Raw genomic sequence first — 576,716 nt, 5'->3', positions numbered from 1 at the left:
TGAACACGCAGTATGCTTTGTATTCCAATCCCGTTCGGGTAGTCGGCACCTGTGCATCTGCCTTTATGATTTGTCTATGCTGAATTTAGTTTTTTCACGAAAGACATTGTTGCCATTTGTCCGGCTTAGACCGCAGATGTACCTACTGGTTTTTCGTACGTTCGTTGTCGGAATCTTTATGTTCTTGATGAACGTTACAATGTTGTAATTGTAATTTTCAGGATTTCAAATATTATCATGACCTTTAATCACTAATGAATGAATTTACTAATAAAGATTTCATGTACAATCAGAACCTTTTTTTTAGTTTCAAGGGAGCAACTGACGTATAGATATAGATTGATATGTAAATTAAGGCCTGTAATGTTCAGTTAACTCAAAAACTCAAGACGATAACCAGCAAGGTCACATCTTCGTTGATTGGATCTTTGCAATGATCCGGATTTTCATAGAAATATGATCTTCAGTGATGAATCCATGAGTCCATTTTCATCTCGGAGGCTACGTTAATAAGTAGAATTTCCGCTTTGGGGTCTCGTTTAATCTAAGAATTATTATTGTTGAAAAAATCGCAATATTCCAAGAGAAACTTCCTGGTCATATTAATCCTCAAAGAGGTGATCACAATTGGCCATATCTTATGATTCAACACCTTTAGACTGTTCTCTTTAGGGCCACGTGAAAGATAAGGCCTATGCCAATGCTCCACAATCGATTGAAGACCTTAAAGATGGAATTCGTGAAGTTATCGAGGACATACAGCCGCAAATGGGCGAATTGGTCAAATTTCATGAGAAGCATATGATTTTGCAACTGTACCTATGACGGCCATTTGGCTTATTCCTTTCTTTTTACAGTGAGATAAACACCCATTGATTTCTGTTAAAATATACTCTTTTTTTCATCAGAATACACAATCAACAAATAGTTTTGGAAATATCGGATTCCATCAGGTTCCCTTTTAAGAAATGCTTTCATTTTCTCTCCTGCTCCCTCCATGCAAGAGAAGTTTCAAGAGTCCAGTAAAAGTCACCTCTCCTGGAGATTGATTTGCCTGGAAACATTCTACAAACAAATGGCAGATACGCATTGGACATGTGTAAGGTTCCTCCATTCTTCTGGAACCATGTTCATGGTTATAGCAGCTTTAGATCTAGGTGTGAAATGCGGTGTATAGCCAATGATTTATGCACATCCAAAGCACTTCCGCTTTCGAATGGGGAGGTCGGGATCATCACGAACAGACGTTCTCTTCCATGTTCAATAACCTTGGGCACCTAGGTTTTGGTTCATCTATTATTGCACCACTCTCCTAGGACTTTTTCACCCATTTCCGAATGAGAGCAAGGCTTGGCGAGTAGAACTTCGAATATTGGAGGAATGTCTTCACGCTTAACTAGCAGAATTACAATTTTTATAAAATTCGCGTACACACAACATGCGATCCACTCTCAAGAAATGCTCACTAGAGAATAACTTTCCAAGAGCCAAGCTACCTATTGACAAATTGCATTCAGGCAGTAAGCTTAACAAATTGAAACTTTCTTTTAAGACTTCTTCAATTTCCTCATATTTGTAGGACATCGACCATGCAAGAGTGGAATAATGCATAGTAGGTTTGAAAGACTGTTTAACGATTCATTATTTGTTTTACGCGTGCTATACAAAAAACAGCGAAGACCATAAAATTCAAACTAAACTCACCGATAGTTGATTGGCCGATCAAAGTTACGCGCAACCGACTTACAATCAACAATAATCAAACCGACGTCATAAAATTTTATATATCAGTTTACTGTTCAGAAAATAAGGAATCAACTCCAATATTTACCTACAGTTTCGCTCGACAACCGACCAGATCACCCCCGAGGCGAGTGGTACAGTACGATCCAATATCTCCGCGTCGATTGGGCCCCGATCCACAAATCAAGCCGATTAGAGGGGGCTTAATAAATCGAGGGGGCCTCAGGCCCCCCCGTTCCATCCTCTCCTAACGAGTGCTCCCCTAAGACGAACGGCCCAAGTCGAGTGAAAGATTTTAATGGACCTGGTTTTTTTAATGCCGGTGGCGTTCCTGGCTAAACGCCGCCGCCACCGCCGCTCGGAGGAGATCGCTCCAGCTGAATGCTTACTTTCGTCGAGATGTACTTATTACATTACGGATACGTTCCTTTTCAATCTTCTTTTAGCCAGCGCGCGACAATGGTAATTGATGTCAAACATTTCACTGTAATTGGGGGTGTGGATATAGTTGGATGTTGGAGGATTGGCGGATGTGAGATAGAAGACGGTTCGAGGAAGAAGTGAAGTATCATTTGGCGCATCAGTGCTTGGCTAGAATCGGTGGAAGATTAAAAAAAATGAGGAAAGAACTGATGTAAAGTCAGTAGCTTTTCAGCGCTCGTTAATTCATTCGCGATTTTGCACTTGGAGACAACAAAACTCTAGACCCAGGCTCTGCAAGGGTGCCATTTGGCGAGTGAATCAACAAAATAAAAAAAAACAGAAAGGAGTAATGAATGTTAGTTTCCATTATATTGGTTTGGAGTAAGCGACCCATTCTAAAATAGAATCTGAAACTAAATTGATAGCTTGGAAACAACCATGTAGTTATAAATTGGGCAAGTAGTCACCAAGTGGTCAATGGTTTCTTCTACATCACACTCACTTAGTCAGCTTTCAATAGAATGACATTTGAAGAACATACTATTGCAACGATCATGACCAGTCCTAAGCCGATTTGAAATACACCAAATTTTCCTAGGAAGATTACAATCCAGGGCTTCCTCTGAAGGATCAATGATTAGACTTTTGTTGAAGATCATTCAAGAACTCCATTCCAAAAGCCAAATTTCTTTGTGACTCACATTAGATTCAAGGAAGGTATTAAATTAATCCATAAAGGTTTGCGTGACCTTAATCTGGCAGTTCTAATATCTGATAGGTGTTATACAACTAGAAATAAGTACTTGACTGAGACCTGTCTACGAATATGAACTGGTAACCAATGTGAAGGTGTAGATACAATAGTTCCACTGATAATTTTCATAGAAATATTGAGCTGTGCATCAATTTTATGAACATGAGCACTATTAAACCAAAAATAACCACAATACCACAATATTCAGCAGCAGAAAAAACCAAGGCCAAGGCTGCCGTACGAAGAGTGCTGGCATCAGCACCCCATGAAAAACCAGCTGATTTTTGAAGGATCATATTCCTCAACTTCAATTCAAAACGTACATTTTCCAAGTGGACCTTGAAATTCAAACGAGAATCAAGTTTAACTCCATATATACCCAAAATCTCAACACGATCGGATAACTAATGAAGTAAATAAAGAAGAAAACTTCCAGTAGCAGTCTAGTGCTGCCATCTCAACCCATCTCAGCGTCACCCTAGGATCGATAGCTCTCAGAAAGTGCGAGCAGCCGAATCCGACCGACTGCGGGATACGTCAGGGGTGACGGTCGCCATAGCGATAACTCACCGACAGTCATTCCTCACTAGGGTACATTCCGGCACACAGCCGCCTTCGGCAATTAGCGGAAATAGAAATAGTCGCCTCGGTTGAGCCGCAGCCGAGATCCGTGGATGCTGCTGGCAGATCCTGGAGCCCGATTACACCTTGAACAATTGCGGTCTTGGTGCGATGGGTCGCCATAGCAATGTGTCACATCTGCATGTGTGATCAAGAGATTTTGAGATGGAGAGAATGGTGGGATGGAGGTTTTTTTTTAAGTCATATTGCTATGTGTCGTTTGGGGGAATTTATTTTTTCGTTGAGAGATCCCATTCCTAAAGGAAAAAGAGACTTTCTTAAATGTCAGTTGGTTATTACGACTAACAGTTCGAAGAGCAATCAGGAAGTTTTAACTTTTGGCCTCTCATGTCCCATGGGCTTGTCAGCAGATGAAATTAATGAAATCTGCAAGTGTCCAGTAGTGGCAAACCTAAGAAGAACAGATCACAATAAGCCAGTTCTCAATACTTACGAAATGATAGCCAAGTCTACCGTAGTCATTGTCAGAACAAAAGATCAATCTAACAGCAGTTTCTCAGAAATGTATGTAAATTTGGGTTTTTTGCTGATACTCATACTGGCACCTTAAAAGGAAATGCAGAAAATTGACTCGACAGATGAGAAAATACTGATGAAAAATTATAATATATTGAACTTGACATCACCTTTATTCTACTACATTTTGTCAAACGCCTGTAACCTTTGAAAAATTACCTATCCTGGCGTTTATACACAGATAATATTAAGAGACGACCTTGGCCACTTCAAGAACGGTGATTTAGACGTCAAAGACCAGCATGACGGTGGAAGAGAAAAGGTTTTCGAAGATGCAGATTTGGAGGTTTTACTTGATCAAGACTCGTGTCGAATGCAACAAGAATTGGCAAGATCATTGGAAGTGACGCAAAAAGCCATTTCAAAATGCCTGAAAGTCATAGGAATGATTCAGAAACAAGGAAATTGGGTCCGTACGAGTTGCAGCTGAGAAATGTTGAACGACGTTTGTTTGCTTGTGAACAGCTACTCGCAAGGCAAATACGGAAGGTATTTCTGAATAGCATTGTGACTGGAGATGAAAAATGGGTTAATTACGATGATCCCAAGCGCAGAAAAACATAGGGATATCCCGGCCATGCTTCTACGTCGACGGCCAAACCGAATATTCACGGTTCCAAGGTCATGCTCAGTATTTGGTGAGATCAGCTTGGCGTAGTGTATTATGAGATGTTAAAACCGACTGAAACAATCACAGGGGATCGTAATCGAACGCAATTAATGCGTTTGAGGTGAGCATTGAAAGACAAACAGCCGCAATACAAGGAGAGACATGATAAAGTGATTTTACAGCAAGACAATGCTCGACCCCATGTTGCAAAAGTGGTCAAGACATACTTGGAAACGTTGAAATGGAAGTCCTACCCCCACCCGCCCTATTCACACTACCTGGTTGACCAGCACTTCCGGTTTTATGAAGAAGTGAAAAATTGATTCATGGATCGCGGGATTCGAACGTTGCATGAAAGATGAGAAAAAGTAGTGACCAGCGATTGTCAATACTTTAAATCATGAATGTTTAACCAGTTTTTTACAATAAAACCTCGAATTTCGGTAGAAAAACGGCGAAAGCAAAGTTGTACGCTTTTGTATTTCAAGTCTGAACCCAAATTGAAGGTGATCTAAAATTATAGTTCCACTTTCATCCTTCACCTGGAGTACTTGATCAGGAAAGTCGGTTCTTCGCTATTCTTGCTAAACCAGGTCCGTCTGCACAAAAATGATTACTCGCAAATAACGAACCAAAACCCACTGCGCCCTCCCCTTTATGCCCCCTAGATCGCCTCCAAGGCTGAACATCGCCAACTGAAGGCGCTCGCCTAATATATTCATCATTATCCGGTCTGGACGAAAGATGGAATGTTGTATGCATAAGGATCTCGGCAACCATCAATCATCACGCATTACACGGAATTACGCATATATGTCCGTGGAAGACATCCTGAATAATTCCGCCATTGTACGTGATTCGAGCTTGCACCACTAATACACGTATCCATCATCGCTACATAATACCTGAAGCGTATAACAAGATATGGAAAACTCATCGCGATACAAATTAAAATAAATAGGAAGCAGTAAATCTTGCCGTACGAGGCTCTAATAAGTCAGGACGAACGGTATATGCGATCTTACAGTTTTTGCTCGGGTTTTATTTTCGCTGAGAGAAAGATGGGCACTCAAATATTGGTTAGTTGGTTTTAGAAATGATTACCGTTGTTTCATAATCGATCAGTTGAGTCGAAACAAAGGTAATCTACCTACAATTGTTTTTGGTGTTCGTGCACTGTTCATGGTTAACTCAAGATATTGGATTGCTAGAGTGAAGAAGACATTGTTACCATTTAATACCTTGAAGAAAATAGGAATGTGCTTTACAAGCGAAAAAATAAGCCATAACTTCAACATCAGATGAATGTTTTCTATTGAATTATGATTTTCTCGAAAGATATTTAGACATATGATTAGGCTAATCAGAGAGAGTGCAGACAGAATGTGTCTACCATTTCAATTTTACTGCAGAATCATCATCTAAAGTTATTTTATGTGATGAGGGTTCTATATAGCAAAAAATCAGTAGCAAATTCCATCTCAGCAATATTAAAACCAATAGGTTTGCTTATTTTCCTTCAGTTAAAATGATAAGCAGATAGTAATTTTCATCAAAATGGTCATCAGGAAATACATTCGAAAAAACGAAGATAGTACTTCGGATCCCTTGCAAGCTGGAAGCTTATTGCTGCTTTTTTAGGCTTGATCAAGTGTAGAGGCTAATTCCAGAGGTATTTCAGAACTACGACCAGATTGATCTGTCATTCTATACCCTAGTCAACATCTCCCAAGGAGGTCGTCTAACATATTTGCTAATTTAGTAATGATCTACGAACCTTGCCAATCACTTTGTGAGAACTAAGCAATACCTTGAGCAGGAGTGTGCTTCTTAGGCTGGGTAGTCTTACAAAAGATAGCAATAGTTGTCCTACTTCAACAGAATGATGATTAACCATGCAGTCCTTACAGTAATTTAGATAATTAATTTTTTAGGTTGTTTCTGAAACACTTGCTGACAGTCAACCACACGAATGTTTGATTTATAGATCATTGAATATTCCGAGTGATCATGACAGTTTGAAACGAATGATGATGTTGACCTTTCAATAAAGAGCAGTTCAGAATAAAGAGAAATTAAGAATAAACATTAGCCCAAAATTTGTAAATTCACACTCCACTCATAAGTCCAGGGCCATTTATTTTTTCTCAAAAATTCTACTTTATTCTTTAACATAGCCACCTGCAAGAGCTTTACATGAATTGCAACCCTCTAACTTCTCGAAATCGCTGTAGAAAGATTCCTATTTGCTTTGGAAATAAGTTTCAACATCAGCAATCACTTTTTCATGAGAGCCAAATTTCTTTCCTTGGAGGTTCCTGAGGTCTGCAGAAAGTCAGTAAATTATTCATTACAAATGATTTGTTCTTGTTCAGTGGATCATAAGACCCCAGAAGTGCCTTTTATATTCTGCTCTACATTTTAAGGATCCACAGATACAAAACGGTATTAACATAGATTCCCCATACCATTCAAAGAATTCCTTTCTGTTTGAATACAATACAAGAATAGCATTCGCCACATCGAAACAATTTCCTGATCTGCTACAATTGAAATCAACTAGCAATTCAATTTCTCTAGTGTTGAGCCCCCCTTTCCGTTGACATGGCAATATTTCTCCGAGAAGCATACGGCAAGAATCGAAACAGAAACTGCAATGATGTAATATGGTTGTCGTTGTCAGCGGTGATGATATATTCGGTACTCGAACTATAAATTACGCTTCAGTTTGTGTTACTTTCCGCAAAGGCCTCATTACCGCACTGGTTCAGATGGATATTAGGACACCGCGATTGCTGTGAGGTCTACAAAGGATTCAGATCGTTTCGCCAGGTTGCACGAAGGAAGGAAATGTCGGTTTCTTGTACGGCGGTTGGTGCTCCATTTATCATTTTTGAGCGAGAACTCTTCTAACAAAACTATCTCGTTTCGTAAGCAATGTCTGTATTCTTCGAATTTTGAGCCAGCAATGGCCTTAAATTATGTGGCGAAAAATCCTTAATTGAATTTGATTTTAAATATCATTCTATAAAAATGATAATGCACTAACGAAACGGCGTAAAAATTTTCAGAGTAGACTTTGATCTGTAAAGAGCTTGAACCATAGAAACTTCACAGAGAATATTGACATAGTGACAGGTGGAACAAATTAAATGACGTAAAAATAAACTATAAAAAGTTCAAATTGTTCTGTACACAAAATTATCGATTGGCCACCAATACGTCACGATTCGACACCCCTCGACTAATTGCCAACTTCCCCGGGAAGTACATCGCCAAATTGGCGTATAAACATACCGCGCAACGGGAATAAAGCCTGTCGTCGACGATTTGTTACTTCCACCGCGACGCCCGTCTAATTTGTCACAATCGCGTCACTACGAGAGGCGCCATTCGGCAGCCCCATGCGGTGGGGACGTCCAGGGAGTCCCGGAGACGATCGATCAAAAAAAATACTCGCTTATTTCGGTCCCCGAGGACCTGATGAATGTGGCATTCGCCTTCTTGAGTGCGCCACTGCAGCAGCTTTTGATGTATTATTTCCGAGAGGGGGTTGTTTTTTCGGGATTATAAATCTTCGAGAAGAGGCGCTTGCATCGAATCAGAACGGGGGAGGGGGGCATTATTATTATGAGCAGTTCAGTCTCTTTTCGAAATTAGTAGATAATTGCTTCGCTTTATCAGTCAAGCAACGAAATAGTCGTGATTTTGCAAGAAAAGTTTTCTGGCCTCTTTATTTTTTGAAAATCGCAATTGGCCATCGAGATTTTGTGATCTAACACCTTCAGACTTTTTTTTTGGAGTCACGTGAAAAATAAGATCTTAACCAAAGCTCCACTATCGATTGAAGATTTTGGAAATCGTGAAGTTATATCGATGACGTACAGCCTCAAATGTGCAAATTGGTCATGGAAAATTTGAAAAAAAGAATATAAATAATATTATTATTAATGCTACAATCGTAGCTGTAGCTGTCTTTTGGCTAATATGTCTCAAAAATGAAATAAACATGCATTGATTTCTCTCAGAATAACCCCGTTTGTTTTTTCAATATCAAAATGAAACCTCTTATTGGAAAACCCTTTATAACCTAATTCAATTTTTCAATAGCAATATTTATCACCTGCAGCTCAGAAGTCAAAAAACAAAAAAGAACACATTAATCAAGCAACAAATTCATTTCAACTTGCTCTTCGTACTCGTGGTTTATAATTTCTCCTCATGAATAAACATTAAATTAACTCATAACTATTATAATCTAAGTATATAAAGGTAGTTCGAAATAACGGAATGATGGAATTGCATATTCGTTTAACTCCCTGAAATTTATTTAATCAACTACTGTTACTAAACTGTTATTCTCGTATTGAATTATTCTGTTATTTTGTTATTCCGCTATTCTGCTATTCAATTATTTTGTTATTCTAGACACGACACATTGGAAGTTCACAAAATTGAGATTGATTTATCAGTTAACAATCAAGTTAACGATGTATTTGATTGGAACAAAAAAATATAGAAAAAATAGTAAAATAATCTCATTTCTTGTAGAAAAACAATTTTTCTTCAAAAAAACACTCCTTTTCTCTACTGACGGCACTAAACTTAGGCTCAAATATAAACTTGTTCTTTTTCTTCTTCTCTGAATAACTGAATAACCAGAGATCAAGAAACACGTGTTCGTTGCACTGAAAATATCAAAAGATCGACTACATCTAGTTTAATTAGGAGAGTGGTGTACTCAAAAATCTGATACCTATAAATATGAGTTATGAATTGTTTAATGCCATGTGTTCCTCCCGTTCCTTTGATACAGTCCGACAAACCTCCATAATTCTGATTTATCCCTATGGAACTCCTTCACTCGACGTTGTAATTGGGGCATCATCGTTTGAATAAGTGCGCGGATACAAACAGTTTTTCAATTTGAATTATTTCTTCCGCTATATTTCGGTTTTTTTCATATTCGTATTCGATTTTGTCTTGTTGTGCTTCTGGGATATTTTCACTGGAAAGAAGAGCACCATAAGATTGCAAAGATGCTGTGCCAAAAATATACCAGGAATTTATCAAAAACTACAAGGTGGATTTTTGAACGTATTTTCCTTCAAACGTCGCATAAATTCAATTATTTCTTCACAATTCCAGAATTTATTCGAAATTATTGGGCGTCAGATATTAGAGTGAGATTCATTTGAATTAATCTAATTTCAACATATTTTTATAATATTGTGTTTTATAGGTTTTGAAAAATGATTTGTCCGATTTGATTATTTGAAATTCATAGATAGAAACTCTGAGCTAGTGAGTTGTACAATATTCTGCAATTCATTGATGGAGCTCTTCAATCAGGTATCAGGTTCAACACAATGAAATGTAGGTATCCCAATAATTTCGGGGTAGTTTTTTTGTCGAACGGATCCAGATTTTCACAATGCAATCACGTTGATTCGATGTGAATTGTATGATTGAAAGTTTATTAGAATCATAAAGTAATAAACATAGAGGAAGTAGAAGCAATTTTACATGTCCCCAACATGGTTAGATTACGTTGTCGGATTGTGATATATTTTTAAATCTACAATTTTACTATATCGTTGTAAATGTATATTCTATTGAATGAAATATATTTATTTGAGTGATTCCCGATTAAATATGCAAATTTGAATATTTGGAATCCGATATTTTTTCTAATCGAATTTATAATGAGCAGAATTTTTATTATTTTCTGTATCTACCTGCTGAAATCCAAGGTTTGGCAACTTTTGCTCTCCTAGTGTCATAGGTTGTTTCACGTCGTTTGGCTCGCTTGAAGTTTGTTTCCGAATTTCTGATATATTTAGGTATTTATTTCAATATATTTTGAGTTAATATGAAACGTTGATTCACTATAGGACATAAGAAGTGCGTTCTTTGCGGAGAAACTCGCGAATTGGGGGAAATATCGTATGAGTGATATGTTTTCATTTCCGCGCGCTTCATGTCAAATTTGATAGTCTATGTTGGGGACAAAATTTGCTTACTAAAAATAACATATGCTCCCTCTATCTATGTTTCTTACTCTGAGATTAGATCACAAAAACAAATAAATATGACTCAAAACACCCCTTACTCCTAAGATTGCCATCCTTTTCCTCGAAAAAGAAGAACTGCAGCGTCTCAGATAAACCCACCCTTAAGCAAAAATCAGAATCCCCCTCTGCTCAAAACCCCCGATCCTCAGGACCGTAAAGAAGTCAGGGACGTAGGGGGGTTGGGGGTGTAAAAAGACCGAACGCCACCCAAACATCCCCATCGGAAAAATCGCGAATTCTAGGGCGACTACTTCACCCCCGAAATCAATATCAGTCGGAGGGTTGCCGCCTTTTCGGGGTGCAACCACCCGCAACTCGAAATAAAATATATCGCCGCCTGCGCCCTCCAATTACGCGTCTTCGGCGCCCCCGAGGGGCAGAGCGAGGGGGTTGTCAGACGCCACCCCCTCGGAAAATCGGGAGAAGGAAAAATGGGGTTGTCGGAAGGTTTGTATCGTTGGAGACGGAAGAATGGGGATTTTTTCTGCATTGTACGGGGGTGGCGAGGGGGGTGGAATCGTATCACGTTACGGCTTTGAAGTAGAAGCGACGGCCGAGGCTCGTATTGTTAGCTTGAATGACGAACGCAGTGGAGGGTGGTAAGCTGAGAATTTCGCTCGGAAATCTGTCATTTACATATAAATTTGATGTTTGTATAGGGTGTTTTTTATTAAAATGGTGGAAATGAAGGGGGGATGTTCTTGGTTTCATTTCGAGTAGAAAATATTTAAGTTACTTTCTTTGCAAGAGGAGATATAATTTTTTGAATCTCTCTTGATTCTTAACATTAGTTATCATAAAAATGAATTTAAGTGCCATTAGGAAGGATGTCTCTTTGATCTTTGCAATTTCTATCGAAAATATATCCTACACACCTACATACATCAATATATGATTATTATATGGTGTACAATCAGTAGTACAATTGCTGAATATCTGAACCTAGAAAATCCAGAAAATTATACTGGACAAGGATTAAGACAATCCTCTACTGTGGCTGAAGACTACATCGAAGAATCGGCATGCAGAAAGTTTCTTGTAAACTTTTTCAATCAATGAAGAACAGTGAAAACAACTCCAGCATCAGAATACAATGCAGAAAAAGAAAATCAAAAACTGAATACTACTATTAATAGCACCTTCGACTTTATCAACTACAGATATCGAAAATGAAGTAGTTGTTAAATAATTAGCTATTCACTTCAACACCAATTATATCAAATAATTATTGTCGAATATTTTTCGGAAAAATTTCCATACCTAACCTTTAGAAAATTGAAAAGAAATGAAAGTTCCTTCATGGGAATATTGTAGCATTTAATTGATTGATTCGACTATTAAGATCACGAAAATACTTGCAGTTGGGCGATTAGTACATTATTTCAAAAATTATGGGTTAAAATCTGAAATTTCGAAAACAAACTTGATTATATTCCCGAAACTGCAACTTCTTTCTCCTGGACGTTAGTCACGCCTTTGAAACCTCACTATGTTTCAGATCTGAACTAAATGTTTGAAAAACGTTCGTATTTGAGGGGTCTGTGACGAATAATTTAGAAGATATAATGATTTTTGGAGGGAAATTCAATTTTTTCCCAAATGTTCAAATTTCCTCAAAACCGTGAGCTCTACGAAGAATTGATAAGCGATGCCAGAATTGACGATCTCTGATTAGCCGAATTTCGATCTCACCTGAAAAATTTCTGTAAAATTTTCCATACGTAACCCTTAGAAAATTGAAAAAAAATAAAAGTTCCTTCATGGGAGCATTGTATCTTTTTATTGATTGATCCGACTATGTAGAACACGGAAATGCTTGCAGTTGGACGATAAGTACATTATTTCAGAAATTATAAGAAAAAATCTGAAATTTTCGAAAAAAACTTGATAATATTCCCGATACTGCAACTTCTCCTGGACGTAAGCTACGCATCTGAAACCTCACTATGTTTCAGATCAGAACTTGATGTTCGAAAAACGATTATATGTGAGGGGTATGACACGGAAAATTCAGGAGATACTTATAACGGTTTTAGGAGGAAAACTATTGCAAATAATTCAATTAATGAAAATTGATACATACATTTTTTTGATCGTTAATCTTCAAAAATTAATGTTTCTCAACAGTATTTGGATTGCACTGTTGAAATATTTATTTAATAAAGACCTATCCAGAAAACATTAATCAGTAACTTGATAGGTATCTAGGCAATTCACATAGATACAAACTCATTGGATTTTCTCCCAACATATATTTTTTATAAGAGTCGGCTTTTTGCAACATCAGTCAACACATTCTAAAACCTTGAGAAGGATTTTTATTGCCAAGGTATTAAAACCATCCTTGAGAAGATTAGAAGTACAATCTCTGCAAGACAATTGTTACTTATAAGGAGAGGTCAATTGTCAGGTTACACTCTCTAATTTCTCTAATGCTTTCTCCACCTCTTGAAATATACCAGCAATATACTAGGCTAACATGATTTTTGTGGAAGAAGATGGTCAAAATCTCATCTCAACCACTTTTGGAAATTTGCACGCCAATACCTACTCGACATCTCCATACCAAGACCTACGTGTCGTACTGAATTTAACCTCCATTTTCGTCGGGAATCACAGCAGAAAAACACGTTCCATTCCAAGAATAGCCAATAAAGTGAGTACCATTCGTTTTTTCAGCCTCCAAAGTGACAACCGCAGTTTCCTCACGCCTATGGTCGTGATTCAGCGAAAACCTACCGAATATGGCCGCGTACAGTTTCTCGGAAAGACCAAATTTCCAAGATTCGACTCGACGTCTCGCTTATAAATCGCCCCATTCGCACATAGACAACAACGACCAGTAACCAATGTCGGAAATCGCGTTTCTACCATAACAGACCAACCGCAAAGAAACGTCCCTTTTGCGGAACGCAGCCCCGACAACAAAGCGACGCGGCCATAGAAAATAAAACGGCGACAAAAAACGAGCGGTTCCGAAGTATTCGGAATCGATATCCGACGACATCAAAGCGTCGCCATAGAAACAAGACGTACAAGTGTAAAAGTACCGAACATAGAGTATTCGCATTAAACATAGAGGAATCGGCATTAAACGTCAGAAATGACCTGCCGTAAAACGAAACTGGCTCTGGTTTATCATTCAGGGAAAAAGAAGCTGCGCGTAGGGTACCGAAGGCACTAATCAGGTGACTAAAACGTCTGCAGCGGTCGTCGAGTAGGTCCCAATAAGGTCGCCACTATTAATAACAATAAACTCGATGTGGTGATAATGGGAGTTCTCCGAGAAGTGGACACTGCCGTTTGTGCAGGGACGAAGCGTGACTTTTGAGGTGGTCGAGAGAGGAGAGGCGGCCAGGCCGAGGACAATGCCGACAAGTGTGGTCGTACCTTTATAATGAACGCCCATATGTGTAAATTAGACCCGTAAATGGCGTTGGAAGAATCCCAGTCTTTGGAGTTCAATTTCAGTGGTTTTCGTGTTTGTTTTTTGTGTGTTGTGCGTGGAAGTTGCAAGTGATGCGTCAAACTGAAGACAGCTTTTCTGAATATGAGATACTGCTGGTACAATATGATGCTTGTCATCAATACAATGGTTTCCTATCATATTTCAGGATTGATTAACTATAGAAACCATTTGAATTGAAGATTAATACACTTTTTCAACGTTTAAAACAATTTGTTCACCCCGAATCAAGTAGCTCCAACACATGCATTTTGAAGGCATCTGCTTCTTCTGGTGTTGAAAAATGCTCGCCACTCAATTTTTTCTTTGAGTGAATGAACAAGAAGTCATTGGGTGTTAAGTCAGGACTGAGTATACGGCGGATTAACCATCAATTCGAAGTTTTGTCCACTCAGAATTCTACTTCTTTGAGCTAATATTTGAGAGCTCTCTTTGTCATGATGAAGAATGATTCTTCCGTTCGATTTTTTTTTTGAATTTCCATGAATATTTCAAATTCATATCTGGTATATGCGGAAAAGCTCTCAACTGGATTGAGAGTTATCTATAAACTCGAATTCCTTCAAAGCTGAAAAAGAGGTGTCCCAAGGTTCTATTTCAGGACCAGTACTTTTTATTCTTTATATGAAAAATATCACAAAAAAAATTGATTTCGATTTATTTCTTCTTGCTGGTGATGCTACAGCAATTCCATCAGTTCCTAATTTAAATTTTCTTCATTCTTATTCTCCGATCATCTCGATCTCATCCAAAATTGTCGAATACGGCCCGTCGAGCTCGCCCGAGCTGACCGATTTGCGAAAAAATTCCAAACCGCCCATTATCATTTGTTGGTAGCTGCTCTTCCACCTTCAAAGATGGCCGCGCGGGCGCAAAAAGCCATCTTTCACGCTGCCGCCTTGGCCCGTCCTGTTTGGCATCATCGGGAAAATCACGACCGATCGAAATTAGCTTCGCTTTTTTCCGATGCAACGCCAACTGCATACTGATGCGATTCCGAATTCGAAAGGTTCCAGAGAAGCGTTGTTATGGAAAAAAACGATTTGAGGTCGGCGTTGCCAGATTGACGTTTCCGATTGGTTACTCTTCTTCTTTCGGGCCATGTCCATTTATGTTTTGTACATTTATAATAATTATATACATATAAGGTAAGTAGGGAAAGGCTTTGTATTTTTCGTAATGATGGACAGGGAAAAGATCGCTTCAAAATGTTCTGCTTGGATTTTAGTTTCAGATCATTGAGTATTAACATAGATAGAGGGAGTATACGCAATTTTTGCATGTCCCCAACATGGTTAGATTACGTTGTCGGATTGTGATATATTTTCAAATCCACAATTTTTATCATTAGGAATGTATATTATATTGAGTGAAATATCGTATCACTGATATGTTTTCATTTCCGCGCACTTTATGTCAAATTTGATAGTTCATGTTGGGGACAAAATTTGCTCACTGAAAATGACGTATGCTCTATCTATGTTTATCACTCTGAGTCCCCAACCAATATCGTTTGACGTCAGTTTGACAGAAATTATGTTCGCTGCCGGTGGGATAGTCTACAAAAGTTTTTCTGCATTTGAAAGGTCAGACCTATAATTTTAATACGACTTTTCATACAGATAAACTTCATCAACAAAAGATGTATAAATCTCGAAAGGTCTATTATTGTGAAAATACAGAATTTATGCCGTAATATTTTACTTTGAAATTTTTGATTATTCCCAACTTGTGTCGTTCAACTGTGACCAATTTTTATCATCTCTCTTGAATTTCTTTACAGTTGAAAAAGGGGTGCCCCAGGGTTCTATTTCAGAACCAGTACTTTTTATTCTCTATAATAACAATATCACAAAAAATATCGATTTCGATCTATTTCGTTATGCTGATGATGCTACAGCAATTTCATCAGTTCCTAATCTAAATTTCCTTCATTTAGATTCAGGATAGGACTTCTTGAAGATGAAGGTGTATCAGAATTTTTGTTCATTTTCAGAATTTATGTATTATTCATCTTTTTTGAGGAAAACGTTTTCTACAATTCATTGTACACTACACATTTGAAAATAATGAAGTTTTTATTATTATTGAAGTGATACCTCTCAAATATAATAAAAAATTGAATAGATTAGTTAAATGAATAAATAATATAATTGACCTGACTTTTCCACTAAAAGTCTCCACTCAGCTCTTCAATAGCTACGACATACGGTATATCCCAGATTCTACTGTCTCGCAGCCCCAATCAATCACAACTTCCGACCATCCACTCCTCCCAAACCTCAATTAATCACCAACAAAATTCCATCAATAACACCATACGACCATTTGACACCGTCGTCTCCATCTCCGAAACCAAAAATACCCGTCTTCACGGTTCCCGCAACATCCGCTCCCCCGGCCATCAATCACTCCAGACCCGATCGCCGTAGGCCGAAAATTCCCGACACCCGAGAAGTTATGAATGAATTTTCTACGCTTCCGCGTAATTGACCATTGAGACGGGTAATTCGCATTATTCTTGCATATAAATGCCCCAATGAATTTTTATGCGGTCGTCAAGGCGGCCGTTTGAGGTTAGTTTGTTTAGTCTGGCCATTGTTCGTCGGCACACTATTGCGGGTAAGTGTGGAAAATTAACTTATTCGGTTACATTTATTTCTGTTTTACGGTGAGGAATTTGAATGGGTAAGGTCGCGCCGCCTTGATTTTATTACAAGAGGCGCTTATTGAACTTGTGGCGGAACGGCGCGTGGCGTCTGATGTTGCTGGGCTGTTTGCGTTTAAAAATTGAGTCTGCGAATGTTTACGTTTGATGTTTGGTTCAAGGGCTTGTTGCTGATTATAGGCACCCGTAAAATCGATATGGTCGTAAATGTATACGTATTGTATTTGATTGTTTATTGTTGTCTCCGTTTTAATGCATTTGATTTGGCTATTTTGAGTGGATTGGATTTCGTAAGTTATTGACTGAACGGTTTTACGGCCGAACGACAATTTGATTTGAGTATAACGATTCACTCTATAAGACATAAGCCTAACCAGAAAAAAACGCATTTTTTTTCTTAAAAATTTAAATTTATTCGACAATATAGTCACCTTCAAAAGTGATACATATAACGGGTGCTTTTTTTCGAGATATATAACTTTGAGTTGTCATTACTGTTCAAGATGGCGACCGATTTGACAGCTGTCAAGTGATTTATTCTCAGTTTGGTTTGGTAATTCATCATGAATAGACGCTTGCAATTTTATTTCGAATATAATGGTTCTGTGCGGAATACGTATCGCGCACTACGTCCATTTTATTTTGTTTAGCGATGAAGCGCACTTCTGGTTGAATGGCTACGTCAACAAACAAAACTGCCGCATTTGGATTGGAGCTTATTCTCAAGTGTATGTCGAAACACCGTTACATCCAGAAAAACTGACTGTTTGGTGCGCTTTATAGGCTGGTGGAATCATTGATCTGTACTTCTTCAAAAACGATGATGGCCAGAACGTTACAGTCAATGATGATTGGTATAGAGCAATGATTACTAACTTTTTCATTCCTGAATTGAACAACCATGAAGTCCAGAAGCTGTGGTTCCAACAAGACGGCGCAACATGTCACACAGCTCGTGCCACAATCGATTTATTGAAAGACACGTTTGGTGACCGCCTTATTTCACGTTTTGGACCTGTGAATTGGCCTCCTAGATCTTGTGATTTAACACCGCTAGACTACCTTCTGTGGGGCTATGTAAAGTCATTGGTCTATGCGGATAAGCCACCAACCCTTGACCATTTGAAAGACAACATTCGCCGTGTTATTGCCGATATACGGCCACAAATGTTGGAAAAAGTCATCGAAAATTGGCCGTCCAGATTGGACTACATCCGAGCCAGGTGGCGGTCATATGCCAGAAATCATATTTGAAATGTAATGCCACAAACTTATCTTGCGGATAAATAAAATTTATGTCAATCGAATAATTCATCGTTGTCTTATTGCAATTTAAAGTTTTATAGCTCTTAAAAACATCCTTGACTTGGGCTTGACTTGAATTCAAGTCAAGCTCAAGCCAAGTAGTTTGAAAATCAAGCCAAGCCGTTAATCCCTAGCCATAATGTTTGCTGTTCGAATCTCGATTTCCGGTTTCAGATTCAATAGAAAGAGAAAGAAAGCAAAAAAAAAGGATGCTCTGGATAACACTTTCTCCTTACGTGATGGGTTCTGCTAGTTCACTCATACCGCATGCTGCATTAATGAACTCCAAATAAAGCTCAAATAAAACGAACTTTTGCCATTTCATTCAATGTGTTTTCCCCAAATAAAATCGAACCTACTAATTTGGACACACCCTGTCTAACTCACATCTCCGTTTCCTCACAAACCTCAGACATATCCTGAAAAATCACCGGCGCGTCCAACAAGACAACCTAACCTTATTCCCGACATTTGTCATTACGAAAATTCCTGGCAAGTAATTTATCACCGCCTCTCACATCCAAAGCCCACTCGACCTCTTTTTTTCCTCTCGCACGCGTTATTTCCCGCTCTTTGAACCTGCGAAACCAGAGGCGTGCGCGACGTACCGACGACGTTAATCAAACGGGAAGCGTCGCGTTCCGACAGACAGACAGACGGACCAGAAGAGTGCACCTGGTGGGTTTCGCTTCGAATGATAAATCTGCGAGACGCCGGTAACCCGATGTCGTACCGATGCATCGCGGCGCATTTGAACTCTGTCTTAGTTTGCTGAAAACATATCGGTTTATCTAGTAGGCTGCTAATTGTCCGGAACGTCTTGCGGATGGCGTGACGTCGCGGTTGACGACGGTGCGCCAAAATAGCTCGGGTTCAAGTTACAGGGTGATTCCAAATCAGCAGTAACAGTTTTCAATTTAACAGGCACCCTTGTCCGATTTTCTGAGGTCTTTCGCACTAATCAGTTGTGAATTATTTAGGAGAATCTAGTATTTTGGGCATTCTCAAAATCGGTGCCAGGCAGCTAATAGTCAACAACTCTGAAATTGTCTACATTTCGTATGATATTCGAAGATTTCCAAAATGAATTATTAGCACAAATTTTTTTCTACGGAAGACATGTATCAAATTTTTAATATGAAATGATTCATTTTGAATTCTTTCATATCCTATCTAAAAATAATAGCAGCCTCCTTCAACCGTTATCGACTTTTATACGTCTGAGCCCTTTTAGTCCCTATTGGCAAAAACACTAGTTCAACAACAATGTTCAAAGGCCTTTATTGAAGCTAAGTTTGTACTTCCAACGCATTGACCATAGACCGATAGGTGTCAGTGAGGAAAAGACCAATATAAGGCAGCAGTCCGGCAATGGGAGTTGAATAACAGGATAACCTATTGGACAAACACTCCTGGAATTACTCTGGCCAAGAAATTCGTGATGATTTCACCTACCTATGCCAGAAAGCTCTTGAAGCTGTCACGAGCCGAGCTTCGGGTGATGGTGGGACTGCTGACGGGACAGTGTCGGTAGAAACATCATTTGTACCCTACTGGAAAGCCAGCAGATGAGATTTGCAAGCTCTGCGGATCAAAATCAGAAACAGGTGAACACATGGTATACTAGTGTCCAGAGCTGGCTGGCCTAAGAACCATTCATATAAGGTAATGGCAAAGGCCTATAAGGAGGTTGCCAGTCCATGAATGAGTAGGGTAGAGAACAAAACATCGACCCCAGTTCGAATAATGCAAAAAAAAACTTGGTTTCAGACTACAGGAAGGATGCATAAGAACTTTCCATCTGAGCTCTCAGAGCTTCTGAAGCTCAATCAAAGATGTGTGTGGCCTGAGGATATCCTAATGAAACATGATGTATCTCCTATTCACCAATGGTCAGCATTCGTTTAGAAGTTAACAGTAGAGTCCAAAATTGAGCATTTAACCATAGGGAAGCAACTCATAGTAGAGTATTCCCCACCAATTTCACAAAACACACAGCAACACCTTCCTCGTCTTCAATCCTGGCTTGGTCAAGGTCTGGGTCTGTAAAATATGACGAATTTCGTCCTTTGAAACTTCTATACTCGATGAACCTTAGTCGACAATTAAAACGATCAAGCGCAATACTACAAAAAAAGTGTAAGTAGTATACATTCATACCTTTACAACACCCTATCCTATGATCCGATGTGGCCAATAACGAAGGAGATATACTTAGTTGAAAAAACGAAATTAGTCTTTCCCCAATCTATTACTACAACTGAGAAATATAAGGAGGTTCAGGAAACGATTTTCAACAACAACTCGATCAAAAAATTGCATAAGAAAACTATATCTTACCTGAAGTACCCTTTTAGGAAGACCAGTCTTTTGTGATAGTTGTTTAAGATCCTTCGCGTCGGGATTATGATTTATCGCGAAGTAGGACTTCATCGTCCTCAACTGATGGTGCTTGAAGGACGTCCTCATCCTCTTCGTCCTTTGACTCGACCCGTGCATGCCTGGAGTGCCTGGAGACCTTCCAAAAGACATGTCCAGGTAGTCGGAGTTCAGATCTGGAAGAAATATAACGTTTTAGCAGATACAGAATGTTATTGATTTACAGGACAAAAGATAATGCTGCCAGTGGGTTTATTTTCCATGAATTCGATCCTATTACTACTTTAAATCTTTAACAATCAAAATATTTTGTTTTGCTGATTCAGGTGGAATAAAAGAAACCTAACCAGTTGATCTAGATAGTCTGCAGATTAATCTTGCCGGTGTATCTACCTATGTTACTACAGATAGGGATTCAAGACTTGGCTTGAGATTGACTTGATTTCAATTCAATTGCGGGTTTTTGTAACTGTAACAGCAGCTCTGGAAAATTGTCTTCAACAGGAGCTGAAGATGGTGGCGTTGAGAAAAAATCCTCGGCTATTTTTACCAAGTTCGGAGAGATATTTCTGAAACTACCAAAATATACCAATAATTTTCATAGAAATGTGTGAAAACTACTAGTAAAGCCACACTGGCGAATGCTTCAGTCTCTCGGTGCTTGAGGAATCCCCTTATTTAGTCTATGCGTGTACGAGATTGCAGAAATATATGCCTTGCGACGCGTGCATATCAAGCTCAAGTAATATCAAGTAGCTTGATATCGAGTCAATCAATAAATATCTTGAATCAAGTCCAGTCAAGCTCAAGTATGTAATTTTTCTCGAGCTTGATTTTCAATTGAAGTAGTTAAAATATCCAGCTACTTGGCGTGATGAATCACTAACTACAGAAATAGCTATTTCAAAGATCTGCCTAGCATCTGGTTCAATGTTTCTTGAATTCTATATAACTATGATCATGAAACTGAATCGATACTCAGAAACCCAATTTGAATCTCAATATAACTCTTGTAAAGCGTCTGGAAATGCATTGCCTGGAATAAGCTGTTAAGCAAACATAATATTAAGACTTCTCCATTTCCATATACGGCTCTTGACGAGAAGACGAAGATGTGCTGACTAATAAAATACTCCAGCTCAGTACTTCCTCCTTTAATAAAGCAGTAAATAGGAACGAGCGAGGCGCTAAACTCGTAAAAGAAATTGAAAAAGATCTACCCAGATTAAATTGATTAGGCGGTAATGGCATTTGTTCTTAAACAGCAGTAAAAAAGATAATAAACCCCGTACCGTAAGGTACCAGAACCCGCGAACCTGAGGCTATTAATTTTGCGTCAGCTCTGCTTGCCTCGTAAATACAATATTTTATATTCCACTTTGGTTTTACGGCGATCTCGAGAGTATTTTCCGAATGAAAAAACTCCGCATTACGCCACGTTGTAAAGTAGGAGATAATTGTTATCTTTGACCAGAAAACGATGGTTGTTTGCGGAATCATCAGGTGATCCATCCAGGCAATAGCCAGAGGGATGACATGGAAGGCAGGTTTTCCTGACTCTTCATGGTTTTTAGTCTGGATACATGTGAAAGTGTGGAACATTTAAAACCTACCAAAAACTTAGAAGTACTAAAAAATAAAACTGTTGAACCAAATAGGAGATTGTCGTTGCACTCAACTAAATTACAACCATCAGTGGAGACAATAGTTTTGTTGATACTTTAAGCAAAATCATATATGGTATTTTCCGCTGTAACCAAATCAAGAAGTTGACTATAGAGAAAAAGCAGAATAATGTAAGAACTAAGAAATGATGCTTCAATTGCTTATATTCGGCCCATTCCATCTCTCATTGTAAGTCTAAAAGATTATTAACTTTTCTTTGTTCAACAAGGTGGTATCAATATTCTACTGAATATCAAACATGGCTTGAAGATTAGCATTTATAAATGTTATAATTCATTCATTTCAGTAGCGCCATCAAGTCAGCTACAATGTTGTAGACATTATTTTACTGCAAACCAAACAAATTTTAATATTATGTGGCGGCTTCTCATAAAGCTCCACATAACAACAATAAACACAGCACTCGGTGGCCTAGAGGTTAAGAGTGTAGACTCTCTCACAGAGATGCAACAAGGTGCCGGGTTCGAGTACCGGCGGCTCCCGAATAAATTCCCCAAGCGTCTGTGACACGGCACACACAAATATACCAAAAAGCTCCCATATATCTGCAATATCCAACGAAACTCTAGACGCCCATTCCCATGACGTGTAATACGTGCTCCTTGGTCTGCCGCGGTATAGCGGACCTGGATAGGCGGCATTCACCGTCCGCACGATGCCGTGAGGTGCAGCTCTCATTAGGCGGCAATCACCCGGCTGCACCGATGACATCTTAACACGCATAAGTTTCGTTCCTCCGTCACTGGGGAGGGAGTCTTGTGGCGGCTTCTCATAAAGCTCCACATAGCAACAATTAACACAGCAGTCGGTGGCCTAGAGGTTAAGAGTGTAGACTCTTTCACCGAGATGCAACAAGGTGCCGGGTTCGAGTCCCGGCGGCTCCCGAATAAATTCCCCAAGCGTCTGTGACACGGCACACACAAATATACCAAAGTCACACTGATGAGTCCGGTGTGTGTGTCAGGGACGAAACGCATAAGTAGACATATGTGAAATCCTACAATTACTTTCCAAATGTCTCAAATTGATGAAAACCATGTGTATTCTCTAGATCTGGTCCTCGGTGATTACTAGGGTTTTGCAGACCTGAAGAGAATGTTTCTATAGAAGAGGTATTGAAAAGTTAGAGGAGCGTTTGAATACTCCTGAAGGCGACTATGTTGACGAATAAAATGGAGTTTTTGAAAAGAAATATGTTTTTCTGGTTAGGTCTGGGAAGTATTGAGCGAAGTGCTAAATGCTCTTCTACGCAAAGTCAGTCTTCATCAAGCAGTATCATAAACCATTGGATGAACTAACCAGATCAACAATCAATTTGGAAAATGTCAATAATTGTCTTTATTCTATAAATCTTTTGAACAAACCTTTCTAAGTACTCTTATTATTTTTAATTTTTTTCTTGTTTTTTTATTTTATTGTTTTCGATTTCATCGTATTTTTCTCTTAGCGTCGTTTAACTGTATTTGTACGTGAAAAAAAACTTCACATTAACGGAGTCGACATTTCTAGACTTTCGTAGACAAAATCCTCATAAGGTTGATACGATTGTTCAGTCGATCGATCATTTCAACGAATTAAATTAATTTCGGATCTCGCCATTCCAGACCGGACGATTTCAAGGCACTCTTGACGCGATAAGAGGCAAATAAACAAATTATCCGGGTCGAGTGGACCAGTCGAAAGGTTTTCGAGAACCCGAAATGCCCCTTTGTTGTTTTACGCATCGTCAACAGATAAAGGCAGGTCGTAAACAGGGACAACAAAGGGTTTATGCGATCTGCGGGAAATGGTTCCCACAGAACGTGCCGTGTGTGGAAATACCTGGCGCTGAGGAGAGACCCTCCAGATTACGAGTGCTCGGGCGGCGTGTGTCCCCGCTGCAAGCGCGCGTTGGTTCCTGTGGGAATCAGAACGTTAGGATGGGGGCTTTCCAGGTTTTGTCGAGTTAGAGTCAGAACTAGCTACATAAAATAATAAAAAAATTGAGTGACACCGGCATGTTCATAACGTAACGGTCATCCATCCAGGTACTGGACCCGCACTACGCTGCTTGTGTTTTCGAAATTGGGGAAAAGCTTTATAATTCGATTTCTGGATTGAATTTTATACTAACATTTCTCAAAACATGTAATCCACATCTTTTGAAATATTATCGACACGACATGCAAAAACTGAAGGCGTTTCGTTTCTCGCAAATGAAAGTTACAAAAAATATAAAACTAGTAATAGAATAAATTGAGAAAAAGAAGAGACGGTCATCCACAGAAGCGTGTTGTTACATTCTTATAAATGTAATCTTTTTCATATTTATTGCTTTCATGTTCTCCGAAAGTAAAGGTAGAATTTTAATTTGTATATTAGTATTGCTCACAATAAGCATACAATATTTAACTCATCAAATAATATATGTGAAGTCAATATACAAAAATATAATTTCATATAAGAAAATATAAAAATAGATAAATTAATACGAATTGGAGGATATTTATGTACAATCAAGAAAATAAATAATAGCCACGCATATATGTAGTAGTATTATGTATATGACAAATTGACAATTCGAAAAAAGTGAATCAAACGTAGACGTTTTTGTGTGAGTTTTCAAAATAACAACATCTACCGTCTTAGTAACAGAAACCTTAGGTAATCGAGAAAGCTGGATCATGCAAAAAATTACGTTCAGAAGCAGATCTCACGGATTCTTAATGTTCCAGTACAGAAAACAATTCCTTCTCAACATCGTAGAAGACCGCGCCACATTAACATTTAATGCCGCAAAATGGCAAATTCGTTCTCCACATCACCACCAATTAACGTCATTTAAAGACAACAGTTGTCGGGTTCCGTTAATTTATTAACAAGATAGCGATTACTTCAAATGAACAATAAAAGTCGCTCTTGTCATGTTTTCAGAGAACGTATCGGAATCATCCGTCCAATTTTTTTTTGTTAGCGCAACCTCAGACACGAACGTCTTACGTATACACAGCAAACAGGAAATTTCATACCGCTATCACACGAAATAATAATATATTAAATTTTAATTACTTTATTAAGTATGCGGACCGTGTTGGATCCTCGGCATCTCGAAAACATGGAATACGTCGAGAAAAAAACTCGTTATATTTTCTCATACGTGTCCTTGCGCCATAAAAGCAGAGCGTACTGCCTCTATTTTAATTTATTCCCAGTGTACTGTCAAAGTGTGTTTTATTTATATCGTTGCAGATCGGAGTCATGTCAGAAATGTTGATTAAAAATGGAAATTCGACTTGTAATAAGTCTCGTTCGGATCATGAACTACTTACTACAGATGCGTCGACTTTTTCGTCGGTAACTGTAGTTGTGAGAAAGTAATTAGTAACTTGAAATTGATGTAACTATCAAGATTAAACGTACCACTGGGTTACCTCAGAGTAATGAACATAGATAGAGGGAGCATATTATGTCATTTTCAGTCAGCAAATTTTGTCCCAAACATGAACTATCAAATTTGACATGTAGCGCACGGAAATGAAAACATATCAGTGATACGATATTTCACTCAATTCGCGAGTTTCTCCACAAAGAACGCACTTCTTATGTCCCATAGTGAATCAATGTTTCATAATAACTCAGAATATATTGAAATAAATACCTAAATATATTAGAAATTCAGAAAACAAATTTCAAGCGCGCCAAACGACGTGAAACAACCGATGACACTAGGGGAGCAAAAGTTGCCAAACCTTGGATTTCAGCAGGTAGATACAGAAAATAATAAATATTCTGCTTATTATAAATTCGACAATTAGGAAAAATATTCGATTCCTAATATCCAATTTTGGATATTTAATTGAAAATCACTCAAATAAATATATTTCATTCAATACATTCATAACGATATAGTAAAATTGTGGATTTGAAAAAATATATGGCGTGTTAACATGAAAACATTACACACACAGGTCTTTTAGCTACTTATGCGTTGTTAACAAGCAGAAATCCTAGAAGTCTGTATGATTGTCTCGAAAGGGTCACAAAGGCATTACACCGAACCGTCGAGTTAAGCTACTTTACTTGTAATCACATATGCAAAAAAAACTCTTTGCTGACCTGGAAAAGCTATAATCCCATAAAGTATCTAGCTAGAGGCAACAATGAGATTATGATATGTGTGAAAACATAGAATCGAAGGCAATGAGAAAGCCGATTAACTTCCAAAAAGGGCAGCGAAGTTAACACCCGCTGGATAAGAATCCTTCTGTGGGATTGGAAAAAATGTTTCAGGCGACAATTTAGAGATAGGAACTCGCTTCGGTCGAATACGCCCTTATATCTGTAAGTGAATGAATTCATTACACTGCTGACGGTATCAGTACCTTTTGTACCGCATGGGTATGTCGACAGATGAAATTTACAGTTTTAGAAGTGATCAGTCTAAAAACTACAGTCAGAGCAATCCTACAGAACCAGAGTAGTGTTCTGTAAAGGCTTTATTGCCGTATAATCCCTCATGTGTTATTTACGGCTCCGCCGTGTTTTCAAATTGAATAACATTGAATAAAAATCAGAGTCGGCTCTATTTTTTCAATCAACAGACCTTCAGTTCGTAATGATTCTATGATATACCCAATTCCATGGCGCGATCTACGTTTTTTACCATTAAATCACCGATAACCAGTGTTTCAAATATAATAACGGACCAAGAACTCTTCCCTGCGTAACACCACTCCGTCAATCCATCCAAAACTCGAATAACTCTCAATAAACCTAAACGCGTCAGCGCCCGATGACACCATCAATTCCCGAGCACGAAATCCTCTCTCTAAACCCTACCAAATCCACCTGTCAACCAAACAGGGATCAGCTCGCGCCCCGTCAAAAGAAAAACAAACACGCAACTCCCAGAGCGCAAACGGGACAATAATAAATCGTCTCGGTATCAAATTGCCCGGCGAAAAAACGGGCAATCGCAAGAGCGGCGGGGCGGGAGGGGAAGCGGGAACAATGCGGGACGCCCCCCTTAATCCCCTCGCGAGGGGGATTAGCGAAAGCGGATCAAGGAAGCGGCGACCGGCCGGTCGCTGTGCGGCACAATTAATTTGCCGTCAATCGGATCCGGGCCTGTTCAAACAGGCCTAAGCCGTGTTTATGTCGCCGGGATATGGAGTGGGGGAAGGTCCCTGAAGATGGTTATTGGCTGGTGGCGTTTCGATTTATGTTCTATAGGACAGGCCGGAGAGTTGATGCTCTTAATCAACCGAGGAAAAAAATTGTGATATTCTTTTTGCAGTAAAAGTTGTAAAACATAATAATTAAGAAAACGGGAGTTTTTCAGAGCTCGTTCATTCCTGCGGCAACTACGCCCTTGGAGATCGCATATACTTGGATGTAAAATCATTGCAATTAAAAGTTCAGCTATCTGCATAGCTATCATTTAAGAATGTATCATCTCTTGACGTTAGACAAGTAAAAACTATAACAATATTAAAAATGGAACAAAACATGCATCAACAACTTATTGAAATTGTTAAATTACACTAAAAAAATGCTGCAAATTTTGCATCATAACTAAACCACTTTTGGAGCGTCGTGAAGCACTTTCTGGGCCGGCAATTGTGAAACTGGTGGAAAAACCAAAGGTGTTGGGACTAACTAGTGATGTAAAGAATCGAAACCGTGTGCGTCGATCAAGAACAACTGAGATAATTGCAGCTGTAACCTGTAGTGTTGACTAAAACCAAGATTTGTCGATTCCTAGTTGATCTTGGGAACAAGGCCATAACTAATGATTCTTTAAGACCGTAATTGGAAGGTGTTGATGTGGACAACGTTTATTTACATGACGGCGGTACGTGCCACGCAAGCAACGAAAAGATCACAATTTTGCGAGAAGGTGGTGTTATTTGACGAAAAGATGATCAGAATTGGCTACCGAGATTTTGTTATTTAACACCTTTAGACTTTTTTCTTTCGGACCACGTGATAAAAATGGTCTATGACAATGCTGTACAATCGATTCAAGACCTTAAATATGGCATATTCATGAAGTTATCGTGGACATACAGCCGCACATGTGCGAAGTGGCCATGGAAAATTTCATGAAAGGTGCTGCAACCGTAGCCGTGACGGCCATTTGGCTGATAAAGTTTTTCATAGTCAATGGCATATCTTCCTTTTTACAATGAAATAATTACCAATTGATTTCTCTCAAAACAAACTCGTTTTTTTCAATATCAAAATGAAACGTCTTTTTAGAAAACCTTATACATTGGTTTCTTCCCATATTTTTTCTGTTTTTTCTGTGGTTCTGTTGACGATATCCACAGGAAATTTTACACGTAGCTTGAAATTGTTATTCTTTTTAATCAAATCTCCACAAAATATCAACCCAATCGGATTTGTAATTACGGAAATATTTGGTATATTTTTTCAATATTCCACTAGAATTTTCTATGGTTCTGATGAAGTGATCAGCTCAGAATTTTGTACGGAGCTCGATATTATTGTTTCATATCAAAACCCATATTAATATAGTATTTTTCTGATAATCTTCATGAGTTTTTCATGGTTCTGGCCACGCGATCACCATGATGAACTTTTGTACAAATCTTAAAATTGATTGATAGAGCAATCAGCAGACGAGCTCTTGAAAATCAAATAACGCGATATTAAAAACACTCGCAAGATTAAATGATTTGAATTTTTATCATATGACACTATGTCATCGCTTACCGTAGTATCAGATGATGTAGTGGACCAAGAACTTTTCCCTGCATTACACCACTCAGTTGATCCTTCCGAAAGTTGAATAACTCTTAATAAAGAGTGACATTGAGCCGAAAGTGATCAGAAGACGAGCGCTCAAAACCAACAAGTACCTTCGTATTCAAAACTCTCAGCATGATTACATAATTTTTATCATACGGTCCCAGGAATAATCAATTATAATGACTGAAACTGCATTTTAACGATACACTAAAAATCAACAAGTTCTGACTCAATGATATAATACTCAACGCTATGAATCTGTCCCCTAAACATTTTCAGGCTAACCAACAAGGATACCAATCAACTCAATTTGTCTTTTCCTCAGGTGGACAATTAAAAAACTAAGATTCCCCCAACATTACAACATAGTCATTTACGATCGCCTTTTACGAGACATAATCCAGCGATAATTTAGATGCGTTTTGTTTACTCTCAACTTTATTATTTTCGAGGGTCGTAAAAATCGAAGATTTCTGGGAAAAACGGTATGGCAACACTTCCGAAAAATGCCCTCGCATGACTGATATATGGCGGGTCCATCTGGCTTTACGGCCGAAGATGCGTGGTTTTATGAAGTGCAAAAAATCTCCCGAAGACGGACTGACACTTAACAAGTTCATTTTATGGGGGTGCCATGTTGTGATCGGCGACCGGTAAGGTCTTAAGGTATAGATTATGGGCAATCGGATGTTGAAGTGCATTGTTTTTTTTTAAAGATCGATCTTTGTCGGGGTGTTGATTGTTAGGAGGTTTACAATGTATTGTGTCTTGCGAATAGGGTTTGATGTTGATGTTCATTATTTATGATAATCAACCTTTTGGAATCGTTTGAGGAAGATTTTGATGTGATGCTGAAGACAGTACGGATCTTGGATTTTTACAAGAGGAGGCAAAATCTGAGAAAAGCACCCTTATTATCATTATAATTTCAGCATTTCCAGCCAAAGATAAGCTCATTTAATACAATGAGGTCAGGACAGGAAAGAAGAAAACACAGTTGTTGCAGCAAGACCTAAAACAAAACATCATCCAGAGATGCCAATCGTATCTGGCACCCAGATTTTATTTTCGATTCCCTTCAGAATTGAAGACCATAAATACCTTCAAGCTCTTCAAATATAAACTTAGGAAGTGGTTGGCTGGAACAACAACATTATCCCTGATCCAGTTAAGAAATACTTTGAAATAAGTGTGAAATACATTGAGAAATACATGTGAATTGTTGTGAAATACAATGTGCTGGTAAATCAAGGAATTATGCTTTGTACTAAGCAAATGCACGATTATTTATGACTAAAGATTCATCAAGCCAAGTAGCTTGACATTTCAACCAACTAGTTGACTTGAAAATCAAGCTCGTGAAAAATAACATACTTGAGCTTGACTTAACTTGATTTCAGATATTTATTGCTAGACTTGATATCAAGCTACTTGATATTACTTGAGCTTGATGGACGAATCGCACGACATATATTTCTGCTATCTCGTACGCGCTTAGACTGAATAAGGAGAATCCTCGAGCGCCCACAGAATGAAACGTTCACCAGTGTGACTTTATTTGTAGTTTCCTTACATTTCTATGAAATCTATTGGTAGATTTTGGTAGTTTCAGAAATATCTTTTCAAACTTGGCCAAAATGGCCAAGGATTTTTTATCAACGCCAGCATCTTCAGCTCCTGTTGAAAGACAATTTTTCAGAGCTGCTCTTACAGTTACTAAAACCCGCAATAGGTTCGGCTACAAATCTATAAGATGCCTCATGTGTCTCAGATCCTGAATGGAAAATTATGATATCAAACAATGCCTGGAGGTTTCTCAATATTAAGAAACTTCATTTGTTTTCGTATTTTTCATTTTGGTATGATTTATAGTAATTTAATTTATGTTTCTATTCAAAAATGTTGATAGTTTTGGTTCTTTTATACAATAAGATTAATAACTTAAAGTGTCTCTGCATGTTCCTTTTCATTCCATCATTTTTGTTATCGATGTGACACTACACAATAAAACTGATATAATCAAATAGCTTGATAAGATTCAAGTACTTGATAAATAAATACTTGACTCGATTTGAGATTGAAAAACTACTACTTGACTTGAAATCAAGTCAAACTCAAGCCAAGTAGCTTGAAAATCAAGCCAAGCCGTGAATTCCTACAAACAACCCTTACCTAAGCTCGCCGTCATACCCTCCAGGTCCTTCGGCTTCCTCTTCCTCGGCCTCCCCTTCTGCCTCGGCGTCGTTGGCGCCCCGTTGAAGAAGGGCACCTTCGGCGGGCCGCCGTCAACCCCCGGCTGCGGGGGCAGAGGGGCGTGGTGGTGGAAGTCTGGCGAGGGGAAGGGTGCAGGATAGAGGTGGTGGGGCGGCATCCCACCCCCAGGATACATGGCTCCCGGGGAGGGTAGGGGCAGTTCGGTGACGGGCATCTCGAAGTGGAGGCGGCAGAGCACCGCCCCTTCGCGCATGCCGAAATGGTCACCCTTGGTTAGGGGTTGGTTGCAGACGGCGCAGGAGAAGCAGTGCACGTGGAACACCAGGTCTCTGGCACGCATCACCAGCTCGGAGGAGAGGATGGTGGTATGGCATTTGGAGCAGCGCTTCATGCCGAACAGCCTGTAAATGAAAGAAAAATGAGGGGTCATTCAACTTAAATTTTTCGTTTCAAAATGATATCTCCAATGTTCAAAAGTTTAGAAATCGTAAATTCTACTTTTTCTTGTATGTAGGTTAGTGATTCTTTGCTCGACCGGGAGATGACGTTGTGGGTTGCACATTTCTCGGAAAATCGAAACCGCCTAGTATATAAACCCAAGCGTTCTACGATAAAGTCACCACGCATTTGACAGGTATCACTTAGTACCAAATTGATGCTTTCAGTGTACTGTATCTATTTTAGCACCAATTTGTATTCATCAGGTTGACAATGGTTGTTGAGCAACCATTTTCAAAAGTGTATATTTCAGTTTTGTTTCAATCAAATTATTTTCAATATTCTTCCTGCAGCTAAATCTTTCCGAATCCGATAAAAATGCAATTGAGGTTCTTCTAACAATAGGATCGACTTCTATCATTTTTGATCATTAAAATGTTGCAATCTTTAGCGTTTCTTGGAAAAAATCAAAACCTTGAACGCTTTATTCATCAATAGTTCAATTTGTGTTTAAACCTAACACTGAAGTCTTTAACGTTTCTCTTACACTCAATGACTTCAATCTTTAAGGGACCCCTATAAGTATAAATTGTTTTTTATTAAAAATAATAAACCTGAATATATCCAAAGTGAACTAGAACCATAATATTTCTCAAAAAAGCCAGCGTTACTATTTATACGACGTCGAAATACCTACCATATCGCTATAAGCCAGGCAATACAGGAAACTCACGCGTTCTTCACATATTAAAACCATAATAATCGACTTCAATCTCGAGAAATCCCTGATTCCGATTGACAGGCTGCCCACAATGTGCAGTTAAGTCGAGGAATTATGCGTTCTACTATGCAAATTCGCGTTTATTTATGACAGTGTACCGGTGGAATGTGTCAATGAGTATTTGCACTAAATTAGACACCGAACGACTTCATACTGGCACTCGATGGAGCAAGTTACGATCGGCGTTTACCTACTTCGTATACACGAAACGATTAATAACTTTCGTTTTGTGCTGTTTTCCAGGGCTTTTGTTTCGAAATCAGGACTGGATTCCACCCAAGAAGCGTCGAGATAAGCGGTATTTCTAGATTTATACAAGACGTCAAGTTTGAAATCTTTCTTGGTTGAGTGGAGAAAAGTTCCAGAATAGCATTGATTTACGTTCAGAAGATTTTATGCAATCGTTCAGAAACTATTGAATACCTAAAGAATCCTGATCCAGTTGAGAAATACGTGAGAAATACCTTGAAATAAGTGTGAAATACATGATACAGTTAAGAAATACATAATAAATACCTTGAAATAAGTGTGAAATGCATTGAGAAATACATGTGAAATGTTGAGAAATACAATGTGCTGTTGAATCGAGAAAATTATGCGTTCTACTCTGCGAATTCGCGTTTATTTATGACACTTAGGGATTCATCAAGCCAAGAAGCTTGGCATTTTAACCAACTACTCGACTTGAAAAACAAGCTTGTGAAAAATTACATACTTGACCTTGGCTTGATTTGATTTTAGATATTTATTGCTTGACTTGATATCAAGCTACTCTATATTACGCGTCGCACGGCATATATTTTTGCAATCTTGTGCGCGCTTAGACTGAATAAGGGGATTCCTCGAACGCCGAGAGACTGAAGCATTCACCAGTGTGACTTTATTAGTTTTCTCATATTTCTATGGAATCTATTGGTAGATTTTGTTAGTTTCAGAAATATCTTTCCAAACTTGGCCAAAATGACCAAGGATTTTCTATCAACGCCAGCATCTTGAGCTCCTGTTGAAAGACAATTTTCCAGAGCTGCTCTTACAGTTACGAAAATTTGCAATAGGTTAGGCGACAAATTTATAAGATGCCTCATGTATCTTAGATCCTTGATGGAAAACATGAAATTAAACAAGGTCTGAAGTTTTCTCAATATAGAAAACCTACTCATTATTATGTTTTATTCTGTTATGATTTATGGAAGTTCAATATATATTCCTATTTCAAAAAAGTTGATATTTTCGGTTCTTTTATACAATAAGTTTAATAATTAAGAGTGATTTTTGCGAGGTTCCTTCTCATTTCACCATTTTTTAATTGGTGAGACACTACACAATAAAACTGCTAAAAATCAAATAGCTCAAATATGATTCAAGTACTTGATAAATAAATACTTGACTTAACTCGAGATTGAAAAACTACTACTTTATTTGAAATCAAGTCATGCTCAAGCCAAGTAGTTTGAAAATCAAGCCAAGCCGTGAATACCTTCTTATGATTGGCGTATACCCATTTTGTATGTTGGTATGTAATTTTCGTTTTGTGCTATTTTCCAGGGCTTTTGTTTCGAAATTATGAATTCCACCCAAGAAGCATCGAGATAAGCAGTATTTCTAGATTAAATTACAAGGCAACGAAAATATCTAAAAAATTGGACCCATAGTAGTGTTTGCAGACACAATCTTGTCTTCCATTAGTTGGTAAGTTATCGTAAACTGAATCATTGAATTTTTGTTATTTTCAGTTTCGTCTGCTTTCAATTCTCCAATTAATATATCAAAAACCTTCTTAGTATCAACAACAAAAAAAAAAGAACGATCAAACTAATTCCTTCCATGCTCGCCCGTATCGTAAAACTGGCAGACCCATAAAATCGCCCATTCGATATAGTCGTTAAACATATCGAAATCAACCCGGGCTGTTCCATTTCAATTTCGAAATTTATGCCGTTCGGACATACAGATAGCATCAGGCCGACCCTGCGCTCCAAATGAAGGCCCTGGGCCGGCCCGAGAAATCTATTTCTATGCTAACTATCCCGGGTTTTTGTACTCATTTCCATATTAATTCGAAATTATATCGAGCACAGCGATCGGGGTAATCGGAAACGTTTAGCAGTAAATTATTCGGATACAATTTTACCGCTCGCTTCGATAATTTACAATGGAATCGCATTTGAATATATCCACCACCAGTGAGAGTGCTATCTGCGGCTTTGTTGCCACAAAGAAGCGACCTGTTGTTGATTCTGAATCGAGTAAAATAAGAGAATTGTTTTATGGAACAAACCATCAGGACAATGAGACAATTTGACAGTATTTCCTCTTATAACAGGCTAATTGAAAAGTCCCAGGTCCACCATAGTAAAACACATTTTTTTTGGCAAAATTCGATTTTATTAGTCAACGAAGTTGCCTTCGAGGGTGATACAGCGATTATAGTGATCTTCCAACTTTTCGATACCATTTTTGTAGTACGATTTGTCTTCCGCTTCAAACTAGGCTTCAGTTTCGGCGATTACTTCTTCATTGGCGCTAAATTTCTTTCCAGCGAGCATTCTTTAGGTCTGAGAACAGGAAAAAGTCGCTGGGGGCCAGATCTGGCGGATACGGTGGATATAGAAGCAATTCGAAGCCCAATTCATGCAAATTTGCTATTGTTTTTATTCATTTGTGACACGACGCATTGTCTTGATGAAACAGCATCTTTTTTTCTTCAAATGGGGTCGTTTTTTAACGATTTAATCCTTTAAACGATCCAATAACGCTATATAATAATCGCTGTTGATGGTCTGACCCTTTTGGAGTTAATCAATGAATATTATACCTTGCGCATCCCAGAATACCTTGCCAACTGACTGTTGTGTTTTTCCTCGCTTTGTATTCGCTTCATTGTGTGCAGTCCACTCAGCTGACTGTCGATTGGACTCTAGAGTGAAATGATGGAGCCATGTTCCATCCATTGTTACATATCGACGCGAAAATTCAGGTTTATTGCACTTGAACAGCTTCAAACACTGCTCAGAATCATTAACACATTGTTGCTTTTGATCGATTGTGAGCTCGCGCGGCGCACATTTTGCTCACAGCTTTCTCATGTACAAATATTCGTGAATGATATGATGTACACGTTCAGATTATATCTTCACAATCTCTATCAACTTCACTTTACGGTCATTCAAAATTATCTAGTGAATCTTTTTAATTTTTTCGTCGGTGACAGGCTCTTTTGGGCGTCCACTACGTTCGCCGTCTTCGGTGCTCATTTCACCACTTTAAACTTAGCATACCAATCAATGATGGTTGATTTTCCTGGTGCAGACCCTGGATACTCTTCATCAAGCCAAGATTTTGCTCTAACTGTATTATTTCCCTTCAAAAAGCAATATTTCATCAGGACACGATAATCCTTTTTCCATCTTTTTTCAAATAACAAAAGTAACTTCACTCACAACGCAATATCTCACAAACTTAATGGTCGGACTGCTGTCAAATTTTGACACGTATCCTTTAAAGGTTGGTACTTACTAAAAATCATATGGACATAATACTAGCACCGCCACCTGTGCATCACACCGGGGACTTTTCAATTGGCCTAATATTTGCAAAATGATTGCACGGCAAGATCACGGTATTCGAGCAAACTGATTTGGAGTATATTTTGCTTATTTCTTCCTCTTAAGATATTCTTCACCTCTTCCTTTCATTCAGTTCAATGGAAATTGTAGCCTTGGAAACACCCTAACGCCATGATATTTTTCTCAATGACTTCCAAATCATATTCCTGATGATAGTTATTTTGCTCAGTATTCGTTCAACAGTCTAGATCTAGGCCCTAAAAGACCAGAGTGGTCTTCACATTTTTTCCATAATATGTTTATATTTGCTCATAGAAGTAAGTAATCTGTTATGTTTCTTTTCAGCGTCAATTCTATTGAAAGATTCTGCATATGACTTTTCATAAGTATATACTCTCGTTAAATCGTCCAAATATCGACAACGCGCAACGCCTTCCGATACATTGAACAGCATATTGACGTCCACAAACCCTACGCATTCAAAAACAACTTTCAACTGAATTAAATAGTTTTATTTGTGATGACACGAATAGTATACTCGACTCAATATACCCATATCGTCCAAAAATCACGGGAAACATCGAAAAACCAAAACCAGTTCGTCTTTCTCACCCTCCGGAAGGGTGGAACTACCCAACAAAGCGTAAAATAGAATACGTGTCCGACATTTCGCAGAGTGGCCGCAAAAAAAAACACAATGGAGCGGCGAAAGAGAAACACACACAAACGAAAATAATACGCAACATTACGTATACAGCGGTGTGTAAATGCCGAGCGAGTGTAACAATGGCTAAAAAACAACCTATAGGGGTATTATTTTGTGCGCTATCCACGGGTGATCCCGGACCCCCGCAGGTTCCTAAACAGCCGCAGAAACCCCTCGAGAAGCGAGGCCCAGGGTGGTTGTAACGACGGTTAGATGTGATACAGATGTAAAGCTCCAACTGCTCTCTCTTGTATCCGTTTTCTTGAGATGCGTGGTCAATGGTTTACCGCAGACCTCGTTGTGGGCGTGCTGGTGGTATCGGATTACGCTGAGGATTGACAATTTTCGGAAGTGGTAGGTGTGGTGGACATAACGGACCGGTGAAATTTGATATGTTGGGGATATTGAGGAGAAAGAAGCGCCAGCAGCGGTTTTAGCACCTTTCCCCAACGGTTTACGATCAATGGATGGATTGTCAATTGATAGGGTAGTCATATGTGAAAAAGGCGGAAAATTGTGTTAAATAACGGATGATGAAAAAAAAAACTATGTGACACAAACCAAAAATCCACTCAAATCTAGAATGAAATGACATGAAAAAAATTTGGTGATTTTTCTATGGGACATTTTCTGCTAAGGAGCATTCAGTCAGGAAACAACACCGACAAAATGCTGTTCAAAAAGATAGTTTACATCGAAAAAATATAGACAATATAAATATTCAAACCGATACTTCTACCTCTAATAATAAAAATATTATCAAGAATAAATTATCACGATTTTCATCTTGGGTGACCCTCTTCTACAGTTATTGACAAATAATGAAGAGGATCACTCAACATAAAAGTGTTAAATATCGCAAAAAGGAAACAGGTATGTATCCTTGCAGAACACGTGAGAAATAGAATGGACTCTGAGTCAGTCAGAATAGAAGTGTGAGAATAACATGAGAAAGAAGTGTCAATTAATCAATTATATAAAATTAGCCCAATCCATGCTTCGTAACAATTGCACCAATCTCATTTTTGAATAAGTAATGTTCCTAGTTACACCAAAACAATAAAAACCGCATAAAATTGTGATACGTTGAGGATGGATAGGCTTCTCAACAATAATTCTTGAATTTTCGAACCCCAAATACGACAATTCTGCTCATTAACGTAGCCTCCAAAGAGAAAATGGGCGTCACTTGGATGATTTTTCTATGAAGATGGTGATCAGCTTGAATTCTTGTGTTGACCGACCCTTAGAAGCCTTAAGACCGAAGTCTTTATGTTAAATAGGGTGTAATGTCTTTTGTGGAATAGCTATTTCCAAGATCGAAGAGAAATCAACAAATCTGAGTTTTCGTCCACACTACAGGCTACAGCAACAGCATGTTCTCAGTTGTTCTTGGGCGTCGCATACGGTTTAAATTCTTCACAACACTAACTTGACTCAATGCCAATAGCTCAAATTTTTTCACCGGTTTGACTATTGCCGCCCGAGAAAGTACTTCACAACGACCCAAAGTGCTTTTGTTTTGAAAACTGTGACTGCAGAATTAACTACGAAACTAACAGTTGCCTATTCCAAATAAAACCTCTCATTGAAAAACTCTTTATGATACCCTCAGAGTAATAAACATAGATAGAGGAGCATATGTCATTTTCAGTAGGCAAATTTTGTCCCCAACATGAACTATCAAATTTGACATGAAGCGCGCGGAAATTGAACATATCAGTGATACGATATTTCACTCAATTCGCTAGTTTCTCCACACAGAATGCACTTGATATGTCCCATAGTGAATCAACGTTTCATGTTGAAATATTGAAATAAATACCTAAATATATCAGATATTCAGAAAACAAACTTCAAGCGCGCCAAACGACGTGAAACAACCGATGACACTAGGAGAGCAAAACTTGCCAAACCTTGGATTTCAGCAGGTAGATACAGAAAACAATAAATATTCTGCTTATTATAAATTTGACAATTAGGAAAAATATCGGATTCCGAATATTCAAATTTGCATATTTAATCGGGAATCACTCAAATAAATATATTTCAATCAATATAATATACATTCATGATGATATACTAAAATTGTGGATTTGAAAATATATCACAATCCGACAACGTAATCAAACCATGTTGGAGACATGTAAAAATTGCGTATACTTCCTCTATCTATGTTCATTACTCTATAATGAGCTCCTTTCCTAACAACATTGTGGGGTTGCTGTCAAAGGAAATCGTAAAAGTGATCAAAATTAGTGGGGGTATTTGGGAATATTTGTTGAAAAAACATTTATTGAAGAATTAAAGATTTCTCAGGTAATATACAGATTCTAGTCAGTATCCGATCAGGTAATTATTTGAAAATATATATAAACAGGTTTTTTTTCCAATGAATTCTTCTTTGCTTTCGAAATTCAAACCAAACCCCAAGACTTGGTATACAATATCAGGATTTTAAATGATTTCAAACATGCTGTGACAAGGGCTAAAAAACACGCCATTGTGTAAAATATGCACCGTTCTTCGGATAGAGACTGTTGACGTCTGCATCCAACAATCTCCAACCGCAAAAACAAATGGTTCAACTCTCGGTTCAACTCAACCGTACATAAGGATCGGATCAACGTAGCATACACAGACACACAATAGCGACCATATTTGACATTTATTGGAGTTGAGCATCCTCACATGAAATGATCCCATTGACGGGGTCAGGATGTTATACTAACCCCCTTGTTAATTCAACCACCACTTTTCGAGGCCGCTGATCACGAATAAAGGTGAGCATACCGGAGATGACAACTAAATATGTGGGTATTATTGAAAGGAAAATTGTTATGTTTGTGTGCCTGTTCAGTGTTTGTTTTCAAAATATGTGTAGCAGTCTGCCCGGCGAAACAAAACAAGGACGTAGTGTATAGGGTGGGGGTTTTCTGTGTATCATTTCGGCGTTTTCTTTTACGGAGAGCGGAATAATAACGTAATCGAATAATAAATACGATTATGTTGAATGGCCCTCGATATGATCGATTGTTTAGGTAACGGTTTTGTGGAAGGGTTGTTTGGGAGAATGGTGGTGAATTTTGATGGGGTGTTTTGTGGTGTTGCTTCTAGGTAATGTGTATTAAATTTGTTGGTGGCTAACTAGATTTTTTTCTGCCATAATTTCATTTCAATACCAAAAAGTCTAGTTTATGTTGCGTTCACGCTTTTTTTTATATAAAATCAACATTGGCATTTTCAGCCTTTGACAAGACTTTTTGTATGATATTTCCATGTGAAAATTCATAAGAATTAAATGTTTGTTCGGAAAATTATACAATGCATATATTTATCCTTCAATAAAAATTAATTTTTTTCCATCTCAAAAAAATTAATTAATAAGGATAAAAAATAGTGATAACCTCAAATGAATCGATTGTATTTAGCGTGAAATGAAGCGTAGATACTGATTAATTACTTACTCATCGCTGAAACCGTATATACCAAGTTTTAGGTGAGGCTTAAAAATGTAATTGTATATCCAGATGCGAAGGATATTAAATTGAAATGGTAATTTTTCAGAAACGCTCTGAAACTCGAGAACCAATCAAGATTTCTATGATCTGATTTCTGATATCTAATTATTTCGAAAAAAGGAATCACCGAAGATTTTTTTCTCTGAGTCTTATAGTTTTTTAGATGCTCTCAGTGAGCATCGAATTTGTCATACTCTGTACAATGTCTCACATTGCACAATGACAAAATAACAATAAGTAAACGCCAACGTGTCTCTTACCGAAAGCTGGCCAAAACAAAGTCAATAGTGTTCGTCACTATAATAGTGTGCTCGATATAAGAGAATGACAAAAAATTGGAAAATTCCACGGGCGACTTCTTCAATTATAGCGTGAATTCTGATTTAAACGAATTTCAACGAATTTCTCGGCTCAAAATTCGAAAATTGGCTACATTGTGACGGAATGATCTACATGTCATTTAACAAACGTGTGACAACGATGTTTTCATCATCAGAAACTAAAAGGTACTGTACTTTTCAGTTTCTCAACTCATCTTTATGAAAAGCAGCCAAATATGAAACAGTTCCGCTAGAGAAAGGAGCCAGTAAAACCCGAATTCAAGATGTTATCAATGCACCTGGTTCATAAATTTGCCAACAATCTTAAAAATAGTCTATTACACACTGAGTGCCGATGTACATTATCGATAAAAGTAATAAATCAACGTAAGCTCTCCATTAATAAGAAAAAACCGCCAAAAAACAATAAAAATTATCACAGAAAATGCACTGAATTGAATAACAAAGATTTTCCTGACTTAAATTGGCTGGAAATAATTACCTTTTTTATCTTCTACCATTCGATATAAATACATAGATAACTTTTTATTATTTTCATTCTGGTCATGTCCGTAGGTGATCACGTTTATTGCCACGGTTATCAAATCGGAGTGAGTTTATAAATTCGGTCTAGTTAATATCAGATCTGATCAAAGAAGGCCCTGTCAGCGCTGAAACATTTTTCTTACGATGAGAGTCCACTCAACGTCGTTTGGGCAACGTACAACATAAAACTTGAGCTAAATTTACTTTAACGTATCATAAACTCTGGCTCGTAAATTTTATAGCCAACTGAAGTATGTTTAATTGTGGTCTAGTAAAAGTCCACGTGACATGGGAACAAGCGATCTGGACAAGTTGTCGTATTCTTGATGAATGGCCGTCTCATCTCTGCGTCTTTCATAACATCGGAAATTTCACAGGGTGATTTATTATTTCCATGCCAGGCTCGTTTCCTCTGTTTATAACTCAGGAGGATTTTCAGGACGAGGAAGAGGAAAAGGTTTATTGGCCAATCATACAATTGTAAACTACAAAATTCGAAGTATGTGATTAAGAAGGATCCAAGGATCTCTTCATTTTTGATGAAGTTTTTTGTCAATGGAGTTTGCAGATGGTTCGCCCGTTTTTCGCAGAGAGGCTGTAAAAAATACCAAAGTGTAAGAAGGACGGCATTTTCATCGTTAATCGAATGATTCATCTTTGAATGTACTCATTTTCTTAATAAAAACAATTAAACCTATTTTTGAGAAAGCCTTCATTTTTTTATTTTGCCAAATACTTGAGTACTGCAAATTAGAAACTTGAATTACCAACCTTCAAACGATACGTGTCAGAATTTGAAAGAATTTCGTGTGCTGATAAAATATTGCTTTTTGAAGGGAAAAAACATTTGAAGCGAGATATTGGCTTGGTGAAGAGCTTCCTGGGTCTGCATCAGGAAAATCAACCATAATTGATTAGTATGCTAAGTTTAAACATGGTGAAACCGAAACTGAAGACGGCGAACGCAGTGGATGCCCAAAAACGACGAAAAAATCAAAAAAGTTCACAAAATAATTTCGAATAATCGTAGAGTGAAGTTGATCTAGATAGCAGACAGTGTGAAGATATAATCTGAACGTGTACCTACATCATATCATTCACGAATATTTGTACACGAGAAAGCTATGTGCAAAATGGGTACCGCGCGAGCTCACAATTGATCAAAAGCAACAACGTGTTAATGATTCTGAGCAGTGTTTGAAGCTGTTTAATTGCAATAAACCTGATTTTTTGCGTCGATATGGATGAAACATGGCTCCATCATTTCACTCCGGAGTTTAATCGACAGTCAGCTGAGTGGACTGCACACGATGAACCGAATCCAAAGCGAGGAAAAACACAACAGTCAGCTGGCAAGATTATGGCATGAGTATTTTGGGTTGCGCAAGGTATAATATTCATTGATTACCTCCAAAAGGGTCAGACCATCAACAGCGATTATTATATAGCGTTATTGGATCGTTCAAAGGATGAAATCGTTAAAAACAGCCAAATTTGAAGGAAAAAAGTGCTGTTTCAATCAATCAATGAATACAATTGCAAAATTGAATTGGGCTTCGAATTGCTTCTGCATCCACCGTATTCGCCAGATCTGGCCCCCAGCGACTTTTTCCTGTTCTCGGACCTCAAAAGAATGCTCGCTGGAAAGAAATTTAGCGCAAATGAAGAAGTAATCGCTAAAACTGAGGCCTATTTTGAGGCGGAAGAGAAATCGTACTACAAAAACGGTATCGAAAAGTTGGAAGATACCTATAATCGCTGTATCGCCCTCGAAGGCAACTAGATTGAATAATATTATTTATCTCATGCAGTTTGAAATCTGGATAATGTGTATCGAAAGGATCAATATTTGGGCGCGACAATCTTAAGATTTCGGTCATTGAAAAAAAATTGTTGATTTGCCGAGTTGGCGGGATCCGGTAAGATCCTAACCGAAATTGCTGCGACGTTAAGAACTTTTTCGGCGTCTTGACGAATTCCGTATAATCGAGACTGAATGGCCCACTCAATTATCATCGCTACCATACCCAAATTACCTTCGTGGGACGCCAAACATATGGCACCGTCGAGTTTCTTGGAAGCTGCAGGAAAAAGTATGTTCCAACTCCTTTTACTGAGTCGTTAATCCTTATTTCACGGGAATTTTCGGAAGATAGCAGTATGTGATGCGACATATGGTTTGAATCGAGCGAAATCAAGAACACAATTTTTTTTTTTTGATGGTCGTCACGCTAGATTTTGCTTTAAAACCAAGACAGTCTAAAATATAGAAACTCGATAGAGATTTTCCTGCAGACTTGAGATTATCTTCTCGTACAGATGTTCCAAAAACGCATGAATCTAGCAAATCATATATTCATACATAAAATTCGAAGATTTAAATTCTGCACTTATTTTAGTATGGAAGACCCAAAAATTTTACAGTCATTGTGTTTTTTATAATTTTTGAACTGAATCATCGCTGGTGGAAAACCTATGATAATAAATAATTTGATGGTAAGACCCAGTATCACGAATAATTAGATTATTGTAACACAAAGACGATAAATCAGAAAAAATATACAAAAAAAAATCACTACCTTCTCTTGTTATCCTGGAAGACATACATTACAATACGTACGTAATAACCAATGAGCGATTCCCATTGCCAAAACAATAATTTATTACCCTACCTGACCTTCATACCTGGCAGTGTAAAGGAGCTCCATAATGAGAAATCAAAAAGGAAGAAAAAAAAATTAAAAATGTTTCGAGGCAATTGCCACATCTTTCTACTGCTTAGCATTCAGCCTGGCGAGAATGGAGAGAAATTTTATCGATACATCATAACGAAGGTTACAAATCCTGTAATTCATATCCACATATAGCTTCTTTCACGAAATAGAAAATCTATTAATCAAAACTATTAAACCAAACCAAACAAAAGATTTATATCTGAGAGTCTCGTGGAGAAAAATCACCCGTTGAAAGGATGATCGATGTGCCGATTTGTGGTCTTTTTCTAAACCGATTGCCCAGCATCAGTGGCGTAGCATAATACTGAAGAAAAAATTGGGATTACTAACTTGTTCATCATAACAACTTATTGATTTCCCATTCATTATCTGTATTTATTTTGTGTTCGTTTTTTCAAAGGAAATTTCAATCTGATTCACTCGCGAACATTTTCTTCAAATATTCAGATGGATCATCGAAACAGCTCATCGGAGTTTTCACTCACTTTAGACTTGAAATTAATGAAACTGATTTTTTTGTGCATTCTCGTCTCAGAGACACACCTATACAATTCAATAATTTACTCATAAATTATCTACAATCTGATATATATTTCAGCGTTTTTTATGTCTCTTTTTAGTTTTCCTGCATTCAGATTTATATGCACCTTGTATCCTTGGATTGTAATAGCAAATATACAAGCACCATATACAAGATAATCCAAGAATTGTTGATCCAGCTGTCATCATTGTCACGTATAATAACATCTTGAATATGCAGAAATTGGAAAGTGTCTAACATGGATAAAACTCCGGGAGAAGTCATCTAGCTTCTAAAATTAAACTCGAGGGGTCTTCCGTCATTCTTCAATAGACCAAATGGTTATTCTTTTAAAGGACGATTTTCAAATCAATTTTGACATAAGCAATTAATACACAATGAATATAGAATATTGTGCTTAATTTGCATTGTTTTTGACAAATTTTTGCGTTCAAAGTGACAATTCAATTATATTACTGTCTATGTTAAACATAGAGTAATAAACATAGATAGAGGGAGTATACGCAATTTTAACATGTCCCCAACATGGTTAGATTACGTTGACGGATTGTGATATATTTTCAAATTCACAATTTTACTATATCATTATGAATGCATATTACATTGAATAAAATATATTTATTTGAGTGATTCCCGATTGAATATGCAAATTTGAATATTTGGAATCCGATAATTTTTCTAATTGTCGAATTTATAATAAGCAGAATATTTATTATTTTCCTTATCTACCTGCTGAAATCCAAGGTTTTGCAATTTTTGCTCTCCTAGTGTCATCGGTTGTTTCACGTCGTTTGGCACGCTTGAAGTTTGTTTCTCTAATTCTGTGGTTATTCCGTTCATTCTTCCACATCTTGTAGAACAAAATCGTGCGAGAATATATCAGAAACGCACAGTTTTCATGGTTATATTTTATTATTCTATGTTGGAACTCCGAACTTTCCGCCACGGCTTTATCTGTCAATTCATCAATTTGACTTAAAGAAATCAGTTCTGCCAACCAACATTTTTCAATGCAAAAATCACTAAATTATATTTATGGAAATATTTCATTAATTTCAATGAAAATGCAATGAATTAGAGAAAATAATGTATAATACTCGTTCAGAAGGCTCATTCTACCACTCGTTCATTCCAAAACTCGCCACTTCGTGGCTCGTTTTTGAATTTTGAACTCGTGGAAGAATATCAATGCCTTCTGCACTTGTATTATAAATAACTATTTCTGAATGTCTGATATATTTAGGAATTCATTTCAATATATTTTGAGTTAATATGAAGCGTTGATTCTTTATGAGACATAAGAAGTGCGTTCTTTTTGGAGAAACTCGCGAATTGAGTGAAATATCGTATCACTGATATGTTTTCATTTCTTCGCGCTTCATGTCAAATTTGATAGTGACTTTAACATTCGTGCAGTTATTTTACAACCAAATAGCAAATCTCTATTTGATCGAATGGCTAACTTTCGAATCAATATTTCAGATAGCTTGAATTCCTCTCAGTATCTACAAATGAGCATCGATTTTGTTAAAACGATTTCTAAACGTTATTGAAACCTGTGTCTTTCCATGATCAGATGGCATAACCTACTGAACACAAATGATCTAGGAAATATAAAAAAAATATACACTGTTGCCACTAAGACCATACTGAATCATTCCTTTTCGAAAAATACCGTTATAACAGCAGAACCGCTGAGCAGATTTGGCCCATCAACAAAATTTAGAACAACATTCACACTTCAAACACACCTTGAAAATTTCAAGTCCTTAGCTTTATTTTTTCAAAAGTTATCGTCCTTACCGTCAGACGGACGGACAGAATTGATTTTGACCATGAACTCATCAGCAGTGTAATCATTTTCGGCTAAAGATTAAAAAAAATAGGCATATCGCGAAAATCAGCCCCCTAAACCAAAAAAAAAACTTTTACGTTATCCCACCCGTCGACCCCGCCACTGTCCGGCATATGTTACATATTATGACCATCGTGCTCTTCGCCGCGGGTGATCGGCATTATTCCCTCCACAAATCAAACTTCGGCCCGAGTGTGTACAACTTGTATAATAGTGTGTGTTTTTCTTTGTGATGAGGCCGATCTCTCCTAGGGAGACCAAACGGGGCGAAAAATTTCACACACCAGGGGGGGCCGGAGGATCAATGGATTAGGGAGGTCGAAGGCGCCCGTTGCATAGGATCCGGATCGACTTCCGGACGAGGGGGGTCCCGATATTCCAATCTAGAGGGCGTGCTACGGTGAGATTCGCGTTTTGGTGTGACAGGTAACGTTCCCCAGGGTTCGGTGTTTGGGCCGCCCCGATTGGAGGGAACGGTTGAAATGTGCGAATTCGAATCGTAGCGCTTTAGAGATGCAAATTTCTTATGGAAATTGATTTTCTTATAAATCCTTCTGTCTTTCGTCTCATCTCGCTTAGGAAGAGGTCTTCTACAGAGCACCTTGCCCTCATTTTCTAATAATCCTTTCCAGGAAGAAGCCTCATACATTGATTTGCCTCACCTCTCGTATGACGTTCCTTCTAAATAAGGTACAAAAAACTCTGCAAATTTTTGGTTATCTCTATTTTTTCTATTCATTTTGCTCGATTGGAATGTATGTGTTTCTATTTTACCACTTTGACAAGTAGTTTCCTTTTAAAAAAACTATTTTATTTTTCATTCGGGTACGTGATTGTTCACTTAAGGGGTATAATTATTTATTTATTATATTTATATTATATATTATGCTCATTCTGAAACTTGCTAGGTCTACGAATAAATTTATTGTGACCCATTTAAAACTGCTACCAATTCTTGAACCATAAATGAAATATTCTGCAATTCAAAACCCCATATTTGAAAAATTAATACAGTTAGATTCTGCAACGGATTGGATAATTTTATGAATGAAATTCATAATCATTGAATTTAAATCTGTATTAACTGTAGTAATCCGAAGTCTTTCCACGGAGTTCACAAATAAATATACATAGAGGTTTCTATTCTTGGTATGATATACCGCGAACCATGATGTCAAGTTATTTCAGGAGTTTTCACTTTGATTTCCTGTGCACCAATTAGCAGGATGATAACTCACACAGGAAGGAATATCTTAGGCATGAATGGAAGGAATGCACCGAAGAGTTTCTATGTAACTCTACTCTATTACCTGAATTTTTTTATAGACAAAATAGGTAGAATGTTACTGTCATCGCAACAAACTGCTGAATATCTTTCAATGTATCATATTTTGGTAATTCCATAGAGTAATAAACATAGATAGAGCAATTTTTACACATCCCCAACATCGTGAGATTACGTTGTCGGATTGTGATATATTTTCAAATCCACAATTTTACTATATCGTTATGAATGTATATTATATTGAATGAAATATATTTATTTGAATGATTCCCAATCAATATGCAAATTTGAAAATTTGGAATCCGTCATTTTTCCTAATTGTCCAATTTATAATAGGCAGAATATTTATTATTTTCTCCATCTACCTGCTGAAATCCAAGGTTTGGTAAATTTTGCTCTCCAAGTGTCATCGGTTGTTTCACTTCCTTTGGCGCGCTTGAAGTTTGTTTTCTGAATTTCTGATATATTTAGGTATTTATTTCAATATATTTTGAGTTAATATGAAACGTTGATTCACTATGGGGCATAAGAAGAGCGTTCTTTGTGGAGAAACTCGCGAATTGAGTGAAATATCGTATCACTGATATGTTTTCATTTCCTTGCGCTTCATATCAAATTCGGAAGTTCAAGTTGGAGAGAAAATTTGCTTACTGAAAATGACATATGCCTCCTCTATCTATATTTGTCACTCTAAGGGTAATTCTATATGTGGTCTGACAGTTATACTGTGGACTCCGGATTTGTTGTTTTTTATTAGTTCTGTCTATGTTATTTTCGATAAAAATTTGCAAATTATTGACAATTCTTGAAAATAATATAGTGAGCATGTCCCGATGCTCACTGAGACCATCTTAAGAACTATAAAACTTAGAGAAAGAATCTTCAAGTAAAGTATATCCAAAGTTACTAGAACTTGGTCAGATGTCCCTTTGAAGTGGATACCGCGATCCGCTAAATAGCGGGATTCATTTGAAAGAATAAATTCACTGCCCCCAAAGGAATTTCTGGAAACTTGAACAACCCTGATCGAAATATTCTAGCTTCCTCCAAGTGACTTTGGATATACTATACCTATGCCGCATTCGAACAATGGAACGAAAACACATTCGAATGGATAAAGTGGATTTTGTGCACAGATTCATCACTATAATAGACTTGGGTCTATCACCAAGATCCTGAATTGAAACAAGAGACCAACAAGTGGTGCGAGTCTGGTTCTATCGCTCTGAAACGAGTGCAGAAATCGGCCAAAAAGGTAACAGATTTTTGGAAGGAATTTTGTTTGTGGATCACTTGATTGGAGCAGCTGAAGGAAAAATGCGTGAAAAAAGATCCGGTTTGCAGAGGAAAAAAAAATTGTCATCAGGACAATGTACCGTGTCACAAGAGCATTTTGACAATGGCTAAAATCCATGAATTAAAGTTCGAATTGTTAGAACATCCACTGTATTCGCCAGATTTGTCCCCTGTGGACTTCCATCCGTTTCCAAACCTGAAAATATAGAATACATGCGTGGAAAGCATTTTTCATCAAAAGATGAGGTTCTAATAGCTGTAAAGAACTATATTTTGCAAGCCTTCCAGATTCTCACCTCAGGGATGGAAGGCATAACTTGGAATCTTGTTGGGATCAGTATATTGATGTTAAGGGAGACAATACTGAACAATAAAGTGTATTTCAAGATTCAAGCCAAAAAATTGTGTTTTTCTTATCGAACCACAAAACTCATTGAACAACCTTGTAGGAAGCACCGCAGAAGAGCCGGAAGGAAGCAAGCTGATGCAATTAAATGCAGCAGTCTCCCAAACATACGATCTGATTAAATATTCGGATAGAACAATGGCACGTCCATCTTCCACATGCCTGCCTCCCGATGGTTTATGTTTCCTAAATTGCCGGTCAGTTTACGTCATAGAAGCGCCTTATCTGTTACATCGCCCGCGAGCGGTAAGGTCGAGAGCGAAATTACAGGGTCTAGGACCGTGGGGTTAGGGCCTAATAACTTAATAGAATAGTGTGTTAAGTCACCCCACACGATCTTGATATCGAGCCGTTCGAAATGGCCACTTTTACCGCCTTATCGACGATTACTGGATGAATTGTTAATTTTATCGATTATTTAGGCTGGCGACTCCGGGGTGGCCCTTGCGGAAGCCCGGTTCGACTCGGTATGGAGGAACGATGAATATTTTACACTGTTTCCTCGTCGATGTGACATGAAAACTCAATAACTCCGAAATTATTTTGTGAAAAAAAAACCTGAGAAAAGTATTTATGTAGGTAAAGGGTGTTTTTCTTAACTGCAATTTTATTAAAAACCAGTCTAAAATTATTACCTTATGGATAAGCAATAAAGGGTGTTATTTTAGATCTATAGAACTTTAAATTGCATTAAAACAGCGATGGATTATTCGATTGAGATGAATTTTATTCATCCGTAAGATAATCTTGTGGCATTACATTTTAAATAAGATTTCTGGAATATGACCGCCACGGCTGGCTCGGATGTAGTCCAATCTGGACGTCCAATTTTCGATGACTTTTTCCAACATTTGTGGCCGTATATCGGCATTAACACGGCGAATGTTGTCTTCCAAATGGTCAAGGGTTTGTGGCTTATCCGCATAGACTAATGACTTTACTTAGCCCCACAGAAAGTAGTCTAGCGGTGTTAAATCACAAGATCTTGGAGGCCAATTCACAGGTCCAAAACGTGAAATTAGGCGGTCACTAAACTTGTCTTTCAATAAATCGATTGTGGCACGAGCTGTGTGACATGTTGCGCCGTCTTGTTGGAACCACAGCTCCTGGACATCATGGTTGTTCAATTCAGGAATGAAAAAGTTAGTAATCATGGCTCTATACCGATCACCATTGACTGTAACGTTCTGGCCATCATCATTTTTGAAGAAGTACTGACCAATGATTCCACCAGCCCATAAAGCGCACCAAACAGTCAGTTTTTCTGGATGTAACGGTGTTTCGACATACACTTGAGGATTATCTTCACTCCAAATGCGGCAGTTTTGTTTGTTGACGTAGCCATTCAAGCAGAAGTGCGCTTCATCGCTAAACAAAATGAAATGGACCTAGTGCGCGATACGTATTCCGCACAGAACCATTATTTTCGAAATAAAATTGCACTATTTGCAAGCGTTGTTCAGGCGTGAGTCTATTCATGATGAATTGCCAAACCAAACTGAGAATAAATCACTTAACAGCTGTTCAATCGGTCGCCATTTTGAACAGTAATGCCAACTTAAAGTTATATACCTTGAAAAAAAAAACACCCTATACCAAAAAGGATCAAGACTCTTCAAAACCAGGTTGCATGAAGAAAATCGAGCCACTTGCACTTAATGCACTATACTTACAATTAATGTTCTTCATTTTGCTATTATTGATCTAGCATTACCCTGTGTATATTCAAGGTATTTCTGTTTGTATTCGGTTCAACTACTTCATTGTATATTTATATATTTGCTATTGTAATATAAATGTAGTGTAACGTATGTTTCAACTATTTAAGGTATTTTTTAGTACCCAAAACATACAGTCCACTTAATTGTTTCGTAAACAAACCAGCGTTAACAACTCTCACATATTGCGATCAAATATCGACCATCGGCACCTGTAAAGTTCTGCAATAAGCTCTTGTCAACATATCAACAATCTATCACAGAAACATCCATTAGCATCGCCAAATAATCAGCATCATAAAAAGATCGTGTGCGTTCAACACACTTCAATTCACACAACGTAAACACTCGAATTTCGAAGGATTAGCCTATCGATAAGCACTATTTGCTCTAAATTATATACCATCTAATGGCGGATGCTCGATTACATGATACCGAAGCAATAATAATATAAATCATGGGGAATAGATAAAATTAGAGATAATTTCCTATTACAGGATATTAACATCTAGGTACAACAGTCGTTTATCAAGTCGCGGGAAAGTCAATTACAATAAATCAACCGTTTTTGCGATAATCGATAAGTTTGCGATTGCTCTCGAGTTGGTTCTCGTATCCTTCAATAATCTATTCGGGGATTACACCGGCTTTGGTTCGTTTCTGCTACGAAACACGAATTTCAGGTTTTTGAGCACTCGTTCCCCGAACAGATCGCTCTATCGTTTAGACAAAGAGCTTATATTTTGCGTGACCCTGAAGAAATGAATCTAAAGGTGCTGAATCAAATGATCTTGGTGGCCAATTGTGATTACCTCTTCGAAAAATAACACGACTAGAAAAAATTGCAATTGTTTCGTTGCTTATGTGGCCATTGTGCTATCTTGTTGAAAATAAACGTTGTCCACATCAATATTTTCCAATTCGCCCATAAAAATCACTAATCATAGCTTGGTAGCGCAAACCATTCACCGTAACTGTTGCACCAGCCTCCTTTTCGAATAAGTAAGCTCCAATCACACCACCAAACCAAAAACCTCGCCAAAAACCGCACCAAACAGTGACACGTTGAGGATGGAGAGGCTTTTCAACAATGATTCTTGGATTTTCCAAAATCCAAATGTGATAATTCTGCTCATTAACGTAGCCTCCGAGGTGAAAATGGGCCTCATCACTGAAGATGAATTTTCGATGAAGATTCGTATAATTTTGAGGCATTTCAAAGACCCAATCAGCGGAGATACAACTCTGATAGTGATCAACCGGCTTAAGTTTATGTGTAAACTGAACTTCAAAAGCCTTAAAACCTAAGTTTTCCTGCAAAATAGGGTGTGGTGTCGTTTGTGTATTGACTCAGTTTTTCTCAGTATTATTGCTATTCTCAGTTGTCCTTAAGCGAAGCACATGGTTTTGATTCTTCGTATCACTATCTTGTCCCAACAGCACAAATTTTTTCACCAGTTCTTTCATTGTCAGCCGAGAAAGGTGCTTCTCTACGGCCTAAAAGTATTTCAGTTTTGTGAACTTTGACTGCAAAATTTTCACCTTTTTGTAGTGAACTCTAACAATTTCAATGCGTTGTTGAGCCGTGGATCGACCTTTTTTTAGTAACGGCGTGAGATTTCATAAAATGACAGCTGCTTCTACAGCCGTCTTTTTCAAATGAAACCTCTTATAGGAAAAACATTTGTAGAATTGTAGATTCAAATTGGTAAGATGAAAGCTGGTTATAGTTACATAACCTTAACTCCCGTGAGGAGTTGTAGGCTGTCTATAAGTTTTGCAACGATTTTGCACACTTCGATTCAAGTTACGCTACTTGAACATTCAAAGACGCGGTGGTTTGTCAATTCGTCGTGTGTGATTGGTCGCCGATGAAGCGCCAACAGCTGCGCGTATCTAGAGAAAGAAACAGAGAGAATTTTCTGAAAGATTTTGAATAATCATCGAGACTTCAGGAAAGATACGTACCTTGTTTTAGATTTCAGCCATTACTAGTTTAATTTGAGATTTAGAATTAAATTTCTCGGCGAGAAATGTGTCGGGATTTCTCGGTAAGTGTTGCATTGCAAGTAATATTCTCACCAGGACGAATCACCCTAGAAATCAGTCTTACAGTCTCATGGGCAATTGTAACATTAACTTTTCTTATATTACACATTTATCTTTACTTTTCTTGTACTGATTCGCCTTATGCGAAGTTACCTAATAAATCCAAGAGTACCCACGACATCGAACCATCTTCGAGCGTCGACGAATGTCCGACAGTTCGCGGAAAGGCTTTTTCTCCCGTTCACATCGGCTCCAACGTCTAGCCAATCTGAATTTCTATAAGTTTCCGGGCAAAAACGCACTGCCGTCCGTCTCGGCAGGCCATAAGAATGCGGCAGTTTACCCTGAAGTCGTATCGTTCATCGCCACTTAACCAAAGACCAACATATAACAATTACTCAAGTTAATGGGTCTGCCAGTTTTTATAATCGGCCGCTAAATAACGGCGGCGCTTGTGTCTACAACCGCTCTTCACGCGAAAATGGCCTCCGTTTTCGTGTCAGCGGCCAGCTCTTCGCGGCGCACTACACGCTAGGTTAGGAAAAAGTGGAAGAGTGGGTCGATTGTTTCTAAGGACTGCATGGGATGTTTCTGTAAGGAAGATCCGAGGATCAGCGTTGAGGATTTCTACTTCAGAAGATAATAAAGCAGCTTTTTCGAGAATACATTTCATTTTGAGCTGAAATCTACAATAAGATATGGATCTTTTCATTTAACCATTTGGCACCACCGACTGAAGATGCTATACCAAGTCAGTCGAACAGTCCTGGACAAGGCGCACAGATGGCACTTCCAGTGAAACATAGAGTTATATTTGAATCAAGATATTGATAGTATGTATATGACTATTCATCTGTTGTTTGAAACTAAAACAATAAATACTGTTTCTTGGTGAAACAAGGGAAAACAATGGCTCTATAAGCGATATTCAGACTCTACTCCATCAAGGTTCAAAAGGTAGTACGCTGACTTTGAATGTGATCATTGATTGGTATGCTTAAAAGTGGTGAAATGAGCACCGAAAATGGCGAACGCAGTGGATGCCCAAAATAGGCTGTCACCGACGAAAAAATCAAAATAGTTGATCGAGATAGCAGATATTGTGAAGATATCATCTGAATGTTTCCAACATATCATTCAAGAATATTTGTATATGAGAAAGCTGTGTGCAAAATGGGTGCCGTGCGAGCTCACAATCGATCAAAAGTAACAACGTGTTGATGATTCTGAGATGTGTTTGGAGCTGTTTAAGAGCAATAAACCTGAATTTATGCGTCGAAATGTGACAATGGATGAAACATAGATCCATCATCTCACTCCGGAGTCCAATCGACAGTCAGCTGAGTAGACTGCACACGATGAACGGAATCCAGAGCGAAGAAAAACATAACAGTCAGCTGGCAAGATTATGGCATCAGTGTTTTGAGATGCGCAAGGTATAATATTCATTGATTACCTCCAAAAGGGCCAGACTATCAACAGCGATTATTATATAATGTTATTGGATCGTTTAAAGGATGAAATAGTTAAAAAACGACCCCATTTGAAGAAAAAGAAGGTGCTGTATCATCAAGACAATGCGCCGTGTCACAAATCAATGAAAACAATGGCAAAATTGCATGAATTGTGCTTCGAATTGCTTCTGCATCCACCGTATTCGCCAGATCTGGCACCCAACAACTATTTCCTGTTTTCGGACCTCAAAAGAATGCTCGCTGGAAAAAAAATAAGAACCAATGAAGAAGTAATAGCCGAAACTGAGGCCTATTTTGAAGCGAAAGACAAATCGTAGTACAAAAATGGTATCGATAAGTTGGAAGATCGCTATAATCGCTGTATCGCCCTCGAAGGCAACTATGTTGAATAATAAAATCGAATTTTGCCATAAAATGTGTTTCACTATGGTCGACCGGGGACTTTTCAATTGGCCTGTTAGTCGTCCACTTTAACGAACTCAAGATAGAAGATCCTTGGGTTATTCCAGATGTTATGGAGACGTTTGAGTTGGCAGCAAGTAGAAGAACTACATCAACTAGCTTACGCATGCATTTCCGAAAGTCCCGAACACTCGACAATGACAGATGGATGTAGCAATCCAATTGACGTCATTCAGTATGATATTCCGAAGGTTTTCCACAAACAATCGCTAACCCTTCTAGGAAACCGAACAGACTCACCCCCCAAAAAAGCGCTTCCTAGACTACCGATGACATATCAGCTCGGCGCGCTGGTCGTCGATGACAAATACCGAAACTGCCGACTATAACAATTCGACCGCGTTTTTTTTCTTCGCTCCGTCGATTGTTCCCAGATCCTCGGCCAATAAGGAAATTCAAATTGTCCCTCGGGGACCGCATTCCTCAACATCCTTGTCAACCAACATGGTGGATGTAAAACTTTGATAAAACCTGTTTGAATTTGATTGGCTCAATCGGATCGGCGACTGGTTTTTGTCCAACGGCCGGACACGCCGTCTTTTGTTCTTTCAACGAGGCATTATTTATGTCCGAGTATCGACAATGGTTTCGGGTTTATATAATTCGGATTCTCCGTTCTGTTTTTTTTTTCTTCTTTCGTTCCTCCGCGCCCGTTTCTGCCACGGGTTTTCTGTGAATTATATGCCGCGCAGAAATTTATCGGTCCTGTATAATGCGAAGATGGCCCGGATGGTCGGGTTTGCTCGTTTTTTGTCCCATTTTATTGGATTGCCGAACGGATGGGTTGTCGAACGCGAGGCCGTATCGGTCGGGTTCTTCTTCTTCTTTTCGATGTGGCCGGCGCGGTTGGGATGTTGGCCAGCCTGTTGGATATGTGGGATTTTTCGAGCGTTTTTGGGAAGAGGAAAATAAAGAGTTGAATGCAGTGATGTAATGGTGTCTTTTCCTCAAAAACTCATTGAATCTATTATTGATTCCTTTATCAAACATTTATATTCTTTTGAGAAAGAGCAATACAAAAAATAGTTGACTCCAAAAAATAAAGCATGCGTAGATAAATTTCAGTAGTAGTAGAGAAAATGTGAACGGGGTATCATACATTTCAACGTATCATACAAGAACACAGATAAAAACCTCAGCAAAAACTCTGTCTCGCCGTGTGAGTGTAGCGATTGGTGATTGGTGATTTTTATATTGAAATCCTTCTTCTTCATCCAAAATTTGAATTGACGACCCTTTTATTATAATTAAATCATAAAACAGAAAAGAAAGAACTAGGAAGGAGTAGCAAATGTTATAATTTTCATTATATTGATATGAAGTTATATAGCGACCCATTCAAAAAAGATCTGAAACTGAATGGATAGCTTAGAAACCACCATGAAATAAATTTTACAACTATTCACCAAGTGGTCAATGGTTTCTTCTACGCCTAACCCCATATAGTGGGCTTTCAATAGAAGAGCTTTCTATTTCAACGACTATGACAGTCCTAAGTCGATATAAAGTACACCAAATTTTCCTAAGAAGATTGAAACATGAAACTTTTTCTGAAGGATCAACGATTAGACTTTTGTTGAAGACATTACAATAACTCCATTTCGAACGCCCAATTTCCTTGTCATTCTCATAATATTAAAGAAACGCATTAATCCATAAAAGGACGTGACTTCAATCTGGCAGTTCTAGAATCTAGGAGGTAGGATATAATTGGAAATAGGTTCACAAAAATTATGAGAATAACTTATAAACAACAAAATAAAAACCATTACGAATGACAAAATACTAACCACGATGATAAAAGCCTTATCATCACATAATTTAGTCGAAATCTCATAAATTTAGTCGACACCTCATGATTTTAGTCAAAATCTCATAATTTTAGTCAAAATCTCATAATTTTAGTCAAGATCTCATAATTTTAGTCAAAATCTCATAATTTAGTCGAAATCTCATAATTCAGTCGAAATCTCATGATTTAGTCGGAATCTCATAATTTCAGTAGAAATCTCATAATTTCAGTCAAGATCTCATAATTTTAGTCGAAATCTCATAATTTTGGTCAAATTCACATAATTTCAGTCAAAATCTCATAATTCAGTCGAAATCTCTTAATTTTAGTCGAAATCTCATAATTTAGTCGAAAAATAGTTGTCTCTGAAGTCCTTAATGTGATAGGAAAAGTATTCAACAAAAACATTACTCGACAGATTATTCATAAAAAAAAAATTATAAAACAAGGGAAAAAACAGCGAACCAGCTTTCCGGAAAAAAAAATGATATCTCGTTACCACAACGGCACCCCAGTCGACGAAAAAGCCGATGCGTCTTCGCCCTATCGTCTCCGTCCCACAATTCCGTCTTCGAGTCGCTAATAATCCACAATTCGTCTTTCGTCCAAACTAATAGGATTGACACCCGCTGCTTTTTCGAAAGGCGGCTCTGACACATCTGCCCGCTGTGGAAGCCGGAGCCGCCTTTGATGATGAAAGCGGGAAGAACACGCGGTCGAGTGACAATCAGGTCGGTTAATTAGGAGAGGCCGATTGGGTGGAAGTGAAACAAACGTATTTTGAGAGTACGGTCTGGTTTGTTTCCGTAAGGAAGTTTTTTGGTGTACGGTTTCATAATTTGCGCTCGCTGATTGCATTTCAGGCCGTTTTGAACATTTTTTTCGTGTATGTCGGTATGTGTGTCCGCAAATAACACTTCACTCAATAAGTCTTTGGCCTAACCAGTAAAAACCATTTTTCTCTCAAATTCGATCAACATAGTCACCCTGAAGAGTATTACTGTATTCCAATGCTTCTCTAACTTTCCAATAACATTTCTGTGAAAAGATTCATCTTTGATCCGTGAAAGGCTTCAACCTCAGCAATCAATTCTTCATTAGAGCCAAATTTCTTTCCTACGAGCATTTTTTTGAGGTCTGTAGAAAGTTAATCTGATGAGATCTGCAGGCTCTGTGGAAAAGAGGTAGACCCAGCCAAACACATAGTGTGCAAATCACGCAAATTGACGCAATTGATCTTTCTTGAATATCAAACCAACATTTTTTTTCTCAAAAACAAGCTGGTACTTTATGGGGTGTTGATGGCAGCTCTCATCGTACGGCAGCTTTGGCCTTTGTTTAATTGCTGCTGAATACTGTTGTTCTGCTTGGTTCGATAGTGCTCGTGTTCATAAAACTGATGCACAGCTTAACGTTTCTATGAGAATTATCAGTGAAAATATTAGATTTACACCTTTACATTGGTTACCAGTGCCATCACATATAGTTTCGCCTCATATTCCTATACAGGTTGCAGTTAAGAATACTTGGGATAGATCATTTCAACCCGAACTCATTTCCAATTGTATCTTACCTCTCAGATACTGAAATTGCCAGATAAAAGTCTCGCAAACCTTCATGGATCAATAATATCCTTCAATATAACGAAAGTGACAAGGAAATTTGGCGTTCGGAATGGAGTTGTTATAATATTTTCAACAAAAGTCTAATCGTTGATCCCTCAGAGAAAAATCTAGGTTTCAATCTTCGTTGAAAAATTTGGTGTATTTCAAATCGACTTATGATTGGTCATGGTTTTTGCAATAGTATGCTCTTCAAATGGCATTCTATTGAAAGCCCACAATGTGAGTGTGGTGTAGCAGAAGCCATTGACCACTTGGTGAATACTTGCACAATTTATAAATTTCATGGGGGGGTTTCCAAGCTGCCCATTCAGTTTCAGATTCTTTTTTAGAATGGGCCGCTAACTTCAAATCAATATAATGGAAACTAACATTCATTACTCCTTTCTGGTCTTTCCTTTTTTGTTTTCAGATTTAATTATAAAGTTGTGAACTGTTGGTGAAGAGAAAGGCTGGAGAAGATTTTGTTTGGATGAAGGAGAAGCCCTTCAATAAAATATGTCAAGCTTATTCTGTAAGCAAATACACAAACCAATCACCACACCTATACAAGGAGATAGAGTTTTTGCTGAGGTTTCTATCTGTGCTCTTGTATCACACGCTGAAATTTATGATGCCCCGTTTACATTTCCTCTTCTAATACTGAGATTACATCTACACCTGATTAGTTGTTTGAAGATGAGAATTTTATTATATAGCTCTATCACGAAAGAGAATATATATCGTTCTCAAAAGCATAATCTACGAGGACGTCAATAAATAAGACAACATTTCCCTTACTGCCAAATAGCCCATTGTCATTTTCCGCCGAGCAAAGCAAAGCAATCATTCATCGGTGCAGTTACGCCAGTACCCAAAGCTAACACACATACATTACGGGCCCCGACAGATACTATCTCGGAGAGGAGATCACCGTGTTCGATCCCTCTCCGCCTGGCCCGAAAACCATATACAGCCTCGGCCACAGACGCGGGGAATATAAACTACCTGGAAAGCACACCCATCTGTCCACTCTCCCGACCATTTAGCGAGATCGCGAAACGTAAAACAAAACAATGCAGAGGCATTGTCGGGTTCATTCAGATGTCCACCGTGTCCGGCCGGTCGATTCCCAATACGGGCTGGCCACTCGCGCAGATCGACGAGTCCGAATGGGAAAGACAATGCTCCATTGTATTCTATGAGCTCGGATCTGCATAATCATCTATATTCGCGCGGCGTTGCGTTGTTGCACCACCGCTGCTGGATCTGCGAGGTCTCCTTCTGTGCTTGCTGCGGCCTGCGGTTGAAGATTTTGTCCGTTTTGTGCTCGTTCCATTTTCAGGTTGAAGCGTTGTTTAAATTGATATACACCTCAGAGTAATAAACATAGATAGAAGGAGCATATGTCATTTTCAGTGAGCAAATTTTGTCCCCAACATGAACTATCAAATTTGACGTGAAGCGCGCGGAAATGAAAACATATCAGTGATACGATATTTCACTCAATTCGCGAGTTTCTCCACAAAGAACGCACTTCTTATGTCAATAAATCAACGTTCCATATTAACTTGAAATATATCGTGAGCGGTGAGCAGTGCCAGAATTGACTATCCCTGATTAGCCGAATTTCGATCTCGCCTGAAATATTTTTTGTCGAAAAATTTTCGTAAAATTTTCCATACCTTACAAAATTGAAAAAAATTAAAAGTTCCTTCATAGGACTATTGTACTATTTCATTTATTGATTCAACGTTGTAGATCACGAAAATTCGTGTAGTTAGGCGATTAGTAAATTATTTCAGAAATTATAGGAAAAAATCTGAAATTTTCGAAAAAAAAATGGATGAAATTCCCGAGACTGCAACTTCTCCTGGACGTAAGCTAAGGCCCTGAAACCTCACTATGTTTCAGATCAGAACATGATGTTCAAAAAAAGGTTTTTATTTGAGGGGTCTATGACGAATAATTAAGAAGATATAACGATTTTTGGACGGAAATTCAATTTTTTCCCAAATTTCGAGTTCCTCAAAACTGTGAGGTCTACGCAAAATCGGTGAGCGTTGCCTGAATTGACGATCCCTGATCAGCCGAATTTCGATCTCACGTTACTTATGAGTTACATGAATAGGCGAAAAAAGTATCTGCTCATTTTTAGTTTCTTCTAATTATTGATATATTTCCCGATAAGATAAGATAAGAGTTGAAATTTGTTCAAAAATTATTACGATGTGGTCGTTTCACAGCATTTGAATGCAACCTGCATATTTTCGTAATATAGAAAAAAGGTATTGGAAACATTCATGAAAAATTCCTATGATAACCGAATATTTGTGAAATGAAAGGGAAAATAATCGAAAATTACAAATATTTTCATGGAAATCATAAGTCAACAGCGTGTTTTGGACAAGCCAGCTATTGTGATACACCTACAGGAATTATCTAAATATGTATATGTACTTGAAGATTAGAAGTCTTGTTTTGGAAAACTTCGTGATTCCGAGAGAAAAATGACTGAAGAGATCAATTGATGAATTGATATGAAGACAAAATTTAACGAATAGGAGGCAAATCATCTGACATTATTTCGTGCAGACGGGTTCAAACTTTTGACGTTGATAACAGGTGATAAAAAGGGAATGTTTGAAATGATATACTGAGAAGAAGACTTGAGGTCAGAAGGACATCTAGTGTTGAAAAATAAAGGCATGAAAAACTCCAAAAATTGATAAAGACATGAAAATCTCGGATTCATCTCTGTCTAACTCCAGTCAATTTGTACTACTCCAAAACTTTCCTTTGAAAAACACATATTGACTGGATTATCTTCCTCTGAAATAACCAACTAAAAAATCGACGAAAACAGCGAATTCACTTTTTGGACACCTCAACGGTCTGAGTCAGACATTTCAACCTAACTCTCACATCTGACCGAATTCCAGACGAAAATAGAAAACCAGTGTTTTTTCCAGAAAGATTGGAAGTTAACAAGTTGGCCCCGCGCGACAGGAGCGTGGTCACATGCTCAATAAGCGTGTCGACTTGAAAGAAAAGCAAATGATCCGTCAAGTTCTGGCACAGCCGGGAAGCTGCCAAATCGAAATCTTCTTCGATTTTACGGCAGATTTGATTTGATTCACGCCACATTGTGGAATTAGAAACAGCGACGAGGTTAGGTTTACTTAGTGGCAGGTCCAATTTGTTTGATCGGTATGGAGGTTCTTCTGTCATTTCTTATAGCTAGTATATAGAATCTTTATTCGGAGTTGTTTACTCCATGAGGATAAACTTGGCACAAGAGTAACAGAGACTTGGAAAATATGTTTCGTCGATATTTGACAATGCATGAAACATGGCTCCATCATTTCACTCCGGAGTCCAATCGACAGTCAGCTGAGTGGACTGCACACGATGAACCGAATCCCAAGCGAAGAAAAACACATTAGTCAGCTGGTAAGGTTATGGCATCAGTATTCTGGGATGCCCAAGGAATAACATTCATAAGCGTTATTGGGTCGTTTAAAGGATGAAATCGCCCAAAAACATCCCCATTTTAAGAAAAAAGGTGATATTTCATCAAGACAATGTGCCGTGTCACAAATCAATGGAAACAATGGTGAAATTGCATGAATTAGACTTCGAATTGCTTCTGCATCCACCGCATTCGCCAGATCTGGCCTCAGCGACTTTTTCCTGTTCTCAGACCTCAAAAGAATGCTGGCTGGAAAGATATTTAACGTCAATGAAGAAGTAATCGCCGAAAATGAGCTATTTTGAAGCGAAATAAAAATCGTACTACAAAAATGCTATCGAAAAGTTGGAAGATCGCTATAATCGAAGGCAACTATGTTGAATAATTAAATCGAATTTTGAAATGTGTTTCACTAAGGTAGACCGGGGCCTGTTAGGACTTTTATCCTAAGTATAATGTCAGCACTTGGAGCTGCGATCCAGGACTTTACAATTCCAACATTTAGCTGTTTGGCAAAAGGCTTAGAGTTATGTGTCTGATGTGGGACACATGACAACCGGTATCCTAATTTGAAGAAGCTCTAAAATTCTGGGAGGTCACACAGAGGCTGAAGAGAGTAGGGATAAAAAGTATTGAACGAACAATTGTTTTATCGGAGACACAAAGTGCAGAAAATGGGCAACAATTGAAAATTGGGCATACACTTTTGTTGTACATACTAGAATTCCAGTCAATCGCAAAAGGCTGTATGACAACTATCGACGTTCTCACATGCAAGACTTTCAAGAACGATATATCTACATTAATTTGACAGAAAGAATGCTATTGAATAAGCCAACAAACTTCTTGAAATTCTAAAAATTTATATTTCTTATCATGTGATAAGAAACGCACTGGATTAGAAAAACTTACATTACAATGACGTCAATCTGAATTCAACTCCTGTGTTAAATGCATTTGTGTTTAAAGATTTGCTGCAATAAAAATTGACAGCAATTATGATCCTGAACAGAATAATGTCTCTTAGAAAAACTTCATTGAAAACAACATTCAATCAAACAAATTGCTATAATAAGAATCAATCAAAGTAATATCAATAATGAAATACTATTAAATGAAAATACTGTCATCAAAATGATCTTCATAAATCAAAAAAACAACATCGAATGCTTTCTTATGAGGCACTACATTGCTTACACTTCAAGTCAAGTATTTTTTTCTGAGAGATATCTATGCTGATTGAATGTCGTAAATAAACATCACTTAATGATTTAGAATTATTTGAAAAATCTATCAAATAGCTTATTGTGGACCATGGCCTCAACTTGAGCTCCTGCTAAGTGCAAGATATCAATCGATTTCACTGAACTGCAGGAAATTGTAACCAATAAAACAACCTAACTCGAATCTCTTGGAGATAATTCTTATTCAGACTCATCTTCCCCAGATAAACTCTCACTCTCTGTAAACAATCCTATCCGTCTGTAACAACCAATAATTAACTGAAACGTCTCCGTATCAACAACCACTAAGCACATCCTCATCCGTCTGCTGGGAAACAGACGGCGCAGCATCCTCGAAAAAACAACACCTCCGTACACAGCCCAATCGATTCCAATCAATTCCGATCGCTCTAATTGAAAGTCAAACCCGCAGTTAGCATCCTGTTTGCGCTTTAGCGACCGTCCTGTGATGAACGACGGTCATCTCGCTAATTGCCGGATAGTAACCCGTCTTTATTCGTTGAAAACTTAAATCATTATTGCGCTGCCGCACGCACAAGATAATTTCCGAGGGTATTTATGGGCCCGGTATCGAAAAGGACGGTGGAACGTATTTAATGGACGGACGCGGCGGCGCTGGCGAGATATACGCTGAATGTATATGAATATATATATAATGTATATGAGTTTGATGCGGACGAGGGACGTTGATTACATGCTCGTTGTAATTAATGAGATGGAAGTTGAAGATTTTTCTTGTTGTTCCGTGCGTTTTCGTGACGTTATGTGATGCTGATGGGAAATTTGCATTTAGTTCTTTATGTTAAGAGACGCGTTGATCTTGCATGTCATAGTTGCAGGTTACTTAGGAAACACGGCAGGGTTCACTGAGTAGACGAACACATTATTGACACTTATGACACAAATATATACAGTTGATCCAATCTCCAAGATTTCATGGTCAATTGAACTTGATTTTCTTGGTATAATGGGAAAACATCAGTGACTGAAGTGGAATGTTTATTATTATTATTATAGCTTACTGGATATTAATAATGATTGAAATTCTAATTGATTCAACATTTCATATTAATGCTGATAAACATGAGTAAAGAAGATGAAAATTGAATCCGAAACAAGCAGAAGAATTCTTATTACTTAATAATACTCACAATTAGATTAAGTATATCGGTAACATAGCAAAGGGCTGACAGGACAGACTTTAGAAATTGCACAGTTTTGTCTGCATTTTCAATGTACCAAAATACAGGTGGCATCTGGGATTTGCCATTTGATGCCATTGATAAAATAAATATACTATAGAAGCAGGCTTTTGTGTTAGGTTAGGAAGTATTTGAAATTCAAATTTGTTTTCAATTTTATTACATATTCCTTGCCTGATCAAGTGAATCATTCATAACTCTATTAGGTGACCAAAATGAGACAATTCATTGATGTCTCATTCAAAATAATATTGGGCTCATTAAAAATGTTATACTCTGTATTTTATTTCTTTATTAGGTAGCTAAGTTAATTATCTTGGAAAAATTCTATACCAAACAAGACAATAATATATAGAGTGTGCCATTTGAAAGAAGCCCAACATATACGTTTGGATAAGTCGTCAACTCAATGATTATCAAGTATTCAAAATGTCAGTACTATCCACCGTTCTTCCAGTTTTAACTTTTAAGTTTGAAGCATATGAAAGTTCGAACAAACTTCAATGCAAGGTCCATTTATTCCAAGCATCAATCTGAAAATTCAATGAAAAACAGGATATTTCACAAAAAACAGATCTTTAAATAAGAAAATATTTTTATCCAATTAGAATTGATATAGGAGTAATTTCTGGAATAGAAAAAACTCCGTTTCCATTAAAAAAATTAAAATTCGACAATTTCCCTCCATTACACCCATTCTGAAGAACGGACTTCTGAGAAGAAATAACAATCATTCCGGGATAAATGTTTGAGGCTCCAATTACTTAAATCGATAATAAAAACGTTACTGGCCAAACAAGACCAATAAAAATTCCTCCCAAATTCAGCGAGAAGAACAAACAAGAGCTTCGGAGACAATCGTCGGACGTTGAGAGAGTCATAATACGAAACCCAATACGTCGTATGGTTTTATGACCGTAAGGTCCCGATCACACGTGAAAATCGGCTGACAACGTTCCTGCGGAATCTTTAGAAATTTGGTTGATATACCGACAATTTTGCATGGTTGCAGTATGCACATTAAGGGGGATTACTACCACGTGGTTTTTCGCGTATCAGTCAAACTTTGGTTCCCATTCATTTCCCCTCTGGTGCTCCTGCGGTGACCAGACTTTATGCGGTGTTGTACATTCACTTCATCTTCTTTTTTTTATCGAAGCAAGTAGTTTTTTTACAGTGCTGCCAACTTTCCCGAAATGATAAATTTACCTCTTTTGAAATGATTTTTGGTTGGTTTTTTCTAACAAATATTTCAAAAATATGTCAGTGCTTTGTACAAAGTATATAACATCAAATTTTTGCGAAAAACGAAAATTTTTTTTTTCATTCCCAAATAAACAAAATTTATTTTCTTCTATGTAGATAATTTTTTGAGGAAGTTATGTGATAACCCCATAAAAACGGTGATTTGTAGGAAGAGATATCTCTAATTTCGTTTTCAACTGGGCAACCACGTGGTGGTGTTCCCTCTGTTGATCCCTTTTCTGGAAGAAATTCTGTGGTCCATTTGATTATCAGATCAGAAAATATTGATTATACTTTGCCATGGTTTAACCATTTTATCGATGAACTTTAAATAAACACAGAATCGATTTTGATAGCAAATTCTCCATGAGTAAGAACCCAATCATTCAAGATCACCCTTGACTTAAAATTCTAATATTACAGACACTTGGGTAAAATGATGGGACAAGTCATTTTAAAAATCAACGTGATATAAAAACATCACTATAATTCGACGATACATGAAATATTCAAGTGACACCCTATATAAAGTAAACAGATTCATCCAAATCCTCGGTAGTTACACGACAAAAAATATTCTCACCGTTGTCGAAACGTCCAAAAGTCATCTCAGATCGATCATCTCGATCTCGAATGACGCATCGCGCAACTTTCCACTACGACACTGCTTTTTTCCGCCCCACAAATACGGCACCGGCCTCCTATCCACCCACGCCCGCCGCCTAACAAGCGCCATGTAGGACGCACGCTATTATAACTCGAGAGAGAAGACGGATCGTCGATGATAGCCGGGACGCAGCGCGGAACTACACTCGGGACAAATTGTGGGTGAGGCAGCGAGCGCCTATGGCCTGTACGCGCTTCCAAACAGCCCATCGGCCCGCGGTCTATCTCCGTGTCGTCATCGCGTAATGCGGTGTGCATGCAAATCGAGTCTAACGCGCCGTTAGCGGGTCATCATGGACGGGACGATACGATCGGGCAGATCTGGAGATTGGGGTTTTCGGGATAATTGGTGCTGGAGGTTGTGTTTGGAGGTTAGGTGTGGCTGGTTTGGTTTCTCGTTGGGAATTGAAGTTAAAGGGGATTTATAAGGATTTTTAGGTCAAACATCAACGGTCTTGAATAGGGAGGATTCAATTTATAATTAGGTGAAGTAAAAAGGAATCCATTATTTTTCCTATAGTTTAGTTACCTGTATCTGGCGTTGTACAAGTCCAATTGGGTTCCACTATATGTAGGGATTCACGGTTTGGCTTGATTTTCAAACTACTTGCCTAAAAAAAATTCATCTGGGCATATTGTTCGTAGTTTATGGGCTTTGATCTTGCTGAAAATTTAGCGTCGAGGAAGGATGTCTAGGTATGCTTCATTGACTACTAGGGATTCACTACTCGGCTTCAGCTTGACTTGATTACAATTGACTTGATTTGTGAAAATCGACTGTCTCAATTTGTTGCCAATTGGGGCGAGGGTTACTTTGAGGGAGGCATAATGATATTACCTTCAAAATGGCAACAAGTTATCGAACAAAACGCATATTTGACCCAAATCGAATCATTTTATGGTAATTAAAGCCTTGTTTTTCATGCAAAAATAATGGATTTCTTTGCACATACATATTATATTGATGACAGATGATTTGAATCTGTTGTTACTAAAATTTCAGTTTGTTTTGCTACGGTTAGAAGATTTTCAATACGTAATTTTGGAGGAAGCTTGAAATTGTTATTGTGTTTATATACAAGCAAAATTTCAAATTCTTCTCATCTATTGACAAGAATATACTGAGTATTTTTTTCCGATTTTCTTCTCGAATTGTCTCTACTTCTGGTGACTCGATTGACATTAAATTTCGCATCTATCCTGAAAAGTTCAAGTTTCTAGGTCTCTGCTTTCGATAGTTATCGGTTGGCCGAACAGAAAATCGAATTCGATGGCAGATTCTTCATCAAACCTTATGGCTTGAGACCATTCTCTGCTCAAAAGTCAGACAACATGACGAAAATATGCAGTGCTCTCTTCGGCGAACGAATGCTTCATAAAAACACGCCTGTACAGTTTACAATGTAAATCTACTGTTCTTCAAGCCCTATGGCGACCTCTACCGGCACCTCCCCGAACCAAACCGATCAACAAACGACCACGACGAAATCCAACACGTACCCCACCTCCGGTAGCGTGTGAAATATTCAAATTCGACCCGAGCACATCTAGAATTTTTTCACGTGACATACTCCGGCTTTGGACCGCCATGTCCTAGAGATATCGGGTCGCCATCAAAATTTAGAAAGACGAGAGAAGACACACACATGCGGCGCTTCTAACTCGAAACGGCTACCCGCTGAGTCACAGAGCTGGATGACGGGACGAGTCCACAGAATTTATGGGGGGATTGTTTTTATTGCGGTGGCCCTGACGGTGGGACATGTGAACGGTAGTTCCAACGCGCCGCTTGACTTTCTAATTTCGTCAGTTGCACATCGCAGTCGATCAAGCTGAGGAATTTATCGATTTTCTGAGTTTTCCCGCTGTTTTAGGGCATTGGAACGCTGGTGGTCAGCTGCTGATGATAATTATTGGAAATTAGGGAATTCAAGGTGCCTTGATCTTCAACTCTCATTAAAAATGACACAGGTCTCGTGAGAAGAGTTCCAATAATTTTCGGGTGAATTCATGTTCCATGTTTGAACACTAATAAATAATGCTAAAGAAGTAATCTATTGATATTAATGTACGGAGTGTTAAAGTATCATACCGAATTATTCGCCTTTTTGCTTCATATCAAGAAATATCTATAACGTATGTAATGTAATGCTCCAAAACTTATTTGAAAAGCAATCAAATCAATTTCAGAACTGGCCTACTCCCATTATTGTTAAATGAAGTATGAATTTGAAGTGATGTATCAATAAGACTGCAAGTTTTCAATTACACCACGTTTGGGTTGATCAACAATTAACTATTCAAACCATATCTCCTGATGTGCATAAGAGAATCTCAAAAGCCTCAAATCGGACAGTAAGGTCTAGCTGAGAAACTTGGTAATGTATGGAAAGCTCTTCGCTGACGTGGAACATCAGGTTAGAAGAAATGAAGCGCCTTTGCAGAGCATAGTGGTATTATTGGCAACGATCTCGCCAATGAATTTGCAAACAGAACTTCAAGGGTAACACCTGCTAGGCCTAAACCCTTATGTGGGCATGTAAGTGTGACTACAGAGCAGCAGATCAGCAATGGAAACTCACAAACAAGAGATCCCTATGAGGGGATACACCCAATTTCGCCAGCCACATTCAGCAGCCACGATGATCCTGCTAGCAGATTAAATTTGCAGACTTCACAAACCGTACATAGAACAGCTGAACAACTACTGACTAGTCATAAATGCACACTTATGGACAAACAAGTCAGTTTTAACTCCTCATGAAGAGGTAGCCAAGGACCCATAGACCATTTCAGATTTTACAATATGGAAGACAATACCCTTGAGTAGAAGAGTATAGATTGAACTGTTAAACAGGTAGCAGTTCAGGAAGACAGCAAGACAGAGAATGTCTTATGGTATCGTACTTCCATAAAACAGATGTTCTCAATGAATAGAACAATCCTTGGCTCCAAACACCGTTGTTAACAAAGAACTTCCATTAATAAACTCGTTGGTATTATCCTTGACATTTTCATCTCTTTAAGTATGGGTTTACCTTTCATCTGTTATAATTATCCTAGTCTGTTAACACTTGATTTTTCATATTTTCTTGAGTATCCTCTTTAAATTCTTTTTGAGTTATAGAGCCTTCCAAACTTTATTCTCACAGCTTTCTCCAGGTCTAACGACATGATCTATTTTAAAGATCTGGTATGTGAAGTAAGTATTACTTTTCAAACAAGTAATGAAAATTGGTTCCTACTTTTTACGTCTCAAATTACTATTTAGCAGGAGAACTGTCGCTATGAATCTCCAATGTTCCCTAACCCAAAAGCAACAAGATAGACCTACGAAAGCGGAGCCGGGGGCGAGGGTTGCCAACTCGACTGCGTCCAATAAATCTCCAGAAAACATCGAAACCGCCATCCTCGCAAAACACCATCAAGATACAGCGTTTCCGAGAACCTCGACATGAGGAGACCAGAGCAAGTCGTGGAAAAAGGGAGCTCGCACTATTTCAACTTGACAAATCAAGAAGGATTAACGCTATCGTACCGCTAAAATAATTTATTCTTCGAAACGAAAACGAACATTTGTCGCGTACACGTGATTTACGACGGCCAATGCGAGCAGCCAGAGAGGAACACATCTTCTATTCTCGTCATTGAGTCTAAGAGCACGTTCACATGACAAGCGGTCTACGCGCGGTTGAATGAGCGGTTGATAATTGGATACCGTTCACATGGAACGCGGTTGCCAAGCGGTGACCGCTCGTTTCAGTAACGGCCCGTATTCAGTTTGAATTCTACATTTCGGTTTGAATCTGGATTCAGTATCAGATTTAGGTGAAAATTAAACTTTTTTAAGTTTTGATAGGTAATTATAGATCGAATAGTTTCTATTATTCATCAATTGAAACTGATCCTACTTAAATCATCTTCGAATTTGCCGATGACATCGTCCTAATAAGTAGCAACATGCAGGAATTGAGCGAGATGTTAAAACAACTTATTGGTGCTCTGAAAAAAGTCGGTTTGAAAATTAATGTTTCGAAGACTAAACTTATCAATAACATCACAGAACACATAAACATTGACGGCACACAACTTGAAAATGTAGAAGAATATATATATTTAAGACACTCAATAAGAATCGGCAAAGAAAATCAAACAGCAGAGATAAAAAGAAGAATCAGGCTAACTTGGATGGCTTTTGGAAAGATGAAATATATATTCAGGAATAACGACATCCCAATAAACCTTAAAAGGAAAGTTTTCGATGCCTGCATATTACCGGTAGCGACATATGGCCTGGAAACTATGGCAATAACTAAAAAGACCGCAAACCAGCTGAGGGTGATGCAGAGAGCGATGGAAAGGACTATGCTCAATGTCTGTCTTAGAGACAGAAAAAGGAATGAAGAAATCCGACGAAGAACTAGAGTCATAGATATTATAGCGCGTATTGCAGAATTGAAGTGGCAGTGGGCAGGACACGTGGCTCGACAGGACAAATCGAGATGGACATATAAAGTAACACACTGGCGACCAAGAACAACGAAACGCAGTGTAGGTAGACCACAGAGAAGATGGCTTGATGATATAAAGCAATACGTGGGAAATAGATGGTTTCAGATAACTCAGGACAGGAAAGCATGGAGGAACATGAAAGAGGCCTACATCCATGAGTGGTAGGTGAATGTTATTTTGATACTATTTCTCTTCATTTGTATTTGTTCTACGTGTATCTCATGATTTCTAAATAAAGAGCTATTATCATTTTTATGTGGTCACATAATACATTTTTTTTCTTCATTAGCATCTCCTTCACAGGATATGATGACGAGTTCTTCCCAAGCCCGTCTCCTTGAGTTTTTATTCGAATAAACACTACTTGTTATGTCGCATATTACAGTAAAATTCTCAATTTCATCTATGAATAATTTAGGAGCGTCCGGTTCCATTTTGAAATATTTCTGACCGAACGGATCGAAGGAAAATACATAAATACGTCTCTGGCATCTATCAGCGCGTGCCCGCGCGGTCATCTGAACGGTTACATTAGAAACCTATGATCTCAAACCGCGCGCCAACGCGCGGTTACTACGGGCAAGCTCTAGAACCGCGCTCTACGCGCGGTCCATAAAACCGCGCGGAGGCATGTGTACGCTTCGAAGAAAATTCATGTACTTGTAAACGCGCGGTTTCAAACCGCGCGGAAACCGCTCGTCATGTGAACGGGCTCTAAAGCACGTTTTATTTTTCTTCTAGTGTCTATCAAATGGTGTCTGTTGGAAGAGCTTTTGTTACACCAATAATCGACATTCAGATGAATTTAAGTTCCTCTCAATTCTTGCACTTTCTTATAAAACTGTATTGAAGATATTCTTCCCTTTCTGTTCTTCAACTTAATTTTTATTCATTATTGATGATCTTTTGTATGTATCTTTGATGACCATTTTCTCAATATTCTTTGATTTCTTCGTTTCTCAAACATTTGTGTCTTGAGTTTTCAATCGATCTTTTATCAATATTGATTGTTCATGTAGCTGTTCAAAACATTTCAAATGGGACAGAGACTAGTACTGAGCCTTGAGGGACATCAATTTTGATTTTTTATGGTTAACTTTTATTCACTTACAGTAATCATGCATTCTCTTTTGGGGAGGTAAAACGAGGATACTCAATAATGAGTAGGTCTCAAAATGAGTCATGTCTGTTGTTTTCGTGTTGCTACAATGAATATCTGCATAATCCTCAATCCATGAAGAGCAAACAAAGGCACTGCGAATATATAAGCGTACTTTTCAGAGTTGTTGTCTTGAAATAATGGTTATGTCCCTAATCCGTCAAGATGACAAATTTGACTAGCAGTTAATTTCCAAGTTTATTTTATAACAAGAGCATTGGACGGAATACCAACGTTGAAAATTAATGGACGAGGCGACATCATCAGTCAAGGTAGACAAATGTCGACATCGAAAAAAAATTCGAGTTGAATCGAGATTACTGGAGCAAGAGTGAAATTCTTTCTTCGTAACATGAACACAAAGTGATGTTTATATGTTCATGGTATCTGTGGTCTAATAAGTTCGATGCGGAATATACACTATGTGCGTAAAGTATGTAACAACTTGATTTTTAGCTAAATAGACCATTTTAAGAAATAATCCTGGAACAATCAATTTTTCATTTCAATTTACCGTATTTTAAAACAATAATCTAATATACAGGGTGAATTACTTTCGGGTAATGACGTTGCCGTCATGTTTTTTAATGCAACACCCCCATTTTGTCTCAATTTTACGATTACTCTAGCTGAGCTGATTCCAAAAATGTATCACATGTTGATTCCAATTAGTACAGGGTGGACAAAAATACAATAGTTTTCTGTGAGCTCATAAAGTAACGCCTAACATTCCTTATTAGTTAAATTAACTATATTATAAAAATTACTTATTGTCTAGCGGCAATTGGGTTGAATGTAACACCCTGTAGTTTGTTTCATTTTTATATTAATAAAAACGAGCTGTTTCTAAACATGTTTGGTTGTTGTGGTCTAGCAGACAGAATATGAAAGAAATTGTTTCTTATCTTTATACATTTTCATTAATCTAAAAATGTAACAAACTCCAGGGTGTTATATTGAAACCAATTGCCGCTAGACAATAAGTATATTTGATAATATTGTTAATTTAACTGATAAAGAATGTTACGCGTTACTTTATGAGCACACACAAAACTATTGTATTTTTGTCCACCCTGTACCAATTGGGATCAACATGTGATACATTTTAGGAATCAGCTCAGCTAGAGTAATCGGAAAATTGTGACAAAATGGGGTGTTCCATTAAAAAAAAAAGACGGTGACGTCATTACTTGAAAGTAATTCACCCTGTATCTAAGATTATTTTTTTAAAATACGGTAAAATCGACGTATTTCAGGATTATTTATTGAAATGGTCTGTTTAGCTGAAAATGAATTTGTTCCATACTTTACGGACACAGTGTATTAATAATTACATATCAGGTTTGTTAATTTTTTTTTTTTATTTTGATAATTGTGGAATTAAAAACTAAAATAAAAGAATTCATACCTACTCCTATCTAATACATCTCGAATATTCTTTCATACTATCTTATATTGATAAGCTAGCAGATTTACATTGGTGGTAGATCATCTAGCTCACTATGATTCAAGGGAATGGTATCTGAATGTCGTGGGGGGATATTTTTCTATATTCTTTCGCTTCATAGTAAATGAAAATTGCTCGAGGGGTTGAAATCTTTCACTCCAACATTCCAAAGGTTTACTATTGGGTATATTTCAAGACGAGAAGGTGAAAACAGATAGCCGTTAGAATTTTATGGCATGAATGAAACCATCAACTACGTTCACTTCTTCTTCCCATGAAATGGTCGATCTCCAATAATGATTAGCTTAGCGACTATTAAACCACAAACGACCGGCTCCTTTACTTTTTTTTACTAGCCTTTAAACGATGCGTGTTGTTCAAATAAGTCATTCTGAAACGAATTCCTAATTTTATGGAAGAAAAAATTTGAAGAGGCGGTGAAGATGAAGAAATTTCGGTATTAATCACCTTTTAATGGTCTATCGACCAAATGCTAGAAGAGGAGGTGATTACGCTCTGTGATTATCGATTCTGTCCTAGAAAACTCACCTTGACAATCTAGTTTTCACAGAAATGCTATACAGCTCAATATGAGTTTGAAAACGATTTTGTACATCTGGAAATCAGTGACAAGGAAATACCATCAAAGAATATGGAGTCTTTACCAATAATTGATATTAAATTGCATTTTAAAGAGATCCTCATGGATTATATACTTTCAAGAGCGATAACTACTATAAAACATGCTAAGTAAATTAGTCAACAAGTGGGAGTCATTCAAGAAAGAGGCAGTGGACTGTATTTTGGGGGTTTTAATAGTGATAATGGATAATGGAGAACATATTTTTCACTTTGCATTGAAGATATCCTTTTGGCAGCCTCACCCAATCTTCTTTTTCATGCACCAACGCACTAATTACAATTAACAGTTTATACTCGAGCTAAGTGAGTACATGGATTTCCAGATATTGGTTATCTGGATCGATTAATGATGAAATCGATATGTGATTCTCTCTGGATTTTAGAATCGATACTAATTTTGATCCCTTTCTCTTGAGAAAATGATAAAAAGGATCTTCATTGCTTGTAGGAGGGATAATAAAAATACTTAATCATCGGTTATGACGCGAGTACTTATCATATCGAGTTACTTGATTTTCAGCAGTTTTATTGTGCCACATCAATAAAAAGTGATGAAGTGACAAGAAACCTTGCGAAAAACATCCAAGATTTAAGACACATGAGTCATCTAATAGATTTGTCGCCTAACCTATTGCTGGTTTTTTTAACTGTAAGAGCAGCTCTGGAAAATTGTCTTTGAACAGGATCTTTTGGCCAAGTTTGGAAAGATATTTCTGAAACTACCAAAATCTACCAATAGATTTCATAGAAATGTGGGAAAACTATCAATAAAGTCACACTGGCGAATGCTTAAGTCTCTCGGCGCTCGAGGAATCCCCTTATTTAGTCTAAGCGCGCACGAGATTGCAGAAATATATGCCGTGCGACGCGTGCATATCAAGCTCAAGTAATATCAAGTACTTTGATATGAAGTCAATCAATGAATATCTGAAATCAAGTCAAGTCAAGCTCAAGTATGTAATTTTTCATGATCTTGATTTTCAAATCAAGTAGTTGGTTAAAATATCAAGCTACTCGGCTTGATGAATCCCTAGACGCAATAAACGTATTTTCCTATAGAAAAATCACGAAGACGGAGGAATATATATTAGAAAATTCCCGATTTCCAATATCAAATTCCAATTATTTTCACACCATCAACAACATATTAAACGTCAACATCAATTCTGTGACTGGAAGAGAAATTTCCTGATGAGATTTTGATTGGTGGTCGGATTCAAGCGTGTTTTCGAGATAACTACATTTTTTTTTAATACGCTTCTATCAAACGGAGTAAGCTGTAATCACGCATGCCATTCCACCAATAAATAAGGGAATTACAGTTATAGAAGTTTCCTTGATTGCCTTCACTTCTCCAGGTACGAAAACCACTAAATGGATAATCATTATTGTTGACAAGAATTTATTCAAATTTCGTTGTAAATCCAACGCTAAAGTGTGGCTGATCACGTGAACTGGTTCAGTCATCGTCGATCGTCAAGGAATTGAGGCCATCGGGTCTAGGTAGTTATTCATATTTCTTCGATATTCGATTTATATGCATATGATTTATTCGTTTTTTTTATTTTGCTAGATATTTTCTGAAAGGTTGGTTCATTGTTGTGCAAACAACTCTGGTAGATTTTATTCATGTGATATTTATGAAAAATGACTACATGGCATACCATTTATTGAATTCTTGATATCAGTCGTATAAGATTCAAATTTTGAATTATCAAGAAAAAAAAACAAACAAATATAACAAACACAAATATACAAAAAATTCTTGAAATCTTGTTTCTTGGAATATGAACTTTCCTCACTACTAAATCTAGGGTTTGCTCACAATCATATTATATTCTCTGAAAGACTACAAAATTAGGTTTATGAAGAATTGCATATAAGATTACTTAATTTCACCATTCCAATGAATTTGCAAATGTGTTCCACTGAGTGCTTTTCAGGGTTATTCAAAAAAACTAATTATCATACGGTAGGAAAATTTTGTTTTGAAATAGCTCGGAGATGTGCGAATTTAATTGTTCAGTGGGAACAAGATGTGGTAAAGGAAAATCGAGTAGAATTATTTACCGAATCTTTCACACAAAGTAGCAGCCTATAAATTATTTTTTTTAGTTTGTACTTTGGAATATATGGGATTCAGAAAAGGTTCTTGGGGAAGCCCATATCAGCTTGATTTTGAATGAAGATAAATGTCTATTAATTGGTTTGAGTAGCTCATTCCCTTGAACTCACCAATAAATTCACTGAAAGACTTTAGAGAGTTCGATTATTTTTCAATGTACGCCCTTTCTTGGTATCATCCTTACAACATTGAATATGAAGATGAACGCCTCACAAGTAAGTCTAATGTAATCATTTGAGCTATTTTCGTTTCTAAATCCACAAAATACAGACAGAATGAAGTAACGAAAGCTCAAAATAAGCAATTCAAATACTCGTATAACCATATTATCGAACATTACGAAACCAAGTATAGATTCTTGATGAACACCTGCTCTCTCTAGTTAGGACAATCTTTCCAGGCTAATTCCACAGAAGTTGAAATGACAACCATGTGAAAACGCCCTTGTTCCCATTCTATCTGAATTGAAAGCCAAAATCGTCTCTTTTTATAATCGAAAAAAGTGTAATTGCTAGCGCCAGGCAGAGGGAGTCATCCGTCTGGTCCAAATTACGTCCTCCGATATGTAATAAGGCCACTCGTTAATTTTAACAAGACCCTAATAGCCATTGCACACTTCCGCGTCGTACTATCATTACCACCTCGACCGAGGATGGCCGCGAAAAAAAAATAGATCTGTCATTAAGAATCGGCACAAAAACGCGCTGTCAAAGTGACGACTCAATTTACGAACGCAACAATCGGAACGTACCCGTAAATTGTACTCTGGTGGGTGAAAAAAAAAAAGATCAGTTACCGGACGTGCATACGGCGTGAACTAATGAAGTCCGCTGTTGACGGAAATCGAAAAACAGAAAGTAATGATCATGTGGTGTCAGATCGCTAATCAAATACGGTTTGGAGGTAATAATTTGAGGAGTTCATTATGTTCGGGGGCGTGTTCGTTGAGTTTTACAAACAAGGCAATCATCGTCGGTTACGATATAAACGTGATTAGTCTTTATTATTTCGACTGGTTGGAAGAGAGCCGTACCGAAGTTAATTCTTGTCCTGTGTAGACACGCTGTATCGTGAGTTTAATGATATTCGAGTTTTTAATGAGGATCAAACTAGCCGACCCAATTTTGTATTATGAGCTGTTTATACCATTTTACAGGCAATAAATAAATCTCTATCACTATATCTATAGAGCCGTTCAACTTTTAGTTAGTAAACTAGTGCACAAAAAACTCACTAAGTTTGAGCTGGAGAAGAAGAGGTCCAATCTGAAAATTTAATTTTACTCGTATCCGGTTACCATCTGAAGATCAATTCTATTGGGTAACCCTAGCTAGAACATTATATATCTTGACCGAGAAATATATTCCTTGGTTTCATTGGACCGTCCGACCATTCTTTTGTTCTTAACCTTACCTCTTCATACAAACCCAAGGAGGAGGTAAAGGTAAGGTTTACGAACGACATCTTTTGGAGCCTACGCTATTACTTCGTGAGTATCCAGAACTGACTTTCCCATGTGTGTGGTTCTTAGGCCAGTCAACCCCGGATATTCGCACACTATGTGTTCGGTTGTTTCTACCTCCTTTCCACAGAGTCTGCAGATCTCATATGCTTACTTTTTCATGCGGTACAAAAGGTATTTGCACCGACAGTGTCTTGTCAGCAGTCTCACCATTACTCGAAGCTCAGCTCGTGGTAGCTTCAGGAGCTTCCTGATATAGTACCACACATTTTTTTTTTGCCTGAGCAGGACCCGGAGTGCTTCTCCAGAAGGTTTTTTTTATTGTCTCACTCCCATTGTTAGAGCACAGCCTTATATTGATCTTTTCTAAGCTCACAGAAGGGCTCAGGACCAACAGGTGTTAACCTTGATGATCTTTTTGCAAGTTCATTGGCTTTTTTGTTTCCTTCAATACCACAATGCTCCGGTACCCATAGTAGAGTTACTTTATTCTCTCTGGTCAGTTGCTTTATTCCCATGTCAGTAGAAACCCCTGGCTATATGATTCCAAGAATCTCAGCGTGGCCTAGCTATCCGTAGTGATGTGAATATACTTCCTTTTTAGGTTTTTTTTGAGATACTCTTGGGCGCAAGTATAGACAGCTACTGTCTAGGTTTGCAAGATAGAGGGTGCACTTCTAGGGATCTAGAGATGTTGCTGAGTTAATTATTAATGATTAACAGTGCTGTTCCTGAAGAACATCGGCTCGTGGTAGCTGGTAGCTCTTAGAGCTTTAAGGTGGTGGTTATAAAAAATTTCACGAATCTTCGTGGATTCCAAACCGTTGAAAATAGTGTCTTTTGTAAGTATACTGAAGATCCAGCAAGTAATAACTCTGATATCACTTTCGCCAATTCACTAGCTTTTTATGGTCTTCCATAACTCAGGGTTTTGCCTTCCATAGAAGGGTTAGAGTTCAATGATATTATGGTTTTGATAATGGCGATGGTAACTATGTTGACTTACTGCTTTTTTTGGTTGCTTTTACGTTCTAGAATTTTGCAGAACAAAACTTCTTATTTGATGGAAGAAAATATCCTAACAAGGACAAATAAATTTATGGCAAATGAGACTCAATCGCTTTAGAATATCTTCAGAGATATCGTAAGGAGGTGGAAATCGATTAGAGAAGACTTGAAAACCCCAGTGAACCCAAGGGTTTGGTAATGTCAAAGATCAGTAACTCTCAGTCTATGAAAACAAACTTCGATATTATGAACTGACATTAAAAAAGACAAAATTTTCCAATGTTTACATTTTAATTTCATCATTACTACAATTATTATTGCCGTTTTTATTAATCAGTTCATACTGTATCACACCTATTGAATACATATCTCTGGTGAAGCATTCACATTCACAAAACGACCATGTAACTCCTTCCCAAGCTGATTTTTTCCAAGTTCGTCCCTGTCCTTCGCGCAGGTCCATGAAAGCCCCTTCGCACGCTTATTATTAAAAACGTATCAGGGAATTACTCGAGGGGTCAGACGGGGGGACCCTGGACCCGATTTAATTGAACGCATACGCACAGGGTGGACAAAAAATGATACTGGGCGTGCACGTCAAAACGATCCACGAGGTAGGTGTTTACGACGCTTTACACGGTTTACCCATTTCATTATTATGCCATTAGTCTTCGGGTGATCGAGGAGCCTGTGGCGGTTGCCGGGCAACGAAGATGACGGTCTCCGAGACGGAGGTAGGAAGTTGAGCAAATAGAGAGTTTTTCGAGGATATCTAGATCTGTTTGGTTGGGTAATTGGTTCTTGGAATAGGCAGACGATCAGATATTGGTGGTGGGGGTAATTTGATGACGAGAAAGGCACGATTTTCCACACTTATCTGTCTTAGAATCCCTCAAACTACCTGGGGATCTGGAGAAGGATCAATGAAATATAGCAACCAATTTTTTTTTAATGATAGCATCAAAATCGTTCCTCTATGAACTGAAGAGCATCTACAATACGACGAATAGTAAGTCGATCAATTGAACATTATCCTCTTTTTTCTTAAATTTCTTCCACTCACAAATGAACACCGATTTTGATTGAACAATTTCTAAACTTGCATCTTTCCATGATCAAACGAATGATCTAGTAAACACAAATGACACAAGAAATGTCAAAATAATATACAGTGTTGCCATTTTACTTAACCTAACTATTTCAAATTGTATCATTCTTAATGGAAAATCCTTACAATGAAAATTATATTTCGCCTCGAATTGATCGTTTTCAATTAAATATTTTTCGATACAGTAACTAATAGGTTTTCATCAAGCCAAGTAGCTTGACATTTTAACCAACTACTTGACTTGAAAATCAAGCTCGTGAAAAATTACATACTTGAGCTTGACTTGACTTGATTTTAGACATTTATTGCTTGAATTGATATCAAGCAACTTGATATTACTTGGGCGGCATATATTTCTGCAATCTCGTGCACGCTTAGACTTAGGTATTCCTCGAACGCCGAGAGACTGAAGCATTCGCCAGTGTGACTTTATTAGTAGTTTTCTCACATTTCTATGAAATCTGTTGGTAGATTTTGGTAGTTTCAGAAATATCCTTCTAAACTTGGCCAAAAGAGCCAAGGATTTTTTATCAACGCCAGCATCTTCAGCTTCTGTTGAAAGACAATTTTTCAGAGCTGCTCTTATAGTTAAAATAACCCTTAGTAGGTTAGGCGACAAATCTATAGGATGCCTCATGTATCTTGGATGGAAAATTATGAAATCAAACAAAGCCTGGAGGTTTCTCAATATAAAGAAACTTTATTTTTTCATTATTTCACATTTTGTTATGATTTAAAGTGATTTAATTCATGTTTCTATTTCAGAAAAGTTAATATTTTTGGTTCTTTTATACAATAAGTTTGATGAATGAAAGTGTTTTCTGCCAGGTTCCTTCACATTTCATCATTTTTTTATTGATGTGACACTACACAATAAAACTGCAAAAAATCAAGTAGCTTGATATGATTCAAGTATGTACTTGATAAATTAATATTTGACTTGACTAGAGATTGACTTGAAATCAAGTAAAGCCGTGTAAACCCTAGTAAAGATGAGGAGACATGATTTTATACAGTTATTTTGATTGTGTTCTGTGGATTCAACTCCAACATCATTAGTATATTAACTTAGGTATCTATGCTTACATTATAACGATCTTGGAAAAGTTGGGAAAAATTCTTCTAGTCTAATAAACTACTAGAGATCGCGTAATTTAAAATTTTAATCACTGAATAACTAATCGTAGGTACTTGTTGCAGTCCTCATATATCCAGATCCAGCTTTGTCTTATATTTTACAACATCCTACAACACATCCTCTCAATTTTCACAGAATTTCCAGCTGTGTTCCAGACTTCTCTATGACTTACGTTTCCTCCCCATTTCAATCGATGAGAAAAACTCCGATGAACAACCAATATTCAAATCGATGGTGGCGACGCATTTTCCAACAAATTACGCATATCTCATGAGAAGATGGCGTACTCAGATAAACATGTGAAAAATACATATAATATGGTAATTTGCGAATGCAAACTTGCCCAGAAATTAATTAGCCGACTAATAAAGATTAGAGCCTACACTTTAGAAACTAAATGTATCAATGTACGCCGATGACAAAGTTTCTGCTCGCTCTTCTCACATCACCGAGATTTCTCTGGATGTTCAACTGAAATGGTAACAGGCCAATTGAAAAGTCCCCAGTTTACCATAGTAAAACACATTTTTTGGCATTCGAGGGCGACACTGCGATTATAGCGATCTTCCAACTTTTCGATACCATTTTTGTAGTACGATTTGTCTTTCGCTCCAGAATAGGCCTCAGTTTCGGCGATTACTTCTTCATTGGCGCTAAGTTTCTTTCCAGCGAGCATTCTTTTTAGATCTGAGAACAGGAAAAAGTAGCTGGGGTCCAGATCTGGCGAATACGGTGGATGCAAAAGCAATTCGAAGCCCAATTCATGCAATTTTGGCATTGTTTTCATTGATTCGTGACACGGCGCATTGTCTTGATGAAACAGCACTTTTTTTCTTCAAATGGGGCCGTTTTTTAACGATTGCATCCTTTAAACGATCCAATAACGCTAAATAATAATCGCTGTTGATGGTCTGGGCTTTTTGGTATCTCCAAAAAGGCCAGACGATGCCTTTTTTTTGATCGCTGTCAAAGTGACAAAACTCAAAGATTCAGTTCATATTTATCTCATGTAAAAGCAATAAAGCTGGAATGTTTTCAACTAGAATCGTATATTCGAGTTGAACAAATCAAAGAAACCATGTCAGTCCTACTTATTCTTTTGTTACTATAAATTTAATAGTTATAATATGTTGCGTTACTTATCCACGGAAAATACGAACCCTTTCAATTTGGTTGAGGAAGTTTTTATCGCTCTAAAAAACGATGAACGCACTCAAATGGACAAGGCCAAATCAGAGGGACATTTGAGAATCGGAATTATTTTATTAATTATGAATTTCAAAACTCAGAGTGCAAAACTTTAGAACCACCGAGATTGAATTCTCGAAGCACTGTGCATAAACGTCGGCAACGTCTTATATCAATGCACTGGCCGTCTTAATGAATTCCGTGCAATTTCATACTAGCTATAATGGCCGTGTTCCTGCTAACTCTTGCTGTAGTACAAAGAACACGATAAATAATTATTTCCTTCACAAAATATATGTAAATGAAAAGGGCGATAATATCTTCGCCGTGGAAGAATCCACTCAGTGGTTATGTGCTCCGTTGGCGAATCCATTAAACACAGCGGTTCGACTGTGAAACGATCGGCTTGTTACGTGACGAATCATATTTCGTCCTTTATTGGGTCGCTGGTTATCTGGAAGGATCTAGTACAAATTGTAATATTTCGAATAATTTATGAGTGTTATTCATAAACTATGTCAATTCTATTTTTTGTGGAAATTTGAAACCGACAATATGCGAACTGTTGTAATTGAGGTAGCAATTTATTACCTATAAGGAAAAATTAAGTGGAATAATGTGTGAGAACAAATTTTTTTGGACTGCACAACTTATTCTCGAACAACAAGCAATTTTAATATTTCTTTATAATTTGCTAGTTCTAGTTCTACTGTAAACTTTTCGAATTGCTCATTATCTGTCTCATCATATTTCTTTACACGAAACTGTCAGGAAGAAGTAGCGTAAAGGTTCTATTTCGAAAAGAATTATTTTGAGACTGAAATGCAACCCTGAAGAATACCATTGCTTGCTCAGGGGTGGATCTTGAGCTTAGAGGATCGGCAATTGATAGAAGCCATTCACCAGAATCGTGGTTAGTGCGTATTGTGGTCTAAATGAATAATATTGGGTTTATAATCGAAGAAGATGAACCAATTTTTTGTGCCTTTTTTTTTTTGTAAAAAAAAAAGCTTTGAAAAGCCAGGAAATGACTGTGAAAAGCCCCTATCACTCAAGGCCCCCTCAGGGGCGACTGAAGACGCGATTCCCTCGAAAACTTCGTCGCTGAGGCATTGTAGGAACTCAACAAAAACATTGAAATATTGGAAATTCTCTGAGTACAATATACACCAAAACTCAAACGTTTATTATCCCAACTCGCTTAAAATTCATACAAATAAGGAAAAGAAAATTAAGTTTAACAGTCTACATTTCCAAAGGGATTTGAGATAGAGGAAATTTTCATTCGGAAGAACTTCTTATCTAGAACTATCACTTCATGAAGTTATAAATTTAAATTTTGAATCACCCTCTACAGAGAGAATGATATTTTTGTTGAAATATTGCAATATAGCAGACACAAAAAACCTACAGAATCGCAACACAACCGAAGTGAAGCTATAATTTGGATCAAGCAGCAACAACCCGGTAGAACTATGTACTTAAGAGGGAATACCACCACGTGGTTGCTCAGTTCAAAACAATAAAATGAATGGAAAAAAATTAATATTTTTCTCTATTTCAGTATAGTAATAAGTTCATTACAGTACAAAAAACAGTGCTGTAATGAACTCATTACAACATTGTTTTCAGTTTTCTTTTTGTGGTTATCTACACTGACATCAAATCGAATTTCAACACACGTCAATTATCAATATAATATAATTTGGATATAGTGAAATGATTTGCAACATTATTCGCAATTTCTCTTAATTCTGGTGGTGTTGAATCTATTTCGTCAGACATAATTAATGAATTAAATGCGTAATTATTTCAAGATTTCAAACGTACAACTCAAATTCAAATTCTGTAATCTGTCAATTTGTGTAACAGTCACACCAACTGCCATGATACAATACAAAAGTCACTAGAATGTATAATCTGAATTGTTCATTGAATTTCGCCAATATTTCATAAAACTTGACTGAAATAGAGAAAATATCGTCTAATATTCGTTGCAAAAGACAATTCCAACACCCATGCGTTTGATTTTTGCATTCCAAACATTATTACAAAAAAAGGAAGTACTATGATTTCGTACAGTGCTGCCATCTACATATTTGCTTCGAAAAAAAGAAAAAAGATGAAGTGAATGTACAACTTCGTACACCGTACAAAGTTTGGTCATCGAAGGAGCACCAGACGGGAAATTTAAGTTTGACTGATACGCGAAAAACCACGTGGTGGTAATCCCTCTCAAAGCAAGCAAAGCTAGGAGAGGACATCGATCAAAGTCGAGACCGGATCGAGGGGTTCCGTTTCCGCCGCGGTGGCAGTTCCGGTTGCGGCCGCCGAGGGCGCTGCAATCGTCGCCGTTCTGCGGTTCCGGTTATTTAACCGCGTTCGGTGTCGCGTATCTTTTCACGGTTATTAATGAAACGATACGGACGCGGTCCGCTATATGAAACCCGAGAGGCCGAAAGCCCGTCGAGATAATTAACGATTTCACGGCAGTCCGTCGACGTCCCCGATGGGTTTTAGGCGGTCGAGGAATGGAGGGAATGGTGGCGAAGGCAGGAACGGAAGGGAAAATTTGGTTTGGAGGGTTCAGGGGGGAATTTTCGTGTTGGGGATTGAAAAATGCTGGAATTTCACGTAATAGTTCATTAGTTAGAATATGTTAGTATACAAGCGTGCTTATACTGCATATCTCTGCTTCTTTCATTGTCATTATTTTAATATTATTGTACAATTTGTAATGATGAATGTTGAAGATGTTCTACGGAATAATAGAAATTATTCTGATCAGGTTTTTGCTACTTTCATTGAATCAGATTTCAATAATAAGTTGAAAATAGGTGCCTTCCTGGATTTATCAGAAGCTTATGACACAGGTGGAAAGAAGGTTTGACTCATAAACTCCATAATCTTTTGGATTGTGGGATGATGATTCGTTTGATTGAATTGAAAAAATACTTCGTATTTTTGTTGATCACGAAAGTGGTAGTTCCAAAATGTTGAATATTGGACTTCCGCAGGAATTGGTTCTGTGTCCCATATTTTTCAATTTGTGATTATGTGAAATCCGTGGTATAATATATATATATATATAATATATTATATATAAGTATAAGTATGTATTTTCAATAACTCTAAAATCAAAATGGCGAAACACGAGACCAATATCATCAGCATATCTAGATGAAGTTTTCAGATAAGTTGATATTGGTCTCGTGTTTTGCCATTTCTACTTTAGAGTTATTCAAAGTACATACTTTATGGCGTTTATACTCTTATCCAAACAAAACAGAAGTTTCCTGGTTTCATTTAAATGTTCAGAAGAAATATAAAAATTGTAGCTTTCAATAATTCCGTCTTGAATCATAATTATACTCCTAGATATTAAAGCTTGTTTCTATGAATTTCAAGATCCTTTTGCAGAATTTCTTCAAAATTCTCCATAAATTTACTGGTTCTTCATGGGGTGCTGCTGCACCACTCTTCGTACGGCAGCTTTTGCGTTGGTTTTTTTCTGCTGCTGACTACTCTTGTCTTGTTTGGTTTGATAGTGATCATGTTCATAACACTGATGCACAGCTTAACGTTTCTGTGAGAATTATCAGTGAAAACATTAGATCTACACCTTAACATCAGTTACCAATGCTATCACATATACTTCAGCCTCATATTCGTAGATAGGTTGCTACGAATATGAACTGTCAAGAAATCTTGGGATAAATTTCATTTCATTAAATATGCAAATTTGGAATCCGATATTTTCCTAATTGTCGAATTGATGAAGAGCATAATATTCATTATTTTCTGTATCTATCTGCAGAAATCCAAGGTTTGGCAACTTTTGCTCTCCTAGTGTCATCGGTTGTTTCACGTCGTTTGGCGCGCTTGAAGTTCGTTGTCTGAATTTCTGATATATTTAGGTATTCATCTAAATCTATTTTGAGTTAATATGAAACATTGATTCACTAGACATAAGAAGTTCTTTCTTTGTGGAGAAATTCGCGAATTGAGTGAAATATCGTATCACTGATATGTTTTCATTTCCACGCGCTTCATGTCAAATTTGATAGTTCATGTTGGGGACAAAATTTGCTTACTGAAAATAACAAATGCTACCTCTATCTATGTTTATTACTCTGAACTTTCCACTCACAATCACAGATTTTCCCAAAATACAAAAACTTCTCTAATCCTTCCCTAGATCGCTATCCTATAAATGATTGACGGGGTTATCGCAACCAGAATCTACCCTTCTCCCTTCGCTACCACCACATGCCAATGACTTCCTGTCCCATTATTCTTTATTTTTCTTGTCCAGATCCCCGCTTTTTCCGGCTCACCGTTCTCGAGCGCTCGGGACGCGTTGTTTTGACGTTTTTGACAGTTGCGATGCGTCAGAGTCCAGGCTTCTGGATTATAATTATGAATAAAAATTTGAAGAGGCAACCGGTGGTCTTCGACGTCTCGATGGGGTACGAAAGCCTTTTGGATTCGGGGTTATAGTGGCCCTTAGGACACCTGCCGGCAGTTGATGGCATAACATTGACGAATGTCACGTGAATGGCAGGTATCTATACTTATAAATGTTGGTGTATTGATGACGCAACAAAAAAAATTACAATTGAAGAAGTCCAGGTCATTTATATGGTTGAAAATCCTTTTTTTGATCCACAATGTCTGTATTTTTCGTATTTTGAGCCGGGAATCGGCTCGAACGATAAGATTCCAATCACTGAAGACTAATCTGCCCTTAAATTTAATTCTGTTTGTTGGACTGACCGCATATAAGATAACTTTCAAACGCAATAACCTGAAATCTTTCAATTTGCAGGGTGAGTTTCAATTATAAATGCCTCGGTTAAGTCAATTATTGGGCGAAATCCGACTAGAGGTTCCGCAAATAAAGGGTGTTTTTTTATCGAAGTATATAACTTTAAGTTGGCATTACTGTTCAAGATGAAGACCGATTTAACAGCTGTCAAGTGATTTATTCTCAGTTTGGTTTGGCATTTCATCATGAATAGACTCACACCTGAACAACGCTTGCAAATAGTGCAATTTTATTTCGAAAATAATGGTTCTGTGCGGAATACGTATCGCGCACTACGTCCATTTTATTTTGTTTAGCGATGAAGCGCACTTCTGGTTGAATGGCTACGTCAACGAACAAAACTGCCGCAACTGACTGTTTGTTGCAATTTATGGGCTGGTGGAATCATTGGTCCATACTTCTTCAAAAACGATGATGGCCAAAACGTTACAGTCAATGGTGATCGGTATAGAGCCATGATTATTAACTTTTTCATTCCTGAATTGAACAACCATGATGGCCAGGAGCTGTGGTTCCAACAAGACGGCGCAACATGTCACACAGCTCGTGCCACAATCGATTTATTGAAAGACACGTTTGGTGACCGCCTAATTTCACGTTTTGAACCTGTGAATTGGCCTCCAAGATCTTGTGATTTGACACCGCTAGACTACTTTCTGTAGGGCTATGTAAAGTCATTGGTCCATGCGGATAAGCCACAAACCCTTGACCATTTGGAAGACAACATTTGCTGTGTTATTGCCGATATACGGCCACAAATGTTGGAAAAAGTCATCGAAAATTGGACGTCCAGATTGGACTACATCCGAGCCAGCCGTGGCGGTCATATGCCAGAAATCATATATTAAATGTAATGCCACAAGATTATCTTGCGGATAAATAAAATTCATGTCAATCGAATAATCCATCGTTGTTTTAATTCAATTTAAAGTTCTATAGCTCTAAAAAAAACACCCTTTATAAATGGCCGAAATTTTGTGACTCTTTCAATTTCCAAACTGCAGATTCGATCGAGATGAAAATTTACAATTGGTTGTAAAATTTCAAAGGGGGTTGAAATTCCTCTTTCTATAACTTTAATTAGAAATAATGAACCAATATTCAATCTTAAATCCTAGAGATGCACCGGGTATACTCTCAGAGAAAGTACCGAGGTCGCCGCGATAGAAAGACCAGAAAATAAATTCCTAACCTAACTCTTTCATTTGTCAACCGCGAGCGGGTCCATAAACAATAACCCGAGTTGTCATAATACTGTAAACACTAAAAATTACATCGCGAGGGCCGTCGTAAATATGTCAACGTTTCAGTTCCGAAAACCACATGAAACTTGATCTGGACAACGGCTGCGGACAACGGACAAGGAAAAAAAAATGATAGGAGCCAGCGAGCGCGGCCGTACGTAGTAAAAATTAAAATTCTCATATATAAAAGGCGAAGTTTATATTTTTATATATTTATTGAGTCATAATAACTTGTCAAGATCATAAACTATATTGGATAATCTGGAAGCTGACGGGTCCAGTGACCTTGCCGGACGCCGTGTGTTGTCCGCCAGTGACGGAGATTCCCCAAGAGTATACAGGGTTTTTATAAATTATTGTAATATCCCAGTTTCATTTGATTTTATCGTAGACTTTTGAATTGTTATAGAAGTGACACCCAAGATAATTGTATTAGTTTGACATTTAAAATGTGAAGAAAAAACAATGTGTGGTTGTGATTGTCATGAGCATAGTAAGTCTTATTCGGTATCAATTCTGTGGTTAGAGTATTTAGCGTCAAAATGATAATAATTCCAAGCTACAATGTTACATTCATAGTGTATTACATACACTTAACATGCAAGCTTAGGAGCCAAATTCTCGTAATTTGCAGAAGGTTTTAATTTTATGCTTCAATATGCAGAAATGTGCGGCTGCTACTCATTGAATGCTCTCAAATACCATGGTGAGGCCGCTATTAATAGAAGAACGTACCGAGAGTGGTTTCGACACTTCAAGAACGGTGCTTTTGACCTCAAAGACCAGCATGGCGGTGGAAGGGAGAAGGTTTTCGAAGATGCAGAATTGGAGGCATTACTCGATCGAGATTCATGTCAAATGCAACAAGAATTGGCAGGATCATTGGTAGTGATGCAACAAGCCAATTCAAAACGTCTGAAAGTCATGGGAATGATTCAGGAATAAGGAAATTGGGTGCCGTACGAGTTGAAGCCGAGAGATGTTGAACGGCGTTTGTTTGCGTATCAACAGAAGGGATTTCTGCATCGTATTGTGACTGGAAACGAAAAATGGGTTCATTACGATAATTCCAAGCGCAAAAAATCATGTGGATATCGCGGCCATGCTTCCACGTCAACGGCCAAACCGAATATTCCCGGTTTCAAGACCATGTTCAGTATTTGATGAGACCAGCTCGGTGTAGTGTATTATGAATTGTTAAAACCGTCTGACACAATCACAGGCGATCGTTATCGAACGCAATTAATGCGTTAATGAGGCGAGCATTGAAAAACAAACGGCCACAATACAACGAAAGACATGATGAAGTGATTTTCCAGCATGACAATGCTCGATCCCATGTTGCGAAAATGGTTAAGACATACTTGGAAACGTTGAAATGGGAAATACTACCACACCCGCCGTATCCTTCAGACGTTGTTCCCTCGGACAATCACTTGTTTCGATAATTGGCACAATGCCTGGCTGACCAGCACTTCCGGTCTAATGAAGAAGTAAAAAATTGGATCGATTCGTGGATCGCTTCAAAAAAATACCAGTTTTTTCAACGCGGGATTCATACGCTGCCCGAAAGATGAGAGAAAGTATTGGCCAGCGATGGACAATACTTTGAATTATAAATGTTAAACCAACTTTTTACAATAAAGCCTCGAATTTCGGGAAAAAAACGGCGAAAGCAAGGTTGTACGACTATATTTTTTTTTCGAATGCCGAATGTGGTAAGTTTTAAACTAGAATCGAAGAAAACACATTGATACAATACAATATTAAATAGATTCATATTCAACAATTCCAAAACTTTCAAGCTCTTTGAATAATTTATATGTATATGAAACATAACCAAGGTGTTTCTTTGCATTTTAAAGTCTTGTTTTTTAAATTCAACATGACTTTCAGTTTGTATTGGGATACGTTCCAATTTTTCTAGTAGAAAAACTGTACGCCATAAGGGAATGGCTAGGTACAGTAGAAAGAATATAATATGTAATGTGTAGATGAATTGAAAAGAAGAAGAGATTCTTCTTCGGAAATATCGCAGATCATTTCTGGATTTCCCACTAGTTCCTCAAATTTGACATTTCTGTAAAACACCATTGACGTCAAATATGGATTGCTCTGTTTGTTTTCTTTACAATTACAATTAGTAGGGCATGAAGATAGTCTCTCGGAGATCGAAACATACAGCCATTTAATAAAACATTTGGTTCTCCTTTTACTTAGTATCACTCCAATATTTTCTATAAATTTAAATTACATCAAATCAGTTCACTTTCATGGGCCAACACCGTGGCGCCGCCACTGGCAGCCAGAATAACCACCGACCATCATCCGACATGTCTCCGTCTCCCGGTCATAAAAGTACCTGTTATCTCCGACAGATCTTATCACTTTACCAGATATACGCAGGGAGCACTGCGGCGCAAGATGCCCACCGATATTTATTAACGTAACACTTATAATGTTTGCACTGCTGGGCATGGTGAGGCGAATTTTTCGGCCCGTTTCCCACGCTGGCCACCTCTGTCCGATGTTGGCGGATGTTCGGAATACGACGACGGCCTTCTTAACGGCCCGATTTGACGACTGTCGATGGCGTTTCAATCCTGGATGATCTCCCTTTTTATGGGACAGGTTTATGGCGATCGAATGGACGTTTGAGAGACTGACGTAGGTGATATCGTTACGGGAACGGGTATTTCTCAATGAAAAACGTCGATAACTGTATCTGTGGGTTTTAGCAGACGAGATTCCGTTGACTTTATGTGGAGTTTACGTTTCGGACTCACTCGAAAATTGTTGAGGACTTTGTACTTACCTAAATGAGGCAATGAATGAAATAAGTTTGCGCCAGGCGATCTTTTCTGCACTTAACGTAGTTTGGTGTTAAGACGAACTCATCCTTACCTGAAAAAAAAAATTACATTGAATATTGTGTAATCATCAATTTGAAAAAATACGTTTATGATCATCTTTTTCTCGAAAACATCGAGATTTAAGGTTTAAGTGGCGCTTCATTTGTTGAATTTTGAACAATTGAGAAGAAATTCTGTGTAAGCAAATGATGGTTTTATATATACTCTACTCCATCGACAACCACGGTTAGAGTATGCTGACTTCAACTGCGGTCAAAGAACCACCAATGATGCTGGACACTCTGGTAGCCAAAAGTTTGTTGCAACAAAAATCTCAAAAATCAGCTAGCAAGGCTATAGAATCCTTGTTTTGGGACGAGTATGTTATATTGTATTGGCTATCTTGACAAAGGTACAACCATCAACAGTGATTATTACATAACGTTATTAGAGCGTTTGAATGCAAGAATTAGGAAAAATATCCTCAAATGCGGAAGAAAACATTCTCATTCACCAAGACAACGGTCCTTATTACAAATCGATGAAAATCATGCTCGAAATTAATAAATTGCGCTTCCAACTGCTTCACCACACAGCTTTTTCTCCAGGTTGAGCCCCCAATGATTGCTGGCTTTTTGCATTCCACAAAGAATGTCCTAGGAAAAGAAAAAAAGACGAATCTCTCTACAGAGAAGGTAAGAAAAAGTTCAGTCTGAATAAGACCAACCCCAATACCACCATAGATCCTCATTATTTGTGGGTTACATCAGTTTTTAATATGCACGAGGCATTTTGAATATGTTAGTTAGAAATCACTTCTTCTTATGATGAACTGACAGCAGTTGCAGTTATCTGCAACTGCATTCAGTTCGAACCTCAGAGTAATAAACACAGATAGCGGAAACATATGTCATTTTCAGTAAACAAATGTTGTCCCCAACATAATCTATCAAATTTGACATGAAGCGCGGTACTGAAAACATATCAGTGATACGATATTTCACTCAATTCGCGATTTTCTCCACAAATAACGCACTTCTTATGTCCCATAGTGAATCAACGTTTCATATTAACTCCAAATATATTGAATTGAATACTTAAATATATCAGAAATTCAGAAAACAAACTTCAAGCGCGCCAAACGACGTAAAACAACCAATGACACTAGGAGAGCAGTTGCTGAACCTTGGATTTCAGCAGATCGATACAAAAATAATAAATATTCCGCTTATAAATTTGACAATCAGGAAAAATATCGGATTACAAATATTCAAATTTACATATTTAATCGGGAATCACTCAAATAAATATATTTCATTCAATATAATATACATTCATAACTTTATAGTAAAATTGTAGATTTGAAAATATATCACAATCGGACAACGTAATCTAACCATGTTGGGGACCAGTAAAAATCACGTATACTCCCTCTATGTATGTTTATTACTCTATGGTTCAAACATTCACATAAAGATCGTTTGAACATACTGAATGAAATAAATTCGATCAAATAAAGAAACCTGGTTGTTAGTTTGCAGGAAGACATTCGATTAGTTGGGAACTGCTTCCTACCAACTTCAACTGCTACCAGTTTTCTACATTTACATAGAGGTCGTTATGAGCATGAAGCATAAACTATATAGGACCTTATATGGAGCCTTGGGGTACTCCTGTCTTGATTCCAAATAATATTGGTTTGGTATAAATTTCACTTTTCCGAATATGTTAACTCCTCAAGTTCTACATTTTATCATTTTAGATCGCCATTCCAGTTTTTTTCCAGCCTCGGAATCCAAAGAACCCCAGGAATTTCCCCAGCCGTCAAGATGCCCATCTCCGATCGAGAAAATCATAACATCGCAGCCTCCGTCTGGATATTCAATTACACAATAATTAAGATAAGTTCCTAAATTTACGTCCGCGGTCCGTTCGAGATGCCTTTCTCAGATTGTGTGAGCCCGAGACGCGGGCAGTTCGAGCCCCACGGGGGGGCACAAGAAATACGAAACTTTTATAACGCTGAACGTCCTGGCATAGGTAGCCATAAACGTAACTTTTCCTTTACTGGCGACAAAAGGGAATATTTTATTCCATGTTACGTCCGATGCCGTACTTTGTCGCATAACACACTTGTAAACACAATTTTTTTTTTGTCGTGGTACTATCTTCACATCTCGGTGGATTTTAAGGCTTTTGTGAGACGGGACAGCGCCACGGGATGTCACAATTCAGAGGTTAGAGACTACGCTTTCCGAGAATTCGCGGGAAGTCCTGGAATGTCGTATGCAAATGAGGCGAGACGTCGTTTGTGACGGTTGACGTCGTGAGAGGCTACTTGATAAGGTTGAGATCGAAATACTCGGACAAGATCAACCATAGCCTGCTGAATTGTATTGTTGTCTGAGTTTGCATGATTTACATAGGCGTACAACTCTGCTACCGTCGTTTTTTTCCGAAATTCGAGGCTTTATTGTGAAAAATTGGTTATACATTTATAATTCAAAGTATTGTTCATCGCTGGCCACTACTTCCTCCCATCTTTCGGGCAGCGTACGAATCCCGCATTGAAAGAACTGGTCAACTTTTGAAGCGAATCGATCCAATTTTTTACTTCTTCATGTGACCGGAAGTGCTAATCAGCCAGGCCGTGTGAAATTGATCGAGAAAAGTGATAATCCGAAGGAGAAACGCCTGAAGAATAGGTCTTGACGACTTTCGCAAAATTTTTTGTCGAAAAATTTTCGTAAAATTTTCCCTCAGAAAATTGAAACAAAAATAAAAGTTCCTTCATGGGGATATTGTTTCATTTCATTGATTGATTCGACTATGTGCATCACTAGAATTCTTGCAGCTGGACGATCAGTACAGAAACAGCTACAGCTATCTCTTGCAAAACGGCGGAAGCAGAGTTGTACACCTAGTAAAAGTATACTAATAATTGAATGGACTAGTTTTCATTTCTTTGTTTAGGATCAATTCTAAAAATTTAAGTAAAATGAAACAAAAATGTGGAAGAATCATTGAAATATCTCTAGAAATGAAAAAGTTATGGGACTTTGAAGTTGCGCTTGGAAGAATAATTTCATAGTCTAGTGTGTGACGTCACGCCACTTACACGAGGCGACTGGTATTCGCAGAGTGCTTACGAATTCATTGGTGTACATTCACTTGTTCCGTTCGTTACACGATGGCTGAAATAAAAAAGAATCCTACAAATATTGTATTGTGCCCATGTGTGCAAGCACGACAATTAAAAACCCCAATGAATTGTTTTTTCATGTACCAAATGACATGAATCAAAGGAAGAAGTGGTGCAAATTAATGAGGCGTGACTTAATTGGACCTAAAACAACTTCATATGTGTGTGAAGATCATTTTGATGTAAGTACATTCCTGTACTAGCTGTCTATTTCTGATAATAAAAATACTAAGGTGTAAGTTGGTTTGAAATAAGTTATTGAGTAAAAATAATGTTGTCCTTTCACGAAGCCTTCTTCCATTATGGTGACATAAAAACAAAACTCGAGTTAAAACTACACTGTACAATTACAAACGGCGCGAGAGCCTTGGCGCGGCTAAGTATTTAAACGTAATTTATGGTGTAGCGATCACAGGCAAGTGGCGTGACGTCACAGACGAGTCGAAGACCAAAGACGTTCCGCGCTAAAATACGTAAATTTAAATAATCTATTTCTCAGTCATTTATTGATGGATTTTCAGAATTTGTTCACTGATTTATCAGTTTTGCTCTATATTTTAATTATATCGTGTCAAATGTAGTATTATCGACATCACTAAACTTGTCCAATACGATTCAGCAAGTGTTTTTCAAGGGAAACGGCGGTTACAACAAAAATATCGAAAGGTTTCACTTTTCAATAGACGACTGTGCATGCGTATCCATTTCGACGCACACTATATAATCTCATACAATACGAAAAATGGCGAATATTCGAACACCGCGTCGCGCAACAACAAAAATAACAACAGCCGTTGCCGAGATAACGACTCGACTGTTTTCACAACCCATTCAACTGTCGCTGTCGCGCTATTTTTGCATGTTCTCGACCTCAAGCGCCCAGTAATTACGGCCGAGCACTCGGAAAAGCAAACTCCGAAGGCGTTCCAGCCGGAGGCAGCAGGAAACGCGCTAGAAAAATCCGTAATACGTATACGTTTATCATACACACGTACGTCCGTTTCGAGAAGTGCGAAGGTATATACATATATATCTATGTATATAGGGTGGGTCACGGTCCCTTGTACTCTCTGGACTTTTAGGGAGAATGGAAGGTACGCTTTTATTGAAAATTTGGTTTTTTGGGTAGGAATCACTACTGTTTAGATGTTGTCGCTTCTATCAAAAAGTACTGAAAACTTCGTTTTTTCAAATTGAAACACCTTCTACCTATATAAATAATGGTTTAACGTCTTAATATATCAAATTAATTCAACGGCATTCGGACAATTTTTCAATTCTGAAAAAAGTACCTCCTCGAGCGGGACTCGAACACACAACCTCCAAATTACTAGTCCGATGCTCCAGTCTTTGAGCTATCGAGGAAGTTGAATTGCGGAGAATCTTCAACTTCCGCGATAGCTCAAAGGCTGGAGCATCGGACTAGTAATTCGGAGGTTGCGGGTTCGAGTCCCGCTCGGTGAGGTACTTTTTTCAAAATTGAAAAATTGTCTGAATGCCGTGAAATTAATTCAATATGTTAATATGCAGACGTTAAACCATTATTATTTATCATTCAAGTATGTCTTGTTGAAGTCTGTGATTTTGAACGACCCTGCTGTAATTGGGGATTCATCAGGCCAAGTAGCTTGAAATTTTAACCAACTACTCCACTTGAAAATCTAGCTTGTGAAAAATTACATACTTGAGCTTGACTTAGCTTGATTTTAAAAATTTATTGCTTGACTTGATATCAAGCTACTTGATATTACTTGGGCTTGATATGCACGCGTTGCACGGCATATATTTCTGCAATCTCGTGCGCGCTTAGACTAAATAAGGGGATTCCTCGAGCGCCCAGAGACTGAACCATTCGCCAGTATGACTTTATTAGTAGTTTTCTGACATTTCTATGAAATCTATTGATAGATTTGGGTAGTTTCAAAAATATTTTTCCAAACTTGTCCATAATGGCCAAGGATTTTTTATCGACGCTTGAAAGACAATTTTTCAGAGCAGCTCTTACAGTTACAAAAACCCGCAATAGGTTAGGCGACAAATCTATAAGATGCCTCATGTGTCTTAGATCCTGGATAAAAAATTTTGAAATCAAACAAAGCCTGCAGGTCCCTCAATATCAAGAAACTTTTTTTTTAATTTTATTTTTCATTTTGTTATGATTAATAGTGATTTAATTTAAGTTTCTATTTCAAACGTATTTCATTATTGTGACACTGTACAATAAAACTGCTAAAAATCAAGTAGCTTGATATGATTCAAGAACTTGATAAATACTTGACTCGACATGAGATTGACGAACTACTACTCGACTTGAGCTTGAATTCGAATTTAATCAAGATCAAGCCAAGAATACCTGAAATATAAGGGGCGTAATTCATTAAACGTCAATGGCAATACATACCTTAAACTTCAGTTTTCTAGGAATTGACGAATGTTTGAATGAAGCTATGTTTTGCACAGAAAAAGGAGTAAATCAATCAATTATTCGATAACCGCTAGAGATAAGGACAAGAAAGTTAATACATAAATAACTAAGAGGCTACGGCAAACCTAAAAAATTTGACATATCGAAGTAAGTACTTTTTGGTATAAACGGCAACACCGGAGCGTTGAAAATATTTTGGGTCAATAGAGCTGTGATTCCTACCCAATAAACCAAATTTTCAATAAAATCATACCTTCCATTATCCGTAAAAGTCCAGCGTACCATAGACCGTGGTCTACCCTGTATATAATATATGTATATCTATATATTATACCTTGAAAAAAACTTTTTCTCGCGTTGTTTTGCGCAGATCGGGAATTGAAAACTAACGCGGCAATTATTCCAATTTAGATCGTAAGTCAGAGGCAATTAGTAACACACGAGGAAGAGAACAGGTTGATTAGATATTGAAATGTGATAAGGATTTGTGCAAGTGCGTGGAAAGATTTGTCATGACTCGATTGCCACTTTGTATTTGTCAGGAGAACCGTGTCGGGCGATTTGAATCGGTTTGCGCCACTTGTACAGTCTCTGTACGTTTTGTACGAGTTGGTTTGGGAGATGCTGGTGTAACCGGTAGATTTGCATTTTCGTTTTTACTTCGAAAATAGATTGAAGTCTTGACGCTTATGACCGGTTGGATGACACCGCTCAGCTGGACAGATTAGAAGAATTTTTAGTTTCAGGCACACTATTCATAAGGCGCCAACACTTCATTCAAAGATATCGAATTTGCTTTCAATTCACAAGAAAAAAATAACTATCAATCTATATTACCCAAGACTACATGAAATGCTTTTGTTGATTTAAACTATGATATTATCTACATCTTGTTAGTTACAAAATGACGAATGCGCCAACATCGTTTTATCGTATTGAAAAAATACTGAATATCTTTATAATAAAGAGTTTTCCAATGAGAATTTTGGCTTTGTTATAAAAAAAAATAAATATATCGTAAAAGATAACTTTTCGAATACCATCTTTAAGGTCTTGAATCGATTGTAGACCTTCACTTTTACGTGAATTTTTGAATCACTTATTTAGCTCTTGTAAGCGTTAATTAACAACTTCTAATTATATACAGGGTGTTCCTAAATTGAAGGTACGAAGGAAAATGAGAGATTACTCGAAAAATTCTCAGAAAAAACAGTCCTATAAACATGGGCCCGCAAACGCTTTTTTTTTCGAGATACAGGGTATTTCTTGTTCTCCTACTCTTCCGTGATAATTATAACAGTTTATCGAATCTTTATAATTTTCGCTAGAGTTGGGTAAATAAGTACCAAAACTTAATTAATTCAATTCATCACAGCTTACTAGCTCTTCACAATAATTTGGATTTTTCTGAGGTTTCCTAGAAAATTGTTTGAATTTTTTTCTCGAAATCGATAGCAGATACGACAAAAGTATGACAAACTAAAATGTGTAGTAGGTACTAGACCAAAGTCTCTTCACTTTTTTTCTGGTGTAAGGAAGCAGACAACCTTCCAGAAAAAATATCACGTTGTAGATTTGTATTTGAAATTAGCACATTATAGGATGAAAACTTCAAATATGAATACCTATGTCAAAGTCAGGTGAGATATCTTATAAAGAGGTACTATGAGGAAAAACTTGAAATGAAAATCGAACTTTAACACTATGTGTCTCGAAAACAAAGCGTTTATAAGACGAGGACGAGGAATTTATGATTTTCGTTCCGTTCAAATTTAGGAACAACCTGTATAATTTTTGTTTCCGTATTTATGAAAAACTTCAACCTCTCTTTAGTAGTCCCAACGCATTTTGATTCAAGCACCCTCTAATAGTCTAATACAAGCTACGCCACTGGTTATAATAGTGGAACGTAACAACTGAAAATGGTCGAATAGGTAGCACGTCACCTTCACGTCATATTTTCCGCGTTTCCTTCAATGGAATCTCATGAATAAACAATCAGATCCGACGTGCTTTCACGATTAGCTACAGATTATCAACTACCAATAACATTTGCATAATGTGTGTAACTATGCCACAGATTTCCACTACGGTTGCATATTGACGATAATCGATTATTTCTGCTTGAGAGGGGAAAAACTTCGAAAAAATATGTATATAGAGAAAATTTCGGTTAAATATTTTGATGCCGAAAATGTGTCATTCATTTTTTCCAGCTGAAAGAGGTTCTGAGATTCCCTCAATAGGGAATATGAATTTAGGACACCCGATACCACAAACCTTATCACGAAATGTGATTGAATTATTTTGGACATTGACTTGAACGAGCACTCAAAAATTCATTTTTAAAATCTGTAAGCCAAGAAATATTTGTTACATTTTTAGATTATTAAAAATGTATAAAAATAAGATATAATTTCTTTCATATTCTGTCCGCTAGACCACAAGTACCAAATATGTTTGGAAACAGCTCATTCTCATTAATCTAAAAATGTAACAGACTACAGGGTGTTACATTCAAACCAATTGCCGCTCGATAAGTATTTTTGATAATATTGTTAATTTAACGAATAAAGAATTTTACGCGTTACTTTATGATCACACACAAAACTACTGTATTTTTGTCCACCCTGTACCAATTGGAATCAATATGTGATACATTTTTGGAATCAGCTCAGCTAGAGTAATCGGAAAATTGGAACAAAATGGGGGTGTTCCTTTTAAAAAAAATGACGGTCACGTCATTACTCGAAAGTAATTCACCCTGTATATTAGATTATCATTTTAGAATACGGTAAATTACAATAAAAATTGACGTGTTTCAGGATGATTTCTTAAAATGATCTGTTTAGCTAAAAATCAACTTGTTTCATACTTCACGGACACAGTGTATATTTTTCACTCTGAGGGTCAATACAAAATGTATAAAAATAATTTTTGACATTGACAACCACTCAAAAATGCATTTTTAAAATCTGTAAGCAAAGAAATATAAAACAAGTTCACTACCTGGATGGGTGATCGCAATGTACGAAAAAAAATTTTCTCCTTCAAAAATTTGGCATTTCCAGGATTCAATTCAAACGAAATTATCCGACTGGTAGAAGTCTAGATCGAGAGTCAGCCAGAGGCAGTTGACATAAGGCCAACACATAGAGTAATAAACATAGATAGAGGAAGTAGACGCAATATTTACATGTCCCCAACATTATTAGATTACTTTGTCGGATTGTGATATATTTTCAAATCCACAATTTTATTTATGAATGTATATTATATTGAATGAAAGATATTGGTTTCAGTGATTCCTGATTAAATATGCATATTTGAATATTTGGATCCGATATGTTTCCCAATTGTCGAATTTATAATAAGCAGAATATTTATTATTTTCTGTATCTACCTGATGAAATCCAAGGTTTGGCAACTTTTGCTCTCCTAGTGTCATCGGTTGTTTCACGTCGTTTGGCGCGCTTGAACTTTGATTTCTGAATTTCTGATATATTTAGGTATTTATTTCAATATATTTTGAGTTAATATGAAACGTTGACTCACTATGGTACATAAGAAATGCGTTCTTTGTGGAGAAATTCGCGAATTGAGTGAAATATCGTATGAATGATATGTATTCATTTCCGCGCACCTCATGTCAAATTTGATCGTTTATTTTGGGGACTAAATTTCTTTACTGAAAATGACGTATGCTGAGAGTCAACACAAAATGTAAATGAATAATTTTCGACATTGACTTGAACGAGCACTCAAAAATGCATTTGCATGTCGGACAAGTTCAACATCTGGATGGGTGACCGCAATGTAATTGAAAAAAATTGTCCCCCTCAAAACTTTGGCATTTCCAGGATTCAACCCAAACGAAAATACCCGACTGGTAGCAGTCTAGATCGAGCGTCAACCGCAGCCAGTTGACATTAGGTCAACAAACGACAAACTTTCGCAAGTGCAACACGATTGCACAAGAAATTGAAAAAATGCAGTCCCATTCTCGTCACATCGTGCCAGTCATATTTCGCGGACCGCTCTCTCAATGGGAGAACCGGTCCAAAAGAGTCAAAACACCGGGCTCCGGACGCTCGACTTCCCAGAGCACACACACACACATATATGCACAGATGACGTCGATTTTTTCCCACCAACAGGTTTTTTCCGTCAGCGGCTGAATCTGTCCGGATTCAATCAAATCGGAGATCTGTATGAATACCTGTTGCCCGGCACCTGCTCTAGATGTTGCCATCTATTAACATAGCGGAAGAATCAACAGTTGATTTATTTTGGAGAGGTCGGTTTTGTAAGGCGGATTTTTCGATTTTTTTTTTTTTTTAATAACCGAGATATGGGTCAGCGGAGATGATGTTGATGTTGGTGCTCGAGCAGTTCGGAGGTATTCGAACGGTTTTATGCTTTAATCTGCTTTTGATCGTTCGTTCTTTCATGGTAAGGGATTAAGATTTACGTGATTTTAAATCGAGGATTGAAATGTTGAATCGTTTCATTGTGATTTGGCCTTTCTTGGTCAATTTGGCGTACCCCAGGGTTCATTGTTTGTCCCATTCTAATCCTAGATACAATACAACTGATTTCTCAACCAGAAAACCCTGATTTAGTTCTATTTTAGAGTCATAATTCCCACAAGAGTCAAAATAAGAAGACTAATTCGATGTATAATATGGATAGATTAGTATTTGAATGATTGATCACTCTTTCAGAATATACAGGCTGAATTTAAAATTGAAATACACTGAAACGTCTCAATATTTTTCGAAAAACTCCTGATAGATTGTATGTATTTCTTCATAAGTCATGTAAAAGTTCAAAAATATTGAATTTCATCATTAACATAATTGAGATATGGTTGGAAAGCGTACAAATTTTAGAAGAGTTAAAAAACCAAAACTATAAATTTTTTATGAAAAATATCAGTAAATTTATTTCAAACGGCCATACAAGAGTTTTCGTCAAAAACTTAAAGAATCGATCAACCGATTTTCGCACAGAATCAAAATGAATCTGAACTATAGAACCTAGTTAAAAAGAAAGTGTGCACCCTTATGAACAAGCTGAACAAATTTCTGTTTGGCGTTCATATCGGAGTAAAAAAAAACTCTTTGGAAGCAGTGAAGTTTCTAACCGAATTCCAATTTGATGAGATGTTTGAATTGGCCACCGTTCATTTTTATACAGTGATAGTGTATTTATTCAACACTTTCTCTTACATTTTTGTAGCATTATGAAAAACACTTGCTTTAGTCGATAAGTTATTTTTGTTGATCTTTTGATTACACTGTGTGTTATAAAAATGTTGGTAAAAACACAAAAAAAAGAATGTAATTACTGCCTTGCAGCCATTGATAACACTTTCAACATCTTAATAGCTAATTCATTCACTTCACTCCTATTGCCATATTGCTTAAGAGGTTGCAATTTCGGGAATATTCACTGGACTTTTTCATGTGAGCTGCCCTATACACCTATCCACATATTGGACACTTTAATGACAGTTTCAGGACAGATTTTGGCCGTAAATGCTCAGACTAAACTACCTAAAACCTGTCAATAAACGAGACTCATTCCTCAACTTTTTTTATACTTCCCGTACATTGTCGATATCCCCTTCAATTTCTTTTGCCAATTGCACCACACTCTCGTGCAGCGGATGTTAAGAACACGTGAACGTTGTGTGTCGCAATTTAGAAGAACCGTTCTTGGAATTACGAAATTGGCATAAAACGACTGTCCGTTCTCAGATCATTTGTAGCGATTGAGATTTGCGATACACGCATGAAAAGGAAATGATCCTGCAATTTATTGCCAAGGTTTCAAAACACGAAAAAAATTGTCGGAGCTGAGACCTTCTCTGGGCTTCATAAGAATTCAATTTCGGAACAAAAAATCTGGAAAATTGGGCATGAATGAAAGTTCTCAAATATTGAGCTGTACCAACTGACAAAGACAATTCAACACTCAGAAGGCACTGTTGTTCTCCTAACCTCTCATCAGCCAAAAATCGAGTTGTCGCAAATCCGTCTCTAATGGCCATAAGTCTTAGACGTCGATCTTGAACTTCATTTTTGCCGCTTCGACGTCCGGTGCCTTCTCTTCTTCGATTTTGGGCATTATCAAACCACGCTGACAACATCTCATAACAGTAGTTGGATTTCTGTTCGTACGGTTAGCGATTTCTCGAAATGACAACCCCGCCTTCCATAGACCAATAATATTACCTCTTTGAAATTCACTTAGTCGGCGATAAATTCCGCATTTTAACAACTAAACATCGACTTTGGATCTCCTCGAACAGCTTTGTTGTAATATTGAAAAACTTGCAAAAAACGACTACAATATTTGAGTAACAAAAATTGCTACATGAAAAAATCTTCACGATGTTTTTCTCCCAATTCAATCATTCACTCCTACACTGTCTATGTTTTACCAAAAAAAAAATTAAATTTTAACAGCTCCTTCTGGGTGTTGCAGTTTATTTGCCAGTTGGTATATTTGAATGTTGTTAGTTATAGAAAGGCTTGATCCATTTCATTCGAAAGATTCCAATAATTCATTATTGCAAACCTACAGAAGCAGTCGTTTCAAATTGATAAAAATTATTGAATCTTGTCAGAGAGAATTGGTTGAAACCTTGAAACGCCGAATCGTTCAACGGTCAAACATGCAATTCAAGATATCTCAATCCTCATGTATTTCTAAAGTACACGCAAATGCGACACAAACGCAAAAAATCCTAGCCATGCAAACATCCTATCAACTATGTAAAACAAGCGCAATAACAATATTGAAACGATTGCGAAATTCGATTATTTTAATATGCACAGACCGGGGACGTACTAAGCAATAATCTTCTCTCCATTAAATTTCTTCTTCAACGTTTTAATCGTACATGTAATATGCATTACCTGTACTTCGTTTGCTTCTTTACATAATGAGCTTAAGAGGACAAGCCGACAGGCTAACTTATAAAACCGTCTATTTCGTCGTTTTTCTTTTGGGATTTTTTTTTCTAGACAGCCCACTTGGGAGTACATTTACTGATCGCGAAATTTGATGTACGAGGGTTGTCTGATTGATGCACATAGACTGCCATGAATTGTTGGTTTGGTTGCAGATCCATCAAACATTTCATGTTCAGTTTCCTTCAATTTTATAAAGGATGATCTAGAATGCTGTCTCTGAGTATTATGCTTGGGTAAACATTGCATCTCGACCTTGAGGTCTATTGTGTCCCCTATCAGAGTTGTCCTCTTCACTACACCATCCAAAGCTCGCCTCCAAAGTCTCTTCAGTCTCTGGGTTGTCTCGAGGAGGTAAAATCATCATTCAAGTTTCTCGTCCAAAGCAATTTTGTAGATGTCCAGTCTTCTATATTCTTCATCCAAGATTGTTGTCTCCTTCCTAGTCCTTGATTCTCCTTTATTTTTCCCTTTATGATCAACTGGAGTAATTGATACTGATTATCTCTCAACACATGTCCGAAGTAAGCATTTTTTCACCTTTAAATAGATGCATTAACATTGTCTAGCATTCTCTCATTCAATACTTCTCCTATCCAAGAAATCTGGAGCCTCCTGGACTTCATTATTCTCGGAAAAATCACAAGATATCCCCCTCAACTTAAAATATTAACCTGTCTCTCATTTCATCTCATACTTACTTATGTAAATAATCGGCTGTTTTATGTCGACCATCAAGTATGCTAAGTAGCCTGAATGAATTTGCTGAAATTATCAATGAAGCTTTCCTTATCTGCTTATGCCATTTAGATCTTGGATGTTCTGATGAATGCACAAATATAGATCCAGTTTTTCTCGTAAACGAGACCATCGAGATGAAAGTAGACCTCACTTAAAATGATTTCGTGCGTTAAATCACATAGTACCACCTAAAACTGCTTGCAATTCAAAACCTGCTCTCTCCACGAGTCTTCTGCTCTCCTCACCTCTAAGACACTTCTTGGATCTTCACCATTTCCTAGAAATCCTTCTCCCACCAACCTCGTCTCCTAGGTGGCGGCAAAAAACATCGAACCTCAGCATCCAACGCGTCGCCAAACGTTAATAAATTTTTTTTTCGCCAACCGATTCATTACCGAAGACGACCTCACTTCCTGCGTCTTCAGATTGCAGATCACGTTCGTCTGGAAGCGTGTCAGCCATTAGTATCTTCATTTGCCGCTACCAAATCTGAGAGACAACGACGCCGCTCATCTTCGTCCTTTTTCGGAAGCGTTTTATCAATCACAGCACCGAAATGGCGCGCTTAGATGAGGTGGTCGTGACGCGTTAAGAAGGCCCGAAATGGTGTGTGGAAACATAACGTCTGACACCTAGATCGGTTTTGGAAGAGTTAATTTTGTAGAATGGTCAGTAAAGTAGGAGATGAAGAAGGATATGGACAAGCGCGAGTTGTATGAAGCGGTAGAATTGAAACTATTGACCCTGTAAAATGAATGGAAGTTGATATGGAAACGTTCAACTCATTGCCTCCATAAATTAGTTAGTTATTATTTAATTTTTCCTTCATTTTGTAATATAATGTTGAGAATACGAACCATAATTAGCTTATTAGCTTCATGTGTATTCCAATAAGTGTTTCGACAATTCAAAGTCAGATATAGGAAATACCTACATTTGTAAGACGCGTTCTCAATTGAATTTAGCTTCATGCTGAAAATGATATACAATTCTTCACTTGACTACAATATTCGAAACCAACACTGTAAACTCATAATGTTGACAGTGTTCTTTGACACACTATTCCATAAATCATTGCCATCCTGAGGAATCGAAAATTGAGTTGTTCCCCAAGGAACTGTTCCATCCAACATTTTTTTCACCTCTAATAAAAAGACTACAAACATCCTCTTCACAAACTTCCTTTACAATTTTAACTTCTACAATTGTCTACTCAACTACAATGAACTACTCTCAATCAACAAAATCTCATAACAAACCTAATCTACAGGCTTCTAAAAATGGTCTTACAGTGGCAGGGATAGTGTTGATTGAAATATTGTTGCGACTTTTCTGGTTCAACTTACGAACCTCCACGTTTCAACATTTTGGCGTAACCATTTTGTTACACCCAATTCAATATAATTCTTTGTTTTGGCAGATTGAAGCCACCTCCAATGTCATTTACAATCGAACAAATCGTCACATAGATCTATAGAAAATAGAAGTGGTCCCAACTTCGAAGCTTGTGGAACACCAGATGAGGTCAGGTAACTATCAAATCAAAAAACAGTAATATGAGACGCCATGAAGTCTTTTGCATCTTCAGACCGGTTTTACTGAATTTATGCAACAAGAGTGGTTTCGACTGATTTGGGAGTGAATTTTGATTCGAAACTTTCGTTTGTGCCACAAATTAATGTCACTAGGTATGCCGCAAATGGGTACGAGATCATAGCGAGAACTTCTCACGATGTTTCTGTTATCAAAAACACTTCATTATGTATATCTATCTCATTGAATCTCAGTGCATTGAAAGTGTCGAGTCTGCCAGCGACGTCTTATACCTTTGGCATATAGGCAGGTAATTCTTAATCGACTATTGGTTTTCCTCTGGATCTGCCTTGAGCAGGCATGGCAAAAATAGTTCAAAGTGTCGACGAGGATGTCATTTCATGTGTTTACACTTGAACTAATGAGTAGTGTCATCAAAGATTCCTGCAATCTCAAACAACTTATTTTGCCATTTCAAGACCGGCCTTTCACACATTTGATTTGCTAATACCTAGACAAAATACGATAAAGTTTTCATCTCTTTATAACCCTGCAAGCCCTCACTTAGATATTGTTAGTTGTTTCATTTTAATCAGATATCATTACTTCAGCTTACTTTCAGACATTTTTTTCATCTGTTGAAAATATAATATAGATATTGTTCTTCACATGCTCCTTGTTCTGTAATTGAGTATCAATCTTTAGAACATTGTATATCAAAAATAAATGAATGTATAGTTATAGACCGTTCCACAGATTCATGAAAATACAAAAGAGAGTGAACCTAATCGAATAGAATAAAAAATCAAGAGGGCCTTAAAGATACCCATGGGGAACACCACTACCGTTCGAGCCGAAGTAAACCGAAAAACAGAGTAATGTTAAAAATCGCCTCTCCATCGGGAAACCGTAGAAACTACTCGAGAGCCTTGTGGGGGAGATTCTTGTCCTCACACACTACACACTAAGATGACAAGGATCGCAGCGCAGCTCTCAAAATGGCAACGGATGGACGATGGAAATCGCTTCTGCGAACCAATTCGACCGTCGAAGGAGTCCTTTGTCTCTCTGTCCCCGGGAGAGACGAGAATCAAGGGGGCCACACATGTCGCCATCGGGTACCGATCGGTAGAGTTCATTGGTTCACGTCGTTCACGTACCATCATGGGACATTATTCGATGGTATCGACGGGTGTGGGACAGTCGTGACGAAGGCGAAGGCAAGGAGGGCGGGGAAAAGGGTTAAGATGGTCGTGGATTGTGATCCAGTTGAGGGATTGGAGTTAATTGCCTGTTGGGATGTTGTCTAAGTGAGACTAGAGTATGTTGATCATAATTGCAGATGGTCTATTCGCATTGCCTTGCTGCGAATGTTTATACTGATTGATTGTTGATGAAGCAAACCGACGTGAAGCTCTGAGTAATATTTCTGTTGAAGCGCCACCTGTTAGATACACCTTCAGATTAGTTCTCACAAGTTCCTAGACCAACCGATGTAGATCAGATCAACTCCTCCATTAGGAAAGTTATTTATGGAAAATAAATCATTGAGCTTCTTCCAAAGGTTGTAACATTACTGTCATTTCAAACTAGCATTGTCTAAAATACCAAGGGCGTAATACAATGTTTTTCCACTGCTGACTTAGTGAGTATAGTCTGTTACGACATTGTTTTGATTGAAGTGAGTACTTCTTACTGAGATAGCTTGTTTTCTTTAAAAAGATTGTCTGAAGCACAACTTTCTGCAATGGTATCCTCTCTCTTCCTCCTTTATGGAAAAACGTTGACTCCAGTATAAGCTAAAAAAAATAGCTAAAGATCTTTCAAGGGTTGTAGCACCTTTGAAAGCCTTTTTTATTTTTCGGGATTCTATCAGCTCTTATGATATTGCTGTCAATTCAAACTAAAATACCAGGGGCGTGACCCAATGTTTTTCCAGTTTTGACGTAGTGAGTATGATCTGTTACGACCTTGTTTTGATTGAAGTAGGTACTTCTTACTGAGATAGCTTGTTTTTCTTAGAAAGACTGACTGAGGCGCACAACTTTCTGCAATGGTATCTGGTTTCCACTCTTGTCCACCTTAGTGCAAGAACATTGACTACAGTAATGGCTTGCAAAGTAGCTCAAGTTCTTCCGAGGGTTGTAGCACCTTTATTTTTCGGGGTTCTATCAGCTCTTTTAATATTGCTGTCCTTTCAAACTTGCATTGTCTGCTACAATGTTTTGCTACTACTGAAATAGTGAGTAAGGAGAAGAGCAGACTTCTTATCTTATCTTACCTACCAGATATTAGAACTGCCAGATTAAAATCACGTTACCCTTTATGGATTAATACCTTCCTTTAATCTAATGAAAGTGACAAGGAAATTTAGCGTTCGGAATGGAGTTCTTGTAATGTCTTCAACAAAAGTCTAATCGTTTATCCTTCAGATAAAGTTCTAGGTTTCACTCTTCCTAGAAAAAATTAGTGTATTTTAAATCTACTAAGGACTGGTTATGGTCATTGCAATAGTATGCTCTTCGAATGGCATTTTATTTAAAGCCCACTATGTGAGTGTGGTGTAGAAGAAACCATTGACCACTTGGTGAATACTTGTCCAATTTATATATTTCATGGTGGTTCTTTTTTAGAAAGGGTTTTGCTCACTTCAAATCAATATAATGGAAACTGATATTTATCACTCTTTTCTGCTTCTTTTCTCTTCTGTTTTTAGGTTTAATTATAAAGTCGTCAACCGTTGGCGTAGAGAAAGGATAGAGATGATTTTGTTTGGATCAAGAGGAAGCCCTTCAAAATAAAGATGTCAGCTTATTATGTAAACAAATACACAAACCAGTCACTGCACCTATACGGGGAGACAGAGTTTTTGCTGAGATTTTCATCTGTGCTCTTGTATCATACGTTGAAATGTATGATGCCCCGTTTACATTTACTCTGCTACTACTGAGATTACATCTACACATGCTTTGTTGATTAAGTTGATAATTTTTCGTATTGCTCTATCTCAAAAGAATATAGATATCTATTTGAAAAAATCATGAATGAAACCCACAATTATTAAGTTTAAATTTTCATTTGCAGTGATAACCCAAACTGAACAGAAGTCCTCATTAACGTAGGGGCTCTCTCTGGTAATTCATGTAGTAAAATTGCATTATACAAATTGAATTCCTAAACTCTTATATTTCATTCATCAAGTTAATCCCCATTAAATGAACTAAATTTCTATACACATTCAAATTAATACCTGCGTGTTCACAAATAGCTTCTATTCAGCTCACACTCATAGAGCAGATAGGTGTGTCCCAAAAAAACCGGGTACATGAAGACAGCTTATCATCCCAGCTATCACGAGTTCGATAGAGATATCACGATACGGATTTTTGCGGTGCGCCAATTGAAACCTAGCGCACAGAAGATAAATTGAATGGGATTATTACGTTAGTTGAATAAGTATGATGAAATGTGAAACCGGTGTCAAGTGCAGGTTTGCGTGTTGCAAACGCTGAGAGTGCTAACTGGTACAATTGCGTGTTGGTCGCTATTTAAATGAATGCACCTGTTTTACATGGAAAAAACTGCTTGTATGTGTGTGTACACTGCAAAAAGTCTGGGCCGTATCTTACAGTGAAGGTTCGAATTCTGAACGATTCATGCATGTGTGTGTGGACCTTTCACTTTATTATACTGATGAATGGTTGGAGGAGAAAAACACGGCGGACTTTCGTGAGGATTTATTATTTCCTCCAGGTCGATGAATAGGTACTCATAACATGAATATCATCCGCAAAGTTTGATGCAACAGTTAGTAGTTACTAATTCTGAAAAGGGTTGAGAATATCTGTGAAGGCAGAAAGCGTCATATCACTTTTTCTCGTTAGAATCAAGCTCAGAGTAATAAACGTAGATAGAAGGAGCAAACGTCCTTTTCAATAAGCAAATTTTGTCTTCAACATGAACTATCAAATTGGACATAAGGTGCGCGGAAATGAAAACATATCAGTTATACGATTTTCCACTTAATTCGAGAGTTTCTACACAAAGAACGCACTTCTTATGTCCCATAGTGAATCAAGGTTTCATATTAACTAGAAATATATTGAGATGAATACCTAAATAGATCAGAAATTCAGAAAACAAACTTCAAGCGCACCAAACGACGTGAAACAACTGATGACACTAGGAGAGAAAAATTTGTCAAACCTTGCATTTCAGCAGGTAGATACAGAACATAATAAATATTCTGCTCATTATAAATTCGACAATCAGGAAAAATATTGAATTCCAAATAATCAAATTTGCATATTTAATCGGGAATCACTTAAATAAATATATTTCATTCAATATAATATATATTCATAACGATATAGTAAAATTGTGGATTTGAAAATATATCACAATCCGACAACGCAATCTAACCATCTTGGGGACATGAAGAAATTGTGTATACTTCCTGTATCTATGTATATTACTCTATGGTGTCAGACTCAAACAATTTCGTGTCAAAATTTTGGAACGAGTGATCTGAACAGTAATTACCTATAGAGTTAGAACTACAAAAAATAGTATAGAAAAAAAACAATGAAATAAATTCAAATAAATGGTAGGTGAGTGGCGCCATCCTGCTGAAACCACTATTGGTCGAGGACGGTAAATATACCGTCCTCCAATATATAATATTGCTCGAAATATCGAGCAATATTAGAAAATTAGTTCATTGAGGCACTATAACGTCTTCTATTTACCGTTACTGCATAATCTGGCTCCTCTTCGAAGAGAACTAGCTTAAGAACTCCTTCAGATCATTCTCTTTCTTTCTTCTACGTCAGCCTTACCTTATCCACTTCTGGATGTAGGCCTCTTTCATATTCCTGTATGCTGTCCTGTCCTGAACTATCTGAATCCATCTATTTCCCGCATTCAGATCATTACATCAAGAAATAATACGTTTTTCATCAGTAGCGAATTTTGTGTGCCACAACTGCGGCATTTTCCTGTTAAGGAAGCCATCAAGTTTGAAATACTCCTTACTCTTCACCTAAAATGATTTCTTTCTCAAAATTGACAAGTTCGAAGATTCAATAGATGACGTTCTATTTTGAGACACTCAATAATTAATCAGTCCAATATGTCATATTAATTGATATGTTATCTTTTACACTTCATCTAGAAGAGCCGAATTTTGTCCCAATCTGATGACCTCCACAAATTAAAATGGAAGTATACAATTGTATAAGTTGAGGCTGCTACTAGAATGTACGGACACACAGACATACTTAAACCAGAGTTGTTCAGGATGACCTGCAATGCATTTTGAGTGGAAATTTTGTAATCGCAGACCACAAATTGTTCTCACCTCAAAAGATCTTCCTCTATCTTCGCCATACTCGGAAGCAATAACGTATTATACACATCTATAAGTGTCTTTAGAACCATTGCATATCCTCTCGTTGCACGTGCTCCTAGACTGACTTATGCAATTGTACCATAATATTCCATTGATTGATTCAAATCAAACAATAAATCATCATCTCCACTTACGATCTAGTAAACCAGGCCTCAAACCGGTCAAAGATGAAGACCGTTCTTGAAACGACAAGCACCTGAACACTCTTGACGCAGCCCCCAAACAAACCGTAACGGAACATCCTCTGGTGAAAACGCAACAATCCAAACTTTCGGATTAAGACCGACAAAAGCCGCGTGTGAAGATTTTTACGAGGATCGAGGTCAGGTGCCAGCACTGGAATGAATTTAAACATGAGGACCTGACAAGCTCGGTGCATAACCGCCTTAATATCTTAATCCGGAGTGATCGGAGAGCACTCAGTTGGACGTCACACACACGAAGTATTTAAAGTGATAGCTGTAAAGCTGACACATTAGCACGTATTAAAATGACAGTGCGGTCATACAGCGCGCCGTCTGTGATAATGACAGGCGGGCGACGTTCACCGGGATGGGAAAATATCGTCCGAACGGCTCGGGGATAATTTCACAATAAAACCATCGCGATGAAGTTGGGTCTCGGCGACGTGGGACGCCAGGAGATCTACCCAGGCGTGACGTAGACGGACTAGTATGGATGTAAAGTACTGAGATTGGGTTTTGGAATTGCCGGTTCGAAGATTTCGGACGAATGATGCCAGTTGGTTCCGGAAAGGTTTATATATTGATAACGAAAGAAAGAAAACTAAATAGCGATGAAAAAGGATATCATAATTATTATACAGCTAGACTAAATCAAACAATCTAGCCACATCAAACAATTCAGGTATATGTAGGCTTTTATACTGCCCAACCTAGCATTTTTTTAAAAACACACATGTTCAAATGATAACATTCCGCATGCTTTTCAGATTTAAGGTCAACGATCATGAATAGGGATTAACGGCTTGGCTTGATTTTCAAGCTACTTGGCTTGAGCTTGAATTGATTTGAAGTCAAGATCAAGTTTTATTTTTTCAATCTCAAGTCAAGTTAAATATTTATATATCAAGTTCTTGAATTATATCAATGATTTTTAGCATTTTTATTGTTTAATGTCATACCATTAGAAAAAATGATGAAATTAGAGAGAACTTCGCAAAAAACACTTTTATTCATCAAACTTATTGTATGAAAAAACCGAAAAAATCAACTTTTTTTGAATTGAAACATGAATTAAATCACTATAAATCATAACAAAATAGAAAATAATAAAAATAATGTTTCTCAATATTTGTTTGATTTCATAATTTTCCATCCAGGATCTAGGACACATGAGGCATATTGTAGATTTGTCGCCTAATCTATTGCAGGTTTTTGTAACTGTAGGAGCAGCTCTGGGAAATTGTCTTTAAACAGGAGCTGAAGATGCGGGCGTTGATGAAAAATCTTTGGCCATTTTGGTCAAGTTTGGAAAAATATTTCTGAAACTACCAGAATATATCAATAGATTTCATAGAAATGTGTAAAAAGTAAAAACTACTAATAAAGTCACACTGGCGGCGAATGCTGCAATCAGCGCTCGGGAAAATCCCTATTTAGTCTAAGCGCACACGAGATTGCAGAGTTATAAGATGTGCGACGTGTGCATATCAAGCGGTCAAGTAGTTGGTTAAAATATCAAGCTACTTGGCAACATCTTTTGGAAAAATGTTTCAAAAACAGCCAGAACCTACTAGAATTCCTGGTCAGTAATTAGGAATTTTATTTTTTCTTGAAGAAAGAAAAGAAAAAAAAGAAGATGTCCTTTCGTTGTTAATAATAAACGAAAAATTCATGGAATTCGGTAAAAAATAATCTCAACGATCTTTACAGCATTATGATAGTGAAAGTGAGTTCAATTTTTTTACTGTTGTGTGAAATGGAACCCAAGACGCAGATCGAATTTCGTACGTGGAACAACAAAGTCAAAAGGATTTCTCCGAAATTTTCACACACCGTTGGGTTTCGTAATCCCGATTTTCATATGGGAATAAATAACCACCAAATTTTAATTTTATCTTTCATATGCAGGCTCATGAATTTACATGATCAAATCGTTAATTTATGATAATTTATAGGCTATAGTTTCGAAATTATGAATATAAACGACCACAATTATACGCGAGAGATACCGAGCTACTACCGCAATGATTACATTCGCGCTCATTGTGTTCTTCCTCTGTCCATGGGGGACTGTGTGTTTTTGACGATTTTTTTTTTTTTTTCGTAACACTCAGGTTGATTTCGCGCTTTTCGTCATAGCTTCGAACTGGGCGAGATGGAACGTTTTTATATATGAATCAAATATTTTGAGATTATTAATACAATATACTGTTGGATTTATGGGTTTTTAAATACAGAGTATTCACTAATACACAGATGATGATTTTAATCGTTTAATATAAAACTCTCTAGTAAGTCTCTCTCCAAGCAAGCTCAACGCAGAAGGACTGAATCTCTAAGGTTATGTCCCTGTCGTTTGGTCTCGATCATTGAAGGTCTATATTCTTGTTCTCTCTCTCGATGGTCTCGTCACTCGCTTAACGCTCGCTAGCAGCGCCACGGTGACGAGATGAGGTAATACTACTACAAGTGTAGGGTTGGTTGTCTCTCTCGTAATTTGTTCGGATGAAGTAATATTCTAACATATACCTATGCCAATAATAATAATAACTAATAAATCTAATAAATCAAGCCTCAACAGCAAGAACATGACGAGAGCCATCAATGGTTTATGGTTTCAACAAGAACTATCCCAATTATCATCTCAATCACAGGTTCAGTACCTAAAAATCTAAATGAAAATATCAAAGAACTGAGACTTAATGTGTAATTACGGATTCATCAAACCAAGTAGCTTGACATTTTAACCAACTACTTGACTTGAAAATTAAGATCGTGAAAAATTACACATCTGAGCTTGACTTGAAATGATTTTAGATATTTATTGCTTAACTTGGTATCAAGCTACTTGCTATTACTTGAGCTGGATTTGCTGTCATCGCACGGCATATATTTTTGCAATCTCGTGCACGCTTAGACAAAATAAGGGGATTCCTCGAGCGCCGAGAGACTGAAGCATTCGCCAGTGTGACTTTATTAGTAGTTTTCTCACATTTCTATGAAATCTATTGGTAGATTTCGGTAGTTTCAGAAATATATTTCCAAACTTAGCCGAAATGGCCAAGGATTTTTTATCAAGGCCAGCATCTTCAGCTCCTGTTGAAAGACAACTTTCCGGAGCTGCTCTTACAGTTAACAAAAACCAGCAATAGGTAAGGCGACAAATCTATAAGATGTCTCATGTGTTTTAGATCCTGTATGGAAAATTATGAAATCAAACTAAGCCTGGAGGTTTCTCAATATTAAGAAACTTTATTTTTTTTATTATATTTTATTTTGTTATGATTTATAGTTATTTAATTTATGTTTCTATTTCAAATATTTGATATTTTCGGTTCTTTCAAACAATATGTTTAATGAATAAAAGTGTTTCTGCAAGATTTCTTCTCATTTCATCATTTTTGTCATTGATGTGGGACTACACAACAAAACTGCTAAAAAGTAAGTAGCTTGATATGATTCAAGTACTTGATAAAAAAATACTTGACTTGAGATTGAAAAACTACTACTTGACACGAAATTAATCAAGTCAAGTAGCTTGAAAACCAAGCTTAGCATTAAATCCCTATGTGTAATATGAAATACAATGCAAAAAGCTATTCAGGCTGTTTTAGGTAAGCAGGGACTGTGGGAAAATTCCTAGGAGAAAACGGACTGGTCTAAGGATGCATGGAATGGGATCAGGCCTCAATAGCTTTTACAGGTATTGAAGTAAATCAATAATAAAGAGCAAAAAGAACACGGGACCCAATACAGAACCTTGGGGCACTCATATTATCTTACTGAAAATATTTTCAACGTTTACACAATCACGAATACTACCGAATTTGAAACTTTACAACAATTCGAGGGATTTATCAATCCAAATATTAAAATTTTTCTTCCATAAATTCAAAAACGTCGAATGCACAGAAAATATGCCACAGAAACGAATATCCTGGTAGGCCAACGACTTCTGGGTCCACTACTGAAGAATAAAATAAATTTCAAAAATAGTTCGATAATAAAATTAAAACGAATTATGTATCAAACCGCGTATCAAGATACAATTTTTGGCATAAGAAAAATTATCCCAAAGCTTCTCTATTCAAATAATGAAGAAAATTAAACATCATCTTCTTCCTCTTGTTACCATTCGACGTGGAACACATCCCACAACATCCTTCCTACTATAACCGGAGTATAGTCCTTTTCACCAAAAAAAAAAATCACCCAATAAATCCACGTAAGATATGAATAAGCGATGTTGCGATGTTGCACTCATCCGATACCTCTAATTACACCGCAATTTACGTTGAATGAAGCCCAGCACGCTGTAATTTCGTTGCCAGAGCAACGGGCCTAAAGCTATCTTGACACGTCAACCTGCAGTGATGAAAGGAAACACAAAAAAGTGATTTATTGAGGAGGCGATAGAAATCTTGGAGACCGAGACGTGGCGGAGTGGACAAACATGGTTTTTTTCGCAGCATCCTGGATACAGGCGAATGTGCAGCATGTGTAGGTATCGGTGAAGAAACGAAAAAATTCGAAAACGATAACTGTGCACTGAAGTGTAATTATTGTGAAAAAGGGTATTGCTGCAATGGATTCAATTGATTTGTACCGTTAATCAAATTAATAGTAAACGTGTGGCTGTGTAGCAATTGAATTGATTTGAATAGATAAACGTATTGTCAATTAAGTGATTTTTTTTTGGACATGTATGACAAGTGTTCGAAAATTTCTCAATTGAACTTCCTGCCTTCCTGAGAAAGATTTTGAGTTGTATAATCATTCAACTTTTCTGCAATGGTTTTCCTCAAGCTATGTAAAGGTTGTTTTTTTTTAGAGCTATAGAACTTCAAATTGCAATAAAACAACGATGGATCATTCGATTGACATGAATTTTTTTTATCTGCGAGATAATCTTGTGGCATTACATTTTTAATATGGTTTCTGGCATATGACCACCACGGCTGGCTCGGATGTAGTCCAATCTGGACGTCCAATTTTCGATGAGTTTTTCCAATATTTGTGGCCGTATATCGGCAATAACACGGTGAATGTTGTCTCCCAAATGGTCAAGGGTTTGTGGCTTATCCGCATAGACTAATGACTTTACATAGCCCCAAAGAAAGTAGTCTAGTGGTGTTAAATCACAAGATCTTGGAGGCCAATTCACAGGTCTGAAACGTGAAATTAGGCGGTCACCAAACGTGTCTTTCAATAAATCGATTGTGGCACGAGCTGTGTGACATGTTGCGCCGTCTTGTTGGAACCACAGCTCCTGGACATCATGGTTGTTCAATTCAGCAATGAAAAAGTAAAGTAATCATGTCTCTATACCGATCACCATTGACTGTAAAGTTCTGGCCATCATCGTTTTTGAAGAAGTACGGACAATGATTCCATCAGCCCATAAAGCAATAGCTTACGGCGTCTCTGATGGGGATGCGAGTTATCAATAAGAGTAAACGTGGTGCGAAAACGTCCCATGTTTAATCGAATTAACTGCTCTGATGGACGATTTTGTCGACAATAAAATGGACGTAGTGCGCGATACGTATTCCGCACAGAACCATTATTTTCGAAATAAAATTGCACTATTTGTAAGCGTTGTTCAGGCGTGAGTCTATTCATGATGAATTGCCAAACCTAACTGAGAATAAATCACTTGACAGCTGTTCAATCGGTCGCCATCTTGAACAGTAATGCCATCTTAAAGTTATATACCTCGAAAAAAAACACCCGTTACATGATGCCCAGATTTACCTCTCAATTTTCAGGAGTTGCTAAATAACAATCTATTAATCTATTCATTTTTATGTATCGCCCCATGAGCTCAGTCATAACATGAGGAAAGTAATAAGCCTTCATAATGAGATTGCAGCGTCTCTTCCTGAGAATTTATATACTTTTGAGAATATATTTGAGGCAAATAAAACCAATTTCAAGATTGAATATTTGATACAATAATATCCTCATGAAAATTGATGAAGGCACATCATTAAGTAGTCTCAATTAGATACATTACCAACACTATAAACAGTATACCTTATAGTAACCACGGTTGTCTGGGTGGTCTCAACCAAATAGTTTAAACAAGCATTAACTGTTAATCTGTAAAACCAAAGACCACGACGTTGGTAATTCGAAGAGTCTTAATCCTATATATGAAGTGGTCGCCAACCTTCCTCTTACTTGGTAATAACCATAATAAAAGGTGTTCTATTTGGACTGACACTGATTATGTTATGGCAGGCGACAGAGTATGTTCTTAATCTTAATATCGGCAATAAGGATTCACGGCTTGGCTTGATTTTCAGCTACTTGGCTTGATCTTGACTTGATTTGATTGACTTTTTTAAATCACTTTAAATCATAACAAAATGAAAAATAATAAAAAAATGAAGTTTCTTAATATTGTAAAACCTCCAGGCTTTGTTTAAATTCATTTTCCATTCAGGATCTAAGGTACATGAGGCATCTTATAGATTTGTCGCCTAACCTATTGCGAGTTTTTGTAACTATTAGAGCAGCTTTAGGAAATTGTCTTTCAACAGGAGCTGAAGATGCTGGCGTTGATGAAAATTCTTCTGAAACTACCAAAATCTACCAATAGATTTCATAGAAATGTGAGAAAACTACTAATAAAGTCACACTGGCGAATGCTTCAGTCTCTCGGTGCTCGAGAAATCCCCTTCTTTAGTCTAAACCTGCACGAGATTGCAGAAATATATGCCGTTCGACGCGTGTATATCAAGCTCAAGTAATATCAAGTAGCTTGATATCAAGTCAAGCATTAAATATCTGAAATCAAGTCCAGTTAAGTTCAAGTATGTAATTTTTCACGAGCTTGATTTTCAAGTCAAGTAGTTGGTTAAAATGTCAAGCTACTTGGCTTGATCAATCTCTAATCGGCAATATGAGCATTCAATATTTTCGTTTCAACCTATGACAGAACAAAACACCTGCAATTTTTTCTCAATTTAAAGATATCGTTGATGAATATAAGGAATGAATAGGTCCCGTTTTAGACCCATGAGGGACTCCTGAACAAACTACCGGATTCCTTCAGAATTCAACCTGTAACCGTCTTGTGATCAACTGTAACCCCGTAAGACGAAACACCAAGATGTTATTAACCCAAAGGCAAGAAGCCAATCTCTCAACCGGCCATCAACCTTTCTACGGCGGTGTAATCTAATACCCTGAAATCTGCCTTACTGTGTCAAGAATCAATCAGCGGTCGAATGACCTTTTATACTCCCGACAATAGAACAATAATAAAACGTTATTAATAAGGAAAAAGCTCAAGATGCGAAGATTTCAGTAGGATGAAACGATGAAAGTGCCGATTGCCATATGCCACGTATCGTGAAGAGCGAGAACTGTTAACTTGCGCCATTGCCTCGGTTGATTGCTCCGTAAAAACATAATGGACCGAGGTGCATCCTTCGTTATAATCCACGGTGCCTTTATGTGAGAATTCGGAATAATGGAGATTGATGCAATATAATGTGAGAATTTGTCGTGCTGTTTTGAGATTCATCCTTGGGTCTCATGAACTCGGCCGTTTTTTATAATGATCGGCGAATTTTTGTTGGGGAATAAAGCGCTAAATAGAGTACCTATTGTTGGGGAATTAGTCTATCTTAATCAATAAAAAGTTGGTTATTTCGGAAGACACTAATATATTCTGAAATAATTAAACCATCGTACACATCGTCAAATATCTTGGCCCCCGTAGGTTTCTCAAGAAATAAATGGAAATGAGATGTATATTTTCCTCTATTTCAACTGCAATATGTTTGATAGAAAATCTTTGGTTGTTACTCTTGGCTTCATGTAGGATGAGACAAAATAGGAAAAATGAGAAAAAAATCTTAACTTTTTTTGCGAGGTATATAACTTTAAGTTGGCATTACTGCTAGAGATGGCGACCGATTCAACAGCTGTCAAGAGATTTATTCTCAGTTTGATTTGGCAATTCATCATGAATAGACTCACACCTGAACAACGCTTGCAAATAGTGCAATTTCAATTTCAATAGTGTGGAATACGTATCGCGCACTACGTCCATCAGCGATGAAGCGCACTTCTGGTTGAATGGCTATACGTCAACAAACAAAATTGCCGCATTTGGAGTGAAGCTAATCCTCAAGTGTATGTCGAAACACCGTTACATCCAGAAAAACTGACTGTTTGGTGCGCTTTATGGGCTGGTGGAATCATTGGTCCGTATTTCTTCAAAAACGATGATGGCCAGAACGTGACAGTCAATGGTGATCGGTATAGAGCCATGATTACTAACTTTTTCATTCCTGAATTGATCAACCATGATGTCCAGGAGCTGTGGTTCCAACAAGACGACGCAACATGTCACACAGCTCGTGCCACAATCGATTTATTGAAAGACACGTTTGGTGACCGCCCAATTTCACGTTTTGGATCTGTGAATTGGCCTCCAAGATCTTGTGATTTAACACCGCTAGACTACTTTCTGTGGGGCTATGTAAAGTCATTGGTCTATGAGGATAAGCCACAAACCCTTGACCATTTGGAAGACAACATTCGCCGTGTTATTGCCGATATACGGCCACAAATGTTGGAAAAAGTCATCGAATTTTGGACAACATCCGAGCCAGCCGTGGCAGTCACGTTTATCTTGCGGATAAATAAAATTCATTTCAATTGAATAATCCATCGTTGTTTTATTGCAATTTAAGGTTCTATAGCTCTAAAAAAAAACACCCTTTAGTTATTCCAAGTTAGTTGTTCCAAGAAACATTTTTTGCTGGTTTATTGTTTTCAATTAAGTGATAAGATAGTGAAGATTCCACACACAAAAAATTGTCATGTTACATTCAATAAGCTAAGAGTTGATAAAGAGGCCCAAGATTTGTGTATTTTGAAAACCAATTCACGATTCTTCACATAAATAATACTGTCCAGCCAGTGCTGACCACATGATCTTGTATTTTCGAAGAAATCAATTGTGACATCAAAACGATAATCGAATTGCTGTCAGTACAACGTCCACTAGGTTCAGCTACCTTTGCAAACATTCTAAATGACTCCAAGATGTAACGATTCATCTACAACCGACTACACGAAAAAACGCGAATATATCTCATCGCTGGATCTTGCCAATTCCCATGACTAGATCACAGCCCCCTTTTCCACGTCGACGTACCCACTAATATCGCGTGATAGTCGAGGCTTGTCGTTAGCCAAACGCAATAAATAACCTTTGTAAATACGCAACAGCTCTTACACATGTTTTTGTTGGTGCCTTTATAACGCTGAACTGTTGCACCTGCGTACGAGAATATTAATATGATCTATGCTACCGACGGGTCGCATTTTTGTTTCATTCGCCTTATTCATAATGCTGCCTTACAATGAGGCTTTATTAATTGCCCTCAGTCAAGAACAAAATGAGAAATGGAAGCGGTGGCTGTTTTGCCTCAAAGATTATGCACGGCTTGCTAAGATCGGCGGAACAGGGTCGTATGAGACAATATTTGATCTTTCTCACTTTACTAATAATCGTAATCCATTTTGTGGTTACAAAAGAAAACGTAAATAGAAACCACTGTGGCGATAAAAAGCAATTAGACATAATGTCTGTGTCTAGCCGAAATTGTCGTGACAATACTTAATATGAATGTACCTGCATTAGTGTAACAATGGTCTTTCGTGGTACTTGTGCATACAACGTTCTCATTCATAGGGTTCTCAGAAAGATACAAAAGAGAATATCTTTCACCTACCCTAATTAGTGTGCAGGCACCATGGTACCATTGCGCAGGCATACAACTTAGAGAATAAGAAAAGGAAGAAGAAATTCATGGTGTATAATATGATTTTATGTTTGGAACCTAGGTATAAAACTGAGAAAAGGAGAGTTCAGTGGAGTAAGTCATGAGGTGATGACCAGTTGAATTAGTAGAGTGTTCAAGGATGTTTCCAAGTGCTGTACTACAATAAAGTTCTAGTCTTTCATCAGTATTTCAATATCCACAGGAGAACGTGATACCCTAAACTAAACTACTTCCATTTAGGATATCAATCAAATTTTTATTTCAATATAATGATTAGATCCACATAACTCCACAAGAAAAATCCAAAAGCGACCAATCATAAGGTCTTGGTAACCAGTTCACATCGCCAAAACGAGTGATCATGAGTCCTGTAAATTTTTCTTGCAAGAAAGCCAAAACTGGTCGTGTTATGTGGCTTGTTGCACCATTTTGCTAGAACCACTTCCCCTTCAATTCCATATCATTAATTCCAGGTCGAAAACATTTGTTTTCATTCTACTATAGCGATGAGAATTAACAGTTTGATTGACACCTTTATTTCACTCCACCAGACCAAATTGCACACCATACAGTGATTTTTTGAGGATGTTATGATTTCTCAGCAACTACACGAGGAATTTCACTGCCCCATATGCATAAATTTAGCTTGTTTACATAGCCACCGAGTGAAAAATGTGCTTCGTCGTTGAAAAAAATTGGAGCAAATTGTTGTTCAAGCACCCAATCAGCCTACGTTCTACGCATTCAGCTGGCTTAAGTTATTGAGTTAACTGAACCTCATAAGGAAGGAGATGCAAATCCAGATGTAAATAGGCCAGAGCTTGCCGCAAGAGAATCCTAAATGTTATGGGCGCTGAGAACTGGATAAATTTGGATCTTCTTCAACACTTTTACTAACAACAACAATATTTCCGGTCGAGCATGCATAGATTGATTAATATATCTCTTGATGTTCATCTTCCTCCTGATTGCTGCATACCTTACTCTCTCCTATCTCAATCTTCCACAACTCCTTCCTGAAAAGTCCATATCTGTAGCCCACAGTTTTTTGTGTTAACTTTACTCAAAGCCTATACTTCCACACCATAGAACGTAATGCTTTGAACCATTGATTTGTAGATCTGTTTCTTTCTTGGTATTTGTTTTAGACCTTTTTAAGTTATTATGATGTTTAGTTTTGGCAACGTCGCGTATTCTGGGAATATTGAGACGTATGTTTTGTTAGATAATTAATGAGATGTATGATTATCGGAAAGAAAAGTTAAAGTTTGGTAGTATAAAGTTTTCGGTGTTTAATATAACGGTTTCGATTTCATTCACGGACATTTTAAATATATTAAGATTACAGTTCATTAGAAGGACAGTTTGCATTGTAAAAGTCCCATTTTGTTCCATTTCAATCCTTTACCCTGTTCCCTTACATCCTTATACAGTGCGGTGCTGTGTGGAAGTAGAGAGCAGTTTTTATTGGTAAGACTATTATAACATCATTTTTATTGGTTAAAATAGGGAAAATGCAACAGTATTTTCTCCCTAGGTATGGAAATGAGTGCTCCAATTGTTTTTACAACCATTCATATTCTTTCTTGGATCTTGTCTTAACTATTTCTCCTTTTATTGGAGATGACTACTAGGTTTTATGCTTTGTCAATGTTTTCTATCGATTCGAGAATATAGACATTATTTACTACAAATAACAAAGATCCATAGTTCCTTTTCAATCGAAACAAGTAGACACGTATGAATAAATAAGAAGACTAAGAACTAACTGTGATTCTTTATTTTGAAATCATCAAACTAAAACCTTTTTATCTACTCATTGTAAAGCTTAAGACAGTAAATAAACTTCAGCGAAATCCGTAAACAACTTACCTGCACATTTTCTTGGTCCGGATCTGATCCCTGCGGGACTCCGCGTCCGACCGTGTAAATCAAAATCGAACTAAGCCAAATCCGTATAAATCGACTCAAGCGTCCCGGTGTTAATAGAAGCGGCTCTACTTGTCGCCGAGCCAATTGCCAACAGCGGACCAAAGACTCTGTTCAGCAAAAGGATTAGGACGATGACTTCTGAATAACGTCGAAATGTAATTATTAAGTATGAGAAAATGGCACACTCAATGAGTATAATCGCTCGGTGGCATGAATGAGAGAAGAAAAAAACAACGACGTTTCTATACGGGTAGCGCTAGAAGATTCCTACGTAATCACTGTAATTTTTGTCTGCCGTATGGAACGAGGAATGTCTAGTGTATTCTGCGGAATCCAATCGTGATTTGTATCTAACGCTGTTTCCAGATGCAGCCTCCGGTTCATGTGTCTTCGGCTTGAGAAGAAGATATTTACACTGCCGACAAGGCATCCGCATCTATCAGTTTCCATCATCACGGCCTTATCATAATTGGTATGAAATGATGACGTTAACGTGAGAAAGATGCGAGAATTGTGTACGTCTTCCCATTGGTTCTGTAACGCTTCTCTAACTTGAGGATGTTGGTCCAGTGGCCCTGATGTCAAAGGTCGAGAGTTCGAGTCCCGGGCCAGGATATAAATTTTTTGGTTACAAAGGACAAGGTTACAAATTGATATTGTTGTGCCTGAAGTGAGGAAGTAAAAACCTACAGAACACAACTCGCACAAAGTCTAATCTTCTGAAAGGCTAGGAACTATCCTAGCCTTTCAGAAGATTAGACTTTGTGCGAGTTGTGTTCTGTAGGTTTTTACTTCCTCAGATTAGACTACTACAACACTATAACAATAAGGACATCCCTCATTTCTCGAGGAGAAGTGCGAACTGCAGACACATGTTTCGAGTTTTCAGCCCTCATCAGTACAAGCTGAAAGCTTGACTTGATTTCAATCAAGTCATCTTAGATCCAAGATCGAGGACTCATGAGGCATCTTATAGATTTGTCGCCTAACCTATTGCACGTTTTTGTAACTGTCAGAGCAGTTCTGGAAAATTGTCTTTCATCAGGAGCTGAAGATGATAGCGTTGATAAAAAAATATTTGGCCATTTTGTTTGAAAAGATATTTCTGAAACTACCAAAATCTACCAGTAAATTTCGAAGAAATGTAAGAAAACTACTAATAAAGCCACACTGGTAAATACTTCAGTCTATCAGCGCTCGGGGAATCCTCTTATTTAGTTTAAGCGCGCACGAGATTGCAGAGTTATAAGCTGTGCGACGCGTGCATATCCAGCTCAAAAATATCAAGTAGCTTGATATCAAGTCAAGCAAAAAATATCTAAAATCAAATCAAGTAAAGCTAAAGTGGTTAATTTTTCACGAGCTTGATTTTTAAGTCAAGTAGTTGGCTAAAATGTCAAACTACTTGGCTTGATGAATTCCTATCCTAAATAGTGGAATCTCAAGTGATTCATTCACAACTGATCTTGTCTTTTATCTCCTATTCACATCAATACTTGGCTGATCCCTGTTGAACATATAGAGCAGTAATTGATAAGTAAATACTTTTTTATGTTAAAAAGGTTCGACTTCTTTTTTCAGCATTATTTTGTTTAGTATGTAGATTTTTCTAAGCATCACTACATGGACCCCTCCATACAACTAACAGTATATTTTAATGAATAAAACGACTGATATTTGGAAATGAATGATGAAAAGAAAAAGAAGTACAATTTCCAATAGTGAATAATATCATACGATATTAATCATTTATCTGATTAATGTATCAGCAAAATGCCATCAACATAACCATTGTCAGACAGAAGATTTCCACGCTATTACATAGGAATCATAATCGAAAGTAACCCAAGGAGAATGCATGCCATCGAGGGAGAATAGCGATATACCGGTTTCACCCTTATTAGGGATCATCACCAGTACCGCATAACTTTACCCAAGATGACAAGAAAAAACGAAATAGCAGGCACCTATATGAATTATATTTGTTAGCTTTTCGTCGTATGCACAAACACAGAAAAATAATTATTTCGCCATCACATGTGTAATTTCGCGTTTAGACCGCCTGTGTAATTTGGTGGGTCTCTTCCATCGTACAGCTGCAAAAAGACTAGACGATTTTCGAACGTTCGCTCGGCGTGTTCAAATTGTAATAATTACCAAGATGCCATTCGTGGTCGCCACGAGACAACGGGCTATTATTGAAATTACAGAAACAACTTTCCTGTGTAGGATTTACAATTTCGTGTCGAATTCAGGGACTTAATTTCGTGATAATGACCGTGCTAAGGTTTAAGGGAATTTGTCAGGATCGTTAAGGGGATAAGGGAAAGACGAATTGATATCGAAAGAGAAACATTTTGTCACTTTCAACTCGTAAATACTCACATACAAGCAGAGCTTTTGAGCGCTCACTCAAAAAAAAAAAAATTGAAAATTTTCATGAAAGATGTTTTAGAGAATTTATGTAGATTTAGAATCCACAAGAGAAAATTTTTGAATATGTATCATGAGAAATGTTTCAATTGGCTTTGGTAATGAGAAAATTGCGACGATGCCACATCTATAAAAAATGCTGAAAAATCAGGCAGTAATAGCATTTGAAGTATTTTTCGTATTTTTCAATGTACTATAATCTATAGTTTTAGGGCATATTTTGGATAGCTAAATGCAAAATTTTCAAACCCCAATATTCTGCTATTCTCAATTCATAATTTTAAACATGAAATTTTGCTGGTATAGTTATTATTTTCGTAAACGAAAACCTAATCATCTTAAACAATAAATCAAAAATACCATGGCGCAGTTCATCTCCAAAACAACACGTCTTTATCAAATTCGTACAAGGTAAATATTGAGCATCAACTGTAATTTCTACAACGCGAACACCTGCTCTGATTCACTATTCAAATTGGGCTAAAATTAACTTAGATCAACTCAGATAAACGGTATTCCTTATCGGATCATCTTCGTGTGGTTTTACGAGCAATGTATAGAACTATAAAACTATGCCTCGATCAGAAAATTAATTAGCGTTGTACTATAATTTTTCTGTAAAATTCCGAATATTAATGGACTCATTTCGGACTTCCGCATATATTTCAGTTGACCCTAACAACATTTTACTATTCACCCAGCTTATTCTCCAGATCTGGCCCTCGGATGTTACTCACTTCTTGGGGACCTTAAAAGAATGCTCCAGTGAAGGAAATTTGGCTGTGATGAAGAAGTGATTGCCAATTTCGAAAGCAAAAACGAATCTTCCTACAGAAAAAATATCGAAAGGTTGGATGAGCACATTTATCACTCTTGAAGGTGATAAGGTTGGCGAATGAAATAGAATTTTCAAGGAAAAATTAGTTTTACTGGTAAGGCTCGAAACTTTATTGAGTGAAGTGTAGCAAAGATACGTCCCAGCACTTTTGAGGCTCCTATAAACCAAAGCGCCAAATGCGAATAATCTTACCGCATCTAAGCTTCGATAATTTATTTTGGATTGATAGTTTGATAATCGGTACCGATTATCAACTTTTCAATCGATAATCGATACTACCGTTTATCAAACTATCAATCGATAATCGGAACTACCGTTTCTCAAACTATCAATCGATAATACATTAGCATGACCCAGACTCAGATGCGGTAAGAGTATTCGCATTTGCCGCAACTAATTAATTATCGATTGATAATCGGTACTACCGATTATCATTGTTATCAATCGATAATATCGGTACTAACGTTTAGCGAACTATCAATTGATAATAAATTAGTTAGATTGATAGATAGATTGATAATTTGATAATCGGTACTACTGATTATCATATTATCAATCGATACTATCGGTACTTAAAGTTTAACGAAGTATCAATTTATAATAAATTAGTTAGATTGATAAATTGATCGTTAATTTGATAATCGGTACTACTGATTATCATATTATCAATCGATACTCTCGGTACTTACGTTTATCAAACTATCAATCGATAATAAATTAGTTAGATTGATAATTTGCTAATCGGTACTACTGATTATCATATTATCAATCGATACTATCAGTAGTAACGTCTATCAAATAATCAATCGATAATAAATTAGTAGGAGACAGGCTCAGATGCAATACAACTATTCGCATTTGCCGTGTTGGTTTGTAGGAGCCTTTAAAATGTTTAAAAGGATATTGTTTAGGAAGTGATTAAAATCAAAATCAAATAATAACTTATTTTTAATCATAAACTCCTGAAGTTTGGTCTATTCCTCACAACTTATCCTACATATGAGATGTGGTATATTATGATAACATTCTTGTCAGTTAATGAATCCAGATGAAAAGTTCTGATGATACGATTATTTAACATATAAATACAAAACAAATCACAGTCTAGTCGAATCTGTTGTTGCAGAAATATTGGATAATTTCGAACTGGTTGGAATCGTTATTTTCCGCACCCGGCCACATTTCAACTCCGGAGGGTACAAAGACCTTCTTTCTCCAGCGCCCAGGTGTGCCAACTCACTTTCGACTCGCTAGAAAGTGGCGAAGGTCGAGACTCGGGCGCAAAAAGTCAAAACGCGACTATCGCGCATTTATCACAGAAATCGTTAATCATATTTTCTCCGGGTCGTAAGAAACGCTAATTAGATATAATCGCTTCCAACGCTTACGAACGAGAAAAGTTCGTCCCGTTCTGGAATACTGATCCGTCTAGCTTTGATTGAATCTGGTGAAAAACTTGACTTTGTTCATATTTGCCTGACATATTCATAGGAGATAAGGCTCGCCTCGCACGTATCACGATCGAATAACAAAATAACTGTGAGGTAAGAAGCAAATTAGCAGGAAACCAACCACAAAAATTGTGGGCCCGTAACCTACTGGAAAGTTGGATCGAGTGAGATAGGCATAAGAAGGCCCGCCAGATTCGATCGAAACTTATTAATTCGCATCTGAACAGAGTCACGGAGCCACGCAAAAAGTGCCCTGCGTCTTACGCACAACTGGAATAAGCGCAGCTTGGGTGTTTCATTAAGATTGCAGCAGCGGAAATCGATTCGTTGGCTTTCGTAATCGACATTCTATTTCTGCTTTTTCGTATCGGGTATTTGTCTTGCAAGCGCAGCTGTGAGACTTGATTGGATGGAATTTTTTCGTTCGGGGTTTTTCGTTGTGCTGTCGTATCCTTGACTGATCCTCGTTATCAAAAATACGGAACGGACTGTGTCGATTTAATGACTTCCAGTACGTGCCTCGGTTTTTTCGAATAATCGGGAAGCTTTTGCCGATGTGATGCCAATTTCAGATGGCGGAACTGAAGAAATTTGGCGATATCAAAAAAAGTTCAGACTGGGCTTATAATATAAAATCTACTTCTGAACGGCTTACGTGTTCTTGTCGTATAGAATTATCAACAGGCAGTAGGTGGATAGAAGAGTTTATATTTGGACTTTTTTTCGAAAGAGTAATAATGGACAATTCACAGGCAGAGTACAGTATTGGTTTCATACCACTTGAATCACTACCAGTGATTCAGGATTTACTTGAGGTGTTCAGACCTCAAAGACGTTTCTTGATGTGGCATAGTATTGAATCAAAACTGAACGATATAAGACCGTTTCATTAGAATTTGACGCAACAACTTATTTGGAATCCTCATTTTGATAGTTTTCAATTCATGTTTACGCGTTTCAATGATCAAGCTGAAATCATCTGAATTGCAGAATAATACAAGTACAAAGGTACAGACATTCTAAAACGATCCTTGGCAAGTTTTTGAACAAGCTAGTATCAGAATAGGTCTTCTGCATGAGTATTAGATATTCTTTTTTCGATTACAGCAAGATTTAAACTGATGTTTTTCCTTTATATTCGTCAGATACTTTCGCATTAAAATATATATATGTTGGCAATACTAACACCAAACCACAAATCTCCGCCCGCTAGTTGACACAGCATAAACGTTAGAGTCAATGTATCAAATAAAAATGTAATTGTGAAATCTATAGAGTAATAAACATAGATAGAGGGAGTATAAGCAATTTTTACATGTCCCCAACATGGTTAGATTACGTTGTCGGATTTTGATATATTCAAATCCACAATTTTACTATATCCTTATGAATGTATATTATATTGAATGAACATATATTCATTTGAGTGATTCCCGATTAGATATGCTATTTGAATATTTGAAATCCGATAGTTTTCCTAATTGTCGAATTTATAATAAGCAGAATATTTATTATTTTCTGTATCTACCTGCTGAAATCCAAGGTTGGGCAACTTACGCTCTCCTAGTGTCATCGGTTGTTTCACGTCGTTTCGCGCTTGAAGTTTGTTTTCTGAATTTCTGATATATTTAGGTATTCATCTCAATTAATTTTGAGTTGATATGAAACTTTGATTCACTGTGGAGCATAAGAAGTGCGTTCTTTGTGGAGAAACTCGCGAATTTATTGAAATATCGTATCACTGATATGTTTTCATTTCCGCGCGCTTCATGTCAAATTTGATAGTTCATGTTGGGGACAAATTTTGCTGACTGAAAATGAGATGTACTCCCTCTATCTATGTTGATTACTCTGAGTAGAAATGAGTTGAAGAATTTAATATTCTTCCACAATTTAACCTCCCAAGACGTTGAAGAATGAATCGATTACACCACAAGATTCGTGAAAGTAGTCACTTAAACTCGTGAAAATGATTGAACGGCTCTTTGCAAAAAGTGATTTCCTTACGAAATAACTGAAATGCTTCATTGACGCAAAATGACCTCACAACAAGTCCTCGCTACTCTAGTGACCTGATAAAACAAATTTATAACCTACGATTTCGTCAATAGGAGCACCTCGCCATACGAATCTCACCGTTTGACGATAAAAAAGCGATCTAGTCCGTCCCAAAACGGGTCGAAATGTGGATCAAGCCTTTGGGGCGCGGCCAACAAAAAAAAACAAAAATAAAACCGACGAAATACGTTTCCCAATCGCATCGGAAATCGTCTGTGCAACCGACGACAACGACCCGATACCTCTCCAAGAACCGGTTCTACGAAATCTCGAGATATTTGTGACAGCCATTCGATAATATTTGAACTTGATCCGATTCCGCAGAACGTTTTGACGTTTTCGGACGTTCTGTTTACAGAGTCGGAACACAGAAGAATTTGCGAGGTGCGTTCGGATCCTGGCGGTTGATTTTGACAGTTTTGAAGTAATCGATTACAGTTTTTTATTTTGTGAGAAAAAGCTTTTCAGATCCGTTGAGATTCGGGTACTCGGGTAAAAAATCAGTATTCGAAGTAAATAGTAAATGGCTATTTGGTTCTCCTGTCAGTGTTCGGAATCCAAACAAATAAATTGTCATTCAAATTAGTACGGTGTCGTTGAAAGAATTGGCTTATTTTCATAAATAATAGTATTTGAGGAACGATTTCAGTATTAATTGATAGACAGAAGGAACGAGCTTAATACCAGTAAGTTTGAATCCTGTATCATTCCCCAGATTTTGTAAAAAAACGTGTTTATTAGTTGAACTTCAAGTTCGAACTTACTGGCATTAATCTCGTGCCTTCCGACTATCAATTATTATTAGTAAAATCGTTCCTTAAATAATCTTATTTATCAAAATAAGCCAATTTCTTCAACGACAACGTACTAATTTGAATGACATTTTGTTTGTTTGGATTCCGAACACTGACAGGAGAACTAAAATGGCGGTGTGTGACGTCATCACTAATGGAGCGTATTACAGGTAGAATAACAAATTAAATCATTATGCAAAATTTGAGACGTTACTGCTCAGTTCAAAATAAAAAGAGAAATATTTCATCTTACGAATTTCATCAAGAAATAACGAAAGTTGAAACTATTAGTATTGTCCATCGCTGGCCACTACTTTCTTCCATCTATCGGGCAGTGTACGAATCTCGTGTTAAAAAACTGGTAATCTTTTGAAGTGATCCACGAATCGATCCAATTTTTTACTTCTTCATAAGACCGGCAGTGCTAATCAGTCAGGCCGTGTGCCATTGATCAAAACAAGTGTGGTCCGAGGGAGCAACATTTGGAGAATAAAACGGGTGGGGTAGGACTTTCCATTTCAACGTTTTCAAGTATGTCTTGACCACTTTCGCAACGTAGGGTCGAGCTTTGTCATTATGTAAAATCACTTTATCATATCTTTCGTTGTATTGCGGCCGTTTGTCTTTCAATGCTCGGCTCAAACGCATTATTTTCCGTTTGATAACGATCGCCTGTGATTGTTTCTGTAGCTGGTCCCATCAAATACTGAGCATGACCTTGGAGCCGTCAAGGGACAAAAACCAATTATAATGCAGTAATTGCAACATTGTTAAAGAAGACGAAATAAATAGTTTATAACTGATAAAACGAGACAAGGGGACAAGGAATTGTCCAGAAAAGGCCTTGTGCTCTTAGCATGTTCTAGACAATGAAACATGATTGCATGTTTTCTGCAGGCAATCTAACATTCACGGAGACCTTACAGAATTGTCAATACGAATGAAAAATGTTTATATTGTTCCTAATTTGTGATAATTTCCTCAATCTTTCCACCACTGGTCATTCCAACAAGATAATGCGTCAATTCAAGCAGCAACAACCGATCAACTCCATCAGATATCACATCGGACAATCTCAATCTTCCTCCACACCAACAAGAACCTCATAACATTATCACTTAACAAGGCAACCCGACTGGCTAATAATGAAAACAGATGTACTCGAATGGAACATACATCTTGATAGTGCGGATTATTACCCAATACGGGTTGTAAATCTCCAACAAAGACTTATTTCGTGCAGATTATTAATTCCTACGTTGCCGAAGACTCAGCTCGTATCTCTATTTGTTTACACTCTAATGAATTGCAGTCAGCATAAAGTGAAGTATCGTTGTTTCTTGTAGGCTACTTAACAGTTATCACGGAAGAGCCGTATTGATATCTATGCCTGTGACCACCGAATAGGGTATATCGGGCCCGAGATCACTTTAATAGTTTAACTCGCTGAGTAATATGATCAGGTCACGACACTGGAACCATAGAGCTCGGAGGTAGGCGATTTATCAAACGGCCGGGAGAACGGTTCTATGGATCTTGATGGGCAGCATGTATTCGCCTCGGGTTTTTTTTTTAAGGATAAATAACTAAGGAACTACGTGACCACTACTTTCATTCGATCTTGTAATTTTTGTATTGGTATACGATTTTGCTTCCGCCGTTTTGCAATAGATGACTGCAGCGGAATGTGGTAGTCGAAATAAGTAGATCGTAGATGTCATTGAATCTTTAGACCAGAAAGAAGTCTCACACAATGTTTCAGAGAGATCGGTAAAGTATCCGATTAGCACAGTTTCATTAGATACATTCCAGACAGTTTTCTGTTATCCCCTTCACAAAGGACCCCGCACGTTTCTTATGGGAAATGTTCATAACCAGGCATCGCGAGCTGTAATGGGGGAAAATGGGAAAATCATTATCATATATCCTAAGGGATAACAATTGTGATCACTATTGACGTCATTCACATATGATATGTGATTTGTTTCCCCCAAATCTCGATAATCTGACTATGGGGTGGCAAGACATTTTCCTCAGAATGTCTCGAAATTGATTAAAGCATCTCACAGACAAACGAATCCGTGGAAATGTCTGCAGTTTTGATACAATATAGTACTATCTGGGTAGAATATAGAAGTCCAGTGTTGGAAGCTAACTATGAATGGAACTTCCGATATTAAACCACGAATTCTTGAAAAAAAAATTTTTTTTATGAACTTTTTGAACTTCACACATACGAATGAATACTATCTAATAATATGAATGTTACTCTCATTAGTATACTGTTTTCGATTGATCTACTCATTCATTTTGCCAACGATCATATTATCAGATAGTATTCATTCGTATGTGTGAATTTCAAAAAGTTCATTAAAAAAAATAGTATTTTCAAGAATTCGTGGGTTAATATCGGAAGTTCCATTCATAGTTAGCTTCCAACACTTGGACATTTATATTCTACCCGGATAGTTCTATATTGTATCAAGACTGTAGACATTTTCACGGATTCGTTTGTCTGTGAGATGCTATCATCTATTTCGAGACATTCTGGGGAAAATGTCTTGCCACCCCATTGTCAGATTATCGAGATTTGTGAGAAACAAATCACATATGATATGTAAATGAGATCAATAGTGATCACAATTGTTATCCCTGAGGATATATGATTATGATTTTCCCATTTTCCCCCATTACAGCTCGCGGTGCCTGGTTATGAACATTTTGGCTAACATATTTGATATTATTGGACATCAGACATATGAGGATTCAGTTATTATGGTCTCTCTTAAAAAAATCTCACAATATGTCGTTTCTCGGTCATGTGAATTATTCTGGCGTTATCTTGTGGCATGAAAAGATGTATGGAAGATCTTGGATTTTGTATCGCATTTCATAGCCAATGTGGAGCAGTGTATAAAAAATTATCGATGGTGGTGCCTAATATAACTAAGGAAGATCATTTCTCAGTCTGGTTCTGGCCGCCGAACATCCAAATTCCATCCCAACCAGAAATGAGAGCTCGCCTATTGATGAGCAAAATCCGAAATTGCAAAAAATCCATTTTCAAAGCTCCATATCTCGAAAACTGTCCATTTTTGAGCTTTGTGGCTATGGACACTTCCGATCAGTTTATCAAGAACTACAACATATCAAAAATTCAGCCAAATTCACGGAATTCATGTCCCATTTAAAACGTGCGGGGTCTTTTGCTATCGCAAATCCATCGAAAAATCATATATACACACTAGAATCGTGAATATACAGCCCTGCGCTAATGGCCACGTTCGACCCATTTACCTCCGGCGGAGCAGCGGCCTATCTCGGGGCGTATTGGTACGGTAGATCGCCGTATCGACAACGACAGATAGCCGATACACGCCATCTGTGTGAGGCGCGCACTGACAGGACCACAACCGCGACCACAGACTGTCGAAATGACGCTGATGGATCGTCGCATTGTCGTTGTCTTGTCTCTCTGGTCTGTGTTTATGATTGAGAAGGCGATAATCTGACTCGATCCTGTTATACTTCGACGTGTTTGGTCTGCGGGCATGGGGGTTGATTGATTTGCTGGCTGAAAATTTTCCTGGTCGAACATTTTCGCTTCGATGCTCACGAAACTGTTGTTCGTCGGTTTTTGGACGTTTGTTGCAAGCATGGGTATCTTATACGGCTATACTTGAAGAATGCATCAGTCCTTTCTCAGAGTGAACGTTATGTCTAAACAGAACAAATCAATTGTGTTGTTGAAAAAAGCTTGTTGTGCACAGCGGCTTTGTATAACTTGAAAAAATGAGTTTTCATAAACCTTGCATATGCATATATTATATATGGACCTTGCAGGCAGAAACTCCAGATGTCTAATGTCTATATGACTGAACAAGAGTTTCGTGAAAGGAAACACAAAGGGGAGCACCGAACACAGAATGCCAGTGGCAAGCTTTTTGTTGACCTGGGAGTAGTATAATATCACAAAGTATCTTACTAGAGACAACCAAAAGACTTTGCTATCAGTAACAAAGTAGAATAGTCATCAAGGATAACACCAATTAGACCTGAATCCTTTTGTGGGCTTTGAAAAGTAATCGAAAAGCAGCAGTTCAGCAATAGGAGCTCACGAATGAAAGATAATTCACACAAATGACAAGAATTGTTGGCATACTTTGCAAATTAGAAAATAAAATAGCTCAAACAATGATCAAATAATACGTAGATCCACTCTTGGTCTATCGTACAGTGCAGAAAATTGTCTTCAACATTAAAAAGAGAGAAAGGACAAGCTCCAGTCACATTATCAACATTTAATGCAATGATTTTCACAAAAATTTTTTTTTCCTTAACAAATATTCCTTCTCATATCGTCTTCATGGTCACGTAGGAGCACACTTTTTAGTTTTATTTTTTTCGACTAATACTTCTTCATGTTTTGTGTGTCGTTGGTGCTCCAAATTCACTCTTCAAGCCTGAGCCAATATAGCAAACAAGTATTGCTTAAAAACATTACACCAAATCTGAAAAATTGCATGAAACCTTCAAGGACTGCATTTCCCTGGAAGCATTTTTAGGCCCACTTTCAAGTGAACTATCAATGATCTTATTTTGGGACTCCTTGAAAAATCATGATTTTCGATCGCTGAACTCTGGCAATAATTCAAGTCAAACCTAGTCCGAACCTTAGCGACAATCGGAGGGAGTCTGTGAGAAAGCGGATGGCGGAGGAAACACACTCAAGAAGAAAAATATTTATATATAGGAGGGCAAATACACTGTTCAAACACGGGTGCATTATTTCATGGATCTTAAGAAGTTAATACGCCGAGGTATGCAAGGAGTAATCTGCGTGAAGAAGCAGTTTCGCGAGATATTCAAACAGCCTTCGAGATGACTTTCTGCACGCCACAGCATCGAACTGGGTAGAAAGTTGAAGATGAACGAAAACTTTCGGTTCGACTCTTTGGGAAAGTTAGATATTCTAATCCAAGAGCTGAGTCCAGAAAATATTCGAATATCTCTGAATTACATTTAGGAGTTCCGCAAGGAGACATTCTTGGGCTATTTATTTATTTAGTTTAGTATTTCATACTAGACACAATGAATTGGAACACAACGTATTACTTTTATATATCAATTGGATGAAGATCTCAAGCGGAGGTCTGATTGAAAGTAGCTTTTATATTAAACTCAATAGAATCAAATGTAACAAGCATAAAATTTTATTTTTTGAATACTAACCCCAACCATGCGGAAAATTCAATTAAAATCCGAAAGCAATACAAACGGATTCACTTATAGCAACAGTCTGAAGAAGATATAAGTATCTACAATAAATCAACATGATTAAATGAAACCATTAATGGATCTCTTTCAAAACCAGATATAACCACGACCCAGAAAAATCGACATAGCAATCTCGTTCGTGTCTCATGTCGCAATCTCGATGATATTCAATAAAAAAAGCAGAAACTCTCAAAAAATCCTTGGTTCTACGATGGCAGATTCGTCGTTAAAATTCCACAGGGGCATTTTCGAGCAAAATCGTGAAAGAACTCTGGTTTACATTCTCGATCAGTCCTGCTCTGCAATTTTCGATAAATAGTTGTAGTCCGGCATCCGCGTAGTATGCCGGCTACCGTAAGTGCGCCTCAGCTGATTAATCGCTCAAGAAGGCATATTAATATCTGTAGAGGGCTTTTCAGATTGCCGCAAGGCAACAACCACCATTCCTAACATTCAGGAGATGGCTGTGAAACAAGCGAAGAATTGTTCTCAAGGAGAAACAACAAGGCTGTTAGACGGAAGCATCGTCTAAATTCTGGCTGAATAATTAAGAAAAGGGAAAGTTATACGGAACGAAATCCAACCAACCCCATAGGACAATATTTTTATAAATTTAACAATGGCTCTTGATGAATTTGGTATACAAAGAGTTTAAATTCGTTTCTTATCCGAGGAAAATAATTAATACAGAGGTAACAGGAATGCCAAGGGTCGCAGAACTGATTCATGAGGTATTCCAGTTCTTGGATGTTTCATTTTCATAGAGTGAGATACTATTTACATGAAAGAATCTAGTATAGTGAAAGGTTTTCCAAGTACAGTCCGTTATCTAGACCGCTGTAACTTAAAGCTGTCATATTGTGACATTTGACAGGTACAAACTAAGGTATTACTAAAAATTGGACGATACACGTTTCAACAATGCATTGAAATTGTTAAATTCGCTTCAAAAATGGTGATTTTGCAGTTACAGTTCGCAAATCTAAAGCACTAAAGCATTGTAGCTCAAGAACAACTGAGAATATTGCTGCTGCAGCTAGTAGTGTTGACGAGAACCCAGGTTTGTCGATTCCTCGTCAATCTTGGGTAATACGCTTTCCACAAATGATATTACACATTGCATAAAGACTTGGGTCTTAAGGATTTCAAAGTTCAGTTCACATGAAATAATGGCATATCCTTTCTTTCACTATGAAATTAACATCCATTGATTTCTGTCAACCTTATTTTAAATTCTTATATAAGAAAATACTTTTGGTGTTGAAGCGTTAAGTAGACTAAGCGGTTTATTTTGACCAAAATCAACACTCTAAGATCTCTTGAGGAAACTTGTCTCATTCAAGACAGGGTAACAGTTGTGGATTCTACTATTGTCTTGATCAATAGAGGTTTGGATGGTTAATGATTAATGATTAGGAATCGAATGGGTTCTCGAAGTGATCCCTGGGGTACTCCGATTATGGAATCTAGTTATATCATCCAGTATTGATGGAAGTATTCAACACCTGTATATTCCCAGTTCTCAAACTGAGTGGAAACAATGACACTCACAATCCAGCCAGCAAATCGGATAAGATCAACTCAGAGAGCTATAGAGAGGGCTAGGTTGGGAATCTCCTCAAGAGTTCATATTCGAAATGAGGAGATCAGAAGGAGAACAGGAGTGGAAGACTTAATGGGTAGGATCGCCAAACTGAAGTGGACCTGGATGATACATGTGGCTTGGCAGGATAACATCTGAAGGACCAGAAGAATTTTACAATGGAGACCAAGAGAACAAGAGGTGTTGGAAGACCTCCAAAGAGCTGGTTAGATGATATCAAAGCAAGGGTCGGACGGGGTTGCCACCAGTTGGCTCAAGATCGTATCAATTGGAAATTTCGAAGGGAGGCCTATGTCTAGGAGTGGATGCAAAGAGGCTGTTGAAGAAGAAGAAGAGAGAAGAAGATTAATGGAAGGATAATTTGGGTTGACTCCATTATCCATTTGGTTGGTTGTACATTATCAAGAATATCACTTTAACATTCATTATAAAAACATATTTGATGTGTTAGCTCGCAAGCTTCAGCCAAACACATAGACGCTTGATTTAGGCCGTTGAAATAAAAACCTAGATTTTAATATGAAAGAAAGAACTCACCTATAGTAATCCTTTTTACAGTAGATATTCCCATCCCTAGAAAAACACGTAATCTCACCGTCCAAAGCGTTCCTACACTGACAACACTGCAAACACGACGAGTGCCACCTTCTGTCCACCGCCTGCAGGTAGAACCTGTCAGCGATCCTAAGTCTACACCCCGCGCACACCGCGCCGCCGTTGTTGTCTTCCGGATACCCGGGTGTGGTGGGAGTGGGCGGCGTGCCCGGCTGCTGGAGCGGCTCCAGCTTGGGGATGTGGTGCTCGAAGGAGGAATGGGGTCGGCATAGTTCGGCCGGCGTCACCGACTGGGGAGGGTGCTGGAGGTTGGAACAGCTTGGCGGCGGCCTGCAGACGTCGGATCCGCAGGACTGGTGGTTGTTGTTGGAGGGCGTGCTGCAAGAACTGCCGCTGGAGATGCTCGGATCGTCACCCATTGACGAGTCGCACGAGGGTAGGTTCGGCGATAGGTCTCGGGAGGGGTCGTACGCCGGGCCAATGTACTGCTCGTGCTGCTGCTGGAAAAGAAGGTAGGAATTAGTCGAATGGCTAAAGGTTTGTTTTGAAGATAGCAAAAGTTGAATTGAAGCCATGCTAAAGGTACGTAAGGATTCAAATAGTTACGAGAAGTGTGAACAGAGTTTTCGAGAACTTTCAAGTACTCGAGCACTCGAGAACCGAGAACACGAGTACCGAATGGTGTTACTTCCGTCCTCTCTCGGATATCGAATACCGAATTGTTCTCGAGTGGAACCGAAGGATTTTGGGAACTGCTCTCGGTAGTCACAGGTTTTTTTCAGAAAATTTGAATTGCCGTATTTTATTCTTTCGACGCCGATACGGTTTAAATGGACGTAATTTCAGATATATCAAGTTTGAATTTTGAGATCAAGAGTTAACGAATTTTTCTTGATTTTACGTTTACGAAGTTGCAACTTCCGAACAATAGTTGAGGAATTCGGAGGGTTGGTGCTCCTTGGAGGTTGCATGAAGTCATTTTGCTCGGAATCGTTAGGCTTCTGAGTTATCCGAGATTCTTATACATTTCATGGTCGTATTTTGTTTTTTTTTTGTTTATCAGCTATGAAAATTTTTTAACCGGCTTTTTCTCAACTGAACACACAATAGACCTTCTACAAGAAAATTGCAACGTTGCCACGTCTATCAAAAATAAAGAATAGATTAAAGTTCGGAAATTTCTTGGAATGCATTTGGTTCTTTTGTCATATGGTTCTCGAGAGCTCTTCGCGGATACCCTGACATTGTTCTCGAGAATTTTATTATAAGATTTTGAATTTAATAGGGTTCTTGAAAATTTTGATATAGTTCTTGAAATGCTGTTATGGTTTTCGTTAATCTTCATCTGGTTCTCGAAAATCACTAAAGAGTTCTCGAGAACTGTGATATTATTTTCGAAAACTTTTCTGGTTCTCGAGAACATCAGAAAATGAGAAGTATGTAAATGATTTCGAGAACAAAAACACAATTCTCCTCGCCAGATATTTAGGTTCAATCGGAATTTTGTTTTATAGTTCTTCAGACCTCTCATGTGATATTCGAGAACTCTGATATTGTTCTCGAAAACTTTGTATCCTTTTCGAGAAGTTTTATAAGGTTCTCGAGAATAGGAAATAATTCTTGAAACTAAGATATGATTATGAAACCTCTGACATGATTCTCGAAGTACTGAATTCTCATACTCATCTAGAGAAGTCTGACATTATTCGAGAAGGTTCTTGAAACTCTGATATCACAATATCTATTAACAATTGTTGATAATAATCCACAACAAATTAAGTGTTTTTATATTATTATGAATTATACACTGATATGATCACGAAATTCTGATATGGTTCTCGAATAATTCAATATAGTTCTCGAGAACTCTGATATGGTCCTCGAGAACTCTGCTATTGTTCTTGAAAACCCTGTACTCTTTTCGAGAACTTCTGTGTGGATCTCGAGAACTCGGAAATGGTTCTCGAAACCCTGATAACAGTTCTCTAATACATTGTATGGATCTGCATTTTTTTTCTGATATCATTCACGAATTTATAAGCTCAAATATCGGCAGTTTACTGTGAAACACCCCGCACATTAGAAATAATGAACCGAAATCGTTCATATCTCATCCGAGTACTCGGGTCTAGATTAAAACGTCCCCATTTGTGATTTACGTACCGCCGAAGGGAAGCCGTCCAGAGCGGTCGGCGGAAGACGGATTGACCGCCCACGTGAGCCGATCCCGTTCCTGAAATATCTCGCCAAGTCCATATTTCACCCGGGGTTCCGCGGACTCGATAATTTCGTTGGTCCGGGAGGCGCTTCGCACATATCTCGTCGCATGCAGATTTATGTGCCAGAACCTGCCGGATGATTTACGTCTCCGGGACCGCGGAAAACGACCGCGGCCTGGTCCATAACTCTCCTCCGCGTCGCGCTATCCGGTAGCGGGCGAAGAAGGGCAGCGGCGACTCGTCGTCGGGACAATCCAACATATTTTTGAAATCCACTCAGATGTTAATATGAATATACCAATCGTACCCAATAGATTCAAATCAAAAATTAATAATTGTAAACATAACAATAAGTATAAAATAATATTGAAGAATTTTCTATATAGTAAATGTTATTATTCCCTGGGGGAGTTTTTCCTTGAAGAAAATTTTGGGGGATTATAGGGGAGAATCGTTTAGTTTGTTAGTTATAGAGTATTTGTTGTTAATTTCATTCGTGATCCGATCTACACCTATTGGTATTTGTAAGAAGAGATCAAATAAAGTATATCTATCTATCTATCTATAATCTATTCGCATAATTGTTTCTCAAAGAAATATGTGAAAAAAAAAAGATGAAACTGACTTGAAGTCAGCAGCTTTCAACTCAGTCGGATCTGTTTTCAAATATTAGGCCTACAACTTTGCTTCCACCGTTTTGCAATAGATAGCTGTAGCGGTAAATGATAGTCGAAATAATTAGATCGTAGATGTCATACAATAAGCTTAGATATTTGTAAACGTAACGGCATCGAAATATTAGTCGATTTGTGTCTGCATCTTAAAGTTATTCTCTATCAAACAACTTAAGAGCCAAATTCTCGTCATTTGCTGGAGGTTTTGATTTTCTACTTTAATATGAAGAAATCTGCGACTGAGGCTAATCGAATGCTCTCAAATAGCTATGGTGAGGCCACTTATAGTGAAAGAACCGAGAATGGTTTCAACGTTTCAAGAAGGGTCATTTTGACGTCAAAGACAAGCATGGCAGTGGAAGAGAGAAGGTTTTCGAAGATGCAGAATTGGAGGCTTTACTGATCAAAGCTCATGTCAAATGCAACAAGAATTGGCAGGATCATTGGGAGTGACGCAACGAGCCATTTCAAAACGCTTGAAAGTCATGGGAATGAATCAGAAACAAGGAAATTGGGTGCCGTACAGGTTGAAGCCGTTGCAGCTGCTTGCAAGACGGTTCGGAAAGAAGTTCTGAATCGCATTGTGAATGGAGACGAAAAATGGCTTCATTACGATAATTTCAAGCGCAGAAAATGATGGGGATATCCCAACCATTTTTCCACGTCGTCAGCCAAACCGAATATTCACGGTTCCAAGGTCATTCTCAGTATTTAGTGGGACCAACTCGGTGTAATGTATTATAAGTTGTAAAATCGACTGAAACAATCACAGGCAATCGCCATCGAACGTAATTAATGCGTTTGAACCGAGCATTGAGAGAAAAACGGCCGCAATACAACGAGAGACATGATAAAGTGATTTTACAGCATGACAATTCTCAACCCCATGTTGCGAAAGTGGTCACGATATTCTTGAAAACGTTGAAATGCAAAGTACTACCCTACCTGCCGTATTCTCCAGACGTTGCTCCCTAGGACTATCACTTGTTTCGATCAATGGCACACGGCCTGGCTAACCAGCACTTCCAGTCTTATGAAGAAGTAAGAAATCAAACCGATTCGTGGTTAGCTTCAGGAGATGACCAATTTTTTTTCAACGCGGAATTCGTACGCCTTCCGAAAGATGGGAGAAAGTAGTGACCAGCGATAGACAATACTTTGAATCATGAAGGATTAACCAGTTTTTTAAAATAAAGCCTCGAATTTCGGAAAAAAAAAACGGCGGAAGCAAAATTGTTCGCCTATGTAACTAGGTAGAAAAATTGAACGCAGCTTGAAGTAATTATTTCCTTTGAACAACCAACATCTCAAATCCATCGGCTTTGGGGTCGCGAAAATATTGGGCAAATTATTTTAGATATTCTTCTTCAAGTTTGAATGATACTCGTTCAGCGATCGACATGAAATTGGACACAATTGAAATCAAAATGGAAACAAAATTTCGAACGGCCATATTCATGGAACCCTTAACTAGATTTTTTTCATTAACGAACTGAGGCATTCGAGATCCGAACCTACCCTAAGAATTTCAAGTTTATTGGTAATTTCGTTCGGTAGTTAACTTGTTTACGATCAGATGACCGAACATACATTCAGAGTTGATTCGTCATCAATGAGCCAAACCTTATTATTCAAGACCATTCCCGGCTCAAAATTCGAAAATACAGACATTCTAACGAAATCATACAGTGATCTGTTAGTTAAGATCTTTCAATTGCCATAAAAAACGAGCCCGTAGTATAAACATTCTCCCATCTTTCTCCAAATATGATTAAAACAGATATCGTCCCCTAATCATTCAAACCACTTGACATCTCGAGAGCGTAGATATCACAACAACGCTCTGAAACCATCAATAACTCATCGTTGGGTCAAGTCTCCGCCGATATCGATGAGCGCTGTCGAAAATACATAACATATTTCATTATTTTCGAAGTCCTGTATTACAATTCAGATAAAAAGAACAGGACATTCTAGTCACCCGTCCTGATAAGCATTTTGATGTAGCGGTTTATCGGCCTACAGCATTTCCATCATCACAACAAAAATACGGTACGAATCTAGACCGTGTATGGTGTGTGAGTAAATAAACCACATATAGATAAACGTCTCCATTTTTTTTCGAGTGGCGTTTTGTTGATGTTTTCGATTCGAATGGGATGTATTGGGATCATTCCAGTCATGTAAATATGTTGTCAGGATATTTATGAAGAATTTCTAACGATTTATTTCATGCTTCTGTGGGTTCAAACTGTTGGAAATACACAGGAGAGATTGAGAAATAGTATATTGTGCAACAAGTGGGGAAAGTCCAACTTTTCTCGCGAGTGTGGAAGTTTGTGGCACGAGCCTGAAAGGCGAGTGCCGCAAACACACGAGCGAGAAAAGGACTTTCTCCACATGTTGTACACTCTACTTTTTCTATAACTGCACAAATTTCACTAATTCAAGTAATGGACTTGATTCAAATCAAAATGGCCTTCGTTGACAGTATGTGCTAATTTATTGCGTTTCCATAGAAACGACTCAAAAGACCAATTTCATTGGTCTACCAAGCGAGGTGTGGGCAAAGTGCCGTGAGAAATAATATTTCCCACAGTATGAGCAATACATAGTTTTGAAATCGAGTGAGCTATGAAGAATACGCTTCTTTTCATAGCAGTTGTAGGAAAAAGGGTTATTTTTCAGTGCATACATTACACCAAGTAATTTCAGTCATTCAATTTTGTTTTCATTCCTTCAATATGATGGCTTTTTTCGAACTGCATTTGCGTAACTGATAATAACAATTTCACATAATCCTACTTTTGAAGATCACATATAAAGGGAGAGCCTTTGACTTGTACATATATTTTAACAGCATATTCCAGAATGCGAAAATCAAGATGAATCAAGTAGTATAGTTGACAATAACATAAAGAATGTTATTGAGAAGTACCCCTAAAATAAAATAATTAATACCAGAAGTTTAAGTGATAATTAGAGTCTTTGTTGAAGAAAAAAGTTCAGTTCAGGTACAGTACACACTAAAGAACCAATTTAATTTGAAGTGAGTCCAACTTCTCACCCTGTATATATCTATAACTATTCTTTTTCATGAAACTTCGAAACTTTGTATTTTAAGAGAAGGTCACAAAGAGTTAATGTATAGGAAAAAAAAATTCAAAGTGAAACAATTTGATGAAAACCATTACTGATTTATTGAGGAACAGAAATTCACCAGTTTAACGGATAACAATAATCAAAATTTAAAAGAAACAATTAAAATATTCAACAATCCTAACACAGCGAAATTCACAAAATCATTCCAACTCCAATTTGAGTTCAGATTTCTAACAAAATTGTATAAAAGCCTACTCACCAACATAACTAATTCATCCACTTTAATCCGAATCAAGGCACACTCGATTTCTGACTGAATCCAAGAAAAGTATTGAGACAGCTCCCGGAAGCTCAGAAAGCTACTACTGCCGATTTTCGACAAACTCTATCCCTTACTCGTTCGTGCAATTAAAACCGCAGCAATTATTTAAAATTCGACCGTTGTATCGATAAATGCCGATACCATAAATTCACGAATGTTTTTGAACCAAAAATCTACCGTTGTCATTTATACTTGCTCCAACTCTGCCACAGTATGATTTCGTCTCGGACACCTCCAATCTTATCGGTCCGTAATTAACAGATCCGCCACTCAGATAAATTTCTTCTTATGCCAAATAAGGCAAGAATAACTTAGAACTTAATGGATTTTCCGATGGAGTCGATACATTTCGGAAATCGGCCTAAAAACGGATATTTGGGATGAAAACAAAACCATATACCAGCGGGCGATCAAGTTGGTCGTGTTTCTCTTACGCAAATTGGCCTAAATATTTTAGAGGTTATTAATTGACAAGTGACTTATATACTGTCATTACTGTTTTAGTCATTACATACAGATTTCTATTGTGACAAAGCTCCAGAATATTTTGAAGGAGCCAATATTCAGAAATCATGCTGAAAGCGATAAGACAGCTGAAAAGAGTTTAAAGGAGTTTCCTTAGAATTGTAAAATATTAAATTAAATTTCAAGGAAAAAAATTTCGGTAACAACAATGTGCCAAAAGGTGAAATAGAATTTCAATGAGAATGATCAACTTACATCAGATGAAAAACTATGATAGTTAACCATCTTCTCATTACAAAGAATAATAATAAAAAGAGAAAATAATCAAATAAGCTGTTGAAAATTACTCTACCAGCAATTTTGCTCCAACCCACTTCCTCAAACATCCTGTATATCTTCAAATTGTTCACAAAAGTCCTTTCCAACCAGAAAAGGATCTCATATCTAGAAGGAGGACCACCATCGTAAGAAATCATTATTTTGTTTTCGAATTCTTCAGTCATATCTCAAGTCAACGAACAATAATTGTATCAATATTTCACTGAAATCAGCTACTTCACTTTACTCTCCTTAATCGCTGCTCAGCATGAAATATCCTCCAATATTATCGTTAAATTTCGACCACGACTCAATTCATTCGATTAATTAACGCAATTTCCAACATTCTACATCTAAATGGAGTGCTCGAATGATAATCGGTACGTTCACCATTATGGATGTCCGAAAAATTTGGTAGGTATCAACTTGAAAATGTTTTAATCGAGAGAAGGACGACCCAAACATGTGGAATTACAATTGCTATTGGATGCCAGAGGTACCGGACATGTTTGAGGGAATAGAAGAGGGAACCTGAATGAACCCTGGGGAACACCTTCAAAAATTTTATAGTGATAGAAGTAAGGATTGAACTATTCAAAAAGATTGTCTAGTTGTGGTAAATGCAGGATAACAACTACTGGGGTTTCAGTTCATCAAAATAGTTTCCACGTAATGAAAAAAATGCAAACTGGGAGTACCTATATTTATACAGGGTGGTAACTCGTAGCAAACGATATGTGGATCTCTTGGGACCACCTGTGAATCTTTATCTGTCTCGATCGACAATTCTTCGTTTGTCTTCTCGCCATTTCTCTGAAAAACTAACACAGCATCCATCGAAGTCGACATAAAAACGAGAAAGGAAGTGACGTTGTAAATAAGTTACACCTTCCTGCGTCCTGGTAGAGGCGAACAAGAAGTTCTCCGTAGGTGCCAGCATTCTCGCATGCTGGAGACCTAATGCAATATACTAAAACTTGACGGTGGCAGTCTGCACGGAGAGAACGAAAAAAATTGGAATTTAATGTGAGACAGCTCACAGTTTCAGTAGCCTTGTAGCTGTGAGGGATCTTTCGAATTTGCAAGTGGTGGACGGAAGGGGTATGCAAATATAGGAATTACTCCGGAAATATCGACTCTTTATGTATTTTCTTTTATACATATATAGGGTGTTCCACAAAATCTTTGGCAAACTTTGGCAGATGATAGCTACATTCGTTATGACTTTTTTTTCTAAGAACATTGGTCCGATTCGTGCTTGATGTGCACTCGTCGCTGAAGCATTAGCCAGTGTGACTTTATTAGTAGTTTTCTCACATTTCTATTAAATCTATTGGTAGATTTTGGTAGTTTCAGAAAAATCTTTCCAAACTTGGCAAAATGTCCAAGGATATTTTATCAACGTCAGCATCTTCAGCTTCTGTTGAAAGACAATTTTCCAGAGCTGCTCTTACAGTTAGAAAAACCCGCAATAGGTTAGGCGACAAATCTTTAAGATGTCTCATGTGTCTTAAATCCTGGATGAAAAATTATGAAATCAAACAAAGCCTGGAGGTTTCTCGATATTAAGAAACTCTATTTTTTTATTATTTTTTATTTTGTTATGATTTATAGTGATTCAATTTATGTTTCTATTTCAAAAAAGTTGATATTTTCGGTTTTATTATACAATAACTTTAATAAATAAAAGTGTTTTTGCAAGGTTCCTTCTCATTTCATCTTTTTTATTCATGTGACACTACACAATAAAACTGCTAAAAATCAAGTAGCTTGATATGATTCAAGTACTTGATGAATAAATACTTGACTTGAGATTGAAAAACTACTACTTGACTTGAAATCAAGTCAAGCTCATACCAAGTATCTTGAAAAACAAGCCAAGCCGTGAATCCCTATGTGTAATATAAAATAGATTGCAAAAATCTATTTAGGCTGTTTTAGGTACAGTAGGGACTTTGAGAAAATTTCTAGGAGACAACGGACTGGTCCAAGGATCCATGGAAGAAGACAAGGCTATAATAGCTTTTTCAGGTATTAAAGTAAATCATTAATAAAGAGCATACAGAACACGGGACCCAATACAGAACCTTGGGGCACCCATATTATCTTGCTGAAAATTCCGCCAAGCCGTGAATCCCTAAGATAGAGGCCATCTGTTCGGTGAGCGAACACTCAAAAACCAACGACAAACATTCCAAAGTACCTCTCTCTTCCACTCTGAAAAGAGTGCGCCTGAACGTAGTGGCAACCTCTCATCCTGTGTGCGTGTTTCGCGGGTCCTGCAAGCTAATAGTTATGGCCTGAAGATCGCAATAGATCCAGCGAGTCCGATTGCATATTCATAGACCTACAACGGTCGCACACGGATCGTAATTAGAATTATTTGCACTTGGACAATAATTGCTTATCTACTTCCAACTGGTACCTCTGATGCTCACGAATGCCAAGTAGGCATCAAAGGGTGCCGTGGAACCGCCACCTAGGACGTTTCTTGAGCTGTTCATTAGGTTCATCGGGGTTTTCATCGTGGACTATTCTGGTGAGTGACGAGTTGACGTTTCTTCTGAGCTCCTTTTATGGGATATGGATTGAAGATGACTATATGAAAATACCAGACATTTGATGTTAATGTATTACCTGGAAAGTCTGGAAGAAAAATGTTTCTGTGTGTCCTCCAGGTCTAGACTACAATGGACTCCAAACTGTGAATCAATTCCTGATGTAACATTGGCTAGATATTAGGCCAATTGCAAAGTCCCTGGTGCGATGTTAGTATTAAATCCATATGATTTTCAGTAAGTACCAACCTTCAAACGATACGTGTCAAAATTTGACAGCAGTCCGACCATTAGTTTGTGAGATATTGCGTTAATGGAAAAAAGAATTTCGTGTGCTGATGAAATATTGCTTTTTTAAGGGAAAAAATACAGTTGAAGCAGAATATTGGCTTGATGAAGAGTTTCCGGGGTCTGCACCAGGAAAATCAACCATCATTGATTGGTATGCTAAGTTTAAACGTTGTGAAATGAGCACCGAAGACGGCGAACTCAGTGGACGCCCTAAAGAGGCTGTCACTGACGAAAAAAGCAAAAAAGTTCACAAAATAATATTGAATGACCGTGAAGTGAAGTTGATCGAGATAGCAGACATTGTGAAGATATCATCTGAATGTGTACATTATATCATTCACGAGTATTTGTACATGAGAAAGCTGTGTGCGAAATGGGTGCCGCGCGAGCTCACAATCGATCAAAAGCAACAACGTGTTAATGATTCTGAGCAGTGTTTGAAGCTGTTTAAGTGCAATAAAGCTAAATTTTTGCGTCGATATGTGACACTTGAAATAATGAAACATGGCTCCATCATCCAATCCTACGTCGAATCAACAGTCAGCTGAGTGGACTGCATACGATGAACCGAATCCAAAGCTGGAAAAACACAACAGTCAGCTGGCAAGTTTATGCGCAAGGTATAATATTCAGTGGTTACCTCCAAAAGGGCCAGACCATCAACAGCGATTATTATATAGCGTTATTGGATCGTTTGAAGAATGAAATCGTTAAAAAACGGCCTCATTAGTAGTACAAAAAGGTGCTGTTTCATCAAGACAATGCGCCGTGTCACGAATCAATGAAAACCATGGCAAAATTGCATGAATTGGGCTTCGAATTGATTGTGCATCCACCGTATTCGCCATATCTGGCCCTTTAGCGACTTTTTCCTGTTCTCAGACCTTAAAAGAGAGTTCGCTGGAAAGGAATTCAGTGCCAATGAAGAAGTTAATCGCCGAAACTGAGGCCTTTTTCGAAGCGAAAGACAAATCCTACTACAAAAATGGTATCGAAAAGTTGGAAGATCGCTGTTGTCACTGTATCGCCCTCGAAGGCAACTATGTTGAAATATAAAATCGAATTTTGCCAAAAAAATGTGTTTTACTATGGTGGACGGGGGACTTTTCAATTGGCCTATTATTTTTATATGGATTAATATGTTATGTAAGGGTGCTACTGACAAAATAACGAATGAGTTAAAAGCTACTGACAGCACGTCAGTGTTTTACTCTACGGCGGTTTGGCACTTAATTTCAATATAAATCAGGTTATCGAAGGCGTTAAAGACGCAATGAAATGACCGAAAGTGTCGATTTCTCGAACCGAATTACTTTTTCGACGAAAACACCAGTTCGGTAAGAAACTAGATACCAAATGGCCACTTTCTTCTTGTCAACACGATCAAACTGCCGGATTCCTATACCGCCCATGTCTACGAGGATGACTTCATCGTTTTGACAGCCTAATTAGTGAGCGACTCGAACTGAGTGGACGATGACAGGCCGGGTCGAATTTTCACACCAGTTATCGACGGTTTCTAATCTGGCCCACATATAATATACGAACGTCATTTCCCACATCGAAACCTCTCCATTTCCATACGCGTTGTTGGTATTTCGATAAATTCGGCACAATAAATTGACGCGGTGACGGCTTGAAGATAACGTCCATTTAAAATTCGGCAAGTCGCCGTTGAATATTCATAACGACTGACGCCAGGAAACTGAAAAAAAAAATTTTTTCGATGACGTCGAAAAAGATCGTTGTTTTGTCTCATTACCACAAAAATTTCACTCACTTAAAGTTACAGAAAATTTTGCCATACATTTATTCTTAAAATACAGGGTGGCCCATATATGGCACACCTAGCCGAATATTTCCGGAAAACGCCAAGACAGATTAATTAATTTTTTTTCTCCTCTGGCGCACCTGCGATGACCAAACTTTGTACGATGTAACAGGCCAATTGAAAAGTCCCCAATCTACCATTTTAAAACACATTTTTTTTGGAAAAGTTCGATTTTATTATTCAACATTGTTGCCTTCGAGAGCGATACAGAGATTATAGCGATTTTCCAACTTTTCGATACCATTTTTGTAATACTATCGCAGGATATAAATTAAATTACATGTTTCGAACGCAGCAATACAAATCATCACGAAACATCGTACATTTTGCATTCCGTAGTTTGAAAAACGCGATTATCCGCATATCCCACATAAATCACTAACGAATCTATAAATGCCGGCGTGATTTAATCGGGTTATAAACTACGAATAATTATTTCTATAATAATCCATTATTTGTGCCGGTTATTATTGATGTCGATGTTTGCGTAAGCGCTAAACACCCATCAGTTGAAATTGTCGGTATTAACATTTTGATTCGATGGGAGGAGAAGAACGATGCTTCGATGGTCGAGGCGAGTGTCTGTGGACGGGTAATAGATTCTATGGTTAGATCCGGTATTTCAATCAACTCGGTTTTATGAAGAAATATTCTCAGCATATTAATTAATCATCTTGCTAACAAGATGCTTTTAGAATATCGATTGCAATGAGATTGAATTCATGAAGATATTTTTACTTTGATAGGTATTTTTCTGACTTGTGTAAAGAGTTGAAACTTGCCAGCAATCAACTGCGGTAATAGTAGATCGTTTTATTGGCAGTAGATGGAGTCTTTTTGTCTGAATGATTTCAGTCGAGCATCAAAACATTTCATTTCGTAAATGGCTAGTAAACTATATAATTGAGACAATATTTGATAAAAAGTAGCAATTCGGAAACATAACGATTTTCCATGCTCCTAATTCATGTCACATTACTGACATTTGCCAAAAGCGCGGTAATTTTTCGATTCATCGTATGTGATTGGAGGCCGATGAAAAGGGCTACAGGTACGCGTAGTATGTAGCTAGAAAGAGGGATGATTTCAGTCGAGCTTCAAAAAAAGCAGTTCTCCAACATGAGATTTATTTCGAAAATGGCTATTAAACTATATTATTGAGACAATATTTGATAAAAGGTGTAATTCGGAAACATAAAGATTTTGGATGCTTCTAATTTATGTCACTCTACTGGAATTCGCAAAAACCGGGCAATTTGTCGATTCATCGTATGTGATTGGTGGCCGATGAAAATAATATTTTGGAAAATTCAGTCTAGACTTTCAACAGAGAGACATACGTTGCTTTAGATTTCGGCCATTACTAGTTGAATTTATGATTCAATGATCTAATTCAAGGCTATTCAATACGAGACGTTGAAGATTCGACCGATTGCACTTCAGAATCGAGAAAATACTTTTTGCCAGCTGTAGAAGCAATTTGTGATCAAGAAACCCTCTCGAAAAATGGTAATTGTTGAGAAACCGAAACTTTGCTACTTATAGGGAATTGTAAATCTTTCAGTGTTTGGCTTTGTGACAATTTTTGATGGATCTTCAAAACTGTAATACTTCAGATTGTCACTGTAAAACGATTTTGCATGCTACTAATTTATGACACACTACTGTAATATTGAAAAGCGCGGTAATTTTTCGATTCATCGTATGTGATTGGAGGCCGATGAAAAGGGCTAAAGGTACGCGTAGTATGTAGCTAGAAAGAGGGACGATTTCAGTCGAGCATCAAAAAAAGCAGTTCTCCAACATAAGATTTATTTCGAAAATGGCTATTAAACTATATAAATGACACAATATTTGATAAAAGTTGCAATTCGGAAACATAAAGATTTTGGATGCTTCTAATTTATGTCACTCTACTGGAATTCGCAAAAACCGGGCAATTTGTCGATTCATCGTATGTGATTGGTGGCCGATGAAAATAATCTTTTGGAAAATTCAGTCTAGACTTTCAACAGAGAGACATACCTTGCTTTAGATTTCGGCCATTACTAGTTGAATTTATAATTCAATGATCTAATTCAAGGCTATTCAATACGAGACGTTGAAGATTCGACCGATTGCACTTCAGAATCGAGAAAATACTTTTTGCCAGCTGTAGAAGCAATTTGTGATCAAGACCCTCTCAAAAAATGGTAATTTTTGAGAAACCGAAACTTTGTTACCTGTAGGGAATTGTAAATCTTTCAGTGTTTGGCTTTGTGACAATATTTTATAGATCTTTAAAAATTTAATACTTCAGATTGTCACTGTAAAACGATTTTGCATGCTACTTATTTATGACACACTACTGTTATTTTAAAAAGCGCGGTAATTTGTCGATTCATCGTATGTGATTGGTGGCCGATGAAGAGGGCTACAGGTACACGTAGTACATAGATAGAAAGGGGGACTAAGAGAATTTTCTGGAAAATTCAATCTATACTTTCAAGAGAGAGAGAGAGTGACGTACTTCATTACTAGCTGCATTTGTGATTTATGATTTAATTCTCGGCCAAACACGCTACTCGATAATAGACGTTGCAGATTTGATCGATTGCAATTCAGAATTGAGAAAATAATTTTTGGCCAGCTTTAGAAGCAATTTTTGACCGAGAATCCCTTTCAATAGAATTTCAATTTTTGAGGAACCGAAACTTTGTTTTATCCAATATGGCAACTATTACCTATAAACAATTTTAAAACTTTAAGTGTCTGGCTTCGTAACATTTCCGACAGTTAGTAAACCGAGAAACAATAAATCATCTCCGGCGTCAAAGAAACCAAACTGGATCATCTCCGAAATTCCTCCGGATCCCAGAGTCAATCACCCGGACCGCTTCGTGGCCTATCAAATCGACCGGGTAATGGATTCTTTATCGATCGATCAGTCGACCGTCGATTTACCCGGTTCCCATACGCTCTCGCGCGTGCCCTTCCGCCACACACATGCACAAACTTGCGGCCGGTATCGGTCGAGAAGAATCGGGGGTCACGACCTGCCCCATGGGGAATACCCCCCGACGCCTCTCCCACCCCCCGGTCCTCCTGACAGCTATCACTCTCACGACCGGCCGGTGCGAGCCACGAACATGTCTCCTCCGTCGGTATCTGCCGGTGGAGCACCACGTTTCATCACGTTATGAATCGTTGGCAGAGCAGCGGGTCAGGGATATGGGAGCAGAAGGTGGATCGGCACGGTGGGAACTCGCGGTTTATAAAGAGGAGAACTTACTTGGTATCAGGTTCTCTCGAGCACTGATAGATTTGCAAATAATCCAAATAATTTTTCGATAGGAATAACGTTACAAAATTAAATATTTACTTCAACATTAGATACAGAAAATCCAAATCCCGCACCAAAATATCAATCCCACGGATCCGCAAAAATGCGGGATTGTTAACAATATATATACTCTTAGTACTTCTTCTAGTACTGAACCTATTAAACATGCTTATAAAGGGTGGTTTTTTTTTAGAGCTATAGAACTTTAAATTGCAATAAAACAACGATGGATTATTCGATTGACATGAATTTTATTTATCCGCAAGATAATCTTGTGGCATTACATTTAAATTATGATTTCTGACATATGACCGCCACGGCTGGCTCGGATGTAGTCCAATCTGGACGTCCAATTTTCGATAACTTTTTCCAACATTTGTGGCCGTATATCGACAATAACACGGCGAATGTTGTCTTTCAAATGGTCGAGGGTATGTGGCTTATCCGCATAGACCAATGACTTTACATAGCCCCACAGAAAGTAGTCAAGCGGTGTTAAATCACAAGAACTTGAAGACTAATTCACAGATCCAAAACGTGAAATTAGGCGGTCACCAAACGTGTCTTTCAATAAATCGATTGTGGCACGAGCTGTGTGACATGTTGCGCCGTCTTGTTGGAACCACAGCTTCTGAACATCATGGTTGTTCAATTCAGGAATGAAAAAGTTAGTAATCATGGCTCTATACTGATCACCATTGACTGTAACGTTCTGGCCATCATCGTTTTTGAAGAAGTACGGACCAATGATTTCACCAGCCCATAAAGCGCACCAAACAGTCAGTTTTTCTGGATGTAACGGTGTTTCGACATACACTTGAGGATTAGCTTCACTCCAAATGCGGCAGTTTTATTTGTTGACGTAGTCTTTCAACCAGAAGTGCGCTTCATCGCTAAACAAAATAAAATAGACGTAGTGCGCGATACGTATTCCGCACAGAACCATTATTTTCGAAATAAAATTGCACTATTTGCAAGCGTTGTGCAGGCGTGAGTCCATTCATGATGAATTGCCAAACCAAACTGAGAATGAATCACTTGACAGCTGTTAAATCGGTCGCCATCTTGAACAGTCATGCCAACTTGAAGTTATATACCTCGAAAAAAAACACCCGTTAAAAAGGTATTATGCTATTGAAAACATACGATAGTATAAAAGTGTTAGTTAGTTCATGGCATCAGCTGTCAAGTTTTGCCGCAGGTAAACTCGAAAATTCTGCCGACAAGTGCTGTCTCGCAGTTTTTCCAACTAGAAACCATGTGTTATTCAATATTAGGAGTTTGTGATTGGTGGAAATGGAGTCGAGGATCGGAGTTGTAAACAGCTTCCAAGTATGTACCCGTTCCCCTATTCCGCCTGCATTCATTTCATGTTTTAATAACTGGTCAAGTGTTGTTCGAACTTGTGCTCGTACAGCCATAGAAGAATTCTAGTACCCACGCAGTACAAATAATATGATTCTATTCCTCTTCTGAATTTAAGGGCGATGGTTCACGTCATGTTAGATGAAGATACTTTATCCTCAACAGCATAAGTGAAATGGTCTTCGGTTTGGGATTGTGTTTTGTCTTCTAAAGACGTCTCTATTTGCAGCCTGTCAGTCAAACTCTTTATTTCATTTCGTAATGTTGATTTGCTATGAAGTACAAATGTATCTTCTTGGTCATTTGTAGACATTGACTGTTATTCCAGAAAGTCCAGATATTTGCCTGGATTTTCTAAATACGGTATCATACTTGTCATTAATGAACGGAGCTCTTTTATCCTAGAAAATAAAGCTTTAAACACTTCTTTACTCCATGTCGAGTTATAATGACTTTGCAATTTGCTGATCCTGAATCGTAGTGTAGTTTCAGCAGTAACTAGTGTTGCATCTTCGTCCGTAACTTATGAGTAGTTTATTGCTTTCTGCGACGTTTCAAAAGACATTTTCGCTTTTATTGTCTATTTTGCAATTTTAATATTGAATCTCGCAGATCCCGCAATTTTGATCCCGCAGAATTCCAGAGGGATCCCGCAGTTGCGGGATTGGATTCCCTAATACCTATTATCATCTCAACCATAGGTTCAGTTCCTAAAAATCTAATTGAAAATATCAATCCCGCAGTTGCGGGATTGGGATCCCTCTACTCTCTCCCCATCGGAGGTCCATACTTGTTTCTCATCTCCGTGATCCGGAGGGTCTTCGCTTCGCTAGGCCCGACTTGTCGTTCGTGTTTGTTTAAGGCTAAAGTCATAATTACCCGACCTGCAATCTGCCATCGAGCTATTTTATTACGTTTCGCCGAGTTGGCAGTGTTTACTTTGCAATATATATACCGTTGAAAAATATTGTTATCCCTCTATATATTTATATTTATTGTTATGGTCGGTCCGAACATGGGGAAACGTGGGGCCTGCGAGTACTGCAGGCGCAATTTGCTCCAGTCTGGTCGGTACGTTTCGTGCCTCCAGTGTCACTCCAACATCTTGGGAGTGACATACGAGGGCTGGGTTCCATTAATCGTTTTGAAATATGTAGCCTTCGGACGGAGCGGAGAATAGGGAACCTTCTAATGAGGGAGTTTAAGCGGAAAAGCGCTGCAAACTTTACACTTATCTATTGTGACAGATAAAAAGCAACACCAAGAAGGCATTTGAATTGTTGGACCAAATTTTAATTCAATTTAATTTATTTATTTACTTCTTTATTGATGTAATGAATGTTACATTAAAATGTTGCAAGTTACATACATGAAGGATAGATCTATTAGGGATTCACGGCTTGACATGATTTCGAGTCAATCTCAAGTATTTATTTATCAAGTACTTAAATCATGTCAAGCTACTTGATTTTTAGAAGTTTTATTGTGTAGTGTCACATCAATAAAAAAAATAGAGAAAATGAGAAGGGAACATTGCAAAATCACTTCTATTTATTGAACATATTGTATAAAAGAATCGAAAATATCAACTTTTTCGAAATAGAAACATAAATTAAATCACTATAAATCATAAAAAAATTAAAAATAATACGAAAATAAGGCTCTGTTTGATTTCACACGAGGCATCTTAAAGTGTTGTCGCCTTAACTATTGCGGCTTTTTGTAACTGTAAGAGCAGCTCTGGAAAATTGTCTCTCAACAGGAGCTGAAGATACTGGCGTTGATAAAGAATCCTTGGCCATTTTGTCCAAGTTTGGAAAGATATTTCTGAAACTACCAAAATCTACCAATAGATTTCAAATAAATGTGAGAAAACTACTATAAAGTCACACTGGCGAATGCTTCAGTCTCTCGGCGGTCGAGGAATCCCCTTATTTAGTCTAAGCGCGCATGAGATTGCAGAATTATATACCATGCGACGGTATATCTACCTCAAGTAATATCAAGTAGCTTGATATCAAGTCAAGTAATAAATATCTAAAATCAAGTCAAGTCAAGCTCAAGTATGAAATTTTTCACGAGCTTGATTTTCAAGTCAAGTAGTTGATGAATATGTCAAGCTAGTTGGCTTGATGATTCTCTACGAGCAATATATGCTCTCACCAAAATTCTTCAACTGTTCAAGTTTCTGTTCGCTATCAGTTCTCTCGAATATCTTCAAAAAATGAAAATTGTCTAGACGTATCCTCACACGTCAATTATATTCCCAAAACAACTTCTCAATATGCATAATCATATTTGAAAACAATTCAAGAGTCGGCAGACCGAAAAGTTAAGCGGTCAAACTCAGCATTTTTTCAAATCTGTATCGGATTGAAATAATGAATCCCATTCATATTTACGAATCCATTGAGTAGTTCTTGTTTATTCATGACAATCAGTGGATATCTTGAGAGAGATGCAGAAATTTGTGGACTGACGGTTTTCTTTTGATGTTTATTTGTCATTTGCAGTTTTCAACAAATTTGCATCGACTCTAAAAGTCTTTGACTTAGTGCTGAGTATCTCGGCCATTTCGCTGATGAATTTCTAAGTTTCTGGAATTATTACAATTTCCGAAAAACATCGAACCATTTATGTTTTTCTTGGGTTTTCAAGATAAATAAATCTACTATTCGGAACAGGGACAAATCCAGCAAATCAAAGAATGATAACATTTTTTTATTACTAACGATTTATTTACACTGAGAAAGTTTAAAACAGATATATCAGCTAAAACTTTATTGTTGGCATTACGATCTCATAGAAAATGGTCTAAATATGGCGTCGATATGAACGTTTATGGTTGTTTTGATCACAAAATAATGTAGTGCAATAAAAGTTTCATTACACTAGCGAAATAAAAAACCAGTTTCATCTGAGTGGAAGTAAAATGAAAATTATCTAGTTGACTGATCAGAAATACACAGACCATCAGAAATAGACTGCTACACTGCATCGATTCTATCGGCTCAAGAAGCCGACCAATAAAACCGTTGAATTAAACTTAATGAACACATAACTGAAAAACAATGAGACATAAAAACGTTGAAATTCTAGATGTCGGCCGATGTGTATTGAAATCTTCTCGAATCATGTGGAAATAATGAACAGAAGAATTCAGTGCCCTAGGACGATTCTATGTTCAATTTAGTGAATTCACGGTTCGGCCACAGAACAAATACGGCCATTACCTACCCGGCTCAGTCAACAACGCATAGAATATCAATAAACGCAAACGAGCCATGGAAAGTATAAAATATAAAACCGCTCTGCCGTCGTCCGGCTTCATTGTATGAATTATGAAAGAGCCTTGTAAAACGTACGCGGAGAGAAAGAGAGGAGGATGATAGAATCTGCGCCGGGCTGCAAAACAAAAACCGATTACCATATAAGGTCATGCTAGATTGTGGCACTAGATCGAGCCACATATTTCATAAGTTTTTTCCCTCGGATCGATTTCAATTGGTACGTGGGAAAGCTAATTCTTTACAAATTTAAAATTCTGTTCTGGCCGTTTCTTTGGCCTTTTTGCCGGCTGCAAAAAGCCGCAGGTTCTGACGCACAGGAGTCATCTTTGGGTCGCGGTATTTATCGACGAGGCCGCGTTTGCCATTTTGATTCTCTAGGAGTCGTAAATCGTGGCGTCTTGTTGGCTTCTTGGAGTGGACGGATTAGCATTGAGTTCTGGTTCTTGAACGCGCTTTCAGAGCGGATAGGGGGTTATGTAACGCAGGATGACGGGTCATGGTGGGTTTATGCACCATTCCTAAGAACTAAGACTAAACCTAAGAACTGAAGATTGAACGCTAACAAATCAATGAGGGCGTTTATGCACGTTTCCTAAGAACTATTAACTAACACTAGCAGGCCAACTGTTAACTAAGAATTAAAGGCTCAGGTAAAATATAAAGTGTGTTTTTTTTAGAGCTATAGAACTTTAAATTGCAATAAAACAACGATGGATTATTCGATTGACATAAATTTTATTTATCCGCAAGATAATCTTGTGGCATTACATTTTAAATATGATTTCTGGCATATGACCGCCACGGCTGGCTCGGATGTAGTACAATCTGAACGTCCAATTTTCGATGACTTTTTCCAACATTTGTGGTCGTATATCGGCAATAACACGGCGAATGTTGTCTTCCAAATGGTCAAGGGTTTGTGGCTTATCCGCATAGACCAATGACTTTACATAGCCCCACAGAAAATAGTCTAGCGGTGTTGAATCACAAGATCTTGGAGGACAATTCTCAGGTCCAAAACGTGAAATTAGGCGGTCACCAAACGTGTCTTTCAATAAATCCATTGTGGCACGAGCTGTGTGACATGTTGCGCCGTCTTGTTGGAACCACAGCTCCTGGACATCATGGTTGTTCAATTCAGGAATGAAAAAGTTGGTAATCATGGCTCTATACTGTAACGTTCTGGCCATCATCATTTTTGAAGAAGTACGGACCAATGATTCCACCAGCACATAAAGCGCACCAAACAGTCAGTTTTCTGGATGTAACGGTGTTTCGACATACACTTGAGGATTAGCTTCACTCCAAATGCGGCAGTTTTGTTTGTTGACGTAGCCATTCAACCAGAAGTGCGCTTCATCGCTAAACAAAATAAAATGGACGTAGTGCGCGATACGTATTCCGCACAAAACCATTATTTTCGAAATGAAATTACACTATTTGCAAGCGTTGTTGAGGCGTGAGTCTATTCACGATGAATTGCCAAACCAAACTGAGAATAAATCACTTGACAGCTGTTGAATCAGTCGCCATCTTGAACAGTAATGCCAACTTAAAGTTATTTACCTCGAAAAAAAACACCCTATAGAAGTGCGCGTGCACCGCATAGAATTTCAATATTAATTAATATTTTTAATTTCCGTTATTCGTGTTTATCGATGAAAAGTATTAGGTGTATCTGAAAAAATTGAATTTAATTTTATTTGAAAGTATTGTTAGGCAATGATTTCACTGGCCCCAAAGGAATTTCTGAAAGCTTGGACAACCCTTGAATGATCGAAATATTCTGGCTTCCTCCAAGTGACTTTGGATATACTATACATCTGCAGCTCCTGTTGAAAGGCAATTTTCCAGAGCTGCTCTTACAGCTACAAAAACCCGCATTAGGTTAGGCGACAACTCTATAAGATGCCTTATGTGTCTTAGATCCTAGATGGAAAATTATGAAATCAAACAAAGCCTGGAGGTTTCTCAATATTAAGAAACTTTATTTTTTTATTATTTTTAAATTTGTCATATCTTCCTCCTAGTGAGAAAATGTCAGTACCACGTTGACCCCTTCCTTGTAACTTCTAAATTCCAGACATCTAATCAGCCTTTATCAAAAATCAGGACAAAAGGTCATCAACACAGACAAGTTGTCACCCAAAACAGCTGAATCCGTAAAGAGTCAACTCGATTTATATCCAGTTAGAGACAAATACAGTAAAAACACTTGAGAACACGTTGAATAAATCTATTCCACATTAATTATCGAATCGAGAAAATGTATCAGGTCTGAATTCTAAGGCTGGATAGGCTGTGAATGGAATAGCGGTTGTAATCTGGCTTTCGATTTCTCAGTTGTCTTTAAACATTAATTAATCAGTGGTTGTTACTCGGTACATTTAAAAAGTCGAAATTAATGTTGTGAATCAGCTGCTTTATAATTCCGATTCCAATCCAATCATAATTATAGTTATTATCGTCTATTTAATACATTGAAAATTATGTGTCTTGTGTAACTTTGGGTCTGGTTGCTTGATATCGTTATGTTCTCGAAATCATAGTTTTAAGAGGAAGTTCGTACTTTGTGGCCGGGTAATTCTATACTATGCGTATGTAGTGATCACCCTCCTTGAAATAATATCCTTGAGATTCGTGGAAACTAACGTAGGTACATATGAAATATAGACAATCGTAAAGATGATGCCAATTCATTGGTTGAAATGTTTTACGTTGAAATAATTAGCGTCAGGAGCTTATGAGCACTTGTCTATCTAATCAGATCAGTTCTAACCATAGAGTAATAAACATAACTAGAGGAAGTATACGCAATTTTACATGTCCCAAATATGGTTAGAATACGTTGTCGGATTGTGATATATTTTCAAATCCACAATTTTACTATATCATTATGATATATTTTATTGAATTAAATATATTTATTTGAGTGATTCCCGATTGAATATGCAAATTTGAATATTTGGAATCCGAGATTTTTCCTAATTGTCGAATTTATAATGAGTAGAATATTCATTATATTCTGTGTCTACCTGCTGAAATCCAAGGTTTGGCAACTTTTGCTCTCTTAGTGTCATCGGTTGTTTCACGTCGTTTGGCGCGCTTGAAGTTTGTGTTCTGAATTTCTGATAAATTTAGGTATTTACTTAAATATATATTGAGTTTATATAAAACGTTGATTCACTATGGGACATATGAAGTGCGTTCTTTGTGGAGAAACTCGCGAATTGAGTGAAATATCGTATCACTGATATGTTTTCATTTCCGCGCGCTTCATGTCAAATTTGATAGTTCATGTTGGGGATAAAATTTGCTTACTGAAAATGACATAAATGTCCCCTCTATCTATGTTTATTACTCTGAGGTTCTGACGATGTTATTTCCGTATCAACAGATACTTTTTATTTTGTAGTTGAGCTATCCTCAAGATATTTTGCATAAGCTCACGTACAAGCTTTTGAGCACTCGTTTATCTAGTCGGATCAGTTTTTAAGGTGTTTTTTCCGTATCAACAAATATTTTTAATCTTCTAGTTGAACTATCATCAGGATATATTTTGCATAAGCCTTCCTACAATTGTTTCATAAGTATAAATCAGATCGAATCGGCATATCTCGAGTTATTCGAAAAACAAAATTTTATATAACTCCGGAACCAATAGGCAGATTTGACGTATAACCGAAAGTAGCTTGAATACAGTCAAAATTGGCAATCCACATGCCAAAAATTTCAAATTGCAAATTTTCAAATAGTAGTTGTAAAAACCAAAAATTATTGGGTGAATCAAAATTTATACATTTTAACTCTAAACACCCGTTTTCTCCAAAACCAACCATTTTTGTATGAGGCATATTGGGTAGAATCGTGCTATTTTGAGGTCTTGAATCAACTTCAGAGATTAGAGTTTAGTTCACTAAACCAATTACCGAACTCAACCGAGGCATTCGAGAAACTAACCCACCCTAATATTTCTAGGACCTTCTGTTTGGAAGTTATCCTGCAAATGACCAGACATACTTGCATATGAGTAAGGATTCTCCATCAAAAAGTCGAATCTTATCGTTTGAGACCATCCCGACTCAAAATTAAAAAAACACGGACATTATGACAAAAAAATAGAGAGAACGAACACCCAAAAAAAGGTATTCTTGTGTGAAATCCTAACAGTTTTCACGCTCTGCGGTAGCCAAGCCATCCCTAAAATTCCCCGCATTATCTAGTCTAATTGGAGAAAAAACGTAACAATGATAGCCTAGCACATTCTCCTTCAACGGGCAGGCAGCAAGGAGCAAAGCCACTGCGCCTAGCCAGATGATTATCGCTGCTGTAGTGGCAATGGAAGTAAATTTAACGTGGTAGGCCGCTTGTTGGTAATACATTCCACGAAATCCTTTGTACTTCTCACCAAGCAAGCAGATAAATATCGATAATTCCCCCCATTATATGGCCCTAATGCGCTGCAACAATGGAAATATGGATGGTTTACATAAAGGCTGACAAGGAAGTGAATAATAACTCGACGATATGACTCGTACGGAAGATATACTGCCGATAGGAAGCCGGCAGCAAGGCGTTTTCTCAGAGAAAATTGCGAAATTCGAGATTTATCGACGACGTGGCAACGTCGGACGCCAATTTGATTATGTGGGAGGGGTTTTTCTGTTTAGGAAAAGGGGAATAGTAAATCACTTCCTTCTTTCGAGCTAACGGGCATCAATTTCTGGATTATGATGTTTCTTGAATTAGTAATTTTCATAACTCGCGTAGAAAATTATATATCTTAATGAAAAAAAAAATAAATATAGAAAATTGAAGGTAACTATCAACCATTCCATCATTGAATCATAATTTTGCTCCCAAATCTTGCAGTCAAACTTGATTCTTCTTTGAATTTCATGTCAAGGAATAATAATATTCAAAAATTAGCTGGTTCTTCATCAGGTGCTTGAGCCAGTACTCTTAGTACGGAGTTTTGGCCTTGGTTTTCTCTGCTGCTGAATACTGTTGTTCTGTTTGGTTTAATAGTGTGCTTATGTTCATAAAATTGATGCACAGCTCAACGTTTCTATGAGAATAATCAGTGGAACCATTAGATCCACACGTTTACATATTATACTACTGCCTCATATTCGTAGACAGGTTGTAGTCAATAAATCTTTGAATAAATTTAATTTCTACCCGAACTTATTTCCAATTGTGTCTTACCTCACAGATATCTTCTAGAACTGTCAGATCAAAGTTACGTAAACCTTTATAGATTAATATTTTCCTCCAATCTACTGAAAATGACAAGGAAATTTGGTGTTCGGAATGGAATTTTAGTAATGTCTGACTTCTTATTGGAAAACACTTCAGTGCCCAAACACAGAAATCAGCCAAGAAAATAGAAGAAACTAGCTGTCATAATAGACACTCAAACGTCTCCATAAATATTAAGTTCAACTTTATTTCAAATTATCTCTGTTCTCTAGCAAGTTATTCAATAAAAATCCTTTCTCACTAGTATCGTAAAATCTGGTATAAAACTTTCAGCAATCTCATACGACCTTAACCTTCTTCACTGTTTAAAATCCAAACTAAGAATTTCTCCTTTTGGTCTTCTACTTTCAGCAATACTCAAAATAAAACTCCGGCTTCTTTGAACTCTATCCTCGAGATGAGTGATTTTTATTGCTCCTAACCTCAAACCGATGATGGACGGCATCGTTAGTCATTTGTCCGCGAGTGTCGCGACGGTGGTGCCTTTCTGACAGATGTGGCTGCCCTATAAATTAACGAAGTTAAAGTCGCATTTTTCAAAACTGGGGGCCATGTAATATTTCACAGAATAAATCTGGCTACTGTCAAACACTCCGGCTTGGGTTATTTATGTACTCTTTCCTCCCCAGTCATCTCTTGCCGTGAAGAAAACGTAAACAAGGAGCAAGGAGCCATTTCGTGTTTATGTTCAGCACTCTTCTCAATGTTGGATATCCGTGAATTTCTCCCATCATCCTATTGGTGTGAATTTGCAAACAAGATCACAAAGTGTATGTCAGAAACGTCAAATAAATCACAATTGACACTTATAACAGATAATCACTAATGCCAACATAACAGAAGAATTCATGGACATTATTATTCATTCAATCGATTCACTATTTATTCGTAGTATTGGAGACAAATTTGGTTCTAATACTCTTGTTTAGTATGAACAAATTTAACTTTTGAGTTTCTCCACAAAATGACCAAAAACGTGTTGATTAACTGAATGTGTCGTCCATAATATGTACTACTTATATTTCTCTGTGTTGACAAATGGGCACTGATTTTGATAAAACAATTCAACAATTTCTGAACGTTGTTGAAGTCTGTGTATTTCCATGACCAAATAGCACAAAAAGCATAACCTACTGACCATAAATGACATAAGGAATGTCAAAAAATAATACACAGTGTTGCCATTGCAACCAATTTTGCAATCTTATACATAAAATTTAGATGCATGGAATGAGAAAGAGTCTTCTCCTCTTGTTCAACATGAGTTCTGTCTACCGAATGGTCCCAGTCCTGATAAACACGAAACGAAATGATATCAGAATATTCTCCCTGACCTTGAACTTCATATCGGTAGCGCCTCTTCTTATCGCTCAAATTCTGTGGTTCGACTGACATGATTGATAGCTCCGATATGCGAAGGTCACTTGGAGGACCTCTCTGCATAGAAAAAGATATATTTGTGTGATATGTCCGATTGAATTTACGGTGAAAAATGTGATGTTAAAAATTTCTGGAGATAAGGAAGAAGAGTCAGCACCGCCATGATAGATATATGTTTATGTATCATTTCGAAAACACGAATGTGTGTTATTACCTATTATGTATAAACTATTCGAATTACGAGGTTTCACGTATTTGTAAATATAGATTGTTAGAAATGATTATTAAGGGTTAAAAATAAGAGCTTGCTGATTAAAAGAAAAATTACGAAAAGATTTACTATTCCAAGTAAAAATAAAAATATACTGATGTGAAGAAGATTTCTTCTCGATCATTTCTGAAGATATTGGGAATAAAATGTACTAAAAAATCATTTGATGTATTTCAACCTTGTTCAAACCTGTTTCACAATCCCTGAGTTTCTGAGTAGTTCCTTTCGAAAATTCAATTGGGGAAAGTCCAAATTTTCTCCCGAGTGAAAAAAGGACTTTTCCTACAATTGCTATGGAAAGTAGCGTATTTTTCACAGCTTACTCAATTTCAAAACTATGTTTTGCTCATACTGTGAGAAATATTATTCCACACTGCACTTTGCCCATACCTCGCTTGGTAGACCAATGAAATTGGGCTTTTAGAAGCCTTTTCTACGAAAACGCAAGAAATGAACAGATACTGTCAACGAAGGCCATTTTGAATTGAATTAGGTACATTACTTGAATTTTTTTGAATTTGTGCAGTTATAGGAAATAGTATATTGTGTAACAAGTGGGAAAAGTCCAACTTTTCTCGCGAGTGTGGAAGTTTATGGCACGAGCCTGAAAGGCGAGTGCCGCAAACACACGAGCTAGGAAAGGACATGTTGCACACTATACTTTTTCTACAACTGCACAAATTTCAATAATTCAGGTAATGTACATAATTCAATTCAAAATGGCCTTCGTTGACAGTATGTGCTAATTTATTGCGTATCCATAGAAACGACTCAAAAGCCCAATTTCATTGGTCTACCAAGCGAGGTGTGGGCAAAGTGCCGTGAGAAATAATATTTCCCACAGTATGAGCAATACATTATTTCGAAATCGAGTAAGCTATGGTGAACACGCTACTTTTCCTACAACTGCTATGGAAAGTAGCGTATTCTTCAAAGCTTGCTCAATTTCAAATCTATGTATTTCTCATACTGTGAGAGATATTATTTCATACGGCACTTTGTCCACATCTCGCTTGGTGACCAATGAAATTGGGCTTTTGAGAAGACACTGTCAACGAAGGCCATTTTGAATTGAATTAGGTGACATTACTTGAATTGTTTAAATTTGTCCAGTGTTAGGAAACGTATAGCGTGCAACATGTGGAGAAAGCCTTTTTCTCACTCGTGTGTTTGCGACACTCGGCTTTCAAGCTCGTGCCACAAACTTCCACACTCGTGAGAAAAGTTGAACATTCTCCACTTGTCGCACAATATACTATTCTCCACATGTTGCACACTAGTTTTTTCCTAGAACTGCACAAATTTAAATGATTCCAGGAATGCACCAAATTCAATTCAAAATGGCCTTCAGTGACAGTATCTGTTCATATCATGCGTTTCCGTAGAAAAGACTTCTCAAAAACCCAATTTCATTGGTCTACCAAGCGAGGTGTGGGCAAAGTGCCATGTGAAACAATATTTCTCACAGTATGAGAAATACATTGTTTTGAAATTGAGTAAGCTATGAAGAATACGCTACTTTCCATAGCAGTTGTAGGAAAAATATATTTAGGTTCAGCTTGATTTGCTCTAAAGATGGCCATATAAATGGCCGAAAGCTTGGCGACATCAAATAAAGAACTTAACTAAAGTCCCAAGTGACTTTTCATTCTATCTATAATTCCTTTGAGAAGTTAAGGATTTTATAACGATTTGCAGACAGACTGTCGAAACAGACAGACAGACACAAAACCAATGTTTTCCAGTATGGTGACATGCATTTTACGAGTCGAAATTTCGAACTCAGACACCAAAATTTGCCTTCATCCCAAAAGTGATACCAATGCTCCCACCACCTTCGTTAGACTCGGAAGCAAATTCTTCTAGCAACCAACGATCATAACTTCTGATCAGCTTGCCAACAAACCGAACTGTTCGGACCGTCGACCTCATTCAGACGCTGCCCCATCTCTAGAGCAAGAACAACCGTTTTTCTGATTTATTTCGTTTTCCACCGCTTCGAAGACTCCATGTCTACGCCACTAGCATGCCCAACACGTAACGTTAATTTAGCAGTGTGTAGCAGTCGGTAATGCTCTCGCGGCCGCTTGTAATTGAAACGGTCCAAAAAATCCTCTAGACCTATTATTGTTGTTAGATCGCGAATGAAGATACGGCCGGACTCACCTTTGCAGGTTATTTTTCCGACGGGTCTCATAAAAATTCATCCGGGCATATTGTTCGTTGGTTTATGGGCTTTGGTTCTGGCTGAAAAGGATGAGGCGTAGAGGAAGGATGTCTTGGTATGCTTCATTGACTACGGAAAGGAGTTCAATAAAGTGCAGCTCTTAAAACTATTAGAATGTCTGAGGGAAAAGGTTTAGACATCAACTTACTCGAAATCATCAGAAATCTCAATTGGAATTATATTAATCTCAATTGAGAACGAATGAACAAAAGCCTGGAAGTAATGAACACCATCAAGAAAAGAAAACTGGAATACCTAGGACATATTATGAGAAATGATAATAAATATGGCCTCTTAAAATCCGTTCTCCAAGGGAAAGTCTATGGTAAGAGAGGACCAGGAAGAAGACGTATATCATGGTTTAAAAATTTAAGGACATGGTTCTCGAAAACTACTACCGAGTTATTCAGAGCGGCCGTGAATAAAGTTATCATATCCAGGATGATCGCCAATATTCGGAACGAATAGGCACCCGAAGAAGAAGAATTGAGACTAGAAATCAAACATATTGTTCGTGGTTTATGGGCTTTGGTTCTGGCTGAAAAGGCGTAGAGGAAGGATGTCTAGGTATGCTTCATCGACTACCAAATGCGTTCAATGAAGTGCAGTACTCAAAACTGTTAGAATGTCTGAGAAAAAAGGTTTAGACATAAACTAAATCGAAATCCTCAGAAATCTCAATTGAGACCAGAAAGCAAACATATTGTTCGTGGTTTATGGGCTTTGGTTCTGGATGAAAAGGATGAGGCGTAGAGTAAGGATGTCTAGGTATGCTTCATTGACTACGAAAGGCGTTCAATGAAGTGTAACACTCAAAACTATTTAGAATCTCTAAGAAAAATGTTTAGACACTAACTGAATGCCAATCATCACAAATCTATATTGGAACCAGAAAGACAATATCAGGATATAATCGGAGAAAGTTAAAATCAGAAAAGAGTCAGGCTGGATTGTATTCTATCACCACTCCTGTTACAAATATAGTATGAGAATATCAGCACTGAAGGATATCAAAGAGGGTATCAACATTTTCGAGATGATACTGAACAAATTAACATCTGCTGACGATTTCGTGGGGAATCCTTCCAAAAGATTATTTATTCTGTAATGTAGAGAGGACAAGAATGCAGTTTATCAATTCATTTGAAAAAGACAAAGGTCATGATAATCTCGAAAACCAATAATTTAAAAACCAGCATGATTCTAGACTAGAGGGCCGGTACATAGAACAAGTGAACATCATCAAGTATTTTGAAGCTGGACAACTGACAGTCTAGACCCAGACATTGAAATAAGATCAGCATTTGAGCGAATGGAGAGACTTTTAAGTAGTTCATCCTTGGATATGAAATTACGTCGTAAAATTGTTGAATGCTCTGTATGTTTGCTCTCTTCTTTTATATGGAATGGAATCCTAGACACTAAAGCTGGTAACTCTGAGGCGAAGAATACTCAAGATTTCTTGGACAGATAAAGTGGCGAATGAGAGGGGTTCTAAACATTGTTGGTGCAGAAAGATAGCTATCAACATCTCTGGAAATGCAGAGAACGTCCTACATCGTACACCAGTTATCAGTAACAATTGCTCTAATTGATTATAAAGGGCAAAATAGAGGAAAAACGAGGAGGTAAAATACAACACTCCTGGATGAAGAATATGAGAGATTAAACAGGGATACATGTCTAAAAGTTGGTAACACGATCCAAAAGAGGGTGGTATTTGCATTGGCAGTCGCCAATCTTCACTAAAGAAGAAACTGAAAAAAGAAGAAGCCGGCTTTTTCGAAATTGTAGAAAGAATAAATTGTCATTGAAGTTGAGTAATGAGGTGCTATTGAGCTCCAAAAATAACACATTTTCTAAAATTTCTAAAGTTGCTATCGTCAACCCTATGCTATTCTGCCGATACACATAAGAATTGCTTTTGGTTGTTTTCGATTCAATTTTCATCGTCTTTACTCTCAGTTTTGAACAATTAAATCAAATCGACTCATCTATTTGCCCAACCGCTTTTCGGCGGTTGCATCCAGCGACTTTTTTGTCGGCCCGACTTTTTAGAAGGTCATGTGCATTACTCAATCTACGAGTTTGTTTGGCATTTCGATCAATAAATGAATCGCATTCGACCTAATCGTAACTCATGGAAAACTGCATTGGTCACAAAAAATGGCCATCGCGACACATATCGCGCGTATCGGAAAAATTCCAACGCATTCTAGATCGCGCTATCTTTGGCAGCAAGGTTTCCCCGTCGACTTTTTTCAGCTAGGCGCAAAAACGTACGTGCTGAAATCCTTGTTTACAACCTTCCCGTACCTCGAACTGGAGCAGATGTAGATGGACGCGCGCGAATCGCGTAAAGCACGCGTTTAATCGACTCGCGTCGAAGGCCGGCCGTCGCAATCGACACATGCCGTAGCAACGCTCGCTTTTTGCCCGGAATCTTCTTCGTGGGGAAAAAAGAGCGACGTGGAGAGGCCTCCTATGGTGTTTTTGCGCGCTCCAGGTTTGGTAGATAATCGTCGCGGCCGTCGATACGTCCGGATTCGAGATTTATCGCGCGGAATGCGGCGAATGGTGATTGATTGGACGGGATAAACATCTGAAGCGGTATGGCCGAATATTTGTCTTCCATTCCGTTTTCCTTTTAGCGAGCGAGGAAGAGCGGATGAACGGTTCGCGGAGTTCTATGGTTGGGTATGAATGTGGGAAAAGTGTCGGTTTCGCCGATTCGCTGGAATCGGATGGAGAAATCGCTAGTGTTACTCTCGATAATTTGTGGTATGGTCAAGATGTGTTGTGTATTCTTTCAAGGGTATCTATCCTATAAGATGACCTATTGAGTATCAAGAACGACAAACATATATTTTACCGATAGAAGACAATTATTTGGAGGAGGAGCGTAGCACCGACCTCAATTATTGTCTGAGATCGTTACACCTTCACATTCGTGATGTTTAAAGCGTTTTTGCACGATGCTATTTTCTCATTGATTGGAATTGATTAAGTTCCAGCAAATAATAATAAACATAGATAGAGGGAGTATACGCAATTTTTACATGTCCCCAACATGGTTAGATTACGTTGTCTGGTTGTGATATATTTCAAAATCTACAATTTTACTATATCCTCATAAATGTATATTATATTGAATGAAATATATTTATTTGAGTGATTCCCGATTGAATATGCGAATTTGAATATTTGAAATCCGATATTTTTCCTAATTGTCGAATTTATAATAAGCAGAATATTTGTTATTTTCTGTATCTACCTGCTAAAATCCTATTGCTCTCCTAGTGTCATCCGTTCGTTCACGTCGTTTGGCGCGTTTGAAGTTTGTTTTCTGAGTTTCTGATATATTTAGGTATTCATCTCAATATATATTGGGTTGATATGAATCGTTGATTCACTAAGGGAAATAAGAAGTGCGTTCTTTGTGGAGAAAATCGCGAATTGAGTGAAATATCGTATCACTGATATGTTTTCATTTAGGCGCGCTTCATGTCAAATTTGATAGTTCATGTTGGGGACAAAATTTGCTTACTGAAAATAACATATGCTTCCTCTATCTATGTTTATTACTCTGAGAGTTCCACCTAATTATCAAATGTGACGTTTATATAAAGGTAGTATTTCAGCTACATTAGTTAAAAAAAAACAATTTCACTAATAAAGAAGGAATTACCATAAACAATTGTAAAAGGTTTTTCAATTAGAAGTTTCATTTTCCTATTACAAAGAAAATGAGTATATTTCAAGAGAAATCAATGAATGTTGATTTCATTGTTGAAAGAGAAAGGTTGCTATTAACGGTGTAAAAGGATATTAAACAAATGGAGTGCAGCACCATATCCTTTCCATGAAATTTTCCATGACGAATTCACAGAATATCAGCTGTATGTCCTCGATATATTCCTGAATTCCATCTTCGAGGTCTTGAATTGATTGTGGATCATTGGCATAGAGCTCATCATTCATTTGTCCCAAAAAAAAAAGTTTGAAGATGTTGAATCTCAGTAATCTCAGTGGCCAATTATGATCACATGCCAAATTGCTATTGTGCTATTGTGCTTCACAACGACCCAAAAAGACTTCAACTTTGCGAACTATGACTGCAAAATTTCACCATATTTTTAGTGAATTTTAACTTTTTCAATGCGTTGTTAAATCAATTACAATTTTAAAAAAAATTTCTGTCCGAAGGCAAGGAAATCGAGGTGAAAAAAATTGTACTCAGTATGATACTAGCATCATAATATGTTTAGTGATATCTTGATGTTCTGCTTTCAAAATGCATGTACCGCATCACCGATTTTCGTATCTCATTTTATAGTTGTCAAGAAACGCACTGGAGATCGTACTACGAACGGACAAATTTTTTAAAAGAGCAATCATGTAGACAAAAACTCATTCAGAAATTGCCATCTTTTGCGTAGCCACTAATGACATAAAAACGCTTTTTATAGAGCGTGGACACGCGGGTAAAATCCATGTTGATGAAACGATTACTGAGTCGATGACCAACCTTGCCAATGGTACACCTTGAATATTCCCTTCTTTCTCCACTTAAGGCCGACCATAATAAATTACACGCATTATATTGGAGACCATAAAAATAATTGGAACACACTTCGACGTTCTATCGGTAAATTTGGAATAAATCATGATTTTATATTCATTCATTTGCTGAATGTATGGAAATGAGAGTGTACATTGTGTGTTCTGTACTGGAGCAAGAGTAATGGGACTGACTGTATTTTAAAATATACAAACTCTATGAATATTGATATGTACATTTATTATTCGGTAGGTGAGTGTGTTATATTGTTGACGTCAATTTCGTGACATTTACCATGTTGGATTAGAAACGTCAGCTGTTTTTGAGATTTTGGAATCAATCTTTATCGAATATGGACAAAAGAATGTTCAGGCCAATAGTGTTCGAATTTACAAGAGATTGAATAAATTGTGGCGGCTTCTCATAAAGCTCCACATAGCAACAATAAACACAGCACTCGGTGGCCTAGAGGTTAAGGGTGTAGAATCACTCACCGAGATGCGACAAGGTGCCGGGTTCGAGTCCCGGCGGCTCCCGATAATAATAAATTCCTCAAGCGTCTGTGACACGGCACACACAATGAGTCCGGTGTCCGGCACACACAATGAGTCCGGTGATGAGTCCGGTGTGAGCGCAAGAGACGAAAAGCATAAGTAGGCATATGTGAAATCCTAGATACAAAATAAGCCCAAATAACATTAAGAATGATTTCATTCATTCCTTGATTTTAGTAATGTAGTGCTCGAATTTGATGTAGAGGTAAGTATGCATAAAGCCAAGTAGCTTGATATTTTAACCAACTACTCGACTTGAAAACGAAGCTCGTGAAAAATTACATACTAGAGCTTGACATGACTTGATTTTAAATATTTATTGCTTGAATTAAAATCAAACTACTTGATATTATTCGAGCTCGATATGCACGCGTCCCACAGCATATATTTCTGCAATCTCGTGCGCGCTTGGACTAAATGAGGGTATTCCTCGAACGCCGAAAGACTGAAGCATTCGCCAGTGTGACTTTATTAGTAGTTTTCTGACATTTCTATGAAATCTATTGGTAGATTGTGGTAGTTTCAGAAATATCTTTACAAACTTGACCAAAAAGGCCAAGGATTTCTTATCAACGCCGGCATCTTCAGCTTCTGTTGAAAGGCAATTTTCCAGAGCTGCTCTTACAGTTACAAAAACCCGCAATAGGTTAAGCGACAAATTTATAAGATGCCTCATGTGTCCTAGATCCTGGATAGAAAATTATTAAATCAAACAAAGCCTGGAGGTTTTTCAATATTAAAAAACCCAATTTTTTTATTATTTTTCATTTTGTTATGACTTATAGCGATTTAATTTTTGTTTTCATTTCAAATAAGTGGATATTTTCGGTTCTTTCATACAATAAGTTTAATAAATAAAAGTGTTGTAAGGTTCTTCTTCATTTCATAATTTTTCTATTGATGTGACACTACAAAATAAAACTGCTAAAAATCGAGTAGCTTGATATGATTCAAGTATTCGATAAATGAATACTTGACTTGAGATTGAAAAACTACTACTTGACCGAGCAGCTTGAAAATCAAGCCAAGCCGTGAATCCTTATGTAGGGGAGTCCCACAGGGATGTGTTCTGTCACCCTTGAGTTCAAAAGATTATCAATACAATTATTCTAGAGCATATTTCCTGTGGAATCATACGCACGAATTTCCCATCCGAGCATTATGAATAAATCAAATAATTTTGTAACACTATACCTACTGTTTCAGCAGCACAACATGTAAACTAATTAGTTAAAACTGTATACTTCTACCGCGTAACATTGTGCGGAGTGAATATCGCACATGTTGAGCAGTTTGCTCTTTCCTGGTTTTTCCGCTTTCCCACGATTTTTCATGCGATCTGACGTGTTCGTTGAAGTTGGATTGATTTATGGCAGAGTAAAGGTACACCTTGATCGAGCAACAATGGAGTGTAAGTGTTATCTGACTGCCGCGATCTGTGAATTTTGTTCTGTAAGAAGCTCTTCCTGTGATCTGACCTAGTGTGGACGGATATTTGCATCTTTGAATAATTATAGGCGTAGGAAACAAAGTGTTCTATATCTCGAAAACGAATGAGAATCGTATAAGAACATATGAGTTTTTTTTAAATTATTTTCACGTTTAATACGCTACTGGATTTTGGCCTGTTCCTCCCGACTCACCCTGTATAATTGACAGAATAATTGAAGGCCTCTCTCAAGTACTCAAAGAGATTCTGAGATTCCCTCACTAGAAAAAAGAATTTGGCTACTTGATACGTCCTTGGTGCAATGGAAAACACATTATTCCAAAAATTCGTGAATTCGCAACTGTACTGAAAATGGAATGATAATATTATGTTATAGTAAATGGATTTTAATTGTCAATAAAGTTCAATTGATATTATTTCATTTTCCAGGTGAATTTTAGTCATACCAATTTTCTGTTCAGCAAGCAAAATGTACTTTTCTGGAAAAAAAATATATTTATTCTATTCTGTCCTTCTTCATAATAAAATCATGAACTGCACTATATTTTTCAGCACATTTTCTTGACATAAAAATTGAAATACTTCAAATGGAGATAAAATAATCTTTGAGTAATATTTTCAAGTATGTAAACGAATCTAATCACGAATGAATTTTATTAGTTAATTTTTGTTTGTTTGAAGTCAACGCTTCGATTATAGCTGTGTCCAAGTCGTTCTTCTTCGAGACAGAGACGCACGCGCGGGTCACGTCCCCGAATCCGCCCGGCTCGCTTGACTCCGGGCCTAAAACAGGCCCCTGGGGGCGACCCTTATCAGATCAGCAGTGTTTGCTTCGTGATTGAAAATTATAAATCAGGACGCTCTCGCATGTGTACTGATGAGGAGTAAGTACCCGGTATATTGTTTCTTGGGATTGACGATCGTGGTGGCCCCAGGGGCGGAACGATAAGGTGGGGCATGAGGCGTTCATGGGAAACATTTTGCGTTTCAACGTGTTATTTGTCAATGATAATAATTAAAGTAGTTTACTCGCCATCAATGTAGAAAATGGTATTGCGTGACATGTTTGCTGTTGTAGAATCAGAAGAAAAACGTTTAAAATGCGAAATGTCACAATTATTTTCTTACAGTTTTCCGATATCGCAGGGTTATATCTGTTTGGGAACGGCTAGCCCAACTATTTGTTAATAGCTGCGTTTAGCATATATATTAACATTTTTTTATGCTCACTTTTGGTGTTTCACATTCTAGAACGCTCCATTATGTTTTTCGCACGAACAGAATAATGAGCTACATTCCGCCAAGAATAATACTTTTCATCATAGACATATATTGACAGGTGGACCAAAAGTAAAAAAAAATAGGGTATATTGAAAACCTTGAAACAAAGACTATTTGACTGTATATTGAATAACTATTTTAGACTTTTGAACATACAGAGTGAATTTTTGAGTTAATTCAACCTCAGATATTAATTATATCAGTTTGATCGAACAATATGTTATAAAATATATGAAAAAAATTGAACTCGTAAAATAAAAGAATAAAAATAGGCAAGCTATTACGAGAGTTCGACAACTTCATTTTCTATGAAGAATGGCTACTGGAAATTCATTAAAACCAAATTGAATTAAATGTAATGAATCAAAGTAATTATCACAATAAAATTATATTAAATTAAATTCAAAATGAACATCATGGACAAAAGAAAACGGTCGAAGATTGAATGAAAAGGGACATTTTCGTAGATGAAATTCGACTGCTTATATATCCAAGTGACGTCACGGGAGCCATGTTAGGTAAAATTGCATTTTGAAGGTCTCTTTTAATTCTACTCATTTGATTGCAATTTTTTTTTTTGCGAAATATTCGTGCAACTAAAAATATTCACCAAGTATTCACAAAATAATAGTTGATTCATATGAAAAGACACATTTATTACCATCCTATAATATTATTGAATAGACATGTCGCTAATGGCTGTACAGATCGAAAATCCAGCAACCAGTCCAGCCCTGCCTCTCCGTCTGCTTTTCTCATGAATTTCACATTTGTCCAATCAGGTAGAACATCACGAGTTTCCATTTTCAAATGTGTCATCTGCAGAAAACACCGGTGACCAATCGATGCGCAGATATATTGTTTCCAATTTATTTTAATTGGTTTTTAATCATTTTATGGATTTCTCAATTGCACGTCCGGTAAATAATACATGAGAACGGGCCGCAACATCTGCCAACGTGATTCGAGTTTCCTCTCCAGCGTCCGCAAGGGGGGAAAAACTGAGTTTTTTAGACGTATATGATGAAGGAATTTTGATACGCGACCAGAATCTCTAAAACGGAATTCTCGCAAGAGGTGGATCTGGTCAGGTTCTTGCAGTCTTTATAGGTCGTTGACGGGTCGAAATTTTGAGCCTTTAGGTCCGAGTAGGTGACGAATGCAGTTGGAAGTAGGGGTGCCCCAGGGATCCGCTCTAGGCACTTCATTATATATGAAAACGAATTCTACCTAATATGTGAATATTTCCTCAGAAAACAAAGCTACAATCTGATACAAATATGCTAAGACTGAATAGGGTTAAATCAGCTACTCGGAAAACGATTTGGGACGTTTTAAGCACATCCAGTTTTTCTACCATTACATTTGAACCATTTTCTAGTACGCACTACTATTGAATTCGTCAATAATTCACTAGTTGTAATAGTTTTGGTGAATCAATACACATATTGTTTCACATTATGATAAAATATCTATAAATATTCTAATTAGTGATGAAATATTTGCTTTGTTTCAATATACACGCGTATAGGCGTATTATACCATGAATAACTTTAGGAAATAGCATAATGAATAGGTACCATTAGATTTTCTATTATTTTCAGGTAACTTTTGAAAACATCCATTCGTTTTCTAGAAAACCAAATGAATAAATAATAGAATGATACGATTCAAAACGTTTTATTGTTTAACACAAATATGAATTTTCACCCTGAAATATTTATACTATTTACTTGTGAAGACTTCCTTGTCCGATGGTTAGATTCGGAGATTTCAAAATTTCAGACAAAAATTTGTGATATAATACTCATGAAATTTTGTATTCAAAGAGACTTATTGCACTAAACTATTTAACATATTTTCCTTGACTTTCCACTTGGTGCTTTTCAATTTGGTTGGCCTGAAAGTATTGATTTTTGCTTTGAATTTTCCATCTATGAATGAGTCGAGACCATTCACGGCTCAAAATTCGAAAATTGCAGATATATGGGCAAAATTATAGTTCACTAGAAATAATCCTGCAAATATTCCCGCTTATCATATTCAATGTAGGCGAAACACAGGCAGCACCAAACATTATATGGGCTATTATTCAATATATCATCATCGCCTAGTAATTGCTGGTTGGAAGGTGGCCTCAGGTATTAATAATATTAATTGGAAGCAGTTGAATCAGTGAATAAATTTATGTTATCAATGCTTAAGTACCTTCTTCATTATACTAATAATCCACCAGTATGTTCCCACTAGAGAAAAATTACCGCATATCGATGTCTCGTATCGGAACATGCGTTTCCTGTCAATAAACAGCTGTATAGGAACCAGCCAAGGTGAAACTGAACATTTAATACGTGAATTTTGGTCGTTGGATGGTAGAAAAGTGTATCAAGTCTCATGGTTGTAGCAGAAAGAAATTTTTTTTAAATGTTAATTGAAGGGTTTAAATTACGCGATTGCTTATGGTATCTGTTACCAATGGAACTGTCTTGTCTACCTATTCATAGGCAAAAGTCAGTAATAAACGGTTTTCCAAAAAGAGGTTAAATTTTGAGTAGCCTGCTTACTGGGCAGCTGCCACTTTTGAAGCTGTCAACTATTGAGAGTTGTTAAGTAAAAACTACGCCATCACTAAAAATGAAAAAATTCACATTACAAAAACGCATTGAAATCGTTAAAATTCGCTACCGAAATGTTGAAAATTTTATAATCAATTCTGGATCGTTGTAAAGCACATTTTCGGCCGGCGTTATTCAAACTGGTAGAAAAATTTGAGCTGGTGGGACAAGTTAGAAATGTGAAGAATAGAAAAGTATGGCCCTCAAAAACACCTGAGAGTATTGCTGATGTAACCCATACTTAGCTTTGAGAAAAACCCAAGTTTTTTTTTACAAATTTGTAATGGAAAATGCCATGCAAGGGATATGGAGCTGCAACCTTTTTTCTATCGTTAATTGATTTCTCTTCAGATATACTCGTTTTTTCATTTAATATCAAAATTTAACCTCTCATTGGAAAACATGATAAAAACCAAGACTGAATTGAGCAGATATATGTGGAAGATCTTTTATTTCTGGGATATATGCATTTCCTGATGAAAGACACAGTCGTGGTTATGTATGAGCATTATTTAGTTCATTCGATATGACTTCCTATCTTCCTAATCTTAATCGAGTAATAATAATTAATGCAACATTGAGAATTGTAGTCATTTGACGCCAAAGTAAATCGATTTGAATATATCTAAATCTATCCTTTATTCAAATCGTTGAGAATTAAACTCAACATTGTGGAGGATTACCGTAAATTACTTCAGTCTGCAGATTTCCTCAACTTCTTATCTATATTAAAATAATCAAAGCGTAGAAATATGAAATATGCATCCATTTGCATGAAACGCTCCTTTCGATTAATATTTATCCATATCAATTTTTGAGATGCATGACTCAATTAAACAATTCATTAATTCTGAAAAAAAATGCATTAATTAATTACTTTGATATGTAAATATCTTGCGCAACGTAAATGCTTCGCATCGCAGTTCTTGTTCTGGAGCCAGTTAGCGTTAGAGATCTTCGACTGACCTTGATATCTAGTCCGGAAATCGATATGAAAAAAATTGATGTTTTCATGTTTATTATGATTGATAGAAATCTACCAACCGACGGCACATTTCCTACTGGAATAACTGTGTGCAATGATCATATTTACAAGCTTTCAACAAACGTTTCGACAAGGATTCCATCGTCTTCAGGAACAAAACTGCTCGCAAAACTGTTACTGTAATTTTTTGAAAAAGTGAAAATGTTAGTGAGAGAATTTTTGAGTTCAAACTCTTGAAATGATAACAAGCATATTATAATGGCAAAAATGTTGAAATTTGGAGCGAAACATTCAATTCAATTTTTCCATACCTTACCCTTAGAAAATTGAAAAAAAAAATTAAATTCCCTTGATGGGTACATTGTATCATTTTATTGATTGATTCGACTATGTAGATCACGAGAATGCTTGCAGTTGGACGATTAGTACATTATTCCAGAAATTATAAGTAAAAATATTAAATTTTCGAGAAAAAAATTGGTAATATTCCCGAGGCTGCAACTTCTCCTGGACGTGAGCTACGCCCTTGAAACTTCAGTAGATATGTTTTGGATCGGAACTTGATGTTTGAAAAACGTTTTGATTTGAGGGGTCTGTGACGAATAATTCAGGAGATATAACGATTTTTATATGGAAATTCAATTTTTTCCCAAATTTCGAGTTCAAACCTCAAAACCGTGAGCTCTACGAAGAATCTGTGAGCGGTGCCATAATTGACGATCTCTGATTAGCCGAATTTCGATTTCACCTGAAAAAATTTCTGTCCAAAAATTTTCGTAAAATTGACGATCTCTGATTAACCGAATTTCGATCTCGCCTGAAAAATTTTTTGTCAGAAAATTTTCGTAAAATTTTCCATACCTAACCCTTAGAAAATTGAAGAAAAATAAAAGTTCCTTCATGGGAACGTTGTATCATTTAATTGATTGATTCGACTATATAGATCACGACAATGCTTGCAGATGGGCGATCCGTACATTATTTCAGAAATTATAGGTTAAAATCTGAAATTTTCTAGAAAATTATTGGTAATATTCCCGATACTGCACCTTGTCCTGGACGTGAGCTACGCCCTTGAAACCTCAGTATGTTTTGGATCGGAACTTGATGTTTCAAAAACGTTTATATTTGAGGGGTCTGTGACGAATAATTCAGGAGATATAACGATTTTTGGAGGGAAATTCAATTTTTTCCCAAATTTCGAGTTCGAAATTCCTCAAAAATTTTACTAGCTTTACTTGGATGGCAGAATAATAATAATGATAATAATAGCTTTATTGTCCAACAGTTGAACCCATTTACAGGACAATGTGAATATAAATTACAAAAAATGACAAAAGATCGCATTGAAACAAAAATAAAAAACAAAAATTTCATGACATGATCTAAGACACATTCCCTGAATATAAATTACAAAAAATAACGAAAGATCGCATTGAAACAAAAAATAAAAAACATAAATTTCACATGATCTAAGATGCATACCCTGAAAAATAATGAATTGCCGAATGATTGAATCTGGCACAGAATTAGAGAAAAGGATTTTCGTCATCCAAGCGGCGATTGCGTCCAAAACCGTCTCGAAAATTCGTGCGTATTCCCCAGAGAAACTCCGGATACGGTCTTCGCTATCTCACTCCTCGCATCTCTCCGGTACGCGAAGAACCACCTACGACGAATTTCACGAAAGTATCAAGGGGTTACGATTGCGATCTAATAACGAGCCGATCGAAAGAGCACCGAGACCAATTTGGGTTCCGCAGGTCGATTATTATCGTCGCAATTGCAATAGACGTAATTCCATTTTCGACCGATTCGTGTACGACGCGCGACTTCATCGTGAGGCCGCCGTGAGATTTCGAAACGTCAATTTGCCGCTAGTAAGGTCGAGAGTCGGTGTCCTGTGAGGTTTTTAAAGGTGGTTTTGATGTGGTATAGCTCCCGATTTTTCGCGGGAAAATTTCGAGAGAAAAACTACTTCTCCTGAGCTAAAAATCAGGGTGTAGTGAGTCTGCGTGCCCGAGAGGTGGCGTTGCTGGCTTCGCTTCACTCTCTTGAGGTATCGGTGGGTTTATAAAAAATCCAGAATTTGTGCAGAATCAGCTCTCCACAATATAGTGAGAGGGTATCTTAGGGAGATCGTAGGAGGTCTGTCCAACTGATGAGTTCTCCAGCGATCTCGGGACGAAACACCGTCATCCCTAGATAGAGGGCGCACCTACGACATTTGACAGGAAAATGCCTCGCCAAAAGGAAATTAAATCGAAGAAATATATATTTTTCTGGAATCTTTCAGGTATGCAGAACAAATTCGGAATTCGGAACAAATTCAGACCACAAAATATACGCTATCCAGTAATCAGTATTTTGATTCATCGCTGTTTAGTGAATTTTTGAGAATGTTTTTCGGTCCCAAAATTTACTTTTTCGGCAACCGTCCGGGAAGTGCTCACTTCCCGGACGCTTTTTCTCTGAGAAAGTAGCATTTCCCGGCCTAGTCCGGAAAGTACGTACTTCCCGGACTAGGCCGGAAAAGAATCATAGAATCCATAACAACCGAGATAACGGCTGACAGTTCATATGAAATTAGTTGTCAAAAATTTGCATGTTTTTTTATCACAATCGCAATAAAATATGGAAAGCAGCAGCGATAGTGTTATTTTACATGGTTGCCGAAAAAATATTGTACGCAACACGCCCGAAAATGGTTTTTTTGGACTCACAGACTTCCAGGACGAGCGCAAGCGAGTCCTGGAAGTCTATTGTCCAAAAAAATCCTATTTTCCGGACTTGTTACGTAAATTACTATTTTCGGCAACCGTCCGGGAAGTGCTCACTTCCTGGACGCTTTTTCTCTGTGAAAGTAGCATTTCCCGGCCTAGTCCGGAAAGTACATACTTCCCGGACTAGGCCGGAAAAGAATCACGTCGTTTGTGTCATTGTGAACATGAAAATCTTGGTAGGTATATTTTTAATAAATGCAGTTGATCATTACCATAGCAACCGAGATAACGGCTGATAGTTCATATGAAATTACTTGTCAAAAATTTGGCATGTTTTTTTTGCCCAATCGCAATAAAATATGGAAAGCAGCAGCGATAGTGTTATTCTACACGGTTGCCGAAAAAATATTGTACGCAACACGCCCGAAAATGGTTTTTTTGGACTCGCTTATGCTCGTCCTGGAATTTTGTCTATTCGTCCAGAAAAACCCTATTTTCCGGACTTGTTACGTAAATTACTATTTTCGGCCTACGCCGACAAAACTCATCTCTAAGTATTAGTCTCTTCAGATGTATATATAAACTTTCAATTTCACACTTCAAATCAATTCACATCAAGGACATACATTTATTGAATATATTATTAAATATACAGGGTGATTCACCGCGATGGCCTATTAGACGTCTAAGGAAAACTAATCATAATTTCGTGTTGAAAATTTGCATATTGGGGTTTGAGACAATGATCCTTCTCCACAAAATATTTTCAGGCTTCTACAACTTCCGGTTATACCGGAAACAGACTACTAATTCTCATCTCAAATGGCACACTCCAGTATATTATTGCATCATTAGATAGCTCATTTGATGACAATTTCAGCAATATGCCATAACTTGGGTGAAAACTCAACTTACTCAACGGTTCATGAGATAATGAAATTCTATTAAAAAAAAAGGTTGCGATGAGGACATTTTTTTTAATATTTCTGCAGAAAAAGCTTTTTGAAATGTTATCAAATTTTGTTGCAATAGTTGTAATAAACTGTGACAAAATCTCGTTGGAAAATTTCGTGGTTCCATATTTCAACAGCTCTCCGCAAAATAATCTAGGTATCTGTGGAGAAATTTCCCAGGCATGAGTAACAATTGATGCAACTCTCTTATATTAAGATCGTTCGCTTCGTTTTGGAAAGTGAAACATCAGAAACAAAGCCTATGAACAATCTTGTTAACAAGTACCTAAGCAGTGTTCAAAGAAACTTGTTCAACTCTCCTCCAAAGTAATAAAAAAAAATTCGAAAAAAAAAATCACGAAATCTATTTTCAACACACTCTCGTGAACACGCAACAGATCGTAATTTTAAAAATATCGAACTCAATTCAGCAAAAATAAACGAAACTACACAAAGAGAAAATGTGAGTTGCGATTTCTATTCCTTCTGAGAAATCATAATGCCTTATTCATTTTCGATTTTTGTTATTTTTGAAATAGGATTTAGAATAATAGTTTCGAACATGAATATTGAATTGAAGAGTTCTCGTTTTTTCATTTCAGAGCTTTTTGAAGATTTTAGAATAAAGTTGAAACTATTTTGCCTTTATTCTAGATTTCATCTTCTTCTTCTTTTGGTGCACTCCATTATTGGAGGTTTGCGATCCCTCCATCTAAGTCTTCATTAGTGTTCTGAATTGAAAAAATAAAGAAACGCACTTTGAAAAACAATTGGTTTCAGAATTTTACACAATGTGCTCCGGTCTCCCATCCATATAGTGACCTCATCCAACGTTGGCTTTTCGAAACACAAAAACATGAAATTTTATGAAATTTTTTTGCCACCCGCTTGCAAGCTCACATTACCAAAAAAACAATACATCCAAGTTCACTTTCCCCGATCCGTCAGCGCGATAACCATCGAAAATCGCGCGCATTATTCAAACCTCGCACCACAGAACACGACGACGTTTAAGGAGCGCAGCTGTGGTCCGGTCGCATCAATAATTTCCTTGCCAGCGGTTCACCTGCGGACCACAGATATCGGGCGAAAAAAAGAAGAAGAGACGGCGAGAGAATTCGGCCGATCCATTGATCTCGGACGTATGGAGGGGCACCCCGCCGCGTTACACATGTACGCCATGTGCCCCAAGTGGTCATAATGTATTGACAAATTTATGGGGGTCCCCGGCTGGACACGCGAAATATTCGGGTAGATGAGGGACTGTTTCGGTAATTTCAGCCGACCCGATTTAGGGGATTTAACGTACGTGGGAACCGTACGTTGGCAACACTGGATTAAGTTGGTGTTTTTTATAATTCAGTAATTGGCAACCCTGATAACTAAAAGTCAAAAGTGACGTTACCATAGTGAAGTATGAAGTTTGTTAGCATAAACGTACAACTTTGCTTCCGCCGTTTTTTCCCGAAATTCGAGGCTTTATTGTAGAAAACTGGTTATACGTTTATGATTCAAAGTATTGTCCATCGCTGGCCACTACTTTCTCCCATCTTTCGGGCAGCGTACGAATCCCGCGTTGAAAAAACAGGTCATCTTTTGAAGCGATCCACGATTCGATCCAATTTTTTACTTCTTCCGGGAGTACTAGTTAGCCAGGCCGAGTGCCATTGTTCGAAAGAAGTGAAAGTCCGAGGGAACAACGTCTGGAGAATACGGTGAGTAGGGTAGGACCATTTCAACGTTTCCGAGCATATCTTGATCGCTTTCGCAACATGGGGACGAGCATTATCATGCTGTAAAATCACTTTATAATATTTCTCGTTGTATTGCGTCCGTTTTTCTTTCAATGCTTGGCTCAAACGCATTAATTGCGTTCGATAACTTTCGCCTGTGTTTGTTTCAGTCGGTTTTAACAACTCATAATACACTACGCTGAGCTGGTCTTACCAAATACTCAGCATAACCTTGGAACCGTGCATTCGGTTTAGCCGTCGACGTGGAAGCATTGCCAGGATATCCCCATGCTTATCTGCACTTAAAATTATCGTAATGAACCCATTTTTCGTCTCCAGTCACAATGCGATGCAAAAGTCCCTTCCGTCTTTGCGTTGCAAGCAGCTATTCACGAGCAAACAAACGCCATTCAACATCTCTCGGCTTCAACTCGTTCGGCACCCAATTTCCTTGTTTCTGAATCATTTCCATCACTTTCAGGCGTTTTGAAATGGCTTGTTGCGTCAGTCCCAATGATCATGTCAACTCTTGTTGCGTTTAACACGAGTCTTGATAAAGTAATGCCTCCAATTGTTCATCTTCGAAAACCTTCTCTCTTTCACCGCCATGCGGGTCTTCAAAGTCAAAATCACCGTTCTTGAAGCGTTGAAACCACACTCGGTACGTTCTTTCACTAATAGCGGCCTCACCATAGGTATTTGAGAGCATTCGATGAGCCGAGTTATGATATGGAACAAGCATTGTGCCTATTCGGACTCTGGAAGAAGAAACTGGAATCAAGTACAAGCCTGTATTTTAGCGTTGCACATTGATGTTGTGCTGCAATGAAAGCGGATAAACAACAAGCGGAAATGAAATGGGCCTGGGTGGGACATGTGGCTCGACAGGAAGACGATCGATGGACTAAGAAAGTTGTACATTGGAGACCACGAGAACATAAGCGAAGTGTAGGAAGACCACCAAAACGCTGGTTAGATGATATTAAATCAAAGGTCGGACGCTGTTGGCACCAGTTGGCTCAAGATACAGAAAATTGGAAAATTCAAGGGGAGGCCTATGTCCAGGAGTGGATGCAGACAGGCTGTTGAAGAAGAAGAAGAAACGAAGAGTTGCCACCATCCAAAGATAAAATATCTATTGCAGACAGAATCTAGATTCCAAACGAAATCAAAACGTTTTCCTCGCACAACATCAGACCACAGAATCGCACCGAACGCCACAGAACCCGATCGGCGGCAAGGTGCAGATCTATTATGAGTCCTTGACGTTGGCAGCACCGCCGGCCGGACTGACACACCGGTGACAGTTCCCTATTTAGTGCGTTCGGATTATCGCCGCAGCGATTACTCTGGAATTATGCCTCTCCGGCTTTGATTGACAGCCCCAGGACAGGGTAATTGCGAAAATGGCCTTACGTCTGTATATCGGCGTCCGCTCACTCCCGAAGCGACGATCTGAAAGTTACGTGTTCATTCTCTCTCTGGTCCGTTCACAGAGTTTATAACTCGGAACGGCCGGATTTTTCTGTGGTCGGACGTGGTCGTTAAGTCTATGACTGGACGGTGGACGTTGCGGTGTTTATTTGTGTGGTTGTCGAGGTCTGAATGGTCCCTAATGAGAGTCTTTCTGACTATGAAGGAGATATTAGTATAGAAATCGATTGCTGTTCGAATTGGCTGACATGTTCTTCTTCTTCTTCTGGTGGCTTTCTGTTTCGAATGTTGGCGTTTAGTCGTTTCTTTGTGGCAGCGTGGAGAAATGTTTTCCAAAGGGGTTTCTGAGATACCCTTGCCAAGACGTCACTCTGCTGTCAGTTCAACTATGCTTGCTTTAACTTGGTAGAGTAGTATTGGCTAGAGTCTTGATTCCGCGTTAGTTTACCTAGTTAGGTTCTTGCCTTTAGACTGGGAAGAAATTAGTGCTCATTCCCCCTAGAAACTTTTCGAAAAAGTCTTCTTTGTAGTTTTGAAGAACATTTAGGATAACCACTATTGTATAAAGGGTGTTAATTATTCCAGCAATTATCTTTCTAGGCAATTGAGTTTCTATACTACACAATAGTAAAGGGTGTTTTTTTAGAGCTATAGAACTTTAAATTGCAATAAAACAACGATGGATTATTCGATTGACATGGATTTTATTTATCCGCAAGATAATCTTGTGCCATTACATTTTGAATATGATTTCTGGCATATGACCGCCATGGCTGGCTCGGATGTAGTCCAATCTGGACGTGCAATTTTCGATTACTTTTTCCAACATTTGTGGCCGTATATCGGCAATAACACGGCGGATGTTGTCTTCCAAATGGTCAAGGGTTTGTGGCTTATCCGCATAGACCAATGACTTTACATAGCCCCACAGAAAGTAGTCTAGCGGTATTAAATCACAAGATCTTGGAGGCCAATTCACAGATCCAAAACGTGAAATTAGGCGGTCACCAAACGTGTCTTTCAATAAATCGATTGTGGCACGAGCTGTGTGACATGTTGCGCCGTCTTGTTGAAACCACAGCTCCTGGATATCATGGTTGTTTAATTCAGGAATGAAAAAGTTAGTAATCATGGCTCTATACCGATCACCATTGACTGCAACGTTCTGGCCATCATCGTTTTTGAAGAAGTACGGACCAATGATTCCACCAGCCCATAAAGCGCACCAAACTGTCAGTTTTTTGGATGTAACGGTGTTTCGACATACACTTGAGAATTAGCTTCACTCCAAATGCGGCAGTTTTGTTTGTTGACGTAGCCATTCAACCAGAAGTGCGCTTCATCGCTAAACAAAATAAAATGGACGTAGTGCGCGATACGTATTCCGCACAGAACCATTATTTTCGAAATAAAATTGCACTATTTGCAAGCGTTGTTCAAGCGTGAGTCTATTCATGATGAATTGCCAAACCAAACTGAGAATAAATCACTTGACAGCTGTTAAATCGGTAGCCATCTTGAACAGTAATGCCAACTTAAAGTTATATACCTCGAAAAGAACACCCGTTACAGACTTAGCCTAGTCTGAATTTCATTTATTGTTCTTTGTTCACCAAATCATGAATATCTTCTATATGAAATTGGATACCGCTTATATCCCAGTTGTCCTTGATGAAAACAAATTCAAGAGGCGTGTACATAAACCAAGTGAACCCTTTTTCGTAATTATCTCACCACAGGACTCGAAAAAGTACCCGAGAGAACGAAATGCCTCCTGTATTGCGAAATATTCCAAAGATGCAAAAGTTTCCCGAAGAAACACATTACATCTCATATTTATATAATTTTTAATCTTCTAATTTGTTAGGGAATCTAGATTTACTTTCTGAAACAAGCTCAATTAGATGTTTCGAGTTATTTCACTCGAACGCTCGCAATTTGCAACGTGGTTCGCACAGCTTTCATCGTTTCGCGACAAAAACAGATATCTTCAGGGAAAAAATCTGCGGGTACTTCAAGTGGAATATTTTCATTCTTCTGCTAATTCCTTGATAATGAGATCTGTTCACGTTACATATGACTGCTAATTTTGCCCTTTTTCTACGAATTAGAAACAAATCGTACCGGAGTACACTTAGCATAACAAACACAACTGAACACGGTTTTTATGAATGTTAATTCTGAAAAAGATTTTTACTGTATTAACCGCTTATTCATGGTTAGTAGACACGCTTATATTACACGCATGCCTTTTTATTTAGCATCTTCGTGATAGCATTCTTCACAGGTTTTTTCACATGAGATGCACATGGTGATCTTCATGGCTGAGAAGAACCGATGCCTACACTGTTAGAAAGAAATTCTGAGAAAAAACTAGGTTTTGTAACTTATAGGAGGATAATGTAAAATATATACAGGGTGGCTCATATAGGTACAACAGTCCAATCGGATCACATTCCTTCGGAAAAATAAAAAGGCAGGTAAATTTTTGATTCATTCTTTTCGATACCGTTGGTGGAAAAGAAATTCTTGACACCCCCTGAAATTTTTAGAGTTGACATTTTGGAATGTATATAATCCAAAAACATTGCAAATTAGACAAAATTATTTAAGAATGACAAAGAATCAGAAAAGACGTTCAGGCTAGGCAGTCTTATCTATTGAAGTAGATATAAAGGGTGTTTTTTTTAGAGCTCTAGAACTTTAAATTGCAATAAAACAACGATGGATTATTCAATCGACATGAATTTTATTTATCCGCAAGATAATCTTGTGGCATTACATTTTAAATATGATTTCTGGCGTATGACCGCCACGGCTGGCTCGGATGTAGTCCAATCTGGACGTCCAATTTTCGATGACTTTTTCCAACATTTGTGGCCGTATATCAGCAATAACACGGCGAATGTTGTCTTCCCAATGGTCAAGGGTCTGTGGCTTATCCGCATAGACCAATGACTTTACATAGCCCCACAGAAAGTAGTCTAGCGGTGTTAAATCACAAGATCTTCGAGGCCAATTCACAGGTCCAAAACGTGAAATTAGGCGGTCGCCAAACGTGTCTTTCAATAAATCGATTGTGGCACGAGCTGTGTGACATGTTGCGTCGTCTTGTTGGAACCACAGCTCCTGAACATCATGGTTGTTCAATTCAGGAATGAAAAAGTTAGTAATCATGGCTCTATACCGATCACCATTGACTGTAACGTTCTGGCCATCATCGTTTTTGAAGAAGTACGGACCAATGATTCCACCAGCTCATAAAGCGCACCAAACAGTCAGTTTTTCAGGATGTAACGGTGTTTCGACATACACTTGAGGATTAGCTTCACTCCAAATGCGGCAGTTTTGTTTGTTGACGTAGCCATTCAACCAGAAGTGTGCTTCATCGCTAAACAAAATAAAATGGACGTAGTGCGCGATAGGTATTCCGTACAGAACCAGTATTTTCGAAATAAAATTGCACTATTTGCAAGCGTTGTTCAGGCGTGAGTCTATTCATGATGAATTGCCAAACCAAACTGAGAATAAAGAAGAAATTTTCTTTGCCCATATCAAATTTAGGACTTGTTCCGCCACTGCCCACAACAAATCTTTCGAATCTGTTCGACATATCCGCTCGTCTTGTAGCTTTCAATTTCAAAGAAAACTTGTCGAAGAAAACGTTAATCCGTATTAGAACCACACCATTCACTTCATTCACCTGTTTCAAATAAAACACCCACTTGAAGATTTTGAAGAAGTTGACAATGAACAATGTTTACTCATCGGATTCTGAGGTACTTAAAGTCTCTTCTCAACAGCTTATAACCGAAATCTCAACACCTAAGCTCAGATTCCATGAGGTATTAAGAGAAATATGTTTATTGGACAAAGAGAGCACACATAGAATACGCTAAAGTACGGTCTCCACAACAAGATTTGTACGATCGTTTACAATCCTCTCGATTTTCGAGAAACTGAGGATGATTTCTATATAAACCATTGAAAGCTCTACTGAATTGATGAACTTATTTATGAGATCAACGGAAGTCATTTTCAACGAGTACAAAATCCGAGATCCTGCAAACATGAACGTGTGTACTCAGCCTTAAAACCACCCTCGAAACTTCAGGTAGTCGTAGATTATGAAGCGTCAACAACGGCAATTGTGAAGGGACAAATATATTTTTAAATAATTCTAATCTATAAATAACATCTACTAAGTACCGTAGGATGTAGGTGGTCTTCACGGGAATGAAGACATCCTGGAATGGTTTATAATTCGAGATTTCACAAATGATTTCGTTAGGGACATTAGTTTCCCTCGTTGACAAGGGTTTGTGCCTGATTTTTTTGAAGAGTTATGATTCTTGGAGAGTTTACATAGGAAAGACCTGATAGCGAAGAAAGATTTGGGAAAATTTATTTGCGATTTTCAATTTGAGGACGTGTGCCACTTGATAACATCAACTTCATAATATGACGTTAGATTTCGTTAATTCATTTTTGGAATATCTACTACAATTTCAAATATTGATGGTTATAACGGGTTTTTTTTTCGAGGTATATAACTTTAAGTTGGCATTACTGTTCAAGATGGCGAACGATTTAACATCTGTCAAGTGATTTATTCTCAGTTTGGTTTGGCAATTCATCATGAATAGACTCACGCCTGAATAACGCTTGCAAATAGTGCAATTTTATTTCGAAAATACTGGTTCTGTACGGAATACGTATCGCGCACTACGTCCATTTTATTTTGTTTAGCGATGAAGCACACTTCTGGTTGAATGGCTACGTCAACAAACAAAACTGCCGCATTTGGAGTGAAGCTAATCCTCAAGTGTATGTCGAAACACCGTTACATCCAGAAAAACTGACTGTTTGGTGCCTTTATGAGCTGGTGGAATCATTGGTCCGTACTTCTTCAAAAACGATGATGGCCAGAACGTTACAGTCAATGGTGATCGGTATAGAGCCATGATTACTAACTTTTTCATTCCTGAATTGAACAACCATGATGTCCAGGAGCTGTGGTTCCAACAAGACGGCGCAACATGCCACACAGCTCGTGCTACAATCGATTTATTGAAAGACACATTTGGTGACCGCCTAATTTCACGTTTTGGACCTGTGAATTGGCCTCCAAGATCTTGTGATTTAACACCGCTAGACGACTTTCTGTGGGGCTATGTAAAGTCATTGGTCTATGCGGATAAGCCACAAACCCTTGACCATTTGGCAGACAACATTCGCCGTGTTATTGCCGATATACGGCCACAAATGTTGGAAAAGGTAATCGAACATTGCACGTCCAGATTGGACTACATCCGAGCCAGCCGTGACGGTCATATGCCAGAAATCATATTTAAAATGTAATGCCACAAGATTATCTTGCGTGTGAATAAAATTCATGTCAATCGAATAATCCATTGTTGTTTTATTGCAATTTAAAGTTCTATAGCTCTAAAAAAAAACACCCTTTATATAGTATAGTTTCTTCAAAAGGACGTTCTCCAATAATTTTATTTTCTTCCCCTTAAATATTTTTAAGTCAACTTAATTAATTCTTTGCTTAATATGTTAGAAGTCTTAAGACCATTTCAGGTATCTTATTTTGCTTCCGAGTCTACCGAATGTAAAGGAAGTTTTGTGGTCGCTTCTGAAATTGAAAAAAAATCACTTTCAAATTTGATTAGATTAATTGGTTAAGATTCCTGAATGAATTCTTCTTAAATTTCTCTCATTATTCACAAATGACGCACTAATTTTGATAAAACAATTTTACAATGTCTAAACGTTGTTGAAGTGAGTATCTTCTCATGATTAAAAGGCATAACCTACTGAACACAAGTGACATAAGAAATGTCAAAAAATAAAAGACATTGTTGCCATTATAACTATTTCTAATGTCATCATTCCTATTGGAAAATGTCTCACTTCAAACTGAAATAAAAATTTCAAACTCATCCACCTTAAATCCTTCCAGTACAATTCTGTTAGTCAAGATATTAAAAGATCTGTAGTCACCGCAAATCCCCTCAAGTATTCCCCCCTTTGAAAAAAAATTCCCCAGACAGACGCATGTAGGTACCTTTCTCAAGGAGGCATATAATACCGTTGTCTTCAGCAGATAATTATTCGTATTATACACATTGTGACTTTTAACCCAAAGAGCCATTCAGCCAACATCTCCATAAGTATTAAATCATTTCGCAGCCAGTAGGCTTGGTGTATTATTAGCTGGGTGCTTCAGACATGATTACGGCAAATATCAAATGGTAGTCTATGGAATAATGAAAACATTCCTGACTAATAGCATTAATATTACCACTATCCAGTGCTAAATTATATCAATCTTGCATACAAGGTGTAATTTTTCGAAACGGTATATAGTGGAGAGAGTGATATATTGCTCCTTTGTACAGTTTCATTTTTCATTTCACCGGTTTAATGGGATGAAAGTACCAGGGGCGGATGCTGCAGGGAGAGCAACGGGAACAGATTAAGTTCTTATTGCAGGTTTCCTTATAATGAAAACATTATATGAGCATTTCGCCATGTGTCCAAACTCACCACAAAAATTATCTTATTGTCACTTGGCCTTCTTCGCCAGGAATATTCGTAAAATCAGTCCGTTCTCCAAAAGATTCACTGCGTACGCAGCTCAATTTTAGGACAACACACTCAGTATAAAAACTCCCGAATTATTAGGTGTACAACTTTGCTTCTGTCCTTTTGCAATAGATCGCTGAAGCGATTAGTGGTAGTCGAAATAAATAGATGGTAGGTGTCATACAATAAGCTTAGGTATTTGTTAACATAACGACATCGAAATATTAGTCGATTTGTGTTTGCTTTGCATCATAAAGTTATTCTCGATAAAACATGTTAGCTTACGAGCCAAATTTTGCGGGAGGTTTTGATTTTCTGCTTGAATATGATGAAGGAATCTGCGGTTGAAACTCATAGAATGCTCTCAAATACCTATGGTAAGGCTGCTATTAGTAAAAGAACGTGCCAAGTGTGGTTTCAATGCTTCAAGAACGGTGACGTCGAAGACCAGCATGGCAGTGGAAGAGAGAAGGTTTTCGAAGATGCAGAATTGGTGGCATTACTTGATCAAGACTTCCGTCAAACGCAATAAGAATTGCCAGGATCATTGGGAGTGGCGCAACGAGCCATTTTAAAACGCCTGAAAGTCATGAGAATGATTCAGAAATAAGGAAATTGGGTGCCGTACGAGTTGAAGCCGAGAGATGTTGAACGCGTTTGTTTGCTTGTGAACAGCTGCTTGCAAGGCAAAGACGGGAGGGATTTCTGCTTCGCATGGTGATTGGGAGGAAAAATGGGTTCATTACGATAATCCCAAGAGCAGAAAATCATAGGGATATCCCGGCAATGCTTCCACGTCGACGGCCAAACCGAATATTCACAGTTCCAAGGTCATGCTCAGTATTTGGTGAGACCAGCTAGGTGTAGTGTATTATAAGTTGTTAAAACCGACTTAAACAAACACAGACGATCGTTATCGAACGCGAAATATTTCGAAAAAAAACGGCGGAAGAAATGTCGTACGCCTATGTGGTGAAGGGAAACTTGTCCATCCAAAATCCACAACATTCTCTCAGATTCTTTCTTACAGAACCATTTTTCTACCCTTGAAACTCGACCTTCGCCCTACGCCCATTCACAGAAGAAGAACCGCCTCCGGTCGCAGTTCTATGGTCGGACACCGCCAATAGGCGCCTCGAACGCGCATTGTTTTGAAAATCGGCGAAACAGTCGGGCATAAATCGAAATAATGAATTGCAATTGATAAGCGTGTCACATAAATGTTATCTTAACTTTGTTGCGTTAAATTTCATTGCGAAATTTTACAGTGTACAAATTGCATTGAGTAGGCCATGAAACGAGCCGACGGCGCTCAGGTTGCGGTCGCGCCATGTTTCCGGCAGAGGGCTCTCTAATCGCTGCGGAAATCGGGTCACGGATTCGAAATGTGCTTTGAAAGTGCACTGACGCGAAGACGGGAGTTTTTCTAGCTTGTTTATCTGTCCATTTGTGATTATCTACCCTAAAAATTCGAGTGAAGTCATAATGCATAAAAAAAGCGATCACCTATCCAGACACTGACCTAGCTCAACGCTGGTTTTGTAATTTAATAGGCTGATGAAACATAAAATGTATGTCATTCATCCAAATTCATTTTATTGACTCTCTTCAAAAATAATTCATTTCTTCCAACAAATATTCATTGAAAAATTCCCTTCTGAGTCTTCTCTTTCCTGAAAATAAGTGCCTCGGAATAAAAATTTGAAGCTTTTTCGAATGCATAAATTAAAAACTCGTTTCTATCCATTTTTTTAAACAACAACAATTATAACATCAACTAAATTTCAATATTTCGATCCGGACATCACTCTATTTTCTGAAATTTTCACACACATCTTTTAAAGTTTGCTACTAACGAGAAATAAGTATGCCACTGGCATTGATATAATATGTCAAGGCCTGCTATAACATATTATGTTAGCCAAGCCAGGAACTAAGATGCATAGAAAACCTGGTGTGTCTACTTAAACCTGTAAACTTTCAGACAAAACGGGAGATTTTTCAGATTTATACCCTCTTGATTTCGAGAGATCGCGTCTGTTTCAGATGGCGCATACATCGTTTATATATGACATTTCTCTCGATTCTCAGCTCTCGTGACTTTTGAGTATAGGACAATAATATTTTATATTGTATGCCCATAACAATCTTCTATACTCTGTCATTATATTCCATTCATTTCATAAAATATTCGATATGAACTGAATTGTAATTTATTCTAAAAGTTTGTAAAGTCTAAAATCAGTATTTCATTTTTATACGGCGTCAGGCGGATGGCGGGAATTCGAAAATTCCTGAAGAGCGCCACCTAACAGAACTCTGGTGAAGCAGAACACCAAAGCAACAGATGGATATCTCAAAAAGTCAGAAACAAAATCGAATCAGTACACACACCAGGGATTCTATGCATCTTACCAGGAACTTATTGAGTAACATATTAGTATGACATTTTCAGAATATTTTTTCATTATGCACTAAGGACGCACAGTCCACGTGCTAGCCTCCCAAAAAATCTGACAATTATATTATAGAATTTCCAAAAAAAAATCACTTTCTGCAGTTCGACTCAAAAGTCACTCTAAACATAAAGATAAACCATCATAACCTAACCATAGTACAAAATCTAAGTTCGAATCTAGGATGCCCCAAGTTTTTAATATGTTTCAAGCTAATATTTTCAATGATTCGAGATATTTTACTAGACAGGAAGAAAAACTTAATCAAACTGTGGAGTTTGCAATGTTTTCACTTTTATAGATTCCTAAGCAATCATCAATTCAAGTTTGAAATTCTCAAAAATCAGTACAAATGTAAATAATTCTCCGAACCACAGGTACCACAATCACAACCAAAAATTCACTCCTATCATATACATATTCCCGAATAATCCACCGACTTGTGTGCAAAAACCCACTTAATCTACCAAAGACAATTTATCTGAAATATCCCGCTTATGAAACGAAGAACACGCAGATTAGAATAATCTCCAGCATGTTTGTATTTGTACAGAATGCGGCTCCTTGATTAAATTATTCCTATATTTGCTGTCCATCATTGTCTGTTTCTGAACACACTCTACCGGCGAAGCGATAAGAAAGGAACCTGAAATATGTATATCGGTCCTCGTTGTGAATTTGTTTTGGTGCTAGATAAACATAGTCTTGAGGCGAACTATCATGGCTAGCCGGATAAAGTCAATGTTTGAGGAATTCTGTAGTGGATTCGCAAACTAGGCAGATATATGTTCTTCCGATCCGTAAATGTTTATGGAACGAAGTTGTATACCTATCCATTTGGTGATGAGAGCCGGGGGAACAAGAGGATTATCTACAGGGGGTCAGTTAAAAACTGATGATCAGAAAGGGTCATTTGACATGGGATTAGAGATGCGAAAAGAGGTAGATGTTGATAAGCATCTGGTAAATGAAATGAGAACTCTTCTTATTGTTATTACAAAAGGAAGAAACCAGACAGTTTTAAATTCAAGAATTTGTCTCTACCCAGTTATCGAAACAATTTGAACAATGTTCGAAGAGTGATTACTTCACCCTTTGAGTATACCTACGATTGTTGATAAATCTCGTTGTCTAAGAAATAGAGATGTACCTATACCATTCTAATAATCGTCTTTATTGGGCGAAAGTTTAGCTTACGCTACTCTTACACTTTAACCCTTCTACCAAAGAAGAAAATTTTCTAATCTGATCCCCTGCTTATTTCGAGAGCAAAGGCGGATCTTCCTACAGATAAAGTATGACAAACTTAGAGGAGCACTGGTGTACCATGTATCACTCTTGAAGGCGACTATATTGACAAATAAATTAGGATTTTTAATGAAAATTTGTTTTTGCTGGTTATGCCTGAGATATTTTGGGTGTTAGCTTATTTTTGTGAATTGAAATCTAAACTAGAAACTCTGCTAATATGGGTGGCACTATAAAGTTTCTAGACCTTCCTCCCTGAAAATCAGCTTCACGCCAGTACATTTTTTTGAACTACCTTTGTGCATCCAAAGGACTTCCAGTTGTACAAAGGTGATATACGTTTGAACATTATGTGCCAGACACATCGCATGAACAAAAATCACAAATTCCTATAGTGTACTGCACAAAAATCGCTCTTCTACATTGAACTAAATATGTATAATCATGAAAATGACAGATTCCTCAGATCATTTAAAAAAAAAGTCTTATGAAATAGGGGCCCACAAACGGTTTGTTTTCGAGATAAAGGATTTTAAAGTTGTTGCTGTTTAATCTATATAGGGTCTTCCAGCCGAACTAACGGGTGTTTTTTTTCGAGGTATATAACTTTAAGTTCGCATTACTGTTCAAGATGGCGACCGATTTAACAGCTGTCAAGGGATTTATTCTCAGTTTGGTTTGACAATTCATCATGAATAGACTCACGCCTGAACAACGCTCGCAAATAGTGCAATTTTATTTCGAAAATAATGGTTCTGTGCGGAATACGTATCGCGCACTACGTCCATTTTATCTCTTATTGATAACTCGCATCCACAGAGACGCCGTACAGAGGTGCGTACAGAAGAAGCTATTGCTGCTGTAGAGCGTAGCATTGAGGAAGACCCGAATGAGTCTATCCGCCATCGAGCACAGGAATTGGACCTGTGTCCATCCACTTTATGGAAGATTTTGCGGAAGGATCTTGGTTTGCGTGCTTACAAAATCCTCGTACAAGAATTGAAGCCAAACGATCATCAAGTAAGGCGTAGATTCGTCGAATGGGCCCAAAATGAGATTGTCGTTGTTCCCGATTTCATAAGCGAATTTTGTTTAGCGATGGAGCGCACTTCTGGTTGAATGGCTACGTCAACAAACAAAACTGCCGCATTTGGAGTGAAGCTAATCCTCAAGTGTATGTCGAAACACCGTTACATCCCGAAAAACTGACTGTTTGGTGCGCTTTATGGGCTGGTGGAATCATTGGTCCGTACTTCTTCAAAAACGATGATGGCCAGAACGTTACAGTCAATGGTGATCGGTATAGAGCCATGATTACTAACTTTTTCATTCCTGAATTGAACAACCATGATGTCCAGGAGCTGTGGTTCCAACAAGACGGCGCAACATGTCACACAGCTCGTGCCACAATCGGTTTATTGTAACGTTTGGTGACCGCCTAAAAACGTTTTGGGCCTGTGAATTGGCGTCCAAGATCTTGTGATTTAACACCGCTAGACTACTTTCTGTGGGGCTATGTAAAGTAATTGGTCTATGGGGATAAGCCACAAACCCTTGACTATTTGTAAGACAACATTCGCCGTGTTAATGCCGATATACGGCCACGAATGTTGGAAAAAGTCATCGAAAATTGGACGTCCAGATTGGACTATATCCGAGCCAGCCGTGGCGGTTATATGCCAGAAATCATATTTGAAATGTAATGCCACAAGATTATCTTGCGGATAAATAAAATTCATGTCAATCGAATAATCCATCGTTCTTTTATTGCAATTCAAAGTTCTACAGCTCCAAAAAAAACACCTTTTATATATTTGGTTCTGCGTTTCTGTGCGCAGAATATGATTTAAGGCCTCGTGTCGCGGCAAGAGGCTCAGCTCTTACCCCAGCCCATCGAAGGGCGCGTTTGGATTTTGCGAGAGAGCATATCCATTAAGAAGAGGCTGATTGGGAAAGTGTTCTCTTCACAGATGAGTCTAGATTCTGCCTATACCATTGTGATCGACGTTCCCTTGTATACAGACGTCCACATGAAAGATATGCTCAGTGCAATTTCCTGAATACTACTGGTTTCGGGGGAGGATCGATTATGGTATGGGGTGGAATATCTTTGACTGCTCGCACAGACCTAGTGGTCGTTGACAATGGAGCTATGAATGCTGATAGGTATATAAGGGACATTCTTGAAGAGCATGTAGTGCCATTTGCCCCATACATTGGTGAAAATTTCATTTTTATGGAAGATAATGCCAGACCCCATCGTGCGCGCATCGTTTAGGAGTATCTTGAAGAGGTTGAAGTCTCTCGAATGGAATGGCCAGCAAGAAGTCCAGATCTCAATCTGATTGAGCAGGTTTGGGACAACCTCAATAGAAGGCTGAGAAGTTCAGAAAATCATCCAGCTACTCTTGATGACTTAGAAATCCAACTCAGAGAAATCTATATAGTATGCCGATAAATTTACGCCTTTCTGTATTACGGTGCAGAACCGCGTATAGGAACCGTACCATTAAGCTACCGGGAACCAGAACTGATTACGCACGATATTTTACCAGATAAAATTAAACAGCGGTCCTCCAAGTGAAATCACACACCGCGCTTATATCCTTCCGAAATTCGTTGATTGTTTGGAAAAATATCTCCGTACACGGTTTATCTAACGTGTTACAACTACGGATGCTTGTCGCTATCAATTTGACCAGTTGTTTCCTGAACGGCAGCGATAACGGGTTGTTTGTGGGTGCTCAGCTCTTTTGTATTTACTTCTCGCCAATTCTGGCCTTATTCTGCGGTTTTACCTCAAGGTTTCGAGCAGCGTGGCGAAACATATAAGCAAAGGTATACCTACGCGATGTCTGGATGTTTTTGTTCATTTCGGAAATGACTGTTGCATTTATTTTGACGGAGATTTCTTTTCGATCTATGCCTATAAAGTATGTAAAATCTGTAAAAATTCATTCGAAGTGTCTATCAATTTTTGAGCCAAGCAGATTTGGACGTGATCAGTAGTTGGATGGTGGGCCGATTTTTTTCATTATGTTGTTTTTCAATGAATGAAAGTTGAATAATTCAAAGTAATTTTTAGATTATTTTCTCATCATCTGTATGATGAAATAGTATTTTAGATATCAAGAACTTCAAGTTTTACCGATTGAAGACAATTATTGTCTAATATAGGTACGTTAGTGATATTGTTCCCAGATTTGGGTAAATTAATTTCTACTTCAAAACGATAAGTCGAAAACGGCATTTAAAAAAAGTAATATTTTCCTTATATCAGTTTCAGTCAATACTTATTCCACTGATACATCAGACATCTTTAGAACAACTGTAAAACCAAAATGTTTTTATTTAACGTGTCATACACCAAGTTGCAGAAACGTTCATTAAAATTTGAGGCATTCATTAAAATTTTAATCATCCATTAGGAGAAGCCTATTGATGAGGACCTGCGACGTTGAATGGAGGATTAACATTTTTAATGCAGCATTAAATTTGAACGTTCCTGCAACTAGGTGTAAGTCATTTTATTATAATCGGTTCATTTTCGGTTCTTAGTTTATGTGGAATCTAAGGTATAGTTATAGAGACTTCAGCTGGTATAATTTGCGTCGGCAAAATATTTTGCCGGAGTCTTTGACATAGCAACCGGTAAACAAGTCCTACCGTCTCACCAACAGGTACCGTAGATAATCCATAAAGCTGGAAACTGCAAGGAATTGTTTGTTTCCCTAAAATTATCGACCAAACAAAATTGTTTCAAACTCAGAAAGTATCCAAAAATAATTTTCGCTATTCGATTATAGCAATGAATTCATTACAGTACTAAAAACAATGCTGTAATGAGTTCATTAAAGCATTGTTTTCAGTTATATTTTTCGTTTTGTGGTTGTCTACAATGACTTCCGATCCTATCAAATTTCGATTCAATTCAATTGTCAATATAATATAATTTGGATATAGTGAAATGATTTGCAACTTTATTCGTTATTTCTCTTAATTCTGGTGGTATTAAATCGATTTCGTCAGACATATTGGACAAATTTAAGGCGTAATTATAAATTATTTCTAAAACTCGAAACGTAAGATTCACATTCAAATTCCGTAATCTGTCAATTTTCGTAACAGTCACACCAACTGCCAAGATACAATACAAAAGTCACTAGGATGTAAAATCTGAATTTTGCATTGAATTTCGACAATATTTCACAAAACTTGACTGAAATAGAAAAAATATCGTCTAATACACTCATGCGTTTGAATACTTCACATTCGTGTTGGAATAGGAGCCCATTCTGCAACCTGTTTTAAAATATACTAATCTGCTGTTATTTAGGATTATCCGTGTTGATAACATACAACATATAGGAATGATACAATTCAAAATGGTTATAACAACAATGCTGTATATGAATTTATGACATTCCTGTTCAGTAGGTTAAGACATTCATTCATGGAAAGATACACGCTTCAACAACATTTTGAAATTGTTGAATCGTTTTATCGAAATCAGTGCTCATTCGTGAAAACTGAGAGAAAATTTAAAAAAAATCATGGGCGAAATTAATCAGTTAATAGACTTCGTAGTATTATAGACAAATTCGAAAGTGGTATTTTAGTATGATATGAAGAAAATGCACGTTCAAATTTGTCCACAATACGACGAATGGTGAATCGATTAAATAAATTCTTAAATTTCTTTCAGTATTAAAAAAAGATCACTGATTTTCATAAGACAATGTCCAAACTTTGTTGAAGTATGTAACTAACGGCATAACCTACTGAACACAAATGACATTTGTAATGTCAAAGAATAATACACAGTGTTGCAGCATTATAACCATTTCAAATAGTATCATTCCTTCTATAAAAACATATACATATTAATATGGAATACTTAAAATGATTAGCCGAAGATTCTAAACATCTGTATATCTAGTATTTCAATTTCCAGCTGTCCCTCAAGCATTTTACATCCTCTCGAAAAAAAAAACACATATCTATATCTTTTTTAATTTCCACAAACGAGCCGCTCCATTAAGTACCACAAAACAGATTGTCCTGTCATTTTACATGCTGCAATACCAATTAAAAAAAATGATATACCCACCCCGATGATAGTTTTCGCTAATAGCGTACATTATTAATGCTAAAAATGTTCGCACCTGCCGCCTTTGACCTAATAAAGAGAAGCCGTTCAAGTCGTTTGTGTTGCGACATAATTGTTGTTGAATTCTGAATTCTCTTCGAATCTTCATAATAATTTTTTAGAGGGCCGGTCGTTACATGCAAATCGCGTCTGGGGCACGGAGCGAAAAAGAAATCTGTATATTTTAGCACCGGGGTAATGATGGCAAGGTGTTTTTTTGATGTAGTTTAATTTCGAGGTGGAGTACAAGTGTAAAATTGCAAATGGGTCTGGTACGAGGTAAATTGATGTTGACTTACGTATACTGAATGCTTGATAACGACTTTTGTGGCCGGAGTTTGCTTTCATCGTGGTGTGCTTAGCATTAATCGAGCATTAATATTTATTGTTTTCGCTTGTTATTATCTGTTACGCGAAGGACTTTGCAGTTTTTTTTAATGATTTTCAGTTTATAGTATCGTGTTCCTTCTTTCTTGGTCTTCCTCTAAATTTCTTCTTCACTCTAATATTTCTCTTATTTTAATAATATACTTTATTAGTTGATTTTTTTCTGCATTTCTTCCAATAGTGTATCATTGAACATTGAACCCTCGTTTTCGGGACCGATAACTTTATCATTTCGTCATAATGTCTGTAATTTCGAATTTTGAGCCCAAAAGAATAAGGTTGAACCCAGGGTTGAACGAACCCCTCAAATTTAAGTATATCCTTGCGTCCGGCAATCCACATATAAGATAACTTTCGAATAGAGGTTCCGTACATATGTCCGTTCGAAACACTCAGGGTCTTGCTCAAGCAAAGAAATTTGTGGTGCTGTCACCGACCTATACCAGGAAGCTCCTGAAGCTACCACGAGCTGAGCTTTGGGTAATGGTGGGACTGCTGACAGGACACTGTCGGTGCAAATACCTATTGCACTACATGGTTTTGTCACTACAATTTTTTCAATTAAATACCATCAAGGAAACATGCTGCCATCAGAGGGAGGAATAGCGATATACTGGGTTCACACATCTCAGAGCTTATCAGTATCGCATAACTCCACCAACGATGACAACGAAGGGAAAACTGATGAGCACTAAGAAGAGCGAAACTAGTCTCTCTTTGATGGTAATATCACGTTTCCTTGTGGTTATTTCTTGATCTTGTCTTTTGCCAATCCGATATTTTACTTATTCACCTTCGGTCTTTTTCCTTCAGAGCGTCATTTCTTCAATATAATTTTTAAGTGAATATATCATTTTTCTCTGAGTGATACCTAGATTTTCAATTAGGGCTTGGCTAAGGCTTCGTGAGGAACTTCAGTAAAAAACAATGAACCATTCTGCTCATCAGAAACTTCGATGATTTCACCATCGACCCTTATTCATCCAGAGGTTTTTAGGTAATTCCTCACAGAACACACAACCATTATTGTTCAGAATAAAGCTAAGTCCCCACCGTCCGACGGTATATCAACGGCAGACCGACCTAGATGCTCTGAATCTCGCCTAGCAACAAAGACTTCATATTACAAGAGGAAAAAAAAATAAACTCCGCTATCAGCTCAAAGTGTGAGAAGAGGAGACAGGGTGTCGGTCCGTTCGGGTTCGAAATCTTGACCTCTGGGAAAAATATCGGAGTCAGACTGATCGTAGCGGTGACCCGAGCGCGTTAAAATAAACAGGGCCCTGATAACAGTTGCGTTCGTCGCGCACTTGTTCCAGAACGCGTATTGCAGCAAAAGTCCAGAGATGCCACAAGTTACTTATTTTGTATCGTACCGTTTCGCAAAATTTTGTGTAATTACCAATGTCAATATTGATTGCATTATGCCTTATGGGAGTATAAGCTGTTGGCTCTGCCGAAAAGTAAGGACATACTTATGTATAAAGAATATTAATATTATGACAAGCAGTCGTAAGAAGGTGAAAACAAACCATTTCCATTTGGAATGGGAAGAATAGTTATTTATAATACAAGTGCAGAAGGCATTGATATTCTTCCACGAGTTCAAAATTCAAAAACGAGCCACGAAGTGGCGAGTTTTGGAATGAACAAGTGGTAGAATGAGCCTTCTGTAATAGTATTATACATTATTTTCTCTAATTCATTGCATTTTCATTGAAATTAATTAAATATTTCCATAAATATAATTTAGTGATTTTTGCATCGAAAAATGTTGGTTGGCAGAACTGATTTCTTTAAGGCAGATTGATGAATTGACAGATAAAGCCGTTGCGGAAAGTTCGGAGTGCCAACATATAATAATAAAATATAACCATGAAAACAGTGCGTTTCTGATATATTCTCGCACGATTTTGTTCTACAAGATGTGGAAGAATGAAAGGAATAACCACAGAATTAGAGAAGAAAAATTCTTCTTCATAGAAGTTTAAGGAAAAAACGAATGTTTACTGTGCAACATTTCTGTCTCTGTTGCCAAAAAGGGAACTATTAGGAGGCGTCATGAAACTGTTCACCCGAATTCTCCCGGAAGAAAAATAGAATTGGACAGTTGAAAGACCAATTAAAGGGATTACAACTCTCTTTCAGTTTTTTTTTTATTCTTAACTTCACCATCGAACATTTGGACCATAAGAAGCTCGCAGTTTATGTTTCAGAGAGATCAAAGAGGGGTACATCTTGTCCTAAGAGTTTCGTGACCCTTTTCACAATAAATTTTCTTCTCCTTTTTGTGCTTCTTCAGGAAGTTTTCTTCAATTTCTTCACTGTTTACCATTGAAGTTTGACAGATTTTTCCTAGCAACGATAGTGGATCTCATAGAATATAATTCACTATGTTAAAATCAAAATTAATTAAATTTCCAAATTTGTGAATGTAGCAATTAACTGATTTGACATAAAAGTATATATTGTAAAACAAGTTGCAGAATGGACTCCTATTCCAACACGAATGAGAAATTCGAAAATGAGCGCGAAAAAGCGAGTTTTCGAACGCATGAGTGTTGGAATTGCTTTCTGCAATGAGTATTAGACGATATCTTCGAGATTTAATGAAAAATCAAGATTATACATCCTAGTGACTTTCGTATTCTATCTTGGCAGTTGGTGTGACTGTTACGAAAATTGGCAGATTACGGAATTTGAATTCGAATAGTACGTTTCGAATGTTGAAATAATATATAATTACGCATTAAATTCGTGAATTATGTCTCACAAAATCCATTTAACACCACCAGAATTAAGACAAATTGCGAATAATGTTGTAAATCATTTAATATATCCAAATTATATTATATTGACAATTGCCTCGTGTTGAAATTTGATAGGATCGGAAGTCAGTATAGACAACCACAAAACGAAAAATATAACTGAAATCAATGCTGAAATGAGTTCATTACAGCACTGTTTTTAGTAGATACTGTAATGAACTCATTACGATACTGAAATAGAAAAAAAATTGTATGTACTATGGATATTAAAAAAATGTTGATAACCTCGTGCGATTTACAAATCCACCATAGATTCGCAAACTTCAGAACATCTGGCAGAAATTCTTTCAGCGACTAGATACTCATTATTGCTAGTTTTTATTCTTCTATTTATGATCAGAGTGTAAGTTGCATTTCAAAAAATCAAAACGGTCTTAAAGTTACGATATAGCTCTCCAAAAATCGTGCACAGTGAATGAATTTTTATCAACCCTATACTCAGGCAATCCCACAACTATTTTAACATATCCTATCGTACAAACCTTTAGTGATATGGATATGTTATCTTCTTGAAACACAGAGATAAATCTACTTGTTTATTTCATTAGGCCAAGCTACTGTCTGCCCTTTCTCGAATGCTAGAAGTTTATTGTACTATACCACTGATAATATGAATATGTTTGGTCAGGTATGTTTTTGTTTGCAAAAAGACTTCTCGTGTTCAACCACTTCAACCCTTCTAAAGCTAAGACAGGCCACATCCCTCTTTGAATAAGGTTTTAAGGTTTACGTCATGAAAGGAACCATAACACATTTTCATGCTCAAGTGAAAAACCGAAAAAATGTGTGATCTAAATTCCAGGTCATCGTGAAAATTTCAAACACATCTATGGTAATATTTCCTAACCTGATAGGTAGGTAGGTACACAGATTTGTATCGAAGTGAAAAGAATGGTAGAATTCAATGAATCTCATGAATTACAAAAGAGAGAATTATAAGTACTCAAAAAAATACAGCCAGATTTCATGCAAGATAAGTTGAATGAATTGACATAGAATTTTATGGAATAAAATTCCTTACAACAAACATTTTTCAATTCTACAAAAGTATTATTCGTTGTATTTGTTTCATGTTGCTTGGTCAGAATAAAAAATTGATTTACATTTTTATATCATATTTCTTGTATTTGAAAGTAGAAGGCCGTCTGTTATGAGAGTTCTCATGTTTACTATGTGAAATTTAACTGAAATACTTTTTAATAATGCATAACAAGAAGTTGGTAAGGTTTATTTAACGCAAGAGTGAGAACGTTCAACTATTGTCTTCAAAAATTGACATACAGACTGAACACAAGGTTGTTTAATTATTTATCATGTTTGAGAAGAGTTTGTTTAATTATATAGAATTGACGAAGCTGAAATTCACCAAGAATCAAAAGACAACGATAATTTTTTATGAATCGAATTAAAACATTGATCTGTATTTTGATCTCGATTCTGATAAATCTACACGAACAAAACTGAAAAAAATAATATGGAAATAGTTATAATATTCATTGTAGAAGACAACCAAGTTATATCTTGTAAAATTTCAAGAAATTTGATGTAGTAGAGTTTAATTTGAAGTGTATTCAAATGATTTCTATGGCATGTAAGGGGTAAACTAATATTCAAAATAATACATAACCTCAGCCCGCAGAAATTTTGAATTCTGTGAGAAACATTCGACTTAGTTCACCAAACGATCAGTTTACCATATTTTCATTTCAGGATATTTTCTGTGTTAGTTTGGGTAGAATCGATAATTTCATTGGAACATGTGATTTTCTGGTAGAAATACTAGAAATCATAAGATAGGAAATAGCCGGAAGCTGATAAGTGAACTGAACGGAAGTGTCTCGTTTTTCGAATTTATTGCGTGAAAACTTAGTGCCCGAATCTGAACAAACAGAATCACTTTCAATTTTCCTTCATATATTTTTTCACCAACTGTTCAATGAATTACATTAAAAACTATTGTTAAAACATTTCATATCACTTCATAATAAAAATTGTTGCTAGGTATTTCAGTTCGAAAATAAAACCAAGATACCTGTGTTGGCGTTAGCAGAAAAGTTCATATACACAGGTATATATATGTCAGTCAAAATTTTTCAATTTCCTTAGATGAGCTCATCGCGCAAAAGAAGAACTCAATGGTGACATTCTCTGATCCTCAACATGTCAAAACTTCCAGGGCAGGTATAAATGTCAAAATGTCATTCTCAATTAGATTCCACAGAAAATTGTCAAAAATCCCAAGTTGGAGTTAAATCTACAGACAATTTGATCAGTAGGGGAAATATGACTTGAATGACTGAATTTCTCAAGTAACAATCTCATCCCATCTTAAAATCTTTCAAACAAGAAGACAAAAACCCACGAAATCTATCAATATCTCAAATAAACTTCAAACAACGTCCAAAAAAAGCTCAGTTTCTAGGTCCAAACGCCGTCATCGTCCGTCGGTAGATCTCTCTATGGGCCCGCTGCCTGTCTGTCAGCTCTTCGATGATCGGACACAGAATCGACCTTCGTATTAGGCCGAATTACGACGTACCAAACTGACAATTAAACGTCATTAACGGTTCAAGACGAGCGCGCACAGCCGCGGGCGCCATCAGTTTCTTATCGCAGGCAGAATCTTGAGGTGGCTCCTAGATCCGGTGGTTTCTTTGCGCTTCCTAGGGAGTTTGGTTTTGGGGTTTGGTGTATGGAATTTTGGAGAAGCTACTATGGTTTTTAATTTTTTACGCCAAAAGTTTAGAACTCGATTAGTTAGAGCAATTCTTAAGGCGTCAGAAATAGGTGATATCTACTCAAGGACATTGAAATAAGAGGACAATAGAAGAGGAATACCGTCTCGGACATTTGGATCCCTTTTCAACCTTAAATGACCCCGATTGATTTTTTCTCCTTTCTCAGTATGTTTTTAATTGGCAATTCCGTATACATTTTTTATTTTGACATAGTAGTAAGTCAACTTATCCAGGTGATTCCGATATCCGCCTGATTCTGAATCAATGCTGGATTGGTAACTACAGTTTTTTATAAATTTTTTGGTGGTCCTATATTTTTTGATAATTTTTCAGTTTGTTTGCATACTTATTTTCAAGGAATTGTTGTCTTAAAGCTGATAAAGTCTACAAAATATTGAATGATTGTGATATTCTTCAATATGCTTTATAAATAAATATTCTTCGATTTTGATTCACAATTTACGATAAAATGTGAAATTTATCAATTGAATGAAAAAAATTGACTATTTGACGTCCGGAGCTTTACTTGCAAGCTATAACTTAACATTTGATCTGAAAATATATTGTCGGAATTGATTATCCCAAACTTGAAAACAGCATCCATGGAGCATGGTGAATATTAGAACTCAAATATCGACTTTGCAAATTCAATTTTCAAGAACTATACCTAAGTGCAACATAAAACCCTTAGATATAGGTACAATAATTATTGGTTGAGTTGCCGATTGATCATTAGATTTTCTCCAATGAATTGAGATGGGTATTGTCTTTCCTTAATGAATGAAATAATCAACTTTCATATTCATTTTATTTTTCTTCATATCGGCATTTTTTTATACAACTCAAGTTGGTGTCGGATAATTATTCTATCCAAATAACAAGATTCCTCAATTTTCTCCTATTGATTGATTATAGTATCCAGAACATAGAATGCAACATTAAATAGGTATAGGTATAGAATTTCCGATTGAATATTTCGAACTCTCTTAAAGCTTTATACATACAGTTCACAAATGTCATTTTTGTTTTATTAACAAACTATTTTTCTGTGCCTACGAATATCGCACACAAACACAGAAATACAGAATGAATGCTTAGGTATCTTTTCTTCTCCTTCCTATCTGCCACTTCATACTTCTATAGGTATCAGAAGCTAATCGTCAAAATATCTTCGCTGAACAAATAAAATAGATATTATTATCTCATCAGGTGTAATAGATAGACGGTAAAATTTTAGGATATCTTATTGTTTTAGTACGATCGGATCGAAATTTAAAAAATAATCCAAATACCTAGCTAGATCAGGCAGATTGACCTATGCTGATCTCCCCTCAGAAAAAGTTCTAGCACACAGCCAATGACATGATCATTTTCTACCCAAAATTGTATTTATTGTAAACATTCAGGCACATCAATAAACATATAGGACTAGGAAATGCCAAAAGTTCCGTTGCCATATCTTCTATGCAAAACCACAGATCCACAACAACCCCGCGACCTTCCAACGCGATTTTCTATGCTCGGCGCATCCCTTTAACCAACCACCAAATTCTCCACACTCACCCAATGCATCACGCGCAAGCGGGGAGCACTCTCCTCAAAAACTCCCATCTGCGGCTGATCCGAAGGAGCTGAAGTCTTCGTGGTCGCCTCCTATGATCCGACGGTCCGGTGAAAATCCCAAATATCACAACAGAAACCAAAAAAAAAATCAAAAAAACCACTGGCGAACGCAACGAACAAAAAACGGGCCACCCGACGGGTAAATCTCACCTGGACGCACTCATTTTCGCACTCTCCGGAAGGGGTTAGTTCGAAGGCGAGTTTTGCGAGCCGCCGACGGACAGTTCGAGGATGCCTCAACCGGGCCGGAAAATTACATAAGCGCGGATTTCGGGCTGGCCAAAAAATCGACAACGGAATCGCGCATGTTGACGCAAAGGAGCACAGAGAGACCGCGCACTCGTTCGGACGTTGAGCGGCTAATGCCACGAGCGCAACGCGCATGTGGGACGCTGTCTGGCGCGGCCACGCCCCCGCCGAGGAGTGGGGCAGAGTGACACCTAGGAAGCGGGACTGGAAGGGTCGGCTATCCTATCCAAATCTAGATAAGGGGCCACGTTACAAATGTATACGCGAGCGATCGCTGCTTCTGGTACCTAAATAAATATTGTTACTAGGATAATGGGTACGCGGTTAGGCCCGGCCCACACCTCTGCTACGATTGATTGCAATCTCGCGCCTCGTACGGTGTCTCGACTGGAGTTTGTTGGTGTCGATTGTTTGATGGATGGGATTTTGTGCGGCGACTTTCTTGTTTTTCCACTTGGGGAATCGCATGGTTCTTACTTACTGCTGAGAGATGTGTCTTACTACGTGAAATTGTAATGTTTTCGTTTTGATTTTCCTCTGGTGACAATACAATAGGAGAGGTTATTTATTTTGTAAAATTGATCTATATACATCGTTTTTGAGAGTATTCTTTGAGAAACTACATACATCATAGGAGAAGCTTCTATAGTTTCGTCACTTGTAATTATCGAATTTTGAGCCGGTAGGGGTCTCAAATAATAAGGTTCGACTCACTAATGAGGATCTATTTCCCCAATTTTATTTTATCTGTCTAGTCGACCGTGAACACTATAACTCACGAATGGATAGACCTAAACCGTTCGAAATGTTGTTTTCCTGTCAAATTTTTCAACTGCAGATTCGATCGAGATAATATTCCGCATTTATCTCGAAAATAATAATTTCAAACTCCATGAAAAATTTCCTCTTGGTCGCGTAACTAGAATCATTGAAAATTAGGTTCTTGAATTTTTTCAGAATAATGGTTTCAAGCTTCGTGCGAAATTTTGTATCGATAGCTTCATCGGGACCAAAGAAAATTCAAGCAGAATATCGGACAAACTGGCGGACGAATGAACAAGTGCTCAAAATCTCCACATAATTGCTTTCCTCATTTTTCATACTAGAGAATAACCTATTTTGAATTTAGTGACAAATTTTTCGTAAGTCAAGCTTAGGCAGGGCCGACGCTAGGACCGGTACGAGTATATTGGACATTTTGCCGAGGCACCAAATTGTAGGGGCACAAGACATACTTTCTGTCACAAAAATGTTTTCTTAATGAAAATACTACTTTTTATAGTAAAATAAAAAACTTCCAAGCGAAGATATCATTAAAATCGAATAGAAAAATCAAGGCGGCGAAATTTTATTTTGCCGCGGGGCGCCAAAATGCCTAGTGGTGGCTTATGTAGTTCAAATTTTGTGTTGACTTTCAAGAATAACTTTCGCCGACTAAGGCCAAATCCTGATTCTCTATGTGTGAACTCACTATAGGAAGGGTTGGAAGTCATTATCTAGTTTTTGATCCTGGATGATAATTGTAGTAAATAAATGAACAATTAACAATTACATTCTCCTTCTTCCGAAATTGGCTTCAACCTCAGCAAACCACTTCTTCGTTAGAGCTAATGTTTTTTCTTGGAGCATTCTTTTGAGGTCTGCAAAAAGCTAGTAATCACTTGGGGCCAGATCTGGAAAGAAATCTGGATGGTCAAGCAGTTAGAAGCGCAATTCAGTCAATGTATGTGGCAATGGTTGTCATCGATGTGTGACAAAGAGCATTTAATTTTTTTTGCATTTAAGAATGGTTTATCTTGATGTAGGCACTTAGATCTTATAATGTTGAACTTTTGTTATGATAGTCAATGAACAATATACCATGCACGTCCCAAAATACAGATGCCTTAACCTTGTCAGCAGATTTTTGAGAATTTGGTGGTTGCTTTTGACGGCTTTCACTCAGTGCATTTCACTCAGCTAAAGTTCTCTTTGACTCAGGAGGGTAGTGATGAATCCATGCTCCATTCACTACCACATACCTAAGCAAAAAATCCTTTTCAGTCCACTTAAAAAGGTCCAAACAGCGTTTGGAATCGATGATGCGTTGTTGCTTTAGCAAAGCTTTTTCATGGACAAATGTTTTCGCAAAGAAGTGAATACTCTGCCTTCTGAGACCTCCAACTCCACCTTCATCTCAAGCAACTCCAATTTCTCCCAAAACCATATCATGGACTATTTTGATATTTTCTGAAACAACTGCCGAATTCGGTGATTCTTCGATCACGTTTAAAGTAAGCATACCACTTTTTAAATTTTTTATCGATGGAGCAGAGTCTGAATAACACTCATCACGTCAGCGTCTTTCCAAGGAGAAAAATTAGCATTACTCAACCGTCAATATCTGGATTCAGGCTCAACTCTTTTCCCAGAAATTTGGACAACCATCTGTTGAAACTTGGAATTCACGAGAAATAAAAAGTTATATGGCACTGGCGGTGCCATCTGTGCTCTTACCTCGAGACTCATTAAGTGACGTGCTACAATTTAAATCTTGTTTCCAAACATAAGTTTGGCTTTAAGCAACGTTCATTTTTCACGCTGGGTTCCGTTCAAAATCGAACCTTTATCAACCCATCTAATGCTTCGTTTCAGACCCCTCTTTCTCGTATAAACACTACACCTTGTGGAAATGAATATTAAGAGGATGAATGGTGATTCCGAGGTGCGTTTCGATAGCCGGCTCCCTCCCTATTATCCAAATTATGAATAACAGGCCACTTGATTAGCCGATTTGAATACAACACAGTTCGGGACGGATCTAGTTTAATGGAAACCGTAATTATTTCCAGATGAGGTAACTAACCCGAAATTTCGTTCGTTGTTGGCACCATTGTAATGTGGCCACTTTGGCCAGATCTCGGAGCCAGATTAAAATGATTATCGTCTATCAAAGTTCCATCAAACCAAAACGTCCTCCGCGGTGCGTCCGAGACTATGTAGTAGTTAATGAAGTTATTATCTTTGATCCGCTAATATCGGTGGTAACCTGCAATTAGATAATTACCAATTATATTTTTGTTTGGCGAAGCGAGTAGATTTTCGGAGAGCGGGGATAAGTTTGGGTGGTCTGGTAAAGTAAGTAAAGCCTGGTAAAGCATTTTTTTGTTGAAAATTTCGATTTGAAAGTATTGATCATTGGTTTATTACAGTTATTTCCATTTATTGTGAGTTTAGTTGGATTCGGTTATATTTTATTCACCATTTCGTATTCTTCTTTATAACAATTGCTGATAATAAACTGAAAAAAAATTTCAATGCACTTATTGAAGAATGGCAATCTTCAACTTGATACAATGTACTTTTTTTCATCAATATAGAAATTTCAATCCTCAACGTATACTTACCATTGAAATTCTGATACACTGTTCATCAATATCACGGTTCTGAAATTGTTGTTGAGTGTTATTTGTTTCGATGAAACATTCATTAGATAGCTCTCGTCCCTATTGGCAAAAAATTAAGACACTCAATTTTCACAAGCCTCTGTTGAAGCGAATTTTTCAATAGTAAAATTGTTCGCCGTGGACAGGAACAGATGTTAATCACTTGGTGCCAGGTCCGGATTAGAAGGTGGATGCATAAGAACCTCCCAACCAAGCTTCTGGCGAGTCACAATTGATTTGCGAGACCTGGCGAAGTCCTGATGGAACAGAATTCCTCTCCTATTGGCCTATGCTAACCACTTCTGGGCGATTACAGTTCCGAGTTAACAATTGTGACGTAGGGGAGCAGCTCACAGTGGATAATTCTCTGACAATTCCACCCAGCACACAGCAAACCTTCCTGGTCGTCAATCCTAGCTTGGCCACTGTTTCCGCCTGCTCACCTAGTTTCAACCACGACCGTTTTCGCTTGACGTTGTCGTATGTGATCCATTTTACATCACCAGTCGCCAACCGCTCAGAAATTGGTTAATTTTGTTGCGATTTAGCAGCAATTCGTAGATGGAAATTCGGTCCATGAGGTGGTTTCTACCGTTAGCTCGTGTGGTACCCATACATCGAGCTTCATCATGAAACCAGCCTTATTCAAATGGTTCAAAACGGTTTTTTATGCCATTTTTAGCACTTGGACAATCGAAAAAGTGCTGACATGACGGTTTTATTCGACAATATCCATAATTTTATCGACATTTTCGACAATTGGCCTTCCTGGAAGGCCACCACTAGGGATTCATCAAGCCAAGTAGTTTGACATTTTAACCAACTACTTGACTTGAAAATCAAGCTCGTGAAGCTTGACTTGACTTGGTTTTAAATATTTATTGCTTGACTTGATATCAAGCTACTTGATATAACTTGAGCTTGATATACACGAGTCGCACGGCATATATTTCTACAATCTCGTGCGCATAGACTAAAAAGGTGGATTCCTCGAGCGCCGAGAGACTGAAGCATTCGCCAGTATGACTTTATTATTAGTTTTCTCACATTTCTATGAAATCTATTGGTAGTTTCGAAAATATCTTTCTAAACTTGGCCAAAATTACCAAGGGTTTTTGATCAACGCCAGCATATTCAGCTCTTGTTGAAAGACAATTTTCCAGAGCTGCTCTTACAGTAACAAGAACCCGCAATATGTTAGGCGATAAATCTATAAGATGCCTCATGTGTCTTAGATCCCCGATGGAAAATTATGAAATCAAACATTTGTAATCAAGTCAAGCTCAAGCCAAGCAGCTTGAAAATCAAGTCAAGCTGTGAATTCCCAGCAACACGTAGAATGCTTCCTTAATCCTTATAATTGTAAATGCAGATAAAGTATACCAAAAGTCACTTCAACTAGTCCATAAAAACGCTTGGCCAGATGTCCCTTTGAAGAGGATACCTCGATCCGCTAAATACCGGGGTTTATTTGAAGGTATTGTTAGATTTGTTAGGCAATAAATTCACTGGCACCAAAAGAATTCCTGGAAACTTGGACAATCCTTGTATAATTGAAATATTCTGGCTTCCTCCAAGTGACTTTGGATAAACTGTAACCGTCTTCGAATCTAGAGATGCTCTGACTTTCATGGGTATGAAACACGCCATACTGATACCATAACCTTCCCCAAACATCTTTCCGCTGAATATGAGTCCTCACCTAGCTTTATGGGCATTACATTGTACAACCGTTTGCCTAGTAGGTTGAAATCAATGAATGGAAGGTATTTCATGCGAGAAGTAAAGTTGCCATTAATTAAAGCATGCTACTTTAGTGTTGATGAGTTCCTTGAGGACTCCATTCATTGAATCTGTTTTTTGTTTTTTTTTCTATGAAATTGTATACTATTTTATATGACTTGTCCTACAAATTTGTTAAATGTCAAAAAGGATCAATAAAATTTATTATTTTGATCTCTTTTCGATAAGTTGAGAACTCTCCTCTTAAAGCACATCCACCCCAACTCTGCTACCATTCCGCTGAGCCTTCAATAGCGGCAGATCGATGAAAAATACACCACTCCGCATCCATCCAGCGAGCGCTTAATCACCATTGCAAACATATCGTCAGCATTAACAAAATCTAGATAAACCATGGCTTCCATTCCATTAAGACACCGCTTATATCGGCTGGTATACTCGCTAATTAAAAAGAACTATGCGGAGGAAGAATGCAAATCAATTTCGCGATATTGATGTTATATTTCATCGTAATGAAAAAGGTAGGTAAAGCTTGCTATATCCAGATGCGCGCGTTAGATCTCGTGATGGGTACCACGACGGAGTTCATTTGTTTGTCTACCGATATGGAATGAGAGACGGAGGCACGATGGTGCCTCATTTGAATTGGTATCACAGAGTAATAAACATAGATAGAGGAAGCATATGTCATTTTCAGTAAGCGAATTTTGTCCCCAACATGAACTATCAAATTTGACATGAAGCGCGTGGAAATGAAAACAAGTCAGTGATACGATATTTCACTCAATTCGCGAGTTTCTCCACAAAGAACGCATTTCTTATGTCCCATAGTGAATCAACGTTTCATATTAACTCAAAATATATTGAAGTAAATACCTAAATATAACAAAAATTCAGAAAACAAACTTCAAGCGCGCCAAACGACGTGAAACAACCTACGACACTAGGAGAGCAAAGAAAGAGATCATTATAAATTCAATTAAGAATAATATCGGATTTCAAATATTCAAACTTGCATATTTAATCGGGAATCACTCAAGTAAATATATATCAATCAATATAATATATATTTATAACGATATAGTAAAATTGTGGATTTGAAAATATATCAAAATCCGACAACGTAATCTAACCATGTTGGGGTCAGTACCATTATATCCAGAGATAGATCTGGTGGCGAAGAACGCGTACTCCTTAGTCAAAGGTCCAGAGTACAAGCTCCAGCCCAGGAAAACATTTTTCTATATATAGAAAAGACCGAGGGGCGAACAGCTTTGCGAAGTCATTGTATATTTTTCATGGGAAATCACGGGAAGTCATGTGAAGTCATAGGAAGTCACGGGAAGTCATGGAAAGTCCTGGAAATTTGTGTATGATTTATGTAACTTTTCCCTTCTTTTTTATATCACCTGGATGCAAGATACGGACTTGAAACCTTATCATGATTTAGATGAGAATTTGATCTTCAAAAAACGTTTTTATTTGAGGGGTCTGTCACCAACATTTAAGGAGATATAACGATTTTTGTATAGATATTCAATTTTTACTGTTTTTTTCCAAACTTCGAGTTCATTATTTTTTTTCTGTGAAATCTACGAAAATTTGGTGAGCGATGTGTGAACTGGTGATCCCACTCATGCAAATTCCGTTCTCAAAAAATTGAGAAAAATAACAGTTCCTTCAAAGGAAGTTCATACCATTCTTTCAATTGATATGGTGACTTAGATCAAAAAAATACTTGCAGTTGGACGATTAGTTCATTATTTCAGAAATAATAGGTTATGAACTGAAATTATGAAAAAAAATTTAGGTAATTTTCTTGAGGCTGCCACATCTCTTGGGCGCAAATACAGACTTGAAACTCCATCATGTTTTAGATCAGAGCTCGGTCGATAAAGAACGTTTTTATTTGAGGGGTTTGTGACAAATATTTCTGGAGATAAAACGATTTTTACGGTTTTTTCCCAAACTTTGAACTCAGTTTTTTTGTAAAACTGGAAATTCAAATATGAGAGACAATATGACCACTGCTGGGTCAATTACGATTATTGTATGTAATGTGTTTCTACAGAAATCCTTGTTTCAATGACTTTTTGCTTCCTGCTCTTTTATTAAAACATCCTCCACAACGAAAATCCAAGAAATCAAAGTAATAGTCAATCTATTATTAAGTGACAGTCTCCACCAATCCGTCATTCTTGGCCTTCACCTGACTCATAAATTAACCACTTAGGAAACATAAGCGATCAAATTTGAAAAAACCCACGGTAATAAGACAGCTTTATCCAACACACGTTGATGAAGGTGCACGGCTAGCCGCGAGCAACAAAACTCAATCCGAACTGACAAATTACACAAGACATATCTCGAACAAACATCAAACAACGAAGAATATCACGCGCTTTGTCACAATTATTGTAATTGTTTCGAAATGGTACCGACGCCCGGGGCGCCCACATCCAGTGGCGTAGGAGAGGGGCCTCGCTGGACACCGCGTTGCGGGGGGCGCATCACCAAAGGGGCCCATCACCAAAGGGGCCCAACGAAAGAGCAAAAAATGTTACTCTGTTTGAGATTTTTTCTGGTAATATTAAAATAAAGAAAATATACAAAAAGTTAACAGTAGATAATAGAATTAAAGTAAGACTGGAAAAAAAGTGAAATATCCACTAATTATATTGCATTCGATAACGATCGCCTGTGATTGTTTCAGTCGGCTATAATAACTTACAATACACTAATTCGAGTTGGTCCCACCAAATACTGAGCATGACCTTGGAACCATGAATAATCGGTTTTGCCGTCGACGTGAAAGTATGGCCGGGATATCCCCATGATGTTCTGCTCTTGGAATTATTGTAGTGAACCCATATTGGATCTCCAGTCCCAATGCGATGCAGAAATCCCTTCCGTCTTTGCCTTGTAAGCAGCTGTTCACAAGCAAACAAACGCTGATCAACATATTTCGGCTTCAACTCGTACGGCACACAATTTCCTTATTTCTGAATCATTCCCATGACTTTCAGGCGTTTTGAAATAGCTATTTGAGTCACTACTAATGATCCTGCCCATTCTCGTTGCGTTTGACACGAGTCAAGTAATGCTTCCAATTCTACATCTTCGAAAATCTTCTCTCTTTTACCCCCAAGCTGGTCGGCGACGTCAAAATCAGTTCTTGATGCGTTGAAACCACTCTCGGCGCTTCTTCCACTGATAGCGGCCTCACCATAGGTATTTGAGAGCATTCGATGAGCCTCAGCCGCATATTTATTCACATTGAAGCAGAAAATTAAAACCTTCCGCAAATGACGAGAATTTGGCTCGTAAGCTGACATGTTTAATCGAGAATAACTTCATGATGCCGACACAAATCGACTAATATTCCGATGGCGTTATGTTTACAATTACCTTCTTCTTGTATGACATCTACGATATATTTATCTCGACCACCATTCACCGCTACAGCCTTATATCGCAAAACGGTGGAAGCAAAGTTTTACACCTAATATATCAAAAGCCATAAGTAAATCAGAAATATGCCAGTCTGAATGTCATTCTTTGCTTACCTATTTTCACAAGTTATTTACGCTTCAATTCATCAAGCTTGTAGGCATTCTCTTCAACTTGACCAGATGACGAGATTGACGGTTATGGGTGACTCCTTCAGAATGATAAAATGATAATCTTTTTCAATTGTCTATTGGAATGTTGTATTCCGAGAAGGGGGAAAAATTATAGGATTTTTTTCTTTTCTATTTTCCATTCCAGAGAAGAATCGAAGTATTCCAAATCATGGTGAGAGAGTGTTTGAAGTAACTGTTTTCTAACTTATGTTGTTCTATCGTTTAACCGAACATATCGCTTTATCTCTTTCGTTACAAAGTCTGTAATTTTGAATTTTGAACAGGAAATAGTCTCCAACGACCGGCTAAAACGATAACTCTCGATCGGAATGGCTTTTTCCTGTAAAATTTAGTTCGAAATGAAAAGGCTATCTATCATAGATCGATGGTGGAGGTTCCCGACTATGATCCTACGGGAGGTCCTAAACGTTTGCACTACGCCACTGCCTAGATCTCATGTCTTCATTTATATTTGAATACGCCCGATGGTGGAATGGATTGATTGAAGCTTTGGGCCGGCTCCAGCATCTGGGTAGGTGTTGAGGCAGATTGCATGTTTCAGTCGAGGTGTTAGTAATCAGGAGAGTGCCCGAGGGATAGCGATTTCCGCCGATTGCAGTCATTAGTGATCAATGCAGGAGTTATCGAGTGCCTGTATTACTCGAGTAGGTACTGGCCAAGAAGCACGAACTAATCTGAATTGGCGCTAGCAGCGTGAATGTGGTAGATTTGGCAAAAAATCTAGTGGGTGGAATGTAAGTGGCAATTTTTCTATGAACGAACGTATTTACCCACTTCACTGCAAGTATTTTAGCTTGGAAAATGACACTCTCCTGCACTTGTGCCTTCAAGTAAAACGTTTGCTACCTTCGTACACATACCTTACCTGGAATGTTGAGGAGCTTTCTAGTATTAGGTGTACAACTTTGCTACCGGCGTTTTGCGATAAATGACTGTGGCAGTAAGTGGTAGATGTCATACAATAAGTTTAAGTATTTGTAATCATTAGTCGATTTGTGTCGGCATCATTAAGTTATTCTCGATTAAACATGTCAGCTTACAAGCCAAATTCTCATCTTTTGCAGGAGGTTTCAATTTTCTACTTCAATATGAAGAAATCTGCGGCTGCGGCTCATCGAATGCTCTCAAATACCTATGATGATGCCGCTATTAGTGAAAGAACGTGCCGAGAGTGATTTCAACGCTTCAAGAACGGTGATTTTATCGTCGAAGACCAGCATGGCGGTGGAAGAGAGAAGGTTTTGGAAGATGCAGAATTGGAGGCATTACTTGATCAAAACACATGTCGAATGCAACAAGAATTGGCAGAACCATTGGGAGTGACGCAATAAGCCGTTTCAAAACGCCTGAAAGTCATGGGAATGATTCAGAAACAAGGAAATTGGGTGCCGTACGAATTGAAGCCGAGAGATGTTGAACGGCGTTTATTTGCTTGTGAACAGCTGCTTGCAAGGCAAATACGTAAGGGATTTCTGCATCGCTTCGTGACTGGAGACGAAAAATGGGTTCATTAATCCCAAGCGCAGAAAATCATGGGGATATCCGGGCCATGCTTCCACGTCGACGGCCAAACCGAATATTCACGGTTTCAAGGTCATGCTCGGTATTTGGTGGGACCAGCTCGGCGTAATGTATTATGAGTTGTTAAGACCAACTGGAACAATCACAGGCGATGGTTATCGAACGTAATTAATGGGTTTGAGCCGAGAATTGAAAGATAGACGATCGCAATATCCATGGCATCAAATAACACCAAAGCCGAATCTAAATGTGAAACCTTCAATATAAACGCAGGAGTTGAGGATTATCGAGAATTGAGCTTTTCGAAATTTACTAAATAAAACGACAAAAAATGTACTAAACAACAGAATTAATTCACAAGCACTTGACCTAAAACTGTTAAGACTCTTTTATCGTTTCGATATGATTTGCATAATCTTTCTGTCTAGAATTCCATGATACAAAAAAATAAATTGCATCCTTACCTACTACTTATAGTGTCCATTGTGACTCTTAATGCCTGATGGTCTGAGTATCATCTCTGAAGAAGGTCTCTTTGAAATTATGTAGGTACCTAATTCCCGATGAAGTTGACCAACTCATCGGCAATCTACAATTCCCGTTTATTTCAAGAAGTGATGTTAATATTGATAATAATTAAAATTCAGGAATAAGAAAGCGATCAAAGTCAATAGTGCTAAACGTTGGAGTCAGTTTCAAAATAGCTGTAAGCACTAGCTCAGGAAGACAAGAAGACCATGATTTGCTCCTACCTCAACGGATCTCTCAAACCATTTTGGGATATCACGTTTTCGTGGGGATTATTAAAACACTGACGGACGACAGACGAGAACTTCATTGTGGTACAGCACTTGGAAACCTCCTTGAACACTCCACTAACTCAACTGGTCATCACCTCGTAACTTGCTCCACTGAACACTCCTTTTCCAAGTTTTATATCTGGGATACAAACGTAGAATCATATTGTACACCGTGAATTTCTTCTTCCTTTTCTTATTCTCTAAGTTGTATGCCTGCGCAATGGTATCTGGGTGCCTGCGCACTAAATGAGGTAGGGGAACCCTATGAATGAGAAAGTTGTATGCAAAAATACCACGACAGACAATTGTTACACTAATGCAGGTACATTTATATTAAGTATTGTGACGACAATTTCAGCTAGATACAGACTTATGTCTAATTGCTTTTTGTCGCCACATCATCCATGATCGATCATCTGATGCTCCCTAAAAGGTCGAAAACCGAATATCACCAACATTTCAGAAATTCCTCTCAAAAAAGTAATCCCAGTTCATCCGAATTAGCATACGGGCATTTCTCATCGACGTCAAGGTGGCGGCGGTCGAACTCCAGCCTCAAATAATGAACGACGTGTTGGTCCCCGTGCACCAAGGCATCCCTGCAATCTGCTACTGCAGAATCGTTAGCGAGACCGTGCCGGTAGCATATACCGACTGCCAGATCGACCGTTTCATCAAAGTCGAACTCGCATTGCTGACCACATTGCGTTAAATTAGAGGACGATAACTATACGGGCTTATTAATAAGATGCTGAAGAGCTGGTAACCGGATTTCGTGAATGGAGCGAGATCCAGAGAAAAATATACACTGAACCAAAAGTGTAGGTACATATCAAAGTAAGAAACATAGGTAGAGGAAGCATTTCAATAATTTTCAGTAAGCAAATTTTGTCCCCAACATGAACTATCAAATTTGACATGAAGCGCGCGGAAATGAAAACATATCAGTGATACGATATTTCACTCAATTCGCGAGTTTCTCCACAAAGAACGCACTATTTATGTCCTATAGTGATTCAACGTTTCATAGTAGCTCAAAATATATTTAAATAAATACCTAAATGTATCAGAAATTCAGAAACCAAATTCAAGCGCGCGCCAAACGACTTGAAACAACTGATGACACTAGGAGAGCAAAAGTTACCAAACCTTGGATTTCAGCCTGTAGATACAGAAAATAGTAAATATTCTGCTTATTATAAATTCGACAATGAGGAGAAATATCGGATTCCAAATATTCAAGTTTGCATATTCAATCGGAAATCACTCAAATAAATATATTCCATTCAATGTAATATACATTCATAATGATATAGTAAAATTGTAAATTTGAAAATATATCACAATCTGACAACGCAATCAAACCATGTTGGGAACATGTAAAAATTGCGTATACTTCCTCTATCTATGATTATTACTCTATGAGGTACATAAATATGATGAACAGTTCATTGTAGGGATGAATTCAGTCATTATTTTTCAACCGATGAACAGAAACATACATAAAGATACAATGAAAAGTCGTGTATAGTGGTGATGATTTTTTCATTGTATCAATAAAACCAATGAAATGTTCATTATTACAATGTTCGGTTCATTATTCGATCAGTTGTTCTTATACTTGTATCAATAATTTCATTAATGGATCGGATATTCTTCTTCAATATTTTTTCGACTAATGCATCATAAAGTAGCTTCAGTTTATCAATACCTCATATTATTTCGATGTAATTGTAAGTGATTATAGGCTCATTCCCATATGATCTCAAATAACATCAATTATGCCAGAAATATGAAAAAGCCAGAACCTCCAGACCAATTTTTTTTCCGAATCAACGCAATATCTCGAAGTTACTTTTACACGGTCGACTGGGAAAAGAACCCAGTCGACTTGATATGGTCTTCCATCCGCTTATCTCAAATATAGTTCTTATCGCGTTTGTCCATCTTCAAATCGCTGGTATTCCATCCTCGTTCTAAAACAGTTGATTTTGATCGCAACGAAGCGCTTCAAGTCGCTCTAATTAACAGACTAGGAAGTCGTTCTTCATCTTGTAATAATTAAAAACAATTACCGATTCGGTTTTTCGACATCAAAGTGACGTGCAATGTAAAATTGAAGATGGAACTGATGTGAGGTCAGGAGCTTTTGAGCGCTCATCATCCAAGCGTCAATTGCGCCATAAGAAACCAGATAATTATATATAAATAGATGTGGTCTCCAAAGGAACAATTGGCGCATGAATCAACGAGCGCTCAAAACTCCTTGACTACAAGTAGGCATGGGCGCCATGGCCCCCCCCTGAGATTTTGATTGCCCCATTTTTCAGCACAACACCCTCATTATTACTTTCTCAATCCAAAGGACATGGAAAGAAGGATAGTAACAACAATTTTCCGGTTTTCAATGACAATCGTGGACGCCTTATCGTTTTTCAATAATTTTCATTTTGCCCCCCCTGAGAAAAATTTCTGCGGGCACCCATGCAAGTAGGGATTAATCAAGCCATGTAGCTTGACATTAACTTGACTTGAAATTCAAGCTCGTGAAAAATTACATACTTGAGCTTGGGTTGACATGATTTTAGATATTTATTGCTTGACTTGATATCAAGCTATTTGATATTACTTGATCTTGATATGCAATCTCGTGGGCGCTTTGACTAAATAAGGGGATTCCTCGAGTACCGAGAGACTGAAGCATTCTCCAGTGTAACTCTTTTAGTGGTTTCTCACATTTCTATTGGTAGTTTCAGAAATATCTTTTAAACTTGGCCAAAATGGCCAAAAATTTTTTATCAACGCCAGCATCTTCAGCTCCTGTCGAAAGACAATTTTCCAGAGCTGAACTTGCAGTTACAAAAACCCGCAATAGGGTAGGCAACAAATCTATCAGATGCCTCATGTGTCTTAGATCCTGGATGGAAAATTATGAAATCAAACAAAGCCTGGAGATTTTTCAATATCAAGAAACTTTATTTTTTATGTTATTATGATTTATAGTGACATAATTTATGTTTTTATTCCAAAAAAATCGATATTTTCGGTTCTTTTATACAATAAGTTTAATAAATAAAAGTGTTTTTTGTAAGTTTCCTTCTCATTTCATCATTTTTTTATTGATGTGACACTACACAATAAAACTGCTAGAAATCAAGCAGCTCGATATGATTCAAGTACTTGATAAATGAATACTTGACTTGACTTGAGCTTGACCTCAAATCAAGTCAAAAAAACCCTTCAGTTTTTCAATACTTTTCTTGAATTTTCTATGGTTCCTATTGAGCGATAAACAAGAAATTTGGCACTTAGCTTAGAAATAACATTTTTCATCTAAATGCGAATTTTCTTTTCGATCTAACGTGGAGTTACGAAATCAACAGAAAAACAAAATTTCAAACGGTCTTTTTTACGAAACTACTTGTAGGATTTCGCCCATTAACGAACATTCGAGCATTCGAGATCTGAACCTTCTCTGATGCAAATTTCGGACGTACACACCTGAATTTGAGCACGAATTCGTCACAATTTAGTCGAATCTTATCGTTTTAGACCATTTTCGGCTCAAAATTCTAAAATTAAAGACCTTGTAACGAAAGTTCGAATGACGAACGCTCAGAAATGAAAGAAGACCTCCATTATTCCACAGCGCAGGATGCGTATATCATCTCGGGAAAAATATCGTTAGATGAGTCGAAAAGACTACCGCGAAAAGCCATTACGTTGTCAATTTTATCGATTAACGACTTTTACGATTGCCGAGAGATGTTACGATCGCAGCGAATGGTAGTTTGGTCGATTTAGTTATTCTTTTTTACCGTATGTTGATAGCGTCGTATGTTCGGTCTCTTTCATCGTAACTGCCAGAGTTTTTTCGGTGTTCCCGCTTATCTAAATAAGTTCGAGTACACTACTAATGATCGCGATGTTATGGGGAAAAATAAGCGATACTAATAGAGTCACTTAGGACGGTAAAAATTGCAGAATGTGATAAAGCTCATTGCTGAGTTTCTTATTAGTTACATCTTCGGAATCGGAAAATTTCTCTAGCTTTTATACGCATATCTGAAGAACGACAAAATTTGTTCTTGACTGACATTTTAATTTTCGATGGTGTAATTAACATAGATAGAGGGAGTATACTCAATTTTACATGTCCCCAACATGGTTAGATTACGTTGTCGGATTGTGATATATTTTCAAATCCACAATTTTACTATATCGTTATGAATGTATATTACATTGAATGAAATATATTTATTTGAGTGATTCCAGATTAAATTTGCAAATGTGAATATTTGGAATCCGATATTTTTTCTAATTGCCGAACTTCAAATAAGCAGAATATTCATTATTTTCTGTATCTACCTGCTGAAATTCAAGGTTTGGCAACTTTTGCTATCCTAGTGTCATCGGTTGTTTAACGTTGTTTGATGCGTTTGAAGTTTCTTTTATAAATTTCTGATATATTTAGGTATTTATTTCATATATTTTGACTTAATATGAAAAGTTGATTCACTATGGGACATAAAAAGTGCGTTCTTTGTTGAAAAACTCGCGAATTGAGTGAAATATCTCATCACAGATATGTTTTCTTTTCCTTGCGCTTCATGTCAAATTTGATAGTTCATGTTGGGGACAAAACTTGCTTACTGAAAATGACATATGCTTCCTCTATCTATGTTTATTACTCTGAGATGGTGTGTATTATTTTTTGGCATTTCTCAAGTCATTTGCGTTCAGTAGGTTATGCCATTCAATCATGGAAAGATTCACGCTTCAACAGAGTTTAGAAATTGTGCTTTTCTGTGGATACTGAAAGAAATTTAAGAGGAATTCATGAACGACATTAGGTTTTCAGTCAATCAACTCACTATATGTTGTATTGTATACAGATTTGAAAGTGGATTTTCTTCACATCTTACAAGAGTACTAGTATCAAGTACTCAGATGTACAAGTTGTCTTAACAAAAAGTTTATATGTGAAGAAGCGATTAAAACATAATATATATAATATAATAATGATAAAATGTTCAAGAATTAATTGAAAAAATATTTATTTTACAATTTTTGGAGAATTTGTGTACGCATAACGCGCGATTCGCTCCCGAAAAACTCTCCATGGCGACTTAATTCCTAAGAACCAAACTACCGATTAACATATCCAAACTGTACAAATAGAGTAAATGGTTAACAAATATATTTATATTGAAAAACCTTCATCAAGTAGACTCAATTAACTTTTATATTTTGAAGTGTATCATTTCTATTGGAAAACCCAATTTTTGAGATGCAAATACCAATCTAGGAAAAAAATCACTATTCCGTTATGTCACTTCCACCATATATTTCCACTTGAATACATTAACAATACCATAAACCTAGTCTAATTCACTACCATTCCATATAATAGAGACGATGTTATTCTAACCCATATGGACCAGAAGAAATTCCAGTTTTTCAAATTGGAAGTGACAGGTGTCAAGTGGCGTGAGTGGTAACAGTACGAAAACCGTAAGACAGAGTCTATCTAGAGTGCCCCGACCTACCTACGGACAGATGACGCTCGTGCCTTATTGTTAGCGTTATTGAAGAATAGTGTTCTAACCGTTCTGGTCCATTGTTGGGGACTGTTAAACGGTGTGTTATCTAGGTAACCTGGCCCTCCTTCCTTTCATTGCTACGGTGCGAGTGTTTATTTTGAGATTAAGTCAAGTTTGGGTTTGAGATAAAGGTAATACGTATTAGCACCTTATGTCTACCTTGTGTGGGTTGAACGAGGAGGAAGGGGGAGTTCTTTTGTTGCTGGACGCCAAAAGAGTGGTGCCTTCTGGCGCTTCATTTATTGCCAATAACACTGGCCAACAGATATTTAACTGACCGCTATTTTTCGACTGTTTCTGGTGAATTTTTGGGGTGCAGAACCCGAAATAGCAATCAGATTTTGTCTATAATATCTATTTTTTGCAATATGCTACATTAAGCATTTTTTATTTTCGAATTTTGTATATTGCATGTTATAAGTACATTTTAGTATGACCAGTTTAAAACAAAACCTAATGGACTTATGTTGTCATCAACAACACAAATAAATAGATCAATTCACATGGGAACAGCTGTTTTGGTGTGGAGATTTTTTGAGCTGATTCTAAATCAATTACCTAGAAGCTCAAATTTTTAAGATATACAATTTTAGAGAAATATAAGTAAGTATAGTAAACAAAAGTATTTTTTTATTTTAGTTATACAAAAAACAACATTATGTCGTACTTACAAACAAAAACAACATTGAAGAAATTAAATAGTCACTCAACACTTCGAAAGCTTCTTTTCAGCGACATTCTTGGTTGTTTTTTTAAACAGTCCCTTTTTTAACGCCTGCAGTCTGCCATCATGTGTATGTCCCATCTTCCTTGGTAGCGGTCCTCCATAAGTTGGTGGTACCTTGTTCCTCACTCATGTCTGCTAAATTTTCTGGAAAACGGTCTAAATGGCTGTGTAAACAGTGTATTTTGATACTTATATTGGACCTCAAGGATTTGAAACTATTGAGCATTTTGTTAACCGTTCCAACATAGTTTGAAGCTTTATATTTGCCTAGAAAATTTTTTACAACTGCAACAAATGATTTCCAAGCTTCTCGTTCAACTTGATTCATTGAATTTATGAAGGCAGGATCCTTAATTAATTGTCTTATTTGTGGGCCGTCAAATATCCGTGCTTTAAGTTTTTCTGTGCTCAACTGATGCATTTCTACCCCTATATATGCAAAACATGACCCATTCTCATCAAGAGCCTCAACAAATTGCTTCATCAAGCCCAACTTTGTATGTAACGGAGGAAGTATGATTTTTTCTCTTACTTACCCGAGTTAGATTGGTAGATAGTTGATCTGTCTGAAAAAGTAGAGCAGATAGAGAAAAACGCATTGCACCTACAGTGCACCAAGAAACCAAGAAAACAATTTTTTTGTTGCCCTGTGTTACTACTTACTTTTACACACAACAATCACTTATATGAATTTTTCTACATTCATGCAATAAGCAAAACTTTATTGAACTATATTTAGTGGAAAAACAAGTTCTTTATTGCACAAGTGCAATAAAATTTTTATTGCACTCATCTGTCATTCTACTTCAACGTGCTGTCACCAATTGTTCATTCACTTTCAACATTGAGGGTAAAAATAAAGTTTGAGTTAAATTGTTCGTAAAGTATTAGTTCCTGTTTCAATGCAAATCGATATTAATAATAAAGTATTCAAGTTGTGCTTTTCATTTTCCTTCATTTTTGAGAACATAAAAGAGATATCGATAAGATGAATGGTTTGAAAAAAAAACCTTCAATTCGTTTTTTTCACAGAAATTGTAATACTTTTTTTATTTTATTCAATGGAGTATTCCCAATGGAGATTCGCCTCTAATATATTATTTATAGAAAGGCAAAAAATCGAATTTGAATTGTTTCCCTGGAAAATTTTCATAAAGATAATATCAAGTCAAATTTCAAATATTCAGTCTAACAAGAACTAAAATGAGATTCATTCATATGTACGAGCGAATTAACAAGTATAAGAACATAATTTTTTTCTCTTTTTTTGTTTTATTTAAATGTATCATAGCCACGAATTTCATTCAGTTCACCATATCTTTCGAAATATCTTCGTAAAAAATTCTGAACAGATATAAATAAATCACAGGGCGAACGATACAGTTATATCTATAAAGCAGATTATCGCACAAGAACCAGTTGCTGGAATCATCTGAATTAACAAAGTAGATCAAAAAAAAAAACCGTATACTCGCTGCGTGCTACCATTTACTGATACTAAATCAAAATTAATTCGAACCGCTGAATTTCGAACCACTCTATATGGAAATGCGGACTGGAAAATTTTTTCGAAGTTTTTTCGGTCCTTTGACAGTCTCCAGTCTGCGCCACAGGAAACGAAACTAGAATTCATCTCAGTTCTTACCTTTATCTTTATTAGAAAATTATTTATTTGTCGATAGCGATGTCATAAAAATGAAAGCACGATAATGAGTTTCCAGTTTGGAGCAACATACAACTGAACTAACTAATCTACAAAAGTTACGTTGATGGTATTGAATTTCTTATGGAGACTTTATAAAGGGAGTTTCAGAAGAATGTCCCGATATTTTTGGTTCAGATTTCAAGGAGAATGTTTTTTTCTCCGATTTCTTCCGACTTCAAAAACGATGATGGCCAGAACGTTACAGTCAATGGTGATCGGTATAGAGCCATGATTATTGATTACTAACTATTTCATTCATGAAGTGAACAACCATGATGACCACGAGCTGTGGTTCCAACAAGACAGCGCAACATGTCATACACCTCGTGCCACAATCGATTTATTGAAAGACACGTTTGGTGACCTCCTAATTTCACGTTTTGGACCTGTGAATTGGCCTCCAAGATCTTGTGATTTAACACCGCTAGACTACTTTCTGTGGGGCTATGTAAAGTCATTGGTCTATGCGGATAAGCCACAAACCCTTGACCATTTAGAAGACAACATTCGCCGTGTTATTGCCGAAATACGGCCATAAATGTTGGAAAAAGTTATCGAAAATTGGACGTCCAGATTGGACTACATCCGAGCTAGCCGTGGCTTTCATATGCCAGAAATCATATTTATAATGTAATGTTGTTTTATTGCAATTTAAAGTTCTATAGCTCTAAAAAAACACCCTTTACCTACTCAAAATTGTTGTTTTAAAAAGTCATTCACAGTGATTTCTGAAACGTTTATGTCTCAATGTCCTCTTTAATCGAACTTTTTGGAAAAATTTCCTCGTTGGAAGCAACATTTCTGCTTCAAAAATCAAATAATATCTTAATTTTAAGAGACTCAACGCGCAAAATGCTCTTAACTGACGATATATCGAATTTTTTGCTAATTCTATGCCGAATATCTATTTCCAAAAAAAAGCATTGTTGCCACATTCACCAAAAAATCCTGCAAACCATCTACCTTTGGTAAACTGTTCATATCAAATGGCCTAATCAACGACAACTGGGCACCATCATCGGGACAGTGGCGGAAATCGACGCAATATAAATCAGGCAGTATCGACGATCTACAGGTGGCAAAAGCGGCTCCTCTGGTATTTTTTAATTGGATCGATATTATTCGGTGGGATTCCAGTGCGTCCCGAGATATTTCGTTTATCTATTTTCTATCCATTCTGGTCTCCCTCGGCGAACGGGGAAAGATGGCAGCTGGCTCCCATTCATCGAAACGACGTCGATAAATACACTTTTTGTCGGGTTCCGAATATGAGGAGGAATCGACCGGTCGAAGAAAAGAGATGTATCTGGACGATAGACCGCAAATACGCGCGTGTGAAGATGTTGATGAGTTGGTCCTTCGACTTCGGATTCCTAGATCGGAAAATTCGCGAGAAAAATACCGGTCGCAGATACGAATATAGAATATTACAATCTGTTCATATCGCGAAGGATTGAATCCATTACGAACTTCATCATTTTTTCCATAAAAGATTATGGAAAAGATTCTTCAACTTTGTTTTAATTGGAAAGGGACTTGAATAGTATGTGATATGTGTGTATCATTTTTCATACAAGGATATTCAGCATTTTATGCCATGATGAATATGGTGATCAATCCAGAAGCTTTTATCGGCTGAGGAGTCAACCAGATCTCAATGGTGTACTCTTTATAGATATATCCTAGCTTCCGACTGTTCTTCCGGAAAATACTTTTTTCTCCGATTGACAGCAAATATTGATTTTGCAGACACATATCAATCAGCAAAGTATTACTTTTTCTGTCTGGGCAGCTAAGTGATCATTCTCAATGCGAATAAAACATTCGACATTTTCTGACAATAAATGTTTTTTGACACTTTCCTTATTTCTGGAGGAGAAAGTACTTGTAAGTCGCTATCACTGTCCATAATATAAATATATCCGATATTTTTCCAAAAAACTGTCAGATATTTCATAAGTTGTCAAACTATAATTATCATGGACATATACATTTCCATAGCAACCAACCATTTCAACAATTGCGATTTCTAACAGGTGTTTTTTTTCGAGGTATATAACTTAAAGTCGGCATTACTGTTCGAAATGGAGACCGATTTAACAGCTGTCAAATGATTTATTCTCAGATTGGTTTGGCAATTCATCGTGAATAGACTCACGCCTGAACAACGCTGGCAAATAGTGCAATTTCATTTCGAAAATAATGGTTCTGTGCGGAATACGTATCGCGCACTACGTCCATTAGCGATGAAGCGCACTTCTGGTTGAGTGGCTACGTCAACAAACAAAACTGCCGCATTTGGAGTGAAACTAATCCTCAAGTGTATGTCGAAACACCGTTATATCCAGAAAAACTGACTGTTTGGTGCGCTTTATGGGCTGGTGGAATCATTGGTCCGTACTTCTTCAAAAACGATGATGGCCAGAACGTTACAGTCAATGGTGATCGGTATACAGCCATGATTACTAACTTTCTCATTCCTGAATTGAACAACCATGATGTCCAGGAGCTGTGGTTCCAACAAGACGGCGCAATATGTCACACAGCTCGTGCCACAATCGATTTATTGAAAGACACGTTTGGTGACCGCCTAATTTCACGTTTTGGACCTGTGAATTGGTCTCCAAGATGTTGTGATTTAATGCCGCTAGACTACTTTCTGTGGGGCTATGTGAAGTCATTGGTCTATGCGGATAAGCCACAAACCCTAGACCATTTGGAAGACAACATTCGCCGTGTTATTGCCGATATACGGCCACAAATGTCATCGAAAATTGGACGTCCAGATTGGACTACATCCGAGCCAGCCGTGGCGGTCATATGCCAGAAATCATATTTAAAATGTAATGCCACAAGATTATCTTGCGGATAAATAAAATTCATATCAATCGAATAATCCATCGTTGTTTTATTGCAATTCAAAGTTCTATAGCTCTAAAAAAACACCCTTAAAATTTCTTTCTAATTTATCACTGCAGGAAAAATAAAAAGTTTGTGGGAATTGTAATAATTGAAAAATACAATATCCTACATTATATCATTATAAACAATTCAACTCGGCAGCAAAGTAGATTGACTTCCTTGGCTGAATTCCTAGCCTCGCTACGCTCGGCTATGAACTATCAGCCGCGGCGGTCAACCTACTATTTTGGTGCCTAGTAAAACAAATAACTATTCCTATTTTGTGTGTCACTGACAGGAAAGTATGCTTATTGTTGGATGTTGCCAGTTCATTCAAAGCTATGAACGTTAAAGTTGTCCTTATAATACTGGTTTCTCATCAATTGTTATATTTAGTCATCAAAGAACCCATGTACTTTCAGGTTATCTGACATATCTGCTATGTTATTATGTTTTCCATAAATTATTACGTATTCCTCCCAGACCCAAGAAGTCCAAGAATTCCACATCCAGCAAATCTCCCTGACTTATCAACTAGGTACTCAAGAGGCATCGATCACAGTATGAGAAATTGCACTAGGCGTTCCTAGGCATCAGATAGGAGGGGTCTGGGGTCACGTTATTATTATTAATATTTAATAAAATAAACGTGGCACGCGAATATCGCCTTATTGAATCTTCAAGTCAAGGGGGAATGAAAAAAAAAATTGCGAACTTGTAAACAAGGCATCTTGATACCGGGGCACTGCGCGTTCATTTACTGCAGGTTGTAGTTCACGCAGACCGTGATAAAAATCTACCAATTAGTTGTTTATGGACATGGTCGCCAGCTAAATAATGCAGAAGTTGTTCGGTGCCATCAGGGCTCCTTCTAGAGAGCTTGACATCCAGGACCGGAGCATGGGAACGGCCTCGACTGGATGCAAATCTTAGTTTCAGCGGATTCTGGAGAATCAAGGCAGGCTGGGATGCAAGGCGCATTGTCCTAGTTCTTACAGAGATTGCAGATGGCTACCTTCCTCAATATACTTTGTAGCTTCAGTTTGCTCGATTAAGGTAAGTCTACAAAGGCATAGAACTAATTTGTTACCAATGAAAGCTTGTGCAATGGACCTTAGCATCAGAAACACATTTTCTCTCTATAAATTCAACTTTATTCGTCAACATAGTTATATTAAAGAGTGTTACATGTACTCCTCTAACGTTTCAATACCTTTTCTGTAAAGGATTCACCTTCGTAGGCTTCATTCTCGGCAATCACTCCTTCATCAAAGCCAAATTACTTTCCCTGAAGCATCTTTAAACGTTTTTATCACAGCATCAGCGTTTGAAAAGCCATTATGAAGCCACTGCTTTGCTTACACATTCAGATAGGATAGGAGTAGATAGATCTAAATTATAACAATCTTCAAATGACTCCACAGTAAGGTTAAGAGGTGTTAAATTAGGCGTTCTTAGAGAATATTCAATAATACATCTCCTCTAAACCCAAAAGGTACTTGAGAAGATGATCACTGAGAAAGTCACGTAGAGGATGATCATTTTTCCAATAATTGGATTACGATAAAGAAGGGATTTTATTGAATGATCTCAAAGATCTCTTCATTTGACACCTCCAGATTTTTGTTCTGGAAAACTCATATACTATATGAAGTATCCAGCTCGAATGGTTTATATAGCTACCCTAATTATTGGGTGCTCCAAACAAAGAATTGCTTAGGGCCTAACACTCTAGGTTATTCTCATTATGTGCAGATGAGTTACAAATGCTGAGAGTTAATTGTAATACTTTTTTAGGTTCCGACCACAGTTTGATTTATATGCGTTACGTAATGAAGCCCATTGCACAACTCAAATTTCATTACTTAACACATTTTTTTGGAGAAGAATTTAGACACTGAATGACTTATACTTGGGATAAAGGGTATCATCATTTTAAATATATAACCTTATTCATTATTATATCTTCACATGGAGTATGTGAAGTGGCCTCATGATTCCCAGAGAAATCCAGCGTAGAATGACAATCTACAACAGAGAAGCCTTCAAAAAAATTATAAGCTCATGAGAAAAGCGATTACATTAATGCTAGGTATATTCTGACTCTGTTAAACAATCAGGGAGTGGAAGTGAAAGCCTCCAGCCTTATCATAAAGTAATAAATCTCCAAATTCGATTCCTCCAAATTCGCAAGATCGAAGCGCCAATCCCAATCCTGCCCTGGTCCAGCATACCCTCCGTGTACACTCCAGTACGTGACTAGATTTATTGGGCTGCTATAGGGGCGAAATCAATAAACAATCTATGTGAGAATTTTTCCCAAAGATGGCCCGATAAGCCTCTAGTAGACCCTTATATTTATGACTCAATAAAAGGAGCGTTTCTTTTGTGACTCTCCACATAAACGCTTCCAGAGCAATCGTGATCCCTTTCTCGGCTCATTTGAATCGCTGGGGAATATCTACAAGTCTGGAGATTTACCGATTCAGCCTCGGAAATCGAAGGTAATAAAGAATGAGGAACTGCGCAAGAAGGATAAATTCCAATTTCGTGAAGCTGAAAGCTGGGTCAGAAACTTTGGTTTTGGTGTACTCCATCAATGATGGTGGAATAAATATAACATAAAATAGCAGCGCCGCTGATATATTTAGAGAAATATATTACTACTATAATGGTTACTTTTTTTGTGGCAGTCGAAGTGAGAAAAATACTGATAATAATTCAACAATATCAATATATTAGCATAATCATTCATAGGTTGTTGCTCTTGTTACAATATGCAAGATATTGCAAACTATTCTGAAAATTTTTGTTACGATTTCAAAAAGGTGATCTCAATGTGCCATGATAAAATCATTGGTGAATATCAAATATATATTAGTTATTAGCAAAAATAAGAAGCTAAGATCTTACATGAAGATGCAGAATGATACCACCATATAAATCAGGTTTTTTTCCATTTACCTGTTAATCCTTAAAAAAGTCTACATACTTTAATTATCGTTTCGATATTTTGAACGCATAATACCAAATGACATAATAAATGTTGAAAACGTGCATATGAAATGAAACAACAAAATAGTTGCATCCTGTACAAGTCTAGTTATTAACAAGATAAAATGATCAATGTCTGCTTATGACATCTCATGTCAAACAGCTTTTACTTCGAGGATCACGTATGTCAGAGTCTGATAAGAATTATGCAAATTGAACAGTTTCTTACCCATCATATGCTTTATGCATAGTCCATAGGATGTTGAACGAGGTGCAAAACAGTGAAGTCTGCATCTTTGAGAAAGTTCACCTTTCGACGTAAGACCTGAAATGTCTTGCTGAAAAAAAAATTAAAGTCTTTAACAATATTGATAAAAAATGAATGTTAATATGAAAGGAATAAAATTAGCAATGAAAGTGGAGAATAAACTTCAGGAAAATTACATATTCATCTTTAAATAATAACATAACATAAATCTGCGAAGTTTTTCCATTCAAAGGGCTGGATTATGAAATAATTGAAAAATGTGAAAAAATAGAGCAAACAACAACAACTGGAGACAAAATTTGCGCACTGAAAATGACGTAAGCTTCCTCTATCTATGCTGATTATGCCATTGATCGAAACACGTGATAGTCCGAGGGATCAGGGAGCAACGTCTGGAGAATACAACGGGTGAGGTGGGACTTCCCATTTCAACGTTTCCAAGTATGTCTTGACCACTTTCGCAGCATGGGGTCGAGCATTGTCATGCTGTAAAATCACTTTATCTCGTTGTATTGCGGAATTTGTCTTTCAATTAGGATCACCTGTGATTGTTTCAGTCGGTTTTAACAACTCATAAAACACTACGCCGAGCTGGTCCCACCAAATACTGAGCATGATCTTGGAACCCTGAAATTCGGTTTGGCCGTCGACGTAGAAGCATAACCGGGATAGACCAATCATTTTCTGCGCCTGGGGTTATCGTAATGAAGCCTTTTTTCGTCTCCAGTCACGATGCGATGCAGAAATCTCTTTCGTCTTTGCCTTGCAAGCAGATGTTCACAAGCATACAAACTCCGTTCAACATATCTCGTCTTCAACTCGTACGATACCCAATTTCCTTGTTTCCGAATCATTTTCATGACTTTCAGGCGTTTTGAAGAGGCTTGTTGCGTCACTCACAATGATCCTGTCAATTCTTGTTGCGTTTGACACGAGTCTTGATCAAGCAATGCCTCCAATCTTCGAAAACCTTCTTTCTTCCACCGCCATGCTGATCTTCGACGTCAAAATCACCGTTATTGAAGCGTTGAAACCACTATCGGCACGTTCTTCCACTAATAGTGACCTCACCGAAGGTATTTGAGAGCATTCGATGAGCCCTACCCGCAGAAAATGAAACCTCCCGCAAATGACGAGAATTTGACTCGTATGCTGAATTTTTAATTGAGAATAACTTTAAGATGCAGACACAAATCGACTAATATTTCGATGGCGTTATGTTTACAAACACCTAAGCTTATTGTTTGACATCTACGTTCCATTTATCTCGACTACCACTTACCGCCACAGCCATCTATTGCAAAACGACGAAAGCAAAGTTGTACACCTAATATCTAACAACAATACAATCTAAACGTACAAATTATTCCCATTCAAACGGTTTCAAAGGGTTCATCTCAGCCAATTATCCATCCATTTCACAATACCCCCTCCCTTACCTCCCAAAACCCTTTTAAACATCTACCAAACAGCTCTCCATCAACGCTTTTACCGCAACAACGGCAACAATATAATACCTAGAGGGATTTGAGTGAGCGGCATCTTTCTGCATTTCCGCAGATTCCGTTCAGCACGTCCTGTATAAGGATTAGACGCGTGTCCACCACAAAAACCTTGACCACCGGTCCTTGGGGCCCACCTGCCCCCCCGCTCGGGCCGGCCAACAAAACAGATCGTTCGTTAAATCTCTTATTAGGACGGCCAGTTGCGGTCAGAAATTATTCAGGATTAGGGGGAGGGTGTAAAAGGAATTAGGATAGCGGAAAATGTGCGGTACTTAACCGATGGGTCACCTTTGACGGGACGTCAGGGTCGGCGATGTCATTTTTGGCGTGTCCACAGTGAAGAGGTGATTGGGGGTGTGCTTGGGTGCCCGATGCTGGATATGGTCATTTTTCACGGGTGTAGATAGATAGATGATCACTTTATTTCCAAATACAGTTGATCCGGAATGAAAGTGGTGTCTAAAAACACTAATGAAAAAAGTAATAGAAAAAATTTACAGGTAACAAGGAGAAAAATAAATTACGTAAAAATCCAAGAATTAATGTTAAAGTTTGAGTTCGTATACGGTCATTTTTCGTCCGGTTTTGAGCGTATGACAAGGTATTTTGGTGCGGTTGTTTTCCGAACAGATCACTGTGACGTTTCCTCCCGAATTCCGTGCCGAGAATGGTCTCAAACGATAAGGTCAAATTCGGTTCTGTCAGTATACACAACACCTTACTCGAACGTAAGTACCAATAAACTTGAAATCTGCAAGTCTAGGATTGGATCCTGATTGTCTCAGTTGAATTCGTTTATGGGGAAAACCTCAGAGTAATAAAAATAGATAGAGGGAGCATATGTTATTTTCAGTAGGCAAATTTTGTCCCCAACACGAACTATGAAATTTGACATGAAGCGCGCGGTAATGAAAACATATCAGTGATACGATATTTCAGTCAATTCTCCTCAAAGGACTCACTTCTTATGTCCCAAAGTGAATCAACATTTCATATTAACACAAAATATATTGAAATAAATAACTCAATATATCAGAAATTCAGAAAACAAACTTCAAGCGCGCCAAACGACGTGAAACAACGGATGACACTAGGAGAGCAATAGTTGCCAAACCTTGGATTTAAGTAGTTCGATAAAGAAAATAATAAATATTCTGCTTATTATAAATTCGACAATTGGGAAAAATATCGAATTCTAAATATTCAAATTTACATATTTAATCGGGAATCACTCAAATGAATATATTTCATTCAATATAATAAACATTCATAATGATATAGTAAATTGTGGATTTGAAAATATATCACAATCCGACAACGTAATCTGACAATGTTGAGGACATGTAAAAATTGCATATACTCCCTCTATCTATGCTTATTACTCTATGTGTTGACCGTAAATGGACTTAGCTGTTTCTGTCCATATTTTCTCCTAACAGATTATATAAGGTGTGTGAATAAGTCTTTCCCGTTTTTTTTCAAATTTTGAGCCTTTATCGTGAAAAAATGGTTACAAATGAATTATTGAAAGTATTGGCCATCGCTAGCTACAACTTTTCCCCATCTTTCTGACAACATATGAATCCCGTTGCGAAAAAATTCGACCTGTTTGGCCTCTATCCAGTCATCCACCCATTTTTTGGCTTCCTCGTAGGAATGGAAGTGCTGGTCAGCCAGGCCATGCGTCATCGATCTGAAGAGATGGTAATCAGACGGAGCAATGTCTGGACTATACGGCGGGTGGGGTAGGACTTCCCATTTGAGCGTTTCTAAGTATGTTTTCACCGGCTGTGCAACATGTGGGCGAGCATTGTCATGTTGCAAAATAACTTTGTCGTGCCTGTCGGAGTATTGTAGCCGTTTTTCTCGCAGTGCGCGGCTCAAACGCATCAATTGTCGTCGATAGACCTCGCCTGTGATCCTTTCATTCGGTTTCAGAAGCTCATAGTAAACCACACCTAGCTGGTCCCACCATATACACAGCATGAGCTTGGCGCCATGAATATTTGGCTTGGCCGTCGATGATGATGCATGGCCGGGTAGTCCCCATGATTTTCTTCGCTTCTGATTATCGTAACCGATCCACTTTTCATCGCCAGTCACGATACGATGCAGAAAACCCTTTCTTTTATGTCGCTGAAGCAGCTGTTCGCAAGTGATAAAACGCCGTTCGACGTCTCTCAGCTTCAGTTCGTACGGCACCCAATTTCCTTGCTTTTGGATCATTCCCATGGCTTTCAAACGCTTGGAAATGGTTGTTCGGTCAACTCCCAATGCTTCAGCAAGTTCTTCTTGCGTTTGACACAAATCTTCATCAAGCAAAGTCGCCAATTCTTGATCTCCAAAGATTTGCGGCCGCCCGGAACGCTCCTTGTCTTCCACGTCGAAATCGCCACTTTTGAAGCGTCGAAACAATCCGCGAACACTTGAATCATCGACACAACCTTCTCCATAAGCTTCCTGAAGCAACCGATGCGCCTCGGCAGCAGATTTCTTCAAATTGAACCAATAAAGTGAAACTTCCCGCAAATGACGTCGACTCGGCTCAAATTTCGACATTTTCACGATTTCAAAAATTTATGATGCGAAAAAATTTCAACTAATGTGTTAGTGTGGAATTGTTGACAGATGAATAAGCTTTGATTATGACATATGTAACCATTAAATACTCGCACAGTATTGGTGGCGCCATCTCTTACAAAAAACGGGAAAGACTTATTCACACACCTGATAGAACTTTTTTTTACTATTCACTATTCTTTTGTTTCAACTCAATTTTGCATCAGTCGAAATATAAAATTAATCTGAAGAAGCCACAGTGTCTGAACTTTAGGTCGGTATTCGATTTCCTGTTTCCATCAGCCATATTCGACGGTTACGCACAATTTGTCATTTTTTCGGCAGCATGTTGAATGTCACGCATGTCACATGATTTGACATCAGGAAGTGGATCCAGACGAGTTGGACCGTTAGCGTAGGTGTTTGTGTCGAGAGATAATTAAACTGGAAGATGGAATCACGGATTATTTGTCTTCAAATCAGGTATGAACTGAAGAATGAAAGGATGGATGGGATGGCACTACGTTTACGAACACTCTTTCTATTGTTTTCAAGTATATATTCCTTGAACATCGATGTTATTATTTTCGAACAAAGTTTTCAAAGAAAACAATAAGTAGTTGCATTTTACAATATAAAGGAGTACGGTTCTTTCATAGGGTAGAGGAAGAGCTATATTTATTATTTATTACTTGAGTGAGTACCTGAAATGGTCTGCATAAACGTAGTGAACGAAATAAAAATATAATCCGTCAAAAATTATAGACGGTTATTAAAGTAGAATCAAAAGAAATTATAGTGGAATAGCATGTCGAAAAGAAATTTCCTATATGTATGAAGGTAGTCGAGAATAGTATATTTTATTGTGACATCACGAAGTTATCATATATATCATATTTTGAGAGAAAACTTCTGATAAAAGTCAAAAATGCATAAAAAATAATTTCTGATCGAAGTGAGTTTACTAGAATGTTCGTAAGTAATTCTTTTATTAACAATTTAATAGTCGTTTATGAATCTGTAATTTGCCTATCATTTTGAATCCTTCACCAGAATATCGATAATTTTAGGAAAAAGGTGGAGAAAAGTATACCATATCTATAACAAATGAAAGACCTCATCGTATTTCACGAAAATTTAATTTAGAATCTGTGCAGCTGCACTTTTGTAGCTGTCATCTATTAATATTTGACAAGTCAAAACTACGCCATTACAAAAAATAAAACGATACTCGCTTCAATAACGCATTGAAAATGTTAAAATTACCTACAAACATAGTGAAAACTTCGCAGTCAGCAGATCTAAAAGATTTTGGGTTTTCGTCTCGGTGAAACTGCAACAAAATTTAGAAGTTGGGATAAGTTAGTGATAATGATAAACATTCACCAGAAGATGGATTCAGATATTAAGCCAGAATTTAAAAAAAAGCATTTCAAACAAACATACAATTTTGGATACAATAAAGCCCATGCAAAACTAAAAACTCTTCACGTATGAATATGCTTCCAAAAAACCGAATCAAAACAATCGACTACCTAAACACGAAATGAAACGATTCGTACCAAAACGATCGCAATCACGTCGTCGATACCTTATTACCATTTTACAAACTTACGAAATCACCCCACAGATGGCGCTGCCCCGAAATTCGCCTCTCACGACGTCACCGTCTCGAAGACGTTATCGCGGACCGGTCTTCGGGCGACAGCCTCATCCATCTTGCTTTCATCTTCGATGAACTGTCAATTTCGTGTTTTCGCCATCTCGATCCCAACGACGCGACGTCTCATCGGTCTCTCTAATACGAAACTCAACTGACTGTCGATACGATGTCGGATTTCGATAGTTATGAGCTGTCGTGCACTCTTCCGTGGGTCCTTTTCAGGTCCTGTGGGGCATGTAGGTATTTCTCATGTCAAATACGATTCTTCTTCTTGTTCAGCTTCCCACCATCCACTCCTGGATGGAAGTCTCTTTTATAGTCTTCCATCTCTGTCAGTTTTTATCCGCTATTTTTTTGATATCGTCTACCCATCTGAGTCTACCTCGGCTTCTCTTTTTTTTTCGAGTTGTCTCCATTGTAGCGCCCATTTCCCTCAATTCTGTTTCGCTATATGACCTGCACATCCCCACTTGATGTCCTTTATTACATCTCTCAATTCGGTTCCTTTTCTCACTTCTTCATTTAGAATTTTATACATTAATAAGATGCTGGACATTGCAACCACCTTCCAAATACGATTAACCATGGAAAATTTTGAATAATTCAAATGAGTCACAACTGCTGAACGTTATCATATAAGAAATAGTAAGCCAGAGAATACTTTCTCGTCTTTCCCTCGTAAAAAAGATATAAGATCAACGCCTCCTACAGTAAATTATCTAATGATCAGTAAAACGCTATATAATAATCGCTGTTGATGGTCTGACCCTTTTGCAGATAATCAATGAATATTATACCTTGCGCACCCCAGAACACTGATGCCATCACCTTGCCAGCTGACTGTTATGGTTTTCCTCGCTTTGGATTCGGTTCATCGTGTGCAGTCCACTCAGCTGACTGTCGATTAGACTCCAAAGTGAAATTATGGAGCCATGTTTCATCCATTGTCACATATCGATGCAAAAATTCAGGTTTATTGCACTTAAACAGCTTCAAACACTGCTCAGAATCATTAACACGTTGTTGCTTTTGATCGATTGTGAGCTCGCGCGTCACCCATTTTGCACACAGCTTTCTCATGTACAAATATTCGTGAATGATATGATGTACACCTTCAGATGATATTTTCACAATGTCTGCTATCTCGATCAACTTCACTTTACGGTCATTCAAAATTATTTAGTCAACTTTTTTGATTTTTACGTCGGTGACAGCCTCTTATAGGCGTCCACTGCGTTCGCCTTCTTCAGTGCTCATTTCACCACGTATAAACTCAGCATACCAATCAATGATGGTTGATTTTCCTGGTGCAGACCCCAGAAACTCTTCATCAAGCCAAGATTTTGCTTCAACTGCATTTTTCCCTTCAAAAAGCAATATTTTATCAGCACACTTTTTTTCTATCTTTTTTCAAATGACAAAAGTAGCTACACTCACAACAAACTATTGGTCGGACTGCTGTCAAATTTTGACACGTATCGTTTGAAGGTTGGTACCAACTAAAAATCATATGGATTTAATACTAGCACCGTCATCTATTCATCAGACCGGGGACTTTTCGATTGGCCTAATATGCCTCCTCTCTTTATTATCTTTCAATAATAATAATAATAAAATATCAATATTCAATCTTAACACCCTGAAAATACCGACATCCATACCAGTTATGCCAGCTTTTTCCCTATCTCATATAATTCAGACATTAATCTATTTTGTCGGATCGCCTCAGTGCCCAGAATAGATAAAGTCCAACAAAACGCTCGACCGCTCTATAAATCTGACAGCTAAACTGTCACCGGCTCAGAGCGTACGGCCACGAGATATATGGAAAATTCGTGTTTTTTTACGGAAACCAACAAATCTCGAGACATAGGTACCAACTTACCTGGGATTGAGTTGTTTTCGACCTTCCCCGTGTCGAAGCAGACAGTCAGTTCAGAAATTATTTCGTCGTTTTGTGGAGTATCGTTTACAAGGTACGAGCTGTATCGTTGTTGTGCCAAGTCCGAGAAGAGATCGAAATATCGGTTACGTCGAACGAAGAAGGGTGGTAGTGTCATCAATTTCTGAAGGTGGTGAACTGTTGATCAGTCTATTTGCCTAAAACGCTTTTTTTTCATCTTTTTATAGCAAATGAGTACCCAGTCAGCAGAGTTGTCGTATAACTCCGATGTTTCGTGACTATTTTATTTTAAAGTTATCATTCGTGCTCTCAAATTATCAATTTATCACTCACTTATTGTTTCTGAATCATTCCCATGACTTTCAGGAGTTTTCAAATGGCTTGTTGTGTCACTCCCAATGTTTCTGCCAATTCTTGTTGCGTTTGACACGAGTCTTGATCAAGTAATGCCTCCAATTCTGCATTCTTCGAAAACCTTCTCTCTGTCACCGGAATGCTGGTCTTCGAAGTCAGAAATCACTGTTTTTGAAGCGTTGAAACCACTCTCAGCACGTTCTTTCATTAAAAGCGGCCTTCGCACAGGTATTTGAGAGCATTCGATGAGCCTCAGCCGCAGATTTCTCCGTATTAAAGCAAAAAATTAAAACTTCCCGCAAATGACGAGAATTTGGCTGGTAGCCTGACATGTTTAATCGAGATGCAGACACGAATCGACTGATATTTCGATGGAGTTATGTTTACAAATACCTAAGCTTAGTGTATGACATGACATCCACGATCTATTTATTTCGACTACCACTTACCGCATCACCTTTTATGGCAAAACGGCGGAAGCAAAGTTGTACACCTAATATATTTTGTTGTAGATGAACTGAAAAGCTTTACATATTCATCGTGTTTATGTTTAGTGTTGTCTATGGTGTGACAATTGAGAATATCAAACTGTGTTGACATTTATATTCAGTAAGGTTTGGCAATTCCTCATGATTCGTTCAACTCCAGAACAACGCTTCGAAATCGTGGAAATTATGCTTCGAGAAAAATAAATCTGCTCGCGAAGATCATAGAGCTCTTCGTCCATTTTATGTTCAACACATAGAGTAATAAACATAGATAGAGGGAGTATACGCAATTTCTACATGACCCCAACATGGATAGATTACGTTGTCGGATTGTGATATATTTTCAAATCCACAATTTTACTATATCGTTATGAATGTATATTATATCGAATGAAATATATTTATTTGAGTGATTCCCGATTCAATATGCAAATTTGAATATTTGGAATCCGATATTTTTCATAATTTTCGAATTTATAATGAGCAGAATATTTATTATTTTCTGTATCTACCTGCTGAACTTCAAGTTTGGCAACATTTGCTCTCCTAGTGTCATCGGTTGTTTCAGGTCGTTTGAAGTTTGTTTTCTGAATTTCTGATATATTTAGGTATTTATCCATATATTTTGAGTTGATATGAACCGTTAATTCACTATGGGACATAAGAAGCGCCTTCTATGTGGAGAAACTAATTGAGTGAAATATCATAAAAAAAAACATAGGATATGTTTTCATTTCCGCTCGCTTCATGCCAAATTTGATAGTTCATGGTGGGGACAAAATTTGCATACTAAAAATGACATATGCTCCCTCTATCTATGTTCATTAATCTGAGATGAAAAGGATATGGTACAGAATATAATCGAAAGGTGATCAAAAGTCATAGAACGCAACTCTTCGAACCATCAAGGACGTAAGACGTAACAACCAAACGACGAAAAACGATAACGAATCTCAATCGTCGTGACAATTTTTCTCCGGCTTCTAGCGCACGAAATGACCGGTTCAAAACGGATGGAAGAAATTTCGCAAGACCATCTTTCCCATCGATGATGGTTATTAGTCCGCCAGGAATTGATAATAACAGCGCGGACAATGGCATCAGAGGCAGAAAATTGGTATGTTTAAAAACGTAATTCCGAACCGTACGCTGTGTTTATATTTCTGTTTCGGAACGTACCACGAGGATGTTCATTATCGGATCCCGGAGATCACCTTGTGCGATTCCCGGTATCTATATATACGATTCCGAAATGGGATAATTGTGGTCGTTTGGTGGGTGTATTACTTTCCTGCGCTCGATTGGTGTTATTTGGGGAAATGTAAGTAGTGACCGACAGCAGGTTTAACTAATAGATTGTCAACATCCTTTCGATGGGTTCGAAAAGTAAGAGTTTTGGAATCGGATATTTTAAGACGAATGTTTTATGGGTTTTTATAAGAATCTATTGGGATGGTTCGATAGTAGATTATAGGCCAAGGGAATAAAAAGCAGGTTTTTTCGAGGTTCATTTGTAGTAGGGATTTGTAGTTGACTTGATTTCAAGTCAAGCTAAAGTCAAGTAGTATTTTTTCGATCTTTAATCCTCAAGTGTATGTCGAAACACCGTTACATCCAGAAAAACTGACTGTTTGGTGCGCTTTATGGGCTGGTGGAATCATTGGTTCGTACTTTTTCAAAAACTATGATGGCCAGAAAGTTTCAGTCAATGGTGATCGGTATAGGGCCATGATTACTAACTTTTTCATTCCTGAATTGAACAACCATGATGTCCAGGAGCTGTGGTTCCAACAAAAACGGCGCAACATGTCACACAGCTCGTGCCACAATCGATTTATTGAAAGACACGTTTGATGACCGCCTAATTTCACGTTTTGGACCAGTGAATTGGCCTCCAAGATCTTGTGATTTAACACCGCTAGACTACTTTCTGTGGGGCTATGTAAAGTCATTGGTCTATGTGGATAAGCCACAAACCCTTGACCATTTGGAAGACAACATTCACCGTATTATTACCGGTATACGGCCACAAATGTTGCAAAAAGTCATCGAAAATTGGACGTCCAGACAGGACTACCTCCGAGCCAGCCGTGGCGGTCATATGCCAGAAATCATATTTAAAATGTAATGCCACAAGATTATCTTGCGGATGAATAAAATTCATGTCAATCGAATAATCCATCGTTGTTTTATTGCAATTTAAAGTTCTATAGCTCTAAAACAAACACCATTAGAAGGAGCATATGTCATTTTCTGCAACCAAATGTTGTACCCAACATGACCTACCAAATTTGACATGAAGCGCACGGAAATGAAAATCAGTGATACGATATTTCACTCATATCGCGAGCACTTTTTATATCCCATAGTGAATCAACGTTTGATATTGACCCAAAATATATTGAAATAAAAAAGTTTTTTTTAAGATATGCTAGAAAGATTGATCCATTCCAATGATCAAATCAGCTCCTTTGGTTAAGGATTCAAAGCGCGAAAACCTTTAAACTTTCCAGAAAAAAGAAAATCAATTTTTTGATCGAAGATAATAGGTTGCAAACATTTTTTTCCATATATTCTCCTTCGAATTTTGGCTTGCCGTGGTAATGAAGTAACTAATTTCTGAAGTTAATACTTCCAAAAAGAGTATAATCTTCTAGAGAACTTTACTGGGTGGATGAAATTTAACCCAATATTTTTCGAAACTTCCCAAGGTAATCTAATAGTAAATGGTTAAATGAAAAAATAAATAAAATGGGAACTTATGTCCTGTTCAAAGTGTTCTGCTGGAATCATTCGAAAAAACAACCATCTCGAACACAGTTTTCTACGTTTCCAGAGACAACGTACAAAAATATGCCGCTATACCAAAGATCGTAAAACATTCCATGCTCATTCTGATAGAGCGGTTTCAAGAAAACAGAGACATTGAAGAGAATTTATGGTGCTGATATTTCATTATACTTTATCTCGCCTACCTTTTACCCTGTTCCTTCTCTCTTTTCGGAGCTGGGAAGTTCGTCAATTGATTTTTATACGCCGGTTGCCTTCGTTTGCTGACACACTGCTGGAAAAAGTGATTCTCGTAAACAATCAGTTTATTATGGGTTCATATTGAGGTAGTACCATAGAATTATATCTTTAATTTGGGTTTACAAATAAAAATCTATCAAGGTTGACCTTATACAGGAAATCCTACGGTTGTTGACAATTTTTAATTATACGTATATTAATAAGTGGATATGTATCAATTATAAACTTTATGTGAATCTTGTTCTTTGTTCAAAAAATATTAATTACATTATCGAATTCAATAATTCCCGTATTCCATTCAAAGCATAGACTTATTCTAACAACGTCAACTTTTTCCTATATGTTTCCACTTGAAGGCTGTCCGACTTGTATATATTGAATAACAGTAGCCCTATGACAGATTCTTGCGGTACTCCTCCTTTCTTAGTTTTGCTTTCGACCTCATTACATCTATTTTGGCCTTAATATTCAATCTTTAGCCCTATTTGAGGCCTGTCTTTATCAGTTTTGTAGGAAAGTATTTCAACTTTATTTTTTATAGCCTTGGTGCCACGTCAAAAGCCTTTTCTATATCCAAGTACCCTGTGTTTGTGGAAATGTTCATCAGTTCTTCCATATATTTCCTCTAGCCTAGCAACGATCATTTACAATGGCGCTATATACACTGCTCAACAATTGATAGGGATCACTTACTTGTTCTAAATTTATTTCTGAAATATTCGCTCCAAGATTATAAATTTAGTCAGATATCAGAGTATTTTCAGTTGATAATATGGTTCACTTGAGAAAAGAATGAAAAAATGGAAAGTTGGAGAGAAAAAAAGACTTTATTAGGAACACTCAAAATTCTGTGTTTGAATAACATAGAAAATTTTATGATGAAACCACAAGAAGGCTGAAGTTTCGGTTAAGCTAGTACCTACTTGGTCCCCCACGAGCTCGTCTCAAGCATTCAACCCTACGAGGCATACTTTCGATCAAACGATTTATAAAATTTTGGGGCAAATTCGTCCAAATATCCCGTAAAACGTTAGAAAGATCCTCCAGGTTATTGATCGGTTGTTCTAAGGTTGATAATTGTCTAGACATCTCAGACCAGACATGTTCGATGCAATTCATGTCTGGAGAGCGAGCTGGCCAGTCCATCCTATCAATAGCATGAGTTTCTAGCGCTTCATTAACCAGACGACTACGGTGTGGACGGGCATTATCGTCAATTAAAATGAAATTCTCGCCCACGGCAGCCGCAAACGGAACAATTATGGGTTCAATAATCATATCGTGATATCTCTGGCTGGTCATGGTGGTGTTCTGCAGAACAACCAACTCTGTGTGTTGGTTCAAACAAATGCCTCCCCATACACATATAAAACCTCCGCCAAAAGCTGTTGTGGGTACCATAAACTGTTCTGCATACCTTCGACCTCTTTCCCTCCAAGCAAGAATACGTCCATCGGAGTTGACCAAACGAAATCTAGACTCATCCGTAAATGAACATCGGCTCCAATCTTGAAGTGTCCAATTGCGGTGCTCCTCAGCCCATTGCCGTCGATGAACCCGGTGTTCCCTATTCAAACGGGGATGTTGTACCCTCCTACGTGCTCTCAAACCACGAACATGTAGTCGTCGTCTTACAGTCTGGTTCGAAATTAGAACTCCTGTTGCAACTCTCAGTGATCTATTGAGCCGCGACGCCGGGTAAGTGGGATTCTCCTAGCATTGAGGATCAAAAGACGATCTTGGGCAGCTGTTGTACTGCGCTGCCGACCTCCCCCATGAACATAAGCTACTGAGTCGTTTTGGATGAACCTATTCCAAGCCCGACTCACGACACTTTGCGAAACATTCAACCGCCGGGACACTTCTCGCTGGGACAAACCTTCCTGTATCCACCGTATGATTTGGTTCAGTTGCACAGGAGCCAAACGTCTTCTCGGCATGACTGATAAGCTGATATTGTTCTCATTTCTTCAATTATTGTCACCTTATGTGTTTGAACGAGAGAAAAAACAGATTTAATAACAAATACCACATTGCTTTTCACTCCACCTGTAACAGCCTACAGATAATAATCGATTTTGTGAACAAGAGCCGATGAAGTGAGGAAGACTTTGATATAATCAACTCAAAACATCTTACTTTTTCCTTAGAGAACATATAATGTACAGATATTCACGAGATAACTTGAAAAAAATACAAATGAAGAGAAGTTCATAAGTGATCCCTAGCAATTGTTGATCAGTGTACTTGCACCACATATCGACAACTCTTGAGTAGAGCATTACATTGGTCAGTATCTGCTGATTCCAAGCCACAACAATCAATAAAGAGAGATCCCTCCCAAGCCTCATTTCCTTCCCTTCCTTACTCCTGCCCATAAACGAGGTGACCAACCGACTCTCAAGCCTCGTATTCTTTTGGAACTTGTCAATTGCATTTTTATATCCCTACAAAAAAGCGCTCACCCGCTCGGGGTTTAAGGTCCCTCTCCCAGACTCTCGAAAAATCCTTAGATCGGATCTCTCTCGTGTTTCTCTCGTCTACGTTGCCGCGGCCAAAAATAAAAACGCACATAAAATTTCAAAACTCCGGTTATGCGGACGAGTTTAATTACACCACATTGTTGGGTATTACATTACCGCCTCTCTTGTTTTATCGACTTTGGTAAACAGAAGAAGTAGCCGTTTCGGATATTGCCGCGTGGGCTGATGCTGTGGTTATCTGATCTCTATCGGTTTCGTGGTGTGCTATTTTCGGAGATGGGATTTGCAACCTGAGTTTAGGTCCTCCACTTCTTCTACACCGATATATTCTGGCAAGAAGGTACCAGGTATTGTTCATTTGAAAATCCTCTAAACTGAGTCTAGAGACACAAAAGAGTCTAGAAGAAGTATCGAAAAATTGTGACGAAATTTCAATTCAGCCAGTGGGGAAGATCAATTTGACATTTGCTCCTGTACTACGACTCTGGTTGTAAATACATAGACGTATAACTTTGCTGTTGCCGTTTTTTTCTGAAATCCGAAGTTTTATTGTTGAAAACTGGTTATACATTTATAATTCAAAGTATTTTCTATAACTGACCACTACTTTCTCCCATCTTTCGGGCAGCGTACGAAAAAAAACTGGTCATTTTTTGAAGTGATCCACGAATTGATTCAATTTTTTACTTCTTCATAAGACCGGAAGTGCTGGTCAGCCAGGCTGTGTGCCATTGATCGAAACAAGTGATAGTCCAAGGAAGCAACTTCTGGAGGATATGGCGGGTGGGGTAGGACTTTCCATTTCAACATTTCCAAGTATGTTTTGACCACTTTCGTCACATGGGTTCAAGCATTGACATGCTGTAAAATAACTTCATGTCTCTCTCTATCATGTCTTTCGTTATATTGCGGCCGTTTATTTTTCAAATGTTTTAATTGCGTTCGATAACGATCGCCTGTGATTGTTTCAGTCGGTTTTAACAACTCATAATACACAAGGCCGAGCTGGTCCCATCAAATACTGATCATGATCTTGGAACCGTGAATATTCGGTTCGGCCCTCGACGTGGATGCATGGCCGGGATATCCCCATGATTTCCTGCGTTTGGGATTATTTCAATGAACCCATTTTTCGCCTCCAGTCACAATGCGATACAGAAATCCCTTCCGTATTTTCCTTGCAAGCAGCTGTTCACAAGCAAAAAAACGTTATCCAATATCTCCCGGCTTCAACTCGGCACCCAATTCCTTGTTTCTGAATCATTCCCATGACTTTCAGGCGTTTTGAAATATTTTGTTTGGTCACTCCCAATGATCCTGCCTATTCTTGTTGCGTTTGACACGAGTCTTGATCAAGAAATGCCTCCAATTCTACATCTTCGAAAACCATCTCTCTTCGACGTCAAAATCACCGTTTTTGAAGCGTTGAAACCACTCTCGGCAGGTTCTTTCACTAATAGCGACCTCACCATAGGTAATTGAGAGCATTCGACGAGCCTCAGCCGCAGATTCCTTCATATTAAAGCAGAAAATTAAAACTTCCTGCAAATTACGAGAATTTGGCTTGTAAGCTGACATGTTACTTCGCTTATTTTATGACATCTGCGATCTACTTATTTCGACTATCACTTACTGCTAGAGAGATATATTGCAAAACGGCGGAAGCAAAGTTGTACACCAATAGATCACCTACAGAATGGGATTGTGTAACTACATATTATATTTATTTACAAACTTTGTTCCTCAATTTGAGAAAACGCATTCCTGATATTTTATTGATTATTTTTGTTATTTGTTCATTTAAAATTGTTATTTTTTTGTTTTTCTAAAGGTGGCATATTTCTAGAGGTTTGGTTTGGAGCATCCTTTCGGCTAATGATGAGCGATATTTCATTAACTGTGATTCAATCACTGATATCTCCAAATCATAGCTATTCATAGTTCCTCGCCTATAACGTACAACGTGATCGTGATCACAGTTTACAGCTGTGATATCAATCAAAACCTTAGGTAGGTGTATCAGGAATTACTTTGAAACCGTGATCACATCACGGTTTAAAATCACTGATATTGAAAAATCACAGTCACGGTTCACAACGTGATTTTCAAATCACGATATCGCTCATCACTACTTTCGGCTATATTTCAATAGTTATTCCTTATCAATTTCAGATCAATTAACGCCCAATCACCATCTCATTCATGCCATACGACAGGAGAAGCCTCGTTTTCGCCTAAGCCTCGGCTTTTCGTGGAATAGAGTTGTAGCATCCGATCGATAAGCATCCCGGAGTGGTCCAGCCAATCCCAAATACCTGAGATGCTATCTCGGCACTGACATGAATGAACAACTGAAACCGATCCGATGTCCTCACCAAGCCAACTTTATCTCCTCCGGGGAATATTTATACACTTTATGTTTCCACGTAGTGACCTGGGTCGTTTATCTCTTTTATTGACAATTAATTATTCTTTTTCTTACAGCTGGTGAGATATTCGTCTGTCCCGAGACGGGCCGTAGCGCTGCACGGTATGGAAATGAGGAAGTCGGAACAAGTGTTCGATGGCTATATGGGGAGTTAAAGCTCATTTCGATCGATGGTACGGTCGTTAGCCATCGGTTTTCTACATATCGGTTTCTTTTTCCCTTGTGATAAACTTCGTAGGGACGTTATTGATGATTGCAGGAAACGAGAAGATGCAAGTCGGAGATTATTTTGGTTTATCGTTCCAAACACAGAACCTTGGGGGTCACCTGGGAGAGAAACTTTTTACTCTTGGAAGGTTTACGGTTTGAGTTTGGTGATTTCTAGATTGAGCACTGGCTACCGTTCAGTAGATAGCACCTCATGCTAGATTTAGTCGAAACTGATTCGGCAAAGTCGAAGAAGATGTGAAAAAGCATGAAACATCAAAGCACAAGATAGTAGCTAGAGTAGCCAGCAAATTGAGCAAGAAACCAGAAAACTCATCAGTAATTTGTGTGGATATACAAACTACACACAACGTCAAAAGTCTCTCAACTTATTGAATGTAACATGACAATTTTTTGTGTGTGTAATCTTCACTATCACTCAAATGAAAACAATAAACCAGCAAAAAATGTTTCTTGTTCGGGAGAATACAGGTCAACAGGTGTATTCGAAGTTAATCAGTTTTCAGCGAATACCGAGAGTTGTAATATTGAGAATATTCCGTGGAAAATGCCGGGACATCCTGTTTCTTATTTTGACAGGGCGAGAATAGTAGCCCTACATCAAGAAACTTTGTTGAACCACCAGATTGCACAACGTTTGAATCTGAAATTTTCAAGGAAAAAAATGATAATATTCCCGAGGCTTCTCCTGGACGTGAGCTATGCCTTGAAACCTCAGTATGTTTTAGATCGGAACTTGATGTTTAAGAAACGTTTTTATTTGAGGGGTCTGTGACGAATAACTAAGGAGATATAACGATTTTAGGAGGGAAATTCAGTTTGTTCCCAGATTTCGAGTTTAAATTTCCTCAACACCGTGAGCTCTACGAAAAATCGGTGAGCGGTGCCAGAATTGATGATCTCTGATAAGCCGAATTTCGATCTCACCTGAAAACTTTTTTGTCGAAAAATTTTCGTAAAAAAAACCTAACCCTTAGAAAATTGAAAAAAATTAAAAGTTCCTTCATGGGACTGTTGTACCATATTTATTGATTGATTCGACTATGTAGATCGCGAAAATCTTAACAGTTAGACGATCAGTACATCATTTCAGAAATTATAAGAAAAAATCTGAAAATTTCTAGAAAAAAATGTATAATATTGCCGAGGCTGCAACTTGTCCTGGACATGAGCTATGCCCTTGAAACCTCAGTATGTTTTAGATCGGAACTTGATATTCAAAAACCGTTATTATTTAAGGAGTCTGTGACGAATAATTAAGGAGATCTAACGATTTTTGGAGGGAAATTCAACTTTTTTGTCGAAAAATTTTCGTAAAATTATCCATACCTAACCCTTAGAAAATTTAAAAAAATTAACAGTTCCTTCATGGGACTGTTGTACCATATTTATTGATTGATTCGACGAAAATTTTTGTAGTTAGGCGATCAGTACATTATTTCAGATATTATAGGTAAAAATCTGAAAATTTCGAAAAAAAAATAATAGGAATAATATTTCCTAGGCTGCAACTTCCCCTGGACGTGAGCTACCCCCTTGAAATTATAATTAATATTTTTTCTATCAAATATATTGCAGTTGAAATAGAGGAAAATATTCGTCCCATTTCCAGAACATAGATTGTTTTTCTTGAGAAACCTAGTACGGACTAAGACTTTTGACGATTTGTGGGTATGTATAGGTATACAATAAGATTCTCGAATTTTTGAATTCTATACCGATGTGAGAGTTAGAACAGATTTATGTTATTTTCATTATCGAACGTAGATATTGTTCATTCCCACCTGGAACAACACCATCAGCAGCGTATATACATTCCCTGCAAAATCAACCGATTCAAAGTCGAAACGATTTATCGAATACCTATATTTCATCCATGCCGTAGACAAGAATAAATCTCTCCCAGGATTATCATCTAGCTCTAAATCGCTTGATGAATTGCGGCAAGTTGATCAAATGGCTAAGTGCGTTTGTGAAAGTGCATGTTCCCCGTCTTCTGCACTTTCTGCTTCATTTGTAAATCCGATCATTCGTATTTTTTGATGTCTGGATTTAATGCGGGATTATCAATGATGTATTGGTCTCGTACTTTCATCTGAAGAAGTTGATGAGTGCATTAGATGAAGAAATTAATCGACCTAGATATATTTTATCAGTGGAATGACGAGAGATGAAGGTTTCCTAAATGGGAGAAAGAGAAAATGAAGATGCTTCCACTCAATCGAGTCTATATTGATTGATTGCTAATCTCAGTAGGTATTACAAGTTGAAGATTCAATCCCAGCACTCACCTTCAAGAATTGCATATTCGAGAGGATCTGTGGAAAGCAAATAATTTTTTTTTTATTGAAAACTATTTCAATTCATATTTTTCATGTATCTGTACTGAACTATGCTTGGTAGTTTTTACCAAACGCTAAAGCAGAAGAGCTTTTTTCATGGGAAAAACTAGATTGAATGAGAAAAAATGCTACTGATAAAAAATAGCTTTTTCCTACAACTGCTTTGAAAAGTAGCGTATTTTCATAGCTTACTCAATTTCAAAACTATGTATTGCTCATACTGTGGGAAATATTATTTCTCACGGCACTTTGCCCACACCTCGCCTGGTAGACCAATGAAATTGGGCTTTTGAGTCGTTTCTATGGAAACGCAATAAATTAGCACATACTGTCAACGAAGGCCATTTTGATTTGAATCAAGTCCAGCACTTGAATTATTGAAATTTGTGCAGTTGTAGGAAAAGTATAGTGTGCAACATGTGGAGAAAGTCCTTTTCTCGCTCGTGTGTTTGCACAAACTTCCACACTCGCGAGAGAAGTTGGACTGTCCCCACTTGTTGCACAATATACTATTATCAAACTAGTTGTTGTTTTGAAGAAAAAAATAGATAACATTGATTTGAAGAACTTTCTTAATTTCCGATGAAAAAATCCCATTTTAAAATCTTTTGAATGAATTCAAAAATAGCTTATGTACTTATATGCTTCACTTAAAGCTACAGATACATCTTAAAACTATAGCAACTACAATTTGTTACAAATTTATTCACTCACAAGAAATATATCATCTGAAATAAAAACTGAATATGAAAATAATAAATATTACGCACGAAAATGTTGTATATAATCATTTGTATAAATTTATAAATTTGTTGCGACAGATGCGAAAATTTTTGCTGATTGATTTCCAAATAATGAAATTCATAATACTAATAATAATAAAAAACAGTACCCATTTATCTACTTTTTGAGATCCATAAAAAATTAAATATGGATATGATAATACTCAGTCTTACGAAGTCAATCAGGAATTATTTAAAATTCATAGATCTCATCTTCACATAAACAGACTTATAGCAACTAGATTCTTTTCAGATTCCTCGTCAACCATGACTTAAATAGCTCAAGTTCAGGTGGGATTAGGAAATTTCCGAACTCGAAACGTTTTCGATTGAAAATAATTAACCTTAAATTTTAATATCCATTCTTCTAGTGCACATCCATTCACCGTTGTTGGTTTTCTGATGGTCGCGTTGAATTCAATTAATTCAAAATTCTCACAGTGTTTTGGCAGATTAAACATATGAATATGCAGCTCATTTGAATTTATGACTCGATTATCGGATACGGAAATGTTAAAATATCTTCAACCGATAATAACGCAACCTTCGTTCCATTAATGATGAGAAACTGGATATTGTGAGCTCCACTGGGTACCGAAAACTAGGCCTCCCTGTGAACGAGATTGGTAATGAACGGGCAACTCAATGTTCACCAATGTTATTGTTATTATATTTCAATAATTTGAACTCTAAATTTTCAGAAATTCTCATTCGATTTTTATGTAATGATATAAAAATGTCTTTTATTGAATTGGTGAAAATCGGGACTCTATTTATTTTTAACTATTATTTTTATGTAAGAACCTAATTTTGAATTATTATTTCATCTTCAGATCAGTAATTTACGAATCTCGAGCCTAGGGATTCATCAAGCCAAGTAGCTTGACATTTTAACCAAGCTCCCGAAAAATTACATACTTGAGCTTGACTTGATTTTGGATATTGCTTGATTTGATATCAAGATCGGACCAAAATTCGAAAATGAAAGGCATTGTGACAAAATGATATAGGACTATGTACCAGGATAAGCGCTCAAAAGCACGAATTATTGATGAAGTTTCTGGTTCTTTCGCTGAAATTACATCCTACTCTTGTTACTATCTTGTGATCTGTTCGGATGGCAGGTACTCAAAAATAGAGATTCACGGCTTGGTTTGATATTCAGGCTACCTTGCTCAAGCTCGAGCTAAGTGGCTTGAGCTTTACTCGAAATCAACTAAAGTTCAAGTCAAGTGGTAATTTTTCAATGTTAAGTCTAGTACTCAATAAATAAATACTTGACTTGACATTGAAAAACTAATACTTTACTTGAACTTTAGTTGATTTCAAGTAAAGCTCAAGCTAATTAGCTTGAATATCAAGTCAAGCCGTGAATCCCTACTCAAAAGGAATATCCGCGAAAAAATCCATGATACAAGGAAATAACCTAATTTTATTACTATAGTAATAAAATTAGGTTATTTCCTTGTATCATTATTGGTTTTTACTATTTAGATATTTTCATACCTACTTCCCTATAGGGAAGTATCTAAATAGTAAAAACCAATAATTAGAGAAAAATATTAGAAAAACATGTTGTCCAACATTCTCATTATAATCATAAAGCAAGAAATTGCAGAAAATTAATAAAAAAAATTAACATCAATTCTTAATTTCCAATATTAATTAATATGATGAGAAAATAAGGAGTCTTTGTGTGTAGTCGGCAATGATATAATTCCCTCTATTTAACTAACAAGTATAAAAAAACACGTGGATGTTTTTTTTTTGATACCATAAAAGCATTTGGGCACGTATTATTATAAAGGCGTGAGCCTTTTGCATTCAACCTCATTATACGGAAATATTCGAGTGTTGATAAAAAAGCATATTAATTAAGTTCCATATATTCATTAGTCTACAACAGCAGCAAATTTTGCTTGGACCAGCTCCTATTTTATATGTTTTATGAGAGATAAATTACCACGGGACGTATACATCTGAAATTCTTTGTGAAAAAAAAACTGGATCATTTCCGAAATGATCGCGCCATTTGCATGACACGAATTCCGCAGATAAAAATCTTCAGATATTTACCTGTCGATATCTAATAAATAAATTAATGTATAAATAAACGAATGATAAGTGGACATATTTTCTTTTGTTCTATAATGTATGTAGGCATGTAGTTGGCCAGAGTGATTGTCAATCAAACATGTGGTTTTGAATTAATTGAGTGTACTTTCTGTTTAATATTACATATATGCATACCTATATGGTTTATTTTCACTCGAGCTTTGTGATTTTTTCGCATTCCTGCCATTACCATATGACCTTACCACCTTAAAGAACGATACATGTACTTCAATGCTACCCTAACTTTTTATAACCTTAACTGTAAAAAGATTATATAATCTTAGGTTAGTAGAATAATTATTCTACTAACCTAACCTTAACTGTAGAAAGATTCTTCTTTGCTTTTTAAATGGTCTTCATTAGATCAAAATATCTTTTCCTGGAGTATTCGTTTGAGATGCGCAAAGAATCAATAATCACTGGGAGCTAGATCTTGACAATAAGCAATTGGTCAAAAAATTGGAAGCGAAATTCAATTTGACCATTGTTTTCATCGATTTACACCTAGCTGACGATATCTTCTATTTAGAAGGGTAGTGAGGAATCCATGTTTCATCCACTGTCACGTATCGACGCAAAAATTTCTAGAATCAACAATGTTTTGTTGCTTTTGGTCAGCAAACCTATTTTTAATAATTGTTATCGAGGAAGCAGAATCTTCCTGATTTGATTCGCTTGTACAGTAGATTTTTCTATCAAAAAACAGTGTTTCATCAAAACTTGAAACTCATTATTTATCCATTGTCCAAACAACAACAAATGTAGCGACACTTATTTTCGATATCTCGATCCAGACTGTTTTGAAATTTTAACACTCATTTTTTGAAGTTCTGTACTAACGAGAGGTGTGGCCAGCCAATACCATACCACTTTTTTTTCTGTTTCAGGCCAATCTTGTTCACCTCAATCTTTCAGCAATCTACCTTGCAAGCAGCTATTATCATTTCCAAAATTCAAATGAAAGTTAATATTTATATTCAGTTTAAAAAATCATATTACCGAACCTGTTTCCTCACTTGTGATTTTTTGTGTTTTGTATTTTTAGAATTAATTTTAGAATTATAGTTTCGTACATGAGAAGACTTGAAAATGAAGTCAAAACTTGTTGGCCTTTTTTTTTCAAAAAGTTGGTTCTGTGAAAAAACCTGACCAACCAACCTGCTAAAAGTCACTCAATTTATACACATATCTCTGATCGTTAATTATCATTATAACTTATATAAGAAAATAGTTTTTCGGCGTGCAGACAAATTTTATTTTATAACTTATATTTGTTCGAAAATGCAAACGTTTCAATAAATTTCTGATGATACCAATTATATTTTCAAAATCAAATGAGCCACCTAAACGAAAGCCATATTTATGCCAACACATCATTTGGTGGGTTCACTAGACTCAAAAATGATCTATATCTTGAAACCTTAAAAAATACAAATTCCGCAACAGCTAAAGTTTGACCAATGTTTTCCCTCTCTGAATCAGATTTGCCTTTTCTAATACCTACTTCATTATTTACCTCAATTAATTAAGATGTCACCTGCAAGAGTCCTTCATCGTCCAACGAAGCAAAAACCCCTTATCTAACGATGAAACAAAACACTTGTTCATAATATCAACGATATCGAAGGGAAAGATGTTTTGACGTGTGGCTTGGCTTCGAAAATCAGATTATTCATAAGCCATCAACTTCGGTAAACTTATCTTCTTGTTTGATTGTTCAACGTTGCGAAGAAGAATGCAGAGGAAATATGCTCATTATCTTGACGTGTGGATGAATTCGTAGATTCGGATGTGTTTTATTTTTTTCAAAGAAACATTCGACGGTTCAACCAACGAGCATATAGATAGAAAAAATAGAGGAACTTCATCAAGGCCTGTTGGGTTTATTTAGTCAAACTAAGGTAAAGAATTTCGATGATTTCGATCTAGGTGCATAGAATATTCACTCGTTAACATAACTGAGTTGCAATACTAAATTCTTATTGTAGGAATTTCCGATAAGAAAACAGTAGATTCGATTGAAATCAAATTTTGACTCATCCCGAAATTTTTCCAGTTGACGTTTTGGATTGCATAGAATCGTTGAATAATTATGGAATGATATTGACGTTTTCGTGACACAGTACAACGAAAATTGAGTATTATTATAAAGAAAATGCTTAGTCATGACGAACAGGTCTTTTGGATGGCATCAATGGCAACATCTAAGTCAACTCACGGGTCCCTAACCTATAACTAAAACGTCAGATAAGGATCCATACTCGGTACATTGTGCAGTTGTGCACCCTAATTTCGATGGCTGAATGTGCTCGAGTATCCTGTGAAAATTGCCGATAATATCGTCTGACAGGGACGTGTCAAAGAAGTATCTATGTTGGCATTTTTTCTGTTGAACAATTGGAGGAAAGAATCGAGTATGTGTGGGGAGGTTTTGCTCCTCCTTTCAGTAATTGGTAATCATATTTAGGTCACTAACTATTGTTAAATCAATAACTAAATTTCGAGACAAACAGATGTGTTTCTGTTGGAAAACCATAAGAATTCTCATCTAATGGTTGTAGCATGTTTTACAGTTCTTCGTTTTGAAGAAAAATCCTCTCACAGTAGGTACATTATTTTATGTGTTGTAAAGGGTGTTTTTTTAGAGCTATAGAACTTTAAATTGCAATAAAACAACAATGGATTATTCTATTGACATAAATTTTATTTATCCGCAAGATAATCTTGTGACATTACATTTCAAATATGATTTCTGACATATGACCGTCACGGCTGGTTCGGATGTAGTCCAATCTGGACGTCCAATTTTCGATGACTTTTTCCAACATTTGTGGCCGTATATCGGCAATAACACGGCGAATGTTGTCTTCCAAATGGTCAAGGGTTTGTGGCTTATCCGCATAGACCAATGACTTTACATAGCCCCACAGAAAGTAGTCTAGCGGTGTTAAATCACAAGATCTTGGAGGCCAATTCACAGGTCCAAAACGTGAAATTAGGCGGTCACCAAACGTGTCTTTCAATAAATCGATTGTGGTACGAGCTGTGTGAGATGTTGCGCCGTCTTGTTGGAACCACAGTTCCTGGACATCATGTTTGTTCAATTCAGGAATTAAAAAGTTAGTAATCATGGCTCTATACCGATCACCATTGACTGTAACGTTCTGGCCATCATCGTTTTTGAAGAAATACGGACCAATGATTCCACCAGCCCATAAAGCGCACCAAATAGTCAGTTTTTCTAGATGTAACGGTGTTTCGACATACACTTGAGGATTAGCTTCACTCCAAATGCGGCAGTTCTGTTTGTTGACGCAGCCATTCGAACAGAAGTGCGCTTCATCGCTAAACAAAATAAAATGGACGTAGTGCGCGATAAGTATTCCGCACAGAACCATTATTTTCGAAATAAAATTGCACTATTCGCAAGCGTTGTTCAGTCGTGAGTCTATTCATGATGAATTGCCAAACCAAACTGAGAATAAATCACTTGACAGCTATTAAATCGGTCGCCATCTTGAACAGTAATGCCAAATTAAAGTTATATACCTCGAAAAAAACACCCTTTATAAGTAACTAGTATTTCCCTGAATTTTTTTTTCAAGCTCTTCTAAAGATTTTCCAGTAGGAGTGATACTTTTTTAAATGGTTATAATGGCAATACTATGTATTGCATCCATCGTTTGCTAAGAAGCAAAAAAAAATACTCATATACCAAATTTCATCCAAATAGGATTAGAAATGTAGAAGTTACCAGAATTCGCAACCATTCATTTAGCATGATCTAAAAATAAATAAAAAATATGCACCGAAAACCCACAATGTCAATCCACCTGAAACACAGACACACCTCCCAGCTGCCTCAAATCCAAATGGATGAATGAGAAATTCCACATGAAAAAAAAACTGGATCTAAAATTCTCAACCGAGCAGTTAATAATTCTTTTGATATACAGCGCGGCTGTCATTGTATTAAACAAATGTATTCAAATACGACTTATTTGAATAAATCCAACGCCGAAAACAGAAGCTCCGATAAACTAATTAATAGGACCAACCGACATGATATTTTTTCTTCTGTAATGTGAGAACGGATGCTGAAGAAATTAAGCCAGAAAAGAGGAATTAACGACTGGTCAAGTTCCATAAATTCTCGAAAATCGGAATCGGTTTTTTAATCTCTGCTGGCCAGTCGGTTTTGTGTCTTTATGAACGTGAAATATTCACCAGTTTTATTCCTCATAAGATCGTTGTTTCTTTTAAGTTAACCAATTAAGATACTGATAGGATTTTTCTAGAGATTTCCGGAAAACATATGCTGCCAGAAGGATCCAACTGATCCGAACATTTTTGTATATATTTTGTATATAGGTACAGGGTTTTCTACAAGCTCCATTACAAATTTTAGTTGTGCTCATTCTGAACATTTTTTCCATACGTTACAAGAATTTGAGATTATATATTTTTATGTTTGAATTAAAAATAGGCTGACTAACGAAAATACCCTTGAGATTTCTAAATAAAGATCTTTATTATCATTTGACAACTATAATTTGTCGATGGTTACTTGAACAATTTAAGCTTGACTCGATTTTAAGTCAAGCCCAAGTCAAGTAGTAGTTTTTCAATCTCAAGTCAAGTATTTATTTATCAAGTGCTTGAATCATATCAAGCTACTTGATTTTTAGCAGTTTTATTGTGTAATGTCACAGAAATAAAAAAAATGATGAAATGAGAAGGAACCATGCAGTAAACACTTTTATTAATAAACTTATTGTATGAAAGAATCGAAAATATCAACTTTCTTCAAATAAAAACATGAATTAATTCACTATAAATCATAACAAAATGAAAAATATGATAATAAAAAAGAGGTCTTTATTGAGAAACCTCCATGCTTTGTTTGATTTCATAATTTGCCATTCAGGATCTAAGACACATAAAGCATCTTACATATTTGTGGCCTAACCTATTGTGGGTTTCTGTAACTGTAAGAGCAGCACTGGAAAATTGTGTTTCAACAGGAGTCGAAGATTCTGGCGTTGATAAAAAATCCTTGGCTAGTTTGGCCAAGTTTGGAAAGATATTTCTGAAACTACCAAAATCTACCAATAGATTTCATAGAGGTGTGAGAAAACTACAAATAAGGTAACACTGACGAATGAATCAGTCTCTAGGCGCTCGAGGAATCTCCTTATTTAGTCTAAGCGCGCACGAGATTGCAGAAATAAATGCCGTGCGACGCGTGCATATCAAGCTCAAGTAATATCAAGTAGCTTGATATCAAATCAAGCAATAAATATCTAAAATCAAGTCAAGTCAAGCTCAAGTATGTAATTTTTCAGGAGCTTGATTTTCAAGTCAAGTAGTTGGTTAAAATTTCAAGCTACTTGTCTTGATAAATCCCTATATCCAATTGCGCAGAGATTTTGCACGCTTTATTCATGTTACGCTACTGGAATTTTCAAAGACGCGGTAATTTGTCAATTCATCGTATGCCATTGGTGGGGATGCGGATGCGCGTTTCTAGAGAAGGAAACAGAGAGAATTTTCTGAAAGATTTTCAATAATTATCGAGATTTCAGGAAAGCTACGTAACTTTTTTTAGATTTCAGCCATAACTAGTTTCATTTGAGATTTAGAATTTGATTTATCGGCGAGAATTGTGTCGGAGAAGAGGTTCCATCCTAATAGCACAGTGATCCGTTGAAAACCGATTCAAGTTAAGTTTTTATTTCAATATTAATTGTTTAGAGTGAAAAGGATCGATCTTTGTATATTTTAATTTTATTGAATTTGTAAAAACCTGGGTATGAGTTTTGTTGCCGAATAAGCCAAACCACCCCTAGAAATCAGTCTTAGAGTCTCATGGGGAATTGTAACGTTACACAATAAAGTAATGAACCAAGGTTTTCACTCTGGTCCTTCGAGACCAGCTCTCGATTATCAGCGACGTTGCCGCATTGGCAGGAAAAATACTTTTTTCACTTGCGGACCCCAGCGCGGCTTCTTCCTCGACCGCGGAACGATAAAATATCGCGCGAGAGAGAACGATCTCCTCCCGGGATGCAAATTAGGCGCGTTCCCGCACCGTCGTTAAAGTGCACCTTGGCAACTTGTTCGGTGCGTGGTGGCACCCCATAAATTGCGAATACTCGCGCTCGCTCGCCGCTCGGACGCGGATGATTTAAGGGTACCGGGACTTCGGCGTCCATCCGCGGGAGCGGAGAATTGTGCAGTGGCAGTGGCAGCGGCGGCTTGTCCTGGGAGGAGTAAGTGTCCCGATAATTAATTCGAGAAATTACACGGGTGTTAATGCAATGTTTTATTACTTCATCGGGTACCTGGACAGCGAATCTTCCACTTCATCATTGTCACAAGTTCTTCCTTCTAATACACAAAAAGGATTTCCAATGAGGCGTTTGAGTTTTAACAGGGCAATTGAAAAGTCTTCGATCTACCATAGCAAAACACATTTTTTGGCAAAATTCGATTTTATTTTTCAACATAGTTGCCTTCGAGAGCAAAACTGCGATTATAGCGATTTTCCAACTTTTCGATTCCATTTTTGTAGTACGAGTTGTCTTTCGCTTCAAAATAGGCCTCAGTTTCGGCGATTACTTCTTCATTGGCGCTGAATTTCTTTCCAGCGAGCATTCTTTTGAGGTCTGAGTACAGGAAAAAGTCGCTGGGAACCAGATCTGGCGAATACAGTGGATGCAGAAGCAATTTGAAGCCAAATTCAAGCCATTTTGCAATTGTTTTCATTGATTTGTGACACGGCGCATTGTCTGGATGAAACAACACCTTTTTTTTCTTCAAATGGGGCCGTTTTTGAACGATTCCATCCTTCAACGATCCAATAACGCTATTTAATAACCGCTGTTGATGGTCTGGCCCTTTTGGAGGTAATCAATGAAAATTATATCTTGCGCATCCCAGAATACTGATGCCATAACCTTGCCAGCTGACTATTGTGTTTTTCCTCGCTTTGGATTCGGTTCATCGTGAGCAGTCCACTCAGCTGACTGTCGATTGGTCTCCGGAGTGAAATGATGGAGCCATGTTTCATCCATTGTCACATATCGACGCAAAAATTCAGGTTTATTGCACTCAAACAGCTTCAAACTCTGCTCAGAATCATTAACACGTTGTTACTTTTGATCAATTGTGAGCTCGCGCGGCACCCATTTTGCACACAGCTTTCTCATGTACAAATATTCGTGAAGGATATGATGTACACGTTCAGATGATATCTTCACAATATCTGCTATCTCGATCAACTTCAATTTACGGTCATTCAAAATTATTTTGTGAACTTTTTTCAATTTTTTCGTCGGTCGGCTTGAGTTCTTGTGTCAATTGAGATTCAATAGCCTTAAGACGTAACTCTTTGTGCAAAACGAAGTGTTATGTTGTTTGTGGAATGCCCTAACCCGGGTTTTCGTCAACACTACGAGCTACAGCAGCAATATTCTCAGTTGCTCTTTTTTGGGAAAATGTTATTGTTTGTTGTTCTATTGTCTTTCAGCCAGATTATTCTTCGAACGAATATAAGAGGATTTTCAGGAAAAAGAGCCATCTTTGTTTTCATCTATCGACTTAAAACTCTCAATCAAGGACGTCCTTCATTCTGTTATACTTTCCGGTTCTCTCACATTGATAACGTAATTTATTGCCTCGGCTCCTGCTTCCAAACACTTGAAGACTGAATGGAACCGATCTAAAGTGTAGATGTGGCTACTAGATAAAATGTCAGATCATTTATAAGCTCCAGTTTAGAAGCTGGTATGTGCTACAGTTGATATCGTGATACGCTATTGGAATCCTCTCTTGACGTGTATATATGTGCGGACTCTGCAACGAAATCGACTACTGTCTGTCCGCCTGTCTGACACTGGGAAACCGCCAGCTGGGCCAGACGCAAAAATTCCCTTTCGATTTCGGCATTTTTTTTCTCTCATATTCGGGAATGGATTGCTTGGCAAGTGGTAGTCTGAGCAGATGTTATGGCAAATGATCAAAAATATAGCAAGGGTTTGGCAACGGCAGCTTTCACGCTTATGTTCAATAAAAATAAGAATAAGCCCACATAATTGTGCTTTATTTTGCATTTTTATAAGTTATTAGCAACGACATGTATCTTGTCCGTATTAGGTATAGGTGCTGAATCAATGGAAGATGAATATTCCCTTATTTCATGATTTTTACTTCAATTACCATAATGTTTCTTTTCATGATTGTTAAAAAGGTACAGCAGACATTCATTTTGCCCAAATATCTGTAATATTGATGATATCTTTTGGAGCTTTCGTTCTCCGAAGAGATATCTCTATCATTTCGTCACAATGGTTGTAATTTTCAAATGTTGATCCGAGATTGGTCCAAAATCGATAAATTCGAAGATCTTTCTGGCCAATTCGCAGTGTCGAAACGAGAAATTACGCTTCATGGAAATTTTTCTAATGTACTCAAAATATCTTTCTGGAACGACATCTTTTCCAATTCCATATCATTTCAGACCAAAAAAAATCGGTAATCATTTGGCTTAAGCGATGGGAATTGACAATTTGAGTGACTCCTAGATAATTTTCAAAGAAGTGATCGAGTACAGTGACTTTTTGTAGATGTAATGTTCTCTCAGCAGTTACATGAAAATTTCCACTGGCCTATATGCGACAATTTTGTTGTTTCCATAGCCTCCGAGTGAAAAATGTACATCTTAAGAAAATTCGATACGAAAAACCGTCATACAAACGTTGTTGTTCAAGCATATTAAGTTCTATGGTCAACTGGCCTCATTTTTTTTGCCAACTGAACCTCATAAGGATATAGATGCACATCCAGATGCAAAATACGCCATAGCGTGCCGTTAGAAAGGCCCAGTTTTTTGCGCACCGAGACTATGTTGACCAATATAGTCGAATTTTTTAAGAAAAAAAGTGTTTTTACTGGTTAGACCCGGGAATTATTGAGTCAAGTGTTATTGCTTGCAAACGGAAAAAAATAATCCACTGATATTTCACTTTTTCTTTCAGTCAACTATATACTCCTCTATGATTTCTCAGTTTGGCCGAGTTGACCAACACCTGGAGCACCTTCACGTCTCGGCAGGTCTTATTCTTGGACGATGTCCCCGTCGTGGGAACCCAGAGATAACGCAGGTATTGCTCTCTGAATCGTGCTATCTTCGGTTATGTATCAATTTTAGAAAAAGGCGTTCCCAATTGATTACTCCCAATGACAACTCTTTCGGCTCGCTATCTGCCACAAATTGAGACAAATTCCACCATTTCCACCGTGATAAAGTCGGATTCTATGGTTTCTATGGACGTGGCGGAGTTTCTATGAATGGACGAAACGTCAACCTTTACTAACGTTGAATGTTTGGGAAAATTCGATGATCGCATTCGATAAAGTCAAATCCATAGAGTAATAAACATAGATAGAGGGAGTATACGCAATTTTTACATGTCCCCAACATGGTTAGATTACATTGTCTGATTGTGATATATTTCAAATCCACAATATTTATTATTTTCTGTATCTACCTGCTGAAATTCAAGGTTTGGCAACTTTTGCTCTCCTAGTGTCATCAGTTGTTTCACGACGTTTGACGCGCTTGAAGTTTGTTTTCTGAATTTCTGATATATTTGGGTATTTATTTCAATATATTTTGAGTTGAGTTGATTCACTATGGGACATAAGAAGTGCGTTCTTTGTGGAGGAACTCGCGAATTGAGTGAAATATTTTATCACTGATATGTTTTCATTTCCGCGCGCTTCATCTCAAATTGGATAGTTCATGTTGGGGACAAAATTTGCTTACTGAAATTGGCGTATGCTCCCTTATCTATGTTTATTACTCAGAGGTCAAATCTAATACAATGAATTGAATTCAAAATTTATTGACGTCCCCAAATCTCATAGAAAATCAACTTTTAGTTTGTTAAATGTGATATAATGCTACTTACTATTTCTTTTCAGGATCTGCATAATCAATCATCAATTACGTATTGGAATTCTGGAGTACTCCACTAATTCTTCCTATTTGCATTTGAAACACTTAGTGAAAATCTTGCAGCTCTACACTCTTTACACCCTTCATTTGCTTTGTATTGATGCAACAACAAGAAATTAAATAATACCACGAAACTTTCTGATTTTCAGCAAATGCCAATCTGACGTAAGATGCATAGAAAACCATGCATCTTAGTCTGACGCATCATTTCAAGTCATAGACAACAAAATATAGGATATTTAAATTTGTATGGAATAATGGCTTCTATCTGACTTGTCAACGATGTGGAATGTCAGATTTCCATAGAAAAGCATGCATTTTTAGCAATTTTCGAACGGTTTTTAGGAAGAAACGGAATATAACAAATAAATACTCTCTCAAACCCTGCAGATAAATTTCTATACATGATTATTTCATACGAATTGAGATCTTGTATGACAGGATGAAATAATAAACCATAGAATAATATTTAGTGTTTTATCCTTTAAGTTGAGTTTGAATAACTCCAAACACAGATCCTTATCCCATTTCCCTATCACCAAATCTCCTTCTCCCCAACATTTCTCCACCTCTTATCCGATCAAAGAACTGACTCGCGTCAAAACTCGAATTTGTCATAGAGTCTTATTTCCGTCGAACAAACGGCTTGTTCGGCTATATCTAATTTTGTGGCCACGCTCCATTCATTATCTCGAACGGTCGGTCCAGAGAACACACCGAGAAGTGTTGTCTTCGACGCCGTTTTTTCCAAGTCTAAATCCGAAGCGTCGAAGGCGTTGCGGCGTACGCGATCCGAGCGTCGCGATGCCACAACGCTCCCGCTGTTCCCGGCAAATGAAGCAGGGATTAACGGGTAAAAATAAGAAACGGGATTGTTCCAGGGACGGAATAAATGAAAAATTGATTGGAAAATTGTTGAGTTGTATGATAAGTTGACAACATATTATCATACATAAATTGTGGAATTCGAAAGTTGCAGGCAAAGTTATATTATAGTATTATACATTTTTTTAATTTTTTCTCCATATAGCTACTCTCAAATCATACTTATTCTTATTCAACATTCAATACAGCATAATTTTGCTTTTTTCATACATATCATATCCTTTTCTGATGAAAATAATCCAAGATTCAAATCAAACTTGGCCAACGTAGAAAAATGTGACGAAAAATGAACTAAGGTGAGAAACATTTTAAAAAACAAAAGAACTCAAATATCTCGGAAACTGTTGTTTTTCGGTTATCAATAAATATGGGTAAATCGGCAGCAAATAAGTGATACTAACAACTCCTTCAAGGTTAACGGCTAATTTGGAAACACCCTGTATAATATTGCAAGATTCCCAGAAATAGTTATAGCAGGCCAATTAAAAAGTCCCCTGTCTACCATAGTAAAACATATTTTTTTCGCAAAATTCTATTTTATTATTCAACATAGTTGCCTTCGAGGGCGATACAGCAATTATAGCGATCTTCCAACTTTTCGATAGCATTTTTGTAGTACGATTTGTCTTTCGCTTCAAAATAGTCGTCAGTTTCGGCGATTACTTCTTCATTAGCGCTAAATTTCTTTCCAGCGAGCATTCTTTTGAGGTCTGAGAACAGGAAAAAGCAGCTGGGGTCCAGATCTGGCGATTACAGTGGATGCAGAAGCAATTCGAAGCCCAATTCATGCAATTTTGTCAATGTGATTTGTGACACCGCGCATTGACTTGATGAAACAGCACTTTTTTCCTCTTCAAATGGGGCCGTTTTTCAACGATTTTATTCTTTTAAGCGATCCAATAACGCTATATAATAACCGCTTTTGATGGTCTGGCCCTTTTGGAGGTAATCAATGAATCTTGCGCATCCCAGAATACTGATGCCATAACCTTACCAGCTGACTGTTGTGTTTTTCTTCGCTTTGGATTCGGTTCATCGTGTGCAGTCCACTCAGCAGACAGTCGATTGGACTCCGGAGTGAAATGATGGAGGCATGTTTCATCCATTGTCTCATATCGACGCAAAAATTCAGGTTTATTGCACTTAAACAGCTTCAAACACTGCTAAGAATTATTAACACGTTGTTGCTTTCGATCGATTGTGAGCTCGCGCGGCATCCATTTGCACACAGCTTTCGAAATTAATTCGTGAATTTTTCTGATTTTTTCGTTGGTGACAGCAATATATTATCAGCACACGAAATTCTTTTTTTTTCCATCTTTTTTCAAATAACGGAAGTAACAAAACTCACAACCCAATATCTAACAAACTAATGATCGGACTGCTGTCAAATTTTGACACGTATCGTTTGATGGTTGGTACTAACTAAAAGTCATTTGGATTTGATACTAGCACCGCCATCTGTACGCCGGGGACTTTTCAATTGGCCTAATAATATTGCAAGATTCCAAAGAATAATTGAAACTCACTGCCTAATGAAGTTGTATGCGCCCAATAAACGCTTTCAAAAACCGTCTTGATCATCACTTTTTTTGATTGTATTGTTTTGAACTCTTCGCTCACTAGCAATGTATTTCTTTGAATTTATTTGTACCTGAGATGTATAGGCTTTTGCCTCTTCTCTTATTTTCAATAAATAATAATAATAAGAGTATTAGACTGTGGATCAGATTTCGCACATTAACTAAGTCAACCTATCCTGCAAATATCAAAATTTTAGGTCCTTCCGTTCGAAAATTCACAAGTCGAAATTCTAAAATTAAAAACAACGTGACAAAACGACGCGTTCAGGGAACGAACGCTCAAAAACCGAACATTTCCAAAGCCCCAAAACCTCCAACCCCAATACCTCCCTGGACGACGCCGTCGAGCGTCGGCTTTTCCTGTTCATCTGAAACGACGCCTCCTGGAATTCACTAATGAGCAGTTGGCCCGGCGTCGCGCGCCGTATCCATGGATACGACGTCGGCCGCCTCCGCGTAGCACGAGACCGGCGTCTCTCATCTCTTCAGGGGTCTCGCGCCCGGGTTGCTTGGGGTGGTAATAGGCCGCGAAACGCGCCGCGACGCAGGGGTGACAGGGGCAGAGGGGACAGAGGGACGACGATTTCGGCCGAGTTCAAAGAGTTGCGTCGGTCCGATCGGCAGGAACCCTAGAACGTCACGGAAAATTAGGGTGGACGCCACTGATTGGGGACTCCTCAAAGAGGTTATTATTCGAAAAAAATGATTTATTTGGCGTTTCGTTTCGTTAGACGATCAAAAGGAGGAAGTTCGTGTTTTTTTTACGGATATAATTGTGATGAGGTTGTTATTTCAGTTAGTTACGGCTTTAATAACAGCAGAACTGACAAAATGTTAAAAACTTCCTCCAAAAAAAAATTTCAAATGAAAAAATCAAGAATGCACTGACATGAGGTGAGGATATTTTGAGCGATCGTTAATGCATGCGTCAATTGTTATCTTGGAGATAACAGGATTGTAATACTTCACTTGATAAGTCTCTGTCCTAAACAGTAGAAACACTTTTTTTCCTCGTCGCCTTCGACAGTGATACCTTCCCTCAGAGTAACAAACATAGATAGAGGGAGCATATGTCATTTTCAGTGAGCAAATTTTACCCCCACCTTGAACTATCAAATTTGACATGAAGCGAGCGGAAATGAAAACATATCAGTGATACGATATTTCACTCAATACGCGAGTTTCTCCACAAAGAACGCACATCTTATGTCCTTATTCCATTGTGGTGAATTCAGAGATCAGAACCACGACTCAAAATAAACGACTGCAGGCATTTTGAGTCGTAACAAAGAGGTTACACATAATTTTGGCGCCCAACGTGGGGCACCAAAATTATGTGTAACCTCTTTCTTACGACAAAAAATAAATTTGACAATTAGAAAAATATCGGATTCCAAATATTCAAATTTGCATATTCAATCGGGAATCACTCAAATAAATATATTTTATTCAATATAATATACATTCATAATGATATAGTAATATTATGGATTTGAAAATATATCACAATCCGACAACGTACTCCAACATGTTGGGGACATGTAAAAATTGCGTATACTCCTTCTATCTATGTTCAATACTCAACACAAATGACATAAGAAATGTCAAAAAAAAAAAAAATGTGACCATTATAACCATTTCAAATTGTATCATTTCAATTGAAAAATATTTCATTAAAAATAGCTGAAATGTGAGATGCGCCCCGTGTATGCGAAAAAGCTCTTTGGAATCACTTATGATCCGATCCAAACAGCCATATCGAATTCCATCAACATCAGATTAATATAACAATAATAATATATTTGGACACGAGTAAGGGTAACCTTAGGTAAATCAGAAAGAGGTCGAATTCCTATGAAATTGCTTACGAGCAATACAAATACTAATACCAAATTTCATTAAAATTGGTTTAGATATGGAGATTTCTGGAATTTCACTCATTTAAAACAGTAAATACTTCTGTGAAATTTTCAACCAATTATTGATCGGTATCATCCTTTTGCCTCGTTGTTATCAATCTGTAAAACAACATCTACCTACTAGAGCCAACAAGTAAAGTCTGATATCGACGTGTAGGTCCAATTTCGTGACATAACATCAATTCATCATAAAAGTGTTTATCGGCCATAATCTTTTGACCGGCGGTAAAATATCAATTATAATATTCCCATAAAATGGGGCACCTGTCCAGTGATTTAGGAACACCTGTAGGTCGCTTGAAGATTATTATTATAATACTTGTGTCTGGTTTCACATCCAGTGACAGGTGAAGTGTCTGAAAATGGCCGGAGATGGTCCTGTTGGTTCAAGGAGTTTTTTAATTGCGTGATATTTGTGAAAAATGAGGTTAATATTCGGTCGTTTTTTATAATTATCATAGTGGTTTGCAAAATACCCATAAATCGTTATTTGAATAGCAGATACAAGAGTTGTTGAAGATATTTCAGATGAAATATATCTTTTCTAGAAAAGTAACTATTTACCGGATAATTTGGTTTCTGATACTATCTGAAGTTACTTTTGCTATCAAGTTACTATTTTAAATATGGAACAAAGAACTATACGTTGCCTGCATTCGAATTTCGATATTCTCAGTTGTTCTTGAGCAATGTAGGTACACGGTTTCGATGCTTCACATCACCAACTTGTCCTAATAGCTAAAAATTTTTCACCAGTTTCCGAGAAGGTACTTCACCATGACCCAAAAGTGCTTTAGTTTTGAAATCTGTAACTGCAAAATTTTCACCATGTTTGTAGTGAATTTAAATAATTTCAATGCGTCGCTGAAGCGTATATCAATGCATTCTATCAGTTGCCCATATATAACGGGCTATTAAAACTGAAAAATCCAATTGGAAAAATCTGTATAACCCTGTATTTTACAGAGACATATTCAGTCTGGACTACCTCTGGAGTTATTGATTAAATTCGTGAAAATTTAAAGAAAGAATGATGTTATGATGTTATTATAAATACACAGTCAGTTTTTAAGAAAAACTTCAACACTCCGGATCTCGAAAAGGGATCTTTTGCGAACAAAAGTAATTATTTTTTCATCTAGAATCATTCCCTGAAGCGAACAAAAGCTCCTTGGATTTTTAATAAAATTCTGCCTCGTTTTTCATTCAGGAAGAGGTCTACAAACTCCGTTCGGTTCACACAATTCCCATACTTTCCATCAAGATCCCTTTTTCCAGAAAATACCACAACAAAGCATCTCCCACACTCCACCAAATAGGGGTCACAGGGTCTAATGTCACGATTTACCCAGCAAAGCCCCCTTGATTGCATAACAAACGCGAAATAATAACGTAACTGCAACATTTTCGCTAATTTCGAAGCACAACAAAAGCACGAATAACTAACCATTGTTGTACAACAAATACCTAATAACACACCAGGACCAGAGTCAGACGTTAGTTTATACAATGTTTATATAGAATTAATAACCAAGTGGAAAGTCGAAATTATTATATTCAGAGAGTTTATCTCTATTACATGGAATGGTATAATTAAATGAGAAATGTTGTATAATTTTGACGATGCATTAAGAATTAATAAGGCGCATAAAGGCTGTTATTTCTGCAGGTCCGTTGGTTCGAATTACACCTTGATTATATGGACGAAATCACAAATAAGATAATATGTTTTATGGCTGTGAAAAGATTCGGTTAGACATCGGACATTTCGTTGAAATCTCACATCGATAGGAGTCGTGGGTCGTTCAGAAACATCTGCGTAAATTTTAAATTTGGCAAAAATTATATTGGTAGGTTTGATCTTGAGTCAATAAAATTAATTGGACACATTACTGATGGAACCACTAGCGCAGCTGGGGGAGAGAGGGGGTGTGCTTTGAGGCCCCAGCCCCCCAAATTCCAAATATCCAACAATTCAAAGAAAGTTTATCAATAGAATATAATCCGGCATCATTTTATTGCTTCGGTCGCAAAATTCAATATAGATTGAATTTTTTAGGGGTTGCTTCTCAAAAATAACCATAAAATTCGAATTTTAACCATCATTGATTGGTATGCTAAGTTTAAATGTGGAGAAATGAGTACCGAAGACGGCGAACGCAGTGGACGCCCAAAAAAGGCTATCACCTACGAAAAAATCAAAAAAGTTCACAAAATAATTTTGAATGACCGTAAAATGAAGTTGATCGAAATAGCAGACATTGTGAATATATCATCTGAACGTGTACATCCTATCATTCACGAATATTTGTACATGAGAAAGCTGTGTGCAAAATGGGTGCCGCGCGAGCTCACAATCGATCAAAAGCAACAACGTGTTAATGATTCTGAGTAGTGTTTGAAGCTGTTTAAGTGCAATAAACCTGCATTTTTGCGTCGATTTGTGGCAATGAATGCAACATGCCTCCATCATTTCACTCTGGAGTCCAATCGACAGTCAGCTGAGTGGACTGCACACGATGAACCGAATCCAAAGCGAGGAAAAACACAACAGTCAGCTAGCAAGGTTATGGCATCAGTAATCTGGGATGCGCAAGATATAATAGTCATTGATTACCTCCAAAAGAGCCAGACCATCAACAGCGATCGAATTGCTTCTGGATGCATCGGATTTGCCAGATCTGGTCCCCAGTAACTTTTTCCTATTCTCATACCACAAAAAAATGCTCACTGGAAAGAAATTTAGTGCCAATGAAGAAGTAATCGCCGAAAATGAGGCCTATTTTGAATCGAAAGACAAATCGTACTACAAAAATGGTATCGAAACGTTGGAAGATCGCTATAATCGCTGTAACGCCCTCGAAGGCAACTATGTTGAATAATAAAACAAAATAAAATCGAATTTTGCCAAAAAAATGTGTTTTACTATGGTAGATCAGGGACTTTTCAATTGGCCTGTTAGCTGATAAAATTTTTGAAAAAAAAAGGAATATGAGTAAATAACACTTGTCAATAAATTACTGCTACATTTTGGGAGTTCATAATTTCAGTCGTATTTCCTCTTTGTTGCGATTTCCTGCGACTGTATAATTTAAGGAAACGGTTGTTATTTAATAGCAACTGCCGTGTCAAACGTAATTTATGCACAGCGATGCCGCATCACTAATTGTTACATCGAGAATATTATGGAAGTTGAAATTTCCAGATGAAGACATAAAATTCCTTGTTTATACTGGCAATTATACGAAATTATACATAATAACATCGATAATGAGTCACTGATAGCAGGACATTTATGGAAAGATGAAATAAGATTATTATCTTATTCCATTTTCACATAAATGTACTGGGCGTACTAAGAGCATCATTATAATAGGATAGGTCAGGACACTTAGGGATAGAACAAGTTTAGCCTAGGACACAATCCTTTTCTGAGAGCCAGATTGAGGGGTTTAGTGTCTTGGGTGCAGCAGCAATAATTATTAAAGAGACATAACGTAAACTGTTTATTGAATATTTCTGCTGAACAATCAGAAAAAGAGAGATATACCATAAAAAAGAAGAAAAATGAAGAATATGAAATGATTCAGTTACTGATGATGACAACTTAGTAGTAAAAACGTGCATCATAAAATTATTATTTAATTAATATTAAAATATCCTATGGACTAAAGTGTGACTACTTCAACTTTCAAGCCAGTGTAGAATTATCCCTTCACAATATCATGACTATAGGTTCCTCAGTTGATTTTTTGAAATATCTTTCTTCGATTTTTAACCCAAAAAATTCTTGATTTAAAAAAAAATATAAATGCAAAACAATATAGATCTGTTGAATGATGAATTGACTGCGATCTAAAGGTAACGTTCATCAGTGAAATCTATAACATGAAATTGTATGTTTCAAGACAACAGCAAGAATTATTTCAATTATCCCTCATAAAGAAGTGGAACAAAGAAAGAAAAGAATTATTTTGTGAATAAGAGTTTCTGTTTGTTCAGATGACACTTATGATAAAAAAACATCAGAATTGAATGAAATTCTCCAAATCAAAACCAATTCATATCCTCGCAAAATTTATTGACATTATAAAATGCACAATAACAATGTACAGGTGAACTTAAAAAAAAATATAAATGCCAAACAATATAGATCTGATTGGAAAACGAGTCAAAAATGTACAACCGTATTCAATTTGCTTCAAACGTTTGACCGATATTATTTTCCGCCGAAACTATTCATGAGGTTGCCCAAACCTCCCATGCTACCTGCAGCGCCCGATTGGAGTTGTCTCAGCATGTTCTGCAAGCCATTCATGCCTCCCATTTGATGGAGTACCCTTGGATCCATAAGCTTCGCCATCTGTTGGTTCAGTTTTGCCATTTGGTTCGAGTTGACGTTCTTAGCCATATCGCCACCCTTGAAGAGACCCTTGATTCCGCCCATCTTCTTGACAACAGCGGCGAATTTTGTGTACTGGGAAATCAATTCTTTGACCTCACGCTCTGAAATAAATAGGTACATAACTTTATGACCTTATCTTTGTAATAAATATGTTTCAATGTTTCCTATCCCGACTCTCCTAGCCCTCTGTGAGACCTCTCAGAAGCTTTAACGTTTGTAGGAGTAAGAGAACAGAATTCTAATTTCCCTCAACTTGTAGCGCCATCTCTTGAATAGCTCAACTAATAATAGCAATTACCTGTAACTCCTGAGCCTGTGGCGACCCTGATAACTCTGCCAGGTTGTTTAGAGAAAATTTTAGCTCCATCCCTACTGTCTAACTCTCCGTCATTCATACTATCCATGATTGTCATAAGTTTTTTCAACCTTGCCATTGATTCTTGCTCCGTTCCTTTGGACAGAAAATCTTGACTGAATCCAGGTATCATTCCCTACAAATATGAAAATTGCCAATCCAAAAAATATTGAACTATGTTAGATTCCTACCATTATTTGTGAAAAAGGTCCCATCTTCATTATATTCTGGAACTGTTCATACATGTCTCTAAGGGTGAACTGACCGTGTTTAATTTTTTCTAGTAGTTCTTCATTATCCTCTAGTTTCAATTCATTTACTTTATCGATCAATCCTTCTATATCTCCCATACCCAGTAGTTTACTGATGAAGGGTTTGGTTTTGAAGGATTCTAGATCATCTATGTGTTCTCCGGTACCAATATAGATAATAGGACTGTTTGTTGCTGCAACCCTATAAACATATTTATTTAGTAATTCGTGTCATTCATCTATTTGCAGAGCAACATCAACTGAACCATCAATTATTTAAAAAATGTATTGTGGGATAATTAAAATATATCAATTGATCCATTTTTTAATTGAAATTCATTGAGGTATTTTCCTAAAACTTTGTAAGGTAGGTAGGTAGGAGTTTGTCGACCTTTTTTCCAATAGTAAGTTTTTAAAAAAAGAATTGTAATTTAATAATTTTGCCACTCATGAATTTAAACAAGAATAATAAGTACATTCGTTCTCTTTAGTTGTAAAAAAGTTGAAATCATTGAATCTCACTAGAGTATAATAAAATATTTACTTACGCACTGAGTGCACCACCACCTTTGGCGTGACCATCCAATTTTGTGATGATTACAGATCCTACATCTACTTTCTCTTTAAAAGCTCTAGCTTGCGCTTCACAAGCTTGACCGATAGTTGCATCCATAACGAATATAATGTTATCGGGTTTTACTGCATTTGATACTGCCAACATCTCTTCAAAAAGAGCTTCTTCCTGTTTGTGTCTTCCACTAGTATCTACGATAATAATTTCAAATCCTTCCTTTTTAAACATATCGACACCTTCTTGAGCTATTACTACAGGATCCACTTCAGTATAACTGAAAACAAATTTAAATTCATCAGACCTAAAAACCTCTTTCTTATGTTTATATTGAATACCTTCCATAAAACGGTATTCTGGCTTTTGTACAATTTTGTTTAACTTGATCATAAGCACCAGCTCTGAAGGTATCAGCACATACCAGACATGATTTCCAATTTTTTTTTTGATAATGATAGGCTAATTTTGTACAAGTAGTTGTTTTTCCTGAACCTTGTAAACCAACAAACATAATGACATTTGGTCTCCCTTTAACAGGTTGGTAAGGCTTAACGCCTGGGTCTACAAGCTATAAAAATTATTCAATCACGGAACATCAATTTTGGTGAATTAGAGTTTTACCTTTACAAGCTCTTTGAATACTGCGCTTTGGATCATTCTTCTTTTATTGAGACCTCCAGCCATTTCCTCGAAATCAATTACAGATCTTACATTTTCCCTTAATTTTTTAACAAGGCGGATATTCACATCAGCTTCAAGTAGAGCTGCACATATTTCTTTGAGCATTCCATTGAGTACCTTAAAAAATTGAAATTTTGGTAAAAATATGGGACACAATATGAAATGTGGGTTACCTCTTCATTTATTATTGTTGCCTTACTCAACGACTGCAAGGCAGTCGTTATTTTACGACCTAAGTCTGCTAAAACCATCTTGAAATTATAGCTTCAGCAATTAAAAAAGGGAAAAATGTTCTTGTTGTGATTTTTTGATATTTATCTATCTTATGTGAAATGTTTTATATTCATATTGACAATTTGACACTGACACTGACAGTTCTATTTTGACAACATGTTGCAAGCTGGCACATAACTACAAATCATTCACAATCTTTTTAATAAGATTACCTAACGTTGAAAAATATGATAAATCAGAATTTTAGAATGAGAGCAATATTCTGTTGAAGAATTTTTGCAAAGTTTTCTCATTGTATACTGAAAAGCACAATTATTATTTTCTAGTGATCGATTTAGGAAACATAAATCTATTAAAATTTTGATACAGATAGGCATCGAATGTTATTTATCATCGAAATATTTCGTTCCTAGGAATAATTTTTACATATTTGTTATTGTTATAAAAATCTTACTGTTCAAAAAAAGGTAATTTGGAACTAAGTTAATATATTGATATATTATTATTCTATGAAGTAGCTCATTTGTACTTCGGTCCTAAATAAATCCAGCTATTGACGTAATATTGTCAACAAGAACAACAAACGGAAAATGTCATAATCAGTAGAAGTTGATCGAGCTGATTTGATCCAAATGAAAGATTATTAGTTTGAAAATTGTGCAATATCCATAGTTAAAATTAACCTGTATTGCTGAAGAAATTGTAGTGGTGCCCTTCTTTGTTACTTCACGTCCTGTCCCTAAAAATTAAGTTATATGTTTGCTTTATGTTCATCTATGGAGCAATAGGAAAATGATTTCAATTGAATATTTCAATCTTACACTTGGGGGATAAGCTAAATTTCTAAATTTTATATATTTATAAGTGTAACCATTAACAAGAAACATGACTACCATAACTATGGAAGAATATGAACTCATGAAAGAATCAAAGTATCGTATGTATGTGGCAGCAGTAGACAAGGCATTGAAAAACTTTGAATATACATCCGAATGGGCAGATCTTATTTCTGCCTTGGGGAAATTAAATAAGGTTTGTTTCACAAATTGATTTATCGAAGGAGGTAAAACATATGTTTTGCGTTGTAGGTTCTATCAACGTATTTAAAGTATCCAGTAATACCTAGGCGAATTAAGATAAGTAAAAGACTGGCACAATGTATGCATCCTGCTCTGCCCTCAGGGGTTCACTTGAAAGCTTTGGAAACCTATGACATTATTTTTCGTACAATGGGGACCAGTAGGTTAGCCCAGGAGTTGTTTATTTATAGTGCAGGTAGGAACATAATTTTTAATGTGCTTGATATATTTTCAATATGGACAGAGACAAAACAGTTCAATTTGTTTATCAACTAAAATACATTCATTCACTTTAATCTTGGAAATATTCAGTTCAATCCACTTGTTGGCAGTTATCAATCTGAAGTAATTGTTTTATGTCAATTACTTAAATTACAATATAAGTACCATAATAATTAATATAAGATATAATTGGTTGAACTAGAGATAGATATATTTTTGGGCACTATTATCATTATAAATTTATGATATAAATTCATAATGAATGATGATGGTTATCCCTCTCTATCATTTAAATTATATGACAGACTCTGAACAATTCATTTGCTACCAGATATAATTGCATATAAAATATCTATGGAAGCTATTGCATTGTTTCGTTTTGTATCTGATACTGAAGTTTCGAAACAAGATAAAAGTAGTTATTCAGTCTTGGGAAATAGATAAAATTGCTCTTATGACTTCCTCCTTTTAAGCACTAGGAAACATTGTTATCTATTTTTTTATTCAATTAAAATTAGGGGCTTGAAATAGAGATCCATAATTTTTGTAGTAGGTACTCAAGAATTACAGATTTTTATGGGTTATCACCTAATCTCAATAGTGCGAACTGTTATCTTTATTTTATTGGGAATCGTACTGGGAATTCCATTGGTTTGTCATTTAGCCGAGGCTGAGCTATCTGAATTTAATTGATGTGAATTGGAATGACGTATTTTCATTTAGGTTAACTCACATTTAAATCAATTGATATTCCTTTACTCATAAGTGTTTTTTTGAATTTATAAATAGCATTTCAATATTCAACAATAGAAAATCTCTGCAATACCCAATTTAATCTCTTGCATCTAGATTAGTATGAAGTCAAAATTTATCTTATAATTGAAATAAATAGAAATCTATCTTTGAGATTTAAAATTGTAATGATTCCTGAGAAATATATTGACGTGGACATGGCAAATATTTGTGCACAGTATGTAACATTTTTAATTTATAGAACAAAGACTTTGCTGTGATTCTAGATTGTCGAATTTTGAATAGTTTGCACTTATTATCTTGAATTAGGTAACAATACTATGAGCAATCACCAGTTAAATGCGATAGCCATGTATTGTATTCATATTTGATTTTCTCTCAGAAACTTATTTTATCCAGATTTCTTAGAATTCACAACCACACAAAAATTTTATTCACATTATGATTCACTGTATTAATGTTTTCAGTGTATAATAACAAATAAAAGTAAATTGAAATAGTTGCCAATAAATTTATGAAATAATCAATGACGATTTGTGTGGAGGACTCATTTTGAAATTTGATAACACTAACTAAACGCCCCTTAAAAGAGAATTTCCCTTTGATAATTCAGAGCTTGTGAACTCTCTCGTTTCTGGTTTTATATTTAAGTTGTGAAATATATTGTTCAGATGAATGTGCTGAGAGATTGAATCAGCCATGAATTCTCACGAAGTTTCAAAAGAATTTGTATACGACAAATGTAAGTCGCTTGTTTTTTTACTGCATACCGAAAATACAGGGGTTGTCCGTTAATTCGAAATTCCCTGAATGTAATGTTATGTTGTTTCAAATTTTTGGAGGGAATTTTCGATAACGGATATCAAATTATGTTTTTAACGGATTAGGGTTTTCATAGTTTCCTGGAAAAGTTAACGGACGGTTTTCTCTTTGAATTTCCAGTTCTACGCAATATGTGCTGCGACAAGTTTAAAATTTGTTTTTCTTGAACGATTCCGAAGGTTATTAATTGATATAATGAACCAATATTCAGTTGTTAATTGATATTTTTCTCGAAGAATTAAATCATAATTGAATGCAGTATTTGAGACAAACTGCGATCTAAAGTTTGTATGGCACGTGTCAAGTTAAATATAATGCCGCCAGAGAAACTGCCTAATGATAATATAATTAATTCATGCACTCATTAACACCTTGTTTACCGCATTCTTTAGTGATAATCTAGATACGTGTAATTTCTCGTATCTTTTGTAAGGTAAGCGGGAAGAATATCTGTTGTCTATCATCAAATATACGCACATACAGAAAGAAACAGTTGTGTTATTACAATCGTCGACTACATCGTTTTAAATTAGTGGGTAGGCGTGTGCTTGTTCTGGTTGCGTAATGGGTAAATTACCAGAGCAAGGTGGCCATTCATTCTTCTGGTTAGAGCTGAACGAAACGAACCTTGGGTTGGAAAGAACGACAAAATGACGCGGCTATATCTAGGTTGAAACTTTTGATGATTAATGCGGGTTTCTCTGCGATGACGAACGGATGATGGGTACTACTCTTTGCCATTACTCAAGTTTTACTACGTGATTTTAATTATGTTGATTGTTGTTTACTTGAGGATCGATGATTGATTTCTCGGAAGTAGTTCCGTATGGAAACTTGATCGGTACATGAAGGTCTATCAGGAAAAGTGGAAAACTCGAAAAAGTTAAGAACACCGTGCAAATCGGTGTGGCACAATGCTTCTAGTTTTTCGGTTTTTCACCGAAAGCTACTTAAGGGTGTTTTTTTTAGAGCTATAGAACTTTAAATTGCATTAAAACAACGATGGATTATTCGATTGACATGCATTTTATTTATCCGCAAGATAATCTTGTGACATTACATTTTAAATATGATTTCTGGCATATTACCGTCACGGCTGGCTCGGATGTAGTCCAATCTGGACGTCCAATTTTCGATAACTTTTTCCAACATTTGTGGCCATATATCGGCAATAACACGGCGAATGTTGTCTTCCAAATGGTCAAGGGTTTGTGGCTTATCCGCATAGACCAATGACTTTACATAGCCCCACAGTAAGTAGTCTAGCGGTGTTAAATCACAATATCTTGGAGGCCAATTCACAGGTCCAAAACGTGAAATTAGGCGGTCACCAAAAGTGTCTTTCAATAAATCGATTGTGGCACGAGCCGTGTGACATGTTGCGCCGTCTTGTTGGAACCACAGCTCCTGGACATAATGGTTGTTCAATTCAGGAATGAAAAAGTTAGTAATCATGGCTCTTTACCGATCACCATTAACTGTAACGTTCTGGCCATCATCGTTTTTGAAGAAGTACGGACCAATGATTCCACCAGCCCATAAAGCGCACCAGTCAGTTTTTCTGGATGTAACGGTGTTTCTACATACACTTGAGGATTAGCTTCACTCCAAATGCGGCAGTTTTGTTTGTTGACGTAGGCATTCAACCAGAAGTGCGCTTCATCGCTAAACAAAATAAAATGGACGTAGTGCGCGATACGTATTCCGCACAGAACCATTATTTTCGAAATAAAATTGCACTATTTGCAAGCGTTGTTCAGGCGTGAGTCTATTCATGATGAATTGCCAAACCAAACTGAGAATAAATCACTTGACAGCTGTTAAATCGGTCGCCATCTTGAACAGTAATGCCAACTTAAAGTTATATACCTCGAAAAAAAACACCCGTTTTGTATATTGAAGTCCAGGGAATTTTACGCTTGAGTATGCACAATGCTCGCACCGTATATCTGGAGAGCTAAAATGACTTTGAAACCGTTTATGACCCAACCTAAATATCAATACAAAATTCGACATGCATTATATGAGAAATTTCACGTTTTCGCTTGTTAAAGACGCATTCTGTATCTTGCAAAACTGAAATCTACGTCATTAACAGGATAACTATACCAGATTTCATTATAATCGGTTAAGAATTATAGGAGTTAAAACTGCTATAAGGATTTGCTGACAAACATACATGAAACCAAAGTTGTTTAAAATAATCAAAATGCATTCTGCTAGCGAAGCTTTTGAAATCGGGAAAGAAAATGTTTTTATAAAGTTCCCTCTGCAATCATGTTTTTCTGTAGCAAAGTATTGTAATATTCATAGGATTATAAAGTAGATATTCGGGAATTGAGTTAATTTATTTATTCGTACTGTTTTGGCATCAATAACGGTATTCCATAATTCTGCTGCTGTGTCAAAATTTGGCCTTCAATGCTTCGGTGGTCACGAATTTGTTGGTATTAACCTGTGAGTTCAAATAACATCATAGCTTAAACTGTTGAGTTGACTAGTCGCATTTTTACCAAACAAGTTCAAGAAAGAACATGTGCAAGAGCGTCAATGGGTCGAGGGTGGTGTGACAATTGTCGCTGTCCTGCTGAATGTCAGGAGTTCCAGCCCCGAACACAGACAGCAAGCTTGGAGTGTCAATCAAGGCGTCACAAATCGCACATCTTGAAATTGCTCCACTTATGCAGGTTCCTAAGCGGAAGGGTTTTTCATTTTGAATTGCCGCAGCTGTCATATTCTGATATTTGACAGGCAACAACTACGCTATTACGAAAAATGGAACGATACACGCTTCAACAATGTTCTGAATGTTAAAATTCTCTACAAGAATGGAGAAAATTTCACAGTCACAGTTCTCAGAACTAAAACACTTTTGCGTCCACGTGGAGCACAAACTCTTGGAAAAATTTGAGCTGTTGGGACAAGTTAGTGGTGTGAAAAATCAAAACCGTATGCGTCGCTCAAGAACAACTGAGAATACTGCTGCTTTAGGCTTGTCAATTTTTCATCGATCTTAGAAATGTTTAATTAATTTAACATTTGATAAGGTTTGAATTTTCTTCACTCTGTGTGAATTATTACAACGGTATTGGTGGAAGATCACCAATTCTTGTTGGGATGACTTCTGAACGATAATAACAATATTTCTTGTATGTTATGAGATATGTATAATGAGGGTTTTTAATATTCAGATGCATCTCTATTAATTATTCCTATCGAAGCAACAACAAAGCACTCAGACCAAACACAATTGAAATGTGACCTAAGGCCGTGATAAAAGCATATCGAAAGATGCCCGCATATCAGTTTTGAAAGTGCACTTTTTTCAATGTTGTGTATCAAAATAATGGGGGAATTGTTCTACGAATAATGCAACACGTTGTTTGGATGTCCATAAAAGTTTTATTGCGTTATGAACTAGACATTGTTAAATTATGCATATAAAATGTTATCACGGTTTATCCAAGTACGATAGGAATGAATTACTAATTCAATATTTGATCGAGGAGGATCAATGCGGTATAGTCGGTTTTTGCACCAAATTACGTAGGTTCTGAACAATTTTGGTAGTCTGCGTCCGTCTGTCTGTCTGTGTTTCCGCAAATCCTTGTTTTAACCTTAACTTTTACAATTTTTATCTGATTTAATTTGGTATTGTTAATAATCAACGATAGGTTATCTCTTCTATCTATATGCTAATATCATGTTTTTCTATATTAACTTAACGAATCATAAGAGATGTGTGCTCTTTAAGGCTGATGTTAGGTATTTGATAGACAAGGAAAAATATTTGGCATTCCTTGTCTTGGCCTTTAGTACATTGATACATGTACTACCTGTATATTTTATACAGATTGGTCTTTCACCATGAACGATCTAGATATTATGCTGATTGATAAGAAATACATGCATAATAAATATGTCAGTTCAATTCGGAGGATGTCAACATCATCAACAGCAATTGATATTGATTTACTACGCACTGGAAGGCCAATTGTCGAAAATGTCGATAAAATCATGGAAATTGTCGTGTCAGACCGTCATGTAAACACTGTTTCGATTGCACAAAAAAACCGTTTGGAACCATTTTCATGAGGCTGGTCTCAAGAAGAAGCTCGATGTATGAGTACTACACGAGTTAACGCAAAAAAAACCTCAGGGACCGAATTTCCATCTGCGAATCTCTGCTGAATCGTATCAAAATCGACCCATTTTTGAAGCGGTTACTGGTGATGAAAAGTAAATCACTTACGACAACGTCAAGCGAAAACGGTCGTGGTCGAAACGCGGTGAGCCGGCGGAAACAGTGGCCAACCTAATATTGACGGCCAGGAAGGTTTTGCTGTGTTTGTTTGGTGGGATTGACAGGAAATTATCTACTATGAGCTTCTCCCCTACGCCACAACTGTTAACTCGGAACTGTACTGTCAATAATTGGACTGTCTGAAGGAAGCAATCGCTCAGAAACGGCCAGCGGCAAATAGGAGAGGAATTGTGTCCCATCAGGACAACGCCAGGCCACACATATCGATAGTGGCTTGTCAGAAGCTTCGGGAGCTTGGTTGGGAGGTTATTATGCATCCACCTTATAGTCCGGACCTGACATCAAGTGATTACCATCTGTTCCTGTTCATGGCGAACAATTTTGCTGTTGAACAATGGATTTCTTTCTACTACTCCTCATATTATTATATTCGAAAAACTTTCTTCACAATGGCCATTTGAAATTTCAGAAACGTTTTCTTAGGACCCTATATAATCTAAACGGTTGAATTTAGAGCGTGATACAATGAAGACATTTGATCAGCATCCACAGTTCTACAACATATAAAAATTTCGAGCAAATTCGCCGAAAGTCGATTTCTCTTTTATGCGGTGTGTGTTCCTTTGATGTCTTTTGGTTATTCACTTTTGAAATCTCAATTTGAAAGATCTTTTATATCTTTCATTGCAGCGGCGCCCCTTCGGGCTTGGCGAACGTGATCATTCCGCTCTCATAGATTACAACTGTCAACATTTGAAAATAGATCCTTTCCAACCTGCACCTTTTTGTTAATACTTGCACATTACGGCCAGCGATCAGATTGATTGATGAAGCGAATAGGGAACTTTCAATATACGCGCCACTAATTCCAAGTTACGGCGTCGTTTCGCCAGTAATATGGGCCGCCGTATCGTCCTTCGCATCGGATAGAAAACAAAAGGACAAGGTCGGCGTATTTTCGCCGTCGAATATCAAACGGTAAAATTCAATGGACGGGAAAGATAGATCGGATTTCGCACAGGGTCGATTATCGGATTTCAGCGAGGTCGACTTTTTTTTTGCCGAATATATCCATGTGATCCCGGTCTTCCGGAACTCTGAAGGATTTTGGGGTAATCGGGAGAGTGGTTTTTGGGTATTTAGAGATTTTGCAGGTTGTGTTTGTTGTCAATTTTGTATTTTGGCGTTTCTTCGACAGTCTCTGCAAATATTCTATGAAAGATAATCTGTGGTTCGCAGGGTTGTCAGATCTAAAAAAACTTTATTATTGCTTTTGAGTCTACTGGAGGTAGAGGAGGCATTGTGGTCCCTTTTGGGACGAAAAAATGTTTGGTGTATGGTCTTCTATTTCACAACTTTGGTGTAGTTTCTGTCTGTGGTTCAGCACATCCTTTAACATGTTTGACCTTTACGATTCTCATCCGATGTCATTGAAATTTTGATTGAAAATTCTGTTTTGGTCGTGGATGGTCTCTTCAACTCCACCGCTTTCTCGAGCAACTTCAATTCACGATCAAACAAAACTATTTCGTGGACTTTTTTTATTTATCTGAAATATCTGCCGAATTCGGGCAACTATAGCTATCAGCATAGTTGGTAGTTCTTCGACAATGTTAACAACAAAGGTTAAAACCTTTGTTGTCGATGGAGCAGAGTCCGTATATCTGTATATTGCATGCCCAGTATTCCTCCCATAAAAACAGTGTTTTATCAAGACACGAAACTCGTTTTGGCCCATTTTTCAAACAACAGCAAATGTAGCATCAGTTAACCTTCAATACCTAGATCCAGACTCAACTCTATATTCCAAAATATTGACAGGCATCTTTTGAAGCTTGATACTAATCATAGAGTAATAAACATAGATATATTTATATATTCTTTTGAGAAAGATCAATACAAATTATTTCATTCGAACAATAAAGCATATGTGTCTGTGGATCTCAGTATTAGCAGAGGAAATGTAACGGGGCATCATACATTTCAACGAATGATACAAGAGAACAGATAAAAACCTCAGCAAAAACATAGATAGAGGGATTATACGCAATTTTTACGTGTGTATAAACACTTTTTTCTTTTACCTCAGAGTAATAAACATAGATACAGTCCATTCAGGAATTATTGACATCGAAGTAGGCCATGAACGTCTAGTCGCGGCTTTATTTCTAGTTACAAAAATATCACTAAAAATTGCTATGGTTCATCATAGAAATGACCAGTTTAAATTATTTTCATAATTTTTGTATCGGAAAGATCCTGAATTTTCGAAATTACGATTATTACGAAGGGACGCATACAGTCATGATTTCATAAATTGAAATTCAGATTATATAACGTAAAAATATAGTGAAATGCTATCTCATTTCAAGGAAATCCAATGAAGAGATATCTATTCATTTAAGAGTCGCTTATGAAAGATCCCATTGAAGATCATTAAAATATGCATATTCCTTTTCACCAAAGGCTCTTCAAAAATAGTTGCATTACTGATGGACACTGGATACCAACCTGCTTGCAAATAACTCTTATGGATCATTTTAACTGTGGTGTCTAAACTAGTGAAGAAAACAGAAAAAACTGGTTGATAAATTTAAATAGTGTATCTTAGTGAATGGAAGAGCCATATCATAATAAGACAGAAATAAAATTCAAAGAATCCATTTAGTATATGAAAATTTTGACATCACAGTTGTACTCTAACTTTCAAAATTGGAACCAATTTATCAGCCGATGTGTGAATTACTTTCTAAAGTCACTATTTATTGAAACTGTTAATGACATGAATGATTGATTAAACTTGTATGAAAAATATAGGTACTATCTGTACTTGAGTTTTCTGTTTTTTATTGAAATGCTTTTATACTAGTTTCTATTGAATTACATAAATTATTTTGCCAATAATAGCTTTAACTCACTCACTAAAAGCATTTTTGCATGAAATTATTTTTAATTTGTGAATTTTAAAATTTTATTGCATTCTATTATTATCTTCAAGGGGGTAAGAGGTGAAGAAATTCTTGAAGTTACTCTGCTGAATATATTTTTCGATTAAATACTCAGTGAAAATTCTATAAAGCAATTGGAATTTATTAGATTTTTGGATTACTCATTTGAAAAACAAAAAACAAGTATAACAATACTTAATTTCAATATAGAATATGAATAAAGTATAGATGCAATGCCAATACTCTGTTTAGCAACCCAATTATAAAATAATTCTCTCTTCATAGATTTATATAATCCTCATGATCACCACTGTCAAAACAAAACATCCAGGTAAAAATCCAAATATCCAGCATTCAAAATAGTGCTCCTTCTACTTTTACCCTTGAATATACTTGAAAAACATTTTGTTTTCTTTCTAGAGTCCACTGTTGAATAATGCTGGCATTTTCAAATAACCAAGTTTTCCTCCAGATAACATTTGTCGCAAATATTCTCTGTATTCACCATAAAATCGTACTCAACTTATTATATTTTTCTGTTTATCAATAAGAATTTTCCTTTTATTAACTGTTTTGAACTTGTAACCAATTAAGTTTATGTAAAGTTGTCTTTGATTGATTAAAATCCAGATGCTTTTTGTTCAAATTTCATCCAGGCTGATATATTGATTGCTTTTGGCTCGGCTTTTGGTAAGAATCAAATCATTCAATGATTCTTTGAAGGTGAAATCGTATTGCACAGGTTTTCTTCCACTAATAATCCAGGTTGTGATGACTTGCCTTCTTCTTTTTTCAAACAGTACTGTGAGAAATACTCAAATAAGAAATAAACTAATCAATGTGTGTTTGAAATTGAAACAACTTTTAAGTTTCAAAATTTCTTCGATCAAAACCAATAACACAAACAAACTGAAATCTAACCTCCAGTCAATGACATTTCCAATGCCAACCCGAAATCTGCAATTCAAAATGTTACTGAATGAGCCAGTACCAACTTAATTTCGATTTTCCAAAGCCACCCGGGATGTCAATAATTCCTGAATGGACTGTATGTCATTTGTAGTAAGTAAATTTTGTCCCCAACATGAACTATCAAATTTGACATGAAGCGCGCGAAAATGAAAACATATCAGTGATACGATATTTCACTCAATTTGCTAGTTACTCCACAAAGAACGCACTTCTTATGTCCCATGGTGAATCAACGTTTCATATTAACCCTAAATATATGGAAATAAATACCTTTATATATCAGAAATTCAGAAAACAAACTTCAAGCGCGCCAAACGACGTGAAACAACCGATGACACTAGGAGAGCAATAGTTGCCAAACCTTGGATTTCAGCAGGTAGATACAGAAAATGATAAATAATCTGCTTATTATAAATTCGACAATTAGGAAAAATATCGGATTCCAAATTATCAAATTTGCATATTTAATCGGGAATCACTCAAATAAATATATTTCATTCAATTCAATATACATTCATAACGATATAGTAAAATTGTGGATTTGAAAATATATCACAATCCGACACCTTAATCTAACCATGTTGGGGACATGTGAAAATGGCGTATACTGCCATTACTGTTTACTGTTTAGACTGTAAACTGTGTAAAAACACTAAAAACCGACTAGACCGCGTCTGGAAAGCCTGGAATTTTCTCATTCTTTCGAACAATCCTCCTGTGGAAGTCTCTCATCATTATATTTTTATCCCGTTTCGAGATCACTTTCTATCGGCCAATCAAACCGTCTGATGGGAATAAGCGAGGACCCCCAAGCTCCATCGAGCGCACCGAAAATACCCCCTATATATCAATCGAGCGCGTGGCGTCAGAACAACACCGCGTCGATTCGTTTGTTTTGCTTTGAGACGTCAGCGTCGTTCGCCTGCTGGTAAAAATAGAATCGTTCCGTCGAATTTCGACCGCGTCCGTACAATGGGTACGCGCAGGGCCGGCGTTAGGGGCGAAACGGTGAAGAGACCGTTTCAGACGCCACTTTTTGAGGGGCGCAAATTCGGCCCAGTTTGTTGGTCACTTTTCCATATTTCATCCTTGATTCTTGAAAACAACATCAGGTTGTCCCGCTCCGCTGTGTTTGTCAACAGTCCCTGCGATAAAAATCTCCAAACCACCTTTACAGCCTACACCTTACAGCCGCCTGTATAATAAATAGGATATGGCAGCCTAACCATTATAAACATAATTTCCTATAACAAGCAAGGATAATGGGAAGTAGGTCAGCCAGTGAAACACAACTTTTCAACTGAGCGACGTATCGTCTGTATATTCAGACTTCTTCACTGCTAGAATACAATAATAGACCATTACAGAATCTTTGAAAAACTTTAGGTGGTGACTCACCCTTAGTTAATTGTTGTCGGCTTACGATGTGACATATAAAAAAATTGAACACACAGTATATAAATAAAATTTTGTCAAGTATTTACACTTAAAATAATAAATTAGAACAGACATCACATTTAAAAATTATCCTTGTTTATAATATACATTGCGAAGGACGTGAAATTGCTGATATTCCCTATAACCCTCATTGAAAGAGGGATGAAATCATCATGTATTTCACAAAGACGAAAAACAAGACTATCTTCGCTTTTGAATTCTTTGGAAGCCGATGATTCAACTTATGGAAAATTCCTACGATTTTCCATCTGAAACTAGTTACTCTTAAATGTCAAATGTTTTCAGCGTGTTTGATGTTTGATGCTTTTTCAGCAGGGGCGCCGAAAAATTCTTTGCTTCAGGCGCCAAAATTACTAGCGCCGGTCCTGGTACGCTACGCGCTAGGGTTCCGTAAGGAGGACACGTTTCGCCTCGTTATCTGGGTCGGATAAGGGACTTGGGAGTTGCTTCACCTGGGGATAACCGCTGATAACTCGGCGTCTTATCATCGTTATCAGTTATTTTTGAATATGTTCGGACTCGAATTTGAAATTTTTACATAGTGGAAGTGATTGCGGTGATTGGCGGGTTCAAACTGCGGTTTACGACGCTACGTTTGTTGCTAAACTGATGTACGACGCCTCGATTTGTCGGAATTTTCGATTTCGATTTGAAAATCTTGAGTTTTCATGAATTTGAGTTGTCCAACTTCTTGATTGTCTTATAAACACCTTCTACATTTTTGGTCCAAACTGCAGAGAGAAATACTGCGTTTGCAGAATCGAAAAAAAAAAATACCAAAAATAACTTTTTCCGCCGAAATATTAAAAAAAAATGTGAGTCCTAATCGCCACCATTTTTGTTATAAGAATCCCATTAACTCATGAACTGTTGAGTTTTTCCCAAGGTATGGCATATTGCCGAAATTGTCATCAAAAATGCTATATAATGATGCAATAATATACTGGGTGTGCCATTTAAAATAAGGAAGTTGTAGTCTGTTTCCAGTATAACCGAAAGTTGTAGAGATCTAAAAATATTTTTCGGAGGAAGATCATTGTCTCAAACCCCAATATACAAATTTTCAGTTCAAGATTATGATAAGTTTTCCATAAACGTCTAATAGGCTATCCCGGTGAATCACCCTGTATTTTGATCGTGTTATTATGATCCACAAGACATCATTGTCAACATAAAACAAGGCGTTGTATATTATATTGAGGATGAAAAGTAAGATCATAACAAAACCCTGTTTTTAGCCTGAACAGCCATTTTTTTCGAATAATATTTTTTTTTATTTCTTTAAATTTTTTACTTATCTCATTCCAAAGTTAACACCTAGTAAGAATGATTTTATTCCAACAATTTCCCTTGGGGTTAGGTTAGTCATTGATCAAAATTTCAGAGAAATTCAACAGTTGAACAAAAAATATGAAAAATCAATAAAATCAATAATGTGTTGTTGAGTCTCCCCAATGTCTCAGGCACTTATACTCTCAATGAGATTATCGATTTCCTCTCGAGGTATCTCATCTCAGACTACTTGAACCTCTTGCCGTTATATTCGGTTTATCGAGCTTCTACTGTATACAGGGTGTCCCACGGCATCGGCATGAACATGGTCCTTCGCATAACCCCACAAAAAAAACCCAAAGGCGATAAATCTTAAGATCATTTTTATGGAACTACATATCTTTCAATTCCATATAATCAATTTCAACCCAAAAAATTCAGTATTAATTTGGCTATAACGTTGAAAATTGACGGTTTGAGCTAGCTTTAGTTCTTGTGTCAACTGAACTTCATATGGATGGAGATGCAAAAATACGTCATAGTTTGCCGTAAGAGAGGCCCAAATGTTGTGCGCGCTGAAGAATATATAAATATGGATCTTCTTCAAACTTTCACTTACAGCAGCAATATTTTCGAGGGTACATTTCGATGATGTATGGGCCAGTTCTGTATATGGTAAGACATGTGGCTCCACCACCTCCTGAATGTAACGCATAGCCGTCATGTTGCCTCTGATGAACACTTGATGTTATCTGCTTCCATAAATATTATCCCCTCATACCATAAGAGAATACATGGACAAACTTACCTTCAAAAAGATTTTTGGAGAGTTTAACTCTTTTGCCTGATTTTGTACTAGTCTTACCTAATTGACTGTAAACTCTCGCATACGACCCAATTTTCAATTTGTACGCCCTTCGTTCAAAACAAATCGTTATCAATAACCCGATCTAATGATTTAATTATGGTAAACCATTGTTATTCGCCATTTCGATTATAAAAGCGGTTTTTACGACCGTTTTCCGATGCATTCTGAGACGAATCTCATCCGTTTCCAGGTCTCTTTCCTCTCTTGGGCCACGCTGCGATGAATATAAGGCCTCAACTGTTGAAAATCTACGAGAACCACTTCGTACCACTGGGAGAAAGGATGAGGCCCGCCCTGAGTGGTTTCCTCAGCGGGGTACTACCAGGCATAGAGAGCGGATCAGACCATTTCGAAAGGTGAGCTTTATAATGTGCCATTAATATCACCAACCAAAGTTGCTCATGGTGAATGACTCCTCTAGACTTGAAAGTTGAAGTAGCACCACTCTTGTCCATGGGATTTCAAATTAGTGTTTGACTCACTTGAGAACGAATCACTTAATTGAAAAAGCATGCAAATAGTCTTTAATTTCATTCATTAAACATTTTTTTTTCAGAACCAACGATCTTTTGGAAAAAGTCTGCGATGGCGTAGGTGCCTCATACTTCTACACCTGCATGTGGCAGTGTGTAGCAAACAACAGTCCTGTAAGGTTGTCGGCTATAAGCTTTGTACTAGCGCATTACAGCAAAAAGATGCCTATGGAAGACCAGTTGTACTTGATGGGCCATGACATAGACCTTATGGTGAGTAATGTCAATTGCTACTATGATTCGAAATGCAATAATCTGATCTCACTCATCAAACATGCAACCAGGGTTGAGCAGTCGAGTAAATCAATCAACGGAAATGAAGCTATGAAAAAGGACCCTATGAAGGTCCAGCCTTAAGTCACTCACAGTACTTTTATATTTGAATAAATCTGTATTCTAAAATTGTCTTCAGTACTAGAGTACATGACACTAGTCCTAATACTCAATCTTCTGTCCAGCCCTGAAAGCAATGACAACACTACATAAAGGAAAACTCTATAAAACGTTGATAAAAACATAAAATTGATTTGGTTTTCAGAGGAGTACTATTATAGGAATTTGAACTTGGTTTTCTTTTGATTACTAGGTTTGTGGCTTGTGTGCTGCAGTGCAGGACTCCAGTGTCTTGGTACAACGTTCTGCTTTGGATCTGCTTATGGTATGTTTTCCAATGAATAATAAGCAACTTCTCTATGCCGATATGGTGAGACTTGTAACTGCAGCACTGTCAACTATATTGAGGAGAGATATGTCACTGAATAGGCAAGTTTGAAGTAAATACTTGCTAAGAGCTTAAGTGAATTTCATCTTAAATGATGAATGTAATGAGTTGCTTTCAAGAACTCAAAAATATACTGAAATCTCAGCAATGTAATAAAGTGCACGCGATAGATTACCATTATAAATTCATTGAACATTGTAGAAGTTCCCCTTTGAAGACTCTTATATCGGAGCTTTATTTAGTTTTCGCATTGTTTGTTAAACAAGTTTTTTTTTTCAGGAGGTTATACTCTTGGCTTTTGGGAACAGAATCACACAGTGTGCCTGCAAGTGCGTCAGACAGAGAGATCGATTTGACAGATACCACAAACACGTCTGTCGCTTATAACCTTCTGAACGACGCCATAAGGGTCATCTTGACAAACAGCAGTTCTAAACCACAGATCGACATCAAACCCTACAGGCTGTTAACCTCTCTTTTTGACAAACCTCAAATAGGTCCAGTGATTTTAGACAGTATTTTATATGATGTTTTCAGAGCTCTTTATTTATCTTGCCTGAATTTACAAAAAAGCAAAAACGGTTCTGCCAGATGTGTGTCGTTCAATGGAGATTTGAACAGTTTGAACATAACTGATGATAGGCTAGTTAATAAGCAGTTCATCTCAAAGAATTGTCAGGAATTGGTTAAAAACGCTAATTTGTTATTTAATACCTTACAAAGCTATTACATATGGTCGTACGTTGAGAAACTGTTCAAACAGTGTGTAACGAATATAAAAAATTACAAGAACAGAGATAAATGTCAAGTGAATGAAATTGGATCGGGCGTACCACACATATTAGAGACATGTATTTTGACTGAATTTCTTTTAGACATAATTCCAATAGAATCATATGGCGAAAGTAACGCCAATATACAACCTAATTTATTCAATAACATTATAATTATTATGAAGGAAAATTTGGATAGTTTGAATTCCATCGAAATAATCGAAAGTCTGAACTTGTGCAACAAAATCTTAAGCAAAATCCAACCAGTGACTGTAACAACTACAGATAAAGTAACTGTTGCCATTGGTGATGAAGCTGTTGTTGAAATTGATAAAAAATCGGATTCTTCCGTAAATATCGAATCATCGCAAGATGAGGGTGACCAACCAGTGAAATCTCTAGAGAAAAGTAAATCAGATTCTAGGCTAAACGAGAATATGAATAATTCAGAACTACTTACGATAGAGGAAACCAGAGAGAGATCCAACAGTAATCAAATGCCGAAGAAAAAGGAAAAGTTTAGCCCGAAGATTGATAAAAAATCCAAAAATAAAAAGTCCAAGTCAAGTTCTAAATTGTACGACATGAAAAAAGAAGACTTATGTGAATCAGGTGATGAGAATTCGGAAACTCAGGATAGTATCAGAGAGAAAGAGGAAGAAGAAAAGAAAGAACCTCCCCCTCCTCCTTTAAAAGTGGCCACAGTTGAAAACAAATCGTTTTTGAAATGCCTGGAGGAGTACAAAAAATTCTATGTGGTTTTCGTTGAAGTTAAAGTGCTACCCGATGTGAACATCCATAAGTTCTTCAAATCCATGGTTTGCGATAAGAATGAACGTATCAAGAAATTGCAAAAACTACTAGAGGATTGTTTAAGTACGCATACAGAATTTGAACCAATCATTGTCAGAGACATCTTGTCAAGATGCAGTTTCTCAAACTCTCTGGCCACCACTCCTGATTATCCGAATTCAGAGTATGAGAAAGCTACTTCTATAGCATGTAATATTCTCTTGGAGTTCTCGGCATTTCCTAATTTGACCAGTCATTCGATTTCTGGTGAGAAGACTTTACCATCCTGGTTGGAAGCTTTGATTGCAGCTTCTTGCTGTAGGAATTCATCCAAAGAAATACAACTGAGCGCCATGAATGCGATGTTGGAGATTTTTTCGCTTGCCAAAGCTCAGAATCCAAGCAAAAATGATGAGAGTAGTAATAATGTCATTATTACTGGGATCCTTAACAGGGAACATGTCAATTATATTGAGGAAAATACTATAGTCATTGAGGTTAGTTGTAAATCAAGTATATAGTAAAATTGACAGTTAGTAATGATAGGTTAGCTCCATGTTTAGACATTAATTGTTGCCTACAGTAAAGCTATGGTACAAATGTCAGATAATCAACTGAAAATTGTTAGCTGTCGACAATGTCTCTCTTAATTCATCGAATACGTTCAATAGTTGGTATCTGCACCAATAATTACTGGAGATGGTTTTTTATTTTTACTCCAAAAGGTTAGGTTAGCAGAAATCTAGATACCTGTCAAACTTTTAATGATTCTTCCATACAGATTCTAATTTTTTTTTTAGGAAATGTCCCAAATTTTGTGGCAGTTCCTGGGCCAAACTGACAATCAGAATCACACTATATTATGTGTAACTCTACTATACCAGATACACAATATTTTTGATGATAAGCTTTTTGTTGAAAGAATTATTGGAAAGTACCTTTCAAGTGAAAACTTGACCTTGGAATATATAAAACGCTTCTTCTTGGTCTGGCACCTTGGAAGAGATTTAAATATAAAATTACCATTGAACAAACCCAACATAAGAAATTTTGACAGGTAAGATTATTCGAAATAATTTTTTAAATTTTGCATAATTTGTTTGCACCTCCTTCACAGGTCACTGTTGAAAATCTTGGACAATCTGCAGAACTACGAAAAACTTAACCTAAAACTCCTGGCAGAATCTTTCCTATCCCACAGCCTTCTTCACAACGATATACCACGAATTTTGAATCCGCTTTTAACCAAACTTCTATCTCCAAATACTGCTAGGGTGGCAATTAGACATGTTAATATTCAGGACTCAGATTGTCAGAGCGAAATTAACGTTCAAGATAATGTCAAGGTGGAACACAACCAACCGAAGATAGTCTATGCAGTGAGTAATGTAAATGGTAATATAATGTATCACGTAACAACAGATGGACCCAGTCCTAAACAACAAAAGAGCAAATGGTTTATGTTCTCCAAAAACAATAAAAAGTTTCAACCGTCTGTAGTCAATGTTACGACAAGTGTAACAGAGGATTTATCCAATGTTGTCACAAAGAAAAACAAAGACTTTAGGGTACAACAGGTTTCTCCAAAATTCGATAAGAATGGCAAAGGAAATGTAAAACTTTTCATCAATCCTTTAAGTTCTAAAGAGATATATCCTACAGGACTAAACGGATCATATTCAAAGCTAGACCCTCACAAGTCCATGAATTCCTCCTCAGAAAGTTTAACCTCCAGTAACGATTGTACCAGTCATGATTCTCCTATTAAGAGCTTTCCAAACGAAAAAGAACCAACGACGATGGATTCAGGTTATGAATCAGTTGTGAAAAGTAAAACACAACCAGATATTATAGGGATGCTTTCGAATGGACCATCAAAGAAAATACTTGAAAAAATCGAACCAATTGAAGATGGTGTCAAAGATAAATTCGTAGATCCAAAGCTACCGAAATCCAGAAGTTTCGACGAGAAAAGTGCCAGTATGGAGAATGCTAGTGAACAGGGTAATTCATTGGTTCATAGTTGGTCCTACTGCTTGTCGGATTCTGAAAACTTACATGCTGAGTTGGAGTTGAGCACTAGCGCAGAAGACTTTTTCAAAACCAGCGATAAAACTGTTATTGCAGAAATAATGTTGGATTTATTAGACAGAGTTTGTGAAAGGATAGATGGTGATTCTGAAATCACAGATTCCAGTTCGACAACTACGAACAGGCATTCAGATACAGAAATTAGACCAAAAATTCATCATTCTTCGAAAAATTTCGTTCTATATCCGATCCATTCACATATATGCCTGTATTATGAAGTGTTCGACTCTAGTCAAGTTTTTTATGCTCTTCAGACTCTAAAGAATTGTATTCTGAGTAATCCACAGCTTTTTATTAAATGTCTGGCCACTAGCGGTTTGAAAAATCTTCAGAACAACGAAGTCTTGTATCTTTTAGCAAGGCATCGTAAATCAATCCTGGGATATCATTTCACTGGGGACTTGAATCAGGAATACGTGAATTTCTATAGAGGCTACATGTTCTTAGACGTTATAATCTCCATCTGTTTAAATTATGCAAGAACTTTCTACCCTTGTTTGGATGATGTACATCTTACAAACGAAGAAATGAACATGAATTTCAAGATTCAGTTGGAGAGTTTAGAAATCCTCGATGTAATTGTAAAGAATTTAATAGCTATTGTTAAGGATAATACTAAGGGATTTTCAAGTTATATTGCTGATATGCTGGTGAAGTGCAAATTGCAGAAGATCTTATTGCATTGTTTGTTGACATCTGTAAGAACTTTCGATGAAGATATGACTTTTGCTGAAGAGGTTCTGATGTTCAACAACTTTTTATTGTTTGACTCGAATCAGAACGTTGGAGAACATATCGAAGCTTTCCAAATACAGTTATTGAGGTAAGTTTTATTTGTTCAATCTTGACTTACCTTATTGCTTAATCACAACGTAATAAAAATATTTTCGGTCGCTTAGTTTTTTGTGGGCGTGTCCCAACTTTTTTTTGCAATGGGAAACCTATTTTTTCCTTTCACTTTTTGAAATCCGACTCGAAGGACCCAAATGATTAATATTTACTTATTATGACTCTGACTGCATTATGGTTCTTCATTCTGAATCATTATTATAAATAAATATTAAACAGATAGTTATATGTTTGCTTTATGAGTTGGTGTGACAGGATTTCTGTTATTTTTAAGGTTAATCCAATCTCTGATTGTCCTGGAATTTAACGTTTTTCCATCGTCAAAACCCAGCGGTCCTGCTTTGGAACAAATAGCCACCGCTGTTGTTACGGAGCTAAATTATACGCCAACTATGCTGACTCCCTATCAGCAGATCTTTTTGTCGGCCATTATGAGTGCCTTGCGTCAACATAATATGAAGAATCTGCAGGAGAAATGGCTGAATATGGTCACATCCTGCTTACCTTACTTTGGTGAAAATCTCAAACAAATATCCATCAGTGTTATCCACCAGATTTGTAATAACATTGAGGATATAGGTAAGAAGAATTATCATCACGTTTTTTGTTTTTTTTTAAGACTGTTTCTCTTGATTTTAGCATCAAGTTATAGGAACTGGCAAACAAGTGGTGAACTGTGCCCTGATTATGCGGTTACTCAGCTAGAATCTCTTACAATTCTTTGTCACTATAGTTTGTTAGACTCCAGTCAGACAGTTAATCAGAAAAATGTACCTGAGTCCGGTTCTAATCCAGTGTCGCACCCTAGCGAGATATTTAATAATCTTTTTAACGCTTTCTTTTCGCCATCGGCCACAGATGGTTTTCCCTCTGTGAAGCCAAATGCTGATCACTATCAGAATGCGAGAAAGACCATACTTAGCCACATGCCCAGGATTATTTCTAGGTAATATTCAAATTGAGATTTATTTCTATTATCGATACTTAATGATTGTATTTTAATTTTCAGTGTTGCTAAGTTGTGGCAAACTATAGTTAGCCTAGAAGGTGACTTTAATAGTGTGTACGGAAACTTGAAGATTGTGAAACAGCAGCTCCTCGAATTTCTTAGTCCTATCGCAGTGCACCACAGTTGTAGCTTCTTGGCTGCTATAGCTGTGGCTTGGTTTGAAAGGAGGAACGTATTTTCAAATGTCAAAACTGTAAGAAGCTCGAGTTGCTTATCCCACTAAAACTGATTTGTATCTATATCTTTTAGGTTCTTCCTGAACCAAATGCTGGTCAAAATAACCTTGTGTACCTCATTTCGGCAATTAGGGTCATACCCTTGGACAATTTAGTACAAACTGTAACGGCTGTGATAAAGAACCCTCCCACAACTGAAGGATTGAGCTCGGACATCTGTCTGGATGTGTCTGTCCTAGAGTTGTTTTATTGGTGAGTCGAATCCCTAAGTTGATCTTGTTGTTTGCTGATTCCCGTGATTTTTCAGTTACATGAGAAACGCTTCCACCTCTCAATTGCTTGAAGCTTGGACTTCCCTATTAACCCTTATCAGAGAGGGCTGTGCGCTCAGCCCTTCGGCGCAGTTTCTATTGGCTGCTCTTCTTCATGAACTCATGATTAAGTGCTGCCCTCTGGAGGATCGTAAAGATCAGAAAGATCTACAAGATGTTACGAGCAAGGTAATTCTATCAAATGAGGTGCAAACTTTCTCCATCCTACTAATTATCTGAATAAGTCTGAATACATTGTTGACGATAAAGACCAAGTAATGAAATATCATTACATTTCAATCACCACCCCAATAAAAGCTTCTAACGCCACTGATATATTTATTATGGAATAGTTATTTATAATACAAGTGCAGAAGGCATTGATATTTCTCCACGAGTTCAAAATTCAAAAACGAGCCACGAAGTGGCGAGTTTTTGAATGAACGAGTGGTAGAATGAGCCTTCTGTGAGAGTATTATACATTATTTTCTCTAATTCATTGCATATTTATTGAAATTAATGAAATATTTCCATAAATATCATTTAGTGATTTTTGCATTGAAATAAGTTGGTTGGCAGAACTGATTTCTTCAAGGCAAATTGATGAATTGACAGATAAAGCCGTGGTGGAAAGTTCGGAGTACCAACATATAATAATAAAATACAACAATGAAAACTGTGCGTTTCTGATATATTCTCGCACGATTTTGTTCTACTAGATGTGGAAGAATGAACGGAATAACCACAGAATTAGAGAAAATAATGTGTGCAATCTGTTCCTGAAGTTTACACCCTTAGTAAGGGTTACTGATTCTCTTATCGTATTTTCAGTTGATAGAGTCAGTAGCACAAATATGTGGGTCTTGTCTAGAGCAAACAACATGGCTGCGTAGAAATTTGGCTGTGAAAGAACAGGATGAGGACCATTCTCCTGACGTCAGTATTATCAACAGTGGTGCTACAGAGAATATGATTGGAAGCAGCCACAGTGTTCAGGCTCAACTGGTTGGTTATACCCTGGTGCATTTAGATAAATATTAACAGTTTATTTCTTCAGCTTCTAGCGGAAATTTTGTCGCCCATCCTCGATATCTGCTTTGGATCCTCCGAAAAGGAGAAGGTTAACACGATCCTAACCTCTTTAATGTACAACATTGTACCTTACCTTAAGACTCACACCGTACGTAACATGCCCAGCTATCTGGCGTGCTCTAAACTGCTAGCCAGCCTAAGCAGTTATCAGTACACGAGGAAAGCGTGGAAAAAGGATGTATTCGATCTGTTGTTCGACAACGCCTTCTTTCAGGTGGATCATTCCTGTCTTAAGTACTGGAAGGTGATAGTCGATAATTTGATGACCCATGATAACATTACTTTCAGGGATCTAATGAGTAAGTTCAACCTCTTTTTATCTGTATTGACAATAAGATTTTGCTTATTACTCGATAAATATACTTACTTATGGGTACCAACCTTGAAACATAAAATATACTTGTTCAATTTTCAGATAGGGTTTCGATGCCTCAAAGCGGCAGTTTGAGTTTATTCACTTCCAGAGAGCAAGAGTATGAACAGAAAGCTCAGCTGTTGAAACGATTAGCATATGTAATATTCTGCAGTGAGATAGACCAATATGCCAAATATATGTCTGATATTCAAGGTAAGGTTATATACTATTCTGTTTAGTCCTTTCGTGATGATGTATTTATTTCAGAACAATTGACTACTAGTCTGAGGTTGCCCTCTCCAAATATACAGGCACAGGTATTCCTCTGTTTTAGGGTTATATTGATAAGAATGAGTCCTCTTCATGTCACTTCTTTATGGCCGATCATCATAAGCGAAATGCTACAGGTGTTTTTGCAGATAGAACAAGAACTGTCAACGGATACGGAAGAATTCAGGTCAGTATATAAATTGTTGATGGAAAACTGAGAAAAATTAGATCATCTCAATTCATTATCAGTCATTGTAGACTTGGGCCAAGGTCTGTAGATTAGACAGGTTGTCTCGTAACTTGGGTTGAAGAGTGGGGTAACGTGTCATCCAGTGTCTGTCAAGGTCTATAGAGTTTCTGTATCGCCATTGGCCATCATTGACAGACATTTTATTGTAGCTATTTTATGATTGAAGATATTAAAGACTATTTAGGAGAGGCTACAAACGATGATATATGAGATTAAACTAATAAGAAAATCCGTGAAAACCCACGATTTCATTACAATCAAATATTATTTATTTGAATGTGTAAACCGAGTAACGTCACGAATGGTTGACGCTGATTGGTTGAAAGTTACGGGACAACCTGTCTAAATCTATAAACCTTGGACTTGGGCGACAATTTACTTTGGAGCTGCTTCATCATTCATAACATTTTTTTTTGTGAAATATGCTATTAGAGGGTGCTACTAACTTAAAAATCTCGGTCTCTTTATGCTTTATCTTTTTTATAACGTTGATTTTTGTTGTTTTAAACATATTTCGAATTACTAACTATCCAGTGTATGATAAGTTTCAGTAAAATAGCAGATCTAGGTCTTCAATAATAAAATGCTCGTCTTTATGTATCAAAAGTTCAATTTCTTCACTAATTTCATTATTTTATTTATACAAATTATAATTTTTGTTTCAATACTATTGTTTATGGTATAATTGATCATTTTAAAATTTCAAATAATGGATAAATTCAGTTGATAGCTTCAGCCTAGTTGAATTATGTTGGATAATAACAATATTTTGTTTGTATTTTGCATGCTGGGATTCATCTAACAGGACAAACAACAGGTAATTCCATCATATTGTATTATTAACATTTCTCTTCTTGTAGTGACATATTCTTCTGCTTCTGTAGTGTTTTCTTTTTTGTTTTTGTTAGAATGTTCGTTTTTTTTGAAGTTATTTTTTTCTCAGTTCTCACATAAAGTTATTGTCGTCCCTTGATGCCAGCTGGGCTATAAACAGTAGTAATGGGCTCCATGCTCTTGGTCATCCGCATTGGCTGAGGTTACAACTGTCAACAGCTAAGTTACTGGACTTGACGTTGCTTCTTCCTGCCACTACTTTACCCCAGTTTCAGATGTAAGTATATGAAAAATTGTATATAGTAGGAAAATGTGGAATATGATTCTCACACTAGATACCCCGATTTCTTCTTATTGAATTAATGTTTTTTCAAAAGGTATCGATGGGCCTTTGTAGGCGATGATCTGGATCGCATTCAAAACTCCAATGCGGTGTCTTTCACCCCGCATGTAGTTCGAATCGCAGAACAGATGGACAAGAAATACAACGCCACAGATCAACTGGCGATGAGGAGAAACGAGCTATTGCTCACCATGAACAGCATCAGCCAATTGCAAGACTTGCACGGATTCTTCAAAACGCTAAGTCTGTGTTCCGACCGGCACAGAACAGACTGCGTAAGAACTTATTCTTCCGATACACCCTTGGCAGATCGCCAGACCGATAAAAAATTAGATGTCATCCTGGAGAAAATTGATAAAGTAGTCGAAACAGATTTTCTCGACAAAATTCCTAGATAAATTGCCGCGTTTTTCCTATATACCTTTTTTCGTACAAAGTATAGATCAAAAGGATTTAGCTCACCTATTAATATTCACTATTCCCAATTTGGTGCAAAATTAAAATTCGAATATTATTATTACTTCTAATCACTGAAAGTTTTTGATCTATTCTTTGTATTATATAAATGCTAAGTTTTAATTTCTGTAAAGTTGCCCGATTTTCCTTATATTTTTATAAAAATGATATATCCTGTAATTTGAATTTTTAAATCTAAATTATTTCGATTTCACTTGTTATTTTTGTAAATAATAGTTTTGTATAGTTATCGAGTGGTTCAGAAAATAATTATATTCCTCGATATGTCAATTTTTTCTGAATCTACAAGTATTTTCAGGTTATTGTGATCTATTCTCGAGAACATGAGGATTGATTTTATCAAGATTATGGTAAGATTGTAGAACTAATTTTTGAGAGATGATATAAAACAACATTCTTTAGAATGTTTGGTAAAGGGTAGGGAAAATACAGCAATAATGAACAGCAATGTTCAATTCTTTGGAGTTTGTATTTTTTCTAATATTGTTAATATTTGGTTGTGATTTTCAATGAACTTTTGATAAATTTTAAGAAAATTATTTGAATATGTTTCAGTAAGCCTCGCTTAAGTTCAGTAAGGGGTGTATAATAGAACCAATAAATTTCGGTATAATTTTTTCATCAAAATTACTGGGTTTATTCAATTGAAATGGACATTTTGTATACCAATACAAAACTGAGATATCTTTATTATAATTTTAACAGGTTATTACAAAAAATGACAACTTCAAATAAATTCAGTAGAATAATTCAGATTAGTTCTTCATGGGGTTCGTGCAGTATTACACAAAGTGTTTAACTGGCAAGATTTGTTATAGTAATCTTGGTAGAATGTGCGTGAGTGGTCGAAGTGTTAAACCATATAGTAAACCTTGTTTTCAGGCATTTAACAAATGTGATTTTACAATGTGATCTAACTAAAAAAAGTAGGCAAATCTTGCCTTGTTTTTGAAAATTTTCTGTTCAAAATATCTTTGTAGCAAGATATGAGATTTGCTACCTTGAAATATGTTGATATATCTTCTTAGATATATACTGAAATTTGTTATTAAAATTATTTTTATTGCCTACATGTCTTTTATTGTAATGAAGGGTCTTAACTAACTCAATCTCCTAAATATTACAATGCTTATTATAAAATCCATAAATTCAAAAAAAAAAACAGAACATAAAGAATATGAACAGTAACAAGTAGAAAAAACAAATAGATATTGCAACTGCAAGATAAAAGTGACTATTTAAACAATGAAAGTATATATTGCGCTAACTCTTGTTTTTTTTAGACTTTGCTGTCCTCTTTTTCTTTTTAGGGCGTGTGTTCTCCTCAGCATTTTCTTTGGATGAATCATCAAATGCCACAGATTTCTTTCCCTTGGTTTTGTTGTCATTTCCTTCTCTTACACGTTTCTTCGTTTGCTTTTCAGTCTTAATGTTAGATTTTTCAGAATCCAAGACAATTTCAGTGGTAGAAGTAGTATCCTTGCTTGCAACGGTTGAGTTTCCAATACCTTTCAGAAAATAATTATCAAAATAATATTTTTTTAGAGATAAAACAGTAAAGGAGTCAACAATAAAATTATAAAAAAAAGGACCTTTGATGAATGCTCTCCTAAATTAATACACTCACTTAAAAGAATCAAAATATTTTTCACTCATATTTCAAGAATTTGGTTTAGAGAACAGGTATTTCAATTCAGAATCATAAATTCTTTTAATTGATAATGTATTTTGAATTCGGAAATTGTATTTATCAAAATTTTAAAGATATTATTTACTCATACTTACTCTTCTTGCCCAGTTGTAATTTAGTTCTGAAAGTTCTTACATATTCTTGATTTTCGAATTCTTGCGGAGTAATTGCTCCAAAAATCTTCAAACTGTAAAGAAAGAATTTACAGTTAAAGTGCAGGGTTTTTAGAGAAATAAAAATTTATTTACCAAGCCTTCTGGTGTTCTTCTGTCAATTTGGGTAAAAAATTCTGTAAGAGGACTAGTAACTCCAATAAAGGAGTATCTTTGAAACAATGCCTAAAACCTAAGTGGAGCATCTTGAGTACTTCGCCAGAAGCTTTTGTGAATTGTTTCATGTTTCCGAATTTCACTGTTAAAGCCTGCAATAAAAATTCAGATAGTAGAATTGTAAAACAAAATATGGTTTAATTTCATAAATTCTACTCACCATTAACTGTCTAGCTTCTGGGCTAGAAAATGACCTGCATAAAGTTTGGAAAACATGTGATGCCAATTTACTCAAAGTAGCTAATATAAGACAAAAAAATACTTCTTGGCTCCTTGCAAAGATTTTCCCAGCTATGAATTCTATCAGGGCACCATATTCCTCAGATCTCTACGAAATTGTTACGTTACAAACCTTATTTTACAACATATTCAATACTTACAGTGTGATAACATTCAAAGAGAGGAACGATATTGAAAATGTCTAATAACGAGTTGAGAATTAAATCCAACCAAATGCATATTAATTTTTTCCTCCTTTCAAATGTTGCTGAAATTTTATTATCATTACATAATGTTTGTGTAAAAACTAAACTTCATTACTTGACTTATTGTGTATAATATTATTAGTAAGGAATTTAATCACTGCATCTGGCACATGATTCTTCAAACTCAACTGAATTTGATGCTTAAAATCTTCTAGTTCCTCATGTTTCGAAGCAAACTCATAGGAAAATAGATGCAAAAAGCAAAAAGTTTCGAATGCCTGAAAACAAACTGAATTATCAAAAATGTTAATTGAGGAAAGATATACATAGTTGACACTAATAAAAGTTAGAGAAACATCAAACAATATTCAAGAAATTTATGAATGACTCATGGTTTTTGTCTTACCTCAAGTTTAAGGGTTTCATTAGCCTCAGGAGTGGTCATTAATTGAACAAGGGAATTCACATATTCTGAGAAATTACTTTTCAATGAGATCTTCTTCATTCTTTGTTTATCCTCATTACTCTTGTGCATGTCTTTCATTAATTCCTTTATTGTCCACAAGATGAAGTGCTGACAAGATATCATCTGACCTCTACAAATCTGGTTGAAAAAATTATTATTATATTATATATTAAATTGAGTGAAAAGCAAGCCTTTTTATTGCAATATTTTCTTAGTTTGATATAAATCTTAATTTTGAATATTTCAAAAAAAGAACAAAACTTACAGGCACATTTCCCCAAACTGTAAAAAGTGTATTCCATTTGAAAAATGTGTTCATATTGAATTTTTCATATAGTTTTCCTATCTTTTCAAAATGAGAATCCAAAGCCACTTCTTGAGTTTCCTCCTTAAAAAGAAAAAAAAATAATTACTGTGAAAACAGAATTATAATTGGTCTTACGGTTAAATATCCCTCTAAATATGAACTGAGATTTTCGAATAAGTTTACTAAGAATTTGTGTAGGTCTTCTTTAATGCAGGTATTTTTCTCAAAGCACAGATAGTGGAAGAGCTTACAGATATTTCCCAGCAGTTCATCATCTTTTTCATTCAAAAATATTATTCTAGAACTTTTCATCAAGAAAACAAATTGCTAAAAAGAAATGGTACATATTGAAATAAATGGAGTTGGGGAAATTCTTCTGATTATGAGCATATTAATTTCAGACTTTAAATGTAAAATACAAATTACTTACGGGTCGATATGAAGTTGTTAACGTTTCAAAATCAATCATTATAAGTATTTTGAACAAATAATTCAAAATAGCAATTTTATCTTGAAAAAGATCAGTAAGATATTTGAAGTTCAATAAAAATACCTTCGCTATTTCTTCATGGCAATAGGAAGATGGAGAACCTATAACAAAAACATTATTGATTGAAATAAAATCATTTGAAATTTACATGTGAAGTATATTTCTGAGCATATAATTGAAATGCAACAAATAAAATTTCAAAAACAGTGAAAAATACATCTTTACCTTCATATGAATGTTTTCTCGGCACCATACATGAACCCTTTAACTTTTGGTGAATAGAATAATACATCAATTCGATCAGAGAAAGGGTGAATTGGAAATCATTTTCATCTTCCTTTTTATAAGATAACAGAACAGTTATCATTAGCTTATAATTATCTAGAACAGTGTTATGTTCCACAAAAGATTCAACGAAAAAATGTTTCATCTTCTGAAACTATAATTTGATTCAATAAATTTTGTTCCTATAGAATACAAAATTTTTACCTTTGGCACACTTGATATATCCACAAGTTTCTTCAGGAGTTCTACTTCAGACAATTTGGCTGAATTTAGCAGTTTGATTGTGAAAAAACCAGCTACCTTGCCATAAAGGTAACTATTAGCATAGAGAAGTTCGGTAATGTCACTAGTGACTTCCTCTTTGATTGCCTTGGGATAACTGGAAGATTATGATATTGATTTGAGTAATTTTTCAGATTTAATGAATTTTTTCCAGAAAGAAAGAGAACTAGCAACAGATAGTTTCGAATATAATAAATTTCATGCAAATACATCGAAGAAATCTCAGAGATAAATATGTATACAGTTTTCTGCATGCTTGAAATAAGCGGAAAAGAAGGCTATTATTCTGTCCATATATCTGTAATTTTGAAATTTTGAGTTGAAAATGTTCTAAAATGATTCGGCTCGCTAATGAAGAATTCAAAGTGAAAATCGATTCTGTCTGAACAATGACGTAATGTGTTGGAAACATCTTGTCATTCTGTTTTTATGATATGTCATAACTCAGGAATATTTGACTTCAGATATGTGTCCAGAATACTAAATTAATTATATTAAAGCAAAAATCTACGTGGAATTTTGTGAGAAAATTACAGGAAAACATATATGAACAAGAGCGCAAAAAATCCTGACTGTGAAGTATTTTTTTATAATACAAAATAATTAATTAGCATGAAATTAGGTTCCTCTGATTATAAGTATAATATATTTCATTAACGTCATTGACCTCCTTGGGTTTCCATGAATGAATAGGGTAGAGAACAAAAGATCTACATGGTCGCAGTTCCCGGAAGGCTTACCGAACCACGACTCCAGTTCAAATAATAATAATAAGTATATCCAACTTACTGATCAACTAATATTGAAAAAAAGTCCACAGCCTCTACAACTACTCTAACATGAACATCTCTTAGTCTACCTTGAAGTAGTTTTACTATGTCATCGAGATGCTTAGTTACATGCAAATGTAAACTTTTAGATTTAATTAAAGTCTTCCAAACCTGAACTGCACTCAAACGAACTATTTCTGACTAAAAACGAAGCAAACATAAATATTAGTAATAATGTATTAGGTGAAAGTGCTATAGATTATTCTCTTGCCTTATTGCAACAAAATGAACATTTCTGCACTTACCTCATCAAGGGAGAGTTTGAACAAGTGAGCAACACTGTTAGTAAAATAAATCTGAGGCAATTCTATCATCCAACATCCCATTTCTTTTACATTTTTAGCTCGGATCATATACAATTTAACATCAGGGATGTAACTAGAGGCGAAATATAAAATTAGGTAACAGAATTTTAAAATCAAGCAGTACTGACATTATCCAACATAAGTGAATTCGGTGAACATCTATCGGAAGATATGATAGTCTCACCTGTTTTTTGCAAAAACGCCATAAAAATGCTGGATATACTTCTCTGCATATTCTATTTCTTTTTCAATAGGTATATAACTATGTCCATGTTGAGAGTCTCCTAGCTCTAATCTTTTCACAATTCGGGGATAAATATAGTTCAGAGCTTTCAAAGTCAGCCTCACTAAAAACATACTTTTTCTCTTCTAGGATAATGCAATTAGGAACACCTTCTTACCAAGAGTAATTCCTGTGTGTCGGATAGGTCTCAGATTACTCTGACACATATAAAAGAAAAAATGGAAAATATACTTGTGAAATGGTCTTGAGAATAGAATATTTTGCCCATAAGCACCAATTATAATCTTTTCAACGCATTTATATACAGCGGCAGCTAGTGTTGTGCCCAATTTAGAGTTCCTGTCGGCTTCATAGAAAATATATGTATTGGCACTCTGAAAGAATTAACTCTAAATTCTATGAAATGCATCAAGTATTATGAATAATCCTACCAAGATATCCTTATCGACAAATTCAAATTCCATTAGCTTGATTACCTTCTCACAAGAAATAGAGAAGTCTTGATCAAAATCAAAATGATCATCAATTTGAGCGGATTGATATCCACAAAGATCCACGAAGAACTTTATTAAAGTTAAAGTGCCTTTCCTCTCATCAGATCTCAATTCTTCTAAGAATTCAAATACGGTATCCTATGAACCAAATAATGTTTTGGTGTTTTTAAACAAATAATTTAATACATTACACCTGAATTATTCTACCTCACCTCTATAGTGTCGAAGTTTTCCAAGATTTTGAAGTATAATGATTCTGGATATTTGGGTTTGAAAAACTTCCACACCTTACCACGAAATATTCTAGGGTTTGGCCTATGTAAGAACCCACCTAAAACATATTCAATCAAGTAAGTATATTATACAAAATAATATAAATAATTCGGAGTTTTATTACTTACTCCGAATGGTTAAGCTTCCATTTAATGACAACTCTTCAATAAGAGATATAAGTTCAGAAGCATCATCCTCATCATCTGATTCAATTATTGAATCTGATCTAGTTGGAGGTACTTGTGTGATACTCGATATATCAGAAGCTATAGAAAATGTATGAGATAAACATTTTTTCGCAGGAGTACTAGTGGCTCTTGATTCCTGCGAATATATCATGAAAATTTATACCAAATTTAATAGGTGAAGATCAGAATGAGTTCATATTCCTTTTACTTACAAAATAAAATTAAATAACGTACCTGAGACCCCTGCGATAATTTTTGGTTAGCATTCAAAGCTGAAATCTGAGCATGTTCTAATCTTCTGATTTTTCGAGGTGAACAAAGTACTTCCGAATCCTCATTCATTTTTCGTTATTTTGGAATAAAATCTTATTCCAAATACGATTTTAGCAGCGAATGTGAACAAACCAAAACAAATAGCAATACGAAAAGAAAATGAACGTTACAACCGCTAACTACACTAACTTCGGGTTTGTCTCAGCTACAATAGAAGAAACCTCCAATGAGGATTGAATTGTGAAGTAAAACGGTGATACAATTCAAACAGACCAATCAAATAATTTACAACTAAAACATTTTCCCCTTCTGCAAGTTTACAAACACTTGTTGTTCTTCTGGGTTTTACCATTTATATTTTTTTCTAGAATAAAATGAATTGTTCAGTAATCAGTGGGTGTCTAGTTAATCAGATAGTTGCGATAATTTTAGGGTAATTTCTAAAATAGTGGTCTACATCCAAGAAATTACTTATAGATCCATTTATTATTTTCAATTGGTTGGCGAATTACTGTTTATAACTACAACCTTTTTGAAAAACGAAATTGAGAACGCCATGCGATATCTTGTGTGGGTACCTACACGTATATGTATTTTTTTTCAAAGTATTTCAATACATTAGATATTCTCTTTCGTGTTAACTGATATATAAAAGAATCTGTCTATCTACAAAGGCACCAATCGAATGATAAACCCCGTTCCGCCGGCAACTGAAATAAACATGAAAATCTACTTTGGCTTTTATGTTTTAAATCTAATTTTGGTAGATGTGATATGCCTTAGTGATGAAATTTTACTTGTTCAGAGTTATATGCTTCATAAGAATCTAAAGTACTGTACATTCTTAAACTGCTGGACATCATATGGTAATTATCATATATGGTAACTACCTTTTGAAAAATGAAAGGGCAGTTTGATTGAAAACGAATGAATGCTTTGGAATAATTTTGAAAGTGTCGGCACAGTTTTTAGATTTTAAAAATATTCTACTGAATTGCAGCAATATGAATACATTTGCTTTCGAGTTGTAGTGACTCTGTCTGCCCGAGAGGTGGCGTTATGGGCTTCGCGCCACACTCTTGTGCGGCCACGGCGGGTTAATAAGGGCCGCTGCATTGCAGCAGGGCCACCTCTCCACGTTGTAGTGGTAAGGTGTATTTGGCAGAGTTCACTGGGTTGATCTCGGGATGAGATAGTGCAATTATGTGTATCTTGTTTTGGCTATAGAATTAGAATTGAAATTGCATTTGGATCTCTAGATCTTGCGTTACTAGTCCTAAGGTATGGATATTTGGAGACATAAGAGGTTCCATAATCCATAGGTATTCCAGCTCTTTCATTGCCTACCTATATGTAAAAATGGATTTTTCGGGAGTCAATAATGTTACCCACAAGACTGAAAATAATGTGGAGACAATAGATTTTTAGGAGCGAAGGATAAAGATGTATAATGCCGTAGAGTATTTTACCATCTTACAAAATATTTATGGCTAGTATGAAATGAAAAATACAGTTGTAGGTATACTAATATTGTTATGCAATTTTTAGAGATTGTTTCAACGATGAAAGAAATTGAAGTATCCAGTAGATTCTGGAACGTCAAAAGATATTTAAACGATACTGATGAAACCGATCAAAGGCACAACATGCTGTATGTGTTATTTTACAACTGTGATAGCAGTATTCAAATTCTAAAGAAGGTTTGATCATTTTTTTATTATTTATACTTTGATATACCTATCAGAAGAGAGTAGAAGTATCAATATCATCGGGTGAGGAGTACTTTATAATATGATCAACCTATTTTAGGCTGGTCAAAGGAAGCACTTGAAATATAAACAGAAGTGGTTGATTTTTGTACACAATAGTGAAGATTTTTCGATGCCTCAGTTGGAAGATGTTGAACTTAGATTCGATTCCGATGTTAAACTAGTTTTTTGGTCAACCGAAAGAATTGTCGGTATATACGACGTTTACAACACTGGATTTAAAAGGAATGGTTCATTGGTACAAAGTTATTACGGTTACTGGAATAAAAGTACAAATACGGTGTATGTTGATGATACCATGGAAAGGTATCACAAAAAGTCTGTTTTATCTGGGGTTGTTTTGCATTCAAGTACTGTTGTAAGTACCTAGATTTGAAACAGTACTGCTCATTCTAGGCATAGAAGTATTAGGTACTATTTGTTTCAATATTCTAGGTTACAAACCCTGAGGCGACAAAAGACTATAACAATTATTTAATGGAGAGTAAACCAACGGATTTCATTTCCAAATTTAGTTATCCCATATTCATTAACTTTCAGCAGATGCACAATTTCACGTGAGTTATTTGGGATGATGATAATGATGATGATTATGTTATGATTTTTTCTTGAAATTGTTGTCTCAAATCGTGGTAAAAGCTTTTAAATCGTTGTTAATGTGAACATGGGTATTCGGGTTAGGTAATAAAGTTTTTGAACAAGTTTAAAACGACGTAGGCAATAAAGTAGGGTTAAGTAAGTTTAATAATGAAAGTGTTAAGTATCAAAAAATCTTGAAATATAAACTGTTGGTATAATGTTTATTGAAATCGTCAGTTACAATTTCTTTTTATGTATATAGCTACAGATCTAGACTTGAGCTCATTAATAAGAGTAGCGAATTTAATACCAAAATTAACATGAAAAAATATTTATTGCAGCAATATTCTCTTAGTTCAAGACAAATGGTTCGGCAATGAAGTAGCTGGATTGGAAGATGGAGTAGCTAAACACCTCCATGAAGAAATTAGCGATCTGTCTAGTGTGGTTGGACTGATTAAGAAAGACAGAGTGAAGTTTTTCGACTTCGTGAATCCAATGTATCGTTTCGGGTTAGTTTTTGCACAATAATCAAAAGTTGACTTCATGGACTTTCAATTATACCTTTCGTGAAATATTGCCTAAAGTAAAAAACAAAAAACACTACAAAAATAGCCTGATGTTATCATATAGTTAAATTGTTTTTGATACTAACCATTTCTGTAGCACATCTTTCATGTTCCGCAATCGAGGAACCCACGACTTATGGGAGAACGAGTTCTTGAAGCCATTCACTACAAAGGTTTGGTTATCTATAGTAGTTGTCTTGACGTTGTTGAGTGTATTCCTGAAGATCACCAACTGGATCGAAACCATTTTGATGAAAGCCAATGGTTCTTATTCGTTTTTCACTGCTATTTTGATAACGGTGTCGGTGATATGCCAACAAGGTGAGAATGCACGTGAAAACTCATTTTGATATTACCGAAAATAGGAGAAGATTTTTGGTATGGTTTTTATTCGCACATTGGTTTTTTGTACATCTGTCGGTCTGTGTCCACAGATTCTGGTAAGAGCTTCAACTTCTACAATTCTTTTCTTTTTTTAGAATTTTAATTCTTTCTGATATACATTGGACAAGCATAAATTAGAACTTTTCGTGAGATAATTACAATGCAGAACTATACCATGTACTATACATGTCCATTTTTTTGAGAATCAAAGACGAGGAAACTTAGATCCTCTACGAATGTTGACAATCTGTTAATATTCCCTGTGTTCTTATGTCTCTTTAGAGGAAGTTTTATCAACATAAAACTAAAGATTTCATGAATATTTTCAGGATCTTATATAACCCCTTCAAGGCTGACCAGCAGATTCCTCTTCTTCATGATTTTGATCCTGTCTTTTCTTCTCTACAACTACTACACTTCAAGTATTGTCTCAGCTCTTCTCAACGCAAAACCGCGAGAACCAACATCGTATAAGGATTTGATAAGGAGCGGATTGGAACTCGGCATACAGATGGCGCCCTACACCTTTACCATTTTCGAGACCAATATGAATCCCGATATTCAAGCTATTAGGAAGTTGGTTTTTCCGGATAGGGGAAAACCTCACGTATGGAACGTAACAGATGGTAAGTCAATTGGTAAAGTGATTGGTGTACCTAGCCTACTACCTATATAGTGATAGAGTCTTAAAGTTGTACATTAAATCCAAGTATAAGTTCTTTTCATCAAATAAATAGAGATGCCACCCGGCCAGATGAAAGAATAGCTCCAGTGGCCATCACTCTCTCCAGATTTAAACAGCTTTGATTTTTATTTTGTTTATGCTAGCTTTACCATGTGTTATATAGGAACTCCATTTGTGTGGTGTTAATTTTAAAATTGTGTTTTGCGAATTTTCAGGTATCGAGAAAATTAGAACTGGACCTTACGCCTACCACATGGAGTCTTCAATCGGATACTTCCTTATTGCGAAAACTTTCGACGCCGGAGCTATTTGCGAATTATCCGATAAAATAGCACTTATCCCAGCATCCTACCTTTCTTTCTACCTGAAAAAAGATTCGCAATACAAGAATCTGCTGAAAATTAGGTGAGAATTGAGTTGGAAACAAAAATCGAACGTTGTGGAATTCTTATCTTTCAGCTTGAGGAAAATGGAAGAGACAGGTCTCGTGCATAGATACCGCCTCATTTGGGAAGAAAAGAAGCCTCCTTGCTTTTCAAACGCAATTCTGTTATCTGTTGGATTGGATCAAACTTTCATAGCCTTCTTCGTACTGTTTGTTGGATTGGCGATTTCCGTAACGCTCTTAGTTTTCGAGAGATGGTACTATCATCACCGAAAATCGCCTATGGAAAGGGCTATACCAAAACCCTCATTCGATTAAAACTACTGGAAATACATGTATGTAGTAGCACCAGTGCAACAATACTAAAATCACAGAGCAATGTAAGGTAGTCCTCAGGAAGGATTATTGATCACACTTTTTTAGTTTGGTGTTATTGAAATTTGAAATCTAGTACGCTTTAAAAAATAGGTCAAGTTTCACTATACAGGAGGGCCGAGCTATAAAATTTTGAGGCTTAAAATAGGGCTTTCAGTAAAGTTACAAATATTTTTCCCTAGGAACACCCCTTTTGTTTTCAATATGTTATAGTAAGTGTTGAGATTAACTGTATATTTTTCTCATCTCTTCGTAATATTTTATTCTTTTAATTGACCTTTGTAAGTTAAATTTTAAAATAGTTGATTTTTAGCATGAAAAGGGTAGATTTTGACAAAAGACAGATTAGAAAGAATTCTTGAGTGTATATTTGTTTATTGATCTATATATTCATTGTTAACAATTAAACAATACATAAAGAAATATAATAGAATTGCAAATACAAAATTTGTAATTAATTATGGACCATTAAAATAATTTATAATAATAAAAATCTATGTTAAGTAAAATCTTATCAACATTTATTACAGGAAAAGAGACGTATAACGTTATGCCATCAAGTAGTTTCAACACAAATATAACCATAATATTTTGATACATGTACTGGTTTCGAAATTAAATACATAGGCTCTTAAGGAAGTATGGCACATATCGTAGACCAATTGGATAGGCGTTTGAATGATTTCCATTATGAAGGCTGGTTGGTTGTTCTTGAGCTGAGGCTATTCAGGAAACAGGGTAGTGTTGAATTTGATTATTCTTTTGATAGGAACATCGAAAATATCGATTCATGAAACTTATTCGAGAAATTTAAGCTGTATTTTTCTTATAGGTTAGGATTCCAACAAATGGGAATTTGAGTTTTGGAAGTGGGTATACAAGAATAGAAACATAAGAGGTGATTCATTGTTGTCGAGTTCATAGAAATAGAATTTTTTTTTTGAATCACCCCGTGCTCCCGTTTAGTACACTAAGGGTAGAACCAACTTGAACAGTCAACATCTAAATTAGGTATACAGAAACTTCTCTATCCATGCCAACTACTCGAACGATGGCCTCAAAATATAAATACAGAACATTTTCTCTATGTTCTACTCTTCAGTACAAGATCTATAGTGTTCAAAGTCACTACTGATATTCATTTGTTTTATATAAAAGTCATTTTACTCCGACATTCCCCACATTATATTCAAATTATATGCTGAAAAGTATATCCACAGGAGAAATGAAAAACACACCGAGATCAAATTATAACCGAAATTAGGAGAATCCATCTAGCGCCATTTATAGGAATAATATGCACGTTGACATCGACGAATAACGGTGGCAACACTGGCAACTATCAACTTTCTAAAATTTTGGAATTTGGTCTCAAAAGTATTTTTCACAGAAAAAGAGAAAATAAAAGAAAATTCCAATAACATTGGATAAATGAACTACAACTTAATGTTATTCCCCGAATTTCATTTCCGATAATTCACATTATATCCCGAAATATTAAAGACAAATGAGATATTTTATCACGTACCCCTTTAAAAATTTCAAGCAGTATCGAAAATACACATTCAACTGTGGTGCTTAAATATAAAGATAATGTATCAAATTAACTCTTATGTTGAATCATTGATTCAAGCTTGATCGCAAACACCGATGTCAACGTTATAGCTACATAACTTAAACAAGATATATAACCAAATTAAATTTACAATTTTTACAATGTAATAATTCAAAACCCCTATCTAAAAATATTTACAAAATTCTATAAAAAATTCTCAAAATATTTACAGGAAATGAACGATAATCTACTTAAGGTGTCACTAAGCCCTATCTCATACAAAAATATCACAACTGTTTAAAGGGTAAGGTTTCCTTTCGCAGCATTTTCCATCTGGATGAAAATCCAAAAATTTAAGAAAAATATTCGTGCTCAGAACGAAAATAACAAGAAAACTTTTTTAGGTTAGGTTGAAGACTTCTTATGTCAAAGATCTGAGTTCTGTGGTTCAATCAATCAACGGAACTTTCAATTATAGTTATAGACGAAAGAGAGAAAAATAAATCTGTGTGAGTGGTCCCTACAGTTTCCTAAATTAGGGATTGACACGAGAACTCTCTTACCCTTTATACATTTGAAGATAGTGGACATTCAGTCTTATAACTTTCACTGTTACTGCTGTCTCTTCTCCTCTTCTAACATGGCATCTAGTTCGTCCGTCAGGTTGGCCAGCATGTTTCCGATGTCGTTCAGAACGTCCGCTGGTTCCGATCTCGGATTGTTTCTTGCTATGACCTGTTGTCTGTTTGGGGTGGGGGACGGATGAGGGGGCAATGATGTCCTGGGCTTCGCAGGGGAGTATTCTACTGGTCTGCCGCTTGCTCTTGTCCTGATTGTACCGGCGTTCTCGTTGGCGAAAGGCAGCGAATCTGATTCTGTACTGGAACTCGACTGGAAGAGAAATTTTGAGGTTAGAATCGATGAACGATATCTCTGTTATGATTAAGATACTAGGATGTCTACTGATTGAATTTTGCTTGAGATAATTCAACTGAGGATTGCCGATACTTCCATGTCCTAGGTGGAGTTATATAATGAAGTACTAATATTTCCATGAAAACGACATCGCAAAACATCTCTTTGCCTCTTTAGGTGGCGCTATATTTTGTATGATATGGCGCCATATCTTCAAGGAAACTACAGCGAAATTTTATATGAGCGCCACATTATCGATAATCTCTGTTAAATCCAGTTGGTGCCAGTTTTTTAGGAGTGAGTGAGCATACCACTTTTTAGACATCTTAGTCTTGATCAAGTTGATTCTCTGCTCAATTTGTGATATTGGTTATATTCTCCACTATATTATTTATGAGCATTTATTGCTGGATTGTAGTGTTCTTTTCTGAGCCAGTAGATACTCTTTTTACAAGATCGTTAGCTTGTTGTTGCTTCCAATACCATTAGGCTAAGACCACAGTAAAGTTACTTTATTGCCTTCAACCAGATGTCTTATCGTATTACTCCCCTATTAATTCCTAGGTTAGCTTTGCCTCTGCGTGAACTGAATATGGGAGCCTGTTCGAGGTTTGTTTGATACTCTGAAAAGCACAGTGTTTCTGACCTAGGGAAATGGGTAGCTTCAATTTGGCCCCGCATAACCATATAGCAGGGAGTAGATTTTATTTTGATTCTTCTGTATATCAAGTGGATGACATGTAGTCCACTTATTCACGAAATCCACAGTACTTCAGAGGTCAACAGTAACTACTGTAAATAGTGATTTGAAATGAAATATTATCGGAATTATATCCAAAGCATTGGCATGAGTTTTGAATCCAGTTGATTCTCAGAATGGAAGAACATTTTGTTTTTGGTGAAATCGACATCAGAGGCACATTTTTAGGATGAGACTGCACTGATTACTATCGCTAATCTCAAAGAAAAACATAAACTAACCTTAAAACTTGCATCGGAACCGTTTCTGTGCTGCAACGCCAGCGACTTGATCAGCTCCTGCTCCTCAGCGCTCCAGCTTTGCGAGGAGTTCAACTTCGAGTGCGCGCTTCCTGGTGGCGTGCCCGGAGCTGGGGGCGGCGGTAAGGGAAGGTCTCCCTGGTTGTCCAGCGATATGCTGAGGCTGTCTGAACTAGGATAGGCCGGGAGCGGCAACGGACTAGAAGTCTGGACGTGGTGGATCTCCACGGTGGTGGTCTCGGGGTGCGAACACTCCGAATCCTGACGTTTCGGCGGGTGCGGCGGTATCTTCTTGCCCATCATGGGGCTGTACTGCATGTGGTATTTCCCCGGGTCCATTATCTCCCTGGGCAGCGTCTTGTATTGGGGGTTGGCGTACTTTTCCGTGGTGAACTGCGGCTTCTCGAAGTCCGGAAAGGTCTCCCTGGCCTTGGCCGCTATCTTGGCCACGGGTCTTGGTTTGATCACGCCCCTGGGGCGGGGCAAGGTGCCGCCACCCTCGTAGAGGATCACGGATTCGTTTGTTGGCGTTATGTCGCCGTCGTCGTAGGACCAGGGTCGCCAACCGATGGGCTGTTGGTAGTAGAACGTCTGGGTGTTCTCGGAGGTGAAGGTGTGGTGCGTTCTCTCGTTGGGATCTTCTAACGATTCCAGCGACTTGCCGCGTCCTGTTCGGATCTGAAAGAGGAAGATGTTTAATGATTGTTTGATGGCTAAAATGACGTTTCGTATTACAGTTAACATTGAAGCTAGGACGAAAGGTTGTTTCATGCCTAGAGGGCGTGTATGTACATGTGTATATTTGACAATTTTCGAAATGCGTCTTTGAAACAAGATCAGAATTCGTTGGAGGTATTGGGAGCTTTCGCTTTATCCCTTTGTATTCAATTTTTCCATTTACTCTCAAGTGTTTTTTATGTAACCTTGCAAGTTCTAACTTGTTGTACTTTTGCTCTTTCAGATCCTTCAGTTTCCTTTTGGTATAGGACTACTAGCTGGAGGTTTAGCTCTATTCATTTATGAACTTTGGAATGAAAAGATACAACTGCTTTTGCAGCAATTTATGATAAAACAAATTTGGGGAGAGCCAAATTATATTTTCAATAACAATCCACAAGTTTGGAGGTGAAGTATATGGTACTCCTATTTTCATCTAAGCTTGTTATCTCTTGTAATTCTTCCGAAGTTTCTTAAGAAATTGTAAAGATATATTCAGCAATCTGTTGACTTAACTTTATGTCCTAGGAGTTTATCGTAGCTTCATACAAGTGTCTATAAAGGAGGGGTGTTCATCTTGTAATATCATCTTCGCGATGAAGTAATTGCTACAGAAGCATCAACAGTCTAATGTTTCAATATTTGACTAGTTAATAATGATCAATCAAGGGCTATTTCATAGGATTAGCCCTGTTTTCCTAGTAGAGATCTCTTATGAGGTACAGAATACTATTATACTTCACAAGGTGTTCACAATGATTGATTATTGAGTTTTGTTTGTATTACTGTAATCCTTTAAGAACTCAGCATCTTGGCTTTGCCTTTGACATTCGCATAGTTGGTTTGATCATTTTTCAGGAATCTTGTTTCAAAAACGTACTAGACGACACCTTCGTCATTACTCTATCGAACAATTATTAGAAATAACATCTTTTAAAATCAAAAAACCATCTTTCTTCAGAAGGACGGTTTTTCGGCAAGTGCAAATGACACATCATGCAATATGTTGAACATTCACATCGATTCAAGATATAAAAACGAAAAAATAAATAGATAAATAAATAAAAGGGTAGTTATACCTTTATCGGCACTATATCGGTGCGGTACAACGGCATATAGTGTTGGGGGGTGCCAGTGGCGGACGCGGTCAGCTGCCTCGTCTGGTCCAACTCCCAGGGCTGGTGGAAGGAATGGAAGGTGCTGTGTACTGTGGGGGCCAGGCCTGTGGGCGAGGGTGGTCCCAGGGGTGCGTGCACCAGTACGTCCTTATACACACAAACATGCAGCGTAAAAGCGGGGTACGGCAAAGAGGGCAAGGTAATAATACGAGAACGAAGATTTAAAAAGATTTGTAAGGGCGCAATTCCACTAAGGCAGCACTGCGCGAAGCAGCAAGTCTAGTAGTTTCATAAGAAACGTTACCGCTACTAGATTTAACTGACAGAATGAACATAGCTGCCAGCTGCGTAAACATCACGTTAGTTTTGGAACTGGGCAGCTAGAAGCTAAATTCACCTTTTGAGTGACATTTAACGAATTGGAAGTGAAAAGAATAGGTCTTAAGGGTCAAGATTTATGTGACTTTGGTGACAACTTGAGAAAAACAATTGTAGAATTACGGTGCATCAGAAAATAGATACAGAAATACAGTATAAAAGCCTCATATATCTTCTGCTGTCATCGAAAAACGTTCGATCTTGTCGAAAGGTGATGTCGGTGATGAGATAAGTATAGGAAACAATATACGATCCGAATGTTCCTATGGCCTGAGTGGAATTGAAGCGATCAACTTGATGCGATAATAAATTATTCCTTCTGTTCAAAAAGTTCAGAAGAAAATATAGCTAATGGATGAATTTCTTTTTACTATGTCCATGATTAGACAGAAATACTTTTTACTATTTTTCTAGAAATTTTCTTTTATCTAATTTCTACACGAATTTATTCGGGTACATAAATATCTAGATATGTTAAAGTTACACTGAAAATAAGATATAGGCATGTCGACAAAAAGATTAATGAAAAGAAAGCATTGCGAAACATTCTGAAATATCTGAGAGTTCTCCTGGAAAATTTCGAAAAAAGCTCAATGAATTTGAAGGTAAGTTATATACAACTCTCTCTGAAATTAACTATTTTAAATCTGTTTTCTCCTGAAGAACTCGCAGCATTTTAGTGGATATCATCTATAAACTAGATTCTGCTTCATGCAGTATATGTATGCATCGTTCTCTATTTAATGCTGATTCGACATGAAGTGTAAACTAGTATAAACAATACAGTTAACTTGAATAATTCATGAAATAATGACAGAATGATCGGAGTGCCAAGATATGCAGTTATATCGAGATATCTATATCGTGTTTCAAGGTACACTAAGAAGATTCATTGTTGACATGCCGAAGACAGTTTCACATGACGCTAGTCAGCAGAATATATTTCTCTGAATGGATGGCTGCATATTATGAAACCGCAGATCTAAAATTAACCTCTTTTTATGGTGATTTTATCATTGTTTCATTCTTCATTGTCATTTTTCAAAAAAAAACTTATTCCAGATACGGCTTGTTTTTTTCTACGGACCAGCGTCAAGACAATAAAATATCGCGACCAGAGACGGATCAGGCCATCTACAAAAAAAAATCTTACTTGTGTCGTGCAAATCCGATCGTTTCCTATGCGTTTTCCAGCCTTAATATCTTTAATCCTCTTAATCGCCAGCATTATTTTCTTCTGGTGGCCTAGTTTGACAATGCCGAACTCCTCTAGGTCTTCCCATGCCAACTCTGTCACGTGTTCTACGGTTTGGTAACCCTGCTGGATGAAGGCAGGCATGTATTCGTCTAGTCGTAAGAGGTGGAGCCATTCTTCTAGGGAACCCTGTAAAGACATGAAAGTGGTATAATTGTGGCGACAAAAAGCAATTAGACATAATGTCTGTGTGTAGCCGAAATTGTCATCACAATACTTAATATAAATGTACCTGCATTAGTGTAACAATGTTCTTTCGTGGTACTTGGGCATACAACTTTCTCATTCAGAGGGTTTTCAGAAAGATAAAATAGAGAATATCTTTCCCCCCCCCTAATTTGTGCGAAAGCATCATGATACAATTGCGCAGGCATACAACTTAGAGAATGAGAAAAGGAAGAAGAAATTCCCGGAGTACAATGTGATTTTATGTTTGTAACACAGGTAAAACTGGGAAAAGGAGAGTTTAAGGAGTAAGTTACGAGGTGATGACTAGTTGAGTTAGTAGAGTGTTGAAGGATGTTTCCAAGTGCTGAACCACAATAAAGTTCTCGTCTGTCGTCCATCAGTGTTTTAATATTCCCCACGAAAACGCTTTACCCCAAATAATTAAAATAAACAGTCCAAAGAATCGAGCTCTTCATGAAACAATATGAGAATGGGACAAACATATCCTACATCAAAGATCCTGCGAGTTAAAACTAACAAGAGTTAAGCAAGTTTTTCTCAGGTTCAGACCACTCAATCGCTAGTGGATAGCTTAGTCAGTAAAAATCCCAACTACCCGGACGAAGTGTCCATAAAAAGCCACCTCGAAAAAAAACCTGCAAATTCGACGTTTCTATTTATTTATGGTCCTTCGAGTCTATTGTGCCGAGGGATCGACCTGGCGGGTGGAATAACACCCCCAAGTGACATTAACGGCCAGGATTATTATCATTGTGAAAATTATGAAGGTATGTCACGACCTTTTCTGTGCTGGTGGAGATCCCAAAGATAGATACATACTTAAGTGATCATTTTACGTCAACAGTTGGGTTTGGGAAGGGAATCGATTGCTTTGGCCCACACACAAGGGTTAAGGGCTTTATGGTATTAATTTCGAATGGTAGACTTTAGGGGGTGCAGTTTTATAAGTCTATTATAAAAGAATAATAAAGTGGCATTTGGAAAAGGTCAATGTTTACAAGAAGAAAGATAGAGAAGTGATAGACATACAGGTTTTATAAACGTTATCATAAAAATAAAGATGTTAAGAGGTAATTGAATTCTGAATATAAAACAGAGAAAATTAGCTCAAAACTCAAACTTTGATAAAGAGATAAAGAGTGAACACTTCATTCACATTGAATGAAATTCTTAATCATAAATTTTGTCGTTGATTATCTCCTGAACGGAGGCCTGTATTGCATTATATTCTTCGTTTTATGTTAGAAATTCAGTTTTACATGATACTGTCTTTGCACCTACCGGTATAAATTCTGGTAGATTATCTGGTAAACTCAATTTCGCTATTTCCGCTTTGAGTCGCTTCCTATGTATTGGATTCTTGATTCCTATTGCTGTTAGGTCTTCTGGCGTCATTCTTCCTATTGTCGGAAGATCATAACCAGCCAAAATGAAAAGTGAAAAATAATCTTCGAACTGTAGATCCACCAACCAGGCGTGGATTATATCATGATCCTGAAAATACAAAATAATTGATACTCTGATTCATTCAAGGCGAATTTGTAGAACTCCATGTAATAATATTATCGTTCTGGTTCATTCCGAGAATATTTCGGGGCCAAGAACTTAACCATGAGGAACTCCATAACTTACCGGTACGCCTTGTCCTATCATACGTTCTATCCTTCCTTGGTCGGAACCTATCGAACACGAGCTGAGGGAGCATCTGGGACTATTAGAAGATCCTATGGTGCTTCTTCCAGCTGTGCTGAGGGGATGGTAGGACGCTCTACCGCTGTCCAAGGAAGCAGTGCTGTGGCGGGAACCGGAACCTGCGCTTCCGCTGGAAGAACCCGGACTATCCCGACCAGGTGACTGAAAAAATTTTGCGAATGAAGATTTGTGCGCATTTTTGGGTGATATCGTTTGAGCAGTTCAAAGAAATGAAAATTGATCAAGATTTTTCGTAGGAGCACTAGAATTTGACAGTATTTTCAGATCGTAATAATTAACAGGCACTGAAATACCAATTTTTTGCTTTCTACCAACCTGTGTCATGTCGATACCCTGATCTTCTTGTAGACTATACTGATGGTGGTAGTACACAGCCGCTTTGTGGGTAAGTACAGTTCCAGGAGGTGGCTGTCCTGGAAATGTGAATTGAGGTGCCGGAAATATAGGCCCCGGAGATTTTCCCGTACTTCCGCTGACGGTACTTCCATAATCGGAATGGTCATCTGAAAAAAAAGGTTTTTTTAGTATTTAAATACTAATTCACAGAAATTTTTCGAATATGTGGAGCAAGGCAACCAAAAGGCAACCAAACTTGATGAGTTATTGTTATGGTTGGTGACATTAGAGTCGCGTTGGCGAAAAAGAATTCTACACATCCCACCATCAAATCGAATGGTACAAATTTTCAACGTCATTTTCTGACCACATGAAAGCAAGTGAGTCAATTTTTCGAGTATGGTCTAGAGAACAACTTGCTCTGATTTAGGTACATTGCCTGTAATTTGCAATTGATGGCGCCACATGCTGTTTAATACTCAGCAAAACGGCACCGCTTGGGATGTCGTTATGATCGGCTGTGGATAAGTGAAGGTGTATAAAGCAGGGATCACTGATTTGTCTTACTAATGTTTCCATCCCGGGATTCTTTTAGAGAGGTAAAATAAAAACTTCATTATTACTTTTTGCCTACTGTTGTATACCTAGCAATTTAAACCTATCAATTCCCAATAAGAAATCGATCAGCCAGTCCAATTTAAATCCATCTTTTTCACCTCTCTCGATGCGCCATAAGAACGGGAGCACCGTGGGAAGCCCCATTTGCATCTAAATGAAACTGCTAGAATTCGCCCAGGGTTCGATTGCCCGCCAAGTATGCATATCAATCGGCCGGCAAAGAAGGTATCGCTACCAGGTGGTAGCGCGGTTCGTTATTTGGACCGCGAGTGATTACCGTAGAGGTTGCTCTCGTCGTTTCCAATCTGGAGGTATTGCGATACCGGATCGGGACGGCGGGAAGGCCATCTGATCCTCGAGAGAGGTAATTGCACGTGACACTCGACGGGAACTGGAATTATATTGCTAATCGAGCTATAAATGGACAGGGTTGCGGGGAGATGATAGAGATGATCTGGCAGCGAATTGAATTCCATTATCTGATGATCGAATCGAACTGGATGTTGGTTCTTCGATGAGGAAGGCTGCTGCAGGTAATTCATGTGGATGCCAGTTGGCATTTCGAATCAGTGTGTTCGAAGGACATGGACATGGAGTGTATTCGGTCGACTGAATCATTGTCATGAAAGGTTGTATCTGACATTGAATTTTTGAAAAGGATGATACATTTGGGCTCAAATATAGAGTAATAAACATAGATAGAGGAAGTATACGCAATTTTTAAATATGCAAATTTGAATATTTGGAATCCGATATTTTTCCTAATTGTCGAATTAATAAGCAGAATACTTATTTTTTTCTGTATCTACCTGCTGAAAGCCAAGGTTTGGCAACTTTTGCTCTCCTAGTGTAATCGGTTGTTTCTCGTCATTTGGCGCGCTTGAAGTTTGTTTTCTGAATTTCTATATATTTAGGTATTTATTTCAATATATTTTGAGTTAATATGAAACGTTGATTCACTATGGAACATAAGAATTGCGTTCTTTGTGGAGAAAAAGAAAGAAAGGAACCAATACATTAAAATCCAAGAAGGCTGTTCCCTTCAAAAGTCGTCAATTTAATGTTGATGTTCTTCAAGAGCCTTAGTATTGCACACCAGTGTTTTAGACATCTTAGGCACGTAGCATTTTTTCTCAAATACAATTCTTAGTTTTTTGTCTAGAATAATAATTTTGTACTCTTTTGGTCACCTGAGTAGCAAGTATAGACTTGTTACTTATTTGTAATGAGAAATTCCTCAGGTCACGTCTACAACACACAGACTTATTACCTCATCAACACGCCAATGGGAAAACCGATGTTCTATAGCTACAATCAACTGTAACCGGGTCCAAACCACTCTCGAACCAGAAAAATTGCGCAATGTCCCCGAACGAAACCCAGTGTCGAGACCCCTTGGACGTGCCTTATCTCTCGCCCAGAAGAGCCGATAACCGTTCTCCGTTTCGCGTCGATCCGATCTCGTTCTCACATAAAGATTACGTCCGACCATCCGCAAACAGTCCTTGGACGGTATTTTATGGCACAGCTGCCTACCGGACACTTTTCACTTTTCCATATTTGGCGCAACGGGGTCGCGAGCACATCGAACACGTTCACATTTCGATTTTTTCCGACACACATATTTTAAATCGATGAAGGATGCAATGAACGGTCTGGCACGTTTGAATATTCACTAGTTTGTACACCCCTGAACAAAAAAAAAAAACCGGACATTTAGATTTAGCGTGCCTTTTTTTTATTTGGAGGTGTTTGGGGTCCTTTGAAAGGGGAGGAAGTAAAATTAATGATTAATAGTATAATACGTTATAAGGAGGAGAAGTGCCACTTTTCATGGCGAGCCTGTGTTTAACCGCAGAACGTAGTGAGGCAGGAAATTGATGGCGAGCCATGAAAAATCACTTTTCCTCCGAATAATATCCTTATTTGTTTTACTAGACAGCAAAGTAGTAGATTGACTACCGCGGAAATTTAAATACGATTTATATTAACGAACGTTCCATTCTAAGAGTAACAAACATAGACAGAGGCTGCATAATATGTCATTTTCATTAAGCAAATTTTGTCCCCAACATGAACTTTCACATTTGATATGAAGCGCGCGGAAATGTAAACATATCAGTGATACGATATTTCACTCGATTCGCGGGTTACTCCACAAAGAACGCACTTCTTATGTCCCATAATGAATCAACGTTTCATATTAACTCAAAATATATTGAAAGAAATACCTAAACATATCAGAAATTCAGAAAACAAGTGCGTCTAACGACGTGAAACAACCGATGGCACTAGGAGAGCAAAAGTTGCCAAACCTTGAATTTCAGCAGGTAGATACAGAAAAAAATAAGTATTCTGCTTATTAATTCGACAATTAGGAAAAATATCGGATTCCAAATATTCAAATTTGCATATTTAATCCGGAATCACTCAAATAAATATATTTCATTCAATATAATTTACATTCATAACGATATAGTAAAATTGTGGATTTGAAAATATATGACAATCCAACAACGTAATCTAACCATGTTGGGGACATGTAAAAATTGCGTATACTTCCTCTATCTATGTTTATTACTCTATATTTGAGCCCAAATGTATCATCCTTTTCAATAATTCAATGTCAGATACAACCTTTCATGGTAATGATTCAGTCGACCGAATACACTCCATGTCCAGGAGAGCAAAAGTTGCCAAACCTTGGATTTCAGTAGGTAGATAATAATGAATATTCTGCTTATTATAAATACGACCATAAGGAAGAATATCGGATTCCAAATATTCAAATTTGCATATTTAATCGGAAATCACTCAAAAAATATATTTCATTCAATATAATATACATTCATAATGATATAGTAAAATTGTGGATTTGAAAATATATCACAATCCGACAACGTAGTCTAACCATGTTAAGGACATTGCGTATACCCCTTCTATCTATGTTTATTACTTTATACTATGCAGAAACACTTCTGCATGTAGCCTCCAATAAAAATTGATACCAGAAGAATCCTGTATGCCGTTGATAACTTCTGTCGTATTTCAATCATGATTATATGTTCCATCAAGGTTTTGTTATGACCACCAGTGCAGAATATTAAAAACCAGTAATCATATCCTTATTGCAGAAATAATGAAAACAAGAATTCAAGTTTCAACCATAGTGTATCTATAATTTCCACGAGATAGAGCCAAAAAAAAATCGCAGAAGATGTCTGAGTAAAAACAAAATTCGACCACTTATTCTTCATCCAAACGACCTCGAGGACTCTCCAATGTCCTACCGGATGAAGACAATTCCGTCTCCTATTCTACTTTGTCTCGGCTGCGCAACACAAGGCGAAGGACCTTGTAAGGCGGTGTACAACTCCGAGCCGTCGAGATAACCGCGACTTCTTTGTGCTGCCTTGCAGGGCACACCGAGATGAATCGAAATGAGATGCTGGAATTTGTATTTGTATGAAAGGAGACGTCGGCTCGGGTTTTTTATGCCGCGTACGGGACACTCACGTACTTACTAGCGTAGGGAATAATTTGAGAACACGCCGAGTAATCTACTGACATCACCTGACGTGTGTCGCACAGGTTGAAAAAGATCTGATTTGACATTTTTAAATATAGGATATATGTGCAAGGCATCAAGGGAACCATTAGTCAAGGCCTCAGAGTAATAAACATAGATAGAGGTAAGCAGTAAGCAAATTTTGTCCCCAACATGAACACGACATGAAGCGCGCGGAAATGAAAACATATCAGTGATACGATATTTCACTCAATTCACGAGTTTCGTCACAACGTTTCATATTAACTCAAAATATATTGAGAGAAATACCTAAATATATCAGAAATTCAGAAAACAAACTTCAAGCGCACCAAACGACGTGAAACAACCAATGACACTAGGCGAGCAAAAGTTGCCAAACCTTGGAATTCAGCAGGTAGATACAGAAAATAATAAATATTCTGCATACTATTATTTCGACAATTAGGAAAAATTTCGGATTCCAAATATTCAAATTTGCATATTTAATAGGGAATCACTCAAATAAATATATTTCATTCGATATAATATATACATTCATAATGATATAGTAAAATTGTGGATTTGAAAATATATCACAATCCGACAATGTAATCTAACCATGTTGGGGACATGTAACTACCTCTATCTATGTTCAAGGCCCAGGGTCACCAGACGTTACTCGTTACCTGCTAAACAAAATAGTAGTACAGAGTATACAAAATTTATAATTGTCAAATTCGAAATTCTATAATATAGGTACAATGATTGGCAGTATTAGTCAACAGCCTCGTTAACAGAGGTAAAAGACATTTCAAAGACGATGTTACAATCATTTATAAACAACCCGTATTGGCGAATAATATAAAGGCATACATTGTTTCTAGCTTTACACGATAACGATGGGCAAGATGTCAAGTTGCATCATTCTTCATATACAAAATTTTCATGGTCAAACGCAAAAAAGAGTCATGATAATTGATATGATAGCATCTCTATCGAGTGATGTATCAGCTATAAGAACTGTTCAGTTGTGTAACTGTATAGTGTACTCGTTGTTTGACAAACGTTTGAGTTCTCAGACATGATAAATAAAGGCAGGACGAAGCCTGAGATGTACACACAGTATCTTCTTGTGAAAATAGACATGGGAAAATGGACCATCCAATATTTTTTTTTTGATGAAACAAAAAACAGGAAAGGTGTATATAGAATATGCTCCTCATCACAAATCGATTGACTCTAATGAAGAAATGATTGTTGATGTTGAAAGCAAAGACGAATCTTTCTACAGAAAACGTATTGAGAAGTTGAAAAAGCGTTAGAGTACCTGTATTACTCTTGAAGGAAATATGTTGATGAATAAAGACGAATTTTCAAGAAAATATATTGAGTAAAGTGTTACGGAATGTTGATAATCACAAAAACTCTGTCTTCTATAAATAAGCATTCAAAAAAGTATAGGATAACAAGTTAATACTAGCTAAAATACGAATGGCCCAGTTGTAACTACCCCCACTGATCTACGACCAGAGCAGAGGCGTCCGAAAATTAGGGATCCGCGCGTGCAGGACCATACCACCAATATTAAGCGACGCAATAAAACCAAAGGAGGCACGGGTCCAACAACGTCGTATTAATTCACCAAACACCATTAGTATTCCGACGCCGGGCGTCGCCGTACCTCGTACGGCCGTATGAAATTGTTTTCGGTCCAAACAACCGCCGCCCCCCTCCTCTCGGAACCCGACTATTTCGTCGTGAATTTACGACCTGCTAGGGTTTGCAAACAAGGGCACTTGTCCGGAGTAGTGAACCTTTGGTCTTGAAAGTAATGCCATTAGGCTGATTTACGACTGGCTCCGGTATGTGTTTAAACGGCTTCAGACAATACAACGTACTAATTCCTGCAGCAAGTGGATAATGTTGTGTGTGGAGGAGCTCGTTCCTAAAGGGGGATTTCGGTATGATAGAAATAACGACGTGCAAAAGTTGGCATGCAAATAGTTGTGCTGTCTATACTCAAAATATCGGGTTGGGGAAAAAGTCATTCCCTATTTCGCCCTTTTTTTTTCAACTAAATATATCTTGATCGATATTGGACACATTGCATCATACGATACGCTGCTTTGGGTGTATTGCACTTGATCAGTCCAGTCTTGAACTATAGTGAGTCAAGTTAATTTGTCTCAAAGGAAGAATCTCATGGCTGAAAAATCTGGGAGAATAGTTTGGTTGCTCTTCATAACAACTATTAAGAGCAACTGCCTCAAAATTTAGGATAGCTATGACGATTGTCAACCCCCGGCGCTGAGATGGCACTTGTAGCAGAAGAAAGAAATTTGCCATATCTTATATTTTTACGAACTGAAAGGCAAATGTTTGTCGAGAGCGACCAACAAAATTTGCGATTTATTCGGGGTCGGTACTCTTTCGGTTCGTGTTGCATAATAGTGGTTCGAACAATTTCGTTCTGGTGTAGTGGAGATGCACCACGCTCTGGCAGGTCTGTCTTCGAGAAGTCAATAAAACCACAGTAAATATAAATATTGAGATAGACCGTCATGCTAGCTGTTGTAACATCGCCCACGAGCTGAAAATTGATCATAAAACTGGTTTTAATTTGCAGAAGGCTGTATCAAAAGAAAACAAAAAACCTCATAGAGCAAATTTTCATCTCCGAATCGCTGCTGAATCGCAACAAAGTCACCCATTCTGAAGAGGATGGCTTACGACAATGTCAAGCGACAGACATTGTGATCAAAAGCCAAAGAAGCAGCCCTGACCTTGATTGAGCCAGTATTGACGTCCAGGAAGGTGTTGGTGTGTGTACTCTACTATGAGCTGCTTTCCTATGGTGAAATGCTCAATTCTGCCCTCTACTCTGAACAGCTCGACCACTTGAAGCTATCAAACGAGTAAAAGCTACCAGCATTGGTGAATAGGAGAGGAATCGTCTTTCATCAGGACAAAGCTGAGCCACACACATCTTTGACAATGCCTCAGAAGCTCCAAGAGCTCGGATTGGGATATTCATCCACCCTATAGTTCGGATCTGTCACAGAAGCCAACACAACATTGATGCTTGAAACAAACAATTCACGAATGTGGAGAGAGTTGGAAATCATAAATATCCAAGATACTTTCAAATTTGATAATCCCTTGAAGAATGTTGGGAAGATTTGATCCTCAACACCTAGGCAGATCTATATTTCAACTAATGAAATATCATATTCACAAAACAGTGTTCAGCACAATAAGAGGCTTCTTTCCAAGTTGAAACAACGCTACTGCTTGGATAAATTCCTATGAAACAAATGAGCGCTGAAAGGCAGACATATTTAATCTAAATAAAATACTGATATAGAAAGAAGAGCAACTGACAGTTGAGGAAGTAAAAATTGAAGATAAGGGTAATCTAGTCGAAGAAGTTTTTGAAGTTGCAAACAGAGGTTAACACTTTCAACACAGAATCTTCGACAACTCTCGGATGATTTCTTCTTCTTCTTAATACGATTCATGTACAGCTGGTTAAATCATGAATGTTATTTATTGTTAAGGCGTGGGGAAAAATGTAGATTGCTTATACGGTTCTCCAACAAAGATACAGTGAATGACTGACCAATGCCAATCCTACGTCTGGGATTGCCACTGTTTCTGCATTGTCTCTCTCAATGTCCAATAAAGTAGCAGAACATGATTCATCCCTACAGCTACCAATTTCACGTTTCCCATTTCATCCAGCGACCGTAACCAAGCATGAAACAATAATGGAAGCCGTAAACTTGGAAGTCATATAATTACGCTCAATGCAAACCTCGGTATGGTGGCCGACCCAAACGCCAGAACAGATTAAATCACTTTTGACGTTTCGGCTTAATTAATCGTCGCTTAATGAGAGATAATCCGGAATTATTTTCCACTAATTAATCACACACTCACATTCGGCCAACGAAACAAAATAAATCGCCGATATTTTATCTGCGGCAATTAATAAAGTATTATCGTACTGATAGAGTGCGTAACGCTTGGTTGAGTTCATTATGTTAATTAAATTGTTGGAACATCTTGGAAAGATCTTTTCGTTCAGATATCTGGGAAGAGGTTGATAGATATTGACAGCTGATTTCGATGGGCTGATGTCTATAATGCCATCGATATCTTCGGAAACTTCGAAGATGAATTGGAACACCAATAAAACCACCCCATAATGTTAGGAAACCAATAAAGTTGATGGCAACAGCATATAAAGTTTTGGGTATCTAAGGTGTCCGAGGACATTGACTTGTGGAATCCCTATTTTCATTAGAAAGCAATATTACTTTTCTTCCAAAAACATTACGCACAAAAGTAAAATTGACAGGGTGGGAATAATATTTACAAGAGTACAAAACTGGTTTTATAAATGAGGAGGAAGTTTGAGATTACATCAAAAGCCTCCAAAGCTTCGTAAATCTTTTTTTTTGATCGATAAGCGAGATAAAGTGATTCAAAGAAAAAAAAAGGGTTAATGTTAACATCCACAATCCACCCCTAAGGCAGTAGCCGAATAAAATGAAGTATTCACATCCAATTTACATCGTTTGGTAGAAAAAAATCAGATCGCTACTACCTGGACAACCTTCCATTTTGTCCCTATAAATTTCCCATCTAATTACAAAGAGACCTCGAACCAGATCTCCGATCGCGGCTGAAACAATCTCCAAATTCGATACAGCCGATACGGTTTCACTATTCCAGGTAATTTCTCATTCGTCCAAAGATAAAAACTAGCTTACAACTACTATTAAGCCAGCCGTGGATATCTGGACATGGAAAACCTTTCAGATCTGCTGCCCAATTATAAAGTTTTCTATCTGGCAAGAAAAATACTACACAGTTAGAATCGCTCCAGTTTCAATAAGTCGGTTTATATCCACTTTATGCATAACATATTAATTATTTGTAATCTATCGTTAAAATTAATCGTTTGGTACCATTTTCGGATCGAAAACTTTCTGTCAGTTCCATAAAATTCGCATAAAAATATACTTTTTTTTAATCAATAGAGTAGTACCATCTTGAATATACTGCGCAATCGTCGGAAATAATCGAGCGCAAGTCTGGAATAACAACAATTAAATCCTTCATCTAGGCTCATTAATCATTACTATATGGGTTGATATTTTTGATTCTTGAAGTGAATACTGATAAAAAAAATTATTGTGGCGACAAAAAGGAATTTGACATAATGTCTATGTCTAGCCGAAATTTTCGTCACAATACTTGATATAAATGTACCTGCATTAGTGTATCAATGGTCTTTCGTGGTACTTCTGCATACAACTTTCTCATTCAAAAGGTTCTCAGAAAGATTCCCCTACCCTAATAGTGTGCAGGGAACATGATACCAATGCGCAGGCATACAACTTAGAGAATAAGAAAAGGAAGAAGAAATTCACGGTGTACAATATGAGGTGATGACCAGTTGAGTTAGTGGAGTGTTCTAGGATGTTTCCAAGTGCTGTACCACAATAAAGTTCTCGTCTGACGTCCATCAGTGTTTTAATAAGTCCTACGAAAACGCGATACCCAAACTCCATCACAAGTGTGGGATTTGATTATATTTACATATATATTATTAAGATTGGCACTGGACTTGTGTTGTGATCACCAAGTTTCGAGTGATTCAAGTCATTCAGAGGCTTGAGCAAATAAAAGAATCGAATGAGTTGATTGGACGATTGGTGTTTTTGTTTCTATAAACAATTGGCGCATGAAAGACGAGAGCTCAAAAGCTCCCGACGTTAAACGAATCCTTTACTCGAATTCCTCATTTCAGATTCTCTACCCTCCTCTGACATAACTTCTGCGCGAAGGCAACTTTTTATCGCGATTTCTTGGAAGTTCCAGCGAACAGAAGGTCGAAAAGGCAATAGCGAGCTTCCGCAAGAGCTAGTACCACAAAAAAACAGTCGACTGTTGTTTGCCTCGGAACCCATAAGATCTTCGATTCTGCAAACGGCGGAAACCAGTTTTGCCGTAACAGAGAGAGAGAGAGAGAGAGACAGAGCTATAGCCGATCGGCTCGGCGGCGATTTTTATGGGGATGCGAAGAAGCTCCCTGCACGGTATCGAAGTTATTGATTTTGCACGAGTAGCGTTGCTCGTCGGGAGCGGTTGTCGGTGGTACTGGAACGACCGGTGGTGCGATATAAATCCATGGTACACGCGGTTTCTAGGTATCGTATGTCAGAATCGAACATGCGACTATCAACATGCGAATTAACTGCCCTCTTTTCGCATTGCACAGGGTCAGGTATACCGTTTCTTCGATCGGTAGAAAACGGCATAAGTGTCACTGGTGTGATGATGGGAATTTTGACGGAGAAGAATGGTGTAATTTTGGTATGGAGGTTAGGTCGGCGTACTAATGGAAGATGGGAGGTTAACTCTAGTTAACATGTACAGGATGGTTCAATTTTTAATGCACAAAGTTCACCAGTGGATTGTTTGTACTATTTTAGGAAAAATAATTCATATTTCTCTCCATAACGGATATACAAAAATAATAGGGAAGAAAATCATAAAAACTAACATATGAAAAAGCATTTTGCTGTACAGTAGGAAATCGATTAAATGTGAGGTTGAAGAAAGTGAAATGAGAGTATGGAGAACGACGACAAAGAAAAACATTAAAAGAATTAAACTATATGAAAATAAATAAAAAGTAGCATTAATAACGACAAAAATCGTGAAATTTATTGACTATTTCTCAAGATGCAACGAATTATTTTATTTCTAATGGATTTCCATCAAGAGTCAAATCCAATGAACAAAAATTATTGAACAATATCATAAAAAAATAAGAAAATAGGACCTACAGGAAGACATGAAAAGTTATATTTTAGAGGAATGGGAGAACTAATAAGCTACTCTAATAAACATCTTAAAAGAGTGACAAAAAGAATTTGCTACTTTTGTGTAGATCGAAAGAGAATAGATTGAGTTTTCAAACATGGATTTCTACCGAAGGAAGAAAAGAGCTTTGTGATCACTATTTTATACTTTGGGTTCGCGTCTCTCTATCTGTCTGTTTGCAATCAAATCCGTGTCGTTGTGCGATTTACTTCATAGATGCTACCTTATTGGTTGTTTATCGTGTTTTCTGTTCACGGTAAAGTGAATCCCACAGTTATACGTTGCACAGTGCTCAAATAGACAGTTACAAAGTTGGTGAGTTGAACAATTTTCATCATTTTCTGAAGGAACAGTAGGAAAAAATATCCCATTATGATGGGTATTCGCAAAAATATCCATCAGTTGGTGTTTTATAAATTTCCATTTATCCCGCTCAGAGTGCACATTTTCTTGACATCCCGTCTTGTCATCTTATCCATATCGATTGGAGCAGTTTCCATTCAAAATGCTCATCGGCCGCTTATAGATGCTGTCACCTGCATCTGCGGACGCGGCGTATGTACCGGACGAATTCCTAAGGCCGTTTTTCCATCTCTGGAACACGGTTGCTAGGTGAACGTCCTGGCGTAGCTTCCCCCCTTGATTGCTGCTCGATAGCAGATCGGATGACGCCTGTGTCAGTTCTCGAAATCAATCAGATGCGGAACGAATTGATGCATTCGTCGCAGACTGGGCTTGTAAGTTGTAATAAATCATCGCGAAGGCGTTGAATTCAGGAAGAGGGTGTGCCGTGATTTGGTATCGGGATTGGCTGCGATTTGATTGCGTTCGGAATTAAATTGGTACTGGGTACTCCTATTTGAAAGACTGAATAGGATAGGAGCCGGCGAGTACCGGACATGCACTCAGTAACTATTGGCTAAAGTTTTCTTTCTTAGATGCGTCTAAGAAGCTGTGGGCGAGTAGAATGGCTTTAGGTGGAAGTATATCAGATCAATTTTAGTTTTTCATTTTGAATTACTCGACGTTACAATAGAACTGATATGAAGTATGAAACTATGGTTTGTTGTTGTGCAATATTGTTTCAACCCTTAGAGTAATATACATATATAGTACGCAAGGTCTCCAACATGGTTAGATTACGTTCTCGGATTGTGATATATTTTCAAATCCACAATTTCACTATATCGTTATGAATGTATATTATATTGAATGAAATAAATATATTTGAATGATTCCCGATTAAATATGCAAATTTGAATATTTGGAATCCGATATTTCTCCTAGTTGTTGAGTTTTTAATAAGCAGAACATTCATTTTTTCTGTATCTACCTGCTGAAATCCAAGGTTTGGCAACTTTTGCTCTCCTAGTGTCATCAGTTGTTTCACGTCGTTTGGCGCACTCGAAGTTTGTTTTCTGAATTTCCGATATATTTAGGTATTTATTTCAATATATTTTAGTTGATATGAAACTTTGATTCACAATGGGACATAAGAAGTGCGTTCTATGTGGAGAAACTCGCAAATTGAGTGAAATATCGTATCACTGATATTTTTCCATTTCCGCGCGCTTCCTGTCAAATCTGATAGTTCATGTTGGGGACAAAATTTGCTTACTGGAAATGACATAAGCTCCCTCTATCTATATTTATTACTCTCAGGTCCAAACTAAAAATTTGAAGTTATTCCTGGCTCAAAATGAATGCACTACTACTTCAATCGTCACAACAACGCATTTTTTCTTCGAGTAGACCAAGACGCAGGCACGTTCTAACTTCGTGGCGTCTTTTTTCCATCCACTGGTCATTAAACCACATCGATCTGAATATCAGTGCGAAGGCAACGGCTAAATTGTTATTGGGACTGGAATTGTAGTTGCCGAGTCTCGTTATTCTGCAGAGACAGCCGTTTCAATCTTACTCTCGGTCTTCGATAATACGCTACTCAGAGAAGTAGTCGGTCGATGATGATTTACGTTTAATGAATCAGGTTCCTCGGATGAATAATTAGAAAGACCACACAGTATGACAGCAATTTGAGTATTTTTTTTCTTCTTGGCACGTTGGTCACACTGTAACGAGAGCTAGGATCTAATGGTCTTAACGATACTAGAATTTTCTGGAAGAAGGTCATCGCCTATTCCAAGGCTACTCAATTATGTCAAGAGTCGATTCAAAATAACATCGTTTGGACTATAAACTTGGAGGTATTTCGGAAGAAGATTGTTTATTGACCACAAATTACTCCAAAATGATGATGGTAGCATTTGGATGAGCCATTTAAGGGAGTGATTGCCGAGGTTGAAACTTATTTCGAAATCTAAGGTAAATCTTTCTAGAAAAAATGCTATTGAAAAATTATAGGAGCATTGGAGTACATGTATCACCCTTGAAGGAGACTTTTTTGACAATTAAAGTCGAAGTATCTTTTTGGTGAGTCATATGGCTCTAATAAAGAAGCGATTGCAGAGGTTTTTTTCGAAATTTATATTTGAAGCTGGGAAATCGGGATATAACATATAACATTCTTCCTCCCTGTAGATGTGCATTTCCAATAGGTTCAGCTCAAAACAATCGAAGTCAAGCCCCCAGCAGTTTATGAATCACAAAATGAGAATAACAAATAAAATATAAACTTCTGCAGACCACACAGTGGTTACCTTGAGTACCGAAAGCACATAACGAATCCTCTACTCATTCAATCATTGTTATCCTCCTCTGAAGAAAACGAATCCCAAGAAATGGCATTAAGCCATTCCAACTTTGTATGGTCCTAACCACATTACCGGAACTCAGAAATATGATATCGTAGAAGCACTCAACTCCTTGCAGAGAACAGAGTCTTGCCGGTCCCCTTTTTCTGGAGGCAAGAAACGATATGTTATAATAAAAAGTTGGTAGGTAATAAAAACCACATTAGTCGGTGAAAAAGAGGGCTAGTTTTTTATTGGCTTGTATATCTCCGAAGTTTTGAATACTAAGGCTACATCTACGTCTAGGAACATTCCAAGTCTATATGGCACCTTTTCTGGAGATGTTCCTTCCATGAAACCCTTCACAGTTACTTGATTGAAAATAATTTAATCTCTACTCTTCTTCGAAGGATCTGAATGATCTGCTGTTGAAATTTAGAACTCTCTCCAAGTAAGCAAACCTAAATAATTATCATTGAAAGGTTTAGATTCAGAAAAATTTCCTTTTGAGACAAAATCTCAGCTACAACATAACATTTTGATCTGAAGCTAACGGGTGTTTTTTTTTGAGGTATATAACTTTAAGTTGGCATTACTGTTCAAGATGGCGACCGATTTAGCAGCTGTCAAGTGATTTATTCTCAGTTTGGTTTGGCAATTCATCATGAATAGACTCACGCCTGAACAACGCTTGCAAATAGTGCATTTTTATTTCGAAAATAATGGTTCTGTGCGGAATACGTATCGCGCACTACGTTCATTTTATTTTGTTTAGCGATGAAGCGCACTTCTGATTGAATGACTACGTCAACAAACAAAACTGCCGCATTTGGAGTGATGCTAATCCTCGAGTGTATGTCGAAACACCGTTACATCCAGAAAAACTGACTGTTTGGTGCGCTTTATGGGCTGGTGGAATCATTGGTCCGTACTTCTTCAAAAACGATGATGGCCAGAACGTTACAGTCAATGGTGATCGGTATAGAGCCATGATTACTAACTTTTTCATTCCTGAATTGAACAACCATGATGTCCAGGAGCTGTGGTTCCAACAAAACGGCGCAACATGTCACTCAGCTCGTGCCACAATTGATTTATTGAAAGACACGTTTGGTGACCGCCTAATTTCACGTTTTGGACCTGTGAATTGGCCTCCAAGATGTTGTGATTTATCACCGCTAGACTACTTTTATGAGGCTATGTAAAGTCATTGGTCTATGCGGATAAGCCACAAACCCTTGACCATTTGGAAGACAACATTCGCCGTGTTATTGCCGATATACGGCCACAAATGTTGGAAAAAGTCATCGAAAATTGGACGTCCAGATTGGACTACATCCGAGTCAGCCGTGGCGGTCATATGCCAGAAATCATATTTAAAATGTAATGCCACAAGATTATCTTGCGGATAAATAAAATTCATGTCAATCGAATAATCCATCGTTGTTATTTTGGAATTTAGAGTTCTATAGCTCTAATAAAAACACCCTTTAGTAATCCTTATGTTTCTGTCTACTTCTGGCTTCTCGCAAGTGCGAGTCTGGCAGCGTCGCAGAGGCCGCGCAAAACGAAAGACAAGAAGACCGCTAGCTGCGTCTATGATCGCGGCTGAAGAGGTCGTAAATCATCATCGACTCACTCAAGGTTAATGGATGCACATAGGTATGAGCGAGGTGTTATTTCGCGCTGTGAAGATGCAAGTGATGGATGATTGGTGTTTATGGGGCAATTTCAGGGGTAAATTGGCCTTTATGTTGCGGTTTACCCGATAGTTACGGGGGCTACGCGTCTGGATGCTAGATGGGTTTCGTAGTTTATGGAGTATTACGCCAGGAGTCTTTTATCTCTCGAGTTGTAAAACTGACATCGCAGATGATTCTTCACGAAAGTTTGATGAACTAGCTATTTCATATCTTCTGAAGTATGAGAGGTGGGGTCGTTTTGAAATTATTTTAGAAGGATGGAAATTTTTCAGGAAGGTTTATCACTCTTCATCCATCAAATCCTCGAAGACATACTACTTGATATTTTTATACTTCAATACAGATAAAATGTTTAATCGTACCTTTGAATCTCTGTAGAATATATTATTAGAAATGACTTATGAAGCTGCTTAGTCTACTAGGTGCATTGTTGCCACTTCAAACAAAGTAATTTAAGGCTACATAATAGAAAAAATTATTTTCCTGAGGTTTCATCTTTCGTCTTCCAAAGGATAGTTGTCATCTGAACTATAGAAAATTCAAGCAGAAATAATTATCTAATAACCTTTAACTGTATTGAAAATCGGTTTGCATATTATGTAAAATAAACACTCAAATGCTCATACCTAATCTAGGGATTATCATATCATCAGAACTCCTCATCTAGATGAAATAACCGACAAGAATACAGTGTTAGAACTATTTAGAGGGGCACTACAGGGATATCGAAAACCGTTAGAGATACAGGGTGGCTCAAATCACAAAAAAGTTGCGTTATTCAGGGATTAGTGTGTTGGTGTTAACAGATCCAAAATATCTCCAATGGTTCCCGAGATATCTCGAAAAAACTGATAATCGAGATTTTTTTCGTATAACTCATTTGTTTCTGGAGATAACTTCACGAAATTCGGTTTGTTGTCATTATTCAATATAGCGATTCTAATGGTGTCATCAGATTTTTTCTGTTTTCCATTGTTTCAGAGACGCGATAGTCAATTTTTTTTCTTATGGGCGTCATATTGGTTCTCCTTATGGGGTGATCTGGAAAAAAATTAAGAATTCAACAATGTATCACACTCTACAAAAATATTGAGTCTAGGTACGCAAATTTGAAGTGTTGTTATGTGAAATCATCACTCGACTATCGCGTCTCTGAAACAATGAAAAACAGAAGAAATCTGAAGACACCATTAGTATTTCTTTTTCGGATAATGGCTATAAACCAAATTTCGTTAAGTTATCTCCAAAAACAAATGAGTTATACAGAAAAAAATCCCGATTTTCAGTTTTATCGGGAACCGATGGAGTATTTCGGATCTGTTCAAACCAACACATTCATCCCTAAATAACGCAACTTTTCTGTAATTTAAGCCACCCTATCTTTCTAACGGTTTTCGATATCCCTGTAATGGCCCTATGAATAGTTCTAACCCTGTTTATTTAAAATGAATCAAATCTTATATTTCACCAATATACAGTCCGATGGTCTGCAAGGGCGCAAAAGGCGATCACTCCAAAAGTAAAGAATAATTGAAATCTTTCTGCACTATATCGATTCCAATATTAAAAACATAATAAATCCAAATCAGTAAATCTCCCGCCAAAACGAGAGGAACGGCAACACGGCTCCCGTTTCGTTCGCTAAGATTTGTCACGGGTTATCCGCGAGATTCGCCGATGGCTCTCCTCGGAGCTGTTATTAACTCCATCATCTGACAAGGACGAGCCTGGATTGCTGCCTGCGCTAGGATGCTGGATGATTGTTATTTATTAACGAATGTTGTAGCGCATGACCGGGGATGACGGATCGGGAAAGTTGCGATCCGGCTCGAAGGACCAATTAGATTTTATCTGGCTCTTTCCCCTGTTACTCTCCGTGTTTATTTTGCAACCGGGGTTATTTTTTTTCTTCGAGTAGAGCTGATACGTATCATTTCATTAAGGTTGGAGAGGAAGAGATCGAAGTCGCCTTTGGGCACCACACGTAGGCGGAGTGCGTGTGTTGCTCCACTATCGGGACAGCAAACCAAAGTTTCGCCTCGGGACGCTGAATCTTTTCCGATGGATAGAAGCAATCCATGAGAGAATTCTGGTTATCTGATTGACTTTGAGCTGTCGATATCACTAGGGTAGAAATTGAGGAACGTGATTCTTTCGAAAATGTTCACATCTTTAGCAGTCAATCAACACTATTCAAGTCATTATTCCACATTAAAAAATTAGGAGGAAAGTTCATAGAAATATTGTCCTTAAAATGCAGCCCTAGAGCTTTTCGAATGAAATATCCTATTAGGAATTTTCCAAAGAAATATTGAGTTGAAAAGCCATAACTTATGATTGGTCTTTGTGCATCAATTTTCTTTGGTTGTGTTTTTGTGATCAGAGGTTCAGTATGGAAATTGTAATGTCATAGCATCACCCAGAATCTTAACTCGGTTTTGAGGCAGCGAAAATATTTGGTAATTTTTTTTAGATATTCTTCTTCAATTTTCTATGATTCTGGTTAAGCAATTAACATAAAATTTAGCACATTTACATCCAAATGCCGATTTTCATCTCAATTGAAACTAGTTTGAAAATAAACAAAAAAAAACAAAATTTCGAATGATTATATGTGACGGAATGATAGAGCGTGTTCAAGGAACAAGTGATCAAAAAAGACAATCTTACGGAATTGATAGAAGCGAATTCGGAAGAAATTTCATTTATTTTTGCTCAGTTAATTATAATTACAACATCACAATAAAATTGCTTTGATATCATTCAGAATAAAACAAACAAAAAATATGGAAATATCTTACTTTGCATTTCTCGCCCAATAATCCAGATGACACTACACTCTAACACCACAAGGAGAACTCAACACCAAACAAGACATTCGCGACACAACCGAGTGAGATGCAGATCTCAATGCCGCAGCAAAACTTGCAGGATGAACGGAACAAGAATATAATCATCCACCGATCTGACAGGACCAGTGTTGGTGAAAAAATGGAAGACGAACTAACAAGGCCGACTATTCGAGTCATCGATCACAAACCCTCCTTAAGATATCGGTGGCAATGTGTGCTTAACCGATTGACATCTATCTACCAGGACCGTTCTTGGATTAGAAACGCATCCTGCGAATATCGATTTGTAAATTCATTTGGTGGGTTCGAGAACAAGAAGTAAAACATTGCCAATACCATTAAGACATCTCCAGAAAGATCATGCCAATATTACCAAAAAACAGAGGAGAAAGAAAAATGTATGCAGTCATCATCAGTTTTTCTAAATCTAGAATAGTGATTTCTGACTTTTCAATTTCTTCAACTTTATGATGCTTTCATGATGGTGTTTTTACTGAAAGCACCTTATTAGCGTCTCTTTCTACTGATAACTGAAATGAGAATAAAGTGAAGATAGGTAGCAGACATTATAAATATTCATAGGCAGCTTCAACAAAACACTTTTCGCTAAAACATCGATATCCCTCTCTCATGGTGTTTCTTTTCATCCATGAAGTTCCAATTTGGTTGACACCTTTTCGTCTCGATATCCAAGAGCTGGGCAGATCATTATTCGAGTGTCTACTGGGAGTTGTTCAACCTAACCCGACCCTGTTTAAGTCTGGACATATTCCTTGTCCAAACGTGCAAAAGACAAATTTATCAGGGCCCCCGAGATCGTTTAGCGATGACAATACGTCATGGTTATGTAGTTAGTGTCCGCTATAAAGGATGAGACTGATGCTTCAGCTTGCGAAAGATGGAAGATGATGTCCATTTTGAGCGTCGACAGGACTAGGGTCCTGTTGCCCCGATGTTCATTGGGAGGGAAGTGTGAATGGACCTGGAGAAGATCTAGAAGTTGACATCAAATGAATAAGGCAGATTTTAATGTTCCTTTTTCAAATATTTTGTTTTTTGTCAATTTTATTTTCTCAAGCGCTATCGTAATGTATTGGTAGTACTAGGGGTAGATCCATAGAGTAATAAACATAGATAGAGGGAGTATACGCAATTTTTACATGTCCCCAACATGGTTAGATTACGTTGTCGGATTTGATATAATTTCAAATCCACAATTTTACTATATCGTTATGAATGTATATTATATTGAATAGAATATATTTATTTGAGCGATTCCCGATTAAATATGCAAATTTGAGTATTTGGAATCCGATATTTTTCCTAATTGTCTAATTTATAATAAGCAGAATATTTATTATTTTCTGTATCTACCTGCTGAAATCCAAGGTTTGGCAACTTTTGCTCTCCTAGTGTCATCGGTTGTTTCACGTCGTTTAGCGCGCTTGAAGTTTGTTTTATGAATTTCTGATATGTTTAGGTATTTATTTCAATATATTTTGAGTTGATATGACACGTTGATTCACTATGGGACATAAGAAGTGCGTTCTTTTTGGAGAAACTCTCGAATTGAGTGAAATATCGTATCACTGATATGTTTTCATTTCCGCGCGCTTCATGTCAAATTTGATAGTTCATGTTGGGGACAAAATGTGCTTACCTGAAATGACATATGTATATATATCTATGTTTATTGCTCTGAGGGAAGATGGATGTCACAATCACAGAATTAATTTCAAACGATCCCAACACCGATGTGCACATTGTACTTTCAAACATCCTGTCGCTAATAATAAATCGCTCTGTGTTCTCTTGCATCATGTGAATCATCGTTTACGGAAATGTGTGTGGTCTGCAGACTGGCATGAAGAACTTGTTGGTGTGACCCACCAAACTACAACGTTCTGCCTACATGGCGATATACCTATGGGATGTGATTTATCTTTCGTTCGCGAAAAAAAAAGCTGGACTTAGATGGAGGAGTAGAGGTTGAGGATTTCTTCAGGATGGTCAGGTATCTGATGGACGTTCGGGTTTCCTCTAGAAAACCTGCAGGTGTACGTTTTCGTAAGAAAAAAGATTGATCTTACCGGATCGGAAACGTGAAAAAAATTGGTTGGAGTTGATGACCATAATTTTTGGTAATGCTCTTAATCGAACCCTCCATTAAATAAATATTGGGTTAGCCTGAATTTGAATACTTGAATATCGCGTGTGCAGTGGCGTATTCCGTGTTACGCCACGGTTTCGACCGGGTCCAATAACATGTATATTAATAGTATACAATTTGTAGATACGATTTTAGGGAAATTAATTTTTGATCTGAATCTTAGGAAACAAATAGTTATGATTTCCTTAGTCGAATTTAAGTGCTTTTACCTACCGACGTTAGAAAAGCAATTCAAATTATCATCTTTGGAGCATTGACTTATACAGAGTGAATCTTCATGTTTTGAGTAAAGATTCATCAAGCCAAGTAGCTTGACATTTTAACCAACTACTTGACTTGAAAATCAAGCTCGTGAAAAATTACATACTTTCCTATATCTTTCGTGTAATACGGCAATCCGAATAGTCAACTAGCCATTCAACTCATAACAGGTGTTTTTTTTCGAGGTATATAACTTTAAGTTGGCATTACTGTTCAATATGTCGACCGATTCAACAGCTGTCAAGTGATTTATTCTCAGTTTAGTTTGGCAATTCATCATGAATAGACTCACGCCTGAAAAACGCTTGCAAATAGTGCAATTTTATTTGGAAAAAAATGGTTCTGTGCGGAATACGTATCGCGCACTACGTCCATTTTATTTTGTTTAGCGATGAAGCGCACTTCTGGTTAAATGGTTACGTCAACAACAAAACTGCCACATTAGAAGTGAAGCTAATCCTCAAGTGTATGTCGAAGCACCGTTACATCCAGAAAAACTGACTGTTTGGTGCGCTTTATGGGCTGGTGGAATCATTGGTCCGTACTTCTTCAAAAACGATGATGGCCAGAACGTTACAGTCAATGGTGATCGGTATAGAGCCATTTTTACTAACTTTTTCATTCCTGAATTCAACAACCATGATGTGCAGGAGCTGTGGTTTCAACAAGACGGCGCAACATGTCACACAGCTTCTGCCACAATCGATTTATTGAAAGACACGTTTGGTGACCACCTAATTACACGTTTTGGACCTGTGAATTGGCCTCCAAGATTTTGTGATTTAACACCGCTAGACTACTTTCTGTGGGGCTATGTAAAGTGATTAGTCTATGCGGATAAGCCACAAACCCTTGACCATTTGGAAGACAACATTCGCCGTGTTATTGCCGATATACGGCCACGAATGTTGGAAAAAGTCATCGAAACTTGGACATCCAGATTGGACTACATCCGAGCCAGCCGTGGCGGTCATATGCCAGAAATCATATTTACAATGTAAAGCCACAAGATTATTTTGCGGATAAATGAAATTCATGTCAATCGAATAGTCCATCGTTGTTTTATTGCAACTCAAAGTTCTATAGCTCTAAAAAAACACCCTTCAGTTTAAAGTTTTCTTTTCGAACTCTACCAGGCCTCTTTGAGACATCTCAGAAGTATGTAGTTAATGAGATTTGGGTTATGTTTCGTGTAGGCTGTGTTACTGTGTCCCATTCACACAGTTTACCACCAAAATGGACCTTTTACTCACCTCTAGGCACACCAGGTGTTTCTGAGGGGGCTAAGAAGCCGGCATCCTCCGAAGATGCGTATCCTGCAGATCCGAAGGAGCTTCCCGAGTGTCGAAACTCGTGTGGCACTGCTGGAGGAGCGACTTTCTTAGCGGTGGCCGCCGGCTTCGGAGGCCGCGACATGCCGCCCACTGAAAAAAAAATAGAATATGTAAAAAATTTGAATCGAAAAAACTAACTAAAAACTACAAACAAAGTTATTATGCGAGTTATGTACTTGTTGCGTCAAGTGAATTTCACGTAAACTTTACGGGCAGTTGAATATTCAGAAAGACGCATTTAGGTCGAAAAACCAATCCCTGCAGGTACAGCGAGGGCTAAAAATAGAACTGGCACATCCTTGGCGTCAGATTGGCGCTACATATGGTCATCCTGAAGTCACATCTTAGGGCAAGGAATGAGGACGTGGACCAATCAGGGACTTGGATTGCGCTTTGGTATGCAGAATCCAAGGCGAGGATTATCATCCCCAGGAAATTAGGGTACCATATACCAGTACGCTCGTAGCTGTTACATTGTAAACACATAACTTGTACAGCCAAATTCAATATATTAGTTAAGAAATCCGGTGCTTCATTATCCCAATTTAATACAATCAAGTCGACTCAATTTTACCAAAAACAGTACTAGTTGAGACATTCCGTGACTTCTCTTCTACCTCCGCTTCCTCTCTGAATAAGAACTCGATACCAAACCATTGTTTTGCATTTCGCTACAAATCGCAACATCGACATTACATCTTGTCCAGCTGTTCGATTCGAATACAAAACACGAATCTACTACAACGATTGAGCAAGTTTCGCCGGTCAAGGATCCAAGTAGGCCGAAATCTGGGATAGGTTAAGCCCACCTTACACCTTAAACGGTGCCCACATTGGTATCGACATTTTTCTCTGAGTCTATCTCCAATTTCCACTCATTATGTCCGTTTATGAATGGCGTCGGTATTTCGTATTCCAATGCAACTTATACTACTGGATTGTAGTAATTGCATTTCATTAGCGCGTCTCAAGGCTTAACTTGTTCACGCTCCGATCAGTAATTAAAGTAGGTGCACGAAATCGATTTTTGATAATATAGGCTAATAGGCCTATTGAAAAGTCCCCGGTCTACTGTAGTAACGGGTGTTTTTTTCGAGGTATATAAGTTTAAGTTGGCATTACTGTTCAAGATGGCGACCGATTTAACAGCTGTCAAGTGATTTATGCTCAGTTTGGTTTGGCAATTCATCATGAATAGACTACGTCTGAACAACGCTTGCAGCAAATAGTGCAATTTCATTTCGAAAATAATGGTTCTGTGCGGAATACGTATCGCGCACTACGTCCATTTTAGCGATGAAACGCACTTCTGGTTGAATGGCTACGTCAACAAACAAAACTGCCGCATTTGGAGTGAAGCTAATCCTCAAATGTATGTCGAAACACCGTTACATCCAGAAAAACTGACTGTTTGGTGCGCTTTATGGGCTGGTGGAATCATTGGTCCGTTTTTCTTCAAAAACGATGATGGCCAGAACGTTACAGACAAAAGTGATCGGTATAGAGCCATGATTATTAACTTTTTCATTCCTGAATTGAACAACCATGATGTCCAGGAGCTGTGGTTCCAACAAAACGGCGCAACATGTCACACAGCTCGTGTCACAATCGATTAATTGAAAGACACGTTTGGTGACCGCCTAATTTCACGTTTTGGACCTGTGAATTGGTCTCCAAGATATTCTAATTTAACACCGTTAGACTATTTTCTGTGGGGCTATGTAAAGTCATTAGTCTATGCGGATAAGCCACAAACCCTTGACCATTTGGAAGACAACATTCGCCGTGTCATTGCCGATGTACGGCCACAAATGTTGAAAAAAGTCATCGAAAATTGGACGTCCAGATTGGACTACATCCGAGCCAGCCGTGGCGGTCATATGCCAGAAATCATATTTAAAATGTAATGCCACAAGATTATCTTGCAGATAAATAAAATTCATTCCAATCGAATAATCCATCGTTGTTTTATTGTAATTTGAAGTTCTATAGCTCTAAAAAAAACACCCTTTATTATTCAACATAGTTGCCTTCGAGAGCGATAAAGCGATTATAGCGATCTTCCAACTTTACGATAGCATTTTTGTAGTACGATTTGTCTTTCGCTTCAAAATAGGCCTCAGTTTCGGCGATTACTTTTTCATTGGCTCTGAATTTTTCCAGCGAGCATTCTTTTGAGATCTGAGAACAGGAAAAAGTCGCTGGAGGCTAGATCTGGCGAATACGGTGGATGCAGAAGCAATTCGAAGCACATATGTCTGAGGTTCAGGGTGTTTTATTTCAAAAATTTCAAATTATTCGTTCACCGTACACTAAAATCATTTGACGTAATATTTTCATATTATAGGTACTGCAAACTCAATTAAATTATGTTGAATAAATTTTCTTGTTACCACCAGAGGCGTACGAATTCAACGCCACTGGCTGAATTGCAATTTTACACCATTTTTCCATTCTCTAGCGATAAAGTTGTGTAGTTCTACTTTCTGTAGTTTCGGAGCTGTGAAAAAAATAGCATTCCATTTCTCGATGGTCAATCTAGATAGAAATCAATAAGTTCATATTCAAGTGTGGGAAGAGTGTACACAGGATAGTTGGCTGGAAGGTGACAAAAATAAGTACAAAGAACAAGCGGTCTTGACAAGGAACCCACGACGGAAATAGTTGTGTGGGATCACGAGAACGTTTACAGCTAACATATGGCGCGAAAAATACACACATTAACATTAAAATGTATACCACAAACCACAATATCATTTGGGGACCGGCTTCTATAACAATATGATAATCGGAGTTGATGATACTCTTGGAAATTTTAAATCAGGCTTTTCTTGGAAGATCGTCAATCTGATACCACATGTTGGAATCTTCAGGAATTTCGATATTTGTTAATGCTCCTAACACTCCTGTCCTGTTGCGATGCAAATTCGCTCGGTAAATGATTACGGAATCGACTGTGGCGCCAGATGATTTGAATTAATTGAACGACAAACGAGTTTTTACCATTTCACAGATATGGATCCATTTGTTCGATCTGAGTGTTATCGAGAAGGTCAGTTTGTTCGCCCACTAATATTGAATTTCTAATTCAGTCCTCATTTTTTTTTATCACTTTATGCTTATTCGAATGAAGTGATTTGTTTAACATCGGGTAGAATAACACTTTACTCAGTAAGTCTCGGATCCAAACATTAGAAACACATTTTTTCCTTAAAAATGACTTTATTTGTCACTATGGTCACCTTGACTATGGCTTTCATCGATTTGTGACGTGTTAGGCTTCAACCTAGACAATTACTCTTTCTTTAGAGTCAGATATCATTTTTTGGAGCTTCCTTTGAGAATCGCAAAAAGGCAGATATCACTGGGGGCTAGATGTAGAGAATAAGTTGGGTGGTCAAGAAGTGGGAAGTGCAATTGGTTTAATTTGACCATGATTTCCATCGATATGTGACCAGAAGCATTGTCTTGGTGAAGGAGAACATCATGTAACTTTTGGTAAAGTTTTCCATCAAAATAGAGCTTTTGGCTTTCAGTCCCACAGCTTTTGCTTTCGCTGACGGATCGTCATCGACAGCAAGGTTTTAAAGGGTGTGCCTTGGGAAGTGGAATGGTGAAGGCAGATCCCTTTATCCTTCCATTCCTTCAGGAGCTAGTGAACCCGATTTTTCATAAGGATAATGCCTGTCCCCACATTGCAAGGCATTCTATAAAGCAGTTCGAAGAGGCTTACGTCAATATCTTGCAATGGCCACCCAGATCTCCCTACCGTTAGACAGGCTTAAGCAATTAACCTATCCTCCACAAGCACTAGAAGCTCTCCGGCATGAATCACAGATTGCCTGGGATGTAATAATAGTCCAGAAAGAAATTGATTACCCATTGGAATCCATTTCAAGAAGGGCCAGCTCCTGTTTTCGTAAGAAATTGCACAAGTGCATCAAAAGTATCGATAATTTTGCATGACAGCGTGTTGTTATGAACTCATGCAGTTTTTCAAAGAAAACACGCTGGAATGCGAAATTATCCGGTCATTTTGATGCACGAGTGTAATTCGGGGGAATATTTCCCGAATAAACTGTTAACTTGTCAAAGTGACATAGATTCCATAGATGCCATAGATTCGAACTGTGTAAGATTCATAGAAACTATGCTTCAATGAACAGAACAATTATCGCAGTGCTATTTCGCTTCCTACAATGCAATTATCGCTGTAATTTTCGAGAATTGCATTCCATTTACATAGAATTTTTGACAGGAGGGAAATATTCGCTGTGATTTTCGATAATTGCATTCCATTTACATAGAATTTTTCACAGGAGGGAAATATTCACATAAACTATTGATCAGCATTGTTAAGTAATATCGTAACAGTTTCTGTGAACTCAGTTCCAGATCTGTGTTAATTGCCTAAAACGCCATCTGCCTTTCGTTCCGTACTTATAACCTCGAACTGTCATCGAAAAATAATAAAACGTTCAGCGATACGATCAAGTTGAAAACCTGATTAATTGAGAAGTGCGAATAAACAACAATCGGAATGCGCAAATGAATTTACGAGGAGAAAGCGGCATTACTCGAATTTTCGCAGAATCGAAAGTGCGCAATAATTTTCGCGAGCACAGAGACAACCTCCCACCGAACACAGAGAGCTTCTCTTCGTGCAGCAAAGCCCGGTCTTCCGGTATGACATCACGCGAATATGAATATGCAATCAACGACAGATGTTCCCAATGAGTTAAGTCGAAATTGGATACACAAGTTTCGGTTATCTGCCGAAACCTTTGCCCGTTCGGCTAGAATGCCTCCGGATGATGTCATTCCAACCACCCAGCGGGGCACTACCGGGCTTTACGCGGGTTAAATTAAGAATGTTAATGAGTTTCCTAAAGGGTGGTAACGCGGATGCGTTCAAACGTAACAGGGTTAGACTCGGTGCGACGCATAAATCAAAATTATACCAAATAGGAAAAAAAATGGGTGTGGTAATTAGTTTGAAAAGCGTCCGTTTTTATTATTAGAAAATGATGGCGCGTTTGAGGTTCGGGCGTTTAATAACATCCCTGATTGATTTAAGACGACTGGAAGTACTGGAGGAAGAGCGAATGATTTACGTTTGGAATAAATCTTGTGAACATAATCATATATCTTTGATGGGAATGCATGTGGGAAATGTGAACGTAGCGAGGTTACTCTGCTTGTTCTTTATTTTGGGAGGTATTTTCACTTTCATGGATAGTTTCAATTGGAAAATGTTGAAATTATCACATGATAATTACAGTCATTACAGATATTCATTCAATTTGAACTACACTGCGCAAAAAAACTAACGCACATTCTGGAAATCTCAATTTTAATGAAAGTTAACTCTACATTGACTTGATAACTTCTTTTTCATGTTCTCTCGGGAAGGTTTTGAACGAAACAAGACACATTAAAGGAAAGAAAATTTCAGGATTTCACCGAATCTTATGTGAAAGAAGAGAAATAATCAATTTACAAAATACTGGAATGCTGATAAGTGATTTACTAATTGGTATTTCCACCCCTTGCGTTAATTACAGCTCGGCAACGACGCCGACGGTTCATACTTAAAATGAGTGTTCTTAAAATGTTCTGATCTAATCCTTCCCAGATTTCTCAGAGTTGGATTCCTAAGTCCTTATGAGTAGCTAGATGATTTACTGAACTTTTCAGCCTTCTATTGAGGTTGTCCCAAACCTGCTCAATCGGATTGAGATCTGGACTTCTTGCTGGCCATCTCATTCGAGAGACTTCAACCTCTTCAAGGTACTCCTGAACGATGCGCGCACGATGGGGTCTGGCATTATCGTCCATAAAAATGAAATTTTCACCAATGTATGGGGCAAATGGCACTACATGCTCTTCAAGAATGTTCCTTATACTATGACCACTAGGTCTATGCGAGCAGTCAAAGATATTCCACCCCATACCATAATCGATCTTCCCCCGAAACCAGTAGTATACAGGAAATTGCACTGAGCATATTTTTCATGTGGACGTCTGTATACAAGGGAACGTCGATCACAATGGTAGAGGCCACCCTTCTTCTCGTAAAACTACCGCTTGGGCACATTCCTCTTGGGTCAAATTGCGTGTTTCGCGTTGCATAGCGATCGAGTGTAGAAAATCAAACGAAAGAAAAACTATTGATCACTAGAATTGATCGAGAACAACTGATTTCAGAATGCAGCCAATACATTCAAAATCTGATAATCTCATCTTTTTTATTCCTGCTGCGAAAAAGCATCTGTAATGAAAAAAAACGTTGAAAGTGGATAACATATGCATGAATATTCTGATAAAATAATTATCATTGAGAACACCTTCAGTTGTAGAATACATTTGAGATTTCCATAATGTGCGTTAATTTTTTTGCGCAGTGTATTTGATCGAAGTAAAATAATCATTATTAATATTTTGAGAGCCATTAGATCAAGCATTGATTTCTTCAATCTTCGTAACCTTAAAAAGAAAAAGTTATATGACAAATCGATTCTGTTTCAGAAACTGTTTTTCGTTATATTTTCTGCTTCAATAAACTTATTTATTTATTTATTTAATCTATCCTTATTTTTGACTGAGAAATTCGCTCACAAAGCTTTAAATCCATGAACTGAATGAAATATATCACTACACAGTTTTTTATCGAGAAGGTCTGGCAGCAATTATCCTTCATGAAATCATCTCAAAACGTCAATTCCCCAAACACACTGGTATTATGCAAACATAACTCCGCACTTCGTCCAATAACGAAACGATGTAATCATCTTTTAATAGAAGTACATCAGATTAATATTTGCAAACATCACTGTTCGCCAAATGTTCACAATCAATTACGAAAACGAATGGTAATTGGATACGTCCATGACAACAGAACGAAACGTACAACAGGCCAATTTTCACACACATGCGGCCAATTCATAGGCCGTTTGACAAATTTCTGCAATCCTATTGAGTGATGTTTATTGGGTACATAACAAGTGGACATTTTCAATTCGCATGAATATTATGCGAATTTTGCGACAAAAAAAAACAATCTCTTTCCAAACAAATTCGAACCTCAGTAAATTCATCAAAAACAAAAAACAATGCTACATCAAAAGATGACGAATACAAGGTTGAATGCACATAGGGCCTTGAAGAGTCATTGTTCTACAAAGCAACAGCTAGTAGCAATAAAGAAGTAATGAGTTTTATCAGAGCTTGTTGCTGCGATTGCTGTACCATCTGAAGCTGTTCAACAATGAATCTATGGTAACATCTGTTTGATATATTTTCTCCAATTGTTTCTTTTTAATTTCGAGTGATTCCAACAGAGTTAATCCTTTAATTTGTGTTTCGTTGAATAGAATTTCATTACTGTAATTGGGTTTTTTCGAAAGTCATAACCGACTTTGGTACTTTTTTTTTCAATCTGAACTGTGGGCAACTTTTGATAACTACTTTCCGAATGAGAGTTGGGCAAATATGCATTTCTCCATCCTTACACTTGTCCTACTTCTTCGAACTCTTCACGGTCGGAGCAACTACTATCACTTTTCGGGAAATTCAATTAACTCACTCAATTTCAGACGTGATTCAATAACGCCATCTAAGGAAACCAGCAAAATCAATCAGGTTCCAAGAATGCCGTTAATAACACCTATCTATGTCCTCTCGATTCCTTAGTGGACGAAATGGATTTTTAAATAAGTGTGCACTCGGAATATTTTGACTGGATCTTTCAATAAATAAGGAATCTCAAGTGATAATAGTTATTTATAATACAAATGCAGAAGACATTGATATTCTTCCACGAGTTCAAAATTCAAGAACGAGCCACGAAGTGGCGAGTTTTGGAATGAACGAGTGGTAGAATGAGCCTTCTGTACGAGTATTATACATTATTTTCTCTAATTCATTGCATTTTCATTGAAATTAATGAAATATTTCCATAAATATATTTTAGTGATTTTTGCATTGAAAAATGATGGTTGGCAGAACTGATTTCTTTAAGGCAAATTGATGCATTGACAGATAAAGCCGTGGCGGAAAGTTCGGAATACCAACATAGAATAATAAAATATAACCATGAAAACTGTGCGTTTCTGATATATTCTCGCACGATTTTGTTCAACAAGATGTGGAAGAATGAACGGAATAACCACAGAATTAGAGAAAATATATTTTGACAGTTGCTTTCAGGAATTAAATGAACATTCTAGGAAGCTGTGATGCAGTTTAACCTTTGCAGACAAATTGTAATCCTAGCCTTTTTTGTATAGGCGGCCATCATAATGTCAGTCAAAAGGACTTCAACTCATTTTCATTTACTTGACATCGAAAGCACCATAACCATTGAAAAATTACCTTTTCTGACGTCTAGTGTCAAATTCCAAGATCCTGGTTGGTCATGTTGGTAATGAATTCTCTGTTTTATTCAATTGTCGGAATTTTTTTTAAGTGAATCTTATAATTTTCGTTTACTCATAAATCATTGAGAAAGTAATTTTAATGTTACACTGAGAAAATATCGATGTTCTCGGTTTCTATGGTCTTCACAGAATAAGCGCATTCCTGCAATATTTACGTAAGACATTAACACACTTGGCACGACAATTAAATTCTAGTTTCGCGTCTACATATCCGGGATATTCCAGCAATATATCACAGGTAAACGTCCGATATTTCTTCGATTTTTCACACGATTCTTCTTGTAATACGTCAGATAGGGAGAAGGCTCACGTGCCCGTGCATTATAGGCGTGAGAAACTGCAGGAACTTTCAAGAACACGAAGTAACAGTGTTGCCAGATCGCGAATTGAAGACCGCCAAATTTTTGAGCGATTACGGAACCCTAAGTCGTAAATTGCACATTAACGAACTTAACCTCATCATTCAAACCTACCCTGAAAATTTCAAGTTTATTGGTCCTTCCGTTTTGAACTTATCATTTGTATGAATGACAAACGGACGAACAGAATCTCATTTGAGGACTGATTCATCATCAGGGACTCGAAAATTAAAGATCGGTTCGAAAACCCAACGCTCAAAAATGGAAGATTTACAGAGTGCTTTCGAACACACATACCCCGTTGAAACGGAAGAATTGGCAACAATGCGGACAAACGAGATTGAAATTCGAGTGAATAAATTCGTTCCCCTCAATAAAATAAAAGACTCAAGAGATCGGAGTTGCGTCGTTTATCGAGCTCGCCTAGAACATCGTTTGCCTGTCGAGTTTCCGAAAAAAAAAAAGTCTTTTGGCATTTGGTGGCGACGACTAGCGCTGAGCAGGAGATACATTGTCCCTTCTTGGGCGCACGTTAATTAAAGTCACTCGTTTTGGTTGACTTGAACGCTGAGAAATTGTCGAGATAGGATAGAAAGGAGAGTGTGAGCGAGAAGTCTAAACGGATTGCGGCAAATAAGAGTATTTTGCCGATTGTGAGTCATTTATTGCTCCCTGTAGCTTAGTTATCGTCAAATATGGATTTTCTTGATGAAACATATTGAAAAACTTTCGTTAATTCTCTCTAAAAGTTAGGTTTCACTGAGTACAACCGGTTTCGATAGTTTTCTCATGTTTTTCCCAATTTAGACAGTGCGGAAACCGACCGCACGATGGCAGCACCGACTAGGGATTCATCTTGACAAGGAGCTTGACATTTTAACCAACTACTTGACTTGAATCAAGCTCGAGAAAAGTCACATGCTTGAGTTTGACTTGACTTGATTTTAGATATTTATTGCTTGACTTGATATCAAGCTACTTGATATTACTTGAGCTTAATACGCACGCGTCGCACGGCATATATTTCTGCAATATCGTGCGCGCTTAGACTGAATAAGGGGATTCCTCGAGCGTCGAGAGACTGCAGCAGTCGCCAGTGAGACTTCATTAGTAGTTTTCGCACATTTCTATGAAATCTATTGGTAGATTTTGGTAGTTTCAGAAATATCTTTCCAAACTTATCCAAGGATTTTTTGTCAACGCCAGTATCTTCAGCTCCTGTTGAAAGACAATTTTCCAGAGCTGCTCTTACAGTAACAAAAACCCGCAATAAGTTAAGCGGCAAATCTATAAGATGCCTCATATGTCTAAGATCCTGGAGGGAAAACAAAGCCTGGAGGTTTCTCAATATTAAAAAACCTTATTTTTTTTTTATTTCTCATTTTGTTATGATTCATAGTAATTTAATTTTTGTTTCTATTTACAAAAAGTTGATATTTTCTGTTTTTTTATATGATAAGTTAAATAAATGAAAGTGTTTTTTGCAAGGTTCCTACTCATTTCATCATTTCTTCATTGATGTGACACTACACAATAACACTGCTAGAAAAGTAGCTTGATATGACTTGAAATCAAGTCAAGCTCAAACCAAGTAGCTCGAAAATCAAGCTAAGCCGTGAATCTCTAGTTTCGATAGATTTGCCATGTTTCTCTCAATTTAGACAGTGTGAGAACCAACCGCCAGATGGCAGCACCGACTTCTATCGAACAATGGCCGACCTCTCATTTACCCCGAACAAAAAAAAAAAGGCGATAGCCGTCCGCAATCTAGCTCCGCTTAAATAACAGATAAATGCTGGAAAGCCCACACAAATATTTCGATACGTGGGCCTCCATATTCCGTGCCACACGTATACCCGTCGATACCTGCGATACTCGGTTTTTGCTCGTTTTTCCAATCCCTTTCCCGGCCGGAGAAAAATGCGCGGCGCCGCTAATCTAGCAGACGGGCCGTGGGCGAACACACTGTATCGATTTACGGTGAAAGTAAAATTGAATAAATTACAATTTAGTGTGTGTTTGCGACCATCGATTATTCTGGCGCCTGATCGCAGACGCGTTCTTCTGCGCCATCGACCGTAATGACTATGGTAATGAGCAGGGTTCTGTTCTTGGATTTCGCTATTCGTTTCCTGGAATCGACGCTGCGATATATTCGCGTTTGGATCGGTATCGGGTTGGTGATTATGTAAGATTATGTACCCACTACTTCCTTGAACCACACTTGCCAGATCACTTCGAAAAGTGGTCAAAATGAAAAGGCTTCAGTCTTTGCTGTTATAGTATAAAAAGATATATAAATAACAATCGCCATCTGGTCTCACGCTGAGGAATATCTAAATGTCTTCTAGAGCTACTGAAAAGAAGACGTTATGGTAACAAGAAAACCAGTTGGTACTCTAGGTCATAGTGTTCACAAAAATCTTACTCACACGTACAGATATTTGTATAAAAAACTCTAGTCACCATCCACAACGAAAACGGATGTGGAAGTTGGTGATGACCAAGACACTTATGGAAAGAGCTCGACGTATATGTGAGCCTAAATACCTTCAACACAAATTGATTCAGTTGGGACAAGCCTTCTGATCCAAAGTTTCTATCCTGTTGGCGATTGAATGAAACATGTAATGAATGAATTGAAGAATTTGAAGAACATCAAGATATTCAATATACAATAGGCATCCCAATAACTTCAACATAAAAGAGGAGAAATACCAATCGTTTATAGCACTCGAACTAAACCTGCCAGAAATGGAAACACCTATACCAAAGTCACCTAATGGAGAAAGTATTAATACTCAATCAGGACTATTATCAGCTCGGAGTAGTAAAATGTAGAATTACAATCTGCGAACCTTCGGATCTTTGGCTATTTTAGGCTATCGCGTTTTCGTGGAGAATATTGGACGACAGACGAGAACTTTATTGTGGTACAGCACTTGGAGATATCATTGAACACTCCACTAACTCAACTGGTCATCACCTCCTAACTTACTTCCTGAACTCCCTTTTTCCCAGTTTTATACTTGGGTTTCAAACATAAAATCACACCGTGAATTTCTTCTTCCTTTTCTTATTCTCTGAGTTGTATGCCTGCGCAATGGTATCATGGTGCCTGCACACTAATTAGGGTAGGTGAAAGATATTCTCTATTGTATCTCTCTGAGAACCCTATGAATGAGAAAGTTATATGCACAAGTACCACGAAAGACCATTGTTACACTAATGCAGGTACATTTATATCAAGTATTGTGACGACAATTTCGGCTAGACACAGACATTATGTCTAATTGGTTTTGTTGCCACAGCTATAATCACAGGTTTTTTTCCAACAAGCCTGCCTCAAGAAAGGATTGAAGGCCAAATTAGAAGCTGCATCAAGAAGATATTGCAATCATCATCAAAAACATTGAAATTCCCCCAATACTGCAGTAAAACAATGTAGAATAGTTGCCATTGTTGCTCCGTACAAATCTTCATTTATAATTTAAACAATGAAATCACAAAGATTGCCTACAGACAATCATATTGCATTGAACTTTAATACACTCTTTATATTTCATCCGGTATAAGTTCTCTCGAAGCATCTGTTTCGAGCCATTCACAAAAATCCCAGCGCCATACCTGGGTCCCGTCAAGGTTAAGATACCTGCACACCAGATTGTCGCATGAATATGTAAATGAGAAAACATTACACGTAGAGTAACGCTGGCTCACTCCACCCTATGAAAACGACAGCAGCAGCAGCGATTGAATCCAAATTGGGGCGTGCTACCCATTTTGCACGAAGACATTTCCTCCGATGGCTTCTAGGATTTCCTGATGATCTTCGGCGAACATCTTCTCCGAAACGCCCCACCATCTGGATGTAATGAAATCCGATAGTTTCTTGGGATGAATATAGATGGAGTCGGTACAACCCTCAGAGTGATAAACATAGATAGAGGGAGCATATGTCATTTTCAGTAAGCAAATTTTGTCCCCAACATGAACTATCAAATTGGACATGAAGCGCGCGGAAATGAAAACATATCAGTGATATGTTTTCACTCAATTCGCGAGTTTTTCCACAAAGCACGCTTCTTATGTCCCATAGTGAATCAACGTTTCATATTAACTCAAAATATATTGAAATTCCTAAATATATCAGAATTTCAGAAAACAAACTTCAAGGGCGCCAAACGACGTGAAACAATTGATGATACTAGGAGAGCAAAAGTTGCCAAAACTTGGATTTCAGCAGAGAGATACAGAAAATAATAAATATTCTGCTTATTATCAATTCGACAATCAGGAAAAATATCGGATTCCAAATATTCAAATTTGCATATTTAATCGGGAATCACTCAAATAAATATATATATTTCATTGAATATAATATACAGTCATATCGAGATAGTAAAATTGTGGATTTGAAAATATATCACAATCCGACAATGTAATCTAACCATGTTGGGAACATGTAAAAATTACGTATTCTCTATGTTTATTACTCTATGGTACAATCCCAAAGAGATCGGTTTTCGGTTGGAATTTTCATTTTCGTTGAAAATTGGCTCTGACCATTGATGTAGTGCCAGCATTTCTGACGTGATAAAATTCGCTTTAGCAACTTCTTTTTCATCTTAGTTTTTCTATGATATTTGGTATTCTACTTAAATCAATTCTAATGGTTTGGTCTCAATAATTGGTAGCTGTGCTCTTTTCATTTGAGACCTTTGGACTCTTGACTGTGCGATGACCAACCAGAGTTCTATGATATTACCTGATATGTCCGGATAGGTTATTTCTCAAAGGTTATGGGACTTCTGCAAGATATGTCAAGTTTTGATATTCTGGAATTGAATGTCTGATGATTACATGCCCTTCAAATTTTTATAATCCAGTGTACGAAAACAAGATTTTTGGCAGGATAACATCTGCTAGCTGCTGGTTACATCAGTACTAACTACAGGATACTGAAACATGGGAGGTGTCAGTATGATTCATCTTGCAGAGAAATTATTAACATCATCCACCCACTTTTCAATCTGAACCTGACGAAGCACGCTGAATATTCAATACAAGAAGACATCTTAAAACTCCCGACGAAGCAACAATTGTTGACAATAATTCCCTATCTAGAACACAATACATAATGAATATGCATCAACTCGGCACAATTTTCTCTTTCACAATCTCATATTGCCATTTCAACCATCTCTGAAACGATATGAATCTGGGAGAATAATGAGAAGCTATTTTCAACTGTAGCAATTTTCCTAAGTTCAATTCGGAGAAAATCGTTTGCATAATTCCGAAATTACAAGAAAATGTAGGGAATACACGACTTTTAAGGGGAATATTAGGGCGAGCAGCATCTCAACATAACCCGGCTACAATCTTGTAATACAGCAGCTGCAGATGGCCTCCGGGTGAACTGGAAATCGTTACAGGATACATACGGAGTAATCTCTATGAAATCTCGTAGAAAAATAGAGAACTTCACATTTGCCGGAATTTCCCTAATGCATGTGTACATTTCCTGCATTGATCCAATTGCCTTTATTTCCCTTTGCAGCGATGTTTGTTTGCATTTATTACACATTCAGACGGTATGGCTACATCCTTTATTGAGTTTGTATTATGCATTGATGAGTTTTAGTGATTGAAATCAAATAATCACGTATGTTTTATCAAGAAAGTATTGGGATTTGATTATTTAACTAAGGGAATTATCAATATTCTTTTTGTCAGTGAGTTATCACTGTTTGTCTTCTGAATTCAAAGGTAGTTGAGAGTCTCGATGAATATGATTCATGATTTATCGAAAGATATAGATAATGGGTGTTTTTTTAGCTGCATGAAAGTTTTGATGGTTATTGTCTATGCTCTGACAGTTGAGAATGTCAAACTGTGTTGACATTTCTATTCAGACAGGTTTGGCACGTGTCTATACGCTCTATTAGTGTGATGTCACACACCGCCATTTTTGGTTCTCCTGTCAGTGTTCGGAATCCAAACAAATAAATTGTCATTCAAATTAGTACGGTGTCGTTGAAGGAATTGGCTTATTTTCATAAATAAGAGTATTTGAGGAACGATTTCAGTATTAATTGATAGACAGAAGGAACGAGGTTAATAACAGTAAGTTTGAATCCTGTATCATTCCCCAGATTTTTTATAAAGCCGTGTTTATTAGTTGAACTTCGAGTTCGAACTTACTGGCATTAATCTCGTGCCTTCTGTCTATCAATTAATAGTAAAATCGTTCCTTGAATAATCATATTTATCAAAATAAGCCAATTTCTCAACGACAACGTACTAATTTGAATGACAATTTGTTTGTTTGGATTCCGAACACTGACAGGAGAACCAAAAACGGCGGTGTGTGACGTCATCACTAATAGAGCGTATTGAATGCCGACAGTGCAAGAATTAAAGTCAAATGACCATCGTTTACGACGCATTTTTGTCGATTGGGCTGATTTGAAACTGGCAGAAGACGAGCATTTTGAGATATATTCCGTAGTTGTGCCAACTGATACTATCAAAAAGTCACGTGATCTAGACTGCTATATTGACCCATAACCTTTAAAATAGCTTATCCAGTCGTATAATATTTGCCAATGTGCTATTTTGTGAATTTATGGATTTATAATTGATTACAACTCCAAGATTCCTTCGGATCTGGTGTTAATTTTCGAATGAAATCAATCAACTTCCATGAAGATTCTATAAAAGCTAGGACGGACAACCATTCATCACCGCTGATCTAACCAGTCACTCTCAGACTAGCACGTGAGCAAACGGCTTATTATCCGTCTTTCAAAAACGTCCAACGCCTATCAATCTTCCAATTCCGTAATAATAGAAGCAGACTGGAGAGCAATCTACAGAAACGTCAAACGCCATTATCGATCTCCACGAAGTTTGGACGTTGCGCCCAATCAAGCCACCCTTCCAGTAAAGGGTTAGTCGATTGACTTATCGCGGCCCTTCCAGCTCCAGATCGATCCACTGTTGACATTTCTAATTATGCCCGTTCGACTGAACATAAAAATGCGGGTCATTATAATCATTACGGAATCTCTCTCGGCTAATAAAAACGAACTTCGAACTTCAGAGGCCATTCATCATTCTGCTGGCAGATAACAATGGCATTTTCAGATAGGACGTTTAACCAGCATGGAGGACAATAAAGGCCTATACACACGGGGATACCGGCCAGCCTTGTGTGCTTGATTAGATTATGTGGAGAGCAGACGTGGACCTACAAACCCTATCTCTCTGGGACCAGTTATAGAGGATAGCATTGATGTGAAGTCGAGAGCTCTTGTTTATCTGTCATTTTCACCTTCAGAATCTGCATCGAAAATTTCAAGTCTTTGGGTCTACGTATAACAGAAAGGTTACCCCTTCAGATACTGACCACGCCCAACACTGCTTTGCTTTTAATTAATAGAGAAAACTTGATTTTCTTTTAGAGTGAAATGGGGGTGCATCAATGAGAGTGTTAAATCTAATGGTTTAATAACACAACGTTCTCTGTAGTGAAGCGTTGTAATATTTATTGGATTATGAAGAAGAATGTAATTTATTTTGGGAACTATGTCGATGAGTTTATCGTATAAACCTGTCATTTCAAATGACCACTTCAGTGGAAATGGCAAAGATTCTTGTGATTTCAGGAGTTTGCCTATGTTGTACTTGAAGATGAGATGATTTTGGAAGAATGCCAAAGGCATAAACTTTTAATCTGGAAAATTCAAACTGTCAGTAATACCACTCATAACTCAGAACCGATTTTATATACCTTTAATTTGATTCAAATCCTTAGAGCAAAATAAGGAAACTTTAGATGGAATTGGACGCTTTCTGAAAATTCTGAGCTTTCCCAGAACCAGAGAATTTATCACCAATATATCAGACTCAGTTCACGTAGTGTTATCTGACAGTTGACGCAAGGACATGTCATTTTTCAAAGGTTATGGGAATTTGACAACTCATGAACGTCAATTTAACATATATTGTCGATCATAGAACAATAAGTCTACAAATATGAATCCGAAAGTAGACAAAAATTATAATTTGATATGAAAATTATGACAGGACCACGTCTGCTTGGTCTATTAGTATTATGATAAAACGCTCATCTTCTCGTTTCCTGTGTACCCCACTTAAGAAAGGCTGGTTAATACCTCCAACGGCTCCGGCCACCGATGAGTAATGAAACCAGAGATCATATTATGCGATGACCCGTGGTTGCCCCCTCTAGCGGATGCAAAATAACACTTTCCCGTGATAACTGAATATATAAATTCCTAACGACCAATTATTCCGTACTTCTCGTGAATCAACGAGCTATATCGATATTTCTGGGAAATCGGGTGGTCACGCCTGATATAAGTAGATTGAAAAAAGGTAATGGCTTTCTCACATATCATGGAGAAGTTTCGTGATCCAACCCAACGGGCGTTTTAGAGCTCTTTGTTGTTGAGGATTGTTGTTATTCACGATGTGTCCTCTGGATTCGCGGCAGAATATTGAGTACGGTTAGTCGATGAAAGGATAAATGGCTTTTATTCGTTTCATTTATATCCAATGAATCCTGATTATTTCGAATAGCGAATTTTCTATACTTGTGCGATGGAGCTTGAATAATCACTTTTTCGCAATGTTTCCAAATTCAGAATTAATTATTTTTGACGAATTGTCAGGATTTAATTTTGAAGAAGTTGCTATTGGGTATTTTTTGAAGAGGTGCAAAGAAAGCTTTCTGATTCATTAACTACAAAATAGTTTGTCGAACAGAATTTTTTCCTTACTCCTTATATCCTAATTTCTGTAGCATCAACTTTGACAGAATTTCGTATTTAGTAGCTGCATTCAGGTTCAGTGACGAAAAATTCGATCCAAGAATTTGTTGTAGTTTTTATTGTTTCGTTGCGAATACCATCGACGTTTTTAATGGTATAGTCTTAGTTTTACTTTTAATATCAGATTTAGCTACATTATATTCGCTGATGTCCAATAATTGATGATGAGTACGTAATGATTTCATCTTAGAATATTGTGAACACACTGTTGGACTTTTCATTTGATTTCAACTTGTTACCGTTACGCAAAAATAAGCACTTGCAACGTTTATTTCATGTTATTGAAAACGCTTGTAAGTGGAATCGAAAAATAATCCAAGTTTCAATGATTTGTTGGATTCCTTATTGTTTATCTACATTACCCATATCCTTTGCCATCAGCGGGTGATGAAAAAGCAACTCACCTGTAACAAAAAATGAATATCAGTATAACAGTTCACATTTACGATATAAATATTAAAACTTAAATTCTAATAATACAGAAAAATGGTACAGGCATTATATCCTTCTCTGAAGTAGAATTTCAAAGAAATAAAAAGCACAAATTGCACTTATCAGTGCTGCATACACGATGATGATAAATCCCGAGCTAAATTGAACGTAACAAGTACAAATGACTACCAAATGGAGAGAACGATGATTACGAAAAGCACGTTCAGCTATTCCATCTCCTTATACCGGAGTCGCTCTAAATCATTATCGAAACAAAAACATTGAAAACTTCTAAGAATGTCAGTACTACATTCACGGTCTCCGGTTTCCAGTTATTCAGATTCAAAACCAACGAATCGTGTCGGCCAATTCATTTGTTTCTTTCTTGGGCCAAACACGAACCTAGCACTGGATTGGTTAAAATAACGAGCCGTGAAGATGAAGTCGTTTATTCATTTGGACAATTCTGTCGAGAAATATTTCTAGTCATTGTTTGCCTAATAGGAATAGTGGATTTTTGATTGTGTCAGTTCGTTCGAAGTCTTACTGATAGATGGCGACTCTCACTGAGCATCACTGCAAGTTCTCACTTTCAGTAGGTTAGAAATTAAAAAATCTTCTGGAGATGACCAAGACATTGAAAATGAATGAACTACAACGAAACAAAATGCAATATTTTCTCATACCAATGTTTCCCGATTTGAAAACTTTGGAATATCCTTCACATTATGAGGAAAAAGTAAAATATTGTGAAAAAATTCGCAATTTCAACAAAAAGTCATATAATTTGCTATATTTCATGGATGAAAACTTGAACAGGCTTTGACGTGGAGTCATGAGCTTTAGCACTCTTGTTCAAATTCGTATTCATGTAAATTTCAACCTTTGAATCGTTTAAGGAAAATACTCAATTAATCATCAATATAAAATCTCTTATAAATACATAATAACGCGAAAATTGATCATTTTTTTTTAACTTTTCCTTCAGGTCAAGAAAAAGCATTTAAAAATAATGAATGCATGCTTGAAAGGATCAACTTCAGATATATGACATCAAAATTCCTAATAAAATTAAGTTTTTCATTGAAATTCGGCATTTTCTTGAAGTACTGTATTGTACTGCGTCTTCTTTTCATGAAAAATACGAATTCAGATGAACATTTGTTCCACTAGTTAGAAACTCATTTTGAAAAATTCAGATGGCTCTAACCCTAGAAGCATCTTACGGAATTCGCCCTTAATTGTACTCAACTAAACTCCAAGCATACCTTGATTCTTTAGCAAATTTTGTTTTTTCAATTTCAATTTTTGTTGAATTTCAGAACTCAGTTCTTTAAATTGTTTCTCGAGTACCATTCGGATTCTTGGTGAGGATTTTCAAGCTAGAAACTCCAATTCCGCAATATCTCTTTTCAGAGATATTAAAATGAAGAGATCTGGGAAAAACAATGATGTTTTATTTGATTTTATTGGTGGATATTGAAACACCTGAAATTTCAGTGTCTTTTTCGTTTATATCAATTTAAAACACAAGGAAAAACGGTAATTCCTTGAAGCGAGTTGAAATTGAATTTGAAGAATGATTCTCAAGAAAACAAAAAAAAGTATTACCCAAATATAATTCCTCAATAAGCACCTCCATTGTCACTTAGCAACCTAACTACCACCCTAAGAACAAACAGAAAACACTTCACGGATCACGTGGTCACCTAAAATATCTTAATTAAGCCGATACACAACTATTTGTTCTAAAGCATACACACGAACTCTTATTAAGACTTTGCGCTGTTGTACAATCGAGCTTACGGCAGGCGTAACCGGGAATTGACTGAATTGGCGAATAATACGGTTACATCCAAGCTGGATACGAAGCTGACGTAGTTTTGAAACAAAGTTTCGCGCTTGGATTAAGACTCCCAAGCGCGGAGTTTTTACGAATGTAAACATGACCAAATGTTTCCCGGCTAATTGTCGAATTTCTCAACATTAAGGACGCCGGAGAGCTAATTAGATAAAGGTCGAACCACACGAGAGGATCCGGCCTGATTTGGGAAACACTGTTTAGCAGACGACTTGACGGGCTCATTTAAAACAGTAGATACGTCTTTTGCGCCCAGTATAGTCCGTCAAATCATCATGGCCAACTAAAATCTTCGACAAAACTCAACTTTGGCCACATCAAATTTCGTTAACACATAAGTGACACTTATACCTACTTTCTCCCTAATAGAATTTTTTCTCTATAGTAAATTGTCGTATTCGTTCTTATCAACGATTGAGTCATCTCTTAAATTAATTGACAAATAAGTATCGTATCTGACGTTCATTAAAGCTATGGTTCACGCTTTGTCGCTAAACGATTCTCTTTCGATTCGGTGTTATTAAAGTGGTCAGATATCAGCAATTCCTAGAGTGGTTTTTTCCCGCTTCTGGTAGACATTGACGTCCAAATTGGGTTATCGTTCGACAAGGGTCGGGGCCTCTAGATCTGTCCGTGTAACATCGCAGCCAACGTTGATCAACAATAAATTACACATATCAACAAACCGATGCTGAGACGTGGGGCCCCCATCAGTGTTGACAACGTGATTGGATTTCTAGCTGAGGGAACTGAGGGATTCGAAATCAACCGAAAAATACTTAAAAAAAACCCTTGTTTTTTGTGTTTGACAGATTAAAAAATATTATCCCATTTATCGACATCCTTTCAGGTACACTTTCAAGAATGATATTGTAATTTTATTAGTTTGATGAAAAAAATAAATATGGAGGTAAGCTATAATAACAGATTGCTATTGTAGGATTGTAGATGATGATCAAAGTAATTTATTAAACGAATAACGCTTAGTTGATAATTAGTTAATCACTTAACATCAAAATGACCTTTACAAAAATATCGGTTGAATCAATAATAAAACAAATGTATATTGTACTTGATTGTATATATTTTCAATTAACGTTATGTTGCGTGAAATTTATTTTTGAATTCTACTTTTGAGGTGACTACTTTTTGAGAAATATTTATGGGAATTGAAAATATCTACTTTTTATGTGCTTAACAATTTCCACCGAAGATTTTTCATACCTTTTTCATGCTGACGCTATTTTATAATTCACAACTTTATTTTATTTCGTTTGGGTTAATACTTTTGTAAATATGATTAAATAGAATTCATGATTGTATTTGGTATATATTCTCTTTCAATTCAGGACAAACATAAAAATTCCAGAACGATAATAAAAAAGGTCTCAGGGTTTAAAAAAAAAACCGAATATGTTTTCTTCGAAAAAATTTCTGTTTACCTTAATAAAAAAGTAAAATTCAGTAGTAAATACATTGCTTTCTCCGTTATTCAACAAACTTGAACAGAAACAAAACACCCAGAACCGATTCATAACCACTCAGAAACACCCGATATCGCACCTTTAGATACCGCTGTCAAAAACCACAAGGTGAATCAACAACATACCCCTCATTTTGCTGAGTTTCATCCGAAATCCGTGACACTTGCTCACTATAAAACACACGTAGACCAACTGTCTCTTATCGAACAAAGCATAATTCGTTTATGAGGGCAGATAACAGAACGAAGGGGGTCAAGTGTTAAGGTTGCAAAATATTTATCTGGGAGCAGAAGACGGAACTGCTTACAGCATGTTTTACTCCCTAAGAATGCAAAATGAATATATTGTAGTTTGTAAGAGAACAATATGCTTATTCGTGTAACTAGGAATGAATGAAGAAAAACGATTATATGGCAAAAGTCATTTTTGCACGATCCAGATTTCCAGATTAATGAACAACAATAACTCTCATTGGTTATAAACTGAAATTTTGGAAATATTTCGATAATTTTCTCCAGGCTGTCTTCTCTTCTGGACTCAAGATCCGGACTTGAAAACTCGGCGAATTCTTGATCGAAAATTTTTATGTCCAAAATTTTCTCTCGAAGTTAGGCTCGGGCCTAACAAGAAGATACAATTTTTTTTTAAATGAGACTTTATTCGTTAATATAGTCTCCTTCAAGAAAGATACATGAACTCCAACACAAAGTAGATTGACTGCCAATTTGTAAAATATGCTTACCGCTCTTGATACTTAATATGATATTATCTAATTCATCCAGAAATTTGAAATGTGTTATGTTCTGATGAAAAGATAAAAACCCTCCAACTGGTGTAAATTTTTTGACATTTAGGTGTTTGGAAGAAGAATTGTCCTAGCGAGGAGCAGGTTCATTTTATTTCCCATCAGTATTTTTGCGGTACCTGATGGTGAACCTGCGTCATCTCAATCGAAAAAAACAAAATGATAAATATTATTTTATTGCATTGCGCGCTAAACGATTCCTTTTCAGGTATCAACTGGGGGTACCCATCATAATTTGGGAATAAAGGCTGTGAGGCTATTATTAGGAACCTCTACAGGTAGCTTCCCTCAGGTGCCTATACAAAATGAAATTAACTCGAATGGAAAGGAAAGATTTATTGCAGCGTTTTTCGTAACGATGTTAAATCGTGAAACACTTCAACTTGACCTGCTTATATGTTTTATGTTCTTTGGTTTCAGGTTGTTTTCTTAAGTGTGTGTCGTGGGTATACCCGCGACTTATTTCGATGTTGTTCCACGGATTTTTCGTTTTTTCATATTTCGTTTCTTCCAGGTACATGAATTTCGAAGAATGAGGCTATAAATTGAAAAAAAAAAATCCATGACCTTCATTAATTTCATACAACTTATATTCAAGTGCTGCCAATATTCCTTTCAAATGGATTCATATTTGAAGCATATCAGAAAATCGGATTATCCCTATATAACAGCGTCAATGTATATTCAGAACGACAAAAAGTTAGATGAATTCCAATGAATCATCAAAATTTCTTAATTTTCTGCAATTTCGACAGATGTGGCAACGTCAATGTTTTTTTTGTGTGTAAATGGCTAAGCTTTCTTCATGTTTGAATTATATTGCTGCTGAGAAAAGCTGGTTGGCAAAGTTCTTATTATAGCAGATGTGCGAAAAAATCCGAAATCGTAATCCAAAATTTCCGGAAATCTAGAATAATTCGAAAACTACTGGTATAGTATATCCAAAGTCACTTGAACTAGACCATAAAAACGCTTGGCAGATGTTCCTTTAAGAAGTGGATACCGCGATCCGCTAAATACAGGGGTTTATTTCAATGTATTGTTAGGCAATAAATTCACTGGCCTCAAAGGAATTTCTGTAAACTTGGACAACCCTTGTATAATCCAAATATTTTGGCTTCCTCCAAGTGAACTTGGATATACTATACGACTCAAACCAATAGTTCGTAAGGCCCCAGATGAGCATCTATCTGAGTTTCACATTAATTGCTCGAAAAGTGCGATCTGCAGATTGTTTACAACGAAAGTACCGATAAAAGCCCAGCAAACACTGAAACCATTTATTCGATACAAACGATTCTGAATAGCTTCTGAGGACAGTGGATCAGCATATGCGCCACAAATTTCAGCTCGATATCTCTTAAATTACGACCTGTAGAGTTTTCAAAAGAATGCGTTACACAAACAAAACGCAGACAGATGCCAATTTTTGTTACGTTGTTTCGTACTAATTTCTTTCCGAAAAAAAGGTCTGCTTAGGCTACGATGATACACAATATTTTCCACCTATATACTTTGTTTTTATGTCTGAATGGATATGAATTTTTGGAATTTAGTTTTCCGAGCATAAAACCGCTGTGCGGCGAGCTTTTTTAGTGCGTTTGTCACTTCAGCGCATTCGTATACGAAAAGTCATTACGATGACATTGTACGCAATAACTACTTCTTATTTCCGTGCATGTTCCCACACTACAAACTGGTACCCTCAGGTCGGATAACATTGATTACACTGTGTCCCAACCAGAAATAAACGCGTAACAAAACAGCCTTCGGCCACTGCGATCCGGCGCTCGTAAACTTTTTATCCGTCCTCCAAGTCCTCACGCAGTTAACGATATCCCATTTTATAACCGTAACATTCTCCGACTTCGGCAAGTATTCCTGACCCCGAAACTTCTGGCGAGGACTTTTTTGCGTGCTCTCGCCACGTACGAAATTTCGACTTCTCTCGGCCCGGTTGATTTACTGCAGCGGCAATAAGAGGAAGAGGGCCGATCACGGCACTCTTTGCAAAAAGCCGGTGAATCGTTTTCGGTTATCCGTGCGCCTTAGGTGCATGCCGTTCGGTAATCTTTGCGAAATTCGACAATTTACGAGACCACCAGCCGTAGCACGTACGGGGTCTACGGAACCCCTCACGCGACGTTGATGGTCAGAAGAAGAATTTGAGTCATTAGGCGTTACGTCCATTAAGAGGATAAAACTGAATATAAAAGTCCTATGTATAATAACAATAATAACATTCACATTGATTCTCAATGAAATTGATTATTGAACCAAACAGAACAACAGCATTCAGCAGAAGAAAAAACCAAGGCTGAAGCTGCCGTACGAAGAGTGCTGACATGAGCACCCCATAAAGAAGCAGCTAATTTTGGAAATCCAAAGAAGAATCAAGTTTAACACCAAGATATTTGTATGGTGCAATAGAGAATTATTGAAAGTTACTAAGACATTATGAAACATTGCGCATGCATCAAATTTTATTTAGGAATTCATGACTTGGCTTGATAAAGTAGATACTTGGCTTAACCTCAAGCTCAAATAGCTTGAGCTTGACTTGAAATCAACTCAAGTTCAAGTCAAGAAGTAGTTTTTCAAAATCAATTCAATTATTTATTTATCAAGTACTTGACTCAACATTGAAAAACTACTACTTGACTTAAACTTCAGTTGATTTCAAGTCAAGCTCAAGCTTGAGCTCGAATATCAAGCCAAGCCGTGAATCCCTAAATGAAATAAGAATGCATGCGCAGAGATTAATGATGTCCTAGTATTTTTCAATAATTCCCAATTGAATCATCCAAATACCTTGGTGTTAAACTTGATTCTTCTCTGGATTTCTAAAATTAGCTGCTTCTTCATGGGATGCTCATGCCATCACTCTTCTTACGGCAGCTTTGGACTTGGTTTTTTCTGATGCTGAATACTGTTGCTCTGTTTGGTTCAAGGTTCAATAGCGCTCATATTCATAAAATTGATGCACAGCTTGACGTTTCTATGAGAATTATCAATGGAATCATTAGCTCCACTTTACCTTGGTTATCAGTGCTCATATATTACCGCCTCATATTCGTAGGCAGGTTGCAGTCAAGAAATTTTGGGATAAAAGTAATTTCTACCCGAACTTATTTCCAATTGTATCTCACCTTGCTGCTACTAAAACTTCAAGATTAAAGTCACGTAAGCCTTTAGGGATTAATACTTTCCTTCAATCCAATAAAAGTGATCTGACGTTCTGAATCGAGTTCTTGTCTTCAACGAAAGTCTAATCGTTGATCCTTCAAAGGAAGTTCCAGCGTTCAATCTTCCTAGGAAAATGGTGTACTTTAAATCGACTTAGGATAGGACTGGTCATAGTCGTTGCAATAGTATGCTCTTCAAATAGCTTGTGGTGTGGTGTAGAAGAAACCATTGACCCCTTGGTCAATACTTGTTTAATTTATAAATATCATTGTGATTTCCAAGCTTTCCATTGAGTTTCATATTCTTTTTCAGCATTAATTCGAGTTGAGGGGTTGGAATTTAGAGTTTTACATAGGAGATGGTAGCTGATATCATATATTAGATTGATTCATGTGGTTTTCAAATCAAACCATACAATTCTTGGTACATTTTCGGAAAATTCATTTGAATTCCCTGTAATGAAAGCAGGTATAAAATAACCGTCAATAAACTATCTTTAAGCGCTTGTTAACAAGAGGATTAATTCCGAGTCCATAATCAGAGTTGAATATACCTATATTTCAAATCCCTCTAGCTGAAGGTTCTTCGAGAATTTACTCAAATCCATTACCACCGCGGATTTTCCATCGACCAATCAAAGCAGGTGACTCTTAATAAGATCATAAAAACCCGTATTATCTTCTATTACTTCTCACCTAAACGTCGCGTTCATGTTTTCGCACAGATAAACCCCAACAGTTAACCATCGAAACAACACAAACGATCGAACCGATGTAAATCAACGTTATTTAGAGGCCATCGCGGAGATTTTATTGATTTTGGGCGTCTGGGAATCGTTGAAGACAAAACACAGTCTCGATCGAAACACCGGTTTGGAAATTATCGGCCATAATATTGATGGTACTTAAGACTCGCTGTTGAGATGGCTAGTCGGTTGACCTTGAACGGGTGTGTGGGGTATGTTTGTGCGTTCAGTGACATGAAAAATGGCCAAAAAGATTAATAATTTAATCTACAGCATGGAGATGTTCAACCAATGTAAAATAAACGAATGAAAGTTTCATTGGTGTGGTTCGAATTTTGATGAACAGTTGCTTCTCCCAATTTCTTCTTCGATAACTTACATATATTTCATCCACTTTTGTTCACTTCCCATCATTGATTTCGAAGCTATGAATATGCAAATAGGTCATAGAAACTGCCATAAATCCTAAAGATAATCTAAAAAGCTTTGGAATGAATAGAAATAATGTTCCACGATAAAGTTTCAAATTTTTTTTATTATAATTTCTCCACTGTTCAGACATCCTTCAAAGCTCAAACCCTAGTACAATCTTTTGTGTAATTCAAAGAAATCCACAGAGTTGAAAGAACAGGTATTATTCTTTCAGGTAGTCTCATCCCTTCATCTGTTCAACACGTATCTCACATTCTATTCCGATATCTTGTGAACCGAACCTCTCAAAACGTCGTAACCTAAATAGCAGGACGTGTACAACAAATTACCACAGAATTCCGAAGATAACAGCGCTTAATTAAAACATTCCCATGGACCAGCAGTGGAGTTTTTCTTTAAAAGATCCCTGTGTTAAGGAATCCCGGGATCGCGGTGTACAAGAATACGTGTAGACCAGCGGTTCCTAACTTTTTTTATCAGTCAATTGTTAGTGTGGAGTTCAAGAATAGATAAGTATTAGCAGGGTCTAGTTTTACTGAAAATGAATAAAAAGGAATGTTTCATATTAGGACGATTAGATATTATGAATAGGTAGGGTTAAGAACAAAAGATTGGTTGCAGTTCTCGGAAAGCTAACAGAGCCATAACGACCCCGATTCAGTGAAATAATAATATTAATACTAGTACGCGAAGCAGATCTATCTAGCTAATAGATCCACAATAGTGTGGATCTATCTAGTTAGTAGATCCACAATAATCTGGGTAGTAGATCCACAATAGTGTAGATCTATCTAGTTAGTAGATCCAAAATAGTGTGGATAGTATATCCATAATAGTGTGGATCTACTAGATGAATAGATCTACTTCGTATACTTGTATTATTGTTATTATCGTGTGGATCTATCTAGCTAGTAGACCCACAATAGTGTGTGTGGATCTGCTAGGTAAGGTGTACTTTGCGTACTTGTATTAATATCATTATTTCACTGAATCAGGGTCGTTACGGCTCTGTTAGCCTTCCGGAAACTGCGACCAAATTGATCTTTTTTTCTTAACTCTACCTATTCATACAAATCCAGGGAGACCGTCGATACTGTTAACGAAACCGACGACATTCTTAGGAGCCTTGGCTAGTATTTAGTATTTATTTATTATTGTTGATATTGTCGACTGTTGTTATAGAATTTACAGCACCTCAGTTCCCTCAAATTTGATAGATGCCCTAATTTCGATGCCTTTATGTCGAAAATCTAGTCTTTTACTCGAATCGACGTAAGTACCCCTAGGTTAGGAACCACTGCCTTAGAAGTATCCACCAAGGCGATAAATAATTGGTCTAAGGTGTTGAACAAGGCATAATTGGTCGACCGCTGACAGTTTGATTGAAACCCTCTGGTTAATTGAGTAGGTCGCTGACATCTGATAACGTGTTTCTTGAGTATATGGGACAAAACAAATCTGAGACACATCCCATATGAATCTGAACGGTGGGCCTTTTGGTAATCGATACTTCTGACGGATTATCTGATGCTCAAAGATGAAATACGAGGTCGTTCTCGGATTTGGTCGGTGTTTGACCCACAAAGGTACGAAGTGAGGAAACACTAATCCTTATGGTGAATGGGAAAGATGTCTTATAAATCATTAAAAGCTATCTGTTTAAGCTTCAGTTTGCGAAACACCCATCAGCGGTCTTAAATACCTTTATCCTTCGATTCATTCATTCAAAATAAAAACGTGCAGTCAAGGATAATACCAAACAGATGCGCATGTAATGTTAATGAAGCCAGAACTATATATGGTGCAACTTACAATTCTTTTCTTTACTGTGCTGTTTAAGGGAATCACCTTAAACACGCTAAGTAATTCTTGAAGACTAGAATGGTAAATGCAGGTTTCACTCGAGAATGGCGAAGAAATATTTCCTGTTTCTTCTGTCAATCATCATTTCACAATACAGGCAAATAGATAAACATCTGAATGGAGGAAATCAATCAAGGATATTCAACTAAGATTAATATGCATGTGTCGAGTCTGTAGCATTATTCGTTGGAAAATTGACTTTTGATGAGAAGGTAATGATGAAGACCATTAGCTGAGCAATTTAACTATTTTGCTATTGCTACTGAGTCTACGGAAAGTAAAGTGATCATCATTTTTGGGATAATGAAAATTTGTCGTAATGTATACAAATTTAAAAATGGTATCAAGAACTAGGGATTTATCAAGCCAAGTAGCTTGACATTTTAACCAACTACTTGACTTGAAAATCAAGCTCGTGAAAAATTACATACTTGACTTTGACTTGACTTGGTTTTATATATTTATTGCTTGACTTGATATCAAGCTATTTGATATTACTTGAGATTGATATGCACGCGTCGAATGGCATATATTTCTGCAATCTCGTGCGTCCTTAGACTAAATAAGGGGATTCCTCGAGCGCCGAGAGACTGAAGCATTTGCCAGTGTGACTTTATTAGTAGTTTTCTCACATTTCTATGAACGTTTTCGGTAGATTTTGGTAGTTTCAGAAATATCTTTCCAAACTTGCCCAAAATGGCCAAGGATTTCTTATTAACGCCATCATCTTCAGCTCCTGTTGGAAGACAATTTTCCAGAGCTGCTTTTACAGTTACGAAAACTCGCAATGGATTAGGCGACAAATCTATAAGATGCCTCATGTGTCTTAGGCCCTGGATGGAAAATTATAAAATCAAACAAAGTCTGGAGGTTTCTCAATATTTAGAAACTTTACTTTTCATTATTTGTTTTAATTTATAGTGATTTAATTTATGTTTTTATTTAAAAAAAGTTTATATTTTCGGTTCTTTCATACAATAAGTTTAATAAATAAAAGTGTTTTTTTGCAAGGTTCCTCCTCATTTCATCATTTCCTTATTGATGTGACACTACACAATAAAACTGTTAAAAATCAAGTAGCTTGTTGTGACTCAAGTACTTGATAAATAAATATTTGACTTGACTTGAGATCGAAAAACTACTACTTGACTTGATTTCAAGTCAAGCTCAAGTCAAGTAGCTTGAAAATCAAGTCAAGCAGTGAATCCCTACTCATGTCCAAGATTAAAAGAGTATAATTATAATATATCTTATGGTTGGAAAAACATTAGTGTGCAGGTTTTCAGGGTTGGCATAGCTCATTATGAAAATTTCAAATGGCTATATCTTTTGATTTAGGCCGAATCGAAAAAAATGGTAAATTGAAAAAGTGTTCCTTTTCACATCAAGAATCTACTGTTCAAAAATATGTACAAGTCAAAGACTCGCCCTGTATATAGGATCCCATAATGAAAAGTCACTTTCAACTTCGTGAGCTCGATCATGCCGATAATTCGCGAACATAAAAATTACCATCAATTCGGCTAATTCGTACAGTAAATCGCAAAAATCCAACCCTCCGGCCATACAGGGCGTACCTTGAAAAAAAAGGACACGACGCATCGTTTCTGAATATTCACGAGCCAAAGTGAAACCATCTTTATCGCGCCCATATCTCGAATCAATACCCCTCGTTTACGGTACTTATTCGCGGACCGAACGTATATATCAGCGCAGATAAAGAGATACGATACGAGAACGTACGTCCCGTCAATAAAGATTAGCGCGCAACTAATCACTAAATAACAATTATTATGTTGCCCGTTAATTTATTCGCAGGAGATTTACGGCCGGTATGCCGATCTCTTCCTGTGCCAAAAGAACCGGCGGAGTTCGCAGAAGAACCGGATTGGCCGAATCGAAAAGGGGGTTCTGGGAACCGGATGAGAAAACGTGGAATCGATTTATACGGGAGGTGAATTCGATGAATAGATGAGAAAAAAAGTGCGGGTTTCTGAGTATTGGAAAATGCGGTTGCTACCTGTTCGTTGAGATTTTAGAGATGTTGGGGATTGATGTAATATGGATTGGGATCGAATTATATCGGGTTAGGTATTCGATACGAGTAGTGTAAGACGTCAGTCAATGAGACCCGGATTTGCAGTATAGATATCACCACAAATGCATTACTACTTTTTTCTCTTTAATTCCAAACTTCAAAAGATGCGTGTCAAAATTTCGATTATACAAAAAAAAACAACGAGGTAACATAGCTTTAGCTGTGTTCCAGGCATTCCTTGCTCTTGGGTGAAACCATATGCAATATTTTATTTGCCGAATTTTCTGATTTTTTATCATTTCAACTTGAATATCTTAAAAATTGTCCGTTTTGCGAAAAACAATGAGCATAATTGTATTTTCTGGAATGATCGAGTATTTTAATTGTAAATTTAGATTTTCCTACATAATTGTTTTCTTTAAGCTTATTTCCTGCAGTTTTATGGATCTGCGGTGTTATAACTTGAAAACCATTAGAAGTAGAAAAGATTCATAGTTGAAGAATATGTTTCTTAATTGTAGAAAGTTTTCTCACTAAAATTTATATCATTTTGAATGATCATGTGAACTGTAAAGAAAAAACAATTCTTTATTTGGAATATTGAGAGTCTTAATCTTTTTACCTCAGCCGAATCAAGAAAAATGTCAAATCGAAAAAATATTTTATTCTATGAGAAATATTCAAATTCGTTGTCTAGTGAAGGAATCTCAGTATTCCTTTGAGCGAATAAAAATATGTGAAACATTTTCGAACTCGTTTTTTGATAGAATCAATTTGGTGGGAATCGCAATCTAGTTAAGTTCAATTGTTTTCAAGAGAAAATTGAAAAATGACTTCTTTATTACTAGTGCTATTACCATGCACTGCAGGCAATTTTTTCAGTAGAATTAATTCAGAATGGTTTGATCATTTGTTTTTTATTGCCTTTAGTTTTAATGCTACAGTACTAATTTGGTTACTTATGACTTTCCAGATGTAAACCTTAAAAATTAAGATGAGAAATGAAATCGCTTTTTTCCATTTTCGAAAATACAACATGATACATAAATTCCGTATCAAACTATAAAAATCATCAAAAGTTTCAGTTTCGCAAAGCAAATCAACCAAGTGCTTCATATAATCAAAATATTCGGAAGCCTCCAAGGTTTTCGGATTTAACACCGTCAGATTTTTTCTTTTGGTCACACTTAAAGAACTACATTTATCAATACGAAAATATCGAAGAAATCTAACTGAGAGTAATCCGGAGATCTTGGTGGCCACCGAATATTTTAATTATCTGAAATTCACAGATTATCATAGATAGGCACTTGGTTGATTTGGCGCGTGAAACTAATAACAATAAAAAACAAATGATTGAACCAATGGATTCTAGTGAAAAAAAAACTATAATTTTTTTTTTGTTTCATGTTTATACAACAGTAGTAAAGACCCGATAGATAGAATGAGAACTTTCCATTTCACGCTATTTTTCAATTTTCTCTTACCTAAAGCTTGAAAACAGTTGAACTTATCACCAAATCAATTCTCCCAAGAATTGAACCCGAAAATGAGCCTTTTATTGAGCTTAAAGCGGTTTCGGGATCCTCTTAATAGACAACGAATTTAGAACACCCGATACAGCTTTAATACTGACCCAGATCCAGACAAAATATATTAATTTGGTGAACAGCCTCAATCGACTAATAATTCTGATAAAACTAAGCAAGATCTTTGCTTTGTATTACTCCCCATATCTCTAACAAAAATTTTTGACAGCAAGAAATCATTCACCACCACATCAGCACCAATCATTCTTCCCCCTCCCTTCTCATACTCACAGTTCAGCAGGTTCTTCCAACTCCCGCTCAGCACCCTCATGTACCGGTTGATGGTAAGCGGCTGATCCAGACCCTTCTTGTCCAGATTGCCGTCAGAGTGGCTCCTCACCAGCGTGACAACCCTGGCCTTGTTGCCGCCGCTGCCGCGACACAGAGAGTTCGTGTGGCCGAGCTTCGCGGTCCTCTTCTTCTTCCCGAGATCGGCCATCTCGATCTCCTCGCCGGCCGGCGCCAGATCGCAGTCCTCGCTCGGGTCCCGGAAACTCATGTAGGTCGAGGATAGGTACCCGTTGCTGTTTTTCCGGGATCGGGACACGTTCGCGAAGTGACCGTTCCCGGATTTTTTGCCGGGCGGAAGAGGCGGAGGCCGGAAGCAGATGGTCGCCATGTTCGGACGACGTCACAGTTTAGTTTTTTTGCGCGATGTGTTCTATGCGCGTTCACAGATTAAGGGTTAAGTGTTGCTGATGGTTGGGTTTAAGCGTTTATTCCACTTGTGGTTTGTTACAGCGCTGTAATAAAGCTTGGATTAATTTGCGAATTGTTTTTTTTTTTAATGTATGTTTCGTCTTGATGATCGCAGGTCGTTTGAACGATTGACTGTTCTCAATCATGGAAGGAATTTACTTAGAAGTTGGAATGGCCTATTAGATATATACATATAGACTTTCCGATTGTGGCGCCGTAGTGGTTGGTAGAAGAACTTTCATGAATATATAATTTATGAAGATTTTCCAAATTGTTCTTTGATTTTTTTCTTACTTTTTTTGCAGCAAGGACAAATCGTTTTGAAGGGTTATTTCCAATTAAATTTACAGAGATAGTACTTATATTGGCAGAGAATCATGAATAATGAGTAGATTGAACTAAATTATTTATGTTATACTTGTCACAGAAATCAGAAGATATAACTTTAACTTCTTTTTTAGTCAGAGCAGTTATATGGTAACTCAGCTAAATTTTCGAATCGCTCGTTGAGTTTTTGCCCTATCAATTCCACTTGAATTTGAAAAATATTTTTCAACAGAAAATATTGTTCGAACCTGATGTTCCATTTTCCAAGAAAAAAGAATATTTGTACGTTATATTGGTATCATAACCATCAGAATTCGTGTCAGTAAAATTCGGCTATAGGTTTGATGATGATATCAAAATATTTGGTTTCCAAGATAACTGTTTCTTGGGTTATCTTCTGTAAACGTTTTGGATGACATTAATCGATAAACAGCCAGTTTATCTTCGACAATTATTGCGATATAAAGTATTATATTGTGTGGAAAAACAAACATCGGGTATATATACAGATGGTCCAACACCTAAGAAAGAGAAAGAGAAGGCAGAGAACTTTTTATATCTTTAATTGACCTAATTCTGTAGCCTAACACAGATATTTCTTGAATATAAATATTAATGCAAGACTAGTAGACCCAGCAGAAGTTCTCCTGTCAGAAATTTAGTTTTCATCTAAGATATAAGATACTATTCTGATAATCGACTCACTATTTGTCATATTGTTGTCAAATTTAAAAATGAAACGGCTCAGTTCACAAATGAGCTCTAATTTTGATAAACAAATAAAAAATTTCTTAACGTTGTTGAAACGCGTATCTTTCCATGATTGAATGATTTAATCTATTGAACAAAAATGACATAATAAATGTCTGAAGATAATACACAGTGTTGCCATTATAACCATTTCATTCCTATTGGAAAACCATATACATATTTCAAATCAGTGTAACCTGTCCAATGTTCTTCCAGCGGTTGATCGGACCATAGAATTCTGATACAACTTTACTGTAATCGCACCCCGTTCTATGATGGCCCGCCAACATAATGCCAGTCAAACTGACGTCCTCTGCATAGAGCAGCGCCGCAACAAAAGGAACAACTAACTAGGGTATTGAAATTTATTACAACCTTCCCCATAACATAAAAGGGAGTTAATATTTCAAGCAGACAATCCGTGATTTTTTATTCGATGGATGCTTTGATACCATAAATGAATTTCTACAAAATAAGGTCACGTACCATATTTTGTTTTGGTATATTTTTATTTTGCCATTTTTGTGGGACGGAGATAAACGTAACAAATTGAGTTAAAAGTGGTCTAACTAACTCGACGCATTTATGTTATAACTATAGATACCTAATTTTATCGTTAAAAAAAATTTGAATTCCTTTTTTACGTTTTCACACGCTCTCAAGTTCACCTTTCACTGTGCCTTTTCCGAAAAATCACCCCATGCCCAAAAACACCCAACTGACGAAGTATTTCTCATGAACACATGTCCCGTAAATGCCGGAACTAAAGTTCGAGCCCCACGACCCGTCGCGATGGCACCCCCGAAAAAAACTGATCCCGATCGAAGGACCAAGATCCATCGGGCGCCAGCGGAACGGGCGACGTTGCCGCATCGATCCGGTTTCCGACCTTCTGTTCTTCCCACTCTCCCCCCGCTAAGGTTACAACAACCCGGATCCCCGTTAATATTAAAATCCTCCCTGACATTTTATTTACTTTTCGCAGACATTAAGTGTGACATTCACTGATGGCGACCTATTAATCGGACGGCAACAACGCGACAAACTGGCGCTCGTTTCTCATGGCGTGCGGGGTCGCGGGATAAATTTTATAATCTGGAGGGTATTATTTCGAGATTAATTGCGGCAATTTGATAATGTTTCTCCGAGATGTGGCAGAAAGGTCGGAGCCGTGGTGTTGCTCGTATGGTGGATCGTCGATCATGTTGAGAAATGGTGGGTAATTTTATGATGTGGAAATGGGAGAATTCACTCCGCGGGTTGGTTGGGAAACTGGGGATAATTGAATTTCAGCTCGTCCTATCTGTTGAATACACTTTTATTTGTATTGCATTTGTCATACACAAGTTATCATACCTGCAGTATGATCTTTGTTATGTGAGCTGAAAAGCGTGCGAAATTTAGAGGTTAGAACACGTTAGAACTTTCAATTACGAGTATGTTCCTTATCAGTTCATAACAATAACATTCTTCATTTTTCTGGTATCAATTTTGTATCAGAATCGTCGAATGATTCGGGATTTGCAATTCTTTTGCAATTATCAACAATATGAACAGTTACTGACTTTGTCAACAACAATTGGAAGGAACATTATCAAGCCTTTAAATTCATGTTCAGCTAGGTTTTGATGCCACTATAAAAAAGTTTCCTATCATACAAGTGTCTTTGAAGCACTCACAAACACACAGCACATACCTACTTTCAGATCAATTTTGCGAGAATGAAGAAAAACTATTCCTCTTTCGAACTAGTCAATAGCGTAGTTATTGTTTCCTCAATTGATGTCTAAGAGCTTTTGGTTGATTGGGAATACCAAAAATATGAAATTCTCTACATGGCCAAAAATGTATCTGATAATTTTCAGATCTTCTTTAATAACCTTCCGAAGAAACTTTAAATTCTAGGTTATCAACATAACATCGAGGTTACAATAGGTACACTAGACTCAAGAGTAAGATGCATGGTCGTCAGTACATATTTGGCCTTTAACTATGTGAAGGATGCATTGGCATCTTTTTTCGCTTCGTTGATCCCATTACAATGAACCTCAGATCAATAATCAAGATGTGTTTTCTACTGACCTCGTCAATTTTTATCGTTCACATTTGTTTTTATTGTCTTGAGTTAAATGACTTTACCTTTCGAGGGAATCCAGCTGGAATTTCATAATTGATACAGTGGGAAATTGCTCATATAAGAATAGGAGAGTAGTATCCCCCAGAACAAAAAAATAATTTCAAACAGAGAAGAATGCACTCAATATTTGAGGACATTCTTTGAATTGGCATTCCTGAGAATAACAAACATGAAAACTCTGCATAACTAAAGAACATCTTTTACTAGAAATTTTCTACGCCTACAATGCCATTCTGGATGACCAAACGGCCATATCAACCAACTACTTCGTTCTTAGCCACTATATATTTGAAAAGTAAATCAATTTGAATTTATAACAACTAACCTAGCCCACAACCTATGAGATACAGCAATTCTCAAAGTGTGATCATTATTTGTACTAGATTATCCATGTCGTGGTTCGGATTTCACAGCCCCATGTCAATGACATATATCTAAAAGAACTGACATCCGAAGCATCATATGTTTGGTTGAAGGTTAGCCAATTTCACTACAAAAATAATCATTCTGTAGTAAGTGAGTTTCGTGCATTACATACAAATTATGGTGGACATAATCTTCCATTTGAGCGTACAATTGTTAAGACGGTGAAAACATTTTTCGGCGCGCACAACATTTGGGCCTTTCTTACGGCTCGCTATGGAGTCTTTTGCATCTGGATATGCATATACCGCCTTTGGATTTTTTGTTGCTTTATGCGAAGAATATTGTTTATGCCGATAATCCTCAGAGTGTTGACGATTTTAAAACCAACATCTGTCAAGTTTTTGGTGAGATATTGCCCGATATGTGATATACTTCACAAAGATCGAGTCGTGTAAGAGATCACGCGGAGGACAATGTTGTATTCCATACATATTGGCAAGGTCCAAGCATTATTTTGAGTTAAAAATTTGGTCGATATTCGAAATGAGAATATGTTTATTTACGTTTACTTTAGGAACCACATAATAGATAAACCCTGACTTAAGCTTTGAAGTATCAGCCGAAAAATAACATCTACCTATTCGCAAACGCATCTGACGATTGAAGCGATATCTCACCAAGCCTTATTATCTTCGCCGACATCTCTATTTCTGTCCCCATACTCACGCGCAAAGGTGTACGGTCTCGGCTTATGATGGATACCGAAAAATACGAATAACAGGACGACCTCTCGTCTCTTCGTTTTCCGCGTTTCCACCGGGTTATACTTAGTTCGAACCGGCAATTAGTATTATTCCCGCGCCTTTGCCGACGACTTCGAGCGGCAGCTGTTCAGACGCACCCGTGCCGTACCGGTGTGTTAAATTAGGCGGCGGAAGTGCGCGTTTTTCGTTTGTTCGAACCCGAACGAATCGATTTGACGGATGGTAGGATTGTCGTCTAGAAACGAACGTGAGGTTCGTCGGACGATGGGTGGGACGCCTTATGGGGATTTGGATGACGACCGTTGAAAGAAGTTGCGCATTATCATTCAAAATAATATACAGGGTGTTCCTGAATTAGAGGTATAAACGAAAATGACAGACTTCGCAGAAAATTTTAAGAAAAAGTGATCATAAATGTTTTGTTTTCGAGACATGGGGTGTTAAATTTAAATTTTTATCTGACTATTTAACTGAAATTGGGCATAGTTACTACAAATAAGAGTTTACATCATGTGATATGTAAATTTTGATTGCAAATCTACAGGGTGTTTCTCTCCTTCAGAACTTTTTTCGGTGGACCACTGTTAGTTTAGTAAAATCCAAAAAGGAACTTTAGTCCAGTACTACACTTTTAGGTTTCTTGTAGTTTTGTCGTAACTGCTACCGATTTCCAGAAGAGAATTCAAGCAATTCTCTAATAATCCAAATTACCATGAAGATCCAATTAGTAAGCTGTGATAAATAAACTAAAAAACATTATTATCGATTAAATATGCAGATTTGAATATTTGGAATCCGATATTTTTCCTAATTGTCGAATTTATAGTATGCAGAATATTTATCATTTTCTGTATCTATCTGCTGAAATCCAAGGTTTGGCAACTTTTGCTCTCCTAGTGTCATCGGTTGTTTCACGTTGTTTGGCGCGATTGAAGTTTGTTTTCTGAATTTCTGATATATTGAGGTATTTATTTCAATCTATTTTGAGTTAATATGAAACGTTGATTCCCTATGGGACATAAGAAGTGCGTTCTTTGTGGAGAAACTCGCGAATTGAGTGAAATATCGTATCACTGATATCTTTTCATTTCCACGCTCTTCATGTCAAATTTGATAGTTCATGTTCGGGACAAAATTTGCTTATAGCGTATTCGACTGGCTGCAGCAGTTCGCACTGGTGCAGTGCAGTCGAATACGCTATTACTGAAAATGACATATGCTCCCTTTATTATGAGGCAAAGACGTCATTTTCACATGGTCCTATAGAAAAAATCTAAAGAAATTATCGATGGCCAATTGTGGTCACTTCTTCAGATATAACACGGCTAGGAAACTTTTCTAGCAAAATTGCGACTGTTTGGTTGCTCGTGTGACACGTAGAGCCGTCTTACTGAAAATAAACGTCAACGACAGCAATGTCTTTCAATTCCTGTCATAAAAATCATCTTTCATAGCTCGGTAGCGAAATATATTAACAGTAACATTTTTGTAGTGAATTCTAACAACTCAAATGCGTTGTCGACGCGTGTAATATTGTAATTATAGTAATTTCGTAGTTCTGACTTGCCAAATGTCAAGAGTGACAGTTTCAAAAGTAACAGTTAACAGTTCATATTGAAACTTTTTATAAAAAATCTCCCCTGATGATTTACGAATTCCAGTTCGATTTTAATACTTCGTATAAAATTAGGCGTGTTCAATTAAAATTGTCCCCCCCTTCTCGAATACACTGTAGAGCAATTCAACCGGGGGATTTTAGAAAGTGGAGAGATTTATAACTTCCATTACCCTAGTTAGGGGGAAGTTAAATTGCACCTTGAGTCCCGCGCCACTTTATTAAAGAGCTGTTTGGTGAAATCCCGTTGATATGTTTACGTTCAATTTATAAATAAAGAGGAGCAACGTCTGCTTATGAACCTGTCTATTCTATGCGCGGCAGTTCTCCCCCCCTCCCATCATATTTCAGTTTGTCCGTCAGCGATGCTGTTTAATAAAAAGAAAGAAGGGAGTTTGAGCTCGCCTTGTTTTTGACGAATAATTCATGTTGAAGTTTGAAGAGGGCCAGACACAGACAGTCGGCCTTTGGGACAGGTACAATAATACCCGTGTTTGTTTGGGTAAACGAGGGGTTCCTTTAGTTAACGACGGTGTTGAGGAATGTTAAAACAGCAATATTGGAGGTGTTTTACGCGAGGGAATTCATCTCAGGAAGTCTGGATATATATCTGACTTTAGTTCTTCCGTTTCAAACATGTCCATCATTAGTTGTCGAATCCTTCAGAAACATATATGAATACTAGCTGAGAAGAGTTCAAGATATTAGGAAAACACTGACATTGAAGTCAGGATCTAAAGAGCGCTTGTTCATCCATGCGCGAATTGCTCTTTTGAATACTACATAACTGTATATATGTATATTTCGCAAGAGGCTTGAAATTGTCATTCTAAATCCAAAGACAAAGTTTCTTTTCGATCGTACTGTAGTTTTGAAATTAACCTATCCTGAATTATCGTTTTTATGGTTAGACGGACTGCTTTCTTGAATTTGAGGAAGAAAATTCGTAATCACTCCTAGGGATTCATCAAGCCAAGTAGCTTGACATTTCATCCAACTACATGACTTGAAAATCAAGCTCGTGAAAAATCACATGCTTGACTTGACTTGATTTTAGATATTTATTGCTTGACTTGATATCGAGCTACTTGATAATACTTGAGCTTGATATGCACGCGTAGCACGGCATATACCTATTTCTGCGCGCTTAGACTAAATAAGGAGATTCTTCGAACGCCGAGAGACTAAAGCATTCGCCAGTGTGACTTTATTAGTAGTTTTCTCACATTTCTATGAAATCTATTGATAGATTTCGGTAGTTTCAGAAATATTTTTCCAAACTTGGCCAAAATAGCCAGCACCTTCAGCTCCTGTTGAAAGACAATTTTCCTGAGCTGCTCGTAAGAGCAGCTCTGAGATCAAGTCAAGCTCAAGACAAGTAGCTTGAAAATCAAGCCAAGCCGTGAATCCCCGATCATTGCCTTGAACCTTAACGTTTGTTACCATTTCCGGCTCAACAAATCGCCACAGATTTCAAAACTAAATCACTTTTGGGTCGTCATGAAGCACCTTCTATACTACAGCATATTTTGGTTCATTTCAAGATGAGATAATTGCTGAATATCGAAGATGCATTAAATATCAGCAGATAATATGAAGCAAACAATTCTAAAGAAGCAGAAAGAAGGCTTGATTCTTTTAACATTGAAGTAAGGAGTCCAAGGAAATAATGTCCGGAAACTTTTTCAGTTGTGAACAAAATTCTGTTAAATTAGTGAATAAATTAGGAAGTGTGATGAACGCCAACCTAAAATAATTGTTACTGTTATATCAGTTAACTTTTCTTTTTGAATTTCCGTTACGTTACTTTTTGTCCGACAGTGAGCGTACAAATAAAACGAAATATAGATTTTTTATCGAAATTTACAACCATTTTGGATCAAGAAGATAGCACTTTCTTTTCTTCATAAGCAATCAAAAACATTTTAATTATACCCCAAAAACCACACACAACATTAAATCAAAATTACTACGTAAGATCGTACTCTTGATTACCCACTACACATGTAGGTACCATCCTCCTTCGAACGCACAAATTATCTCCGCAACCATCGGAACCTGCCCACCCTGTATAAATAAAACTTAAGGCACCTCTTCCACGTATCAACGAAAATTATTCAATCTGCCGGTCAACGCACCCGCAGTGTGTATCGGAGAACAATAAAAAAATGAAATTAAAAAACCATTCGGATCGTCCTTTAAGTACGTGGTCGTAATGCCGAGCTTGAAACTTGAAGTGGCTGGGACATCCCCGCGCGACATTTGAATATTCGAATATCGTAATTCTTATGGAGCCATAAAGAAACGACAATAAAAATCAACGTGGCGGCGACTTGGGCATTAGAGGCATTGTTCTCTCACAATAGACAATGCCTGAAATAATCCTGAGCACACATCCGATAAAGCCGACCGTGAGGCATCCTGATTCTTGGTACGCCCAGCGCTAATTGCCCCCTTTTTAGTCTTTGTGGAACCCCTCAATTAGGGTGGGATGCACTGCACTGGACACATGGCAATTAACGAGACCTTGAAAGTTACCAAGAGTCCGTTGATAGGGTCCAATGATTTTTTTGTCACAAGTGTGCATTTTCGATGAAAATAAATATAATATTGTATATAAAAATAAATATACAAGGAGTCCCAAAGAAAGTTTATATTTTGTTAGCTTACTGCGTGAACACCACTATTCGAAGCGTCGCTTATATAGCGTTTCTCGGCGCTCAAGGTTATTGAGAATAGAAGAGATCGTGAAACGGAATGATATTTCTGTTCGTGATGATCCCAACCTCTTCATTCCGAAGCAAGCAAGTGCTTTGAATATGCATGGATCATAGTTAGACCGCATTTCACACAAATATCTAAAGATGTACCTCTATAAAATTCAATTGGTGCAAGAATTCATGAGTTTATGAATTTTTCCAGTCAAATTAATTTTTTTCAAGAGAGATTTGGCGCCATAATTTTCAAGAAATCAGTTCCAAAATATTGCATTTTCACAATTTATAAACTTTTTTCGACAAACGGCTTCTCTTTTGATTGTTTCTTTTATATATAAACTTTCTTTCAAGACACCTTGTATTTCAGAATGATCGAAAGACTAATATATTACTGTTAAACCGAAATTCTCCTCAGGTGAAGAAACTGAAACACCTTAACCGAATTCTTTCAATCACCTCTCTGAGAAAATCCATTCACAACGATACGTGTGAAACCAGTTGGCCACTTATCTCGATAAAAATTACAGATAATTTGCTCCCATTCATAACCGACGTTCCAGGTGTTCCAAACGTTGTCAGACCACGATTTTTTTGGATCAATTTTCTAACAGGATTCGACACGCCGCATATAAAGTAATGCCGATGTATTCCAAGAAGCCTAGCCTAGAATAAGGCTGTATATTTGTAAATTTGTTGTTGTCATAGCATATTAAAAAGGAAGAATAGTAGGCACATCAAATGCAACCGATTGAAGATAATTTTGTCGACTCCAAATATTGTCTAAGGTCGGTAATTCTTAGCGTTCGTGATGCTTATAGCTCTCTTTCCTAGATCACATTATTTAAGCCTTTAAATAAATTAATTTGCACTTTATTACTGAAATGTGGAAGTTTCGTTTATATACAAGCAGTATTTCCGCCCTGTATCTCAAAAACGAAGCCACTCCGGACATATGTTCATGGAAACTTTTTTTAAATGACCTCATGAGGTACTTGGTAATCACCCAGTACCGATATCATCAACGTCCAGGGAAGAACAGCTTTTGCAATGCTGAACAATATATTATGAGACAAAAACATCACTATCGATAACAAGAAGAGAATTTACAACGCTATTGTTAAGAGCATAATATCATAGGGTTCAGAAGTTTGACCCCTGAAAAAAAAACACAAAGAACACTTAGAACCACGGAGTTGGACTTCTGGAAAAGAGCAACAAGAAAATCCAGAAGAGGTGGGAGACCTAATAAAATCATAAAGCAAAGAATGTAGAAACAGCAGGATATTGTAGATCACATGACAACCCAGCAGCTAATTTGGTATGGACACGTCCAGAATATGCCACAGCACAGAATTCAACCATCTCAAATAAAGGAAAAGGGAAAAATATAAATTAGTTCCCTTCATATTTTTAACATTGTAGGTTAGAAAAACATAAATTGTGCTAGTCGGGACTCTAGCCATACAACTGTGACGAAATAATAGAACCATTTTAACAAGCGACAAAGCGTGTCAAAATACACTGTCATTACCCTCACCCAGTGCAGTAGGCACAAAGTACCAACATTCAAGAACTCTCTCTATCTCGGATTATCCGAACATGGTCCTCTCAGACGACCTTCGATGCAGATACCCCGGAGCAGGTACCCATTACGCGTAGGGTCGGGGCATTACCATGGTGCGTCCTCTCCACGTCGTAGTCTCAGCGTTCAGGTTGATCCTAGCGGCGCGGTCTCATCTTTATGCAAATGGAGGCTTTGTGTTCGGGGCCTTAATATAAACGTACGCGAGGCGCGTTGTTTCAAGGAAACAATGAACTTTTAGCGTTCAATGGCGGCGTCGAGCCGGATTGTGACGCTTAGGGGACGTTTAAACGCGTCCACCTGAAATTAGCGGTCTAGGCAGGCAAGGATAAAGAGCTCCAAATCTCCTGACTTCACGTCAGTTGCAAGTTTTGAAACTTTCAAGATTCTAGGTCCTTTCTTTCGAAAGTTATCGTGTATACGGCCGGACGGACAGAATCGAATTTGAGGACGGATTCATTATCAGTGAGTCGACCCTAAGAACTCTATAAATACAGAAATTGTGATGAAACACTTCGAAGAACGGGTGAAAACATTTATGTCACATTAGCTACAAAAAAAAATTCATCTACTTTCTTGACAGAATATTGTTTTTTATCTGAGTATTTTTTCTATATTCTACACTGGAATCCCCAAAGCGTGGAGGTATTTCAGACAAAAACAAGCCGATAACTAGAATAGATTGAAATCATCGTTTCGTCGAAAGTCTCGAATGTCAAAAGTTCTAAAAATTTTCATTGCCTCCTTTTTGAATCCTTTCCAATTCCGACTAATAACGAGCGTCGAAACCTTCCTTCACATGAAACCCCAGCCCGAAATATAATACACAAGCGCATAATAAAGGTTTAACGATATCGAATGGCGTCCGCTAACTAGCATTCAACTGCAATTAGGAACTTCTCTGTGCCTATTAACAACCGTAACGCTCGGAAACCCCACCAACGCTTTGAAACCCCTCAGTACGCCACTGCCTCCGTACCTCCAATAATGGATTCGGAGGTTGGATCGAAACCTGGCCCCGTATGATATAATTTCGAATTTAAATTCGATTATGAACGCTGAATAGACGTGTAGCACATAGCGTATTCCACAATTCTGAAATGGTTATTGTTAGGTTGGATTCGCGGTGTATCTGCTCTATTCTCCCGTTGTAATTCAACCTTTTCCATGCCTGCTATACGAATTCGGTAGACAAAGAAAAGGATAATGTGGTTTTGTTGAGGATTCGGGGAATGAGAATTCATGATGTGCGATTTATCGTACCGAGAAACAGTGTACTAGGAATTGAGTATGAATTACTTCGAAGAAAATTATAAGGAAAAGGAGTGGCGAGAATACTAGAAGTTGAACACAAATCAACGGTTAGAAAGAACTGGAAGAGGCATATTTCAGTTGATTTGTTATCCAGCAAAAAAAAAAAACTTAACCACCCTGAAACGTTTGGGCATTAGAATCCCCTCAGAGCAATAAACATAGATAAAGGGAGCATTTGTCATTTTCAGTAAGCAAATTTTGTCCCCATTATGAACTATCAAATTTGACATGAAGCGCGCGGAAATGAAAACATATCAGTGATACGATATTTCACTCAACTCGCGAGTTTCTCCACAAAGAACGCTCTTCTTATGTCCCATAGTGAATCAATGTTTCATATTAACTCGAAATATATTGAAATAAATACCTAAATATATCAGAAATTCAGAAAACAAACTTCAAGCGCGCCAAACGACGTGAAACAATCGATGACACTAGGAGAGCAAAAGTTGCCAAACCTTGGAATTCAGCAAGTTGATAAGTTGAAAATAATAAATATTCTGCTTATTATAAATTCGACAAATAGGAAAAATATCGGATTCCAAATATTCAAATTTGCATATTTAATCGGGAATCACTCAAATAAATATATTTCATTCAATATAATATACATTCATAACGATTTAGTGAAATTGTGGATTTAAAATATATCACAATCCGACAAAGTAATCTAACCATGTTGGGGACATGTAAAAATTGCGTATAATCCTTCTATCTATGTTTATTACACTATAAGAATCCCTCAAACGCTTTGTTTTCAAGATACAGGCTGTTAAAGTTTTATTTTTTTTCTCATAGGATCTGCATAAAATATTCAACTGAAATTTGGCATACTCGTAGATATTGCAATTCATAGTTCTCTGGTCTCAGTAGTTCAAATAGGTCGATTCTGTTATGTGAGGTACCTCACATTTGATTTATACGGGGCTTGATCCGAAATGTCTAAGTACTCTAGATGTCACGATCTTTATCGACCATCGAAAGAAACATTTCTCTTAGTTAACACCTCCATCATAAGCCAAGCTACCAGCCACGGTAGCCGCTGAACCTTTCACGTTCGGCAACAAAGATGCTCTCATTTCATAATGATCGAGCCAACCGATAACAGAACCGTGAGTCACACCATGATCTGCTTGAGTAATATCTCAGGTATAACTGCTTTTCTTGGGGATAAATCATCGATAGGACATACAATGATGTAATCGTTAAGATAGCGCTGCTATTTATCACAAGAGGAAAATATTCGTGTACACAGTTTATCGACATTTTTATTGACGTATTGTATGTCACTTGGGGTTTTATATGTTCAAGAGAAGACGAAGGGGTTTCCATAGGAACGATGTCTGAATGTAAATAGAAAGAATTGTGTGCTAGATACCTATTCGACTATTCTTTATTGGAGGGAATATTTTATGACATTTACTACGGAATATAAAGAAGCATATAAAGATATATATCCGCCACGGATCTGCTTGTTGAATGTATTCGGGGGTTCAATTTACGATATTGCTGTATATGTTGACTTTGGGATCATCCATAATAGGCGTTATATTCGTGAAGAGTTTGTTTCAAAATTGAGCTGTGTGATACTACTGGAATTAAATGATTTGAGTGTCCATATAATCAGTTTGAGCCCAGGAAAATCCTTGAACAAAGATTGATGACCTCTTATTCTACAGGGTGTTTCATCATAAACTGGACAAACATATATATTCGTGTAGAGGACATCGGGAGAATCATTTTTGCCTTATACAATATATCCCGTTTTCGACGCATAAGCGAGATACAGGGTGTTAAACGTCAATTTTGAGCAAGATTCTTATGGGTGTGGACAGTTTTGTATAACACTTAAAGAAACGGTTTTTGGTCAAATCTCAGTATTTTTGGGTCCTCTATTCAGAAAAGTTGATGAAATCCGAAAAAAGAATTACAAAATGGCGGAAAACCTCCAACGTTCCTAATTTTTTTTTCTGGTGGTCAAATTGAATTTTAGTTTCTGAATGAACACAATTTTCTAAGAATTTCTGTGCAAAAATTTTTTCAAAAATCGAACACAATTTTTTTTTTACATGTCTACAGCGGTAAAAAAATTTCACCCGAAATGGATGAAATTTTGTACAATTGTACTCCTTCAATTATCAATCACGAATATGAAAACAGAATTGTAAAATATCAAACGGTTTCGTTACTAGAGCCATTCAATTGTTTCGTTCGAACCTCCAAAAAAAAATTAGAATGGCTTCTTAGAGTCGAAATTATTAAATTATTGCTATTTCCAAAAATTGCGGATGCTAAAATGTATTTTTACAAAAAAAATTCGGTGAAACTTAGTTGGGAGTCGAACCCTCGGTTCCAACGTAAGTATTAATGAAGAAATCAAGACAGTTCTAAGGATATTAATATTCGTTGCTAAGCAACGGAAGTTCGTAGCTCATAGAATTCTACTGGTTATTTGAATTTCACTGGATATAATTTCGCAAGTATCGTGACACGAATTTGTTTGGAAACGAAAATGAAATATTCTCTTTTGGAAAAAATGTCATGGTTCATGCTTATTATTAAACGAATTATTCATTGAATAAACCTGAATTTTTTACTAATAATTCTACATTTTATAAACACAAAAAAAACAGATTAGTGGAAAAATCAATTTATAAATCGTTTTCGAAGATGTTTCCATTTTTAAGAATACACATTCTTGCCCTTTTCGCAACACTATCGACCGCTAAACGTATCATTTCGGGGTTTTGCCGGATTTCCTCGGCAGCTGATTCAATTCGTTGAATAAGTTCTTCCTTTGAGTTTACTGGAGCTCTCTTATCATAAACAAGACTTTTGAGATGTACCCAGAAATAGAAATCAGGTGGTGTGAGATCCGGAGAACGAGGAGGCCATGCGATAGGTCCTAATCGGCCAATCTATCTGCATGGGTATTCTTCATCTAGATACCCTCTTACATCACGAGTTGTGTGAGCAGGGCAACCATCATGCTGGTACCAAATGCCCTGAATCTGACTCAGCGGAATATCTTCAAGAAGATCTGGCAGAATCTCCGTCAGGAAGTGATAATAGCCGTTTCCAGTCAATGTTTGAGGAAGAATGTATGGTTCGATAATGAATTTATCTTTTATTCCCGCCCAAACATTAACTGAAAACCTCTTCTGGCTATTTTTTGATACCGTGGCATGCGGATTTTCTCTATGCCATAAAATATTATTTTTTCTGTTGAAGAAACCATCCCTATGAAAAGTAGCTTCATCCTTAAATAAAATTTGATGGAGAAAATCCCTATTTACACGTACTCTTCTCAAAATAAACTGACAGAATTCTTTTCTTCTATGAAAATCACCGTCTTCTGAAGTTTGGCAAAGTTGGAAATGGAACGGATGCAAGCTGTTCCTTTTGAGTACTCTCTAAACAGTAGTTTTACTTTTATTCACTGAAGGGTGGTTCGAAAGAGTTCTTGTTGAAATCATTGGGTTATCTCCTACTAAATTAAGGATGCGATCATCGTTTGTTCTTATTGTTTCCTTCCTTTTCCGGTGCAAACTTCCTTCTTCACGTAATTTGCGTACTGTTTCATAAAAAGTTTTGAAGCTTGGCAAATTTCTGCTTGGAAATCTGCGGGAGTAAATTTCCCTTGCTTTTCTGTCTGAGCAATTCGCTTCATAATAAGCCTGCACAATATCATTTTTTTCCAAAAGAGAATATTTCATTTTCGTTTCCAAACAAATTCGTGTCACGATACTTGCGAAATTATATCCAGTGAAATTCAAATAACCAGTAGAATTCAATGAGCTACGAACTTCCGTTGCTTAGCAACGAATATTAATGTCCTTAGAACTGTCTTAATTTCTTCATTAATACTTACGTTGGAACCGAGGGTTCGACTCCCAACTAAGTTTCACCGAATTTTTTTTGTAAAAATACATTTTAGCATCTGGAATTTTTGGAAATAGCAATAATTTAATAATTTCGACTCTAAGAAGCCATTCTAATTTTTTTTTGGAGGTTTGAACGAAACATTTGAATGGCTCTAGTAACGAAACCGTTCGATATTTTACAATTCTGTTTTCATATTCGTGATTGATAATTGAAGGAGTACAATTGTACAAAATTTCATCCATTTCGGGTGAAATTTTTTTACCGCTGTAGACATGTAAAAAAAAAATTGTGTTCGATTTTTGAAAAAATTTTTGCACAGAAATTCTTAGAAAATTGTGTTCATTCTGAAACTAAAATTCAATTTGACCACCAGAAAAAAAAATTAGGAACGTTGCAGGTTTTCCGCCATTTTGTAATTCTTTTTTCGGATTTCATCAACTTTTCTGAATAGAGGACCCAAAAATACTGAGATTTGACCAAAAACCGTTTCTTTAAGTGTTATACAAAACTGTCCACACCCATAAGAATCTTGCTCAAAATTGACGTTTAACACCCTGTATCTCGCTTATGCGTCGAAAACGGGATATATTGTATAAGGCAAAAATGATTCTCCCGATGTCCTCTACACGAATATATATGTTTGTCCAGTTTATGATGAAACACCCTGTATATTTGCTATACAATGAAAACATTCGACATAGCTTGAAAAATAGCAGTTATTGTTCATTTATGTAGCGATAAATAATAAATAAAAAAATAACAAATAACAAGTAACGAATAGCCGAAATGTTACAATTTGGTCTGCATAACAAATAGTAAATAGCTGTGAAGCATATTGTGCATAGGTCAATTTGATGCCATTCAAATATATATTTCAAAATGATAATAAGAAAACAAAAAACTTCAAAATGAAAATGCACTGTTTTGAATATTTAGATAAGATTTTGACAATGGTTTGGTTACATTTCGTCACATAGAGAAGATATTGTTGAAGTTAATAGTTGAACAGCTATTTTTTATTTGTTCAAAACGGTCGTAATTTGCTATTTGTTACTGCATAATGCATACTCATATCCAAATAAGTTTCGGTTATTCTCATAGAAAAATCGCGTCATTCAATAACGATATAACGTTTTGTAGCAACTTCATCGTTATTGCTGAATTAAGCAGTACGCCCCCCATCAACCATTCGTCTCTGGCTTCTCTTCTTCTTCCAAAGCGCGACCGCGTCGAAAATCCATCCTTCGGCGCTATAACTCGAGAGATGACTCAATAAAAACCAGTTCAACGTTCACAATTCCAGGAAATATGGCCTATATTCGAATTTTATTGCGAGACCATAAAGATTTATCTCCGAAGAACAAAAGTTATCGTTCGTGAAGTTGTACAAAATTCGACTACGTCGTTACGTAGCTCTGCGACAGATTTTCTCGTTTTTCTACGTGCCCGCGGAAGGCAATAAAGATCGACTATGCCGATGGGGAGATTGAGAGTTGTTGGAATGACGGAATCTGGCGGATGGATCTTTCGTTCCAGCTTCAAAACATTTTGATCGATGAATCAGTGATGGGATCATCGACGTGAATCAAATGTTGAAGATTAGTAGCTTGGGTTTCTGATGAAAACGTGCTCGATGTTTCGATTAATTGGATGGATTCGTCGAACGAATGAAACATGATTAAAAAGAACAATAACGGATTTAAGACGTGCGCTTTGAACTCCAGCTTTTATTCAATTGATTTGCAGTAACATCGAACCGAGCTTCGAGCCTTTGTGTATATTCAGTTCATCGATAATATATGATTTATCCCAAAATTCAGCTATTCCTCTTGTAAAGTGTGTTTTTTTAGAGCTATAGAACTTTAAATTGCTATAAAACAACGATGGATTATCCGATTGACATGAATTTTATTTTTCCGCAAGATAATCTTGTGGCATTACATTTTAAATATGATTTCTGGCATATGACCGCCACGGCTGGCTCGGATGTAGTCCAATCTGGACGTCTAATTTTCGACGACTTTTTCCAACATTTGTGGCCGTATATCGGCAATAACACGGCGAATGTTGTCTTCCAAATGGTCAAGGGTTTTTGGCTTATCCGCATAGACCAATCACTTTACATAGCCCCACAGAAAGTTGTCTAGCGGTGTTAAATCACAAGATTTTGGAGGCCAATTCACAGGTCCAAAACGTGAAATTAGGCGGTCACCAAACGTGTCTTTCAATAAATCGATTGTGGCACGAGCTGTGTGACATGTTGCGCCGTCTTGTTGGAACCACAGCTACTGGACATCATGGTGGTTCAATTCAGGAATGAAAAAGTTAGTAATCATGGCTCTATACCGATCACCATTGACTGTAACGTTCTGGCCATCATTGTTTTTGAAGAAGTACGGACCAATGATTCCACCAGCCCATAAAGCGCACCGAACAGTCAGTTTTTCTGAATGTTACGGTGTTTCGACATACACTTGAGGATTAGCTTCACTCCAAATGCGGCAGTTTTGTTTGTTGACGTAGCCATTCAACCAGAAGTGCGGTTCATCGCTAAACAAAATAAAATGGACGTAGTGCGCCATACGTATTCCGCACAAAACCATTATTTTCGAAATAAAATTGCACTATTTGCAAGCGTTGTTCAGGCTCGAGTCTATTCGTGATGAATTGCCAAACCAAACTGAGAATAAATCACTTGACAGCTGTTAAATCGGTCGCCATCTTGAACAGTCATGCCAACTTAAAGTTATATACTTCGAAAAAAACACCTTTTTCAATCTACAACCATATGTTTCAAAAAATCAAATGTGAGCTTATGGAAAGTTCACTGTTATTTTTGTTTGACTAGAAAATAACTAGTTATAAAATAATAGTTATCTAGTAAAATAACAATTTCGAGTTGAATGGCCTTTCAATTTTTCTGAAAAACACTTTTACTGCTCCATGACAAAGTATAACAACAAAATTGAAGCCGAGGAGGCAAAACATTATTAACTCGATAAGATCAATCCCCCCGAGAGCAAAGGAGAAGAGTTACGACAGAAAAAAGCTAGTGCTCGCACATTCTATTAGAGATTGAACCAACTAATGTCGTCATAAAGCAGTCCAATATAAATCGATTCCAGTATTAGATGACAAAAATAAAGTGACGGTTAAGCTTCGAAAATGAGCAAAGTAATGGTGTCTCCGCTATAAATCTAACCCGTAACTAGCTTTGAAAGACTTTTCCAAGCTATAAATAACATCGCACGTTCGTGTTTACAAAATAACATGGGGATACAATAACAGAGTTCCTATAAAGAAGATAGAAATCTCCGGAACCCGGGGTCTAGGTTTTGGGATGAGAAAGTTCGACACAGGTGAATTTTATGTGCGGTTTATCTCAAATTTTTAATACCCTGTAACGTTGTGGGTGGAACACTTCAAATTAGGTGTTCACGGATTTCATTTTTCATTGTTGTTTAAGTTTTTAATTTTATCACTACTATTATAAGTATTTTCTCGGTAATAATGCTGTATACTGTTTATTTTTTCTGACAACATAATCTTATTCTTTGGTTTATGCTCATTCGATTTTTGTTTCGTATTGTGTATTCTTATCAATTTCAAAACTGTTTGATTGAGGTAAAATCTTCATTTGTTTATAGAATGACAATTTGAAGCCTCGTGCAGAATTTCATGTTGATCGCTTAACCAAAAACATTAAAAATTCAAGAAAGATATTGAAAAAATATTACCAATATTTCCGTTACCACAAAACCGAAGGGATCCAGATTTGAGGTGTTGATATAAAATACTAATTTCTAGCTCTGTGCAAAATTTCGAGCTGATTACATTATCAGAACCCGAGTCAGAACCATAGAAAATTCAAAAGAATATTGAAAAAATACTGAATATTTCCATGATTTTAGTCTCGGCAGGTTGAGATTTACGTGTATATATAGAATAATCATTTATTGATTTAAGCTTCACGCTTTGAGCTGATGACATCATCAGAACCAAAGAAAATTCAAGAAGAATATTGGAAGAAAAATACTGATGAATCAATACTATTAAAATATTCTTTCTTATTAGTTTTCAATATCCAAATTAGTTCAAACTGATACCTAGTTGGTGGGCGAATAAGATTATCTATGACAAACTATTGACTCATCGAAATTAAACAATTCTTAGAATTCTTTGTCTTCATTGAAATTTTATATATCCTGGTCTTTACGGAGCTGTTGAACCACGCGTTACATCAACCTAAGTCTTTCTCATTAAATCTATCCAAAATAATTCAAATTCTCCACTAAAAACTAGCCTCCCTACCACCAAAAAACGAAACACACAAAAAACTACAATAATTCCTTCACCATCAACCTCAAAAACCAACGATCAACAAGACGACGACCTACTCAAATAAAAAGAATGTATGGTATACCCTTCTTAGCCTTCGAGAACAATGAAACCATGTCAAAACGGCACTAGAAAGCCCGCGTAAAATCACAACCCGCAATTTCACCCCGTGTACAGTACGCGCCAAAAATCGCACTCACTTTCGTCTAACGCCTTTTCATCTAACGGCCGGTGACCGATCATATGCACACCCTGTGTGTATGTACCTGCAGTCGGACAGAGGAGCAAGCACGACCGTACGACTAGTGGTCGAACACCGAACGCTGACTGAAGTTGAATCTTGCAGTCCCGACATTGAGATACGGGCGTAGGTAACGTAACCGCATCTCGGGTTGAGGCGACCACGTTTACGCGCGAGGATCCGGCGTCCGAAGACCGGTTGGTCCTTCGAGGCGGATTCGTTTTTGGAGAAGTGATGAACGACGTTCTGCTCGAGCTGGGATTATGAGAGAAGGGTTTGTTATGGCTGGAAATGAAGAATCAGTAGAAATATTCGACATTTTTGGCTCGGATTTTCGATAAAATACAGAACTACCAATTGGCACAGAGATGGATTGATACTCTACATTCCTTGGATGGAAGTCCAATAATACTGAAACGGATTTCAAATGTTGATAGTACCATTACAGAAAATAGTTTTTAGAGATTTTCAAAATCAGACAGTCAAGAATGCCCATAAATAATAAAAATATTCCGATAGTGACTAGGGACTCATCAAGCCAAGTAGCTCAACCTTTTAACCAACAACTTGACTTGAAAATCAAGCTCGTGAAAAATTACGTACTTGAGCTTGACTTGACTTGATTTTTGATATTTATTGCTTGACTTGTATCAAGCTACTTGATATTACTAGAGCTTGAAATGCACGCGTCGCACGGCATATATTTCTACAATCTCGTGCGCGCTTAGACTAAATAAAGGGATTCCTCGAGCGTTGAGAGACTGAAGCATTTGCCAGTGTGACTTTAATAGTAGTTTTCTCACATTTCTATGAAATCTATTGGTGGATTTTGGTAGTTTCAGAAATATCTTTCCAAACTTGGTCCAAATAGCCAATGATTTTTTAACAACTCCAGAATCTTCAGGTTCTGTTGAAAGACAATTTTCCAGAGCTGCTCTTACAGTTACAAAAACCCGTAATAGGTTAGACGAAGAATCTATAAGGTGCCTCATGTGTCTTACATCCTGGATGGAAAATTATAAAATCAAAGTAGCCTGGAGGTTTCTCAATATTGATAAAATTAATTTTCTTATTATTTTTTATTTTGTTATGATTTAAATCGATTAAATTTATGTTTCTATTTCAAAAAAGTTGAAATTTTCGGTTCTTTTATGCAATAAATTTGATGAATACAAGATTTTTGCAAGGTTACTTCTAATTCCATCGTTTTTTTATTGATGTGACGAAACACAATGAAACTGCTAAAACCCAAGTAGCTTGATATGATTCAAGTAATTGATAAATAAATACTTGACTTGATTTGAGAATGAAAAACTACTACTTGACTTGAACTTGACTTGAAATCAAGTGAAGCTCAATCCAAGTAGCTTGAAAATCAAGCCAAGCCGTGAATCCCTAATAGGGAATAATGAAGGTAATTAATATTCAATGAGAACCATAACTTGCATCAAATAATGTGTTGCACCTATTTGCTAATTGGTTAGAATGAATGGCAATATTTTGGCTATTTTTTATGTATTTTTTGTTGGTGCTGAATAAAACCACTGTGATGCGAATTGAACATATGATTGCTGATGAATTCTTATAAAAAATAACTATAATAACAATAATTGCTTATTCAACTACCTCAAAAGATAGATTAAATTGATGAATCGAATTCAATTTGGCTTCAAATACAGACGAAAAGCGAATAAAAATAAAAAAAAATAAAAAAATTAGATCGATATAAAAAACCCTTTGAAGTGAGCGTAAACGATGTGAACCGCGTGGCTCCGCGGCCGCTTGGCCAAAACCTACATGTATTTGTGACCGGACAAAACCACCGAGAGAAGGAATTCGCCCACCTGTTTACTCTGCTCCGGTCTAAGCAAGATTCGTACTACCATCAGACATTAGTCTGATGAAATGGCCGATAGTGATTTATGTTACGGTCGATTTTCAATGATGTTTGGCCTATAAAAATGACGCGCTACAATGGGTTCAACGAGAATTATGGATTATACGGCATTTCGAAAAGTTGAAGGTGAAGAAGCGGAGGATATCCGGTTTGCGAAGTGACTTAGAGAGGGGGGAGGAGCTACGAAAGAAATTCAGGTAGAAAGGAATGATAGATGATAATGTTATGGGTCTAAGTCAACCTACAACCTCTTTTACAAGATTGGAATACAAACACTGCAAATTTCACACAATGCTTCATTATACCCAAAAGTGATATACGGAGATTTACAACTTGGAAACTGATAGGAATCAAACTATAGGATATAGTGTATCTAGTAGAAAAAGCTATACTTTTCAGGGAGACATTGTTGAATTGTTTCCTGGCCTCAACTTAAAGCCTAGGCCAACAAACAATGGAGTTCGAGATTGTGCTTTTACTACAAGATACACATACTATTTTCCATTACAATCTTTATGCCTATGAAATAAAACACTAGAGTATTGGAATTGCCTTCTGCTTCTCTATTTCAGTCAAGTTTTGTGAAATATTGTCGAAATTCAGTGAAACATTATATAGGATCGGAAGTCAGTGTAGAAAACCATAAAAAGAAAAATATAACTGAAAACAATGGTGTTATAAGTTCATTACAGCACTGGTTTTAGTACTGTAATGAACTCATTACGATACTGAAATAGAGAAAAGAAATTTCAATTTTAATGTTTTCTACTATTAGTAATAACGGGTGTTTTTTTCGAAGTATATAACTTTAAGTTGGCATTACTGTTCAAGATGGTGACCGATTTAACAGCTGTGATTTATTCTCAGTTTGGTTTGGCAATTCATCATGAATAGACTCACGCCTGAACAATGCTTGCAAATAGTGCAATTTTATTTCGAAAATAATGGTTCTGTGCGGAATACGTATCGCGCAGTACGTCCATTTTATTTTGTTTAGCGATGAAGCGCACTTCTGGTTGAATGGGTACGTCAACAAACAAAACTGCCGCATTTGGAGTGAAGCTAATCCTCAAGTGTATTTCGAAACACCGTTACATCCAGAAAAACTGACTGTTTGGTGAGCTTTATGGGTTGGTGGAATCATTGATCCGTACTTCTTCAAAAACGATGATGGCCAGAACGTTACAGTCAATGGAAATCGGTAAAGAACCATGATTACTCACTTTTTCATTCCTGAATTGAACAACCATGATGTCCAGGAGCTGTGGTTCCAATAAGACGGCGCAACATGTCACACAGCTCGTGCCACCATCGATTTATTGAAAGACACGTTAAGTGACCGCCTAATTTCTCGTTTTGGACCTGTTAATTGGCCTCCAAGATCTTGTGATTTAACACCGCTAGACTACTTTCTGTGGAGCTATGTAAAGTCATTGGTCTATGCGGAGAAGCCACAAACCTTTGACCATTTGGAAGACAACATTCGCCGTTTTATTGCCGATATACGGCCACAAATGTTGAAAAAAGTCATCGAAAATGGGACGTCCAGATTGGACTACATCCGAGCCAGCCGTGGCAGTCGTATGCCAGAAATCATATTTAAAATGTAATGCCACAAGATTATCTTGCGGATAAATAAGTTCTATAGCTCTTAAAAAACACACTTGACAAGTAGTATTAACGTTATTTGTTGGAATACCTTAATTTATTCTAGAAGATCTTATCGATTTGAAAGAAATTCAAGGGTTTTGCATATTTTTACTTGAAAGATAAAATTAAACAAAAATATCATAGTTTGATTATCCAAAAATTGAAACTAACATGACAAATTAGCTTTCAGAACTATAAAATGAACTGAATAACCCCTCAATCTACCAGCGACCACGCATACCAACCGTCAGTCAGTAACAAGATCGCTACCAACGTAATAACAAATCTCTTAATTCCGATGGTATCGCAAAGAGTCGTTAAACGACGAACACTTAACAGCATTAACATTGTAAGTTCAGCGATACGATCTTCAATAAAACCGCAGGAGTCTTTTAATAATCTAAATATTCATAAAGCTTTCGCTCATATTAAATGGGCAGTTTATAAGCTCGCAGGAGACGTGAGGGAACGGGAGCAGAATTGCAGTGTTTTATTGCAGCAGGAAGGTAAGAGAGAACGAATGCGAATTCGTAGAAATCTGGTGGTGTAACTCGAGACTTGATGCTATTCTTGAAGGACGTTTCAATGTCGCATTCCGACAAGACAGCGAGCTTATACATAACTGTTAATTAAGTAAGATTAGGAATGCAACGGAATATGAAATGACCGAAGAATTAACTTTTAATTTGACAGTAAAAACTTTGAACATTTCGCAACAATGAATAATATTCCTCCTGTATTACTACTTCCCGTAAATGTTGACATGTGTGCACTTCCTTACCGAATCCTTCCTCCGATTTTAATCAGATTTCGCGATAATTTGATATAGTAAATCAGGGAAATAACTTACATCCCTTTGAAATATCCAACTTGAGCTCTGACAACATGAAATTCATCCGAAACTCATTAAATCTTCGATTTGATAATAATTATAGAAGGTTTTTCTAATAGAAATAATCAAAATGGTTATAATGCCAAAAATGTGCTCAGTAGGTTAATCATTGAAAGATACACGTTTCAACAACGTTCAGAAATTGTCAAATTATTTTATCGAAATCAGTGCTCATATGTCTATTTATTATTTGGCCTGCAAGAGACGCCGTCACTAAACAGCGAGCTTATACATAACAGTTAATTAAGTGTTAGATACGCAACGGGATATGAACTGACCAAATAATTAACTTTTAATTTGATAGGAAAAAAAGTTGAACATTTCATACAAGAATAAAAATTTTAATTCCGAAAATTCTTCCTGATTGATAGATACCTCTCGCAAATGTGGACGTGTGTACACTCCTTTATCGACTCCTTCCACCGATTTTAAAGAGATTTCGCGAGAGTTCGATATCGTAAATCAGGAAACGACCTTGCATTCTGCTACAGTATAATTATTTTCACTTTTGTTGTGTTACCAGCCGTTTCGCCCACCTGTTTCAGTTTCGATGAAATCCAATTTGAAAGATGTCCGATAGCCTCCTACGTTTTCCAATAAGAGGTTTCATCGATCTTTTTTTTTGACATTTGACAGGTAAAACTACTTCATTACTAAAATTAGGACGTTGCAACAACGCATTTAAATTGTTAGAATACGCTACAAAAAAACTGAAAGTCTATTTGCAAAACTAGAGCACAAGTACAGTAAAGTGAAGGTTCAAAGGGTTAAATTCAAGATACCGGCGCATTCGCCATTTAGTATATTTCCCTCCATTTAAGGAAATGTATACATTTTTTAATTCGACGAATTGTAAAAAAGAACTATCACTAATTATAATCGGAAATAAATAATTCCAGCCCAAAAACGATATTCTGCTAACGAGTCCATTAGTTTGGGAGAATCATCAATTCATAAAAAGTAAACCAATAATTATTAGTTTATTTACTTTTTATGAATTGTGTATCTAGAAGCTAAACTTCAACAAAATTCGGTTATTCAATTCAACTCAGGTATTCATAACGACCAGCATAATTCCTCAAAAAACAAGTTATGTCTTCAGCGATCCCTACCATAAAACCTAAGTGCCTATTACCAGATCTCATTTGTCTGTAATAAGCAAGTCGAATAACAGCTATAACCGAAATTTTATCATAATTCACACTATAAAAGTTTCATTGTCGTTCATTTCTTATCGTCATAGTCGAAAATAAAGATTAAATGCATAATCCTGGAAACTCTCCAGTGTTGCCAAACCGACATTAATGAAACTTGAAGGTGCCAAAGGGAAATGTCTATTCATCATAAACAAGTCAATAACTGAATGAAAATAGACCGTACTGAGTCATTCTAACGTGCTTGATAGATTGAGAGGAATGTGGTATAGAACACGTAGGCCAATTCTCAATACCATAAGAGCTGAGCTGCTTCCTTTCAAACACAAAGTGTTCATACTGGCTATGAGTCAAGGGATGAATCGAAAAATAACATAAAGAAAACATAATAGATAGCATCAAAAAACAGCAGACCTTCAGTACAAACCAAAAGAAGCGGCAACACCGCAACCGGCAGTTAAACATTTTATCGGTCTTTTTTTCGCCAGTCCTCGGTATCTTCGGCCTCCCCAAGGCCGTTTTGACGGGAGGAAATTAATTTGTACCACGGGGATTGATGCGGTGTTAATATCTGAGCTTTTTATTCCTTTAATACTGATCCTGGCGTTCGCTGCTTTCGGTGCTTAATTATTTGGAGATGACGGTAGTGGGGTGGGGGGTGTTGCCGGATTGGGGTGAGGAGGGTTGTGGGTTTACGACCGGAAGTGGCGGCAGAGAGAGGAGGTTTATCTGAGGGTTTCGTTATCTGGGAGAAATTATGGGGAACTCGTTTGGAATTTTATTTCCAGCACTGACGTGAAGTCAGGAACTTTTGGGAGTTTGGTCATCCATGCGCCCAATGAGCAATTGAACAGTTTTAAGTATGGAACGCTTCATTTTTCTTGCTAACTGAACTCACGATTTTCATAGATTTTGCTGTTGTAGTACCTCTGTCTGCTCACAGATGGCGTTATGGGTCTTCGCGACACACATACTTTGGCACCGGTGGATTCATAAGGGTCATAGCGTTGCATCAGAGTCACCTCTCTACGATGGCGTGAGAGGGTGTGTTGTAGGCAGAGATCGCTGGATTGCCAAACTGAAGAGTCTACCAGCGATCTCGGGACGAAACTCTAAAACCCCACTCGTCAAATTGTCCAGGATCTTGTGATGAGGCCGATATTGTGGTGGTATTTACATTGTTGTCAGATCTTTCCTTTTTCCGGAATAATAATGGACTTTTTTATTTGAAATGGATCACCCTGTACATTTTTCGCCGTTTTAACTTCTCAAAATATACTGAATATTCTTCATTACAGTATATCTTCGTTAAAATATTACATTTGAATGACCATGATTGAATAAACTCTTTTAATTTGAAAAATCTTCAAATGTTTGCACCATGCTATAGGTATAGGTATGTCTACATTTGAGTAGTTATAAAAAAAATAGATATTTCAGACAATAAAAAGTTAAGGCGATTAAGCAGAGTATTATTTTAACTTTGGCGAAGATAATGTAAATTTAGCTTTATGTAACTCTGAAATTATGAAATTTAGGTTTTGGGAATTCACGTGAGAAATATTCAGTGTTTCTTGAAGATTTCAGAACGCAAAAAACATACAGGGTTATTCATTTTAAATAAAAAAGTTTATTATGGTACGATAATTATACGATGACGCGAATATTGAGTATTCAATAAATTCTGTCAAGAGAGTGTCTTCATTCAAAAAGTACACTTGAAATAATTTTCGGAAATCTTTTCTTCGAATTAATATTAGATAACACGACTAGATTTATTTTTAACACTGTTCCAGTATTTCCCCAAGTAGAACGCCGCTTCCACTGATACAAATCGAATAAAATTCCAAACCAGTTCCAAACCGATCCAAAACCTATCTCTAATTGAAAAGATAAACCTTCCACGGATGCCTATCTTCCGATTCTTCGAGATTAATCCATTAAATTATGAATTCCAGTTTCCACAACCTACCTCACAAACACGGCGTAATTGAAATCTGCATAGAAATAAGTCGGGGATCCGAAATGCCTTATCTTACCGTAACAGTCTTGTATCTTAAGAACTCCCACATGTCTCTCGCATCGACAATGAGCTAAACTCGATTATGCGAGCTCCATACACGTTAAATTACTGGAATCGAAGTAAACGATTGCGGAATATAAATGTGCAGAGAACGTTCGCAAGGGAAACGCATTTCTGTGGTCGGCCCATAGATGCGAGCGATCTTGGGCGACGTTAGTTTGGGTACTGAGAGAAATGTCAAGTGGTTACCTTAAAAGTTGACAACGCAACAATGGGTCTGATTAGTTCCAGTTATGAAATATTTGGGACTTCATTGTGAATGGCAATTATGTGTGAAATATACTCTAAGGTACCTACATTAGAAGATAATAACCAAAAAGGTATTAGTCATTGTTAACTATTTATTTTATGGCATTTAGAATGAAGAAAATAAATTATTATTCGTTAAAGTTGACTTATACAATGGAATTTGTGTTAGATTGTGGTGAATTTACAGAATACTTAGGTTCGCCGACAAGAAGTCATATTGCTTACAAAAAGAGGACCTACAGCTATCTGCTACAAGCTATAATAAAAGCTTACTAATACAACCAGTGCTCATTTTCTGTAGAAACCTTTGAGGATGATGAATTTGACTTCGAGAATAGAGAAGCAGAATAATTATCGAACTGAGAATTATTTTGCGCAATATACGTCTTGTTTACTTAACAGTATATTATGCGTCCTATTACTTCGCACTACCCTATATTAGATAAGCCCTACACATTTTGATTATGCTTCAGTGAATTTATCAGCATTCTTGTGGTTATTGTTATACCACATCAGATTTTATGGTTGACTTAAAGAGAATTCGAATACGGAAGCCAATATCAATTTCACGCTTGGTTTACCGCTAAATTCATTACACATTATGCAGAATTCGTCTTAAAACTTGAATCTCGACGTTTTATAGAATACCGGCAGTAGTTTATGCGATAAAATTGGTCTTTATATAAACTGAATGCCTTTAACGAGAATAGCGAAGTGAATAGCTGATTATTTACGATGACAAGTTGCTTTTCACTGCATTGCTGCTGAGCACTGTGTTTGTTTTTTGATTTGTTAACTTCACATCATGACACATCAGTGATCTGGCTCGTCTAACAAATGAAAAAAACCCTATCTATCAAAATCAAATTACTGTTATATTTTCCCATAATTCGAGCTTTGCTATAATTATATTTTGTCACTTGATTGATGTGTCGGTGAGAAGCTTAACCTTAAATCAACATGCCGAGGAAAATTGGTAATTTGAGAAGCTTCTTTTTTCCCCATTCGTTCCCCAGACAAAAACATTTCACGGTTTGTGGAGTAATCGAGAGTATTCTGGTGTCAATTTCTTCATAAATTCCATTTCGGCTCTGTAAGTACAGGAGACATCTGTCAACAACAAAAACACGTCTAAATTTAGACTTCAATCAGTGTATACCCCAAATAGACTTTACCTACAGTTAGAGGGCGTTGCCCTGATACTCCGCTTCGATATTATCGCAATCCAATGAGTCTTTTCCAATCCGATTTGATATAGAATATCACGTGACCTTTTCAGTGATTGGGGGTAAAACCGAATTAACTTGAATCTCCTTCATTGCAACCATAAATTCAATGGTTTGTAAATCTGCCAAGTTAAACTCGGAATTACTCTTGCAGGTAAATCAAGATATTGAAACTAATTAGAGACTTGTGTGCAAACTGTCAGTCTTGAGAATTTTCGTAACAGATGAATTTATTCATAATGCTTGAAAGGCAGTCTGAATTCCAAAAATATCAATCTACAGTACACCAACTGTTCTGTATCATGAACGTACTTTACGTACTAATTCATTCATAATTGAAAAGGCTGTTTTTTGTTGAAAGGGCATTTCATGGGACATGCATCAACAATTGACACAAATGTAAAATGGAAATTATAAATTCTTCGAGGAACAAACAAAGATTATGAAACCACATGAATTATTCATGATGAATATAGATCAAGTTATGTTGACAATATCTTATTCCCTTTGATATTAAGTTTCTTTATCTATTTATCAAATAGGGTGATTCTGCTCAACATGTCTCATACAAATATTGCTGTCTCAAGTTCAATATTTATGTTGTCACATTTTTTTTACAATATTCATTTTCTAAGTGTGTAACACTTAAAAATAGAAAAACAAAAATAAAAACTATGAGATAATAATCATTATGACATTCCGTTCGAGTGAAATATCTAATGATTATATGCTATTTATATATAACTTCATATTTCTTAAATCATTTGTGCATCAGAATGAAAGCCTGTCAGGACGATGTCTACTGGGTACACTAGTATTGAATATTTCCACAGTCAATCTATGGATATTGATGAATAATGAAGTATGAAGTGAACTGCGAGAAATTTGTTGAATATATTCTACGAAGACTCTATAAAAACGATAAGTTGAACACAACCTGACATGTGAACAACAAAATAATAAGAAATGATTATAATATAAAAATGTTAAATGCTATTGAAATTGCATAAAATGATCCTAATACCACAGCAATACAGAGTTAGAACTATTTAGAGGGACACTACAAGGATATTCAAAACCGTTAGAGATACAGGGTGGCTTAGATTACAAAAAAGTTGCGTTATTTGGGGATGAGTGTGTTCAATCTTCAATGGTTTCCGATAGATCTCGAAAAAACTGAAAATCGATATTTCCTTTTTTTCTGTATAACACATTTGTTTCTGGAGATAACTTCATCTATGTAGTCATTATCCAATATGGAGATTCTAATGATGTCGTTACATTTTTTCTGTTTTCCATTGTTTCAAAGATGCGATAGTCACTTTTTCATGGACGCCATATTGGTTTTAATTATGAGGTGATAGAGAAAAAAAATTACGAATTCAACAATGTATCACACTCTACAAAAATATCGTGTCCAGGTACGCAAATTTGAAGAGTTGTTTTGTGAAATCATCACTTGACAATCGCGTCTCTGAAACAATGGAAAACAAAAAAAATCTGAAGACACCATCAATATCTTTATATTGGATTATGACGATAAACCAAATTTCGTGAAGTTATCTCGAAAAACAAATGAGTTATACAGTAAAAAAGGAAATCTCGATATTCAGTTTTTTCGAGATATTTTGGGAACCAAAAGAGATATTCCGGATCTGCTCACACCAATACACTCATCCCTGAATTCTTGTAATTTTAGCCACCCCGTGTTTCTGAGGTTTTTTGACATCCCTGTAGACGGCCCTCTAAATAGTTCTAACCCTGTATAATGAATAGAAGAAGAAGATAATTATACACGGAAACCGTATAAAAAGTATTATTATTATTAAAAGTGTAATTTGCGAATACTCAAATAAGCCCGCTGTTACTTAAAATTACTCAGGTCTTGCACAGGTGTTAAAGATCTTTACCTTCCACACCACTTGCAACACTGTTCGACGGCCACCTAAACCACAAACCGCTTGCGCCGTCTCTCAATATCCGAAATGAAGCGCTTTAAACATTAAATCAGCGACGGGCCACTTTGTTCTCAAACCGCCCGTGACCGACAGCGCGATTGTGTGGTGCGGGACCGCAAAACGGCATCATCGGTACGATGCGGGTCGTCTAGAACTATCCGAGGAGGCTCCGACAATGGGTCATCGAATCGAACGGCGCGCGGAACGAAGGTCGACTTTCCTATCCGGCCCGAAGGACCAGAGGCTCGCGGTGCACTGGCCAGTGGCTACCGCACCGGCCCGTGCGGTCGCGTTCGACTTTCCGGAGTTCATCGGCGATATGAGCTGCGGTCAGTGGCGTAGCAGATCGAGAGATCGAGGGTTCAACACCCTTGGAAACTTGGTTAATGAGAGTTTCGCTAGAATCTCTTCAAATCGATTAGAATTGAGGGTTTGTATCTGAATCGTGTTGTTGTTTATACCGCAGATTGGAAGATGGTATAAAACGTTGATTTAAGCAAAATAATTACGGTACGGATGACGAATCTGAGATGCCAACTGAATCCTCCTTGAAAATGTCCAAAAAACGATTTACTTGATTGGGAGACAAGAGACAAGTGAAAAACTTTTACACCAGTGAAGTAATAGAATATGTACTAGTATTTTCATTCAGATATATTGAGTCACCATTTATAGTGTACTTAATGATATCAAAAGCCTACTACTCGAAAAGAATAATACTTATTTTTGCAACAGAATCCCTATTTTACAATCTTGCTATGACAAATAAAATAAATTTCATTCTAGATGATTTTCTGCACGAAATAGTATCAGGTGTGTGAATAAGTCTTTCCCGTTTTTTGTAAGAGATGGCGCCACCAATACTGTGCGAGTATTTAATGGTTACATATGTCATAATCAAAGCTTAATCATCTGTCAACAATTCCACACTAACACATTAGTTGACATTTTTCCGCATCATAAATTTTTGAAACCGTGAAAATGTCGAAATTTGAGCCGAGTCGACGTCATTTGCGGGAAGTTTCACTTTATTGGTTCAATTTGAAGAAATCTGCTGCCGAGGCGCATCGGTTGCTTCAGGAAGCTTATGGAGAAGGTTGTGTCGATGATTCAAGTGTTCGCGGATGGTTTCGACGCTTCAAAAGTGGCGATTTCGACGTGGAAGACAAGGAGCGTTCCGGGCGGCCGCAAATCTTTGAAGATCAAGAATTGGCGACTTTGCTTGATGAAGATTCGTGTCAAACGCAAGAAGAACTTGCTGAAGCATTGGGAGTTGACCGAACAACCATTTCCAAGCGTTTGAAAGCCATGGGAATGATCCAAAAGCAAGGAAATTGGGTGCCGTACGAACTGAAGCTGAGAGACGTCGAACGGCGTTTTTTCACTTGCGAACAGCTGCTTCAGCGACATAAAAGAAAGGGTTTTCTGCATCGTATCGTGACTGGCGATGAAAAGTGGATCCGTTACGATAATCAGAAGCGAATAAAATCATGGGGACTACCCGGCCATGCATCATCATCGACGGCCAAGCCAAATATTCATGGCGCCAAGCTCATGCTCTGTATATGGTGGGACCAGCTAGGTGTGGTTTACTATGAGCTTCTGAAACCGAATGAAAGGATCACAGGCGAGGTCTATCGACGACAATTGATGCGTTTGAGCCGCGCACTGCGAGAAAAACGGCCACAATACTCCGACAGGCACGACAAAGTTATTTTGCAACATGACAATGCTCGCCCACAAGTTGCACAGCCGGTGAAAACATACTTAGAAACGCTCAAATGGGAAGTCCTACCCCACCCGCCGTATAGTCCAGACATTGCTCCGTCTGATTACCATCTCTTCAGATCGATGACGCATGTCCTGGCTGACCAGCACTTCCATTCCTACGAGGAAGCCAAAAAATGGGTGGATGACTGGATAGAGGCCAAACCGGTCGAATTTTTTCGCAACGGGATTCGTATGTTGCCAGAAAGATGGGGAAAAGTTGTAGCTAGCGATGGCCAATACTTTCAATAATTCATTTGTAACCATTTTTTCACAATAAAGGCTCAAAATTTGAAAAAAAACGGGAAAGACTTATTCACACACCTTATATATTATTCAACGAGCGGTAATGTAAGTCATAACTCACGCAGATGAAGTTTGCAGCACGAGCCGCAGGCGAGTGCTGTGATTCATCAAGTGAGTTATGACCATAACTGCAAGTTGAATACTATACTTTATCTACGACTATAACAATCAATACTAAAATACAAGAATAGAGAAAGAACTTTATTGACCAACCTTAATATTTACCAATAAACGTCAAAATTGTCAAAGTGACATTCCTCCCCTCAATAACAATAATGGAATGTTCCCTTTCGGCCAACCGAATAGAAGCACAGAAGTATAGAAGCACAGAGCCATCTTTTCCGATTTATTATAGTGAGTTATAGCAGTGAGTTATTATAACTCACGTTGTTTGTTAATAGATACTATTAATTGCTCAGAAGCAGTTGAATAATGAAGATATAATTCAATAGGAGTAGATATATGTATATTATCTCAATCACTATATGTAGATGATGTCCATAGAAGCGTGAGATTAGACTGTAATGATTTAATGATAGGTAAATGCGATCTTGAGTTGAATATGTTCAACCAATCAAAAATTTAGATGTGCCTCCGTCTTACAGTGAGTTTGTGGTATAACCATAGTTGATTCATTTGAATGACTTTTACACACTCGAAACAAATCGTTATATGATATACCAAAAAATCTCACGAATATTGTACGCCTCTGGCAGAAAAAGCGCACGTAACATCTAGGGCGGCGCGCCTCAACCTCGTCGCTCATACAATACAGTAGTTCACAAACTCCGCCCAGCCAAGCCATTAAGGGACAGTGGCGATAATACGCATAGCTATTAAGACGCGCACAGATTATCGCTAGGAAACGCACTGTGTATATGCGAGGTATCTCTCTAAGCTGGAATAAAAACGAAACAGGCGATAAGCCAGGCACGATGTTATAGAAAAGACAAGGAGCGCATTCCAAACGTTCGATCCCATTGTATTTGATGCCACTGTGCACAATGATCGGGTGTTTTTTTATTCGATATCGATCGATGAACTTTCCATTATGTTTGGTCAATTACTCAAGGCCTTCTGCGACTGTTCACCTTCGCTTGTTGCCTATTTAGCTCGGGAAGAGGGATGACGGGTAATGATTGTAAAACCAGCGCCATAAAATCTTTCGAGTGGAAGGCTTATCTTAGCCAGTTTTGTTACCTAGTCGTCTTTCGAGGATAAGGCTTCATTACGCAGGTTAAAAGGTAGTTAGAGCACTCAGTTGAGGTATCTATAGGTCATAAAACCGATGGTTTGAGGAAATCGGTTATATTTCTACTTTGTTCTTGACTCCGAAGGTAAGTGTGTATTGCAGAAGCTTCCTCATCGTTAAGAATGTTGTTTTGGTAGAAGGTATTTATTATGAAGTATCACCATTGTGACCAATAAACGTTTTCAGGTATTTTTTAGATGGCATTCTTTATACCTTGGTCATTTTCATTATTAACTCCTTGCTGGGAGCCATAATTTCATCAAAATGTCTTTATTTTCTGTAGAATTCAAAAAAGTCAACTCGACCTTCTGGAAGACCTTAAACACTACTTGAAACCGATCTAGTGAGATCTGTTGAATTGCTTCTATTTACCATGGATGTAGCATTTTGATCTTTTGTCAGCAAATCAATGCCCAGGACTTATAATCATTCATTTTTGTTGTAAAAAAGTGAAAAAAAAAACGATAAAATTTATATGGATGACGCGATCTGAAATAAAACATAACGGACTCGATTGAAACATCCTTGCTAAGAATTCTTCTCGCGTAAGCCCAATAAAATACTGTCAAAAAATAGAACAATAACAAAACCTATGTGACGAGATCTTTGAATACCAAACAGTATAAATTTCCAGAATCGCAGAATAAATTTCGTAACTTATGATTTATTCCTTTGTTATCTACAAGAAGTACACCATGAAAATGAAACGTACTCTTTCGGGCGTTCGGCCTTTATCGGCTGGTCTTGTTTAGTGAATCACCCGGTAAACAGTTCTCGGAATAAGGTCGACCTCATAACAGATGCATGTATATTTATGAGGAGATATTGAATTGAGGATATTGTTGTGTTGGACTTGAAAGCCTACACGTAAACGTACGCAGTAAAGTTCATATTTTTATTTCCTTATCAATCGAACTAATGTTGAATAGTGATGTTATGAATAATTTTCGTTATGTTATGTCTGCTCAACTTTGAAGCATAATTTTCTGGAAAACAGAAATTATTCATAACATGAAGAGTTGTAACGAGGGGGTATGGTGTGATAGTAAACATAACTCAGAACGATAAAAATAATACTGACATAAAAAATTGTAGCTCTTGTTTGTTAGTCATTGACAAGATATTGATGGAGATGGAAATACAGATTAATTATTAATTCGAAGCAATGAGAAAAAAGCATACATTATGTTGAATCAAGATTCGTCTGAAAAATTATCGTAAGTAATTGCACAAGTGCATCGAAATTACCGATAATTTTGCATGACAGCGTGTTGTCATAAAAACTGCATGAGTTCATTTTCATTTTTGGAGAAAGAGCCCGACACCGAAGGTGGAGGGCACAGTTCGAATCTATGGCAATTCCATTCTACATCAGTTTGACAAATGATGTAACAGTTTATTCGGGAAATATTCCCCCGAATTACACTCGTGCATCAAAATGACCGGATAATTTTGCATTCCAGCGTGTTTTCCTTGAAAAACTGCATTCGGTCATTTTCATTTTTGGAGAAAGTGCACGAGTGTAATTCGGGGGAATATTTCCCGAATAAACTGTTACATCACTTGTCAAACTGATGTAGAATGGAATTGCCATAGATTCGAACTGTGTAAGATGCATAGAAACTATGCATCTATAAACAGTGCAATTATCGCAGTGCAGTTTCGCTTCCTACAATGCAATTATCGCTGTAATTTTCGATAATTGTTCTCCATATACATAGAATTTTTGACAGGAGGGAAATATTCGCTTTAATTTTCGATAATTGTTCTCCACATACATAGAATTTTTGACAGGAGGGAAATATTCCACGAAAGTTTTTGGCGAAAAGTTATCAGAAAAGCTAAGTGAAAATCCTAGAAATTCGAAAGTATGGTTACTTTTAACTTTCTATTCAACACAACACAGTACTTCCTGAAGACATACTCACTCTTCTCAGCTTTCAAAAATTATTTTACCTCCCTGCAGTTAGTATTTTTCCATCTAGCATCAAAAGAGGAGCTTACCTGAAAAAAAAAGGAAAATTAATATTGAACTATATTATAACAAAAAATGGGAAAAGCATTGCCTTCACGTTAATGCTTTTTTCGTTTTATTCTCCTTGAATTTCTTTTGATTCTGTTGACGCTATCAAAATAAAGTTTTACAAGAGGACAAGACGATATCCATGCAGAACACCAGGAAACATCCAAATAAATTTCATGTTTCGAAAGCACCCGAAACAAGCACTCTTAAAAACCTCATCAAGAATGAGAAACGGGTCAGTCATTTTTTCACCGGTTCATCTTAAGCCGAGCGCACAAAAGATAACAGTCGTCATTCTCGCCTTTATTATAAATATATTCATTCACACTGGGCGTTCGAGCGACGCGGGACATCATCGAAAAGGTGCATAATGATGCACAAACTAGACATCACAATGCAAATGGGCCGAGCTTGGAGATCATTGTGAGGCGAGTCCTCTTGATTTCGTATTGAACGAGGGGAAATAAAAAAAAATGAACACGGAATACTTTGTACAAACATGTTTATACTACCAAACTCGCTCTGCTCGCCGAAGGGGCTCCGCCCCTTGGACCCCGTCACTATGCCGGTAGATCCTTCACTGGGTATCCCTCTAGGAAATGAAAGATTTTTTTCGGAAACCTTGTATTGTTAGCTGATTTTAGACGATTCACTCGGTATCCTATGCTGATTCTACGGTAGAATTCTATATGACTTCTTTCCTAGAACACACCATTTCGCCCTTGCTCACATGAAAATATATATATATATATAATCTTTATCCCATTTGTTACCTTTCGGTGTATGGGTTTCATTATCTACATTTTCTATCTTAACAATAACTTAAAATAATTCTAATTTGATTCAATAAATTTCTTCCATTCTGTCCTATTTGATGTCATCATCTCAGCTTCCCTGACGCTTTTCCCTCTCTTTTTTATTTCCTCTTCTATCATATCCTCCCATGTTTGTTGCGGTCTTCCCCTTTTTGCCTTTTTCTCGACTTTTGCCTCCCATATTTGTTTGATTGGTCTCTCCTCTTCCATACGATGTAAGTGTCCCCACCATCCCAACTGCCTCTCACCCACAAACCTTTCCAATGATTTTATCCCCAATTCACCTCTTATGTCCTCATTTCTCCTTCTGTCCATCCTTGTAACCCCCTTCACTCCTCTCAAAAATTTCATTTCCACTGCCTGTAGTTTACTCCTCATTCTCTTTGTTGTGTTCAAAGTTTCACATCCGTACGATAGAACCGGTCTGAATATCGACTTGAACACGGTCATTTTAGTTTTCTCTTCGACTTCAGTTCTTCTTAGGAATTTCTTATTAATTGCGTGGTATAATCTTCCGGCTTTTTCAATTCTCTCGTTAATCTCCCTTTCTTGGCTTCCCGTATTTTCTATGTTCACTCCTAAATATCTGAAACATTCCACCTTTTCAACTTCCTCTCCCTCAATTTCCAATCTCCAATCATCCTCCCGTTCATCGTTCACTTCACATGAAAATATTTGATTTCTATTTTCAATTACTGTCTGCTAATATTATTGCGTTAGTTCTCATAGTTTTCAAAATATTAAGAAAAAACCGTAAAAAAGAGAGAATTTCCATAGTCACTATCACGTGAATTATTTTCACTGTGAATATCCTATGCGTATACTCAATTCACTTTCACAAACTAGAATGATGTTGGAATATCGTGCATATCTTGAATTTGAAAAATATCATCACAGGGTGTTTCAAATATTGTGCCAAAAATTGTGAACAAAATTTGATCATAACTTTCGATTTTCAAATCAGAACCCTATTTTTTTTGTGATTTCGTTGAATTCTACGGTAAAAATAAGGGTAGTGTTCAAACATGATTATGCTCTCAAATTCAATAATTCAAGAGTTATTCCAGATTTTATGAATTTATGTTATACGTAGGGTCAATTTCATTCAATCTGTTTCTAGAGTGCGTTTCAAATATTCAATTATTTCAAAGTGACAGGTGTACTCATTATTGAATCTAGTAGATTATAATTTGACGATATGAATCCCCGTTATTCAAATAATGAAATTCTGGATCTATTCCATATCCACGGTGAATGTAACAGAATTGTTTCGAGAACTTGGTGAGCATTCAATCAGAAATATCCACATTTATCACCAATTGACGAGAAGATAATTCGGAAGGATGTTTCAAACTTTCTGTTACTCCCTTTTCATCACCACGCTGATTTTTTCCTGAATTCATAAAATGTATTCTACCGCTTTTTCATATCAATAGAATTGGCACACAGGAGTCCTGCATGATTTTATTTCATTTGGTAGGTAGAGGTTTTTTTCTTCTAGGTAGGTACTCCATCCAGTATAATGGATATTCATGAAGTATGCAACATCCTTTCAAGAAGATGAGGAAATTTCTGATTCAAAATTTGATGAGTTCTACCAATAATTCTAATGCATTCATCGTGAATATGGAATAAGATATTTATAATACAAGTGCAGAACTTATTGTTATTCTTCCAAGAGTTCAAAATGACCGAGTGGTAGAATGAGCCTTCTGTACGAGTTTTAAACATTATGTTCCCGAATTCACTGCCTTTTTATTGAAATTGACGGAAATTTCCATAAATATCTATTAGTGTTTTTTGCATTGAAAAATGTTGGTTGGTAGAACAGTTTTCTTGCCACATAATTAGAGAAAAGTATATCCAGAATTTTGTCATTTGAATATCGGAAATTCAATTCGTGAAATCAAATTAGTGAAGCTTTGATAATGAAAATACCTGTCACATGTAAAGTAATTAGATATTTAAATTTCTATGGTCATAGAGTATTATTGCTAGTCTGTCTGGAAACAGTTCGAATAAAATTGACCCTACGTATAACATAAATTCATAAAATCTCAAATAACTCCTGAATTATTGAATTTGAGAGCATAATCACGTTTGGACACTACCCTTATTTTTTACCGTAGAATCCAGCGAAATCACAAAAAAATAGGGTTCTGATTTGAAAATCGAAAGTTATGATCAAATTTTGTTTACAATTTTTGGCACCCTGTGATGATATTTCTCAAATTCAAGATATGCACGATGTTCCAACATCATTTTAGTTTGAGAAAGTGAATTGACATAGGCATAGGATATTCACAGTAAAAATAATTCAGGTAATTGTGACTAAGGAAATTCTCTCTTTTTTACGGTTTTTCCTTGATATTTTGAAAACTATGAGGACTAACACAATAATTTTAGCAAAGAGTAATTGAGAATGGAAATCTCGATAATATCTGAGACATAAAATGAAGAAAAAGTTTGTTTTGAAAAAAATTTTTTTAATTCTTATATAACCGGAAGCGCCTGAACTTCGAAAATATTTTAGCTGAACAATGTCATATTCCGAAATATTAGATTTAGGCGTACAACTTTGCTCCTGCCGTTGGGCAATAGCTGGCTGTAACGGTAAGTGATAGTCGAAATAAATATATCGTAGATGTCATACAATGAGTTTAGTTATTTGTGAACATAACGCCATCGACATGTTAGTCGATTTGTGTCTGCATCATAAAGTTATTCACGATTATCCATGTCAGCTTACGAGTCAAATTCTCGTCATTTGAGGGAGGTTTTAATTTTCTACTGAAATATGAATAAATCTGCGGCTGAGGCTCATCGAATGCTCTCAAATACCTATGGTGAGGCCGCTATTAGTGAAAGAACGTGCCGAGAGTGGTTTCAACGCTTCAAGAATGGTGATTTTGATGTCGAAGACCAGCATCGCGGTGGAAGAGAGAAGGTTTTTGAAGATGCAGAATTGGAGGCAATACTTGATCAAGACTCATTTCAAACGCAACAATAATTGACAGGATCATTAAGCCTACAAGCCATTTCAAAACGCCTGAAAGTCATAGGAATGATTCAGAAACAAGAAAAGTGGGTGCCGTACGAGTTGAAGCCGGGAGGTGTTTGAACGGAGTTTGTTCGTTTGTGAACAGCTGCTTTCGAGGCAAAGACGGAAGGAATTTCTGCATCGGATTGGGACTGGAGACGAAAAACGGGTTCATTACGATAGTCCCAAGCACATAAGATCATGTGGATATCCCGGCCATGCTTCCACGTCGACGGCTAAACCGAATATTCTCGGTTCTAAGGTCATGCTCAGTATTTGGTGGGGCCAGCTCGGTGTAGTGTATTATGAGTTGTTAAAACCGACTGAAACGATCACAGGCGATCGTTATCGAACGCAATCAATGCGTTTGTGTCGAGCATTGAGAGACAAACCGCCGCAATACGACGAGAGAGTAGATGAATGGATTCTATTGCATGACAATGCTCGACTCCATGTTGCGAAAGTCAAGATATACTTGAAAGAGTTGAAATGGGAATTCCTACCCCACCTGACGTATTCTCCAGACGTTGCTTCCTCGGATTATCACTTGTTTCGATCAATAGCACACAGCCTGGCTGACCAGCACTTCCTATCTTATGAAGAATTAAAAACTTGGATCGATTCGTGGATCGCTTCAAAAGATGACCAGTTTTTTCAATTCGTACGCTGCCCGAAAGATGTGAGAAAGTATAGTGACCAGCGATGGGCAATATTTCGAATCATAAATGTATAACCAGTGTTTTACAATAAAGCCTCAAATTTCGGTAAAAAAATGTGTACGCTTATGTATTTGTTATATTATAATATATTTATTTACTTATCACGGTTTTAGCCATTCAGGTAGAAATTAAAAAAAAAAAAAGTAAATCTATTGTTTCATATGAAAAAAAAAGAAGACAATTGGCAAGTATAACACAAAATCTAATTTGGTCTGTGAACCCCTTGAAAACCTTGTAATCACAGCGTCCTCGTCATCATCAATGTCCCTGTATATGTTCAGGAGGACTATACTGAATTCGATGTCAATATCGAAAAAACCAGAATAACACCATATGAACTACCATTTATTCATTTCGAAAATAAACTTGCCGAATTTTCTGCTCGAATAGCTGTGCGAAAATTATGAGTTTCCATACAGTTTTATAATACGTCATAATCTCAAACAATCTATTAATATGAATTTCCACCAAGTAAAAAACCGATCCCATCAAGAAGATCTGGCATACAGGCAACGTTGCAGATTATTTCGCATCTGAGTCCAGCGTTGCCGTTCGTACGATAATTATCGTTTTGTACGATAATTTGCTGATCGGTACTATGTACGATACCGCATGTACGATAATAGCGTTTTGTACGATCATTTCAGTGTACCTATCATTTGAGTTGAAATTTCCATAGATACTAAAAATATAATGAAACTGAGTATGGCCAGATTTAGTAGAAATTTTCTTTTTTAGTAGATTTTTCGCATTTTCATGAAGTTTTTAGTAGGAAGAAATCATTTGGTAGATTTTAGTAGTTTTAAAAAATCTAACCGAAACGGTTGGGAAAGTCTAGACTTTAGAATGTTCCGATGAATCAATTCATAGTTCATTGGGGTTCTACGTTCTACGTGGATCTAGAAGAACGAACCTACTTAAACATAATAAAATCATAAAATTTCTTTTCTGGCTGTCGGTTGAAAATAAATACAAAGAATCATGGAATATCCGAAGGGTAGGTGCCTCATTAAAAACAGATGGTGTTCAAACTTCAGTTGAAAATATACCATTATCTCATATTTGGTATTCTATTTAGTGAAAAAAAATTGTTTGTAACAGGTATTTCATTGACATATTTGAGTGGCTGAATATTTCAGATTTGAATATATTCATTTCACACAACAAAATCGTTTTTTTGATGACCCTTATTTCATAGAGAATTTTTACGAAAATATTTCTTCGTATTTCCAATCAATTCAAGTATTTAGATTCATATTATTTTATAATATGTGGATATGGGATCAAATGTTCAATTGTTGAAAGCACATAACAAAGACCATCAAAAATATACTGCTATTTCAATTGAAAAGGGCGTATCTGCAAAAAAGCACACTAGAGATATTTAATTGAATTAATATGAAAAAGAAATACATGACAATGCATGTTAAATAAATTCATTAATTTTAATTCAGAAAGACTATTGAAGTCAAATATAATTATCAAAATAAATTTGTTACTTGAAATCGTACTTACAAACTTCAACCCTAAGTATATGTATAGGTATCATTAAATAATAGGATCCTTGAATTATTTCCGAAAAACGTATTTTTCATTAGTATTTCAGATTCAATTTCGGAACGTATCTGGTACCTCGAACACCCATATTCAAAGAATTTTGTATTTGGGTATTGTTTATTCGGTTTCCTTTACATCTTTGTCGACGATTGCATGTTTTTTGCAATATTCTAAGTTATTTGGGAAAAGAACTTGTATGAAAATGAGTAATTTTCAACAAAAAAAAAACACAAAAATAACAGAAACAATTTTCACGATGTTATAAGTAAAATTCGATCCATTCTTTCACGATTTCCTTAAAAAATTTCTTGTTTTATTTTCGAATCTGTACGCATCTCTACTATCTATCCTATTCATAAAGTAAAATTTAACCATAAGAGACATTAGAATAAGGTGTATTCTGAATAAAGTGAAAATACCGACAATCTGTGAATAGGAAAATACAGGTTCTCTGATCTTGTCTGATAATTAATTAATTATTCATTAACCGTTTTGTCTAAATAAAAAATATATTACTTAATCGATACATTGCTTGTTTTTTCATCCTTTTCCACAAATTGTCATATTCTCGCAAAAATTTCCTTTATTTCGAATGTGTACGATAAAATCAGTGGGATACGATAATATGTACGATAAAATACGATGATTTTAAACACGCGGTACGATATTTTAGGCTTGTCGACCTGGCAACGCTGCATCTGACAGACTTCACGTATTAAACGTGATGGCCGCCGCCATATATAAACAATGGATAAAACCATCGATTTTGACGAAAAAAAGGCATTTTTATTTCAGGGAAAGCTTGAAATGTGATTAATTAATCATTTCTTACGAGAATCAGTTAATAAAATACAAGAAAACTAGCTATTAATGTGGATAACCTCACCTTCATTAGGCCAATTTCCCAAATAAAAAAAAAACTAGCTGGATTAAGGAATTTATGAAAGGGGATTCGTGATCTAAGATCCAAAATAAGTAAGTCTGCAAAATTTCATCACTTTTGAATCATTATTAAAATTAATTCTATATAGTAAACATTGTTTTTCTTTTCAGAAGATGGATTATTTTCGTTTGGATGAATAATTATACAGGATATTTATTTGTCGAATATCAATTAGAAGTATCTAGAGATGTTGGACCAATTCAAGTCTGAAAATTGAGATTAAAGCTTCAAATTATTAACTAATTTGTAAAGAAATACACAATATTTGATCAACAATTATATAGGGTGTATATATATTTGAAGTAGTAATTAGACATTTTGAAATCTGAAATTCTCATTTCTCTAGAAATGGCAATTCCTTTCTTCTTTGAAAAATTTGGGAAAAATGCATAATCAAAATGTGAGAGTTATTATCAGTCAATAGAAATACTACCTGAAAAAGAAACTGCATTCAATGTTTATTTTCAGTTTTGACAAATATTGAATTTACATAATCATTCGATAAGATCTATGAAAAGACCTACAGTGAAATTTTGTTTTAGGAATATTCAGTATAGCTATAATAAACTAAAAAGGGGCAGAATGAATAGATCTACCTTTCAAAAACCCATGGCTAATGTTGCCTTACAAGCAATCGTAATCATATCAGTAACATCTTTGAGAAATCAGGTTATTAGAATTCCCTCATTTCCGAGGTTCATCAATACTTTTTCAGTTGAGCAACAAATTATTCTTCTATTTCATAATTTATTAAGAAATACAAGGAAGGACACCTTTTGAAATCTAAAAATTTGGTTAATAGTAGGTTATTTTCCATAATTTATAATATTGAAAGACCAATTGGACATTCCTGAAGAACTAAGACGTTTTTAGAATCTGAAAATTGTATCGATGAATTTTGCATACTTTTCTGTTCCATATTTCTTGAAGGTATATGGACAAAAATGATTTTTGTGGGTTCTGGTGAATGATCAAAGGGATACAGGTAACAATTTCATTAATACCAGTCGAGATGTAGTTATCATAGATAAAAGATGATATAGAAATTTCACTAGATAATTCTGATTCAGTGGAGGACAGCTGAATTAAAGCTTAATCGTGATGGTTCGTTACGTTATAGAGCAAGCTTGTAGCTCTGGGTTTCACTCAGAAGTAAATTGAACAGGGAAATATATATAGTAAATGAAATTTTGACAGATATTAGTTAAAAAAGATCAACAATTGAGCATTGTATTTACATAAAATCAAAAAATAACTTGCTAACTGTTGTTGCATTGTACGTGGTTGACTTTTTTGTTTTAACAAATGTTAATTCTGAATGAATATATCTGATAGAAAATTTAAGTGGTAATTTCATCATAAAGAATTCAGGGAAAGCTAAAAATGTTTAGGGATGAATATCACTAGAAATTATGAAAAAGGTAGTATAGTAATTGTTTATATTCTTCAAGTATGTATTGCAATAATTCAGCATGTCTAATTGTAAACATATGAAAACTCCTTTGAAAACTTAATTGAAATTTGATTCAACAAAAGAGAGTTGTAATGATGAACCATATAAGAAATTAATAGGTTTATTAACGTCTTTAGCAGTATTAACTAATCCTGATAAAGCATACTCTGTTAATCTCTTGAGTCAATTTAATAATTATCTCATTATTGAACACTGAAAAAGTGCAAAATTCATTTCAAGATGCAAGTATAAAGTATTTTATACCTACATTGAATTGCTGGAAAATTTATACCAATTTCGAAAGTAACTGCCATGTCAAAATTCTTCATATACTGAATGATCCTTCAAATTTTATTTCTGTTGTAACATTTTGACTAGTAATTCAAGTGAAAAATTTGAACTGATTTTATATATGTATATAGTATAGCTATAAATGAACAACCTGAAAAGAGACAGAATGAATAGACTTGCCTTTCGAATACCCATGGCTTATGTTACCTCATAAGCAAATTTAATATCTAGGTAGAACCTTTTTGAGAAATCAGGTTATAAGTTTGAGAGTCTCTTAATTTCCAAGGTTTCAGTTGAACGACAAATAATATTATGATAATATAACAGGGTATATATGGTTGAAATTATTCGTATGAAAGATTTCACAACGATTTGATTTCTTCATTATAAATTCAACAGCACTGCACTCAAATTCTTCAAAAACTGATAGGTAACTTATATTTTTGCACTCTTCAGTCGTAAAAGTGTATATTTTAGATATTCCAAAAACACATGGAAATTTTTGAATGTCATCTGACTAACTTGGCTCTTTTTCCAGTAATAAAGCCAATTGTGAATTATCTATAAGGAGTTTTTCTATCTGTTTAATACATGATCAGATGAAGCTTCTGTTCTCTTTTGTAGTTCCATCTTCTGTCGCAATAGATTCAAATTCTCACGAAAGAGAATGTAGTTTTATAGTTTGTGGAAAATAAACGAAAAATTCCTGAAATAAAGTAACATTCATATCCAATTGAATGATACAAACACTTAAAACAAACCTGAATTGAGGAAAATGCATTCGATGATATCAATGTTCATTTCCAAATTTTGACAAATATCTATCGAATTTTCGATTCGCCGAAAACTTTGCATTTTATCTGTCGGCATTTATTTAAATATTGAATAACAATTTTGGAAACTGCAAACTTTTTCAAGAACTTTCATATATCGAAATGGAATATTTATTATTAACATGACACTGACAGCCAAATTGTCCACAGATACCACAGAAATATGGGACTTGAAATGTCAAAATGATCCGAAACACCCCGTATACTCGAAAACCGCGGGGAGAATCGAAGGTTTGGGATTTTTCCCGGGATCTCCAGACGATTTTGAGGGGGGTCTTATTCTTGTCATTTTTGCTCTAGATGGTCCCGTTTGGGCTGTGATTTTACGTTTAAAGTTTGACGTATATGTGCAAGCGGTTTTATATATACTTAGATTAATGGTTCATTGTCCCACTCCGTAAAGCGACGAGTAATTTATGCGAGGATTTCGATTGTGTTGGTAAAGACGAGATTGCGCGATTGAGCCTGTCAAGTCGTTGGGTTGCATTCATATATTTTTGAGTGAAGGCGCCTGCGGTTCCGAACAAAGGGGCTTTTGGACTGAGATAAAGTGCGCTGGAATCGCTGCAGACCATCGAAGAGAGTTGTTGAAGAGTGGATATGAAAACTTTTTACCTAAAATATCTGTTTGGCGTTCGGCTGTGTAGAAAAGTGATTTGAAGTGATGGGTGAAGAGAATTATCGAGTTTATCAAATTTTGAATTAAAAAGATATTCAATAGCCCACCGTTCATTTCTAAACATGGATACCGTATTTGTTTGATATTTTCATATCTTGTAACATTATGGAAGAAACATATTTTCGATTGACAACCAAATACCTTCAAGAGGACATGAGCCGTCTGGAAGAATGGTGCAGTAAATGGTTTATCAAACTGAACCCCAAAAAAAAGTGCTGCTATCATATTGTCAAGAAGATTAGCTAAAACGTTCAGCCAAGTTCAAATGTTTGGACGTGATATCCTCTGGGAATCATAAGACTAGGGAATAATCTTGGTTAAGAAACTCAAACTCAACCAGCGCCTGAACTGAACTGTCTAAGACGGTATGATGATGCTTTACCAAATTGTCTTCGCTGCTTTGTCGTCGCATCTCATATAAAGGGTGTTTTTTAGAGCTATAGAACTTTAAATTGCAATAAAACAACGATGGATTATTCGATTGACATGAATTTTATTTATCCGCAAGATAATCTTGTGGCATTACATTTTAAATATGATTTCTGGCATATGACCGCCACGTCTGGCTCGGATGTAGTCCAATCTGGACGTCCAATTTTCGATGACTTTTTCCAACATTTGTGGCCGTATATCGGCAATAACACGGTGAATGTTGTCTTCCAAATGGTCAAGGTTTTGTGGCTTATCAGCATAAACCAATGACTTCACATAGCCTCACAGAAAGCAGTCTAGCGGTGTTAAATCACAAGATCTTGGAGGCTAATTTACAGGTCCAAAACGTAAAATTAGGCGTGTTTTTCAATAAATCGATTGTGGCACGAGCTGTGTGATATGTTGCGCCGTCTTGTTGGAACCACAGCTCCTGGACATCATGGTTGTTCAATTCAGGAATGAAAAAGTTAGTAATCATGGCTCTATACCGATCACCATTGACTGTAACGTTCTGGCCATCATCGTTTTTGAAGAAGTACGGACCAATGATTCCACCAGCCCATAAAGCGCACCAAACAGTCAGTTTTTCTGGATGTAACGGTGTTTCGACATACACTTGAGGATTAGCTTCACTCCGAATGCGGCAGTTTTGTTTGTTGTCGTAGCCATTCAACCAGAAGTGCGCTTCATCGCTAATGGACGTAGTGCGCGATACGTATTCCGCACAGAACCATTATTTTCTAAATAAAATTGCACTATTTGCAAGCGTTGTTCAGGCGTGAGTCTATTCATGATGAATTGCCAAACCAAACTGAGAATAAATCACTTGACAGCTGTTAAATCGGTCGCCATCTTGAACAGTAATGCCAACTTGAAGTTATATACCTCGAAAAAAAAATTACTCGAAAACATACTCCTCAGGAACGCCTTCAACGGTCTCTGTTTTTTCCCAATGCCTAAGTGCATCGTGAATCAAATCTTTCACCGTGAATCATTAAATCCTTCTCAAAACTTTTGCGAAAGAGGATTCCTCAACTAAGACGAATCTTACACTAAATACAAGCGTCCAAAGCTTGTACTAGAAAACGAATCTTGCGAAGACCGTCAGTGAATGGTGAACTGTACAACTCAATACCCTCCAGTTGAGGCAATCCCAATTTAGGGGTCACAAAACTTCTTGATAGATTTTTTTATGTGGGCCACCCCATATTTTCGGAGAAGTAGAAACACCTTCTGATCGTTGCTTAATATTCGTTATGTTGCATGAAACCTGCTTGCGGATAACAGAAGTTCCGGCAAAACCAGTTGATCTTAGCATTATACTTGTTAATTATGATTTGAATGACCATCAACTAACACCTGGGTGATATATCCATACTATTCAGAAATACAGTTCACTGACTGAAGTTTGACCGGTCATTGGAATGATTTGCCTTCAAATTGTTGAGGAAACCTCTCAAATTTCCTCTTCAATGAGTTAACATAAGCAGTAGGTACCTCAGAAATGAAGCAAACCTACCATTGAAATGGTTTTACTATTTAAGTGTTGAGGAAAACTCTCAAAGATCCTCTTCAATAAGTTGAAATGCTCAATACATATCTCAGAAATGAAGCCAAGATCTTGGTTCAGATGGAGTGACACAAAAACGTGAGAACAATTCAGCAAACAGGTGACTAACACATTTCTTAAAAGCACTTGGCGCCAACTGAACCTTTCTCGATTTTTTCCAATCCAGACTCGCACTCAACAATAACTCAATTTGTCTAATGAGCCCGTTTCCGCGCACGTTTCAATTAACGACGTGAGCGAACAATCATCAAGTCGAGCCAGTGGTGTTTTTTTTTCGTTCTCCGCGCGTTTGTCCTATCGCTCTTTCAACGGTAGAACTGAACCAGGAAATAATTACTGCTGGGGCGATCAGCGTTACCGACACCAACACGGTCGTTTATAAGGGGATAAATCAAAGTTGCCCGAGTTTTCCTCGCCTGATTGGTCGAAAGTCATTTCCATCGGTCGACCAGACCGCTCTCGAAATTGATTGATCGAGTATTAATGGAGGCGAAGTACCGGACTGATCGCCAGGCTTGCTTGGATCGTTAATCCATCATGGGGTTTTTGCGCGATCGTCCTGAGTGCTTATCACTTCGTCACAGTATTATTCTGTGGTGCCATGCGACGTAAACATAATAAGGATTAGTAGAGTAGATGATACAGGGGTTGATTGGCTAGAGCTAGAGCTAGAGAGCAGCGGTTTACAGCTGCTACCACTTTGGTGCAAAGTACTTCTTCTTCTTCCTCTTTTTTACTTAATAATTTTAAATATTTTGTAGTAGGATAGTTTACCATTTGGACAAATCTGATTTCTTTGATGGTAGCCTTGGCTATCACTTTTCAAGATTTGCAGCCAGCCTGACCAAGGTTGTGCTTCTTAAACTGCCCAGTTCTGGATATATGCACAGTATGTATTCAACAGTTTTCAGATCTCATTTGTAGAGTCTGCAAATTTTATATGCCGACAGGACAAAGCAATATACAGGGTACTTGTACCGACAATGCCCTGTCAGCAGTTTCACTATAGTTCGAAGCTCAGGCAGCTGCACGAGCTTCTTTTTCTAGGATGAAAAACATAGCACGAGTATTTTCAATTGCACAAGTCTTTTTTCATAAGGATTCTTGAGCTAATATTGCAGAACTGAAGCTCTGTGGTGCCAACAGAAGAATTCAGGTCTAACGACTGTAAATATTGATGTCATTTTGGTAAGTTCGTCCGCTTGTTAATTTCTTTTGATGCTTCGATACCCTGCCATCCATATCAGAGTTTCTTTGCCAGGTATTTATGGAATGAATGCACTGCCAGGTCAGCAAAGAGCTTTGGATATATGATTCCAAGTTCTTTAAACTCTGAGACAAACTTTCACAGATGACAGCTGTATTAATTCATTGTTTTACCTTATTCATAGGTCATATCAATTTCATTTTGAAAGTTTGAATTTGAAAAATTTATGTTATTCTAATTATCAATTTGTCACTTATTTTTTATTTGGCGTATATTTTGAATAACAATGAAGTCTTTCACATCTCAGGAGAGGGTTTGCAGCTATTCTGTTCGAATATTCTGATGGAAACATCGGAAGATTCGCTCACGAATACCGAAAAAAGTATCGGAATAGACTTCATTGATAATCTTAAGCTCGATGGTGCACCACCACACAGCTGAGGAAGAAAAGTAGTTGCTTGTAAGGTATTGGAAAGTTAGAGTAGTGTCTGGATACATGTATAATACAACTCTGGAAGGTGGCTATGTTGATGAATAAAGTCGGATTTTGAAAAAAAAACCCCAAGCATTCAAACATTATTTCACATTTTTAAGATATCGTCGACATATCTAAACCAAGATGAGAAACATTCAGATATTGGGTTCTGCTGAATTTCAATTTCAATATTGTTTACATAAATCTCGGCCAATAAAGAGAATTCCCCATAATCAATGGAAATAGAATAACTGTCGTTTGATTTCAATTTAAAACGTATTCCACAATAACCTAGCGTGTAATATCTACCGACCTACTACTACTACTACAACTCGAATTGCAAAACAACAAAAACGAGCTATGAATTATTATCCGAGAAAAATCCGATCAACAGTTATCCCACGTAGCTGTCTCTCTCTCTCTCGGCCTTTCTGCCTGCAGTTGGGCCGACGTAAGCCGTCATTTTATTGAAACTGATTAGAAGTAACTTGGACACGATCGGTCTAATTGCGCAGGACGGAAGAACAACATTTGTCAGGCTCAATTAGGCCTAATAGTTAGTCAACGCGGTCGTAAATTCATCGACTGGCCTCTATATTGCATGAGAGTGATCATGCGATCGACAGCCTAGAGACTATTAGATTTTCATATGAATAAGGAAGCTATCCCGAGGTTCACGTGAGCGTTCCTTTCTGCTGGGTTGGAATGGTTGGCTATGGGTGGACTTTGCGCCTGAAGCTGAGTCTTGAGGGACCACTTGGTGGGCGAAGGTCGATGACTTCGATTTTTGAGAATATGATTTGGCATATGATTAAAAATAGAAAAGAAAATCAAATATTGGAAATTGGGAGGAGAATACGCTTAGCATGGGCAACCTTCGGCAAACTGAGTTTCATCTTGAAGGACAAAAATATTCCTCTACACTTAAAACGCAAAACCTACCATTACCAGTGGCAACATATGGTCTAGAAACTATGGCAATAACGAAAAAAGTGGCAGAACAACTGTGAGTAACTCAAAGGGCCATGGAAAGGATTATGCTGGGTATAAGCTTGGGGGACAGCATTCCGAACACCGAAATATGAAAAAAGACCAGAGTAACTGACATCATGCGCAGAATAGTGAAACTTAAATGGCAGTGGGTGGCATATGTTACAAGGCAGAGTGTGGAGAGATGGTCACACAAAGTGACATTTTGGAGACCTCGAGAGGCGAAAAGAAGCATAGGAATACTGAGAAAAAGATGGATAGACAACATAGTCGATGTAGCAGGCAAGCAATGGACAGAGAAGCATGGAAAAAACTGGAAGAGGCCTATGTTCGATGAAAAATGAAAGAGGGCTGAAGAAGAAGAAGAGAATATTTTTATATACCAATGCTACACTTTTATTGAACTTTTCATTCAAGCAGATTATCTGCAGTTCTCGTTGCCTCTTCGTTCCCAACTCCTCTTCTCAAAACACATGGCCCTCTAAGTTTCTTGCCTTCATGGCTTTCTTAAAGTCATCTCTTCAGCTCTGTTTTGTTTTTGAACGAGGATCGTAAGATTGGAACCTTTTATCCCGATACACTACCCGACAAAAATCATATAACAAATCACATCTCAAGTAACATATCGAAATAGATATGTGGTCTCCAACAATCCAGCGTTTTTCCACGAATTTTTAAATGTTACAATGCTGAAAGGGTTCCGTTTCATGCCAAAATTCACAGCTTTTCCGCCAGTTCATTAAATATTCCATTCAATGACCGGGGTTTCATTTCCCCTAATGTTTGTTCTACCTGAAAGAACAAAAGTTCGCCGTCATCATTCGCAGCCGGAACAGAAGGCGAACAACCCCCTCCTCCAACAGTTAACTCAACAACCCCCGTATCTCGGCGCCCGAAACGCCTTGTTTTACACGAAAATCACATGAATAAAAGAGCTGGGCCACTTTTAATTTCGCAGCCGATCACGCCATCTCGTTATGAAAATGCCCCGTTCCGCTGCCTCTCTCTAATTAATTACTTTAATCAAACTATGTAAATTTAATTTGGTCGCGCACCGGTCTCCTAATCCGGGACAGGGGCGGACCGCTCTAAAGTTTCCGCACGCGCCACGGTTTTTGTTCGGGTATATTGGAGTTGACTTGGGGCCAGACCTTTAGTATGAAGTCGTTTAATTTCGAGTTTTTGATGGTGTGTTTTGTATTGCTTAGGAATTGGTTTAGCAAATAGAGTTATAAACATAGATAGAGGGATTATACCCAATTTTTACATGTCCCCAACATGGTTAGATTACGTTGTCAGATTGTGATATATTTTCAAATACACAATTTTACTATATCGTTATGAATGTATATTATATTGAATGAAATATATTTATTTGAGTGATTCCCGATTAAATATGCCAATTTGATTATTTGGTATCTGAAATTTCTCCTTATTGTCGGATTTATTATAAGAAGAATATTTATTATTTTCTGCATCTACCTGCTGAAATCCAAGGTTTGGCAACTTTTGCTCTCCTAGTGTCATCGGTTGTTTCACGTCTTTTGGAGCGCTTGAAGTTCGTTTTCTGAATTTCTGATATATTTAGGTATTTATTTCAATATATTTTGAGTTAATATGAAACGTTGATTCACTATGGGACATAAGAAGTGCGTTCTTCGTGGAGAAACTCGCGAATTGAGTGAAATATCGTATCACTGACATGTTTTCATTTCCGCGCGCTTCATGTCAAATTTGATATTTCTTGTTGGGGACAAAATTTGCTAAATGAAAATCATTAATGCTCCCTCTATCTATGTTTATTACTCTGAGGGCAGAATGAACGGATTTGCCACAGAATTCGAGAAAATTCATTTCCGTCAAAACTGCGACCAATAAACGTAAAATTTTAATCGCGTCGAATTCCGATATCGGGACGACGAACGACCGACGCCTGGCGTCTTTTCTCGCGTGGAAAACGCGCCGATACGTCGTAAAATCCATCATTCAGCCGGCGTATAAACAAAGCCAATTCGATCTTTTCGTGCCTGTTTATCGACGATGAATTTTCGAAGGAGTCGTTTGGTCGTTACTCATTTCTGTTCCTTTGGAGAGAAACGACGGAAAATTGAAATATTTCCTCGGTTGGCTAGGCTCGTAAATTCGCGGGGCAGAGGGGGAAAACTCGGGAAATGAGTTAGTGGGAAATTTTTCATAAAGTGACATGTCGCGTCGATTTAGGAGGTATACAACTCGGAAGTTTTAGATTAATTTAGAGGATTTTTGGTGGAGTAATTCACAGCAATTTCCACAATTCGGGAAAATAGCAAGGAACAGCTCCAAAGATTCACAAGTTTATAATATACGGCAGTATAAGAATATACAGGGTACGTTTTAAACAAGAACATTATATGAGACATTGAAACTGTTTCATAAAATAGAACACTTTTTTTATTCACCATTTTTCCAGTTTCGATTCAGATGAAAAGACATAGGTTTTTGTTCCAAAAAATCTATAGTTTTTCCCCTGTTTATTGCAGAATATACGAAATCAATGCGGGCGAAATTCCCACAAATAATTATGGTCCATCTCATCCGGTGTGATGACGAATATTGCATTGATTTCCATACATTAATCTTTATGTATCGTACACATAAATTTGAATATTGATGTCTGAAATGATTGTTGCATACCATGTCCATTTTCGACAGATCCACTGTTTTGTAAACATATAATTACAGGTTTCATGAATATTCATGAAACCATGTGCCGAAATTCGCAGCAGATCATTATTACATATTCTGCGGCAGTATTGAAATGGTAGTTTTGATCTGTATGCCGAACGGATGTTGAGGAATATGATTATGGGTGGACGCAGTATTCCTACCTTATCACGTAATTTTAGAATAATTATGGGCATGAAGTGAAACACACTTCTGAATATAAAACTGTCACCAAAATTTCAAATGAAATCTTAATTCAATGAAATTATATTTTGTATATAATTTTATTATCTAGTCTTGGATAATGTGTAGCTTATTTGGTTATTATTTAAAGAAACTATCATGATTTTATTTCGAAGATTGAATAAATCATTCGATAGAACATCAGATAAAGAAATCATCTATTGATTTAAAGAAGTCTGGAGCTCACACATTACGCTTCCCTGACGCATCCGCCATTTTGCAACCATCATGAACCACTCTAGTACAAAAAGGAAGTTTCTAGATTGACTTGACTACCATATGGAGACATGAATTTTAAAAAGGTAAAGTATGTATAAGTATGCTTATTATAAACATAAAACTTCATTATCCTCCATCATTCTTTATATTATAATCCATGCGTTAGAAATCTCAAGATTTGCTCGAAAATTTTGCTCTACTCTGAGCTGCTGTATCTTCTAAAATAATAATCCTAGACAATTGTTGATTTTTTACAGATAGATTGATCTTTTGTGATTCCAATAGTGTAATGAGAAAATTTAGACCTTCGCGGGAAAAATCATATTTTCTCCTAACAGTAGAATATTGAGTGTTACACTATGGGAATCATAAAAGATCAATCTACCTGTAACAAAATCAACAATTGTCTAGGGTTATTATTTTGAGAGATCTAGCAGCTCAAAGTAGAGCCAAATTTTCGCGCAAATCTTTAGATTTGTCACGCGGATTGAAAATTAGAGAATTTGGACCTAGATTTCAGGTTGAAAGGTTGTAAAGTATATCCAAAGTCAATTGAACTAGTTCATTAAAACGCTTGGCCAGATATCGCTTTGAAATGGATACCACGATCCGCTAAATACTGGGGTATTGTTTGGGAATACATTCACTAACCGCAAAGGAATTTCTGGAAACTTGAAAAACCCTTGTATAATCAAAATATTCTGGTTTCCTCGAGATGACTTTGGATATACTATAACATCATTATTGCAATACAATCACAGTATTTTTATCGGAATTGACACTGTTTACTACTGGATGGTCCTGTCCATCCAGTGATCACAGTGAGTTTAATCGTCGGTAAAAGTGGATGGAAGAAATTTCGGGGTAAAAGGTAAATGTTACAGATGTTCGAGCAAAATCACACTGTCATGTTCCCTAAAACAAACGATCACAAAAAACAAACTGTACTCTTTCATTTTACATCACTGTTCATTCAAACAGCTCATTCGTAATAACATGAATCAAACGCTCCTCCCCGAAAAACTTCCTCCACAAAAAAACCCTTGTTTCCTCCTTTCCCTTTCACCGAATCCTCCCGAATTGTAATGCGACGCGAAAGGGAGGAAGCTAAAGCGGCCCTTTGTCTTCCGCCCGCCTAACCGATGAGTTTTGAATACGCGCCCAGGTTATGGAACTTCGCGCGAGATATCTTCCTTAATGTTTGCCGCCGTTCGTTTGATCGTTCCGCGCTCCATTTGCTGTTTCTGATGCGTCGAATAATTGAGGCGCTTCCCCACGTCGATCGGGGGCAATTTGAGGGATGGGGAGGAAAAACAGGTCGTTCGCACCTGGAAGAGAGGGGAGGAGAGGATTCGGAGCGATTGTGTTTGTCGCTCTTTGTGTTCTCGGCGTTTTTCTTTGTGTTCTAGCAAATGGTTATTTGTTTTATGCGAGTCGGTTGGAATAATGACGATCGAGTTGAGTTTTTGAGGGGCATTCCATTCAGTGTGGAGTTACATTTGATTGAAGTGAGTTATGTATTTCAAAGAACTACAAGTGTTAACAGATGAGCCACATAATGCAGACTGAGGTATCTCCGAGGAAGCGATCAAGTTGTAAAGATGTTTACCACGACTTAGAGTTGCAATGAAAGATCTACCAACCAATCTACCCCAGCAGAAGATACCATGAGCCCGAGGACATTCGATATTCCATAGACTTCCCTCTAACGATGATAGAGTATGTACTCCGAAGAGCTACACGTATTGACAGATAACCAAAACACATAGCCAAGCAGCAGCCAGCAACAAGGACACAGAATTCAGATAAGGATATCTTCGAGGAAGCTATCAAGTTGCAAAGATGTTTACCACGACTTAGAGTTTCAATGAAAGATCTACCAACCAATCTACTCCAGCAGAAGATACCACCAGCCTGAGGACATTTGATATTTCTTAGACTTTTCTCTGAGGGTGGAGATGACATGTTCCCCAAAGAACTATACGAGTTAACAGATGAGCAACTTGATGAGCAACACAATGCGGAGTAGGCTATCTTTGAAGGAGCGAAGGTTGCGAAGATGTTAACAATGATGTAGAATTGCAATCAAAGGTCTACCAACCAATGTACCACTGCAGATAATAGCACCAGCTCGAGGAAATTTAAATAGACTTCCATCTAAGGATGAAAGAGTTATATATTCCAAAAAGCCACACGTATTGATAGATAACCAAAACACACAGCCGAGCAACAGCCAGCAATAAGAGCCACAGAATAAGGATTAAGCTATCTTCTAGGAAGCGATCAAGTTGCAAAGATGTTTACCACGACGTAGAGTAGCAATGAAAGATCTACCAACCCATCTATCCTAGCAGAAGATACCACTAGCTCGAGGACACTTAATATCCTTTGAGGTATCGCATTTTCTTGGGATTATTGAAACACTGATGGATGACAGACGAGAACTTTATTTTAGTACAGCACTTGGAAACATCCTTGAACACTCTACCAACTCAACTGGTCATCACCTCGTAACTTACTTCCTTCTACTCTTCTCTTCCCAGTTTTATACCTGGGTAACAATCATAAAATCAAATTGTACACCGTGAATTCCTTCTTCCTTTTCTTATTCTCTAAGTTGTCTGCTGGCGTAATGGTATCATGGTACCTGCACACTAAGTAGAGTAGGGGGAAGATTTTCTTCATTGTATCTTTCTGCGAACCCTATGAATGAGAAATTTGTATGCACAAGTACCACGTTACACTAATGCAGGTACATTTATATTAAGTATTGTGACGATAAATTCGGCTAGACACATTCTTGTCCCACAAACCCTTAGATTTCGTCTGAGGATGGACATGTTTTCCAAGGAATTAACAGATGAGCAACATAATGTAGACTAAGCTATCTTTGAAGGGGCGATCAGGTTGCGAAGATGTTAACAACGATTTAGAATTGCAATCAAAGGTCCACCAACCAATCTATCCCAGCAAAAGATACAACCAGCTAGAGGAGTTATTAATTCCAAAGAATTACACGTGTAAAAAGATGATCAACTTGATGAGCCATATGAGAAGGAATGAGTAAGGTATCTTCGAAAAAGCAATCATCTAACATTCTTATCGTTCTCCATTGATTGTTACTCTTCAAGCATTTTCTTCAAAGAAATATAGACCAATCATAACATCAACATGAATTGCAGAACACAGAGTGGCTTAATCTGGATATAGTGGTACTTCAACAGTTTCATGTAGATTTTCATCACTTCGAATTGAGCAATTTCGTCTGTTCACATAACCACCACTGAACACAATTCTGCGATAAAATTGTTCATTTTCAAGTTGTTGAACATCCTATAAATTCCTATTGGAAAACCCTATCCAGCTTTTCCCTCTAGACAGCAGCACATGACCGATCTGAAGGTCGATGATCCTACCCTAAATATTCACGTACGATCGCCGTCCATAATCAGAAATGGCCCAGCATCCAGACCAGGACCGCGTACAGAATGATTAATTCCGACGCTACAGATGGCGCTGAACGCTATCCCGATATGTCCCTCTCCCTCCAGAAGTTCCAGCATTATTCAAGCCGGTATCTGTCCCAGACAGTCGAACAGGAGGAAAAATTGTTAAATGGTGTATGAGGAAGGAAAGGACCGTTCGGACGATCTCCGTTCGTGAAATTTATGATTAATCACCCGAGTTCCAACGTCTAGACTGCCTGGTCTGGTAAAAAATGGACGCATTGGGATTTGGGGAAGTGATTACTTCAAGTAATGAAATCACTGTCTGGGTCTGAAACCATAATTGAACAGTGTTTTTTAAAGGATTAGCAATCTGACAAAGAATGACAAATTTCTTTCATAATCAATAACATCTTTTCTTTCAATTGCTTGGTGCATTGACTTGGTGGTGAACCCTGTCAATGGAAATACTCTCCAATCGTTTGAAGACCATGGGCTTTTGGGTTTAAAAAATTGTTTCTTCTTTGGTCTTCCTTAATATTTCTTTTCTTCTATTTATATTTATCTGTCTGATAATGGTGATACCCATAAATGTACTTTATCATGATTTAATTTTTTTCATTCACCAGTTTCTTTAATGTTCCTTTCAAACAATGTTTTTTCGTTATCTTTCTCTACCCGTAGAGTTTTTGTTATTCTTATCATATGCAGTTTTTGCAGTTTTCAACCTAAAAATTTCTTTCTCCTGAAAAGTCTGTTTTCACCTCTTCCTGTCAATTCATTCTAAAGGTTATTTTTCCTCAGTTCTATGCTAGAATGTTTATTTTTCATCAGCTGATTTTTGTTCTGGAAAGCTTGCTTCCTTTATACTTAGAGTTGACATTCTACATCAGTATGTTATTTATCTCTCCTTAAGTTTTGCTGTTATTTTGTTAACAAGCATCTAAGCAAAAGTTGTGGCAGCCTTTTTGAACCTCCATCAGTATTCTATGCCTGTGTGTGTGTGTGTGTGTACCGATTCTAGCTGTCGGTATATTGATGATATTTAGTTCGAATTTGGTGATAATAAGTGAGTTTATCGTCTCATTTAGAATCGGTGGGATTTGAACAAAAGGTTTCTTTTAATCAACTTTGGTTCAACTTTGAGAGAAAGAATTTTCCTTCAGACAAGAAAATTGCTTCGTTGCACTTCCATCGAAAAAGTTGTTGAATCAACATTCAACCATATAACATTCCAAAAAAATGCCGAATAAATGGAATCTAAGAGCTGTTCAGGATAACTGCACCAAAAAATTGGCCTACATGATGAAAGTTATTGCTAACAGGATGAAAGAAATTAAGAAACATTGGTCTGGGCTCTTGTCTACCGAAAAATGGATGCTACAATGCATCTGGAGCAGATTGAGGAAGTGACTACTTCAAATAACGAAATCACTCAGACAAATTGCGCCTGCCATGTTTGCTGTACATAAGTCACTACCGAAAATAACTTCTATGCGAGACTCTCCCCACTCCATAAATTATATTAATTTGTCGGGATATGCGGAAGTTTTCATCACGTGATGAATTTTAAATGCAACCGAACAATTTTTGCATAAGGATCGTAGCCTTCAAACTATAAGATTCTTGCTTGGCAACTGATATGAATGATTGGCATGCATTCCATCAAATTAAAAAAGGAGTGTTGCCAAATTCGATTGAACTTCCGAAAATAATGTTCATCGTCCGGAATGACAATTATATGAAACTATCAGAATTCAATTCAACTTTCAGAATGTCCCAAAACGTTCGGTTTTCTAACGTTATCCACGAGCATTTCAGGAAGACGTTTCCAGGAAAAAAAGTATCATCTCCCATGCCTTAAAGGCGCCTTCTAGTGGAATACATTTGCTTACCATATTTGTAAGGTCCTTGAGCTCCATCGGCTCGCGGTATAGAGTCAATTATGTCGAGTATTTGCTCAAGTTCAAGTACGATGTGAGTTGAAGAATATCCCAAGAATGTCGATGGCGAAGAATAAAATTGTTCGTACAAGTATGACTACATAACGGTGTTTACGTTCTTAGAATGCAGTTCGATTGAAGTCGATCCGAAGCTTGATTCGTATATTATTAGGATGCTGTGCGCGAATTATGAAATTTACGAGAGTTATTTGTTACGAAATTTGGAGAGAATCTTCGATATGTGAAAAATAGAAAAGAATAAGAGCAATGACAGGGTATTCTTCTTCTTCTTCTTCTTCTTCTCAATGCTATAGCTTCCTCGTTAGCAGCCCCCAAACTAAGGATACTTAGCACCATGGAACAGCCCGCAGGCTATGCTTCCAATCTCTTTGTGGACGGTGAATTGTCAATCCGGTTCCCAGGGCTGTAGGAGTCTAGAACTAATCTATACCGGACTGAGACTTTGAATACGGATTATTGTAAACGTTTAGATAGTTCAACTTGACAAATAGGCTGACTTGTAGCTTAACCCCGTGGAGAACACAGGATGAAACACAAACACTAGGAAAAATCTGAAAGGATAAAGGATATTATAATGCTGAACTGTTAACGTACTATATGACTCCAAAATCTACAAGCTATACATGCAAATTCGAGCATCTAAGAAATTCCAATAATAAGCTCGTTATCTCTTCTCTATGGGAGAAGATAGCCTCATAGATGTTAATGGGCAAACTAAGACCAAGTGAGGATAACCCCTCATATAATCAATCTCAACATAAGGAATATAGTTACGGATCGCGAAAACAATACCACCGTAGCCGTCAGCTCTGTCCTGTCTCAACAGAGAACAACCGGACAAGGAAACATCTATGTATGAGCGCAAAAAGGTCTCACTTAAAGCCATTATATCCGGATTCAATTCCTTAATAAGGATCTTCAGATCATTAAAGTTCGATACGAAAGATCTAATGTTCCACTGAAGAACTTTAATTTCCATTAAAGGGATTATGAAAAAAAATCAAATGTAAACTTAAAGAAAAAACAAAAAAAGGAAAATTGAACCGGAAAAGGTCTATAAGTAAATAAAAAAAAAAAAACACTAAAATATGTATAAATCAACTTAAGACAACGAGGACGCACCGTATTGCAGGTAGTCCTCGTTATATGTGATTATTTGTCTAGGGTAAATCGAATTATCTTCTAATGTAAACTGTTCGTTCTGGCTGTAGTCGTATGAACTAGCCTGAGAAAAGGATTGAAGTTGAGAAAAACCTTTTGATTTGATTGGGGAGGATGAGGAGAATTTGCTAGGGCCAGCCTCCTGATGGGAGGAAGAAATACATTCAGAAGCAAAAGAAGGTCTTTGATCGAATAAGCAAGCATTATGAGCCTCCTTATCATAACCTAGCTGAGACGCAGCTTTCCTCTTGGGACGTTGTCTGGGATTATTGAGTTGAGAGTTCTGAACTGAAGGGGATTTGGGACGAGCAGCAATATTGGCGTAGGAGAGGACAACTCGCCCGGAGGAATCCGGACTCCTTTCAAAGGATTTCTTATGAAAAGAAGGAAAATCGGAAGGGGAGGGGGCAACCTGTCTCTTACAAGCTTTATCTGCTTCATATAATGACACATTGTGTAACGCCATAATTTCTCTCATTTTAGTTTGACCCAAGTATTCCGGGCATTTTCTATCGGAAGCTAAATGATCCTGTTGACAAAAAATGCATTTAGGTTCAGAATCGCATGGTTTCTCATCATCGTGATGAGAACCACATTTAGAGCATCTAAATTTACCCCTACATAAATTTCTCACATGCCCGTAACGCCAGCATTTGTTACACTGTACTACTGGAGGGATATAAAGTTCTACAGGCAACCTGATTGAGTATAGTTCGAAGAATTTGGGTAGAGTGGTACCCTCAAAAGTAATAACACAAGTATTAGTTTTTACGTAACTGATACCATTTTCTGTAGTCTTTCTTCTATTAAACCGTCTCACCCTTATAACTTGAACACCTGGATTTACACCCTTACCCATTGAGATAATTTCTTCATCAGAAATATCTTGTCCCACATCCCGAACAATTCCCATCACAGTGACAAACCTCCCAGGAATGTAAACCTCAAAAACTGTTGGGTTAAAATCATTGTATTTAACGAAGTTGTTGGCTTGATCAGCGGAAGCAAATCTAACTCCGACCCTTTTCAGGCCTTTACGATTTATATTGAGAATATTGAAGTCACTGTAACTAGAATTATTGTAGATGATTTTCCCTATATTAAGAGGATTTAAATCTTTGATTTCATTACTAGAACTTTCGATCACTACCTCGAAAGGACCTTTGTCCTTACAAGAGTAGAAGCAGTGAGTTTTGCGAATTTTTGGGGTACCTTCACTTATTTTATTAAGAACTTCGTCTATTTTGTTAACTAGATCGGATTTGTCACGTCGAAGGGCTTCAACCCTGACAGTTGATAATTCTTCCTTTAACAAACTAACATTAATGGAATTCCAGATTTCTTTATTCAGCTGAGAAAAGGCCAGGTTAGCCCTGGGGGATAATACAGACAGAACCCGAGGCCAAGCCTCGGGATCCGTTTCATCCATGTTTGCGAAAAAAAAGAGATTAGTATAACGAGCTTATCTTAAAACTACTGAAAAAAAAAAGCAGAAAAAAAGAGAAGAGGTTATAAGGAAAATACGACCCCTAGGGTCGTAGCAAAATAAAGCTCAGCACTATATAAAAGAAGGTAAATAACTCACCGGAAAGAAAAACAGATCACAACGGCACAATCAAGGAAAAATATCCGGTTTCAATCTCCACAAAACCCAAATATGTTGCCCTGTCAATAGCCTATGCGCGAATCGACAGGGTATTCTAATAGTTGAATAGCCTGCTATCTGGGCAGCTGTCACTGTTGTTTTGAAGCTGCCATCTTTTGACATTTGACAAGTAGAAACTACGGTATTACAAGCTTTAAGTTGAATACTATACTTTATCTACGACTTTATCAATAAATACTAAGAAAAAAATAAAGACTTAGAATATAGACAGAAGGAACTGGAAATAAACATATATGCTCGATCCCGAGTATAAGAGAGATGGAAATTTAGTGTCGCCAATCACAATCGAACTAGCTTCGGCTCGCTCGAATCCAGTACAGAGTACAGACATAGAACTTTATTGAAAAACCTTAATAGTTGCCTATGAAAATGCATTAAAATATACCAAAAAACATTTCCTGTAAACGATGACTTAATCATCTTACTGCTACACCAATCTTGAAAATTTTATCAAACTTCTTTATATTTTTTTCGTGCAAGTAATTCTGTATGGTAACATTAGCTGTTTGTCTTTTGGAAATGTATATCTATATGTATAATATTACATCTTCATTAACTGAATTAATCGTTTTCAGCAAAACATTCACAATAATTAGATATCAACTTAATTTGAAAACGTCAAAATTATTAAAGTGACATTCTCTCGGATATTCCTCCCCTCTATAACAATAATGAAATGTTCCCTTTCGGCCAATCGAATACAAGCAGAGAAGTATAGAAGCACAGATCCATATTTTCCGATTTATTATAGTGAGTTATAGTTGTGAGTTATTATAACTCACGCTATTTGTTAATAGATACTATTAATTGCTCAAAAGCAGTTGAATAATGAATATATAATTCAATAGGAGTAGATAAATGGTTGAAATTCACTACAGACAGAAATGGTGAAAATTGTCAGTCAGAGTTCACAAAACTAAAGCACTTTTGGTCGCCGTGAAGCACTTTCTCGAGTCCATTAATAAACTTAACATTTTCTAATTATTGCTCTCTCGTCTTTTTGTATCCGAGACTACTCATAATACGCATCCAGCGTTCTTAACCTCAACACACATCTCTGGACAAAGTTGAACGTCCGATAAAAATCAGGACCACGTGATAATTGTCAACCAAACACTATAACTGATCCGGCGACATCTGAAACCATCAACGAAACGTCGATTGGACTAAGTTATCTACATTAACGCACTCACCTCCCGTAAGTCTAAATATTTATCTAGTAGCCTGTGTAAATATTGCGTACGAAGTGTGTTCACCTTCATATCGTCGAGGTGTACCCGGACCAAGGTTGTAGATGGATATTTATCTAACTGCGGCAACCATGTTACTTTGTAGAAACCTGAGTCGAGGCCTAAGATGTAGATCTTCCTTCTATCTGAAGATAAAAGTTATTTTGCACGATATATCAATACGTGTGTGCAATAATGATTTTAAATTTCGCATCAATCTTAGAATCTTGATGTGAAATTTCATTTCCAACAAATCTGCAGTTTTGAAATGTTTTGAAAACAGCCACATTCACGGAACCCCTTATCTGATTTTACACATTGAGAGGGAACACCACCACGTGACATTTCCATGATCATTTTTGTCCAGGGGAAGAGAGATAAAAGTAATGTGCGGTATTGCCAGAATGATTGAACAATCAGGAGAAATGAGGAATATTATAATAGTTCCAACTTTCGTTGAAGGATTGTACGAGTCTTCATTCATTTTTCGCAAGATTGATGTTTTTACTCATTTGTAATGATTGAAACCTCATGAAGATCTCCATACAAACCCTTCCCTCAACAGGAAACAATATGTTTCCGAAACGACGTCCCCAATCTCACCTGGCAACGGATTCTGCACAAACGGAGCGTGAATATCGTCGTATTGAGAACTCGTACCCACGAGCCATTAACCGGAGAACCAGGCGCTGAAGAGATGTTATCTCAGGCCCCGGAACGTCTGAGGCTGTAATAACGGAGACATGCAAATGTAGAAATTAGGCAAAACAGTGGCAATGCCACCGGAACGCTCTCTTACCGAATTATTCTAATAATATTCTGAAGAATCGCTTCCGGCCTGAGACTTCCGATCCGCATCTCTTGGGAAACATCTCAGGTGAAGGTTGAAAATGATTGGATTCTGGGGGAGAAACTCGATCTGATCCACTGACCGAAGATGCGCGGGAAAAATGTGCTCTAGGGAAGGATAAGGATCGGAAGGTGCTCTAAAATGTTATGGCTTATGGCGTGAAGTCTGCTTCTTTGTATTTGAGGATAAATTTGATGTTTAGTGAATCTTTCAAGGAATTACTGTTTATGAATTCGGTGTTTTCACGTTCTTGAGTTAATAAGTTGTTGTACAAATTACAGGTTTAGCACAATAGAAGTCAGGCGACCAATTCGGACTAATCCAATATTTGGTTAATAAAAATTATATTATAATCATTAATTATTATATCACACATTTGCGGCTGTATGTCCCACCAAATACTGAGCATGACCTTAGAACCATGGATATTCGGTTTGGCCGTCAACGTGGAAGCATCGCTGGGATATCCCTATGATTTTCTCTAATTCTGTGGTTATTCCGTTCATTCTTCCACATCTTGTAGAACAAAATCGTGCGAGAATATATCTGAAACGCACAGTTTTCATGGTTATATTTCTTTATTATATGTTGGTACTCCGAACTTTCCGCCACGGCTTTATCTGTCAATTCATCAATTTGCCTTAAAGAAATCAGTTCTGCCAACCAACATTTTTCAATGCAAAAATTACTAAATGGTATTTATGGAAATAATTCATTAATTTCAATAAAAATGCAATGAATTAGAGAAAATAATGTATAATACTTGTACAGAAGGCTCATTCTACCACTCGTTCATTCTAAAACTCGCCACTTCGTGGCTCGTTTTCGAATTTTGAACTCGTGGAAGAATATCAATGCCTTCTGCACTTGTATTATAAATAACTATTCTGCGCTACAGAAATCCCTTCCGTCTTTGCCATACAAGTAGTAGTTCACAAGCAAACAAACGGCGTTCAACATCTCTCGGCTTTAACTTGTACAGCACCCAATTTCCTTGTTTCTGAATCATTCCCATGACTTTCAGGCGTTTTGAAATGGCTTGTTGCGTCACTCCTAATGATCCTGCCAATTCTTGTTGCGTTTGACACGAGTCTTGATCAAGTAATGCCTCCAATTCCTTTTCTCTTCCACCGCATCATGGCGGTGGAAGAGAAAAGTTAGTCAAAATGCATCTTTGAAAACCGTCTGTCTTCCACGTGTTGGACTTCGACCTCAAAATCACCGTTCTTGAAGCGTTGCTACCACTCTCGGCACGTTCTTATAGCGGCCTCACCATAGGTGTATCAGAGCATTCGATGAGTCTCGGCCGCAGATTTCTTCCTAATAAAGGAGAAAATTAAAACCTCCTGCAAATGACAAGAATTTGTCTCGTAAGCTGACATGTTCAATCAAGAATAACTTTATGATGCAGACACAAATCGACTAATATTTCGATGGCGTTGTGTTTTCAAATATCTAAGCTTATATAAACAGTTGCGTGGTCTCTAAGGACGTAATTGGCGCATGAATGAAAGATGACTTAGATAGACCTAATTCTCCGCGCACTACCCCCTCCTCGCCATATCTAAAATAAAATTCCCATCGGCATCACATCGGCGTTGAAATAAACATGGCGTGTCTGCCTTCCGTTAGAATCCCGCGCGTCATTCAGGGCACATATTTCTTGATTAACTCCACGTCCGACGCCGCCCCACGTATTGAAAAGTCGAAGGGAAAATTGCAGGTTCTTCGGCCGGTGCCCTACGAGGGCGCATCTCGCGCGTGCGACGACGTAAAACCTCGGGAGTAACCCTCGGGAGCGACGGTCGTAAATCAGGATAAGCGGGTAACATCACGTATCCCGTTTTATGTCCGGACTCGATCGCATCAGTCCCGGTCGGATAGGTCAATGGGACGCGGAGATCGGCAAAGTCTGCGTTTTTCGGTTTCACTTATGTCCGATGAGAGATTGGGCTTTGGGGGGGAGAAAGATTTGATTAGGGTTAGGGAAAACACCTCAGAGTAATAATCATAGATAGAGGGAGCATTTTCAGTAAGCAAATTTTGTCCCCAACATGAAATTCTGCGAGATCTAAGATGTATCTTAGCAAGAATATGCTACACCTCTTCATCGGATTCCTTACAAGGCATTGTCGCCTCAGGAAGAACCTCATGAGAATGAGCCTAGCAGAAAACGACAAGTGCAAATTCTGCTGAGAGGAGGAGGAAACTCTGGATGAGGTGAAGGAATGCCTGTCCATCGCTAACCAACGCGAAAATGCTTTGGAGATATCCCAGATACTGGAGGGAGATCTGTAAACTACGAGGACTAATGGCAAAAACAGCTCTAGTGTTTGCAAAATGGACACAGATGGACCCCGATCGATATTTTGGAAGAAGGCCTATAGTGCATTCGAAGAAACACCTATTCTAGCTGCCTTCTCATACTCCCAGAAGACGATACAGAATATCGCTTGATGAAGTTCAAAGAATTCAATTTGATGACGGCAGCAACACATAAAAAACTTAAACCTCTCAACGTAGTCAACTGAAACCTTACTTCCCCATCATGGTACTCTTGCTTAGACCGTGATGAACACATTAATTTCTGATTGGTATCATACATACTCTTAGCGAGCATAAAAGTGGATTACATTCAGTTTACATCTCAAAGAATATGGAAATTGATACCAGGTCCATCAGAAAGAGTGTTCCACTTATTATTTTTAAGATTCGATAGAATGTTTTCTATGATCAATCAGGTCAAAAACATATTTCATCCATTCCTTTCTCACATTCCAACAACACCAATATCTTTCTATACCTGGTTAACAATACGCAACAACGAATAACATATTAATAACTGATAATAATAACTGTTTCCAAGACTGAAAACAATGTCGGAATAAATACATTCAAGTGGGAGTAGAAACACAATGAATATGAATACATAAAATACTCTGTGTGTGTTTTATTCAATCAATCTAAATACTTTTTGTCCGCAAACAGAATATGCATATCTGGTTCGAAACCTCCAGGGAGGGTGTGTTCTCCTAACCGGCCCAATAATGAAACTCCCACATCCTCCAAATGAACATTCACCAGTCGATACCTAAACAAGGATTATCTTTTTTTTTTCAACTCGCATGCCTACATATCTATTCCCCCTATATCTAGATCGCGGGGGTTTGGCAGCGACATCTGTCGGTTCCGTTTCAAGCCACATTAGACCGGACCGTGGTGCGGAATACCGATAAATCGAAGCACGAAATCCGTACGTCGTTAGTTATATCGAACGCCATATTTTCAGACGCCCTAACTTGGGACAACTGCATTCATAATGGAATATCGCGGCTGTTTGGGTTTACAGCAGGTTTCCATATCTGTAGCTGTCTTGTCCGACCATTATTTGTGTCGTTGCGATTTAGAGTGTTGGTAACACTGATAGAGATATCGGGGATTACACAGGGACGTAACACCCACAACGACGGAAGGTCGGTTGGATGCTATCTTATCAGATATGAGTCGCAAATATTGAAAGAGGTAGACATGGGAAGCCATATTTGGAGATTCTATATTTGTAACGGTTTGTTGTGAGTTTGTCTGGGTGTTTTGATTCGAACCGCTGGTTGAAGATCCGGAGTAGGAGAATCGAGGCATCTCGAAATGACTTTTGAAATTGTAGCGACAACTAAAACTACAAACAGAGCCAGTTCGTTTCTTCTTTCTGTCTGTTTTTTTCTCAACCCGTATTTATCCACTCCTGGCATAGGTTCCCCTCATACTCTCTCGAATTTTTAAGACTTTTGAGCAGTGAATGACCTTGACGATTCGACTTAAATCTGGTTCCTACAGATCGGTAGCCGACGGTCGCCGTCAACAGCGTCAAGTTGTGCTAGTATGTTCATTTATAGGGAAAACAGTGCTCCAGATTTTCCTGTGCAACGTCTTTCTGTTCTTCATCGACTAAGTATGTTTCTGTCTTAAAGCTACCATTTTATTCACATATCAGTGAGTCCAGGTGGCTTCCATAGTATTTTTGCTATGAGGTCTTATAGGTTCCACAGGTTCATTAACTCTTCAGTTTTTGAGCATTTGAATTTAGAGATTTTCCGATGCGGCTGAGTAAATATTTTGAGCATATTCAGCAAAGGGTTAGCCTTATGCTATTACAATTTCTCTTCAGTTGAATGTACCAAAGTATTTTTGGTTGGATACATAAATAATGATGTCGTTTAGGTGGCAGTGGGTGGCACACGTAGCAAGGCAAAATGTGGAAAAATGGTCGTACAGGGTGACATTTTGGAGACCTCGAGAAACCAAGAGGAGTTAAGGAAGACCTAGGAAGAGATATATAGACGACACAATCGCTATAGCAGGAAAATAATGGTGGAGAATAGCAAATGACAAAGAAGTATGAAAGAAACTGGAAGAGCCATATGTACAACACTGGATGAGTAAATGATGAAGAAGTTTCGACTGTTTTAAGATATGACAACGAAGAAATAGAGTACAGTCTCACACAGTGAAGCTGCTACAATAGGCGACTCCAGATCGGTAGCCATTCTCGACATCTTAAGACTCAATTGATCCAGGCTCCTCCAGCGTCAAGTTGTTCTAGTATGTTCACTTATACGGAAACCAGTGCTTTAGATTTTCGTGTGTAACGTCGGTCTGCTCTGCTTCGACTAAGTATATTTCTGCCTCAAATCTACTATTTTATTCACATATCAGTGAGTCCAGGTGTCTTCCAGTATTTTTGATGATGAGGAGCTTAGGAAGACCCAGGAAGAGATGAATAGACGACACAATCGCTATTTGCAGGATAACAATGGAGGAGAATAGCAAATGACAGTGGAGCATGGAAGAAACTAGAAGAGGCCTATGTCCGACACTGGATGAGAGAATGCTGAAGTAGAAGAACATAAATACCTTTTTAAGATCAAAATAGAGTACAGTCTCACACAGTAAAGCGTTACTAACGGCCATAATTGGCGAAGGTTGTACAAAAATGTTACTGTCTTGTAATCAATATTAATCTCCTTCGTTTTATCTGGTCCAGCGCATCCCCCAACCTTCGCAGCCACCCCTGGCGAAATAATCATTCGTTAAACTAACATCACCAGCCGAACATCCCTCCGACAAACGCCACAACTGAACAATCCCATTATGGACCTGCAGAACCATCAATCACTCCAGGGCGTCCCCTCCCCCCCGCGACGCCACGGACGCGCGATCGGCGGGATTCCTGCGGTAAAGGCGCCTCCCCGACAAAGGCGCCGTCACGAGGAGACGCGATCCTCCTCCCGATAAGGGGGAGGAAGGGGGTGATATATCGCCCGGGACGCGAAACCGGGCTTAATGGAATTTCGGGACGTTATGCCCCGCGAACACGAGGCCCGGATTATAATTAATTAACGACGTGGGTATCTCTGCGAGACGACGGACGTATCCGCGCGCCCCGACGACTCTTCGATGGGGTGGGGGTGGTTTTGGAGGGTTCGATTGATGATGGGGTGCGTTTTAGTCGAGTCGATGAATAGAGGGAGGTTTTGAGGTGTATCGAGGCAATGATGTTGTATCTTTTGTGTGCGATCGGCGGGGTTGTTGTTTAGTGTTTAATGAGGGAAGCGCGAACGCAAGCACTTAGGAAAAGTTTACGTGGAGACTCGGCCTTATTCAGACCGTCTGACGTGGGTTCTTAAGGTGCTGAGTTGCAGGAAAGATATTCAGAGCCATATCTACGTGAGGGAATGATTTTGCTGATGTGAATTGAAAGAATGGAAATCTGTGGCATTTGATGTGACCTGAAGATGTCTACGATTTCAGATACTTTGAGATTTTTTTCGTTAGTTATAAGGCTAGTTTTCTTCTTGCTGAAGAAGATCATACCTCAACAGGTTGGGTAGAAATGGATAAATACTTCAAGACAATCACATCCTCGACTGCACCCCAATAGGCTCAATAGATTGTTTGAAGAAGAAGCACTCCTACCTAAACAAAACTACCAAAGTCATAGTGAAGGCGCTCTACTGACCTGGGAGAACCTTAATACTCAAAAAATTTAGCTAGAGGCGAAAAATGATCCTGAGTTAGATGCAAAGGCTATTGTACTCCTTCTGTGGGATTTAAGATGAATACTTAAAGGCCCTAGTTTAGTGTTAGAAGAAAGATCAGAAATAATAAACTCTGGTGCTTGCAATTTATGCAAATCAGGCAATCGACGCCTATATATAGGAATATAATCACTTTTGCACGGATGAACAAAAAAGCAGGAAATATTCTATAGGTAACAATACGATAATATTGTATAACTATGATTATGATTTTGAATATGAATCATTTCGTGCCAAACAAAGAATTGTACCCACAAGAAAGATTTTCGGAAGAAGGAAGAAACTGAGAGTGAAACACTCTATCGGAATCTCCCTGGGTTGGATAATTCCAAAAATTCTTCCATACTTTGATTACTGTAAGATCTGAGAAGTATCTGGATCTCAGCAAGAATATGCCGCACCTGCTCACTGGATTTCTTACAGGGCATTGCAGCCTCAGGAAGCACCTCATTAGAATGAGTCTAGCAGAAAACGACTGGAGCAGATTCTGAGGGAAGAGGAATCAACTCCGAAACACCTGATGATGGAATGGCTTCTCATCGCTGACCAACGCGGAAAAAGTAACCTCCTTGAAGCTATCTCAGATACTGGAGTTCATTAAAACTCTGGAACTGGAAGGAGACCTGTATACTACAACAAGTAATGGCGAGAACAGCTCCTTAAATCTAAATCTACCACTGTTTGTTTTTCTTTTCATTGAAAGCTCTAAAATGTTCTTATAATTCTCCGAGGAACTTGGTTGAATCGGGACATTTATAAATGAATCAAAAAGGCAGAAAAGAAATGATATGAGTGATCCACCTTCTTATCCCTGCTTGTCTTGGAATCGATTTCATCGAAATGAAATTTATTCATATGGAAATAATTGACCTGTCTTTAGAATTCACATAGAATTGATCAATTAACTCATTAAGAGAAAAACTTCGTGTGACCTTTCAGTAATTAACAAACGAAATTCATGACACCAAAAAATACCAAGTCACGTTTTCCACAAATGTGATTCTTGTTGGAAATTACCAAAGGAGCACGTGCAAGCTCAGCTCTCTCGTAAGTAACGTTAACAGTAATCGAGTTAATGAGCATAAATCAAGAAACAATCAACATACAACGTGTAATTCTCTCGGAATGATTAATTTCATGCTATTGGTCGCCGATTACAGGCGAAACGAAAATAAAAACAAATATAATCATTGTTGGAGAGATGCGATTTATAGCCTCAATGCCCGAATCAATTGGATGTTCTCCAAATGAAGCAATTAATTCGACGATGTTTACTGCTCAGGACGAAAAGTAATGACAGCGATTAAAAGCATTGAAAATACCTCGTCCGACCGAATTTATTGTGTTTCTTTCAAAGCGATCTCCTCCTACTTGAATACAGTCTTCAAAACAATTATTAAAATCGATTTCCGGCATAATTTTTTAAGCGAGAGGCATGTTTTCTTTTACCAATGGCTGCTTTTGGCATAATTGAGTTCATTTGGTGAATACAATTCGAATAGTCGGATCTGGCAAATGCTTTAGTAGGTAAAGAACTAGGCACATGAATGTATGAAAAATGATTAACGGTTAATTTCGAATCTTTGTATTGTTTTTTGTATACCTGTATTCCCTCAATAGAAAAAGCTGATTGGACTCTGGTCAACGATGGTTCCCAACTCATAGGGTGTTCGAAATAGACATAGCGATTGAAGCTACAAATGTAATATATATTATCATAAATTTTGAACCATTCGAATAGTTTTCTCGCAACTATGCAGCTAGAGAGACTATTCTTCAATGATCGCCAATGTTTATCAATTTCTAGAGGTGTTTTTCGTCTTTATGAGTTTCAAGACTAGGCAGAAAATGTATTTGCTGACCTGTTTTGCTGATACAATGTTGTTTTTTATTTCGCTATTATTAGTGGAATATCGAAGATAAAAGAATATGATAACAGCGTCCTTGGATGGCACACTATTCAGCATTATCTCTGCTCTGAAGCAGGTATCATCGGTTACAAGTTGATATGGGTAAGTTTGTACCTTTTTGAACATTTATTATTTCCATCAACTTGAAGATCTTGCACGTTGTTTCGTGAGTTGGCATTTTGACCATTTTCCAGCAACTTCTTCTTTCGATCTTTTCAAGCTCGTCCGCATAAACTCTGTAAGCGCGGGTCAAGCGGACGGACCTACTCGAAAAATTTGTCGATGTGAAGTTTGGGAACTTTTTTTTCTCAACTCCGAACGGTAAGGAACGGCTTGGTCGCAGTATTTCAAAAACAGAATAAAGCTGTCAGGAAACGAATTGGAATTCCTGAGGATTACGGTATACGTATGGCTTGTCGCGGGGGTCTTTTTTCGCTAAAGGCGGGTATACACGCTAAGATTTGTTTGTGCGATATTATACTGCCCAGAATTCTTTATATTAGGAAATGGGAGATCAAAAATGATGAGAGCACTGACTTGAAGTCAGAGGAAAAACAAACACTTGAGCACATCTCGTAAGGTACGAATTTACAAAAAAGTGGGTTAGGCCAATCATTACTTATGTCATTGAAACAAGAGCTGTAAATGTCCAAATCATCGTAGAAGTCATGCAAAAACTTAAGGTATTTGTGAATATAACGTTATCGAAATATTAGTCGATTTGTCTCCACATCATAAAGTTATTCTTAATTGAACATGCCAGCTTAAGAGTAAAATTCTCGTCATTTGTGGGAGGTTTTAATTTTCTGCTTCGTTAGGAAGAAATCTGTGGCTGAGGCTCATAAAATGCTCTCAAATACCTATGTTGAAGCTGCTATTAGTAACAGAACGTGTCGAGAGTGGTTTCAACGCTTCAAAAACGGTAATTTTGACGTCGCATGACGTGAAAGAGAGAAGGTTTTCGAAGATGCAGAATTGGAGGCATTACTTGATCACGATTCGTGTTAAACACAACAAGAATTGTCAGGATCATTGGGAGTGACGCAAAAAGCCATATCAAAACGCCAGAAAGTCATGGTAATGATACAGAAACAAGGAAATTGGGAACCGTACGAGTTGAAGCCGAGATATGTTGAACGGCAGTTGTCTGCTTGTGAACAGCTGCTTGCAAGGCAAAAAGGGAAGGGATTTCTGCATCGCATTGTGACTGGAGACGAAAAATCGGTTCATTACGATAATCTCAAGCGCAAAAAATCATGGGGATATCCAGGCCATGCTTCCACGCCGACGGCTAAACCGAATATTCACAGTTCCAAGGTCATGCTCAGTATTTGGTGGGACCAGCTCGACGTAGTGCATTATGAGTTGGTAAAACAGACTGAAACAATCACACAGGCGATCGTTATCGAACGCACATAATGCGTTTGAGCCAAACATTTAAAGACAAATGGCCGCAAAACAACGAGAGACATGATAAAGTGATTTTTCAGCATGACAATGCTCGACGGCGGAAGCAAAGTTGTAAGCCTATGTACATTACACGACCATAAGAGAAATGAAGTAATCAGAAGGCATCCCAGAATGAGGAGCATTACAGAAAACACAGGACATAATCCTAAAGTAAGAAGAAGAAGATTAACCTGGAATCTATTGCATCGAACTACTTCTCAACTTTTCCTTGACTTTTCACTTCGCACTTAACAATTCATAATATTTCTGGGGGCATAATCCATCTGAAGAGTGTAGAGTGAAAAGTTAAGAAATAGTTTGTTGCAACTACTCCCAGAATCGTATCATCAGTCTTCACAAATCCTCCAGTGGGGCCAGTCCTTTACCGACTCGGTCCAAACCGTCGGGGTCGGTTCGAAAAGAGACAATAACAAACACACACACGACAGACAGACACAATAATGCGAATCGTGGACTGCGTGGGCGTTCGCAAGCGGTTCCAGAGGAGCGAGCGCGGTAGTACTCCTCTTTTTTTTCTCGACGGATAAATCTCGTTCGTTACATGATTATCCTTTTTACATCCATTAGGGGCCACTCGGGTTTTTAACTTCTCGGGACGATAATGAAACCACACGGTCCGTTGTCCGTCAGTCGGCGGTGAGTTATGCGAGAGGGGAGACCGCGAGAAAAAAAATTCGCCGAAAAAACGTTGTTCGTACGGCCGGACGATTTATCTTGCTGTCTTGTCGGTCGGTCGATGACCACCCTTAATTGATATGTTTTTTTTAATCCTTCGGACTGTCTAATCCTACGTGCGTCGGATTTAAGCGGATAGGAGGGGTATTAGGTACTAATAACTGGAGCCTTTTACGTTTATCAACTAGTTATTAAGTTGACTGTAAGTAGGACGCGCTGAGGATTGAAATTCTCGAGAAAATCCGTTGTGGATTTTCTGTGAGGCAGTAGACTTATCTCGAAATGCTTTAAAAGACAACGACACAAGTCCATCGTACTACCAGGTTGACTTAATTTGTCTACAATACGACTAATAACGTGTATATTCACTGAATAATGTCGTCGATAAATTATTGTTCTTGAATTTCTCTCAGTATTCACTGATAAACATAAACACTGATTTTGATAAAATAATTTTTAAACGTCATTGAACTTGTATCCTTCCACGATTAAACGATATAACCTACTGAACACAAGTGACAGAAGAAATGTCAAAAAATATTTCGCAGTGTTGCCATTATAATCATTTTAAATTGTATCATTTCATTGAACAATCCCATATATTGAACTCAAATTCTGTTCGTCAGCTTTCATATTTACCGTGTTGATCAAGAAGATAGGCACATCTTTCTGATACATCTTTTTAATGAGTGTTTTTTTTTTCTAAAATGGTGCAACTTCCAAAGTCGAATTTATGATTTTCAAGTGCAATTTTTTAATTTTATTTCTTTATTGATAGGCCTACAATACAATCGTTATTTAATGGTGACCTGTAGTTTACAACTTGCAATTCAGGAGAAATTCGTTCGATTTATCTTTAGTTATTGAAAGAATTGTGTCATCCACAAATAACCTGATGAATTGCACATCAAAGGTAGGCGTTTTCAGGCGTTTCGCAACTTCAATCCCTCAAATTTTCAAAAAAAATTCTGAGTTAAATTGTCAAATCTTCAAAATTCTTGAAGGGTTTCCTATTGTGATCAAGGGAATTCTCGTACACCCACCCACGAATAAGCAATCACGAATTTTTTCCTGGAAAAAAAATTACCTCTCTCATCGTTTTCCGGAAAAACCTATTTTTATTGGAATATTTTACTAAACTGTTTCACGTAGAATACCTTGTACTCATTTAGTTATCCATTCAAATTTTGAGGTGACAACTGACATGAACTCACGAATAATCTACGATATTCTTTGTAGTGGAGTTCCACGTAAATTCTTTGAAAATTGATCCTCCGTTTTTCAGCCCATAGAAAGTATCAAATTTCACGGAGAGTCCTATTATTTTCTCATCAAGTAGGATTAGAATCCAAGATCTTGTACAGATTGTTAATTAACTGAATTCATAATTTCCCACGGGCGATTCTACAAGCGATTCCAAGACAATAAGATCATATACTTCATTTTAGAATAATTTCACTCAAAAAAAGATATATTTGAAATGTTATGCTCCAATTGAAATCTGCTAGCAGTACAAAATGTTTAGCACCCTTATGGAATGGAATTCTATACGAACGATACAAATTAATTTTACAGAAAAATGGCCAAAAAACTTTAAAAACTTTAGTAATTCATATCTTTCACAAAAAAATGCTAGTGATTCTTGAATCAGCATAAATCGATTTCCCCTCAGAGCATTTGAAAGAACATTGAAATTCAACCTCAAAAGAGATAACTATATTGCGAATATATTACTGAATAATCACTAAAAATATGACTGAAAACTATTAGAGAATTTTAAAATGTTGTCACATAGTCTATTCGTGTTAGACCCCGACGATTTTCGAGCACCTGGCCCGGACGTGAGCCGTCCAGTCCGCCTCTAGATCGCGCTCGGACCCCGAAACGGATGTCACGCTCAGCGTACGTCTCCTCGGACTGCATCTGACAGAAATTTTACGGGACCAAATGGAATTGGAACTTTTCGGGCCTTCTAATATGAGATCGATCAATTTCAGCCGTCCATCGACGAGGGTTGGAGAACACGTGGGCGAAATTGTAAGAGATCGCGGAACGGACGTGAGCGAAATTACGTATGGGGCGGGACAGGGGTGGATTCAGATTTTTTTTAGAATATCTGTGATTTAATCCCAGCAGATACACTGGACAAAAATATCTGCGAATGTTGATGAGTATATTTGCTTGGTAGGCTACAAATTGCAGAATATAATTGATTTGAGAATATTCTACACAACGCGCTTATTACAAATTATATATGCACTTTCATAATTATTGGTGATATATAATGTTCTTGAATTTCACCACCCAGTGTTTCTGCTGATAATTATAAAGACCTGAAATCGCCAAAAGTAATACCTAATCATTACTCTGAAAAAAACCTGTTTGAATACTTTCACGAATTAATGAAATATATGGTCGAATTTCCTAATATATTTCTTTCTTCGACTTCTTTTATGGTGTATTTTCACATTCCTTATCGAATATTTCCGTATTTTCCATCCTATTTAAAGATCCCGGCAACCAACCGTTTCCTCGTCACATCAATGACACTTATGCCCGACACAATCCGAACGAACAGACGTCTAGATCCGGAGAGCGGATATCAGAACATCTGTTTGAAATCACCACGGGTATCCATAACATCAGCATCCGTCAACCAAAAGACGCATTGTCTACGGCTCCAACGCCAAAGCGCAACGAACCGTCACCACATCTCTTTCCTGGTGTTGTTCCAGCGAGAGCATTGACATCCAGTGATGCCAGACATACATTCATCCGGATAGAAGGACCAGGTAGGACAATCGGAGAATTGTAATGGAAAATGTATGCTGTGAATATATGAAAAGAGTGACGAATAGGAATAGGGACAGAGTGGCGTGTCTATTGTTTTTTGATGAATTGGAAGATGGTATATTGTTTTATAAGGAGTAGAGTTGGGAATTTTCAGTTGAGTAGTAAAAGAGTAGTATATTTCTTGATCCAATGGCATTCGAAGGAAAGAATTGAACAATAATATTTCATAATCTTTCAGACCTTAAGACTGGGACTGTAGGTTTTTATTTGAACGAGAAAATCGTTACAAAATAAAAACTATAAGAGAAAATGAATAAAGCTTGTGATCTTCTGAACGCACTTTCATTGATGCGCCAATTGTGCTGGACACCACAGAACTTTTCAACTCGAAATTTTGGACGAAGTTGACAATGATTATTCTTTTTATAAGCAAAATCTCAATCCGATTGGAGCTTGGAATTTTTTATTTCAAGGTTACGAGCTTACAACACTACAGATTCATCACTGAGTTCTCGACACTTCAAGTTATCCTCATTTTGACATGATTTGATTAATTCCATTATTCATTCAGTTTTTTTTTTCAGAATTAGATTTTATTTCAAATGTGGCTACTGTAATATTTTTTATATGTTAATTGTATATCGCGTACAGGCTCTAGTTTCTGCGATTTATGTTTATGTCACAATAAACTATTATTATTATATCAGCACCCAAAATCACGGTGAGTAATTTTTTTCCCATCCTTTTTGAGTTTTTCTCATTTCTGGTTAAGCGATCAATATGAAATATTGCAAGACGCTTATGAAATTATAAATCTACTTCCATATGCAAATTTTTATCTCGATCAAATCTGCAGTTTTGAAAATTTGAACGATTCTATTCAAAGACCCCTAGACATTTTACGAACTCAAGCATGGCTTTCGAAATTTCATTCAACCCTTGAGATTTCAGTTCCTTATGACTATCCGTTTATTAGTATCATGTTTACGGCTGGTTGGACAGACGTAATCGAATTTGGGGGAAGATTTGTCATCAGTAAGTTAAACCACATCATTTGTCCAAAATTTGAAAGTTACATGACGATGAATTTCGGAGATCGAGGGCTCGAAAATTGGGGTCAACATTACTAGAACAACATAGAACATCTGATGAGCGAAATTCTATCGGCGTTTATGTAACAGAAATAAGAATCTACCGAGTCAAAGTTAATTTTGCTCTGCAAACTATTTCACACGGAATTTTGCCGAATGAGTGAATATATCGAAAATGGTATTGAATTTGTACGTTGTTGCCTAACATGATTTTAACATAATCATTGTTTATTTTCATTAATATAAGTTTAAATTATAACTTTTCTTCGTTAATTTCTGTGATTTCACAGACATCACTGTAACATATCAAAAGAAAACTGCTGCATGATCAAATAATTAAGAGCGATAAAGTAATGCATAAACGAGTGATTGAGGACGTTGAATTGATTTGATTTTCTCATTTTGGACAACTCAAACAGTATATTCCAAAATCGTTAGATCTACAGTAAAAAATGTAGATATGGCAACACCGCCGCAACCAGACGCGTTATTCCGAACGCGCCGCTTCCGGAGCCGGCCCTGTCGCCTTCCGGGGCCCGTTTTCGTTTAATGGACGTCGCTCCCGATCTAATCTTCCTCCGCGATTAGCGGAGGCTGCGGTAAATACTGAACACTGCCGAGATGGAATAATTCCATTTCGTACATTGGGATTCCGGGCCTGTCACTTTCGGTCATCCGATATTATTTGACGGTCTTCATCGCTTCGTTCCCGCCTCGGCCGAATATTGTTTCTTTATCGAGTTGGCAAACCTGATTTGGACGTGACGAAAAACAATGGGGATGGTCCATCTACGGGTATTTGGGATTCAGCGCGTTGTTTTCTGTATATATAAAGCGGAATATTTTACGATTGTACTTCGAGGACGGTGATTGTTGTGCGGAAATTTGCGATGACATCTGAATTGAAATATTCAAATTTATGTCTTTCATATTCAATAATTTATTTTACAGGGTGTTTCACAAGCTCTGCGGAAAACTTTGAGATATGATAGTTGATAGTTGTGCTCAATCTGAACATGCCCGATTCTTTTTCGTTTAGAAGGTACAAGAATTTTAAGTAAAATATTTTTATTAACCCGATATCTTCGAATTTTAAAATATTTTTATGTCCGATTCAACTAACTTAAATGCTTGTTTGAATGAGGTGTAGTAAAAATAAATCATTTTTGCATGAAAAACAAGGTTTTAATAACCATAGTTGGGTCAAATATGCGCCGTTTTGTTCGATAACTTGTTGCCATTTTGAAGGTTATATCATTTTGCCTCTCTCATAGAAGCCCTTGGCAAAAAATTAAGAGAGTCTATTTTCACAAGCTTCTGTTGAAGCGAATTTTTCACCAACAAAATTGTTCGCCATGGAAACAGATGGTTATCAATTGGTTCCAAATCCTGACTATAGAGTGGATGCAAAAGAACCTTCCTGGATGTCAATCATAGCTTGGCCACCGTTTACGTCGGCTCACCGCGTTTCGACCACGACCGTTTTCGCTTGACGTTGTAGTAAGTGATCCACTTTTCATGACCAGTCATCCACCGCTTCAAAAATAGGTCGATCTTTTTGCGATTCAGTAGCGATTCGCAGATGGAAAGTCAGTCAAGAGGTTTTTTTGCGTCAACTTGGCACCCATGCATCGAACTTCTTTTGATGAATTCGTAAAAGTTCTTTCATAAAATTAACTCTAGTCAACCTGGCATCCAACTCAATTCAAATTCAGTGAATCTATTTTGCTCACATCATATAGTAATAGACATAGAAAGAGGAAGTATACGCAATGTAACATGTCCCTAACATGGTTAGATTGTGTCGGATTGTGATATATTTTCAAATCCACAATTTTACTATATCTTTTTGAATGTTTATTATATTGAATGAAATATATTTATTCGAGTGATTCCCGATTAAATATGCAAATTCAAATAATTGGAATCCGATATTTTTCCTAATTATCGAATTCATAATAAGCAGAATATTTACTATTTGCTTTATCTACCTGCTGAAATCCAAGGTGTGGCAACTTTTGCTCCCCTATTGTCATCGGTTGTTTCACGTGGTTTGGCGCGCTTGAAGTTTGTTTTCTGAATTTCTGATATATTTGGGTATTTATTTCAATATATTTTGAGTTAATATGAAACGTTGATTCACTATGAGACATAAGAAGTGCGTTTTTGTGGAGAAACTCGCGATGTGAGTGAAATATCGTATCACTGATATGTTTTCAATTCCGCGCGCTTCATGTCAAATTTGATAGATCATGTTGGGGACAAAATTTGCTTCCTGAAAATGACATACGCTACCTGTATCTATATTTATTATTCTGAGGCCCACACCCTCAATGTAACAATCTGAGCATCCGACATGCAGAAGTGTAATAGTAAGCTACAACTCTTGAACGTTCTCAGAAAAAAATTTCTACCCCCATAGCATTCCTAGTCTCATTTGATACTTGAGTGGTGACCCTCTAAATTCGACCCCAAACCTAATAACTGGAAAACCGTTTACCCCCGGGTCCAAAAAAATGGACGTTTGGCGGAAAAAGCCATACCATAACGAGGCGCGATATCGAAAAAGGCAGGGGTGGACTAATTGGCAATTTCCGATAGGCGCACCTAACGACGCGGCTTATGAAACGTTTATCGCGGAACTCACCCCCATGCTAGAAGAACCCCGACCGATAACGTACCGGTTGTAAATCATATGTTAACAATATCGGATATCGAAGGGGCTAGGTTGGCTCGAAAGGCCAACATGTTGAAGGAGTTTCGGGAATTTTATATAGGGAGCTTTGACCGGAAAAAGTCGATAAAATTTATAACGAGAATAACATGTGGGGATTTTAGAGAGTCGTAAGTTTCTGGGATAGATGAGGGGGGGGGGGTTTTGATGTATGTCAAATTCTAGAAAGTCGATGAATTATCGGGAATTGAAGATTCTCGATGATTTGGTATGCAACGTCGTGCAGTAGGTATCTACTTCATCATTTTAATAGGCCCTTTGCTGTCGATATTGGAAACATTCGAGGCGAGAGAAAAGGAAAACTTGGCAACTAAGAAAAAACCCCACAACTTATTTTCATGGGTATGCCCATCGAAAGTGGAGAAAAACTATATTTCAAGTAGAAAGAGTAAGAGAGAGCGACATGCCTAACCCACACTTTCACTCTTTTTGAAGGAGAAAGAATTGATTAAGAACATTCAAACAAATAACATCCAGTGATCAGTTGTTGCTTATAACAAATCGTAGAAGTATGAAAGTAACTCATGAAGCCTTACGATCAGTGAAATTTCACACATGTGTGCACATGCTTACTCCTCAGATTCTTTATATATCTCTGAATATCTAAAATTATCTAGGAACACCTTTCGAACGAGGAGGCTTCGAGAGTTACAAATTTATACATTTTTCATGTCAATTGTCGCCACATAAACTGAGTTCGAGCTTCTAATCGATATATTACATGCGTATTCATTTCCTGTCGTCTTTTAGTTCTGAATATCTACGAATGAATGATCAAACTGAAATCTCTTCATTCTACAGAATATGGCAACATTGCCTTGACTTCTAAAGTTTGGGTTTATTTCATCCAAAATGTTGCGATCTCACTTAAGGATTCATCAAGCCAAGTAGCTTGACATTATAACCATCTACTTGACTTGAAAATCAAGCTCGAGAAAAATTACATACTTGAGCTTGACTTGATTTCAGATATTTATTGCTTGACTTGATATCAAGCTACTTGATAGTACTTGAGCTTGATATGCACGCGTCGCACGGCATATATTTCTGCAATTTCGTGCGCGCTTAGACTAAATAAGGGAATTCCTCGAACGCCGAGAAACTGAAGCATTCGCCAGTGTGACTTTATTAGTAGTTTTCACACATTTCTATGAAATCTATTGGTAGATTTTGGTAGTTTCAGAAATATCTTTCCAAACTTGGCCAAAATTGCCAAGGTTTTTATATCAACGCTAGCATCTTCAGCTCCTGTTGAAAGACAATTTTCCAGAGCTGTTCTTAGTTACAAAAACCCGGAATAGGTTAGGCGACAAATCTATAGGATACCTCATGTGTCTTAGATCCTGGATGGAAAATTATGAAATCAAACGAAGCTTGGAGGTTTCTCAATATTAGGAAACTTCATTTTTTCATTCTGTTATGATTTATAGTGATTTAATTCATGTTTCTATATCGAAAAAATTGAATTTTTCAGTTCTTTCATACAATAAGTTTGATCAATAATAGTGTTTTTTGTAAGGTTCCTTCTCATTTCATCATTTTTTATTGATGTGACACTACACAATGAAACTCCTAAAAATCAAGTAGCTTAAAAATCAAGCCAAGCTGTGAATCCCTACAATAAGGTACAACACCTTATCGACTCAAACGATAAAGTCAATACCTTATCATCTCAAACGATAAGGTTCAACACTTTATCGTTTGAACCATTTCTGGCTCAAAACGAGAAAAATAACAGACATTGCCACAAAATGATCTGTTCGACGAATGAGCTCTCGAAAAAGGTTTCAAATTCACCCAATTGAAGTATAATTTCAAAAAACGATCTACAAAAAAAAAAACTAAAACCTGCCAATATTTCTCCTAAGCCCAAATATCCCATTCCACATGCAACAGAGCAGACCTTTTCCACCCATAAATCCCAAGCTACCCCCATAATGTTTCGGTCTAGACTCTAGACCGATCGTAAAAAATCCGGACGCGATTTCAAAAGGCCTTTTTTCCACCCAAGTCACCTGCCCCCTTCCGTCTTCAGTCGAGTCCTCCAGGACAAGGGGTCCTTTTACGATACTCTCGCCCCCCTTTCAACCCCGTTCGTATAATTCATTTCCATAGTCGAGTGGCCGATGTCTAGAATGGCCAATTCCTGCGGTCTATATCTTCTCTCAAACGCCCCAGTCTACGGCGTCGTTTTGAGCGATCGCGGGCTCTTCAGACGGCGTCACGACGCTTTGATGGTTTATTGAGACGTTCAGAAATTATAACGGGGGGCTTGGAGTGGTAATCTGGCTTTTGACGTTGTTTGAAGGTGAGCTTTTAACCCTTTCGTCTTTGGGGGGAATTTATGCATATTGGCGCTCAAAAGTCCTTAAAATGCCGTTTGTATTCAGCACTTATATTTTCAACTTTGTGCCTCTAGAATTTTAAGTGAACTGTATCGTTGAATTGTTTTCATGCTTTGGTTCGTTTGGAATAAGTGTCACTTATGTGCGACTTCCATACATTCAACATTACTGGCCCTTTGATGTATTTTTCTTCATTTAACACTTCAACTCATAATCCTTGTTTTGTTTGAGTGAGTATATTGGGCTAGAGAACTTGTTCTCCTATAATATTCGTTCCCAATTCTTCTTTAGAATATAAAACACCGAGAGTCGAAAGACTATATGGTATATAACATGGTATATATCTAGATAGAGTCATTTTAGTAGTTTGAGCATCGTTCAGGAGCTGAGCATTGATCATGAACCATTCTCAGAATGGCTGGATTAAAAAGAACTCAATGATCGCGTCCCACGGGTTTTGATGGAGAAAAAACTCATGGACCGAACTTCCTTCTGCTAGTCGCTGATGAATTCCAGCCAAATTGACCTATTTCTTAAGAGGAGGGAAATGACAGAGACATGTCAAGCGACAGAGATCGTGGTAGAAAGGCAACTCAGTGCTCCAGACCGTGACCAAGTTAGGATTGAAGGCCAGAAAGGAGCCGCTGTGTGTTTGGAGGGATTGGCAGGAAATACTCTGATATGAGGTACTCCACTATGGTCAAACTCACAGTTCTGACCTCTACCGTGAACAACTCGGCCGTTTGAAGCTGATGAGAGGCCAGCATATGAGAGGAATTATGTTTCATGAGGAGAACGCCAAGACGCACACATCTTAAATGACGCGCCAGAAGCTCCAGGAGCTCAATTTAAAAGTTTTTATGCATCCACCTCACAGCCTGGACTATCACCTTTTGATGTCTATGGCAAGTACCTTTGGAGGTACAAATTTGGCATTAATAGAGTCCTGTGAAAATTGGTTGCTGAGTTTTTGGTCAATAAGGAGAAGGACTTCTACGAGAGAAGTTAGTTTCTCGTTGACAAGTTATCTATCTCTGCCACATATTTGACTCAAATTGGTTGATTTAAACACTTTCTATAAGGCATTGAAATTAAGCGGGTTGTAAATAGAGGGTAGATCAGTAGAGCTGACAAATATACACTTCCTATGGTTAGTATGATAGAATACAGAATTTCAGGATACGACTTGCTTTATACTCACATATTATGTACTTTTATCACTTCACATCTTAAAAAAAGCTTTCTATAGTAGAAATCTTTCTTACCTGAAACAAAAACAACAAATTAGAGAATTGAAAAAATAACAAAGAAGGAGCAAACACCAGAATTGTCATAAAGTGTGTACTGTTAGAGGAATAAATCCAAAGAGGCATCGAAGAGAGATCAAATTAACTCAGGATCGTATTGATAACTATTCCAACCATCATCAATTATTTGCGATGCAAATTATACACCTCTCAGTGTTTTTTTTTCATATCGACTGGAGTACGCCTCTTCAGGTTACGACTGCTGTGTACCTTTCTTCAGAGGCATCTTTCTAAATTACGCGCGTATTTAATCCGAGGAGGAATGCATTCAAAACCGCCTTAATCTCGGGTAAAAACTCTAATTAGCGTAATTAAAACCGCATTTCCATTTTACGTTCTAATTGCCGACATTATTCAATTATTAGTGTCATATTATTTCAGGCTGAACTCCTCGTAATTATTCGTTTTATTTATGGGTATCATTGGTGAGAAATATACATAGTCGTTAAGGTGGAGATGGGATTAGGTAGTATTACAGAAGTGTTTTAATGTTATTCTAGCTTCAGATTCGTTCAGTCGTTGAGAAGTCATTTTAAATTCAGGGAAAAATATTGAGAAAATTACCGACGTGAACTGAGGTGCTTTGCACGCTATTCATCTTTGTATATACACTAGGCGTAGCTCCTCACTCATTTGTGGATACCTCAGAGTAATATACTTAGATAGAGGGGGCCTAAGTCAATTTCAGTAAGCTAATTTTGTCCCCAACATGAACTATCAAATTTGACATGAAGCGCGCGGAAATGAAAACATATCAGTGATACGATATTTCACTCAATTCGCGAGTTTCTGCACAAAGAACGCATTTCTTATGTCCCATAGTGAATTAACGTCTCATATTAACTCAAAATATATTGAAATGAATACCTAAATATATCAGAAATTCAGAAAACAAACTTAAAGCGCGCCAAACGACGTGAAACAACCGATGACACTAGGAGAGCAATAGTTGCCAAACCTTGAATTTCAGCAGATAGATACAGAAAAATATTCTGCTTATTATAAATTCGACAATTAGGAATAATATCGGATTCCAAATTGGCATATTTAATCGGAAATCACTCAAATAAATATATTTCATTTAATATATGTAATATACATTCATAACTATATAGTAATATTGTGGATTTGAAAATATATCACAATCCGACAACGTAATCTAACCATGTTGGAGGCATATAAAAATTGCGTATACTTCCTCTATCTATGTTAATTACTATATGGTGATTCACTGAATTTGAATTAAGTTGAGCGCCAGGTTCACTTGAGTAAATTTTATGAAAGAACTTTCACAAATTAATCAGAAAAAGTCTCTATGGTGAATACTGAGCTGTATTCAAGATGAAATCATGGATAACATTATTCAGTTGAAAGACTCAGTGTTCGTCGTATTGCAGACAATTATGAAAGTGAATTTTCTTTGAAAGATACTAGAGCACCATCACCAAGTACTGAGTCGTGATTGGTACCACTTTCAAATTTGTCTAAAATACGACAAATAGTGAGTCGATTGACTCAAAAATGTCATCCATGAATTCTTCTTGAATTTCTTCAGTATTCGCAAATGAGCATTTGATTGAAACAATTTGTTGTTGAAGCGTGTATTTTCCCCACTGAATATAACTGACATAAGAAGTATCGAAAAATAATGCGCATTATTGCCATTATAATGATTTTAAATTGGATCGTTGCTGTTGGAAAAATTTTCGACCGTTATCAACGATAATAAAATATTATATAATGAAGTTAATTGATCCCCTCAGACATTTGATGAATGCATAGACAAGCGTAAAACAAAAGCAAACATTGAGAAACAGAAGTTCAAACGCAACTTCCATCAGAAAAAATCGTTAAATCTCATTAGTCGGCGCCAAACAAAGTTCTGTTTGAGTTTTCTCCTCGTCCATTCTGATAAATTATTCAATTAGGGACGGTAACGACGTATACCTTAGAAACAATTAACAGACGTAATTAAAACAGAGAGCAAAATCCGAACGATAAGAGATGGCCGTCGAAAATAAGTTTTAAGGCACTCTTAATGGGATTCGGAGAAAGTTGCCAAGGAATCCTTCGCGTACAGACGGTAATGCTTCTCCTCCTGTTGCACAAAGACTATAATTACCATACACTTCGGGTACGGAACCCACTCCTGTCAGGCGATCGCCGGCAGAGCATCCATCATAAACTGAAAAGTTCTCTAAAGGAAAAAGACCATCTAGGTGCCGGTCCGCGGAGTTATTAAATTTCTTACGCCATTTTGAAGTAATTATCCCCACCCCACCCCGACTCAATTCCGGGGAGCCCTCGACAAGAAAGGTCGAGGTATTAATTTCCGGAGATTGTTTTTGTTGGGCTTTCATCTCTGGGCCCCTCACGACGTCCAATGTTGAGGAAATAATTGGCGAAGTATGAATCGAGAGAAAAAGTTGAGAAGACGTCGTTTCAGAGTTTGAAATGGATGTTGGCGTATAAGGAAAATCTTGTGCTGATTATTGTTCATAGAGAAGTAACATATAGCAATTCATCTTGCACATATAGGATGTTCCAATTGGAATTATATATGTAGAGGGGGTTTTTTTCAGAGCTATAGAACTTTAAATTGCAATGAAACAACGATGGATTATTCGATTGACATAAATTTCATTGATCCGCAAGATAATCTTGTGGCATTACATTTTAAATATGATTTCTGGCATATGACCGCCACGGCTGGTTCGGATGTAGTCCAATCTGGACGTCCAATTTTCGATGACTTTTTCCAACATTTGTGGCCGTATATCGGCAATAACACGGCGAATGTTGTCTTCCAAATAGTCAAGGGTTCGTGGCTTATCCGCATAGACCAATGACTTTACATAGCCCCTCAGAAAGTAGTCTAGCGGTGTTAAATCACAAGATCTTGGAGGCCAATTCACAGGTCCAAAACGTGAAATTAGGCGGTCACCAAACGTGTCTTTCAATAAATCGATTGTGGCACAAGTTGTGTGACATGTTGCGCCGTCTTGTTGGAACCACAGCTCCTGGACATCATGGTTGTTCAATTCAGGAATGAAAAAGTTAGTAATCATGGCTCTATACCGATCACCATTGACTGTAACGTTCTGTTTTTGAAGAAGTAAGGACCAATGATTTCACCAGCCCATAAAGCACACCAAACAGTCAGTTTTTCTGGATATAACGGTGTTTCGACATACACTTGAGGATTAGCTTCACTCCAAATGTGGCAGTTTTGTTTGTTGACGTAGCCATTCAACCAGAAGTGCGATTCATCGCTAAATAAAATAAAATGGACGTAGTGCGCGATACCTATTCCGCACAGAATCATTATTTTCGAAATAAAATTGCACTATTTGCAAGCGTTGTTCAGGCGTGAGTCTATTCATGATGAATTGCCAAACCAAACTGAGAATAAATCAGTTGACAGCTGTTGAATCGATCGCCATCTTGAACAGTAATACCAACTTAAAGTTATATACCTCGAAAGAAAACACCCTTTACCTTTGAGTAAGAATTAAAACCTAACTCAAAAACCATTTCATAATATATCATTAGAACATATTATGTTCTAATGATATATATCATATATATCATTAGAACATATTATGTTCTAATGATATATTATGGAATGGTTTTTGAGTTAGGTTTTAATTCTTACTCAAACTTCGGTGAGTTATCTGCTTATGAAACCGTGATTAGTGAATTGAAGTATGATATTACAATCGTTTTTGAATACCCTGTACTTACTTCATTAGGTGAAGTTCTGATAAGCTACTGATCATTTCTACTTTTGACTGGTTTCGTTAAGGTTTGCGCTATGAACAATTGGTGTCTCTTCTAACCAGCATGCTCTTCTGAAATTTTCCATTATTCCAACAAATACATATTTCCTATCATTCCAGAGGATTGAAACCTTCAACCGTAAAAATAATAAACCAGAACCGAGCCGTCGATTGAATCCTGACGCGGAACAACAAGGATCACTGCCGAATCCCTCCGATCCCGATTTTTCATCGGTCATCGCCATCCCCGAGAGCAGCCGACTAAGCGATTTGTTCCCGATAACGCGCGGCCGGACCAGAACGCGTCATCAATCATCCGAGGCGGCGTTGGTCCGTCAGGTCGGATAGCGGGTGGCTATGATATGCAGATAACGCGCGAGGGTCTGTTGTGTCTGTCTGTACGCACAGTCGTCGGGTTATTATTGTTCGGGAAATAATTATTGCCGTGATCTATTGCAGCGGAGGCGGTTTAACGACCGGACTACGGCTGGACGGACTGTTACGCCGGCCGTCGGACGGCGGCACGCGTGACGTCTATCGATTCGGCACCGGAGATTGGGCGTCGACTGATGACCACACTCGATTTTTTCGAAAACAAGAGTAATGGTTATAACGACAACGCTGCGTATTATTTTTTGACATTTCTCATGTCATTTGTGTTCAGTAGATTATGTCATGTGATTATGGAAAGATACACGATTCTTTTGATGAACGGGATTATCCCAACAACGAGAAAATTCTAGAAAAACAATGCTTATTTCTGTATTTCAATATTTCTTTTTAATTAGAATTGAGTTCTCAATTCTTCATTTCCTTTTTTAATGAGAATAAGATACAAACACTTTTTCGTACAAATGGCAATCCTTTTGTGTTCACACCATAATATAAATTTGACAAACGAATTATACTTGCTCCTCTACTTCTTAGGAATAATTTTAGATAATGAAGTTCGAGCCGCTTCTTCTATGTCGTTCAGTACGTCATTATCTAAATCAGGCATTGCACTGTATTCTTATACTTTGGAAATAATTAAATGAATTACTCACAAGGAGAGAAACGATTATTGTTTTCGAATAAGCAGAATTTGAGGCATTACTTGATCAAGACTCGTGTCAAATGCAACAATAATTAGCAAGATCATTGGGAGTGATGCAACAAGTCATTTCAAAACGCCTCAAAGTCATGGAAATGGTTCTGAAACAAGGAAATTGGGTGCTGTATGAGTTGAAGCCGAGAGATGTTGAACGGCGTTTGTTTGCTTGTGAACAGCTGAACAAGACAAAGACGGAAGGGATTTCTGCACGACGAAAAATGGGTTCCTTACGATGATCCTAAGCGCAAAAACTCATGGCCATGCTTCCATGTCAACAACCAAATCGAATATTCACGGTTCCAAGGTCATGCTCAAAATATGGCGAGACCAACTCGGCGTAGAGTATTATGAGTTGTTAAAACCGACTGAAACAATAACAGGCGATCGTTATTGTACTCAATTACTGCGTTTGAGTCGAGCATTGAAAGACAAACGACCGCAACACAACGATCGACATGATACAGTGATTTTACAGCATGACAATGCTCGACCCTATGTTGTGAAAGTGCTAAAGACATACTTGGAAACGTTGAAATGAGAAGTCCTACCCCACCCGCCGTATTCTCCAGACGTTGTTCCCTCGTACTATCACTGTTTCAATCAATGGCACACAGCCTGACTGACCAGCCCTTCCGGTCTAATGAGGAAGTAAAAAGTTAGATCGATTCGTGAATCGCTTCAAAAGATGACCAGTTTTTTCAACTCGGGATTCGTACGCTACCCGAAAGATGGGAGAAAGTAGTGGCCAGCAATGGACAATTCTTTGAGTCATAAATGGATATCCAGTTTTTCACAATGAAGCCTCGGATTTCGGAAAAAAGACGGAGGAAGCAAAGTTGTACGCCTATGTACTTTAAAAATATTCTAAAAAACAAATCCACAAAATCATTACAGAAAGAGGCAAAACTCCAATTTTGTGAAAATTTTTAGAAAGGCTGCTAAAGTTCTTAATTCCGATGAAAGTTGGAACTATTGTAATATTTCTAACTTCTACTGATCATTCATCAATCGTCCTGGCAAAACCGCACATTACTTTAGTTCCTCCTCCTCCGGGAAAATATTGACGAATCAAGAGAACGTCACGTGAAGGTGTTCTCCGTTAAAATACTATTTTTTTATATGTGTACTAAACCACGACAAATTCAAAAAGTTAATAACCTATTGAATACAAGAAAGGAACGTTCGTACAACTATCAAGTAACCTAACAAAATTCCATCTCTCAGTCGACCAAAAAAAAGTCAAAAATGACCCATAATCGGCGGGTTACCTCCCGGACTCGATTTATCGACCGGAAATCGGCCGAATATCCCGCGGGACCCCGCCGTTGCCACCCCCCGCGTTTCAGCGACATCCGTTTCGACGGCGCGCACGAAATCGCAACCAGAAACACAAACAATTCCTCCCCGAAAACGAAAGTTCCGGAGCACCATCTGGCCGAGTGTCGCTTTCACTTTCGGATCGATAGCTCTCGCCCCTCCACCGCTCGAACACGGGGTAACTCGAGTAAGGGAGGGCTTACGTAGGCAAAGCCGACGCGATCAAAGCGATCGAAAAACGTAAAAACGTAGCGGTGCTAGCGAGGAAGGTTGAGATGAGTGGTCGATCCGAGAAAACACCCCTAATTACGCGCCCCCTTGTATTTTTTCGTATCGGATCCGTTTAATCTCGCGACTCAGCGAAGGGGTGTTTTCTCGTTCATTGAGTGTCGGTTTATCTCGGATTTTTAATTAGTCGAGGGGTCGAGTTCCTGTGCCTTTGTTGGCGAAAAAGACAAAAGGAGGGCGTCTTGAGAAATTCGTCGGCTTTGAAGATAGCAAAGAGATATTTCGTGTTATTTCGTTTTTTTTTTTTTGAAGGGGTTGCGCGTTGCTGAAGCCCCAGGTTTGTTGGCAGAAGAAAATATGAATTTTCTTTCTAATGAAAGAAAGTCTCAGTGTTATTCTTAACATCAAAGTTATCGCGTGAAAATAATTTTCATGGCACTTGTACTGAAAAATCGACACTGGCGCATTCGCCATTTTGTAACATATTAAGAGTACAACTTTGTTTCCGCTGTTTTTCGATGGAAGATGGCTGTAGTCGAATTGAATAAATCGTAGATGTCTTACAATAAGCTCAGGTCTTTGTCAACATAACGCCATCGATATATTAGTCGATTTGTGCCTGTATCATAAAGTTATTCTCGATTAAACATGTAAGCTTATGAGTCAAATTCTCGTCATTTGCTGTTTTAATATGAAGAAATAAAGAGTGATAATTTTTGAAGATGCAGAATTGGAGGCATTACTTGATCAAGACTCGTGTCAAGAACAAGAATTGGCAGGATCATTGGGAGTGACGCAACAAGCCATTTCAAAATGCGTGAAAGTCATGGAAATGATTCAGAAAGAAAGAAATTGGGTGCCGTACGAGTTAAAGCCCAGAGATGTTGAACGGCGTTTGTTTGCTTGTGAACAGCTGCTTGCAAGGCAAAGACGAAAGGGATTTGTGAATCACATTGTGACTGGAGACGAAAAATAAGTTCATATCGATAATCCCAAGCGCGGAAAATCATGACGATATCTCGTCCATGCTTGGTGTTTTATTTGGTTCAGAAATTGATTTCTATGAGGCAATGATCCTCCTATGGAAGATCGAAATGCTATATCCACATGATGGTGGACTACTGTTGGAGTCTTCAGAGAAACAACTCTACTAAACTTCAGGGTAGAAAGTCATAGAAAAGAAAATTTCAAAGTGACAAATATATGTAAATTTTGTATGTATTTATTTTTCTCTATACATAGTCCAATTAATGGGTTTTTGCTTGAAATGACCAGATCATAGTTATAATATACAAGATGGAAATAAATGTTAAATGTAGCATATCTCAAAAACTGATCTGAGAGAAAAATTTGAGGGCTATTTTGGGTTCTTCACTAAACAGTTGGCCTGTGTAATCAATTGGTATCTTATTGAATCAAATCCTACAATCCTTCATATTCCCTCAAAAAAAAAACCTTGAATAACTCTAACGTAACACCCCTTCGTATGCCACTTCCCCCATCTCTTCACTACCTGTGATGCTGACAGAAGGTTTAATAAAGGTGCGTATCACTCACCTTGCTCCCCCTTCACGGTCGTCCATTTCCCGGATACGCTAATAACCAGAGGGGCCCGAAGTGGAGACGAATGCACTTCGTTTTGTGTTCAATTATCCCGACTCGTTCTTTACGCAGTAACAAGGAAAGGGAGTCCCTGAGGGAGAATATCAGGGGGATGTATCTCTTCTGCCGGTAGACGGAATGAACTCAACAACGCGAGAGGAGGACTGCCGAGTGGATCGTTTGGATTATTAGTTGATGGCCAGGATTATTCTGCTTGGGATAAGATTGTCTTCTGGAGAGCTAGATGGAAATTTACGCTAGGGTTGGAACGGTAGTGGGGTCGTGACTTTAGGTGAATTCTGGAAGGTTTGGTGTATTGTGGAGGAATTGGAGGAAAGCAGTGAATTATCTGAAAAGCATATATATGCATACTTATTTACCAATTCATACTTCGAATCTACATAGGCGTACAATTTTGATTTCGTCATGTTCTTCTGAAATTCGAGGCTTCATTGCAAAAAAATCTTGTTATGCATTTATGATTCAAATTATCGACCATCGCTGGCCACTACACTTACTTCTTCATAAGACCGGCAGTGCAGCCAGGCCGTGTTCTACTGCTCCCATACTTTCCGATAAACTCTCTGGAAGAGTGGACAATCGGATTTTTTTTTTTATTATAAACATTTAAAACCTGAAGTGTAAAAATTTTTTTTTCTCTTGAACGATTCCGAACGTTTTTTATTGAAAATAGTAAACCAAAAATCGGACAGTTCCTTTATCTGAACATTGTCCAAAAAGCAAGCTCCATAAAACACGTGTTATGATAAGGAAAAAGATTGATTTCGAAATTGAATGAAACAAATATTGTTCCTCTGTTTCAGTATCGTAATGAGTTCATTACAGTACTAAAAACAGGGATGTAATGAACTCAATACAGCATTGTTTTCAGTTATATTTTTCGTTTTGTGCTTGTCTACACTGACTTCCGATCCTATCAAATTTCAACACACGTCAATATAATATAATTTGGATATATTGAAATGATTTGCAACATAATTCGCAATTTCTCTTAATTCTGGTGGTGTTACTTCGATTTCATCAGACATAATTCACTAATTAAATGCGTAATTATAAATTATTTCAAAATTCGAAACGAAGGATTCAAATTCAAATTCCGTTATCTCTCAATTATCGTAACAGTCACACCAACTGTCAAGATACAATACAAAAGTCACTAGGATGTATAATTTGAATTTTTCATTGAATTTCGACAATATTTCACGAAACTTGAATGAAATAGAGGAAATATCGTCTAATACTCGTTGTAAAAGCTTTTTTCGGCAACCGTCCGGGAAGTGCTCACTTCCCAGACGCTTTTTCTCTGAGAAAGTAGCATTTCCCGGCCTAGTCCGGAAAGTACGTACTTCCCGGACTAGGCCGGAAAAGAATCATAGAATCCATAGCAACCGAGATAACGGCTGACAGTTCATACGAAATTAGTTGTCAAAAATTTGCATGTTTTTTGATCGCAATCGCAATAAAATATGGAAAGCAGTAGCGATAGTGTTATTTCACATGGTTGCCGAAAAAATATTGTACGCAACACGCCCGAAAATGTTTTTTTTTGGACTCACAGACTTCCAGGACTCGCTAACGCTCGTCCTGGAATTCTGTCTATTCATCCAAAAAAACCCTATTTTCCGGACTTGTTACGTAAATTACTATTCCAACACTCATGCGTTCGAAAAATAGCTCATTTTCATTCTTTCACCATTCGTGTTGGAATAGGATCCCATGCTGCAACTTGTTTTAGAATATACTATTACATGTTTCGCCAACACTGTGGCTTCTTCAAGTTATAATTCCTCTGATAAATTTTCATTAAATAAAGACCAAATCCATTGAATGAAAAAAACAAATGAATTTTGTGGTCGTCGATAAAACTCGAACATACCACACGACAATGTCTCCTAACGATCATCCTCAATCTGAATTTTCCACCATCACAACGCCCGGCCATAACCAGAATAAATCACCCCAAAACCACACCCCTAATGCACTGCGCTCGTTATACTCAACAACCTCTCCAAATAATCCGAGCACAAAGCTCCCCAAAGAACCCGGGTTCAATTTTGACGCATAATGGCACTCATCCGCGGGTGCCATGAGTGCGTTCGACACCACCGCCACCCCCACCCTTCGGCCCTCGTAACGTCCGCAAATTGAAAATTTGGAATACGAAAAATATGCGCACGGAAAAATAACGTTGGCGTCTCTGCGGAGTCGGGATCTGGGAATTATTACAGCTGTCAAGGACACGACGAAGAGGGGGCGTAATTTAAGACAAACAAGCTGCGGTTTCCGGAGGGCTGGGATGTTGTAGGGACTTCCTGGAGCGGAAAGAAAACATGGGACTAGGACGCGTTACGACTTGGAAGAGATGGGAGTTGGTTGTGTAACATTTCGCGCAATAGGTTATGGGCCCAAGAAATTTTTCTGAAAAATTCGAATTTCTGCGTCAACATCGTCACCTCCAAGAGTAATACATGTATTCCAATGATGCTCCAACTTTTAAATGCATTTTCGTTAGAAAGATTCATCTTTACTTTCGAAAAAGGCTTCAACTTCAGCAATAACGTCTTAATTAGCGTCAAATTTTAGTAAAAAACAGTGTTTTATCAATATACCACACTTGATTGTAAACATTTTTGTTCAAATAATTGTAGCGTCACTTCACTCTCGATAGAGACTTAACTTTGCCATTTGTGCGCCAGGCCGAGGCTTATCAAGTGACATGTTAATTATTACGCACTAATTTGTCTGTCACAATGTAATATTGATTATGCCATAGGTGATATATGGGATCGAATACAGATTGTTACACAACTAATTAGATCCTTCAACAAAGATCATGTTTATACCAATTTATTTTCTGAATTAGATGCCCATCTGCCATTCTGTTTCAAAACAGTCAGACCTGATTACGAAATTCAAGAATTCTTAAACCCTGGTTTCAACTTACACTTAGTTGAAACCAGGGTTTAAGGGAGGATGTATCACTATACATCTCCATTGAAATTCCCTATAGCTATGTTGCAAATGAAACATGTAGCAAGTACCCCATACGTCAAATCTCTTCTATATTCTATATCCCTCAGATCCATATATGGAAAAACACAATGCAAACGACCATTACACGTTGTGAGTGGATAATTCAATTGACTCCATCAACTTGGGTCTAGTCCGATCTAGATGTCGGTGTTATCGGGTGAAATATGTCATTTATGAATTGTGACATTGGAAATGCCATGTTCTCCAATCAATCCGTCAGAGGTGGCTTTAGAGCGGTGCAATAATGGATGTAGGTGGTATTTTGGGATCGGGTAATATAATTTTGCAATATGAGAGTTGGCGTTCACTTATAGCTTAAATACAATAATTTTATTGGGGTGATATATGGTTTGTTTTGGGACATCACTAGCTGAGTTTGATGTTATTTATAAAACATACATTTTGACATGAAACGTTTCTTATTTCGCTGATGATAGATTGAAGATTTTTTTTTCTTTGAATACCGACACATTTTGACTGTCACTACGGAACATCGTTTATGCTCAGTGTAAACTAAGTCTTCAATGAAATGGAAAAATGAGTAGAGCACTGTCATGGAGTTAGAAGCTTTTGAGAACTCTTTCATTAATATGCCAATTGCATCCTTGCTCCTGACTTCAAGTGAGTGCTCATTTTTTTCTATGATTCGCTTGAACTTTCTTTGGATCTGACGCTACTATTGAGAAGGATTTGAAGACGGATTCGTCAAAATTGAGTCGAGCCTCATCGTTTAAAAATATTTCAGGTCAAAAATGAGAAAATGAATATCTATTGAAGTGATATAGAATTTGTTTTTTGGACAAAACTCGCTGAGGTGATTCAACGATAAAGTTCGACCATTTTGATAGTATCGTTGCTCGGTGATTCAATAAAAAATAAAGATAATGGTGATGTACACCCTCTGTAGACAACTTCTGCTGTCATAGCCATTTCACCTTACTTCTGTGGCACCGTAACCACAACATAGAACACCACGCTCTCCCATCTGACAAGTGACAGTCCGTCTCATTTTTCTCCACGAAATACTCAGCTTAAAATGCCATATTTCACATCGCGTTATAAATCAAGCCGGCCTTGATTTATCCAGTTCGTAACAGCCCTTTTCGGGTACCAGGCCCGACAATAACGATGAGTTATCGACCTCATCAGCGCAGACGGTAATAATCGCTAATTCGCCTCAAACTTTCCGACATAACCCACGCCCAGAACGCCATCTCCGGACGTATCTATAAATTAGCCGTTCGCATTAAAAATTCGCGATATACAACATACAACAACAAAAACCTGTCGGTTACGGCGTGAAGAAACGGCCCATCGAGGCGATAAGGCCCTTTTTCGAACAATGGCCCTAGCGTTTTTGGATTTAGCCGTAGACGCGAGTAACGCCCTCTATCCCGTCGTTTTGGTCTTGTTCTCGACTAGGCATTGTTCGGTTCTGGCCGTCCCGTGTGTGTGAAATCTGATTTACGGCCGACGTACGTGACAAAATAATATAAAAAAAAATGTCGGGGCAGGTTGCATCCGAAAGCAAGCCGCGGGCGAGGCCAAGGCGAGTTTTGGCGGACGCGGTGGAAAGGTAAAGGTGAAGGTTAGGTTGTCTGGACGAAGGAAGTTCGCGTATGTTTACTACTCGGGTGGCGCGCTGATAGCTTTGACGGCGCTGCAGGAAGTTGCGGTAACTGGTTTGTTTTGGTTTGTTACTTTCAAAATTAAATCGTCGGAATCAAGAAATCGAGATTTTTTCTCAAAAGATGTGATATTAAACAATAAAAGTACCTGTACCGGGTTTTTCACCATAATTTGACCCCCCCTTTAAGTTTGTTACTAAAAGAGTTACAAAAAAAGTTTTCTACAAAAGTTTCACGAAATCGACTAGTGCATTTTAAAATGATTTCACAAAACGAAATATATACAGAGTGGGCAACATATTGATTGCAACTTCATTTTTTCAAATGGAACATCCTGTATATTTTTCTATATTTGACTAGCTCTTTTTCCCCTGATTTCAAATATATAATATATGTTTGGTCTATCTCTCTTATTCTGAGAACCACAGAGTTTTAAATTTTAAGAACCACCTGGCTGAGTAATCAATTTTCAAGTGGAAGGTTGCGATAATTCAAATTGCCCTTCTTTCAGTTATCTCGTTGGCAACTATATATGACATACGTTTGTCATTGAATGAAACTATTCATAGAATATGCACTACATAGAAGCGGAAAAATTCGAAATATTTTCACTTTATGTGAAGAACAATAAAAATTAGAAAGCTACAAGGAGAGAATATATGGAGTTGCATCCAAATCTTCCGATTCCAATTTATAGTGAAAAACGTATGTCATATCGTTGCCAACGAGATAACTCAAAAAAGGGCATTTTGAGTTATCGCAGCCTACTACTTGAAAACTTATTACTGAGGTGTTTCTTACAATTTGAAACTCTGTGATACTCAGAATAAGAGAGATAGACCAAAAATATGTTATATATTTGAAATCAGGGGAAAAAGAGCTAGTCAAATATAAAAAATATACAGGGTGTTCCATTTGAAAAAATGAAGTTGCAATTAATACGTTGCCCACTCTGAATATATTTGGTTTTGTGAAATCATTTTAAAAAACACTAGTCGATTTCTTGAAACTTTTGTAGGAAACATTTTTTTGTAACTCTTTCAGTAACAAAGTTAAAGGGGGGGTCAAATTATGGTGAAAAACTCGGTTAATTTTGAAAGATCACTCGTCAAGAATAAAGCCAATTAGTTGTTCTTGAAAACTAACGAGCGTCCATTTAAATTCTTGGTCAAGAGTGCTGTGGAGAAATTTGAGTGAATATTATGTGATTAACTTAGCATGAAATCACCAGCAAAATGAGCTCATATTCACATAGCTACCTGACAACTGAACAGAAGGTGGATATGCCGAAGAGACCTGTAACTGGACATAATTTTATCTCTTAAAAATCTAAATTTTATTTAGCGAATCCTTTTCGTGATTTCACAGTCGCCAGACCTATAAACCACACTGTCTCTAGTCTTGATATGAAAAATTCGGCTATCGCCTCACTACCAGACGCGAAGAAAAAAAAAAGAAGTAAATGCAAATAACCCTGACTCTCCTACCTGAACCGGAAGGTTACCAGCCCCAACCCGTCTATAAATAAAACATGGCGTTTATAGCGACGAGCATATTCCAGGATTCGGCGACGAACGGAAATATGAAATAGTGGATTTTTATGCATTTCTCTGGAAGGGGGAATCATACGCATCGCTTCCAGATAAAGAGGAACATCTTCTCGACTGTTGATGCATGGTTTATTTGCCTAAGGGTTTGATTCTCTCTCCCCCTGCTTGCTCACCGGAGATAAGGGGATCGGGGTGAATAGACCCGGATTCCGTGAGGCAGGGGCGGAGGGCAGAGGGTTGCCGCAAGGCGCTACCGACGACAATCTCTGGAACGAGGCGATGGGACCGGAAGAAGCTGCTTATCGGAGGAGTTTTTCGGGTGGGAAATTATTTATGAAGCCGTTCCTGTAAAATGGGATTAAGTTGCGGGTAAGACGCCAGGTTTGCCGCAAATTCGTATCACCCCACTATCAAGATTTTGCACGCATCGCTCTATAATTTTGTAACGATACCACAGAAGTAAGGTGAAATGGCAATGACAGCAGAAGTTGTCTACAAATGGTCCATATCATCATTATTCTTATTTTTCATTGAATCATCGAGCAACGATACTATCAAAATGGTCAAACTTTATCGTTGAATCACCTCACAGAGTTTAGTCCAAAAACAAATTCTATATCACTTCAATAGATATTCATTTTCTCATTTTTAACCTGAAATGTTTTTAAACGATGAGGCTCGACTCAATGTTGACAAGTTCGTCTTCAAATCCTTTTCAATAGTAGCGTCATATCCAAAGAAAGTTCAAGCGAATTATAGAAAAAATTGAGCACTGACTTGAAGTCAGGAGCAAGGATGTAATTGGCATATTAATGAAAGAGATCTCAAAGGCTTCCAACTCCATGACAGTGCTTTACTCATTTTTCCATTTTATTGAAGACTTAGTTTACACTGAGCATAAACGATGAATAACATCAAATTCAGCAAGTGATGCCCTAAAACAAATCATATATCACCTCAAAAACAATTGCATTGAAGCTATAAAAGAACGCCAACTCTCATATTGCGAAATTATATCACCCGATTCCAAAATACCACCTGCATCCATTATTGCACCGCTCTGAAGCCACCTCTGACGGATTGATTGGAGAACATGACGTTTCCAATGTCCCAATGCATAAATGACATATTTCACCCGATAACACCGACATCTAGATCGGACTAGACCCAAGTTGATGGAGTCAATTGAATTATCCACTCACAACGTGTAATGGTCGTTTCCATTGTGTTTTTCCATATATGGATCTGAGGGATAGAGACTAATAGAGAGATTTGACATATGGGGTTGGTATACTTTTTATATGTTTCATTTGCAGCACAGCATCTGGCATGATTGGATTGATTGGAGAGCAAAAAACTATTGGTAAAACCTTATGTCTAATATTTCATCAGTACCTTATTGGGGTAATAATTTATATATGTAAGGGATAACGAGTGGATTATTCAAAAAACTAAGAAAAAGAATAACGGACACCCCTCAAGGAAAATTGCTAAATGTAGACACGTTTTCGAGCTTTTTCCTTTACACAGGTTTGTTGTCCCTGGATTGAAACTTCGAAATTGTGCGGTTACACAATGAAATCCCTAATTTGTTGTTATTCAATTTTAGGTAGTAAGAACATAGAAAGTATTTAAAACTTGTTTCAATTCAATTATTGATTCGACAAAGATTTTTGGTTCCTAATTTGTGAAGTAAGTGGCCGTACATTCGAATTACCTGGCTACCTTAAATTCTTCGATTTTAACCATGATCAAGAGGATAACCCCTTCCTGAGTGAGCTGGCTGGTCGTTTTTTTATTACATTTCGTCAAATACTTGAATGTATAATTACCATTTTTGAGTGTAACAAAATTTCAATGACTCCAAGTGTTAAATTATAATCATATTCGAACCAAATGCCAGTCAGCCAAATTTTTATGACTATAATTGTGAAATCATACTCAACCTTCATGACAGCCATTTATCCACATTTCTATGACTCAAAAAATGGCCGCCCCTGTCGGCAAACCGCGTAACAACTCGACGAGTTGACATTCCCGATGAAATTCAATGAGGACTGATCTTGGACTACCATTTCTGCGTGTTATTGGTTGGTTATCAAAATGGCTACCTTCATCTTCGACTCTGCAGCCCTAAACAACTCAACAGAACTGCATTTGTACCATTGTCTCAAGTTGTTTAACCAGGAGATTTTCCTTCTTCCGATGCTCCTTCTTCTCTGTTTCTTTCCTTGTATCTTTATATGCAATAAGGTCAAACAATACTCAACCCTAATGACGGCCATTTATCCACATTTCTATGACTCCAAAAATGGCCGTGACAAATCGACGAGTTGACGGTCCCGATCAAATTCAAAGCCGTCTTCTCTGCCATCTCCTCCTAAATTTATCCGCTAAATTAGTCGGAAGCCCGTGATCTGGAGCTGGCGCGTTATGAAGTCTCCGTAATAACTCCGGCATCCGGCCATCCGTCACGGAGCGGAAACGCGTCGAGCCCCGCGCTGGAATTGGCCGCACGGCCGTTTTCTAAGTCGCTGTGTGTGAATAATGAAACGGGCGTTTTGTCAACGCCGTTTTTGAAACGGGGGAGGGAAATGGAATTGTTTACGACGGGCGGCGGGGGCGTGGGAGGCGGCGGAGAGGAGGGGGAGGGGGTGGACCCCTCGGGGGTATTTGTGTATTTGTACGGAGCGCGGAAACGTCATATATCAGGGTCGGACGGCCGACTGGAGATGACGGCTCCCTGACGTCTGAGGAATGATTTCGGCCTTCAGAGTGTTTTCTATATATAGGGTGGTCCCTATATTTCTGTGTGTATGAAATTTCCGAAAGTGTCGAGACAGGTAAATTTTTAGTTGGGGGCACACCTTGTGATTGAAGATTTGTGCGAGTATGCTCATGCCCTTAAGCGGGGTGACAACCCTCTGATGAAACTTAAATGACAAAAGGGGTCGACCATATAGTAATAAACATAGATAGAGGGTGTATATACAATTTTTACAATGTCCCCAACATGGTTAGATTATGTTGTCGGATTGTGATATATTTTCAAATCTACAATTTTACTATATCATTATGAGTGTATATTACATTGAATAATACACTGTGTCCGTAAAGTATGGAACCAATTTATGTTTAGCAAAACATACCATTTCAAGAAATAATTCTGAAACACGTCGATTTTTTTTTTAATTTACCGTGTTTTAAAATAATAATCTAATATCAGGGTTAATTACTTCCGAGTAATGACGTCACCGTTATTTTTTTTTTAAATGGAACACCGCCATTTTGTCTCAATTTTCCGATTACTCTAGCTGAGCTGATTCCAAAAATGTATCACATGTTGATTCCAATTGGTACAAGGTGGACATAAATACAATAGTTTTGTGTCTGCTCATAAAGTAACGAGTAACATTCCTCATAAGTTAAATTAACAATATTATCAAAAATACTTATTGTCTAGCGGCAATTGGTTTGAATGTAACACCCTTTAGTTTGTTACATTTTTAGATTAATAAAAATGAGCTGTTTCCAAACATGTTTGGTACTTGTGGTCTAGCAGACAGAATATGAAAGAAATTATTTCTTATATTTATACATTTTTATTAATCTAAAAACAAACTACAGGGTGTTACATTCAAACCAATTGCCGCTCGACAATAAGTATTTCTGATAATATTGTTAATTTAACTAATAAAGAATGTTACGCGTTACTTTACCCAGCAAACACTAGGAGGTAACTGTGAAGTACCATGGAAGTAACTTTGCAACTGAAAGCTCGCATGCGATGTATTAAAAACATTGCCTCCCGCTCGCATTTGCAGCGAAATGTCCGCGACATCATGTACGCATTTCAAGTCGTTGTGTTGTTCAAATTGAGACATGAAAAAATATCCCCAAAAAAACATCCATTTGTTGTCACTTTTATGGAAGTTTTTGAGTCAATAAATGTCTTTTTAATAACCACATTGGGTCGTTTCATGCGAGGTCTCTTTGATATCTCTATATTCCATTCCCTTTTTCACCGCACATAGAGAACATTATATCAATTTCAATAGGAAGTTCGATTATGATTTCATTAGGATATCATTATTAGACTTCTCAATTCTATTCTTTTTTTCACTACACATAGAGTACACATACTGACTTCCATATAAGATAATATTTTGAACTTAATAAAACTTTTGGGACAGCGTGACGACTTGGTCTATGGTGGGGTTTAATCAGGCTTCAATCTGCCTACTCCTGATTAACCTCGGGATAACTATAACGGGACATGCGCTAACTAGGTCTCAATCTGCCTACTCCTAGTTAGACAGTACAAATAAAATATAGAACAGATATAATACAAGATACTGGGATTTCTCGGCTTATCTCCGTTTAAGATGCTTACTTTGAGGCTTAAGTAGATTGTTGCGCCCTCTGTTGGGGGAAGCGTTAACCTGGTTGGCAGCGCCACCATGACCGTAACGCAGGAATCTGTAATCCCCACAAAACATTACTTTTGTGATATTCACAAAAAAGTCCCTTTGGCACTATACAGTGTGTTTCCAAATTGTATGTATGACTTTGTACAAGATATTCTACCCATTGAATAAATGATATTTAATATAGGTCAAATGCCTTGTATTGTTCAAATTCGGACAAGGATTCCTATATAGAATATCATTTATTTAATGTGTAGAATATCTTGTACAAAGTCATACATACAATTTGGAAACACACTGTATAGTGCCAAAGGGACTATTTTATGAATATCAAAAAAGTAATCCTGTAGAAATTTGTACATACAATTTGGAAATGGGAAATGAAGTAATGAAACATCCATATAAGAAATAATTATTCAATCTAATATAAAAAAACAAACGTCACAAAAAAGTGAAATTATCTCTCATAAAATAATAAAATTAACAAACAAAGCCGGTCTTCATTTGACCACTTATGAAAAAATACTATATATATTTTAATTTATTGGTTTTTTGGTGATATAGCTATATCACCAGCCACATGGCAGACACCAACGCACAAATAAAACTGAAAAAACGGGAAGCCTATAGCTATTGTAGTTTTCGAAATATCGCTCGATCAGCCAGAAAACGGACCAAGTGAATACGTAATCTGTATTTTGTTGCAAAAATGCTTCTATTAGGATCACGTTCTGGTTTCACCGACGACCTCTCGGATTGCTCTGAATCGTTTGTTTTTGTTTATTACATCCAGATGAAGGAGAATAAATAAATATTCGTCGGACTCTTTGAGGGCTGGATATTTCAGTGCCACAGATGGATAATTGAAAATAATAATGTGCAAAGTATTACTATTACATTCACCAGAATAAACTGCCACATTGGGAACATAAAGTGACCCACTCAAAAAGGATTTGAAATATCATCCAATTCATGTTAACATTGTGTAGTTCTCAAAAAGACTTCGTTGCGAAGTCGCTCGATGGTTAACTTTTTAACTACTAATTTACCACTTTCTATGGGGATGGCATTGTGGTTATTTATTAATATCCTCAAATTATTATCACTGCATCTTCGAATTGTTGTTAACAAAGCAATGTCGCAAAATAAATATGTTTAGAACAAGTATGCGTAATCGCATTGAAGATATCTGTCAATGTGCAATTTGAGACTTCGCGAAACTGCCAAGTGATGTAACGTGTTTGCTGGGTATGAGCACACACAAAACTATTATATTTTTGTCCACCCTGTACCAATTGGAATCAACATGTGATACATTTTTGGAATCAGCTCAGCTAGAGTAATCTGAAAATTGAGACAAAATGGGGGTGTTCCATTCAGAAAAAATTACGGTGATGTCATTACTCGAAAGTAATTCACCCTTTATATTAGATTATTATTTAAAAATACGGTAAATTGAAATCAAAATTCGAAGTGTTTCAGGATTATTTCTTAAAATTGTCTGTTCAGCTAAAAATGAATTTGTTCCATACTTTACGGACACAGTATATTGTGGAGTATGTGATAGTCGATCCTATTTATTTCGACTACAACTTACCGCTACAGCCATCTAATGCAAAACGGCGGAAGCAAAGTTGTACACCTAAATAAATAAAATAGAAATTCCGTGGACAAGACTGCAATCACCCCAGCTTTCAATTCCAGCATTTCCCATCTATTGCAATTCGGACTGAGGAAAACTCTTGCTTCCCCCATACGAAACTAAGTGTCGCCATTCCTCCCCTACACCCCCAAAAAAAAACACTCGCGAACGTCAAAAACATCCCCCACGACCCTTCGGACGTCAGCTAACAACCCTCCTATTGTCCCGGCTTTCCTCTTCGGGAAATCCACGCACGTGTCGTCACGGTTTTCCCGAACGGACACAATGGCGCCATGATTGAAAGTTACCTGCCCCCCGGGTACCACCACCCCCTCACCTCCGAGGGGCACTGGCGGGGCGGCGAAGCTGTTGCTGTCATAATTGCGGGGTCGAGATTTCGACCTCCCCCCGTTTACTAGGGATAATTCCCGTAGGACTGGAGGTAGCTAGGTAGGCGGCGGAAGTTGGAGGCCCTCGGGGGCCCGACGACGTCCAGACGTTGCCATAACGACGTCGTGTTACGGCGGCGGCCGGGTATTCAAAAACGGTCGGTGGAGAGGGATGCTGATGTCGTGTGCGAAATATTAAAGAGGGGAGGGGGGCAGACGGTGGTGGAAAAATATGATTTGGTATAGGGAAAAACACCTTATACTGGGTGATTTATTGGTAAATGTATTAAAATCGAATATCCTATCAAACTCAAAAAATTTTGATGAACAGGGGGGTTGAATGTCATTTATCAATTTTTCCTAGGACGGACCTGGAAAAAAACATCAATTGCTATGTCTGTATGAAGAAGTTGTTGCATAGGATAAACGTACCAAATATCATAAAAATATATTGGGCAGTTCGAAAGTTATGGGTAATTGAAGACATTGCCAAAATCAATAAAACACTCTGTATTTTGATTATAAAGAGAGATATATCCTACAAGTATAGGTTATTTTCTCTCTCTCTCTCTCTCTCTATCTATCCTTAGCTTCCGCCTATTTACCAATGAATCACCCTGTATATAGAATTGGACATATGTTTTCGAACAACACTGCGAATTTTACACTATCGTTGATATTTCCACGCAGAATAGGTATCTTCAATCATAAAAAAAATTAAAAAAATAGGTTACGCGAGGGTGGAAATTGTCATTCTACATCCATATTCGAATTTTCATTCAAATCGAATCTACAATTTTCAAATTGAATTGAAATTTAACAACATTTGTTGTTGGATTTCGAGGTAGAAAAAAATGTCACATGTCTAATATGTTGAACTGTTGTTTCAATATCAATGTTGTGTACTTTAGGAGAGAGAACATATGTACACCCCTCAGGTTAACGGTATGAAAGAACTTCTTATTTCCACTATAACTCTCACTTCGAAAAGTTTTAACCTGGACTTTCGAACCATCCTGTATAGCCAGCCTAACATTAACACCACCATACACCTTTTCCAACGCAGTTCCTCTTCGATAAACACACTAAAATTCCCAAAAATAACAAGCAACAACCCTCCATCCCTAACCATCAAAACTTCCAACTCTAACCTCATAAATATCGCGCAACTTTTTCAGGCGACCTAGCCAAAGTACTCGCCGAACTTCGCCATCGTCGAAATTCAAATTCCTTCGCACCCCTTTTAATCCTCCTCGCCGCAACTCTCCCCCCAAGTTAATACGGCTTCTCCGACCGTGTGTGGATATCTTAATCCCGGCTCAATTCGCGAGGTAAACACAAAAGTTTCCGAGAATCGAGCTGGAAGACGAGAACACGTTCGGATCGGATGTATCGGTTGGGGCCCACCCCTACAGACGTTAAGGGCGCATCTGCAACCGCGCCCGCAGATGTTAAGATGCGGGGGAAACGCTAATTATTGTTTTCGTCGAGGGTTCCGTAGGAACGGCTGCATGAGTCTTCGATCAATATCAATTGATACATGAATATAGAGGGGGGAATTAGTAGGGATTTATTGCCGAAGGAAGTGGGTGAGGGTGAATGGGGTAACATCCATCATTTTGATTATTCATCGTTTTTAATTAGTGTTTACTGAGTTTTGGGGATGTCTGGGTGCTTAAGATTGTTTGACAGACTTCATTGCACACTATTCGTTCAGTTTTATAGCTGATGTCCGATGTTTTCAATCCTTTAACACATTGTTGGAAAAATGCTGTTGATTGAACGAAAAAGCTAATAAAAAGAATTCCTGAAGTACCATAGACACCTGGTATCTTTTCTTCCCTTTCATCAGACAATCAACGCACATTCCAAAAAGAATCATCACTCTAACTATCTTAGTTCAAATTTTATATTGGAACATTTCAACCGAGACTAGGTGATTGTCGCTACTTGACCTTACCAACTCGACCCAACCTTACAAGAGCGGTTCTGATGAAGCTATGGAGACGAAATTTCACACGAAGCTTGAAATGATTATTTTATAAAGACACGCAAAATTTCAATTCAGTAGGATCTGTTCTGATTGAAATATTAGGTTTTCTTCTATAGATTCGATTAGGATACTCAAAGCTGTGAAGCAAAAATAATCCTGTTAATTAAACAAGATGATTGTCGGAATCATTCAAAGCCTAACACTAGAACTAGGAGGAAGTATAATAGAGGCTATTTGAACATTAAAAAAAAAAAACAATTGATGAGCAAAACCTTGTCGACGTCAGAGGAGTCACCGAAGAAAATTTTGTTGGTAATCTATTCTAGCTATGAGAAAATATTATTGAATTAGTGAATAATAAAAAATAAATTAAAAAGTGTATTCAATCTGCGCGGACGAAAATTTGACGTCAGTAAAATCAAACTTCAACATCTTGAATGAAGTGGATTTTTTCTAGACGTTTGTAGAAAAACCTATTTGATCTTAAAACTGCAGCAAATTCCAGGTAGCAGCGTCCTTGAAGTTTGTATTTATGATTTTCCAAAATTTCAAATGTATTCTGTTTACTACTGGATGGACAGGTCTAATTGAATTCGAGCAGAAACCAGTTATCGAAATTCGTCAAAAAATAGATATTTAGCAGTTCGGGTCGCTGTTTTCAAGGACAGAAATCCCCATTGCCATTTCCTGAAACTTTCAGCATCCAAACGTATCCAGTAAATATCGAACTTGAAAACAGCATTTCCACGATTCGTGCAAGTTACATGAGAAGGAATTAATTCGGCACGTAGGAATTTCAATTAGTTTCCAAGTAGAAGACGTTTATCATTGGTTTGATTTATCGCATAGCTGTTTTTCCGAGTTGCCAACGTAACAGTAGTTAACTTCCTTATATGTAGATTCTTCTATCGCTTATTGCTTCTCATGATGGTATAAACGTGGTCGTAAGTTTAAACATACATAGTTTCTTATCCCTCTTTCATTTGAGTATCTCATATGGGATTGACGGGGCAAATATATCTGTGTGTGTATAGAATTAATGGCTGCCAACATGGAAATAACTACTTCAAAGTTCGGATTTTAGTGTTGTCCCATACTATAACCTCTGTGTGCTTGAGGTGTTAAAGCCTTGTTTAGGTCGATGTCATTTCAGATATTTCACTTTTAGGATGAACTTTTAGAGGGATTCTAAGGAATAAGTTTTTTTCAGAAACGTTCTCTCGTGATTAGTTCGAGTAAAAGTGCTGAAAAGAACTTGAGGTGAAAATTTGAAAATTATTCGATCTCAAAACATGCACTCAAAAGGATCGCTTGGTTTTTAGCCAGATAAATTTTCGAAGACAGGTCGGCTTATTTTTTAATGATGTAATCGCAAATTTATATCGACTAAACCATGTAGTTTTGTCACTTCAACAACGATAAAAATGGTGAATCGTATTTTATCGCTTCAAAAATGTCTCCAGGTCAAATTGAAGTGGCTGATGTTTTTCATTGCTAAGAAGTACAACATATTATCACTATTAAATATGCGATTACAATATTGAGAAATGAAATGATATAATTTCTTGAATTTATGTAGTCCTAAAGCAGTCAAAGTGCATAAGTATGCAGCTTTATCGTTGTCATGATGACAAGAAAATGCGAAAAGTAATAGTCAGTTCGATAATGGAAGAAATGTATTCATTTTGAATCGTAGTACATATTTTGAGTTGAAAAATTTATTAAAAAATATATGATTTGATTACTTTCTTGACTGAAAATCTGATCGTAAATGAATAACACAGATAGAAAAGTTACGTTCTATCACGTTCCAAGAATCTAGGAACCTATTAACTAGAAAAGCACCATTAAAATGAACTTTCTTCAATCTCCTTCCTTAGGAATATCTAGAAGCGGTATCTACCAAACATTATCTTCAATCCAAATCAGTTCATTAGATGAAATCTATACTGATTTTATCCGACACATAATGAGAAGTTTTAACTGGCCACAAATCAAACCAACGAGAGATTCTCATCACCTAAAACCAAAGCGAAGACTGACACCCTAAGAACCATTATCACGTTCATCCCAAATCGATCATAAACATTACCCCAATTAGACCAAAAAATCTTCCAAGAGATAACATCTCAATCAAACCTCCTAATTACATCGACGAAACTCAGTTATGCACTCAAGACTGTATACTCTCACAAAAAAAAAAATGTAAAAAAAAGCGTTACAAGCGCACACCCATCAGAGGTCCCCTTGTCGGAATTGAGTAATTATCGATTATGTCTGTTAACGGTAGCCTCAGTTGGCCTTGATCCGTCATGCACTTGTCACGGTATTTCGGATAAGTCCGTCGAAAAGTTGCTCGGATAAGAGAGGCCATAAAATGCGAAAATCGATTCCCAAAACCATTTTATTACGCTCCGTTACAGAAATGGCGTTTTCCGAACGGGAGATATCGCGAATTTAGCGATATTCACGCTTCACCTGATTCCGGATCAAACACGTTTTATAGGTTTGCATTTTGGGTAATTTTGGCGGCGATATCGCGTGAGAAGCTGAGTTGGACCTCACAAAGTATGCATAAATTGATACGGGCTTCCTCAATCTCGGTGGAAGGCTTATAAGTTGTTGAAAAGGTGTTTGAATGTTAGTTGAACGCAAACGTTGAGATAATTTTTGTGAAATTATAACTACCACGTCGAAAATGACACCACCAGTGTCAGTGAATGAAACATGAATTCATCAGCTGAGTGGGAAGCAGTCAGTGAAAGCCATCCAAATCCACCTAAATCTCAAATATCAGCTGTCAAGGTTATGACAAAATGAAACTATCAACTGAGAATATTAAATAAAATTGATTGAGTGCACGAACACAGTAAAAATGTTCCAACTGCAAAAGAAAAACCTCTCTTTCATCAAAACAATCGATGAAAACTATGGTCAAATTGAATGAATTGCGCCTCCACTTGCTTTTTCTCTTTATCATGGCCCCCAGTGATCACTGGTTTGTTGTAGATCTCGAAAGAATCCTCAAAGGGAAGAAATTTGGCTGTAATGAAGAAGTTGAAGTATATTTCGAATTCAAAGTTGAATCTTCTACAGAAAAGATATTGAGAATTTGGAGGAGTCTTTAAGGTGACTATGTTGACGTAGAAAGTCGAATTAAAAAAAAATGTGTTCTTACTAGGATTTATGGATTATTATGCACTATGGATTATTATGCACTATATGGATTATTATGCACTATGAAGGTTGGTAATCACAATGACGATTTCTATGCTTCAAACAGCAAATTTAGGAATTTTAAAATAACTGCAATCAAATATTTCTTTAGGTTCTCTATATCAATGGCACTCATCTACGTTACGCGGATATGATATATTTCCTCAGAATAAATTTTAAACTATATAATTAAATACTTAATTTAACACTTGTATATTGATCTCTGATAATTATAATTATATTCATTTGAAATGCAAAATTCAAGCCAGATACGCCAACAGTAATAACAACAACACTAATTGGTTATATCAAAGACACAGAATGGAATATTATTCTACGTATGTCTATGGGTTATACTTGAAAATGACATATTCGACCTGATTGGTGTTTCAGATAACATTACTAATTGCTGTATTTCATCCTTTTATGTTATTGAAAATCTTATTAATCTCAATGTATGAACCATATGAGAGTCATTTTTTAGAATTCAATTAACATTTGATATTTTTGTCAAAGATCATTGCTTCTAGGATTCTCTCATTTGACCCATTGCTTGGGTCATTTACCCATCAAAATATACACCCCATCTGCCAGAAAAAAAACATTTTCAATTGAAAATCTCGAGAAATACAATTTCACCAACCAACCTTCATATGGCGAGATGCTCAACTCCCAAGAGAACGTTGCACCAAAACCCGTATTCGCTCAATCTAGACCCACCACTGATCCTCTCCTCCTCCCCCTCTCCTACAACACCGCAAAAAATTGCCTTTAATTAGGCGCATAACCGTAAACTCCTGAATTAAAGTAATCCCCAGAAATACCAGATTGGCATCAATTAGATGGCGTTACACGCAGCGGAAGAGCTCATCGGTTGACGTGTACGTCATTCTTGACGACTTCAACCTCGGAGCGAACTCCGAAACAGTTGAGCGTATTAAGCCGTCAACGTGACGTCGGAATGTCTGTTTTGACTGCAGATTTCGAGGTCTTTGTCGTGTCTTAGGGTCGACATTGAACGTTAATGAGGTCGTTTGGAGTATCCCAGGCTACTGAGATATTTCGCAGAGGAGGAATGAAGTTTTTGGACAAGAACGGAACGTTTTTCTTCATTTTAGTGTGTTCACATGTTATATTTACGACTCGTTTACTGTTATTTTGCTTCGCATTCCTCTTGTTGACAATTTGAAGCATTTACTGATGACATTTGTGAAGTTTTCTCCTTGTACACTCAGAGTTCGATTGAAAAATAAAGGGTGTTTTTTTTAGAGCTATAGAAGTTTAAATCGCAATAAAACAACGATGGATTATTCGATTTTCATGAATTTAATTTACCCGCAAGATATTCTTGTGGCATTACATTTTAAATATGATTTCTGGCATATGACCGCCATGGTTGGTTCGGATGTAGTCCAATCTGGACGTCCAATTCTCGATGACTTTTTCCAACATTTGTGGCCGTATATCGGCAATAACATGGCGAATGTTGTCTTCCAAATGGTCAAGGGTTTGTGGCGTATCCGCATAGACCAATGACTTTACATAGCCCCACAGAAAGTAGTCTAGCGGTGTTCAATCACAAGATCTTGGAGGCCAATTCACAGGTCCAAAACGTGAAATTAGTCGGTCACCAAACGTGTCTTTTAATAAATCGATTGTGGCACGAGCTGTGTGACATGTTGCGCCGTCTTGTTGGAACCACGGCTCCTGGACATCATGGTTGTTCGATTCAGGAATGAAAAAGTTAGTAATCATGGCTCTATACCGATCACCATTGACTGTAACGTTCTGGCCATCATCGTTTTTGAAGAAGTACAGACCAATGATTCCACCAGCCCATAAAGCGCACGTATAACTTAAAGTTATATACCTCGAAAAAAAACACCCGTTACATGAGATAAAAATTTTGAGCTTCTTCAGAGAGTAAATTCTTGAATTGAAAATTAAAAACAACGAAGACAATTTAAGTCAGTGAACATCGGACGGATTTGTCGAGAAGAAGAAATGAATCACGCTGCAAAATCGAATATATCTCACTCCCAGTTCCCAGTCAGTTGCTTTACAATCAATGCAAAAAAAACAATGATGAAATTGTTACCTGTAATTGAGTGCTATGTGTCTGATCAGATGATTGATGTGTGTCTGTTCTCAAACGCTAACGAGATGATTATAGTCATCTTTGAGTTCCACTTACCTAGAAAAAAAGTATAAATTAAAATTCTCGATCGTAAAAGTATATCAATTACATATTTACAACTAATGTAATGAATCTGGTGAATTCAAAGCGTCATCTTTGAAATTCGAAATGAATTGTTAAGATTCCAGATCACGTTTCAGAAAGAAGAAGTGGGCGATGAAGGTTATTTCCACAATGTTTATTCTTGTGTTTAGACTGGGACATACTAATACGCACAAGAAGAGGTCGAAAGGCAAAACATACTCCGAAACGTTCAATTGAAGCTTCCACCCACTATCCGATTACACAACCAACATAACAGGCCAATTGAAAAGTCCCCGGTCTACCATAGTAAAACACATTTTTTTGACAAAATTCGATTATATTATTCAACATAGTTGCCCTCGAGAGCGAAACAGCGATTAAAGCGATCTTCCAACTTTTCGATACCATTTTTGTAGTATGATTTGTCTTTCGCTTCAAAATAGGCCTCAGTTTCGGCGATTAATTTTTCATTGGCGCTAAATTTCTTCCCAGAGACAATTCTTTTGAGGTATGAGAACAGGAAAAAGTTGCTGTGGGCCAGATCTGGCGAATACGGTGAATGCAGAAGCAATTCGAGGCAGAATTAATGCAATTTTGCCATTGTTATCATTGATTTGTGGACGGTGCATTGTCTTGATGAAACAGCCCCTTTTTTTCTTAAAATGCTGCCGTTTTCAACGATTTCATCCTTTAAACGATCCAATAACGCTATATAATAATCGCTGTTGATGGTCTGATCCTTTTGGAGGTAATCAATGAATATTATACCTTGCGCATCCCAGAATACTGTTGCCATAACCTTGCCAGCTGACTATTGTGTTTTTCTTCACTTTGGATTCGGTTCATCGTGTGCAGTCCACTCAGCTGACTGTCGATTGGATTCCGGAGTTAAATAATGGAGCCATGTTTCATCCATTGTCACATATCGATGCAGCAATTCAGGTTTATTGCGCTTAAACACTGCTCAGAATCATTAAGACATATTTGTAAAAAAATATTAAAACTAAAAATCATCACAGAAAAGGTAAATCTCTAATTTTGAGAAAATTTATAAGAAGACTCGTAAACTACTTCCTACCGACGGGAGTTGGAACTATTGTAATATTCCTAATGTCTACTGATCATTCAAACGTTCTGGCAACAGCGCACATTATTTTTGTCCCTAATTCTCTGGGCGTGAAAACACCGAATCTATTCAATAAAAAAATGTATTTTTGAAATTTAAACAAAATTTTAACCAAGAAACTGTAATTTTATCGAAAAAAGCTGATTATAATCAAAGTATCCTTCGACGGTATAGTTCGGAAGTGAGCATCTCGTCGTAATTTCAATTACGGACCGAAAAGGCACGACCTGGCAGGATGGCTCGACTAATCTAACGGTAGACTGTGATAAATCGCCCGGTAACCAGTCGGAATGATTATTTTCTCAATAGAGAAATTGATTTTCATTTAGTTAGCCTTCCATATAAAGAGATTCCACGATCGGCCTAACGATGTCCTAACGATCTGCAGATATACAAAGTAACAAGACAACTTATCGCAGGAGGCCGAGATGTGCCGCATGAATCTGCTTGCTAAGGAGAATAGAGGAGGGTCTGTGCGGCCGCCGCTTTGATACGATTCTCACGAAGGATGGTCAGTACCACAGTCAGCGTTGTACCAATGAAGCACTCCATCGAAAAATTCGAATTTACCGTTGAAAAATCGGAATAAAAGTGGTTTCATTTTGAATAGCCTCTTTATAAGCTGTCATCTTTCGACATTTGACAAGTAAAAACTACGCCATTACAAAAATGGAACGATACGCGTTTCAATGTCATTGTTAAAATTTACTAAAAATATGAAGAAAATTTTCAATTGGTTCTGTTAGAAGTTAATCGAATTTTGATTCAACCTCAAAACGACATTGACAAAAAAACCGACCTGAGTGCCATAAGAAACGATGCGGAAATCAAGTAAAAAGAATCCGATACCATTAAAATCCAAGAAGACTGGTCCCTTCAAAAGTCGCCACTTCAATGTTGAGGTTTTTCAAGAGTCAGTGATCACACCAGTTAGGGATTCATCAAGCCAAGTAGCTTGATATTTTAACCTACTACTTGACATGAAAATCAAGCTCGTGAAAAATTACATACTTGAGCTTGACTTGACTTGATTTTAGATATTTATTGCTTGACTTGATATCAAGCTACTTGATATAACATGAGCTTGATAGGTACGCGTCTCACGACATATATTCTGCAATCTCGTGCGCGCTTAGACTAAATATGAGGATTCCTCGAGCGCCGAGATACAGAAGCATTCGCCAGTGTGACTTTATTAGTAGTTTTCTTACATTTCTATGAAACCTATTGGTAAATTTTGGTAGTTTCAGAAATATCTTTCCAAAATTTGCCAAAATGACCAAGGATTTTTCATCAACGCCAGCATCTTCAACTTCTGTTGAAAGACAATTTTCCAGAGCTGCTCTTACAGTTCCAAAAACCCGCAATAGGTTAGGCGACAAATCTATAAGATGCCTCAGGTGTCTCAAATCCTGGATGAAAAATTATGAAATTAAACAAAGCATCGAAGTTTCTCTTTATTAAAAAACTTTTTTTTATTTTGTTATGATTTATAGTGATTTAATTCATGCTTCAATTAGAAACAATGATACTTTCGGTTCTTTTATACAATAAGATTAATAAATAAAAGTGTTTTTCGCAGGGTTCCTTCTCATTTCTTGACTTGACTTGAGATCAAGTCGAGCTCAAACCAAGTAGCATGAAAATCAAACCAAACCTTGAATCCCTAATACCAGTGTTTCAAACATCTTAGGCATAACCTTCTGAACACAAATGAAAAAAGAAATGTCAAAAAAATACATAGAGTTGCCATTATAACCGTCATATATAAGTTGAATCATTCTTATTGGAAAAACCCTTCAGTTCCAGATAACAATTCCAAGTGATCGCAAACGCAGCAAGTTAAAACAAGCTATAACTCAACCGGATATCGATAAAATCCGCTGTACTGACACCATTTCTATCTCGCAAACAACTATTTCCGGTTCTTCGGGCACAAATACAATAATAGATAGTGTTGACGAGCGGCAATAACAAATCCAGTCGATACACATACACGTTAATGCTCCAATGATGATATAAAGCTAAAATTTGATGGTTTTCATCGCGCCAAGATCCCAACGCAGTCCGTTCGGAAGCTGTTCGGAGTTTAACTGCGCTTCCGTAGGCGCATTATGCACGTTTGCGTCATGCAAATGCAACATAACTCGGCGGAATGCGGGGAATAAACTGTCCAAAACAAATATAAATCCAGATGTTAATGCGCCAGCGAATGTTTCGCCGTGTTCTAACTGAAGGGTAAATGCTGTGGGACGAATTGCCGTTTTATGTGTTTACGTCGACAGTGGCGGAAATCGTGTTTAACGATATGCTGATCAAATAACCCAGAGTGATTTCAGTGGTTGTACGTGTCTATCTGGGAATCTTTGGGGTCCTACAAGGCTAACAGTCCAATTGGAAAGTCCACGGTCTACCATTGTAAAACACATTTTTTTGGCAAAATTCGACTTTATTATTCAACATAGTTGCCTTCGAGGGCGATACAGCGATTATAGTGAACTTCCAACTTTTCGATAGCATTTTTCTAGTACGATTTGTCTTCCGCTTCAAAATAGTCCTCAGCTTCAGCGATCACTTCTTCATTGGCGCTGAATTTCTTTCCAGCGAGCATTCTTTTGAGGTCTCAGAACAGGAAAAAGTCGCTGGGGCCATATCAGGCGAATACGGTGGATGCAGAAGCAATTCGAAGCCCAATTCATGCAATTTTGCAAATGTTTTCATTGATTTCTTCTTCCTATGGATCTTTTGCCCATTCTCCATTTGCCCATTTCCCTGGATAATGAGTTATAGCAACTGGTATTTATTTTCCCATCATAATATGTGCCAGGTATGCAGCTCACGCTATTTGATAGTGAGTATTAATTACTTCTCTTTCTGCATTCTTCGCAAAACCTCCACATCTGTCAGTTTTATGAAACCCGCCATAAGACTTTGCGTTTTTGACGCTTATTTCAAAACAGCAAACCTTGTAGTTAGTTCAGATTAGATTATACTGCTAAAGAAGTGATAAGGCAAACACTCACTTATGGGCAGCTTGACAATCGCAAGTGTTCAGCTGTCTCAGTGGTTTCTTGACAGAAGCGACAGGTATCATCATGTTCCTCTAGTAAACCCGTCAATTTCCTCATTTTTTCAGTACTTTTTTATACGTTCACAAAATGACTGAAAAATTATGTCTCTGAAATCAATGTTCAATCTTAAGACTTGACATTGATATGTAATAAATTGAACATTTTTGTATGTTGTAGGAATGTTTTGATGCCTCCGTTTCGATAACACTGACAGCAATAGCTTTCGTTATTTCGTTATTGCAATATATCATATATCAATCAATCATTATCACAAAAGAGAGCATTTGAGAAACAGAATCGGTTATTCTCGAATCGAACACATCAAATTTATTCGAAGTTTACTCGAAGCTCTATTCGATTATAATCGAATTGTTTTTTGTGCGCTTTGAATCATGCGTCTCTTGAAGGCCAATTTCTGTTAATACAGTAATTATTATTGGAAAAAACCTTATAATTTCAAGTATAAATTTGGCTAATAAAATTCAAATTTTGAGTAGGAACTTATTTCTTTATTTCTGGCTAGTATAAGAACATGAATAAAACTGTATCTCAAAAATCTAGAGCTGATAGAAAAAATCTGGTGGCGTTTTTGAAATGAGCACATTCAAAATCAGTTGTTGAATTGCTGACACCAAAATTTTCTAATTTGTTGGCCTGTATATATAAAACATTCTAGCACCAGCCGAGATGCAATCACAGCACTACGAAACACTCGAATTAATACACCGCCAACTTCCAATTATTTCATCATCTCGTGCAAACTCCAGAACCACAATCTACCAAACCTAAAGACCACGCTTCGAACAAAAGCTCCCATTGTGCCTAATCACAACAGCCGAGACATCTTCGGAGGTGTTCATGAATAGAATTAGGACGGATCCTCAGGTACCAACCGCTATCTAGCTAGCGTCCATTCAATGATCTCCTACACGTCTCCAACGAAATCGATCTAACTGTACAATCTCTCCTTTCTTCGCGATTCTCCTCATCGCCCAAGAATAGACGTCTTTATCTTCGGCTCCTCATAAATAGAGACTGGAGGAAGAGCGTAGCTTCATCTAGACAGCTGCGTCCCTGTGTTCCTTTTGCTCCTATTTCCCATTCCCGCCAAATGTTTCAATGAGCGAGAGAGTTCAAGACACCTTGGAGCTCAGCGGTTCTCCTACATGTTTACTTACAGGCTGGATTATAAATAGTGGGACCCGTTTTTTGTTTACACGTCCCAGGGCTCGTTCGTATGCACATGTCATAAATTATGGCAGCGTCTGAAGTCTGAGGAGACGTGGATTCTTCCTGCTTGATAAGCGGCTTTGTCTTATCTAATTGTTTGGAGTAATTTGAGTGAGATGGTTTCAAGTGCCTGGCTTGGTACGAACGATTAACTTGAGACTTTCGGTTGATTAATTTCTTCATTATCAAGAGGGGAATGAAGATGAACAGTTCTTGAGAGGCTTATGGAAGAAGCGAGTTTGTTGGTTAACATGCTCGGTGGAAGGGAATATTGAACAAACATAGCAAGTAGTTTTGTGGCTTATTCACAGTGAACCAGCGATATGATAGTATTTTAGAAGGCTTTCTTACTATCCTTCACGAAAAGGAAACATAGAGGTTGAAAAATAACAGAACATCAATTCCAGGATAACTGTTGGTGATAATATCAAATCACAGCAATTCAATGGAAATTAAATTTTTTCGATTGAGAAACTTCAGTGAACGTAGAGTTCTCATACAAAAGTGATGTATGTTTACAATTTGGAACTAACGTATATAGGGTGTTTTCTTTCGAGGTATATAACTTTAAGTTGGCATTACTGTTCAAGATGGCGACCGATTTAACAGCTGTCAAGTGATTTATTCTCAGTTTGATTTGGCAACTCATCATGAATAGACTCACGCCTGAACAACGCTTGCAAATAGTGCAATTTTATTTCGAAAATAATGGTTCTGTGCGGAATACGTATCGCGCACTACGTCCATTTTATTTTGTTTAGCGATGAAGCGCACTTCTGGTTGAATGGCTAAGTCAACAAACAAAACTAACGCATTTGGAGTGAAGCTAATCCTCAAGTGTATGTCGAAACACCGTTACATCCAGAAAAACAGTGATGGCCAGAACGTTACAGTCAATGGTGATCGGTATAGAGCCATGATTACTAACTTTTTCATTCCTGAATTGAACAACAATGATGTCCAGGAACTGTGGTTCCAACAAGACGGCGCAACATGTCGCACAGCTCGTGCCACAATCGATTTATTGAAAGACACGTTTGGCCTAATTTCACGTTTTGGACCTGTGAATTGGCCTCCAAGATCTTGTGATTTACACCGCTAGACTACTTTCTGTGGGGCTATGTAAAGGCATTGGTCTATGCGGATAAGCGACAAACCCTTGGCCATTTGGAAGACAACATTCACCGTGTTATGGCTGATATACGGCCACAAATGTTGTAAAAAGTCATCGAAAATTGGACGTCCAGATTGGACTACATCCGAGCCAGCCGCGGCGGTCATATTCCAGAAATCATATTTAAAATGTAATGCCGCCAGATTATCTTGCGGATAAATAAAATTCATGTCAATCGAATGATCCATCGTTGTTTCATTGCAATTTAAAGTTCTATATCTCTAAAAAAAACACCCTTTATAATAGCAGAACTATCATATTTAACGTAGATACATTCAAATATCCACTTGTTTTTCAATCAATCATTGATCTCTGCTTTCTAAAAGGTCAAGTAATCAGTTGTCAAATCTATTATCAACTATCAATTGACTTTCTCAATCCATTATCAAACAATTCATCCTTAATTGATTTGACATGGCTGTTAACAGTTCTGTTTGTTGAACGACAGTTTGAATAATCTTTCAGAAGCAGATATAAGGTGATATGTCAAAAATTAAATTTCTTGTTTAAAGCTAAGATCTGTAGTTCACATATTTTTTTTTTAATTTTCCTCCCCTTCTTATATCCTGAGTTATACTTTAATTTATATTTGCGGGAATTCAGCTTTCCAAACAAATATTGACACGTCCTGGCCTCGGTCCTGGCCTTCTTCCAATAAAGTCAGAATCACAAAAATATTAGGTTGTCCTTCTTTTTGTGAGCCACCCAGTACATTCCCAAGTAACGTCACAAAAAGTACATACTAAAATGTGATATGAAAAGAAAAAACGAAAAAATTTGTATATTTTCGAGTATATTTCATTCGATGCAAAAGAGATAGTTTCTGAAAGCCATACACAACCATTAACATCTCGTCCGATTGGTATTCTGACGACGCAGTCTTTCAGTATCTTCCATAATGTCGGAATTTCTCCACAAATACCCTTCTTTCTGTACTCCATTAATATTCCAAACGGTTGGTATGTTACCCTTGTCCGTCTCTGTCACTTCGTTTTACTCTTCACAGCGTTCATCGTGACAACATAAACAAAAACATCGAGATGGGATGAAACAGGTACCCTCCTTCAGATCTATAGACTACTGTCTTGGCGCCGATTCTTGGCTTCTTCGATTGATCCGGCTCAACAACTTTAATGAACAACCATTTGAAACAATATTTCTTCGAAGTGGAAGAAAGATTTCTTGAAAAAAGAATCGACACGAACTATTTTCATTCTGAAGCAGTGATAAAGAATACAATATCATCTGAATTGAATGTCACTAGGTACTTATTGAAGGAGCATTAGTACGTACAAGATAATCTTCGAAACCTGTAATAACCTATTTTCAAGTAGAAATATATGTTTCTTTTCGCTGCCTCATATATGAAAATAAGACACATTCCAACCTCTAAATGACATTTTAGGATTTCAATTCTTGCAACAATTGAATTTTGAATGGTGCAGCTTTAGATAATAGTACAAAATGCAGTGTAGCTATGTTCTATGCACGTTCTTGCAGCCTTCCGAATGGGGAAGTCGGGATCATCACGAACACACAGAGATTAGTCCCACTCAAGAGTAAATCTATTTTGTACAAGGAAGAAATGATTAACGTCCTTGTTTTAGCATTCCATGGTAAATCACCCTCACAATGAGGTTATTACTAGTAGTTAGAATGCACAGATTAATGATACAGATAACGATTTTATGTCCAGCATTTTGCGTTTTACTATTATTGGTATCAATATACGTATTGGAAACAAGAAGCTATAAAACTTATCAACCAGTTTATCAATGCCTCAATTTATGTTATTCTATTCATAGATGCATTGCTAACGTTATTGGAGAATCGATGAAAAATAGCCTCTATTGTTCATTCGTGCATCGCACATAAATTATGCTAGACAATGAATAAATTCCGAAATTGGAATAATAAGCTGGAAGAAGATTAATGTAAATACATAAAATAGCGATTTCTAACCAAGCCAGAAATATTTCGTTGAATTAATACCAACAACCTTTACAGTCATAGAAGCAGTTCCAAACAGGTTACTGTAACTCCGAGCCATCATAACATGAAGCATTCATTCTTTTCGTGGAGTGACGAGGTCTTCATGGTGAGATTATCACTTCTGTAGAGATTACGAAGCGATGCAGATAATAAAAAAACCGATTGAACGAACGGAATGCCACTTTGAAATTGAGACGTGAGTAGATTATCGAAATGCCTAGATTAAAAGTGAAATAAATGAAGTCATGCGACTATGTTTGCTCTTCGATATCAAATTTTTGGTGTTCGAGGACATAACAGGTGTGGAAACATTATTTTGTCGATAATAGAAGTTGGAGAAGATAACGAAACGAATTCAGAATTCGATTGCTGTGAATCATAAAACACATTAGGATCTAGACAGATAAGCTAGAGAAAGTGAAAAACTTCAAGGTTTCAAATTTCTTCTTCGCTTGGACTTCGCTAGAAACCAAACTAGCACATTTCACTCTTTTTAACTACATTCATAAAAATCCTTCTTGTTCACTTGTGAATGTTTGATATTAAGATATCAAATCTTTGGGGTATTAACTTCAAAGATGAAGAACAGCATCTAATATAGTAATGAACTGAGAGAAAGATTACGTTCTGGTTCTTTGAGAGGATTGCGTATCTTCGCGCAGTGCCTAAAGATTTAGATGAGTCTCTCAATAAATCATTCAAGTTCTTCAAGTCCACCTCCTAAACACTTTACAACGTAGAAACTATAGAATCATAAGGATAGCTTGAATGATATTCGAGCAACGTATCAACTGATTTTCAGAGGTTTCCAACCAGTTCTACCAGAAGATACAGAGTATTGGAATTGTGAGATAATAGTTTCCTAGAAATATACGGAATAAAGCTTGCTAGAAGTTGACTTGGCGCACTGAAGTTCGTTCACACACCATAGATGATCACACGCTACCTTCTCTGATTTGAAGAGATTAAAAAAAATCGAAAAGATGCTGTTATGACATATGAAGGCTCTCAGGTTCAATAATCCCATTCTTTCATGGTTTCCTTTGAACAAGTCAACGATACCATCCGAAAATATCGTATTCGCAAAATGTCCACTATCGAATGACCTTATGATTAATCGAGTAATGACGATACGTGACCAACCAGCAACCAATCGGATACAATTTCACCACACAAGCTTTATGAAATGATGCGGAGATCAAGTTGGACTGTGAACGAGCAGTTTAACTTCAAAAATAAACGTCAATGATCTATGGCTAAATGACACTCAATATGTTAGGGGCCCCATAAGTTAAAACACATTTTTTTCTTAAAAATTCGACTTTATTCGTCAACCTTCAAGAGTGACACATGTACTTGAACGCTCCTCTAACTTTTCAATACGTTTTTGTGTTGAAAGATTCGTCCTTGCATTCAAAATACTCTTCTATAATCTCTTTTCCATTAGAGGTACATTTCATCCACAGGAGCACTTTTTAAGATGGAGCAGAGTATGAATAATACTTATCAAGCTATTGCTTTGCTTGCGCTGTATTTTTGTTAATCGAAAAACAGTAATGTATCAATACATGAAACTCTTTTTTATCCATTATTCAAACAACCACTAAACATCATGTTCCGAAGTTTTGACAAACATATTTCGAATCACTAATGAAAAAAAAGGGTTATGGTACTGGCAGTGCCATCTGTGAGCCAGGACTGATTAATATTTATGACTTGTTATTTATGAAGCCTTTAAATAATTATTAGAGAAGGCTCTGCCCTTTCAATAGAGAGTTATTGACCGCCGGATAAGGAAATGCAGTAATGAATTATTTTGACATTTACTCATGCGCTTCATGAACCACAAATAAGGTTTACTTTATTAAGGTTAACGATTGGTCTTATTCGTGAAGGGATATTGCAGTGAGTTATTTTCAATTGACAATGACAATTTGGTGCCTGAAGTTAAACAGTCGTTTCTTTCTTAGATATTTTCTTTCTGTTATGTAAGAGAGGAAGACCACAAACAAATTTCTTCATCTATGGTTTGGGCGAAACACAAAAATATGATTAGGCTTCCTACTTGAAATATACTAAGTCTTTTTCCGTTGAAAAATTATACTTTATGCCTTTTAGAACTAGAAAGTGTTAATGACTATGATTTCTAAATGCTCCTTCTGTTTTTCATTACAAAACCAAGCCACATTCTAACCCATAAAAAATGAAAACCGAATACACAATATATAAGCCAAGCAAAGTCAACTTTTCATCAATTTTAAGGCTATAATTCAAAGTAATTTTCTAGGTACCTATTTACTATACTCACTTATACACTGTAATAAGTATATGTATGAGTGAATACTTGAGTGTCTTAGGTAACTTATATGATCTCTGTGAATACCCCCAGATTAATAATAATTAAAATAGCTAAATGGGGAAGAGTCTGATGTATGCATCAAACTAACTGACCAAATAAGTCAATTTGGATATAGGTGAGATGTTTGTAGTTTTCATAAAGAATTCAACGTGCTTTTGTCAATTTACTACGCTTTCAATTCCTTGATTCCATAAATTTTATTCACTGTTTTTTTAAATTAATTTTCCATCAGTTCCATTAGTTGCCATCAATGTTAAAGTTATAAACGTGAATTCTGCATTTCATCATACGAACTATAAAATTTTCAATATCAGTTCGGATATGATTGCTTTATATTCAATACATCAACGAGCACATTTGATTGAAGTACGACTGTAATAATATTGCCCATATATAGGTATAGCCTGCAACAACTATGGATAATATCAACATATTCCTTCCTAAACCGTTAAATTGATGAAAAATCATATCTAATAAAATACGGACAAGTCTATGTCTAACTGTTTTCGAGATGCACATTCAGAAGCTTACAGGATCATGGGCAGAACTTGCATCGAACCGCAGATATAAAGGTCTCCACCGCCGACAGCGCACATGCGATAGACTTTATCGTCCGTGACACCCCTAAAGGCCGCTCTCTGTATATCCGGCTTTTGCACTATCAAGGTCGCTCTATAGTGGGTACTTTCAACTCAAGGCGAAAACCGTAATGGAGGAAACGTAAACGTACTTTGATCGGGTAATGGGACCGTTTTGCGGATAAGTGCATTCGATTTTATTGGGTTTTTTCGAGCGTAAGCGTGACCATGAAACTCTAACCGGGCATGGGTTTCCGAGGGGGGAGATTCGTGGTATCGGATTATTTATTGGCTTCAGATATAGTGAGTCATTCAGTTCAGAAACAATGATAAGTCTTTGAAGAGTGCTGATAGATGATGAAATGACATTCTTTTCTCTATTTCAGTATCGTTATGAGTTCATTACAGTTCTAAAAACAGTGCTGTAATGAACTCATTACAGCATTGTTTTCAGTTATATTCTTCTTTTTGTGGTTGTCAACGCAAACTTCCAATCCTATCAAAATTCAACACACGTCAATTGTCAAGATAATATAATTTGGATTTAGTGAAATGATTTGTGACATCATTCGCAATTTCTCTTAATTATGTTGGTATTGATTCGATTTCGTCAGACATAATTCACGAATTTAATACGTAATTATAAATTATTTTAAAATTCGAAACGTACATTTCAAATTCAAATTCCGTAATCTGTCAATTTTCGTAACAGTCACACCAACTGCCAAGATACAATACAAATGTCAACTGTATAATGAGAATTTTTCATTGAATTTCGACAATATTCCACAAATCTTAACTGAAATAGAGAAAATATCGTCTAATACTCGATGCAGAAGGCTATTCCAACACTCATACGTTCGAAAACTCGCTCCCCCATTCTGCAACTTGTTTTAGAATATACTATTATTTCTTTCATTTTTATTTTGAAATTTGTAGCAACTACATATCTTTAACTAGGATGAGATAAATATTGGTGTGATCGATTGTTAGAATAATTCTCATTATTTCCATATTGCCTTCTATGTCCATAACATTCATCATAGAAACTTTCTAATACATATTTCATTGTTGCATTGAGAGCGTTAAGGTAAGTTGAGATTATTAACATTTCTTCTTGGACTCAGACAAGATGAAATAACGACCAATAAATACTTATACCTACTCAATTTGGATTCAGTGAAATACCTTGGAATTTATGACTTCCGACTACAGTTCTGTGAAATATTTCTCATTATAGAAATTTGATAAATTCATTGGATAACAGCCTTCAACTCTGAAGTGCATGATAGAGAACGCTTGGCGGTTTTCACAAGAAAGTTGGCTTTAGCATTGACCCCTAGTATTTAACACCTTGAACTTAGTACTCGGATAAGACCACTTGAGAACCATGCAATAATTGTAAGCAGAACTGTCAAAAATACTTTCAAAATTGTCTAGTTACAAGTTACTTTCTGAAAGAATTTCTGAACTTTGGGTATCTAGTTACTTTCTCGAATAAAAGGGCTTAAATAATAAATACAGGGTGGTACACAAAAAACAGTGCTGCTACATATTAACCATGTTTCCCGATTCGGCTCAAGTAGAAAGTTATAAGCATTTTAAGGTTTCAGAATGGCCTGATGGCACTTCTGTCATTACGATGTTTACTCCACCGAGTTAACACGTAACTCAATCGTTATGAACATAGAAATTCTATAAATTATAGTATTTTCTCGGTTTCATTATTAACCGAGTTTTTTACCCAAATTTTTTTAAAATAACTTCAATATTATTTCTGGGAACAGCTCTAGAAGACTTCATAACGTTTCATATTATCCTTTGTTACATCCTAGCCTCAATTCACTCCAAATTGTTCGGAATTTATGCAAATCTCAACAATCTTTTCGATCGCTTTATCGACCATAAATTAATCGAATAAAAATACCAAGAGCCATGCATTATTCAGTGACTATTGTAGATGGCATAGCGATCGTGTTTCCCAGGATTACAAGATCGTTGTAATTGTGTCGATTGCGCAATCAGAGGTCAAATGCAGCGTCGTAAGTGACCGATTAGGTTCCTTGGACTTGAAGCGATTAAACGCCTCCAAATGGACTTTCTATCGACGAAAATAAACGTCTACGTAATTGAGAAGTCACCGTTCGACTTCGTCGTTATGGGTGTTCTGGTCTTGTTAGTTGAAATTGATATCTTTAACGATTTTATAAATTGAAGATTCGTGTTTACACATCGGAATAGCAATTCTTTTTTGAAATAAGTGGCAGTAAAATTCAAAAAAATGTTTTTTAACGTTCGTTATCTGAATTGATCGCTGTATTATTTCGTCAAAACGAGTTTAATTGACGAATGTTTAGCCCGGAATGGTCTTAAAACAATAACCATCCATGTAAGATGAACCCTGAGTTTGTTAATGGGCAAAATCCCAACAATTAATTATTGGCAGAGTCAAACCGATATTTTTCTATATATTTTGACACGAAAAATTGTGTTAGGCACCGATAATTGTCTTGGATACTTAAAAGACCCTGAAAAACAACTTTTCAGCGGAAATCTCAGAGCAATAAACATTGATACAGGGAGCATTTGTGATTTTCAGTAAGCAAATTTTGTCCCCAACATGAACTATCAAATTTGACATGAAGCGCGCGGAAATGAAAACATATAAGTGATACGATATTTCACTCAATTCACGAGTTTCTCTACAAAGAACGCACTTTTTATGTCCCATAGTGAATCAACGTTTCATATTAACTCAAAATATATTGAAATAAATACCTAAATATATCAGAAATTCGGAAAACAAACTTCAAGCGCGCCAAACGACGTGAAACAACCGATGACACTAGGAGAGCAAAAGTTGCCAAACGTTGGATTTCAGCAAGTAGATACAGAACATAATAAACATTCTGCTTATTATAAATTCGACAATTAGGAAAAATATCGGATTCTAAATATTCAAATTTGCATATTTAACCGGGAATCACTCAAATAAATATATTTCATTCAATATAATATACATTCATAATGATATAGTGAAATTGTGGATTTGAAAATATATCACAATCCGACAACGTAATCTAACCATGTTGGGGACATGTAAAAATTGCGTATACTCCCTCTATCTATGTTGATTGCCTACTCTATGACTGGAATAAATGGATATCACTAAATTATTTCCGATACTATAGATTTATCGTCTACAGTTATTAAACTGTCCACAGAAATACAGATTAAAACAAACGTTGTTTTCACGAAAATTACTGTTAATCTCAATGCTTTCGTACCAAACGTATTTTTCCCCATCAATTCAATCGCTTGCGTCAGATGTGTCCGATTTTTCGATCCAATATCCAATTCCAATCTATCTCGAGGCGATGGACCCTTCAGGCATCAATAAAACATCGTTGTCCAATTCTATCCACTCAACTTGAGGCGCCAGACATTTCTGGTCGAACACGTGAAATTGTTTCAACAAACCATAAACAACTTAACAGTCGAAGACAATATCAAATGGGTCCAAATACCGTTAGCAATTTGTCGAAAAGTGAGGGATATTGTCATGGAAAGATAGCCCCCACCGCCTATGGTGTTGTCCATTTATTTTGGTAAAGTTGGGTCTATTATCACCATTGTAACATTGTGTTGGGATTGTAGTGTTCGAAGATTTCGCTAGAATGTTCGGTTTATTTTAAACTCCATAGAAACCCTCTCCGGCGTTCTCGCAGTTTTGAAGTAGAAGAAATGTAGTAAAATTGAATTAAAGGAAAATCATCACAATGATTCATGTTGTAAGAGTACAACATAAATCGAGAACATACCAAATAATTCATAAATTATTTAACTTGGGAGTATAATCATTTCATATCATTATTTTTCCACGCAGAATTCAACGCAATTTTAAAAAAATAGAAGTTTCAATTTAAAACACCAAAATTATGGTCGAATTTCTTCACAATTTTTGACACAATAATTTGAACATCCGGTGATGAGATTCCTTGAATTCGAAATGGACTATTTGAAATAATTCAACAGTTGATACAGAAAGTAGTCAAGAATTGAAAACTTAATCATATCAGAAAAAAATAGGTAGTTTCATAGAGAATATCGAAAAATATCATGATTTTCAGTTTTCAAATAGAACCAGTTCTCTAAAAACGTAATATAGGCACTTTATACAATTCGATAATATTGATTCTGAAGGCTTCAATCAGAATATTGAATGAATGGAAAAAAACTAGCAAGTTCAACTTATATCTTTCGTAACTGATAAGATGTCAAATATGGGTTAAACTGATGTACAGATAAAGACTCTTTATCTATACAACCAAATCAGAATTCACACTTAAGGTTCTCAAATTTTATGTGTAGACCACTTAGCGGAGGAAACTAATGGTTATGAATATTGTCATCTATCTCAATTACTACTATGTAAGATACTTGAGGCTCTAATTTCTTTCATTTAGGCTGTACTCTCTTCTTTGGGTTCATAAAATGTACACAATATTCACATCATGAAGGAATACCCGTTTACTGCATATATAACTTTCTTTGCTTCCTTTGTTCTTACAACACAAGACTCAATATTGTATGTGGATGAATAATACATTTTTATTTTGTGTTTCATTCACCTTTTTCCGATTCCTTCTATGTTCACGTGAAATTATATTGTATGGAATAGCTTTCAAAGGGCGATATGTCTGAAGAAATAGGTGTTATAAATTATAATAAAAATGTGAAAATATGTTCAATCAAATTGGTGGCATCAATCAATTTGAACACTGTTTATTATTTTTTGACATTTTTATGTCATATGAGTTCAACATGAAGGTGCCATCTTCGACACAGCCTCTTCAACAATCAATTCATTGAAAACAAACTTTGGTGATGATATTACATTAAGAAATGAACCAGTTAATCATCCTCCTAGATCCTGTGATTTCACACCTTCTGATTTATTTCTTTGGGTATATGTTAAAGCCTCAAGTTTATGATGTATATAATCTTACAACTGAGTAGCTAAAAATCAGCAATTGAACATTCTATAGACGAAATTAGGATGATTGTAATACAGTACGTACAGCGTGGTGGTCAGTTGAATCGTTGAATGAAGTTATTTTATTCTCCATACTTGATGGCTTATTATACTTAAGTCTCACTAAATAATTCATATGTTTTCTTGTTATTTTCAATTTGTATCAATACTATTGAAGAACTCCATATATTATTGTTTAATAATCTTGAATATCGGTATTGTTGTTAATCATTTGTGGCCCTTCAGCGGCAAAAGAGAAATAACCCACTGGCCGCCAATTGAGTCAACCTATTCACCAAACAATATTCTATGCTCGTTACTGTCAACCTTAGAACAAACCCAACATTTCGAGAACACCGAAAACTCACCGTGCTTCGCCAGAAAAACCATCTAGCTAATCCAAAAAGCAAAATCTTCCAGGCCTCTCAACGCCCACACAAAGATAATCCAGATAAATGACCGCACTGACAGTGTATACACTGAAAATCGACCCGAGGTCGAAGCCGTACGGGCCACTAATTGAAGTAATTGAACATCACAAACACATATACACAACACATACACGCACCGTACGAACCGAGCTCCGGCACAAACAATGACCCTCGATAGGAGTTGTGTGTTAGCGGAAGAAGAAGTCGAGGGCAGAGAACAACGCTTCTCGTCTATGACGATGATGCTGCGCCTGCACGTGCAACAAGCCAAACCGACGCCGCTTGTTGGAGGCGGCCGAATGAAGTCGGCGCGAAAGCTCGGGGACCCGGGACCTGGAGATCCGAACGACAGGCAAGTCGGAGACCGCGAGTTGGTGAGGATTGACGGGTAAGGGTCGGCGCACACGGGACGATCTGCCCGACGGTCTCGGGTACGTCTGATTTCATTGAACTGTTTAGGAGAGGTATTTTCATTAGTTATTTGAAGAGTTCGATGGATATTAAGGGATGGAATCATTTTGTATTAGATTTTCTTTGTTTTCGAGAGATTGACAGATTGCTCTATTATTTCGCCACAATGGCTGTTATTTCTAAATTTGTTCATCAGAAGCTACATTTAGATCATTGACGAAGAATTTGAAAGCAAGGTTTTGGATTCCTTTGACATTTTGGTGGTATAGCCTTGACAGATGTGAAAGTAGTAACCATATTAATGAATTTTTGGATTTTTCTAAATATATTAGTTGCACTGGATTTTTTTGGAGTTGGTCTTAATTCTTTAATTTGAACGCCATTTTATTATTTGTAGAATATCATTTTCTCCAAGTCTGTGACTAATTTTATCATCAGTACCCACGAATTTATTTATTATCTTTCAGATACAGAAAATGTTGTGCCAACCCACTTTTGTCAATGCAAAAATCACTTAACAATATTATTTATGGAAATATGTATGTATTCCATTCATTTTAAAGAAAATTCACTGAATTAAAGAAACCAATCTATAATGCTCGTACAAAAGGCTCATTCTTACACTCGTTCATTCAAAAACTTGGAACTTTGCGGCTCATTTTTGAATTTTGAAGTCGTGGAAGAATATCAATATCTTCTGCACTTTTATTGTGAATAACTATTTTTAGCTCGACCAAAATTGTCGAACATTATCTCACCCCAGTCAGAATTTTATTTCACATACGGGGTGTTTTTCAATTGGAAGTACCAAGAAAAATAAGAGATTTCTTGGATAATTTGAAGAAATAAAGTCCTATAAACATATGCCAGCAAACTCTTTGATTCGAGACACATGTGTTTCTTGTAGTCCTACATTTTTTTGATGAATATTTCAGTTAATCTTCGCTACACATTAAGTAAATAAGTAATAAATTCATTCATCACAGCTGAAGGATTAAAAGAGAATTTTTTTCTGGAAATCTATAGCAGATACGATACGATAAAACTACAAGGAACCAATAAGTGTTGTGCGGGACCGAAGTTTTTATTCAGACTCTTCTGAACTACCAATGATTGTTAACTAATAAAAAATTGTCAATAGAAAATTGAAATGTGAAATGAAATTTCACTTGCGATTTCACTTCTTTCCAACGTTTCCGTCACTATTCAAACAGAATTCTTGTAAATTAAGAAATAACCTCAACAACTTTGACATTAATCCAATAAATCCTAAAAATCAACAAAAGTTTCAAGGATTTACAGCGGAACATTATACCAGTAAACAGGATTATGAATCGCCACCCCTATTCCCGAACATCCTCAAAATCGACGAAACAATCGCAAAACCCACGGGGTCATCCTAAAAGACGGCCACCTGGTCGGAGTTCTCATCTGTCGATAAGCTCCGCACGTGGGTACCCGCCATAAGGCCGAGCGAGGGACCTTGCCAGGTATATACAATGGCCGATCGAATCGCATCCGTAAAACGTGGAACACGTATATACCTACGGAACCCACGACGAGTCGCCGTTTTCGAGTACTTGGGCTGTTCACTCGTCGACTTTACAAGATGCAGGAGGCTTGTCGCCGATGATGAAAAGAAGTCAACATCTGCCCTCGGCCGATAATTGCCCAACAAACTCTGGGGTCTCGAGAGGGAGCTTTGTGCACGAACAGTTGCTGCTTTTTTGAGCTGTGTAAACAGATATTATGCATATTGATTTATGATTTCCTCTTGGAAACGGACATTTGGATTGGTTTCGGAGGAAATGAGATTGGAGATGATGTGAATTCAGGAGCTTCGACGTGTTTGTTAAAATCGATGTGAATTTTCTCACCAAAAACGGCATGATTCTCAGAGCGATATTTTATAAACAAATATGTAGTAGGCTTCTGATTGATCGTACCTACAATTTTTTCTATATGGCATAATATAAAAAGATCTATTTGATAAGCTTCATTAACCATAAAATCTGTGGTGGCTAACAAACAATTTTGGTTCAACATAAACCAATTTTTCTAATTTATCTTCGGCTAAAACTGTTCGAATGGTCGCAAGATTCAGAAACCTGAATCATACTGAAGTCGATAAAATATCGATGACGTTATAGGAAAGGTAGAAGAGAATCGTGATCATCACCGATAGTCAATGAGTTCACTTCCAACATTTACTGTCCCTAACCCTTCAGAAGTACATATTATCAACTATCAACTTCCTCGGTTGCTCAGTTGGTAAGAGCGCTGGACTAGTAATACGAAGTTTGCGAGTTCAAGTCCCGTTCGAGGAGGTACATTTTCAGGAATGAAAAAATTGTGTGTTAGCCATCAAATATTATGCTATTATAATTAATTTCAGACATTAACCAATTTTTTCTTCATTAACAACATTATAACAAATTGTGAACCTTATCAACATTTCCTTATTCGCATTACTATGAAATTGGCAATTCTTAAAGGATCAGGTGAATGCTAGATTGCCCGCACCATATATGGATATATATTTCATTGCATTGTCTGGTTATCAATTTTTTGTGAAGAATAACCAGACTCAAAGGGTATGTCCGCAAGCATCCTTGAAACCTCATTCTCTGAAAATATACTATCCTTTATATATCTTTCAGCAGCAGACGTTTCAGCGTAGTCATACTGCGGCTACAGGATCTGCCAAAAGAGCTGCAGCTGTTCGAATCAGTGATCTGTATGATTTTCCAGGATCGCACACACCCAGTTTCAGTTATTTAGCAGTGTGTTTCTTTCAACTGCTGCATTCACATATTTTTGAGACAGAATCCACCTAATAAACTGGATATTAATGCAACTTTGTAAAGGATGTTTTTTTTAGAGCTATGGAACTTTAAATTGCAATAAAACAACGATGGATCATTCGATTGACATGAATTTTATTTATCCGCAAGATAATCTTGTGGCATCACATTTTAAATATGATTTCTGGTATATGACCACCACGGTTGGCTCGGATGTAGTCCAATTTTCGATTACTATTTCCAACATTTGTGGCCGTATTTCGACATTAACACGGCGAATGTTGTCTTGCAAATGGTCAAGGGTTTGTGGCTTATCCGCATAGACCAATGACTTTACATAGCCCCACAGAAAGTAGACTAGCGGTTTTAAATCACAAGATCTTGGAGGCCAATTCACAGGTCCAAAACGTGAAATTAGGCGGTCACCAAACGTGTCTTTCAATGAATCGATTGTGGCACGAGCTGTGTGATATGTTGCGCCGTCTTGTTGAAGCTACAGCTCCTGGACATCATGGTTGTTCAATTCAGGAATGAAAAAGTTAGTAATCATGGCTCTATATCGATAACCGTTGACTGTAACGTTCTGACCATCATAGTTTTTGAAGAAGAATGATTCCACCAGCCCATAAAGCGCATCAAACAGTCAGTTTTTCTGGATGTTTCGACATACACTTGAGGATTAGCTTCACTCCAAATGCGGCAGTTTTGTTTGTTGATGTAGCCATTCAACCAGAAGTGCACTTCATCGCTAAACAAAATAAAATGGACATAGTGCGCGATACGTATTCCGCACAGAACCATTATTTTCGAAATGAAATTGCACTATTTGCAAGCGTTGTTCAGGCGTGAGTCTATTCATGATGAATTGCCAAACCAAACTGAGAATAAATCACTTGACAGCTGTTAAATCGGTCGCCATCTTGAACAGTAATGCCTACTTAAAGGTATATACCTCGAAAAAAACACACTTTATTTGGTCAGCACACTTTTTGCCAGCCACAGCTCAAAATTTTGGTACCTTTTGTGATACGAGTTCCGTTTTAATGGGTTTTGTAATGACTGACATCTTTTTAGAGACTTCAATTATTTTTTTTCCTTTTTTTCAATGCTTCCATTTGAAGTTCAACAATTATAATGACTCCCATGGTGAATCGATATACGTTCACTATGATAGCATCAAATCAAATTGGATTTCCAAATATGTAGATGCAGTAATTTCCAGCCTAACCCTATACGAAATTTCCTCGGAAAAAACCTACCTCAAATTACCAACAAGTCAATAATGAAAATTTTATGATTCGAATCTTTGTTTCCTAGAACAATTCCGACGAAAAACCAAAAACAAACAGAACCAACGTACACACATAAAAATTCCAGGAAAACGTGTAGATTATTTATCGATATTCGATTATCTAACTCCTCCCGAATGGATCCAAAAAAGGCCATTGTTCGCCTAATTCGCATTTCCATTGTATTTCAGGGCCCAACTCGATTTATATACCTTCAACTAAATTATACTGCATTGAAAATATTTCGTCCCAACCGATTGAATTACTCAACTCAATGAAGGTTCTCGTTTATTCTCCATTTAATCTATTTTGTCTGACCTATTTCGACATCGAGAGTACTCAATGCACTAAAATCGTTATCGAAGTGTTTATTTACGATCAGTTGGAACATCCTAATTTATTTTGGGTTATTCAAAAGGTTTTGATTGATTTAATCACTTGTGGAATGGTCCATCGAAAACAAATAATAAATTAATATAAGGATGGAGAGGGGTAGATGACAACTGCCATGTAAAATAGTGAAATAGTATTATCCAAACGAAATATGAACCTTTCTCTCTGTTTAAAACAAGTTTTAAACTTTCTATGTTTATACCTACTATCGAAAATTGGTGTTTTTATCATGATCAGCTATCAATTAGTAACGGCTCAATACGTTACTCAACACTGTACATTCAATATTGAAGATTTTTGAGAATGGATAATGAAATATGTTTTGGTAAAGTTTTCAAAAAATTCCAATCAATATTTTCTAATGAATGACTCTATGTTCACTGCTAGAATACCCAAGTTGAACCGCTTCATCATAAATCTAGATCCGAAAACGTATTGTTATACTATCTTGCAAATATAAAGAATAAACAATTTATAACTTTCAAAATTAATGTGCATAACATACCTCAGACATGAAAAACTGGATGGATTCACAAAGATCAAAAATCAATTTCATTCAAGTTGAGTTGTTAACAATCACCGATTCGTTGACAGAAGTTTCTTTTAATCTATGTTCAATCAAAGTAACTGGCGTTTCAGAAGCCCGGAATTGTGTTCGAAATACAATTCTGTAGTTGAATTCCTCAGCTCTGTCAACTGACACGATAGTCGAATTAAATTCTATAATCAAGCTGTCTGTCCATGTAAATGTTAATCAATATCTCAGAATCTATCCATTAGATTTCACTGAAGATTTGTGGAGGTATATAGATATATGAGTGAAGTTCATCGATAAGATAAGTAACACAAATAGTTAGATTTGTAGTTTATATACGGAAATAAAAGGGTTTTTCTGATTTTATAACCCTCTAATCCTAACCTAAATATCTTTGGAGGGACAGCTTGATTTGTTTCGAATTTTTCTGTTTACAGGGAGCACCGATGAAAAGACAAGAATATACAAGAAAGACGAATTTTGGCGAAGTGTTGTGATCATGGCTAGAAGATGACACATTTATTTTCGAAAAAGGTATAAATTCCATCTATCGATATAATCGGAGAAAACAAATAAGCATTAAAATATTCTTCTCATGATTAGACTTTTCGACTTCTCTAGTACAACTACTGACTAAGAATCTTCAAAGGTGAAAATGTGAGTATTAAAAATCTATATTCAAATATTCTCCGAAAATATAAGTCCTGTTGTGAAATATATCATACCCACTCAGTACTATCAGTAATAATAGCACAAGAGCATAGACAATATTCGATTATAAACCGATTCACGAGACGTAGCTCGCGAAACATCACGAGAGCGCAGCTCGAGTGGTGTTTCGCGAACTACGTCGAGTGAAGAGGTTCGTATAATCGAAATATATTGTCGATGCTCTAGTTGGTATCCGTTACGATTAATTTCATTAACTATAACCAAAGCACTGCATTTTCATATTTCAATGACATTTAATTGTATCCCAATATGACAGGAGGCGAAACACCAAAACGATCATACCACGTCGTCAAGGGTATATCTACTTATCAATACGACGGTTCATCAGAACATGACGAGGAACATGAGTATATTCAATAGGGATGTTGCGTCATATAATGAAATGAAATGAATTTAGGTTTTCCACATTAAAGGAAAAATACTAAAATAGCATTTTCACTATCTTATTTCTCGAATTCAATTCAATAAAATTGTTTTAAATTGTGCGAACGCCAATCAGGGCAATTTGACGTCATAGCACTGAAATAATTAGAACATAAACAAACTAATCTTATCTAGAACTAGTTCATCTATGGTTTAGAACGTCAGATGATATAATAAAACCTAAGATGTCTAAAAACCTGGTGTATGGACTGAATAGCTTTTGTTTTGCCAATTTCGAGAATATTAGTTAAGTTTCTGATTGGCTAGGATCGGGTTTTGATTGATGTATCCTGTCAAAATCAAGGGAAAAAAGATCGAAATGAAAGGTATGACATTGCGGCGCCGCCACGAAGTAAAACTAATATTTTCAATTTGGTCGAATGTCATTCCATTCAAAAATTGACGAGTGCATTCACCATGTTTTTAGACATCTTAAATCAAACCGACTTGACTGTCAATATCAACTTATATTAGTACAGTTTGATAAACCGTTAGCACGTGGTGATCATAGATAAACTATTTAGTTTGTCTAAGGTGGTGACTCTTTTATGCAGTGACGTCACCATAATACCGTGAAAGAATGGAGCGGGAATTTTGAATTTTTTTTTATTTACGTATTTTTTATTGGTATATTTTTCCATGAGAATATTTTTTTTTCGTGTTTATATGAGCTTATCTACAAATTAAAGGCAATTTCAAAATATAGGCGACATCCCTATCCTGGAAACACACCAACAAACGTCTGATCATAAAATATCCGAACACAGAGTCGGAACACGCAGGGACAGAGAGAGAGAGCAGAGACGTTCATAAAATCTGAATGCGATACGCGCTGATTGAAATTTATGTGCGGACAGACGTCCGTAACGACAAAACGTATTTTCCTATGAGCGATATACGACGGTCGCGGTCTTGAATATCAATGGCTGAAACCGAATTATGTGATTCTCGGCCGAGCATTGTGCCCGCAGAGAGGACACGATATGTTCATTGTAGATGGACGGCGAAAATTGGCAGTGGTTGGATGAAGCGCGCTATTCGCTTCAGTCGCTCCGAGATCGATGGCTTCTATTTATTTTTTGTTTTGAGAGAAGACGGGTGGATGTTTAGTGACTTTTTTCCTGTTTGGATGGTGTCCGCTATTTTCTGACAGAACACTACCAAATTCGGATAAAACCTAATTGAAATTAAAAGTTCCTCCATGGGACTAGTGTACCATTTTATCGATTGATTCGAATATGTAGAACACGAGAATGCTTGCAGTTTGGCGATCAATAAATTATTTCAGAAATTATAGGTAAAAATCTGAAATTTTCGAGAAAAAAATTTATGATATTCTCGAGGCTGCAACTTCTCCTGGACGTGAGCTACGCCCTTGAAACCTCAGTATGTTTTAGATCGGAACTTGATGTTCTAAAACGTTCTTGTTTGAGTGGTCTGTGACGAATAATTCAAGAGATATAACTATTTTGGAGGCAAATGCAATTTTGTCCATTATTTCGAGTTCGAATTTCCTCAAAAAAAAAAAAAAAAGATGAACTGTGTTTTCAACGCGGGATCCGTATGCTGCCCGAAGGTTGGGAGAAAATAGTGGCCAGATATGGACAATACTTCGAATCATAAATATTATAACCAGTTTTTTATAATACAGACTCGAATTCGGAAAAAAACTGCGGAAGCAAAGTTGTACGCCTATGTAAAGGGTGTTTTTTTTAGAGCTAAGAACTTTAAATGGCAATAAAACATTCGATTGAAATGAATTTTATTTATCCGCAAGATAATCTTGTGGCATTACATTTTAAATATGATTTCTGGCACATGACCGCTACATATGGCTCGGATGTAGTCCAATCTCGACGTTCAATTTTCGATGACTTTTTCCAACATTTGTGGCCGTATATCGGCAATAACACGGCGAATGTTGTCTTCTAAATGGTTCAGGGTTTGTGGCTTATCCGCATAGACCAATGACTTTACATAGCCCCACAGAAATTAGTCTAGCAGTGTTGATTCACAAGATCTTAGAGGCCATTTCACAGGTCCAAAACGGGAAATTAGGCGGTCACCAAACGTGTCTTTCAATAAATCGATTGTGGCACGAGCTGTGTGACATGTTGCGCCGTCTTGTTGGCTCTATACCGCTCACCATCATCGTTTTTGGAGAAGTACGGGCCAATGATTTCACCAGCCCATAAAGCGCACCAAACAGTCAGTTTTTCTGGATGTAACGGTGTTTCGACATACACTTGAGGATTAGCTTCACTCCAAATGCGGCAGTTTTGTTTGTTGACGTAGCCATTCAACCAGAAGTGCGCTTCATCGCTAAACAAAATAAAATGGACGTAGTGCGCGATACGTATTCCGCACAGAACCATTATTTTCGAAATAAAATAGGACTATTTGCAAGCGTTGTTCAGGCGTGAGTCTTTTCATGATGAATTGCCAAACCAAACTGATACTTGACAGCTGTTAAATCGGTCGCCATCTTGAACAGTAATGCCAATTTAAAGTTATATCTCCAGAGAATTGACATCCCACCATTCTTCCAAACCTCCTTCAGATCGGCGATTCCAAAATGCTCGACAGCTCCACAAATCTACCCCTTGACGTCGATTTACGTGGGAATCGTCCAACAACAGCCAGGCGATATAGAATCTCCGTCCGGACCGAAAGCCCTAAGAAAAAAAAGTTGATTCATTTCTTCATTATGTAATCACGACACCGGCATCGGAAAAAATATCCATTACAGACCCTGACGTGTGAAGGGGATCGAATAAATTCGTCCGGTGTGGCGGCGGAACTACCAAACCACCCCCACTCCGCCACCCTCTCGGCTCGACAATTTGTCATAATCGCGTATTCAAAATGCCATTCCGAACGGAGCAACGGTCCTAGATCGTTATCGGAAGATTAATAATGGCCTCCTGGAGGGTTGACTCGTTCGGCGATTGTTACAACTGGAAACGGACGGAGTCGACGTTGCCGATAGACGAGGCGGCCATGGAATTTGTGGGGTATCAGGAAGATTTTACAGGTTTCTGTATAGCTGCGAAACTTGTGGATGAGACGGAAGGTAGGTCGTTGGTTTTTGCGCGCTTGCTCCAAGAGGCAGGAGGGCTATCATTTTGACTAGGGGAGTTATTAGGCGATAAGGTGATTCAAAAATAAAGAATTCGAGGTTAAAATCTAATTTAATGTTCATCCGTCAAGTGGATTGTCTTGTACACAGTAACCCTCGAAGTAACCAGTAACTGATCTTGCATTTTTCAGCCCCTACAAGCAAAGGCAACTCTGTCATTACTATAATTACAGTATTTCCAGCCATTTCCAGTCATTCCAAATAAAGCTTATAAATTTCCCAAAATGCATGAACTTTTTCGACATTTATTTTGATAAAGATAGGATAGGATGTTTTCTGGATGAATATGCAACTTTATTGTGAAAAAGCCCTAATACCGTTACGGTAAAAGTGTTCATCTTTTGAGGCCATCCACGAATCAAGCCATTTTTTATGTCTTCATATGAGTGGAACTGCTGATGAGCCAGAACATATGCCATGGACCGAAACAAGTGATAATCCAACAGCGCAATATCTGGGAAATACAGCGGATGGTGTAGGACGTCCCATTTGAGCCTTTCCAAATAGGTTTTTAAGGGTTTTGCAACGTGAGGCTCATCGTTGTCATGCTGTAGAGTGTCCTTATCGTGTGTCCTGCTCCTACTGGGGCTGTTTTTCACAAGTGCTCGGCTAAATCACCTCAATTGAAGTCGATACCGTTCCTCAATAATAGTTTTACTCGCTTCCAACATCTCATAATCAATAATACTGACTTGGTCCCAACAAATACACAGCATAACCTTCAACCAATAATGCCCGAGCCTAACCAGTAAAAACATTTTTTGACTCAAAAATTTCACTTCATTCGTCAACATAATCACCTTCAAAAGACCTACATCTCTTTCGATGCTGCTCTAACTTTTTAATATCTTTTTTTGTAGAAAGTTTCGTCTTTGTCCTCAATAATCACAGGTGGCCAGATCTGCTGAATAAGTTGGGTGGCCCAGCAGTTGGAAGCCTTGTGAACAAGAAGTTCATTTTTATTCATTTTTTCAACAACAAATGAAGCTTCACTTGAATTTCAATATCTCGATTCACTAAACTCAAAGATACTAAGAGAAGAAAAGTGGCATGACACTGACAACTCCATTTGTGCGCCAGGCCTGGGACTTAGTCCTTATGTTGATATAATATTATTAAGTATGAACAAATCTCGAAATGAATGATCAATTTAGTCATTTTATACATGGTGTTCCTAAATTGTAGGTAAAAGGAAAATGAGAGATTCCATGGATAATTTTGAGGAAACAAGTCGTATAAACGCTTTATTTTCGAGGTGCAGAAGGTTTACTTCTTTGTTTGTGATAATTACACCAGTTTATAGAATCTTCATTAATCTTCGCTATAGATTTGGTAAATAAGTATCAAACCTAATAATTAATTTATTCATCATAGCTTACTAACTGGATCTTTATAATAATTTGAATCTTCTTGAGGATTATGAGGGAAAAGTTTGAAATTTTTCTCTACAAATCGGAAGCAGATACAATAAAACTACAGAATCCAAAGAGTGTTGTACCAGACCAAAGTTTCCTCTCATATTTTTCTAAACTACCAGTGATCCCCGAAAAAAAGTTGGAGGAAAGAAGTGGTCAAATTTATAAGACTTTTTGATCATTTTTGTTTATATTCAATTTAGGAACACCTGTATAATTCAATAATGGAACACCTTCCATAATTCGAAAAAATATTGGACCTTTCAAACACCTAGGATTCATTTGAACTTCAAGTCAATCCTGGAACTATCTCCGATGAACATCGGCAACACGGCCGAATATGTCCAAAACGAGGAGCAACGAAATATACACGAAAATCAAGAATTCCTTGTTTATGTTGCCCATCTCGGGCCTACCCACCGAGTCTCCTAACACTTTATCGGACAGTCATGTATATTATTGGCCTTTTTCGTGGTCCAGTAATCTTTCTCGGAATGCGATCTCTCTCCGGATGAGGTTTCCAGGTATATTTTCGGCCTGTGATGGACGTCCGAGATATCCGCCGGAATGAGTTCTTAAGATACTAATGGGCAGATAACACTCTCGGCCGCGAAATATCAATTAAACGATAAACGAGCTCGGTGTATGCAAGATAGGCTTGGATTTCTTAATAAAATTTTGTATTTTCGCCGATCCGGTCGAGTTGAGAGGGAAGCTGGACGTTCAGAGTTGTAAAATTACCGTTGAAGCTTAGTCATCGGAAAACGTGTATTTTGAGGTGATGTGTCGTGAGTCATGGCAAAGCTGGTTCAGTATCAGTCGTTTCGAAATAATTTTTCTCTAATTCTGTGGTTATTCCGTTCATTCTTTCACATCTTGTAGAACAAAATCGTGCGAGAATATATCAGAAACGCACAGTTTTCATGGTTATATTTTATTATTCTATGTTGGTACTCCGAACTTTCCGCCACGGCTTTATCTGTCAATTCATCAATTTGCCTTAAAGAAATCAGTTCTGCCAACCAACATTTTTCAATGCAAAAATCACTAAATTATATTTATGGAAATATTTCATTAATTTCAATGGAAATGCAATGAATTAGAGAAAATAATGTATAATACTCGTACAGAAGGCTCATTCTACCACTCGTTCATTCCAAAACTCGCCACTTCGTGGCTCGTTTTTGAATTTTGAACTCGTGGAAGAATATCAATGCCTTCTGCACTTGTATTATAAATAACTATTATAACATCATTTTTATTCATCATTTTATTCATGGAAAAAGCGTGCAAAAGCAACAGAACTTATAGTCACCTACACACTGGCCACAAATTTAACCTATCACATATATTTTTGAAATTAACAATGAGTACAATATTTAGTACAATATCCAAACGAGTAATATCATATGATATTAATTATTTATCTGGTTATCTAATTAATCTAATTAATTTAATATCATACTAGTACGCGCCGTAGATCTACCTTGTAGGTAGATCAATATATCCTGTGGATCAATAAAGCCCATAGATCCACATTGCCCATAGATCTACCTTGTAGGTTGATCAATGTTGCCCATAGATCTACCTTGTAGGTTGATCAATGTTGCCCACAGATCTACCTTGTAGGTAGATCAATGTTGCCCACAGATCTACCTTGTAGGTAGATCAATGTTGCCCATTGATCTACCTTGTAGGTGGATCAATACAGCCCATAGATCTACCTTTTAGGTTGATCAATATAGCCCATAGATCTACTTTTTAATTCATTCATAAATACTCCCATATCTCCTGTAAAATCGATATCGCACTGAGATAAAGCGAGATACTAAGGATTCATGAATATACGCGTGAGTAACCCGCATCTTGTATGTAATTTGAGGATTGGAATAATATCGAATAATTCCTATCGAGTGACAATCAACTCGACCCTTTATAAACTGTATATTTACATGAAACATCCTGTATATAAAGTTTTTGTTGAAACACATAGAAGAAACTTAAAATGACAATCAACATGTCTGATGAGTTAATGAATTATGCATTGGAAAAATAAGCAAAAGCTATAATCTCAATTTTCAGATTTCATAATTCAGAAATGGCTAATTGCCACTAAATTGTACACCCAGTATAATTTTGAATCAATTATAATATATTTCCTCACAAACTATGAAAAAAAAACCTGAAGCTTATATTCCGATGGTTCAATATTTCACATTTCTGCATAAAAATCTAATTGGTACTCGAAAATAATACACCCTGTATATGATCGTCAGTCGCTTACTGTATACCTTCAACAATTATGCAAAAAAAAAATAACCTGGATCTAAGATCTCAACTATCAGATTTCAACAGGTTTCAGTTATCCAGAGTCGTCCAATTGGAACTCAGAAATTGTGCTTTCTGTATAAAAAATATTCATCGCACGTATATCTTCGCAAATTATGCAAGAGAAAACAAATCTAAAGCTCTTATTCCAATTTTCAGATTTTATAAGGTCTCGATTTTCTAGAAATGTATAATTGGCGCTTGAAAATTGTACAACCTGTATATAACCGTCAATCCCCACCTGTATACCTTCAAGAATTATGCAATGAAATGATAACCTAGAGCTAACATGTCAACTATAAGAAAAGTTTTCAGTTCTCCAGAGACATCTCGGAAATTGGTACTCGGAAATTGTACACTCTGTATAAACTTTATTCATCGCACGTATAATTTCGCAAATTATGTGAAATCTAACTTGAAATTTCAATTTTCAGATTTCATAAGTTTTCTATTTTACAGAAAAACATAATTGGCGCTCGAAAAATGTACACCCTGTATAATATGGAAATGTAGGAATCCCTTTCATTTTAAAATTTCAAATTGGTCAATTTATCGAAAAACCTCCAATAGGCAACTTGAAAAAAACAATGTATAATCGTTATTCTTATATGTACTTCGAAAATCGGAAAAACATAATTATATGCGTATACTACGAAATCATTCACACAATAGACCAAAAAAAATTGATCCATATAAATATTCCGAAGCATTCACCGCCAAATAATATAAAAATTAATAACTGGCGAAAAAATAAGAAAAAAAAATTATGACCTGCTGCAAGACTTGAACTCGCAACCAATAGAGACCTCAGTTTGAACGAACGCATCCCTAACGATCCGGCTACAATGACTTTGAATAATTAGGTGCATTTGTGCTTCTTATAGGAAAATTGTCAAAATAAATGGTGACAGAGATTCTATAAGTTGATGAATTTTTATGATTTTCGTTTAAAAAATCGTTAAATATAAAGGATATCTAATTAAAATATCTCTACCTACCGGCTCACTTCAGGTTGGATGCTAATATCTGTCCGAAATGATATATTTACGTATGTCCTTGACAATTCACATGAAAATGAATGCTTCAAAATTTGACGAATTTCCATGAAAACCTCAACAAAACGCAAAAATACCATCATAAAAGGGCGGTACATACAGTTGTAGTATATTATTTCCTTGAATATCTCGTTAAAAACTCCTCAAATGACTCCTGTAGAGACTTCTGGCTTATCAAGTTTCCCATTGACACAAAACGATTGCATTTGAAAATATCATCAAATATACATGGAAAAAAGGATAGAAATCGTATATTAATCATCTTTTCTTGCATCTTTCCTCTGAATTCGTCCAAATTTCAATGGTTCTAGTCGAATATCATCTGACGTTTCCTATTTATAACAATAGTATGAAAGGCATCATTTCATTTCCCATTTAATTTCAAAATATGATTAATTGTAGAATGTCCTAAAATGAGATGAATGATAATATTGACCGTCGCATCGTTAATATAATCAATGCAATGATCTAATTATGGAAAGAAATCACGGCATGAATAAATTTTGACATTTGTCGTCTTCTGTCCAAGTATTGACTTATTACAGCTTCTAAAATTCGAAAAGCATCCATCGGGGCATATTTAGTATCGATATTTTAGTCAAATATGGAATTTCTGTAATTGAATCGATATAATTAACTGAATTGATCATTATTTCTGGTTCGATCGACAATTAGAAATATTCTAGAAACGTCAATTGCCGCGGACGTTGCTAGGCCCGTTGCTACCCAAGGACATCGTAGTATTTTCCTATTGGTCGTTCACGTCGACGTGAATCTGGAAATTCGTCGGGAAAGGACCCCGCACGTTTAGTAGGGAAAATGGCTTTCCGTGAATTTGGCTGAATTTTTGATATGTTGTAGTTCTTGATGAACTGATCAGAAAAGTCCTCAGCCATAAAGCTCAAAAATGGACAGTTTTCGAGATATGGAGCTTTGAAAATGGATTTTTTGCAATTTTCGGGGTTTTTGCTCATCAATCAGGGAGCTCTCATTTCTGGTTTTGATGGAATTTGGATGTTCGGCGGCCAGAACCCGACTGAGAAATGATCTACCTTGGTTATATCAGGCACCGCCATCGATAATTTTTTATACACTGCTCCACATTGGCTATGAAATGAGATATAAAATCCAAGATCTTCCGTACATCTTTTCAAGCCACAAGATGACGCCAGAATAATTCACATGACCGAGAAACGACATATTGTGAGATTTTTTTAAGACAGGCCATAATATCTGAATCCTCATATATCTGATGTCCAATAATATCAAATATGTTAGCCGAAATGTTCATGACCAGGCATCGCGAGCTGTAATGGGGGAAAATGGGAAAATCATAATCATATTTCCTCGGGGAAAACAATTGAGATCACTATTGATCTCATTTACATATGATATGTGATTTGTTTCTCACAAATCTCGATAATCTGACAATGGGGTGCCAAGACATTTTCCTTGGAATGTCTCGAAATTGATGATAGCATCTCACAGACAAACGAATCCGTGAAAATGTCTGCAGTTTTGATACAATACAGTACTATCTGGGTAGAATATAGAAGTCCAAGTGTTGGAAGCTAACTATGAATGGAACTTCCGATATTAACCCACGAATTCTTGAAAATATATTTTTTTTCTATGAACTTTTTGAACTTCACACATACGAATGAATACTATCTAATAATATGATCATTGGCAAAATGAATGAGTAGATCAATCAAAAACAATATAATAATGAGTTTATTCCAGATTCCGGAACGCAGCAAAATATCAGCTCTGGATTGTGTATACTAACGACGAAAATGAAGAGTCAATACAGGGCTATTATTGCACATGCAAATCGGGTGCCTGGACCGTAGGATGCTGTGCTCACATTGCTAGCGTTTTATGGTTCCTTGGTTATGCTCGCCATAACCAAGGAGTCAAGTATCCAAATTCCGATTTATTGAACTATGTGATCGATGCTGCCAACAGAATGAATCAATGATATTATGATTTGATGAGGTAGTATCCACCCAACCAAAGATCGAGTAGTTAGATAGGAGTTTACATGGCGTGAAAGGCTTGATTTTTCTTCTTATTTTTGAGATGATTTGTGATTGTGTTACGTTCGTTGATATAGTTTTATGTTATCAAATCATTAATTCTGCCCCCGATTCGATTCATAATATTCTAAATGATTTCTTGCGATTGCTAATATAATTTTAAAAGTTTTTTGTTTATTATCATTATTGTTATTATTATTATGGATGTTACTCTCATTATTATATTGTTTTTGATTGATCTACTCATTCATTTTGCCAACGATCATATTATTAGATAGTATTCATTCGTATGTGTGAAGTTCAAAAAGTTCATAGAAAAAAAAAATATTTTCAAGAATTCGTGGGTTAATATCGGAAGTTCCATTCATAGTTTGCTTCCAACACTTGGATTTCTATATTCTACCAGAATAGTACTATATTGTATCAAAACTGCAGACATTTTCACGGATTCGTTTGTCTGTGAGATGCTATCATCAATTTCAAGACATTCTGAGGAAAATGTCTTGGTACCCCATTGTCAGATTATCGAGATTTGTGAGAAACAAATCACATATCATATGTAAATGACATCAATAGTGATCACAATTGTTATCCCTGAGGATATATGATTATGATTTTCCCATTTTCCCCCATTAGAGCTCGCGATGCCTGGTTATGAACATTTCGGCTAACATATTTGATATTATTGGACATCAGATATATGAGGATTCAGTTATTATGGTCTCTCTTAAAAAAATCTCACAATATGTCGTTTCTCGATCATGTGAATTATTCTGGCGTCATCTTGTGGCATGGAAAGATGTATGGAACATCTTGGATTTTGTATCTCATTTCATAGCCAATGTGGAGCAGTGTATAAAAAATTATCGATGGCGGTGCCTAATATAACCAAGGAAGATCATTTCTCAGTCGGGTTCTGGCCACCGAACATCCAAATTCCATAAAAACCAGAAATGAGAGCTCCCTGATTGATGAGCAAAAACTCCGAAAATTGCAAAAAATCCATTTTCAAAGCTCCATATCTCGAAAACTGTCCATTTTTGAGCTTTATGGCTGAGGACTTTTCTGATCAGTTCATCAAGAACTACAACATATCAAAAATTCAGCCAAATTCACGGAAAGCCATTTTCCCTACTAAACGTGCGGGGTCCTTTCCCAAACTTTATCCGTTCATTCCCAGGTAATCCCGAAAAATCGGGAAACGGGAATATCCGCGGGAGTTAATTCGACATTTTCTCTTTCTTCCCGTACTTTTAGTTTTTCTCGTATCTCTCCCAGAGCCGAGAACACTCGACCGCAAAATCGGTCCAAAATCGTTCGATTTTCGGTGGGAGGAGCGCTTACGAGTTTAATATAGTATATGATATTACTCGTTTGGATATTGTACTAAATATTGTACTCATTGTTAATTTCATCAATTATATCCAAATAACAGCAGTTTTATTTTGTTACATATATTTTTCTTAAATTTAAAGATTATTTTCTCTATTATATCTGTTTCAATGTGATGACCTTGGCCCTCAGAGTAAAAAACATAGATAGAGGAAGCATGCGTCATTTTCTGTAAGCAAATTTTGTCCCCAACATGAACTCTCAAATTTGACAGGAAGCACGCGGAAATGAAAACATATCAGTGATACGATATTTCACTCAATTCGCGAGTTTCTCCACAGAGAACGTCCCATAGTGAATCAACGTTTCATATTAACTCGAAATATATTGAAATGAATTCCTAAATAAAGGGTTTTTTTAGAGCTATAGAACTTTAAATTGCAATAAAACAACGATGGATTATTCGATTGACATGAATTTTATTTATCCGCAAGATAATCTTGTGGCATTACATTTTAAATATGATTTCTGGCATATGATCGCCACGGCTGGCTCGGATGTAGTCCAATCTGGACGTCCAATTTTCGATGACTTTTTCCAATATTTGTGGCCGTATATCGGCAATAACACGCCGAATGTTGTCTTCCAAATGGTCAAGGGTTTGTGGCTTATCCGCATAGACCAATGACTTTACATAGCCCCAGAGAAAATAGTCTAGCGGTGTTAAATCACAAGATCTTGGAGGCCAATTCACAGGTCCAAAACGTGAAATTAGACGGTCACCAAACGTGTCTTTCAATACATCGATTGTGGCACGAGCTGTGTAACATGTTGCGCCGTCTTGTTGGAACCACAGCTCCTGGACTTCATGGTTGTTCAATAAAGGAATGAAAAAGTTAGTAATCATGGCTCTATACCGATCACCATTGACTGTAACGTTCTGGCCATCATCGTTTTTGAAGAAGTACGGACCAATGATTCCAGCAGCCCATAAAGCGCACCAAACAGTCAGTTTTTCTGGATGTAACGGTGTTTCGACATACACTTGAGGATTAGCTTCACTCCAAATGCGGCAGTTTTGTTTGTTGACGTAGCCAGAAGTGCGCTTCATCGCTAAACAAAATTCGCTGGACGTAGTGCGCGATACGTATTCCGCATAGAACCATTATTTTCGAAATAAAATTGCACTATTTGCAACCGTTTTTCAGGCGTGAGTCTATTCATGATGAATTGCCAAACCAAACTGAGAATAAATCACTTGACAGCTGTTAAATCGATCACCATCTTGAATACCCTTTTCTTTCTCTATCTATGTTTATTGCTGTATGCCTTGGCCCAACGTAATAAAAAATGGAAAATTTAAAAATAACCAAATCCATTTTTGAACCCGATACCCTAACGATTACCACAAATTTTCCCATAAAAACACAATTTCACACTAGTCATTCACTCCCCATTTCCTCAACCATTTTCCCCATCTCAACCACAAAACCCCCAAAACTCATCAAGCCATCTTTGTATTCCCACCAAAGCGCCACGCCTCGTTCCAAGAATTCCAACATCGCACCATCCCCTGCCTATAGGGGTCGTAAGAATTTTCCAATAAACAACAAATAGTTCCTGCTAGATGCGAGAAGTTAACACGTCTTAGGCCCGTCTGACAAGAATCCACCCCGTGTGACGTATTAATTTCTACATGAAAAATTCACCCTCCGATCGCCGCCGAGGCGGCTTTTGGGGGGTGAGAATCCCTTTCATCTGTCGATGTCTTCTGATGAAAGGGATTTTCCCCGACAATCGACGTGAGGAAGGAACCGTGAAAAACAGAGCGATTATTTTGGAGTGACGTTTAGAAATAGATTGGAAGCAGGAGCTTTGTTGAGGGATGCTTGTCAGGAGAGTAGCCGCTTTGATGATTCACCCCTCCAGAAATTTTGACAGCCACATAGACGTACAATTTTGTTTCCGACGTTTTTTCCGAAATTCGAGGCTTTATTGTGAAAAACTAGTTATACAATTATGATTCAAAGTATTGTCCCTCGCTGGCCACTACTTTTTCCCATATTTCGGATAGCGTACGAAGTCGTGTTGAAAAATCTGGTCATCTTTTGAAGCGATCCACGAATCGATCCAATTTTTACTTCTTCATAAGACCGAGAGGGCAGGTCAGCCAGGCCGTGTGCCATATATCGAAACAAGTGATAGTCCAAGGAAGTAACGTCTGGAAAATACGCCAGGTGGGGTAGGACTTCCCATTTCAACGTTTCCAAGTATGTCTTGACCATTTTCGCAACATGGGGTTGAGCATTGTCATGCTGTAAAATCACTCTATCATGTCTCTCGTTGTATTGCGACCGTTTGTCTTTCAATTCTCGACTGAAACTCATTAATTGCGTTCGATAACGATCGCCTGTGATTGTTCCAGTTGGTTTTAACAACTCATAATACACTACGCCGAGCTGGTACCACCAAATACCGAGCATGACTTTGGAAATTTGAATATTCGGTTTGACCGTCGACGTGGAAGCATGTCTGGGATATCCCCATGATTTTCTGCGCTCGGGATTATCGTAATTAACCCATTTTTCGTCCACATCACAAAGCGATACAGAAATCCCTTCCTTTTGTGCCTTGCATGCAGCTGTTCACAAGCAAACAAACGCCGTTCAACATCTCTCGGTTTCAACTCGTACGGCACCCAATTTCCTTGTTTCTGAATCATTCCCATGACTTTCAAGCGTTTTGAAATGGCTTGTTGCCTCACCCCCAATGATCCTGTCAATTCTTTTTGCGTTTGACACGAGTCTTGATCAAGAAAAGCCTCCATTTCTGCATCCTTGAAAACCTTCTTTCTTCCACCACTATGCTGGTCTTCGACGTCAAAATCACCGTTATTGAAGCGTTGAAACCACTCTCGGCACGTTCTTTCACTAATAGCAGCCTCACCATAGGTATTTGAGAGAATTCGATGAGTCTCAGCTGCAGATTTATTCATATTAAAGCAGAAAATTAAAACCTCCCGCAAATGACGGGAATTTGGCTCGTAAGCTGACATTGGATTACCATATAGACAATCATGCAGAGGTTTGTTCAGGAAGAATAACTTTTTAACTTTAGCAGATCTTTACATCGTTATTATATGCCTTTTATTTTTCCACCAAAAAAGACATGAATATTTCAAACAACACGAAAATACAAATAATACCAGACGTAGACTTCCATTACATTATCCCACGCACTCTCTTACACTCACTGAAAAGAATGTTGAATACATGTGCATCACATTTTTCAATAAAATACCCAGAGAACTACAAGCTATTGATAGATTTCACATCTTTAAATCCAAATTGAATAGGCTGCTTATAGATATGGAACCCTATTCTATTCAAGAATTCCTTGCAACATGAGATCTAAACGTTCATTGCTTCTTTTGTTAATGTTGTAATATTCTAGTGAAATAGAATTTTCTTTTGTAGTTGACGTGTTCTTTATACATATTTGATGTGTTTTTGAGAATACATTTCTATTATTATTATTATTCAACTTTATGATCGTCAGCAATAGTAACTTCAACATCTACACCAGGCTCAATAGAAATTGAGGTAATTTCCTTGACAACTTCGGAAGGCGAGTGTAAATCGATAACCCTTTTGTGAATTCTCATCTGGAATCTGTCCCAAGTTTTAGAACCTTCACCACAAGGAGTTTTACGGGTGGTAATACGGAGTGTTTTGGTTGGAATAGGTACAGGCCCCTTAACCTTTACGTTCTTCTTTTTGGCTTCATTGATCAAATCTTTACAGACTTTCTGCAGAGAACTGACGTTACGTGAGGACGAGGTGATCCTGATGCGGTGGACAGGGGTGGTTTCCTGTCCAATTTTCTCGGGATTTACTTCTTTAGTGGCCATAATGAATACTTCCTTCTGGTCGAGTTAATCAATTGATCAGCGCTGAACCAGAAAATCAAAGGAAAATTCCTTAGTCTTTCACTATGAACGTTTCAAAAGGATGATCGACCAATATTTCGATGGCGTTATATTCACATTTACCAAAACTATGACATTTACGAACTGTTGATTTCTACGACCACTTATTGCTACAACCATCTATTGCAAAACGACAGAAGCAAAGTTTTTCACCCAATAAATGAACTTCCATCAACACCATATGATATGTTATCATAAAGTCTCTAAACGACTTCGTAATTCAACATTACCCGCGAAATATCCACAAAATAACATAGTGACACCGCACCGAGCACCATCAAGCGAATCATAAACCGAAGAATAGTCAACATTCGCCCGTTTTTTCGACCACTTTAATGAATAGAAATGACACAGCTTCGCGCCATATTCGGAAGCTCGAACGGTACGGTAAATTTCATTTTTTCGTGAACTGAAAATTGAAGCGGTATGTCGGCTAATGGCGTGGAGAATTGAGATAGTTTCGCGTTAATTTCTCGCCACTTCATTCTGGAACAGTTACACTATCTCTCTAATTGAAAAGATATTCAGATAGCATTTTGTTCGGACGTTGGCTTTCTAACGCTTGCATTTAATATCAGATGGAATTGGGTATTCCACTTGAGCGGAGAGCGGTTGGATACAGAGTTTTTACAGTATAATAATTGGTCTGTTATGGTACTGAAGATATGAAATGGAAAAATTCTCCTCTTTGGCTAAACCAAATAGAATTCTCAAAGACTGCAGACCACTGTTGGCAACGTTTGATGACTATGTCGATAAAATTTCTTTCAATTATTATCGTTTCATTATTGGTTTAATATTCCTGCATATACACATCTACTGAGCTATCATAATCTGATATTCTCTATTTATGTGAGTTCATTATCTTCAGTCTCAATCCGAAACAATTCTTCTAATGTATAATTAAATTTTTTGTAGTGGTTGAAGAGAGACTCTTCTGGATTCAAATCAAGTCTCACAAAATTTCAATAAATAGTGTGGAAAATCGAGTATGAGCTCATTATTTTCTGTACTAAGCCATCATAGTACCAAATTACTTACGGTTCCCCAGATTAAAGTAAAACTGTGCATCTTTCTTTACCAGTTTTTTGCTTGTGAGTATCGAAGAGTCTTACCTGAAAAGAAAGGAAACAAAATTATTAATGATTCTACACGACCATAGTTTAGATAAGACTATATTAAAATAGGCGTTGATTGGTCACCCAAGTTTTTTCTGAACTGCGATCAGTTCGATCTTTTACCCTGAATACAAACCTATATAGGCTGCTTAACAATATCCAAAAAGAATAGTCCATCATTGCAAAGCTTTGGCTATCACTATGAGTATTTAGATCCAGCTGGCCCAGAAATGTGTTTCTTAAAATGGCCAGCTTAGGACAGTATGTAGAGCATGTAGATGTCCAACTGCTAGTTGGACATCTGCTGACTGGCTCATACGGTACCGAAGGTACTCATATCCATTTATGTCATCTCCATAAGTCGAGTTATATTCTTCTGAAGGAGTTTCTTCATCTTCTTTCAAGCCCATAAAATGGTTCAGTGAGTCTTACCCTCAGTTAATCTTTTTCCAAATTTATATTCTTGTTCATTTCAGAACCACTATGCCCCGACAATCATAGGTGAGTCACTTTGTAGCATTCAGACAGATGTTTTATGCTACTAGGGCAGTTCCAGTTCAGCAAAACTCTTTATATATGCGATTCTGAGTTTTTGGATGACCTAAGTTCGTTGTGATGTATATGTGCGCCTCTTTGAAGTTTGTCTCAAGACATTAAAGAGCTGTTTGGAGTTATATAAATTGAAACTGGGAATGAGGAGTTATTTCATTCGTCCTTAGGCTTATTCTAGTATACAGGATTAGCAAATCTAATACATTGAAGCTGTAACCTTAACGTTCGAGGCCATTTTCATCCCAAAATTCAACTTGTTTGCTCCAACTTGCCCGAAAAAACCCCTAGAAGCCCATAAGGCCAATAATATGAAAAAGATTCAGGACCGCTGATTACAACAACCGACCCAAGGGTGGTGGGACCGCTATCGAGTGACTACCGTTTGCAAATTCGGACCCCGGGGCGAAATGAAATGGTGTGATGAAATGTTGATGGCCTGTACCCCAATAGGGGTCGCAATACCACACGCAATTACTCTATTTTGTGACGTGATTTCCCCTGGGTCGACCCTAATTTGCTCGCTACACGGAGAGAGAGGTGGAAGTGATGCTTTCCGCCCCAGTGAACTTTCTGCCGAGACAACGTGCATATTTTCCGGGCTTATACGAAGGTCGGCGGCTTTTTTCGGAACGGGGGGTTGACGGCCGGGCGTTTGATCATCGCTACGGCACGCCCTGGGACTAGCGCCCGGCTGGATAAAGTGCCTATGTAACACGTCACTCAATAGGTCTCACTTCTGTCGCACAGATGGCAGATAGTTCGAAAGATGCTTCACAAAATTTTGGTTCGGATCGAGATATTGAAGGTTGAACGATGCTACAGTTGTTGTTGTTTGAAAAATGAATTGGAACGAGTTTCGTTTATTGACAAAACACTCTTTTTTATGGAAAGAAAAGCAATGACTTAATAAGTGCTTTTCACTGTGCTATATCGGTAATAACAACGTTCAAACAATGATATGCTGACTTTGAATGAGAGAAGTGATTATCGACGTTCCAACTGCTTGACCACCCAGCTCATTTTACAGACCTGGCTCCCAGGGATTACTGTTTTTTTGCAGACCTCAAAAGAATGCTCTTGGGGAAGAAAAATGGATCTCATGAAGAAATGATAGCTGACATTAAACCCATTTCGAAAACAAATACGAATCTTCATACATGAAACGAAATTGAAAAGTTTGAGGAGTTTTGGAGATGTTTCAGTATCGAAGAAGACTATGATGTCGACGTAAAAAGTCAAGTTTTCAGAAAACAAATGTGTTTTACTGGTTGGGACCGTTACAAGAACGAGTTAAAAAGGACCACCCAAATTGATTTTGCAATGAATTGATGGTGAAGTGCGCTGTATGACAAGTTGCGCCATCTTGTTGGAACCAAATGTCGTCGATGTCTAGCTGATTGATTTTCCAGCAAAGCTGAAAAGCGCTCGCCATTCACCTTAACTGCACATCCTTCCTCAGAAATAAGGACTGTGTGAACCTCACCAAACCGCCAAATTTAATGGATGTAATGATGATTCGTTAATGACTTCAGCATTGATTTATCTTCATAAACGGCAATTTTGCTAATTGACGAAGCAATTTAACAAGAAATGAGCTTCATCACTAAACATAATTACTCGGAAAAAATGCTCATCCTAGGCAAATTTAAAATAAGCAAGAATGCGACGAAAACGATAGTCATTTGGCTCTAATTCTTGCAGGAGCTTTATTTTGAGGGCACGTAAGCCAAGATCCTTACAACAAATTCCACATAGTCGAAGGACAAAGGCCAACAAGTTGAGAACAGCGTCGTATCGAGATTTCGCGCTACAGCATCAATATTCTCTTCGGTACGTAAATTTTTTTTGTCTTGTTGATGGTATTGAAACGAGAAAAGTAAAATTAGTGCGAAAACAATTGATAATTGCATGAATTGATTGCTCACTAGGACGATTATGTTGACCGTAAAATGGACGAAGTGCTCTATGAACTTCGCGAACAAATATACTCTTTTCAATGTAAATTTCTACATTCTTTCTAACGTTAAGCGATTCATGATGAATTGCCAAACCTTACTGAAAATAAATGTTAACACAGATTGACATTCTCAACTGTCAAACCATAGACAACCACCATCGAAACTTCTCATGCAGCTAAAAACACATCCGTTACATCCAAACGCTGAATTGCATCTCTATCGTATTCGCTCATGACTTTTTTTCAAGACTACTCTACTGAGGGCTGCGTTGCACTTTTACGTCTGAAATTGTTAACCTTAGTACGTTATTTCGTTAAATATCCAATCTCGCAACAAAAATCACACTTTCCATATAAAAAAATACAATTTCCTATTGAAAAAACCCGCTCTACGTATGCACACTTTTCCTACAAATACCTCCCCAACTCCCACTTTCACGAACAGTACATTTCCACCCCCTCCACCCAATGCACACTTTGTCGCCATTCCTCATGTAGCAAATTCCCAACTTCTCGTGTCGTTATGCCGATAGAACCGAAAGCTCGGCTCAAATTTCCGGAGTTCTGCAAATACCGTATTCAGTTGCAAACTATGGCCGTTGTCGGAAATAGATATACCCATTCCGCCGACTGGATACACGAAGGAATCAACTTTGTGCAGATCGTGGCCGGTCTGTGGGATTTCGCATGCTCCCGCCTGATTTTGCATTCAAATTTATTGAAATCATCGAGAAATAACCGACGTTCCGATCGATCCGAATTGGTTATTTGTGAGTTTTCTCGTCGGAAACTGTAGATGGACTCGTCGATGAGGTCAGCGCCTCTACCGGAGAAGATCGAAGAGTGGCAGGGATCCAATCTGCAGAGTTGCACTTGCTCCTGGCCAAATAGAATGCCTACGAACAAACTTCAAAGATAAAGCAAGTAAGCAAGAGGCCTACCAAACATTGTGTGAAGCAGACGAATCAACACCTTCACAAATAAACAAGGAGCAAGTATCATACTATCTCCAGACAACCCCAGAAAAACTGCAAAGATGGAGAGAGAAGCTCCTACATGGACGGCATTTCAACGAGGTGAACCAGGATCATGTCAACATTGAAGCGTCGAACTATTGGCTCACATCAGGTATCTAGAAAAAGAAGGTTTTCTTCTAGCCATCCAAGCTCAAGTGATCCCAACGAGAAACTACAGCAAGCATTGTGATGCATCCAGTATAAGATATATGCTTTATGCATAAAGGATCGATCTGACTAATGAGACAATCCAACATATCACAGGTGGATGTCAAATGTTTGCAGGAAATGAATAAAGAGGAAGACTTGATTCGGGAGGAAAGCTACTCACCAAGAATTGGCAACCATATTAGCGCTGATACATTCTCAAAAAGTGCCACACTACAAGTAACAATAGAAGACCAACCTTGAGAACTATTGTTTTGATCTGTACTGGGATCGTACGGTTCCTCACAACAGACCAGTTGTGGGTTACTCCTAATTCATTATCAATTGATACATTAATGAATTTATACCCTTTCCTTCCACTCACCATAGTGAACCACCATAGTCAGTCTTGTGAGAAGAAGGCAGGGTTACCGATTATTAACGTAGCAATCGAAAATAAATTATTAGGATCTCACCACAGATGTATTACTAGTCGATAAACATACGAAGACCGCAATACTTATCGACGGAGTAATACCAAATAACAACATCCGTCAAAAGTAGGTAGAAAAAATATCAAAAGATATCTAGGGATCTAAACTTTCAGATAAAGAACCAGTGGGGAATGATATCAACGAGAACTATTCCAATTATCATCTCAACAACTGGAATAGTATCCAAAGACATGAAAAAATATAACAAATCTTCTTCTACCAGTTACATTACAAGCGTCCAAAGTTTCCACGCCAAATCGAATCTTTCGGTAACCATCAGTGAAGTCTACTCAATCTCCCCCCATGTATTTTTTCCAAAAAGCCTGGAAAGCTGAAGGGCAATCCCAATTTCGGCTAACAAGAAGTACTTATGCAAAAAGTTGTTGTCTTATGTACCTACGTTTAGGACTAAGAGAACAAGAGAACATTTCTGAAAAGCAACATACAGGCCCCTTTGAAGATGATTATAGGGCACCACGGAGCTAAATTTTGATATTCTAGATATCCCAGATGATCGCTTTCATTTTCCAAAAGAGTAAGAAAGATTAGTGCGTGGACGTATTTCTCCAGAGCTAATAGACTGAAGTACAATAATACGCCCATAGCTTTCAGCTCATTCAAAAACGTGGATTGATGAAATTCACAAAGCAAAAACGCATTGTCGAAACAAAAAGGAACACAATCCTCACTTCCAGACGACAAAACGGAATAATTCATAAAGTTTTTCGTAACAGCCGTCTCAGAAAATGAAATATTGAACGAAATATAAAACCGGTCTTAATAATTCATTCATCGATGAATTTTACATGATTCTGCCGACACAAATTTATTACATATTTTACCGAATTAAATCTATTCAAGGTTACATCCAGGGATTATATCGACATTGAGAGTATGATTTATTTGAAAACTTAAGAGGAATAATAATTATTTATATGACGGTTTCAAATAGCCGAATTACTGCACGAAAGTATTAGATGAGGAATAACTCGAAAGCCAATATTTTCCATTTGTAAGCACTTTTATTAGATTATATAATATATTCAACAAAACGTTTGAAGTATCAACAAAAATTAAGAAAACATTTTTGTAAATTCAGGAGCTTTCGAGCGCTCGTCATTAATGTGCCAATTACGCCCTTGAAGACCACATATATCTATATACAGCAACTAACTAAAACATATAATGAAATAGTTGAAATGAATATAGAGTAGTGGATGACGAAGGTTTTAATATAAAAGAAATACTTATGGAGAAAATGAATAAATCAACAATTCACATTCTATAAGATGTTAGATACGTACAAATAGCCATAACCATATATTAAATTGTAAAGTAATTATAACCAACAATAAAAATCCAAGGACCATCACAACTCCGAAAATGGATCAGTCAATGAAACGACAAAGAAAAGGATACAGATATATTTTTGAAATCAATAAAACAATGAATAAAGAAAAAAAATTATATGTAAATGTGTTTTCTAATAAAGAGAGCATATAGGCGAAGTTACAGCGTCATAGACTCGCAACTTTCTCGTTGAACGATTGAAGTAATACCCCAACAAAGCGCCATGTTCAGCAGCATTTAAACTCAAAGTAACTGCAATAACGAGTTCATTAGACAAAGACATCAACTACAGGGGTTAATAAAGGCGCTTTCATCCCTTTTGGTGTCCGAGAATCGCAATATTAGGCTGTAAACAAGGCAATGCACTTGTGGTTGCACAATTGGCAGGAAAGCAGACAATAGACTCGAAAGTCATTGGCGGCTCGTGGATATTAAGTCGGTAGATGGTTTATGAAAGTTTCAGGTTGGTTCGGCCTTTTTGAATTTCCCTCTGAAAGCTACATTGTTCTCAGTTTATCGGGTAACGTTTTGTTGCAGTGCGAAAATTTCGCATATTTGCATTTTCATTCTTGATTTCCAGGAACGTTGACTTGGCATCTCGGAAAATCATGAAACTGATGTCATAATTATATAAAAAATATTAATATCGAATATAAAAATTCCGAAAAACAATTCTTTTCACATTCAAGCAAATTGAAATTTATGAAATTCAAATGTTTAATTTTGGATGAATTCAATATTTCCAATGAACCATTAAACAACTACAGTATTTCACTTAAACGGGTCACTGGATTATGTGATTTATTCATTGACCAAAATTGAAAAGTCAATCATCAATATGGGGCTATAAGAGGGCATGGAAAGTGACGGAAAACCTGTTTTTCGAAAAAAAAAACTACAAACTCGACTGATTTTCAATAATAAAAGTGTAAGAAATTTTTGGAGTCGATTTGTGATTTCTTTTGGGGAATTTTTCAACTAACTAAATTGCGACGTTGCCACGTCTATCGATAATGCAGGATATTTAGGAATTTCTCAGAATTTATCTAACTATTTGGTGGTGAATATACATGGACGCTTGTTAGAAGTGTAGTACCCCCTGGACGAGCTGCCACTGCCAAAATTGCATTACTTTATACGAGAACCGAACCGTGGAGTGCAGACCGACAGTCTGGGAGCGTTCGTATTGGCCTGTCCTGAAAATCAGCCGAATTGATCTAATTACTGTCTAGTCGTATTATTGTTGTTAAGGAGTCCTGGGCAGGCATTAAATCATAATTGAAGTGTCCTACATTGTCCCGTAGACACTCCACGTAACGTTATATGTCTCACAAGCTTCTAATGAGCCGATTCATGTCGATTCCTTTGCTTCAATTGCGTTTCTGAAAGTAAAACTTGTGATGTAATTGTAAAGTTGCGTTCGCCAATTTTCGTAATTGTTAAGATTTCGAATAGGTGATAAATCTATATAATCATTGGAGGAACAATAATTCGATAATTTACACTAGCTTGCAGTAATGAAAAAATTGTATTAGACGAGGACAATAGAAATCGTTTCTATGGACAATAGTGGGATTATCCATAAGGAATAGAGAAAATAAATGTTTCAGAAAATAGGGGAAAGGCACTTAAGGAAAGTCACTTGATTTTGATCTCTTCTACAGAACTCGTAAAGGATAAAAACTTGTATTCACTATCCTCCGGACAGTGTTCATGTTCCTGATTACGTATCTTGAAATTTCGAGAATCTATTCAATTTGAATCTTCGATTTTTGCTTTCAGATTTAAAGGACTTCGTTCTAAGAATCAATTTTGCATAGCAACCGAATTTTTTCACCAAATTTCATTAAAATATTCTATAAATATTGTGAAAATTTCAGGGAATGTTGAAACGATTCCAAGGGTTTATCTTTGAAGAAATGAACTAATATAAATTGATAGTTTTACCCTATTTATGAACTTAACTGATCAATTTGAAGAAAAAACGTTTCCATTTATAATTTTTTCAATATTTTGACTATTTATCTTGCACTCTAGTAAACCCTACATTTTATTGTCTTTTATTCTGTCAAACCGCTTCGAATTCCTGAATGTCAACACTTCAAAGCTCTTAAGAACTCAACTCCGCTTTGGAATATTCAAATTTCGATGGAAAAAATACGTGAAGATGCTTTTATTACCAGCAGGTGGTAAGCATCTTTATATTATTTCGTGTAGTAAGAGAAGAACGCTGAGATAGAAAGATTTATCGCTTCATTTACCCCGTCATGAATTTTTACGTAGTGGGTTTAATAAATAGTTAGTGCTTGTTTAGAATAAAAGTTCTGTCGACACTTTCTCATTCCAGAAGAGACAACAGAGTTATTGTAGGGTTCCGAGTTCAAGAAGTTATGAAGATACTTCATGCATAAATTCCAGAACAATATGGGTTTTTGTTGGTTACATTTTTAAAGAGAACAGCTGGAAATAAGACGAATATGATGTCCTGGTGATCATACAATTTCTACTAATCTATTTTCGGCTTTGATTCATGATGAAGTAGCAATAAATTTTTGGAATGCACTTGAAGACCACGTCACACAATAAGTCCTGGGCCTGGAGCACAGATGGCACTCCATAACACTTTTTTCTACCTAATACCAAGCTTGAAAACGTGCGTGTTAATATACTAACTGACAAAGAACTACAACACCCAGAGGGAGCTGTTTAAATTTCAAATTTTTTTTGGTAAAACGTAGAAAGTATAGCAAGCAGTAAATAATTGAAAATTGGAGAAAAAAACGAGAAAAAACACAATGAGTATATGGAGCGTAAGGGTTTGAAGCATCACAAACGTTGAGAGATTGTGATCTTACACAGTAATTTAAGTGGTCGTTATGCTCATACTCCAAACAATTGTTTTGGTTATGTAAAACAAGCTTAACGTTCTTCACACATAATATACTCTTGCGATACCCTAGTCAATATAAATAAGCACTTTAGGTAAGTATCATCTTTATCATCCCGATATATAGCTGTCATAACAACCAAGAAACACATCTTGTTCACTTCTCCTACTGTACAATTTCCGACTATAAACTAAAACAATTCTCTAGGTAGTAGACCATCAATTACAACAAAACTCGGCGTGAAATATCCTTAATATAAATGAACACAAACCGTCAATCACTACTGCTCACTTTTACGGCACAACTCATTTTTGTTTCAGATGAGGCTAACTAATCTTCAGATTGAAATCGACTAATTTGACGGTTTGAACATCGTTCAGTCGGCGGCGGTCATTATTTATCCTGAAAGGTCGTTATCCTGTTCAGAACAAAACGGTTTGGATGACAGATGAACGGCATCCATCAGCTATTAACAGTGCAGGTGGAATTTTGTGTTGAACAGCGAGAGCTACACCGAAAATAATGTAACGCTGGTTCATTATTATGCGTATGCAGGGTAGAGAATCATTCAGCTTTTTGAGATTTTCCATTTCACAGAATTAACTCTTTCATACAAAAAGTGTAATGCAAGAATCATCAAAATCATTTAATAAGTTCAACCAATAAACTGAACTGCTTTAGTGTTATTAAAGAGTCCTTTTTATGGTTACAAAAGTAAACGTCAATACAACATTGTTTACATAGCAGTCGAGTAAAAACTATGATCACTGATTCGATACGTTGTTGTTCAGGCTCCCAATCCAAGCTCTACGCATTCCATGTCCACCTGGCTTCAATCCTTGCGTTAAATGAACCTTATAACGTTTTATATGCAAATCCAGATGCAAAATATGCCATAGCGTGTCGTAACACAGGCCCAAATATTGTGCGCCCCAGAAATGAAGAAATTTGGATCTTCTTCAACTTACAGCAGCAATATTTTCGATCGAGCGAGCATTTCGATGATGTATGATGGACCTTAAGACAGCAGTAACAGATCAAGTATCTTCGAATTTTTCCTATAAAAAAAATCAATCACTTATTTGAAATTTTTTGAAATATGAGACTATTTTCGATGGAAAATTGGTGAAACAATACCAGTGAGCATACTACTATCGATGACAGGAAATTCAATACTCATGCAGCATTCATTTCATTCCATTCCTGTCGACAAATCCGTGACAGCTTAGCAAAAAATTGCGTCAGTGGTCATTGTCGTGTTTTTCCCAAATGAAACAGTTACTAACTGTTACAATCTTTGTTCTCGATCCAATCGCACATACAAAGAAGGCCATTCTTCGAGAGCTGACTCTACCTATCAATTCACGTCCATATCCGCCATGCTAAAGACTCGTTCACACGGAGTGATTAAAACAAATGAGCTAGTTGATTTCATTCCTTCGTATAACTGATACTTGCGACGAATTTGGCGCAAAACAATTTTTAAATGTAAGATTGTGGTATTAGGACGTTGACAGTGTTAATGTACTGGGTGTTCGAAATTAGTGAATAAAGAAAAGATTTCAATATGTAGAAGATGTGTAAGCTTAATTCAAATGGGTTTTCCCCCATGATTACCTTATGGCAAACCCAAACAGAATTAACATTTCCAACATATTTTCAGACTCGAAACTTCCTTGGCCTTGAAGAACATATCTTTTTGAATTATATCGATTTCTGTTTGTTTTTGGGTTTTCGAAATATACTCTCATCTCATCATGAATAAGTGAATAAAGGTTAGGTTAGGAATAAAGGTTATGAAAGCCGGTATTCCAAAAAAACTTTTGAAATGTCCAGAACGACGCGAATGTGTTCTCGTAAATTATTGAGTGACTCCAATGTGGCCCCATTTCGATAGTATTTTCAAAACTCAAGTTTCTTCGATGGGTTTCAATGAAATATCTATTTTTTCGGACGTAACAATACAATACTTATGATCGCATATGAAGGACATTGATCGCTTAAGATATATGCAAGGTGTATCTTCAGGAATCTGCTCACCCATAAAATACTTCGAATACAGATTTCTTTTGCATTTGACCCTAATTAGTGTGGAGGCATCATGATACCATTGCGTATGCCTAAAACTTAGAGAATAAGAAAAGGAAGAAGAAATTCACGGTGTGCAATATGATTTTATGTTTGTAACCCAGGTGTGAAACTGGGAAAAGGAAAGTTCAGGGTTACGTTACGAGGTGATGACCAGTTGAGTTAGTAGAGTGCCCAAGAATGTTTCTTAACCTTATCTATCCAATATTATCCACTTCTGGCACTGTGTGCTAGGCCAAAGACTTATTGAATGACGTGATACTCCAATAACCTTTAATTTCCGAAGATGAAATAATTGTTGTCGAAACGACGTTAAACGTGATTAAACAATCCTTGGTCTGGTATTTGGTTGCCTCAACCACAAGTACAAATACATTTGCATTAGCTGCCAGCACGAAATTCCCAACTATTCCACTTCCGAACTCGTGTGAACGGGCTCTCAGCTTAGACATTTCTCAATTTCCGAGATCCTCGTTAGTCCGGGCCGGTACGGCTCCGGGAATGTACCGACAAGGCAACAAACGCGACACGATTATTCGTGTCGCCTCATTGTTGGTCATTTTGTCAGCCGAATCGACTAGAGGGTCGCCTTGTAAGTGGACATGTCCACAAATGGCCTTATTGTTCGCGATCGCGCTCTATGGAGACGGATGTTGGGTATGCAAGAAATCGACAATGCCTCTTCTGGTGTCGGGATCTCGGAGAGATCATGATTAACATCGATTGTTGGAGATTGCTAAGTGCAGATGGATTCGAGCTATCGGCTGTAGGTATTGTGATAAAGACTTTGTACCAACCTAAACCAGAGGTTTATACCAATCCATATATACCCTTGTAGAAATTGCAGTATAAAATTCGATTGCAAAATGAGATCATAGAGTAATAAACATAGATAGAGGGAGTATACGCAATTTTTACATGTCCCCAACATGGTTGGATCACGTTGTCGGATAGTGATATATTTTCAAAACCACAATATTACTATATCGTTATGATTGTATATTATATTGAGTGAAATATATTTATTCGAGTAATACCCGATTAAATATGCAAATTTGAATATTTGGAATCCGATATTTTTCATAATTGTCGAATTTATAATAAGCAGAATATTTATTATTTTCTGTATCTACCTGCTGAAATCCAAGGTTTGGCAACTTTTGCTCTCCTAGTGTCATCGGTTGTTTCACGTCGTTTGTCGCACTTTGTTTGTTTTCTGAATTTCTGATATATTTAGGTATTCATTTCAATATATTTTCAGTTAATATGAAACGGTGATTCACAATGGGACATAAGAAGTGCGTTCTTTGTGGAGAAACTCGCGAATTGAGTGAAATATCGTATCACTGATATGTTTTCATTTCAGCGCGCTTCATGTCAAATTTGATAGTTCATGTTGGGGACAAAATTTGCTTACTGAAAATGACATATGCTCCCTCTATCTATGTTTATTACTCTGAGGGTCTCACGCTTCACTACCCCTGTTTGTATTATGTTTCAAAATACAGAATTCAAAAAATACGACATTCAATGCTGTAGATTTATACTTGGACTATGTGAATACAACAGGGTCTCCAATAAAATCAATGACCTCCGACGTGGTTAAGGCTTGATATATCGGGTACTTGTCTTATCTCAATCTCCATATTTTCGGAATAAGTTAATATTTCGTGGTGACGTTCATAATGTTCCTGTTAGACATAGATGCAGATTAATGCAGTCACAATTTTTAATAGCATTCTAGATTGTTTGAATTACAGTTCTCTAATTCAATTAAAGAAACAGTTCCGTGAGCAACTGCTCTAGACTCAGCTTAGTTAATTCAATTTTAGTTGGTGCTTGTTATGGGATTGATTGGCATACTTATTTTGAATACAAGTTTCCTGTTTAAGTTGATTATGCCACTATGTTAATTCATTTTCTCTCGTGTTTTTATGAATGTTCATTTTTATTTAAGTCGAGTAGTATAAGCTAGACTTCGCCTAGATACTTATTGTATTGTATATAACAGTACGAAATAATGTCACTGCGCGTGTTTCTGGACTAAGTAATCTCGATCTGAACGTTTTATAGTCACAATTTCATGAACGCCATCCTTGCAAAGCGAATCAATTTTATTCGCAGCACTTCTTTATACTTGTCCCAGTTTTTCATCGATTTGCGAAATGGTTGGATGTTTCAACAGGTACCAAAGGTATGGAAAGCAAGTAAGCATCCTCCGTGGATAATATTACTGTGTACTTCCATGTTTGTCTTCTTAGTTCTAATGCTGATTCAATTTCTCATGAGCTATAGCGATATGACAATAAAGCTTGTTTCAAGTGATCCAACTCATTCATTATTAGGTTTCAATTTGTGCCCAAGTCATCTCTGATATTAATTACTGCAGTTGCAGGCGAAAGCTCAAAAATTTTAAACTTCCTTGAAGATGAAGATATTCGACTTTCTAGTCTGTACTGGGGTTTTTTCAGTCAAAAATAAAAATGAAACCATTATTCGATCGATACTGTATTTAATATTGAAATTGGATTGGTTTAATGATTTATGGCAATTGGATACATCAACAGAGTTCATTTAAAGCTACGTGTATTTTCACTCGAACCTATTTCCTTATCAAGGCATTCAAGAACCCAAGGAAAAAAATTTTATGACACATCCGGATTCGTATCGTCATGACGCTATATCGGACATATTTATATATCGCAGTTTATCTCAGACTATTCCAATAAAAATGTCAATCGATTATTTCCATCACTTTATTTGTTGTTGATAACACACTTTGGTGCACAATGCAACCATTGTTTTCACGATGTTATGCCATGAATTTATGTTTTATTCCGAAAGCAATGAAGGATGTAGAAAATTTATGAAACGATTAACCACCCACTAATTGATTATTGTTTTTTACTTTCACTGAGTGAATCGATAAATCATGTTGTAAATGCTGTTTTATGATGTTTCGATGATATGATGATTCTAATTAAATTTAAACAGCTGTTCAATAGTCTTTTTGACCGCTTTTTCTTCGTCACAACGTCTGCATCTAATGTTTAGCCGATGATATTTTCTCTCGAATAGGTGAAATTAATCCAGATCAACGCCACTTATTAACAGTATATCCAAGGTTTTAGTGCCAAAATAAGCAAAACTATAATTTATATCATATATATAAATCTACAGGGTGATTCACAGCGATGGCCTATTAAAATTAATCATGATTTTGTGCAGAAAATTTGCACATTGGGGTTTAAGACAATGATCTTTCTACCTTAAATATTTTCAGATCTCTACAACTTCCGGTTGTACCGGAAACAGACTACTTATTTAAAATGACACATCCAGTATATTAGCTTTTTTTATGACAATTTCAGTAATATGCCATACCTTGGGTATAAACTCAACGGTTCATGAGTTAATTGGATTCTTTTGAAAAAAAAATGGAGACAAGGACCCACATTTTTTTGAATATTTCCGCAGAAAAAGTTTTTTTCGAAAAAAAATTGATTTTGCAAATACTAAGTATTATAAGACTGTTTGGGGTTTGGACCAAAAATGTACAGGCTGTTTATAAAAAAGATCTTGAACTTGAACAACTCAAATTCATCAAAACTCGAGATTCTCGAATCAGAACCTATATTTTGTATTATTCCAATGAATACCCTGCACAGTTTTGGTCCAAACCGCAAATAGTCTTATTAGACTACGTATTTTCAGAATCAAAAATGAAAAAGGTTTTTTCGAAATAAAACTGTAATTATATTATAATTATAAATATTCAAAAAAATGTGAGTCCACATCTTCACCATCTTTTTTTATAAGAATTTAATTTACTCATGAATCGTTGAGTTTTCACCCAAGGTATGGCATCTAATGATGCGATAACATACTGGGTGTGCCATTTGGAATAAGAAAGTAGTAGTCTGTTTCCGGTATACCTAACCGAAAGTTGTAGAAGAGGCCTGAAAATATTTTACAGAGAGAGAGATCATTGTCTCAAACCCCAACATGATTAGTTTTCCATGAACATCTTTTAGGCCATCGTGGTGCATTACCCTGTATATTCTCCAACAAAAAAATCCAATAACGAACTTAATCAACCAAAAAATTCATCATTCCAAAAGCCCATCAACTTCAACCTTCTAAATCCCCAAAACCCAATAAAAATCCGACAAACCGGCAACCCCGCACCGACTCCCTCCTACCGAACGCCACCCCCACCACCCCCCGTCATCGAGAAAAGTAGAATTAAATCAGTGGAGGGGGGAGAAAGAAAGAGAGGCTCTACGGACCGAGAAGATGCGTGGCTGGGCTTCCGGAGGTAATTTGGAAAGGTCATTTCGGTAATGACCGTGCAGCAGGCCACTCTCCGATGTTAATTAACCAGCCCCGGCCGTAAAACTCGGCAAGCCATTTTGCGAGCGAAATTAAAGCGGCCCCTTTCGCGAGGCGTGCCGAAGAGGGGGTGAGGGTACACGTTGGAGGGTTGCCAGCCGAAATTTAACGTCGATGAGAGCCTGGATCGTGTTAGCCGGTGTGAGTTTCGCGTTGGGATTGTTGTAATTCGATTTGGAAAAGTTACAAGGTTTGTACGATGTAAGAGGAAGAAGAGAGAGGTTATTCGGTACAGATTTGAGTTGAGATTGTAGATTAATCTGTAGCCTATATGAACAAATAACACTGACCTCTTATTCCAGCCACAGGCAGATATGGGTGAGTACCTCTTCGCTAGCCCCAGAGATGGCGATGAAAGATGCGCAATTCTCCGAAGAGCGGCACCACTTGGGACATAAGAACCAACCGTTCAACGTGAAAGCGTCCAGTCTTCGTTATGGAGATGGGGAATAAATATGACAGTATCCTCAAGTTACCATACTAAAGATTGGAATCTCTAGTATGGTAACTCAGAGGACCTGCCATATGCACTTCTCATCTCCATAACGGAGTTTACTTATGGATCAGTGAACCTGGGATGAAACCCTGTATTTCTCTGAGAGTGCGCACCTCTAAAAATGGTTGAGTACTCTTCGCCAAAAAAAGATCTGTTGGCTAGATAGCTCTGATGTACGCGTTGTTGTCTATTGCTTAACAGAAACAGCAGCGAATGTTATTAGATTTGTGACATCCTGCCATTGTGCGATGGGGGCAAGAGGAGATATAACATTAAAAGGTCAACCAACATGAGCAGGGTTGGATAGTTTTATAGCATCGATTTGATATACTATGCGTTGTCAACCGCCATTGAGTACATGTGTTTGGCCTATCCAACCCTGCTCATGTTGGTTGACCTTTTAATTTCTTCTGGATAGAACCCTCCAAGAGATCCCAGAATGAAGTTCCCCTATGCATCTTATTGTTTGGCCAGTATACTTCTGCTTCTTGCCTTTCCATGAGATAATCAGCACTGAACGTCCAGCTTCAAAGATTTCATTTTGTTCTCTAATCTCTTCGTGAGTCTACAGGATCCTGAGCAATATGAGAAATAGAAAAGATGTGATGTGAGTGTCTGTATGTAACTCAATTTCAGGTTATCCATATGAAGACCAAAGAAGCCGTATCAGTTTTTTCAATAGAGACAGATACTTTACGATTTGACAAAAATTTCCCGTACTTGAAGATTTTAAAGCTTCAACCAAATATCTAGATTTCTATATAGGACTAAATATTCAAACCACACATACATTTCCTTTAATGAATTGCTTAGTGGAATTTTTTCAAAGAAGTGACAACACTGCCTACCTCCCAAGATGAAGTCCATGGGCGATTCGAAGAAATGTGAATCATTCCTAAACTTCTCGTCAAGTGGTTATGGAAAACTGCTGTTCCAGATAACAATCTTACAAACCTCACATTAAAGTGGTGTTCTATCAAAATATGAGGAAAGCAGTGGCGTACAGTCAGGAGCTTTTGAGTGCTCTTTAATTCATGCACTAATGACATCCAATTCTCGATAATGTGATCAGCTGGAAATTCTGCACAGAGCTTCAAATTGGTATTTCAAATCAGCCAACAACCAAAATCTGAACTCTTTCGGGTTCTGTGGTCATATTTGGTCATTCTTCCATATTCCCCTCTCTCCTTTAACATGAAATTTCTACACCTGCATGCTGTGATTTTATCTCAATGAAAGCTGTAGTTTTTGAAATCAACAGGAATTACGTAACCCTTGATCGGATTTGGGCCATTTAGAAACTCAACCTGGATCTCATTCAAGATCCAAATCTATGGTGAAAGTTTCAGTCAGTCGATTTCTCGGTCAAACCTTAAAATTCGAAAAACAGAGACATCTAAAATGTAAATAACGATAGATCCAGCAGTTCAGGCAAAGAGCTCCCAAACCTAAAATTTCGATTTGTGCAACCCTCATTGTTCGAAACAGAACCTCGTGATAATTAATTTTGATTTTCGAAGGAAAGCTTCCGACATCCACGTTCCACATATATCAGTTCTATTCCAATTGACACAACAAGACCGCGATCCCCATTTGCAGAGCAACATCCTTCATCCGACCATCCGACTGGATGTAACGCGATTTGTTCGACGACGACAATGCAAACAACCGATTGAAAAACAACATTCTACCGGTAACGTATGATAATCCAGCTATATACGAGATAAACGCGCTTTATTTCGTATTCCTCGTTCGATCTGCAGCTCGGATCGAAGAACAGGTTTCAATTTATGGGTTTCCTTCATGCCCTCGGTGCCGTATAATGGATATCATCCGGCGAAGATGATCTTTATGGCCGCTATTTGGATGTGGTCCAGAAATGAAACGCTAAAAACGACAAAACTGCTCGAGATTAATTTGTTTTTCGGTCCGGAGAATCTATGACGCGGAAATGGGGAAGATAGAATGTTGGGAAATATCCGTGTTATCGAGAGTCGTGTGTGGTTATACAGGATGTATGGTAGATCGTAGAACAATATCATTTCCTCTGTTGACATAGAACGTAAACATTTTCTGTATCCACGACGCAATCTTTGGACACAACCGAATAACAGCTATGGAGGAATGTCTCTGTGGTGGCTTTTTGCTAGTCCAAAAGATGGCGTATAAAGCTACCTAATTCTCTGAAGAAAATCACCGAATGAGACATAAACTCAACTGTTTTAGGGCAAAGTCACCACGCTTCGCTAAGTAGATTAATGTTTGTATGGCAGGGACCACTGAGCTGCCATACTGATGATTTGCACATCTAAAATAGGCTCATAACAGAACGCCTCACCAAATCTCAATTTTTTGAAGTAACAAGCTAGAAGCAACAACTTGACATTTCTACAGATACCAGCGCGCTGTTGTATGGCAGAAAATGAAGAAAGTTATGAACGAATTGCCAGCACGAGTGACACCAGCTAGAATTGAATCCTTCTGTGAGATTGTAGAAAGTAAAGGTACTATTGACTATTGAGTTGGTAAATAACCTATTTTGCAACTTCTTCCGTAATATTCAGTCGGTCCATATCCTGATTGATGCTTTCATTTGGATTTTTCTACAGAACGACCTCTTCGTAGATATTTACAGGAACAGAAGAATTAAGGTAGAAAATCTCAAAAGGTTTTTCCTCAAACTATTTTTAGAAATAAAATCCACATGGTAGTTGGTTCACAAATGCCTACACAAAAAAAAAAACGCAGTATTGAAAATTGAAAAAAAAAATCTTTTTCCCTTAAGATCTTGGAAACCGCAAAGGATATCGAAATGACCTTTGGAGCATTGTTAAAACTTCTCCAACTCGTTGCATCGGTTACTATTCACCCATATTTTTGAAGGAGGATATGAATTGAGGTCTGTCATAGAGGTGAATAATTCAAAAGAAATAAGTTGTTTTCAATAGTTGAAAATTATAACTACATGATTATTTTTCCAGAGATGTCCTAAACAAAAGTAAGTTAAATTATCTCCAGTAAATTTCCTTTCAATCTCAATTATCAACTGGAAGGTGCAATCAAAGTTTTTCACAGCGCCAGATTCGAACAGTGATCAACTGCAGACTCTCCTTGAATTCCCCAACTCAATTCCAACAAACTTCCCAAATTTATGCGATTAGTTTAATTCCAAAATCTGATTCGATAGATCGCGCTGTCCCTTCCCTAATCTAGACAGCATCCCCTGGGCCTCGTCGTCTAGAATCTATTCAGAAGTTCCGGCCATCGATACCTCTCGCCTTTTTCAATAGACAGTAGCGCAATCTACCTCACACAAGGGGCCGAGATCAATGGATACCCAAATTGCTTCGTTCACAAATGAATGTTGCCACTGTTTCTCAATTTATTATTACATGGGCGTGCAACTTTGCTTCCGCCGTTTTATTTTCCGAAATTTGAGGCTTTATTGTGGAAAACTGGTTATACATTTATGATTCAAAGTATTGTCCATCGCTGGCCACTACTTTCTCCCATCTTCCGGGCAGCGTGTGAAAAATTGGTTGGAAAAACTGGTCATCTTTTAAAGTGATCCACGAATCGATCCAATTTTTCACTTTTCTATAAGAACGGAAGTGCTGATCATCCACGCCGTGTGTCATTGATCGAAACTTGTGATGGTCCGAGGGAGCAATGTTTGGAGAATACGGCAAATGAGGTAGGACTTACCATTTCAACGTTTCCAAGTATGTCTTGACCACTTTCGCAACATAGGGTCGAGAATTGTCATGCTGTAAAATCACTTTATCATCATCGTTGTATTGCGGCCGTTTGTCATTCAATGCTCAGCCCAAACGCATTAATTGCGTACAAAAACGATCACCTGTGATTGTTTCAGTCGGTTTCAACAACTCATAATACACTACGCCGAGCTGGTCCCACCAAATACTGAGCATGATGTTGAAACCGTGTATATTCGGTTTGTCCCTCGACGTGGAAGCATGTCCGGGATATACCCTTGATTTTCTGCGCTTTGGATTATCGTAATGAACCCATTTTTCGTCCTCAGTCACAATGCAATATAGAAATCCCCTCCACCTTTGCTTTGCAAGAAGCAAACAAACGCTGTTCAACATCTCTCGGCTTCAACTCGTACGGCACTCAATTTCCTTGTTTCTGAAGCTCTCCCATGACTTTCAGACGTTTTGAAATGACTTGTTGCATCACTTCCGCTGATCCTGCCAGTTCTTGTTGCATTTGACGCTAGTCTCGATCAAAAAATGCCTCCAATTCTGCATCTTCGAAAACCTTCTCTCTTTCACCGCCATGCTGGTCTTCGACGTCAAAATCACCGTTCTTGAAGCGTTGAAACCACTCTCGGCACGTCCTCTCACTAAAAGCGGCCTCACCATAGGTATTTGAGAGCATTCGATTAGCCTCAGCCGTATATTTCTTCATATTGAAGCAGAAAATTAAAACCTCCCGCAAATGAAGAGAATTTGGCTCGTAAGCTGACATGTTTAATCGGGAATAACTTAATGATGCAGACACAAATCGACTAATATTTCGATGGCGTTACGTTTGCAAATACCTTAGTGTATTTTTTGACATCTACGATCTATTTATTTCGACTACCACCTACCGCTACTACAACATTGTACGTAACTCAATAAGTTTTTGCAAAATTATCCTTGTAATCACCACAGATGCTCCATGGTTATACGTTTCGTTTCGATTCCGAAAGCACAGAATCGCGTCCGTCAATTTACAACGATCGGCACAGCTCTTTGTCCCCAGACTGCAATGATACCCGTTGTTAAACTGCAAATTGAATGTCCGTCCAGAGAAAAATACGCGGTGCCCATCGAGTCGATGGCTGTCCGGTTGCCGGTAACGTCCGAACGATGGCAGTAAAGGCCATTGTAATAATTATTCATTACCGACCGGAACACGGTCACGTAAATAGAAAACTCCGATGGATATTTCGCCATAGTCGTTCCGGCCAGTGTGATTCGGGCTTTATATCGATGTCTCCGCAGCTCGGTCTACGATTGGATTTTCCGCCGTTATGACCACGGATTTCTGTTCAATTTTCGTGATGGGGTGTTCGAGTCGTGACAAGTTTTCTATGAATTGAATTAAACTATGGAAAAATGGTGATTAGGCGTTGGACAACGTCGCAAGACTGCATTTTAGAATCGGGAATTCAGGGATATCTCTTTGGAGGAATATGCCTCGACTTGCACAAGGTCAATAATCTGTGCTGAGGCTTTGGGTTATTTTGGTACTGCTGATTGGTATTAGTACCTTCTGTAATGCATAGGCTTGTCGACAGATTATCTTCTTGGTCTCTACATATCAAATATGGAAACAGCTGAATACGTATTGCACAAATGTCCAGAATTGGCCAACTCAAGTTTCATACTTCTGGGCAAGCTACAAAAAAAAAGCCAAGGATTTCATTGACGTTATCACAACTGCCAATATGGTGGATGATCTCCTCAGAAATTTTTAGGTATAGTAGAGAACAAGTGATGCAACTGTTCGCCCTTCCAAAAAGGCTGCTTCATAGTATATGACTATAAATTCGATATATCATGAAGGAAGTTGTTTTCTTCTCAAATCTTGTTGTATATTCTTTGGTATATGACAATTCGTGTTACTACTCTATACCTCTCTAGTGAACTACTTACTCCTGTATCAATTCAGCGGAAGTAAAAGGAAATATTGCTCCCCAAAAATTTCAGGATACTACCATCTCAACTCCCATCAACCTTCGAAAGGCATAGTATCTAATTATTCTCAAATGGAGATCTATCAATTTCCTTTCTTGGAGTTGTTACGGCTATAGCATGCTCCACAATTTTCTGGAAGCTTCACTCTTTCCATTAGAGGCATCAATGCCTACCTAGTACTTTCTGTCTTCTGATAGGCAAAAGACTTAATTGAGGATGACTACAAGTCCACTATCATTAGGTAAAAATCTAGTAGTTCTGGTTCTTCTCGCCATTGTATTGGAAGAATGAATAAACAGGATTTCTTTCAGGAACGGAGCAAAGTGATCAAAAGGGAATATAATAACACCACTTCACTATCTTATCTAGATGGCCTTTTCAGCAAGATGTCACTCATTCCAATGTTGAAGTACGTCTTTTTGTTTTTCAACAGTCACACTATCTACTAGATTCGAACTCTGTCTAACATTTGGTAGGAGATTGTTGATTATTTTTCACCTACATCAAAAATGTTGTTAACAAATTCTACTAACTTTCAGTTACTTTGATAACTCGTAATAATAATTATAACAACATATGGGAAGAGGCTATAATATTTCATGAATGAAAGTGTAGCCTATCCAGCCTTTATAAAGAATATCCTTCACCTTTTCGATGATGTAAAAATACTACATCAAAATAAGGGGGAATTTTTGTTTCAGGTTGTTGAATTCTCATCATTGTCCTCACCATTTGTAGTGTATATTCCAACCAACAATTCTGACCACAATTCAAAGAATACCAGAGATAATCTATTGTTTTTATTCAAGAGTATTCATTCAAGGAATTTGGCGCCTCAAACTTTAATTAAGAGTTATACATTATGTAACCATTCTTGACTAATCTCATCATTTGAATGGATCAATATCGAACCTACAATCAACCTTACAACCTCCTGCATTACATCTCACCAAACGACTTGCTCATTCCGTGTACAACTCTAAAAACCATCCTTGTACGTCACTGGCGCCAATTTAATCTGCCCGACCGATAGACCCTGGCCTATGCGATGTTCGACAATGAAAAGCGCGCTTTTTGCGCTCATTGAAACCCAATACCCTCTAAAAACTACCGGAAAACCTATCCCCGACGTGCCATCGGAAAAATAGCACAGGCACTAGCATATCGACTAGGTTGATTACGGTTAACGGTGATTGATTGTTATGAGTTTAAAGGTGATAGCTAGGCATCTCTTGTGCTGCTACTACATCAATGCTATCCCGAAGCGAGATTGATAGTCGAAAGAAACAGATGCGATTCTTTGAGTTATTGTCGATAAGTTGGTTTCAGGTTCATTTGGTAGCGATTCAAGATGTCGTTTCATTGGGTAATGGATGGATTTCTTTTGCGCGAAGGCAATTTATTGATGTTGTTATTTATTACTTTTGTTATTGCGACGGATGTAGCTTGCGAGTGCCTTCGGCCATTGTTGAAATGACGAATAATTAACCATAAGGTAGTCTTGGGAGGATAGGTCGGTGAATTCATACAAAAGAGACAATGGTTCGGAATTAGTTTGTGTTTGATGTTTTTATCTCATCTCTACTAGGCCTCTGGGATGTATCCAAGAAGACTAGTATTGGAGTTGGATGATTTATTGATCATTCTACTAGCTGTACAAAAAAGATTATTTGTTGCTCGATCCAGCTTTCTGGCAGAGGTGGAATCATTACTAATTGTAGAGGTGATCAGAAATTATAACGTGTACAACTTTGCTTTCGCCGTTTTTCAATAGGTGGCTGTAGCGGTAAGTTGTAGTAGAAATAAATAGATCGTTGATGTTATACAATAAGCTTAGGTATTTGAAAACATAACGCCATCAAAATATTAGTCGATTTGTGTCTGCATCATAAAATTATTACCGATTAAACATGTTAGCTTACAAACCAAATTCTCGTCATTTGCGGGAGGTTTTAATTTTCTGCTTAAATATGAAGAAATCTGCGGCTGAGGCTAATCGAATGCTCTCAAATACCTATGGTGAGGCCGGCACTAGTGGGAAAGGAGCCGAGAGGGATTTCAACGCTTCAAGAATGGCGATTTTGACGTCGAAGAGCAGCATGGTGGTGCAAGAGAAAAGGTTCTCGAAGATGCAGAATTGGAGGCAGAAACGAGGAAATTGAATGCCATACGAGTTAAAGTCGAGAGATGTTGAACGGCGTTTGTTGGCTTGTGAACAGCTTCTTGCAAAGCAAAGGCGGAAGAGATTTCTGCATCGCATTGTGACTGGGGACCGAAAAATGGGTTCATTATGATAATCCCAAGCGCAGAAAATTATAGGTATATCCCGGACATGCTTCCACAACGACGGATAAACTGAATATACACGGTTCCAAGATCATGCTCAGTATTTGGTGGCACCTGCTCGGCATGATGTATTATGAGTTGTTGAAACCGACTGAAACAATCACAGGCGATCGTTATCGAACGCAATTAATGCGTTTGACACGAGCATTGAAAGATAAGCAGTTGCAATACAACAGGCGACATGATAAACTGATTTCGAAGTGGTTAAGAGATACTTGGATACGTTGAAATGGGAAAAAAGTAATGGAAAAAACTTCGAATCATAAATGTATAACTAGTTTTCACAATAAAGCCTGAAATTTCGGAAAAAATGGCGGAAGTAAAGTTGTATGCCTATGTAATAAAACGCAGATGAGCCCTCAGGCGATCGTGCTGAGCAACATTAAATAGAAAAAGGTTGAGCCAAATATCACGTGAGCATGATGAAGAGGAAAAAGAAGTTTGGATAATAACTAGTGGTTATCTATGGTTACATTCGATGTACAACTTTAAGAGTCATTCTGCATGTTGAAGAAGAAGTCTATATACGAAATTTTCTGTAAAATGACATGAATACAAATTTAAACATCCACTAAATGTTCATGATATTCTGTTAGATGAAGGTAAATAATAAATAAAATTAAAATTCACCATATGTTTTTCATTGAATCGATCTAGTTCGTTTTTAAATCCACGAATCAATATTGAGAAATGAAATAAACCATAACTTCTCCCGTTATTTCAATCAATACCATCAAAACACCACTCTTCGCCATCCCATCTCGGCCGGACCACTCATTAAGACCTAAAAACTACCAAGCAGATCGCAATCAACATCAATTCAGCTTTGGTGACTCCTCTCCAGCACTGCAGCGGCGGCACTCAATCTTTTCACAGGTGCGTGTGCATGTACGACTCCCATAAATTGTCCGTTTTAATGCACAAGTGCAACATTTTAAACGTTTTAGAGCCAGTAAAACATACTCTTTAGTATCTGAATTGTGAGAATTACAAGTCACGTATGAAATAACTTCTCTCGGTTGAAAACTAATTTATCCGTCGAGGAGGTTCTCTTTATACTGGCGGGAGCACAATGGACTCGGGACGTGTCCCCAATAATCGTAGGAAGCCGTTGAAATCTAAATGAACCCGACAGTTGGTACGTTTGCTCCTCCAAAGATCTCTAGATAGTTTGCGTTATGGAAATTTCGAACAATATCTCACTGGATAATCCGGTGCATTGGTGGAAGTGGAGGATAAAATTGAATTCTTCGCAATTTGGTTTCATTTGAGATTTGATTGGATCGAAATGTATCACAATTTAATTCAAATCTTGCCAACTTATTGTAATAAGTCTCATTTTAACTGAAATATTAAAAAATATGAGGAAAGCACTGAGTGAAGTCAGGTGATCCTTTGGAGACCAAAGAACTGTATATCCAAGGGTGCATTCATCATATCAAAGAACCAGCGGTGGATGAACTCCTGAATTAATGTCACTTCTTTTTTTTTAAATTTTTTATGAACGTGATGTATCGATAAACACGATTTTGCACGAAGCTTTGTTATTGAAATGTTATCCATTTGCAAAATCTCAACTCAGTGGCATTTCCTATGATGACCATATCAACACAACATTTCGGAAAAAGCTTGAAATTGTTATTGTTCAGTTACACGCAAAACCTTATCCAGATCAGATCTATTGTCAGGGAAATATTGTTCATTACTGTTCCAAAATTCTTGTAGAATTTTCTTTGTTTCTGAGGATGCGATCAACTCAAAATGCTGCATAAAGCTGGAAACTACTACTTCACATCAAAACCCAAAATTTCATTTTGATCTGTTAGGCTGTAGCTTTTAGTTGACAATGAGTTCAGTTGAATAACGACCATAGAGTAATAAACATAGATGGAGGAAGTACAAGCAATTTTCACATGTCCCCAACATAGTAAGATTACGTTGTCGGATTGTGATATATTTTCAAACCTACAATTTTACTATATCATTAGGAATGTATATTATATTGATTGGAATATATTTATTTGAGTGATTCTCAATTAAATATACAAATTTGAATATTGGTAATCCGATATTTTTCCTAATTGTCGAACTCATAGAATACAGAATATTTATTATTTTCTGTCTCTACCGGAAATTGAAGGTTTGGCCACTTTTGCTTTCCTAGTGTCATCGGTTGTTTCACGTCGTTTGGTGCGCTTGAAGTTTGTTTTCTGAATTTCTGATATATCAAGGCATTTATTCCAATATATTTTGAGTTGATATGAAACGTTGATTCACTATAGGACATAAGAAGTGCATTCTTCGTGAAGAAACTCGCGAATTGAGTGAAATATCGTGTCACTGAAATGTTTTCATTTCCGCGCGCTTCATGTCAAATTTGATAGTTCATGTTGGGAACAAAATTTGCTTACTGAAAATGACATATGCTCCCCTCTTTCTATGTTCATTACTCTGAGATAACAACAGAAAAATAGTTAGTTGCCTTCAAAAATGAATTCGAGTTGTCAACTTTAGCTAGTATTAGAGATCGAGTGCCTTTATGACATCTGAAGAAATCTGTTTGGCCTAAAAACGTTTCATGGCATGAGAAGATAATAGAAAGCAATAACATAAATAAGCCCAATGTATCAACAACACAACTGTTCAAAACATCGTAATCAATCGACACCAATTCAGAGCTGCATTGTTATTGCCCTTTCAACCATCCCTCATGATTATGCCGGCAGTTTTACACCGTTTCGGGTTCAATCTGAACGTGACTTCACGCCGAACATCGACAGAACACAGAAACAAAAGCCGCCCACTCACAGAACACCATACCAGAAACCGATTCATCTCAAAACACCTCCGCACACATCTCTAACGCACCTAACCATACGCGTACACCGTCCGATGGAGGACCAACGGCATCCATCATTTCGCCGCCTCCTTCTTAGGCGTCGTACTCCGGGGCCATTGTTCCCTAACAAGCAACAACTACCGCGATAATTTCACGTCAGAAATTTGTAGTGGGCTTACGGCGCGCTGGCTACTCCCGGCAATCTCGTCCGTATATCTGCGGCCTACATTGTGACACTAGCACACCTGCCCTTACGCTGTGCTTCGGCTTATCGGGAGAGCTGCGCTGACGTGAAATAGATGCGAACGAGGATTGTGTGTGTGGAGGACGGGGACCGTCGAGTCTGGCCGTATCGAAGGACGTGTTGGGAGGAATCGAGAGATGCAGATAGCGGTATCGGTTATGCAGATCGGTGAAGTGTTTGGACTGGAGGTCGTGGGAGGTGTTTCGGGATGTAAAGGGTGGGTAGGTTTTGCGGTGGTTGTGATATAGGTAATAGATAAGGATAAATGGAGGAATATGTATTCGATAAGGATATTTATTTGTTTATTCATTGGTGTGACTGTATGTTACCTGTTGTTAATGGCTGTCATTTATTTATTATCGTACCTGTATCAAAGCGCTGAATCTTAAGATTGAAACTCCCAAGGCTGTCAGGTAAAGCCTGTGGTCAATTTCAAATCCTTCAGCCAAGTAAAAAAAATAAAAATGAGAGCATGGAGAGCTGCCGGTCTTAACTATATTAACTATTCCAATATTGCTGCTAGAATATTGAGGCAATCCCTCAAAGGCAATGATAGAGCAGAAGCAGCTGAAAGGGATACTTCAACTTGAAAAATCAATAAATGGGTTGATGGCAAGCCAATAAAAAACGTTGAGCCAGCTAGAGATATGTAATTGGGTTAAATAATAAATAAATAACATCAAGTAAAAGCCCTCAATTCTTCCCGATATTTGAATTTCTTATTTTTATGTATTGAAAGATGTGTAATAGGGTATCTTATTAAGGCGTATGCTGACTTTCAACATGATCAAGAGACCACCGACAATGCTGAACGCTCTGGTCGTCCGAATTCGACCACGAAATGTTTTATAGCTCACCTCTGATCAAGAGCAAGAACGCATCGTCGATTTCGAACGCCGTTTGGAGCTGTTCACTCATAATAAACAGAATCTTTTGAGCCAATATGAAACAGTGAATGAAACATGAATTCATGACTAAGCTCTCGGGTCAGAACTCAGAACGTGAGTTACCTGTGTGGAGAGTCCGTGAAATCCGTTCAAAGCGACCAAAATCTCAGCTTGCAAAGATGCATGGTTCATTGGCTATTCTGATGAAGGTTAAACTATCAACAGTCGATATAACATAAAGTTATTCGATAGAATGAGTGAAGAAATTTAAAGAAATTGTTTCCAAATGCTTGAACCAAGATGATGCTCATAAATCGATGAAGACCATGGTCCTATTGAACTTTGGGGTATCACGTTTTCGTGGAGATTATTAAAACACTGATGGACGACAGACGAGAACTTTATTGTGGTACAGCACTTGAAAACACTTTAAACACTCTACTAACTCAACTGGTCATCACCTCGTAACTTCTCACTGAACTCTCCTTCTCCCAGTTTTATACCTGAGTTACAAACATAAAATCATATTGTACACCATAATTTTCATCTCCTTTTTCTTATTCTCTAAATTGTATGCCTGCGCAATGGTATCATGGTGCCTGCACACTAATTAGGGTAGGGAAAAGATATTCTCTATTGTATCTTTCTGAGAACCCTATGAATGAGAAAGTTGTATCCACAAGTACCACGAAAGGCCACTGTTACACTAATGCACGTACATTCATATCAAGTATTGTGATGACAATTTCAGCTAGACACAAACATTATGTCTAATTGTTTTTTGTCGCCACAGAACAAAATGCGCTCGCAACTACTCAACCACCCAGCTCTTTCTCCAGATGTGGCTACTAGTGATTCCTGGCCTTTTGCAGAACTCCAAAGAATGCTCCAGGAAGAGAAATTTGGCTCTAATGAAGAAGTGATTGAAAAGGTTGAAGTCTATTTCGAGAGCAAAGACGAATATTTCTACAGAAAAGGTATTGAAGGGTTTAAGGAGCGGTTGGAGTAGATGATTCACTCTTGGAGGTGACCATTTTGATGAATAAACCCGCCTTCAAATGTGATAGATATTTTCAGAGGTCTCTGGGTCGTAGATTGTGAATTGAAAAACTGACTAGACTACTTACAAAAAGCCCAGAATTTCCCAACTCTGTTGATACTCCAAGCAATTTAAAACAGCTGCTAGCAACCTCAAGTAAAAAACTTCCAGGATTTTAGAAAGACACCCATTCGTCTTCCACATCTACAAAACGCAATCTATATCGGCGAACAAACCCACCACACCGCGCATATCTACCAAGAACACAACCTCTATCATATCTCCTTCGGCCCGGACCACATCCATTCCCCGAGAGACAAATGATCGTCGTGCAAGTCACACTTCCGATGACATACGACAGACATTACGCGTCCATATCGGCCCCACATTGTCTCCTATTCCCCGACTAGAATTTTCTCGCCAGGCCTTCTACCTTCTACCTCCGAATGCATTAGAGGCACTTTACTGCCGATGGGTGTATTTAGGGTGCGTCCATTGTTGTTGGGTCCCGTTTTTTCTCGACGTGTGTGTGTGCATGCTTTACGACCTAGCGCGCGTTATGTGTTTATATTTATACGGTATCGTTCGACGCGACGCGCACGATCCGAGCGTCTGAAACGCTCGCTCCGTCCGGCGATAATGGTGATGGACGGTTTCTGATTGTTTTTAGAAAGTGGCGTGGGTGTCGGTTGAGACAGAAAAGGGGTGGGTGTTTGCTCGTCGAGTCGGAACTTATGGAGAGGTGACGTTATGACAATATGGGATGGTTCAGTCGCGTGTTTTGGTTGTTTGTCAAGTTGGTTTATTTTTCTCTCTTGGAGGAAGGTGGGAAATTGGGAGAAGTATACCTAGTCTTGGTGGAAAATTCTCCTTTATTGTTATAAAATGCGAACTCATTAAAGAAGAATACTAGAAGAGATGAAAGAGGACTGTCTAACAACATCCTTTCTTGATTAAAATTCGCCCTTGAGTTTGAGTCATGAGTCACAAGATAACACCTTAACTTACTTATTAGACAGAGTGATAACATGAAATCGAATTGGTTTCGAAAATCTAACTTTTCAGGTAGAGTCTTGAACTTCAACTCGGAGCATGCATTAACACATAAAGAGCTCGAAAATTCAATCCCTAAAGAATGGCTCAGTGATATAGTATACTACTTTTGCAGATATTGTTATTCTACTTAGGTGTAAAGGACAAATGAGTCGTTATCTCAAAGACAGGAACTCCGAACATAAAAGAGGTTCTCTACATTGCGCTAGATGAGCAATTTTCAAATATACTTCATTAATTTTTTTTCAACATCGAATCAATTAGAACATCAGCCCATCAAAAAATTTGAAGAAATAGAAATTTGGACGTGGCAAATGAGAAGAACAAGTTCGCTCGACAGACAAAGCTTCTTCTAGATCTTATCACTTATTTTTCACTTACTCGAATGATGAAGTTCGGCTTGAGGATCTATTATCAGTTCATGTTCTTACCTGCAAAAAAAAGATATTATTTTCATTTGTCTCAGATGAAAAAAAAATTTTGATGAATTAATGAAAAACATTTGCTGCATCGAATCGACAAACAAATTTCTAATTATACCGCTTAAACAGTTCAAAACAGCGTTCGGAATCATCCATGCTTTATTGCAAGCGCAGAACCCATTTCGATTAAAGGTTTCTCATAGAGTCATGGACAAATCTTCACGAAAAGATTTCTAAGTCTCCATTTAGCGAACCAAGATAGTCTGTTCTATGGAGCTACTCTCAAAATTATAGAATCATAGAAAAAGGTTGCTATGGAGGATTAAAGTTCAGAGACAACTTCAATGGAACAAGCTGCTGATTTGGGCTAAAAATGGATCTGTGCGTTATTGATTCAATTCGAAACAAATGAAAAACTTGTTAGCAACATCAAGTTATTCATAAATCTGCTATAAGGTTTGGTCTAGTGGTTTTTTTCATCTGAAGTTTCGCCTACAACTTTGGTCGGCATCTTCAGAGACTCATCAATTCGGAGTTCTCTAAGTGCCGTGTTGAAATCTACGACCAAAAATCCTCAGTTGTAGGCAAAACGTTAGCTCGAAAGCCAATAAGACCAGGGCTAGAAAACCTAGAAATCTCTGTTGATCAACTACTCTTCTACATTATGAACCTCGATATTCCTAGAAGCTCTTTCACATAACATAATCAAAGAAACAACAAACTTCCACCAAACGAAACAAAACAAAAAATCTCCAAACAATCAAAACAAAACTACAAAAGCAGAATGGAAGAAGTCAAAGCGCGCAGACAATTATTGTTCTCCCAACTTCCAGTTAGCGTTCCGAGCTAACGGTCCCATCGAAGTCTAAAGTTATCCCGATCTCCCCCAGGAAATTCATTGTATAACGACCCGAGGTGCCGAAAAAAATCGCCGAAAAACAACCCTTCATTATTTCTACAGAGAGAGAGACGCCGCCGTCTCGAAATCCGGGACTGGAAAGCGGGCAGACGTAGAGGGAGCCACCGTCGGAACTTTTCCGGATTGACAAACGCCCCGGAATTCAAATGGAGGTCCCCAGATGGAGAAGAGATCCCCCCCTGACTGTCTGGGATATAAAATATGTTTGTACTCGGACGGGACGGATGATTGGCTTTTATATTTTCGATTTTCCGCCGAAGGGTTTTCCGGGGAGAACTCTTCCGGATATCCGGTTGTTCACGGTTCGGAGGGCCTTGATGAAATGTGTCGATTTTGGGAGGGGGGTTTACGTTTTTTTAGGTTCTCAATGGGAATGCAAACGATTTGATGTGAAAGTTAAAGATACAATGCAGTTATGAAAATGGTTACAAAAGAACTCAAAAGAAACAATTCGTAATGAAACAATGGAAATTCATCGAGATGAATACAGAAAATTATGTGGCAACTGGCAAAAATTAATATCTTCAAACTTGTTTTTGAATAAGAATTTCATTATTCCAAAAGTAGTCCATGCCAATCATATTCATCTGTGTAACTCTATCGTCTACTTCTCTTCACCAACCCTTATTGTATGTCCAAAATAACCAGGCCAAGCTGAGATCCCCAGAATAATATAGCCAGGAGGAATGCCGTAATACCATGGAGCAATTGGGTAGAGGCAATAAAGTAACTCTACCATGGGTACCGGTGTTTTGTGGTATTGAAGGAAATACAAAAAGCCGATGAATTTGCGAAAGCGGCATCAATGTTGACACCTGTTAGTCCCGACCCCTTCTGAGGATCTGGAAAGTACCAATACAAGACAGAGGTCCACCTAAGGGAGAGGGACAATAGGAAAACCCTCTGGAGGAATACTCCGGGTCTAGCTCAGGTGAAGAAATTTGAGGTGCTTTCACCGACTTAAACCAGAAAGCTCCTGAAGCAACCACGAGCTGAGCTTCGGGTAATGGTTGGACTACTGGCAGGACACTGTCGGTGCAAATACATTTTGCACCGTATGGGTAAGTCAGCAGATGAGATCTGAAGACTCTGTGGAAAGGAGGTAAAAACAGCCGTGCAAATATCCGGGGCTGGCTGTCCTAGGAATGACTCACATGGGGAAGTCAGTTCTGGATATTCACTAAGTAATAGCCAAGGCTCTAAAGAATGTCGTCCGTTTCGTTGACAGCATCGATGGCCTCCTTGAGGTTGTATGGTATGGATAGGTAGGGTTAAGAACAAAAGACCAACTTGGTCGCAGTTCCCTAATAGAGGTCGTTATGACACCGATTCAGTGAAGCAATAATAAATAATAATGATGTCCTAAATAAATGTACTCCGCTACGTTTTATAATTTTGTGGTATTTAAAGAAAAAGACTTCTGCGATGTTACTCAATATCTTGGTCTTCGATATGTTCAGTTCTGAGTCAATATATATCGCAGCAATGTTCAATTCGTTCAACATTTCGGCTAATTTTTGGGTTCTACTTCTATCTAGGACGATTTAATTTGCAAATCGGAGACGGTTGAAATAAAGTATCCATCGAAGTTTATGCCTTTATTTTCCCAGAGTAACGATTTGAAGATATTCTTCAGAGCTAGTTTAAATCATTTTAGAGGTATGGAAAATTCGAAAATTACAGCGCTTAAGCATGATACAGCATCTCATCAATGATGGAACACCATGTATGCTACCTCTGTTTCTTATCCAGATTGTTCATGTTATTTCTGGTTTATTCATTCCATTCATCAACTCATCAAGCAGTGAACAACACCAGATGTAAACATCAATAAGAGTTTTAATGACTCATGAATGTTTCAGAGAGTTCCAACTAATCTCCCGTCTTCTCTAGGTATCAATCAACGTAGCCAAAACATAATCAGATGATCTTCAAACCCCGCGCAACTTTCGAAACCGACATTTCTCAATTTTTACAACTCGAATCGTGATCAGATATCACAACCGTCTCCCCTCAAAATCCGATATGGCGAGCAGCCAGACTACTAGACTGCGGAATTCGTCCTTTCGGTTATAAATGAGGATCGGACAGAAATTGATAACACTTTGGAGTTGCCGCCGATCGCGTCGAGTCCCGAAATCGAAATGCCGAATCTGCATATAAAAATCATAAATTACGGCTTTGCCGAGCTCCCCTCCTCTCGTCTCCAAAGCCGCCCCCGCCTTCCGGAACAATCACAGAGACACGGCCCTCTTCGAATATGCATCTCTGGATAAGTCGCGAGAAGGACGGACGATTTGGTTCTTAATATTGCCGATGGACTGAGCGTTCTTGGATCGATAATTTAGTTCTGTCAGTTCGTAGTTCACTGGGATTTTTTTGCCTTTTATAAAAATCTGCTGGAATTGGCTGGAATCAGGTGGAAAATGATGTTATCGTGGTTTTTTATTGATTTGTGAAAAAAAGCATTCTTTATTTTGCGTTTAAGCACGTTTTTTCTAATTTCTGTACTCATTAGGACCTTCAACAAGATTACACGCAGAAGAACTAATATTGGGTTTTGAATCAAAGCGCAATATTCAAAATTTAATCCTTGCAAGGTGTGCATATTCTAATAGCTACTACCAAGATACTATATCAACAATGGGAAGATTTTTCTGTACGTTAGGCATATTTCCACTTGAACGTAGAAGGGAACAAGCATAACTTTCTGTTATGGGTTCCAAAAAACCTACACAACATTTCACAACAACACCTCTAGATAACTAAACCTAGCTCTTTGTGATTTCTCTTTGTGGGTCTTCCTAAAATGCATTGTTCACTCCCACAAACAACTCACACTAAGGCCCAGTTTCACCAAATACTTTAATCTTGACTTGGCTCTTAAGTGAGGCCTTAGATCACGATTAATGTAATGTAGCGTTTCACCACACTCCAAAGCGCCATTTAATCGACCAATCGCGATTTAGCACTAATCGGCCATTTTTGAAGGATTATAACCTTTCAAGTTGAGATTAATAATTATTTATCAGTATCGAACTCTTGTCTATGTAATTATTTTTCTGGAAATTTTTGGGTCAATTTTATCAAAATATGACTATATGTATAGGCTCAATATTTCCCATTTAAAATACAAGTAAACTTTGTTTTTGTGTTTTATGAAACTTATTGCAAAGAATAATTTATTGATATGTTTGATTGAAATATTATTTAAGAAGCAGTTAAACTCGTTAATAAAAATAAATAAGTTAATAAAATTACTTATATAGTTTTTTTTCCAGAATGTGTGGTTTTGTGAAATGGGATAATTTCTTTTTAACTTCTGCAAGTTTCCGACATTTCGAAGCACATCACTCGACATTTTCGGCAAAAATTAATTTTGTTTTCTGTTTACAAGATGACAAATGTTTTGAAATGTTATGAGTTATGAATGAATGACACCTGACACCTAGCGCCAATGGTGGTCATCACTGCTAATACGATACAGAACACTATATAACTGTTTGTTCACAACGTTGCCAAATGGTTTGACTATTTAATCGCGATTTGGTTAATCGCGATCATCTTCGGACGGGTTGATGCATGGTGAAACAGAAAACACTGTTAAGCCTGCTTTAGTAACAAGCGGAGTTTAATCAATCTGGGATCAAGTGCTGTTTGGTGAAACTGGGCCTTAGAGGTTTCAAACCTGCGATTAAAGATAAGATAGCAAGAATCCAACCATCTCAAGTTCCTTCTCGAACTAACACCCTTCATAAAAGACCCATTTCCCAAAATTACTGAGTTTGGAATTGATCTCCAGTTAGTCAAATCTGTTGCCAAACTCTTCCGTAAATCACACCATCCCCAAACCCCCTACCACTCCTTCCCGTTCAGTCGGAATCGCAGACATCTTTGAATATGCATCCTCGAAGGAGGATCTTGGTTCCGATAGTTCGGCATCAATCTCCGGCAGAAGCGCTCCAGTCCCCAGCCGGCTGGATTTTATAGTTCAGTCTGGGTATTTTATTAACTGGACCGACTCTTTCGGCGACGTTTGTAGATCGGGCGTTCCGAATTAGAGATACGATTCGGGGGTGGAGGGGACGCTAGGGGGGCGGTTTTTTTATGGTCGGCGGTCGGGAGATTCATGCGGCCAATTTCCGGGATTTACGGTGGACCCTTCCGGATCGGACGCCCGCGCGGGTTCGGGGTTTCGTAGGGGGATACGAAAATTTCTAATCAGTTGATGTTTTTAGCCGCCCGTTGGGATTTATAGACTGTGGGCGACTTGGAGAGGTTTTTTGAGCGCTAAGTTTCGACAAATACGTCCTTAAATTCGATTATGTGCGGCCGTGATCACGATAACTCTCGAACAGAAAGACCTACAAACCCTTATTTGGATTTTGTGAATTGATTGGTCCTTCGAGCCGGATTTGTTTTTTTTTCATTTAATTTGCCTATAGATCGTTTTCAGGGATTCATTTTCGTTGAATTTTTGCTCACATTTCAATAATTCAAATCGATTTAACGAAAATGAACTCATGAAAACGATATATAGGCAAAAGGAACCGAATCCAGCTCGAAAAATCAATGTAAAATCACAATAATGATATTGAACTCTAAATAAGGCAAATCAAAATACATTACAAAACAATAAATGAAGAGTTGCACAAAACGACCCACTTTCCAAATTTTTTGCTAGGAACCACAGTTCGATTTCGATTCATGATTCCGAATTCCTGAGCTCAAACATACGGAAAACCGATTTTCTTGCTGACCAGTAGCCCAATGTTGTCAGATGCATCGATCTTGGAGCAAGTTCGACCATTGGTTTGATCGACTCAAACTAAAATTCAACCTAACAAACCTCAACATTGTGCTCACCCAAATATACAACGAATTTTTCATCCTGGAGAATCATGAATTCTCGAAAACAAACAAAAACATATAGTAAAATCATAGGAAACCAAACCTTGAAGCGTCCTTGGAGACAAAAACTGTATAGAAGTATATGTGTCCTCTAAGGGAGCAATTAGCGCCTGAATGAAAGACACATCATTGCTTCCCTTATTTTCTATTTGTTTGAGGTGTTTTTTATAGAAGCCTATCTATTCCTGATTTGAACTATCATCATACTTTTATTAATTTTATCGGTAACTGCACAGAACAACTGTGGTGAGGAATATTCGATTGAACATCTTACATTTGCCAGCTAGAATATTAGTCTGACTCCAGAACCTTCCTTACTGTCGATCTTGCCTTGTATTATTTGATGTAGCAGGTTGTAAACTGTGTTCGTCACAAGGTGTCCTTGTTAATGCAGCTTCTGACATTCCAGTGTTATGATTTATAAGTCACCAAATTCAGAAAAATTCTTCAAAATCGATTCCATGATTTTGTGCATTTGAATCAATGTCAATAATCTGGACCACCAAAACCATGAGGCACATAATGGAGACACCTATGTATAAAGTGTGTGTAAAGCCAGTGCTCACATATGTCGCCAAAACAAGGACAGAAACAACCAAAAGAATTACAAGAAAAACTGAAATGAGGATTTTAAGAAGCATTAAAACTGTAACACTCAGAGAACATATGAGGAGTTCGGACCTAAGGAAAGAACTAGAGGTGCAGGATGTGATCAGATGGGTCAGAGCAAGCAGGAGATTCTTTAAAGGCAAAGCGGAAAGGATGTCAGCAGAAGAACTGGTCAAATGGGCAGAAGTACAGAATCAAAGTACGTGTAGACCATTAGGACGTCCCTCAAAGCTGCTGGATGTCACAGGAGACAGACAAAAACAGGAAGAAGGCAGAAGACACAGGACATAGTCCTATCAAAAAGAGGAAAAAGAAGAAGAGAATCAATGATTCGTATCAGATGATATATCAAAGAAGATCCTCTCAGCTATCTAGCTGAGAGGATCTTCTTTGATCTTTTATATATTTGCATTCGACACTGAGAAATTTTCAGCGGTGTGGTTTTTTTTTCTGGCTTATTTTATCAAAGATGCGATATTGTAAATATCGAACCAACAAACTCTTTTTGTCACCCATTGGCCCACATGTACCGTCTGCCTCACACGTGCCTTACCCTCTCGTTAAGTAGGCTGTGTTATGCATCGGTCCCAATTGAATTAAATCGGGACCCGTATTCTCGACGCTCGAATCGAATACGTTCGTTATCGACGGGTTAATTACCATAAATTCGAGGGGACCGTAATATAAATCGAATCTCTCTGGTCGGTGCACCGGCCCTCGATCTAGATGGCGTTGAGTCCCACGCGACACCTCCACATGTTTATGGCGTCCCTCTGTCGATTCCGAAGATGTCACGATGATATTATGGGAGACCGTTCCGGGAGTTACAACATTGTCGTGTTGTTAACATCGATCTGTTTTGGTAGTTGACCTGATGGGTTTTTATCGATGAGGGCTCAAATCGTTAGTCGGCTGATTGAAGCTCCATGATACCATTGCGCAGGCATACAACTTAGAGAATAAGAAAAGGAAGAAGAAATTCACGGTGTACAAGATGATTTTATGTTTGTAACCCAGGTATAAAACTGGGAAAAGGAGAGCTGATTGGAGTAAGTTATGAGGTGATGACCAGTTGAGTAAGTAGAGTGTTCTAGGATGTTTCCAAGTGCTGTACCACAATAAAGTTCTTGTCTGTCGTCCTTCAGTGTTTTAATAATCCCCATGAAAACGTGATACCTCAAATTTGCTTCAACTTTTCAGTTTCGGCACAGCAAACTGAAGCCAAAAACTCTTGGTCTATAATATTTCATCAAAATCACTGCTCATTTGTGAATACCGAAAGAAATTCTAGAAGAATTCGTCGTATTGTAAAAAAAATTGAAAGCAAAATACTTGGTACTGATATTCTTGTATCATGAAAGGAAAATTCACTTTCAAATCTATCTACAATACGTCAAATAGTCAGTCGATCAACAGAATAAAGTCAACTATGATTTCTCCTTCAATTTTTCTCACTATTTACAAATGAGCACTGATTTGCATAAAACAATTCAACAATTTTCGAACTTTGTCGGCACTTGTATCTGTTGTACATGATAAAATGTCATAGAATACAGAATACAAGTGACATAAGAAATGTCAAAAATAATACAGTGTTGCCATTACAACCATTTCATTCCTCTTGGAGAACCCGTCATCTGTTGAAACATTTGAATATGTATCTCCCGTCAGGAGAATAATTTTAACGGCACCAATGCCATCTATTCATCGAAGATAGCATACAAGACATGACATTTCGGGCGTATTTCCTCGAGATCGGTCCTTATGGCACATCCGCACACTAGACGGAAGTACCATTCCAGTTGTCATCTCCCTCCGCTTGTCAAGAGTATCGCAGCATGCCTCGCCTTCAAGTCTCTCTGACCCGGATGGCCCGATTTGGTGATCGTGGGACTGTTGCACTTCTTCCGCCGTCTTTATTGTCTCTTATATATGGCAGTCCGTACAATTATTCCGTTCCGCTAAGGCCAAATTGGTCAACGAGGCATTTTTTCATGCATAACATTATGATGCGGTGTTTCTGTGTTATTAGAAACGCCTGATGGCCGGGAGGATAGCAGAGCTTTTCAGGACATCGAAGACTTTCGAGGTTATGGTGAGTTGGAATCCTCAGGAACAAACTCTTTCAACACATATGTCGGTTAGCTCAGTTGTTTTTTAATGAACCTAAAGGATGTTTTTTTAGAGCTATAGAACTTTAAATTGCAATAAAACAACGATGGATTATTCGATTGACATGAATTTTATTTATCCGCAAGATAATCTTGGGGCATTACATTTTAAATATGATTTCTGGCATATGACTGCCACGGCTGGCTCGGGTGTAGTCCAATCTAAAGGTCCAATTTTCGATGACTTTTTCCAACATTTGTGGCCGTATATCGGCAATAACACGGCGAATGTTTTCTTCCAAATGGTCAAGGGTTTGTGGCTTATCCGCATAGACCAATGACTTCACATAGCCCCACAGAAAGTAGTCTAGCGGTGTTAAATCACAAGATCTTGGAGGCCAATTCACAGGTCCAAAACGTGAAAATAGGCGGTCACCAAACGTGTCTTTCAATAAATCGATTGTGGCACGAGCTGTGTGACATGTTGCGCCGTCTCGTTGGAACCACAGCTCCTGGACATCATGGTTGTTCAATTCAAGAATGAAAAAGTTAGTAATCATGACTCTATACCGATCACCATTGACTGTAACGTTCTGGTCATCATCGTTTTTGAAGAAGTACGGACCAATGATTCCACCAGCCCATAAAGCGCACCAAACAGTCAGTTTTTCTGGATGTAAAGGTGTTTCGACATACACTTGAGGATTAGCTTCACTCCAAATGCAGCAGTTTTGTTTGTTGAGGTAGCCATTCAACCAGAAGTTCGCTTCATCGCTAAACAAAATAAAATGGACGTAGTGCGCGATACGTATTCCGCACAGAACCATTATTTTCGAAATGAAATTACACTATTTGCAAGCATTGTTCAGGCGTGAGTCTATTCATGATAATTTGCCAAACCAAACTGAGAATAAATCACTTGACAGCTGTTAAATCGGTCGCCATCTTGAACAGTAATGCCAACTTAAAGTTTTATACCTCAAAAAAAACACCCGTTAAAACAACGTCAGAGTTTCTAAGTTATACCATAAGTGGCTATTGCTAGAGCTTTTCAGGGGGGGGGAGTAATGCAATGATTATTCAAATTACACTGTCCACAATGCAAGTTGTCATTAAATAAAAATATCTCGTGCCGATAACAACGTTAACAACACGAATGAGACTACACATCTTAAAATAAAGGAACTGGCACCTTTATTATCTTACAGCAACATTTTTCATCGATCCTTGACAACTAGTGGCCAAATTCTGCATTTTCCCACATCTCTATACGATCTGCACCATGTTGAAACACAGTAGGTACCTCATGCGAGGCGCAGCAAGCAGGCCCATCGTCGTATATCAGTGCATATCGAAACGTTAATTGAAACGTCTGCCACAATTTACTGCCGCTATAAAAATCGGTCATTAACATATCAATGCAAGGCTGCGATACCAAAGATGGATGGCGCGGCTTGTACCCCTCAAAGTCTGTTGGCTACTGCGTACAGCCATCCTTCATGTGGTTTTGATAGCATGCGGCCACTGGTTGAGAAAACAACATGCATATTTGGCAAAGCGGTTATTATGCTAACTTCTTTGGTAAACAGAAAATGAGAAATTGCTGGTGGAATGTGAGAATTTATTTCGTCTCAGGAATTTGGAGGAACAACTCCGAAGAGAGTTAGTCATTCATTGACCCAGTGGTACAAAAATAATATTACTAATATTGAAGTTGTAAGAATAATAAACACACTTCTATCAACAAAATATTCATAAGCGTTCAACGAAAGTTTCGAGAACAATGTTGTCACCTTTAGAAACTAAAAGTTACTGAGTATAGTGGTATGTCCAATTGCCAACGAGTATTGTTGATGTCATATATTCATTCATTATTTTATACAATTCTTTAGCAATTGCAATAATAGTTATGGTGTGTGAACATGAGAAGATGATAAAACACGAAAAAGAAACTTCCAGAGTCTTCCAGAGACCACTTCAAAAAGTATTGGACCTTAGTAAAGAAATGTTATACCTTTTCACTTGTTTCACTATTGGGTACGGTCGCTTTAAGATGTACATAATAAGAATAGAGTTATCAGATACTGTCAAATGCAGATTTTGTTGGGAGGAGCAAAAAACTCCTAATCATCTGGTCATAAAATACCTTGAAAGTCAATGCGAAAATGTTGGATGAGAAACTACTAAGGGTGAGGATGTATCCTTCTTGAAACCATACAAGGTACTGGAATTCACTAGAACTCGTGAACTGAAACGCAAGTTTCAGCTGGTGCTGTAATGAAAACAGATTTGATAGGAGGCACAGTAGACCTTAAGAACGCTGTAGAATGTAACTTCCTAGGAGTAATCTGTAGGTTTCGTACACCAACACTCAGTCTTTGACTGCAGTATACTGTTGACATTCTTTTACTAAAGTACAGAACGAAAGCATTCAGAAGAAGAAATGATGATATCTTCTACTATCCTTCGATAATTATAATCGATGTAGTTCCAACAATCTGGAGAAATCATACACTATCGGAGTATCACCTCAAATGACGACAATTCTATTCATCTCTCCAGAGGAGAGCATCTTTGATCCACTCAACTTGCTAACATATTGAAATCTATCTCCTCATCTCCCATTCGAGGTCACAACGTCTTCCCCACGTCTGTTAACCCTCCACAACCCTATTACCAAAACCAAATCACAGACCCTTCAAGCTCTACCCAAACCGAAGTACATCAAAACACTGACCACCTCCCTCCAGTGTATCGTCTGCGAGTTCCGCCTCTGGCACGACCGATTCCCCATGCAAATCGTGAAAATAGCCGGTAATCGGATTCAGATTCGAAAACCGACGTACACGTCGTGTCCTCATCCCAGGATCTAATTACAGGAAACTGGCCCTCGTCCTCCGCCTCGAACGGGTTCCGTTATATCGGAATGGACATCTGATTCGGATTGTTGGCCTGCAGGCTAATCAATTAGCATGCTAGGGGCGTGGCCGGAACAGAATTTCCACTCTTCTCGCACGGGAAATGGATGTTGCAGGCGACGATTTCCAATCGCGTACTACTTGCCGGGCTATTTGCGAGGGAAAATTGGTGATTTTCCTTTGTATGGAATTCTGGATGGGGTCCCTACCAATATTACTTTCAGATTATCTCTTCTAGTTTTTTGAGTTGGATTCTGAGATGAAGAAGGCTGAATGCTTCCGTCAATATTTTATTAGGTGTAAAACTCTGCGTCAACTTACGAGCCACATTCTCGTCATTTGCGGAAGATTCAAATTTTCTACTTCAATATGAAGAAATCTGCGGCTGAGGCTCATCGAATGCTCTCAAATACATTTATGGTGAGGTCGCTATTAGTAAAATAACGTGCCGAGAGTGGTTTCCACGCTTCAAAAACGGTGATTTCTAAGTCGAAGACCATCATGGCGGTGAAAGAGAGAAGGTTTTTGAAGATGCAGTATTGGAGGCATTACTCGATCAAGACTCGTGTTAAACGCAACAAGAATTGGCAGGATCATTGGGAAAGACGTAACAAGCCATTTCAAAACGGCTTAAAGTCATGGGAATGATTCAGAAACAAGAATGCCGCACGAGTTGAAGCCGTGAGATGTTGAACGGCGTTGGTTTACTTGTGAACAGCTGCTTGCAAGGCAAAGACGGAGGGGATTTCTTCATGGCATTATGACTGGAGATGAAAAATGGGTTCATTAAGATAATCCAAGCGCAAAAAATTATGGGGATATCCCAGTTGTGCTTCCACGTCGACGGCCAAACCAAATATTCACGGTTCCAAGGTAGGACCAGCTCGGCGTAGTGTATAATGAGTTGTTAAAACCGACTGAAACAATCACAAGCAATATTTATCGTACGCAATTGATGCGTTTGAGCCCAGCATTGACAGACGAACGGCCGCAATACAACGAGAGACAAAGTGATTCTACAGCATGGCAATTCTCGACCTCATGTTGCGAAAGTGGTCAAGACATACTTGGCAACGTTGAAATGGGAAGTCCTTCACCACCCGCCGTATTATCCAGACGTTGATCCCTCGAACTATCTTTTGTTTCGATCAATGACACAAGGCCTAGCTGACCAGCACACTTCCGGTCTTATGAAGAAATAAAAAATTAGATCGATTCGTCGTTCGCTTCAAAAGATGACCAGTGCTTTGAACACGGGATTAGTATTCTGCCCGAAAGATGGAAGAAAATAGAAGCAAGCGATGGACAATACTTTGGATCATAACTGTATAACAAAATTTTCACAATAAAGCCTCGAATTTCGGAAAAAACGGTGTAAGCAAAGTTGTACGCCTATGTATTCATCATTAGATCCTTTGTGATGACTTTGCCGTGAAACGTTTATGTTCATGTCATTTAACCTTGAATATTTCGAGAATTTTAATTTAGGACAAACAATAAAAAATAATTAATGAATGAGAATCCTGATAGTGACTTCAGATCATCACCATTTGGTTTCTTCATGCTAATTTTATATAGCACGAGATTATAACCTGAAAACCAGAAAACCATCAGAAGAAACATCCAGAAATTGTTTCATTTAATGAGAAGAATCTGAGACTCAACCTGTTTAATGATATAAAAAAGTAAGTTTACTTCAATCATTCCATAACCAAAAAAACTCAAACAGTTACTTCAAGTTTAACCAAAAGGCTGAAGAGTTACTGCAGAGTATTTCTATTCCATCTCTAATGACTTTGTATATTGAATTCCCCCGTCTCCCTTCCGTGAATTATGCAAATTCTCATCTTCCACATGAAGGACTCTGCCAAACAGAAACAACCATCCGAGTGCGCATAAACATCGTCGTCTAAATTAAAAGGTTCAGCGGCACTCTTGAAGAAGGTACGTGCCGCCGTTCGAATGGAAAAGAAGAAAGATAATACTTTTGAATTATTCATAACGTTGTAATAACTACAAATTGTTTTTGCATAGGAAACATCTGAGCTACGGAATTACACCGAGCTCGCGTATTACAAACCGGAGTTATTGATTGGTGCTCGATTTTATACGGCAAAGGAAGGAATCCACGAGTATTTTCAGGAATTCGTTGACTTGTTACAAAATGGCGAAAGAGCCTAAGATTTAATTTAGATGGATATTTGTGTCGGAAGATTGTTCTACGGGTTATTATTAAGAAAAAGAAGAGCGTTCTATGGTCTCAAAAAACCAAATCAGATATACTGACGTGCTATAAATTCATTCGGCTGTGAACATGATAAATTTCAGAGGAAAATACATAGTGACTTGAAATAATAAGGATAACAGAAGAATATGAGGATAACCGAATGTTGTCTTATTGCAGAAGCCACAATAAATGAATTTTTATCAAGTCATCACGTGTTATGTGACATTATATAGATCCAAATTAGGCAGAAAGCAGAAAAAACTAAATATTAGAATAATAAAATCTTAAGATGAATAATATTAGCGTCTCTTAAGTTTTCCCATTTATTCGATAATTTTAGTGGAACCATGAAATTCATATAATAATCACAACGTTAATGCCAATGAACTTAAGAATTGAATTTTTCAAGAAATTCACTTGATGTTTATTTTCATTTAATATTTCGAACTTTTCGATCTCCTTCTATAATCGACAACTAACATAACCTGTAACGTGACATCCATTGTCAAAATCGCATAACCTTTAAAAAAAATAACCTCAGAGTAATAAACATAGATAGAGGGACTATATGTCATTTTCAGTAAGCAAATTTTGTCCCAAACATGTACTATCAAATTTGAGATGAAGCTCGCGGACTAAAACATAACAGTGATATGATATTTCACTCAATTCGCGAGTTTATCCACAAAGAACGCACTGCTTATGTTCCATAGTGAATCAACATTTCACATTAACTCAAAATATATTGAAATTAATACCTAAATATATCAGAAATTCAGAACACAAACTTTAAGCGCGCCAAACAACTTGAAACAACCGATGACACTAGAAGAGCTAAAGTTGGCAAACCTTGGATCAGCAGGTAGATACAGAAAATAATGAATATTCTGCTTATTATAAAAACGACAATTAGGAAAAATATCAGATTCCAAATATTCAAATTTGCATATTTAATCGGGAATCACCCAAATAAATATATTTCATTCAATATAATATACACTCATAATAATAAAGTAAAATTGTGGATTTGAAAATATAACACAATCCCACAACGTAATCTAACCATGTTCGGAACATGTAAAAATTGCGTATACTCCCTCTATCTATGTGTACTACTCGATGATCTTGACGCTAAAAATCATATTTGAGAATATTTTGCCAAGAAGAAATATCTGCATGCTCTTCTAATTCTCTCAACTCGATTGTGATATTCCGTGAGATACCCAAAACGGCTCGCATTCATGAATACCTCAATCAAATACCTTATACGATAACCAATCAATTACCTCAATCCAATTCCTAGAAGCACACGAACGAAGTCTCACGATCACAAACCAACACAACTTCAAATTAGGTCGAGTAGAGGGCGTAAACCGGTAGATTACACTCACACACGCACACCCGGAAACAATGGGATCCTCGCAGCCATTCGGCTACACCTTTCGGGGCGGTTTGGACGCCGACGCGGCCACCGTAACCACCGGATTTCGGTACCGTAGGGCGTTTTTCGACCTCGCGATCGGCGGGGCTGGTTTCGGACGCGGTCAGAGCGACGTCGGGGCGTCCATTCGCGATCCGAATGGCATGTGGCGTCGTTTCGAGCCTACGGCCGTGTCGTCTTCGTGGATATCTACTCCTACGGTCTTCTCGGTGCACCGGGTCCGGTGCGGAGGCTCGCGGCGTGAAGGAAAGTGGCGCACTTGATGTTCG

The 576,716-nt window shown here is 37.3% G+C and overlaps 7 protein-coding genes across 17 annotated transcripts in view; 2 read left to right on the top strand and 5 right to left on the bottom strand.

Annotated features, from left to right (window-relative positions):
• Window positions 1-208,702, bottom strand: part of LOC123672918 (LIM/homeobox protein Lhx9-like) — a 211,747-nt gene extending 3,045 nt beyond the window's left edge. Inside the window, exons 1-4 of one of the 2 annotated variants that reach the window (XM_045607268.1) lie at window positions 208,247-208,702; window positions 138,077-138,591; window positions 31,192-31,634; window positions 20,542-20,756 (exon numbers count right to left, since the gene is read on the bottom strand). In XM_045607268.1, the coding sequence (XP_045463224.1) occupies window positions 20,542-20,756; window positions 31,192-31,634; window positions 138,077-138,591; window positions 208,247-208,294 (1,221 nt within the window). In that variant the 5' untranslated portion in view covers window positions 208,295-208,702. Of the gene's footprint in view, window positions 1-20,541; window positions 20,757-31,191; window positions 31,635-138,076; window positions 138,595-208,246 lie in introns of both variants that reach the window. The other variant, XM_045607267.1, reaches the window with a different exon arrangement.
• Window positions 208,703-274,238: 65,536 nt separating this feature from the next.
• LOC123673057 (signal recognition particle 54 kDa protein) lies at window positions 274,239-276,816 on the bottom strand. Its single transcript, XM_045607467.1, has 7 exons — window positions 276,611-276,816; window positions 276,378-276,554; window positions 276,095-276,324; window positions 275,734-276,033; window positions 275,126-275,387; window positions 274,878-275,070; window positions 274,239-274,680 (listed from the first exon to the last, which is right to left on the bottom strand). The coding sequence occupies exons 1-7, from the start codon at window positions 276,686-276,688 to the stop codon at window positions 274,394-274,396; spliced, it is 1,527 nt and encodes a 508-aa protein (XP_045463423.1). The 5' UTR covers window positions 276,689-276,816; the 3' UTR covers window positions 274,239-274,393.
• A 421-nt stretch (window positions 276,817-277,237) lies between these two features.
• LOC123673111 (protein dopey-1 homolog) lies at window positions 277,238-303,273 on the top strand. 3 transcript variants are annotated; one of them, XM_045607542.1, is made up of 20 exons: window positions 277,238-277,703; window positions 277,760-277,946; window positions 291,520-291,685; window positions 291,886-292,075; window positions 292,449-292,624; window positions 292,863-294,645; window positions 294,949-295,205; window positions 295,266-297,062; window positions 297,363-297,667; window positions 297,728-298,034; window positions 298,098-298,290; window positions 298,347-298,525; window positions 298,581-298,773; window positions 299,416-299,589; window positions 299,642-299,975; window positions 300,092-300,244; window positions 300,299-300,488; window positions 301,357-301,368; window positions 301,495-301,662; window positions 301,763-303,273. In XM_045607542.1, exons 1-20 carry the CDS (start codon window positions 277,557-277,559, stop codon window positions 302,124-302,126), a joined length of 7,275 nt encoding a protein of 2,424 aa, XP_045463498.1. In that variant the 5' UTR covers window positions 277,238-277,556; the 3' UTR covers window positions 302,127-303,273. The 3 variants fall into 3 exon arrangements, with proteins under 3 accessions (XP_045463498.1, XP_045463500.1, XP_045463501.1); XM_045607544.1 differs by lacking the exon at window positions 301,357-301,368; XM_045607545.1 differs by lacking the exons at window positions 277,238-277,703; window positions 277,760-277,946 and adding an exon at window positions 279,355-279,467.
• On the bottom strand, window positions 302,875-309,187 carry LOC123673112. The gene is made up of 20 exons (XM_045607546.1): window positions 309,048-309,187; window positions 308,754-308,949; window positions 308,565-308,683; window positions 308,290-308,490; window positions 308,016-308,232; window positions 307,799-307,961; window positions 307,555-307,687; window positions 307,269-307,450; window positions 306,402-306,576; window positions 306,138-306,351; window positions 305,853-306,013; window positions 305,558-305,749; window positions 305,381-305,503; window positions 305,056-305,253; window positions 304,765-304,927; window positions 304,605-304,711; window positions 304,385-304,552; window positions 304,144-304,316; window positions 303,991-304,082; window positions 302,875-303,713 (listed from the first exon to the last, which is right to left on the bottom strand). Exons 1-20 carry the CDS (start codon window positions 309,153-309,155, stop codon window positions 303,469-303,471), a joined length of 3,330 nt encoding a protein of 1,109 aa, XP_045463502.1. The 5' UTR covers window positions 309,156-309,187; the 3' UTR covers window positions 302,875-303,468.
• A 356-nt stretch (window positions 309,188-309,543) lies between these two features.
• On the top strand, window positions 309,544-314,049 carry LOC123673114 (ionotropic receptor 75a-like). 2 transcript variants are annotated; one of them, XM_045607554.1, is made up of 7 exons: window positions 310,902-311,213; window positions 311,291-311,412; window positions 311,776-311,946; window positions 312,101-312,324; window positions 312,717-313,013; window positions 313,288-313,477; window positions 313,532-314,049. In XM_045607554.1, the coding sequence occupies exons 1-7, from the start codon at window positions 310,968-310,970 to the stop codon at window positions 313,773-313,775; spliced, it is 1,494 nt and encodes a 497-aa protein (XP_045463510.1). In that variant the 5' UTR covers window positions 310,902-310,967; the 3' UTR covers window positions 313,776-314,049. The 2 variants fall into 2 exon arrangements, with proteins under 2 accessions (XP_045463511.1, XP_045463510.1); XM_045607555.1 differs by lacking the exons at window positions 310,902-311,213; window positions 311,291-311,412 and adding an exon at window positions 309,544-309,656.
• Window positions 314,050-314,181: 132 nt separating this feature from the next.
• On the bottom strand, window positions 314,182-576,446 carry LOC123673113 (caskin-1). Of its 7 annotated transcripts, none has more exons than XM_045607553.1 (9): window positions 576,293-576,446; window positions 344,984-345,154; window positions 322,987-323,174; window positions 322,591-322,812; window positions 322,240-322,452; window positions 320,668-320,898; window positions 319,098-319,283; window positions 317,284-317,979; window positions 314,182-316,278 (listed from the first exon to the last, which is right to left on the bottom strand). In XM_045607553.1, exons 2-9 carry the CDS (start codon window positions 345,144-345,146, stop codon window positions 316,000-316,002), a joined length of 2,178 nt encoding a protein of 725 aa, XP_045463509.1. In that variant the 5' UTR covers window positions 345,147-345,154; window positions 576,293-576,446; the 3' UTR covers window positions 314,182-315,999. The 7 variants fall into 7 exon arrangements, with proteins under 7 accessions (XP_045463509.1, XP_045463507.1, XP_045463505.1 ...); XM_045607551.1 differs by lacking the exon at window positions 576,293-576,446 and adding an exon at window positions 508,327-508,677; XM_045607549.1 differs by lacking the exon at window positions 576,293-576,446 and adding an exon at window positions 397,737-397,983.
• LOC123672135 (40S ribosomal protein S20-like) lies at window positions 529,820-530,295 on the bottom strand. Its single transcript, XM_045606127.1, has one exon. It carries the CDS (start codon window positions 530,192-530,194, stop codon window positions 529,820-529,822), a length of 375 nt encoding a protein of 124 aa, XP_045462083.1. The 5' UTR covers window positions 530,195-530,295.
• Window positions 576,447-576,716: the final 270 nt, after the last annotated feature.

The sequence above is a fragment of the Harmonia axyridis genome, chromosome 2 (genome assembly GCF_914767665.1).
Source record: "Harmonia axyridis chromosome 2, icHarAxyr1.1, whole genome shotgun sequence".
Taxonomy (NCBI): domain Eukaryota; kingdom Metazoa; phylum Arthropoda; class Insecta; order Coleoptera; family Coccinellidae; genus Harmonia; species Harmonia axyridis.
Note: the sequence above shows the minus strand (reverse complement) of the source record. Positions and strands in the feature narration are given on the sequence as shown.

Excerpts from the sequence above, each read along its gene's own strand:
- LOC123673112 (XM_045607546.1), bottom strand. The coding sequence starts at position 309,155 with ATGAATGAGGATTCGGAAGTACTTTGTTCACCTCGAAAAATCAGAAGA. Across the intron at positions 308,950-309,047 it reads AATTATCGCAGGGGTCTCAG|GAATCAAGAGCCACTAGTAC; the intron begins GTACGTTATTTA and ends ATATATTCGCAG. Across the intron at positions 306,577-307,268 it reads TTTTCAATATTAGTTGATCA|TTATCCCAAGGCAATCAAAG; the intron begins GTAAGTTGGATA and ends ATAATCTTCCAG.
- LOC123673111 (XM_045607542.1), top strand. The coding sequence starts at position 277,557 with ATGACTACCATAACTATGGAAGAATATGAACTCATGAAAGAATCAAAG. Across the intron at positions 277,947-291,519 it reads GTTGTTTATTTATAGTGCAG|GTCTCTTTCCTCTCTTGGGC; the intron begins GTAGGAACATAA and ends ATCCGTTTCCAG. Across the intron at positions 292,076-292,448 it reads GCCATGACATAGACCTTATG|GTTTGTGGCTTGTGTGCTGC; the intron begins GTGAGTAATGTC and ends TTTGATTACTAG.
- LOC123673057 (XM_045607467.1), bottom strand. The coding sequence starts at position 276,688 with ATGGTTTTAGCAGACTTAGGTCGTAAAATAACGACTGCCTTGCAGTCG. Across the intron at positions 275,388-275,733 it reads GGTGGTGGTGCACTCAGTGC|GGTTGCAGCAACAAACAGTC; the intron begins GTAAGTAAATAT and ends ATATGTTTATAG. Across the intron at positions 274,681-274,877 it reads CACAGGCTCAGGAGTTACAG|AGCGTGAGGTCAAAGAATTG; the intron begins GTAATTGCTATT and ends TATTTATTTCAG.
- LOC123672135 (XM_045606127.1), bottom strand. The coding sequence starts at position 530,194 with ATGGCCACTAAAGAAGTAAATCCCGAGAAAATTGGACAGGAAACCACC.
- LOC123673113 (XM_045607547.1), bottom strand. The coding sequence starts at position 377,776 with ATGGCGACCATCTGCTTCCGGCCTCCGCCTCTTCCGCCCGGCAAAAAA. Across the intron at positions 320,899-322,239 it reads ATCTACCAGAATTTATACCG|GGTTCCCTAGAAGAATGGCT; the intron begins GTAGGTGCAAAG and ends ATGTCTTTACAG. Across the intron at positions 317,980-319,097 it reads CCGATATAGTGCCGATAAAG|ATCCGAACAGGACGCGGCAA; the intron begins GTATAACTACCC and ends TTCCTCTTTCAG.
- LOC123673114 (XM_045607554.1), top strand. The coding sequence starts at position 310,968 with ATGCCTCAGTTGGAAGATGTTGAACTTAGATTCGATTCCGATGTTAAA. Across the intron at positions 311,947-312,100 it reads AATCCAATGTATCGTTTCGG|CACATCTTTCATGTTCCGCA; the intron begins GTTAGTTTTTGC and ends CCATTTCTGTAG. Across the intron at positions 312,325-312,716 it reads GTCGGTGATATGCCAACAAG|GATCTTATATAACCCCTTCA; the intron begins GTGAGAATGCAC and ends GAATATTTTCAG.